General features: G+C 46.2%; 11 protein-coding genes and 1 non-coding gene across 48 annotated transcripts; 6 read left to right on the top strand and 6 right to left on the bottom strand.

The window, feature by feature from the left end:
- Positions 1 to 5154: 5154 nt before the first annotated feature.
- DDX28 (DEAD-box helicase 28) lies at positions 5155 to 11210 on the bottom strand. 3 transcript variants are annotated; one of them, XR_009006162.1, is made up of 2 exons: positions 9433 to 11210; positions 5155 to 5510 (listed from the first exon to the last, which is right to left on the bottom strand). XR_009006162.1 is itself a non-coding variant. In XM_057534786.1 (1 exon), the coding sequence occupies exon 1, from the start codon at positions 11192 to 11194 to the stop codon at positions 9584 to 9586; it is 1611 nt and encodes a 536-aa protein (XP_057390769.1). In that variant the 5' UTR covers positions 11195 to 11210; the 3' UTR covers positions 9342 to 9583. The 3 variants fall into 3 exon arrangements, 1 of the variants encoding a protein (XP_057390769.1); XR_009006163.1 differs by having other exon boundaries at positions 5155 to 5507; XM_057534786.1 differs by lacking the exon at positions 5155 to 5510 and having other exon boundaries at positions 9342 to 11210.
- DUS2 (dihydrouridine synthase 2) lies at positions 11211 to 56322 on the top strand. Of its 5 annotated transcripts, XM_057534787.1 has the most exons (18): positions 11307 to 11342; positions 11532 to 11613; positions 13205 to 13281; positions 18537 to 18664; positions 32020 to 32065; positions 36069 to 36160; positions 36975 to 37018; positions 38191 to 38251; positions 41460 to 41507; positions 45270 to 45335; positions 45513 to 45583; positions 47577 to 47663; positions 49002 to 49170; positions 51618 to 51739; positions 53015 to 53164; positions 54311 to 54398; positions 55468 to 55541; positions 55776 to 56322. In XM_057534787.1, the coding sequence occupies exons 4-18, from the start codon at positions 18539 to 18541 to the stop codon at positions 56011 to 56013; spliced, it is 1482 nt and encodes a 493-aa protein (XP_057390770.1). In that variant the 5' UTR covers positions 11307 to 11342; positions 11532 to 11613; positions 13205 to 13281; positions 18537 to 18538; the 3' UTR covers positions 56014 to 56322. The 5 variants fall into 5 exon arrangements, with proteins under 5 accessions (XP_007198219.1, XP_057390773.1, XP_007198220.1 ...); XM_007198157.2 differs by lacking the exon at positions 11532 to 11613 and having other exon boundaries at positions 11211 to 11342; XM_057534788.1 differs by lacking the exon at positions 11532 to 11613 and having other exon boundaries at positions 11303 to 11350.
- Positions 56323 to 61645: 5323 nt separating this feature from the next.
- Positions 61646 to 194741, top strand: NFATC3 (nuclear factor of activated T cells 3). Of its 4 annotated transcripts, XM_057533827.1 has the most exons (11): positions 61646 to 62066; positions 102762 to 103896; positions 105606 to 105768; positions 139357 to 139556; positions 146206 to 146378; positions 150286 to 150426; positions 155899 to 155954; positions 157279 to 157405; positions 164029 to 165030; positions 182582 to 182685; positions 192524 to 194741. In XM_057533827.1, the coding sequence occupies exons 1-10, from the start codon at positions 61964 to 61966 to the stop codon at positions 182680 to 182682; spliced, it is 3201 nt and encodes a 1066-aa protein (XP_057389810.1). In that variant the 5' UTR covers positions 61646 to 61963; the 3' UTR covers positions 182683 to 182685; positions 192524 to 194741. The 4 variants fall into 4 exon arrangements, with proteins under 4 accessions (XP_057389810.1, XP_057389809.1, XP_057389811.1 ...); XM_057533826.1 differs by lacking the exon at positions 182582 to 182685; XM_057533828.1 differs by lacking the exons at positions 150286 to 150426; positions 182582 to 182685.
- On the bottom strand, positions 179453 to 179559 carry LOC114235989 (U6 spliceosomal RNA). The gene has a single exon (XR_003622048.1). It is a non-coding gene; the product is annotated as a U6 spliceosomal RNA (small nuclear RNA).
- On the bottom strand, positions 192111 to 202023 carry ESRP2 (epithelial splicing regulatory protein 2). 4 transcript variants are annotated; one of them, XM_057533833.1, is made up of 16 exons: positions 201735 to 202023; positions 201518 to 201646; positions 199898 to 200011; positions 199668 to 199782; positions 199229 to 199327; positions 198952 to 199006; positions 198775 to 198885; positions 198567 to 198699; positions 198446 to 198488; positions 197983 to 198284; positions 197655 to 197867; positions 197350 to 197548; positions 197013 to 197199; positions 196531 to 196696; positions 196350 to 196455; positions 192111 to 192171 (listed from the first exon to the last, which is right to left on the bottom strand). In XM_057533833.1, exons 1-15 carry the CDS (start codon positions 201930 to 201932, stop codon positions 196366 to 196368), a joined length of 2154 nt encoding a protein of 717 aa, XP_057389816.1. In that variant the 5' UTR covers positions 201933 to 202023; the 3' UTR covers positions 192111 to 192171; positions 196350 to 196365. The 4 variants fall into 4 exon arrangements, with proteins under 4 accessions (XP_057389816.1, XP_007198378.2, XP_057389817.1 ...); XM_007198316.3 differs by lacking the exon at positions 192111 to 192171 and having other exon boundaries at positions 195558 to 196455; XM_057533834.1 differs by lacking the exon at positions 192111 to 192171 and having other exon boundaries at positions 195558 to 196455; positions 198775 to 198882.
- Positions 202024 to 203124: 1101 nt separating this feature from the next.
- Positions 203125 to 219674, top strand: PLA2G15 (phospholipase A2 group XV). Of its 9 annotated transcripts, none has more exons than XR_009006045.1 (8): positions 203125 to 203449; positions 204639 to 204875; positions 212098 to 212254; positions 214654 to 214772; positions 215023 to 215121; positions 215645 to 215744; positions 216520 to 216669; positions 217762 to 217886. XR_009006045.1 is itself a non-coding variant. In XM_057533845.1 (7 exons), exons 2-7 carry the CDS (start codon positions 204680 to 204682, stop codon positions 218271 to 218273), a joined length of 1179 nt encoding a protein of 392 aa, XP_057389828.1. In that variant the 5' UTR covers positions 203129 to 203449; positions 204639 to 204679; the 3' UTR covers positions 218274 to 219674. The 9 variants fall into 9 exon arrangements, 7 of the variants coding, with proteins under 7 accessions (XP_057389828.1, XP_057389829.1, XP_007198223.1 ...); XR_009006044.1 differs by having other exon boundaries at positions 203127 to 203449; positions 215520 to 215744; XM_057533845.1 differs by lacking the exon at positions 216520 to 216669 and having other exon boundaries at positions 203129 to 203449; positions 214654 to 214768; positions 217762 to 219674.
- Positions 219675 to 222093: 2419 nt separating this feature from the next.
- SLC7A6 (solute carrier family 7 member 6) lies at positions 222094 to 257664 on the top strand. 6 transcript variants are annotated; one of them, XR_009006043.1, is made up of 13 exons: positions 223245 to 223326; positions 225063 to 225182; positions 232003 to 232056; positions 232682 to 233243; positions 244950 to 245075; positions 247161 to 247305; positions 247941 to 248064; positions 248277 to 248380; positions 251561 to 251657; positions 254934 to 255083; positions 255202 to 255451; positions 255799 to 256069; positions 257112 to 257664. XR_009006043.1 is itself a non-coding variant. In XM_007198167.2 (12 exons), exons 4-12 carry the CDS (start codon positions 232718 to 232720, stop codon positions 255891 to 255893), a joined length of 1617 nt encoding a protein of 538 aa, XP_007198229.1. In that variant the 5' UTR covers positions 222094 to 222180; positions 225063 to 225182; positions 232003 to 232056; positions 232682 to 232717; the 3' UTR covers positions 255894 to 257664. The 6 variants fall into 6 exon arrangements, 5 of the variants coding, with proteins under 5 accessions (XP_007198229.1, XP_007198227.1, XP_057389824.1 ...); XM_007198167.2 differs by lacking the exon at positions 223245 to 223326 and adding an exon at positions 222094 to 222180 and having other exon boundaries at positions 255799 to 257664; XM_007198165.2 differs by lacking the exon at positions 223245 to 223326 and adding an exon at positions 222614 to 222820 and having other exon boundaries at positions 255799 to 257664.
- Positions 257665 to 259220: 1556 nt separating this feature from the next.
- On the bottom strand, positions 259221 to 266678 carry SLC7A6OS (solute carrier family 7 member 6 opposite strand). 2 transcript variants are annotated; one of them, XM_007198171.2, is made up of 5 exons: positions 266457 to 266678; positions 266043 to 266318; positions 262095 to 262298; positions 260748 to 260868; positions 259221 to 259996 (listed from the first exon to the last, which is right to left on the bottom strand). In XM_007198171.2, exons 1-5 carry the CDS (start codon positions 266649 to 266651, stop codon positions 259866 to 259868), a joined length of 927 nt encoding a protein of 308 aa, XP_007198233.1. In that variant the 5' UTR covers positions 266652 to 266678; the 3' UTR covers positions 259221 to 259865. The 2 variants fall into 2 exon arrangements, with proteins under 2 accessions (XP_007198233.1, XP_007198232.1); XM_007198170.2 differs by having other exon boundaries at positions 259221 to 259977.
- A 46-nt stretch (positions 266679 to 266724) lies between these two features.
- Positions 266725 to 317983, top strand: PRMT7 (protein arginine methyltransferase 7). Of its 4 annotated transcripts, none has more exons than XM_007198173.2 (18): positions 266725 to 266828; positions 270763 to 270938; positions 273751 to 273787; positions 283995 to 284144; positions 291431 to 291539; positions 297095 to 297207; positions 301116 to 301357; positions 301555 to 301735; positions 305055 to 305182; positions 305595 to 305730; positions 306737 to 306820; positions 307210 to 307257; positions 307931 to 308020; positions 311704 to 311865; positions 313056 to 313130; positions 316335 to 316495; positions 317422 to 317518; positions 317757 to 317983. In XM_007198173.2, the coding sequence occupies exons 1-18, from the start codon at positions 266808 to 266810 to the stop codon at positions 317934 to 317936; spliced, it is 2190 nt and encodes a 729-aa protein (XP_007198235.1). In that variant the 5' UTR covers positions 266725 to 266807; the 3' UTR covers positions 317937 to 317983. The 4 variants fall into 4 exon arrangements, with proteins under 4 accessions (XP_007198235.1, XP_007198236.1, XP_057389814.1 ...); XM_057533831.1 differs by having other exon boundaries at positions 266761 to 266829; positions 270748 to 270938; XM_057533830.1 differs by having other exon boundaries at positions 266825 to 266950.
- On the bottom strand, positions 286953 to 288401 carry LOC102997508 (ras GTPase-activating protein-binding protein 1-like). The gene has a single exon (XM_057533843.1). It carries the CDS (start codon positions 288330 to 288332, stop codon positions 286953 to 286955), a length of 1380 nt encoding a protein of 459 aa, XP_057389826.1. The 5' UTR covers positions 288333 to 288401.
- Positions 317984 to 321143: 3160 nt separating the features above from the next.
- SMPD3 (sphingomyelin phosphodiesterase 3) lies at positions 321144 to 401799 on the bottom strand. Of its 4 annotated transcripts, none has more exons than XM_057533837.1 (9): positions 401658 to 401799; positions 346944 to 347016; positions 330885 to 332415; positions 325824 to 325899; positions 325552 to 325707; positions 324672 to 324761; positions 324349 to 324412; positions 322306 to 322468; positions 321144 to 322053 (listed from the first exon to the last, which is right to left on the bottom strand). In XM_057533837.1, the coding sequence occupies exons 3-9, from the start codon at positions 332202 to 332204 to the stop codon at positions 321952 to 321954; spliced, it is 1971 nt and encodes a 656-aa protein (XP_057389820.1). In that variant the 5' UTR covers positions 332205 to 332415; positions 346944 to 347016; positions 401658 to 401799; the 3' UTR covers positions 321144 to 321951. The 4 variants fall into 4 exon arrangements, with proteins under 4 accessions (XP_057389820.1, XP_057389821.1, XP_057389819.1 ...); XM_057533838.1 differs by lacking the exon at positions 401658 to 401799 and adding an exon at positions 347864 to 347899; XM_057533836.1 differs by lacking the exon at positions 346944 to 347016.
- Positions 401800 to 473206: 71407 nt separating this feature from the next.
- Positions 473207 to 494477, top strand: ZFP90 (ZFP90 zinc finger protein). Of its 5 annotated transcripts, none has more exons than XM_028162825.2 (5): positions 473207 to 473332; positions 473647 to 473713; positions 486326 to 486452; positions 486792 to 486887; positions 490488 to 494477. In XM_028162825.2, exons 2-5 carry the CDS (start codon positions 473681 to 473683, stop codon positions 492131 to 492133), a joined length of 1902 nt encoding a protein of 633 aa, XP_028018626.2. In that variant the 5' UTR covers positions 473207 to 473332; positions 473647 to 473680; the 3' UTR covers positions 492134 to 494477. The 5 variants fall into 5 exon arrangements, with proteins under 5 accessions (XP_028018626.2, XP_028018624.2, XP_028018625.2 ...); XM_028162823.2 differs by having other exon boundaries at positions 473215 to 473361; XM_028162824.2 differs by having other exon boundaries at positions 473219 to 473371.
- The last annotated feature ends 16925 nt before the right edge of the window (positions 494478 to 511402 follow it).

Here is a 511402-nt window from a genome sequence, read left to right as displayed (position 1 = left end):
CTGCGTTTCTCCACACCCTCGCTTGAGGACACGGTAGTGACCAGGTATAGGACGAGAAACGGGAGCCACTGCTGCTGCAAAGAAAATCAGAACTGATCAGTCACTTCTGCTGTACACAGTCTCCTGCCAGAATTTCGCTCTCTCATGTCTCTCCCAGTTTCTGGCTGAAGACCTTTAATCTACGTGACATCCAAAACACAGCCTTGGCCCATCACCTCTATGAGTCCCTAGAGAAGGGACACTTGCTGCCAAAGCAATTCCTAGAGCCTACGGCTGCAGCACATGAGGAAGTCTCTTCACCGTTTCCAGGGGAAACAGTAGAGCCCGAAAGTAATTGCAGTCATGATCCTCTCCCTCTCTCCCTTCCACAACAGAGAAAACATTTCTTGCAGTCTGTCACTTCTGAGGCTTTAATGGAAATGCCTTTCAAGTTTTGGATAAAAATAATCTAATCTAAGTTGGTTAAGAACCCCTCCCACCTTGGCAACCCCTCTTGGGCCCCATTTATACTGCCTGTTTCAACCACACTGAACTCTAGCCCTCTGATACATTTATCTAGATTAGAATAAGGCCAAATACAGAGGCAGAGTGATCAGGAGACTCAGAACCGGGTTCTGGGTACCAAGCCTAGGCTCACGTCAACCCAGCCTCCTGGGACGCCATCTCCTCAGCCCTCCAGGCTCAGTAGCACTTCAACAGCCCCCTTGGTGCTTCCGGTCTTCCCGTCACTATGGCACCACCCTCTCCCCTAGTGCTCAGCAGCTCAGGACGGGATGTGTCTGAGGGCACCGATAGAGATGTCTCCATGACAGCACAGAGGTGCCTGGGTTTGAAGGTGTGTTTCAAGAGGGGCCCTCTTCCTCAAACTGCTCCATTTACCATTTGCCAACAAAAAGGCACTTGTCTTTTGCTAAGAGGCCAGTCAGGAAAGGGTCTGAATGGAAGCATCCTGTAGCCCAAAGGGGAAGGCTACATTTATAAAGATCAGAACCATCCTGCACACTTGTCCAGGGATGACCTTTCACTTGTCCTCAGCAGTGAGCACTGTGGGTCCCTGAAGGTGTCCCAGGTCACTGGTATTACTTGCAGCTGGGAAAGTGTTCAGGTGTATGTGGTGGGCAAGCCCCACAGGAACATGTGGCAGCCAGGGGAGGTTGTGTGTACACCATGCATCCTGTACAGATGCCCGGTCTCAGTGTACCTGCTGCACTGCCCTCCCAGGGAACAGAGGACAGGTTAGAGTAAATACAGAAGATCTGGTCAGGCATTCTCTCTCAGACAACCAGAAGATTGGTATCTGGTGGAGAACTGGCAGGGAAGTTTCTCTGAGGGCAGCACGTTGGCATAGTTACCCTTACCCGGTGAGGTCATATAAGGAACCTGTGACTTGAGGGGCAGGCTTCAGGAGGAGGGGCAGTTTTGTGGAGGAGAGTAGGGGGGAGGCAGAGGTACTCTGCCTGGTCCCTCACACCTGGGCCTCCCCACCCATGCCCTAGTCTAGTAAGACACCCCACGTGGGGCGTGCCGGTGGGCTGGCACAGCCCCAGGGGCCCCAGGAGGGCAAGAGAGACCCACATTCTGAGATTGGCTTGAGAGGCAAGGTTAACGTCACAGACAGCTAGGTTGTACGGCACTGACCCTAAGAGGCAGAGATTTGTGTGGACTGGGGAATCAGGGAAGGCTCCTTGGCAGTGGGCCTGAAGGACAAGTGAGATTTGGACCCATGGGGAAGAGAGGGAAGACATTCCAGATTGGAAGAATAAAGGCAAAGACACACTCTCCTCGACCTTGTCCTGCCCCAAATATAAATTCATAGAACCCTCACATTTTCACAACTGAGGACTGAAGAAAACCAAGAGGTTAAGGGGCCTACCCAGTGTTACACAGGTAGTGGAGAGGTGTTCTGCTCAATGGTTAGGTTCATGTTGGGGCTCCGGATTTACAGCTGATAGGAATGTGAGGACAAGCTCATGCCATTTCAAACATTTCCAAGTGATACTGAGAGAGATGTTAAAGGTGCAAAATGAGGGTGCTGAATGACCTCACAAAGTGGGAATGGTGGGCCCACTTTCATACGAAATTCAAAACAAGTTCATGACCAAAGGACATAATACAAAATGACAACGTAACCGTTACACTCCCCTCTCCCCTAGAGGTAAAAATCATTATAATCCTCTCTCTCTCCACCATGAAAGGATGAGATAAAGGCTCAGCAGCAGCCCCCGTGAAACACATGGTCAACACTGTGAAGAGGTGTTACTAAGACGATTTGGTCCGACTCAGAGAAGGAAAGAGACAACTCTGCCCTTAGCCTGATCAGGCCCACAGGAAGGAACCACATTGGGGGCAGCCTTTGAGAGTGTGACAATGAGAGAGAACCTTCTTTAGGAGGGGACTCCCTGTTGCCGACCTTGAAAAAGCAAAGATGGGACATTCGTGTACTGGGGCTGTTGCAGAGGGGATGTGCCCAGAGGTTGGGCCACGCTGCTTGAGAATCAAAGCATCTTCTAGTCCTAAACTGCTTGAATGCTGCAATCACCGGATTTTGGGTCTGGGGCAACCCAGGTCTTCGTCCGACTCTTCCGGAGGGCACTTTCCCTAGGGAGCACGTCTGGGGACTGGCTTCTCTGCTTCCACCTTTGCTGGCGTGGCCAAAGGAACATCCCCGTAGGCCCGGTAGCCACCAACCAGGCAGTATGTCTCCCCATGCCAGCCCAACTGCGTTTCTCCACACCCTCGCTTGAGGACACGGTAGTGACCAGGTATAGGACGAGAAACGGGAGCCACTGCTGCTGCAAAGAAAATCAGAACTGATCAGTCACTTCTGCTGTACACAGTCTCCTGCCAGAATTTCGCTCTCTCATGTCTCTCCCAGTTTCTGGCTGAAGACCTTTAATCTACGTGACATCCAAAACACAGCCTTGGCCCATCACCTCTATGAGTCCCTAGAGAAGGGACACTTGCTGCCAAAGCAATTCCTAGAGCCTACGGCTGCAGCACATGAGGAAGTCTCTTCACCGTTTCCAGGGGAAACAGTAGAGCCCGAAAGTAATTGCAGTCATGATCCTCTCCCTCTCTCCCTTGCACAACAGAGAAAACATTTCTTGCAGTCTGTCACTTCTGAGGCTTTAATGGAAATGCCTTTCAAGTTTTGGATAAAAATAATCTAATCTAAGTTGGTTAAGAACCCCTCCCACCTTGGCAACCCCTCTTGGGCCCCATTTATACTGCCTGTTTCAACCACACTGAACTCTAGCCCTCTGATACATTTATCTAGATTAGAACAAGGCCAAATACAGAGGCAGAGTGATCAGGAGACTCAGAACCGGGTTCTGGGTACCAAGCCTAGGCTCACGTCAACCCAGCCTCCTGGGACGCCATCTCCTCAGCCCTCCAGGCTCAGTAGCACTTCAACAGCCCCCTTGGTGCTTCCGGTCTTCCCGTCACTATGGCACCACCCTCTCCCCTAGTGCTCAGCAGCTCAGGACGGGATGTGTCTGAGGGCACCGATAGAGATGTCTCCATGACAGCACAGAGGTGCCTGGGTTTGAAGGTGTGTTTCAAGAGGGGCCCTCTTCCTCAAACTGCTCCATTTACCATTTGCCAACAAAAAGGCACTTGTCTTTTGCTAAGAGGCCAGTCAGGAAAGGGTCTGAATGGAAGCATCCTGTAGCCCAAAGGGGAAGGCTACATTTATAAAGATCAGAACCATCCTGCATACTTGTCCAGGGATGACCTTTCACTTGTCCTCAGCAGTGAGCACTGTGGGTCCCTGAAGGTGTCCCAGGTCACTGGTATTACTTACAGCTGGGAAAGTGTTCAGGTGTATGTGGTGGGCAAGCCCCACAGGAACATGTGGCAGCCAGGGGAGGTTGTGTGTACACCATGCATCCTGTACAGGTGCCCGGTCTCAGTGTACCTGCTGCACTGCCCTCCCAGGGAACAGAGGACAGGTTAGAGTAAATACAGAAGATCTGGTCAGGCATTCTCTCTCAGACAACCAGAAGATTGGTATCTGGTGGAGAACTGGCAGGGAAGTTTCTCTGAGGGCAGCACGTTGGCATAGTTACCCTTACCCGGTGAGGTCATATAAGGAACCTGTGACTTGAGGGGCAGGCTTCAGGAGGAGGGGCAGTTTTGTGGAGGAGAGTAGGGGGGAGGCAGAGGTACTCTGCCTGGTCCCTCACACCTGGGCCTCCCCACCCATGCCCTAGTCTAGTAAGACACCCCACGTGGGGCGTGCCGGTGGGCTGGCACAGCCCCAGGGGCCCCAGGAGGGCAAGAGAGACCCACATTCTGAGATTGGCTTGAGAGGCAAGGTTAACGTCACAGACAGCTAGGTTGTACGGCACTGACCCTAAGAGGCAGAGATTTGTGTGGACTGGGGAATCAGGGAAGGCTCCTTGGCAGTGGGCCTGAAGGACAAGTGAGATTTGGACCCATGGGGAAGAGAGGGAAGACATTCCAGATTGGAAGAATAAAGGCAAAGACACACTCTCCTCGACCTTGTCCTGCCCCAAATATAAATTCATAGAACCCTCACATTTTCACAACTGAGGACTGAAGAAAACCAAGAGGTTAAGGGGCCTACCCAGTGTTACACAGGTAGTGGAGAGGTGTTCTGCTCAATGGTTAGGTTCATGTTGGGGCTCCGGATTTACAGCTGATAGGAATGTGAGGACAAGCTCATGCCATTTCAAACATTTCCAAGTGATACTGAGAGAGATGTTAAAGGTGCAAAATGAGGGTGCTGAATGACCTCACAAAGTGGGAATGGTGGGCCCACTTTCATACGAAATTCAAAACAAGTTCATGACCAAAGGACATAATACAAAATGACAACGTAACCGTTACACTCCCCTCTCCCCTAGAGGTAAAAATCATTATAATCCTCTCTCTCTCCACCATGAAAGGATGAGATAAAGGCTCAGCAGCAGCCCCCGTGAAACACATGGTCAACACTGTGAAGAGGTGTTACTAAGACGATTTGGTCCGACTCAGAGAAGGAAAGAGACAACTCTGCCCTTAGCCTGATCAGGCCCACAGGAAGGAACCACATTGGGGGCAGCCTTTGAGAGTGTGACAATGAGAGAGAACCTTCTTTAGGAGGGGACTCCCTGTTGCCGACCTTGAAAAAGCAAAGATGGGACATTCGTGTACTGGGGCTGTTGCAGAGGGGATGTGCCCAGAGGTTGGGCCACGCTGCTTGAGAATCAAAGCATCTTCTAGTCCTAAACTGCTTGAATGCTGCAATCACCGGATTTTGGGTCTGGGGCAACCCAGGTCTTCGTCCGACTCTTCCGGAGGGCACTTTCCCTAGGGAGCACGTCTGGGGACTGGCTTCTCTGCTTCCACCTTTGCTGGCGTGGCCAAAGGAACATCCCCGTAGGCCCGGTAGCCACCAACCAGGCAGTATGTCTCCCCATGCCAGCCCAACTGCGTTTCTCCACACCCTCGCTTGAGGACACGGTAGTGACCAGGTATAGGACGAGAAACGGGAGCCACTGCTGCTGCAAAGAAAATCAGAACTGATCAGTCACTTCTGCTGTACACAGTCTCCTGCCAGAATTTCGCTCTCTCATGTCTCTCCCAGTTTCTGGCTGAAGACCTTTAATCTACGTGACATCCAAAACACAGCCTTGGCCCATCACCTCTATGAGTCCCTAGAGAAGGGACACTTGCTGCCAAAGCAATTCCTAGAGCCTACGGCTGCAGCACATGAGGAAGTCTCTTCACCGTTTCCAGGGGAAACAGTAGAGCCCGAAAGTAATTGCAGTCATGATCCTCTCCCTCTCTCCCTTGCACAACAGAGAAAACATTTCTTGCAGTCTGTCACTTCTGAGGCTTTAATGGAAATGCCTTTCAAGTTTTGGATAAAAATAATCTAATCTAAGTTGGTTAAGAACCCCTCCCACCTTGGCAACCCCTCTTGGGCCCCATTTATACTGCCTGTTTCAACCACACTGAACTCTAGCCCTCTGATACATTTATCTAGATTAGAACAAGGCCAAATACAGAGGCAGAGTGATCAGGAGACTCAGAACCGGGTTCTGGGTACCAAGCCTAGGCTCACGTCAACCCAGCCTCCTGGGACGCCATCTCCTCAGCCCTCCAGGCTCAGTAGCACTTCAACAGCCCCCTTGGTGCTTCCGGTCTTCCCGTCACTATGGCACCACCCTCTCCCCTAGTGCTCAGCAGCTCAGGACGGGATGTGTCTGAGGGCACCGATAGAGATGTCTCCATGACAGCACAGAGGTGCCTGGGTTTGAAGGTGTGTTTCAAGAGGGGCCCTCTTCCTCAAACTGCTCCATTTACCATTTGCCAACAAAAAGGCACTTGTCTTTTGCTAAGAGGCCAGTCAGGAAAGGGTCTGAATGGAAGCATCCTGTAGCCCAAAGGGGAAGGCTACATTTATAAAGATCAGAACCATCCTGCATACTTGTCCAGGGATGACCTTTCACTTGTCCTCAGCAGTGAGCACTGTGGGTCCCTGAAGGTGTCCCAGGTCACTGGTATTACTTACAGCTGGGAAAGTGTTCAGGTGTATGTGGTGGGCAAGCCCCACAGGAACATGTGGCAGCCAGGGGAGGTTGTGTGTACACCATGCATCCTGTACAGGTGCCCGGTCTCAGTGTACCTGCTGCACTGCCCTCCCAGGGAACAGAGGACAGGTTAGAGTAAATACAGAAGATCTGGTCAGGCATTCTCTCTCAGACAACCAGAAGATTGGTATCTGGTGGAGAACTGGCAGGGAAGTTTCTCTGAGGGCAGCACGTTGGCATAGTTACCCTTACCCGGTGAGGTCATATAAGGAACCTGTGACTTGAGGGGCAGGCTTCAGGAGGAGGGGCAGTTTTGTGGAGGAGAGTAGGGGGGAGGCAGAGGTACTCTGCCTGGTCCCTCACACCTGGGCCTCCCCACCCATGCCCTAGTCTAGTAAGACACCCCACGTGGGGCGTGCCGGTGGGCTGGCACAGCCCCAGGGGCCCCAGGAGGGCAAGAGAGACCCACATTCTGAGATTGGCTTGAGAGGCAAGGTTAACGTCACAGACAGCTAGGTTGTACGGCACTGACCCTAAGAGGCAGAGATTTGTGTGGACTGGGGAATCAGGGAAGGCTCCTTGGCAGTGGGCCTGAAGGACAAGTGAGATTTGGACCCATGGGGAAGAGAGGGAAGACATTCCAGATTGGAAGAATAAAGGCAAAGACACACTCTCCTCGACCTTGTCCTGCCCCAAATATAAATTCATAGAACCCTCACATTTTCACAACTGAGGACTGAAGAAAACCAAGAGGTTAAGGGGCCTACCCAGTGTTACACAGGTAGTGGAGAGGTGTTCTGCTCAATGGTTAGGTTCATGTTGGGGCTCCGGATTTACAGCTGATAGGAATGTGAGGACAAGCTCATGCCATTTCAAACATTTCCAAGTGATACTGAGAGAGATGTTAAAGGTGCAAAATGAGGGTGCTGAATGACCTCACAAAGTGGGAATGGTGGGCCCACTTTCATACGAAATTCAAAACAAGTTCATGACCAAAGGACATAATACAAAATGACAACGTAACCGTTACACTCCCCTCTCCCCTAGAGGTAAAAATCATTATAATCCTCTCTCTCTCCACCATGAAAGGATGAGATAAAGGCTCAGCAGCAGCCCCCGTGAAACACATGGTCAACACTGTGAAGAGGTGTTACTAAGACGATTTGGTCCGACTCAGAGAAGGAAAGAGACAACTCTGCCCTTAGCCTGATCAGGCCCACAGGAAGGAACCACATTGGGGGCAGCCTTTGAGAGTGTGACAATGAGAGAGAACCTTCTTTAGGAGGGGACTCCCTGTTGCCGACCTTGAAAAAGCAAAGATGGGACATTTGTGTACTGGGGCTGTTGCAGAGGGGATGTGCCCAGGAGGTAGAGACTGTTTGGACTAGTATTTTAGAGGTTGGGCCACCCTGGTTGAGAACCACAGCACCTTGTATTCCTAAACTGCTTGAATCAGTCCGTGTACGGTAGGACAGACGAAGTCAGGCCTCATTGGAGCAGACTGCCTTTGGGAGCGGTAGAAGGTAAAATGTGAAGGGGAATGCTCTGCAGGTTTGTCATGGGAGGTGGGCCAGCATGAGACCATTCAGATTCTCCAAGTCTCCAGAGATTACTTGGCTGGGAGCATCCCTCTGATGTGGTGTGGGGACTCCTACCTTAACAGGACCTGGCTGCTCATCTGGGGAAGGCAGAATAAATGGTTTATTAACTTAAGAGAGCGAGAGACTCACCTGGGGGGTTCCACAAAACCACTTAAAAAGACTTGTACCTGGATTCTTGAGCGAACCCTCAGAAAACTTATCTAGATCTGGAGTAGGGCTCAGGAAGCTGCACTTTTAATAAGCTTCCTGGGCAGTCCCACCACAGTGGTCCATGGATAGAGTGACCAAAGTATTGTGTATTCTCGGTTGCTTTTGGGAGTCAAAGTGGGCAATGTTAAAAACTGCAGCAGGCATACGTATAAACAGGGAATATTCAAGGCAAACAGAGATGTATAGTTATTCTATGCATGAATCAGATTTGAGAAAAGCTAGCCTGGTGGTTAAAGAACACAACCCTTGGGACAGACAGACCAGATTCTGTCCTACTTACTTGTGTGATTTTGACCAAGTTCTTTTATCCTTCTGACTGTTTCTTCATATGGAAAAGCGCTATGGCTGTACATTTAGCACAATATTCTCTTTTGGCAAAGGTTGCTCTGGGTCCATTTGTGTTCTCTGCAACTTAATCCTTTCCGGTGTGCAAGCATTTTTAAGTTGTTTGGTGAAGTAGTACATTTGACTTTCAACTGTTCATTACTTTGGGCAAAGCTTATATAATGCTGCAGAGACTAGAACCTATGCAGAGATAGTGAGAGGATGTTATAAGCTTATTCTGCTGGTTTATAAAAAAGTTTAACCTTTTCTCCTCTTCCTCCGCCTGCCACCAAGAGATGAGAAAGAAGGCAGAGCCTGGAAATGCACACCAAGCAATACTTCTGTGTCAGTTTGCCTTTTATTCCTCTGCCAGTACTTCCCAGAGAGATTTCACCAAAAGTGCCTAACCTTGCCATGGCCATTGTTGTGAAGAAAATTTCTCTCTATTGCTAGTCACATCCCTTTTTCCTTCTCCTGGGCGCTTAATGGATGTTTGGGGGCAGGAAATAAAATTTAAACTAAAACATCAATTGAAAGAGCCTTCGTCCTAAGTGTGGTAGTTTGGAGTGTGAATCTTCTCAGTCTAGTGAATTCTGCCCCAGTGGAAACTGTTATTAAGGGACACCCATAGAAACATCGCTTATTGTTAGAAACCATGACATAATACAGAGCCAAGATCGACTTTATTCTTCATGTGAAAGACTACAGAGAGCCATGCTCAGTAGTTCACCCTCCAGTGTTGGCCAGCAGCTTACCTTTTGAAGCCAGACAGCAGCCCGGGCCTTCAGAAGGTGACTAGGCAGCCCAGAGCACCCTACTGACAAGTGTGCTTACCCATCCAGCACAGAGGGAAAGGTCCCTGTTGTGGCATCATATATAAGCCTGCTGCAATAAGGTTTGCTGGTGCTAAGGCTCTGTCACTGAGGAGGACCCTAGTCCTGGAAGGCTTCTCCTCCGGCGAGCTGCCAGCTCAATCTTCTGAACCAGGCTCACGTCCCAGGGATGGGTCACAAAGCTGATGACGGTGCCTGGCACCTCGCTCCCCACCCGGCCCACCCTCCCTGCTCTGTGGATGTAGTCTTGCAGGGTGAGAGGGAAATCATAATTGATGACTAGCTCCACCTGGGTGCTGTCCAGGCCCCGAGAGGCGATGTCTGTGCAGAGAAGTATGTCTCGGGAGCCCTTCTGGAAGGACTGGAAGATGCCTGCTCTCATTGAGGCTGGCATCTGTCCCTGCAGTCTTAAGTGTTGGATTTTGTGGTCATCCAGAATATACCCCAGCCAGTTCACAGTGCTGGAGCAATTACAGAACACCAGAACAGTTCCTGCGGGGCCAGTCCTATATGCTCTGTCATGCTGCTTGAGGATCTGCACCAACCCAGTCACCTTCTCTGTTCCCTTCAGTCTCATGAATGTCTGTCTGACATGAGGCATGATGCAGTGGAGCTTGTCACTGGTAACGGTAGTTAGAGAGTCTAAGCTGGCAACTTTACTCAGCAGCTGGCCTACACCTTTGGGAAATGTGGCCCCCACCAGCACTAACTGAGCTTTGGGATTGAAGGGGTCTTTTAAGTCAGCTGGGCCTTCTGCTATATGGCTCCCCTCCAAGATGTAATCCACCAGTTCCAGGAAGCTTTCATCCAACAGCGTGTCTGCCTCATCCAACACCAAGAAGGACAGCTGCTCCAGGCTGACCAGTTGAGTTTTCAGGGCCTTCCACAGAGCCCCCGGAGTGGCCACTAGTATATCTGCTGGAGGTTGTCTGGACAGTTGCAGCCTGATCCTACTCATGCCATGGCCTCCCCCTAACTCCCGCACCTGGAGGCCCAAGGAGCTGCCCAAGGGCTGGGCCACGGCCCGCACCTGTTCAGCTAATTCTCGAGAAGGCACAAGAACCAGGCCTCGAGGAGCAGGGATACGACAGGGGTCCAGGCTTGGCTGGCCCAAGAGCCGTTGAAGGAGAGGTAGCACGTAGCCAAGAGTTTTGCCACTGCCGGTTTCTGCGGCGCAGAGGATGTGGCGGCCGCGAAGGAGTGGGGGAATGGTACTCGACTGCACGGTTGTGGGCCGAACAACTTCGGGAGCAGCCTCTCGTAGTGCGCTCAGAACGCGGAGCTCCAGACCCAGATCGGTGAAGCTGCCCTTGGGCGAGAGGTTCCGCAGCGCCGGAGCCTCATGTTGCGCGCGCTCGATGGAGAAATGGTCCCCGTGGGCGCGCCGATTCCTCCAGCCGCGCGAAGCGAGTGGCGCGGGCTCCCAAGGGCCCAGCGTGAGGCGTGCCGGCTGGTTCAACTCCGGTCGCCTCGCTGAGATCAGCAGCGGCCCAGGTCGCACCAGCACCGGCCGCGGGGGGCTCCGCTGCCCGCTCTGCCGCTCTTCCTGCCGCCGCTGTAGAGCCCGCGGGATGCGCACCACGGGCAGGGGCTCGTTGGGACCGCGGACCATCAGGTCCCGGCGAGGCGCCAGAAGCAACCGAGCCGCGAGCGACAACAGTCCCAGCCGCCGTGCTAGAGCCATATTCCCCTTGCTGCGGGAGAGGCGCACGACAGTGACGTCACGGGCGCGCCAAGGCCTCACGGACGGTGGCTGGCGCGGCTCAGTAAGGCCCGCGGAATTGGCGAACTGTGTGGAAGGAGTGGTATCTGTAGAGCTCAGCAGCGGCGAGGTCTGTAGGTCCGAACAGGGGATGGTGACTCCAGGCCCCGGCCAACCTTGGGGAAGGGTGCGCGGTGGAGGCAGGACCGGGGTCCGGCGATAGGCGGCGATGGGGCCCTGGCATTACGAAACAGGAGGGCGGAGGGCTTCTGGCGATCCGATGTCCGATCCCTGCAATGCTCTTTTGTCGCCCTCACAGCTCCTGTCATGGCTTGGCCAGTTCGGGTCTCCCCCTGTAACTTATGAGGGTGCGGCGATGTTTTCCCAGCTGTGGTCCCCGTGTAAGGTCTTTTAATACAAGTATTTATTGAGAGTCTGAGTGAATGGTCAGGCCTGGGGGCCGAGACCAGGAGTCCGGAGTCGTAGATCCAGGCTCACCCTTCCCTTAGAGCTCCCCAGAGAGCTGAGGGCCCCGAGGGCAAGCTGATGGCCTTCAGCGTATCTTCTCTTCAGTCAGGAGAACTCATCTCTTGGTACTTTTCCCCTTTCTTTTCAGCTGAGGTTCATTCTCCCCTCCCTTGTCACCCTTTCCAACTTCTCATCCTGAACCCACTGCTTTCTTGGCTAGTTCACCTCCACTGGCTTTCCAGTCAGATACCTCAATTCCGTAAATAGCAGCAAGGAGGGTCCTGCTACAGGTTTGTGGCTTGTCTCACAAAGCCATGGTCAGGCAGGATATTTTACTTGAATTCAGTTGTTCAGGTTGCCAAAAAGCCTTACACTACTGGTACTTCTTGAACGGATCCCGAAAATGGGTGTCAGATCATTTCTGTAATTTCCAGTGCCTGGGGTAGGAGATAAGGTAAATGTGGATTAACCACTTGGGAGGTTCTTAACATCTGGAGAAAGAGTTTTACTTTCATCAGATACCGTTATAGAGATAAATACTATTAAATTTCAAATAGCATTTTGATACACGATAGATTTTCTGGAGAGTTACCTGTTAAGCCAGCAGAGGAGAGAGTTTTGAGTACTCACGGGTGAACAGAGTCATTGGATAGAGCAGTGGCTCTTGAGTGAGGGTGATTTTGCCCTCACCCTTCCCCCAGGACGTTTGACAATGGCTGGAGACATTTTTCTTTGTCACATCCGGGGGTGTGTGTGCTGCAGGCATCTAGGGGGTAGAGGCCAGGATGCTACTACATATCGTACAAGGCACAGAACAGCCCTCCCCACCACCCCAAAAGAATTATCTGGCCCATAATGTCAATAGCGTGCTATGGAGAAACCTTGGATAGAGGCTGAGGACTGAAGAGAGGCTGAGGTTGTCACATGTACTCTCACTTCAGGTAGTCAGTCACATTTGCCAGACTCTTGTGTGGCCCTGCCCCTTTCCCAGAATCTGTAGCAGCCACACTGATGCCATTGCTTGTCATGTCCTTGGGATGAGAAAACCTTGGGGGCTCCTGAAAGTCATAAACACACGAGGGAGTGATTTAGGAGGGTGATGTGGGAGAAGAGAACTTTAGGAAGAACAAAACTGTCCTCATGTGTTTGGGAAATGTGCCAGATGGAAAAGAGATGAGGTGTGCCATGGGGTGTACCATTCCAGAAGGCAGACTGGGACTGATGCGTGACAGGGAGTCAGATTCTGAATTTGATATAGACTGCTGTAGCAACTAGAAATGCCTAGATCTGTCCAGAGAGTGCTGGGTTTTCTGTCACTGCAGAGTTCATGTATAGGCTGATGACCACCGATTGGTGATATGATAGAGGGGAGTTGATATAAAGGCTGCTCTAAGATATTGTGATTCTACACTGCTTTTACGATTCTTTCCCAGAACTCGGAGCTCCTCGTTCGTTAGCTGAAGAGCTCCTTGGATGTCTGCTCTGACATGTTTCATACATTTACATGTGCCACTCATTTTTCAGGTACAAAACAAAGAATCGCTTTGCACAAAGCCAGAAGGGATACATTGAAAGAATTATCAGAAAAGAATAATACATAGGTATGTATTTGCATTGACTTTCTCCAAATATTTGAGACAGGGTAGCTGGTTAGTGGCTGCTTTCTCATGCTCGAGCCCTTACAATGTGATCACCTCAGAATGTCATAGGGATTGGAGCCTGTCTGAGCCTGTCTGTCTCTGCCCATGGCCCCTAGTTTCTTCTTGTCATTGCTTTAGATACTGTGTAAGGCCCTTCTCTTTTCCTCCTGCTCACAGCAGACATTGAGTAACCTCTAGTTATTACTGAGATGCATATTTCACAGTATAGTACTTTAGAAATGAGAAAGGTTTACTTATTGTGGAAACAAATGTAGGCTCCTGGGAGTGTTAGTGTCACTTGGTAATGTTTTTCCCAGGGCTGCCATGGTAACTGATGTTGCCTGGTTACTCCCTATGTTTTGAAAAGAATTCTTCCTTGGATCTCAGGTGATAGTGGTACATTCCTTCATTCATTTATTCATTCAGTAAATATTTTCTGAGCACCATGTATGTGCCAGGTACTTTTCATATGGACAGTGGACAAAACAGACAAAATTCCTGCCCTAGTGAACTGTATATTCTGATTTAATTGGCTTGGGGTGAGGCCTGGCCATTGGTAGTTTTTAAAATCTCTCCAGATGATTCTAATGTACAGCTAGATTTGAGAATCACAGTTATAAATGAAGCACTTTGGGAATTGCAAAGGCATTGCAGAAGTAAAAAGTGGCTGTTGGTATTCCTTCACTATTCCTGCATTTTCCTGCCTGCATCAGGACTGTTGTACAAGTGCTGATCATTTTCTTTTCAGCCCTTTTCGCTGTTTGCCTAGACCCTTTATCCCTCTTTCTAACCTAACACCCTACCTCCTTCTTGTCTTTCAACCTCCAGTCCATCATCTGTTTGGGATTTGTCCTAAACTTGGTGGGAAGCCATTGCAGGGTATAAACAGAGAAGTGGTGTTAGCAGAGATGCCTTTTTCAGACACCATGCTGGCTATTGTAAGAGAACGGATAGGAGGGGCCAGGAGTAGATTTGGGGAGACTCATTAGGAGACTGGCTTTGTGCACAGTGGTGGCCTTGGAGATGGAGTAAAGCAGGCAGGTTAGAGTCATATTTGGAAGGTTAGTGATGGCTTGGAGGTGAATAGGAGTTAGTGATGAATTGGATGTGGGGATTGTGGGTTAAGGATGTGTAATTGGGTAAATGGAGGTGCTACTTGCTGAAATGGGAAAAATTTTCTCCCCACATATTGGCCTGATAAACACCTTCTCACCCTTTAGACCTTGAATCAGAGATTCTTTCTTTTTTTATTTTATTATATTTTATTTTATTTGGGCTGCGATGCCAGCTTGCAGGATCTTTGTTCCCCAACCAGGGATTGAACCCAGGCCCCCTGAACTGGAGGCACAGGGTCCTAACCACTGGACCACCGGGGAATTCCCAGCAGAGATTTTTTCTTTCTTTTCTTTCTTTTTTTAATATAAGTTTTAATTAATTGATCAATTAATTTATTTATTTATTTTTGGTTGCGTTGGGTCTTCGTTGCCGCGCGTGGGCTTTCTGTAGTTGCGGCGAGCAGGGACTACTCTTCGTTGCGGTGCACCGGCTTCTCACTGCAGTGGCTTCTCTTGTCGCGGAGCACGGGCTCAGTAGTGGTGGCTCGCGGGCTTAGTTGCTCCGCGGCATGTGGGATCTTCCCGGACCAGGGAGCAAACCCGTGTCCCCTGCATTGGCAGGCGGATTCTTTTTTTGTTTTTTGTTTTTAACATCTTTATTGGAGTATAATTGCTTTACAATGGTGTGTTAGTTTCTGCTGTATAACAAAGTGAATCAGCTATATGCATACGTATATCCCCATATCCCCTCCCTCTTGCGTCTCCCTCCCACCCTCCTGATCCCACCCCTCTAGGTGGTCGCAAGGCACTGAGCTGATCTCCCTGTGCTATGCAGCTGCTTCCCACTAGCTAGCTATTTTACATTTGGTATTGTATATGTGTCAGTGCTACTCTCTTACTTCGTCCCAGCTTACGCTTCCCCCTCCCCATGTCCTCAAGTCCATTCTCCACGTCTGCGTCTTTATTCCTGCCCTGCCCCTAGGTTCATCAGAACCGTTTTATTTTTTTAGATTCCATATATATGTGTTAGCATGCGGTATTTGTTTTTCTCTTTCTGACTTACTTCACTCTGTATGACAGACTCTAGGTCTATCCACCTCACTACAAATAACTCAGTTTCGTTTCTTTTTATGGCTGAGTAATATTCCATTGTATATATGTGCCACATCTTCTTTATCTATTCGTCTGTCGATGGACACTTAGGTTGCGTCCATGTCCTGGCTATTGTAAACAGTGCTGGCAGGTGGATTCTGAACCACTGCGCCACCAGGGAAGTCCCCAGAGATTATTTCTTTTTTTTCTTTTTTTTTTTTACATTAATTAATTAATTATTTATTTTATTTTTGGCTGTGTTGGGTCTTCGTTTCTGTGCTAGGGCTTTCTTTAGTTGTGGCAGGCGGGGGTCACTCTTCATCGCGGTGCGCGGGCCTCTCATCATTGCGGCCTCTCTTGTTGCGGAGCACAGGCTCCAGACGCGCAGGCTCAGTAGTTGTGGCTCATGGGCCTAGTTGCTCCGCGGCATGTGGGATCTTCCCAGACCAGGGCTCGAACCCATGTCCCCTGCATTGGCAGGCAGATTCTCAACCACTGCGCCACCAGGGAAGCCCCCCAGAGATTATTTCTTAAGGGAGGCCCTCCTCAACCGCCATCAGTCTCTTGCCTGCTGACATAGACTCCCACAGCCTTACGTAACTGCTCCTTCATAGCACCATACACAGTTTTAATTTCACACATATTTGTAAGTTCCCTTTCTATAACCCTCCATTCTATTGAACCTTTCCCTCCTGCCTCATCATTTTATCTCTAGTGCCTACCAGTGCTTGGCATATCTTAGGGGCTCCGTAAGCGTCTGTTGAATAAATAATTGGAGACAGAGGACAAGGCTTAGGAGGGAAGATCAAGGCTTTGTTTTCTACATGTTGAGTAGAAGATGCCCTTAAGACATCCGAGTGGGGCTGTGTTTTGAGCAGTTGGTGTGAGGTTGGGATACCTTTGGAGATGATCATGGCCAATATTTTAAACCATGGGAGTGAATAAATTTGTGAGGGAGGATGTGTGAAATTAGAAGGGAAGAGGGCCCACGACTAAGGAGCAGCCTCAACATGTGAGGGGAGGAGGTGAAACCAGCAAAAGAGACTGAAAAGCAGGGGTAGAGAGGAAAACTGGGAGAGTGTGCGGTCGACGAACCCAGGGAGGAGAGAGACCAAGGAAGAGGGGAGGCTCAACCATGCCATGTGCTGCTAGCAAAACAAGATTGAGGACAGGTCAGTGTCTCGTAGATTGAGCAACTTCGAGGTAATTGGTGACTTTAATCAGAGCAGTTTTGGGAGAGTGGCAGAGGGGTAGGCCAGGCCGGAGTAGGCTGAGGAGTAAAAAGTTAGTACCTCTGAGAAGAGCATCCTTGGCAAGCTTTGTAGTTTTTAGAGGGGACCATGTTTGCTTAGAATAAATAAATTAACAGTTATCTCTGGGACATGGGATTTTGATTTTCTTCGTTTTACTCCTGTTGCTCTACCTTCAAAATATTTTTAGAATGTGACCACTTCTCACCACCTCCCCTACTATCTCTCCATCCTGAGCCACCATCATCTCTGACATCGCTGACTGAAGAGCGTTCTAACTGATCTGCCTGTGTCTACCGTGGCCCCCACAGTCTGTTTTTCATACAGCAGTCACCGTGATCATGGGGAATGTGATCAGTCATGCCACTCCTCTCCTTAAAACCCTTCACTGGCTCCTATCGTGGAGAGCTAACAAAGCCCGCAGAGCGTCCTACAGGGCCATTCGGGGTCTGACCACCGTGTCTTATCTGCTTACTGCTCTCCATCCATTGTGTATCTGACTTCCATTACTCTCTTCTCCTTTCTGTGCCGCAACCACAGTGGCCTCCTTACTGTTCTTCTAACACACCAGACAAGCTCCTGCCCCAGGGTCTTTGCACTGGCCCTTTCCTCTCCTGTGCACTCTTCCACTAGATACCAACTTGGCTAACTCAAATCTCTGCTCAGATGTCATCTTCTCATTGAAGTTTATCTGGGCTTCTCTATTTAAAATTTTAACCTATGGGGATGAGGTGGGGGGGAAATGGGTGAAGGTGGTCAGAGGATACAAACTTCCAGTTACAAGACAAATACATTCTGGGATGTAATGTACAGCATGGCAACTATGGTTAACAATACTGTATTGTATCTTTTTTCTTTTTAAATTTTATTTATGTATTTATTTGTTTATTTTTGGCTGTGTTGGGTCTTCGTTGCTGCGCGTGGGCTTTCTCTAGTTGCGGTGAGCGGGGGCTCCTCTTCGTTGCGGCGCGCAGGCTTCTCATTGTGGTGGCTTCTCTTGTTGCGGAGCACCGGCTCTAGGCACGCGGGCTTCAGTAGTTGCGGCACGTGGGCTCAGTAGTTGTGGCTCGCGGGCTTTAGAGCCCGGGCTCTAGATCGCAGGCTCAGTAGTTGTGGCGCACGGGCTTAGTTGCTCCGCGGCATGTGGGATCTTTCCAGACTAGGGATTTGAACCCGTGTCACCTGCACTGGCAGGTGGATTCTTAACCACTGCGCCACCACGGAAGTCCCAGTAATACTGTGTTTTATCCTGAAAGTTGCTAAGAGAGTAGATCTTAAAGGTTCTCATGATAAGAAAAAAATTATGTGAGGTGATAGATATTCTCTAAACTTATTGTGGTAATCATTTGGTGATATATACATATGTGAAATCTTTATGTTGTACACCTTAAACTAATGCAGTATCATATGTCAATTTTATCTGAATGAAACTGGAAAAAATTTTTAACCCATCCGCAGTGTTTTCAATCTCCTTTCTCCCTGCTCTTTTTTACTCCATAGCACTATCAATTTTCCAACATACTATGTAATTTATTTACTATGCTTATTGTTTTTGCCTTTTTCCCCAATGGAATGAAAGCTCTACCAGAGCAGGAATCTTTGTCTGTTCTCTTCTCTAATGTATCCCCAAAGACTAGGACAGTGACTGGTACAGAGTAGACACTTAATAAATATTTGTTGGATGCATAAATGAGCATGCATTGTTTTATGATAAGAGAAAAGGAAAACCAAATACTCTGTGTTGGAAAGAAGAAGGAAAGCCTGCTCTGGATAACAGAAGAGATTTTCTCCATTTGAATTTCTGACTCTCTTTCTTCAGGAATGATTGTGAACAGCCTCTCTCTGTGTTACCACAACAAACTCATCTTAGCCCCTATGGTTCGGGTAGGGACTCTCCCAATGCGGCTGCTGGCCCTGGACTATGGAGCGGACATTGTGTACTGTGAGGTAAGGGACTCGTGATCTTCCCGGAGAGCTCTTCCACAGGTGCAGCCTCCCCATCTGTGGGTGGGAGTGGTCAGGAGTTAGAGGAGGCAGGATGGGCTCTCCCTTCACAGGTGCCCACTGAAGGCAGCAGAAGACAAACACGCAGGAGTCCTGTGAGCCCTGCTGAGGACCAGGAGCCTGGGCAGCACGGAGGCATTGTGGGACACCTGGGCCAGGTGGCTAGATGAGCATCGTGTCAGGTCACTGCTGTGGCCCCCATAGGAGTTAATACACATTCAGTACATGAATGAGTGAACTCAAGATCAGGAAGAGGAGGAAAAGGACCAGATTCAGGCCAGGAAAGCTGGATGGGGTTGGTTTTGGGAACCATAGGATTTTCTGGTGGCAGTAGCTAGTGGACCAGCTACTGGCCGGCTGCTGTGGAGAATATTAAGACTTCAGACCCAGGTTTAGAAAGCATCTTCTAGGAAAAATAGAGTTACAGGAGTAGCTGATACTGGATAGGGACGGTGAGCAGTGGTTCTCAGTTGGGCATGTGTGAGAATTATCTGGGCAGCTTCCCCCGCAATCCCCAATCCTGATATGTCCCTCTAGCGGGTGTGAGATGTTAAAGAAACCACCCCAGTGCTTCTGATATTTCCATCTTTAAGAGCCACCTGCGGTGGGGTGAGGACTGTGGCTATAAAAGGGAAACACAAGGAATCCTTGTGGTGGTGGAACTATTCTGTGTCAACATCCTGGTTGCGATATTGTACTACGGTTTTCCAAGATGTTACCATGAGGAGAAATTGGGCAATGGGTACATAGAATCTCACATTCTTACAATTGCATGTGAACCTCCAATTATCTCAAAATAAAAAGTTTAATTGAAAAGAAAGCCACTGGTGTAGGGTCTTCCCTGGTAGTCCAGTGGTTAAGACTCTGCGCTCCCAATGCAGGGGGCCCGGGTTCAATCCCTGGTCGGGGAACTAGATCCCACATGCATGCCGCAACTAAGAGTTCGCATGCTGAACTAAGAAGCCCGCATGCCACAACTAAGAGCCTGCATGCCGCAGCTAAACATACCGCATGCTGCAACTAAACACACTGAAACGAAGATCCTGCATGCCGCAAATGAGACCCAGCGCAGCCAAAATAAATAAATAAATATTAAAAAAAAAAAGAAAAAAGTTTAATTGAAAAGAAAGACACTGGTGTAGGGACTTCGCTGGTGGTCCAGTGGATAAGACTCTGCACTCCCAATGCAGGGGGCCTGGGTTTGATCCCTGGTCAGGGAACTAGATCCCACAGGCATGCCGCAACTAAGAGTCTACATGCTGCAACTAAGAAGCCCGCATGCTGCGACGAAGATCCTGTGTGCCGCAGCTAAGACCCAGCGCAGCCAAAATAAATAAATAAAATAATAAATAAATAAATAAATTTTAAAAAAAGAAAATTACCTGATTAGGGGACAGCTGTGGCACATAGATGTGAACACTTGAGGGGTTAATGGATTGAGGAGTAAGCAGCAAAATGAGAAAGTAGAAATAAGGCTGCTGACTACCCCCCAGAAATTCAAGAGGTGAAGGGAGGAAGTGTATAGCTGGAGGTGAAGGAAGATGAGTGAATGGAGTTGTTTGTTGGAAACTTGCTTGTTTGTAGCGTAGGAAGAAGGACTTAACGATGAGGGGAGGCCTGAAGATTTGGGGCATTAGGGGGATTTGTAGGGCCAGGTCTTGGAGGGGACAGGATTCTTGACGAGGTGGTAGGACCTGCCTTCCTCTGAGATAGAGCAAGGAGGAGAGGGCGAAGATGATGAAAGGGAGGGAAACTGAGGGGTTTTGCCTGAGAGAATTGTTTTACAAGATGTAGGAAGCCAGTCTTCTGTTGGAAATGAGGGTGGCAAGTGTGGGCTAGGGACCTGAGGAAAGGAAGTGAAGGTGTTTTGGTCCTATTCCCATGGGGGATGGGCACTGGGAGATGTGCCTGGCAGGCAGGTGTGCACAGTGATACTGGTTTGCAGCTTTGTAGGAAGGAGAGCTTAAGAAGCCTGGCAGGGGGATGCCCATGGCAGGGATTGGCATGCCAGTATCTATAGCAGGGCAGGGGCAGAGGCATCTAGGGTGCTGACAAGGTGAAATGGGAAGGAGGGAGTATGTGTTGTCCAAAGGTGGAAGTCAGAAAGGGATCTTCCAGAGTTCAGGGTCACAGAGACCCAAGACCTGACTTTTAAGTGGTTTGTCCAAGTAGAGGTGAGGAGGCCCCAAACATGTGAGCTGGGCTGTTAGTGTACATCCATAAAGCTTCCAGGCTGCCAGAACGTGCCTACGGCAGGAAGGAGCCTGTTCCCAGGGGCCAGTCCCAGGGGAATGTGGTAGTGCGCTGAGCATATTCATCCGGCCACTCAACCCTTGAGCCTACACTCTGGCCCCAGGGTGGTCAGCCATGGGTTAGGTATAGCCTTTCCTGGCCAGCACTCTCCTTGGCCTCCAGAAAAAACCTCTTGGATTTGGAGGGGGATTGGGAGGAGGAACTATGAAGAATCAGGGACTCAGATTCTGAGGTCTGGGGAACCAAAAAGATGAAATCCCAGAGAACAGCTGTTACCTTTCATTACTTGTGATTCTCCTCCACCTCAGGACAGAGGGCGCATGCTAGCTCTTCATCCACTTAGTCCGTGTTTACCAATAGGGTCCTGTGGGGTGACTCAGACTCAAGGATGAAGCCCCCTGCTTCTTCCCTGCTGCCCCAACTCCATCTCTGTCCAGCTGTAGCCCCCCCATGGTTGCTTCAAGGTCCGGGATGTATAGTGTCCCTCTCCTCTCTACCCGTGCTTCGCATACTGTCTCCATCAATTGTTTGCTTACTCTGATGACCCTTCATGTCCCTACTCTCCCTAATCTTGTGCTGTCACGAAAAGTAAGAGTGTGTCCATTGAGTGCTAACCCTTTATCTTCAGATTCATTTATGTCTCTGCGGTGGCCATCCTGCTGGTTTCTTCTGTTAGACCAAGTGGTGGTAAGGGCTTCAGGCCTTTAAAGCACCAGCTCACCTGGGCTCAAACTTATTCTGGGGCAAGATTCTGAGGGTTGCTAAAATTGAGGAAAAGGCAGTAGCGCCTACATTGACATATTCAGCCTCCTTGGCCTTCACTTTTCCTGTGCGAGCAGCATTTTTCTGGGACCCCAGAGGGTGGAGTTGTATTCACTTGGAGATAATGTGGAGTGAAACACCAGGATGGAAGTGAGTGAGTGTATGACAGCACGGTGTCTGCTCTAGACAGCCACTATGTGTTTATAGCCCTGGGGGAATCAGTCTGTGATGAGGTCACGGAAGCTGGGTAGTGAGAAAGAGAGCTGACCCGCAGATTCTGGATGCTTCATCAGCTGCTTTGTTGAGAATTCTTAGGGTTGTTTTCAAGCACTTGGGAAGTCATGGTCCCAGGATTTATGTGGTGACTTCAGAATGTGACTCTCCTAATTGGTCAAAGCTTGGTTTTCCTCATGATTGTGACTAATGCATTCTTCCAGGGCTCTGCTTGAGTTTGGAGCAGGGTAAATACTGATTAAAACCCTTTGTATGTTTGATGAGCGCTTGCTCTGGGAGAGTCAATATGGCTTATGAACAAATTAAGGGACCTCTGCCAGAGGAGACCTAGGCCCTTTACCCAGACCTAGCTGCTGTGGAGGCCGGCGGGCAGGCCAACTGGCCCCTGCCTGTGGTGAGTAGGTCTCTGGGAACTGGGCCCTGAGTACTGGGAAAGGTACAGCATGGTGCCTGGTGCCCCCTGGTGGATCCAGAGTTGCTCTTCAGGCCAGCTGTGTAGATGATCTTACTGTGTTCACCTGAGGTGACCCATCTGCGGGTTAGATCGTCAAACCACACCATCCACCTCTCAGGACCTAGTGTAGGACCTAGGGCATACCAGGCATACAGGCACCTCCTTAAAAGGCCTGCAGAACCCTCAGCAGTTGGAGGTGAAGAAAGGATGAACCAGCTCAGCAAAGGTTAAGGGAGCAGTAGTCTGATTCCCCACCAAGGTCTGCCCTATCGACGGAGTTTTCTAGGGGTTCATCAGATGTCACTTAACTATTCCTTTTTAAAAAAAAATTATTTATTTTATTTGTTTTATTTTTGGCTGCGTTGGGTCTTTGTTGCTGCGTGCGGGCTTTCTCTAGTTGTGGCGAGCGGGGGCTACTCTTAGTTGCGGTGCGCGGGCTTCTCATTGTGGTGGCTTCTCTTGTTGCGGAGCACGGGCTCTAGGCGTGCGGGCTTCAGTAGTTGTGGCTTGTGGGTTCTGGAGCGCAGGCTTAGTAGTTGTGGCGCATGGGCTTAGTTGCTCCGTGGCACGTGGGATCTTCCTGGACCAGGGCTTGAACCCGTGTCCCCTGCACTGGCAGGTGGATTCTTAACCACTGCGCCACCAGGGAAGCCCCCCTATTCCTTTTTATAAGAACAATGGATGGACGGACCATGGACTGTCATACTGAGTGAAGTAAATCAGACAGAGAAAGACAAATATCATATAATATCACTTATATGTGGAATCTAAAAAAATGGTACAAATGAACTTATTTACAAAACAGAAATAGAGTCACAGATGTAGAAAACAAATTTATGGTTACCTGGGGGAAAGAGAGGGGGATAAATTGGGAGATTGGAATTGACATATACACACTACTATATATAAAATAGATAACTAATAAGAACCTACTGTATAGCACAGGGAACTCTACTCAATACTCTGTAATGACCTATATGTGAAAAGAATCTAAAAAATAGTGGATATATGTATATGTATAACTGATTCACTTTGCTGTACAGCAGAAACTAACACAATATTGTAAATCAACTACACTCAAATAAAAATTAAATAAAAACCAAAACCCAAAAACAACAGGACTCCAGTGGCCCAGACATGAGAGGACACCTGCCTTTTAATAGGCAGGATGAAGGGAGAAGGCAACATTCTTAAGAAACTTTGATTACCAAAATGGGTACTTAAATTTTTTTGTGTGGTAAAAAACACATAACATAAATTTTACCATCTTAACTGTTTTTCAGTGTACTGTTCAGTAGTTGTGAAACAGATCTCCAGAACCTTTTCATCTTGCAAAACTGAAACTCTATGCCCATTAAACAACAACTCCTCTCCCCACAGCCCCTGATAACCACCATTCTACTTTCTGTTTCTATGAATTTGAATACTTCAGCTACCTTATGTAAGTGGAAATATGCAATATTTGTCTTTTTGTGACTGGCTTATTTCACTTAGCATAATATCCTCAAGGTTCATCCATGTTGTACTATGTAACAGGATATCTTTCCATTTTTAGTCTGAATAATATTATATTATGTAATATGTATACTATCTTTTGCTTATCCATTCATCTGTCGATGGACATTTGGTTTGCTTCTATCTCTTGGCTATTTTGAATAGTGTTGTGAATGTAGGTGTGCAGATACTCCTTTGAGATCCAGCTTTCAATTCTTTGGGACATATATATATACCCAGAAGTAGGATTTGCTGGATCATGTGGTAGTTTTATTTTTCATTTTTTGAGGAACTTCCATACTGTTTTCCCTGTCTTTTGCGCCATTTTACAATCCCACCAGCAGTCCACAGTTTCTAAAATCTTTGCCAACACTTGCTATTTTCTCTTTTTTTTTTTGATAGTAGGCATGCTAATGGGTATGAGGTGATAGCTCATTGTGGTTTTGATTTGCATTTCTCTGATGATTAGTGATGTTGAGCATGTTTTTATATGCTTCTCAGCCATCAGTATATATATATATTTTTAACATCTTTATTGGAGTATAATTGCTTTACAATGGTGTGTTAGTTTCTGCTGTATAACAGTGAATCAGCTATATGTATACATATATCCCCATATCTCCTCCCTCTTGTGTCTCCCTCCCAACCTCCCTATCCCACCCCTCTAGGTGGTCACAAAGCACCGAGCTGATCTCCCTGTGCTATGCTGCTTCCCACTAGCTATCTATTTTACATTTGGTGGTGTATATAAGTCCATGCCACTCTCTCACTTCGTCCCAGCTTACCCTTCCCCCTCCCCGTGTCCTAAAATCCATTCTCTACGTCTGCGTCTTTATTCCTGTCCTTCCCCTAGATTCTTCATAACAATGTTTTTTTTTTTTTTTAGATTCCATATATATGTGTTAGCATACAGTATATCATCTTTGAAGAAGTTTCTATTCAAGTCTTTGCCCAGAATGGGTAATTTTTTAAAACTTAGAAAAAAAATTATTTATGGAAAAAGTTGCAGGAATGGACAAAGAACATCCATATACCCTTTACCCAGACTGACCTACTGTCAACATTTTGCTTGATTTGTTTAATAATTTGAGCTCTCTCTTTAATATATGTATTTTCTCCTTAACTATTTGAGAGTAAGTTTCATACACTATGATATCTTACTTCTCAAATACTTCATTGATATTTTCTAAGAATAAAGTCATTCTTCTATACAATTGTTATACAGCCATCATCTTCAGTAAATTTAATACTGATACTTTTTTCTGATCTATCCTCCATATTCTAGTTTTGCCAATTGACCCAAAATTGTTCCTCTAAGCATTTTTTAACATCTTTTTTGAGATATGGTTCACATACCATATAAATCAACAATTTAAGGTGTACAATTCATTGGCTTTTGGTGTATTTATGAAATTGTGTATCCACCCTGCAATCAATTTTTGAACATTTTCATCACACCAAAAAGAAACCTTATATCCATTAGCAATCACTCCCCAATTTCTTCCTCCCCCAGTCCCTGGAAACCACTAGTCTACCTTCTGTCTCTATAGCTTTGCCAGTTTGGGACATTTCATATAAATGGAATCATGTGATATATGGCCTTTTGTGTCTGGTTTCTTTGCATTGCATATCATTGCATGTATCAGCACTTCATTCCTTTTAATGACTGATTAATAGTCAATTGTATGTTTATACCACAATTTGTTTATTGGTTCATCAATTGATAGACATTTGGATTATTTCTACCTTTTGGCTATTATGAACCATGCTGCTATGAACATGTGTGTACATGTTTTTGTGTGGACATGTTTTCATTTCTCTTGGGTATATACCTAAGAATGGAATTGCTGGATCATATGGTAACTCTATGTTTAAACATTTGAGGGACTGCCTGACTGTTTTCCAAAGCAGCTGTACCATTTTGCATTATCATTAGTGGTGTATGAAATTTCCAATTTCTCCATATCCTTGCCAACACTTATTGTCTCTTTTTTTTTTTAAAGAAACAGAGAACCTTTTTTTTTTTTTTTGGCTGTGCTGTGCGACATGTGGGAGCTTTAGTTCTCCAACCAGGGATCGAACCTGTGCCCCCTGCAGTGGAGGCTCGGAGTCTTAACCACTGGACCGCCAAGGAAGTCCCTTACTGTCTTTTTGATTATAGCCATCCTAGTAGCTCTGAAATGGTATCTCACTGTGTTGTTTTTTTTTTTAAAGATAGGTTTCATTTTTTTTTTTATTTTTTGGCTGCACCAGGGATTGAACCCAGGCCCTTGGCAGTGAGAACGTGGAGTCCTAACCACTGGACTGCCAGGGAATTCCCCTCATTGTGGTTTTGATTTGCATTTCCTAATGAATAATGATGTTGAGCATCTTTTCTTATGTTTATTGTCCATTTATATATCTTCTTTGGAGAAATGTCTGTTCATATCCTATGTCCATTTTAATTTATTTATTTTTAAACATCTTTATTGGAGTATAATTGCTTTACAATGGTGTGTTAGTTTCTGCCATATAACAAAGTGAATCAGCTACATGTATACATATATCCCCATATCCCCTCCCTCTTGCACCTCCCTCCCACCCTCCCTATCCCACCCCTCTAGGTGGTCACAAAGCACTGAGCTGATCTCCCTGTGCTATGCAGCTGCTTCCCACTAGCTATCTATTTTACATTTGGTAGTGTATATATATGTCAATGCTACTCTCTCACTTCTTCCCAGCTTACCCTTCCCCCTCCCTGTGTCCTCAAGTCTATTCTCTATGTCTGCGTCTTTATTCCTGTCCTGCCCCTAGGTTCATCAGACCTTTTTTTTTTTAGATTCCATATATATGTGTTAGCACACGGTATTTGTTTTTCTCTCTCTGACTTCACTCTGTATGACAGACTCTAGGTCCATACACCTCACTACAGATAACTCAACTTCGTTTCTTTTTATGCTATGCCCATTTTTAAATTGAGTTATTTGTCTTTTTATTCTAAGAGTTGTAAGAGTTCTTTATATATTTGGGATACTAGACCTTTATCAGATAAATGATTTGCAAATATTTTCTCCCATTCTGTGGATTGTCTTTTCCACTTTATTATTTTTTTAAAAGACTTTATTTTTATTTTTATTTTTTAAAATAAATTTATTTATTTATTTATTTTTGGCTGTGTTGGGTCTTCGTTTCTGTGCGAGGGCTTTCTCTAGTTGCGGCGAGCAGGGACCACTCTTCATCGCGGTGCGCGGGCCTCTCACTATCGCGGCCTCTCTTGTTGCGGAGCCCAGGCTCCAGACGCGCAGGCTCAGTAGTTGTGGCTCATGGGCCCAGTTGCTCCGCGGCATGTGGGATCTTCCCAGACCAGGGCTCGAATCCGTGTCCCCTGCATTGGCAGGCAGATTCTCAACCACTGTGCCACCAGGGAAGCCCTATTTTTATTTTTTTAAATTTTATTTAAGTATAGTTGATTCACTTCGTTTTTTTTTTTTTTTTGGCTGCATTGGTGGTTCGTTGCAGTGTGTGGGCCTCCCACTGCGGCAGCTTCTCTTGTTGTGGAGCATGGGCTCTAGGTGCATGGGCTTCAGCAGTTGTGGCGCCGCGGGCTCAGCAGTTCCGTGGCATGTGGGATCTTCCCGGACCAGGGATTGAACCCATGTCCCCTTTGTTGGCAGGTGGATTCTCAACCACTGCGCCACCAGGGAAGTCCCTGATTCAATTTATTGATAGTATCCTTTGATGCACAAAACTTTTTAATTTTAATGAAGTACAATTTACCTAATTTTTTCCTTTGTTGTTTGTGCTTTTGGTATCATCTCTACGAAATTATTGCTTAATCTAAGGCCACAAAGATTTATATTTAGGTTTTCTTCTATGAATTTTATAGTTTTGGCTCTTACACTTAGGTCTTGGATGCATTTTGAGTTAATTTTTGTGTACGTTATGAGGTAGGGATCAAAATTCATTTTCTTGCATGTGGATATCCAGTTGTCCCAGCACCTGTTAAAAAGACAGTTCTTTCCCCAATAAATTGTCTTGATACTCTTGTCAAAAATCAGTTGGTCATAGATGTTTGGTTTGTATCTGGACTCTCAAATCTATTCCATTGGTCTGTGTGTCTATCCTTATGCCAGTACCATACATCTTGATTATTATAGTTTGCTAGTGGGTTTTGAGATTAGGAAGTGTGAATCCTCCAACTTTATTCTTCTATTTCAAGATTGTTTTGTCTATCCTAGGTTCCATATGAATTTTAGGATCATCTTGTCAATTTCTGCAAAAATGGCAGCTAGGATTCTGATGGTGTTTGTGTTGAATCTACAGATCAGTTTGGGGAATATTGCTATCTTAACAATATTAAATCTTCCAGTCGTTGAACATGATATGTCTTTTTTTAAAAAATATTTATTTATTTATGTAGTTGGCTGTGCCGGCTTTTAGTTGCGGCACAGGGGATCTTCGTTGTGGCATGCGGGATCTTTAGTTGTAGCATGTGGGATCTAGTTCCCTGACTAGGGATCGAACCCAGGCCCCCTGCATTGGGAGCGTGGAGTCTTAACCACTGGACCACCAGGGAAGTCCAGATATATCTTTTCATTTATTTAAATCTCCTTTAATTTCTTTAAACAATATTTTATAGTTTTTAGTGTACAAGTCTTTCACCTCCTTGGTTTCTGGCTGTCATTGTTTCTCATGAAAAATCAGTTGTTAGTCTTATTGAGAATCCCTTGTACGTGGTAAGTCACTTCTCTCTTGCTGCTTTCAAGATTATCTCTTTGTTTTTGATTTTCAGCTGTTTGATTGTGATGTGTCTAGGTGTGGATCTCTTTTAAGTTTATTCTACTTGGAGTTTGTTGAGCTTCTTGGATGTGTAGATTAATGTTTTTCATCAAATTTGGGAATTTTTCTGCCATTATTTCTTCAAGTATTTATTCTATCCCTTCTCTCCTTCTGGAACTCCCATTATTCATTTTGGCAGTGATTTTTTTTTTTTTTTTTGAGCGGGCAATCACACAGTTTGTCAATCTGAGTTTATTTGTGTTTCTGAAAACAAGAGATATACCAAAGATTCTTTAACCAAACTGGAGGTTAAAAGACTATGAAGATAGGCCAGAGATGGGGATGGAAAGGTAGCATGGAGAGACACTGGTGATAAGCAAGATCAGCTCAGATAGAGAAAGCAAGCCAAGTGGAATGGAGGAGATGAAGGTAGCAGGATGTAATAGGAACATAACATGTGACAGACAAGGAAGAATAAGCCCATATATAATAAGGCACTTTAAAATTAAATGCTGTTCAAACATTGGGTAGCCATATGAATAAAAAGTGACTTAGAAAGGGCCTTAATTTTCAGATAAGTTAAAAAGCAAATTAGTTTTAAAAAGAAGACAAAAACCAATCAAAATTATATTCTTTTTCTTAAATAAATTTATTTATTTACTTATTTAATTTATTTTTGGCTGCATTGGGTCTTCGTTGCTGCACACAGGCTTTTCTCTAGTTGTGGCGAGCGAGGGCTACTCTTCATTGTGGTGCATGGGGTTATTGCTGTGGCTTCTCTTGTTGCGGAGCATGGGCTCTAGGCACGTGGGCTGCAGTAGTTGTGGCACATGGCTCAGTAGTTGTGGCTCATGGGCTCTAGAGTGCAGGCTCAGTAGTTGTGGCACACAGGCTTAGTTGCTCCGCAGCATGTGGGATCTTCCCGGACCAGTGCTCAAACCCACGTCTCCTGCATTGGCAGGTGGATTCGTAACCGCTGTGCCACCAGGGAAGCCCTAAAATTATATTCTTAACTGTGATGGAGATAGATTTGGGAACTAGAAGGCATTGTTTGTGGCAAAATTGGAGTTGTCTCTTCTATAGAAATAAAATGATATGTATGATAAAAATTGAGGAAGTGATATTGTTAAAGGAAAAATATTTGTGATAATTGAGACAGAAAAATAACATCCAATTTGACAAAGGATAGTTTTTTTTCTGCACAACTTGTATAGATGTAAAAGGCAGTTTGGTAGGAAGATGCACGGATGATACACTCTACCACGTGGAAAAACAATGTTTGTTTTCACCAATTAAGGAAATGCAGTGAAAGAAAACCTATGAGGTTCTACTCTATAACCAAAGAGCTAACTAAAATGAATAAAATTGGTAAACAATAGTGTTGGTGTGTGGGTGAGCAGGCACACATGTGGTTTTATTGGTGACAAGTTAAATTAATTTCTCCACTTAACAACCAGGTGAGCATCTGCTTGCATGTAAGGCATTGAAGTGGCTCCAGCAGATGTTCAGTGAGCACTAGCCACGTGCTAGGTGCTAGTGATGCAAAGATGAATGAGACTGTGTCCAGGTCCCAAAGGCTCTTTCGGTGTAGTGGGGAGACAGAAAAGAAAATAAGACCATTCAAGGGCCATTTTGCCTCAACTCCTCCTCTTGGGGCCCTGAGGAGGACCTGGTCAGCGTCCTCAAAGCCCACCTTTGTGTGAACCGAGAACCTTCCTCAGGGCGTTTGTTGTCTAATGGTAAAGGTACAACAGGTGCATCTGTAACTAGCATACAAAGAGGAAGTGGTCAGGCTGTGAAGGTAGACTGGGCAGGGGGTTTGAGGAATCCCGAGGAGGACAAGTTACTGCTGGCAGGAGTGGGGGCCCAGCAAGGTTTTGCCTCACTTTCCCCTGCTTGTTCTTAGCCGAAGCTCAGCCTGGCTGCAAACCTTCTTTTTATAAGCACAGGCCACTCAGTGCTGCCCACTTGTCCACCTGCCTTCTTGCCTGCCCCTGCAACCAGGATCATTGCCTACAGGGGCTCTGTGTTGGGGTCTGTCCGTCCCTTGGGACACCACACTGATTCTTGGGGCTTGGATGCCAACCGTGCATCCATACTGCTTGGTGGTGGTGATTAGTGTGGTCGGGCCTGGTGAGCATCAGATACTTGATGACCTGGATGCAGCATAGAGAGAATAGCCACAGAAACACCTAGAGCATGTTTTTTTTTTAATTCTTTTAAAAAATATATATTATTTATTTATTTATTTGGTCGCGCCAGGTCTTAGTTGTGGCAGGCGGGCTCCTTAGTTGTGGCTTGCCGGGCCCCCTGCATTGGGAGCTTGGAGTCTTAACCACTGCGCCACCAGGGAAGTCCCATAAAGCATGTATTAACCTGGATGGTGGATATGCTGGGGGGAGCCCCATGGATGCCATAGGACACCTTTGGCCACTTTAGCCCTAAATGCTCCCATGAGGGAGCAAAGGCCATTGTGCTCACCCGGCTGGGGTTGTGACTTGCTGAGGCTTATAGGGAGTCAGTATGGGGATGAGTTCCAGGGCTGAGAGTTTCTTTCTATCTTCTTCTGCTCTCCCAGAACCCCTGGGCAGGAGCTTCTGGGCAGTGTGACAGGTTCCTGGCTCTTCAGGTCTGTCTTCCACATCTATTGAAATGATCACTGAACAAAGCAGAGCAGCCTTGTCTCCCACCAAGAGGTAGAGAATGTCAACCCTTTAGGAGACTTGAATTTCCTTTCGTTTTTTATGATCCTGGTTTTGAAGAACTCCCTTTTTCCTTTCTTTCCTTAGTCTTTGAATATCTCCAGTGCTGAGGAGCTCACCCCTTTCATTTCCACAGAGTGTGACCCAGGTTGAATAGGGCTTTTAGACTTTTCTTTCCTGTGTCAATCTCAAATCTTCCTCCCTGTGCTTCTGTTCACTGGCCCCACTTTTGTCCTTGGACGTTTCCTGGGAGCCCTTCACCTTGCCGTTTGCATATGGATGAGGTGGGAGGTTCTTTGTGGGGATGGACTGGAGCTGAGACTAGTAGGTGAGAGAAGTCCAGGTGTCCACATCCTAGGCTATTGTCTGATCTCTGATTCCCTGAGTGGCTCAACCCTTCTAGGCCCGAGACTCTGCAAGGTCCCTGGGAAGAGCAGCTGATGGAGGGGAGCTCACTTAGGCCCCTGCTTGCCATGCTTGGTTGGGGAGGACAGCACTATGTGTCCCCAAAGCCATGATTTGATGTTGGTAGTAGGGTGACAGGCCAAGCAGCCCCCATCAGGTGTGTGATGAAGGTCTTCCCCACTATGTCCAGGACCTATGTGTCCAGGACTGACATGTGCCTTCTGATTCCTCTGCAGGAGCTGATTGACCTCAAGATGCTTCAGTGTAAGAGAGTTGTCAATGGTGAGTGCAGCTGTGGTCCCAGGATTGTGTGTATGCCCGGTCATGCCCAAACTGTGCTACCACTGCCCTTGCCTGGGTGTCAGTGTCCTCCAGGGTGCTCCTTGCCTGTGTAATTTTGTGGATCACATGCTCTCTTTTTTTTAAAGATACATTGATTATAAGCCAATTTTTAAATAATTAATTAATTAATTAATTTTTGGCTGCATTGGGTCTTCATTGCTGCGCGTGGGCTTTCTCTAGTTGCAGCAAGTGGGGGCTACTCTTTGTTGCAGTGCGCAGGCTTCTCATTGCAGTGGCTTCTCTTGTTGCAGAGCACAGGCTCTAGGCGCACCAGCTTCAGTAGTTGCAGCACGTGGGCTCAGTAGTTGTGGCGCACGGGCTTAGTTGCTCTGCGGCATGTGGGATCTTCCCGGACCAGGGCACGAACCCATGTCCCCTGCATTGGCAGGCGGATTCTTAACCACTGCGCCACCAGGGAAGTCCCCACATGCTCTCTTGAGAATAGTCACTGCTCTCCAGAGACCATGACAAATAGCCAGATGTGAAACAGGCTGAGAATGCCTTCTACCCACAGGCTTGCTGGCATATAAATCACCAGGTTTCATAGTACAGGAGGGACCTTTGGGGTCAGGATGGCTTCGGCACTGATCCTGGCTCTGCCACTCACTAACTGTGACCTTGGGCAAGTCACTTGACCTCTCTGCCTCAGTTCCTTTAGCTGTAAAAGGAAAATCATAATCCCTGCTTTACTTAAATTACAGGGTTGGAGTGAGGATCAAATAAGATAAGGGACATGTAAGACCTTTGCAAATGGAAGTGGTTGTGCTGAGTTGTGGTTTTGCTTATACTTTATTGATGAGGCTGATTCTGCTTTGATGAGAGTTGTAGTATCGTTTGAGGTTTTTGAAAAGTATACATGCTTGTGAAATCTTAATATAAGTTCGCTAGAACTTTTGTCAATTTTGTCTTTAATTGTTTTAGATTTATATTTTCTTTGTGTTATGAAAAATTCAATGTTATAGATGTATATAACCTAAAAAATGAAAATCCCCCATAATCCCATACTTGAAGAGTAATCACAAGGATAATTAACATGTACTTTTTACACATTTCATAAAGTGTGTGTATAAAAATATGACATGTTTATATATACTCTCTCCCCTATACACACACACACTTGGGATCATGATACACGTTTTGCCACTTACTTTTCTTTTCTTTTTTTTTGGCCACACTGCGTGGTACACGGGATCCTAGTTCCCCGACCAGGGATTGAACCCATGCCCCCTGCAGTGGAAGCGCAGAGTCCCAACCAGTGGACTGCCCTGGAAGTCCCTGCCACTTACTTTTCTATTAGGACATTTTCCCATGTCAATACCTATAGATGACTGTGTCAGAATTGATTTCGCCAGTGCTTTAACAGGTGTTTCAGTATCTTGATGTTAAACAGAAAAGCATAGTATAAACACACTAAGTTTTTGTTGTTCTTCTCTCAGACTGCTTACTGCCAGTCATGAGAAGTCTCTGCTGTTGGTGATCACTTCGATTACCTATCCCAACATGTCACTGCCTTTACCCCACCTTTTTAACCATCTAATCTGTTTGTTGCTGGGATGATAATAACAGCTTCCCTTTATGGAAGTGCTTTACGTGCATTAAAGATCCCATTTATTTCTCAGAATAGCCTTTGAGATAGGCATATTCTCCCATCTGCCACATTGGACCCTTCCATGTGGTAGTCATCTTTGAAAGCTAATAATGTTAGTACCTATTGTAGAACTTCATTATGAAGAGCATGAGAGATTCTTGTTGTTTGCAATAGTTATGTTCTATAAAGTTGCTAAGACCACCAAATTAGTGAATACGGAACCATTGCTCCTAGGGGAAATACAGAGTTAGGTTCCTGTAAGCCTCTGGTCACGCTCTTTCATTATGTATTTCAGATCAATATATAACCTTGTTTTATGTGTCTTTCTGTTTAAAGACACATTATTTAACATATACTGTTAATTCATTAACATCGAACTCACAGTCAACAGCACTATGATTTCATGCCTGAATAAAGCTTGTCTAACACATTTATTTTCTCCATAAGGCACACCACAGCTTTCTTATGCTTAGGAACACTAGATAGCACTTCAGCAGTATGATTGGGGCCATTTTAAACATTGAGATCACCAACAAAAAGCACAAAAATGCAAAAAAAAAAAGTGGCATTAAATATACCACCATAAAGACACTTGTTTGCAGGATGAGAGCTGAAACAAGAAGGCAGAATGTTGCCTTGTTTGACCTCAGCTGGGAATGTGTGCATTGGTGGCAGAAATTTTTTGCAGTCTGTGAATGACCACGAAAACACCACAAGTGTTGATTTGGGGGTTACAAATAAATTTAGCAAGCAGGCAAATTTGCAAATACACAACTGCAAATAATGAGGATTGACTGTAATATGGTAAATCTCCACTCACAGTACCTAGCACATGATAGATAAGTAATTAAGAACAGCAACTTTGGGCTTCCCTGGTGGCGCAGTGGTTGAGAATCTGCCTGCTAATGCAGGAGACACGGGTTCGAGCCCTGGTCTGGGAGGATCCCACATGCCGCGGAGCGGCTGGGCCCGTGAGCCACGGCTGCTGAGCCTGCGCTTCTGGAGCCTGTGCCCCGCGACGGGAGGGGCCGCGATAGTGAAAGGCCCGCGCACCGCGATGAAGAGCGGTCCCCGCACCGCGATGAAGAGTGGCCCCCACTTGCCGCAACTGGAGAAAGCCCTCGCACGAACCAAAGACCCAGCACAGCCAAAAATAAAATAAATAAATAAATAAATAAATAAATAAATAAATAAAAATTAAAAAAAAAAAAAAGAACAGCAACTTTGCTGAACTTCAGAGTGACATCTTCTGGGAAAATTTGGGCAAAATCTGAAGCAAAGATAAGGTTCCTCTTATCTTTGTACATCTTTTTTTTCAACGTTAAAAACATTGCAAAATGTCATTTGCAGCAACATGGGTGGGCCAAGAGATTATCATACTAAGTGAAGTAAGTCAGACAGAGAAAGACAAATATCATATGTTATCACTTATATGATATCATATGATATCACTTATATGTGGAATCTAAAAAAATGATGCAAATGAACTTATTTACCAAACAGAAATAGAGTCACAGATGTAGAAAACAGACTTATGGTTACCAGGGGGGAAAGGGGTGGGGGAGGGATAAATTGGGAGATTGGAATTGACGTAGACACACTACTGTATATACAATAGATAACTAATAAGGACCTACTGTATAGCACAGGAAACTCTACTCACTACTCTGTAGTGACCTATACGGGAAAAGAATCTAAAAAAAGAGTGGATATATGTATATGTATAACTGATTTACTTTGCTGTACAGCAGAAACTAACAACATTGTAAACCAACTATACTCCAATAAAAATTTTTTAAAGAAATGTAAAGTACAGATGATTCCAAAGATTCATGAGGTCACTTCTAGCTGAGCAGAAAAATTTCTTCTAAAAAAGGTCATTTCTGGGTTTATAGACTGAAGGAAATGTGGGAAAAAACCCAATTATATATGAGAAAGATATTCACAATATATTGTATCTTGTGTTATTTTGAGGGTTCCATAATAAAGTAAACATTGCAGAAAGAAGGAACCCAAAGCAATGAATAATTCATTAAAAAATCTTTTTCTCAAAAAAAAAAAGTGCAAAATATAAACACCATGCAGAGAAAGTGCATAAAACACAAGCACACGGTTTAGTAAGTAACTGTAAAGCGAGGGACCATGTAACTCACCATCCTTAGGTCAGGGAATAGACCATCATCAGCACCTCAGAAGTCTCCCACGTATACCCTGATTTCTTTCAAGTATAGTGTACTTCTAGCATCCCATTTTTCCCTTCAAGGTGATACTTTTGTTGTGTGTTCTTCCAGGGGTTAGGCGAGGTTGAACCTGCTTCTTCACTGAGTGGCCCTGTATGTTTTTCTTTTCTTGCAGAGGTGCTCAGCACAGTCGACTTTGTCGCTCCCGACGACCGAGTAGTCTTCCGCACCTGCGAAAGAGAGCAGAGCAGGGTCGTCTTCCAGATGGTACCATATCCCGGGACAGAGCAAATTTCCCGTCTCGTGCCTTGTGCCGGGCCAGTGTTACATGCCTGGGCTCCATTACACAGTGGTCTTCAGTCTTCCTGAAGACCCTGCTTTAAACGGTTTTCAGAGATCTGCTCATGAGCGATTACACTGTTGGAGATGGTTTATGGAGATCCAGCTATTAGCAGTCTGTTACGTGCCTCCAGTCTCAAATTTAATTTCCTTCATTGTAGGGATTGGCTATTTGGCATGACTTATATATTTTTATTCCCTAGCATTGGTTGTTCAGATCATGGTCTTTGTTTTGTGTAATCTGTATATATTTCCCATAAAAAGAAATTAAGTTTCTTGAAGAGTAGTTAAGATTTGTGTTAGGATTGTAGTGATTCTCTAGTTCTCTTCTCTCGCTTTGGGCATTTCTCGGTATTTTTTCAGAAATACTTCCTGAATGATGTTTAGGTTTGTAAAAAATTGATAACAATGAGTAGCCGTATGATAAAGCAAATATAGCAAAATGTTAATTGTAGAATCTAAGTGGTGGGTATATGAATGTTCACTATAAAATTTTTCCAACTTTTTTGTATGTTTGAAAGTATTCACAGCATTGATGACATTTTCTCAGCCTTCCAGGTCCACTTTTGGCCTCCAACAGTGAGCTAGTCCCGTGGGCTAGCTGTTTGAGAGAATGCCAGCTGGACTTCACTTGCTGATGTGTGTGTGTATCTGTGTGTGTGCATGGCGTGCCTGAGCGTGTTTGTCTATGCATATGGACCTGTATCAGGGCAGTGGTTGATATAGCCTCTTGTGTTCCCAGGGCACTTCAGATGCAGAGCGAGCTCTTGCTGTGGCCAGGCTTGTGTAAGTTCTTCCCTGTTTGGTACTGTCTTTGCCTCTCTTGTGGGCTGTGAGGTCTTACTGTTCCTGGGGACTTTGGAGGTGACCACCCTCCTGCTTCCTAGTCCACTACTTTCTGTTTCCAGGTTAAAAGGCTCAGGTTCCCTTCTCTATTTGTTGCGTCCAAGGGCTGCCCTGGGACTCATGTGAACGCACTGTGTCTGGACCCCAGAGAACCTCTGGGTGGGAGCCTATTTTTTAGTGTTTATTTGTGAGGTTTCCTTTGCAGATACTCTCATGACTGTGAACTCTGAGGTTTTAAATCTCATGAAGTGTAGGTAAGACTTACTGTTTCCTAAATTAATGAAGGCAGGAGAGTAATGTGGTTAAGGAGAGGGGCTTTAGACTTAGACCTGGGTTGGAATTCTGGCTTTGCTACCTGCTGACTGTGTGACCTTAGGTAAGTTACTTAACCTCACTGAGAACTTAGCTTCCTCATGTATAAAATGATACCAATAGTACCACCTCCCTCTGGCGTTATAGGGAAGGGTAAATGAAATGATACATGTAAATGTCTTTGCAGTATGTGGCACGTAGTGAGTGTTTAGTAAGTTGTTAGCTATTGTTATTAATTACAACAAGGGTGAGAAGGAACTCGGGCAGTAGTTGCTGCTGGTCACAGACTGGTAACTGTGTATGTAGCAGATGATGAGGAAAGGGTCCTTTCTACATCTGAGACTTGTTTAGAGGAAGCCAGCTGTGCAGCCTAGCACGCAAAGACAGTCCTCCACTTCCTCCAGAACCAGTGCTCTGGGAAAGGGCTCTTGTGCTTATGTCACTTTTGTGCATTATGGCTTTCACTACCCAGTTAGAACTGGAACTCTGGGATGGAGTGCAGTGGGGCTGTCATTTGATATTCGAGTTATCTGATACAGCTCAGAACTAGCAAAATCCTCTACAACTAGCCCTTCCTACATGTGTGAGCACGTTATGTTATTCCTCTAGAGCTCTGCCCAGGAGGAGAGGCGGTTGCACATTTTAGAGACAGGCTTTTTCAGCTTCTGTCTCTGAGGGTTGGTGTGTTTTAGAGGGCCAGGGAACATTAAGAATTCCATGAGCACGGACGCATACCTTTGACTTTATGTCCTACCCTCAAGTTGAATATTTATTACCTTTCCTCCTTCATGTTTTTCCAGAGAAAATGATGTGGCTGGTATCGACGTCAACATGGGCTGTCCTAAAGAGTATTCCACCAAGGTAAACTGATTTCATTGTACTCTTCACAAATACAGGGTGCAGATTAAAGGAGACTGACAAGAGGTGATGACTAAGTACAGTACCTGACTCTGGACTAGATCCTGTACTAATGGGCAAAATGCTCAAAAGGATATTATTAGATCAACTGGCAAAATTGGAATATAGACCATGGTAGATTAGCTAAAAATACTGTATCAGTGAAAATATATGAAGTTGATAACTTCTGTGGTTATGTAAGAATATCCGTATTCTTAGAAAATACACACTGAAATATTTAGGAGTCAAGGGCTATGATATATGTAATTACCCTCAAATGGTTCAGGAAAAATTTTAAATGTGCACACGAACATATACATATATACATAAATAAATACACACACACACACACACACACACACAGCACTCGTGCCCAAGTAATAAAACAAATGATGTAAATGTTAAAAGAAAGAATAAAGTGAACAGGGCTTTGTTTTTTCATGAATAAAAATAGAGGATGCAATACATGTGTCCCCACTGTCATATCAGAATAGACCAGACAGGACTGCTATGGAAGCTCAGAGAAAGCAGCAGAAGGGCAGCCCTTAAACTCAGGATCCTGTGGGGAAATGTAGTCCTTGATGAGGAGGTTTGGGACTCTGCAGGTAGAGGGAGTGGCACAAGCAGGGAGCCAGAGGCCAATGTGAAGTAGAGGCAGGGAACCTTGATTTGACCAGAGGGTTGGGAAGTGGGTAGTGAAGAGGAAGCAGAGGAACACAGGATTGAAAATCTTGGTTGGGACCAAATTAGCTGAATTTTGATTTTAGATGCCTCTGATCTTTTTCGAACAGGGAAGGCTTGTGATCAGAAACTTAGTTTCTTCCCCCAGGGGAAACCAGTGTTACTAGTTTCTTGTTTGTCTTTCCAAATATATTCTATAAATAGAAATACTAATCTGGAAGCCATGTGTCTAGTGGATTCAAGTGGAAAGAGGCCAGAGGTCAGGATACAGATATCGGAGATGAGTGTTTTGGGTCCACAGGAGAGACCAGGGATGGACACAAGAGAAGCCAAATTGGAACAGAATTTGATAGCACTTGGCTGGCAAATGATTGGACTGGGAGTGGGAGGCAGGGTGAGTGGTGGGGGTAGAGGGAGGAAAGACTGGCAGCCAGGAAGATGGTAGGTCTTCAGCGTCATCAGGACTGCTGGAGGAAGAGGATGTTTGGAGCGGATAACAAGGACAGCTTGGGGTTGGCTGAGTGTGAGGCACCAGAGGGATTCCTGCAGGGCTGCCCTGGGAACCTTATCACAGGGTGCGAGGGTCTGCAGTGTAGACATAACAGATGTCCCCATAGCCCACTGCCCAGAGTTAGCCACTCTGCTCTCAGGAGTTAACTTGGCCTGGAGACCTTTGATTTAGGCCAGGAGGCTGAAGACTTCCTGAGGGAAAGGCCCTTTGGATGCTTGAAATCCAGAGGGCCTTGTGGACAGCTGCTTCAAGGAATCGTGGAGGTTTGAAATTGTCTATGAGGAGTTGAAAACATCAGGCTCTGTTTTGCTACCTTCTAATTACTCCTTTGTGTGCCTGAGTTATGTACGGAGCAGAGTTGGAGTTGAAATTGTTGGAATACTCTCCCTGAGATTGTGGAGTGAAAAAAGCAAGGAGCAGAATTGTATAGGGTGTATCACCATTTATATATGGGGGATGGGGAATAAAAATATATATTTACTTTTCTTTTTATACAATATATTTGGAAAGACACACAAGAAACTGGTGACACTGGTTTCCCCTGGGGAAGGAAACTAAGCTTTTACTTGGTTTTGCATAGGGAATAAATTCCCCTTGCAGGGGTGCTCTTCAAAATAATTAACAGCAGTCACAGCACTGGCACTGACCAGTCAGAACAGATACCTCCCAGTGTGCTGTACCAGTACATGCCAGCTGAACATCTGCTCTCTTCTCATGGTTCAAAAACTGAAGTCATGTTAAAAAAATTAATTGAATAGTTTTCCCTCCTTCTAAGGAGGGAGAATTCTTACTCTTTATCCTTTTGAACCTTTAAGATTTTTAATATGTTGCCTATTCTAAAAAGCAAGTTAAGAAGTTAAATAGAAAGGGAGGAAGGAAGGAAATACCAATTGGAAAAGCCATTGTTGTCGAAGGGGCAGTGAGAGTGGATTTTAGATCCTGTGATTCAACAAGGAAGGGCCGGATCGTGTGTGAGGTGAAGGACAGACGGAGTCAGGGTGAGTGGCCAGGGCTTCCTGAAGGCCTGTAAGGTTTGTATCTGGAGGTAGTCCAGGGCTAGTAGTTCTGTTCTTTTAGTTCTCCTCTGAAATGCAGGCTCAGTCTGCGCTGGTTCTCTCTGGTTCTACTGTGTAGTTCTTAAACATGAAATTAAACTGTAATAACTGAATTTAAACCTTCTGAGCACATTCCTTGAGCATTCATTAGTACGTAGTTTATATACTTGACAGCATGTATTTATTGGATTTGTTTTTCTCCCCTTCACCTCACTCTTAATGGGTTCAGATTTTTAACATTCTCCCCTCCTCCACTTATTAAAGTAATTCATACCATTGCCCAGGACTTGGATAGTATAGAAAAGTACAAAAAAGAACAATAAAATCACCAGTAATCACACCGTCAAGAGACAGCCCCTGGTGTTAATGCTGAGATTTAAGTGACTCCAAGGGTTGTTGATTCCATTAGCTAGGGCTTTTGTTAGAGTTTGACATTGGTCTGGGTGCTCAGGACTGGGCTGGCCATTGTTGCTGGCAGGGGATCAGGGCCTGGACAAGGTTTGGAGGTTGTGTGCCTCTGAGTGGCTTTGCTGGCAGAGGTGGTATCCAAGCAAGTGACGGTAGGATAGGAAGAAGTTGCATTTGATCTCATTTCAAAGGAAGAATGACCCATTGTTTTTTTAAGGGCTTGGCAGATGGTGGGGTTTAGTTTATTAAGGCACTGAGACCCTGGGTAGGAAATGGGCAGTCCTGAAAAATGATTTTTTAGAACCCACTTCTAGATAGATCTGTGGGTCTTGCTAAGGGGATCAGAGTGCTGGCTTTTAGAAGTCATCAAACTGATCCCTGATGTTTTGGGCACAGGCGATTGCCAGTGGACCTTGGTTCCTTGGAGGCAAGTGCTGGGGTACTGCCAGGTTGCCATACCACAGGGAGGAGCCACCCTCCTCCAGCTGTAAGAGCCCCTCTGTGTGCTTCTCCTTAGGGAGGAATGGGAGCTGCCCTGCTATCAGATCCTGACAAGATTGAGAAGGTAAGTCCTGCATGAGTGAAAGCAGAGGTCCTTAAACATGCCTATGAACTAGAGTTGCCTGGAACACCTCCCCTACCCTTCCCCCAGATTTAGAGAATCAGTCACTCCACCTGGGGTCTGGAAAGTTTTTCAAAGGCTTTCCAGTGATTTTGACATATAGCCAGGTTCAGAAACCCCTGAGCCAGCCTGCAGTAGCCTTGGAGTTCCTTAAAAGCCCAGGGCTAGGGACATGTCAGTAGAGAGCCAGGGGTCCTGAGGACTCATTTAGAGCCGCCTCTGTATTGCCTCTCTCCCTTCTGAGAAGATCATGAGAGCATATGCCAGGCTACCTGTGGGTGGTGGGCAGGCTCAGTGGCTGTGTGTGTCAGGATGTAGGGGATTGCCCTCTCCCCGGGGGCTTGATGAGAGCATCAGTGGGTGCCCTGCACACTGATGGAGTCCACCATCAGTATGAGAGCAGGCCAGGCCAGGCCAAGGCCATACAAGGTAAGCTGAAGTTAGTCTCCTCTGATCTCCTTCCCTTGGTGATTCTGGTGGCCAGGTTTATGAGGCCTTAGGGTCAGGTTGATGTTTGCCACCAGTGTTGTGAGCTGCCAGTACATGTGGGAGTGACATTTTCTGCCATACCACATGCACCTTTTACTTTCCTCTCGCAGTTCACCAGCTTTTTCCTTGCTGCTCCCCTTAGCTCCTTTGATTTCCTTTTCATTCTCCATCCCCACTTCCACCTCTGGGCTTTAAGCCTCCTAGTGCCTCCCATAGGCTAGAGCAACTTGGGATAAGGCACCACCATTAAGAGCTGCCACTGCTGTGTCAGCAGCTCAACTCTGTTATTCTTCCAGCCCCACTGTGTCTGGGATCTAGGAAAATTTGTGTGTTTATGGGCTAGGTGCCTCCTCATTTTTCCCGTGTGTGGACAGGCACAGATAATGACCTCCAGTCAGACACCTCTATGCAGGCTGGAGTGGATGTGGACAACTGTGGATTCCACACTTAGGGAAGGGGCCTCAGTAGCGGGTGGTTTGCTTCACAGCACATACATACAGGCATTTCTGTTATCCTCTGGCCTCCTGGCTTCTCCCGCCCATGCTGTTGGCTCTGTCCTCGCCACTGCCCTTCTTTGGGCACATTTCACACATGAGGCAGCAGACTTAACACCCCCCCTCAGAAGCTCAGTTCATTTCGTTAATTCTCTGGTTGGCAGGGTGGTCGGTTGAGCCAGGTCGGGCTAGTGGACAGGTTTTGCCTCGTGAAAGAGAGGTTGCAGGCTTCTACAGTAAAGCCAAATGAGACTCAGGAAGAGTGCGATGGATTAGATTCAGGCTCAAATTGTGCTGGCAAACTGGGTGAGCTGGATGAGAGCTTTGTATGTCCTTCCAGGCTTGGTGTTTTAGGTCCATGGTTCCATCTGTGGGAGCATCTCAGGACCACCTTAGAGATTTTTTCAAAATAAGACTGCTTGTTTGGGGGTGATGAAAATTTTTGGAAATAGATAGTGGTGATGGTTGTACGACATCTTGAGCTAATGCCACTAAATTATACACTTAGAAATGGTTAAGACAGACAATTGTATGTATATATGTTTTACCACAATAATAATTTTTTAAAAAGGATGCTATCTATTGAGAATTCTGCATATTCTTGGGGTAGACAGAGGCAGGGAGGGGGTATCAGTCTTTTGAAAGGCAGGGAGGGGGTATCAGTCTTTTGAAAAAGCTTCTCAGGTGACTCTGGTGTACCCTCCCTGGATTAAGAACCTCAGTTTAAGACTCTCTATCAGTAATAGCCTCTCTCTGACCCCTGCCCCAGATTCCCTGGGCCCCCGGCTGCTCAGGGCATCCCCTTGTGTGCACTGCACTTGGGCCATGGCTAACAATCAGCAGGGCCAGGACTTGAGCTCAGTTCTCACTGATTCCCAGGCCTGTGCTTTCCCATCCTCCTCCCTGCCCCCTCCCCAACAACCAGGGGAGCCAAAGTCTGCTTTTCCTGAGTCAGCCAGTGGATCTGGGGAGACGTGCCTGCCCGTGGGTAGATGTGCCCAGATACCAGCCCGTCTCAGGTCCTTTTCCCCCACAGACTTTTCACGCCACAGAGACATGGGGTGTGGCTTGGATCTGGGAGAGTTGGGTCCAGGAGAGGTTCTGCTAGAGTCTGACCAAAAGACAGACTCTATTTGCCCTTTCCTCTCAGTGTGACTCTTGCAAAGGGCTAGGACTTTTCGTTACTAATTTCCTTCCTGGTCCTGAACGTGCACGTGAAATGAACAGAAGATGAACTGAAAAAGGTGCTTAGAGTTGCTTGGATAAAATACCCCAAGAGGAAGTTCTGCAAAACAGAGAACTGGGTCAAACCAGCTGATGTTGCTTAAATCACCAGACATCAGAATATTCTGAGTCAGCACTTGCAAAGGAACCCTCCAGAGATTGTATTGTCAGCTTGAAGGACAGGACTGGAGTGAGAATTTTTATTGTGTATCTTGATGGATCTGGCATTCCCTCTTCCTCCCTTAAAGGGTAGGTGCCCCTTTAAGCCCTGCCAGAGTCACCCTAGGACCTCAGGCCCAGTCAGCCTCCTGGGGCAGCACCTGGGGACTGTTCCTTCCTGTCAGTCTCTGGCAGTTGTGCCTGGGCCAGTAGGCCCTGTCTTGCCCATGATCTGTCCTATCAGCCCAGGCTCTTGGTCTAATGTCTCCTGGAGGGGCCTGCCTTAGCCTGGCCCTGAGAGAAAGGCCTCCTTCACTGGTTCTTGTCTCTGCTGCCCCCACCTGTCTAGAACCAGACTGGCAGCTGCTGCCTGGATGTCCCCTTCTGCTCTGCTGGACAGGGATCCAGTTTCTTGGAAGAGGGCTCTTGGCATCACCTTCCCCCTAGCTTGCCTCACCCAAAATTTTTGATGAGGGAAGAAGATAAGGAGAGCAAGGTCACAGACATGCAGTGTCATCTACACCTTTCTTGATCTCTGACTCTTTGTCTGGACTTGCTACTTCCCTGACACTTTCCCGTGTGACTTTCTTGATCTTTATTTGGAGTCCTTTGCAATTACTATGCAAAATAAACACTTTTAAATATGTGGACTATGTTGTCTTTTCCTTTGACAGTTTCATTCCTGTATATCTGACTCCCCTAAAGAGAGGGGGTACCTGAGGACAGGGCCCAGGACCTGCTCAAACTTTCCTGCTCACTCACTTGCCAGATCCTGGAACAGCACTCAGGAAACATGCCTTCAATCAGGAATGGAGCTGTGAGCCATGTGTTCTCAACCAGGGTTAGGCCTCAGAATCATTTTGAGGAGGGAATGTGTTGGGCAGAGTCTTTTGAAATCACATATTCCTAAGCCCTATCCCTAGAGACTCATTCAGGAAAGATGAGGTGGAATCTAAGATTCTGTATTTCTTAGGCGCTCCAGGTGATTCTGATGTTTGCCCTGGCAAAGGATCACTGTGTTCTGTACAAGCATGCATGCAGATCCATTCATGCATTCATTCACTCACTCATTCATTCATTTACCAAATATATGTATACTGCTATGTACCAGGCAAGGGGCTGCTGGTGCTGGGGCTCTAGCAGAGAAAAAGGTGAACTCCTTCCCTCATGGAGCTTCCATGTATATGTGTGCAACAGGCGCATTCACATGGACATGTACATGGACATAAACATGTCCATGCCACTGGGCCGCACAGGTCTGGAGCAGAATTCATTAGTACAAGCAGTTGTGGTGTTTGTTCCAGAAGAGGCAGATGCTCTTGTATTCTCCCCGCTGCAGATCCTCAGCACTCTTGTTAAAGGGACACAGAGACCTGTGACCTGCAAGATTCGCATCCTGCCATCGGTAAAGATCTTACATCTGAAGGTCCATTTTCTCTGGGGATGCTGATTTGGGGGTGTGAATGATTCTTGAGGGGCTGAATTAGGTTTGGAGGAGGGGGTAGAGCTGAGCCCACTTTAGGAGCTGGCAGCTGCTCCCTCTGTGGCTTCAGTAAACACCCTGTGTGGTCCTGTCCCTCAGCTGGAAGATACCCTGAGCCTTGTTAAGCGAATAGAGAGGACCGGCATTGCAGCCATCGCGGTTCATGGGAGGTGAGTGGTTGCCTTTCTAGTGACTGACTTGCAGGGAGGTTCCTAGCCATCTTAATGATTCTTCACCAGACCCCAGGTGACTACCAGCTTCTCTTCTACATACACAGCCTAGCTCTGCTTAGCTCATTGACATCCCCTAAGTTCAGAGGGCAGTCAAACTCTTTATGGGGGTTGCATTTTTCTTTGTTTCATTCATTGAGCATCTACTGGTGGTAGGCACTACACCAAGCTTTAGAGATACAGAGAGACCAATGGGAAGGAGAAACACCCCTACCCTCAAGACATGTAAATGGTAGAGAATGAGTGATTTGCTCAAAATTATATCACGTAGCCAGGAAGTGGTGGAATTAGAACTCTGACTCTGAATCTCATTTTCTTTACACTACATTCAGCCATAGCTCCTCCCTTGAATGACCCCAGGCGGATTGCTCTTCTTTTAAAGGCACTGCCTCTTTTGTCTGCCCCTGTTGGACTGCCAGCTGTCACAGTGACTACTTTAAACAGTCCTTGAATCTGCTGTCTACTGAGAGCTGAGGTATTGCTGAAGGCTACCCTTGGTTTCCCAGTCGAACTCGCTCCCCGTGTCCAGGATATACTTTTGTACAGAATCCCAGGTCAGCAGACTTTGGCCAGGGTGACCTCTCTTTTGAGTGGTGTTCCTTTTGAGTTCAGGCGTCTTGTAGGAACAGTGCATTTTTTGCTGGTTGTACCTGTTACAGCATTTTCAGAGAAGGGAACCCAGAACTCCAACACATAAAACCAGAAAAGCAGAGCTGTGTGTGTTGAAGCCAGCAGGGGGTGGTGAAAGGCCACACACGCGTACACACAGGCCCCCCCTGGAGGCAGCAGGCTCTGGGCTCAGACTGCCTGGTTTCAAATCCCAGGTCTGGGTTCAAATCCCAGGTCTGCTGCTTGTTGGCTGTGTATCCTTGGACAAGTCATTTAACCTCCCTGAGCACCACAGTCCTCATTTGGAAATTAAGATAATTTCTGCTTGATAGGGTTGTCACGAGGCTTTTATGAGATTATGAATATACAGCCTTGGCATAGTGCCTGGCATAGAGTGTTCTCTGAATAAATAAAGCTATTCCTTTTTCCCAGTAGTTGGAAACACTAGGAAGACAGATTTGGGCGAGTTTAAAGAGGGACTTTCAGGCCATCAAAGCTGTTAAGGATGGGCTAGAATTGGGCTGCTGGGGGTGCAGGGAGGTGGAGGTGGAGGCTGGGTTGATAGGGCTTTCTAAGGCCCTGTGGCCCCTGACACTTTTGTTGAGGAGTATAGCAGAGGGACACATGCAGATAGGACCTGGGCAAGGGCTTTCTGGTCGACCACCTCTCTGGCTTGTCCCTGTGCACAGCTCAAGTTGGGCTTACCTTAGCATCCCTAAGACTCACTCACTCATACACAAGAGCTTCTTGCAGTTGACCTTGGATGCAGGGGCCCTGGGTTGTGGTCTTGCCTCCCCTGCGGCTCTTTGTGACAGCCATGGTCTGTGGCCTGCTCTGGTTGCCGGGCCTACCCTGTGCCAGGTGCCTCTCCCCAGGATCAGCTGCCCAACTTGGCCTCAGCACACGCAGCTGTGTGGGAGTGGCCAGTCTGAGTGGCAGCAGCTGTTCCCAGTCCCTCTGGGAGGGCAAGACCGGGACAGTAAGGGTAGCATTCTTAAGGCACCGTCCCTCATCTCTGGCAGAGGCGAGGGGAAGCTGGGGAGTGGCGGTGTGACCACCCACATCGGCTTCCTGCAGCCATGCCTCACCTGCAGACCTTTGAGAGCTGGACTTGCCTTCTCGGCATGGACCTGTGCTGCCCCTGTCTGGCACAACAGAGGTCAGGGAGAGCCGTCCCCTGTAGCCCAGAGCCCTGTCCCTGCTGGCCGCATGGCCTTCCTGAGGTTCAGCAAGGAGGACAGTAGGATTTGGCTGACATAACCCGGTGCTAAGTGTGACGTGACCTTTGGCACTCAGCCCCCAGCCCCATCTCTTTATCTCCAAGGAAGCGGGAGGAGCGACCTCAGCACCCTGTCAGCTGTGAAGCCATCAAAGCCATCGCCGAAACCCTCTCCATTCCTGTCATAGCCAAGTAAGCCTCCCTCCTTCCTCGTTTATTTTTTTATGCCTCACTTCACTCAGAAGGGATTTGAACTGACAAACAGAAAATGGAATGCGATAGCATCAAAAAATGACTGTAAGAGAAAAGAAAAAAAGGGTGTGACAAAAATGAACTTGGCAATGAGGCTGAGAAGGGCCCATTGTGTCCCTTGGCCTCTGTTGAGTGGCCGACGTAGGTATGCAGTAGACAGGGGCCCAGGACATTCCTATGCACGGGTTGAGGTGGGAGTGTTCAGGGAGAGCAAGAGAGTGGCTGCTGAAACAGGCCCAGGGGAAGGTGACATCACACCCAGAGGTAGGTGTGTAGGGTGTAGGGTGAGGCATCTCAAGCCAGAGCACAGAGAGCCATGGCTCAGGAGCATGAGGCAGGTCACAGACCAAAGCCCAGATGAGCCCAGATCCTGGCCAGTGACAGGACCAGAACCTAGACTGGCAGGTGTGAGGTACCGATGACCAGCCCAAAGGCTTAGCAGTAAGACAGCAGTGTCCTGTTGCCACTGGGGAGCTGGCTTGTGTGGGCCAGTCGGGAGTCCAGCTCAACCCTGTACCTGCCTGATGGCAGGTTGGGAACAGAGACGTTCTGACGCCCTAAAACCCTGACAAAAGGCATGCCTGACTGGAGGGAGGGACGGGGGAGCTAAGGGTGGGGTGGTCCCCAGGCCAAGGAGTGTTAGGGGTGGCTTGGAGAGAGGGTAGGGCTACTCGAGACCCTGGACCCTGTTGCTGCTGTTGCCACCTGAGGGGGGTTCCCCCACCCCCATCCTCACACACAGTGCTGTCTCTGGGCTGAGGCTGCTGCCTGGCTCCTAATGGAACAGACAAAGAGCAGTTTCCAAGGGGCCGCAGGGCGGCTGAAAGGGAAATTGCAACCAAACCGGGCCTCCTTCCTTCCTCTCATGACCACCACTGCGTCTGTTCCCTCTCTAGGGTTTTGACAGAGCCGTCAGTGGGCATATAGGTGCCCCAGCCTGGGGGTTTTCCTGTGATCCCTGTATCCACGTACAGACCCCATCCTTCGGATGTGGGCTGGCTTTAGCCACTGTTCGGAATGAGGGGGAAGGAAGGTAAATGCTCCGGAGTACCTCTTAAGTGCCAGGCACAGTTTGGACTGCTTTATTTTGTTATCTCACTTGGTGCTCCTGACCCCACAGTGGGGTGTGTGTTATAATCTCCAGTGTCCCGAAGCTCTCGTAGCTGAAGGACTTGGCCAAAGCCACACACTGAATAAGTGGCAGATTTAGGAGTTGCCTTTTTCTGAAATTGCTTATACAAGGATGGGGATACCCCTCACCCCACTGTTGCTTTTCAGTGGAGGATCTCACGACCACATCCAAGGATATTTGGATATACAGGACTTTCGACAAGCCACGGCAGCCTCTTCAGTGATGGTGGCCCGAGCGGCCATGTGGAACCCATCCATCTTCCTCAAGGAGGGTCCACGACCCTTGGAGGAGGTCATGCAGAAGTACATCAGATACGTATGTCTATGCACTTTTTCAAAACAAACATTTCTCACTGTCTGCCACATTCCTGCAGAAAGTGCTTTGGGTGAGACCCCAGCCCCCAGCAGCTCTCCTTTTCTTTTCTCTTTTTAAAAATTTATTATTTATTCATTTATTTATTTTTGGCTGCATTGGGTCTTCGTTGCTGTGCACGGGCTTCCTCTAGTTGCGGCGAGCGGGGGCTACTCTTCGTTGCGGTGCGTGGGCTTCTCATTGCGGTGGCCTCTCTTGTTGCAGAGCATGGGCTCTAGGCGCGCGGGCTTCAGTAGTTGTGGCACATGGGCTCAGTAGTTGTGGCTCGCTGGCTCTAGAGTGCAGGCTCAGTAGTTGTGGCGCACGGGCTTAGCTGCTCCACGGCATGTGGGATCTTCCCGGACCAGGGCTCGAACCCGTGTCCCCTGCATTGGCAGGCGGATTCTTAACCACTGCGCCACCAGGGAAGTCCCTCTCCTTTTCTTTTTAGTGTAGCATAGCATTGGGTCTCCCTGGCTGCAATGTGAAGAGCAGGGTGCTGGGGAGGCATGGCCCTACCATCGCCCCCTTCTAAAGCTTTCAAGGCGTGAGGATCATAGCAAGGGCTTCTGGATCCAGGATGCAGTTGGGGCCCCAAACACATGATATCTGTCTCTTAGTCTCTGTCACCCCCTGCCCCCCTACACATACACACGCGTGCACAATGACAGTGGTGTCTGTGTCACTCATGCCAGTGGGTTGGCACCAGAGGAGCCACAGCCAGGAGGAGCCATTGTAGCTGTTGTGAGGACAGATTCTCTCCGTAAAGACGTGTCAACTGGTCGTCAGTCATAGTCACTTCTAAACGTCTTCTCTTGCTAATTCCCAGAATGCTTTAGCCTCTGACTTAGGAAATAGCCTAACTTTGACCCTCTCCTCAGGGAATAGCTTTTTCTTCTCACCCGGGGTTTGATGGTAGTGCCCGGGCATTTCCCTGTAAAGGAGTTTTTTGGCACCTGCACTATTTCCTTGGCACTGCCCTGGCACCCTGTGAGACTCTGACCAGCTGTGCATATCTGTTGGCAAAGACGGTGAGTGGTCCTCAAATTCCTCAGTGAGTTGGGCCTGAGCAGAGAGTGCAGCCCTCACCCTGAGCAGACTTCCACCCTCCTCTTCAGTTCTGGAGCTCCTACCCACCTGGGGTGTCAAGAGCTTCTCAGATCCTCAGGCTGCCATGGGCAGTTGTGGCTGCCATGACATGTGGGTGTCCCCAGGGCTGTGCAAACTGGGGGCGGTAGGAGGCCCTGAGGCCTGTGCCCAGAGCTGGGCAGCCTCTGTTCTAGAGCCTCTTCTGCTTGACGCTGCAGCCTTCATCCCCTTGGTTCTGGGTGTCCTGTTGGGCAGGCTGGCTCTCCAATGGCCTGGGTCAACCAGAGGCAAGGGGGACTTAGCTCAGTCTAGGTCGGCCGGCTGGCAGATCTGTGGCAGGGAAGGCACGTTCAGTAGTGCCAAGCTTGCTCACTGGCTGAAAGGTGATGTTATCCTTCCTTCTCAGCCTGTCCCTTGGCAACTCCTCAAGAGGGTGTGTTGGGCCAGAGAAAGGGAGTGGCTTTCAAGCATACGCAGGGCTGCTTCTGGTCCAGCCAGGTGCCTTCTGTCCCAAACAAGCTGAGTCAAGGCCTTGCTGCCGGCCGTGGCTTACCCACGTATCCCTGCTTTGTCCTGAGCATGTGGTGGCACCTCCAAGGCACTGAAGACATAGGCCTTGCTGGAGGTGTTAGAAGATTTGATAGGGGGCGAGAGGGGGAGAGGGTTCTGGGGGGCTGGGGCACCCTTTACCCACTGCTCTCCTGCCTGCCCCAGCCAGGCCGACTTCCACTGGGTATCCCTGGGCAGTTGTCTGGCCTCCCTGAGCCTGCATTTCCCAGTCTGGGTAGTGGTAACTACTTGTTTAGCTCAATGAAGTGACAAGTAACACGTGCGAACATGCTTGGTCAATGGTGCTGGACTTTTCCCATGCTGGGAGAAATTGGAGACAGGCTGTTTAAGATGTGGGAGGGGCAGGCTCTCACTATGGTTATAAGGAGTAGAAGAATCTCACCCCTGTCCTGGGGCTGGTCCTGCCACACCAGAACTTGGCTGTGCCCCCCTCCCTGCCTTGGAAGATGCTCAGCAACAGGTCCTCTGTGGTAGCCGATGCAGGAGGAGCTCCCTGCACATCTGGACCTTAGTCAGGCTGTCCAGTAGAGTGTGCTCCTGACTGTGGGCCTCAGCTGTGACCCTCAAGCATTGTGCCACTAACTAGAGGAGTAGATGGCCAAGATCGAGAGGGCTCTTTTATGGGGTCACACTGCCTCGGCTGCAAGCCCCTCTGATGCCCCCTTGGAGCCCCTTTTCCTGCCATCAGAGCAGAGCTCAGGCCTGAGAGCCTGCCTGGGCAGCAAGGGGGCTCATGGCAGTTCTTCTCTCAGGCTGTGCAGTATGACAACCACTACACCAACACCAAGTACTGCTTGTGCCAGATGCTACGAGAACAGCTGGAGTCGCCCCAGGGGAGGTTGCTCCATGCCGCCCAGTCTTCCCAGGAAATTTGGTGAGAGGGGCAATGGGCTGTTCATCTGTCCTTGCAGACATTACCCAGACTTGACCCTGAGCCCTAAGCTGACTCTACCAGGGGACCCAGGACACAGCTTCTGGAGGTGGATGTGCCAGAGTGGGGAGGTGTTACAGCTTTGCCTCACAGAAGGGGGCGCTTTCAGATCTTTAGAACTTTCCATCCCTGGACTGATCTCAGCAGCAGAGTTTCGGGAACTAGGGCACCAGTAGGATGGAGGAAGGTGAGGGCTGGGCTCGGGAATCCCTGGGGAGGAAGGGGCTTTCCTGGTAACAGATCTGTCACATGCCAGGCCACCAAGATCCAATGGTTAGGAGAGTTGGGGTTGTAGAATGGAGCCCCTGGCCTGAGCCGGCACCCACACCCCATCACTTTGCAGTCTGAGAGGCCACCCCTTGATCCTCTAGATCTGGTAGAGCTACAGCTCAGGTGGTTGACATTTGGGGCCCCTCACAACCTGGTCTAGTGCCTGTTCCCACAGCTCCCTGTCTGCCTGTGCTTGTACGGGGTCTCCTGCCTGAATGCTGTCTCCCCCGCACATTAGCTGTCTATACTCTCCTTCCTCCAGAGAAGCCTTTCTGGACTAGGCTTGCCCTCAGGCAGCCATCTTCATGAATGTCCTCCAGCCCTTAAGATGCTTCCTAGAGGGAAGAGCCTTGCCAGAACCTTCCTCCTCTCCCTGGTCTTGTGGTATTCATTCTGTGCCTAGCCCATGTAGCTTAACCAGCTGGACCCAGGTATCTTGTGAGCTCAAGAGGACAACTCTCAAGAGTATCACTCTGTAGCTCTGCGTGGTACCTCAGTTTAGGCTTGGCCTGTGTGTGGTCGGGGCGGGAAGTGGGGACAGTCAGTGGTCAGGCCTCCGTGTCTTCCTCCCACGGGCCTGCATGAGGACAAGGCTGTGCATATCCCCAGCGCTTGGTCAGCATAGCTCAACTCACTCACTGCTGGCTAGGGACACCTGCCTGTGTGTTCCTCCTCAGAAGAGAGGCTGCAGGTGACCTTTGGAATCTATTCCACCCAGCCCAGCCTGCCCTCCAGTGCTCACGCTCAGGGACCTGCATTCATTCTCCATCTGTCAGTTCAGGCTGATCACAGGGGTGTGTAGAAAGCACCTTCTGATGGCTAGGCCCTGGTGGTGTTTGGGTATATGTGGGGGGCATTTCTCAGTGGTGGGGTCCTGGGCTCCTGCAGTAGTTTCCTGAATGCTGGCTCCACTAAGGGGCTTCCCCTACTCTGCTTGTCCCTTCATAGTGAGGCCTTTGGCCTTGGTGCCTTCTATGAGGAGACCACACGAGAGCTGGACGCCCGGCGGGCCAAACTCTTGGCCAGGAGCCCAGAGGAGGTGGAGGAGCCAGCTGAAGACACCTCTGGTATCATTAAGATGGCTGTCAAGTTTGACCGGTAGGTCTCCAGCTTGGCCTCAGCTTGGGCCAGGGCCAATGTCCTCAGGTCTGACTGGGCCAGCAAGCTGGCTGCCATCCATGGTTAATGCCAAGCTTAGGGACCACAGATCTCCTTGGTTTGGATGATTGTTCTCAGTTTTCAGCAACCCAAAGAAGGCACTTTGGAGAAGACAGTCGCTGAAAGCCCAGGCAGTGCTGTCAGGGTTGTGCATGCTGTCCCAAGGGTGACTAAACTATACCTTTCTCCTGACCCACCCCTTCCCACAACTCAGGCTGGGGAGACTTGTCCCCTCTGTTCCTCAAAGTCTGTGTTTTCTCCTTGGCCCTCAGGAATTAGCTGCCTGCAGGGAGCTCCAGAAGAGCAGCAGGACCTAAACCCTCATCTGGCTAAACAGCCTACCCTCACTGCCCCTCGCTAGCCCTGTGGTGCCCTCTCTAGGCAGAAATAGCCTCAGGCCAATTATTGCCTCAGACTGTGACTCAGCTTTGAATGGGGCCCTCATCCTTGTCTCTGTGATCTGGAATCTGAACCTTTCTGGGATCCCCAGGCCCAGACCAGGAGTCAGTCTTGTCTGGCAAAGTCTTGGGAGGAGGGATGTAGGCACAGCTGTTGGGCAGTCATATCCAGGGAGAGCTCCTGGTGGGAAGCTGGAACATCACGCTTCCCACCCTGTTACCGCCTGACTCTGAAACTGGAGTCCACTGTGCCCAAGGCAGCAGCGGATCATCCTGACACTTGGTGGACATAATCAGGGTGGGCCCTGAGCTAGATCCTGAGACCACTGTATGGCCACCTGTGTCCCCACTCCCACCCACTCCCTCCTGATATTGTCTTGAGAGGCAAATTGTACCTTCCTTCTTGGCTGTTGAAGGCTCTTTTCCAGGCTGGAGCTCAGAGTGCTGGAGTTCACTTCCCATTCCAATTCCCCAAGCAACTGAAGCCCATCTTCCCTTTAGGTAGAACTCAGGCCCCAAGCCACTGGTGGGACAGAAATGGGAGCTCAAGGGAATAGGTTCAGGAGTCCTAAGGCAGCAGTTTGCTGTCCCAGTTCCTGCAGCTCCTACCAGGAACTGAGTAGGGCCCCTGCTGAGGAATGGAGTGCTCATGGTAGGTGGGCCCTGACACCTTTCCCTCCTTCCCCAGGAGAGCATACTCACCCCAGATCACCCCCAAGATGTGCCTGCTGGAGTGGTGCCGGAGGGAGAAGTTGGCACAGCCTGTGTATGAAACGGTGAGTTCCTGCCTGTGGCCTGCCCTGCATCCAGCCCACAGCACTCCCATGGCTAGTGCCGCCACCCCGAGTCCACCCACAGCTCGTACCTGCACTCCAGACTGTTTGGCTGGAGCCTGGCTTTGCCTTCTTTGCCTTCTAGCTCCTTCCCTTTGACAGTGGACCTGTTGTCTAGTTCTGGCCACTTTCATAAAACTGAACTAGAGACCTGAGTAAGAGGCTGCTTCCGCCAGTCCCCTCCAGTGGCATTGCTTAGGCAAGAGAGACTTCTCTGGAGAGGGCCAATTGGCTTAGGAAGGACGCTCAGACCTAAAAGTTAGACTGACATGTTTTTGGACCAGGCCTCAGCCAGTGGGGCACAGAATTGGGCCCCATGTCTGGGGCCCCTCAGGGGAAACTTTGAGACAGTCTTGCTTCACTTTCTTTGGTCCCCATGGCCTGTTCAGGTTGCTCTGTCTCTTTTGGACTGGCCTTCTGACCTCCAAGCTTGTATCTTCTGGGCCTTGTGTTCCCTTCTGCCAGAGTGACTTTTCCAAAACGAATTTGATTCTGTCCCCCTTGCTCGCGTCCTCATCAGCTCCTCAGTGCCTTTGGGATCAAGCCCTACTACCTCAGCACAGAGCACGAGACCCCCATGTGTCTTTCTGCTTCAGGTCACATCCACTCAGCTCTCTGTCCGCCACATCACCTGGTCGCTCTGCCAGGTGTACCTTCTTTGCCCCAGTCCTTGTCCCCTCTCACCGCTTTGCCATCTGTTGAACTCCTTCTCATTTTGGGGGACCTGGCCCACCCAGATGTCAGTAGGAGGAAGCTCCATAGTCACATGCAGCTAAGGGCTCTGACGGACCTTTGCTTAGGTCCATGACAGAACTCCTGACACACTGGGATGTCACTGACTGTTTGTGTATCTACCTTTCTTCCCTGGAAGATGCACTAGGCACTTCTGCCGGGGAGGAGCATGTGATACAGGTAGCCTTCATTTGATTTAGGTGGGAAGGACTTCCCTCCAGGGCTTGGCCCTCTTGCTCTCATGCAGCCATCCCTGTTTCCTTTGCTCTCTCTGTACCAGGTTCAACGGCCCCTGGATCGCCTCTTCTGTTCTGTTGTCACTGTTGCCGAACAAAAGTACCAGTCCACCTTGTGGTGAGTTTCCTTATCAGTGGGCATGAGGCTTGTCAGCAGGGCCTGATCCTCGCATTGGCCTGGGAGGGTTAGGGGGATGGTGTACCTGGGCAGTGGCATCCCTGGGCGATGACCCCTTCCCTAGGTTTGTCAGAATCTCTGCCAAGGGTGTGTAGAGTAAGGCCTCCCAGACTCTAGTCCTGTAACCAGTCTGCCTGTCTTCCTGCCTTATTGCCCCATGCCTCGTCTGCCTAGGGACAAGTCCAAGAAACTGGCGGAGCAGGCTGCAGCCATCGTCTGTCTGCGGAGCCAGGGCCTCCCTGAGGGTCGGCTGGGTGAGGAGGGCCCCTCCTTGCACAAGCGCAAGCGGGAGGCCCCTGACCAAGACACTGGGGACCCCAGAGCTCAGGAGCCAGCCATGCCTGGGGAGCTGTGCAAGAAGCCCTTTTTAGCCTTGGCAAGTGGTAAAGAGAGCCCACTGGAAGGCTGGTGACTACCATCCCTACCCTGGTCAGCCCCTCTCTGGGCCTGGCCCTAGGATGGCTATGGGTGCAGAGCATCAGCCAGATGCCACTGGACAACTTGCTGCCACTGCTGGCAGGAATTAAGAGGTTCTGGCCTGGGCCAGCAGCCTGGAGCACAGGCCAGGAGATCCTCAGAGTGCTCATCTCCTTTGGTGGGTCTGAGTAGCAGAGCCAAGTTCCCAGTGACCTCAGTATTTTCTTTGAAAACAGGAGCTTTTCAGGTGGCACCTCCCCAACCTGACATTGGTACAGTGCAATAAAGACACCCTCCACCCTTACCCACGGCTGGTTGCTTCGGCCTGGCACCTTTACACATGGACAGATGTCCTGGCATAATTATTCTGCTTCTACCCTCTGTGCAGAGCTGGGGCTTTCTAAAACATTTCTCCTACCCATCCTTATGAGTCTAGATGGAGGTGGTGGGTTGGTTATCACCTTTAATGCTCACTGGACTTGAGTTGAGCCAGGAAAGTCCAAGAAGCCCATTCTCCTGATGGTAAACTTGAGGTACTGGCCATCAGTTGGCTTTCCTGATGAGAGGTGATGTGGAATCTGGGGGAATGATTAGGGTATCTGGTGCCCTAGTAAGGGACCAGCTCAGGTGAGGGGGGGTTGCTGGGTCTGACCCCAGCTAGAGCTCAGACCTGTGAGGTGCCTGCTCTGAGCAGAGGACACTGGAGACTGCTGATGGCAGCAATTTGGGGGCCTTGTGATTGCCTGCCCATGCCACTGCCCACCCCGCCTTCCGCCCCCACCATCCTGTTCGGGCCGGAAGGAAGTGGCAGATTCTCTTTAATTTCCTTCTGGCAGTGAGAAGCAAACAAACAGCTACTGCATCTTATGGGGCCTCCCCCACCCCGCTTACTGGGAGGGGCGTTCTGACCAAAGGTCCCTGCCCAGCACCGCCTCTGCTTCCTCAGCTGTAAACATGCTGCTTTTCCTCCCCTTTTCAAAGCTCTGTGAGGAGGGGGGATTCCCCTCTGGGCCAAGGCCTTGTTTCTCCCATCTACTCAGGGTCAGGCCCCTGTGCCAGTCAGTACCCCCAGCCCTGATGACCTGAATCAGGGGTTGGGCAGGTAAGGCCCCTGTCTCAGTCCCGGAGCAGCCCCTCCCTGCACCCACACTTGCTCTTCTGTTTGCAGATAAGGATACCAATACCAGTGGCCTCCCAGAGCCCATCACTCTTTGACCTTGGGCAAGTCACTTCTAGTTCTTGCTGGGCCCAAGGGCCCTTCTCTGAGTGGGATCAGCTGTTCTCTTCCTGCTCGAGGCTGGCTGGAGGATAGTCTCGCCCTATGATAGCGGCACTGTGCAGCTAATGGGGTCACTCCATACCGAGGCTGCCCTAACTAACTTCCCAGACCAGTGCTTCCAGAGAAGGAGCCCCACCCAGGAGAGAGACTGAGGCTTGGTTCAGTCTCAGCCATCAAACTTTAGGCACAATTTATTTCTGATTTTTCTTACAAAAAACTGTTTCAGTCAAAATGCCCCCTTTGCCGTTCCTCATACCCCAACTGGAACAGGACAGACAGAGAGGCCCCAGTGGACCCCTCAGGCATCCTGAGCTAGTCAGAACTTGTGGGAGGACCCTGTGTGGGCCAGGTACCAAGTCTTAAGATCCACTTCCCTGGTGGGGTTGGGCTCTGTCCTCAGACCTCTTCTGCCATCAGTGTGGTTTCCCTGGGGAAGCCCCTTCTCTGGAGGGGTCAGGTTCATTTCTGGGCTATGGGGAAGGAAAGGCAGGGGTAGAGGTCAGTCGCTAAGATAGAATTTAGAGTGTGGGGACTTTGAAGGCCCAGGAAAAGTAGTGGGGAAAGGGTTAGTCACAGGGGAGCAGGTGGGGAGGGGCTAGTATGTGTTCCTTGACTGAGGATGTCTGGCAAAATCCTGGTTGAATATGTTGGCCCTCAAATGGTCTCGCTTTAGCACACATCAGTGATGCCTGCCCTGGTCTCAGAGAGACCTGCCTAAGAGCTGGGACCAACTGGGAGGGCCCAGTCAGGTCTGAAAGCGCCACCCACTGTTCTCATCATGCCCACCTTAAACTCAGGCCACTTAGATGCCCAAACCCCTCTCTGGTCTGGTGACCACCATACTTATCCATCCATTCCAGCCACCCTGATTGAGGACTTCCTCTTAGCTCATCATATTTTGGGGACACATGGTTTTGATATGAGCACAAGAGGGAGGGACAAGGCTGGAGAGGGTGGCAGGTCTTCCGAAGGCCACAGCAAGCGGACTGGACTTGGTGCAAAGATGGGTGGGTAATCTCTTGCCCCTGCAGTCCTGCATACTCAGTCCTTCCAGGTGTCACTCCTGCTCAAAACTCCTCCATGGCTCTCAATTGCCCCCTGGATCAAGTCCAAACTCCTCAGCCTAGCACTTGAGGACAAAGTGCTGACCCTGTCTTCTCAGCACCATGTGCTGACTTCAGCAACTAACTTTCTTCGATTGTAGTTGGCTGGTCATATCGCCTCCGCCCAGATTGGGAGCTGCTCAAGGGCACTCCTTGTGTCTCTTCTGGCCAGCCTGGGCATGGGGGTAGGGAGCAGGCACAGAGGAAAAATCAAACAAGAGCTTGTGTTGGGGGGATGTGTGCCATGGAGAGGAGGAACTTTTCTAAACTCTGACTTTCCTCCAAGGCTCCTATTTGCCCTAATCTGGAACAAGGGGGGCTGGACTGAGCTAAGCTGTACCATTCCATGGCTCAAGAGGCCACAGGAGAGCCTTCAGTGATGAGAATTCAGGGCCAGGCCTGTGGCAGCTGATGGAAGGGATGGTTTTCCTCAGTCTTGAGCCTGGCTGGCATTCACACAGGAGGGAGGGGGACCCACACAGTCCTTGTCCACCAGCCCGGCCAAGTCTGGGGTTCTGTCTGTTGCACTGGGTCCCTGGGCCTCCTGGTTTCACAGGGCTCTCAGAAGGCTGGAGGTGGGTCAGATGGCCTCCTGCCACCTAAGAGAGCTTTGGAGCTGACCTGAGGAGGAGCTTATGGGGGAGGTCCTGGACCTGGCTAAGGAAAAGGGGTGGAGAGAGTTTGTATATTGATGTCTGTGTATTGATTCGTCACAGCCTGCAGAGCTCCCAGCCATTGCTGCCTTTCTTACAAAGGCGGTAACACTCTTCCTACAGTGGTGCCCACCCCCTGCCTCAGCCCTCATCACTCCAGGTTAGGGTTCTCAGTTTCCTCCAGAGCAGAAACCTTCCCCAAGACATGAGCCCTTTTAAGTGTTCTCCAGGTGCATGGTAGCTGGGAACACAGATGCGTCGCTAAGCATTTGATGAATGGGTGAATTTTTCAAGCCACCTATAGCTTCTCTGATCCCTTCCCAGTGGTGGGGCTGACGGGCCCATGATCTCCCTCTTGCCTTCCCCCCTGGCCTGGCTGGCTGAGCCCCTGGTTCAGGTAAAGTCATGTGTGGAGGGCAGAGGGGTTATATGAAGGTCCATTTTCTCCATCCAGATGATAACCTGGGAGGTATTGTGGGGGGGTGGTAGGGGGCACACATCCTGAAACTGCATCATTTTATGACGAGGAGAGGTGAGCTGGCTAAGCTTCTGGGGCCTTTTACTATACTAAGGGTCATGTTACATGTAGTACTAATCGGCAGACCAACGATCTGCCTGGGGCCGAAAGCTGTAAAGTTAGTGTGGAGTTTGGGCTCTAAATTCCACACCTAGGCCCTCAAGGTTGGAGATCCTTTGAAGGCAGTACTGCTTATTGGAAGGCTGTTTCACCCACTTAATACCATTTGCTCCCTCTCCTTGACTACTGTTATCTCCTTCTGCCTCTAACCTTCCCCTCCCCCACTCCAATCCAGAGATTCATTCAGAATTCTGAACATGGAAGTCTTCTGCTGGAAACCCTTTTGTGGCTCCCTCCTGCACTCAGGATAAAGTCCAGATACCTTGCAGTGGCTTGCAGTACCCTGCCCCTTCATCTGGCTTAACCTTTGGCTCCTGTTCACTGCGTGAACTCTCTGGTCTCCAAGTCTTTGGAAATCTGTTCTCTGCCTGGAACCATCTTTCTCACTTCTTGCCCATCTCTCCAATTCTTACTTAGCCTTGTGGACGCCTGCAGCCTGGGAGATTATGAGCCTTCTCTGAGCTCTTGGCACAGCCCTAATCTCTTTGGACAGTGATTATAGATTTGCTTGCCTCCTCTCCCTGATGCCTGAAGGGAGATTAATTTATCTCTGCCTCCCCAGGTCCAGCACAGGCATGGGTACAGAGCACAGGGCAGGAAGTTTTCTGACCTCAGGGGTGAACCAATCCAAGATAAACGTCTCAACGGCTCTGTACGTTCCCTGTCCTCCTGACCCCAGGCCTAGTTGGGCTCTCCCTAGGGCTCCCTGGTAGCTCAGTTGTCAGTCCACATATTGAGACATCTCTGGAGGGTGCTCGACCTTGCCCTCTTCTCCAGTGGCTTTTGTGGACAGCGTGGGATGTGCCTGGGCTCTTGCACCTGCACCCAAGTTTCTGAGCCATAGCAACTTGGTTCCTCTGGCAACACACTTCTAGGGATGCTGTGCCCTTCGCAGCCTGGAGCTAGGGGAGTTGGTCACCGCCACCTCTTCCAGCTCTCTGTCCACCCTGTGCCTTGGAGGAGCCCTAAGTAAACAAGCCAGGCTCAGCGTCCCTGGGCCCGGCCTCCACCTCAGGGCCCAGGAGGAGGCATCTTGGGTAGTCTCCAGGCAAGACAGGCCCACTGGGGAGGGGCAGAGAGTGAAACTGTTCTGACGCAGTGTCATTTCCTCCCCCCTAACAGCCACTCAGTTTGGGTAACACAATCCCTCCTGCTTTAACCTATGTGCATCGCGATGCAGAGGTCGCAGAGCCCGTTGAATGGTGCGAGTTCACGACGGGGTTTTCCCGTTCAGTCGGCCTGATTTACAGCAGGGACAGACCCTGCCCCTGGGCTTTGCCAAGGCCTCGAATGCGCCGGCTGTCCTCGAAGGAGCAGCTGCCAGGCCGGCTGACGGCGAGCAGACAAAGGCTCAGCCAGCAAAGCGCAGACCCCGCCCCGCAAGGGTGCGTCTGCAGCGACTGGTAGCTCAGACTTGGGCCTCGTTGCGCAACCCAGGTTTCCTCTGGCTCCGCCCCACCTTAGCTGGAAGCCTGACCCAGTCCCAGCCTTCTCGAGACTCCGCCATTAAGGCTGGGGTAAACGGATGAGGGAGTGAGTGATGTCCACGTAACCCTCCGGGGCGCTGTTACCTTCCCCAAACCCAGCCAGGCAGGAATAACACTGCAGCCGCGTGTCACCGCACCCTTAACCCCAAGGCTCTTGGCGCCCCTTCCCCAACGTGGGGTCTGCCTAATAAGGCAAGGGATCTCTGACTGGCAGGTGGTGGGCCCCTCAATATAATTAGAGGGCTATCGACCTCACACCCTGGTACCGGGTCCTGGCTTAGAAGGAGTTGATGCAAACTACGACTCCCAAGAGGTAGTAGGGCTATCCGGCTCTCCATAATCACGTGACTTCCTTCTCCTGGAGAGGTAGTCACGCGGTAGGCCGGTGAGGGGGCGGTGCCATCGGGCTCGTCCGCGGCGCCAGTGGCCTATGGGCGGCCGGGTCAGATGGGCGCGCGGTAGGGGGCGGGACCGGGCTCACGGCACGGCGCGGGAGCGCGCCGGTGGCGGCCGCTGTAGGGGGGCGGGGAATATCGTCTAAGGCGACCGTGGCAGCTTGGGCATCGACGACTGGCAGTGGTGGCGGCTCCTGGTGCGGTTCGGCGCGCGGCCAGTTTTAGAGTTCGGAACGGAACGCTCGACGTCGCGGTCCCCGCCCGGAAAGTTTGCTGCGGAGCTGCAACCTCCTGGCCGGCGCGGCCCGGCATGAAGCGGCGCTGAGGAGCCGCCGCCGCCGCCGCCGCCGCCGCCGCCTGAGGAGGAGCCGCAGCACCCTGGGCCACGCCGATGACTACTGCAAACTGTGGCGCCCACGACGAGCTCGACTTTAAACTCGTCTTTGGCGAGGACGGGGCGCCGCCACCGCCGCCCCCGGTCTCGCGGCCTGCAGGTGGGTGCCGGGCGGGGCGGGAATGAGGAGCGTCAGCTCTTCTCGCTCGCAAGAGCTCGCCCCCTCCCTGCCTGGTCCCTTGGTTGTCCCGGGTCTGGTAACATCGTGTGTGTGTGTTGGGGGGGGGGGTAAGTGTCTGGTAACATCGTGTGTGTGTGTGTGTATGTGGTGATGTAACATTGTGTGTGTGGGGGGGTGAGTGGTAACATCGTGTGTGGTGTGTGTGTGTGGTGAGTGGCTGGTAACATCGCGCGCGCGTGTGTGTGTGTGTGTGGTGAGTGTCTGGTAACATCGTGTGTGTGTGTGGTGAGTGAAGAGCGGATTTAAACCGCTGAGGAGGCGTGTGGGTCGCAGCGACGTGGAAGTGGCCGCGGGCTAGGCTGGAAGCAAACTAGTGGGGAACTGGACTCCGGGACGCCTGTGGCCAGTGGACGCCCGGGGTTTGGAGGCCGAGGGTCGGGGCCGCTGCCCAGGTGGCGTCTGGTTGTCGCTGCTTTGCCAGCGTGGTGCGGAGGAAATGTCCCTGTGAAGTGTAAGCAGGTTCGGTTTTTCATCTATTCTAGGTTTTAAAAACAATCTGCATTTGAAAGATGCGCATTCTGGAAGTGCAGGAGCTCCCTAAAATTCGTGCGCATGTCTGTTTAAATCTACTTTGCCAGGAGAGTTACGCTGTAGTGTTAACTTCCACTTGTGCAAGTTAATGGCCCACATTTAATTCGAAGTGTAACTATAACGGGACTTTTCCGAAAACTGGGTTTCTTTTTTTTTGAGCTAAGTGTTTCGGAAGATTTTAAAAAGTGGGGTGCCGTGTTTGTAATTTTCCTAGAAAGTTCTGGAAGTCAGTTTTTATTTTAAGAAAAAGCTCACCTCGGAAGATGTTTTAAAGGAGATCATGAGTTGGGTTTTAAAGGAGAGCGTGAAAGGCTGGGCACCATAATGCTTGGAGGTCAGACCAGTCAGGAAATAGAAACAGGATGGTTGGGGACTCTCCTGTGACCTGGTTTGGAATAGTGTGGTTCATTAAGTTCAGTTTCCTTATTACTTATGCAGGCGAACTTCAAAAGGGAGATGGATAAGACTAAGCCCCTTTTATTTTTTCCGGTGTTAGGTGAATTACTTTATGTTCATATTGATGTTCAAGAGACTGTTCTGTAGGGTAGCACTGAAAAACATATCTGAACGTATGGCATAAGGATTCTCTGGGAAGTATTTGTACTGTATTATCAGTTCTATTAGTCTTTATATGTTAGATGTCTTTCTCAACATAGTAAATAATTTACAGTAGTTATTTGTTGGCTGCGTTTTTTTCAATTCCACTGACATCATTTGAGCACCTATTATGCTCAAGGTAGTGTTAGGTAGTGTTACGATGGATGCAGAAAGAACTGAGGCCCCTCAAGGAGCTTGGGAAATGGAATGGGGGACACATAACCCAAATAACTGTGCTACTAGGCTGACTGAATGGTGGTGCAGCTTATAATAGAGGTAGAAACAGGGGGAAAGTGGCATTGGTGGAGAGGGTTGCATTGAATTGTACTTAAATTATGGGGATTTAACAAAATAAAATCTTGTTTGAATGAGTATTTTCATTATAAAGAGGATAAAGTTGATGATGTCAGCAAAACCTTTATTGGGCACAAACTTGATTAGAGTACATTAAATACCAAATATATGATCAATAAAGATGTTAACCAAACATATGAGTAATGAAGGATTATCATCAAATAGGAGTTGTATGTACATCCAAAACATTAAATAACATTTAAATGCTATGAAAACAGCTATTTAAGGAATGATTTTTGCCATAAAACCCCTAAAAAAAATTTTCATATTAAATGGGTCTAGAGGAGTTAAGGTTTGAAACTTTATTTACAACTGATTTTCCCAAAGTTAAACTTGAGCAGTTTTATTTGTGACAAAAAGTCCACTTTAAAGTAGTCTATTTTTTTTTTAACATCTTTATTGGAGTATAATTGCTTTACAGTGGTGTGTTAGTTTCTGCGTTATAACAAAGTGAATCAGCTATACATATACATATATCCTCATATCTCCTCTAGTAGCTATTTTTTGTAAATTAAAAAAAATTAGGTTGAAATACACATGACATAAACCATTTTTAATTGAATGATTCAGTGGCATTTAGTGCATTCCCAGTGTTGTGCAACCACCACATCTAATTTCAAAACATTTTCATCAGCCCAAAAGGAAACCCCAAACCCACTAAGCAGTTGCTCCTCATTCTCCCTTTTCCTCTTCAGGTCCCTGGCAGCCGAATCTCTAATCTGGGATCTGTCTCTATGGATTTACCTATCCTGGATATTTCATATAAATGGAATCATACATATGTGACCTTTTGTGTCTGGCTTCTTTCACTTAGCATAGTGTTTTTGTGGTTCATCCATGCTGTAGAACATCGCAGTACGTCATTCTTTTTTAATGACTGAATCACGTTCTGTTGTATATATACTCCAATTTGTTTATTCATCCATAGATGGACAGGACATGAGCTGTTTCTACCTTTAGGCTATTGTGAATAGTGCTGCTATGAACACCTAGCAGCTAATTTTTTAATTCTATTGAAAAGGATGTGTTATTCAAAACTAAGGTTTCAAAGTTATTTGTCCACAAAATTAATTTCATTTTTTAAATAAATCCATTTCTTTTTAAAAAAATTTATTTATTTATTTTATTTTTGGCGGGCTTCTCATTGCGGTAGCTTCTGTTGTTGTGGAGCACGGGCTCTAGGCTCACGGGCTTCAGTAGTTGTGGCCACTCGGGCTCAGTAGTTGTGGCTCGTGGGCTCTAGAGTGCAGGCTCAGTAGTTGTGGCGCACTGGCTTAGTTGCTCCGCGGCATGTGGGATCTTCTGGGGCCAGGGATCAAACCCGTGTCCCCTGCCTTGGCAGGCGGATTCTCAACCACTGCGCCACCAGGGAAGTCCCTGATTTCATTTTACTATGCATAATTATGAGTGTGTAGTTTGAAGGAACTAAGTGGATTAACTGACCTACATTTAGGATGGTAATATGAAGTAAAGTGGGCCATGAGAGTAAAATTGCTTACTAGGATTCAGATCAGTATTGGGTCATATCAGTGAGTTTACTTGTTTCTGAATTCTCTTCCTCACTGAAGCAGAACATTCCATGAGGGCATTGATAATGTCTGTATCTTGTTCATAGATGCCTAGCACAGTGCGTTTAACATAGTAGGCAACCAGTATTTGTTCAGTTAATGAAAAAGTACCACTTAAGTTTTGAGTCAGTCCTTACGGGTTTTTTTTTGTTGTTGTTGTTGTTGTTGTTGTTTTTTGGTGGTAGGGGAAGTTTATGAGACTTGTTTCAGTTCTTTGACTTTTATTGGTCAATTCTGTAAGACAGCAGATCTTGGTAATTTTGAGCTGCAGGTTTTCCTTCTCTCTAAAGGCTTAAGAGTACTTGTATCACATCTAAATTTCCATACAGAAGATTTTTGAAAAATATTTGGAGGTGGGGGGGGGATAGTGGATGGAGACTGAGAACAAGCCAAGGGGCTGAATTTAGTGTATATCCTAAGCAAGCTTGTTAAAGTACAAATTAGATGATTTGATGATTTGACACTTGATAAGTTCGATATGTTGTGACCTTTTTTTTTTTAACATCTTTATTGGAGTATAATTGCTTTACAATGGTGTGTTAGTTTCTGCTGTATAACAAAGTGAATCAGCTATACATAAACATATATCGCCAGTAACTGACTTTTTAAGTTTATTGCTTACCAAGGTGTTTTGAGATTTTTCCATTAAAGAAAATATAAGATCCTAGTCTTTAGCTTTTTGTTTTTTTTAAATAGGACAGTGTTCACTTTGATTTTTTTCCAGTTAAAAATGAATCAAAATACTATGTTTACATTTCTTTTACTTAATACCTAGTTTCAAAATGAAGAGCTACCTCAATAGTAAATAGAGAATTTAAAATTGGTAAGTGTTTAATGTATTTCATTAATATTATTTGCCATTATATTTTGCCATTATAAAGGGCAGTTTCTGGTGCTCTATTTTAGTGTATTGATTGTATATCTCTAATTTAGTTTGATGTTGTAATAATCTTTATGTTTCAAATTCAAAGTTTCATTCTCAGGGTTTATTCATTACTAAACATTGATTTTTTAGCCCTGAATGAGAGTCACTGGGAGGAGGGTGTGCTATAGGTGTGTTATGTCTTACCTCCTGCTGCTTTTGAAAGGGGAGAAATATCTTAGATACAATATGTATTTTTGTAAGAAAGTTACTTTATGATAAGTGTAGTTTTATCAGATACCAGTTTAGTATATACCTTTTTCACATAAAGTTGGAAAAAATTTTAAAATAAAAATTAAAAAAATGAAGGTGAGGAACTTTTTCTATATCATTGTCCTAGTCTTTAATCTGTAGTGTTCTACTTTGTTTGGTGCTTGGACATCTGATTCTGTTCTTTATAATTTACTGTCTTTTAGATAATTTCATTTTCTCATTTTTTGGTTTTTATTGATAATTTATACTCAGTAGTTTCGTTTTATCTTGTTTTAAATGAGATAATATATTTAAAGCTCTTAGCACAGTCCTTGGCCCAGTGATACTCATTAAGTGATGGTGGTTAACATTTTTTTAAAAACACACAAAAACTGACGATAGGTTATTTTTTATTTCCTCCTATTTCCTAGACCTTTTTCCTATACTAAAATAAAACATTTAGAGAGAGTAGGGGCAGATGAGAGATCCTGTCTTTTAAACCTTTCTTAGATGAGTTGGAATATTTGTCTTAGATATTCTAATTTTTTCCTCTTAATTCTATTATTTTTTCAATGTTACCTTCTTTCTCATACCTTACTAAACGTAAGTACTGAAGGTCACTTGCTTTTAATTACGTTTTTCTACTTTCTTGAATTAAGTATGGTGTGAAGGATGGTTAATTTGCTAACCATACTAAGTATAATTGGATATTTAAATCAGTATGAAAAAAGAGAAGTTGCTTGTATGGTTTCCTGTAGAAATTAATGGTGTGTTTGCATGGCGCATTAGATACTGTAAAGGAAGATTTGATTACTGCTGAACCTTACTTTCATACCATAGGTCAGCTTTTTCTTTAGACTCGAATGCAGTGAGAATATATATTAAGTGATTGAGTCAGTGATAAACATTTCACCATTTCACTTGGAAGAATAATATAATATTCTGTTTCCTTGACACTTTTCCTGATAGGGGTAGAGGATGCTCCTGAGGGTACTAGCAGAATTTTGTGATGGAGATTAGTGTGAATAAATGTGTTTTAGTGAGTATGGGGAAAAATTGAGGAAAAAATTTCAATGTCATATTGTTTTGTTAAAACTTTATCATTGTAAGAGCATTGCTATACCTGTGCTTTCTTAGATTTTCCCATTTGCCAATACAGAAGGGATATTTTGGCATATATTCTAAAATATTAGAGGTAATACTGTAGTTTTATTAGATGATACGAAAATTAAAGCTTGGCATTATGTACATTGCTAAGAAATTGTGGGGGTCTAGTAAGGCCTGAATCTTAAGTGTTTAAGGGCATTTGAGATATTAACTTAAGGTAAATTGTAGAATCAACTTCTTAGTATGACTTGCCTTTCTGTGGCAACCAGTAAACTTCGCCTAAAATTACTGTATTTTTATTGAAGTATATCCCAAATTCTGCTTTTGAGTCTTGCTCTGTATTTATTTTTTCAGTGAAGTATGATCATGAGGACATTTTTGGTAAGAAATTGTGGAGTTTGTTGTTCTTCAGAAAAAGTAATAAATAAAATACTAATATATAAAATGGAATATATATATTTTTTTAATTTTATATATTTTATTTATTTTTATATTTATGGCTGTGTTGGGTCTTCGTTTCTGTGCGAGGGCTTTCTCCATTTGCGGCAAGTGGGGGCCACTCTTCATCGCGGTGCGCGGGCCTCTCACTGTCGCGGCCTTTCTTGTTGCGGAGCACAGGCTCCAGACGCGCAGGCTCAGCAATTGTGGCTCACGGGCCTAGTCGCTCCGCGGCATGTGGGATCTTCCCAGACCAGGGCTCGAACCCGTGTCCCCTGCATTGGCAGGCAGATTCTCAACCACTGCGCCACCTGGGAAGCCCAAAATGGAATATTTTAAGAGAAGATAATTAGTTGTGTTACTGATTGTGAAGTTTAACGCCCTTTACTTTCCTTCTTAGTATTGAGTAGTTGGTGATTCAATATGGTGATGTTTTATTTTAAGTAAGAGGTGAGGTTGAGAAAGCCAGAATACATTGAAGTCAATTGCATTACTCCTGAGAGTTAGGAAACCTGAGTAGGTTGAGCCTCATTTGATAGTAAGCAGTAGTTTGACTGCTCACAGCAGTAACATAAATAAGGGAGGTGTTGTCTAAAGCTGTCCTGGTGGGTCAGGGGAGTAGACACAGCAGACTTGGCAGTAAGCCTAGCTTCTAAAACAAAATCCAAGTCATCAAATTTGCCCAGGCATGCCATATGAGGTTCAAGTAACAGTGGAATTTAAGAGGAGTGAGTTTGTTCGGGGAGGCTTAGGAGAGTCACAAGCAGTAGCAAGCTTTTTTAACAGCCAAAATTTTAGCTCAAACATAGCATGAGTCTGCATATATTTCAGCATTTCTGGTAATGTTTATATAATTATATTGCATGACTCTCACCTGTTTGCCTGAATTTGGTAAACTTGAGAAGAGAGGAACAATTAGACCTGTAATATTTAAGCAGAATGTTGTATGAATTGTCTGTGAATTGATAGCTGACATTTAATCGTTGGGACAGTTCTAGTTAACATATTGGTATTCCTGTGTTTAAGGGAAATGCATCTTTATGAAAGCCTGAAAGTCTCAGGTACACTGGAGAAGTAGCTTGAAGGCTTCATTTTCCTACAAAATGTACAGTTTCCATATGTCTTATGTTTCAGAAGCAGGTGAGATTTTTAATATTTTAAAATACGTTTTCAGTGTCTTAAAATTTTTATATTTCTTAATTTTGTATTATATTTTCATCAGCTTTGCTGTTTAATTAGAAAATAGGTAGGATTATGTGAGCTTTGAAATTATAACTTTTTTCAATAATGTTGATTTATATCACATGTAAAAATATTTCTAGAAACATTTTTTTCCATCATTGGCCAGAACACTTTAATGGACAGTTTGTGAATTTTATTTATTTATTTATGTAATTTAAAAAAAAATTAATTTATTTATTTTTGGCTGCGTTGGGTCTTAGTTGCTGCGCGCAGGCTTTTCTCTAGTTGCAGAGAGCGGGGGCTACTCTTCGTTGCGGTGCGCGGGCTTCTCACTGTGGTGGCTTCTCTTGTTGCAGAGCGCGGGCTCTAGGCGCACGGGCTTCAGTAGTTGTGGCTCGGAGGCTCTAGAGCACAGGCTCAGTAGTTGTGGTGCACGGGCTTAGTTGCTCCGTGGCATGTGGGATCTTCCCGGACCAGGGCTCCAACCCTTGTCCCCTGCATTGGCAGGTGGATTCTTAACCACTGCGCCACCAGGGAAGCCCCTATTGCTGTCTTTTTATTGGATTAGTTGGTTGATAAATAATGCCACTTCCTGAAAATGAGTTATATCTTCCCCTTTCTCTGCTCTATGGCCAAAATCAAGTCTTAGTCACCTCCTGTTTGGATTTGTGTAGTTTTTTCTTCATACTTTATAACCTCCCAAGTAAATTTTGAAAGTCACAGCTAAGATTATCTTTGATTCCTGCTCCCTTGTGTCTGTAACCTGCCTCTTCACTCGTTTTCCTCATTGTGCTTTACCTTTTTTTTTTTTTTTGGGCTGTGTTGGGTCTTCATTGCTGCACGCAGGCTTTCTCTAGTTGCGGCGAGCGGAGGCTACTCTTTGTTGCAGTGCACAGGCTTCTCATTGCGGTGGCTTCTCTTGTTGCGGAGCACGGGCTCTAGGCGCGTGGGCTTCAGTAGTTGCAGCATGCAGGCTCAGTAGTTGTGGCTCTCGGGCTTAGTTGCTCCATGGCATGTGGGGTCTTCCCGGACCAGGGATTGAACCCTTGTCCCCTGTATTGGCAGGCGAATTCTTATCCACTGCACCACCAGGGAAGTCCCCTGTGCTTTACCTTTTTTATATCCCTTACTCTGTACATTAGTATCAAGTTCATCATCTTTAGTTTTATTTATCTCTTTTCAGTCCTAACATGAAATCTTTCCTTCTACCCATTTGTCTGAACTGCCTCTGCCATCCGCATATTATTTCATAGTCTTTTTCTTTTGTGAGGCAATTTAGAAACATTATTTTGAGGTAGTACTGAACTAGATCTGGGTTCTAAATTCATATCTATTACTAGTTGAGTGACACTGCTTAAAAAGCACAGAATAATTTCAGGCTAATTTAATTCTTTTATAAGAGAGGAAATTGAGGTTCAGGATGGTTTGCCCAGGGTCATTTAACTAGTTAGTTACAAAACAGAGACCCAGGATCTCTGGCTCCTAGTCTTTGTTCTTCTCTAGTAAATTGCTTAATTTCTGCTTGAAAATCCTAGAGTTGTTTTTGCACAGCCTCTAATTTTGATCATTTTTGTAACTGTTCCTTTTTTTGTGTGTTGTTAGGTAAATATTTAATCCAGTATTATTGACTACCTATTTATGTGCAAGTTATTTTTATATACATTATTTCTAAGTCTCATGATAACCTGAAGAGGAAGGTACTGTTTCCATTTTACCTGAGGAAGCAGAAATGAAGGTAGATTTGACCATCTAGAAAGTAGAAGGGTTGGGATTTGAACCCAGGTTTTCTGACTTGGGCTCTTTCTAGTATTCCTCTTGCCTCTCTCCTCCCAGGAAGAGTTCAAGTACAGAAATAGTTTTTCGTTTGGTAAAACCAAGACTCATGGTGAAGCACATGGACTCAAACATGTCTGAGCCAGGGTTTACAAGTTACACATGTGTTCCTGTGACTAGATATTCTGCTTTTGGCTCAGAATGGCCGCTTGAGGGATGCTTCTTACTCCCGCCTGCCCTAGACATTTTTAAATGGTAGCAGTGGGACTTGTCTGGTGGCGCAGTGGTTAAGAATCCGCCTGCCAGTGCAGGGGACACAGTTCTGTCCCTGGTCGGGAAGATCCCACATGCCACGGAGCAACTAAGCCCGTGCGCCACAACTACTGAGCCTGCGAGCCACAACTACTGAGCCCACGTGCTGCAACTACTAAAGCCTGTGCGCCTAGAGCCCGTGCTCTGCAACAAGAGTAGCCACTGCAGTGAGAAGCCTGCTCACCGCAATGAAGGGTAGCCCCCGCTCACCGCAACTAGAGAAAGCCCGCACGCAGCAACAAAGACCCAATGCAACCAAAGATAAACAAATTAATTAATTAATGAAAAGAAAAACTTACTGTGTCAGTATTATTATGTATGAATATGATTCAGTTTATTGGAGTGGATGTATTTTAAATACAGCAGTAATACAGGTACAGAGAAGGCCCTCTGAGAGCGTAAATGACAGAGTTTAACTTTGAGAGGTCACAGAAGAGGTTACAATTGAGCTGAATCCAGTAGGATGATTTGCTTTAGGTAGATAGGGTAGGAAACACATTTCAGGCCCATTGATGACCACTTCCCAAAACACAAGTTAGCATGGTCCTTTCATTTTGGAAGGTTGAAGATCAGGCTATAATATCCAGATGTGGCTGGAGAAGGAGAGCCTGTTATGCTGTATTGAGGAGTTTGGATTTTAGATTGAAGACATGTCAAAGGATTCCAAGCTGGACAGGAATGTCAGATTTGTGGCTTAGATCTCTCTGCTACACTGTGCATAATGGATTGAGTAAGGCAGGAATGGAGGCAAGAGCAGTGTTGTTCTGAGAAATGATAATGGGCAGAGGAGTGGAGATGGCAAGTTGGGAATGACGCTGAGATAGATTTGGAAAGAAATCAAAAGGACTGGTATCAATTGACTAAGGAGAGGAAGGAGACTAGGATTATTTCTGTTTTTCTAATTTTGGTCAACTGTGAGAAACAGATTTGGAGGTGGGAAGGGGGAAAGATGATTCATTTTAATAAAATATACCGAGTACTATGAAAAGTCTGGGAGGCTTATATACTGTTTTACCAAAGAGTGGTAAAGTGTGGAGAAGAGACTAGACAAAGTAAAAAGGGGGTTTGGACTTCTGGTGGGGTGTAAGTTGTGGGTAGGTGACTAGGGAATGTATGATAAATAAGGGTTGTTTTGTAAGATTTGTTATGCAGATAGGAGTAGTTCTCTTCCTGGTACGGGAGAGGGGAACACCTTTATAAAGGGAAATTTATGCCCAGCTTTTGGGCAGAAAGGGAGAGGGCAGAGAGTTCTTCCTGTTTGCTGTTTTTCAATTGACTTCAGCTCAAATAATCCTTATGCCAAAGTTGCTTATTTTGGAGTAGCATATTCTGATCCCCTTCAGTAATAAACTATTTATTTGAAGTGTACAGTTTGGCAAGTTTTGACACATGTATATCTATGGAAATTTAATCACATTAAAGGTAGTAAACATATGCATCACCCCAAAAGTTTCCATGTGTCCTTTGTCATCATTCCTACCCACACACTTTTCCCCTTTTCCCAGACAACCGCTGAAATCACTATAGAAAACATATAAATGGAATCATGAAGTATATAGTTTTTTTGGTCTGATTTCTTTCATTTGACATTGTTATTTTGAGATTCACCATGTTAATGAGCCTATCAATAGGTCATTCATTTTTTTAAAAATATTTATTTATTTATTTGTTTGCGTTGGGTCTTACTTGGGGCACACGAGATCTTCGTTGTGGCATGCGGGATCTTTAGTTGTGGCATGCGGGATCTTTTTTTTTTGGTTGTGGCCTGCAGAATCTTTAGTTGAGGCATGTGAGATCTAGTTCCCTGACCAGGGATCGAACCCCCGGCCTCCTGCATTGGGAGCGTGGAGTCTTAGCCACTGGATCACCAGGGAGGTCCCAGGTCATTCATTCTTATTGGAGAGTAGTTTCCATTGTATGCATATCCCACAATTTGTTTATCCATTCACCTCTTGATGGACTTTTGGATTGTTTTGGCTTACAAATAAAGCTGCTTGAACATCATGTATAAGTCTTTGTGTGGGCACATATTTCCTTTATCCTTGGACCTATGATTGGATCATGTGGTAGGTATGTTTAACTTTTTGAGAGACTGATAAACTGTTTTCCAAAGTGGATATATTGTTTCACATTCCTTACTAGCAGTGAAAATGTACATTTCCACATTTTCACCTGTGTTTGGTTTGGTCAGTCTTTTTAATTTTAGTCATTCTAATAGGTGTGTAGTAGTATCTCCTTGTGGTTTTATTTTATACTTCCCTAATGACTAATGCTGTTGAACATCTTTTTATGTGCTTTTTTGCCATCTGTATGTCTTTTTTGGTAAAGTGTCTGTTTAAGTCTTTTGCCTATTGAAAAAAGCTTTTCATATTGAAATAATTGTAGATTTACAGAATGTTGCAAAAAATACAGAGAGGGAGTTTCTGGGTATCCTTTACTCAGTTTCTCCCAATGATAAACTCTTGCATAACTATAGTATAATATCAAGACCAGGAAAATGACATTGCTACAATCCACCAAACTTATTCACTTGTCACCATTTTTACATGCACTCTCTGTGTGTATGTGTAGTTCTGGACAATTTAAAAAATTTTTTTAAATTAATTTTTATTGGAGTATAATTGATTCACAATGTTGTGTTAGTTTCTTCTGTACGACAAAGTGAATCAGTTATACATATACATATATCCACTCTTTTTAGATTCTTTTCCCGTATAAGTTCTGTGCAATTTTATCACATGTGTAGGTTCGTGTATCCACTGCCACAATCAAGATGCAGAACTATTCATTACCACAAAGTTCCATCTCATTAATCCCTTTATAGCCACCCTACTTCCCTCCCACCTCCCCACCCCAGTCTCTAATTCCTGGTAACCACTAATCTGTTCTCTATCTCTATAATTTTATTTTAAGAAAATGTTAAATAAATTGAGTCATATATTGTACTATTTAACCTTTTGAGATTGGCTTTTCCACTCAGTATAATTCCTTGGTGATCCTTCCAAGTTGTTACGTATATTAAATTTGCTCCTTTTAATTACTGAGTAGTATTCCGTGATACGGATGTATTACAATTTGTTTAACCTTTTACCCGTTGAAGGACATTTGGTTATTTCCAGTTATTGGCTGTTATGAATAAAGTTACTGTGAACATTTGTGTGTAGATTTTTGTGTGGATATAAGTTTTCATTTCTCTTGTATAAATGACTAAAAGTGCAGTTGCCCCCCAACCTGCAATATGTGAGTTAAGTTTTATAAGAAATTGCCAAACTTTCACATTCCCACCTGTAGTGCACAGGTTACCGAGTTTCTCCGCATCTTAGGCAGCATTTGGTATTATCAGCATTTCTTATTTTAGCCATTCTGATGTGTGTGTGTAGCGCTATCTCATTATGGTTTTAATTGATATTCCCCTAATGACTAACACTATTAAGCATCTTTTTTTAATCATCTGTATATCATTTTTGGTCAAGCATCTATTGAAGTCTTTGCATCTTTAAAAATTTTTTTTATTGTTGAGTTTTGAGCAATGTTTACTGTTTTTAGACACAAGTCCGTTATCGGATATATGCTTTGCAAAGAGTTTCTCTTAATCTATGGCTTGTCTTTTCATTAACAGTGTCTTTTGCAGAGGTTTTTAGTTTTGATGAAGTTTGATTTATCAATTTGTTCTTTTATGGATTGTGCTTTTGATGTTACAGCTGAGAAATCTTTGCCTAACCTGTATAACAAAAAAGAAGCAGACTCATAGAGAACAAACTAGTGGTTACCAGTGGGGAGAGGGAAAGGAAGAGGGGCAATAAAGAGGTAGAGGATTAAGAGGTACAAACTACTAAATGGAAAAACAGCTACAAGTATATATTGTACAACACGGGGAGTATAGCTAACATTTTATAATAACTATAAATGAAGTATATAACCTTTCAAAAAATAAAATAAATTGAAAAAAAAAAGAAAAAGAAATCTGCTTAACCTGAGCTCACAAAGATTTTCTCCAAGGTTTTCTTTTGGAGGTTTTATAGTTTTGGGTATTGTATTTAGGTCTGTGTTCTATTTTGAGTTAATTTTTTGTGTGTATGGTGTGAGGTATGGACCCAAGTTCACTGTTTTTACATATGGATATCCAATTCTTCCAGCCCCATTTGTTGAAAGAGCTATCTTTTTCCACTGCATTATCTTTGCACCTTTTTCAAAAATCAGTTGACCATATATGTGTGAGTTTTTTTTTCGACTGTGTTCTATGTTGAGTTGTGTGTCTGTTCTTTACAGATACTGCACTGTCATTTCTGTACCTTTATAGTAATTCTTGAAATCAGATAGTGTCATTTTTCCAACTTTGTTCTTTTCCAGATTGTTTTGGCTATTCTAAACCTTTTGCCTTTCCATATAAATTTTAGAATATGCCAAACTGTTTTCCAGACTAGCTGCACCATTTTATATTCCTATCAGCAGTGTACAAGAGTTCCAGTTTCTCCACATCCTTGCTAATACTTGTTATTTTTCTATTGTGGTCTCTCACTGTGGTTTTGATTTGCATTTCTCTAACGACTAACAATGTTGAACATCTTTTCATGTGCTTACTGGCTATTTTTACATCTTCTTTGCTGAAATGTGTATGCAAGTCCTAAAAATATTTCCATTTTTAAATTGGGTTGTTTGTCTTTTTGTTGTTGAGTTTTAAGAGTTCTTTATATATTCTGGTATTCTGGATACTGTTTGAGTGTCATATGCTTGTAACAGTACATTCTTTTCACATGGTGTGCATTCCATCCTAGAACCCCCCAAACCCCTCATTGATTTTTTATTTATTTTTAAAGATTTTTTTTGATGTGGACCATTTTTAAAGTCTTTTTTGAATTTTGTTACAATATTGCTTCTGTTTTATGTTTTGGTTTTTTGGCCGCAAGGCATGTGAGATCTTAGCTCCCCGACCAGGGATCGAACCCTCACCCCCTGCATTGGAAGGCGAAGTCTTAACCACTGGACCGCCAGGGAAGTCCCCCTGGTTGATTTTTTTAAAGTTGCATAGTTTAAAGTTTCATTCTTTGTGATGTATAGTTCTTTGGGCTTTGGCAAATGCACAGAGTTATTTATTCCTTACCCTAATACCATATAGAACAGTTTCATTATTTTAAAAATTCACCCACTCCCTCTTACCTTTATGTCTGGTTTCTTTCACTTTGCAAAATGCATTTAAGCTTCATCTGTGTCATTGTATGAATAAATATCTAGTTCCTTTTTATCACTATAAAGTATTCCACTGTATGGATATATCACAGTTTATCCATTTACCTGTTGAAAGATATTTTGGTTCCTCTTGATATTTGGCAATTATGAATAAATCTTCTGTGAAGAGTCACATACAGGTTTTTGTGTGAACGTAAGTTTTTAATTCACTTGGTCTTCTCATAGAATCGTTTTGGTTTCATTAATTTTTCTCTATTCTCTGTTTTCTGCTTTCATTTTCATTATCGCCTTTCAAACAGAGAATTTTAAGAAAGAGGAGTGGTTAATATCTGCTTTTTCAAGGCGATTGATACAGGTGCAGTGTATCTGAAGCCAGATAACACTGGAAAGTGAAGAAGTGGAGACAGTGACAGTACACTACTGTTTCTAAAAATTTAGTTTTTAGAGCAAGTTCTCTCAACTTTGGCATTATTGACATTATTTATTTATTTATTTATTTGGTTGTGGCAGGTGGGCTCCTCAGTTGTGGCACGTGGGCTCCCCAGTTTCGGCATGCAAACTCCTAGCTGCGGCATGCGTGTGGGATCTAGTTCCCTGACCAGGGATTGAACCCTGGCCCCCTGTATTGGGAGCACAGAGTCCTAACCACTGCGCCACCAGGGAAGTCCTATTATAGACATTTTGGACTAGGTAATTCTTTGTTTTAAAGGGAGCTGAGGGAATCCCTGGCTGTCCAGTGGTTGGGACTTGCCCTTCCACTGCAGGGGGCACGGGTTCGATCCCTGGTTGGGGAACTAAGATCCCACAAGCCGTGCAGTGTGACCAAAAAAAAGGCCACATCATGGGCCCACATCATGATGCAGCATCAGCATCCCTGGCCCCTGCTCGCCATATGTCAGTTGTATCCCTCTGGCTGTGACAATCGAAAATGCTTCTAGACATTGTCAAATGTTCCCTGTGGGGCAAAATTGTCCCCTATTGAGAAACCAGTGTTTTAGAGGAAGGAGGAGGGAGAAGACCCTAAAGAAGAATTCAAATCTCAGGGAAGCTTTTTAAAGGAAGTGAGAGATTGAAGGAAGTAGCCAGTGAGAGAAGGAGAGAAGGGGAAGGTTGAAGTTATGAAAGAGAAGATAGCTGATGGAATTCGGGGCTGGAATTAGATCATAGGTGGAGAGAATAGCTTTATATCTGAGATGAGTCACTTTTTTTTACGAGAAAGGAAGAAATGAAAAGGATGAATGTAGAATTTGTATAGATGTATTTTTGAGGGTGGCATAGGAGATATTGGCTCTTTGTCAAGTAGGGTCAGGATCCCTTGCTAAATGGGGTGTCACTATGGAGACGATGACTGAAGAGATTAGAGGTTTGGGATATGGAAAATAAGAGAGGGAGCTGAGCAGAAAAAAGCAAAAACATTACTGAGTGGCCTTCAGGGCTCAGCTCAGTAGGCAATTTGAAGATTTGTGTTTCTACCAGTCTGGATGGTTGTTATCCTCTTCTCCCTACCCCCACAGCAATAGTTGACTGTTCAGGTGTAATAACAGAAGACAGATGATTGGATTGATTCTGGGCTGAAATTTGCTGTATGGAAGGAAGGTCAAAGAGTGGATGGAAATGAGCTACCAGGAAGAAGGCAGTTGAAGTGATGGAATTTGAGATACAGACTAGATAAGGAAGGAAGTAAAGCCAGGAGATGAAAGATAGTTTGAAAGAAAAGGGAGGGGTTCAGAGACTGCATCTAGATGAGGTAACACAGTGGGTATAATGGAATAAGAGAAGAGAGTGATGAATAGTTAGGGCTAGTGTTCAGAGATGGGAATTTGAGTTTAAGATTACAGATGTTAAATGAGCTCTGGCAATGTCAAAGTCCAAGTTAGGTTCCTGGGAGTTGGATACTAAAGTAAGGTGAGGGGTGAAGGGCAAGGATGTTGAAGACACCTAGGATCAAGTAGACATGGAGTGTTGAGGAAGCCTGTGTCAGATGCCAGTGACCTAAAGGCCATTAGATACTGGTAATAACAGGTGGAAGGTGATTTAGCTGGATGGTGTGGGCCTTCCAAAAACTGGTAAGAAATGTTCCAAAAGCTGGGAGAGGCGTGTAGGAATCGTTGAAAGAGTGTTGACTCTATCTTTTGAGCCCAAAATATGAATTTGAGAGTTGATGGGTGGGCAGCCATACATTACAATGACTACTAGAGAAGCAGTGTCCTTAAGGGAACCAACTTTAAATTTGAGAGATAGGGATGGGAGGGAGTATTCTGTTAAGAGATTGAGAGCAGAGAGGAGTCGGGGGGGAAGGTGTCATCCTTGTTTGTAGCCTGAAGCCCAGGGGAAAAGTGAAGAGTAATAAGGGATTAAGAGAAGAAACAAGATGTAAAAGAGAATACTGGGTTTGGGAGAAATGGAGGGATTATATTACATGACATTTCTTTCTAGACACCGTGGTTCTTGTACACTCATTGAAGGCATAAGGATTAGTATTCATATCACTGTGGTAAAGGACTTACTGGTGTGGTTCATTAGAGGACTACTTTTAAAATTCTTATATTATGCTTTTATTATTATTTGATAATACACTGTCAGTCTTTTTGTTTGTTTGTTTTTTGACTGTGTCACGTGGCTTGTGGGATCTTAGTTCCCTGACCAGGGATCGAACCTGGGCCCTTGGCAGTGAAAGCATGGAGTCCTAACCACTGGACCATCAGAGAATTCCCTGCTGTTAGTTTTTTAAGTAGTGGAACTCCATCATTGACTTAAAAATTATAGTCAATAGTAATATGCAGATTATTGAGACCCAGATTTGTTTCTGTTCTGTTAAATGTTATATATAATAAGTCTAACATTTATTTGATGTTTATTCCAGATATGATAATAGGTGTTGATATAGATTATCTAGAATCCTCACAGCAACCTTTCAGTGTAGATATTGTCCTCAATTTACAGATGAGGTAATTGAAACTCAGATTAATTAACTTAATGAAGGTAAGGCAGCTAGTAAGTGGTATATTTGACTCCAAAGACAGGGTTCTCCATTGTATTTTTCTCCTTTGCTTATTGAGTTAGTCCATGCTACCTCCTAAATATGATACACAACCCAATTTTCGTCTAATGTGGTCTTACTGTGTTCTGTATTTGTGTTGGAATCATCATAAGAACACTTCGTTGTTTTCTCTCTTAAGGGATTTTTCCTCAGCTTCTCATGGTCATTTGAATTTTGTCTTCTGTAGTACCTGCCATTATGTATAATTAATACAGATAGTATAATATTGGGAAACATAAACATATATTTGATATCTTTATATTGTTTATTCATAAGTAACTTGAAAAGGATAAGTTCTAAATGCTGATATCCATGTCTCTGTTTTCAAAACAATTTATCTACCTAATTGCTACCATGATTTCTTGCCCTATTCATGAGAATGTCACATGGGATGGGCTCAAAGCCTTATTATTATAATCTAGGTAGATTTAATTTTCTCTTAATTGTTTTCTCCTTGTAGGACACTATAATGGCTATCTTAGGAGAAAATTGTTCTGGCTTTTTTAAAATTTTAATATATTTATTTATTTTTGGCTGCGTTGGGTCTTCGTTGCTGCGCGTCGGCTTTCTCTAGTTTCAGCGAGCAGGGGCTACTCTTCGTTGCGGCTCACAGGCTTCTCATTGCAGTGGCTTCTCTTGTTGCGGAGCTTGGGCTCTAGGCCCACGGGCTTCAGTAGTTGTGGCTCATGGGCTCTAGAGCGCAGCCTCAGTAGTTGTGACACATGGGCTTAGTTGTTCCACGGCATGTGGGATCTTCCCGGACCAGGGCTCGAACCCGTGTCCCCTGCGTTGGCAGGCGGATTCTTAACCACTGCGCCACCAGGGAAGTCCCTTGGCTTTTTTTTTTTTTTTTCAGACAAAATCAGACTAGTACATATTCTATAGATGACTAAATTTAAATAAATAAGATGATCTTATTTTTTTTCAACATGTGGATGTTAAGCTATGATTGCAGCCCCATTTCTATGCTATTGACTTTTTCCCTGTAATCAAGCATAGTAATGCTAAGTAAATGATTCTTCTGTTTTTTCTTTCCCTTGTGAGAATTCCTTTGGTCAACTGTTCCTTATTATTATTTTTCAGTAATGATAGAACCTAAAGACAGTGGAGGCCCTTGCTTTTAAAAACTCTTCTCAGGAAGTATTTTCTTTCTGCTTTGGTGGGATATAGTGGAATTGAGTACCTGTTTGAAATTCCACATTCATTCTAGCATTCAGGGTACTAGCTTCTTAATATGTTCTTGAATGAAGTGGATTTCTTCTGCTTAATGAATTTGGGGTATAAATTAGTTCACTTTCTCTTGCTGCTGCTTTTTTAAAAAAAAAAAATTATTTACTTATTTGGCTGTGCTGGATCTTATTTGCGGCATGCAGGATCTTCGTTGCGGCATGTGGGATCTTTTTAGTTGCAGCATGCGTCTCTTAGTTGCAGTATGTGGGATCTAGTTCCCTGACCAGAGATCGAACCCGGGCCCCCTGCATTGGGAGTGTGGAGTGTTAACCGCTGGACCACCAGGGAAGTCCCTTTCTTGCTTCTTTATTGCATTATTTTTTCTACTCTAGCTGTGCTAATATAATTTCATGTTACACAGAATTTTGCTTTTTTATTACTCATTTTTTGGTAATGTTTTCATTTTTCTTTCTGAGTTACTGAATCATTGTGAATTTAGCCAGTAGCTGTTAACTCTCATTTTTCTTACAAAGTACTATTTTTTTTTTTAGTTATTACAAGTATTGTCAAAGTTATACATGCCTTAGTTTAAAGAATCAAATTGTTCAGTAAAGCTTATTCTGGAAAAAGTAGTTCCTTGACCCTGCCTCTACCTCACCTTCCTTCTTCCCCTTCTTCCCCTGTCTTGCATACGTGTTACATGTCTTCCTTTTGCTTGGTTACTTCACACTCATTTTGGTGGAATATTTATTGCAGTAGCTTATGGAAAGTAATGGGAGGTAAATATTTGAGACCGTACATATTTTTAAATGTCTTTATTCTCTCCTCACACTTAATTATGGCTGGTTTTAGAAATCTAGATTAGATATAATTTTTTCTCAAATTTTTGAAGGTATTGCTCTCCATTTTCTTCAGCTTCCAGAGTTTTTGAGAAGTCTGATGACATTCTAATTATCGATTCTTCATGTGTAACCTGTTTCTCTCTTCCCAGTCTTTTAGGTTTTTCTCTTTGTCTTTTGTATTCTGAAATGTCATGATGATGTGTATGGATCTGTTTTCACCCATTGTGCTGGACTTTCAGTGATCCTTTATTCCTTTTCATTTTCTTCTCTCTTCTTTTGGAACCTAAAGTTTCAACTGTGGGACTTCCTGGACAAATTCTCATATTCTCTCCCATTTCCTTTGTCTCTTTGCTGAACTCTTTGGAGGAGTTTCTTCAACTTGATCTTTCTTTTCTTTTAAATTTATTTATTTTTTAAATTTTTGTCTACATTGGGTCTTCATTGCTGCATGCGAGCTTTCTCTAGTCACGGCGAGCGGAGGCTACTCTTCATTGCAGTGCGTGGGCTTCTCATTGTGGTGGCTTCTCTTGATTATGGGCTCTAGGCACGTGGGCTTCAGTAGTTGTGGCACACTGTTATTTTTAATTTCTACAGGCTCTTTCTTATCTTTTTAAGTCAGCACATGTTTTTGTTTCTGCGTTGCAATATCTTCTTTTTTTCTCTGAGGTTATTGAGGATAGGTTTTGGTTTTATTGTTGAGGTTTCCATCTTATTGCATAGTCTTTTTCCTCCACCTTTCTTTTCTTCTCTTTTTGCCTCTGTCTTTAATGTTGAAGCTTTTCTTGGGTCTTTAATGATCTTTGGCTATCTGTTTATTTTTTAAAACGGGGCACAAAAAATGGCAGTTCTGTGATCACAAGTGGCACTTGCTAACTGCAGGCCTCATCGTAGGAGTTGTACTAGGTTAACTGTGATGTCAGTCTATTGTCTGCAGAGTATAAGTCCATTATTAAACTGTGACAAGGGAGGGAAAAGTGCTGGGGGTTTCAATATACAAGTTTTAGAGAGACATTTAGTTCATCAGTCTGATTTCAGTATGGTTACCCTGGCTCTCAGGTAACCTGTTTTACCTATTCAGAAAATCTCTAGCCTTCTGCCTAGAGGGACAGTTATCCAGCAGTGCGGAGTTAGGAGGTGTGGGAAATTGGGGAGGTGGTTAGTGACTCACTAAATAAACAAACTTTGTGCCAGTCTTGTTTTCAGCTTTGCCTTCACCTCTACTTCCAAAAGTACCTGGTAGTGCATTTCCTGAGTGTTTGGAGTTCTTTGGAAATAAGTGTTCTTTTCACTGTTGGCTTAAGTTTTAGCTTTTTCAGGTGCTAAATCAGTTACCATGTGTCCTGCATTCCAGCTTCTAAAAGTTCTGTTGCCATGGTTTCATCTGCTGTTCTTTTTGTTCTTGTGAGTTTACACTCTTAAAAAAAAATTCTTTTACTATCCTTTAGTGGAGTTTCAGTAGGGAATGGGTAAATGTGTGTTTTCAGTTCTCTGTGTGGAAGTTCTTTCAGTTTGTTTTTGTTTTTTATTGAGGTGAAATTTACATAACACAATTAACCATTTTAAAGAATACAGTTAAAGTGGTGTTTAGTGTATTTACAGTATTGTGCAACTGTCAGCTCTCTCTGGTTTCAAAACTTTTTCATCACCTCTTCAAAATACCTGATATGAGTGATACCCATTAAGTAATCACTCCCCATTTCCTCCTCCCCCTCCATCCTCAGTAACCTCTAATCTGCGTTTGCCTATTCTAGAAATATCATATAAAAGACATCATACAGGGCTTCCCTGGTGGCGCAGTGGTTGAGAATCTGCCTGCTAATGCAGGGGACACGGGTTCGAGCCCTGGCCTAGGAAGATCCCACATGCCGCAGAGCGGCTGGGCCCGTGAGCCACAACTGCTGAGCCTGTGCGTCTGGAGCCTGTGCTCCGCAACGAGAGAGGCCCGCGCATCGCGATGAAGAGTGGCCCCCGCTTGCCACAACTGGAGAAAGCCCTCGCACAGAAACGAAGACCCAACACAGCCAAAATCAATCAATCAATCAATCAATCAAACATACGCATCTGATTCAAGATCCTCATTAAAAAAAAAAAAAAAAAAAGACATCATACAATATGTGACCTTTTTTGTCTGGCTTCTTTTCCTTAGCATAATGTTTTCCAGGTTCATCCAGGTTGCAGCATCTGTTAATACTTTGCTTCTTTTTATGGCTGAATAGTATTCCATTGTATGTATGTACCATAATTTGCTGCCCTATTCATTCATTGATGGTCATTTTTTTTTTTTTTTTTGATGGTCATTTTTATTGTTTCTACCTTATGGCTATTATGAGTAATGTTGCTGTAAATATTTGCATCAAAGCTTCTTTGAAGACATATATTTGCATTCTCTTGGGTATATACCTAGAGGTAGAATTGCTGGGTCCTGTGGTAGTTTTATGTTTAACTTTTTAAGGCAATATCAAACTGTTTTCCTTAACATCTGCACCATTTTACTTGGCCACAACCATTATAAGGTTTCCTGTTTTTCCACATCCTCACCAACACAACACTTGTTATTTTCTAGGGGTTTTTTGTTTGTTTTTTCTTTCCTTTTCTTTTTGTTTATTTTTGTTTTAAAATTGAAGCCATTCTAGTGGGTCTGAAGTGGTATCATTGTGGTTTTTTTTTTTTAATTTTATAGCTACTGTATTTATTTATTTATTTATTTTTGGCTGTGTTGGGTCTTCGGTTCGTGCGAGGGCTTTCTCTAGTTGCGGCAAGTGGGGGCCACTCTTCATCGCGGTGCGGGGACCGCTCTTCATCGCGGTGCGCGGGCCTTTCACTATCGCGGCCCCTCCCGTTGCGGGGCACAGGCTCCAGACGCGCAGGCTCAGTAGTTGTGGCTCACGGGCCCAGCTGCTCCGTGGCATGTGGGATCTTCCCAGACCAGGGCTCGAACCCGTGTCCCCTGCATTAGCAGGCAGATTCTCAACCACTGCGCCACCAGGGAAGCCCTCATTGTGGTTTTGATTTGCATTTTCTTAATGACCAATGATGTTGAACGTATTTTCATGTGCTTGTTGGCAATTTATATATCTTCTTTGGAGAAATGTCTATTCAAGTCCTTTGCCCATTTAAAAAAAATTAATTTATTTGTTTTTATTTTTGACTGTGTTGGGTCTTTGTTGCTGTGCGTGGGCTTTCTCTAGTTGTGGCGAGTAGGGGCTACTGTTCATTCTGGTGCGTGGGCTTCTCATTGCAGTGCCTTCTCTTGTTGTGGAGCATGGGCTCTAGGCGTGCGGGCTTCAGTAGTTGTGGCATGCAGGCTCAGTAGTTGTGGCTCTCGGGCTCTATAGAGCAGGCTCAGTAGTTGTGGCACACGGGCTTAGTTGCTCCGTGGTATGTGGGATCTTCCTGGACCAGGGATCGAACCTGTTGGCAGGCGGATTCTTACCCACTGCGCCAACAGGGAAGTCCATATTGATAGTATCTTTTTTTTTTTAATATTTAAATTTTATTTAATTTATTTTTTTATACAGCAGGTTCTTATTAGTCATCAATTTTATACACATCAGTGTATACATGTCAATCCCAATCACCCAATTCATCACACCAACATCTGCACCCCGCCACGGCTTTCCCCCCTTGGTGTACATATGTTTGTTCTCTACATCTGTGTCTCAACTTCTGCCCTGCAAACCGGTTCATCTGTACCATTTTTCTAGGTTCCACATACATGCGTTAATATACGATATTTGTTTTTCTCATTCTGACTTACTTCACTCTGTATGACAGTCTCTAGATCCATCCACATCTCAACAAATGACCCAATTTCATTCCTTTTTATGGCTGAGTAATATACCATCATATATATGTACCACAACTTCTTTATCCATTCGTTTGTCCATGGGCATTTACGTTGTTTCCATGAACCTGGCTATTGTAAATAGTGCTGCAATGAACATTGGGGTGCATGCATCTTTTTGAATTATGGTTTTCTATGGGTATATGCCCAGTAGTAGGATTGCTGGATCATATGGTAATTCTATTTTTAGTTTTTTAAGGAACCTCCATACTGTTCTCCATAGTGGCTGTATCAATTTACATTCCCACCAACAGTGCAAGAGGGTTCCCTTTTCTCCACACCCTGTCCAGCATTTGTTGTTTGTAGATTTTCTGATGATGCCCATTCTAACTGGTGTGAGGAGATAGCTCATTGTAGTTTTGATTTGCATTTGTCTAATAATTAGTGATGTTGAGCAGCTTTTCATGTGCCTCTTGGCCATCTGTATGTCTTCTTTGGAGAAATGTCTATTTAGGTCTTCTGCCCATTTTTGGATTGGGTTGTTTGTTTCTTTAATATTGAGCTGCATAAGCTGTTTATATATTTTGGAGATTAATCCTTTGTCCGTTGATTGGTTTGCAAATATTTTCTCCCATTCTGAAGGTTGTCTTTTTGTCTTGTTTATGGTTTCCTTTACTGTGCAAAAGCTTTGAAGTTTCATTAGGTCCCATTTGTTTATTTTTGTTTTTGTTTCCATTACTCTAGGAGGTGGATCAAAAAAGATCTTGCTGTGATTTATGTCAAAGAGTGTTCTTCCTATGTTTTCCTCTAAGAGTTTTATAGTGTCTGGTCTTACATTTAGGTCTTGAATCCATTTTGAGTTTATTTTTGTGTGTGGTGTTAGGGAGTGTTCTAATTTCATTCTTTTTTTTTTTTTAAATTTTATTTATTTATTTTATTTATGGCTGTGTTCGGTCTTCGTTTCTGTGCCAGGGCTTTCTCCAGCTGTGGCAAGCGGGGGCCACTCTTCATCGCGGTGCGCGGGCCTCTCACTATCGCGGCCTCTCTCGTTGCGGAGCACAGGCTCCAGACGCGCAGGCTCAGTAATTGTGGCTCACGGGCCCAGTTGCTCCGCGGCATGTGGGATCTTCCCAGACCAGGGCTTGAACCCGTGTCCCCTGCATTGGCAGGCAGACTCTCGACCACTGTGCCACCAGGGAAGCCCCTAATTTCATTCTTTTACATGTAGCTGTCCAGTTTCTCCAGCACCACTTATTGAAGAGACTGTCTTTTCTCCATTGTATATCCTTGCCTCCTTTGTCATAGATTAGTTGACCACAGGTGCATGGGTTTATCTCTGGGCTTTCTGTCTTGTTCCATTGATCTATGTTTCTGTTTTTGTGCCAGTACCATATTGTCTTGATTACTGTAGCTTTGTAGTATAGTCTGAAGTCAGGGAGTGTGATTCCTCCCGCTCCGTTTTTTTCCCTCAAGACTGCTTTGGCTATTCGGGGTCTTTTGTGTCTCCATACAAATTTTAAGATTTTTTGTTCTAGTTCCGTAAAAAATGCCATTGGTAATTTGATAGGGATTGCATTGAATCTGTAGATTGCTTTGGGTAGTATAGTCATTTTTACAATATTGATTCTTTCAATCCAAGAACATGGTATATCTCTCCATCCTTTGGTACCATCTTTAATTTCTTTCATCAGTGTCTTATAGTTTTCTGCATACAGGTCTTTTGTCTCCCTAGGTAGGTTTATTCCTAGGTGTTTTATTCTTTTTGTTGCAATGGTAAATGGGAGTGTTTCCTTAATTTCTCTTTCAAATTTTTCATCATTAGTGTATATGAATGCAAGAGATTTCTGTGCATTAATTTTGTATCCTGCAACTTTACCAAATTCATTGATTAGCTCTAGTAGTTTTCTGGTGGCATTTTTAGGGTTCTTTATGTATAGTATCATGTCATCTGCAAACAGTGACAGTTTTACTTCTTCTTTTCCAATTTGTATTCCTTTTATTTCTTTTTCTTCTCTGATTGCCGTGGCTAGGACTTCCAAAACTATGCTGAATAATAGTAGTGAGAGTGGCCATCCTTGTCTTGTTCCTGATCTTAGAGGAAATGCTTTCAGTTTTTCACCATTGAGAATGATGTTTGCTGTGGGTTTGTCGTATATGGCCTTTATTATGTTGAGGTAATTTCCCTCTATGCCCACTTTCTGGAGAGTTTTTAATCATAAATGGGTGTTGAATTTTGTCAAAAGCTTTTTCTGCATCTATTGAGATGATCATATGGTTTTTATTCTTCAATTTGTTAATATGGTGTATCACATTGATTGATTTACATATATTGAAGAATCCTTGCATCCCTGGGATAAATCCCACTTGATCGTGGTGTATGATCCTTTTAATGTGTTGTTGGATTCTGTTTGCTAGTATTTTGTTGAGGATTTTTGCATCTATATTCATCAGTGATATTAGTCTGTAATTTTCTTTTTTTGTAGTATCTTTGTCTGGTTTTGGTATCAGGTTGATGGTGGCCTCATAGAATGAGTTTGGGAGTGTTCCTTCCTCTGCAATTCTTTCGAAGAGTTTGAGAAGGATGGGTGTTAGCTCTTCTCTAAATGTTTGATAGAATTCACCTGTGAAGCCTGGTCCTGGACTTTTGTTTGTTGGAAGATTTTTCATCACAGTTTCAATTTCATTACTTGTGATTGGTCTGTTCATATTTTCTGTTTCTTCCTGGTTCAGTCTTGGAAGGTTATATCTTTCTAAGAATTTGTCCATTTCTTCCAGGTTGTCCATTTTATTGGCATAGAGTTGCTTGTAGTAGTCCCTTAGGATGCTTTGTATTTCTGCGGTGTCTGTTGTAACTTCTCCTTTTTCATTTCTAATTTTATTGATTTGAGTCCTCTCCCTCTTTTTCTTGATGAGTCTGGCTAATGGTTTATCGATTTTGTTTATCTTCTCAAAGAACCAGCTTTTAGTTTTATTGATCTTTGCTATTGTTTTCTTTGTTTCTATTTCATTTATTTCCACTCTGATCTTTATGATTTCTTTCCTTCTGCTAACTTTGGGTTTTGTTTGTTCTTCTTTCTCTAGTTCCTTTAGGTGTAAGGTTAGATTGTTTATTTGAGATTTTTCTTTTTTCTTGAGGTAGGCTTGTATAGCTATAAACTTCCCTCTTAGAACTGCTTTTGCTGCATCCCATAGGTTTTGGATCGTCATGTTTTCATTGTCATTTATCTCAAGGTATTTTTTGATTTCCTCTTTGATTTCTTCAGTGATCTCTTGGTTATTTAGTAACGTATTGTTTACCCTCCATGTGTTTGTGTTTTTTATGTTTTTTTCCGTGTAATTCATTTCTAATCTCATAGCATTGTGGTCAGAAAAGATGCTTGATATGATTTCAATTTTCTTAAATTTACTGAGGCTTGATTTGTGACTCAAGATGTGATATATCCTGGAGCATGTTCCATGTGCACTTGAGAAGAAAGTGTAATCTGCTGTTTCTGGATGGAATGTCCTGTAAATATTAATGAAATCTATCTGGTCTATTGTGTCATTTAAAGCTTCTGTTTCCTTATTTATTTCCATTTTGGATGATCTGTCCATTGGTGTAAGTGAGGTGTTAAAGTCCCCCACTATTTTTGTGTTACTGTAGATGCCCTCTTTTATAGCTGTTAGCAGTTGCCTTATGTATTGAGGTGCTCCTACGTTGGTTGCATATGTATTTATAATTGTTATATCTTCTTCTTGGATTGATCCTTTGATCATTATGTAGTGTTCTTCCTTGTCTCTTGTAACATTCTTTATTTTAAGGTGTATTTTATCTGATATGAGTATTGCTACTCCAGCTTTCTTTTGATTTCCATTTGCATGGAATATCTTTTTCCATCCCCTCACTTTCAGTCTGAGTGTGTCCCTAGGTCTGAAGTGGGTCTCTTGTAGACAGTATATAGATGGGTCTTGTTTTTGTATCCATTCAGCAAGCCTGTGTCTTTTGGTTGGAGCATTTAATCCATTCATGTTTAAGGTAATTATCGATATGTGTGTTCCTATGACCATTTTCTTAATTGTTTTGGGTTTGTTTTTGTAGGTCCTTTTCTTCTCTTGTGTTTCCCACTTAGAGAAGTTCCTTTAGCATTTGTTGTAGAGCTGGTTTGGTGGTGCTGAATTCTCTTAGCTTTTGCTTGTCTGTAAAGCTTTTGATTTCTCCATCGAATCTGAATGAGATCCTTGCTGGGTAGAGTAATCTTGGTTGTGGGTTCTTCCCTTTCATCACTTTAAGTATATCATGGCTCTCCTTTCTGGCTTGTAGAGTTTCTGCTGAGAAATCAGCTGTTAACCTTATGGGAGTTCCCTTGTATGTTATTTGTTGTTTTTCCCTTGCTGCTTTCAGTAATTTTTCTTTGTCTTTAATTTTTGCCAGTTTGATTACTATGTGTCTTGGTGTATTTCTCCTTGGGTTTATCCTGTATGGGACTCTCTGTGCTTCCTGGACTTGGGTGGCTATTTCCTTTCCCATGTTAGGGAAGTTTTCGACTATAATCTCTTCAAATATTTTCTCTGGTCCTTTCTCTCTCTCTTCTCCTTCTGGGACCCCTATAATGCGAACGTTGTTGCATTTAATGTTGTCCCAGAGGTCTTTTAGGCTGTCTTCATTTCTTTTCATTCTTTTTTCTTTAGTCTGTTCCGCAGCAGTGAATTCCACTGTTCTGTCTTCCAGGTCACTTATCTGTTCTTATGCCTCAGTCATTCTGCTATTGATTCCTTCTAGTGTAGTTTCCATTTCAGTTATTGTATTGTTCATTTCTGTTTGTTTGTTCTTTAATTCTTCTAGGTCTTTGTTAAACATTTCTTACATCTTCTTGATCTTTGCCTCCATTCTTTTTCCAAGGTCCTGGATCATCTTCATTGTCATTATTCTGAATTCTTTTTCTGGAAGGTTGCTTATCTCCACTTCATTTAGTTGTTTTTCTTGGGTTTTATCTTTTTCCTTCATCTGGTACATAGCCCTCTGTCTTTTCATCTTGTCTGTCTTTCTGTGAATGTGGTTTTTGTTCCACAGGCTGCAGGATTGTAGTTCTTCTTGCTTGTGCTGTCTGCCCTCTGGTGGATGAGGCTATCTAAGAGGCTTGTGTAAGTTTCCTGATGGGAGGGACTGGTGGTGGGTAGAGCTGACTGTTGCTCTGGTGGGCAGAGCTCAGCAAAACTTTAATCTGCTTGACTGCTGATGGGTGGGGCTGGGTTCCCTCCCTGTTGGTTGTTTGGCCTGAGGCAACCCAACACTGGAGCCTACCTGGGCACTTTGGTGGGGCTAATGACAGACTCTGGGAGGGCTCACACCAAGGAGTACTTCCCAGAACTTCTGCTGCCAGTGCCCTTGTCCCCACGGTGAGCCACAGCCACCCCCCGCCTCTGCAGGAGACCCTCCAACACTAGCAGGCAGGTCTGGTTCAGTCTCCCCTGGGGTCACTGCTCCTTCCCCTGAGTCCCGATGCACACACTACTTTGTGTGTGCCCTCCAAGAGTGGAGTCTCTGTTTCCCCCAGTCCTGTTGAAGTCCTGCGATCAAATCCCACTAGCCTTCAAAGTCTGATTCTCTAGGAATTCCTTCTCCCATTGCCGGACCCCCAGGTTGGGAAGCCTGACGTGGGGCTCAGAACCTTCACTCCAGTGGGTGGACTTCTGTGGTATAAGTGTTCTCCAGTCTGTGAGTCACCCACCCATCAGTTATGGGATTTGATTTTAATGTGATTGCGCCCCTCCTACCGTCTCACTGTGGCTTCTCCTTTGTCTTTGGATGTGGGGTATCTTTTTTGGTGCGTTCCAGTGTCTTCCTGTCGATGATTGTCCAGCAGCTAGTTGTGATTCTGGTGTTCTCTCAAGAGGGAGTGAGAGCATGTCCTTCTAGTCCGCCATCTTGGCTCCTCCTCAGATAGTATCTTTTGAAGCACAAAAGTTTTTAATTTTTATGAAGTCCATTTCATCTAGTTTTTCTTTTGTTCTTCATACTTTTAGTGTCAAATCTAAGAATACCAGATCTTTCATGCCAAATCTGAGGTCATGAAAGTATACACCTATATCTTCTTCTAAAAGTTTTATGGGTCTAGCTCTTATATTTAGGTCATTGATCCATTTTGAGTTAATTTTTGTGTATGATGTGAGGTGGGGTTCAACTTCATTCTTTTGTATGTGGTTATTCAGTTGTCCCAGCACCATTTGTTGAAGGGACTGTTCTTTCTTCATTGAGTTGTCTTAGCACCCTTGTCAAAAATCAGTTGGCCAGATGCTCAACACACTAATTATTAGAGAAATGCAAATCAAAACTACAGTGAGGTATCACCTCACACTGGTTAGAATGGCCATCATCAAAAATCTACAAATAATCAATGCTGGAGAGGGTGTGGAAAAAAGGGAACCCTTCTACACTGTTGGTGGGAGTGTAAATTGGTGCAGCCACTATGGAGAACAGTATGGAGGTTCCTTAAAAAATTAAAAATAGAGTTACCATATGATCTAGCAATCTCACTCCTGGGCATATATCGAGAAAAGACGAAAACTCATTCAAAAAGATACATGCACCGCAGTGTTCATAGTAACTCTGTTTACAGTAGCCAAGACATGGAAGCAACCTAAATGTCCGTCGACAGATGAGTGGATAAAGAAGATGTGGTGTGTATACATATATATATATATATATATATATATATATATATATATATATATATATATATATACACACACACATATACAATGGAATGTTACTTAGCTATAAAAAAGAATGAAATAATGCCATTTGCAGCAACATGGATGGACCTAGAGATTATCATATTAAGTGAAGTAGTAAGTAAGACAGAAAGACAAGTATCATATGATATCACTTATATGTGGAATCTAAAAAAGTGATACAAATCAACTTATTTACAAAACAGAAATAGACTCACAGACATAGAAAACAAATATATGGTTACCAAAGGGGAAAAGGGTGGGGAGGGATAAATTAGGAGTTTGGGATTAACAGATAGACACTACTATGTAAAAAAATAGATAAACAACAAGAACCTACTATATAGCACAGGGAACTATATTCAATATCTTGTAATAACCTATAATGGGAAAAAATCTGAAAAAGAATAGATATATATAAGTATAACTGAATCACTTTGCTGTACACCTGAAACTAACACAACATTTTAAATCAACTATACTTCAGTTTTAAAAAAAGGAAAGAAAATCAATTGGCCATACATTATGCTAAGTGAAATACGTCAGACAGAGAAAGACAAATGCTATATGATGTCACTTATATGTGGAATCTAAAAAATATTGGGTTGGCCATAAAGTTAGTTTGGGTTTTCCGTAAGATGTTATGGAACAACCCGAACGAATTTTTTGGGCAACCAATACAACAAACTAGTGAATATAACAAAAAAGAAGCAAACTCACAGATATAGAGAACAAGCTAGTGGTTACCAGTGGGCGGGGGGGTGGGCAGTATAAGGTTGGAGGAGTGGGAGGTACAAAGTATTGGGTGTAAGATAAGCTACAAGAATGTATTATACAATATGAGGAATACAGCCAATATTTTGTAATAACTGTAAATGGAGTGTAACCTTTAAAAATTGTATTAAAAAAAATCAATTGTCCATAGATGTTTTGGGTTTATTTCTGGACTCTTAGTTCTGTTTGTTCCATTAGTTTATATGTCTTTCCTTGTGCCAGTACCACACTGTCCTGATTACTGTCATTTCGTAGTAAGTTTTGAATTGTGAAGTGTGAGTCCTCCTGCTTCATTTTTCATTTTCAATATTATTTTGGCTGTTCTAGGCCCCTTTCAGTTACATGTAAATTTGAGGATTGGTCTTTCCATTTATGCAGAAAAAGCTATTGAAATTTTGGTAGAGATTGTATTGACTCTGTAGATTGCTTTGTGGAGTATTGCAGTGTTAACAATATTAAAGTCTTCCAATTCATGAACAAGGGAAGTCTCTTACCGTTTATTTAGGTTTTCTTTCAGCAAAATTTTGTAGTTTTTAGTGTGCAAGTATTTTTGGTTAAATTTATTCCTAAGTATTATATTCTTTTGGAGGCTATTATAAATAGAATTTTCTTAGTTTCCTTTTTGGATTGTTCATTGCAGCATATAGAAGCACAACTGAATTTTATGTGTTGATCTTCTACCCTGCAACTTTCCTGAATTTGTTTATTAGCTCTAGTTGTGTTTTGTGGATTCTGTGAGATTTTCCATATATAGAATCATGTCATCAGCAAATAGAGATAGTTTTACCTCTTCCTTTCCGAATTGGATGCTTTCTATTTCTTTTTATTGCCTAATTGCTGGCTAGGACTTTCCAGTACAATGTTGAATAGCAGTGGTGAAAGCAGGCGTCTTTGTCTTGTTCCTGATTTGGGGGGGGGAAAGCCTTCTATTTTTCATCATTAAGTATGATGTTAGCTGCGGGTTTTTCATAAACACCCTTGATCATTTTAAGGACTTCCCTTCTATTCCCAGTTTGCTGAGTTTTTTTTTTTTTTTTTTTTCATCATGATAGGGTATTGAATTCTGTCAAATACCTTTTCTGTGTTAATTCAGATGATTGTGTGGTTTTTTCTTTCATTCTGGTAATGTGGTAATTGATTTTTGTATGTTGAACCACCCTTACATTCCTGGGATAAATTCCATTTAGTCCTTTTAATGTGGTGTTAGATTTGGTTAGTATTTTGTTGAGAATTTTTGCATCTATATTTATAAGAGATATTGGCCTGTAGTTTTCTTGTGGTATTTTTGTCTTGTTTTGGTATCAGGGTAAAACTGGGCTTGTAGAATGTTAGGAAGTGTTCTCTACTCTTTTGTTTTTTTGGAAGAGTTTGAGAAGGATTGCTGTTAATTCTTATCTAAATGTTTGGTAGAAGCCATGTTGTCCTGGACTTGTTTTGTTGGGGAGATTTTTTGGCTACTCATTCAATCTCTTTACTTGATATAGGTCTCTTGAGATTTTCTGTTTCTTCTGAGTCATTATTGGTAATTTGTGTGTTTGTAAGAATTTGCCCATTTCTTGTAGATTGTCTAAGTTGGTGGTATGCAGTTGTTCATAGTATTCTCGTACATATTTCTACCAGTACCAGTTACAACACATCCTAACAGAGTACACTTAGGTTGTACTAAACTATTTTCTCAACTTTGAAAATATTCTTGCCTGAAGTTGTTCCATGCAAACTATTCATAGAAGGCTGATTTTTCAGTTTAAACTCTGCATTGAGTCTTCAAGTAAATAATAATTAAGTAAAATCAGTAACATTTGGTTACACAGCAGGAGCCAAGGAAAACCTTGAAACCTTTTGCCTTGTTTTGTAATTGCCTCTTGATGTTGCTACCAGTGTCCTCAATTTTTCAACCAACCATCCTTGCTGATAGTCTTTACTAGTTTATTTTCTCTGAAGTTTCTTCATTTGCTGCAGTCAAACACAATTTAAGTAAATCACCATTAGTAAGTGGCTTTCTTTGCTTGCCTAACAGATGAGCCATTCAGAAACTTTCTTTGGTTGCAGCCTCATTTTAATTTTTTCTTCTTCTGAAGAAATCCTGCTGTGATAAGGTATTCTGTTTTTTCTCATTTTTTCTCTTGTTTTCCTGTGAGTTGGGAGTATTGTGATGAATGCTTACTGGTAATGCTGATGTATAAGGTATTCTTATAGCACAGCCATAATGTTATTGCACAATAAACATAATTCTTTGCCATCTAATTTGATAAGAAGATAACTCACACGCTACTGTGCCTTAAAAGCATAGCATTCAATTTGAAGTCCACTTTTCTCTTAACTGTTTTTTAGTGATAGGTATGTACCAGTAAGTTTTAAAAAATGTTGCAATGCATCAATATGCTTTGCGCTCAGAATGCACATAGAACTGTGTCACTGCAGTTTGTTAGTGCACCAAGTAACAGTGGGAAGCATTATCTCTCACAGCTACTCAGCTCTACTTTTGTTCCATGAAAGTAACCATAGGTTGTATATAAATGAATGAGCATGGTTATATTCCAATAAAACTTTATTTGTGGACACCAGAATTTGAATTTCACATTATTCTGTGTCATTAAACAGCACTATTTTGATTTTTTCCAACCATTTAAAAACCATTCTTAGTTTGTAGCCTGTGCAGAAACAGGTGGTAGGCCAGGTTTGGCCTGTGGGCTATATTTTACCAACCCCTGCTTTACAGTTTAAGCAAATACATTTGTAGGCAACCTGTGTTGCCCAGATTACTGCATGCTTGCCTGGGGCCCCCTGGTGGCTCAAGGGGGCAAATACATCTCGAGATGGTCAAATTACTGAAGCACCATGAATTTGAGAATTCTAGAGTTGGAAATCTAGATGTAGGACTGTTTATCATAGTGAGATTGTAGTAGCTGCTCATATCATTTCCAGAGCTTGGACTTTGGTGACATTTAGGAAAAAGATAAAAACAGCACTCCCCCAAATTTTGTATGCAAATCTCTGCAGTGCTTTAAGACATCATTCTGATATAGAATGTTTCTTCATCTACAGTTTACTTGGGGGAAGGGTGTGGATTTCAGCATTATTCCACACAAAATGGCATTGGTACAATAATTACATTTTAATGAAACTACATCTTCCAAGGGTGACTTTCTTCCCTTCTCCCCCACCCTTTCCCCCCCCCCCAAAGGGTTGAAGTTTAATAAATTGATCATTTTTGCTACTTTATCAAGTACATTTCTTTTTTTAAAAAATGAACTAATTAATTTTGGGCTGTGTTGGGTCTTCGTTGCTGTGTGCGGGCTTTTCTCTAGTTGCAGCGAGTGGGGGCTATCCTTCGTTGTAGTGCATGGGCTTCTCATCACGGTGGCTTCTCCTGTTATGGAGCACGGGCTCTAGGCGCACGGGCTTCAGTAGTTGTGGGCTCAGTAGTTGTGGTTTGCAGGCTCTAGAGCTCAGGCTCAGTAGTTGTGGTGCACTGGCTTAGTTGCTCCGCAACATGTGGGATCTTCCCGGACCAGGGCTCAAACCCATGTCCCCTGCGTTGGCAGGCAGAGTCTTAACCACTGCACCACCAGGGAAGTCCCTATCAAGTACATTTCTAAGTAAAATTGGATTTTTTTTTTTTAACTATGAAAGTATGGTGGTGAAGAATTCAGTGACAGTTTGTATAGTTGGGTGCTGCTGTCTTGCTTTGAACCAAGGTGCCAGCAGTTTTTTAAATTTTAGTAAACTATACATAGCATAAAATCTACCATCTTAACCATTTATAAGTGTATAGTTTAGTGGAATTAAGTATAGTCCCATTTTTGTGCACCTGCAGGGGTGAGTTTTTTAATCTGCCATTTTAAACTTTTTTTAATATATATATAAATTTATTTTATTTTAATTTTTATTTATTTATTTTTGGCTGTGTTGGGTCTTCATTGCTGTGCGCGGGCTTTCTCTAGTTGTGGCGAGCAGGGGTTACTCTTCATTGCAGTGCGCGGGCTTCCCATTGCGGTGGCTTCTCTTGTTGCAGGGCACGGGCTCTACGTGCACGGGCCTCAGTAATTGTGGTTCACAGGCTCTAGAGCACAGGCTCAGTAGTTGTGGCGCACGGGCTTAGTTGCTCCATGGCATGTGGGATCTTCCCGAACCAGGGCTCGAACCCGTGTCCCCTGCATTGGCAGGTGGATTCTTAACCACTGCATCACCAGGGAAGTCCCCATTTTAAACTCTTGATCCAAAAAATGAAACCCTCCTGTTCTGATCAATCCCAGATTTACTATATATTTATGAATGAAATTATCCTCAAATATAATAGAGATCATGCATTACCTTTTTAAAACTTTGATGGTTTATATTATCCTTAGAATAAAATTTAAACTCCTTACCATGATCCTTCTAGGTTTTTGCTTCTTTCAGTTTTCCCCCTTCAGTTGTTAGCTGTTGCCATAGTTGGCCTTTTGCTTCCTCAAAGAAGCCAAGGTCTTATCTGACTCAGAGTTTGCTTATACTGTCCCCCGGTGTTGGAGCTCTTATACCCATGCCTCTCCACTCCCACCTCCCTTTTCTTTGCTTGCTGGTTCCTATGCTACCTTCTCAGAAAGGCCATCCCTGTACTCTCTTTAATATAGGTTCCTTCTTTAGTCTCTTTCCCACCACTTAGTAATACTTACAGTTTTTAATTTTTGTTTTTGTCGATCTCCTCTGAGACTGTACACTTCATGAGGGCAGGGACCATGCATGTCTTATTTATACCTAGCATCTAGAACAATTCCTAGAAAATACTAATCACATTATAAATAGTTGTTGAATGAATGAACACTTTTTTCACTTGGATTCTGGTAATCCACACTCTTTTGGTTCTTCCATTTCACTGACTGTCTCTTCTTCTTATCCATTCTTTTTTGTCTCCCTGTCGCTAAAGTTTGGAATCCTCTATGCCTCAGTTGCCTGCTTTCTTCTTCTTTTTTTTAATAGATCTTTATTGGAGTATAATTGCTTCACAATACTGTTAGTTCCTGTTGTACACCAAAGTGAATCAGCCATATGCATACATATATCCCCTCCCTCTTGAGCCTCCCTCCCATCCTCCCTATCCCATCCCTCTAGGTCATTGCAAAGCACCAAGCTGATCTCCCTGTGGCCTGCTTTCTTCTATATCTATCTCTATCTAAACTCACTCCCTAGTCATCTCTTCTGGTCTTATGGCTTCAAATATTATCTATACATTCATAAGACTCCCAAATTTATATGGCCAGGCTGAGACTTTTTTTTTTTTTTTTTTAGGCCGCGCCGTGCGGCATGCAGGATCTTAGCTCCCAGCCAGGGATCGAACCCGTGCCTCCTGCATTGGGAATGTGGAGTCTTAACCACTGGGCTGCCAAGGAAGTCCCCAGGCTGAGACTTTTTAATATAACTATCTACTTGATATCTCTACTTGGAAAGTTTATTGGAATCTCACATTTAATATGTCCAAAGTAAAGTTTTTTTATTTCATATCTCTCAACTGTGTCTCATTTTCTCCTTCATTTCAGTAATTAGAAGTACTGTTCTTGTAATATTTCAGGCCCAAAACCTTGGTGTCATCTTTGAGTCCCCTCTTTCTCCCATTTAATTCATCAGTGAGTTCTGACAGCTCTACCATAATTTAAAAAAAACTCACTTCTTAATGTTTCCTCTACTTTTACAACCCACCACCTCCTGGGTCCTTATGCTCCATTATTTTGCACCTGGCTTATAACAATAGTCTCTTAAATGTATATCAGATTATGTATATCAGATCATGACACTCCTTTGCTTACACCCCTCCAGTGGTTTCTCATCTCGTAATAAAAACCAGTCATTCTACTGGTTTGTGAGGCCTTACTTGAGTAGCCAGTGGCCCCACTCCCCACCAAGCCCTTATCATTTTATCTCCTCACTCTATTCCCACTGGCCTTCTTCCTTTTTCTCATACACTCCAAAAATACTCCATTCTCAGGCCTTTTGCACTCACTATTTCCTATACCCACAATATTCTTCCCCTAGATCTCTGTATAGCTCATTCCTCATATCCTTTTGGTATCTCCTCGAACATTGGAGAAAGAGCCCTTTTCTGACCTATCTAAATTAACTTCCCCTCTTCCCTACTCCATTCTCCTTACTCTATTTTATTTTTCCTTATAGCAAATATCACCACCTGACATTTTACTAGAATATAAGTTCTAAGAGGATGGTGACTTTACTCATATGTAAAGCTTACTCATGTTTTCAGTGTCTACAACATGCCTGCTATATAGTAGCTACTCAAAAAATATTTATTAAATGAATGATCACATTGCTTCTGATTTTAGGGCAAAATACACATATATGGTTGAAAAGTGAATAGGACAAAGTTAGCACCTGCAAAATGGCAAAATGGGAATACAGAAAGAAACTGGTCAATGACTTTGTTGAACTGAAGAAATAACACCTACACTGGAGATGTTCTACCTTTGGACCTGGTGTTATTGTTGGATGAAAAATACTGCCCCTCCCCCTCAGCTACTTTGAGTTCAGTTTTCTGTTCTTTGCAGCCTACAAACATCATATTTCATACAGAACCATTTTAGTCCTAAATTACACTAAATTTTAAAATAACATCTTGGTTGAAGAAACTGTCTTATGTCCCTCCAGTGTTGCAAATTAAAACAAGTCTTATGAAACAAATGTCTCTATGTAGTAGGAGTGCTAAAAATGTGTGTGCCCTGTCATCTAGTAACTCTGCCCTTAATTTATCCTTGAAGACTACTTCAAAAGAAGATAAAAAGCTATAGGTATAGAGATGTTCAATGCTACATTACTTATAAGAGTAAAAAGTAGGAAATAACTATGATCATTGACTTTTGACATTTTATATGGCCTTGAAAATTGTTTAGAAACTTTATAAAGCCCAATATAATATGAAAAAATTGAAAGACCAAGTTGTATGTTAAATAGGCAAAACAAATCTAGGCTGTTAGAAGTCAGTATAGTGGTTACTTTTGTGGGAGAGGTAATAACTTGGAAGGGAGCCAAAGGGGGACTTCTGAGATGTTCTTTTTTTTTTTTTTCTTTTTGAAGTATAGTTGATTTACAGTGTTGTATTAGTTTCTGGTGTACAGCAAAGGGATTCAGATATGTATGTGTGTGTATATATATATACATATATGTGTATATATATATATATATATTCTTTTTCAGATTATTTTCCATTATAGTTTATTACAGGATATTGAATATAACTTCCTGTGCCATACAGTAGGACCTTGTTGTTTATCTACTTTTTATATAGTAGTTTGTATCTGCTAATCCCAAACTCCTAATTTATCCCTCCTCCTGTGTTCTTTTTTTTAAAGGGAGCTATTACAGGGTGTGTATGTTTGTGACAGTTTACCCAAACTGTATACTTATGTGTACTTTTGTGTATGTACCTTATCCTTTAATAAAAGGTTTTAAAAAAACCCAAAACTGTTATGGTCCAACTGTATAAAATATATACCCATGTAGACCAGGACATACATGAAAATGTTAAATGTGAGGTGATAGCACTTGTTTACAATTTCTTTGATGATTTTCTTAGAGTCAGATAAGAAACAAATTTTTTAACTTTTAAAAAATACTTTTAATTGTGAAAAATATACATATTATGTTCACTATATATTTATTACAGCTTTATTGAGATATAATTTACATACCGTACAATTCACCCATTTAGAGTTTACAATTTAGTGGTTTTTAGTTTATTCACAGAATAGTGCAACGATTACCACAGTCACTGTTACAACATTTTCATCACCCCAGAAAGAAACCCAATACCCATTAGCAGTCACTGCCCATTTTCCCCCAAACCTTTTCATTTTGTTGTTTATTATTATTTTTTTAATAAATTTATTTATTTTTGGCTGCGTTGTGTCTTCTTTGCTGCCCACGGGCTTTCTACTCTTTATTGTGGTGCATGGGCTTCTCATTGCGATGGCTTCTCTTGTTGAGGAGCACGGGCTCTAGGCGTGCGGGCTTCAGTAGTTGCAGCACGCAGGCTTGGTTGCTCCGCGGCGTGTGGGATCTTCCCGGACCAGGGCTCGAACCTGTGTCCCCTGCATTGGCAGGCAGATTCTTAACCACTGTGCCACCAGTGAAGTCCTTGTTGTTTATTTTTAATAGCTTTTCCCTTCAGCTTTTTTTTTCCTTTTTTTCAATAAATTTATTTATTTGTTTTTATTTTTGGCTGTCTTGGGGTCTTCGTTGCTGTGCGTGGGCTTTCTCTAGTTGCAGTGAGCGGGAGCTACTCTTCGTTGCAGTACGCGGGCTTCTCATTGTGGTGGTTTCTCTTGTGGAGCATGGGCTCCAGGCACGCGGGCTTCAGTAGTTGTGGCATGTGGACTCAGTAGTTGTGGCTCGTGGGCTCTCTAGAGCGCAGACTCAGTAGTTGTGGCGCACAGGCTTAGTTGCTCCGCGGCATGTGGGATCTTCCCGGACCAGGGCTTGAACCCGTGTCCCCTGCATTGGCAGGCGGATTCCACTGCGCCACCAGGGAAGCCCCCTTTAGCTTTTTATCTAAGTCACAGATGGGTTTTCTTCTTTGGAGTTCTGATTTCCTTCTCCTCTTGATTCAGTAAGTGGGGTGAGAGAGTGGAGTGAGTGGTATACTTAGGTGTTTCAATTTATTAGGAAATATTTCAGAATTTAAAACAAATAAGGTATGTATTGGATTCTTGCTATGTTAGTCATTGTGTTAGGTTGCTTGCCTTAAAATGGTCCTGTGCATTTCAGGTAATGCTCTACTCACAGCCTTCCAGTTTTATAGAAAAAAGTGCCTCAGAAAACTGAGGTTCAAGCAGGTTAAATAACTTGTCCAGGTTCACACAGTGGTGGAAAGGCAGAGCCAGGGTTTAAACCTAGGGGGTTTTGTTTTGTTGTTTTAATATATGTAAGAACTCTTTACTGAGTATGTTCACTAACCACAGAACATCTTAAAAACTCCAAAATCTAGGACTTATGGAGGTAGTTAAATTATAGGATGCTGGCTAATGACACCAAGAGTCTAAAGACATGTGTTTGTTATTTTCCACTGGTACTTATGTAATTAAATAATGTGATCTACTTGAGTACTTTTGAGAAGAGGCTACAGATTTGTGCTTCTCTTTGTTGTATCTATGAACAGTTTTGTCTTTGGTTTCCCAGTGGTGATCTCTTTGGAAAAAGTGAAGGTGTTCAACCAGCACCTTGTATGAGGGGTTAGTACTACTTCTGCCTCTGTGAAAATGGAAAATAATCGCTCCTTCCTAAAAGTGAAGTTGCAAAAATACCCTTATTGCTGCAGGTGCTCTCAGTAGGTAATTTGGCAGGACTTACTTAGTATTACTCTAGCAAGGGGTACATTTTAAAAGTTCTGCCTTTATGAGATTACTTTAACAATTAATCAATAGTTAAAAGCCCTGTTATTTTCTAGTTGAGGTAAAGGATCCAGTGGGGTAATGTGGCTTTTGTAACCTGGTTTGCCATGACCAAAGATATGAATTCTTGATGTTGTGACTGAAGGGGAGAACTCTTTCTGTTCATCATAAACATTTCCTGAATTTTATTGCAAGGAAACTGAGGCCTTGGAGAGGTTAAAATATGTGACTAAGCTCACAACTAATGGCAGAGGTAGGCTAGTGTCTAGGTCTCCTGAATTTCAGTCTGTAATACTTTGCATTAATAAACTAGTGTGTATACTTATAATTAAAAACCTTTCAAAGACTCTGCTTTATCCTTTACTCCATTTTAACCTGCAGACCCCAGATGAGGCTGAATTTCTATGATCATATCATTACATAATTCTGTGAATATTTTTTAGAATTATGGATATGATTATTTCTTTTATAAAAATATTTATTGTTTTCAGATTCTTATTTTAGAAAATATGGAAATACAGAAAAAGAAAAAATTAAATATGTGATAATTATGTATATCTGCAGAAATAATCAGATACATTAAAACACACACACACACACACACCACTCTTCAGTGGAGCTAATGTACATCTTATGTCCCACTTTCTTCCTCTCAAGATTATTATTTACATTCTCATCTAGTAATTTATACATCTAAGATTTCTAATTTCTTGTTTTGTTAATTTTTTTCTTTTTTGTTCCCCCCAACCCCCATAGATCTTGAGCCAGATGATTGTGCATCCATTTACATCTTTAATGTAGATCCACCTCCATCTACTTTAAACTCACCACTTTGCTTACCACATCATGGATTACCGTCTCACTCTTCTGTTTTGTCACCATCGTTTCAGCTCCAAGGTCACAAAAACTATGAAGGAACTTGTGAAATTCCTGAATCTAAATACAGCCCATTAGGTGGTCCCAAACCCTTTGAGTGCCCAAGTATTCAAATTACATCCATCTCTCCTAACTGTCATCAAGAAATTGATGCTCATGAAGATGACCTACACATAAATGACCCAGAAAGGGAATATTTGGAAAGGCCTTCTAGAGATCATCTCTATCTTCCTCTTGAGCCATCCTACCGGGAGTCTTCCCTTAGTCCTAGTCCTGCCAGCAGCATCTCTTCTAGGAGCTGGTTCTCAGATGCGTCTTCTTGTGAATCTCTTTCACATATTTATGATGATGTGGATTCGGAGTTGAATGAAGCTGCTGCCCGATTTACTCTCGGATCCCCTCTGACTTCTCCTGGTGGCTCCCCAGGAGGCTGCCCTGGAGAAGAGTCCTGGAATCAACAGTATGGACTTGGACACTCCTTGTCACCTAGGCAATCTCCTTGCCACTCTCCTAGATCTAGTGTCACTGATGAGAATTGGCTGAGCCCCAGGCCAGCCTCAGGACCCTCATCAAGGCCTACTTCCCCTTGTGGGAAACGGCGGCACTCTAGTGCTGAGGTTTGTTATGCTGGGTCCCTTTCGCCTCATCACTCACCTGTTCCTTCTCCTGGTCACTCCCCCAGGGGAAGTGTAACAGAAGATACCTGGCTCAATGCTTCTGTCCAGGGTGGATCAGGCCTTGGCCCTGCACTTTTTCCATTTCAGTACTGTGTAGAGACTGATATTCCTCTGAAAACAAGGAAGACTTCTGAAGATCAAGCTACCGTACTACCAGGAAAATTAGAGCTCTGTTCAGATGACCAAGGGAATCTTTCACCGTCCCGGGAAACTTCAATAGATGATGGCCTTGGATCTCAGTATCCTTTAAAGAAAGATTCATCTGGTGACCAATTTCTTTCAGTTCCTTCACCCTTTACCTGGAGCAAACCAAAGCCTGGTCACACCCCTATATTTCGGTGAGTTGATGGAAATAGATGATGGTCATTTTTCATGTTTATGTGTTATTGGTGGCATGTAACTACATTATCTATATAGAATTATTTGACCGTTTTTCTTCCTCCTCCTTTTTTTTTTTCTTCAGTTTCTTCCAGACAAAGTCCACATTTATTTTCCTTTTAGTTTTAAAAGTGTCTTTAGATAGGCTAAAGTTATCATTTTAAAAGTGTATAATGAATTGTAGATAATAGCAAATTAATTACATTTAAGAATCCCTAGAAGCAATTTTCTTGTCCACAAAAGTTTCTTGTAAAAGATTGATTATAGTATGAATTAAATTACTAATAAAACCACTTGGGAATAGGCTTTTTATATTTTTAAGAACTCAATATACAAGTGAAATTTGCTTTTTATATATATGTGGCAAGTGTTTTTTTCCATAATTTTTTTTTTTTGTCTTTTGACTTTATAAGTTTGTGCTTTTTTTTGTTGTTGTAGAGGAATTTTTAAATTTTATATATTCAAGTTTGTCTTTTCCTTCACGGCTTTTGGATTTTATGTTATATTTGAAAGCCTACCCCACTCTAAAGTAACTACAAATAAACAAAAAAACTAACTTTCACAAGTTTCTAACAAAATTTTTATGTATAATTTTTATAATATGTGTACGTAACATATGTAGTATTTGTATTTATAAATTTTATATATATATATATATGTATTTTTTTTTTTTTGAATCTTGAGTCCAGCTAAGGACTGGAGTGAAGACTATTGTAATGACTTTATTTTCTAAATGGCTTATCAGTTATCACAATGCCATTTATAGAATCAATCTAGTCTATAATTGATTAGAAAAGACAACTTACCATGTATTAAATCCCCACACTGAGTTGGTCTGTTTACTTTTTTTAAAAATGGTTTTTCGTTGGTATGAATGTTTATTTCTGGATCTAGATCTTTAGAAAAATATAATGTGGAATTATGGTATTGAAGATTCCTTTGAGCCCATCACTTTGCATCTGAAAATTATCTTAATCTTTTTAAGGGTTTGCTTGAACAAGTGCAGAAACTCGCTGAGAGTTGATGAAGTTGAGTTGTTGCTTCAGACTAATAAAAATTAATACCTTTGAGCTTCAGAGTAGCTGGTAAAGCTAGGCTGAGGACATTCAAGGAAGTACTGAAATGATTTAGGAATTTACTGTAGGCATGATAGCATTTCAAAGGTAGAAGAGACCTTTAAAGTCCCATTTCACCAATCATTAAGAAGATATTACTTTCTAATACAAATCATTCTAGGTTTGGGTCCATTCATATTTGACCTGTGGACATAGAAGTTGTTTCTTTTCTAATGCCATATTTTCAATGCTAATATATCTAAATGAACCTCTCCCCTTTAAGCTGTTTAAATTATTTTGATTGTTTTTGTAATTATATACACATATTTGAGAAAGTTACAGTTTTATGAAATGTTAGAATTTGTCCTTTTAAAAAATATATATACGAAACTAAAAAGTAGATAAAATTGATTTTGTTCTTCAGGTTAAAGAATTACTTCTTAAACACCCACCATATCCAGTGTTATAACTTATTAAGTGAAGTTTTGTTTTTTTTATTTTATTTTTTGAATACTTTGCTTCAATGATCATGGGAAGAAATGTTGGTGCAAGTAATTTGAATCATTTGACAATACTAGTGTGGTGAAATGCATCTTTGTGTGTTTTGTTTATAGCACGTCTTCATTACCTCCACTAGACTGGCCTTTACCAACTCATTTTGGACAATATGAACTGAAAATAGAAGTGCAACCTAAAACTCATCATCGAGCCCATTATGAAACTGAAGGTAGCCGAGGAGCAGTAAAAGCATCTACTGGGGGACATCCTGTTGTGAAGGTATGAGATTTTGGGGGTGTTTCTGCAGATACCATACATCTGTTAATGATACGGTCTATTCAGTCAGGTACTGCTGAGCCCGAAGAGAGAAAATTTTCAAACCTAGAAAGCTTACATTGAGGTTTTGTGTCGTTGTTGATATAGCAGCACTTCCGCATTGAGGTTTTTTTTTTTTGCTAGGCTAAAAGATATTCTTCCTGGACTGACTCTCCAGCTGGTGGAACTCTGGGGAAAGATTATAATGGTCAAATAGTTGTTTTTCTGATTTAAAAAAGAAAAAATTGTGTTATGTTTATAAGTACAATACATGATTGTTTAAAGTCCAAATAATACAGAAAAATAGAAAGAATAAAGCAATAAAATACCTAAAATCTAAACCCCTCAGAAATAAGCAGTTGTTAACATTTGATTAACATTCCAGATAATTCTCTATGTGTATGTTTAGTGGAAGACTAGATGGATGACTAGAAAAATGCATGGATTTTTTTTAAGGATAGGATTATGTTGGACATCTTTGTAATTAAATTAATTTTTATTTGAATTTATTAGAAGAAAATAAAACTAAAGTGAAATTATTATAATTATATAATATTCGAGTGTATAAAATATAATATGTAAGTTTTGACTCATAAGAATTGAATATTAACTTTAATTTTACTTGAATGAAACATTTAAAAAATGAAACAGGGCTTCCCTGGTGGCGCAGTGGTTGAGAATCTGCCTGCTAATGCAGGGGACACGGGTTCGAGCCCTGGTCTGGGAAGATCCCACATGCCACGGAGCAGCTGGGCCCGTGAGCCACAACTACTGAGCCTGCGCGTCTGGAGCCTGTGCCCCGCAACGGGAGGGGCCGCGATAGTGAAAGGCCCGCGCACCGCGATGAAGAGCGGTCCCCGCACCGTGATGAAGAGTGGCCCCCACTTGCCGCAACTAGAGAAAGCCCTCGCACGAACCGAAGACCCAACACAGCCAAAAAAAAAATAAAAATAAATAAATAAATAAAGTAGCTATACAATTAAAAAAAAAAAAAAAGTATAAAAAATGAAACAGAAATAAAACTATGTGAACTACTGAATCTTAGATATCGTTCTTCACTCTAAGAGGTCCTAAAAGGTCTTTCTAAGGTCAAAGAGATTAAATAAATTATTGAGAGATTGAATTTTTGTTTTAGATTTAGATGGTATAAATTGCTCCCTTTTCTGAAAAATGAGGTAATTGTCTCTCTTAAACTTCTTCCCCCTGCACTACCTTCTACCTCCTGAATTTTGTTGCTTATGTTATTCTTCCTTTCAGATCTATAGACATCTCCCTGCCTCATGTCCCACCACTCCTGTTATTTAGCTTAGTCCTATATGTATTGATAGTTGGATTCAGTGATTACTACTAATTCTTTTTTATTTTTTCTTTTTCAAGTGTTTTTGTTTGTTTAAGGAGGGCTTTGGATTCTATATTCCTTGCATTCTTTCATGTTTGAGAATGTTTATTTGTTGCCTTTATATACTCAAACATCAGAATGGCTATGTATAATAATCTTTTTTTTTTTTAAATTAATTTTATTTTTATTTTTATTTTTTAATTTTTGGCTGCGTTGGGTCTTCGTTGCTGTGTGCGGGCTTTCTCTGGTTGCGGTGAGTGGGGGCTACTCTTTGTTGCAGTGTGCGGGCTTCTCATTACGGTGGCTTCTCTTGTTGTGGAGCACGGGCTCTAGGCGCGCGGGCTTCAGTAGTTGTGGCACGTGGGCTCAGTAGTTGTGGCTCGCGGGCTCTAGAGCGTAGGCTCAGTAGTTGTGGCGCACGGGCTTAGTTGCTCTGCAGCATGTGGGATCTTCCCAGACCAGGGCTCGAACCCTTGTCCCCTGCATTGGCAGGCGGATTCTTAACCACTGCGCCACCAGGGAAGCCCTATGTATAATAATCTTGATACTCAGTTTTTTCTCTCAGTACTTGTCTTATGGCATTGTATATTGTAGTGGAGAAATTAATTATATCTGAAGTAAATTTGAACTAATACAGTTTATGGGCTAACATTTCGTATACCAGCCATGCTTTGTGATTTATTGTCATTATCTAAACATGTTTTGTAGTTCTTGACAAACAAATCTTTACATTTTAGGTGGGTTTTAAAATGACTTGTAGCAAGAAATGTCAGTTCTAGAAAAAGAGATCAGATTTGTGGTTACCAGAGGCAGGGGGTTGGTGGGGGGGACTGGATGAGGGTAGTCAAAAGGTACAAACTTCCAGTTATAAGATAAGTAGTGGGGATGTAATGTACAACATGGTGAATGTAGTTAACACTGTTGTATGGTATATTTGAAAGTTGCTAAGAGAGTAGTTCTCATCACAAGAAAACCCCCTCCCCCATATAACTGTATGAAGTCATGGATGTTAATTAAATTTATCATGGTAATCAGTTTGCAATATGTGTAAATCAAGTAATTATGCTGTATACCTTAAATTTACAGTGCTGTATGTCAATTATAGCTCAATAAAACTGAAAGAAAAAAAAAGGTCAGGAAAACTCAACATAGGAACTTTACCCTTTGTTATCAGAGTTACAGTTTGCTCTTAATGACAGCTTAATTTAGGAGGTTTCTTTGCTTCATTTCTTGTATATTTTTTTCTTTTCTTTTTCAAAAATTTTTAAAATTTATTTTAAAATATTTATTTATTTTATTTTATTTACTTTTGGTTGCGTTGTGTCTTAGTTGCAGCACGCGGGATCTTTGTTGAGGCATGCAGGATCATTTGTTTCGGCATGCGGGCTCTTCATGGCTTCTCTCTAGCTGTGGCATGCGGGTTTTCTCTTCTCTAGTTGTGATGCTCAGGCTGTAGGGCGCTTCGGCTCTGTAGTTGTGGCGCGTGGGTTCCAGAGCTCGTGGGCTCTGTACTTTGCCGCACGCCAGCTCTAGTTGAGGTGCGCGAGCTCAGTAGTTGTGGCACGCGGGCTTAGTTGCCCCACGACATGTGGAATCTTAGTTCCCTGACCAGGGATCGAACCAGAGTCCCCTGCATAGTAAGGTGGATTCTTTACCCCTGGACCACCAGGGAAGCCCCCACCCCTCTTTGTTTATAAATGGCTGCACTGAGCAGCTTGTGAGGTCTTAGTTCCCGGACCAGGGATTGAACCCAGGCTCTGGCAGTGAAAGCACAGAGTCCTAACCACTGGACTGCCAGGGAATTCCCCATTTCTTGTATCTTTGCCTTTTGAAAGAAGTTATTTACAAGTGCTTAAATAAACAATCTTTTGGGAGTACAAGTGATTTGTTTCCACAGTATTCCTTTAATTAAAAACTGATTCCCTGCCAAAAAAAGCGGGGCTGGGGAGGGGGAATTCCCTGGCAGTCTGGTGGTTAGGTCTCGGTGCTTCCACTGCCAGGGCTCCCTGCTTAAAGGGAGACTAACACTTTGAATATTATCAATGTTTTATATTCTCCTTGTGAGTGGCTTATTTTTTTTTTCTAACTTGTTTCTTTAGAAATTATATCATTCATTATACTTGAAATTATTTACTTAACCAGAGTATGTCTGGAGATTGATGTTTCTTTTTCAGTCTTCCCCACTACCTATGATGCTCCCTTTCAAAGTGAGATTCTTCCTTCCTGCAAGAAAAATTTTCTACATTATGTATCTATATATTTCCTGTTCCATATGTTTTGTCTTTACTTCAGAGACTCCAGTTACTATTCAGATGTTGACTTCTTTGTCTCTCCTCCATATCTATGTTCTTTTCTCGGGATACTTTAATGTCTTTTTTTTTTTTTTTTAATAAATTTATTTATTTATTTATTTTTGGCTGCATTGGGTCTTCGTTGCTGCTCGTGGGCTTCCTCTAGTTGTGGCAAGTGGGGGCTGCTCTTCGTTGCGGTGCGCAGGCTTCTTATTGTGGTGGCTTCTCTTGTTGTGGAGCACGGGCTCTATGCATGCGGGCTTCCGTAGTTGTGGCTTGCGGGCTCTAGAGCACAGGCTCAGTAGTTGTGGCCCACGGGCTTAGTTGCTCCGCGGCCTGTGGGATCTTCCCAGACCAGGGCTCGAACCCATGTCCCCTGCATTGGCTGGCGGATTCTTAACCACTGTGCCACCAGGGAAGCCCCCTGCGATTGTGTATTGTGTTTTGTGTTTTGAATTTTAAATTGGTTCCTTGGCTCCACTTCCCACTCATTTGATATTTTATCATTATATTTGGTCTCATGATTTATTTAATTTATATTCTTGAATCTTTTAGTGTGGAGCATTCATCAGCAGTCAATTTCTGGGTTCTGTTTCCTGTGTGTGTGTGTTGAGGGGAGGTTTTGTTTTCACTTTTATTGTTTTTTCAACTGTCTTTTGCATAATTTCTTACTTTTTTCCTTAAATAAAAACAAAAACAAAACATGTATATTATGGTTGCATAATTGCCTTGTCTTTTCCTCCCATTTTGTTTGAGAGCTTTGGTCTATAACCTGAGGCGATTGGGGTAAAGAGGTAGAGAATTAGTTTAGGATAGACCTTGTTGGGTTTGGCTCAAGAGAGTGAACAATATCATGTACGTGGCCCACTCCCAGTATTCTAGTATGTATCATATTTTCATGAGCTTTGCTTGTTCCTCTTGTACAACGCAGAGTTCTGAAAGATGTAAGCACTCCTGACCTTTTTTGCCTCTGCCAACGGCCCTGGAGCAGAATGTAGGATCTTTTCTTCGTGAGGCAGAGTTTTTCCTTGACTTGCCTCAGAGCTGCCTACTTAGAACTTTGATCTACTTTGCTACAAATTAGTTAGCATTCTCTGCTATTTTATTTTCCCACTTTATTACTTTTATTCCATTAATTTACTCTTTAATTTTATTTGCTCACTTTTCCTATTACCGTTCCTGGTGAGTGAAGGTATGGATTGGTTAGCAGCTCTGCCACACTGCATCAGTCTTCTGTTTCACAGTCCTCACCACCCCCTTGCCCTTTTGAAGTTTATAGCTCAAAGTTGTTCTTTGTTTGGTTATTACTGGTAGATTTTTGGCTGTTTCCTACCCCCCACACATAAACATTTTGTTTATTTTGTTAGGTATTAGGGGAAGAAGATTGTGATACTACTTCATTTCTGTCTTTATCCAGAAGTTTTTTTTCTTTTTCTAATATCAAGAGGAAAATAAGCATTATATGATGAGAGCAGGTCATGCCAAATTGAAAATGAAACATTCCTGATTGTACATACTCTACCACACTTGCAGAGCTGTATGCTTTGTATGGAACACTATTTGTGCATGCCCACTTCTGAGACCACATTTTTTCCACCAGCAGAGGTGGTCCCTTTCCAGGAACTAAGAAGAATATTTGTAAGATTTCTACACTATTCTGAGAAATTTTTTTTAATTTTTAAATTTTATTTTATTTATTTTTTTATACAGTGGGTCCTTGTTAGTCATCAATTTTATACACATCAGTGTATACATGTCAATCCCAATCGCCCAATTCATCACACAACTGCCACCCCCCCCCACCGCCGCTTTCCCCCCTTGGTGTCCATACATTTGTTCTCTACATCTGTGTCTCAATTTCTGCCCTGCAAACTGGTTCATCTGTACCATTTTTCTAGGTTCCACATATATGCACTAATATACGATATTTGTTTTTCTCTTTCTGACTTACTTCACTCTGTATGACAGTCTCTGGATCCATCCATGTCTCTACAAATGACCCAATTTCGTTCCTCTTTATGGCTGAGTAATATTCCATTGTATATATGTACCACATCTGCTTTATCCATTCGTCTGTCGATGGGCATTTAGGTTGCTTCCATGTCCTGGCTATTGTAAATAGTGCTGCAATGAACATTGGGGTGCATGCGTCTTTTTGAATTATGGTTTTCTCTGGGTATATGCCCAGTAGTGGGATTCCTGGGTCATACGGTAATTTCTATTTTTAGTTTTTTAAGGAGCCTCCATACTGTTCTCCATAGTGGCTGTATCAATTTACATTCCCACCAACAGTGCAAGAGGGTTCCCTTTTCTCCACACCCTGTCCAGCATTTGTTGTTTGTAGATTTTCTGATGATGCCCATTCTAACTGGTGTGAGGTGATAGCTCATTGTAGTTTTGATTTGCATTTGTCTAATACTTAGTGATGTTGAGCAGCTTTTCATGTGCCTCTTGGCCATCTGTATGTCTTCTTTGGAGAAATGTCTGTTTAGCTCTTCTGCCCATTTTTGGATTGGGTTGTTTGTTTTTTTAATATTGAGTTTCATGAGTTGTTTATATATTTTGGAGATTAATCCTTTGTCTGTTGATTCGTTTGCAAATATTTTCTCCCATTCTGAGGGTTGTCTTTTCGTCTTGTTTATGGTTTCCTTTGCTGTGCAAAAGCTTTGAAGTTTCATTAGGTCCCATTTGTTTATTTTTGTTTTAATTTCCATTACTCTAGGAGGTGGATCAAAAAAGAACTTGCTGTGATTTATGTCAAACAGTGTTCTTCCTATGTTTTCCTCTAAGAGTTTTATAGTGTCCGGTATTACATTTAGGTCTCGAATTCATTTTGAGTTTATTTTTGTGTATGGTGTTAGGGAGTGTTCTAATTTCATTCTTTTACATGTAGCTGTCCAGTTTCCCCAGCACCACTTATTGAAGAGACTGTCGTTTCTCCATTGTATATCCTTGCCTCCTTTGTCATAGATTAGTTGACCACAGGTGCATGGGTTTATCTCTGGGCTTTCTGTCTTGTTCCATTGATCTATGTTTCTGTTTTTGTGCCAGTACCATATTGTCTTGATTACTGTAGCTTTGTAGTATAGTCTGAAGTCAGGGAGTGTGATTCCTCCCGCTCCGTTTTTTTCCCTCAAGACTGCTTTGGCTATTCAGTGTCTTTTGTGTCTCCATACAAATTCTAAGATTTTTTTGTTCTAGTTCCGTAAAAAATGCCATTGGTAATTTGATAAGGATTGCATTGAATCTGTAGATTGCTTTGGGTAGTATAGTCATTTTTACAATATTGATTCTTTCAATCCAAGAACATGGTATATCTCTCCATCCTTTGGTACCATCTTTAATTTCTTTCATCAGTGTCTTATAGTTTTCTGCATACAAGTCTTTTGTCTCCCTAGGTAGGTTTATTCCTAGGTGTTTTATTCTTTTTGTTGCAATGGTAAATGGGAGTGTTTTCTTAATTTCTCTTTCAAATTTTTCATCATTAATGTATAGGAATGCAAGAGATTTCTGTGCATTAATTTTGTATCCTGCAACTTTACCAAATTCATTGATTAGCTCTAGTAGTTTTCTGGTGGCATTTTTAGGGTTCTTTATGTATAGTATCATGTCATCTGCAAACAGTGACAGTTTTACTTTTTCTTTTCCAATTTGTATTCCTTTTATTTCTTTTTCTTCTCTGATTGCCGTGGCTAGGACTTCCAAAACTATGCTGAATAATAGTGGTGAGAGTGGCCATCCTTGTCTTGTTCTTGATCTTAGAGGAAATGCTTTCAGTTTTTCACCATTGAGAATGATGTTTGCTGTGGGTTTGTCGTATATGGCCTTTATTATGTTGAGGTAGTTTCTCTCTATGCCCACTTTCTGGAGAGTTTTTATCATAAATGGGTGTTAAATTTTGTCAAAAGCTTTTCTGCATCTATTGAGATGATCATATGGTTTTCATTCTTCAATTTGTTAATATGGTGTATCACATTGATTGATTTACGTATATTGAAGAATCCTTGCATCCCTGGGATAAATCCCACTTGATCATGGTGTATGATCCTTTTAATGTGTTGTTGGATTCTGTTTGCTAGTATTTTGTTGAGGATTTTTTTTTAATAAATTTATTTATTCATTTATTTATTTTTGGCTCTGTTGGGTCTTCGTTGCTGCGCACAGGGTTTCCTTAGTTGCAGTGAGTGGGGGCTACTCTTCGTTACGGTGCACGGGCTTCTCACTGTGGTGGCTTCTCTTATTGCAGAGCACAGGCTCTAGGCGCGCAGGCTTCAGTAGTTGTGGCGCACGGGCTCAGTAGTTGTGGCTCGCGGGCTCTAGAGTGCAGGCTCAGTAGTTGTGGCGCACAGGCTTAGTTGCTCCGCATCATGTGGGATCTTCCCAGACCAGGGATCGAACCTGTGTCCCTTGCATTGGCAGGTGGATTCTCAACCACTGCGCCACCAGGGAAGTCCCTTGTTGAGGATTTTTGCAACTATATTCATCAGTGATATTGGTCTGTAATTTTCTTTTTTTGTGGTATCTTTGTCTGGTTTTGGTATCAGGGTGATGGTGGCCTCATAGAATGAGTTTGGGAGTGTTCCTTCCTCTGCAATTCTTTCGAAGAGTTTGAGAAGGATGGGTGTTAGCTCTTCTCTAAATGTTTGATACAATTCACCTGTGAGGCCATCTGGTCCTGAACTTTTGTTTGTTGGAAGATTTTTCATCACAGTTTCAATTTCATTACTTGTGATTGGTCTGTTCATATTTTCTATTTCTTCCTGGTTCAGTCTTGGAAGGTTATACCTTTGTAAGAATTTGTCCATTTCTTCCAGGTTGTCCATTTTATTGGCATAGAGTTGCTTGTAGTAGTCCCTTAGGATGCTTTGTATTTCTGCAGTGTCCGTTGTAACTTCTCCTTTTTCATTTCTAATTTTATTGATTTGAGTCCTCTCCCTCTTTTTCTTGATGAGTCTGGCTAATGGTTTATCGATTTTGTTTATCTTCTCGAAGAACCAGCTTTTAGTCTTATTGATGTTTGCTATTGTTTTCTTTGTTTCTATTTCATTTATTTCTGCTCTGATCTTTATGATTCCTTTCCTTCTGCTAACTTTGGGTTTTGTTTGTTCTTCTTTCTCTAGTTCCTTTAGGTGTAAGGTTAGATTGTTTATTTGAGATTTTTCTTGTTTCTTGAGATAGGCTTGTATAGCTATAAACTTCCCTCTTAGAACTGCTTTTGCTGCATCCCATAGGTTTTGGATTGTCGTGTTTTCATTGTCATTTGTCTCTAGGTGTTTTTTGATTTCCTCTTTGATTTCTTCAGTGATCTCTTGGTTATTTAGTAACGTATTGTTTACCCTCCATGTGTTTGTGTTTTTTACGTTTTTTTCCGTGTAATTCATTTCTAATCTCATAGCGTTGCGGTCAGAAAAGATGCTTGATATGATTTTAATTTTCTTAAATTTACTGAGGCTTGATTTGTGACCCAAGATGTGTTCTATCCTGGAGAATGTTCTGTGCGCCCTTGAGAAGAAAGTGTAATCTGCTGTTTTTGGATGGAATGTCCTATAAATATCAATTAAATCTATCTGGTCTCTTGTGTATTTAAAGCTTCTGTTTCCTTATTTATTTTCATTTTGGATGATCTGTCCATTGGTGTAAGTGAGGTGTTAAAGTCCCCCACTATTTTTGTGTTACTGTAGATTTCCTCCTTTATAGCTGTTAGCAGTTGCCTTATGTAGTGAGGTGTTCCTATGTTGGGTGCATATATATTTATAATTGTTATATCTTCTTCTTGGATTGATCCCTTGATCATTATGTAGCGTCCTTCCTTGTCTCTTGTAACATTCTTTATTTTAAAGTGTATGTTATCTGATATGAGTATTGCTACTCCAGTTTTCTTTTGATTTCCATTTGCATGGAATATCTTTTTCCATCCCCTCACTTTCAGTCTGAATGTGTCCCTAGGTCTGAAGTGGGTCTCTTGTAGACAGTATAGATGGGTCTTGTTTTTGTATCCATTGTATCCATTTTGTATCCATTCAGCAAACCTGTGTCTTTTGGTTGGAGCATTTAATCCATTCATGTTTAAGGTAATTATCGATATGTGTGTTCCTATGACCATTTTCTTAATTGTTTTGGGTTTGTTTTTGTAGGTCCTTTTCTTCTCTTGTGTTTCCCACTTAGAGAAGTTCCTTCAGCATTTGTTGTAGAGCTGGTTTGGTGGTGCTGAATTCTCTTAGCTTTTTCTTGTCTGTAAAGCTTTTGATTTCTCCATCGAATCTGAATGAGATCCTTGCCAGGTAGAGTAATCTTGGTTGTAGGTTCTTCCCTTTCATCACTTTAAGTATATCATGGCACTCCCTTCTGGCTTGTAGAGTTTCTGCTGAGAAATCAGCTGTTAACCTTATGGGAGTTCCCTTGTATGTTATTTGTCATTTTTCCCTTGCTGCTTTTAATAATTTTTCTTTGTCTTTAATTTTTACCAATTTGATTATTGTGTGTCTCTGCATGTTTCTCCTTGGGTTTATCCTGTATGGGACTCTCTGTACTTCCTGGACTTGGGTGGCTATTTCCTTTCCCATGTTAGGGAAGTTTTCCACTATAATGTCTTCAGATATTTTCTCTGGTCCTTTCTCTTTCTCTTCTCCTTCTGGGACCCCTATAATGTGAATGTTGTTGCGTTTAATGTTGTCCCAGAGGTCTCTTAGGCTGTCTTCAATTTTTTTTTTTAATAAATTTATTTATTTTTATTTTTGGCTGTGTTGGGTCTTCGTTTCTGTGCTAGGGCTTTCTCTAGTTGTGGCGAGTGGGGGCCACTCTTCATCGCAGTGCGCGGGCCTCTCACTATCGCTGCCTCTCTTGTTGCGGAGCACAGGCTCCAGACGCGCAGGCTCAGTAGTTGTGGCTCACGGGCCCAGTTGCTCCGTGGCATGTGGGATCTTCCCAGACCAGAGCTCGAACCCGTGTCCCCCGTATTGGCAGGCAGATTCTCAACCACTGCGCCACCAGGGAAGCCCTGTCTTCATTTCTTTTCATTCTTTTTTCTTTATTCTGTTCCGCAGCAGTGAATTACACCATTCCGTCTTCCAGGTCACTTATCCGTCCTTCTGCCTCAGTTATTCTGCTATTGATTCCTTCTAGTGTAGTTTTCATTTCAGTTATTGTATTGTTCATCTCTGTTTGTTTGTTCTTTAATTCTTCTAGGTCTTTGTTAAACATTTCTTTCATCTTCTCGGTCTTTGCCTCCATTCTTTTTCCGAGGTCCTGGATCTTCTTCACTATCATTATTCTGAATTCTTTTTCTGGAAGGTTGCCTATCTCCACTTCATTTAGTTATTTTTCTGGGGTTTTTTCTTGTTCCTTCATCTGGTACATAGCCCTCTGCCTTTTCATCTTGTCTATCTTTCTGTGAATGTGGTTTTTGTTCCACAGGCTGCAGGATTGTAGTTCTTCTTGCTTGTGCTGTCTGCCCTCTGGTGGATGAGGCTATCTAAGAGGCTTGTGCAAGTTTCCTGATGGTAGGGACTGGATATTCTGAGAATTTTTTAATACTCAGAAAGAGAAAGAGGAAGGCACCAATTGCCATTCCAGACCAGTCTGACCATTACACATAAGAGTGGTGTGCTTGGTTCTCAAGCCTGGGAAAAATGCCTTGATTTTGTTCTGTATGTGCAGACTTTTAAAAAATGTTTTATTGCTGTATGGGAATGCATCATTAAAGTATACAAATCTTAACATGTATAGCTCAATGAATTTTTCATACACACACAGACACACGCGCGCACACACACACACACACACACACACACACACGTAAAACTACAAACAGGTTAAGATATAGAATGTTTTAAGCACCCCAGAAGACTCCCTTGTGCCCTTCCCAGTTTATATCTTCTAACCAAAGGTAATTGTGCTTCTGACCATTTATTATCATTGATTAGTTTTTTTATTCATGAATTGCTAATAAATGGACTTATACAAAATGTTCTGTTCTCTGTCTAGCTTCATTTATTCAACACATGAGCGTGAAATTCATCCAGTTTGGGTTTTTTTTGTGGTTTTAAAAAAATTGCTGGGCTTCCCTGGTGGCACAGTGGTTGAGAGTCTGCCTGCCAATGCAGGGGACACGGGTTCAAGCCCTGGTCTGGGAAGATCCCACATGCCACGGAGCAACTAGGCCCATGAGCCACAACTACTGAGTCTGCGCATCTGGAGCCTGTGCTCCGCAACAAGAGAGGCCGCGACAGTGAGAGGCCCGCGCACCGCGATGAAGAGTGGCCCCCGCTCGCCACAACTAGAGAAAGCCCTCACGCAGAAACGAAGACCCAACACAGCCAAAAATAAATAAATAAAATTTTTTAAAAAATTGCTGTATAATATTCCATCGTATGAATTTGCTACAATTTCTTTATCGTTCTGTTCATTGACACTTGGTTTGTGTCCAGTTTTGAAATATTATGAATAAAGCTGCTGTATGCTTTTTTTCACACATGTCTTTTGATGGACGAAGCATTCACATTTTTTTGGTATATGTTTATATGTCTCAGAGTGGAATTGCTGGTTTTTCAAAGGAGCTGTACCAGTTTTTACTCCTGACCAGCCATATATGAAAGTTCCAGTTACTCTACATCCTCACCAATAATACCAGCACTTGGTTGTTGTCTTTTAATTTTAACCATTCTGACAGGGATGTAGAGGTATCACACTGGTTTTAAATTGTTGTTTCTTGATAACCAGTGATGTTGAACATCTTTTCATATGTTTATCAGACATTTGGCTGTCCTTTTTTGTGAAGTGTCTGTTCACATCTCTTGACCAATTTTTAAATTGTCTCTTTTTCTTATTGATTTGTAGGAGTTTTTAGTATTTGGATATAAGTCCTTTGTCAGATATATGTATGGCAAATGACATTTCTTTTCCTAGCCTGTTGCTTGCTTTTTCACTTTCTTAATTGTGTCTTTTGATAAATGGAAGTTTTTAATTTTAATGAAGTCCAAATTATCAGTCTTCTTTTCCATGGAAAGTGCTTTCATGCCTTTTCAAGAATCTTTGCTTACTCCAAGGTTATGAAGATAGTTTCCTGTGTTTTATTCTGGAAGCTTTATTGCTTTACCTTTTACGTATAGGTCTGTGATCTATCTCAAATTAATTTTTGTATATGAATTAAAGGTAAAGATTAAGATACATTTTTTTTTCTTATGGATAGAAGTTGATCCAGTACCATTATTGAAAAGCCCATCATTTTTCTACTCTATGACATTGGTGCCTTTGTCATAAATCAGGTGACCAGCCATCTATCTGTGGCTCTCTTTCCTAACTCTTCATTCTGTGCCATTGGACTATTTGTTCTATCTTAGTACCATTACTACATTGCATTAATTATAATTTCTTTATAGTAAATCTTGATATTTGATAGTGTGGGTCTTCTTTTAGGATTGTACTGGTTATTCTAGGTCCTTTGCATTTCTGTATGAATTTTAGAGTCAGCTTGTCAATCTCTACCCACCACACCCCCAAAATTAAAAAAAAAAAAAAAACCTGCTGGGATTTTGATTAAGATTATCCAATGGTTAGGACTCAGTGCTTTCACTGCAGAGGGCACAGGTTCAATCCCTGGTCAAGGAACTAAGATCCCATGAGCCTCACGGCGGTGGCCCAAAAAAAAAAAAAAGATTACCTAAGAGTTTTATAGTTTAAATCATACATTTAGGTCTTTTCTCCATTTGAGTTAATTTTTGTATATGGTGTTAGGTAAGGGTCCAACTTTATTCTTTTGCATGTAGTTATCCAGTTTTCTCAGCAGCATTTGTTGAAAAGACTCTCCTTTCCTCATTGAATAGTCTTAACATTGTTGTTAAAAATCATCCCTGGCGGTCTAGTTGTTAGGACTCGGCACTTTCACTGCCAGGGCCCAGGTTCAATCCCTGATCAGGGAACTAAGATCCCTGTGTGGTACAGTCAAAAACAAAACAAAACAAAACAAAACAAAAACTTTTGACCATATGTGCAAGGGTTTATTTCTAGGCTCTCTATTTTGTCCCATTGGTCTCTGTGTCTGTCTTTGTGCTAGTTCCACAGTGTTTTGATTACGGTAGCTTTGTAGTAAGCTTTGAAATCTGAAAGTGTGAGTCTTCAGTTTTGTTCTTTGTTTTTGAAGATTGTCTTGGCTATTCAGGGTCCCTTGAGATTCCGTATGACTTTTAGGATGGATTTTTCTATTCTGCAAAAAATCTTTGAGATTTTTATGCAGACTGCATTGAATCTGTAGACTGCTTTAGGTAGTATTGACATGTTAACAATAATAAATCTTCCAATCCATGAACATGGAATGTTTTTCCATTTATTCATGTCTTCTTTAATTTTTTTCAGCAATGTTGTATAGTTTTCATTGTGTAAAGCTTGCACCTCTTTGATTGAGTTAATTCCTAGGCATTTTATTCTTCTTTTTTTTTTTTTTTTTAATTTTTATTTATTTATTTATTTATTTATTTATTTATTTATTTATTTTTGGCTGTGCTGGGTCTTTGGTTCATGCGAGGGCTTTCTCCAGTTGCGGCAAGTGGGGGCCACTCTTCATCGCGGTGCGGGGACCGCTCTTCATCGCGGTGCGTGGGCCTTTCACTATCGCGGCCCCTCCCGTCGCGGGGCACAGGCTCCAGAAGCGCAGGCTCAGCAGCCGTGGCTCACGGGCCCAGCCGCTCCGCGGCATGTGGGATCCTCCCAGACCAGGGCTCGAACCCGTGTCCCCTGCATTAGCAGGCAGATTCTCAACCACTGCGCCACCAGGGAAGCCCCTATTTTATTCTTCTTGATGCTTGTGTAAATGGAATTGTTTTCATAATTTCCTTTTCAGGTTGTTCACTGTTTGTGTATAGAAATGCAACTGATTTTCATGTGTTGACTTTGTGTCCTGCTACTTTGTTGAATTCATTTATTATCTCTAGCAGTTTTTGTTTTTGTTTTTGTTTTGGTAGAATCATTAGGGTTTTCTTTCTTTTCTTTTTTAAATTAATTAATTAATTAATTTTTAGCTGTGTTGGGTCTTCGTTGCTGTGCATGGGCTTTCTCTAGTTGTGGTGAGCGGGGGCTACTCTTCGTTGTGGTGCGTGGGCTTCTCATTGTCATGGCTTTCTCTTGTTGTGGAGCACGGGCTCTGGTGCACAGACTTCAGTAGTTGTGGCACGTGGGCTCAGTAGTTGTGGCTTGTGGGCTCTAGAGCTCAGGCTCAGTAGTTGTGGTGCACGGGCTTAGTTGCTCCATGGCATGTGGGATCTTCCCAGGCCAGGGCTTGAACCTGTGTCCCTTACATTGGTAGGCAGATTCTTAACCACTGTGCCACCAGGGAAGCCCAGGGTTTTCTATATATAAGATTATATCATCTAAGAACAGAGATAATTTTGCTTCTTCCTTTCCAATTTGGATACCTTTTATTTCTTTTTCTTGCCTAATTGCTCTGGCTAGAACTTCCAGTACTATGTTGAAAAGAAGTGGTGAAAGCAAGCATCATTACTTGTTCCTGATCTTAGAGGAAAAACTTTCAGTCTTTCACCTTTGAGTATGATGTTTGCTGTGGGGCTTCCTTCCTCCCTTCCTTCCTTCCTCCTTTCCTCCCTCCCTCCCTCCCTCACCGGGTCTTAGTTGTGGCACGCGGGATCTTCATTGCTGCATGTTTTTAGTTGTGGCATGTGGACTTCTTAGTTGCTGCATGCGAACTCTTAGTTGCGGCATGCATGTGGGATCTAGTTCCTCGACCAGAGATCGAACCTGAGCCCCCTGCACTGGGAGCATGGAGTCTTACCCACTGGACCACCAGGGAAGTCCCAAATGGGTTTTTCATATATGGCTTTTATTATGTTGAGATATTTTCCTTCTATTCCTACTTTATTGAGTGTTTTTATCATGAAAGGGTATTGAATTTTGCTGAATGCTTTTTCTGAACCAGTTGAGATAATCATGTGATTTTTTTTCCCTTCATTCTGTTAATGTGGTTTATTACATTGATTGATATTCATGTGTTGAACCATTCTTGCATTCTGGGAGTAAATCCCACTCGGTCATGGTGTATAATTCTTCTAATATGCTGCAGAATTTGGTTTGCCAGTATTTTGTTGAGGATTTTTCATCAGTGCTCATAAGGGATATTGGTCTGTAGTTTTCTTGTATTGTCTTTGTCTGGCTTTGGTATCAAGGTAATGCTGACTCCATGGAATGAGTTAGGAAGTGTTCCTCCTCTTCAATTTATTTGAAGGTTTGAAGAAGATTGGTATTAGTTCTTCTTTAAATGTTTGGTTGAATTCACTGGGTCCAGGGCTTTGCTTTGTCAGGAGATTTTGTGGTTTTTTTGGCTGTATTGGGTCTTCGTTTCTGCGCGCAGGCTTTCTTTAGTTGCAGCGAGTGGGGGCTACTCTTTGTTGTGGTGCGTGGGCTTCTCATTGTGGTGGCTTCCCTTGTTGCGGAGCACGGGCTCTAGGCACGTGGGCTCAGTAGTTGTGGCACACGGGCTTAGTTGCTCCGCGGCATGTGGGATCCTCCCAGACCAGGGCTCAAACCCATGTCCCCTGTATTGGCAGGCCTATTCTTAACCACTGTGCCACCACGGAAGCCCCTGTCAGGAGATTTCTAATTACCGGTTCAATCTTCTTACTAGTTAAAGGAATATTCAGATTGTCTGTTTCTCTGTGGTTTAGTTTTAAGGGTTTGTGTTTCTAGGAATTTGTCCACTTCATGTAGGTTATCCAGTTTGCTGGTATACAGTTGTTCATAGTACTCTCTTATAATCCTTTTTTAATATAGTTAATTAATTAATTTAATTTTTTTGGCTGCGTTGGGTCTTTGTTGTGTGCGGGCTTTCTCTAGTTGTAGCGAGCGGGGGCTGCTCTTCGTTGTGGTGCATGGGCTTCTCATTGCGGTGGCTTCTCTTGTTTCAGAGCGCGGGCTCTAGGCACGTGGGCTTCAGTAGTTGGGCTTGTGGGCTCTAGAGCGCAGGCTCAGTAGTTGTGGCGCACGGGCTTAATTGCTCCGCGGCATGTGGGATCCTCCCGGACCAGGGCTCGAACCCGTGTCCCCTGCATTGGCAGGCGGATTCTTAACCACTGCGCCACCAGGGAAGCCTTAATCCTTTTTATTTCTGTAGAATTGGTAGTGTCGTTTCTAATTTTAGTAATTCAGGTATTTTCTCCTTTTTTCTTAGTCTGTTGAGCTAAAAGTTTGTCAATTTTGATCGTTTTAAAGAACCAACTTTTGGTTTCATTGATTTTTCTCTATTTTTCTGTTTCCTGTTTCATTTACCTCTGCTCTAATCTTTATTACTTTCTTTTTCTGGCTTTAGGTTTAGTTTGTTCTTTTTCTAGTTCCTTAAGTTGTAAAGTTGTGTTCACAACTAGAAATCAGATTCTGCCCCTTCCACAGGGCTTGCTCTTTTTTTTGTCTTTTTGATTGTCGTAAGCTGTTTTTTTTTGTTTTTGTTTTTGTTTTTTGTTTTTTGCCAAGGATCAGCCTGAGGTATAAACTTAAGGTCTTCTCTGGTCTTTTTTGAGCCTTTCCCTGGGCATGGGTGATTATTTTCTAATTTTCCCCAGAGATTCAGTTGTTTTTAAAATATCCTAGTCTTTAATGTGTGGCTTTTAGAAGGGGAAAAAGAAAAATGAGGTGCGTGTGTCACTACTTTAAATCCCCTGGGGGACTTGCCTTGTGGAGCAGTGGTTAAGAATCCGCCTGCCAGTGCAGGGGACATGGGTTCGATACCTGGTCCAGGGTGATCCCACATGCTGCGGAGCAACTAAGCCCATGTGCCACAACTACTGAGCCCATGTGCCACAACTCCTGAAGCCCATGCACCTAGAGCCCACGCTCCACAACAAGAGAAGCCACTGCAATGAGAAGCCCGCGCACCATAACGAAGAGTAGCCCCTGCTCACCATAACTAGAGAAAGCCCGTGTGCAGCAACGAGGACCCAATGCAGCCAAAAATAAATAAACAAAAAAAAAATTAAAAAAAAAAGAACCGTACAGCCAGTGTCTACTTCTTCCTTGTATTTTCTGTAATCTGATGAATTTATAGATGGAGAGTACAAAGTAGAAACTGAATGTCCTTTTATTATCAAATTGGGCTGATAGATAAAAAATATATATAATCTCATTTCGTTTTACAGTTCATGGTTAGGGACTGTAGAATTATAGAGCACTGTTAAGAAATTTCTTCCAACTTCCCAGTGGGTTTTTTGGGTTTTACACACTCCACAATGTTTTTGTGTGGTGGGGGTAAAAAAGATCTGTAGTGCCTTCAGAATATACAAGCACAATAGAGAAATAGATGCAGTTTAAATTATTTTTATTTTTTATTTTTTTTAACATCTTTATTGGAGTATAATTGCTTTACAATGGTGTGTTACTTTCTGCTGTATAACAAAGTGAATCAGCTTTACATATACATATATCCCCATATCCCCTCCCTCTTGCATCTCCCTCCCACACTCCCTATCCCACCCATCTAGGTAGTCGGAAAACACTGAGCTGATCTCCCTGTGCTATGTGGCTGCTTCCCACTAGCTATCTGTTTTACATTTGGTAGTGTATATATATCCATGCCACTCTCTCACTTTGTCCCAGCTTACCCTTCCCCCTCCCCGTGTCCTCAAGTCCATTCTCTATGTCTGTGTCTTTATACCTTTCCTGCCCCTAGGTTCTTCAGAACCTTTTTTTTTTTTTTTTTTAAGATTTCATATATATGTGTTAGCATACAGTATTTGCTTTTCTCTTTCTGACTTACTTCACTCTGTATGACAGACTCTAGGTCCATCCACCTCACTACAAATAACTCAGTTTCGTTTCTTTTTTGGCTGAGTAATATTCCATTGTATATATGTGCCACATCTTCTTTATCCATTCATCTGTCGATGGACACTTAGGTTGCTTCCATGTCCTGGCTATTGTAAATAGAGCGATGCGGTTTAATTTAAAATGAAACTAACTTGTTTACTTGTTGTCAGGAAATTAATCTTTAATAAAGTTAACATAGTCTATAATGAGTACTTAATCAGATTATTTTTCTTATCCAAATTAGGAGAATTGTCTGTTTAATTAAAGTCAATAGCTTTTATTGGAGTTCTCTAATGAAAATACACATTTTCAGTCCTAGGATTCAAAGAGACTTTTGCAGGTCTTAACTTTCTGAATTTTGTTTTAGATGGTTTAACATAGTATAGAGTCTCCATATCTTTTAGAATAATGTTTAGGTTTTAGAACAAATAATTTTTTAAAAATTTGGTTTTTTTAAAAAAATTAATTAATTTATTTATTTTTGGCTGTGTTGGGTCTTCGTTTCTGTGCGAGGGCTTTCTCTAGTTGCGGCGAGCGGGGGCCACTCTTCATCGCGGTGCGCAGGCCTCTCACTGTCGCGGCCTCTCACTGTCGCGGCCTCTCTTGTTGCAGAGCACAGGCTCCAGATGTGCAGGCTCAGTAGTTGTGGCTCACGGGCCCAGTTGCTCTGTGGCATGTGGGATCTTCCCAGACCAGGGCTCGAACCCATGTCCCCTGCATTGGCAGGTGGATTCTCAACCACTGCGCCACCAGGGAAGCCCAGAATTTGGTTTAATGTTGACATTTATCCAAAAAATGCTAGATGCCAACATGCTCTTAAATTGCCTAATTTAGTGACATTTTGCATATTTGTTCTGTTGCTAATTGCAAAAATTGATTTTTTTTGTAGTTCTTTGTAGTTTACAAAATGTTTTCTCAGAGTTTATATTTAATATTTGCTAAAGTTTTTTGAAAAGGACAAGGCAAGTACATTGTACAGATGATTTAAGATTACACTTAATGTAATTGGTAGAGATCTTAAACGTAGGTCTTTTGACTCTGCTGTTCCACTTTCCATTGTACGATGTTGCCTCTTATAGTTATCTTATAATTTCATTTGCTTCTCACTTTATGAAGTACTTTCACGTTATCTCAGAATTCTCTAAGTAAGCCTTTTTAGAAATCCTGGTGTTTGATTTAAAGACAAGTGCTGTTTCTACAACGTTTGGAACCCCTGATAAAAAAATCTTGGACCTTGTTTACCATTATTTTAGTTTAAGCTCTTTTAGATTAATTGTGGTAGGCTAACTACTATGACTAATAATCTCTGGTTCTTGTTGGTTTGGGACAGAAAAGTTTATTTTCTTTTGTATTGTCACTCTTGAATACAAGGTCTGTCTATCTTCTGATACAGTCATGTTCAGCACACAGCCTCCATGGTCCCTGGGAAAAGGGAAGAAAGTATAGGAAAGGCACATAAGATACATGAACCTGGAAATTACTACCAATTATTACTAGTCACTGTCCAGGAGTAATCACTTGCAAATGAGTGGCCCTACTCATTTGCAAGAGGACTAGGAAAGGTATACTATACAGTTCTATACATAAATCTTTGGTGGTCAGCTTGTCTTCTCGTCCACATTCCCTATACAGTGTTGGTCTTTAAGTACATTCAGGAGTTAATACTAGTAGCTAAATGACTGGTATGGGCTCTGCAGTCATACTGCTTGGGTTTGAATCCTGAGCTGTACTGTATCTTTGGCCAAGCAGTTTAACTTTTCTAGACCTTTTATTGAATCATTCATTGCTTAGTTTATTTATTCACCTATCCTTTCACTCATTCCATAAATTTTTTTTTCATAAATATTTTTTGATTGCTCACTACATTATAGGCAATATTGTAGATGCTGGGGATCCAGAGATGAATAAGACAGAAAAGGTCCCTGCCCTTATGGGTCTTTCTTGCATTATACTGAGAAGAGACAATGAGCAAATAAACAAAATAATATTAGAATGTATTAAGGGCTATATTGGAAATTAGAATATGATGTGATAGAGGTTAATTATGGAGGGAACGTTACCTCCAATTCCTTTTTTGTAGAATGAGAATGATATCACCTACCTAAGAGCTGATGTGGGGATCAAATGAAACATTGCATGTAAAGAACATAGTAAATGTTCAGTAAATATTATTTGATATTATTACTTAGGCTTCTTTTAGCAGCTTGATCAATGTTCTGTGAACCCTGATGGAGAAAATGCAGCAGAATAAGATATCTACATTGGCATCTTAGAATTCAGCTGAGTTGATTGCTGTCATTTTAAAGAGCTGTGTTTGCATTCCATTGGCCAGTGTTGTATCAAAATGAAAAGAGAAAGAGCACTTAAGCACAAGTTCTAGAAATCTTTCTGATACTCCCCAAAGGAGGATTTCAGATGTTCTCAGTATAATTATATGTTGAGAGCCAAGAAGTTTCTGAAGTATGTATTTCTTGAAATTTTAAAAACTCAAACTATGAAGCTGTTGAAAAATACCACCTACTTTCTAGCCAACTAATAAACTTTTTCTTTTATTCAAAGTAAATAATCTTATTCATTAATGTGGTCTGCAAATATGTAATACACTCAGGGTAGTTTGTTACTGTAGCTGGGGATTCAAGAGGGGGAGTGGAATCAGACACGTTTCCTACTCTCATGAAATTTCTAGTTCAGTGAAGTTTGCAAACAAGATAATAACAAAAGTATGATAAAGCTTTAATGGAGGAAATTCAGATCTCTGTGAGAGCAAATAGGGACCTAAAACCCAGATGAAGGGGTTGAATCAGGCACTGCTTATTTGAGGGAAGTTCCTAGCTAATTAATAAACATTAGCCAGGGAAAAGCTAAATACTAAGAAAGTGAAAGTATTAAGCAGAGGAAAGGGTTTAGAGCTACACTGTCCAATCCAGCAGCCACTAGCCACATTTAAATTTAAATTAACTAAAATTAAAAATTCAGTTCTTCACTTGCATTAACAACACTTCAAGGCTTGGTAGCCAATGTGGGTAATGGTTACATTGCCTTTTGAACAAATGATGCTGTAGCAATTGGACATCCGTAGACAAGAAAATAAACCTTAACCTAAACTTCACACCTTACACAACAATTGATATGACATGGATCATGGGTTTTTTTTTTTACAATGCAGATATAGAATATTTTCATCATTGCAGAAAGTTCTGTTGAGCAGTGCTGATTTAGAAGGCTGTGAGACCAAAGGAAATACGGCATGTTAATGAATTATAAGAAATATACAACAGTAGAATTTGATTTCATTTGTCCAAAAAATACTAGTATTTTAGGAATTATCAGAAACATTTTATTCTCATTTTTCAAAATGTGAAAATCATTTGAAATTACATCAATTTTTAATTTAGCATAGGTAATGGCAACTGTATTTAAATAAAAAATATACTGTTTATAGACCAAGATGAATATTCTTTAAGAGCTTTTACATTGTCTTTTTTTTTTTTTTAATTTTTATTTATTTATTTATGGCTGTGTTGGGTCTTCGTTTCTGTGCGAGGGCTTTCTCTAGTTGTGGCAAGTGGGGGCCACTCTTCATTGCGGTGCACGGGCCTCTCACTATCGCAGGCTCTCCTGTTGCGGAGCACAGGCTGCAGACGCGCAGGCTCAGTAATTGTGGCTCACGGGCCCAGCCGCTCCGCGGCATGTGGGATCTTCCCAGACCAGGGCTCGAACCCGTGTCCCCTGCATTGGCAGGCAGATTCTCAACCACTGTGCCACCAGGGAAGCCCTACATTGTCTTTTTAACGAATGGTGCTGTAGCAGTTGAACATCTTTAAGCAATAAAACCACTTTAACCTAAACCTCACATCTTATACAAAAATTAATTCAAAATGGATTGTGAAATTAAGTGTGAATTGTAAAACCATAAAACTTTTAGAAGAAAGCACAGGAGAAAATCTTCAGGACCTCAAGCTATGAGAAAAGTTCTCGGACATGATACCAAAAGCATGATACTAGAAGAAAAAATTGATAAATTGGACTTCATCAAAATTAAAAACTTCAGCTCTGTGAAAGATCCTATTAAGAGGATGGAGGACTTCCCTGGTGGGCCAGTGGTTGGGACTCTGCACTCCCAATGCAGGGGGTACTGATTCAATCCCTGGTCGAGGAACTAAGATTCCACGTGCTGCACAGCATGGCAAAAAAAAAAAAAAAAAAAAAAAAAAGGATGGCAAAGACAGGCTATAGACAGGGAGAAAACATTTGCAAACCACGTATCTGACAAAGATCTTGTATCTAGAATATGTAAAGAACTTTGAAAACTCAACAGTAAAAAAGCAATTCAGTTAGAAATGGGCACAAGACATGAACAGACATTTTGCCAAGGAGGAGATAAGATGGCAAATAAGCATGTGAAAAGATTTTCCACATTATTAGCCATTAGAAAAATGCAAATTAAAACCACAATGAGATATCACTATATGCCTTATAGAACAGTTAAATAAAAAAATAGTGATAATACTAAATGCTGGCAAGGATGCCAAGAAACTTTATCCCACCTAAACTGCTGTTAGGAATGTAAAATGGTACAACCACTCCACAAGATAGTTTGTCAGGTTCTTAAAAAACTAAACTTGCATTTACCTCATGACCCAGGAATCACATTTGGCATTTATCACAGAAAAATAAAAACTTGTTCACACAATAACCTGTAAGGTTCATAGTGTGTCATTTTTCATAGTCAAAAATTAGAAACAAGCCAAACGGAAGAAGAGTTAAACAAACTGGTATATCCATACAATGCACTAGCTACCATTCAGCAATAAAAAGGAACAAACTGTTGATACACACAAGTTGGAAGGTTCTCCATGGAACTATGCTGAGTGGAAAAAGAGACAATCTCAAATGGTTACATACTGTGATTCCATTTATATATATAACATTCTCAAAATGGCAGAGCTACAGAGATGACACTAGATTAGCGGTTGCCAGGGAACAGGAACTGGTTGAAGACTGTGAACGTAAACGGGTAGCACAAGAGAGTTCCTTTGTGGTAATGGAAGAGTTCTGGATCATGACTGTTACGGTGGTTACTTGAATCTACATATGGTATAAAATTGCATAAAATTACACACATACTTTATTATACAGTGGTAAATTTTATGAAGGAATAAATATTTTGAGTCTTATCCCAAAAGTTACTGAAATTTAAAATGGAGATTGTAGTATTTTTTTCCATAACTAGACTTTGTATTTCATCATATGCCAAGATTCATTTCCAGGTGATGATTTTTTGTATGATGTTGTTATATGTACATTTTCAGTTTGAAGCAATTTATATTATGGAAATTTAATTTTGTATTTTTATTATCTCTACATTGTGTTGTCATGTTTCTAATATATTCAGATCTGTTCCCTCCAAGTAATGTAGCAGAACTGATAATAGAACTCCTCTTATTGAAGCTGCTTTAGTCTGTCCTATACCTTCAGGCTTTAACCCTCCAGCTTTAGTTAAATTAAGCAGGCACAGACCTTTGCTATGGAAACGTACAGAAACATAACAAACAACTTAGCTTAGTTTCTTCTACAAAGCAGAAGGTAACCTGAAGAGAAGTATCCTGATATTAGATGAAAGATTTTAGAGAATAGTGTTAACAGTAGCAATAATTTGTTGCCTATAACATTGGCAGCAAATGGGATGGGATGGAATGATAGTCTAATTAATTTATTTGATGTTCTTTTAAAGTCCTTGAGTTGCAAAGGAGAAGCCCTATTTTTCTTATGCTGTAGTATATATGCTTGGAGCAGATGTTGGCTGAAATATGTGTTATGAAATATATTCCCTTTGAAATCTTATATGCCTGATTACCTTCCCCCATCACTGGCTCATTTTACTATCAAAGTATAAAGGACAGGTGGCTTATGTCTTTGCCAAGCTGGTATTAATATGAGTCATCTAATATGACTGGGATACTTTGGAATATAGTACTTACTGGTATGTTACGTGATATTTGGGTAACTTAATAGATAGCAATAAAATTTTTAGTTTGTATTTTCTATTTTAGATTTTACTACTTCATTTTAAACAGCTACTTTAGTGGTTATAATTCTTATTTAAATAATTGTGTTGACTAACCTCGTGTTATTTTGTTCCACCAAATTGTACTCTTCCATTCCAAAATTCATTCATTCAGCAATGATTAAATGCCCATAACGTGATAGGTACTATACTAGGCTCTGGAGATAACAAGAATGACACTGTCCCCTTCACAGTACTTTGAGGCAAGTGGTAAAGTTGTTGGTGCTTCTTCCTCCACTACAAGAACAGTTGGTTCCATAGAATAATTTGTTCAATGTAGGATTAAACATGAAAGAGCAACAATAAGTATAGCAGAAAGGATGATTAGCCATGAGTTTGGAGTAGTTCCTTAATCTTTCTTTGCTTAAGATTCTTCATCTATAAACTGGAAAAAATGGCATGTACTCCACAGGAGTTTTAGAATTACATAAACTAATTTAGTTAAAGTATATCACCACTCTCTACCTTTACTTTTTCACCTCTGTGTCCAAATTTGGATGACTCTCATTCTACATTATCACTTACCACATCTGCCTCCTTACAAACCAAAAGGGAAAAGTGACTGAACCATATTTGTGTGCATATGCATACATACGCCCACACTGTTACTATTTCTTCTTTAGTTATTGATTTATTTAGGCTTTATTTTTTTTTTTACTGTAATCATGTTGGCATTTTATTTTTTATGGAATATTTTCCATTCAATTCAAGCTTTAACATTTATTAACTTGTTTATACCAAAATATGTAAAAAGAAATCACAACTGAAATATTGATAGATTTCTTAAATACACAAATATTTAAATATTTACAGAAAACTGCAATTTCCAGTTAAATATACTAGATTAAACACATGTGTTTACCTTCATTAGACATTAAACAGTTACAACTTAAGCTTGTTGGTTGGAGAGAAAGAACCAGTAATTAAGAAGCACAAATCATTTTACACTAAAGAACCTTGGAAAGGCTCAGGGGGTTGAGGCACTGGTGTCTCTGAAAGTGGGATGTGAGGTGAGGCCGAAAACAGAAATACTGTTGAAGGTCTACAAAAGAAGCAGTTAAACTTCCCAGATTTTTCTCCCTTATGTGGTATAACGAAGTGATAACCACTGGCTTACCTTGGGAGAATTCTGGAGATTTATTGTCTAGAGGGAGTGAAATAGAAGTTCTAGGTTCTAGAATAACTGAAGGCAGGGCTTGAGGATCTGTACAGAAAATGGGGTAGGGATGAAAGGGGAGGCATAATGAAAGTCTGTGTACTGAATAGGGAGAGCTTTGACTCCTCTTAACTCCCAAAATGCTTGCAGTAGGTTTATGTTCCCTAGACAGGAGACTGGAGGATTTGCTTTTAGGCAAACTGGTCCAAGATAAAATACCAGTGTGCCTCCTGACTTGCAAATCTTCTAAGGCTAGTGGTTCTCAACCCTATCAGATCCAACCCCACTCTTAAAATTTTAAACAAATATTTTATAATACTTTATTTACCTGAAATGGAAATTCAAGGACAACATAATCAGCCTACACGTATAATTTTAGAAATACCAATATAATGCTTTTATTATTAAGAGGAAATAAATTTAGAAAACGGTTATAAACAAATTATAACAAAAAGTTATGTTTCAAAATGAAAAGGCTTGGTAATGACTATAGAGAAAACAATGAAATAATTAGATACTTGTACCTACAGCATCACTACATCACACTTGCACATAGGCAAGTGTGTTGATCAGCAACCTAAATTCCACAAGTGAGTGGCATTACTAGCAATGACATGATTTTCTGAAATGAACAACTTTTGCTAAAGTTTACCTCGGGAATTCCCTGGTGGTCCAGTGGTTAAGACTCTGTGCTTCCAATGCAGGAGGTACGGGTTCAACCCCTGGTCGGGGAGCTAAGATTCCACATGCCGCGCAGCGCAGCCAAAATAAATAAATAAATAAAGTTTACCTCAGTTGACATGGCAGTTGCATTCATGAAAAATTCATATGTGTTAAAACTGCGATTTGGGTGGTATTTATATATACTAAGGAGTTGGGTTCCAAGTTCGTAAACGTTTCTGTATACACGAATATATATGATGGGACATTCTGAAGTTCTGTGCAACGTAGGCTAGTTCCTCTCTTTGAAGAACAATGATTATCTCGTGCATTGATAGGAGTTTGAATTTCTGGCCCCTTTCCATTAAGTACCTATATGCACCTCACTCATCATGTTGCCATACTCATTCATTTATAAATTGACTGAGCCTGTTTTGGGGCAACAATGGCAGAGTAGTTAAGATAGAGAGTATACTGGCACTCTCATCATTTTACGCTGCTGCTCAGGGAGCTACAAATCACAGTGATGCAGTTAAAACTCAGTAGTGTTTAAAGTGCTATGAGTACTGAAACTTTTACAGTGCATACTCATCATGTCATCATGATGTCATCATTCTACTCATCATGTCAAAACAAGAAACGGAAAGAGGATTTCAGTCATCCTTTTAAAGCACAGTAGACTCTATTTTGTTATTGTGCAATAACGCTATGGCTGGGCTAAAAGAATGTATGTATTATATGGCCTCACATTTCCATCTAGATGTCTCACTGTTACCTTGAATACCACATGACTAACATTGAAAACATTACCTTATCTTCCTCCAAACATGTTCTAAATCAGTGACTTCTTCATTTCTTTATTTGCTAGTGATACCATCATTCTCTTGGGTACTGAAGCTCAGAACTTCGAATTTCTTTGTTCCCTTCTCTTTATTATTCTATTCGTAGCCAGTTACAAAAAATCTCTTTAGGATCTCATAAGAAAGACTTATTGCATTAATCGTCCTTCATTTCTATTTTCTATTTATGTTCTCACTTCTACCCTTGTTTAAATTTTCAGTACACATGATTTTAGTGCTTCAGCCTCTTAGCTGGTTTCCATGATTTCGTCTTTTCTCTGCTTCACAGAGCCTTAATTGCTTTTTATCATGTGCTTCCCTATATCCTATATTATTATTATTTTTTTAATAAATTTATTTATTTTTGGCTGTGTTAGGTCTTCGTTTCTGTGGGAGGGCTTTCTCCAGCTGTGGCGAACAGGGGCCACTCTTCATCGCGGTGCGCGGGCCTCTCACTGTCGTGGCCTCTCCTGTTGCGGAGCACACACTCCAGACGCACAGGCTCAGTAGTTGTGGCTCACGGGCTTAGTTGCTCTGCGGCATGTGGGATCTTCCCAGACCAGGGCTCGAACCCGTGTCCCCTGCACTGGCAGGCAGACTCTTAACCACTGCACCACCAGGGAAGCCCCTATCCTATATTATTATTATTAATAAATTTCTGCCTTTTAAGGTCTTCACTAATTCCTTAAAATTAAATACATGCCACTTTGTTCTTTTTTTTAGTGTCACCTGTATAATACTGGCTGAAGCAGTGACATTTGATACAGATATTTCCATAATGGATCCTCAATAAAAAGAGGAAGGGGTGGAGTGGTGAACAAGACAAAGTTTCTGCCTTTTGGGAACTTATGTGGTAAAAAGGAAAACAGATATAAACGTATAAAATACTTTTTAAAAATTAATTAATTAGTTTATTTATTTATTTTTGGCTGCATTGGGTCTTCGCTGCTGCCCACAGGCTTTCTCTAGTTGTGGAGAGCGGGGGCCTACCGTTCGTTGCAGTGCGCGGGCTTCTCATTGCGGTGGCTTCTCTTGTTGTGGAGCACAGGCTCCAGGCATGCAGGCTTCAGTAGTTGTGGCACGCAGGCTCAGTAGTTGTGGATCACAGGCTCTAGAACGCAGGCTCAGTAGTTGTGGGGCACGGGCTTAGTTGCTCTGCGGCATGTGGGATCTTCCTGGACCAGGGCTCAAACCCGTGTCCCCTGCATTGGCAGGCAGATTCTTAACCACTGTGCCACCAGGGAAGTCCCTAAAATACTTTTGATAGTGATAAATACTATGAAAAATAATAAAACAGGATAAAGGGATAGAAATGTGATGTTTTAGATAGGGTGGTTTTCTCTGAGAAGTTGACCTTTGAGTGTAGAGCTGAAGGAATGAGGTAATATGAAGATCAGCAGGAAGAATATTCCAGAGGGACAAAATATTAAGTGTGAAGGTCCTGAGGTTAGGAATGAGCTTGAGTGGTTCATGCAATAAGGCCAAGATGGCCAGAGCAGACTGTGGAAGGGAGAGAGTAGGAGAAGGTAAGGCAACAAGTTATCCAGGGCCCAGATCACACAGGACTTGTAAATCATCATAGGGCATTTGAATTTAGTTCTGAGTATGGAAGGAAGCCATTAGAGAGTTCTGAGCAGGGGTGTAAAGTTATCTGGTTAATGTTACAAGTTTGTTCTGACTCCTGGACAGAGAATAGGCTATCAGGGAGCAAGAGTAAGAACAGGGAGAGCAGTTATAAGGCTATTGCAATGGTCCAGGCTTTATTTGCTTCTCTATAAAGGCACAGGGCTGAAAATCATGCTGGGTAAATTATTTTATCTGATAATAGGCAAAAGACTTCATGTCCTTTCCTGGGTGGAGGAGGATAATCAATAAATTATGTTGCTTGGTTACAAACTCCACCGTAAAGCCAGGGATGGGCAAGCAGGAGGGAGTAAAGCAGTCACCTGAAGGACAACATAATCAAACAAAACTCTTTCTACATATTTGAAACTCTGACTAGATTCCATACTTCAAATCTGGATGCACACTAATAGCTAACATTTGTTAGGTACATGCCAGACACTGAACTAGGCACTCTGTATTTGCTATCATGTGTCAGGATACTTTACAAAACCATAGTGCAGAAACAGAAGAGAATTTCTTTTAAGGTTATTAGGTAGCTCATAAAATCTCAGGTTTGGAAGCTATGTGGCCTAGAACAGTGTGCAGCCACCCTAGCCAGTTTTGCTCTAGTGAAAACATCACTGACACTGTGACTCACAACCCCAACTTGTAGGGACAGTGCTTAGGACTGGGCATCAGAAACTCCACCACTACTGTCTTGAAGAGCTGGGCACTCCGCTGTGCTTACCAAAAAATTGACTTTAGGCAGTCTATGTTATTGCACCCTTGCTGGTTCAGTGGAATAAAACAGCCATAGAGCAAATCTTCCTCCCAGAGGCATTTGGGGCCAAAAGTAGGAGTGGGGATTGCTGAGCGAGATCTCTCTGAGATTTGTAAGATCTCCACCAAGTGCACGTAAGCCACCATCTCAAAGCAGAGGAATCTGACTAAAGCTGCAGTAAAGCCGATACAGCTTAAGAACTGTGGCCTGACCAAAAAAAAAAAAAAATAGCATCTCTCTTTCTGAAAGTAAATACTTGCTACTTCAGTTCCTAGAGTTCTTTTATACAAAATGTCTAGTATATGTTAAACTATACATACACACACAAGAAAGTGTGAACCACAGCTAAGAGAAAACAATCAATAGAAGCTAGCCCAGAGATGACCTAAATCTAACTCTGTGTCTGGGTTGGAGTTATCAGAAAGAGACTTTAACATAACAATGATGAAAATGCTAAATTATCTAGTAGAAAAGGTAGGCTAAATATGTGAAGAGATGAAAAAAATTTTTTTAATCAAAAGGATAATGATAAGGACAAAGATACAAGAAGAGAAAACTACAGACTAATATCCGTAAAGAATATAAGCACAGGGCTTCCCTGGTGGCGCAGTGGTTGAGAATCTGCCTGCCAATGCAGGAGACACGGGTTCGAGCCCTGGTCTGGGAAGATCCCACATGCCGCGGAGCAACTAGGCCCGTGAGCCACAACTACTGAGCCTGCGCGTCTGGAGCCTGTGCTCCGCAACAAGAGAGGCCGCGATAGTGAGAGGCCCGCGCACTGCGATGAAGAGTGGCCCCGCTCGCCACAACTGGAGAAAGCCCTCCCACAGAAACGAAGACCCAACAGAGCCAAAAATAAATAAATAAAATTTAAAAAAAAAAAAAAAAAAAAAAAAGAATATAAGCACAAAAATCCTCAACATAAAACTAGCAAACCAAATCCAACAGCACATTAAAAGGATTATACAGCATGACCAAGTGGAATTTACCTCAGAAATGCAGATGATTCAACATATGAAAATCAGTTGTTGTAATATGCCATACTAATAGAATGAAGGCATAAAAACCACACGATCATCTCAATTGACACAGAAAAGGCATTTGACAAAATTTATCAGCGTATCATTTTAAAAAAAAAAAACCAGCAAACTAAGAAAAGGGGGAAAGTCCTTAACATGATTAAGGTCATTTATGAAAAGCCCACAGCTAATAACATCATACTTAATGGTAAAAGACTGAAAGCTTTTCCCCTAAGATCAGGAGCAAGACAAGGATTCTTGCTTTTGCCACTGCTATTCAACATTTGTGCTGGAAGTTCTAGCCAGAGCTGTTAGGCAATAAAAAGAAATAAAAGACATCCAAAATGGAAAGGAAGAGGTAAAGTTATCTCTATTAACAGATGACATGCTCACATACTTTAAAAATCCCAAATAATCCCCAAGAAAGCTGCTAGAGCTAATAAATGAGTTTACGAAGTTTCAGGGTAGGAGATCAACACATACTTACCAGTTGTGTTTCTGTGAATCACTGATCAACAACCCCAAGAGGACATTAAGAAAACAGTTTTCATTTACAATAGCATCTAAAAGTATTAAATACTTAGGAATTCATTTAACCAAGGAAGTATAAGGACTTGTATGCTGAAAACTGTAAAATATTGCTGAGAGAAATAAAAATAAATGGAAATATATAAAGTGAAAATAAAATCCAAATATACATGAAACAAAAATAAATAGAAAGACATTCTGTGTTCATGGAGAGGAGACTTAATTAACATTGTTGTTAAGATATCAGTACTGCCCGAAGCAATCCACAAATTTAATGCAATACTTACCCAAATTCCAACAACCCTTTTTGCAAAATGGAAAAGCATATCCTCAGATTCATAATGGGGACTTCCCTGGTGGCACAGTGGTTAAGAATCTGACTACCAATGCAGGGAGCAGGGTTTGAGCCCTGGTCCAGGAAGATCCCACATGCTGCAGAGCAACTAATCCCATGCGCCACAACTACTGAGCCCGTGTGCCACAACTACTGAAGCCTGCATGCCTAGAGCCCATGCTCTGCAACAAGAGAAGCCACTGCAATGAGAAGCCTGCTCATCGCAACAAAGGGTAGCCGCCGCTCACCGCAACTAGAGAAAGCCCGCACACAGCAACGAAGACCCAACGCAGCCATAAATAAATAAATAAATAAATTTATTTTAAAAAAATTCATATGGAATTGCAAGGGGCCTCAAATAGCTGAAACAATCCTGAAAAAGAAGAGTAAAGTTGGAGGACTCCCTTTCCCTGACTTGTAACATACTACAAAGCTACAGTATTTTAAACAGTATGATACTGGCATAAAGACAGACCAATGAAATAGAATAGAAAGCCCAGAAATAAGCCCTAACATATATGGTCAATTCATTTTTGATAGGGTTCCAAAACCATTCAGTAGGAGAAATGACAGTCTTTTCAACAAATGGTGTTGAGAAAATTAGATATCCCCATGCAAAATAATGTAGTTGGATCCTTACCTTACATTATATACAAAAATTAACTAAAAATGGATCAAAGACCTAAAACTATAAAATTCTTAGAAGAAAACATGAGGAAAATCTTCTCAACATTGGATTTGGTAATGGTTTCTTAAGTATGACACCTAAAGAACAGGCAACAAAAGAAACAAAATAAATTAGACTCCATCAAAATTTAAAAACTTTTGTGCATCAAAGGACGCAACCAAGAAAGTGAAAAGACAGCCTGCAGAATGGGAGATTATATTTGCAAATCACATAATTGCAAGGGATTAATATTCAGAATATATAAAGAACTTGTACAACTCAGCATCAAAACAAATATAAATGCACACCCATATGTACTCCCAAAGAATGTTGAATTTTTTTGTTTAAGCAGGCACTTAACTTGGTTGGAGTCAACCTGTAAAACCTGTCTCCCTGTGGTTGGTGGTAGCTCATAATCTCATTTCAGTTATTTTAGCCTTAGGCTGCTTGGATCTATCCTGTTCCTGAATAGTTTACAGGTCAGCCAAAGGATTGGGCAGAGTCTATATATATATAAAATTTGGAGTTCCTCCTCTCTGGCTGTCTCTTTTCTGGGATTTGCCTCTTTCTTTCCAGAGGTTGTGACAGACTCTGTCTGTCCTTGGTTCTTCAAGCCCTTCAGACTGTAGATTTCTTTGGTAGTTTTAGTCACACTGTAAGGCAGGGACTGTGGCTTTCCCTCAGGTTAAAAGCCTTAAAAACAGGAAACACACCTTTTGTTATTCTCTTCTTACATGTGTCAGTTTGTTTACAGTATCTGCTTACTTTGGTGTTCTCTCCATCCTTTCAAGGTGAGTCCAATGGGTGCTACTCAGCCATCAGACTGGACATAGGAGTCTCCCTAAGTGCTTTAGGCTCTGTTTCTTTTAACTGCCTCCTTTCTTGTGGTCGCTGTTTTTACCTCCAGCACCTGCTGGTCATCACCCTTATTAATCCTGTGTAGCCATCTTAACCTCAGCAGTAGTGAAGGGTACCAAAGAAAGTCAAGTAGCCTAGCTTGTTAAGTCAGTTGAAATTTTAACTTGGAAACATGGAATAGGATTTTTCAGATCCTTTCTACTAAAAGTGTCTCTGATTTTAACAGCCTGTTAGGGGACCTTCCCACATACCCTGATCTTTAGGTCTGGTCTGGATGGTTAATGTTGCCTGGAGCACAGAATCAACATTTCTTTTGTATTCTCCACAGCACTCTACCAAGGCTTTTCAAAATTTAGGTTGATCTAGATTTTAATGCAAAAAAACTCCCTCATCCCTTTGTAATATATTGCAGCATTTTATAACTCTTAAAATATTTCTGCAATTTAGAGGGCTGTTCACTTATTACTTGTTTTTATTATTATCTTTTTTGAAATAACATTTTATGTATCAATAGTATATGATACAAATATAATAGACTTACTGTTGTAAGCTTATTGTAAAATGCATGGATAATGAATTGTATTTTTCTGTGTTTGCTCTTCCAAATAGCTCCTGGGCTATAGTGAAAAGCCGATAAATCTACAGATGTTTATTGGAACAGCAGATGATCGATATTTACGGCCTCATGCATTTTACCAGGTGCATCGGATCACTGGGAAGACAGTTGCTACTGCAAGCCAAGAGATAATAATTGCCAGCACAAAGGTTCTGGAAATTCCACTTCTTCCTGAAAACAATATGTCAGTCAGGTATCTTGAAACATATCCCAAAAGGGACTGTTCTTTCTTTTCCTAAAATAACTTTCAGAAGAAAAGTATATTTATTTTTATAGTACAAAAATAAGTCATTGACCTAAATTAACTGAATAACATTATGTAAATAATTATAGTATATTTGATAAGGTTGGTACCACATTTCCATAAAGAAAATTCAATTCAGCAAAAGTTTATGACCATGTAGTACCAGCCAAGCATCATGCTAGGTGATAGAGACAAAAGTATATGGACTTTTTTTCAAGTAGCTCACAGTCTAATAGGGTAGACAGTAAGTAAACAATTGCAGTAAAATTATGATTGTTAAGTTTCCTTGAGGAAAACTTCAACTCTACTTCCAGGTGTCCCATTTCACCCATTTCCAAATAAAATGAGGTGGCCAACTTCTGAATGAGAATGCAGTAGAGTTTTGTTCAGGTGGATTAGTTAGGAATATATATAGTACCTGTAACAGAAACCTGAAATGCAGTGGCTTAAACAGCTAGAGGGTTAATTTTTCATTCCATGAAAGAAATATACACATAGGCATCTTAGGGCTAGCACAGTGGTTCCATAAGTCATTGGGGCCCCAAGCTCCTTCTGTTTATTCTTCTCTGCTAGTATTAGCATGTGGTTTCCATCCTCAAGATTGCCTCATGATCCACAATAGCTACTGGAGCTCTAGCCATCATAACTGTAATCCTGGAAGGAATAGGAAGAACGGGTAAGAGGAAGGGTAAGAGAGAACTTCCATCTGAGTCAGGCCTCTTTCAAGAGCTTTTCCCAGAAACTTATCCAACACCTTTACTACATCTCATTGATCATCCTTGTATATAAGGAAGACCTGGGTATGTTTTTTTTACCTGAGTGCATTGCCACCGCTAACAAGATGGGGGTCTGTTACTAAGAAAAACAGAAAAAAAGAATATTTAGTAGGCAACTATTATTCTGCCACAACCAGGTATGTGAAACTTACAGTGAAGTTTGTTGGAGAAATTGGTTCAAACTATAATATAGGTCTTTCTTAAGATGGCAATGATATCTGTCCCAGGTTATTGCAAGAATAGTCCTATTAAAATCAGATTTCAGTCTCGAGTTCTTCTCTTTTAAATTTATATTTAAATGACTTTTTAGGTAAACTGAATATACCCCTGAGGACATAGTAACTTGTGACATAAGTCTACTTATCACCAGAAAAGACAAGTTAATATTGATTTAAATAAAACCTTATCTTTGCCTGCTTTGTTCAAAGGAACAGTACTCGAGAACTCAACTCCACTAAGTCATTACACGGGCTACGATAGAGTTTTTTCATGGGAGAGGTAGACAGCTAGCTGATAATCTCTACTCTTAAATTTCTGTGTTCTGTAATAATTAAAAAAAGAACTTTGGATTCTTAGCCAATCCTTTATTCAGGTACTTGAGCAAAACACTTAAGAAAAACATTGAAAAAAAAAAAAAGAGGGGCTTCCCTGGTGGCGCAGTGGTTGAGAATCTGCCTGCCAATGCAGAGGACACGGGTTCGAGCCCTGGTCTGGGAGGATCCCACGTGCCGCGGAGCAACTGGGCCCGTGAGCCACAATTACTGAGCCTGCGCGTCTGGAGCCTGTGCTCCGCAACAAGAGAGGCCCGCGCACCGCGATGAAGAGTGGCCCCCCGCTTGCCACAACTAGAGAAAGCCCTCGCAGAGAAACGAAGACCCAACACAGCCATAAATAAAATAAATAAATAAGCCCGCCTTCCTCCTTAAAAAAAAAAAAAGTTTCCTCATTTATAAAAAAAAAAAGAAAGAAAGAAAAACATTGACTCCAGGCATCCTATTTGACCAATCTTCAAATAAGGTGAGGTAGCCAGCCTCTAAATGAGGATGCAAGAAGGCTTCCTCTCTTTTACTCTAGGATCTTACTTTTTTTTTTTTTTTTTTTTGGCCGCGCCATGTGGCTTGTGGGATCTTAGTTCCCCGACCAGGGATCAAACCTGGGCCCTCGGCAGTGAAAGCACAGAGTCCTAACCATTGGACCACCAGGGAATTCCCTAGGATCTTACTTTTTCATCTAGCATCAAAAGCAATATGAATATACTATTATTCAGCTGCAGAGGGGAATTTGAAACTCAACTTTGAACTATCTTTTTCTAAGAACTGATAAAATTGATTCTTAGGTGACAGTTTGCAGACCATGTTTCCATTGATTCCTCTGGATAGTTCAAGCAGTAGACTTGAATCAAGTTAAATAGAAATCACCAGAAGCTTATAACTTAATGGACTGTTAAAAAGATTTTATCTCTTAAGTTGGTCATTATTACACACACACACACACACACACACACACACACACACACACAGTCTTTTCAGGTTAAAGGAAAAAAGTTGGTATTTGATGACACGGTAGATTTTGCTTTACCAGACAAGGAGAGACCTACAAAAGCTTTATCATCTTTACTTTTTTAAAAAAATATTTATTTATTTATTTGGCTGAGAAGGGTCTTAGTTGTGGCACGCGGGATCTTCATTGTGGTATGTGCGGCATGCAAACTCTTCGTTGAGGCAGTGGGACTCTTGGTTGTGGCATGTGGGATCTAGTTCCCTGACCAGGGATCAAACCTGGGCCCCCTGCATTGGGAGTGTGGAGTCTTAGCCACTGGACCACGAGGGAAGTCCCTGTCATCTTTACTTTTTGCCTCAGCTTCCCAAAAGTTCATGATCAAGCTCAATTATAGTAATTATAGTAATTCGTATAACCCTAGATTTGGGATATATTTATCTTCTGTTTCTTCTATTCAAAAATATTTTCTATTTCTTTCTTCTTGACCTTATTTGTATTTATGTTATAAAATGCCTCATATCCTTTTTAAAAATAATGTATAGGGCTTCCCTGGTGGCGCAGTGATTGAGAGTCTGCCTGCTAATGCAGGGGACGCGGGTTCGAGCCCTGGTCTGGGAAGATCCCACATGCCACGGAGCAGCTGGGCCCGTGAGCCACAATTGCTGAGCCTGCGCGTCTGGAGCCTGTGCCCCGCGACGGGAGGGGCCGCGATAGAGAAAGGCCCGCGCACCGCGATGAAGAGCGGTCCCCGCACCGCGATGAAGAGTGGCCCCCGCTTGCCGCAACTGGAGAAAGCCCTCGCACGAACCGAAGACCCAACAGAGAAAAATAAATAAATAAATAAATAAATAAATAAGAAAATCCTTTAAAAAAAAAAAAATAATGTATAAATCAATAAATTAAAGAAAACAGAGTACATGAGTTTCTAAGACATCCTCTCAAGAACTTGGGAAAGCCTTACCTACAGAATAGCGTGAACAAATCAGAGCAGTAGGATCTGAATGTACCTTCCTCCTCCTTTTCACATGGAACAGAGGTGGTAGTCAAGATTCATGTTCCCTTCTCCAACCAGAGCTGGCGTATACTGCCTGCCTGGATCAGACCAGAAAGAACAAAGCTGTAGAAATACCATTATTACTAGTAGCAAGCAGCTTAGCCCCCTTACCCCACCCTGCTCTGCCATGCACACACCTGAAGCTTCTCTGGCTATCTGTCCACTCTGAACTGTTAGATTGGGGAACAGGAATTCTACAGGAACCAAGGTTTGTGACAACAACATTCTGTGTGTCCAAGAAAGGGTTGAGTAAGGAGCAACTAGGAAGTTACCCAAATCTAAGAAACCTTTTCTAAGTACCTTAGATAACAGGGCAGCTAATGCTGAATGAGCCTGTTTTATCCAGGAACTAATTACTAGGATAAACTGCAGTGACTGAATGTAATATAGTTTCAGGTAGTGGTAGATTAAAAAATTGCGAATGATAAGACTGTTGTTCAAAATAATTTATGCACAAGTGAGTTGTAGGTCTGTATTAAAAGGCTCTAGTGGGGACTTCCCTGGTGGTTCATGCTAGAAGTGTATGACTCCACGCTTCCACTGCAAGGGGCACGGGTTTGATCCCCGGTCGGGGAACTAGGATCCTGCATGCCACGTGGCATGGCCAAAAAAAAAGAAAAAGGCTCTGTTGTTTAAGGTGGGGAAAGATTGGTAGATAGTCCCCTTGTTTTGCCTACTATCACACAGGCTTGGTCATTTCAAACCTAATCTATCTTGGATGTGTAAGACCCTTTATTTAAGACCAGTATACCAACCCATAAACCATAGAGACACTCTACAAGATGCTTTAAATATAGCATGCTAGTGCATTGCCTTACTGTACTCATAACTCCTCCCTGTTTTTAAAACTCGATGAATATGGATGTGGCAGTGTTGCACTCTGATCTAAAATATAATTGTGTTTTAAACAGAATTTAATAGTTATTTTCATTCCTATAAATGTAGTTTTATTGGTGGTTTGGTAGCTTTTCTTTTCGTTTTTTTTTTTGCATTTCTTAGCCAGAGTTTTAAGATTGTCATTTCTGATACTCTTATTCCAAATCTTCTGCTAGAAACTTAACTCTCTGCTAAAATACCTTCCCTTAAAACTCAGTAAAATGCAGACTTCTCTGGTGGCACAGTGGTTAAGAATCCGCCTGCCATGTACGGGACACGTGTTCGATCCCTGATCCAGGAAGATCCCACATGCCGTGGAGCAGCTAAGCCCGTGTGCCACTACCACTGAGCCTGTGCTCTAGAGGCCGCGAGCCACAACTACTCAGCCCGCATGGCACAACTACTGAAGCCGACGTGCCTAGAGCCCATGCTCCGCAACAAGAGAAGCCACCGCAATGAGAAGCCCGTGTACCGCAACAAAGTAGCCCCAGCTTACCACAACTAGAGAAAGCCTGCGTGCAGCAGCGAAGACCCAAAGCAGCCAAACATAAAATAAATAAAATAAATAAATGTATTAAAAAAAACAAAACTCAGTAAAATGGGGACTTCCCTGGTGATCCAGTGGTTAAGACTCTGTGCTTCCAATGCAGGGGGCCTGGGTTCAATCCCTGGTTAGGGAACTAGATCCCACGTGCCGCAACTAAAGATCCCGCATGCTGCAACTAAAGATCCCGCATGCCACAACTAAAGATCCTTCACGCCACGATGAAGATCCCACATGCAGACGCAGCCAAAAAAACAAACAAACAAAAAAACTCAGTAGCATGGATAATCTCTGGTATTTCCCACTAAATACTCATGTTGGCATATTAACATGAATAATCACTACTTTGATACAATTTGATCAATACTGCTTTGAGCTAAAGTACAGTTTTTCAATGCTAGTTAAATATAATTTGTTATCCATAAATGAAAAATGTTTATTTCCAAAAATATTTACTTTTTTAGAAATTTCTTTTCCTTTGTCTTTCCTAAGATGAAAATATTTATATTTTTCAGATTCTTCCTTGAGCTTTACTGGTTCTTATCTTGATAACCTAGCTTTGTAACATATATTATCCTTCAAAGTTACTTCTCTAGCCTCTGGGCAGTGAGCATTAGAGTTGGAACATTAGAGCATTAGAGTTGGTGGATAAAGTAAGAGGATGGATAATAAGGAATGCCATAAGAGAGAGTAAACTTTAACTAGAATGTTTGATTGTTAGTTACCTCTTGCTTTATTCTTCTAATATGTGAATAACAAAGATATGTTATAGGTACTGGTGTTTCCTACCATGATTGTGTGTTAAGCAGCTATACTTAGTAATAAATTTTGAAGATAATGAAATTTTAGACCTTAAAAGCCAAAACTTTAATCTTATATGTGCATTTCTTAGAAATGTAAGCCTGGGAATTCCCTGGTGTTCCAGTGGTTAGGACTCTGCGCTTTCACTGCCGAGGACGCAGGTCCAATCCCTGGTTGGGGAACTAAGATCCTGCAAGCCTCGAAGTGTGCCCCCCCCCCAAAAAAAAAGAAAGGAAGAAATGAAAGCCTGATAGATTGTTTTTATTAATAAATGTATCATACAAAAGTTTAAATATGTTATTAATGACTTATTTGTAGTCCTGTAAGTTAATCTTTTCTGGCCTAGTTATATTTATAGAATTAGAGTCTTTTACTTTATATTTCACTCATCTAGTTCTGTAACGCAAACTGCCCCCCAAATTTAGTGGCTTAAAGTAGTAACTCTTTATTGTTTTTCATGATTATTTTGGTTGGTTGGACTCAGCTGATCCACTCATGTGGTGTTAGCTGGGATCACTCATGCCCCTGAATTCGGCTGGGAGCTCAGCTGGGGTAGCTCAAGTAGAGGATTATATGGGCTTTTCTCTCCAGCATGCTAGTTGGACATTTTCATGGTGGCTCAGGGCTCCAAGAGAACAAAAGTGGAAGTTACGAAGCTTCTTAAGTGCTAGGCTTGTAACTTACACAGCATCACTTGGCCACATTCTGTTTGTCAAGGCAAGTCATAAGGCTCACTCTCAAGGAGAGGGGACATAGTTACTTTACCTCTTAATTGGAGAAGTGACGTGTGAATACAGGAATGGGAGGAATTATTGTCAGCCCTCTTTACAGACAATATGCCACACTTAGTATTACACTTTTGTCGTACAAAAACATTTTTAATCCTCAAATTTAAATAGCAGAAAATAGCAATCATATCTTTCTTTTTTGACCTGATTTTAGATAGTGATAGTTCTTCCTGGCAAATTAACAATAACTGTTTAGCTGAGTTGTTTAGAACCACTAATTTCTAGTAAGCAAATAAAATTTGTATATTTTTTTTCCTAGTATTGACTGTGCAGGTATTTTGAAACTCCGCAATTCAGATATAGAACTTCGAAAAGGAGAAACTGATATTGGCAGAAAGAATACTAGAGTACGACTTGTGTTTCGTGTACACATCCCACAGCCCAATGGAAAAGTCCTTTCTCTGCAGACAGCTTCTATACCTGTTGAATGCTGTAAGTGAGCCTGTGATATTTTAAAATTTTGTTTATAATAGGTTATTTTCTGTTTTGTTTATAATGTAATGTTTGGATCAAAAGTAAACTGAGGGGGCTTCCCTGGTGGCACAGTGGTTAAGAATCCGCCTGCCAATGCAGGGGACACGGGTTCGAGCCCTGGTCCCACGTGCTGCGGAGCAACTAAGCCCGCCTGCCACTACTACTGAGCCTGCACTCTAGAGCCCGCGAGCCACAGCTACTGAGCCCGTGCACCTAGAGCCTGTGCTCCGCAACGAGAAGTCACCGCAATGAGAAGCCTGCGCACCCCAACGAAGAGTAGCCCCCGCTCGCCACAACTAGAGAAGGCCCGCGCGCAGCAACAAAGACCCAACACAGCCAAAACTAAATGATAATAAATAAAATAAATATTAAAAAAAAATGTTTCCAAAAAAAAAAGTAAACTGAGGGCTTCCCTGGTGGCGCAGTGGTTAAGAATCCGCCTGCCAATGCAAGGGACACAGGTTCGAGCCCTGGTCCGGGAAGATCCCACATGCCGCAGAGCAACTAAGCCCGTGCGCCACAACTACTGAAGCCGCACATCTAGAGCCCGTGCTCCTCAACAAGAAGCCACCACAGTGAGAAGCCCGTGCACTGCAACCAAGAGTAGCCCCTGCTCACTGCAACTAGAGAAAGCCTGCATGCAGCAACGAAGATACAACACAGCCAAAAATGAAAATAAATAAATAAATTTTAAAAAAAAGTAAACTGAAGCCCAGGGTCTGGATAGCTGGTGTGATTTTCTTATATGGAAATAAGCTACATGTTTAGGTAGAGGAGTACTGATCTTGCAGTTAGAAAATGGCTTCTCATTATAATTTGACCCTAGGTAGCCTGTGTGGCTATAGACATTCTCTTGACCATAGTTTTCTTACTTGTAAATGAGGAAGGTGGGCTTGATGACACCTGAGGACCAAATTATGAAGCTATGATTCTGACATTAAGTGTCATCGATACTTGGTCATCTTTGTTTCATTAAAATGTCGGAAGATGCCTGTCTCTGCAAGCTGACACTTCAGCTGAATAGGGACTTACAGGATTTTGGTTTTTGTTTTTTTTACCAAAAATTTATGTACAACACCAGGTTGAGAAAGTGAATGCTTTTTCCCTGGTTTTTCAGAGCCAAGAAATGAGAAAAGGCCTAGAACCTGATATCTACTCAAGCCCTTGAGAACTGTGGACCTCTGGCAGGTTAGCTGATAGGACTGAAATATTGAGATTGCAATTTAGATTTTTAGGACACAGACTTAGAAGTGTTCTAATTCCATGTCTTAATTTTGTGTAGGAGGAAACTGAGGCACAAGTATCTCAAGTGCTCCTCCCAGGTTATTTGCTTGTTGGTGTGACAGAGCTGTGGCTAGAACACAGGTTTTCTTAGTACTCTTTTGATTATGTTATATCATTTTATTTCTATTAACCACATGCATTCTTAATTTGGGATCATACCTACTGTATTACTTTTCTATGCCTCCTTTTGCTGTTCACTGGGGTAATACTTTATCATTTTCCAGTCGACTGTGGGAATCACTGAGCAAATCCATGGTAATAGAATCACTGTAGAAGTAATTTTTGTATTAATTTTAAATAGATAATACAGGTACATGGTACAAAATTCAAAAAGAGTAAAAGAGTATAGAGTGAAAAGTAAATTTTCAAGTCAGCTAGTTCCCTTTCTTAGAAACAGCTATCATTGCCACAATCTTTGTTACCCTGCCAGACAAATGCCCATTTAAGCATATATTTCTCTAATTTTTAGCAACATAATTTAAATAATTTAAGTTCATAGAGTAGTTTGAGATTTTGAGATGAATTTACTCTAAAATTATTCTGTTTTCTCTTTTAGTTTATTAAATTATTCTGTGATTATTGTTGAGAGTATAGAAAATGCAAAATGGTACAAAGAGTAGCATTAAAATCTTTTTTGTAAAAAAAAAAATCTTTTTTGTAATATCACTTCTCTGAGATAGTCACTATTAACCTTTTTTTGGATTTTTTTCCTTTTTTTTTTTGGTCTACATGTGTGCGCGCATGTGCACGCACACACAATATTTGGTAGTTTCACTTATAGTGGGCGTTTTCTCATATAGTTAAATATTCTTCAAAAATGATTTTAGCACATGCATAATATTTTATTATGGCTGTGCCACTTGGTGAACATATTTTTGCTGTTACTTTGAATGTACTTGTGATAGCTAGTTTCCACTATAAATATCTAAAACTTGAATTAGTCTTACTCCCTAGGCTAGTCAGTGCTTGTTTTTACGCCCCTTCTTTGTGAGCCATTTAGAACATAAGTAAGGACATAAGTGTTTTCTGAGATCTAGATTTGTGCTTGGTACTTTCTAAGTTGTAGTTCATCCTAAATCCCAGACCCATCCTCTATGAAACATTCTCTTTGAATGGGGCTGGGATCCTAATTCATACACCTTTTGTGTCTTGGTATTAAATAGTTGGAAGAGAGGGAATTCCCTGGTGGTCCAGTGGTAAAGAATCCTCCTTGCAATGCAGGGGACGGGGGTTCAATCCCTGGTCAGGGAACTAAGATTCCACATGCCGCGGGGCAACTAAACCCGCGTGACACAACTACTGAGCCTGCACACCTCAACTAGAGCCCGCGTGCCACAAACTACAGAGCCCACGCACCCTGGAGCCCACACGCCACAACTAGAGAAGAGAAAACCCACACACCACAACTAGAGAGAAGCCCGCGCACGGCAACGAAAGATCCTGCATGCCACAACTAAGACCCAACACAGCTAAAAGTAAATAAAATAAATAAATCTTCAAAAAACTAAATAGTTGGAAGAGACATAGTGAACTGGGACTGCATGCTTCATAAAGGCAGTCAAGTTGTTTAAATTTCTTTAAAATGTTGTTCTGGCCAAACAAAACACAGCTGACCCTCAAAGCCACCAATTTTCCACCCAAGTAGTAGGACTAAAAGTAGACCTGTTTCCAAAATGTGAAGAAGAAAGTATAATCCACCCTTTTTGTTTGTTTTAATCCAGAGAGAAACCTAGTTATTGAGGCATTTGGCAGGAATAAACCCTTAGAGAACCTAAACAGTCAAAAGAAGTATAATGTCTAGCTTGAAACTCAAGCATTTTTTAAAAAGGAAAGAAAAGCCAGAAGTAGGATCTCCAGAAAATACAGCAACTTGAAATCAGTAGATATTAGAAAAAGGCGGCAACAAGGAAAAGTTAATAGTTTATATAATGACTTGTAGGCTTTAAGGAAAATTATGTTCACATACCCTGGGAAGGAAGAGTATAGTGCACTAAGAAATATTTATGTTCATTTTTAAAAATTCTGTATTGAAATGTGTACTTCATGTATACTTCAGTTATTTAGAAGATGTCCAAAATGTAATCCTGATGCCTCACTGATGATCTAGTTATTTTCGTGATGAAAGGGCTACTTGGTGTTTCTCCTTTAGAAACTTGTCTTCTTTTAATTGTATGCAATATAATTATGCATCTTCGGATTTAATTTGCTTTTTGAATTATATTAAATTTATCAATTTTAACAGACAAGTTGTGGGGAAGAAATGTGTTAAAGACAAGCTAAAAAGAGAAAAGTGGATGAGGTGAATGTGTTGGAGTCAATATAATTTGTAGGCATTAATTAATTTCTCTTTATTAGTTTCTCTATAGTTGAAGTCTAAGAAAATTATTTAAAATCACATGACTCTAATAAATCTATTTTGTTTTCTAAATAGCATAGCTATTTTAGTGGATATTGTTACCATTGCCTTGCATTTTAAAAACCCAGAGTTGCTTCTTTTATAGCTAGACTTTGTCATTTACATATGAAAGAGTGTAAACTAATATTTTGTTTCTTCTCAACTCTTAAAAAAACAAAAAAACAGCCCAGCGGTCTGCTCAAGAACTTCCTCATATTGAGAAGTACAGTATCAACAGTTGTTCTGTAAATGGAGGTCATGAAATGATTGTTACTGGATCTAATTTTCTTCCAGAATCCAAAATCATCTTTCTTGAAAAAGGACAAGGTAAATAATATAAGATCTGAGTTGACTCAGACATAGAAAACAAACTTATGGTTACCAAACGGGATAGGAGGGGGGGAGGGATAAATTAGGAGTTTGGGATAAGCAGATACAAGCTACTATATATACTATATAAACAACAAGGTCCTAATGTAGAGCACAGGGAACTATATTCAATATCTTGTAATAAACTATAATGGAAAAGAATCCAAAAAAGAATAAATAAATAAATATATATATATATACACACAACTGAATCACTTTGCTGTACACCAGAAACTAACATAACATTGTAAATCAACTATACTTCAATAAATAAATAAATGGATAGATAGATAAATAAGATTTGAGTTGATTGACCTCAGACTAAGGGGCACAAGGTTAAAGTGAATTATTCAGATGTTTCACTGACATTAATCACAAAATAGTTTTCTTAAAGCTATAGGCATCATTTACACAGATTTTACTGTAAACCAAACATCTATTAAATTTTCATGTGAATATTAAGTTCTCATTAAGGATGTCTCAAAAGTAAAAGAATCCCCCAATATTTCTTCAAGAGAATTGAAAATAGAAGTCACACAGAAATTTGGACACAAATGCTTTTAGCAGCATTAATCATAATAGCCAAAAAATGTAAACAACTCAAATACTTATCAACTGATAAATGGATAATCAAAATGTGATATATTCATAAAATAGGATATTAATTAGCCATAAAAAAGAATAAAGTACTGATTAATGCTACAACATGGATGACCCTTAAAAACATTTTGCTAGGGACTTACCTGGTGGTCCAGTGGTTAAGACTCCACACTCCCAATACAGGGGGCCCAGGTTCGATCCCTGGTCAGGGAACTGGATCCCGCATGCTGCAACTAAGAGCCCGCATGCCACAACTAAAAGATCCTGCATGCCTCAACTGAAGATCCCACGCTGAGGCACGCTGCAACAGAGATCCCATGTGCTGCAACTAAGACCTGGCGCAGCCAAATAAATAAATATATTTTTTAACTTATTAAAATTAATTTAAAAAATAAAAACAAGAAAAATCTCAAACAACCTAACTTTACACCTCAAGGAACTAGAAAAAGTACAAATGAAGCCCAAAGTTAGTAGAAGGAAGGAAATAACAAAAATTACAGCAGAAATAAGTGAAATAGAGATTAAAAGGACAATAGAAAATATAAGTGAAACTAGGAGCTGGTTCTTTGAAAAGAGAAACAAAGTTAACAAACTTTTAGCTAGACTCACCAAGAAAAAAAAGAGAGGACTCATGTAAAATCAGAAATGAAAGAGGAAATATTACAGCTGATACCACAGAAATACAAAGGGTCATAAGAGACCACTGTGAACAATCATATGCCAAAAAATTGGACAGCCTAGAAAAAAATGGATAAATTCCTAAAAATATACAACCTACCAAAGACTGAATCATGATGAAATAGAATATCTGAGCAGACCAAATACTAGTAGGGCGATTGAATCAGTAATCAAAACCTCCCAACAAACAAAAGTCCAGGATGAGACAGCTTCATTGATGAATTCTACCAAACATTCAAAGAAGAACTAATACCAAGCCTTCTAAATTTTTCCAAAAAACAGGAGAGGAGGGAACTATCCAAACTCATTTTTTGAGGCCAGCATTACCTTGATATCAAAACCATTACAGGCCAATATCCCTGATGAACATAGATGCAAAAATCTTCAACAAAATATTAGCAAACCAAATTCAACAGTACTTTAACAGGATCATATACCATTATCAAGTGGGATTTATTCCAGAGATAGACGGATGGTTTAACATTCACAAATCAGTCAACGTTATACACCACATTATCGTGATTAAAAAAAGCATTTGACAAAATTCAGCATCGATTTATGATTAAAAAACTGTTGGGCTTCCTTGGTGGCGCAGTGGTTGAGAATCCGCCTGCCAATGCAGGGGAAACGGGTTCAATCCCTGGTCCGGGAAGATCCCACATGCCACGGAGCAACTAAGCCTGCATGCTGTAACTACTGAAGCCCACGCACCTAGAGCCCATGCTCCGCAACGAGAGAAGCCACCACAGTGAGAAGCCTGTGCACCGCAATGAAGAGTAGCCCCTGGTCGCCTCAACTAGAGAAAGCCCACGTGCAGCAACGAAGACCCAACACAGCCAAAAATAAATAAATAAATAAATTTATTTTAAAAAAAAAAACTTAAAAAAACTGTCAACAAAGAGGGTGTAGAAGGAATGTACCTTAACATAATAGAGGCCATATGTGACCAGCCCATAGCTAATATCTTAATGGTGAAAAGCTGAAAGCTTTTCCTCTTAAGATCAGGAAGACAAGGATGCCCACTCTTGCCACTTTTATTCAACAGAGTATAGGAAGTTCTAGCCAGAAAAGTTAGGCAAGAAAAAGAAATAAAAGGTATTCCAATTGGAAAGGAAGAAGTAAAACTGTCACTATTTACAGATGATGTGGTATTATATATAGGAAGCCATAAAGCTCTATCAAAAAAACTGTTAAGACTAATAAATTCAGTTAAGTTGCAGGATATAAAACAAATATACAATAAATATAAAACAAATATACAAAAATATGTTGTATTTCTATATAATAATGTACTATCAGGAAGAGGAATTAAGAAAATATCATTTACAATTGCATCAAAAAGAATAAAATACCTAGGAATAAATTTAACCAAGAGGGTGAAAGACCTATGTATCAGAAACTACAAGATGTTAATGAAAGAAATTGAAGAAGACACAAATAAATGGAAAGATATTCTGTGCTCATGGATTGGAAGAATTAATATTGTGAAAATGTCCATATTACCCAAAGCAATCTACAGATTCAGTGCAATCCCTATCAAAGTTCCAATGGCATTTTTCACAGAAATAGAAAAATCCTAAAATTTCTATGGAACTGTTAAAGACCCCAAATAGCCAGAGTAATCTGGAGAAAGAAGAGCAAAGCTGGAGACATCACACTCCCTGATTTCAAACTATATTACAAAGCTATCGTAATTAAATTAGTATGGTATTGGCATCAAAACAGACATATAGATCAATGGAACAGAATAGAGAGCCCAGAAATAAACCTACACGTATATGGTCAAATAATATAAAACAAAGGAGCCAAGAATACACGATGGGCAAAGAACAAGTTTCTTCAATAAGTGGTATTGGGAAAATTAGCCACATGCAAAAGAATGAAAGTGGGCCACTCTCTTAAACCCTACACAAAAATTAACTCAAAATGGATTGAAGGCTTGAATGTAAAACCTGAAACCGTAAAACTAGAAAAATACGTAGGTGGTAAGCCATGGCATAGGTCTTGACAATGATTTTTTGAGTCTGACACCAAAAGCAAAAGCATCAAAAGCAAAAATAAACAAGAGTGACTACATCAAACCAAAAAGCATCTGCACAACAAAGGAAACCATCAACAAAATGAAAAGGCAACCTACTGAATGAGAGAAAATATTTACAAATCATATATCTGATAAGGGGCTACTATCCAAAGCATATAAAGAGCTCATATAGCTCAATAGCAAAAAATCAAACAATCCCAATTAAGAAATGGGCAGAAGATCCCAATAGGCATTTTTTTCCAAAGAAGATCACAGATGGCCAACAGATATGAAAAGAAGCTCTACATTGTTAATCATCAGTGAAATGCAAGTCAAAACCATAGAGAGATACCACCTCCCACCTCTTAGAATGGCTATTATTAAATAGACTAGAAAAAAACAAGTGTCGTCAAGGATGTGGAGAAAAGGGAATCGTTGCATACTATTTGTGGGAATGTAAACTGGTGCAATCACTACAAAAAATATTTTGGAGGGTCCTCAAAAAATTAAAAGTAGAACTACCATATGATCTAGTGGTACACTTCTGGGTATTTATCTGAAAAAAACAGAAAGACTTAACTTGAAAAAACATATACACCCCTGTGTTCATTGCAGCAGTATTTACAGTGCCAAGACTAGGTTAAGGACCCTGACCTCTGTGCTCTTAGTACATCCAGAATACTCCTTTATTAGTTATTGTAACCACCACATTTCATTATAATGAACTGTTTATATTTGCCGTTCATCCACAAACTGAAGGCAGGGTATCCTATCTCCATTATCTCAGCAACCCAAAGTGCTTAGCATGTTGGGACCCAGCAGATGATTGCTGAACTGAGCTGTAGTTCTGAGTAGGCATAGCATTTGTCTGTAGTATTTCTTGTGCACAAGGGTAGCTCTTAGCTATATTGGACTGGAAAGTGATAGTCACAATCTAGACGGCATTTCATTGAGTCTTCTGATATTTTCACAGACCAGATGAAGTCATGCTAACTGTGAAGATACTTGTATGGGTTAGTCACTGGGTAAATGCCCATGACATAAAAAGAATGCTGGAGTGAGAGCTCTAGTAGCAGGTGGGGCTTTCCCCAGGTAAATAATTCACTTGGGATGAAGAGACAGAAAATGTGCTGGCCAGATCTTTAGGTGACACAAATCTGGAAAGCCTAGGAAATAGTTCATAAGACCATCAGTATCTAAGAAGATCTTGACAAGCCAAGCAATCTTAGAAAATGAAGTCTAGTAGGGGGAAATTAACATAACAAGGGTTGGCATTTAAAAAAAAAAGCCAGCTGCATAAGTACACAGTGTGGGAGCTTGAGCATGGCAGTAGGAAATGTGGCAGACAGAGGGACACTGCTGGCCACACAGTAAGTGTATGAGTCAGCATGGTGTAGCTGCCCCAGAAAACTTATTAACAGAGGCACAGCATCTCCACATAATTTGGCAAGAGCCTCAGTCACACTCTATCATTCTGGATCATTTCTCACCTGGTCTACTCAGTCCTGAGCCTGGTGCATTTGGAGGGAGATGGTCACACTGGAGGAGAATTCAAAGAAGAGTGACCAGGAAGGCTAAAATATTGTTTAAGGGATAAATGCAGAACTGGGGGTGCTAGCCAGCAGAAAAAGAGACACAGGCAAATAGAGCTTCTTTTAAACATCTGAAGTATTGTCTCACAGAGATGCTCAAGATTTTTGGGCGGTGGCTACAAGGAATAGTGCTTAGACCAGAGGTTGGATACTAGAAGGAGACAGATGTCGTCTATCATGAAGATAGATGCAATTTTCTAGCAACAGTTACTATCCAAAGATGAAATGGGTTACTTGGATAGGGATTGAGTTTCCCATTACTTAAGGCATACAAGCAGAAGTTGGCCACCACTTGGTAGAGGTGTTTTCAGAAGATTTTCAAACATCACTTAGTAGAATAAACTCTCTGGGCCCTGCAAACTTGGGCAGCCCAAGATCTTTCTCTGCATTTTTTCCCCATGGGTACACATTTTATTTTCATAATGGAAGTCAGCGAGATAAAGGTTCCTTTTGCCAATAAATTTGTGATACTAAATACATTAGATTTTGTATGCTTTTTGACTTGAATTCCTTTTAACTCTAAATTGTTTCCGTCAATAGATGGACGACCTCAGTGGGAAGTAGAAGGGAAAATAATCAAAGAAAAATGTCAAGGGGTAAGAAGTTTACTTCTTTAGAAATATGTAAGAAACTTAATGAGAAAATTGGATAATGCTGCTTTATGGTATAGATGAGGAGTCTTGTCTGTTGAGTTATGGAAAAGTAAATTAGAACTTTTAGAAGTTTGGATGTGAGATAGATACTTTCCTGGTACTAAAATTAAAGTTTAAGAAAGATAAACAGTTGGTGTCTTTCTTCCCCTTTTTTGTGTATAGGAAAGGAGAAATTAGAAATGAAAGATTATTAGAAGGTTCTTACTGAAGTTATTGATTTATTTCTCTGAATTCAGTGAAGAGATCAAACAAATTCAGTGAAGAACTTACACAGTGGGCAAAAAATAGGAGGAGGACAAGCCCTCAGGGGTTTGTGTATTTAATACACTATTTCCAACTCCTTCACATTAAGCCTTCCAGGAATCAGCACTGAAAGTTGTGGTCCCTTCATCCTGGTTGGAATGGAGACAGAATTTTTTCTGGGATAGACAGTACCACTTCCTACAGTGCTCTCCAAAGACCTAGAGAAGTTAGATTAAGGATTGCAGTTGAGGACTTCCCTGGTGGTCCAGTGGTTAAGACTCTACGCTGCCAATGCAGGGGGAGCGGGTTGAGTCCCTGGTCGGGGAACTGAGATCCCCACACGCTGTGCGGTGCAGCCGAAAGATTAAAAATTAAAAAAAAGGATTGCACTTGATTTGGAGCTAAAAGTTTTCACCCTGCATATGTAAAATTATTCTTAATATAGATGCAGATTTTGTGTATTGCCAGTTTGGAACATTTTGAATATAAAATTTAAGATAAGGGAGTTCCCTGGTGGTCTAGTGGTTAGGATTCGGTGCTTTCCCTGCCATGGACCAGGCTCAATCCCTGGTCGGGGAACTGAGATATCCTGCAAGCTGCGCAGTGAGGCCCAAAAAAAAAAAAAAAAAAAAAAAATTTAAGAAATCTAAACTGTAACACAACTTGGGAACTATTAAACTTGATTAAAAATTAGAACAGACTTCCACTTAAGGTGTATAGTAATATGTAATATTTATTAGAGCAAAATATCTGGCTATATAGTATGTAAGACTTTTGATTTCTGCTACAACTAGAAACCCAAGTGGGTGAGTGAAAAGCAGTTTCTCCTTTAATGGTTTACTTGAAAGAGCTTTTCTCTGTTAAGACTGAAGTATCCATAGAGTAAATCTCCAGATGACTTATATACCAGTTTACTCGCATAATGAGCCTGAATAGTTAAGACTCATGAGACGTGTTAAGTTTAGCAGGTGCATTTCATTTTTAGTTCTGAGTGTAACACAATCTTGCTTTCCATGCTCCTTAGGCTCACATTGTCCTTGAAGTTCCTCCATATCATAACCCAGCAGTTACAGCTGCAGTGCAGGTGCACTTTTATCTTTGCAATGGCAAGAGGAAAAAAAGCCAGTCTCAACGTTTTACTTACACACCAGGTACGAGGAGTTGTTGTGATGGTTTACTATAGAGCTTTCTTTCATAATGAATAAAAAGTTATTCAATGAATCCTGTATTAGAGTGTTTAAAGGTAGGGTCCTTATAATCAATAAAAATCCCAACTCATGCTTAATCTGTAAAGTTTGTATTGACTTTAAATATTAGATCTGATAGCAATTGTTATTTTGTAGTCACTTATTATAAGGAAATTAAAAGATTGTATCAATAGATTTGAAGTCTGTTTTTCAGGAGTTACCAAAAATCACCAGCACTGTTGGAATAGTAGGTGTTTGTGAATATGTGTGAACTTTCCTTGTGCCCTTAGCACTGCAGAAAGGCAGTGTGCCTGTTTCATAGTGTCTTCATCTCAACCATTCCAAATCAAAATGGAAAATCTCTCATTAAATTTTCATTTGGCAAGCAACAACTGTAGCATATATTGGCTTTGGGGGAATATAACATTGATGGCAGAATTCCTGATTTTATAGAGACACCATAACAAAGGATGCTTTCACACCTCTTTCTGCAGCAGTTCAAGTGCTGTAATTTTCCAGATCTGGATTGTGACACATGAATATTATATGCAGTAATTCATGCTGATGTTTACATACTTAGAGAACAGACATTTATAGAGGTCTTCTCTGTGTTAGGTACTGCATTTGTCACCAGAACATATAATGATAAAAAAATCATAGTGAACCTTATTCTTCAAAACTTGTTGTAAAAACTTTTAAATGGTTTATAGTAAATGAAAAGAACAAACACATGAATTTGAGAGGGTATTGGTTATTAGTCATTCATTTGTCATCATATTCTTTAAAGCCTGGCTGTATTTCATTTAGAGCCTCTGAAGGCCACTTATATTCCAGAATCTGAAAATTATTATTACTTGATCGTGTTAATACATTACTTGGTAATAAAATATTTCAGATAATTTTCAAATAGAATACAAACCTTTGAAAACAAAAGATTTTGATTAGCCATTTCATTTACTCATTAATTCAATAAGTATTTAAGGGTGCACAGTAGTTGGGTAAAACCTCTCTTAGCTTCTCTCATGGAGCTTATAATCTAGTGGAACAAATAGAAGCTAATAAACCTCTAAATAAATAAATTACTTACAAATTTGTAATTAGAAACAGAGATAAGGAATGTTAAGGAAAGGGAAACAGTGCTGTGGGTGAAAATAACAGAGGGACCCTTGTCTAGGCTAATTGGTTGTGAAAAGACTTCTATGAGGAGTTGAGAACTGGAAAATAATAGTAATAGTTTATAATTATGTAACATTTACTATGTTTTAGTACTGTTCTAAGACTTTTCTGTATTCATTTAATCCTCTTAATAAACCTATGGGATAGGTTATTGTCTTATTTTACAAATGAGGAGACTGAGTGTCTAAGTAATATGCCCAAGATCTCACAGCATAAGTCCTAGAGCCAAACATCATACATAGGCAGTCTGATTCCAGAGTCTGGGCTCATAACGTATCCTAGACTACATCTGTTTGTTCATTTATTTAGTAAACATATAGAGCATTTAGTGTGTGCTGGGTGCTATTCTCAGCAGTTTATACATAATAACTCATTTATCCTCCCATAACCCTATAAGGTAGGTAGTGTTGCCCTTCCCATTTGGCAAGTGAGTGAACTGAGATCACACAGCTAATAAAGGCAGAGGTGAGATTTTAATCCAGGCAGTATGACTGTACAGTCTATACTGTTAATTACTGTTAGATAAAGTGTGGGAGAACATTCCACATAAAGGCAGTAGCATATGCAAAGGCCTTATGGTTGGTTGGATCATAGAGTATTAAAAGAGTTGTAAGAAGTGAGTTTTAATAGGGAGGTGACGTGATCAGATTTGTAATTCAAAAATAATTTTTCCCATGTTTCTTCTGTCACTTTATAAGATGTCATTGACCAGTTTTAGTCTTTTCTCAACTTACTAACTGTGGAGGGTGAGATTTATATGGGAGAGGCCCAAGAAGGTTAAAAAGGTGATTCAGACAGCTAGAGTATTTTGAGTATACAGAGGAGAGAGCATCAGTGATGATAAAGAATATCAAGTTTCTGGGAAGGATGGGAGAGGATAGGATTTAAAATATGCAAGTTGGAATGGACCTTAAATGGGAGAAGGAACAGGAGGGAAGGTAAAGGAGATGAACAAGATGGATATACATTAGGAAGGTTTACAGATTTAGTAATGGAGAGTTTAGGGAGTTTCCATATGATAGCTTCAATTTTGTTTCTGTAAAGAATGACATGAAGTCTCCTATTGTGAGCAGAGAGAGGGGAATGTCAGTGATTTGGCAGTTTAACAGTGTGGAGAAGTTTGAAAAAGTTGTTGTAAAGAGGGAAAAGTAAGTTACCACAGAAATGTAATAGGATTCTAGGCATGATCAAAGGGCACCTTTGATGTTGATATTGGTTAATTTATGGATACTAATTAGCTCTGCTGTGTAACTTTCTTAAGCAGCACTCAGGTTCTTCAGGGCAGGTGGTAAAATATGGATAGTAGAGCTCTTCCAGGGTGAGAGTTACTAAAGACAACAGGGTCCAAGAATGTTAGCAAATTCTTTTGAGATGAGGAACTATAGAATCTAACCTGAATAAGAAGGGAGAGAGCTTCTAGAATTGGGGTAAAAAGACAATAGGGTCAGCATGTTAGAGGTGTTGATTACTACCATCATAGTGGTGGTAATAGGCAAACAGAAAGGAGCAAATATAATGCCTTTACATTATCAGCTCTTGAATTGAGAGGACAATATAAAGGCAGAGTCCTAGAGGGCATTACATGTAAGAATGGAAATCAGTGGGGCTCCAGAGCGCAGGGAGATATTGTATTGGCCTGGAGCTGTCATAACTGGCTTTATGGTTGACAGAATACAAATCAGGTGGCACACACTAACGAAGGAAGAGTGGACACACAGGAGTGTTTGGACAGTCCTTATTGTGGTTGATTACTGCCTTTTGTCTGTAACATTTGGCTTTTTTCACTTTTTTTCTAAAATGAAATTTTGAATAAAGTTTTTACAAAGGCAAATACATAACTGTGAATTTTTTTAAAAGACAAGTTGAAAAAAAAATTTTAAAACACCCATATTCTCTTCCACTCTGTCATTCTCTCCTTTTAGATCCTTTTGATCCATATATAGATACATCCTTTTAAAAATAGAAATGGGACCATGCTATATTATATATACTAATTTTGTAACCTGAACATTTTTATTTTTCCTTATCAGCAGATAGAGTTTAACAGAATTTTGATAGCTTTTTAGTATTCTACTGTATGACCCTTTGTTATTTTAGAATTATTGTGTTTGTCTTTTAAATTTTATGAATTCTTTATATTAGAGATTTTAGCCATTTGTTTATGTTGGGGCAATAATTCCTTTTTAAATTTTATAAAAATTTTAGGTATTCATAAGTTGCATGTTTTTTATTAAAGGATTTGTTAATTTGTTTCCTTTTTGGCAACCCCCTAGCAATAGGGATCTGACCAATATCAATATCCAATGGAGGAATAATCATTAGCTGCAAGTGGCTGATTTAAAAAAAAAAAAATTTTAAGTTAGGGATTGTGTTTAGTATTATTTGTCCCACAATCCATTTACTTTGTAGAATGAAGATAGTTAGCAGCATATGTGTATGATTCACAAACTACCCTTACCGCAGATGGTAATAGAGCACACAGTCCTTCCTTAGTGGTGCTGCCTGAACTTCTGCCCAGCTTCTGGCTTCAGAACTTCCAATGTGGGAGACTCTACCCCCACCCTAGAGGAAATGTGTCTCCCTCTGAAGCCCAGCAGAAGTTATTTGTACTTGGGGGTACCATCTGAGCTCTGGTTTTTGGAATCATGGGGATTTTTCAGAGCAGCATTAGAGCCAAACTCTCATGTATAATATTTTGCCTGTGGAAGGGTATACTCTGTGTTCCAAATAGTTGAATGGACAGACTGACTTTTGTATTGTGGTTGTTTAGATTGGGAGAAGAAGCCTGCCTTACAGTCAGGAGATCAGATCTCAGCTCTGCCACAGACTGTACCTACTGATTAACCTCTATAAAATGAGGATATAATACTAAAGCGGTGGTTTTCAAATTGCTTAGGTTGTTTATTCTTCAAATAAAATCTTACGCAAAAAGCCAGTGTATGAAAAAGGATGAAAGCTAGCTTGGCTGCTCTCTTTGCACTGGAAAAGGAAATCCAGAGCTCTTTCTCTTTACATCCTGTTCTTCTACATCCACCACTTGAAGAAGAGTGCGAGGCTTCTCATGGTTTGAAAACCATTAGTCCAGTTGATTTTTCTTTTTCTGGATGCCTCTGTTCATCAACATTCTAAGTTTGAGAATTAGCATGTATAATACAAAAGGTAGAGTTATTCTGTTTCTAAAACTCATCTCATTGTAGATATTATAAGATCTGTTTAACTGTATTTCCCTCCAAACAAGAATTAATTACCGTAGACCAGCAGTGAGGACTTCTTATGGTTTGGTCAGGTTGGAGTCTGAATCTCTTATAGACAAAAAGAGTGATACTTGATTTGGCAGAGTGGAAATGCACTTGATTTAGTAGAGCAGAATTCTCAATCTGGGTACCCAGATGTCAGTCAGGAACATAGAAATAAGGATTGGATCATGCAAAAAAGATGGATGTTATGCTGTAGTTTTCAGTCCCTCTGTCTCCTTTTTAGTGCACGATAACCAACCACTTATGTAACCAAGGGCCCCACCTGTTCCATTCAGGATTAAGGGATGAGAGTAGGCTTTCTTTGGATATTCTCCTTCCTTATGTAGAAATATGACTCTGGATATAGGATTCACTGTAGCTTTCCTGAGACCAGAGTAGGAGCTGAAACAGAAGACAAAAAAATCTAGTAGTCCAAGGACAAAGTTCTAGTTCTGCCAAAGTCAGAAGAAAAGTAAGTGCATCAAGACATTAGGGGGAAAAAAAAAGAGAAGAAAAAGAAAAAGACATTAGAGAGGTCAGGAGCCAATAGACACGGTGAACCATACTTGAAATACCTGAGCAAGAATCAGAAACTGGATGGAGGTCTGGGTCAAGAACATGAGCATTGTGGCAGAAGCAACAAGATTGGTGATATACCTTTCTCTCGGTCCTTAGGGTTGGTGTCTCATTGTTAGAGGTGGGCTCACCAGTTGCAGATTTAGAGGCTAAAGCAGGTGAATAATGAACCCATCCTGTTCTTCTAGGAAGCCAGAGCAAAGTGCAGAACTCAAATGCACCCCAAACAAGTGCTCCATTAATTACCTCTTCTACAGTAAAATATACTATCAGGGCTATCTTAATTCTTACCTTTATTTTCTCAGATTGAGACCATGCTTATGTGAAGAGACTTGTACTTCGCAAAGGTTTGATAAATGGACAGATGAGATTTGACCTTGTTTTGGGTCTCGTTATTTTCCTTTGACATAAAATGGAGTTTCTTATATTTTGTGAAGATCATGAAAATTTTAATTATGTTAATTCTTAGTACAAACTTGGAAGGAACAATGAGATGTGAATTTAGGAAAATTATTTTTAAATGTATTATAACACTTCAATAGGAGGCTAAAGTAGATAATTTTTAGAAAAATGGACTGAAGTGCTTGCCAAGAGAAACAATGACATCAGTTGTTTTGACACACAATAAATTAACTGACGGTTCTTTTCTGTTTTGATATGCATATTAAATAAAATAAGCAAAATGCATTGATTCCTACTTTAAGCAGTCCTTTCATCAGGTAGACTCATCCTAAATCATGGATCTGCTACTTTTCTAATGTCATAAAGGATGATGATTGGTATTTGTAACTCTGCTTGCTTGGTGGAATGGTGAAGTAGAATTTCCGTTGGTAATACAGTATACTGCAGTGAATAAAAGCATGGACTTTGGAGGTAGAAAAACCTGTGTTCAAGTCCTTATGATACGACTTAGCTGCTGTGAGGTCGTAGTGTCTTTAATCTCCTCTTCAGTATACTCATCTATAAGGCAGGGATAATAATAATCCCTACCTCATAATGATCTTGGGGTTTTTTAAAAATTATTTATTTTTAAATAAGTAATATATATACATGGTGGAAAACATTCAAAAGGCCCCAAAACTTAGACAGTAAAAAGTAAATCTTCCTCATGCTCCTATCCCCTATTCACCTAGTTTCCCTTCCCAGCAATAAACCCAACAGTTATCAGTTTCCTGTGCATCTTTCCAGAGATATCCACACATATATAAACAAAAACATGTGTACATGTGTATATGCGTATGTATATATACACACACAATATTTTATGTGAACTGTGACATGTACGCATGTTCTGCAATTGACTTTTTTTTTACTTAACAACGTGTCTTAGAGATCTTTCCAACATCATTTCATAGAGGTCTATGCAGTATTGGTTTTTTTCTTTTTTTTAACTTGAATACTTTTGAAGCAAGAACCGCTCCGTGTTGTCTTCTATTTACTGGTTTCACATATTTTATATTATCTGCCTTCCCTGAAGGCATTTGAGTTTTCAACCCCTGGCTTGTGTGTGCACTACAGTTGTGTAGCCTAGAATGAAGTCCTTTCATAATTATTTTATGTATTATGTAATAACATTTGCATTAATCACTTTCTTTTCAGTTTTGATGAAGCAAGAACACAGAGAAGAGATTGATTTGTCTTCAGTTCCGTCATTGCCTCATCCTGTCCAGACCCAGAGGCCTTCTTCAGATACAGGACACCTACATGACAGTGTACTGTCTGCACAGAGAAGCTTGGTTTGTCCCATCCAGCTAACATATGCATCCATGGTAACCTCAGCCCATCTGCCACAGTTGCAGTGTAGGGATGAGAGTGCTGGTAAAGAACAGCATATGATACCTTCTTCAGTTGTGCACCAGCCTTTTCAAGTCACACCAACACCTCCTGTAGGGTCTTCCTATCAGCCTATGCAAACTAATGTCGTATTCAATGGACCAACTTGTCTTCCTGTTAATGCTGCCTCTAGTCAAGAATTTGATCCAGTTTTGTTTCAGCAGGATGCAGCTCTTCCTAATTTAATAAATCTTGGCTGTCAGCCACCATCATCCATACCTTTTCATTCTTCAAATTCAGGCTCAACAGGACATCTCTTAGCCCACACACCTCATTCTGTGCAGACCTTGCCTCATCTGCCGTCAATGGGATACTGTTGTTCAAACACAGGACAAAGATCTCTTTCTTCTCCAGTGGCTGATCAGGTCACAGGTCAGCCTTCCCCTCAGTTACAACCCATTACGTATGGTCCTTCACATTCAGGGACTGCTACAACAGCTTCCCAAGCAGCCTCTCATCCCTTGGCCAGTTCACCACTTTCTGGGCCACCATCTCCTCAGCTACAGCCTATGCCTTACCAGTCTCCTAGCTCAGGAACTGCCTCATCACAGTCTCTAGCCACCAGAATGCATTCTGGACAGCACTCAACTCAAGCACAAAGTACAGGCCAGGGAGGTCTTTCTGCACCTTCATCCTTATTATGTCACAGTTTGTGCGATCCAGCTTCATTTCCACCTGATGAGGCAACTGTGAACATTAAACCTGAACCTGAAGAGCAAGAACCTAACTTTTCTACAATTGGTCTTCAGGACATCACTTTAGATGATGGTAAGTTCATCTTTATGCTTTGAAGCAGTGAAGATCCAGGAACTTCCTTCCCTTAAGAGTCATGAGAAAGTTACCATGGATTGTTTATTGGCATATGGTTGGGCTTTTTAATAAGTTGTTTTTACTAGAAATATGTTGATATATGACTCTGAAGATAGACATGAACATATATGCTTTAAAGTCTATTTTACCACTTATATCTGTTGCGAAGGGTGAGACCTTGAGTAATAACCTACCACCTATTTGTGATGGAAATGAAGATGTGAGCTTTTATTGAGCATTTTTCCTTTCAGAACATACAGTGAGGTCACAGTGTCTAGAGAATGGAATTCAGAAGTGTTAATTCACTAAACATTGCAGAATGCCATCTCTTTGCAAGGCACAGAGTTAAATGCTAGGAATACTAGGAAGGTATGAGGATAGAGTTCTTGTCCTTGAGGAGACTCATACAAGTAAAGAACCTGCTTCTCTGTGGCCCTGCCAGCTTGCTGAGTCAGATAGTGGTGATAGTACAAGACCAGACTGGTTTGCTGCTGCTGGTACAGCTGTTGGCACCATGATAAAAAGAAGCTCTTTATGTAAATGTAGCAAGTTGGTATGTAAACCTCTATTTTTATGAAATCATAAATTGGACAGCAAACTCTGGAAATTATTTTAATAATTGAAAATTCCCCCAAGGTAGGATTTTCAGGTAATAATTTTAGTTTATTCTTGGCTTTGTCATTTATATGGTAGTAAAATTTTGTCTAAATAGGAATTCAGTGAAAGCTACCTGTAAGTGTTGTACAATATGAAAAATTTGAAACATGGATATAGAATTTTAATTCTCTCTCTGATTCTGTATTAATCTGTAGAAAAGTAACTCTAGGTCAGCCATTTCCTTTATACATCTGGAGAGGCTATTTACTACTTAGTTGCAAAGCTGGTTTTAAATTCCAAATTCCAAACTTAAGGGAAAAGGAAGGTAAATAAAATGATAAAATGTGGGAGCCCCCACCCTACCCCCGACCTGGCACCAGGGCTTTACTGTCAGATCAGTATATGAGGATACAATGATGCAGTAGGTCTTAGTCACTTACAACCAAGATATAAAAGAAGCACATTGGGAGATCAGCAAAGAGATGTGAAAGATTCTATAAGAAGGGTTCAGAGAGGCTTCCTTGAGGAGATGACTTTTAAGCCAGTCTTGGAGGATGAGTATATTTTTCAGTAAATAAGGATCAATCACTTCTTATCCTTTTGGCTAAGAACAAGTATAGTATCAGTAAATGAGAATCAAAGGGAAAACCAGACAACAGAAGCAGAAACATAGAGCTATGTCTGGGAAAGCATGATTTTCTGTGGCTGGAGGGCAGATGGCATAGTAGAGGACGGCTTTGAAAGCCGCAAGGGGATATGCCAGGTCATTTGTGTATAAACAGAAGGTATAGCTGTAAACAAGCAAAACCTACAATTTGCATAGCATTGTTATCTAATTTAACTCTTACTAATCCTCTAGATAGCTATATTTAGAGAATCAGACTTTCTGAAGGTCACATAACTGGTAAGTAGCAGAGCTGAGACTGGAGGCAGGTATTTTCAGTCTAGTCTTTTTCTTGCAGTACTACAGCTGCCCCCCAGCAACAGCAGGCCGTGGTGGTTAGAACGCAGCGCTAAAGGGGATCCCCCAAGCTTTTTTTAATTCCTAGAGAATAGTGGAACATTCTCTAGGAATGCATGTGCAGAATTTCACTGCATGAATATATGTTCACAACAGCATCTGATCTGTCACACTTGTATTGCTTTCAAGGTTTGTGTTTAGAATTTTAATCCCTGAAACAAAGGGTGAGACCTGGAGTGTGATAACCTACCACTTCAGTGATGCCACTGAAAACACAAGATTTATTAAGCAGGTCTCATAGCTGCTGGGTATTCCAGTTCATTTTCTTTCCAAATGAAGACTGTTTCTCTAAAAAGAGACCAAAGCTGGAACCTGCTCTTTCTAATTTACCACAGATTGAGTGATTTTTGGGGGGACAGCAAATTGGAACTTTTAGAAAGGCTTTATGGAATTTTTATTTATTTCATCTTTTTTTTTTTTTAAAGGATTTTTCTTATTTATTTATTTATTTATTTATTTATTTTTGGCTGTGTTGGGTCTTCGGTTCGTGCGAGGGCTTTCTCCAGTTGCGGCAAGCGGGGGCCACTCTTCATCGCGGTGCGGGGACCGCTCTTCATCGCGGTGCGCGGGCCTTTCTCTATCGCGGCCCCTCCCGTCGCGGGGCACAGGCTCCAGACGCGCAGGCTCAGCAATTGTGGCTCACGGGCCCAGCTGCTCCGTGGCATGTGGGATCTTCCCAGACCAGGGCTCGAACCCGTGTCCCCTGCATTAGCAGGCAGACTCTCAACCACTGCGCCACCAGGGAAGCCCTATTTCATCTTTTGAATATGTGAAGATTCTTTTGAATATGTGAAGATGTGTTGCAGAAACAGAGAATCTGGAAAAATGAGGTCTATGAGGGCAAGTATAAAAGCAATTTCATTTTTGTTCCATTCACAATTAAGCAAAGTTCCCCACAGAGGACAAGGACTGGCTAATGAATTCCCTTATTGCTACCTATCAGGAGACTTGATAGAAGCTGAGTGGTGGGACTTCCCTGGTGGTCCAGTGGTTAAGACTCTGTGCTTCCAATGCAGGGGGCGTGGATTCAATCCCTGGTTGGGGAACTAGGATCCTGCATGCTGTGCGGTGCAGCCACAAAAATGCTTAAAAAAAAAAAAAAGCTCAGTGGTGCTAGCAGTAATTAAAGAGGGGGTGGGAGAACTAAAATACACTCCTGGGCACCTCCGATTATTTGATGTATAATTTTTGCAATTTACATTTTGATGCTATCAAATATCAAATGAATTTTTGATGTTTGCCAACTGACTCATTGATTATGTTATTTGGATTTGCCTTTTTTTTTTGGATTTGCCTTTGAAGGTAAACTAGAGGCTTAGAAAATCCTACAGTGCTGCAGAGTTTTAATATAAATTCATTAAAAGAACAATAATAACATATTTCATAGGCCTTGAACTCCCTAGTACTTGGAACTCTGAAGTACTTGAATGGCCCCTTTCTGGTAAGCTTTAAAAGTAAGCCATAAAACATGCCAAAAAGGATTAGAAGTACTTAAAGCGAACTTTGCAGTTAGCTTGAGCTCAAGTTTTATTTTAACTTTTCTATATTGTGCTAAGTATTAAGTACAAAGTAATTTCCACTCCACAACTAGAGGACACAAGTAATTTCTTTAAATTTGTGTTATACTAGTTAAATATACTTATCATCTAATCCTAATAACTTTCATTAATCCTATTTGTTTTATATTTATTTACCCCTTTCTTTTTTATCAAATTAAAGATTAAAACAAATAAAATATCCTTTTTATTTTTGAAATTTTTAATTAAGATGGAGTCTGTCAAGAATCATTCAGGTATTACTTGACTGTTACTTTTAGAAATACGGACATTGGGCTTCCCTGGTGGCGCAGTGGTTGAGAATCTGCTTGCCAATGCAGGGGACACGGGTTCGAGCCCTGGTCTGGGAAGATCCCACATGCCACGGAGCGACTAGGCCCATAAGCCACAATTGCTGAGCCTGCGCGTCTGGAGCCTGTGCTCCACAACAAGAGAGGCCGCGATAGTGAGAGGCCCGCGCACCGCGATGAAGAGTGGCCCCCACTTGCCGCAACTAGAGAAAGCCCTCGCAGAGAAACAAAGACCCAACACAGCCATAAATAACTAAATAAATAAATAAATAAATAAATAAATAAATAATTTTTTAAAAATACGGACATTAACACCTTAATTTTTTATTATAAATTCAGTGACATTTAATAGAGAAGATATTAGTGCACCTCAGCTCAGAAATTCAAGACTTGTAGAACTAAAAATACTCTAATACAGCTCCCCCATTTTATAGATAAAGAATCTGAGTTTTACAGAGCTTAAGGTATTCATCCAGGGTAACACTGATTTAATAGCAGAGTAAAGACTAAAACCCAAGTCTCCTGGTTCCTAATTCAGTACTCTAAGAGTTTTTTCAGTATCTGCAATCATGTTTTTCATCAGTCTGTGGTTTGAGACTGTGGATGTAGAGCAAGCAGAATAGATGAAAGAAAATGCTGTTTCCTCAGCAGAGCCTTGGTTTGTGAGAGGGGCCAGGGCAATCTTAAAATTCTAGACTCTCAGTATAGATGAAGTTTTAAAGGCTCTCTACTCCATCCTCGTCTTTCACACTGGAATTCATACTCTGGTATCCCTAGTGATATTATATTCCTGTTGGTCTCTTCATCTCCAGATTCTTTGGAACATCTCAGGGCCTTTTAAGTTCCAGCTGCCCTTGTTTTATGTGGGCTCTGGTGCCTCTGGAATCATGCAGAACAAATCTAATCATTGTTCTGTAATAATCCTTCACATGTGCGAAATCTTGATCTCTTTCCCAAGTCTTAAAAACACTCCAGCAATTTCATCCTTCCCTCAGCCTCACTAACATGCAAGTTCCCTTCTGCTTGAATCCTGGTGTTCGGTTCCTTTTCGTAGTGCATATCCAGAAGGGAACACTCTAGCCAGCTCAAAGTGGATTGGGACCGTCACCTTCCTTGTTCAGAAGACTTTATTTATCAGTTTGGTGTTAGGTCAGGGGATTTTCTTAGCTTCATCTTGCTGTTAATTTAGTGAGTCATAAGTACTAGTCATTAGTCATAACTAAATCACATCCATTCTGTATCCCCACCCCCCACCCCTCCACCATGGATTTTTACATATGTTTTTGGAACCCACGACTAAACTTTGCAGTTATCCTTGTTCAGGTTCACTGAGGTGATTTTGACCCCTCATGTCAATCTTCCAAACTCAGGAGAGTCCCAGAAGCGTTTCTTGTTTTCAGAGTAATGTGGCTCCCTCCTCAGGGGGATTACTCCTTGGGGTAGTAGCAGCAGCAGAATACTGACCTTTACCAATTGATGTTCTCTTTCAAGCAGTCCCCTTGGAAGGCTGTAATATATACTTACTCAACCAATTAGAGTATTGTTCAAAATTCTTTTGCTACTTTCATTTTTCTTTGCTACCTAAGTGTACCATTGCCCCTGCTTGGAAAGCATGTGCTACTCTGTAAAATTATCAGTGAGTTTTTACTCAGATGGTAAAGTTTGTGTGCCTGGAGCTGTAATTTTTCCTAAACACTTCTGTGCATTATAGTGTGTATGTCCCAGATTTGGACCAAGTGATATACATTAAAACAGTACAAAAATATAGAAATTGTCACAGCTGTGTTTTTGTTTTTGTTTTTTTTAAAGGGATTTTTTTTTTTTTTTGAAATTTGAGTCTCAGATTTTTTTTTTAATTTTATTTATTTATTTATTTATTTATTTATTTATTTATTTATTTATTTATTTATTTATTTATTTTTGGCTGTGCTGGGTCTTTGGTTCGTGCGAGGGCTTTCTCCAGTTGCGGCAAGTGGGGGCCACTCTTCATCGCGGTGCGGGGACCGCTCTTCATCGCGGTGCGCGGGCCTTTCACTATCGCGGCCCCTCCCGTCGCGGGGCACAGGCTCCAGAAGTGCAGGCTCAGCAGCCGTGGCTCACGGGCCCAGCCGCTCCACGGCATGTGGGATCCTCCCAGACCAGGGCTCGAACCCGTGTCTCCTGCATTAGCAGGCAGATTCTCAACCACTGCGCCACCAGGGAAGCCCCACAGCTGTGTTTTAAGCATTTTAATTAAGATTATGGTATTGTTAAACTAGACTGTCTTAGACTTTTAAATACAGGCCCATTTAATTTGTGATTGAGCTGAATCCAGTAAGAACTTTCCATTAGAGTCCCTCAATTCCCTCTTGTCCTTCTTTGTTCACAAACTAACAGAGCCATAGCTACAGCTCTTCAGCAGAGAAGAGGGTACATGTTAAATATAGCCTGACCTGCTGCTGTGGTGAAAACTGACACTGCCACTTGCAGGCTCTGTGCAGTAACATGCTGATCCTGAATGTAGGGCAATTGCTAATTTGACTGTAAACAGGGACTCTAGACATGACCTCTGCTGCTGCAGTTCTATATAGGTGACAAGCAGATGAACCTGCTTTCCAGTTGCAAGGAAATGATAAATACAAGATTCAGGTGATTAACTTGGATGGGGAAATCAGGAGACTGGTATGGAGGAGCAGAATGGTAAATATTATTGTCAGTGTGCTAGCCCACCTGTTGGATACTCGTTTACTGGTGTTTATTGTATTTAAATAAATAAAAGAAAGCCATGCATAGCCAATGATGAGAATGGGTCCCAAATGAGGTGTTGAATCACTTAGGGGCTCAGTAGTGGAGGGAGGTAGATAATACTGAACTTTCTCTTTTAACTAGGACTCTGGGTAACTCATGAATACTCTTCTGGGAGGCATACATGTACCATCCAGCCTCAAACATACTTATGATGGATAATTCCAGAGGCAAAAAGTCCCACAAATAATACCCATGTAGGCTTTGTATCATGGCTTATGCAGAATGGATCATGATGGGGATTCAGGACCTTAAACGCAACCACTCTTGGACATATAATAAGAAAATTTAATTTTTAGACCCAGTGAAGCAAGGGCAAGCATTTGAGAAGACCTTTTATTTCTCATATCAGGTGTGTCTGTGTTATCTCACATGGCACAAATTAGTTATATTGCATATGAACAAAATTTTTTCCTTGAATCAACTTGACACTAAAATTTATACATAAACTGGGAAAAATCCAAGAGAGGTTACCAGTAAATAGCCAGCATATCACAGCATATCAGAAGTCTTCAAAATAAATTCACTTCAAAAAGTGTATTTAAAAATAATAAATGAATTAATTTTCTGTCTCACATGTATTGCATATATATTTTGCCAGTTCGTTTGTTTACCAGTTTTTAAAATAGTGTTTTGATCTATAGAAATGTAAAATATTTAGGTGGTCCAACCTAATATATCTTTTCTTTTTGATTTCTGTTTGTTTGTTTGTTTGTTTGTTTTTATTTTTGGCTGCATTGGGTCTTCATTGCTGTGCGAGGGCTTTTCTCTAGTTGCGGTGAGCAGGGGCTACTCTTCGTTGTGGTGCGCGGGCTTCTCATTGTGGTGGCTTCTCGTTGTGGAGCACGGGCTGTAGGCAAATGGGCTTCAGTAGCTGTGGCACATGGGCTCAGTAGTTGTGGCTCACGAGCTCTAGAGCACAGGCGCAGTAGTTGTGGCGCACGGGCTTAGTTGCGCCGCAGCATTTCTTTTTGATTTGTGCTTTGGGAATCTTGTTTAGAAAGGCTTATCTTACCCCAGTGTTATACAAAGTTCCCACTTATATTTTCCTCTAGGACTTGAATGATCTTACTGTTAATATTTAAATTTTTTATTTAACCTAGACTTTATTGGAGTATAAGACACAGAGTTGTAAGATATTGAGAGTAGGATCTAAATTTAGTTTTTAAATACTTCGCTGATTGCCCCAACACTACTTACAGTATGTATTTCATTGATTCTATTGGGCACTTTTTATTTCAAACATGTTAACATCTCTGAAACCTGGATGTATCTGTGATAAATAAATGTTTTACAATCTAAAAATAATAATAATGAATTATGGTTACTCTTTCTTGATAATAAAACTTTTTTTTTTGAACACTGTGGTAGGCACTTTGCTAGTAGCTCATTAGTTCTTCCCAACAATCTGTAAAAAGTGAATTATTAACCTTATTTTCAGAGATGTGGCTCAGAGAGCTTAAGCACTTTACCAGTGTTATATGACCACAGACACTGGGACTGGCATTTGAATCCAGGTCTGTCTGAAATTTAGATCGTCTTGCATGTGTTTAGTGGCTTCTGAAATAACTATAGTTGATTACTTTATATAATCTCACTTCTATAAACACAGTAAACATAGTAACTTTCTGATGTCTGTCAAGTGTAAGATACAGAGCCAGTGTCTAAAGATGTATTCTATTTTAAAATTCATATCCTGTTTCTGAGTTCCTTTGGAAATGAATCATTCACAGGGACAAAAATATGTTATTTACTTATTTTTTATTTATTTATTTTTTTGGCTGTGTTGGGTTTTTGTTGCTGCGTGAGGGCTTTCTCTAGTTGTGGCGAGAAGGGGATACTCTTCGTTGCGGTGCGTGGACTTCTCATGGCGGTGGCTTCTCGTTGCAGAGCATGGGCTCTAGGCTTGTGAGCTTCAGTAGTTGTGGCACACGGGCTCAGTAGTTGTGGCACACGGGCTTAGTTGCTCTGCAGTGTGTGGAATCTTCCTGGAGCAGGGATTGAACCTGTGTCCCCTGCATTCGCAGGCAGATTCTTAACTGCTGTGCCACCAGGGAAGTCCATGCAATTTTAAATACAGTAAATAAACCTCATTGATGAAGTAACATTTGATCAAAAACTTGAAGATGAGACGAAAAAACCTTGAAGATGAGGAAATTACCAATGTAGATACCTGGGGGAAGAGTATTCTAGGCAAAAGGGACAAGCAGAGGAAAGACCCTAAGGTAAGAGCATGTCTGGCTTATTGAGGAATGGCAATGAGGCCAGTGTGGCTGGAATATGAGGGATCTAGGGGGAAAGTAGTAGGAGATGTGTGGTCAAGGAGGTAATGGGGAGCCAAACGTGTAGGGCAACAGTTCTCAAACTTTTTGGTCTCAGGACTCCTTTTTTTTTTCTTTTTAATTGAAGTATAGTTGATTTACAGTGTTGTGCCAATCTCTGCTGTACAGCAAAGTGACTCAGTTATACACACATATACATTCTTTTTTTATATGCTTTTCCATTATGGTTTATCACAGGATATTGAATATAGTTCCTTGTGCTATATATTAGGACCTTGCTGTTTATCCATTCTAAACGTAATAGTTTGCATCTACCAAACCCAAACTCCCAGTCCCTCCCTCTCCTTCCCCCCCCCCCCCCGCCCCCCTTGGCAACCACAGGTCTGTTTTCTATGTCTATGAGTCAGTTTCTGTTTTGTGGATAAGTTCATTTGTGCCATATTTTATATTCCACATGTAAGTGATATCATATGATATTTCTCTTCCTCTGTCTGGCTTACTTCACTTAGTATGATAATCTCTAGTTGCATCCATGTTGCTGCAAATGACATTATTTCATTCTTTTTTATGTCTGAGTAGTATTCCCTTGTATATATGTACCACATCTTCTTTATCCATTCATCTGTCGATGGACATTTAGGTTATTTCCATGTTTTGGCTATTGTGAACAGTGCTGCTATGAACATAGGGGCGCACGTATCTCTTTGAATTATAGTTTTGTCTGGGTATATTCCCAGGAGTGGGATTGCTGGATCATATGGTAATTCTATTTTTAGTTTTCTGAAGAATCTTCATACTGTTTTCCATAGTGGCTGTACCAACTTACATTCCCACCAACAGTGTAGTTCCCTTTTCTCCATACCCTCTCCAGCATTTATTTGTAGACTTTTTAATGATGGCCATTCTGGCCTGTGTGAGGTGGTACCTCATTGTAGTTTTGATTTGCATCTCTCCAATAATTAGTGATGTTGAGCATCTGTTAGCATGCCCATGTGTTTTCTGCCCATTTTTTGATTGGGTTGTTTGTTTTTTTGTTGTTGAGTTGTATGAGCTGTTTGTATATTTTGGAGATTAAGCCCTTGTCTGTCATATCATTTGCAAATGTTTTCTCCCATTCCGTAGGTTGTCTTTTCGTTGTTGTTTTTCTTTTTAATGGTTTCCTCAGCTGTGCAAAAGCTTGTAAGTTTGATTAAGTCCCATTTGTTTATTTTTGTTTTTATTTCTATTGCCTTGGGAGACTGACCTAAGAAAACATTGGTATTATGTCAGAGAATGTTTTTCCTATGCTCTCTTCTAGGAGTTTTATAGTGTCATGTCTCATGTTTAAGTCTTTAAGCCATTTTGAGTTTATTTTTGTGCATGGTGTGAGGGTGTGTAAATCAACTTCATTGATTTACATGCAGCTGTCCAACTTTCCCAGCACCACTTGCTGAAGAGACTGTCTTTTTCTCAGGACTCCTTTATAATCTTAAAAATTTTTGAGGATCCCCAAGAACTTTTATTTAGGTGGTTTGTATGTATCAGTTTTTATTTGTATTAGAAGTTAAAACTGAGGGCTTCCCTGGTGGCGCAGTGGTTGAGAATCTGCCTGCCAATGCAGGGGACACGGGTTCGAGCCCTGGTCTGGGAAGATCCCACATGCCACGGAGCAACTAAGCCCGTGAGCCACAACTACTGAGCCTGCGCGTCTGGAGCCTGTGCTCCGCAACAAGAGAGGCTGCGACAGTGAGAGGCCCGCGCACCGCGATGAAGAGTGGCCCCCACTCGCCACAACTAGAGAAAGCCCTTGCACAGAAACGAAGACCCAACACAGCCAAAAATAAATAAATAAAGTTATTTAAAAAAAAAAAAAAAAAGGAAGTTAAAACTGAGAACTTTTTTTTTAAAATAAATTTGTTTATTTATTTATTTTTTGGCTGCACGCGGGCTTTCTCGACTTGCAGTGAGCGGGGGCTACTCTTCGTTGAGGTGCGCAGGCTTCTCATTGCGGTGGCTTCTCTTGTTGTGGAGCACGGGATCTAGGCGCGCAGGCTTCAGTAGTTGTGGCACGTGGGCTCAGTAGTTGTGGCTCACGGGCTCTAGAGCGCAGGCTCAGTAGTTGTGGCGCACGGGCTTAGTTGCTCCACAGCATGTGGGATCTTCTGGGACCAGGGCTCGAACCCACGTCCCCTGCACTGGCAGGCGGATTCTTTTTTTTTTAAATTACTGTTGGTTTTTTGTTTTTTGGTTTTTTTGGGCTGCATTAAGTTTTCGTTGCTGCATGCAGGCTTTCTTTAGTTGCATCGAGCAGGGGCTACTCTTTGTTGCGGTGCACGGGCTTCTCATGGTGGCTTCTCTTGTTGCGGAGCATGGGCTCTAGGCGCATGGGCTTCAGTAGTTGTGGCACGTGGGCTCAGTAGTTGTGCAACGAGGGCTCTAGAGTGCAAGCTCAGTAGTTGTGGCGCATGGGCTCAATTGCTCCACAGCATGTGGGATCTTCCCAGACCAGGGTTCGAACCCATGTCCCCTGCATTGGCAGGCGGATTCTTAACCACTGCGAGGCAGGCTGATTCTTAACCACTGCACCACCAGGGAAGCCCCTGATATAGGTTTTAACAGGGTCACTCTGGCTGCTGGGTAGAGAGGCAAGGGCAGAAACAGGGAGACCAGTTAAGATGCTATTATAGTAATCCAGGCCAGAAATGATGGTTTGGACTAAGAGATGGACTGATTTTTGATGTATTTTAAAGTTAGAGCCAGTAGCATTTCCTGACAGATTCCATGTGAGGTGTGAGAGAAAGAAGTTAAAGATGACACCAATGGGGTTTTGCCTGAGCAACTGAAAAGATGGAGTTGCTGTCAGGTAAGATGGGGAAGGCTCTGGATGGAGCAGGTTTTGGAGAAAGATCTGGTGTTCAATTTTGGATGTGTTATGTTTATGGTATCTGTTGAACATTCAAGTAGAGATATAAAGTAGTCAGTTGGCTGAATGAGTCTAGAGTTTGGAAGTGAGTTATAGACTGAAGATATAAATTTGAGAGTTGTTGGCATGCAGGAGGTAGTTAAAGCCACAAGACTAGATGAGGTCATTAAGTGATAATTTAATTGTCCTGCCTTTATCAATTTAGGTAATAATAATTGTATTTCTATAAAATGTTGCAGAGTGCCTACACTTACATTTCAGGAGACTTTGAATAAATAAGTAAACAAATTCACAAGTAAATAAACAGATTTACAAGGGTTAAACAACTTCCCTTAGGTCACCAATCCAGTAAGTGATGACACTACAGTTCCAAAGCCTTTCTTTTCTTGTACCCACCAGATCATTGTCTTGTTTGTATAAACCAGAAAAGCCTATATATATCGATAAGGTGGCTAAAGTAAGCAACTTGGTAAAATGGGGAGGCAGCTTGGATGAGTGGGGAAATTTTGCTCATCTTCCCACAGACATATTTCATAATTTATAAATATTTAATTTTTCAAAACTTTCTTATAAAAGGAACAGATTCTGGGACTTCCCTGGTGGTCCAGTGGGTAAAAATCCACGCTCCCAATGCAGGGGGCTCGGGTTCAATCCCTGATCGGGGAACTAGATCCTGCATGCATGCTGCTACTAAGTGTCTGCATGACACAACTAAGGCCCAGCGCAGCCTAAATAAATAAATAATAAACAAAAATTTTTTTAAAAGGAACAGATTCCATATCCCAGATTTATAAATTTTAAGAGGGATTTACAGAAGTCCTCCAGGTGTTGCTTTGAGTTAATGGTTAGATCTGTGAAAACCTCATTCAGTCATTTCATACATTGTTCTGCTATGAGAAAACCCACAGTTTTTTTTCTTAATATTTATTTTATTTATTTATTTAAGCTGTGCCGGGTGTTAGTTGTGGCACACGAGATCTTTTAGTTGTGGCATGTGGACTTCTTTAGTTGCGGCATGTGGATGCTTAGTTGCAGCATGTGGGCTTCTTTAGTTGTGGCATGTGGACTCTTAGTTGCGGCATGCGGGCTCTTAGTTGCGGCATGCATGCGGGATCTAGTTCCCCAACCAGGGATTGATCCTGGGCCCACTGCGCAGGGAGCGCGGAGCCTTACCCACTGGACCACCAGGGAAGTCCCACGCAGTTTGTTTTTGAAATTTTTAAAATTCGGTAGAATATACATAACATAAAATTTACCATTTTAACCATTTTAAGTGTATGGTTCAGTGACATTAAGTACACTCAAGTAGTGTGTAGCCATCGCCACTGTGCATTTCAAGAACTTTTTCATCACCCTAAACAACAACTCTGTACACATTAAACAATAACTCCCCATTCTCTCCCCACAACCCAGCCTGTGGTAACCTTTATTCTGCTTTCCATTTCCATAACTTTCCCTACTCAAGATACCTCATATAAGTGGAATACAACATTTGTCCTTTTGTGTCTGGCTTATTTCACTTAGCGTAATGTTTCCAAGGTTCAGCCATGTTGTAAGCATAGATCAGAATTTCATTCCTTTTTATGGCTGAATAATATTCCATTGTATGTATATGCCATATTTTGTTTGTCCATTCATCTGTTGAAAGACATTTGGTTTGTTTCCACCTTTTGGCTGTTGTGAATAATGATGCTTTGAATATTGGAGTATAGGTATCTGAGTCTCTATTTTCAGTTCTATTGGGTATTCTGGGAGTGGAATTGCTGGATCAAATGGAATTCTTTTTTCAACTTTTTGAGGAACTGCCAAACTAATATTTTTCCCACAGTGGCTGCACTATTTTACATTTACAGTGCATGAGGGTTCCGGTGTCTCCACATCCTTGCCAACACTTATTTTTTATTAAAAAAAAAAAAAAACCAGCCATCCTAAATGGGTGTAAAGTGGTATCATTGTGGTTTTATTTTGCATTTCCCTAATGACTAATGATGTTGGATATCTTTTCATGAGCTTATTGGTCATTTGTTTATTTTTTCTGGAGAAATGTCTAGTCAAATATTTTGCCCATTTTTTTGGTTGAGTTTGGTTTTTTGGTTGAGATGTAGGAGTTATTTATATATTTTGAATATTAAATCCTTATCAAATAAGTTATTTGCGTATATTTTCTCCCATTCTGTGGATTGTCTTTTCACTCTCTTTTTTAATTTTTTTTTTTAAATTTTTATTTATTTATTTATTTATAGCTGTGTTGGGTCTTCGTTTCTGTGCGAGGGCTTTCTCCAGTTGCGGCGAGCGGGGGCTACTCTTCATCGCGGTGCGCGGGCCTCTCACTATTGCGGCCTCTCTTGTTGGCGGAGCACAGGCTCCAGACGCGCAGGCTCAGTAATTGTGGCTCACGGGCCCAGTTGCTCTGCGGCATGTGGGATCCTCCCAGACCAGGGCTCAAACCCGTGTCCCCTGCGTTGGCAGGCAGATTCTCAACCACTGCGCCACCAGGGAAGCCCTCACTCTCTTGATAGGATCCTTTGATGTTTTTAATTTTGATGAAGTCCAGTTTATCGATTTTTTCTTTTGTTGCCTGTGCTTTTAGTGTCATACTTAAGAAATCGTTGCCCAATTTAAGGTCATGAAGATTTGCCCTATGTTTTCTTCTTCTAAGAGTTTTATAATTTTAGCTCTTATGTTTAGGTCTTTGATCCATTTTGAGTTAACTTTGTATATGGTATGAAGGATGAGTCCAGCTTCCATTCTTTTTTTGCATGTCCAGTAGAACCCTTGCTTGGAAGTGAAAATGAATTGACTGTATATTGTCATGGTTTGTTTCTGGGCTATTTTTCTTTTAAATTTTTATTGGAGTATAGTTGATTCACAATGTTGTGTTAGTTTCTGCTGTACAGAAGAGTGAATCAGTTATACATATACGTATATCCACTCTTTTTAGATTCTTTAAAAATACGGAATGCTTCATGAATTTGCATGTCATACTTGCACAGGGGCCATGCTAATCTTCTCTGTACCATTCCAGTTTTAGTATATGTGCTGCTGAAGCGAGCACTTTCTGGGCTATTTTATTCCTTTGGTCTGTATGTCTGTCCTTATGCCTGTATCACACTGTTTTGATTACTGTAGCTTTGTAGTAAGTTTTGAAATCAGGAAGTGTGTCTTCCATCTTTGTTCTTTTTCAAGACTGTTTTGGCTTTTCAGGGTCCTTGGAGATTGTATATGAATTTCAGGATGGGTTTTTCTGTTTCTGCAAAAACACTGTTGGGATTTTGATAGGGATTGCATTGAATCTGTACATTGCTTTGGGTAGTATTATCATCTTAACAATATTGAAGTCTTGAACATGGGATGTTTTCCCATTTATTTAGATCTTCTATTTCCTTCAGCAATGTGTAGCTTTCAGTGTACGAATCTTATACTTCTTTGGTTAATTTTTTTTTTAATTTTTATTTATTTATTTATTTATTTATTTATGGCTGTGTTGGGTCTTCGTTTCTGTGCGAGGGCTTTCTCTAGTTGCGGCGAGCGGGGGCCACTCTTCATCGTGGTGTGCGGGCCTCTCACTATCACGGGCTCTCCCGTTGTGGAGCACAGGCTCCACACGCACAGGCTCAGCAATTGTGGCTCATGGGCCCAGTTGCTCCGCGGCATGTGGGATCCTCCCAGACCAGGGCTCGAACCCGTGTCCCCTGCATTGGCAGGCAGACTCTCAACCACTGCGCCACCAGGGAATCCCTCCTTGGTTAATTTTTAAGTATTTTGTTCTTTTTAATGGTATTGTAAATGGACTTGATTTATAAATTTCCTTTTTAGATTGTTCATTAAAAGTGTATAGAATACAACTAAATTTTGTGTGTTGATTTTATATCCTGTAATTTATTAGTGCTAACTTTTTTTGTATGTTGATTCTTCAGAGCTTTCTATGTATTGGATCACGTCATTTGTGAACAGAGGTCATTTTACCTCTTCCTTTTATTTCTGTAGCCTAATCTCTCTGGCTAGAACTTCCAGTACTGTGTTGAATAAAAGTGGCAAAAGTGAACATCCTTGTCATGTTCTTGCTCTTAGAGGGAAAGCTTTCAGTCTTTAACCATTGAGTATGATGTTATCTGTGGGTTTTTCATATATGGTCTTTAACATGTTAAGGAAATTTCTTTCTATTCCTAGTTTATTGGGTGTTTTTATCTTGAAAGAGTATTGAAATTTGTCAAATACTTCTGAGTTAATTGAGATGATCATATGGGTTTTTTTCCCTTCATTCTAGTAATGTATACTATATTACATTCATTGATTTTTTTGTATGTTGGACTATTCTTGCATTCTGGGAATAAATCTCACTTGGTCATGATGTGTAACCGTTTTAGTATGCTGCTGAACTCAGTTTGCTAGTACTTTTGTTAAGGATTTTTACATATATATTCACAGGGGATATTCTGTAGTTTTCTTTTCTTGTAGTGTCTTTGTCTGGCCTTGATATCAGGGTAATGCTGGCCCTAGAATGAGAGGGGAAGTGTTCCCTTCTCTGTTATGTTTTGGAAGAGTTTAAGGGTTAGTGTTAATTCTTTAAATGTCTGGTGAAAGTTTTTGTGATAGGAAGAGATAAATCAGGTATTTTTTGGAGCTGTCAACAGTGTTTCAAGGAACTAGAAAAATGTCTCGAGGACTGCAAGTCTCCACAAGCACAATCTGAAACTACCACTGTATCAGCCAACTCACAAAATCCCCCAGCGTCTGTTGGCCTGGGCTTCTTTCTTCTAATTTATGTGCTGATTTACGTGGACTCACATGTTCTACACTTTAGAATCTGTTTTGAAGGACTCAGTTGTGAAGATTCGGCAACCTCAGAAGGGAGACTTTTGACAATATATCTGGAGTCTTTAAAATACTTCATACACACTGTAATCCTTAAGTCACCCCTGAAAGCTAGGTGAGTGATCTCAAATTTAGTAATAAAGAAGCTTAAGGCAGAAAAATTTTGCCTACGCACAAAGGATTTCTGGTTTTTGTGTTTTGTTTTGACCCCTTTAGTGAGGCTGCATTTTGAACAGATTGGCTCCTCCGTTGTTTTCCCTCTTTTATCTGCCTAAGAGGAGAGTATTAATTAGTTCACAAAGACTAATTAGTTCACAAAGACTACAGTTTCTTCTCTTCCAAGATAAAATAAGCATTCTTCTAGAATCTAATAAAAGGTTAGGTCCTTTTATTGAATTCGTACAGCAAAGGCCAAAAATAATTCCTTATAGGTCAAAGGAGGAGGTTTTGCCTCATTGTATTTTGGACTCTTTAACTGGGCATCTGTGTGTGTCAGCGATTATCACAAAACTGGTAATAGTGACTCTTCTTGAGTACAGTGACTTTCAACATTTTTGACAGCTTCTAACAATAAGAAGTAAGTTTTATAGCATGATCCATTACATAACAAACAAACACAAAAAACATACACAACTAACTTGAAAGGCTCACAAGCCAATCCTTAACCTTTATTTTTAAAAATGTAGCTTATCTTCTATTTTGTTCTATTTATTTTTTTAAATACTGATTTCAGCTTGCTGAATTGATTTCATAGCCTGCTAATGGATGTGAACTTCAGTTTAAAAAATATTCCTCCACGACCCACAAATTTACCTATGCATATAGTGTTCTGGGCTCATACCCTTAGACATTTTGATTCTGTGCTCTGAAGTAGAGCCCAGGAGTTTATTTTTTTATTAAGTGCCCAGATAACTCTGATGTAACCACAGACATGTATTTGGGAACCACTGATAGATCTAATCTAATAAAAACTAGTTTATTTAAAACTAAATCTGTCCTTTAAAATCACTGAAAACCATCATTGTAACTTTTTTAAATGACTGCCCTTTTAAATTTAGAAAATAAATCAGCGTTACCTAAACTCTCTGGACTCCAGTATTTATATTATCTAATAAAATGCGGGGAGCCATTTTATGCAGTGATTGACAGATAAAGGACAGCTAAATTCCTCTTAATTATAGGAAAAAACAAGCTGGGCATGTAGTAGATTGTTACCCTCTGGTTTGTTCCATTCAGTAGTGATGTTGTCTTCTTTGACACAGACCAGTTTATGTCTGACTTGGAACACCAGCCATCAGGTTCAGCAGAGAAATGGCCTAACCACAGTGAGCTCTCATGTCCACCTCCTTTCTGGAGAATCTAGAGGGTGAGTGTTGATTGAAATGTGTCACTGTTTTTGTGCCCAAGTCTGATATTTGCATGCAGTGGCCAGATTTGCATGTGCTGCAGAGGAGGGGGTATACATGGGCATCTTCTTGGTAGGGGCCCACTCATTATCTCTGGAGCTAAACTTTGACTGTAAGAGTGCTTTTTAAATTTAACTACACTCAGGCTCTCACACTTATAATTTTAGTCTGGGGTTGAATAAAAGTCAAGTGTTGATTGGATTTATTGAACCAAAGCAGAGGGAGTCCTGTCTATATGAATTCTGTGGCTTGGGTGCGGAGTAAATTTGGTTGCTGATCAGGTGTGTAAGCCTACTCATTTCTGGTCAAGTGCTCTAAGTTTTGATGTGAGGCGCAGTATGGAATGGAAATAAAGCAGGAAATGTTAGCCATTTGCCAGAGGCAGCCTGGATCGTTTACCCTTGAGCCTGTCCTTTAGGCCCATGTTTGCACGCTGGTAGTTCATCTGGGGCTCCATTTGGAAGGAGTCAGTGCTTGTGAGGAGGGGGCTGGGCCTCAGGCCTCTCTACCTCAGCAAGCAACCATACCACTCCCTCTCCCTCACACAGCTTCTTTCTTCAAAGACTCTCAAAGCCACGTGAGAAAGTCTGTGGTAGAAATTATAAACATACAGATTGTAGTTCTCAAAATGCCATTTGAATTTCATTTTAATGAATTTGGATTTGGAAGGGGACTTAGAAATCATGTCCACTACCCAAATCTTTATATTTAGGATACTAAAGCTTCCTGATCAGACAAGGCACCAAAACCCTGGTTTCTCCCAGAAGCTGGGCCAGCCTACCCTGGTCTCACATCATTGGCAACTAAATTTCTACATATCTATAAAACTCTCAGGAGAGTTATAGAAGGATTTAAATGAATTTCCTTGTATCATAGTTGAGAAAATCAGTTGAAAAAAGATTAAGTTGCCCTAGTCACATCACGGCTGAACCAAAATTAAAGCTTATTTCTTCCAGTGTTTACCCCACTGCCCTTCCTGTGTATGAAGCAACAAGTTGGTCACTAGTGATCTTGGTAAGAAATGTTTCTGTGGAGTGAAGGGATCAATGGATGACTAAGGAATGAACAGGAGGTTAGAATAGAGAAACAGCAGGCAGTGTAGATAACTCCTTTAAGATGTTAAACAATGAAAGAAAAAAATTAGATATAGAGGGCCATTGGGGTCTAGGGTTTTTATTTGTTTGCTTGCTTGCTTGTTTGAGATAGAGACTTACCCATATTTAAGCAATGATGAAAAGAATCCAGGAGGAGAGGGTGGGTGGGTAGATTGATTAAAGAGATGGAAGAGTGCAGGAAATTGATGGGGCAAGGTCTTGAAGAGGCAAGCATGTGGGATTCATAGCATAGGTGTGGAATGAGTCATGTGGGTTTACAGCTCTGGAGCTCAAGTTTGGGCCCTGGAGACGACAGATGTGGGAGTCAACAGTACAGTATATAGAAATGGACAAGATTACTCAGAGAAAATGTACAAAATGAAAAAAAATAAGGAAAAGGACAGTCTTCTGATAGGCCTAAAATTCAGAATCCCACATCTTTTTTTTTTTTTTAATTTATTTATTTTTGGCTGTGTTGGGTCTTTGTTGCCGTGCGCAGGCTTTCTCTAGTTGTGGTGAGCAGGGGCTACTCTTCGTTGCAGTGTGCGGGCTTCTCATTGCAGTGCCTTCTGTTGCGGAGCCGGGCTCTAGGCATGCGGACTTCAGTAGTTGTGGCTCATGGGCTCTAGAGCACTGGCTCAGTAGTTGTGGCTCACGGGCTTAGTTGCTCTGCGGCATGTGGGATCTTCCTGGACCAGGGCTCGAACCCATGTCCCCTGCATTGGCAGGCGGATTCTTAACCACTGCGCCTCCAGGGAAGTCGCCAGAATCTCACATCTTAACCTAAGTTGAAAAGAAGTTTTTTCTTTTGGGGTTTTTTACCCCCAAATTTCAGTTTTTACTGATACAAAAACATACGTGCTGATACTTGAATATACTTTCAAGTAACTGTGTACTGTGTACTCAGCTGGAGACTTAATGTTTGTAGAATGTTTTGAGTTATAACTTTTTCTAGAGGAAAGATCTGTATGACACTTAGTATAGTATCACATATATAAGAGGTTTCTTAGAAAGAAAGGACCCTTAATAATAGGACTGATCTCCCCCTCAGTCAGTTGTGGAAAAAAGTGTCATAATTTCCCTTTAGTAGTATTAAATCTAATGTTAAAAGTGAAGGGTATCTTCTGATCATTGTGCATGTAATTTTCAATCTGTCCTATGGTTGGAAGCTATCTAGAGTTCAGTGTAAAACTTAAAATAACTTAGGGAATTCCCTGGCGGTCCAGTGGTTAGGACTTGGTGCTTTCACTGCCGGGGCCCGGGTTCAATCCCTGGTCAGGGAACTAAGATCCTGCAAACCACACAACGCAGCCAAAAAATAGAATAGAATAGAATGGAATGGAATAAAATAACTTAGTTAAAAACTTGGTATGATAGAGCTCAAGCTGGTTATCTTGGTTCTTGCTTAAAATGCTTAAATATTCTTTCTGTCTTACCTTTATGGTGGTGAGTTTTATTTTTGTTAATAATGTAAGCTAGGTTATTATAACATAGATCCCAAAATACAGTGTCTTAACTACACTGGAATTTTCTCTCACACCTTACGGTAATTCAGAGATCAGGATTCCTGTTTCATTTAGTTGTTCCTCTACCTCTTTAGGTATTGTCAAAGCAGAGTCACCACGTTGACTGAGTCTTAGCCCAAAGCAAGGGGTGTGAAAAGGAGGGGAAGAGGTTACTGAGCAAGTGATGAGGAAGATGCACACATCACTTTTACTCACACTTAATTAGAGAAAGCAAGTTACATGGTCATACCTTGCTACAAAAGGGAAGCCAGGAAATGTAGTCTGTAGCTGAGTGGCCCTGTGACTAGTTAAACTCAATTACTAGAGAAGAATGAATTAGGACATTTAGCAGTCTACCATAGGTACCTTCTAAGTTTTCAGGAACTTTTTTCTGTCTTCAGCTTGAAAAGGCAAATTAATCAGATTTTGATAAATGCAAATTAATTCTTCAGCTCATTCCATAAATAGTTGAATTCAGTATTTTATATATTTCATTTAGATGGTATACTTATAACTTATCTAATAACCTAAAAGTAAATCTTAGGAAAACTATGCTTATAGAGTAATAAACCATAAAGTAATACTAGTTTTTCATCCATTTAAAATAATTTCTATTCCTTTACTTCCAAATTTCTCTTATTTCTTCATTTCAAGTGAAATTCAGAAAATGATTGTACTTATATATGGCCTTCATTTTATAAAATGTAATATCTCCATAAAATTGTTCACCCAGAGAATGAATTATACCTTTAAATCTTGGGGTGTAAGGAAAGGAAGAAAAGATGAATTTGCTAAACTTTGATGAATGTTCATTGCAGCTTTAAAATGAAATAGTATACATAAATGGAGACTGATTATAACAAAAAATACTTTACAAAAGTGATCAAGGTGCTCAGATGCTAGTTATGAAGGCCCTTTGAACTTTTGTTTGTTTGACAATGTGCATCCGCCTACTCCAAAGGCAGTGCCCTGGGTTACCCTGCCCCTCCACCTGGTGGTGAGATTTCATACCCTACCATGCTTGCCAGCTCTAACTCTGAATCCGTAAGCATTGGAAGTAGCTCTAAATAAGAGGCCGGTTGTTACTCAAACACCTCATTCTTGTGTGTAGAGATAGCATTACAGTGGACTGCTAATTTGAACATTTCTTGGATTAAAAAAAAAAAAGTTGTTTTTTCTTACAGCGAATATTGCTGATGGCTCTGACTACTTCTGTTGTGGTAGCATAGGCAAGCCAGGTGTTGGGGTAATGGGAGTCAAGGACGGTAGCTGCCACAAGTAGGCCAAGTGCTGTGACCTACATAACCTGTTACCACGGGTGTTGAGGGCTGTTGACCCTTGTTCTAGGCTTTTAATTCACTTTACTCTTTATAGGGGGGAAGTGATAAAATTGTACAGTAGGGGCATAAACAACTCCTTATGTTTTTACCTTAAATTGGTGAAAAAAAAAATAAAGCCAACTCACATGCTTTGCGGAGTATGACTTAAATAAATCAATAAATTCATGCATATATACATTCAAAAGGAAGTGAAAATTGCAAGCACTAATTTTTTAAAGAAATTAGTACTGTATTTATCAAGATTGCTAATGATTTACATATAAATTACATTATAGATTTGTTTACCAGTAATAATTTTAATTTGCTCAAGTTGACAAATTTTGGCCAGTCACATTAGAAGGCTATCTCAGGAACCCAGAGGTGGGAGCCAGAGCCAGAGCCCCCAGCCTAAGTGTGAAGTGAGGGGGCAAAGGAGAGCAGTGGGCTTGGATACCACACTGTGCTCAAGTTATTGCTAAAGGATGGTGAAGGGACTGCTTTGTTACAGTTCTGACTCCCTGGCCTAAAATTCATATTCAGTAGCTATTATTTGAGCATAATTTTTGTTGTTGTTTTGCCAAGTCCCATATTACATTGAATATTCAATTGATACATAACTTTAATCAGCACTCAATATTTACCAAGCACTAAGGAGTCAATGGAGAACAAGATAGACAAGTTCCTTGCCCTTTTGGTACTTAAATCTACTGACTGATTATTATATATTAAAGTATATTTGAGTATAGTTGGCTTGAGTGCTTCTTTGTGGAAAATCTTCTTAGCTTTATCCTAGTCTTAAAATCCTGAACTGTCAGGAACCTTGCAGGTTGGTTTAACTAAATGAAGTTACACACTAGGCAAAAGAACAGCAGAACTTTGGTAAGGGGGAACAGAAATAACACACCTTCGGTCAGGCTTTTGCTATAAAGGTCACCACCTGACTTCTTCAGAAAATGATGTGTTTATCCTTATCATCAAAGTGTACTTGGTAAGTGGGTGGATAGTGCTTGTTATAGACCCTCATCCTTAAGAAAATGTAAGCACTGACTTCCTCATAAAGACACAGGAAAACAATATATCACATGGTTTTCGATGATGATAAAGCACCATTTTTAATCATCTTGTTTTTTTTTTTTTTTTAATTTAATTTAATTTTATTTATTTATGTCTGTGTTGGGTCTTCGTTTCTGCGCGAGGGCTTTCTCCAATTGCGGCAAGTGGGGGCCACTCTTCATCGCGGTGCGCGGGCCTCTCATTATCGCGGCCTCATTCGTTGCGGAGCACAGGCTCCAGACGCGCAGGCTCAGTAGTTGCGGCTCACGGGCCTAGCCGCTCCGCGGCATGTGGGATCCTCCCGGGCCGGGGCACGAACCCGTGTCCCCTGCATTGGCAGGCGGATTCCCAACCGCTGCGCCACCAGGGAAGCCCCATCTTGTTTTAAAACTTGAACAATGAGACAAGATTTGAAAAAGGTGTGTTTAATGGCAGCCTGGAACATCTCTGAAGTTACCGTCTTTGGAAGGAATAAGCGACAGGAAAGATGACTTGAATGTGAGCTGGGTACTTGATTCTATATTTGGCTTTTTGCCACTGCTGCTGTGAGACCTGTTTAAAATAGATACTGCCAAAATCAAAATCAGATGCCTTGTGTTAGTCTTAATAACATTCTCTGGTCCCTTTCCAGCCCCACCACCTAATGAACTTTCAGGGTACTATTCCAAATAGCTTCCAAGTAATTGTACTGAATTATGATCCATTTATTCAGTCATCAGAAATTGATGTTTCCTCGGTAGTAAAGTCCTTGTCCTTCAGGAGTTCACAGGCTATTCAAGAGACAGATAATACTGATGCCTACTGATAATCTAATGCGATGAGTAGTGTTAGAGGCCATGCAGAGAGATCACGGGCCATCCTTGTGCTCTTTCTTAGCACGAGACTACCCCATAGACCCACACATAGAATCTACACTGAAAACACTGCTCCCTTGTTATGACAGAGGTGCCAAAGGCTGCCTTGTCTATTTATGTCCCTTTATTTACTATATAAGAGGTTTTTAAAAAATCTCCATTATACTTATGAGGAAACTGAAGAGAAAATGTATTGTCATGCAGAGCATCCCCATAACTTTTCATTTACATAGAAACTATTTCATTGAGTTATTTCTAGCAGTCAGGAATCAGTTTAGATTAATTCCATCCTTCTTTGCAAACCATCATGAATGGTCAATAAATCCTAGCCTGGAAAATTTACTTGAAAAGCATCCTCTATCTGACAAAGACCTTCATAAGTCTGTACCAATGACCTTCAAAAATTGATCTCAGTTAGTGATTATTAGAGCTAGCCAACACTGCTTAATCTTCATCCTTTTGTAGTTAGATTCCTTTAGCTTCTAGTCCTATTTCTTTGCCTCACTTTTTTTTTTTTTTTTTTTTTTTTATTTTATTTTATGGCTGTGTTGGGTCTTCATTTCTGTGCGAGGGCTTTCTCTAGTTGCGGCAAGTGGGGGCCGCTCTTCATCGCGGTGCGCGGGCCTCTCACTGTCGCGGCCTCTCTTGTTGCAGAGCACAGGCTCCAGACGCGCAGGCTCAGTAATTGTGGCTCACGGGCCCAGTTGCTCCGTGGCACGCGGGATCCTCCCAGACCAGGGCTCGAACCCGCGCTCCCTGCATTGGCAGGCAGACTCTCAACCACTGCGCCACCAGGGAAGCCCTGCCTCACTTTTAAAAAAAAATTTTTTTTAACATCTTTATTGGAGTGTAATTGCTTTACTAGTCCCACTTCTTTACTATTCTACATTAAATACTAACCACAGTCAAGCCAAATTTTTATCCTTCACTTCTTTGCCCTTCTGAGTACTGCCACTTGAAAATTTGTCTGATGACAAATCACAGACTTCTACAGTTAAAGAGACCTTATTAGTTTAACACCATCATTGTATAGCTAAGGAAATGGGAGTCTTAGATATATGAAGTAATTTGTCCAAGGACACACATGGAATTAGTGGCAGAGCCTGTATTCAAGCCAAACCTAATTTCCAGGCCATTCCTTTGCTTATATATTTGCTTTCCCAGGTCCTATTTTCTCATCAGATCACAAGGCTACTCCCACTCTTTTTTTCTTCAGCCTTTTGCTCCTCAGTGGAACTATGAAACTGCTCCCATACTTCCAGGTCTCTAGTAAGAAGGTACATACATCTCTTCTTGCTCTGACCATTGAGCGTAGTCCCTTACCCATAAGATTTTTCCATTTGGATGTTCTAATTTCCAAATCCAATTCCAGACCTAACCTACCACCTTCCTCCTCTAAATTCCTCCTCAGCTTATTTCCAGTAGTGACAGCGCTATTCTTCCTAGACTTAAAACGTTGGTGGTAGTGGCGAATCAGTCCTTTCCTCTTTCCCTCTTCTTACCATCACCACACTCACTGTGAGCACCACGCATGTCCAGGTCCTTTGCATTATCTTTGTCTAAATGATTTCCATGCTCTTCTACTCTTTTGGCCTTCAAGAGGTTGAACAGGTGTTTTGAAACTGATTCTACCATTTACTAAGAAAATTGTGTGAACTGGCAAAGCCTCTGTTAACTGATCTGTAAAGTGGGGTAATAGTGATCTTAAAATGCTGTGAAGATTAACTGAAATAAGATATAAATTTCAACTCTAAAGTTAACGCATGGATACTCAATAAATATTTGTGGAGCGAATGTTAGTTCCATTCTCCTTATAGCCATGATGAGTATATGAGTTTGAAGAATTTTTTTCTTAACTACCTAAACAATAAAAAGATTAGATGTTAATATTTGAAGATTTTTTTAAGGGGTTTGAAGCCATTTCTTTTCTTTTTTTTAAATTAATTTATTTTTGGCTGTGCTGGGTCTTCGTTGCTGCACGGGCTTTCTCTAGTTGTGGCGAGTGGGGGATACTCTTCGTTGCGGTGGGCAGGCTTCTCACTGCAGTGGCTTGTTGTTGCGGAGCATGGGCTCTAGGCACGTGGGCTTCAGTAGTTGTGGCACACAGGCTCAGTAGTTGTGGCACGTGGGCTCTAGAGTGCAGGCTCAGTAGTTGTGGCGCACGGGCTTAGTTGCTCCGCGGCATGTGGCATCTTCCCGGACCAGGGCACGAACCTGTGTCCCCTGCATTGGCAGGCAGATTCTTAACCACTGCGCCACCAGGGAAGTCCTCTTTTCCTTTTTTTAATCTTTTTTTTTTTTTTTTTGGGGGCTGCATTGGGTCTCTGTTGCTGCACGTGGGCTTTCTCTCTAGTTACGGCAAGAGGGGGCTACTCTTTGTTGCAGTGCATGGGCTTCTCATTGTGGTGGCTTCTTTTGTTGCGGAGCATGGGCTCTAGGCACACGGGCTTCAGTAGTTGTGGCACGTGGGCTCTAGAGTGCAGGCTCAGTAGTTGTGGCGCACAGGCTTAGTTGCTCCACGGCATGTGGGATCTTCCCGGACCAGGGATTGAACCTGTGTCCCCTGCATTGGCAGGCGGATTCTTAACCACTGCACCACCAGGGAAGTCCTTGAAGATTTCTTAAACAATCATTAGTGTCTCCTTTGCTCTATGATCACTTCAAATGCTAATTATAGAGATTTTTTTTTTGTCTTGGTCTATTTTTGTTTATAACAGCTGTATTGAGATATAATTCATTACTATAAAATTCATCCTTGAAAATACACAATTCATTGGTTTTTTAGTATATTCATAGAGTTGTGCAACCATCATCAGTATCTAATTTTTAAACATTTTCATTACTCCAGAAAGAAACCCCATACCCCTGAGCAGTCACTCCCCATTCCTTCCTTCCCATTACTCCTGGCAACCACCTATTTATTTTCTGTCAGTTCTGGCCATTTTATATAAATGGAATCAAACAATATATGACCTTTTGTGTTTGGCTTCTTTCACTTAGCATAATGTTTTCAAGGTTCATCCATGTTGTAGCATGTATTAGAACTTCATTCTTTTTTTAAGACTGAATAATATTTCATTTTGTGGAATAGACCACATTTTGTTTATTCATTCATTAATGGTAGACGTTTGGGTTATTTCCACTTTGGAGCTATTATGAATAATGCTGGTATGAACATTTGAGTACAAGTTTTTATGTGGATGTATGTTTTCAGTTCTCTTGAGTATATGCCTAAGAGTGGAATTAGTATAGAATCTTTAGTTGATAAAGCAAAGAATTTTCATTTCAAAGCGAAGAGTTCTCATGGTGAGAGAACTAAAGTTTCTTATTTGGGGTGGTCCCGTCTATGTTGGTTCCTTAAGATTAAAACTCTTTGCACTGGACCTCACAGAAGACTGTGCTTCCTGAGGTGCTTGGCACATCATAGAAACCAACAAAATCAAGAGCCTTTTCTGAAAGGATCAGAAATAATACAAGTGCCCCCACATGATAAAGGATGTTTGCATTAGCATAGGGTAACAAAATAACCCCCAAATCTCAATGGTTTACTCTCATCAAAACATTTATTTTCATTTACTTTATATACAGGTGCAGTGCAGGAATCAGAAAGGGAAAACTCTCCTAAAGGGATGAAATTAAGGAAAAGTTAGATTAAGGTGAACACATTTCAAAAGTATCCTATCTTCTGCTAGAGCAAGAGCCTTTAGAGTGAGGGTAAGAACGTTTACCTTTTTCCTCAGCCATTCCCCTTCCCAAAGAAAATTGAACTGAAAGGTAGAGAAGGGGGCGGGTCTGGAACAACTTTTGGAGTGATGTTGCCATCCAGTTCAAGAGCAGACTTCAAGCACTGCCTTTATCTTTATAGAAAGCGATGAAAAGGGAAAAAATGTCTTTGAAATAGTGCTTGGCATTGAGCATCATATGGTCAGTCACACAGAGGTCACTAATCACTCTTCCCTTTCTTGTTTTTCAGTGAATGAGGTAATTGGGAGAGACATGTCCCAGATTTCTGTTTCCCAAGGAACAGGGGCGAGCAGGCAGGCTCCCCTCCCAGGTCCTGATTCCCTGGATTTAGGAAGATCCGACGGGCTCTAACAGCGCTCACTGCAGCCTTGTGTCCACCATCATGTACTTCTCAGCATGTTTCTCTCTTTGGACCTTGGGCTTCCAACTCTGCAACCTTCAGGATGGAGCCAGGAGTTGGGATCACCATATGTGGGGAAAGCAGCATTCCTCCAACTCAGGCCTTGGGTAGATTTTTTAAAAGAACAGGAGCAGCACAGGCTGTCTGATCTTTGGGGAAATGAGCTTTGCTTTTTATATTTAAATAGGATACTTTTATATGATGGGTGCTTTGAGTGTGAATGCAGCAGGCTCTCCATTTCAGAGGTGCTGCTTTTGCAGGTGATCTGGTTGCTTAGCTAGGATTGGTGATTTGTACTGCTTTATTGTCATTTGAAGGACTCTTTAGCTTTGATGATATTTTTAAAGTAGAAACTTTTGATAAAACCTTCCAGAGGCAAACATTAAAAAAAAATTATTCCCCCAAGCCCACACCTATGCCTCGGAAACTCAGCATGTGTCCTGAAGCCTTTCATAGATTCATAGGAAGTAAAGCCAAATGTAGCTCATACCTCTTTATAAAAGTAAACTGTTAGATAAAATGACACCATTCCAATCATTGAAGTGTTGGAATATAAAATGACATTCCAGAGCATAGCATTTTCGTAACTTTCTAGGTAATCTTCCTGCAATCTCTCCATGCTGTCTCCATGTTGAAATTGCTTTTTTCCCTCAGGGCCTTGGGTAAGATAACTACATGTAAGGGAACTTTGAAAGGTGGGGTTTCGTAGCTTGGTAGCTTTAATTTCCTGCCATCCTACAAACAGGTAGACTGTGGAGTACTCTTCCCTTTTGTGTCCTCTGGTCCCAGACCTTTTCCAAGTGGAAGCATCTGCATTTGGCTGCCACAATCTTGTGATGATTTGTTTAGGCAACTTCGCTGCTTCTAGCTTATCTCTAGAGGCCAGGCTGTGTCAGAAGCTAAGTACAAATGAGCTATGCTTCAAGACAGGAGCAGAGAACATTCAGGATTCCAGATGGGATGCTTTTAAGATTTACACTGGCATGGAAGGCTTTTCCCTCATTCTGTTTACAGCCTAAAATGATTCTGGCCTACCCTCCCATCTGCATGGCCTAAAAAATAGCCTTTTTCTAAAAGGCTTTGAGGCAATTCCAAAAATGAGATAGCATTCTAAACCTGACCCTCCACACCAAAGATGCCCTGGTGCTGCTGCTGGTAAGGCTGGTGCCCAAGGCGGGGCCAGCAAGAAACTCCAGCCTGCTGTCTACCAAAGGAGGTGCCCGACTTGGGTGCTTTTTTCAAACCCTGCCCTTACCCCTCCCCTTAATGGGATTAGTTTCCCATTCCAAGGCCTGGGCCTACTTCAACACCCCTGAAGTTTGCAGTATGTTTTCAAATGAAATGTACTTTTATTCAGGAAGCAAATTTTCTGAGTGCCTACATGTAAGACAGTGTGCTGGGCTGGTCAAAGGCTTGATGCTGTTATTCCAGGGGATTGTGGGTCCTACATGCCAGGACTGTCTACTGAGGCCAAGTGAGGCCTGGGTGGAGGGAGCCAGCTCATTGCCTACCACCTCTAGTCAACCAGTTAGGAGCTATTGACCCAGAATGAGGAAGTATGGTCTTTTTTTTTTTTTTCCTTTAAGCTATGATGTTTTAGATTTCTCCCTAAAATTAGTTAGAAAAAAATGCCTGTACTTCAGCAAATCACTCTAGTCCTTCTTGGAGCCTGGTGTTGTCACATTTTCTTTGAAAGTGAGTTTTGTGTCACAGTGTGGATAGTGAGATTTGCTTCAGGGCCTGTGGTTGGAAGCCCAGAGTTTCCTTTGGAGGGGTTGCGGCGGCTGGCCGCCTTGAGGTGAAGTTCCAGAGAGTTGGCCAGACTTGCCTCCACTCTCTTGCCCCTGGTGTAGCTGCCTCACATGGGGTTCTTGCAAGAGCTTCCCTTGCAAGACCCTTTGGGGGTGCTCTGCTGCCCTCAAGAATAAAAGCCTCTATGATACAGAGTTGCTATGCACCAAATTTTGATGCCTTTTAAATACCTTGATGCCTGTAGCACTAGAAATGCTCTTTCCTATTTAAAATAAAAATTAAATTTTAAAATAGAGCTTTGTATACTATGTAAGCAGTTTTGTATCAGCTTTGTAAAAGCTTTGGTGTAAAAGACAGTATTTTTTGGTTTTGTAGATAAATACCTTAATTTTTGTGCAACATAGTGGTGTTACAGCACACATCCATTGGACTATGCAAATTGATTTCTAGTAACAACACTGAGCAACTGGGCATGTGCTAGGACCCACCTCTTCCCCCTCCAACCCATGCAATATCTTGGGTTGAGGAATGGGATGAGCAGCCTTCTGCTTACTGGAGATGCACAGAGAAACATGGCTGAAAACAGCTAGGAACAGATGTCTTTGGGTTCAGGTGTGGTGCTGCTGCCCAGGGTGCAACCCACCCCTGCCCAGGGTTAGCCACTATCACCAGAGCTCTGCTGAGTCTGGCTGTAATGCCCTGTTTTTGATACTCAGAACAGATGGTCATCTGTAAGGCTCAGATTGGGTTCAAGTTGAAACCTTGTATTTTATAAAATGGATGATGTTCAATTAAGGAACTGATTCTCAGTTATGTTTACAGCACTTGAGATTGTGTTTTCTTGTACATTTTGTATTTTAAAACCTTTTATAGGAGTACAGTGCTCCTTACACAAATACAAAGGGAAGAAGAGCCAGCAATTCAGGCTCCTCAGTTACAGTGCTGAAATAATAAACGGTGACAGGTCAACAGTCTCCTTGAAATCTGCCTGAGTGTTCCTCTGCATGGGGCTGGTGTGGAGCCCCTCACTCTGTGCCAAAGTGAAGGGCACTTTGGCTTTTAAGAAGTCCACTTGGTTGGGAACCTTTGTTTATTTTACGGAGGAGAGGGTAGAGTTCCAAATTCCTTCCGAAGCTTCAGTTCAGCACCCTCTAATGGGTGCAAAGGACATTCCAAGGTGTCTGCTGAGTTCAGGACAACTGACCTGCCCAAGGTGTGCATGAAAAGTAGGCAGAAGTCCCTTTAAAAGTCAAGCCTGAGTTTTTGTGAGGGCCTCCTGCCCCCTATTGTCCTCTGGGGATATTGCAGTACAGTCCATCAAAACAGCCTGTGATTTTTGCCATCTGTTATTCTTTGTGTCACGCTAGAGGGGGGCTAGCATCCTTAGGTGGGACCACCACTGGCGCAATGTGACCACGGAGGTCAGTATCCTGGGGACTGGGGCCAGCGCTCTCTGCCACCCTGCCCCCCACCAGAAGGGACAGGGGAAGGTAGAAGATTGGGATCTTTACTCAGAAGCTCCCTGGAGTCATAACGCTGAAGGCACCAGGGTTTACATTTTTTAAAAAGCAAGCAAGCCTGCTATGGACATCAGCCCTATGGAATCTGTAGGCATGGACCATAGCCTGAACAGAACAAAGGCTCTCTGCTACTTAAGAGGCCCAGATCAGACCACTGGGAGCAGGGTAGTGCCATTCCACCCCCAGCCCTGCATTCAGGGTCCAGCCATCATCTTTGGGGTGAACAGGCAGAGTAATAAGTAGGGGGGATGGAGCTGGGGCTTGAGCTCCTCTGGGGGCCTTCTGAGAATTCTGAGAAGCCAGAAAGAAGCTACCAGGTTGAGGGCCCTGGTTCTCTAGATGCAGGAGAGTCCCGTTAGCTGAGGACATCAGCCAGCTCTTACCTCCTGGCTCCCTCACCTACAAACACACCCATTCTTTGGGGGCCTGTAGCACAGTGCGAGGTGGGTCACCAACAGGCATCAGACTGGTGTAGTCATCGGGGGCTAGCTGCAGAAGTGACAGATATTTAGGCAGGGAGCTCCAGGCTCAGCCAGGTTCCCAAGCCCTCCAGCCACACCTCACCTGGTAGGCCTGGAAGACGCTGAGCAGATCCTTCATACCAGCTGTGTATGGGACACCCTGCATACGGACCAGGGCTCCTGGCTGGGACAACACTGAGGTGGGAGCAGAGGCCAGGGCAGCAGGGGGCGTGGTGAGGTAGCCCACAGTGGTGGGGGAGACTGGGGGGCTAGGGTGGGAAAGGCAGGGATTTAGTAGTGCAGTGCCACCTGTGGCCTAGACCAAGACCTACCTGCCTCTTCCCTTGCCTCTGCCTTGTGTTTGGTTCATTTCCTCCTCCCTAATACCCCTGTCTCTACAGAGTCATCTCTGTTCTAGTTTGTAGATGGCATCAGTCAGCCCACATCTGTCACTCCCTTGTCGTCTCAGAGTAAAGTTGAAGTTCCAGCAGACCTTGAGTTATCTGGCCCAGGAAGGGGATCATGATCCTCCCCCAAACCAGGACAAGGGGGCAAGACTGTGAAGTAATCTTAGCAGCAGGGTACCTGGGGTAGTAAGCTGTGTAGTTCATGTAGAGTTGAGTGGCTGGCCCTGGGTAGTAGGCAACCGGGGTGGGGGCAGCGGGCACCCTGGCAGCTGGGAGCAGTGCTGAAGAGGGATACAGAGCTGCTGTCTCAGTGGGAATGAGTGTTGGGGTGGCCTGGAAGGTGGCGTAGGTGGGCGGTGAGAGGCCTAGAGGCAGAAGTAGAGAGCGTATCTGCAGGGAGCCCAGCGCTGCCCTGGGTGGGGCAGCCAGAAGGGAGTCCCCACCGTAGAAAGTGAGGGTTATAACAGCCTGGCCCCCACATGCCTCCTTCTTCCCCAGCCCCCTGGGACACTCACAGGGCAGCTTGCAGGGTGGAGGGGACATGCCACTGCGACCCAAGGTGCCCCCCATCAGGACATGGCTCATCTCCTCTGTGGAGCAGGGGACCACCTCCACATAGCGTTCCTTCATTGCTTTCTTATGGCAACGCTGAGCAGCAGCTAGGGCCCGCTCTGCTGATGTCATCTGGATGAAGGCATCACCCGATGGCCGACCCTGTGCACACCATCTTGTAAGCAGTCTGTCGTGTGCAAAAATGCCTTCCTCCCAGTCACACACCCCTCTGTAACTAAGTGTGCTCCCCCACTGGACACAGCTTTACCTGCTGGTTGAGTACCATGTGCACACCGTGGGGCCGAATGTCAGCCGCTGCCTCCCCCAGGAAGCTTAGGATGTCTTCGATGGTGGCTGTGTAGGGCAGGCCTCGAAGGCGTACACAGTCTCTCCCGGTCCCAGCTGCCAGTGGGAAGGGGATGGGCAGCAGTGGAGCAGTCAGTGTGGGAAGGAGTGGGCTGGAGGCATAGCGGTTCAGGACCTAGTAAGGAAGGAAGCAGCAGGCTGGTTATGCCAAGTAGGGCAGGGCCAAGGAGGGCATCGAAGGGGCACCCTGGAGAAGCACACGGGGGTAGGGGGAGCCCTGGGTGGCTCACCTGCTGCACCTCGGCTGCAGTGCTCCGGAAGAGTTCAATGTATCGCTTACCCAGCGTGCCCTTATGCCTGCGTAATGCAGCTTGTGCCAGCTCCTCACAGGCGAAGAGGGCAAAGGCATCACCAGTGGGCCGGCCGTCAGGGTGGCGCACAAAGAGCAGCCCTTCGGCACCCCCAGTCACTGGGCACTCTGGCCCCAGGAAGCCTAGCACGTCTGCTGGCCCAGCCGAGAAGGGCAGTCCCCGCAGCCGCAGGATCACTTGGTCTTCCCGTGACAGGAAACGAGCCACCTCTAGTGAAGTGCCTTGGTGGGGGGCGTGGGAGTCACCTACTGACTTCATTTGTGCCCTTCCAAATACCCACCCACACCTAGCACACAGGGGAGCAGAAAGGCAAGGGGCGTCGGGGAAGCAGGACATGGATCAAGAATCAGGGGGATCTAGATGCTGTTGGGAGCACACTCACCCCCTGCGATCTTTACAAACTCCTCTCCTGTTGCTTTATATACCTGTGGGAACAGCCCATGAGTTTCATGCTTGCCCGGTCTCAGCTCTGCCCCGCTCCGCTCCCAAGCCCAGAGCCCCACCTCGATATAGCGGACACCCATGTGGTGCTTGTGTCTCTGCAGTGCTAGATCCCGCTGCTCGCTGTCCACAAAACGGATGAGGGCCTCACCATTTCTGCGGCCCTGGGCATTGAGGCACAGCGCTACACCACCCCTGTGGAGCCAGTGCTGCGTTAGTGCCTCCTGGGTAGGCCTGCCCTCCTGTGTCCACCCATGCTGCTGTACCCACCTGGCAATATTGAGCCCTTTAAAGAATCTAGCCACGTCCTGGTCTGATGACTGCCAGGGCAGCCCGCGAGCCCGAACCACAGTCTCGCTGTCCACCACGTCGGCCTTGCTGCTGTGGGGCGGGGCTCAGTCAGAGCTGTCCAGCTGGTGTCACCCCCAACCCTGCCCCCTCACTCACCAAGGCCCTGTCTCATATTTCTGCTTTACCACTTCGGGCTTCGAAAACAGTTGACCTGAGAGGAGATGGCATGGGGGTCAGCAGGGTCTGGTGGAGGGGGGTCTCCCCACCAAGCGCTGCAAAAAGAGGACAGTTGAGGGGGATGAGGAGGTAACAAAGGGGCTTTCACCCTGTGGTCTCTCAGAGGTGATAAATGGGGAGGGGAACTTGGAGGAAGTAATAGGCAGGCAGTCACCCAGCCCTGAGAACAGGTGAAAGGTGGTGAGAGGAACCTTACCGCTGGGTCCATCAAGCAGGTGGAGGATGACAGCTACCATTGTCTTCACTTCCCACACCCCAAAATCGTCCTCTGTGGCATCTGTCTCCAGCCCCAAGTCTATGAGCAGAGAACTAACAATGAGGAAATCCCAGCATGAGAGGGCAACCAGCATGTCCCACCGAGGCTCAAGTCCCCTACATAGACACATGCAGAATCCTGGCAAACACATTTGTTTTGGCCCAGCTCATGGATCCCCTTAAAGGTCCCCAGCCCAGACATATGTAGACATATGCCCACATTCCAAATGTGCCCCAGCACAGGCACAGAGACATGCAGTCAGGGACTCAGCAGGTAATGTAAACTTGCATGTGTTCATTCAACCCACCAGCATGCACATACTCAGAGACATTCAGCCTACAGCCGCCCCTCCACCCTAATCCTGCTAGGTCACAGATACCCTGTGCCATGGTGGCCACAGTGAGGTCCCTGGCAGGGCGGCTGCTCGGGTGCTGCACGTGGAACTCTCTGCGGAGGTCGTAGAAGGAGAAGAAGGTGTCGGGGAGCACCAGGTTCTGGGGGCACATGGGAATGGGGATGAATGGGGGGAACTGAGCTGCCCTGCCCACCCCCGTGACAAGAGGGGTCCTAGGAACCCTATCCCCTGTTGTGCCCTCAGTGGTGGCATACCTTCCTGGAGGCCTCAGGGTGCAGGACCTGTCGCAGCAGCTGCTGCCCATCAGTGCAGAGCATGTAGGGGCCCCCGCCCAGCAAAGCCACATCCCCGCTCACCAGCTGTGAGAACTAGGAATAGGGAGCGGAGAGAGACAGAGGGACTCACAGCTAGGCAGGCAGGGGGAGGGAGGGCGCAGGCTTGCAAAGCTGGTTCAGCCAGATGTTCAGCCCTACCCTGCCTGGGGAGGAGGTGGCCATGCCTGTTGGGCCTGGCTCTGTGTCCTCCTTCTCCCCCAGTCCACTGTCACCTTCTCCAGGCCAAATGGGAGCAGTCACATATCACTCAAGCCCCCATCACACACACTCCAGGAGTCTGGAATGGGGCCAGAGCAAACACCTGGTGGAGTAGGACAAGCCAGGTGGGAAAGGGCGGGGCAAAGCAGGTTAAACCTGTCCCTGACCAGGCACCACCCTCAGGTGGGGGAGGCCCAGTCCTGCCTGAGGCCTGGCCTGCTCATGGTCAATGGCAGCCCCGCCCCTAGGTCTGACCAACTGAGGGGCAGAGAAACTCCAAGGACAGAACTGACAGAGCTCCACACCTGGACGCCAGGGGCAGCATGAGCTTTGACCCAGATCTTATCGACCGGCTGGCACTGAGTTGTTTGCTCATAGAGGGGGCGGAAAGCTGCCCTGCCCCTCCCCCATCCTCTATCCCTGCTGGAGAACTGGTACAAGCACAAACCACAGGCCCAAGAACCTCTCCTAACCCCAGCTTTACAATCTGAGGCTGACAGAGCAAGGCAACCCAGCACACTCCTCAAGTGGGGGCTACCTTGGGAGTCCTTCTGGAACAGACTCAGGTTCGACATCTTTGTGCCCGTTTCCTCATCAGGAACCACCAGAGTTGTTGGAAGATGAAAGAACTTGTGCTAGTAAAGCACTTTCACTCATTCCACTCAAGAGTCAGGCACAGGGTGAGCCCAGTAATGAAGATAAGAAAAACAGCAAAGGGAACCGACTCCCACTTCAGCCAGGGCCGGGAGGCACCCCAGGCCTTTGCACTCAGGAGGCAGGTAGCCTCCAGGCGGGGTCCGGACAGCGCCCACGCCTGGCCAGCCGGCCGAGACAGGCCAGGACGAGCAGCTTACACCTGGCGGCGCCTGCCTCCTGGGCAGAAACCGCCCTACGTCCCTGCTCCAGCGTCTCCCTGGCGGGTGGGTGGGCCGAGGATGCAGGCAGCAGGGACCGTGACCTATGGCCAAGTCTGGGCCCCTCGGCCCTTTCAGTTTCCGGCTGCTGTTCTGGGAGACCTGGCCGGGCAGGTCCCCAGAGGCGTCTCAGCCTAGCTCTCCCGCAGGCCGGGGACTCTGGGAGGGGTCTCGCAGCCTCCATCTCCACCCCCTCAGTAGGAGTGGACCACTGGAAAGTCTGAAAAGACGCCCCCCTAGGAATGGCCGGCACACGCGGACACACGCACACGCGGGAGTCGCTGAAAGTTTCAAACAACAGGAACCTGTCCTACCGCCCCGGCCAGTTGGTTGTGGTGCGCCAGGCCTCGCCTCCTGCCGCCTCTCCCGCCGAGAAATGTCCCTGCAGCCCGGCCGGGCCTCCATTCACCCCGGCCCCAGCGCTCACCTGCTGCAGCACCTTGTCCAGCGGCTCGGCCCGCGCCAGGCTGTCGGCGCTCAGGCCGCTCGCCTCGCGGCACTGCGGGCTCAGTGCGGCCGCCTCGGCGCGCACCAGTGACTTATGCAATGTCCCCACCTGCGAGCGGCGGGGAAAACCAATCAGCCGCTGCGCCCCTCGGATCCTGAAGCTCCCTGGAGATCCCACCGCCCTCTTTCCACCCTACCTGGCGGCTCCGCGGCTCCACCACTTGCCAGACTAGGAGGATTAAGTCGGTCTCGTCGGAGCCCAGGTCCGGCCCCAGCGCACCCGCCGTGGCCCCGAACAGTACGACCAGGGGTCCAGGCCCGGGACGGGGGTCGGCAGCGGAGTCTGCGGCGGGGTTCGTGCCTGAGGGCGGTGGCTGGGGTGGCGGCGGAGTCATGGCCGCACAGGGAGCGGGTGCTCGGCCAGACAGACACACGCGAACCGACGAAGCGCACGCACTCACCGACCGACGGCAGACGCGGATCGGCTTGGGCGGGACACCGTGTGTTATGGGCGGCACCTGCGGCCCGGCTGCCGCAGTGGGCGCTGCTGAGACCCGCCCGCGGCGCCCCGCGGGGCGGGGCGGCTACCGGCCCCCGCCCTCTCTGGGCGAGTTACCTGTCGGCCCCGCCGGCCACGTGACCGAGGGCGGCCCCCGGGAACGATGGGGGAGGGCCGTTAGACTCTAGCCCTGCACGCGCACACTCACAAGGCTGGCCTGGGCTCGCGCTCCCCCATTGGGCCCTGCCTGACTTCTGGGGCGACCCCCTTCCCTCTCCGCTCCCCCACCGGGCCTCCGCCAAGGAAAGTGCAAAACCAGGGGCCTTTTTTAGTCCGTAAGGGTCCTTTGGACTTGTGAAAATCACCAGGAGGCAGCCTGGAGGCTGTGGGGGTCACGACGGCCGGTCTGGAGGGGTAAAAGAAGTCACCCAAGGTCAAAGGGGGCGGTAAGAGTTACCAGGTATCACCCAAAGGCTTGTAGGGGGGTCGTCAGAGGTCGACTGGGGTTGGGGGAGGGTGGCAGGAAGCACAAGAGATCATTAGAGCCATTTGGGTATTCACCAGAGGTCAGTGGGCAGGGTTTGTGCACACAAGTGCGAAGGCTGGGCCTCAGCCTGGCTCCAGGAAGTGCCCGCGGTGCCAAAGAGCGGTCGGAGGTGCGCAGGCCTCGGTGCTGGGGAAAGGAAGAGAAGCGCGTCTCCTCCACCCCCGGCCCCAGCTCCCGAGAGCGGCTCCCCGGAGCTGAGCCGGATGGTCCCGGCAAGGAGCCTCACCCCTACCCCACGTGCGGCCTGCCGCCTGTTTTCGCCCTTCCCCCTTGACAACAGGCCTGTTGCCTGGAGATGTGAGCGTGCTGGCCGGTGGGGGCTAGAGGCAAAAGTGCAATGTGCGTAAGGGAGCCGCAAATCCTCCATCTCTTCTCTTCTTCGTACAGCCCTTCGTGGAGGGCTCCCAGCACACTTTCGCCCTGTCAGGCTTGGTGAGGCTCCTTTACGTCGAGTTTCCAGGCCGCCCCGGACTTCCCCGAATTCTCCCGTTTATGTGACTGAGAAACTGAAGAGGAATCCGGCGGGAAGAAGGGGCTCCAGCCCGGCAAGAGCAGACACAGAGGGTTGCCAAGCCCGAGCCGGAACTGGGGCGGGAGCCGCACCTCACGCTTTCGGACAAGCTGGGCGCTACGTTCGGACCTTCAGACAACTGAGAGCGAAAGAGCCCGGCGTAGAGGAGGCGCCTCCGAGGCCTTGCCCACTAATTCAAACTGCACCGCGTCCCCATTTGGCGGATAAACAGACTGAGGGCGCCCGGGACACGGCGGCTGGAAGGGAGAAGGAAGTAGACTGGTTTTCCAGCGGTTTCGGGCGACCAGCGCTTCCCCTTGCAGTGTAGGCGAATGTCCACGCTCCGCTGCCCTTGGTAAGACAGCCACCCTACTGCCAACCCGCTTGACCCCACCCCCGGAGGCGCTAAGCCAATCAGGCCTGGGGGGAGGAGGAAATACGCTCTTCGGGTACCACCCTCCTCTAGATAAGCCTGGAATGTCAAATATTTGTTCGGTGGGCGGGGCGCAACTGCGAGGTAAGGCCCCTCCCCCACCCAGCCAGGAGCTCGCGTGCGCCAGGCTAAGTCGGGCCTTCCTCCCGGCCACGCCCTTGCAGCTAATTGCACTTCACCCCAACAGCACCCCAGCCTCTCCTAAAACTTCCCTGGCGTGCATTGCCCCTTGTCAGGCTCCAGACTGGGCTCTGCTCCCAGACGACAGAGCCCCGGGCCATCCCGGCGCTACCTGATCTAAATCTCACCCTTCCTGGCGCCCCCATCCATTCAACCTTTAGACCTTCGCGCTGGGCCCTTCCATATTCTTCCTTCAGCGCGGGTCTCAAAGCCGGGTTCCCGGGGAAGCCTCCCCCTCGAGGTGCCGTCCTGAGCGCATTCCCATTGGAGAGGCATTCATGCGTGTACAGGTCCCTGCGGGGTAGTAACCCCAAGCGTGGGGCGGCTCCCCCAAAACTCCCGTGCACCTGTCCGACCGCCTCCACCTACATGACAATTCCCGATGTTTGGACTCTTGAAAAACTAAATTCGTTAAAACAACGTTAGGCCTCCTGCTTTGCTGAGCTCCCTTACTCATCTTCAGATGGGTCCTCCCAGATCACACCATTAATACTAAACAACCCGCACTCCTGTCCCCCAGCCGGCTCTCATGTCTCCTTTCTGCCAGCACTAAACCAGCTACTAACAAGATAAATCGTTTATTGTCTCCCTACCCCACCATCCACCCACCCGCGAGAATATCAGATCCTGGAGGAAAGGCTCAATCCCAGAGCCTATCACTGGGCCTGCTAGGCACATAGTAGTAGCTCAAGAATGAATGAATGGTTGACTAAGCTCTCTTCCTGTATCCATGAAAAGTAACCTTCCCTGGGGCCACAGGGCCTTTGCACTAGAGTTTCATCTGTGCCCTTTCCTCCCCTCCCAACACACCCTTGCCCTAGTTAACCTCTGCCCTCCCTCCAAATTTTCCCCTCTCAAGGCACGTCCCTCCTTAGCAGGGGTCCCCACTGTAGTTTGAGATTTCTGTATTTCACTGATGAATGTCCCCCAGCCCCACACCGCTACTAGCTAGTGTTCACGAATCACGAATGAATGAATCGGAGATATGGTACGCGAGAGGAATCAGCGAGGCTCCAACGGCACACCCAGAGTCCTTTCCCAAACCGTACTCCGGGTACCTGGGAAAAAGGAACTTGGTCCAGCGAGCCTGCCCGCAAGCTAGCGGACTCCCATCCTCACTTCAGCCCTTGGAAGCCTGCCACTAAGGCAGCCGGCGCTCCAGCCGCAGGTACGTGAAAGTCTGGGCAGATACAGGGAGGGGTTCCTCACCAGGGGAGTGTGGCTCTTCTCGTGGACCTCCAGGGCGTGTAGGAATGGTGTAAAACAACCTCCTCGCTCCCTCCTGGGAAATATTCCGCTGTCGAAGAGGATTCGACACTGGGTGCTTGCTTGGCGATCCACACTCGCCGGCCCGGACCCATCCCCACGCTCAGCGGCCAACGGCCCCCAGCTGGGCCAGCTGCGACCCTTCCTTACCTCCCAGGCCTCCAGAGTAGCAAGCGCACTAGGTTCCCCTGGGGTTCGCATCTCCGCGCCTTTGCCGCCGAATAGCCTCTGAGTACCCACCAGAGGGCGCCCTGACTCTGTAGACGGAACCAGGTGTTGCGGGGCAGGGAGGAGCTGGCACTGGAAGGCTCAACCGGAGGACAACCCCAGGTGAAAGGGGAAGCCCTTGACACCGCCCCCCAGGCCACTTATCTCCCGCTTGAGAGTCTTCGAGGCTCCTGGCTCTCTGGACATAGGCCAGGATTTTAAGCTTGGTGTTCAGGGCCCTCAAACTGCTCTGTTCCACTTTCACCCACCACTGTGCTCTACACTGCTGTGATTCTTCTGGTCTACAGACTGCTGCACATGCTAAGCTCCCTGCCTGGAGAACCCACCTACCTAATCATCCCTTTGTTTTCCTGGCACACTCCTACTTATCCATCAAGACCCATCTCTAATAATTCTTCCAGGCAGCCTTCCTTGATGCCTAGACCAGGTTAGAGGCCCTGTTCTGGGCCCCTTGCCCCAGGGTTCTGTCATGATTGGGTCAGTGTTGGCCTCTCATGACTCTAGGGAGGCTCTGGCAGCAGAGGAATAGGAGGCTGCTGAGCTCTGAGCTTTAGGGAGAATCATTTGCCTCCAAATAGACTTAGCTCTGGCTACCACACCAGCTTAGAAGCCCTGGTGTTGATTGGGTTGCCGCAAGCCCAGCCACCCACCTGGTTCAGGTAGGGAAGCTTGGAGCTTGGGCGAGGGAGGGGTAGTTGCAGAGGGCCCAGTTACAGAGGAGAGCAGAGGCTGTTGGCTGGATTCTCACCTGAGAAAGATACCACAACTGGCCTGGCTCCTCAGTCCCACCTCTAGCCTTTGCTCAGAATGTTCTGCTCCACAGGAACACTCTCCCTCTTTCCCAGAATTCACATCCAACCTGTGGACCTCTCAGTCCCTTATCTTCTTCTCTAGGTCTGACAGGCACCAGGACCCTATCTTGGAAAGGGGGAGGGTTATAGAGAACGGGGTTTATCACTCATTGATTCAACATATATTAAGCACCAGCTGTGTGCCAGGGATTATACAGGTGGTAACCGAGGAGGACAAATGAGGGGCTTGCTCTTCCAGCAATTATATTCTAATGGGAGCTAGGCAGGAGCTGCTTCAAAGCCAGTGATCATGTCTGGGCTGAGACCTAAATCAGTTGGGTCCCCAAAAGTGGGGTCTGCAAAGTGGTCCCAGTGCAACAAGTGCAGAAGTCCTGAGGGAGAATAAGGATGTCCTGTTCTAGGCAGCAAGGAAGCCATTGAGGCTGGAGATGAGAGAGTTGGGGAAGAGGGAGAGTAGAAGTCGGGGGAAATCAGAATACCCGCCAGGGTCCTCACTCACTGTGAGTGAGATGCATATGATGCATGCAATGAGAGGGTCATAAATGGGGTTAGGTGGACAGTGATGGGGCCTGATTTCATGTTTAATGCCACAGGAATAAGGGCATAAATTAGGACATCAGTAAGGAGGCTGGTATGGAGATGAGGGTAATGTGGCTTTGGGAGGGTAGAGCTGGCAGAACTTGGTGACCACCTAGTTGTGTGTCTGAGACTCAAGGAGGTATCTTGAGTCCAGGATGACCCGGGGTCTGCAGCCCAGGGGATCATGTGAATGATGGGGTCATGGTGAAAATGAGGGAACCTCACCCTCTGACCCCTCTCCATAGTGCCAGCACTGGTTATTACTGACCAGACCTTGGCACCCCCTGCCCCAATGGCCATGGTCCTATCATCTTCAGGGCCTATGGGAGTGGGGCAACAGGGAACTGCTCCCAAAAACAGGGCCACACTTTGAGGAGCCCATGGGCATCTGAGGCTGCAGGGCTGACAAGACATTCAGACTGTGGCCAGAGTCCAAGGCAGCCCAGGCTGTCCTGATCCATACCCTACCCCCACTTAACCCTTGGCTCTGGACTCCTGCCTGTCCCTAGCCCTGGCAGAAGGGTCTCTGTGGTCTCCCATACTGGGCCTGCACCAGATTGGTCCTCAGCAGCCCCTCTGCTGGGGCCTGGGATGGAGGTGAGGGAGGCAGGGGTTTTGAAAGGGGGTCACTGGGCCAGGGTCTGAGGTGGGAGATAGTTGGACCTTAAGAGAGGAGGGTATTCCAACCACGAATGTGTTTCACTAAAAGAATATAGGAGGGGCAGGCCAAGATGGTGAGTAGATTCATTGAGGGTCACTGCAGAGAGGCTGGAAAGGGTCAGCCATTGACCAAGAGGAAAAAAGGAAGGGAGGGAGGGAGGGAGGAAGGGGCAGGACAGAGGTCTTGGGACCAGCCAGGGATGACCAGGGTATTGACTGGCTCTCAGGAGGGGGGGTGTGAAGGATCAAGACCTCCAGTCTCCAAACATGCTGGTCACCCCATTCCAGAGTGACACATGGTACCAGAATATTAATGGTTGTCAAATCTTTGCCCACTCTATTCGCCCCCGATTCCATGCACAAAGTCTGTGTCCTCTCTGTATCCCCGGTTTGCGTGGGGTGGGAGTGGTAGGGGGACATGAGGTCCCAACACCCCTTCCGGTCTTCAGGGGAACTAACCGATGGGCTGGCGCAGGATTGAGGCTCAAGCCCTCTCTTAACCCGGCGAGCAAACAGTTTAGTCGGGTGGGGGCGGGGGGCGGGGGGTGATTCTACACTCCAGATCCTGAAACAGGCGGACTGAACTCTCACTGGGAAGCGAAACACGCCGACCTGACCCTTTCCCGGGCAGACAGCAGGTGGCCCCTGGGCCAGTGTAGCTTGAACCCAGATGCCCTCGGGGCAGGGTGCAAAGAACCGACTTGGGAGTTGCCCAAAGGTCCTGGTCAGTCTCCTTAGGCTCAAGAACAGCTTGGGACTCACTTCTCCCCTTCTTCCTCTTGCTTTGACCCGGGTAGTTCAGTAGCGGCGAGCACTGGACCCTGAATTCCCATTCGGCCCGGCGCATTCTAGATCCCTCGTCAAGGAGGCGCCAGGAATCGGGGATGAGGGCTGCGCTGCGTGGACTCAGGGTACCGAGGGCTGGGCTGCGTACCCAGCAGACGCGAGCTGGGTCTGATTAGCTGAGAGCGTGCGCGAAAGCCAGGCTGAGCCTTGATAGATCGATGCGCTCGGCGTGCAGCGCGGTTAAGGGAGTTGGCCAGGGATGAGTAGGGGCTGAGCGGCGAGCTCCGACTGGGAAGGAGAGTTCCTATTGGCAGGCCGTTTTCAGGAGGCGGAACCTGATTGGCCCGGCCGCTGTGAAGGCTGCAAGCGGCGGGGTTAAGCGCGTCGCCGCCGCCCGGGCCTAGGCACGAGACCGCAGAGCTGAATCCGCACCTCGGACTTGGAGCTGCGGTCACTGCCATGGGCCTCCGCCTCTGCCCTTACCGCGCCGCCCTGCTCCCGAGTGGCCTCCTGTTACTCCTGATGCTCACAGATGCGGCGCTCCCGGCTGGACGTCCGCCACCGGTGGTGCTGGGTGAGGCGCGCGTCCAGTCGTGGGTCCGTTCGCTCGTGCGTCCGTCTGGATGGGGTGCGGGCGGGGCTGTCTGCATCTGCTCTAAGCACGGGGTGAGGGAGCGTGTGATTGTCTTGTCACCTGGGTCGGCCCGTCCACTTCCTGCTATGCTGGGCGCGGTTGTGGTCAAACTCTTGTCACCTTACCCTATAGAATATGGGGGTAAGTGAGCGGGTTACCACGCGTTTGCTCATCGGTACGCCTGTTCATCTCATTCCCAAGCCTCGCCTCATCCCCATTTTTTAGCTGGAAAGACCGAGGCTCTTTGGCCCCACTCCTGAGGGCCGGTAGGAGGTAGGGTGGCTTCGGAGTTGACCCCCAGGGGCCTCAGCGTTGACTTGGGCTTGGCTTGGACGCTGTCTCCCTCCACCCTTCCAGCCCGACACGTTTCAGAGGGCATTACTGAAAGGGAGCTCTTTGGGGAAGGATTGCTCTCCTAACCTGCCACCAGGGCTTTCCCCTAACTTATCAAATATGTGGCATTGGGCCTGAGGGAGGAGGCCTAAGGGAATCTGAGGATGGCTATAGACAGAGGGAGGGGTTGAGACAATGGCTATGAACAGATGTCATACTGTACCCTTACTCCTGCCAGACCTACTTGGACTACGCTATGTTGGGGCTAGGCAATCTCCCCTGTCTACCTCCTCCTTGCTGCTGGCCCAGGCAACTGTACAGGAGCCAGTAGTATTTCCTTGTGGTGGGTGTGGCAGGGATGAGACCTCTGTCTTGGGGTCTTTGGGTGCCTCATTCAGGCCATCACTCCCACGAAGAGCTAGTGTGTTGGTGGCCATCCAGGGCTCCTAAAAGCAGAGGCATGCCGAGGTATACATTACATACTGAGTCCCCCATGCATGACCCCCATGCTCTTTCTGCTGGGAGTATTTTAATGGGGATGATGCAGATCACAGAAGGGTAGGGTTGGCAGGCAGTGTGATCCCAGGGGTCCTCCACCAGGAGCTCTGGGCCAGGAAATGCTCCCGGGGAATGCTGGGCCCAGGTTCACCATGGAGTTTGGGCAGATTTGGCCTTGCCTTCCCTAAGCTTGCAGGATGATTCCCAGAGGTGAGGTCTGTGCTGGGCAGGCACGGAGAATCCACTGACCGAGTCAGGGAAGGTTTCCTGTAGTACGCAGCTGGAGCTGAGTCCAGGAGAGAGTTCCAGGCAGAGGGAACTACGTATCAGAGGGAGGGAGCTAAGCAGTCCAGGCTCTCTGGAATGGAGTGGGGGAAGGACTAGATGGTGCAGGGCTCGTGACTGGTTGGGTCATCTGGACTTTGTCTTGGGGGCCTGCAGGGAGCTTTGTGTGGACCTAAGGAGTACTGAGTATAAAGGGTATGGCATTGGGAAGTGTGTGGTCTCTGACCGGACTGGTCCTAGACCTTTTCACCTGTATTGGTGCTAAATGCACTCATTAATTCATTTAGTTCTTAGTTGTCCTAGGTCACAGCAGAGGAGCCTCAGGTTGTACCTAGAGGCACTGAGCAACTGGAATCGTAACCTGCCCAGCTTCTCAGAGAGTGAGGCTATTGGCATTAATCCTGGGAAACCCCATGGTGGGCAGCAGACAAGCTGTTCCTGGGCACAGAGCAGGGACCTAACCTTGGCCATCAGAGGATCAGCATCCAAGGGTGACCAGTCTCTGTGGGTGGGACTCAAATTGGTGGTAGAGGAAGCAGAGGCCAGAGAAGGGATACTGAAGGCCCTGGGTGGGGGAAGGGACTATAGCAAGCTATTTCCACCTCTCCCAGCCTCAGTCTCCTCATCTGTAAAGTAGGCATAATAAGGATATTCTTCCCAGTGTTACTTGAGGTGAAAGGCATGTGGATGGCTCTTATCTAGTTCTAGGCACAGAGGGACCGAGGAAGTGACCATTGGTATTTTTAGAGGCCACACAGCCTGGCCAGGCAAAGCAGATCCGGTGACTTCCTCTTTCAGCTATTTCCTCTCTGGTGGAAACAGTGACCAAGGTTTCTTCACTGCCCTGTCTAGTCCACAAGCATCTCATCTAGAGGCTGTCATGCTGGGGACTCCCCACTTCTGCACCACATCATGAAGGGAGGTGAATGCAGGTGCCACACCTCCCTCCCATGGCTGCCCTGAGGACACAGTGGGATGGTGCACAAGGAGGGCGTGCCCTCTGCAGGGCTGTGTTCACAGCTGGAGGCCAGTGAATGCCCTCGAGAGCCAAACACTGGATCCTAAATGGGGTTTGGAAGGTGTCAAGAGAATGGCATGTGGGAGCAGGTGAGGCCTGAAAAGTCACTGGGAGTAAATGGACTGTGAAGGGCCTTGAATGTTAGGCAGTGAAGCAAGGGGGGAGGGGGGATGGGTTTGAGTGTCACAAGGGCCCCAGGGCTCTGTATAGACTGAATAAGTAGAGTGAAGTCATCCTTGGAGCCTGGTCACACCCAACCCCATTGGGCTGTGGCTGGAATGGTATGTTGCTTCAAGAGAGCCATTTCCAACACAGGTGTGCCAAGATGCTAGGGCCCTCCAGGTGGGGTGCACTCTGGAACCTTTAGCAGGGTTTAGCTTCTGGGCTCTGGCCTTTAGCAAGCCCTGAGGACCTCAGTAGGCTGGCAGGTGCCTGCTTCTCTCAATTGTTTCTGTTCATTGCCCCCCTCCAGAGCCTATCCTGGAGTGCCTTCTTTGCATTTATTTTTGGCTGGTTAAGTGGCCCAGTGCTCTGTCCTGTTTCCCAATCCTTCTTTCAGAGTATACAAGACCCTGCCTATGAAGCCAAAACCACCGTCTGTACCCCAACACTGAATTAAATCTCGGAGACAGAGTTTTGGGTGAAGTAGAGAGGAATAGCTTTATTGCTTTGCCAGGCAAAGGGGGCCACAGCGGGCTAATGCCCTCAAAACTCTGTGTCCCAACTTGGAGAGGGTAGTGAGAAGTTTGATAGTAATGGTTCAAGAGGGTGTGATCAGCTCATGGACATTCTTCTGATTGGTTGGTGGTGAGGTGAGTGGGAGTCAACATCATCAACCTTCTGGTTCCAGCGTTCCTGGGGTCTGCTTGCTTGTGGGCAGCATACCATCGTTAACCCGTTAACCACTGACTTCTCCCATCTGGTGGGGGTTTCAGTATCTGCAAAACAGCTCAAAGATATTGTTGTGTGTATCCCTTGATGGGGAACCAGGACCTTGCCCCAAGGCTGCACTATGGTTTCTCTCTGACTGTTTCTCCTTTGTCTTGCATCCCCTCCCTTCCCTAATTAGCAACTGCATGAATCTGCCAGTTGGAACTCAGGGAAGGTCATGGAGGCTGAATGAAGCCTGTTTCCTGTAATCAAAGAAATGGGGAACACAGAAAGGCTTTTGTGCCTAGGAGCCCCACAGGTATCACCTACTCTGCAGCCTGGAACAGCCGTGGGTAGAAGGCCTTTGGGTTTCCAGCCTGCCAGGCGCAGGGTCTCATTCATGCTCTATGTCCCCCTTCAGTGCCCGGTGATTTGGGCAACCAGCTGGAGGCAAAGCTGGACAAGCCGACAGTCGTGCACTACCTCTGCTCCAAGAGGACAGACAGCTACTTCACACTCTGGCTGAACCTGGAACTGCTGCTGCCTGTCATCATTGACTGCTGGATTGACAATATCAGGTGGGGGCTGTGGCACAGGTGGGGCGCTGCTCGCTGACCCGGTCTAGAGACGCCTCCAGAGCCCATTTCTATCTCATCTGCGCCTCAAGAGATACATCTATCTCAGGCTCAGGGTCACTGACCTCTCTCCCTTCCCATTTCCTCTGTCTGGTCCACGCCACCTTGGCACTCTCCCAGACAGAACTTTCTTCCCTTTCCTGCTGCTCCTGTCTCTACCCTCTCCAGTGCCTCAGGCCCTATTTGTGGTTTCTATGCTCCAGCCCCTATTCACAGCCTTGCCTTGGCCCCCACCCTTTCCCTTGCCTCTGACTTGGCCACACCTGCCCCCTCCAGCTGCTTGGGGATTCCTTTCCACTTGCTGTTCTTTCAGCCTGGAATCACCCTTTACACCCTTTGCCTGATAAACTCCCTCCCATTCACTTTTTAAAACCCAAGCCTGCTTCCTTTGTGAAGTCTCCCTGCCACTCCCCAGAGCTCTTTTTGTTTGTTTGTTTGTTTTTTATAAATTTATTTATTTATTTAATTTTTGGCTGCGTTGGGTCTTTGTTGCTGCGCGCCGGCTTTCTCTAGTGTGGTGAGCCAGGGCTACTCTTCGTTGCGGTGCGTGGGCTTCTCATTGCAGTGGCTTCTCTTGTTGCGGAGCACAGGCTCTGGGCACGCGGGCTTCTGTAGTTGTGGCACACGGGCTCAGTAGTTGTGGCTCGTGGGCTCTAGAGCACAGGCTCAGTAGTTGTGGCGCACGGTCTTAGTTGCTCCGCGGCATGTGGGATCTTCCCGGCCCAGGGCTTGAATCCGTGTCTCCTGCATTGGCAGGCAGATTCTTAACCACTTCTCCACCAGGGAAGTCCATCTCCAGAGCTCTTAACCTCCCCTTTCCCCGGCCACATGCCTGCTCCTCTAACCTGCATTCCCTGCCTGCCAAACATTGTTTCCTAGGATATTTCTTCCATAATAAGATAATCATGTAATCAGAATTACTGCTTATTGAATGCAAACACTATACATTTTACATACTTTCTTTCATTGAGTCTTACAGCAATCCAGTGAAACAAGTGCTGTTTTTAGACCTGTTTTACAGATGAGGAAATCTGGAAGCTCAAAGAGGTTACAAAATTGCTTAGGGTCACTCAGCTAATAAGTGACAAACTAGAATTTGAACCCAGAGTTGTGTGCCTCTGAACTACGGTTCCCGCCCACCCTGAGCTCCCTGAAGGCAGGGACTGTGTCTCTTTTATCTTTAAAGCTGTAGGACCAGAAACACAATTGGTTTTCAATAAATATTTGAGCTGAATGGAGTCTTTCAAATGAAGATTGTTTTTTCCCCTGGAGACACACTAGCTGGTTCTAGCTGGTTCTCTGGGCATCCTGCCTTTCCCTGTTGTTTATGACACCTGCTTTGTTGACTCTTTCCTCCTCCTTGTGCGATCAGGGTTATTTCTGGGATGTTGATCCGCATTTCTATTTTTGTTGCAGAAGCATGGTCTCAGGTACTGCCAGTTGGAGGTACAGGCTGATACTGAGAGGGGCTTATCTACCTTTGTTGGGCCTCTGACCTGTTTAGACTTGCATCCAGCACAGAGTGCTTTGGCTTTCTAGAACTTTGCTGAGTGGCCATTGGGATGATCTACAGATTGCCCTGGAGAGAGTGGGTCCCCAGGACTTTTATTTGGGCCAGTGTTGGGTATCTTGTCAGCTTTCTGTGGCTGATCTTTAAGGGTGGGTGGGACTCAGGACCACTGGAGACTGCAGGTCTAGCCTGTGTTTTCTCAGACACCTTTGCCTCCTTAGTATCAAGGGAGGCCAGAGCAGGGTTCCTGGCCTGGCACAAGGCTTTCCTCCTGTCTTCCACCACCCTGTCCCCATCATGTCTCCAGACCTTGCCCACCCACTCACACAGCAGCCACAGGTACTCAGGGTTTCTCTGTCTGGTTCTACTGTGTGTTGCATTCATCATCTCCTTTGCCCTGTGTTGTGTTATGGTGGGTGGCAGGAGCTGGATCCATGGAGATGGAGCAATGGGAGCCTGCGAAGTTAGGCTGCCTGCCTTTTGGGGTCAAGTGTGATGTTCGTGGCAGAGCCAGGCCTGGCAGCCAGATCCCTCTCCCAACCATATCTAAGACCTGCATTAGACAGTATGGGTGACATTGAGGAGAAGAGAATATTGCCTGACAGGGGTCCTGGAGTCAGTCTTTGGAGTGAGCCTTGGTGGGGTCCTCATTTGGATGTGGTTACTCTGATCTGTGCTTTACAAATTTGCTTTGTTACTTTTTGGTCTGCCCTATACATCTGACCAAACCTGAGGATGGGAAGGGAATATGGCTCAGGACACAAGACAGTATTGGGACACACCAACTTAGGTGTCACCTCTGGGTCACTGGCTCAATATCCCCTCCTGGCAGGCTGGTCTACAACCGAACGTCCCGCACCACCCAGTTTCCTGATGGTGTGGATGTGCGTGTCCCTGGCTTTGGGAAGACCTTCTCACTGGAGTTCCTGGACCCCAGCAAAAGCAGTGTGGGTGTGTAGCCCTTCCTCATGGCCCCCAGGGAATGGGGAGGGAGGTTCTGATGGACTCTGAGAGTGGGAGGAGCCCTGTTGGTTTGAGTGGGGGTAGCCTGTGAACCGTCTCTGATCAGTGTGGGCACAGAGCCCTATAGCACTCCTTCGGGGATCTCCCGGCTGTAGGTGTCACAGTCTCCTTGGCAGGCGTGGTGTGGGCAGCTGACAATGACTGTACTCTCTCTAATCCTATGGATTTATGTCTATAGGTTCCTATTTCCACACCATGGTGGAGAACCTTGTGGGCTGGGGCTACACACGAGGTGAGGACGTGCGGGGGGCCCCCTATGACTGGCGCCGAGCTCCAAGTAAGTGGTTGCTCTCATTTCCTCCCTGAGGTCATGGGGGAGGGGGTTGGGGAGGAGGAGATCACAGCCACCAAAGGCTCTGGGCCTTTCCCTACTCCCGGGTCTCTGGCATCCAGCCCAGCCGTCACAGCTCCCACCCCTGGTCAATCTGTCCTGTCCTTCCCCCACCCTCAGCCCAGGATTTCTGGGCCTCTGAGCCCTGGGGAGAGATAATGAGGCTGAGGAGGGGAAAAGGAGCTTCTTCTCCCTTCATGGAAATTGAGGGGAAACCAGACCCTCCCCACTTGGATTTTCACACGCTCCCCACCCACCTAGTCCTGGGTCTGGCCTGAGACACAGTCAGTGGTTCAGGCCCAAGGACCGTTCCTGCCTGACCCCCGCCTGGCTCTGGCCTGCAGATGAAAACGGGCCCTACTTCCTGGCCCTCCGCGAGATGATCGAGGAGATGCACCAGCTGTATGGGGGCCCCGTGGTGCTGGCTGCCCACAGTATGGGCAACATGTACACGCTCTACTTTCTGCAGCAGCAGCCACAGGCCTGGAAGGACAAGTATATCCATGCCTTTGTGGCACTGGGTCCGCCCTGGGGGGGCGTGGCCAAGACCCTGCGCGTCCTGGCCTCAGGTAAGACCCTGCCTGGCCCAGCGTGGGGGGTGCTGGTATCACAGGTGGCACACTCTCTTTCCCTCTACAGTGGCCTCCTGCGCCACCCTCACGTCTCTTCTCTTGGGTCAGGACCCTTCCTTCTCCAGAGTTGTATTCTTTTCCAAACATCTCTTTCTAAAAGAGAATATAACACTACTTCTAAATTCACCTCTCCAGCTGATGACTCTTGTTATCTGTGTAGGTTTCTTACAACATGTACACGGAGTGGCATAACCGTTGGTCATAGGGCACATGTGTACACACACACACACACACTCACACAGCTTGGGCCTGGCTGGCCTAACTTGGTTTGATCCAAAGTTCTCTGGAGGAGCCTTCTCCCTCTCTCTTACCCCCATCCTCACTTCTTCATCCCCACCTTCGCCCCAGAGAAGGAAGGTTGGGCTACAGTTTCCTGTTTATGAGTTACACCTCCCTCTGTGGCAGCGGGGAGCCTCTGTGGGCCACACAGAGAGGAAGCAGGTGCAGATTTGTCTGGGCCTGCTTGCTTGGCAGTTGGGAAAACCACCTCCTTCCCTGTTCCTCCCCAATCCACCTGCCTTTTCACGACTGTTAGAACATACCAGCTGTAGCCCCAGGGCTCTCTTCCCTCTGCTAGGACTGAATGTGAGCCCCATGACCGCTCACTTGAGGAGCTGTGAGCCGGGGCTGTACCAAGCATTTGATGAGCTTTCTTCCTCAAGTGACTGCCACTGCCTGACCTGCTTATTGGTCACCTGATCATTGTGATCAGTCCTCTCCCAGTAGTGACCCTGGATTAGCTGGACAGTGAATCCAGTTATAGTGAGGACTCATCACAGCTACCTACTCTGTCCAGCCTGGACCTGAAAGGAGAGATGTGGGCCCTTCTGAGTTTGAGACAAGTTACCATGGTGGAGTTCAGGTACTGACCCTTTCAGAGCTTCCCCATGAGTCCCCTTAGAGCGGTGGTCCCCAACCTTTTTGGCACCAGGGAATGGTTTTGTGGAAGACAGTTTTTCCACGGAGGGGGCGGGGGGCTTGGGAGGGGTGATAGTTCAGGCGGTAATGCGAGTGATGGGGAGCGGTAGGTAAATCGTCACTCTCTAACCCACTGCTCACCTCCTGCTGTGCAGCCCCGTTCCTAACGGGCCGCGGACTGGTAATGGTCCGCGGCCCGGGGGTTGGGGACCCCTGCCTTAGAGCTTTGCCTCGGATTCTGGGAGACTGCTGTCAGGCTCTGGCAGTCTGGGAGTGGGGGTGGGACAGGACAGGTGGTAGTCGTGGACCTTAGCTAGGGGTTCCCTTTTCTGAGGGCTCCTAGAGCCAGGCCCCAGCAGGCAGAGCTGAAGGCCTGCAGTCAGTGGTGGGGTGATGGGTGGCCGTGGGTCCTGGGCAGAGGCCCCTGTTCCCAAGTTCCAGCTCATCCTCTGGCGATCTCACTGGCTGGTGGGTGCGTTTGTGCTGCTGGCATTCCTATGTGAGAAAGACTCTCACTTTGTCTGCAGCCTCCCCTCCTGCCCTGTCTCCTGCAGGCCTGGCTGCCCAGGTCAGTGCCAGGCAGGTGGGTGGGATGAGACCAGGGCTGGCTGGATGTAGGTCTGAGCCTAGGAAGGGAAAAAATGTTTACATAGCTCAATGTAATAAAAGATTAAGAGGACTGTGTCTTTGGGCTGCCCACCTGCTGATTCACCTGTGACAAGGTCAGTACCCACAGGCCGCGTGATAAGTGCTCTGGGGAAGGTATTGTTTTTACCATAAAATCACCCTGTGGGTGTGTGCTGCCTAAATCCCTGGTGACAAAATGCAAAAGGAAAGAAACAAATCTTGGTCATGTGCTTCCTAGATAGAGCAAAAATACAGGGAAATAGGGGAGTTGTCACCGCGTTAACAGCACAGAGATGCCAGAGTGCTGGCCAGGCCCCGGCTGGGGGCTGGCAGGGGCCCTGGCGGTGAGCATGCTGCCCAGCTGGCTTGCATTCCCGAGCACAGACTGACTGGAGCCCTCTATCCGCAGGAGACAACAACCGGATCCCGGTCATTGGGCCCCTGAAGATCCGGGAGCAGCAGCGGTCTGCCGTCTCCACCAGCTGGCTGCTGCCCTACAACTACACCTGGTCACCCAAAAAGGTCTTCGTGCACACACCCACAGCCAACTACACGCTGCAGGACTATCGCCGCTTCTTCCAGGACATCGGCTTCGAAGACGGCTGGCTCATGCGGCAGGACACGGAGGGGCTGGTTGAGGCCATGGTGCCACCTGGCGTGCGACTGCACTGCCTCTACGGCACTGGTGTCCCTACACCAGACTCCTTCTACTATGAAAGCTTCCCGGACCGCGACCCGAAAATCTGCTTTGGTGATGGTGACGGCACTGTGAACTTGCAGAGCGCCCTGCAGTGCCAGGCTTGGCGCGGCCGCCAGGAGCAAAAAGTGTCATTGCAGGCACTGCCGGGCACCGAGCACATCGCGATGCTGGCCAACGCCACTACCCTGGCCTATCTGAAACGCGTGCTCCTCGGGCCCTGATTCCTATGCTGGGCAGGGCTCTGGGATGGCCTGGCCACCACTGCTTCTCCTGGCCTCTGGGGCAACCATGGCACATGAGTTGAGCAGTTTGTGACTGATCATCTAAGGCCCTGGATCTTGGGTTGTGAAGTGGGGAAATGCTGGGTTTTTTATCCTTCCTCTCTGGGAATGAGGAAGGAAGACATAGTCTGAACTTACTTGAGGGACCCTTGGAAAGAATGCTGCTGATGGTGGAATTGTGACCTCAGGACTGGCTCCGCAGGTGGATTGGCTGGCACCTGGCCCCAATCCCCAGTGCTGGGGCCTTGTGTTCCTCCTACCCCTGTGGCCTTTTCACACTCGCCCACCAGGGCCTGGCTCCTCAGCTTTCTTGTGAGGGATGTTACTGAACTGTGGTCCCTAGGTTGGGCTCCTGGTCCCTAGGGTGTACCTTCTCACACATTGGCCACAAGTTGGCCTGCTACTGGCCATGGGTGGCTGGAGCTGCTGTCTTCGCTGTGGCCTAGCTGCTCACACAGCGTGACTGTGGCTTTCTGGGGGCAGCCCGGTTCCCCCTGCAGGCAGGGGTGGGTTATGTTATGTTATCCATGGTTCCCAGGCCCTGGGGCATTCACTCCTACCTCCCTTACTTCTAAGAACAGCCTAGCTCAGGGCTGGGCAGCAGATGGCCCCCCAGTTCTCGGGGCTGTGTCCCAGGAGCCCTGATCTCCCTGGTTGGGCTGTTGCCCACAGTACTGATGCTGCCTCCCTTGGCCCTGGGGCTGTGGGTCAAGAATGAGAGCAGAGCCTGGTGCCATGCCCTTTAGGTACTCATGCAGAAAGAGAGCCCAAGGAAGCAGCCAAGGCCGATCAGAGCCACACTGAGCTGCCCTCTTGCTGACCCTCCACCACACTGCCACTGCCCAGGAGCTCTCTAGCATTCACACGGGCTGGCACAGGACTGAGAGGAGGTAGGACTCTTGCCCACTCTGCCCAGCACCCACCCCCACCAGGCAGCTCAGTGGTGTTTAGTCAGCAGGGACTCGCCCAGAAACTTGAGTGGGCCCCTGAGAGAGCCAGGGGCCTTAGGGGCCCCCTAGGGGTTTTCTTCCTTCTCCAGAGGTGCTGCATGGATCTCCCTGTGATAGCAGGGATGGAGGATGTGGATCTGCCTTGGTGGTCTCCAAGTGGGCAATGCCTAAAGGCCAAGACTTGGGTCTAGCCTCTGGGGTGGAGCCCCAAAGCCACAGTCAGGCTGGACTGTGCTTCGCTCCTACAAGGTTTCTGTGAAGCGGAATTTTCTCTGTTGCATTCATACCCAGCATCTGTCTCTCCCTTTGTTCCTGAGTGGTGGGCCCCACGTGGGGCTCTGAGCAGGCTGTACCTCGATTCTGGCAATAAAAGTATTCTGGATGCTATAAAGTACCCTGGCCTAGCCTCTGCTCTGAGCATGAGAGGAAGGAGGCAGTGGAAGGGTGAGGGGGCTAGCAAGGCAGGTAATCAGAGGCTAGACCATGACCTTTCTGGGGCCTTGATGGGTTCTCTCAGCACCAAAGCATGGCTCCTGTGCACCTCTTTGGGTTTCATCCTCCTTCCCCCTCTCCTGGGCTCTAGTTCCCCTCCTAGGACTGAGAACCAGGACCTGAAACATTCCTGTTGGAATGAAGCTCCTGCCCACCACCCCACCCCGCCACTCCTATTTGGTCAACAGGCCCCAAATGCCACCCCACAGCTGGGAGCCAAGGACAATCCTGACGGTAACCCTGTCTGGACTCTCCTTCCCAGCCTTCTGTCCTCCCTCAGCTTGCAGGTCTCAGCATCCTTTGAATTTTTTTAGGATGCTACCCTTCTACTTTGTTTCATCAGTTCATCTGCCCGCCATCTGTCCCTCTTTGGGAACGGAGTGAGACTGAGGAGGGAGGGAGAGAGACCAAGATGGGCAGAGATATAGGGACTGAGAGACTGGGGACCAAATGGAGATGGATAAGGACAGAGGAACACAGAGTCTGAGACAGGAAAACGTGTGTAAGGATGGAGACTAGGCCAGAAGTCTGTGGTGCAGAGCCCAGAGCTGGGGGCCAGTGGGGGTGGTGGGAGCCCCAGTTCCTGCCTCCTCCATAGGAACCTGGCCAGCCTGGGTTTTAGGTGTCAATACACCCTGGGCCGCTAGAGGGTGCTCTGAATCTTCTCACTACACCAGTTATTGGCCAGACCTGGAAAAATGGGTGGCCCAGAGGGTTAGGATGCCTAGGAATACATAGGTCCAGCTGCATCGCTGGCCTCGGTAAAAAGGATGACAACATGAAAGGGAGTAAACCCTTACCCCCAGGTCCTGCCCAGCCTGACTCTTAGTGCCCTGACACATACCTACTCATGGCCTTGCTGCCACCCTCTCACCCCTGATCTGTTTCAACCCCACTTCTACCCTCGGTTTCACAGCTGTAGAGACAGGGTATGGAGTCAGAGCAGGCTTCAGGACCAGCAGACTGGGGTTCAAATCTGAGCTCTACCACCTCTAGCCAAGTAGCTTGGGGAGTCTCCTGACCTCCCTAAGCTTCGGTTTGCTCATCTTAAAAATGGGGATGGGGACTTCCCTGGTAGTGCAGTGGTTGAGAAGCCACCTGCCAATGCAGGGGACACGGGTTCGATCCCTGGTCCGGGAAGATCCCACATGCCGCGGAGCAACTAAGCCCGTGTACCACAGCTTTTGAGCCTGCGCTCTAGAGCCCACGAGCCACAACTACTGAGCCTGTGTGCCACAACTACTGAAGCCTGCATGCCTAGAGCCCATGCTCTGCAACAAGAGAAGCCACTGCAATGAGAAGCCCGCACACCGCAACGAAGCATAGCCCCCGCTTGCTGCAACTAGAGAAAGCCCGCGCAAAGCAACAGAGCCCCAACGCGGCCAAAAAAAAAAAAAGAAGAGAAATGGGGATGAATAAATATACACTGTAGGGTGGTCCTGAGGAACACTGATGGTTTTGGAGAACATTTGATTCAGTGCTTGGTTCATGGCGGCTTTTAGCTGGCAGGATGCTGTAACTGGGTGTGAGACAGTGAAGAGGTTCTGAGAGCTTGTAGGTCATGTATGCTGCTGATACAAGGACAAGAGGACTGGCTGTTACTGAGTGACACAAGTGTCCAGAGCCCTTCCTCTGCCAGGCCAGGAAGGCAGGAGGAACTGATCCAGGGGGCAAAGGGTCAGATTCTAATGACTCCAAATATATGCATGCAGACATACCTCAGAGATACTGTGAGTTTGGTTCCAGACCACCACAAAAAAGTGAAGGTTGCAGTAAACTGAGTCACATGAATTTTTTTGTTGTTTTCTGGTGCATCTAAAAGTTGTTTACACTATAGTCTAGCCTATTAAGTGTGCAATAGCATTGTCTAAAAAAACAATGTACATACCTTCATTAAAAAATACTTTAGTGGACTTCCCTGGTGGCACGGTGGTTAAGATCCCACATGCCGTGGAGCAACTAAGCCCGTGCGCCACAACTACTGAGCCTGTGCTCTAGAGCCCACGAGCCACAACTGCTGAAGCCTGCGTGCCTAGAGCCCATGCTCTGCAACAAAAGAAGCCACTGCAATAAGCCCGCACAGCACAACAAAAAGCAGCCCCCGCTCGCTGCAACTAGAGAAAGCCCCGTGCACAGCAATGAAGACCCAACACAGCCAAAAATAAAAAATAAAAAAATAAAACTTTAGTGCAAAAAAATGCTAACCATCATCTGACAAAACAGCATTGCCACAAACCTTCTATTTATAAAAGATGCAACATCTGTGAATCACAATAAGGTGCAGAGCAATAAGACATGTTATGCCTGTACTCTCATTCACACTTAGGGAAAGTATTCCAAGCAGAGAGCACAAGGAGGGCAGCACCAGTGAACGCTCTTCAAGGATCATCACCTCAGGTCTACAGGTAGGAGTATGGAAGGGTTTTTAGGCAGAGGAGATATGAAGTCATTCCAATCCGTATTTTAGGAGCACCTCTTACCCTGTGGGGATGGGTTAGAGAGAGCAGGCTAGGGATTGGGAGGCTGTTACGGCTGGGGAGAAGAAAACCATGAGATAGGGCCTGGTGGGGCAGGAGGAGGAAGGGTTCAGGGTGCTGCCCATTTCCTGCTGGGTCACTACGTGGTGGGGAGCAGGGATTTGTGTGTAGGCAGTCTGGAACCAGAGGATGTGTAGTTATGAACACGTGTCGGGGGGGGAAATGACTCCGTGGCCCAGGAGAGAATCATGGCTTGAGGTGTGGACAGGAAGCTAAGGGGTAGGGCTCAGCTTTCCATGAGATCAGGAGGCCCTAAACAGAGCCCCAGAGCTACCAGAGGAAAAGGAGCCCTAGAAGGAGATGGAGGAGGAGCAACCACAGGGAGAGGAAGAGGACAGGAGGGTGCAGCTCCAAGAGGGGTCAGGCAGGATGAGGACTGGAAACTGTCCTCAAGCCTGGGCCCCAGAGGCCTGGGGTTGGCTCTGGAAGTTCAGCGGTGTCCATGTGTCTGTAGGGACCTTAAAGGATGCACGGTGGTCGGAGCTGTGACTCGGAGGACGAATCCTGGGTCTGTCTCCTTAGGGTCTCCAGGCGGAGGGTTGGCTGTGAACGGGGTATGGAGGCTGTTTAGAGCTCCTCGTGTGAGCTGTATGGGGTCCCCCGGGAGTGCGGCCCAGGCCAAGGGCCACAGAGGAACCGGGTGTGGGGGCACTTAGAGGTCCCCGCGGGAGCGTCCCCGTGTTGAGTCCCTCGGAGGCCCCGAGAGACTCCAGGGTCGGAGCAGCCAATCAGTCGGCTAGGGGGCTGGGCCCGGGTCGCGGCCCGCCGGGGGCTGGGACCTCACCTGCGGACGCCTGAGCGCGGCCTGCGGAATCCCAGAGGCCGCGGCGGCCCCCTGGGGCCCGGAAGCGCCGCCGCCCGCGAGCCCCGCGCGGAGCCAGGCGCCCTGTCCCGACGCGGCGCGCGCTGTCGCGATCCGGCGGCGGATGACGTGGCGGGGGCGGGGCCTGAGCGGTCGCGGCGGTGGCGGGGGCAGCGCGACCGAGCATCCCGGGGGCGCCGGGCCACCACGAGGTAACGGGCCGCGGGCGAGCGCGCCGAGGGAGCCGGGCCGTGGGAGCGGGGCCGGGGGAGCCGGGCCGAGGGAGCAGGGCCGCGGGAGCCGGGCCGGGGCCGTGTTCTGCTGGGGCCGAACTCTGCGCCGCCGCTGCATGCGGGATGCGGCTCCCGGAGCCCAGCACCGGGCAGGTGGGCCGCGGGCACGTGAGAGACGCTGCGAGTGAGCGCGTGCCCGAGGCGGACGCCGTGCGTGTGAGCGGGCCCTTGAGCGTGAGGGGGACTCCAGGAGTGTAACACTGAGCGTGTGAGGAGGACGCTGTGTGTTTATGTGTGTCTGTGTGTGTGAGAGAGTCAGTCTGAGGGTGACCCTGAGTGTGCGAGACGCAGAGTGTGAGGGTGACGCTGTTAGTGTGACAGAGACTCGGTGTGTGTGTGAAAGAGACCCTAGTGTGGAGGTGATTCCATGAGTGTGAGAGGGACTCAGAGGGAGATTGTGAGAGACTGAGTGTGAGAGAGACCGCGGTCAGAGTGACCCTGAGTGCGACCCTGTGAACGTGAAAGAGACCGTGTGAGATACTCCAGTGTGAGTCTGGTGCTGAGAAAGAACCTGTGCTGCGTGGGAGAGACTCTGAAAATGAGTAAAGGCCCGGGGGACGAGCCTGAGGATGTGAGCACCTGAGCAGAGCTTCCTGGGGCCGCGGGGAGACTGGCCTGTTGGAGGGAGGACGGTGTGTGCTCCTGCTACTATGGCTCTTCTTAGAGTCTTCACATCCTGTCATCTTGTTTGATCATCTCATGTCGTAAATGGAAGGCGATATTTGTGAAACATTAAGAGAATTCTTCACAAAGCACTGAGCAAACAGTCTGGGCACCACTTGTGTTATAGCCAGTGATAAGCAGGAATCAATATTTAATTTAACATTTGTTTTTGAATACCTCTTGTGTGCACTGGACTGTGTGCTTGGTAAAAAGAATTCAGTCTCTGCCCTTGATGGGGAAGAAAAAGCACTACCGGTGAATTTAGCACCGGGCTAGCAGAATGCTCAGCCATCTGGTGCTTATCTCTGAGAGCTGCTCCCTGATTTTGAAGATCTGGGAGGAGCAGACTTTTGAAAGCCTGTGAGCGCTTCCTGAGATCATTTTCAACTCTCTGTTCTTGTTGGGAGGTCCTTGAGGAAACGGCCCAGGCTGCCTACATTGCTGAGGTCCCACTGTGTGCTAATGGCTTTTGCTTCCCAACTTTGGTCTCAGATTGTCATTAAAAGTTCTTATATTTGATTTTCCTTTCCTGACAAATTTGTGGGAAACCACAAGCCTGATATTCTCCTGTCTGCCTCCTTCCCTGTCTGACTGTGGACATATTTTTATTACAAACCAAAAATAAATACCAGTTATGTGACTGATCCCTCTGGCATTTCTTGGTACAGGAAATTTCCTGACTTCTGTCCTTTGTCCTTCCTGCTGTAGTCTCCAGGATGTGTGGATACTTTACTACAAAAGTGATGCAAGTGGTGCTCAAGGGACCTGGGACAGAGGGAACAGCAGTTGTCTAGACATGCATGATTTGAAAGGACCAGGCTGGTTCTCAGACACGTGTTCAGTTACACCCCACTGTGGGTGTGTTGGAACTTCTAAGTAATTGAGTGCTACCCCTGCTGGGCATGTAAAAATTAGATTTTACAAAAGGAAATATCGTCCTGCTGCTTGCTAGGTTCATTTTTTGATAAGTTGCCTCTCACTCTTTGTTGCAGAGATTAATTGGAGACACGTGGAATTAGGCCTGGCTGTGGAGACTTCATTTTCTTCTTCGTACCTGACCATTTATGATGAGGTGGCTTATGAAAGTGTGATGTTTGCTTATTTCCTCACAGGTGAATATTATTGCTCTGTTCTTCGTTAATTTTCTTGGATCTTTGCGAGTTGTAAAGCGTTTTAGTTAGTTATTTGAGTACAATACTAGTAAAGAGAATGGCTCACACATAATTAACAGTTATGTAACACTATAATTATTATAAAAATAAATTATATATTTATTATATCTCTTTCTAAAGAGTAATTGTGGTGGTTTATATTTAAAGATACTTGCAATGAGGAAGTAAAAATAGGAAACCAAAGCCATGGAAAAGACTAGATATCAAGTACTGTTGAAAAGTGAGGGTATCTATTCACTGTGATTGGGAGCTGAATTTGATATTGAGTTTCCTGGTGTCCTAGGTGAAAAGACAAATGTAAAGAGTCACATAATTTAAGTTTAAGCATAAAAAAAGTAATGCATTTTCATTGTAGAAATTTTGTAAAACTCAAAGTATAAAAAAGAAAAAAGTCTTCTGTGTTTTCACCACATTTAAGATTTTGGTGTCTTTCTCAACAGCGTTTTTTTTTTTTTTTTTTCATAGTCATCAATTATAAAAGTTTTAGAATACAGCTTATAAAATATTCTTTGTAACTGAACTTTGAAAGAGACAATTTTTCTCCCTGAAAATTGCATATGATAGTTTCATGGTTAAATTTTCATGAGGAACTTTTAGTGGTCTGGTGAATTCCTTTATTATCTGCTGCACAGGAGCTTGGAAAATATGATGAAAACCTGTTAGAAAGCTGTGTTATGTCCTTACAAGTGGGGTTTAACACTAGTTTCTCAAGGCAGGAACTTACTTATAGGGTGTGTGGAATTGTTTAATGAACACTGTCTTCAACAATGAGTTTAGAGACTGTTTTGTTTTGTTTTGTTTTGCCGTGCCAAGGGGCTTGCGGGATCTTAGTTCCCCAACCACAGATCGAACCTGGGCCCCCTGCAGTGGAAGCACAGATCCTAACCACTGGACTGCCAGGGAATTCCCAAGAGACTGTGTTTTCGAGAGAGGGAGACTGAGACACACACATGCAGGGACACAAGGATATGTGTGGAGAAAGAAGTCAGCCAGGATGTTGAGGAAAATGGTGGGAGAAGAAGGGTGTTAGAGGCAAAGGACTCAGTATTAGCAAAGATGTGTTTTTCTGATGGGCTCTGGAAACCCTGGACTGCTCCAGGTTCTGGAAATTGTAAGTAATTCAGTGTGGCTGGACCATGGGAGGGACCATATGCAGCAGGGGGTCTAGTGATAAGGCCCTGATAAGAAGGTTGGAATTGATCCTAAAGGCCTCGGGCAGCACCCGAGGAAGGGTTTCTAACTGTGCTCTGATAGCAACCAACTCAGTAGATAGTAAGGTTGGTATTCTGTTGTGAAACTTGAGGAGCCAAAGCAGTTTTTCCCTGTTGGAAGGCTGTCTCCCACCCCTGGATCTGCCCCCATTTCCTGCATGGAGGTAATAAGCCCTATTGCAGGTGCCTTTTTTTCTGTTTTTCCCCTCAGAATTCACATAATTTTAGACAAGAACTATGTTGGGACATTCCATTTTCAGGTGTTCTAGATCCTTGCTGATTTTATGTTTACTTGTTCTATTGATGACTGAGAGAGGTGTATTGAAGTCTCCAACTATAATCGTGGATTTGTCTATTTTTCCTTTCAGATCTATCACTTTTTGCTTCATGTGTTTTGAAGCTATGCTGTTGGAGGAAATACACGTTTAGAATTTTCTTCTTGCTGAATTGACCTCTTTATCATTATATAATGTTCTCTTTTATCCCTAGCAATACTTCTTATTCTGAAGTCTCGTCGGATGTTATTATAGTTACTCCCCCTTGGTTTTGATTAGTGTTTACATGTTTTTTTCACCATCTTTTTACCTGTAACTTATGTCTTTATAGTTCAAGTGGGTTTCCTGTAGACTGCATATTGGGCTTTGCATTTTTATCTAACCCAACAATGTCTGTCTTATAATTGGTGTGTTTAGATCATTTACATTTCATGTTATTATTGATATGGTTGGATTAAAATCTGCCACCTTGCTAGTTGTTTTCTGTTTTCTACTTATTTCATATGTTCTTTGCTTCTTTTTTCTTCTTTTTTCTACCTACTTTTGAATTGAGTATTTTTTATGATCTGTTTTATCTCCACTGTTGGCTTATTATTTATACCGTCTTTAACTTTCTAGTGTTTGCCCTAGTTTCACAATGTACATCTTTAATTAATCACAGTCTACCTTTAAATAATATTACATCAATTTTCGCATATAATATTATATAAGAACCTTACAGTAGTATAACTCCCAGTTCTTCTTTCTTATCTTTGTGCTATTGTTGTCATACACTTTACTTTTACCTATGCAATAAATTAACACTGCATTGCTACTATTTTTGCTTTAGGCAGTTAGTTATATTCTAAGGCAATTAATAGAATCAAAAAAGTATATTTTTTAATATTTACCTCAGACCATTTGATAGTGTCCTACAACTCTTAGATGCTCTGTTCTGTTTTTTTTCACATTTTGACTAGTATGGTTTTCATTTCTCTGCTGAAATTCCACATATGTTCCTGCATGCTGACCAAATTTTCCATTAGAGCCTTTAATGTATTAATCATAGTTATTTTATTTATTTATTTATTTTTAAATTTATTTTATTGAAGTACAGTTGGTTTACAATGTTGTATTAATTTCTGCTGTATAGCAAAGTGATTCACATATAAATGTATATATGTATATTCTTTTTTTTTTATAAATTTATTTATATTTGGCTGCGTTGGGTCTTTGTTGCTGCGTGTGGGCTTTCTCTAGCTGTGGCGAGCATGGGCTACTCTTCATTGTGGTGCATGGGCTTCTTATTGCAGTGGCTTCTCTTGTTGCAGAGCACGGGCTCTAGGTGCACAGGCTTCAGTAGTTGTGGCACACGGGCTCAGTAGTTGTGGCTCGTGGGCTATAGAGGGTAAGTTCAGTAGTTGTGGCGCACAGGCTTAGTTGCTCCGCGGCATGTGGGATCTTCCAGGACCAGGGCTCGAACCCTTGTCCCCTGCATTGGAAGGTGGATTCTTAACCACTGTGCCACCAGGGAAGTCCCAGTCATAGTTATTTTAAATTCCCTGTTCCAATATCTGGATCATCTCTGTCTTGTCCTATTGATTAATTTGCCTCTGATAGTGGGTTTTTTTGTTGCTTTTTGTATGTTGCTTGTGATTTGTTATTGATTGTCAGATGTAATATGTGGAAAAGTAGAGATTGAGGTACATAGTCTTTATTCTGGGAAATGGGTACAACGTCTTCTTTTGCTAGCCTGTTAATGTGGGAGTTTGAGTCATTTAGGAGGTGAGTTGGGTTTGGGTTTTGTTGTTGCTATGGTTACCTTAGGTGCACCAGTGGCTCCAAATTCCTCTGGTGTTTCCTTGCCCTGAGGGTGGATTTTTCTGTGCTTTTGCTCCACCTTCAGCATTAGGCTTCTTTGTGCACCTGTGCCTCAACACACAGTGTACCACAGCCTTGTTGCTGGGTGCTTGCTAACCTGGTGGTGGGGAGTAGAGGGGTTCTCTGTTGTCTTGGTTCAGCCTGAGCCTTAAGCAGGTCCTATTTCCCTGGGTCTGGGGGATTGGATCTTTCTGGGTGAGCCTGCCATGTCTAATGGTCTGGACCAGAATTTCCTGCTCCTCCCGCAGGCAGAGAGGATTGTTTTCTTTTTCTTTCACCCTGTCCCAGCTGCCTTGGGAATGACAGAGTTTCCCCATTCCCCAGGGGTTTAAGATTTGTAGAGAAGGGAGCAGGTGGACCTTCGTATTTTTCCCAGAGCAATGACTGCTTTCCTCCTCCAGGCCAGCACTTCTGAGAGGCTTTCTCTGGCCTAGTATTTCTTGTGAACACCCACTGAGGTCTCACTGGAGAAAACCCTCGAAGTGTCTATGGCTCTTGCTAACCCAAACTTGACCTTTAGTAATTCATTAAAAATTGTTCCCGAATTCTTCTTTCCTGCCTGTATGGTGGTTCCATTGTTCTCCCTCCGCCACAGGTAAGCCAGAACTTGCATCTCTCTGGGAGGTGTCTGTTTTTCCTTAAATCTCAGTCTGGTTGGTTGGCCTGTAACCTCAGCTCTCTAATGATTTCAAGAAAAGTTACAATTCTGTAGATTATCTGCCTTTTTCTTGTCATTGGAGTGGGAGTGATGCTTTTCCCAGCTTTCTACATCTTAAGTGAAAGTTAGAAGTCAAGGCAGTTACATTTCATACTATTTTTAAATTTTCCAGTGAAATGAGTTTACCTCTCTTTTTCCCTCCCTGTGATATTGTGATTATTTATTTGGTCTTTGTCCACTGTTCCTGTCCCACAGCTCTTGTAATTTCCTAATAAGCCATAGAGGCATCTTTTGTTATAACATTTGTTTTGTTCCCAGTTCCTGAAATAGCTCCAGATCAGAAAAGGTTAAACGGATGTCTTTTCTTATTTATATAACCAGCCCCTTTCAACACACCTGAGTTTATGTTAATGAGGTGATTGTTGGAAAGCATCTAGATCCTCAAAGGATGGGGGTTGCTTGTCGAGGGAACCAACCCTGTGATTAGAAGGTTTGGAAGTTTTAGTCCAGGTCTGACCTCCTGGGAGGGGAGAGGGTCTGGAGATTGAATCAATCACCAATGGTCAGTGATTTGATCAGTTATGCCTTTGTAATGAAGCTTCCATAAAGAACCCAAAAGGACAGGTTTTGGAGAGCTTCCCGTGCCTCTTCTCCATACCTTGCCCTCTGCATCTCTTCCATCTGGCTGTTCCTGAGTTATATCCTTTATAATGAACTGGTAATCTAGTAAGTAAACTGTTTTCCTGAGTTCTGTGGGCAGCTCTAGCAAATTAATTGAACCCGAGGAGGGGATAGTGGGAACCTCCGATTCATGCCAGTTGGTCAGAAGCACAGGAACAACCTGGACTTGCAATTTGGCATCTTAAGTTGGGTGGGGAGGGCTGTTTTGTAAGATTGAGCCCTTAACCTGAGGAATCTGTTGCTATTTCCAGGTAGGTGGTGTTAGAATTGATTAAACTGTAGCAGACACCAGATCTGCTGGGTGTTGCAGAATTGTTTGATGGAAAATGCAGTCTGGTATCAGAAGTCCAAATAGAATACCTGGTAACCTCCTCCCCCTCCCCACCAGCTAGGGTCTGATGAATAGGGGGAGGCTGGAGTGACCACTGGGGCCAGGTTTCTCTGCTTGCCTCCATGTTGAGTTGAGTGGCAAAGGGCAACCTAAGTCTCTGTGCACTGACTTTTTTGTTTTTTAAAGGAATGTAAGGTGCGGGGTTGGGGGGGACCCTTTCCCTCTACCCATTTTAGGTTCCTTGGCTGGGGCGTTGTAAATTAGACTGGCAAAAGACAGATTAACAAGAGAAAAACAATCAAGTTTATTAATGTGCATAGAGCGTACACATGGAAGCACTCACTGATGAAGAGCCTGCACCTGACTCTTTTTTTTTTTTTTTTTTTAATTTATTTTTGGCTGCGTTGGGTCTTTGTTGCTGAGCGCGGGCTTTCTCTAGTTGCAGCGAGCGGGGGCTACTCTTTGTTGCGTTGCGTGGGCTTCTCATTGCGGTGGCTTCTCTTTTTGTGGAGCACGGGCTCTAGGTGCGCGGGCTTCAGTAGTTGTGGTACATGGGCTCAGTAGTTGTGACTTGTGGGCTCTAGAGCGCAGGCTCAGTAGCTGTGGCGCACGGGCTTAGTTGCTCCACGGCATGTGGGATCTTCCCAGACCAGGGCTCGAACCCGTGTCCCCTGCATTGGCAGGTGGATTCTTAACCACTGTGCCACCAGGGAAGCCCCTGCACCTGACTTTTATGTGAGACAGGCTCCTCAGGTGTTTCCTAGTTTTGTTTTCATGCATATCTGAGCTCACCTGACAGACACATGAAAACAGATATTTTCCCACATGCCAGCATAGAGTCACCTTCATGGCTTGGTGCCAGGAGTGAAAGGAAAAGTGGTGCTGCCTTAAAGCCAGGCCTCATAATAAGCAAAGTAGGCTGGCTCAACTCCTCTGGGAGTGGGGGAAGGCTTATTAATGGCCCCAGAGGAGCTTTTTCACTTGGGCTCAGGTCTAGACTCTGGAGGGGTACTGGGACAGGTAAGGCAGGAGTTTTGAGTGGGGCTTGTGGAGGCTGGAGTTTTCCCTGAGAACTACTCAGTCTTGAGTGGCTGTAGTTCACTTGCTCTGAGCTCCATGAGGCAAGATTCCAGCACATCCGTTGTTGTTGAGGAGATGAGAAGGTTCTGGGAAGATGACGTACTGATCCCATTCTTATTCCTGGAAGTTATCTCTGTGACCTTAAAGGACTGACTCCTGGGAGGGAATTAAGTGGCTTATCAGATTCCTTTCTCCAGAAGATGAACTAGGAGTTGGGGATCTGAATTCCCAATTCCTAGGGCACAGAAATTGAGGAAGAGAGAAGGTCCTGCTGAGTTCAGGGTCAGGAAGGTGCTTGTCTTCCTCTGACAGATTCTGGGTCCTTCGTAGGTAGGTTGGTGTGGGATCCATCTTCCTTGAGGTTTCTGGACTGGCCCAATGATGATCCAAAAGAAGTAGTGTGCATGTGTGTACGTGTGCACACCGTCTCCCTACAGGATGCCTTCCAATGCCAGATCTGTGGATAAGAGGAGACTTATAGCTTTGTTTTGGTGTCAAGATTACTGTGTCCTGTTTTGGGGGAATCTCTTTGCAGCCCCAGGTGGTAGTGAGAGGCAGGCTGAGGAGGAAAACAAATAAGCCAATAGCAGATGAGTCCCACATTAGGGTGCCCTCTGAATGTTCTTTCTTCATCTGGTCTTATTATGTTATCTCTCTCTTTTAGGCACTTTGGAAGAAGAAAGGTGTTGAATGAGCAAGCAGCAACGTGGGAAGTGAGGTGGGTGTTAATGGACATAGCGACACAAGGGTGTGTATTTTCATGGATGTTCTCTCCTTGGTCTAGTCTGCAGTAGCGATATGCCCTTGTCTTAGCATCTTCCTAGCCCTTCCCACCACCTGTTCATGTTCTTTGCTGGCCTGAGAGTAGCTACAGACCTCTCCACATGTGGCTGGACACTGCAGAAGTCCCTGTTTATGTTTGGGTGGAGGTGAGTGAGTATGGAAACTGAGAGGCCCATCAGGCTGGCTAGTGCTGGGACTCTGGCAAGTTTGTAGGTTTTAAGTCGGTAAGAACAGAGCAAAACCTACACCTCAGGGAGAATCCATGCTATGGATAAACCTAATGCCAGCCTACCCTGGGCATCAAGCCTCTTGTTAGAAGTCACCCTCATGTCGTGTCTGAGCCCTGTTGGTGTCTTTCTTGGGAGCAGTGGAGGTCAGCCTGCCTCCATTTCTCTGTATCCTGTGGTGGGAACTGAGACAGGCTCATTGTATTTAGGTCTGTGCATGAGTCATGCTGTCCCTACACAAGAGGTGGGCAGGGAAATCTGCCTGCCTTGCAGGTCTGAACTAGAGCCTTATCAGCCCCTACCCTAGACTGACATACTTATATTCTTTGCCAGGCCATAGTAAACACAGGTGTGAAGGAACTATTTGCCATGGAAGCCAGGGAGCTGGAGAGCCACCACACACCCACATACCATCTCATTCCTGAGGCCAGCCGGCCCAGGGAGGAAGAAGATGTCAGCATGCTACCTCAGCAGTCCACAGAAACTATGCAGCTGAAGAAGGAGATCTCTCTGCTGAATGGGGTCAGCCTGGTGGTGGGCAACATGATCGGCTCAGGAATCTTTGTCTCACCCAAGGGCGTGCTGGTCTACACTGCCTCCTATGGGTTGTCGCTGATCATATGGGCCATTGGTGGGCTTTTCTCCGTTGTGGGTGCCCTTTGCTATGCAGAACTGGGGACCACCATCACCAAGTCTGGGGCCAGCTACGCTTATATTCTAGAGGCCTTTGGGGGCTTCATTGCCTTTATCCGCCTCTGGGCCTCCCTGCTAATTGTTGAGCCCACCAGTCAGGCCATTATCGCTATCACCTTTGCCAACTACATCATCCAGCCCTCCTTTCCCACCTGCGAGCCCCCGTACCTGGCCTGCCGTCTCCTCGCTGCAGCCTGCATGTGTAAGTCTGAGGGCTTAGCGGGGGAGTGTGCGTGGGGCTGTGGGTTATTTTTATAATGCTAATGGTAATTTATATTTGAACAGCATAATTTGCTTTTCTTTTTCTGTGGGGAAGAGAGACATCTTACCTTTTTGAAGAAGCAATTTCACCAGTCATTTGTTCCTGAGATAAGTAAGGGTAAACGATGGGGATGGGGAGAGTCTGAATCTGTTTGTGGCTTTTGGTGCCTCACTTTCCTTCTTGGATGTCCCTGAGTGAGTTCTGTTCCCCAGTCTATGTGACAGGTTGGTGCATGTCTTATATTTGTCTTGTTTTGATTGGTGTCAACATTGCTAGTTGTAACTTAACCCAGGAAAAACCCTCAGTGCTGAGGCGTTTATTCTGCTGCTCCAAAAAAAAAAAAAAAAAGTTATTTTGCTTCCCAGCTTTTAATCTTAAACCAGTTTAAAGCCATCAGTGAGGAAATGGGGTTCTCTAGACTGTGGGGGTCCCAAGGCTTTATGACCTGCAGGCTCACAGTAGGACCACTCCTTCCTGCCGCTGCCACTCTTCACAGGCCGATCTAAGCAGCAGGCACCACACCAAAATGGCTGTTTCCCATTGGTGTTTCAGATTTCTTTATGCTGACTTTGTAAACAAGCTCTGCCTGCGGCCAGTGAGGAAGGTGGCTTCTACCCTGTATTTGGGTTTCTGAGGGCAGAACCTGAGAGATCCCAGTGGATCTCTCTTTATTTTCCTTTTTTTCTTATGAGATTGTAAGGAGGAATTCTGTGTGAAAACACTGGAAGGGAGAGAAGATTATTGTGAACTTAGTCTAGTAAAGCTAGTGTTTTAGCTGAGAAGTGGCCCAGAATTCCCTGTGTTCCTTAGCACTGTGCTGCCAGAGGCACTTAATTATACTCTGTTCTTTCCATATCTTTGCTTGCAAAAGCTTTGGCAGTATGTGTAGTTTATCCACAGTGTTAAAAATAGACTGACAGTACCTTGGAGTTAGCCGTAAAGGATTGTACAATATGCTGTGACTCCTGACTTTAAGGAATTTATTAAAGACAGATGTTAAAAGGGAACTCTTCCACAGATACCCCTAGAAGGAGAGAAAGTGGGAACTCAGCTGTATATCTGATAGGGTTTCACCAGGGGGACTCTAGCCTGACTGAGCTCTCTAAAAAAGGGAATAATTTTCTGATAATAAAACATGTTTGTTCAGGAGAAAATTAAATTAGCCTCAAATCACCTATAATCTACCACCAAGACATGAGTACTTTTATTTTTTTAAATATTTATTTATTTATTTCGGCCGCGTCATGCAGCGACTGAACCCGCGCCCCCCTGCATTGGGAGCCCAGAGTCTTAACCGCTGGACTGTCAGGGAAGTCCCCAGACAGGAGTACTTTTTAAAAAAAAATAAATTTGTTGGGCTTCCCTGGTGGCGCAGTGGTTAAGAATCTGCCTGCCAACACAGGGGTCATGGGTTCAAGCCCTGGTCCGGGAAGATCCCACATGCTGTGGAGCAACTAAGCCTGTGCGCCACAGCTACTGAGCCTGCGCTCTAGAGCCTGTGAGCCACAACTACTGAGCCCGTGTGCCACAACTACTGAAGCCCACGCGCCTAGAGCCTGAGCTCCGCAACAAGAGAGGCCACCGCAATGAGAAGCCAGAGCACCACAATGAAGAGTAGCCCCCGCTCGCCGCAACTAGAGAAAGCCCACACACAGCAAAAAAGACCCAATGCAGCCAAAAATAAATAAATCTTTAAAAAAATAAATAAATAAATTTATTTATTTGTTTTTGGCTGCGTTGGGTCTTTGTTGTTATGCGTGGGCTTTTCTCTAGGCTTTTATCTAGTTGTGGAGACGGGAGGCTACTCTTCGTTGTGGTGCGCAGTCTTCTTATTGCGGTGGCTTCTCTTTGTTGCGAGCCCGGGTTGTAGGCACACGGGCTTCGATAGTTGTGGCTCGCAGGATGTAGAGCGCAGGCTCAGTAGTTGTGACGCACGGGCTTAGTTGCTTGTGGCGTGTAGGATCTTCCCGGACCAGGGCTCGAACCCGTGTCCCCTGCATTGGCAGGCAGGTTCTTAACCCTTGCGCCACCAGGGAAGCCCGGCATATGGGTACTTTTAATAGTTCAGTTACGTCTTCATTTCTTTCTGTTATAGAATTGGAATCATACTTTGCATATAACTTGATATTCTGCTTTTTAAACTTAGTGTATCATGGATTTCCCCCCTTTTTGTGAAATGTTCTTCAAAAGAAACATTTTTTTTTAAATAAATTTATTTATTTTATTTATTTATTTTTGGCTGCGTTGGGTCTTTGTTGTGGCACGCGGGCTTTTCATTGTGGTGACTTCTCTTGTTGCGGAGCACGGGCTTCAGGTGCGCGGGCTTCAGTAGTTGTGGTTCGCGGGCTCTCGAGTGCAGGCTCAGTAGTTGTGGCGCACAGGCTTAGTTGCTCTGCGGCATGTGGGATCTTCCTGGACCAGGGCTCGAACCCGTGTCCCCTGCATTGGCAGGCGGATTCTTAACCACTGCTCTACCAGGGAAGTCCCAAAGGGAACATTTTTTAAAGTAATATATATATATATATATATATATATATCTTCTTTTTTATTAAAATGTGATGCACAGACCCTACAGGGAATTAGAAAAATGCAAAAAAGAAAATAGAAAGTTAAAATCACCCATGATTTTACCTCCCAGAGAACTATTGTTACTATTTGTGTGAAATACCTTCCGATATTTTTTTTTTCTGCTTATCCATCATTTAAAAAAAGTACCCTTGAGATCATACTCTTTGTGGTTTGTATACTGCATTTAAAAAATTTTAATATTTAATCTCTTTCACCAAATATTCTTAGAAAACATGGTTTGGCACACACAAGTAGTTTCCAGGCAGTGTAATGTAGTGGTTAAGATCATAGCCTCCCTTGGGAGTTCCCTGGCGGCCTAGTGGTTAGGATTCCAAAAAAAAAAGGACTTCCCTGGCGGTCCAGTGGTTAAGACTCCGAGCTTCCACTGCAGGGGGTGTGGGTTCATCCCGGTCTCTCGGCATGGCCAGTGGGTGGGGGGAGGGGGAAGATCATAGGCTCCCATGCCAGACTGGGTTTGATTCCAGCTTTACCATTGAGTAGCTACTGACCTTGGAGGAGATAGTTAACTGGTGCCTTAATTTTCTCATTTTGTAAAATGGGAATATTGATTGTACTGTGAACTGAAAAAAACACGCACAACCTAAAAGCTGAGAATTATGTTTTATTCAGCAGACAAAACTGAGGACTTAAGCCTGGGGCACAGCATCTCAGATAGCTCTGAGACACTGCTGCAAAGAGGTAAGGGAGGGGCCGGGACATATAGGAGTTTTTGCAACGAAGACCAGGTAGTCGGAACATCAAAAGATTACTGTTTTTTGTTTGTTTTTGTTTTTTCGCTGCCGAAAAAATGGGATCGAACCCGTGCCCCCTGCAGTGGAAGCTTGGAGTCTTACCCACTGGACCGCCAGGGAAGTCCCAAAAGATTACTGTCAATTAAAGAAAACCAGATATCTCGTTAAGGAATTGAGCGCTTTTCTATGTATGGAAAAATGCAAAAGTCAGGGCTCATTGAAATCATTCCTTTGATATGTAGCTCAGCTATCTGGGACCAGTATCCTATGGTTTCTCAACCTAAGTCTCTTCAGGGTGCACTGTCCGGGGTGGCTGCAGTTAGTGGGTGCTGACTGCTAGATGGCAGGCATCCTGTTTCTATCCTGAGGTCCCTCAGGGCTCTCCATGGAGCAGCTGTTTTGTGATGGCTTGATGGCTGCAACATTTTTTTTGTTTGTTTACTGATATGGCAGGCAACATTTTTTTTTTCATTTCATTGATAGTACCTATCTGAAAAGTTTGTTGTGAGGAATAAGTGAATCAATACAAATAAAGTACAGTACTTCTCTCTGCCTGGCATACAGCAAGTGCCCTATAATATCATTATTAAAAATAATGCTGCTGTGTAGAAATCATTTTCAGAGTTCCTTCATATTTTATTAGGATAAAATTATAAAAGAGAAATCCCTGTGTCTAAAGAATTAAACTGCTTTAAGTTTCTTCGTGTTTTACCCAGTTGCTTTCTAGAAGGTTTCGTGAATTTGTACTCTTTTCTGAGCACCTGTGAGTGCCTGTGCATTGGTCCCTTGATGGCCTTAGGATGAATTCCAAGAATAACCAAATCAAAGGGCACCTCTGTACATAATTTCTCACATAAAGAAGATTTTTGTTTGTTAAATCTTTTTTCTTTTATGATTTTTCCCATTGTTTTTTCTGCTTAGGAAGCCCATCCCCACACTAGGAACTGATTAAAACCTTGTCCCATCCTAACAGACTAGGTTTTAGGGCTCAGTTTACTCCTCTTCTTGGAAATTAGGGTGTAGAATCAGGCTGATGTATCATCCAGCTAAGCTGGGGTGTGCTGGAGGGAGCCTCCTTGGACAGGGGTGGCACTGAGAGCAGCCTGGTCTCAAGAGACCTAAATTGGAAGAAACCAACTATGTCATAATTAGGGGAAAAAACAAAGATCTGCACTGAATGCTGGGTGAGGCTTGGGTAGGAGAATTACGTTAGTCTTGAAACTGAGACATGAGAGGGGTCCAGGTTAGTTGGGAGACTGCTTAAAGAAGTTATATCCATGCTAGGCTAGACAATTAAAATTCCATCCTAGGAGAAAGGGCCTAGGCAGTCTCCATATAACTAACTCTAGGGCAGAGCTGCAAGCTGGTGGCCAACGGGCCACCCTTGGCCCACAGATATATTGGGCCTGCACAGTGTTCTAAATAATTTTGAATTACTTGCCAACATTTAAAAATCAGGATTTGCCCTTTCTCTTGAAAAATCAAAAGTTCTGGCAAACTTGGACCCATATTCCAGCCTCACACAATCAGCTGCATTTGAGTAGTGGTTACTCCTTTAAATGGAGCATATATTCTCCCATTCACTGCAGTCCCCCACTCCCTCTTGTTTTATATCCAGACATTCTTGCCTTTGCTCATTTATATTACCTTCTCGGGCCCTGAAGGCATTGCTATTTCAGATCCTGGCTTTCAGCAGCCCTCCACCCCAGTCCCAGGTTACACATGGCAGGGAGATACATCCAAGCAGCTTTTTTTTTTTTTTGGATTTCAGATTGTCTTAGGTGGTACTCATTATGTCAGAACAGTGGTTCTCAACTGGAGATGAGTTTCCCCCCCAGGAGACATTTGGCAAGGTTTGGAGACATTTTTGGTTGTCGCATCTGCTGGGAAGGGGTGTTGCTGGCATCTAGTGGGTACAGGTCAGGAGTGCTGCTGAACATCCTATAATGCACAGGACAGCCCCACATGACAGACTTATCTGGCCCAAAATGTCAGTTGTGCTGAGATTGAGAAACTGTCATTCTGCTGTTATGTATTCTGGGATCTTGGACTCTTCTGTGGTGGGTGGGGCCTCAGGCTGCCCGCTGAGCTCAGTATGCTTAGGGGCTCTTATTCACTTATGGGACTGTAGGGGAAAATGGCACTTATTGAGGTCCATAGGTCCTTTCTCTGACCAGGTGACCAGCAGTATTCTCAGTAGCCCAGGTGCCCAGCATTGTAGGAGTACTTGATTTGTCTGCAGAAGTGTGTGTTTCTGGCTTAGGTCTTGGTGCATTTATCATTGTGGGATCCTGTCTGTTATGTAACCTCAAATACATCATTGGAGAGTATTTGCCATGAACTGACATGGAAGTCAGTTCAGCACTGACACAGTGGCATCAGCAGAGGTCTGCTCACAGCTGAGACTCCATTGTCCCTGAGGGTTTGTTTGGTAAGGCTGACAGGGAAGGGAGGAGGAGGGGAAGGAAGAAGGAAAGGGAGACTGTCAAGGGTGAGACTGCAGTGAGGAAACACTGTGTGATGCCTGAATGGCTTCCTATTGCCTCTTGCTGTCTTGGACTCATGCCTGGGCAGGGTTCTGAGTAGCAAGGATACTCTCCCCTATTTTGGTCAGTTGTTGCTATGGATAGACAGCTTTTATGTTCTGACAGTGACAGGCCTGAGGAGGACTGGTCTTGACCACAGTTGCTCAAAAACCCTGGATTCTAACCCTATATATAGTTTGAATGTTTTGATAATAAGACTAAATATGTATACTTGTGTAATTAAAAACAAGGAGGCTTTTAAAAAAGACATGTACATTATGTATTCATACACATGCCAAGAGGTAGCTTCTGATTCCAGGATCTCCATCTGGAAGGGTTTACCTCTCCTAGACTGTTGTAGAACATTTCTCTCCTAAGAGACTTGTAGATGTTTTTTTCCCCTTCTTTTTCTTTTCCCACTTTGCCGTTGTTGTTAAGGATTGCACTCCTCTGTCCTTAAATGCCTGTTTGTGGGAGGAATTGGAAGGTTCCCTTTCCTCCCAGTGCTTGTAGGAGAAGGGAGCTGCGACAGCATAACTGGAACTGCCGCTTCAGATGCCAGGCCATCTCCTCATCAGAAGGAGAGTATGAGAGGTGCAGTTTTTGTCTGTGGGCACATGTATTATTCAGGATTAGTCTGGGTTTCAGACAACTGAAAACCAAAAGGAGCATGGCTCAAGCATGTTGAAATTTATTTCTCACATGTTAAAAATAGGCAGCATGGGGCTAGTAGGATGACTTCATAATTCTTCAGGTTCCTTCCTTCTGTTTTACTGCTCTGCCATCCTCAGCATGTGACTTCTGGCTGGTGGTCCAGGATGGCTACTCAAGCTCTAGTCATGTCTGCGTTGTAGCTGACAGGAAGGACAAAGAAAGGCACCTCTCACCCTTCAAAGATACTCCTATAAGGTCTTACTTATGTGACACTTTGCTTATATCCCTGGGTTAAGAACTTAGTTACTTGGCCATACCTGCCTGCAAAAGAGGCTGGGAAATGTCATCATTATTTTGGGCAGCCGGACTCCAGCTAAAATTTCTATTACTAAGGAAAGATGGAAGAACAGATATTAGAAGATATGTAGCCATCTTTGCCACAGAGAGACTTTGGGGATTTGTTTCTGCTTAGGGATTGGATCTGGATCTGCTATTTGAGTATTTCTCAGCAACAAGCCCCTAGAGAGCCTGGAAGACCCTCACATGGGTCCCACACTCATTGGTGCAGGCTTGCAGCAAAGAAATGAGATCGGAGGAAGAGGGAAGGCGTGGATGTTTTAACTGTGGTAGTTGAGTCTGAGCGCCTGGCCTCCAGGCTCACAGCCTGGCTCTCTTGTATTTGAGCTCTGGTATAGTCCTTGCTGCTAGATGGGAGCTCTGGGAGGCGGGCGGGGGGTGGGGTGGGGGGGTGGGGGATCAGATGGTGAAATTTTGTTTCTTAATTAGAATCAGGAAAACATTCGAGGGAGTTGGCTTCTGCTTGGTAGACTGTTCTTGGAGCTCTTTGTTCTCTGGCAGGGCTGAGAGTCCAGTGAAGCAAGCAGGGCTCCTGGGGCCAGCATTTAAGGATGCACTCACTCTCAGGTTTGCCAGGTTGTCCCCTGACACTGAGTGCCTAGTTAAATTTTGTGCTCTGGGCTCCTTACTCACCTTACTCTACTCCTGGTCCTGCTCCCTGGCTACATAGTGTTGTTGTTTTATAAATTTATTTTATTTATTTATTTATTTTTGGCTGCGTTGGGTCTTTGTTGCTACGCGCGGGCTTTTCTCTAGTTGCGGCCAGCATGGGCTACTCTTCGTTGTGGTGCGCGGGCTTCTCATTGCGGTGGCTTCTCTTGCTGCAGAGCACGGGCTCTAGGCACATGGGCTTCAGTAGTTATGGCTCGTGGGCTCTAGAGCGCAGGCTCAGTAGTTGTGGTCCACGGGCTTAGTTGCTCAGCGGCATGTGGGATCTTCCCAGACCAGGGCTTGAACGCATGTCCCCTGCACTGGCAGGAGGATTCCTAACCACTGCACCACCAGGGAAGTCCTACATAGTGGTTTGTTGTTGTTGTTTTTTTAAATTTACTTTTGGCTGTGTTGGGTCTTCGTTGCTACGCGCGGGCTTTTCTCTAGTTGCGGCGAGTGGGGGCTACTCTTCATTGTGGTGCGTGGGCTTCTCATTGCGGTGGCTTGTCTGTTGCAGAGCATGGGCTCTAGGCACGTGGGCTTTGGTAGTTGTGGCTCATGGGCTCTAGAGCGCAGGCTCAGTAGTTGTGGCACACGGGCTTAGTTGCTTGCGGCATGTGGGATCTTCCGGGACCAGGGCTCGAACCCGTGTCCCCTGCGTTGGCAGGCAGATTCTTAACCACTGCACCACCAGGGAAGTCCTACATAATGTTTTTTTTTAAATGTTTTTTATTTATTTATTTATTTATTTATTTTAATTTTTGGCTGTGTTGGGTCTTCGTTTCTGTGCGAGGGCTTTCTCTAGTTGCGGCGAGTGGGGGCCACTCTTCATTGCAGTGCGCGGGCCTCTCACTATCGCGGCCTCTCTTGTTGCGGAGCACAGGCTCCAGACGCGCAGGCTCAGTAGTTGTGGCTCACGGGCCCAGTTGCTCGGCGGCATGTGGGATCTTCCCAGACCAGGGCTTGAACCTGTGTCCCCTGCATTGGCAGGCAGATTCTTAACCACTGCGCCACCAGGGAAGCCCCCTACATAATGTTTTAAATTAAGTACTTTTATTGAGAAAGAAGTGTATGTGCATGGTAAGTAAGTCAAAGTATCTAAAATGGTGTACCGTGGAAAAGTCTCCTCCCTCTCAGAGCTTTAGTCTTCCTCCCTGAGGCAGCTGCTGTGACCAGGCTTTTGTGTATCCTTCCATCCGGTCTTTGAGAAGAGGCTCTGCAGGGGCTTCCACTGAGGTGCTGCCTTCACTCATTGAATTCCCACTGTGTGCAGAGGCCCAAGCCATGGGGGCAGTTTGTAGCAGGATGTAGGGAAGGAAAAGGAGCAGAACCCAGAGGAGGGACTGCCTGTCAGTGGGCTGAGGAGTGTGTCAGCTTCTCTCCCCATCTTGCAGCCACATTTCAGTGCTACAAACCAGAAGCACAGCAAGCACAGCCAGGACATTGTGAGACAGCCTCTTTCTCCGTGTGTATGTCCATCTTTCTGTTTCTATCGCTCTTCTTGTCTCCATCTCTTTGTCTCTGCCTCCTTGTCTTTGTCTCTTGTCTGTTTTGCCTCTGCCTCTGGCTTCTGTATATTTCTGTGTCTTTCCTCATCAACCTTTTTTTTTTTTTAAACATCTTTATTGGAGTATAATTGCTGTACAATGGTGTGTTATTTTCTGCTGTATAACAAAGTGAATCAGCTATACATATACATATATCCCCATATCTCCTCCCTCTCGCGTCTCCCTCTCACCCTCCCTATCCCACCCCTCTAGGTGGTCACAGAGCACCGAGCTGATCTCCCTGTGCTATGCAGCTGCTTCCCACTAGCTATCTATTTTACATTTGGTAGTGTATTTATGTCAATGCCACTCTCTCACTTCGTCCCAGCTTACTCTTCCCCCTCCCCGTGTCCTCAAGTCCATTCTCTACGTCTTCATTTCTGTCCTGCCCCTAGGTTCTTCAGAACCTTTTTTTTTTTTAGGTTCCATATATATGTGTTAGCATACAGTATTCGTTTTTCTCCTTCATCAATCTTTTTCTCACAAGCTGCACAGCTTCTTACAAGCTGCTCTCACTTCTGCTCGTTTTTGTAGCCCTGCTTCCTTCCTCTGCTTTCTTGTGGCTTTTCTTCCTCTGTTACAGGGGCTCTTATGTGATTTTGACTTGCTGTGGCTCCTGACTTCGCTGCTGTTAGATAGGTTCAGTCTCTTGGTATCCTGACTCCATATTCTTGGGAGAGATAATCAAATAGGCTCAGCTTGGGTCCGTTGTTGGACTCTATCAGCCGTGATAGGGAAGGGGGAGCAATTCCCAAGAAGGGGCCTGGCAGGTACTTCAAAATATGCTTACTGTATTGCACAGAGGCCTGTGGATTACTGGTGGCTATTTATTAGGTAATCCTCATGTTAGCTGATCTAGGCTTAGCTTCACGCAGTGAACTCTGATTAGCAGGGCAGGTCCCCGGGAAGACCTGCCAGCAGTGTGCATTCCTTTGGTCTTCTCCCTTCCCCCTTGCCCATTATTTACTCCCCACCGCCTCGTTTCTCCCCCACCCCCCTGCCCCCACGCACCCTATATGACTGACTAGTAAGCACCTGTGTCATTTGCCAAAGTACTGAATGAAAGCTCTTAAAGTGCCATGGAGGCTGTTCAGCCACTCATGTTTATATCCACAGGCTGGCCCTAGGCTCTCCTCTCCATTTGAGTGGAGGAATGTCCAACTTTCTGAAAATTGCCTTGCTCCAGGGGATTGGCAGTTAAGCGAAAGTCATCACCATCTTGATTCCAATCAGGGTTGATCAGTTCCCATCTTTGCTTGGCAGTAAGCTTAAGAAAACAGTATGCTTTTGTTTCCCCCTAAGAATTTGTGATCTCCTTGGGGAAGTACCACCCAGATGCCTGAGGGAGAGAGAGGAACCTTCTTGAGACATATGTCCATATGACCACAGCACAAGGTACTAAGCTGTGTGTGAAGTGAGAATGTTGTAGGGTTCAGGGAGAGAGAGCTCAGGGAGGAGCTGGCTGATATATTTTAGCAAGGTTTTACAGAGGAAGTGGGGACTGAGCTAGACCTTGAAAGTGGGAGTGCTATTGCCTATGGCAGGAGGAGGAGGGGAGGACATTTCTCTTATGTGTATATCCGGCATCAGTAAGGAGAGAGTCTGGCTGAAGGAGAGAGTGCAACATGGGTAGAAGTAGGTAGACGTGGCCTGGAGGATGAGCCCCCAAATTTTGTAATAACATTTGAGGTTCTCGTAAAAGTTCTATTTTTGGAGGCTAGGGGCAGTACTTAGAGGTGTCACTGTGGAGCCCCTTGGATACTGTTCTCGAGTCCTCTACATGGATCAGAGCGCTCCCTATTTAGCAGGGGTAAGGTGGTGGGACCTCTAACACAGGACCCAGGTATCACTGAGGTATGTGAGGAGCTGGAATGTAAAGCCAGCAGTGCTGACGCGAGCCCACTTCTCCATGGGCCTATCCGAGAACTGGGAGGTTTGGATAGGAATGGGGTGGGGGAGATCAGGGAGGTCTATGTAAGCTTGGGAATGGTAGTTAGCCTCTGTTAACCTCAGTTTCCTCATCTGCAAAATGGGAATAGGAATGTCTATTTCGTGGTTGTGAGAATTAATTGAGAGGATATATGTGAAATTGTCAGGCACATGACAGGCTTTTTAAAAAATAATTACATGCTAAACATTGTCTCCCTAACTGCTAGGTGACCTGCCACCTGCATTTAAATTGACCTTATTTGTTGTTGGGCCTCTCTTGTCCCCATTCTCTAATGTGGCCATGGAGAGGTCTTGTGCCCCAGGTGGTTTGAAACTTTGGGAATCTGAGTGGGGAAGAATGGGTGAAGTTCACCATTCCTGGGCCTGGGGGGAATTTCCAAAAATGGTTCGGGCTGTCAGAATGCATGAATATGTGGTAGTGCATGCCTTTGTATCATTACTTGTCAACAGTGATGGGATGTTTTCCTCTCAGCTGGGGCAGATGGGGGATGTCCCCCATTTGCCTGTTCTCCTGGTTCTGACCAGTCCATCGGCCACTTTGCCTTAGGCAGACAGGATAGAAATGATACGCTTTGTAAAGAGAGGTTGGGCGTCGGTGCCCTCAGCTCAAGCCTGCCACTGACTTTATGGTTTTCTTCCTAGGTCTGCTGACGTTTGTGAACTGTGCCTACGTCAAGTGGGGCACACGTGTGCAGGACACATTCACTTACGCCAAGGTCCTGGCACTCATTGCCATCATTGTCATGGGCCTTGTTAAACTGTGCCAGGGTAAGAAGGGCCCCAGGTTGGAAGGAGGGTGGGTGACTCCGGGAGTTCCCCTGGATTCCCTGAGGAGGATGTGGGGACTCTGTTAGCTTTACTGTTCAGCTCTTTCTGTATACGTGCTAGACTGTGTCAGTGACAACAGGAAATCTGTTCTCGGGCTTCTTAGGCGAGGCTGGTTTGGCCTAGTGGACATGAATTAGCCCCTCCCTCAGGGCTGCTTTCCCTTTGTGATGGTGGGGAGCATTGCAAGAAGCCAGCCAAAGGCCTAGGAGCTTTTGAAACTTGGGTTGTAATTGGGTCGTAAAAGTAATCAGTGGAGATAGAGTGAGCCCTGCTCTGGCTCCTGCTTTTGGTCTGTGACCGCCAGTCAGTGGCGAGGAGGGCTTGGCCCTCCTTGAGAGGGGCGGGAAGTGTGTGGGTGGCAGGGAGATGGGGTCTGGAAATGAGTGGTTATTCTGCAGCCTTTACTTTTCATCTGGACTTGCTCTTATTTAGCATTTCCTCCTAAAGTCAGCTCTCAGCAAAATATTAAAATATTGTGAAGTTGGCACTGACTTTCCTGCCTGTTGGCTTTAGAGAGCTTTTCATTCCCAGATCAGAGCAGGCTGACAGGGAGGGTAACAGGCCTCCCAATATTCCCTGACCCCTTAGAGAAGTCCTGAGGTGCCCTTGGCCAAGGATGTCTCAATCATTAGACAACACAGTTCTCTGGGTCATCTGTCTCTAAACTTGACTGTGTTTACAATCCCCTGAGGAGCTGAGACTCCCAATCTCAGACCTATTGGATCAAACTCTGGTTGGCTTGGAGTTCAAAAAGATGTGTTTTGGGGAATTCCCTGGTGGCCTAGTGGTTAGGATTCTGGCTTTCACTGCCGAGGGCCCAGGTTCAATCCCTGGTCAGGGAACTAAGATCCCACAAGCCGTGTGGCGTGGCCAAAAACCAAAACAAAACAAAAAAAGAAAAAGGTGTGTTTTTAAGAAGTGCCCTGGGTGAATCTTAGGCAGCTGGTCCAGTACCTTTGTGCCTGTGTGCCAAGTTAGTACAGCCAGCCATCTGGATGTTCCTAGAGTCTCTGAAACATCTTGGGGTCAAATTGGGTAGTTGAGTAATTCTCCCTCCAGGATCTGTGCCCTAGGGAACAACTACTGTGTATGATGAGTGGCACCCCTGGGGTTCGGGAGTCTCTACTTTCCCTCCTCTTTGTTGCACACCCAGCCCTTTTTGCCACATTGGGGGATGGGTCTAGGCTTTCTGCAGTGGGTGACAGCAGGCTTCCTTAGAAGTCTGGGTCTTATTAAAAACCTCCAATGTGTCTAGAAGGTCTGCCTCCTGGACAGCTGGGTGCTGTTCCCTTGGCTTGCAAGTCTGCAGTCTCTGGAGGCCTCCAAGGAGGATGACAGATGTTTAGGCTGCCTCTCCAAGGGTGGAGGTGGCCCAGGCCTACCCCAGGCCCAGTGAGAAATAAGATCCCAGTTGCTTCGAAGCCTGTGATTTCCTGCCGCACACAACCATAGCCACTGCGAGGAGAGCAACAGAGTTCTCTCCATGAGACTGAGAAACCCATGTGACCAAGTTGTGGAACCGTCTGGGCCATGAGAGACAGTTCCACAGGAAGATCTAATTGTTAATGAAAAATGACTCCTTTATGTGAAACAGGGTTCTTTCTAAAAATAGGAAGAAGAACTGTGGCCTACCGTGTGGTCTCCTGCAGGAAATGGAAATTCACTAGGGCTTTGGAAAAGGTGTTATCACGTCAGAAGGCAGCCAGGAATGTCTTTGTTTTTCTGAGATTGTCTAGTTCTACTAAAGGAAAATGAACTATTCAGAGGGAGTGGGTGGGGTGTGGGGAGCTGGTGGTGGTGGTTCTTTTGGTATTAAACTGTTTTTGTTTTTTGTTTTCTTCTCCCTGCCCTCTTGCTTTTCCCTTCTTTTCTTGACCCTCCTCCTCTCTCCTTTTCTTGCCTCTTCCCTTCCTCTTTCTTGCTGCCCCTCCCCCTCCTTCCTCTTCTCCTTACACCTGCCATCTCTCCTGTCCTTCTCCTTCCTCTTTCTCCTCTCTGCACCCCTCCCCGCCTTTGCCCCCACAGGACACTCTGAGCACTTTCAGGATGCCTTTAAGGGTTCCTCCTGGGACTTGGGAGACCTCTCTCTCGCCCTCTACTCTGCCCTCTTCTCTTACTCAGGTTGGGACACCCTTAATTTTGTAACAGAAGAAATCAAAAACCCAGAAAGGTAAAGGTGGGACCTCACTCTCCCCAACTTGGCTGGAACTCCTGCTGATAGTGGGCACGCTTGCCCTCTTCCCTCCCCTCCCCCCTCTGTCTCTCATCCCTTCTTCTTCCTTTTCCCCCTTCTCCAGCTGTGAGGGATTAGGGGCGAGGATGGGAGTGAGTGAAGGTGGGAAACCCCTGGCTCCTCGGCCTCATATTCACACTGGAGGATCCCCAGGGTCCTTCCTGGAGGAGAGGTCCTTCGGTGGGCAGCAGCTAACCCACCTGGGGCTGAGATTTTAAGACCTTGCACTCTGGTGCTGACACTGAAGCCTGGGGAGCCAGAAGCTTATTCTGGGCAGCCAGGTTCCCAGCCTGGCCTCCAGTCCCTAGAGGACAGTGCTCCTCCTTCAGTGGGACCCAGTGGTCCCACTGGGGCGAGGATCAAATATTGATCATGAGCCATCTTCACAGGGAAGGGTCTCTCTCTCTCTCTCTCAGTAGAAAGAGCCTGGGGCGTGGGGCGCATACCTCCCTTAGGCTACGTGGGGAAGAGGAGTCAGCCTCAAAGATCCAGAGGCCAGGGAATTCCTGGGTAACTTTGACCCCCCAAGGAGAGGTTGGTTCCAGGTAGTCCTATTTCTGTTGTCCTGACAGAAATTTGCCCCTGGCCATTGGGATTTCTATGCCGATTGTGACACTCATCTACATCCTGACCAACGTGGCCTATTACACAGTGCTGAGCATTTCAGATGTCCTTGGCAGTGATGCCGTGGCTGTGGTGAGTCTGTTGGGATCCCCATTTGCTCGTCATCTCATAGTACTGAATGGCTGGATCTTTGTTTCTGCTGCCACTCCAGCTCTGCAGGGCCACGTGGTGGGTCTGGGCCAGAGGGCGGGCTGCTCAGCAGTGATGGCATTTGTCCTGAGAGATGCAGGAGGCTGTGGAAACCCTGTCCTGTGCTGAGTGCCTCTTCTGTGCTCTGTCCCCAGACATTTGCTGACCAGACATTTGGCATGTTTAGCTGGACCATTCCCATTGCTGTTGCCCTGTCCTGCTTTGGGGGCCTCAACGCATCTATCTTTGCTTCATCAAGGTACTGTGTTTCTGCTTCACCGATAACAGACCAGTATTTAATTCTCTGAGGCTCTAGGTGAATCCGTCGGAGCCCTTCTTTCCCTTATCCCTCTCTCGGACATGCAGGGTGTGTATGTGTGTGTATGCATGTGTGGCCATGATCGTATAGTGGTTAGTACTCTGTGTTGTGTATGCGTGTGTGCATGCGCGTCCTTGCCTTTGTACAACATTTGTGTGCTGGTCGCTTACGTTTCCATGTGAGATGAGGACAGATTGGTAAGAGGTAGAGGGGAAGAAGGCAGTAGCTTGGAGGAGGGATCCTGTTGGGGACCAGACTCTAGGCTCCTGCAGATTATGCTGCAGGCCCAGGATTCATTCTTGTAATAAATGATTATTGAGCACTTGCTGTATACTGGGTACTGGTACAGGATGACTCTGGCCCTCACATCACAGAAAACATTGCGGCCGACAGGTAGGCTCCAGCTCGTTTCTCTGTACAGAGACTTACCTGTAAGAGCACTGTCCTTCCAGTTGTTTCATAGAGAGGACCAGTTCTGCCTTTTCAGGCTGATTCTGCTACCTGGTCTCAGGGTTCCGGCACGTCCCCTCTTCTTCAGCACTTCACTTCATCACTTGGCCCTTCTCTTTGGTGGATGTTCATTTGAAGGCAGCTGTGCACAAGCTTCTCTCATCTTCACTTGGAGAAATCACGAAACAGTTTCTCATCTCCCCTCTTCCTTATTGGACATACTTCTAAAGGAAATCGTTTGCATTTTGACTGTCATTCATCTTTCTACCCATAGGTAGGCTTCTACTACCTTAAAAATGTTCTTGTCAAGGGTGCCAGTGACTTCCTTCTTAGCCTGCTTTTAGTTCTTACCCTACTGGACCCCTGAAGCAAGTGATATTTACCACCCTTCTTCCTCTGAAACTATTCCCATGGCTTCTGTGACCCTCTGATATCTAAGAGGAAGTCTTCTTTCTTGATTTCTCTTCACTCACTGTATAAATGTTGCTGTCTCCAGGGCCAGGAGTATAATAGGCATTCAGTAAATATTTGCCACATGAACAGATAGGGAGAATGAATTAATGAAAGAGATAGTTTTGTCCTATTCATTCTTCTTACTAATTTTGACACCCCAGTCCATGTACTTGGGGCCTCTGTAGGGCAACCAGAGTAATAAAGAGATCAAGGCCTTGTAAAAGAATATGGTGTCCCTGGTGGCCTAGTGGTTAGGATTCTGGGCTTTCACTGCCGTGGCCCAGGTTAAATCCCTGATTGGGGAACTGAGATCCCGCAAGCTGTGTGGTGCAGCCAAAAAAAAAACAAAAAGAATATGGTGTCATCTTCCCTCACCTCAGCCTGGTGTGGCCAAGGTTGCACCCCATGTGGCTGTTCATAAGTTGCCCCACTCAAAGATGATGTTTCCCATAGCCTCACCCTTACTGAGGCCCAGGACATCCCAACTGACTCTGCCAATTGTCCCAAAATATTTAGGTAGTAGGTATATTCTAACCTCACTCAGCTATCTTGTGGCATTGACAGGATGAGGGTGAGGGTGAGGGTAGGGGACTCAGAGTAAGAATCTGGACCTGCGCATGAAGTGAACTGCAGTAATGTCAAGATAATGCACAACCGTTTCTGCCTGTGTTACCTTCTTCACTTTCTCTTTATTACCCATGCAGCTGTCTTTGGCTTTGTACTAGACACCTTTGCCTCACCTTCACATCCTCTCCAGCATTCCCTCTGCATATTTCTCCTCGACTTTAGTACAGATGTTAGCCTTGTGAGCCAACTTCAACATCGTGCCCTATGACATCCTTCCAGATGATACCATCAACTCCTGTGGCTCCACTGGGATGGCCCATAAGTATCTCAAACTTCACATGTGCCCCATGTGTGCTTTGTCTCCAGCTGTGAGGTTGTGCTCCGTCAGTCCTCCTTACTTGGCCTCTTGGTCTCTTTTTGTTTTTGTGGGGGTTGGTGCACCACACAGCTCGTGGGATCTTAGTTCCCCAACCAGGGATCGAACCTGGGCCCTCAGCAGTGAAAGCGCAGAGTCCTGACCACTGGACTGCCAGGGAATTCCCAGCCTCTTGGCCTCTTGATTTTTTCCCTTGGAGTCCACCCTCATCTCCCAGCTCAAATGTGTGGGCACACACAGAAGACCAGCAGATTTGTCCTCTGCCAGGGTGTCCACCCTCATTCAGACCTCTTCTATTATGGGACCTTGTCACAGATGTCTGGCTGTCCTCCTCCCCATACCTTAGCCTCTCCCTGCTTTAGTTGGCCTCAGTGATGTTACCAGAGTCTCTGTGTCAAATCCGGTCAGGCGGTTACTTCAGAGCCACAGCTGGTTCTTGGTGTTTGTTCAGACCCCACAGCGTGGCCTCATAAGCAGGTTTTTCCCAGCACTCTCCTCACACACCTTATCCTGGGACTATAGGCATTCTAGCGCCTACCTTCAAAGAGGCTATACTCTTTTATGCCTCTAAGCCTCTTTTGCCCTTGCCCATGCTGTGTCTCCACCCCACAGTCACCTTCTGGAAAACCCCAACTCTTCTTCCCAGTCCAGATGTGATCATCTCTTGTGAAGCTTTTTGTTCCCCAGCCCACCCCCAAGCCTGGTGCTGAGTGCTCCATGATGCTGCTGACCACCTGGGTGGCATTTCCTTTCTCTGCTGCTCTGTTTCCCAGTCAGTAGGGCTCATTAGATGCAGAGAGAAAGCTTGGGTTGTCTCTTTGAGCCCCAGGCTCTCCCTGACTTTTCATATACCAGGAGCTCAGGGAAGGTATATGGAGGGCAGCCCATCAGAAGTCTGGCTGCCCTTCTTTAAAAAGCCATTATGTTATGTAGGAAATGTGTGGGGAGGCAGAGTGGGGTACCCCGGTGGAGTGGATTGGGGTGCCAATGGGTGATGGCAGGGTGAGGTATCCATTGGGTGATGGTGGGTTGCATAGCTGAGGGGCTGGGGGTGTCAGTGGGTAACAGTGGGGTAGGGCATTCATGGGTAATGGTGGAGACACCTGTGGGTAAAATGGGGGTAGGTTGGGTTGGTCATGCATAGAGAACATGGGAGGTTCCTGAGAGACTGCCCCCTGCTTTCTTCTGGAGCTGAGCCTGGTTTGTCTGAGTGAGGAGTGTGGCTGCACGGCTGAGTACAAAGATGCTCCTGACACATTTTTTTGTCCTTCCAGGTTGTTTTTCGTGGGCTCCCGTGAGGGCCACCTCCCGGACCTTCTCTCCATGATCCACGTTGAGCGTTTTACACCCATCCCTGCTTTATTGTTCAATGTAAGCTGTGCTGGGGAGTGTGGGGATTGGATGTATCTGTGTGGTGCTCCTGCCAACTTTATGAGAAGACTGTTAGCGGGGAGGTGTACTAGCTTCTTGGGATACTTCCTGAGCCTCTCGGTGTTTCTTCCTTTTTCTTACAATTTTTTAAAAATATAAAAGTAAAACATAGTTATATTAGGGAAGGCAAATACTACAAAAGAATATAAAAGTGAATTAGTAAGATTTATCTACCTTTTCTGTCAGTGGCTTCCTTTTTTCCTCCTCCTTCTAGCTCCTCTTTTTTTTTTTTTTTTTTTTTTGTTAAATCATATTTAGAAAAGCCAGGCCAGTTGTACACTAGCTACCCTAGGGACCTCTGTTCATATCATAGGCATCATAGATTTATATATAGTAGATGACATTAAAGTGTTTTATTTCAACAAAATCAGTAAATTATTAAGTATTCTGACAGACGGAAGGAGTCCTGAAGAAGGACTGTCATTTTCTAATTTGCACTAAGGTATTATTAGGCGTAAAGGCTAACAGGGACCCTGAGGAAGGCCTTACTCCAAGTTTTGAAAAATAGTTCATTTTCTTGTCATTTAGTTCTTTCCTTTATGGTTTCATTACTTAAAGTTTTGGATTCATCTGGAATTTATATTTTGGTGAATGGAGTGAGGTAGGCATTCACTTAATTTTTTTCTCAAATGGCTAGCCAACTGTACAAATATCATTTATTGAATAATCCACTTTTCCACATTTTTCAAATTTTTATCATATAAAAGTAGCTAATTTTTAGAGTGCTTCTTATGTGCCAAGTACCATGATTTGCCCCTTAAATGTACAGTCATCTCAACTCATCCTTCCTCATCCTTGCATCAGCACCAAGCTTCCTTATTTAGCTTTATACGGAATATTTGAGAACTAAGGAGGGGCTGAGGGTACTTCTTCAGTTCCCCTCTCCCCACTGGAATTTTCATTGCAATTTTTACCTGTTTATTTGTCTTGATGAACTTTTGTATCATTTTATCAAAATAACAAAATATCCTCTCAATATATTGATTGGGATAGCACTGAATTTATAAATTTAGGGCAATCTGACATCATGTCTTGTAAATTAATCACCTTCCACCCCACTTTTCTCCTCTTCATATAGGGTCTCCTTTCTCTCTCTAGAATGGGCTCTTCTTGTTTTAAATCCTTTGTTGATAATTTGGGTGAAAAGACAGGTAGGGGGAACTCCATATTCTTGAAGTTAAAGCAAATCTATTATTTATTTATTTATTTTTAAATTTTATGTTATTTATTCTTTTATACAGCAGATTCTTATTAGTCATCAATTTTATCCACATCAGTGTATACATGTCAATCCCAATCTCCCAATTCATCCCCACCACCACCCCCCACCCCCTGCCACTTTCCCCCCTTGGTGTCCATACGTTTGTTCTCTACATCTGTGTCTCTGTTTCTGCCCTGCAAACCAGTTCATCTGTACCATTTTTCTAGGTTCCACATATATGCGTTAATATAGGATATTTGTTTTTCTGACTTACTTCATTCTGTATGGCAGTCTCTAGATCCATCCACGTCTCTACAAATGACCCAATCTCATTCCTTTTTATGGCTGAGTAATATTCCATTGTATATATGTACCACATCTTCTTTATCCATTCGTCTGTCGATGGACATTTAGGTTGCTTCCATAAATAGTGCTGCAGTGAACATTGGGGTGCATGTGTCTTTTTGAATTATGGTTTTCTCTGGGTATATGCCCAGTAGTGGGATTGCTGGGTCATATGGTAATTCTATTTTTAGTTTTTTAAGGAACCTCCTAACTCTTCTCCATAGCGGCTGTATCAATTGACATTCCCACCAACAGTGCGAGAGGGTTCCCTTTTCTCCACACCCTCTTCAACCTTTGTTGTTTGTAGATTTTCTGATGATGCCCATTCTAACTGGTGTGAGGTGATACCTCACTGTAGTTTTGATTTGCACTTCTCTAATAATTAGTGATGTTGAGCAGCTTTTCACGTGCTTCTTGGCCATCTGTATGTCTTCTTTGGAGAAATGTCTATTTAGGTCTTCTGCCCATTTTTTGATTGGGTTGTTTGTTTTTGTGATATTGAGCTGCATGAGCTGTTTGTATATTTTGGAGATTAATCCCTTATCAGTTGCTTCATTTGCAGATATTTCCTCCCATTCTGAGGGTTGTCTTTTTGTCTTGTTTGTAGTTTCCTTTGCTTTGCAAAAGCTTTTAAGTTTCATTAGGTCTCATTTGTTTATTTTTGTTTTTATTTCCATTACTCTAGGAAGTGGATCAAAAAACATCTTGCTGTGATTTATGTCAAAGAGTGTTTTTCCTGTGTTTTCCTCTAAGAGTTTTATAGTGTCTGGTCTTACATTTAGGTCTCTAATCCATTTTGAGTTTATTTTTGTGTATGGTGTTAGGGAGTGTTCTAATTTCATTCTTTTACATGTAGCTGTCCAGTTTTCCCAGTACCACTTATTGAAGAGACTGTCTTTTCTCCATTGTATATCCTTGCCTCCTTTGTCATAGATTAGTTGACCATATGTGCGTGGGTTTATCTCTGGGCTCTCTATCCTGTTCCATTGATCTATATTTCTGTTTTTGTGCCAGTACCATATTGTCTTGATTACTGTAGCTTTGTAGTATAGTCTGAAGTCAGGGAGTCTGATTCCTCCAGCTCCGTTTTTTTCCCTCAAGACTGCTTTGGCTGTTAAAGCAAATCTAACCTTGTCCCAGGACTCTAGTCCCTGACTCCTGTCTTCTAGAACTCTTTTGTTCCAGAGGACAAATCCTGTCATACTTCTTCCCAGGGGGATGGTTCCATTTTGCTAATCTGCATTTCTAAGGCTCCAGGACAGTGAGATAGTTCTGGAGACATTTCCTCCACTTGTATGCCAGGTAGTTGGGACCCACGTATAACAGTCTCCAGAGGGCACAGTGTGATTCATGTTGAGGTTGGTGCATTGCAGTGAGGAGGGCCTCACTGTCTGCCATCAGAAGGGGAACCGAGTCTGGCTTGTTACTGAAGTGCTTGCAAAAAGAAGGGAGGCATTGAGTGCAGGAAGGGCCCCCAAAAGAAGAAGGAGAGAAGGCCATTGCAAAGAATGGACCTATCTGATGCCAAGGGATCACTGAAAAGACCTGGAGGTAATCTGGTGAAGCTAAGTCAGCAGTCAGCAGATGTGGTGCTGACTGCAGGACGGTGGAGTCTCCTGGGTGGCTTGGTGGTGACAGTGCCCACTTCTCCCCTACCTCTCCCCCTCCAGTGCACCATGACACTCATCTACCTCACTGTGGAGGATGTCTTCCTGCTCATCAACTACTTCAGCTTCAGCTACTGGTTCTTTGTGGGCCTGTCTGTCGCTGGACAGCTCTACCTTCGCTGGAAGGAGCCCGAGCGGCCCCGGCCTCTCAAGGTCAGTGGCTCTAGGCTAGGAGGGGTGGGCCATCTCCCCAAGGTGACTTCTTCCCCATACCCCATTCTCCTGTTCCCCCATCCTATTTTATCTAATATCTCACCTCCCTTCATTTCAGCTGAGCCTGTTTTTTCCCATCGTGTTCTGCATATGCTCCTTGTTTCTGGTGGTTGTGCCCCTCTTCAGTGACACCATCAATTCCCTCATTGGCATCGGGATTGCCCTCTCTGGGGTCCCCATCTACTTCCTGGGTGTTTATCTGCCAGAGTCCCGGAGACCACTCTTTATTCGGAATGTCCTTGGTGAGCTTCTCTTTGCCTATCACACACTGGCCTTGTGTGTGTGTATATACAAAGACGCATGCACAGGTGGGTGTGGCTAACAGCTTCCGCATACTAGTGATACGCTGGAAGCCTGGCCGCCCCTTTTGGTCTTGACATGATCACTTTAATTCCAACTTTAGACTCGTAGTTTGGGGTTAAAACACTCCCTCCTGAAAGTTCAGTCCATATAGCAAGACAAGGAGTCATGCATCAGACCCTCTGGTGGGGCATGGGATGGAGGACAGTGAGGGTTGCTGGGAGTGAGCCTGGTACAGGGTACCCAGGGGACAGGTGGGGAGGGAACCACATGCTTTTAATCAGCCTTGTGGTGTTCAGACTGGGGCTGTGGCTAAATGTCAGTTTGCTAAATTCTATTCTCTATTTTCATTTAGCTGCTATCACCGAAGTCACCCAGAAGCTTTGCTTTTGCGTCCTGACTGAGCTAGATGTAGCTGAAGAGAGACAGGTTGAGAGGAAAACTGAGTAGAGGCCAGAGGTGATATCCCCTGAGGCCTGGAAGGCCGCTACCTGTGGCCACAGCCACCGAAGTCCAGATGACAAGACTGTGTGGACCCAACTCTCTTATACTCAAGGAGGGCTGTTGGCCCACATTATGTAAGGGGGCTCAGGGCTGATGGCCTGCTCAGGTGGTCACTCTCATCGGTAAGCTATGGGTCTCAGGATCTGGGGCCAGCCTGAAGGTGGGGACTTCAGAGGGTGGTGGTGGCAGAGGGCTCAGGGAATAGGGGAATGGTTGCTTAGTTTTGTTCCTGGTGAGTAGGTGCAGCCCTTGCAAACACTTACTTGGTGAGCTGCATTGGGGGAAGAGGGAGTGCTAGGTTAATAGCTGTGGCTGGTGGTTTCTGAATTTGAGGTTTGAACCGGGAGTTTCGACAAAGGGGCTGCTCTATGGGAAGTTTTCCTCTGACCAGGTCCAAGCATCTGACATTAGAGGCCTGAAATGCTACCGTTTCTTCCTCTGGCTCAAAATCCTTCCCTGGTGAAAGAGTTGTATTCTATTATTTATTGATATTATTTAATCCAGGACACCAGTTCTAGCAAAGCATTGGTGTTCATTAATCTACAGGATGCAGTAGGCTGATTGTGTTTAAAAATTCAAAGTATCCCAAAGCAAGTCCCTCTGACCTTAGAGGTGTCTATGTGGTGGTGGGTCAGACTCTGACCACAGATTGTTTTGCTCGGTTTTAGCACAGTCTTCTGTTGAGTCTTACCTGCAGAGGTGAACTTTAAAGATTTTTTACTCATGTACCAGTTACACTTTAGTATACAGATAGGTCACATGTTACAAGCACCTGGCTCAAGTTCCACAAGGACAGATGAACAAATTCATGAGTCAGAGGTCTGGTAATACTGCTACTTTGAAAGATAATCCTTTATTTTACTTGAGACCTTAGGTCTCTGTTCTAGTTGACAAAAAGCAAATCCCTGGGTTTCTGGTATGAACTCTAAGAGGGCAGAAACTGTCCTAGGATTCAGGTGAATCACTTGAATTCTTTCAGCTGTCAATGGTTTAGAGAACATCTCCTGGACCCAAACTGACAAGTAGCTTGTTCCTCTCTGTAAGGGCCGGTATGAGGGGCTGCTGTGCAGACCCACGCAAGCCCATCTTGGTGCTAGAAGTGGTCATTTTTCTGAAAACCTCACACCAGGCTGCATCCTCCTCCTCTTCTGTCCCTGACACCAGGCACCAGGCTTTTTTTACACTGAGCCACCTTGGTGTGGATCATCGGGATAATGCACTCATCTCCTGCCTGCCTCCCCTTGCCTGAGGTCTGGTGGGGCTGCAGTCTCAGGAAGAGCTTGGTACTTTGGAGACTTCTGTTTTCTCTCTGTGGAGATCAGTGAAGACTCTGGAAGTAAAGCTGCTTCAACCTCCATCAGCAGATTCATGATCGGAAGCAACTAATTCTGGCGCTCAGGCTGTGCTTTAGCACCCAGGTCTGGCCAAAGGGGTAGGTTTGCCCTAATGGATGTTCCTTCATGGGCCACATGGCTGCACTGGATTGGACAACTGTCCTGTGATGATTCCAGACACTGTCATCCTGGACCCAGAAGAACCTGCTGGCTTGGTATGCCCCATGGGCTTCTTGTCCTTAGGTTTTGAAATTGGTCAACGATAAAGATGGGAACTATGAGGCAATCTACCTTTCTGACCATTCTTCTCCACCAAACCGGCCCCAGTTGCAGACAAGGGACTAACCTTGGTCACACTCGCTCAATAAAGGCAATTTAGTGGAGCATGCTCACAGCTGCCTTTTGTTCAGGGCATGCATGCATCTGTGAGAACATGGGAGTACATTCCTACTGTCATGGGTTGGGGATTTGCCTGACAACAGGGAGTCTTGTACAAAGGCTGACTTGCCCAGACTGTGTAAACATGACTCCTGTCTGACCCAATCTGGCACCTATCCCAGGGATCCTCTGGAGCTAATCCTTCAAGCAGACTGCACTTGTCTTTGAAGGATCCCTGACCCAGGCTTTAGTTTTCTCTACTGAAGTAAATGACCAGCTGATCTCAGGAACTTGTTGCCTCCCAGTGGCTCCAGGGGGAAGCAAGGCCCTCACACTCCAGGTGCCCTAGTACTTGCTTAGTGAGCCATGTCACCCCCCTCTCATTACTGGATGGTGACCACATTCTTCCCCTCTGTGCTGGATACAGACTTCTCCCAGGAGGCCTTCTGAGGGAGGGATGCCAGAGACTCCTTACAGCACTCAGGCTTCCTAGTGGAATTAATTTCTGCGAGGCCTTTGTTGTTTATCTCCTTCAATCCTTCTCCTGGTGTGCTAATCCCTTTTGCAGTGGGTACAGTTTGTGAAGCTGTCAGCCCTTTAACGTTGGCAAACTGTAAATGAGTACAGAAACAGCAGTGAGCACATTATAATGGCAGAGTGGTTTTCAATCCTTTGTTTCTATGCTTACAGGAGACTGAGATGACTAGTATTAGACCTGTACGTTGCTGCCTGTTATTGCAGCACTGAATTGCACCTTAGTGGATAGTTAGGTTGGGAAACCAAGTCTGTTTGTTGGTTTTATAACTGTAATAGTAGGGCCCGAATATACATACACATGGAAATTAATCACTTTGGGAGGTTTAACAACTTGTAGATAAGAAGATAAAGATGTACAAAAAATATACAGTGAAATGGGTGCAGGTGGGATAGAAAAGTAGAGATGCTTATGGAATCTTAGAATTGGCAGGAAGAAGACATTTCCTTGTGTAATTTATCTTCCCATGTGATAATAAGTCTGTGCCACAGGGCAAGAGGGCACACCTTGAATCAAAGTTTCTGTATATTGTTTCCCTAGACTTGTGCAGTCCAGTATGGTAGCTACTAGCTACGTGTAGCTAGTTAAGGTAAATAAAATTTTAAAATTCAATTCCTCAGTTGCACTAATCACATTTCAAGTGCTCAACAGCCATATGTGGCTAATGGCTACTACTGCACAGTGCAGATATAGAACCTATTCGTCACTGCAGAATAAATGCCAACTCAGTCAGAGTTAAGGCATTTGTGGTTTGGAAAGGAATCAAGAGATACAAGTTTTGGTAAAAAATATTGGTCCTGTTGACTGTAGTTTGTTTTTGGTGAGTGCTGTGTCTAGTTAAACATTTCTCAATGGAAAGCCAAGTTTAGGATGTACTTTGCATTTCCTCACTTGCCTTAAGTTCTTAGTGTCTGAAACTTCTCACCACCCCCTCCCCCTTTTTGGCGGGGGGGTAAAGGGAGCAGGGAGTATGGTGGGAAAGCACATAAGATAGATTTAAAAAGGTTTTAAAGGAATTACTTGCTCCCCTGTTCAAAGTTAGTTTTTATTAAAGAGATTCATACATACCCTGTTCCTTGGCACCACTGCCAGAGGAAACTAGCAATCTTTACAACCATTATCAGAGTCAGGAAGCAGGGAGGTAGAGATAGCTGTTAACTAAAACCTCTCATGGCTCAGGCAGATTCTACTTTCTTTCCTAATGGCCATTACTATCCAGTCTGTGCCGCTACAAGGGACCCACTGCAGCCCTTCTAGAGTCCCTCTATCAAAAGAAACAGCCTTTTACTGGAGGCAGGTGGCCTGGGAAAGCCCAGTCTTAGTGCTGACAAAACGGGAGACGCTCTTCCCCTTAATTGGCTTTGGCGTAGGAGGAGAATGGGAATGCAGGTAAGATGTCTGGGCCAGGAAGCTTCACTTTCACAGCATCTCCCCCGCCCCCAGACTCTAAGGTCAGTTTTGACTGAGACAAAGGGGGGCCCTACAGATAGTAGAAAAGACGCACTCCCTTAGTGCAAGTTTTCACCATGGTGGAATGGTGCTGTTGGATATGCTTTTTCCTTCCATGTGTTAAGCTAGGAAGCCCGAGAGGATGTTAACTAGTGTGGCTGACACTGCAGTCACAGAACCCTCAGGGGCTTGTGGTAGAACCTCAGGGATGTCACAGGATCATCAGTCTGAATCCAGGTCATGGGGGCTGTCATAGCCAAACTCCTTCTGCACATCCAAAGGGTATTTGCTCCACATCTGTGGTCCTCTGTTGTCTCCTTCTTCTTCACTGAGGCTGTTGTAATCATCAGAGACTAGAATGAGATAACAGGAATGGGCTCTAATTGTATGGTTTTCTAAATGACCACAAAAGCCCCTTCCCTTCTCAAAAAAGTCTGTCTTGTTTCCTATTATAAAATACTTGCTCAATAAAGAAAATTTAGAATATAGAACAATTTTTTAAAAAGCAATAAAATTCTTACCATGTAAACCAAGTCCTTTAACATTGGAGTGCTTTGTCATTTTCCTCTCAGTATTTTTTTGTTGTTGTTATAATAGTTGTAGTCATATTGCAAATATAATTTTGTTCCTTGCCACTTCCCCAATAGAATATCCCATAGCTTGATTAACTGTTCCTCTATCATCAAACACCAAGAAAGTCGAAGAACTGTGGTGCCAGAGCATCCTTCCTTCCTCTTCCCCCACATACCATGTCTGTGTTGTTGCACAGGTAAATGCAACAATTCCTTGGCTTGTGAAAACCCTGGGCCCACTCCTACTGGCAAACCTCTCCAGCACTCTATTCAAAGTAGGAGGGAAAGGGACCATTGCTAGGCAATGAAAGAACTAAGGATTTGAACCCAGGCCTAACTGACATTATACATCCAGCAGCCCCCATGGGGACACTGGTCCTTGCATGTCCTACAGCTCCACCAGCTTGTGGTCAAGCTGGTGGAGCTCAAAGGGCAGAAAAGGAAAACCAGCTAAGATATACCTGTCAACCTTGCTCACACCTCAGTCCCAGATCCCACCAGTCCCTCCCCAACCAGGGCTGCTACCACCTACCTCTGGAATCTTCATCTCCGTCACTGTTCTCCTCCTCTGGGTACTCATTGCGCCAATTATTCTCACTGTTCTCATCATCTTCATCTTCATAAATGTCCTCTGGTTGTTGGTCATCATTCACCTGCACATCTCAACATAAACATGAGTATAAGTCAAAACCTCTAAAGTTATGCTCTGGGGGAAGCTATTAGCAGACCAACTGGGAGAGATGTCATTTAAGGGTGATGTGTGAAAAAGAGAAAACATAGGTGTTAGTTTGGTAGAGGCTGCAGTAACCTTAGGCTGTAAGAGGGAGACAGTAGCCCTACTCTACTCAGAGTCCAGCTCCAGGAACCACATTTCCTGGTTGGATGATCTGAACTCTACCAGAAGGGAACGCAGCAGGGTGCGGAGGAGGGACAGCTCTGAGCAGGTGATGGCAGTGATCTTCAAACTGCTGAAGGCCAGCCAGGTAGGAGAGGGATTATATGGATTACAGGTGATGCCAAAGGTTAGAGCCAAAACCCAAGTGTGAAATGCAGAAAGGAGGGCGGCTGTGCAGTCGTCCAAGGTGGGTACCTGACTGTGAGGCCACTTATAGTGCAGATGTGGGACAGGGTGCTTCTCTCATAATAAGAGGATGAGAGGTAGACCTTAACTTTTCTCATTAATAATTTTAGAATTTAATAACGTCAGGATGTTAGCTTTCTTAATCCAAGGTTTTTCACCCTTTAAGATACAATTAAAAAAAAAAAAAGCTTTTGTTTCCATAGGTCCCCTACACAAAATGGCTAAGTATTTCCATATAGCCTATGCACATTCTCTCATATACTTTATTCTTTTAAATTTTTACTTACTTATTTATTTTTTAAATTAATTTTTATTGGAGTATAGTTGCTTTACTCCTCTCATATACTTTAAATCATCTCTAGATTACTTGTAATACCTAATACAACGCAAATACTATGTAAATAGTTGCCAGTGTGCAGCAAATTCAAATTTTGCCTTTTGTAACTTTCTGGAATTTCCCCCACCGGAATATTTTTGATCTGTGGTTGGTTGAATTCGGGGATGCAGAGCCCACGGAACCTGCAGATTACATAGCACCAACTGCATAAACAAGACTATGTTGCAAACCTTGTAAGAGACTCATTAAGAGCAAAAAGTATCAATGTAGACTGTCTTTCCCAAAATTCCTGCACTAAACCCAGGTTTCTAAAAGGCATTTAGCATAAATTTTTCCTTTTAAGCAAGGATAAGAAGAACTATGAACAATGGCGATCAGGAGTAGAACCTAGGGAGGCAAAGCACGTGACTAGAAAATGAACTGAGGCTGCCTCATGCCCCCCGCCTCACGGGCCCCCTTACCAACTCCCACTCTTGGCTATAGGGCTGCACAGAGAGGATGTTCTCAATCCATCCTGGAGTGGCCATGTCCAAATAGTAAATGTCATACACATAGTTGTCCTTCTGTTCCTCCTGGTACCCATCTCTTGGTCCATCTTCAGATACAGTCAACCGCTCACGGATCAACTCTACAGAATTGCAGAGGATCACATCTGGGTCAGATGTCTGTAAAGAGAACAGCAGATGATACATGCATAACTTAAAACATGGATGTCCCAAGAGGAGGAACCTAAGACCTCGGTGAAGGAAGCCTCCCTGCAGTTCTCTATGTTGAATTCAAGATTCTTATCCCCATGGCCTACTAGTCTCTTCTCAGTTATCTATGAAATTTAAAAAAAATCAAGTCTCTATAAAATGAATGTGTAGTACTTTTTTTAAGATAGAAACTTACAAGATAGCTTCCTGCTCTTTTGTGCTAGGCTGACATAAGAGAGCACACGGGAAGACTGGCCTGAGGAAGGGGAGAGCCAGCAGAGCTGGCTAGTCTTGCCCCCAGGCTCTGCTTCTACAGGTCTTCTCTGAGCTCCTTTGGTATGATGTTCTCCCCTTGGAGATCCACAGGCCGACAGCAGCACCCCTATGGTTGACCCCCAAATGGGTCTGCATTTTGTGTGGCCTCCTATAGGGGCCTATGGGCGATTCCTGGACCCTGGTGACTACCACCAGCCATCACCCACCACTTGGCTTGCTCACCCTGACATCCTGCTTTTAATCACAAACGAGGAGTGGCCTCCCCTATAATCCTTTTTCTGATAGTTTGAGATGGATTGCCCCAGAATAGAACTTGCCCAGGTAAGATGTGCTCCAGTGGCAAGAGGCTGTGTTGTCTAGGGTAGCACAGGTCACTTTGGAAACCAGAGGGACATGCTGCCAGTCACTTTCGACAGGTTCATCACCGGAAGCTCTGCAGCTCAAACCAGATACCATACAGGGGGAAGAGGGGGGTGTCCCATGGCCAGGGCAGATAAAGGGAGACCAATGTTCTCATCATTTACAGGCTACAGGGAATTAATTCTTTCTTGCTCCAAAGTCAAAAGGAACTAGAGATGTCAGTTTTTGTGCAGACTCTTGACCAACCTCAAAGCTGCTTACAAGAAAACTTCTGGTTCCAACTCACAAGCCCTCAGCCTTCAGTTCAACAAATTATGCAGCCATTAAAATATTTACAAAAACTAGCAATACAGGGACTTCCCTGGTGGCGCAGTGGTTAAGAATCTGCCTGCCAACGCAGGGGACATGGGTTCGAGCCCTGGTCCGGGAAGATCCCACATGCCATGGAGCAACTAAGCCCGTGCGCCACAACTACTGAGCCTGCACTCTAAAGCCCGCGATCCACGACTACTGAAGCCTGCGCGCCTAGAGCCCGTGCTTTGCAACAAGAGAAGCCACTGCAATGGGAAGCCTGCGCAGCACAACTAGAGAAAGCCCGCGCACAGCAATGAAGACCAAACACAACCAAAAATAAATAAATAAATAAATATATTAAAAAACAAAACAACAGGGGCTTCCCTGGTAGCGCAGTGGTTAAGAATTCACCTGCCAATGCAGGGGACACGGGTTTGAGCCCCGGTCCGGGAAGATCCCACATGCTGCGGAGCAACTAAGCCCATGCGCCACAACTACTGAAGCCCGTGTGCCTAGAGCCCGTGCTCCACAACAAGAGAAGCCACCGCAATGAGAAGGCTGTGCACCACAAGGAAGAGTAGCCCCCGCTCGCCGCAACTAGAGAAAGCCCGCGTGCAGCAACGAAGACCCAACGCAGCCAACAACAACAAAAAATCTCTTTAGATTTTTGGACGGCTTTAGAATCCAAACAATAAAAATAGTTTTAAAATACTAGCCTCCAATCTATTTTTAGGATGCCTGATATTACTGTAAAGCCCTGCTGTTTTCCCAAAGGTTTGCATCAATTTTAAGCACAACAGTCGTACAATTTTAATTACAGCCTTGCCAGCAGAGCTACTGGCAAACCTTTTCCTGATAGTCTAGTAGGCATAAAACCTCAAGTTTGTTTTCAGTTTAAATTTATGTTCTTTAATAATTATTCTGTGCAAACATTTTTGATGTGTTTACAGTTTGTATCGCATTGTTGGGAAAATCTGTGTTCATATCCTTCCTAACTTATCTACTAGTTTTTCTTATATGATTTAATGAGCTATTTAATTGACTTGATTCCATTGAACATTGGTTTACTTTTAAAAATGTGTAACTCATGATGCAGTGTGGAATTAGTTTTGGTAAAAGAGGTGGCTATGGACACCATGCCCAAATTGTTATCCAGGTATACTAGGAATGTGATTAAATATCTTTTGCTTGATATATTTTGAATAAAAATTTCATTTTTTAAAAATAAAGTTATTTTTTATTTATTTATTTTTGGCTGTGTTGGGTCTTCGTTGTTGCGTGCAGGCTTTCTCTAGTTGCGGCGAGTGGGGCTACTCTTTGTTGCGGTGCGCAGGCTTCTCATTGCGGTGGCATCTCTTGTTGCAGAGCACAGGCTCTAGGTGCGCGGGCTTCAGTAGTTGCAGCACGTGGGCTCAGTAGTTGTGGCGCACAGGCTTAGTTGCTCCGCGGCATTTGGGATCTTCCTGGACCAGGGTTTGAACCCATGTCCCCAGCATTGAGCATTGGCAGGCGGATTCTTAACCACTGCGCCACCAGGGAAGCCCAAAATTTCATTTTTTTAAACTTCAAAAACTTAAAAGTAGATTTGAAAAATGTTTATCAAGAGGGGGCATACCTTAGATTGAGAATTTTCTATTTCTTTGGTCTTACTGCATGTAGTTGACTTTGCTTTTTGGAAGTGAGGTACAAAACTAACTTAGAAAATGTAATTAGTAGAAAGTAACACTGGGGGCTTCCCTGGTGGCACAGTGGTTGAGAATCCGCCTGCCAATGCAGGGGAGAGGGGTTCAATCCCTAGTCTGGGAAGATTCCATATGCCGTGGAACAACTAAGCCTGTGCGCCACAACTACTGAGCCTGAGCTCTAGAGCCCGTGAGCCACAACTACTGAAGCCTGCGCGCCTAGAGCCTGTGCTCTGCAACAAGAGAAGCCACCGCAATGAGAAGCCCGCGCACTGCAATGAAGAGTATACCCCACTCGCCTCAACTAGAGAAAGCCCACGCACAGCAATGAAGACCCAACAGAGCCAAAGATAAACATAAAAAAAAAAAAAGTAACACTGAATTAAATGTGAGAAGACTTGCATTCTAATCCAAAATCTGCCTCAAACTTGGTATGCTACCCAGGCCTGGTCCTTTAACCTCCCTTTGATGAGTCTTCCCCTCTGCTTTATCTTTACCTTGGTCAGAATCCTCCAGTGATTCCCCATCTCTGGGTGAAAGGCAATGTATCCTTGCAACTACCTAGTTGAAAGGGTTTAGCAGGTATCCTCTCCCCAGATTCCTTACTATCTTCCCCCGTCCCCCTGGGCTCCATGCACAATGACCTTGCAAACACCAGACAAATTCGGCTTCAGGGTCTTTGCACTTAGAGCTCCTCAGTGTGAAACCCCTCTGCCCAAGATATCCGCAGTGCCTTGCCATTCAAGTCTTTACTCAAAACTCATTTTCTCAGTGAAAATGACATTGAAATGGAATGATGAATGAAGCGCCCCAATAGCCCATTTAACCATCTGACATTGAATTTGTTTGATGTTTCTCTCCTCTACCTGAATGTTAGGTCCTCACTGCTGTATCCACAGAACCTAAGAACCATGCCTGGCACATAGTGGGCGCTGAGTAAATACTTGTTGAATGGATAATCTAACCTGTAAAACATGTCCATCAAGCTGGATGGATCATCCATCTCTAAAGTGAAGCCATGTGTACCCTCTTTAACTGTGTGCTAACTTTGCGTACTCTCTGTCCCGAGAAGCCCAGAGCTCGACTCCCGGCGTGTACTCACTTTGCAGGAGATCGCGGCGACCTCTGGGTCTCCTTCCTCGTGGACCAGGTCCAACAGCTGGAAGCCTGCGTCCTCGGCGGCTTCTGGGCTTCCCGGCGCGTCCTCGGACCCCAAGCCGCCCGATGGAATTCCCGAGGATCGGCGGCTAGAGACTACCCTGTAGCGGCCGTTCTGCTGGATCTCCCGAGCCGACGCACGGAGATGACGGCGGATACGCTGCTGGCTGCCCTGGGACGGGCGCAGGGCGGCTCGCACAAGCGGCTGTACCGGCTCCTCCTGCGGGGAGTGGGGAGGGGGGAAGAAGCGGGGTTGTGGGGCGGCATAATCAGGGGTTCGTGAAAGGGTGAGGGAAAATGATGCACCCCAGCTGCGCCCTAAGATCCCTTTCACACTGGCTCCCTCCCGGCCCTATACCTGGGAGCGCACGGTGGCCACCAACTGGAAGACATTATTTTCTGCTGCTCTCTCCAGATCCTCCGGAGGCGTCTTTTGGGCTCCCGACTCAACTGCGCTGGGGCAGAGGCGTTTACAAGCGAGGACAAGTGCCTCAGCGGGTTCCGCACTGCGTTTCCGCTTCACGCGGAGGACCGCTGTCATACCCCCCTCCATAGCAGCTGTCGTGGAGCACTATGGGAATGCGCGGGGTGCGACGGAAGAGCTTTCCAGTTCTGCTTCCGGGCCCCGCCCCCGGCACGCTCAGCGGGCCCAGGGAAGTCCCGCCTTTGCACGCCTGCCGCGGCAAGATGGCGGTGGCGGCGGAAGTGAATGGAACGGTTCTCCTGGCCGGTGAGGCGCTGGGCTGGTTGGGAAGGTGGGGTCGCGGTTGAAGGGTCGGGTGCAGCCAGCATCCTGTGCTCAGCCCAAGGCGTCGGCGGAGGAATGTGGCATGGTCGTACTCGGACACTGGGGTACGCATCTCTTCGGGACTCTGGAGGAACTTTCTAGAGTCCGTATGGGGCGGCTCAGAGCTCCCGGGCCGGCGGTAGTGCGGGGTTCTAGGCGGTCCCTGGCTCTGCCATCCAGTCGGGTCATTGCTTCTAGCTGGGCCTGTGACTGAGCACCTCTGCCGGGACCTGGATCATAGTACTTGGTGCCTCCCTTCAGCGATAGAGACCCGCGCCGCAAAATTAACGGAGCTCCAGCCATCGCGCCTCGACTGGGCCACGGTTCCCTGGCTCACTGGTCTTTCCCAGTCACAGTATTCTCCTCAATAGTTCAAAATCTCAGTAGTTGGAAACCAGTCTATCTACCACACACTGGCCAGGGCGGCCCTGTAAAAGCGTACATCCAACGTAGATATTCTTTTGCTTAAAACCCTTGAGTGGCTCCCAGTGCATTTAGAACAAAATCCAAACACCTTTCCGCAGCCGACGTTGCAGAAGCCCACCCCTAGTCGCCCATCATTTCTTCTGCTCAAAGTGCTTCAGTCACTCAGGCTTTTGTCACTCTGCACCTTGTTCTTTACATCTTAGGACCTTTACTTGGAAAAGTTGGGGTAAGGATTCCTGAAATATGAGCATTGCACTTTCACAGCTTTTAACCTGGGTTATTCTGTAGGCCTCAACTTAGATGCTCTTTTCCTCAGAGAGTCTTTCCATAACTTTGTTATTCTCTTTCATAGCGCCCTGTATATTTCCTTTCTTGCCCTCAGGTAGTCTTTAATTGTATATTTATATTTATTCTCTTTCTCCCATTAGGGTCTGTAAATTCTTGGAGGACAAGGACAAGGACCTCCTCTGTATTGTTTACGATAGTCCTCTAGTCCTAATACAGTGCCTGGCATACAGAAGGTGCCTAGTAAATTTTGAATAAATGAACCAGACGTCTGCTCTGAAATCTGACTAGTAAAGCAGTTAGGGCTTGCAATGGTGATTTCCATTAACCGTGTGAGTTCACAGCTCTTGGAGAATGAGGAGGAGGTTAGAGTATCCTGAATCTGGAGTATGGGCTCCTTCTTGGAGAGGACAAGTCCTAATAATACGAGGAGATTCATACATAGAAGATGTTTAGTGTTCACCCAGAGAGGTTACAGGACATGGTTCCTGTCCTCAAGCATTTATTTAGACTTATATGAAACCAGTGACTTCTCTACAGATCTGAAAAGACATTGTGGTCCTAGTTACAGCCTCTGCAACATCACAGATGAAAAGGGAATTCCATAAATTACAGTTCTTTACTATACTCTTAACCTTTAAGTGACTTTATGGTTGATTCCACATGGACCACAGGATAAGGGTTTCAGGACTCTTCACAACGTGGACCCCACCAACATGTTTGACTCCTTGTTCAGTGAAACTTCAGCTAAACGGATTAGTTCACTGTGCATGATGGTCTAAGCCTTTCTAATCTGGTGAAGTGCTCTCTCCCTCTCCTCACCCACCTAAATCCTACCCATCTTTTAAACTTTTGTCTACTACAGCATTTGTTGGACACGGTTATCTAAAGCATATTACAAATTATGGTAGTTCTAGATACTCTGTCTTTTAATAATAAGTATTAGCAGAGATGTGCAGAGCTGATTGTAGCAGCGCTTTTCAAACTGTAGGTTGCAACCCTTTGGTGAGTTATTAAATCAATTTAGTGGATCGTGACCAGCATAAAAAATAAAAATTAAATACAGTGGACTATATCAGAGGGTCTTGCCTACAGGAAGACTAAGTATTGTTTTGTGAAACTTTACATGTGCGTGTGTATGTTGTCTCTCAAGGTAAAGCATATTTCTTACTGGGGTTGTCGGAAAGCTTGAGAGCCACTAAATTAGAGAATAGATATGCTGAAGTAGAGTTAGAGGTGGAGTTTTACTGAAGGACGAATTGACTACTTTGAACCAGTCCAGTGACTGCCTGAGTCTTTTCAGAAAAGATTGTTCTCCATCCTCTAGTATAAGAATTCAGTGTTTATTTAGTTTAGATAACTTCAAAAGAAAGTAACTCTTGCCAGTATAATGCCTTAGGAATGTTTAGGGTCCTGTGGAGTAGGAATTCTTTCTAAGGTTTCCTGACGATGGATCAGTGTTTATCAAGAAATGAATGGGAGTGTGGAACACTTGCTGTTTTCTGAATGGTAAGTGGGAGGGCACTGTGAGAGGCCATATCTGCTGAGAAGTACTTTCAGACTTTGAGCTTTGGTGTTTATCTCTCAGAAATAGATCTCTTTGGAGAAACAGGCCATATAAGATATGCATCTGGTGACATTTACTTGAAGGCTTTGGGTTTTTTTCAGATGGAGAAAGGTTTTTAAAAATTGTTTTTAAAATTGAATATGGGGCTTCCCTGGTGGTGCAGTGGTTGTGAATCTGCCTGCCAATGCAGGGGACGCGGGTTCGAGCCCTGGTCTGGGAAGATCCCAAATGCGTCGGAGCAACTGGGCCCATGAGCCACAATTACTGAGCCTGCGCGTCTGGAGCCTGTGCTCCGCAACAAGAGAGGCCACGACAGTGAGAGGCCCACGCACCGCGATGAAGAGTGGCCCCCGCTTGCCACAACTAGAGCAAGCCCTCGCACAGAAACGAAGACCTAACACAGCCAAAAATAAATAAATAAATAAAAATTAAAAAAAAAATTGAATATGGAGTGGATAAGTAATCATAAAAAATAGTGAGGCATAAAGAATGACAATATCATGGACACCTGTATTCCCACCACCCGGTTTTTTTAATTTTTAAAAATTTTTTTAAAAAAATTTATTTACCTTGGCTGTGTTGGATCTTCGTTGCTGCATGCGGGCTTTCTCTAGTTGCGGCGGGCAGGGGCTACTCTTCGTTGAGGTGAGTGGGCTTCTCATTGCGGTGGCTTCTCTTGCTGCAGAGCACTGGCTCTAGGCGCATGGGCTTCAGTAGTTGCAGCTCGCAGGCTCAGTAGTTGTAGCTCGCGGGCTTCAGTAGTTGTGGCGCACAGGCTTAGTTGCTCCGTGGCATGTGAGATCTTCGCGGACCAGGGCTCGAACCCTTGTTCCCTGCATTGGCAGGCGGATTCTTAACCACTGCGCCACCAGGGAAGCCCCACCACCCAGTTTTAGAAAAATAACAATACTGTTACTTTTGAAGTCCCTTGTGTGGCCCTTGTTGATTCCATCCTTTTCCCTTCCCTCTTAGAGGTAACCGCTATCCTCATTCCCTGCCATGCTTTTTAGTGTGATCCCTGAAGAATATATTGTTCTATGTTGAATAGTTATAAATTTCATATGAATGGAATCATTTGTATTCTGTGATTTGCTTCTTTTTTGGCTCAATGTTATATTCCTGGGATTAGCCATGTTTGCATATAGCTCTGATTTTATTTGTTCAGGTGAGGTTTCTTTGTTGGTTTGAATTGCTTTTTCTTTGTATTTTTCCTTAAACTAAGTGTTTACCTTTCTGAGGCAGTATTAGTGACACTCCTTTACCACCACCCCAATCTCTTTGTGTTCTCCTTTCCTTCTAGCCCTTTCCTTTGCTTTATTTCTCTTCTTACCTGCCTTCACCTGAGGCTGTACTCAGGTGCAGCTGTACGGCTCATTTGACCCTATTGAAATCATTGAGGACTGCTGAAGTTTCCAGATAGCTTTCTGAGTTTTTGTCTTAATAGTATTTGATGTTATATGCTGAATATAAAACCAAGTAACTCTGCTGGAAGGATTAAAATGCTGATTAACAAATATTTTCAGTGACTGTGACATTTTTGTCTATTTCTTGATTTCTTTTTTTTTTTTCCTCTACATTTTTGGGCATTACAATTTGAAGAGACTTCTGAGGATCAGACCTGTCTACAGGCAGCTGGCAAGGCTGCTTTTCTACGCTAACACTGAGGAGCTAATTGGCACCATGAAAGTCTTCTGCGGGCGGGCCAACCCAACCACGGGGTCTGTGGAGTGGCTGGAGGAGGATGAGCATTATGATTACCACCAGGAGATCGCAAGGTAACAAGGGTTTTTTCACAGTTGGCTGCAGCTGGGTGGGGCCCTTGATCTCAAAGCAGATGCCTTGGAATCCAGTCTGAGTGGGGAATAGGCTGTCACCCAGTGCTTCTGATCAGGGCAGGTGTTGGTCACCAGCAGGTCTGCTCAGTTGGGCAGGTTTGTGTGGGAGTTAGGCAAAGTTATGCCTGTGTGGAGAGTCAGACATTTTGTGGCAGCTGTACCAGAGTCCCCGAGGATCTGTCTTGTGGACCAAAGAGGACCCAAGGTTCAGTAGTAGTAGTAGTAGTAGAAGAGTTTATGAAATTTAATTATTTACTTGTGTCACTGAAATGGTGGCACATTTATCATATAGTTAAATTCTCTTTAATGGAAAAAGTGGGAAAAAATGAGGTTTTTTTTTCCTTTGGAGGGATGTTTAAAAGTATGTAAGTGCGTTACTGTTGTTTAGCAATCATTAAGTGCATATGACACCGTGCTAAGGCTGTGAATACCAAAATGACAAAGATAAGGTTCTCATCCTCAAAGAACATGCAGTTTTGTGGAATAGACAGACATATAAAAAATTATGACACCATGAGATAAAAGTCAGTGGAAATGGGCACAAAAGTACATGGAAGCAGCAAGAACCAGCTGGGCTGGGAGGGCGATATTTGAATGATTTCCTGAATCTGAAGGGAGGGAGATTGCTTTCTGAGCAGCAGGGATTATGTGCAAACTTCCAGATGAGCTAGTTTGAGGAATGGCTAGCCATGTCAGTGTGGCTGGAGTGTGGTGCAAAATTAGGGCTGTGGTGAGAGAGGATGCTGAAAAGGTAGGCAGGGGTCATGTTGTAATTGGTGGTAACAAAATGCAGGAAGAGGAACCTGATTGTATAAGTTCTAGTTTAGCCACTTCTTAAGCTACTTGACTTCTTAACATCAAGTAGCTTGACGTTGGCCAAGCTACTAAACTTCTCTGAGGATCAATGTAGTAATATATGCCTCATATACAGTATAACAGTATATACCTCAGTATAACAATATGTATATCTCATCATATAATACCCTTTTCTTAGGGTTATTTGATGAGCGAATGAAGTACAATGTCTGGTACAGAGTAAGGGCTCAAACACATTACTTTCTTTCTAAATATTTTGGATGTTATTTTCTGAGTGATTGAGGTGTTAAATGGGAAAGAAAAAAGATTAGGTTGCATTTTGGAACATTAAGCTGAGAGCAGTGTGGAAAGTGGGTTGGAGGGTGTGAAAACCATATGGGCATTTGGGTGGATATTGCAACCCCAAGGCTGAGAGAGGGGAGGTGGAGAGAGGAGGAAAAAGCTTTGCGAGAGCTTGAGTTTGGTAACTCATTGGATGCAGTGATGGAAGGAGAGAGAGAAAATTCAGTAAGCACCAAGATTTCTGGTTAGAGTGACTATGTGGATGGAACTGTTGTTCCTTGAGAAGAACACAGGAGGAATGGGTGTTGTTGGGGTGATAAAGATTAGGTATCTAGCTTTGGACATCCAGATGGAAATGCCACTGGGCAGATAAATATGGGTCTGGAGACAGTTTGCAGTTGTTAGAGTTGAAACTGGAAGAGATTGCAGGCTTTCAGAGATTGTGTAGAATGTGAAAGGTAGAGGGCTGGAGAAGGAATCCTGGAATAGCTGATGAGGCAAGACAACCAGGAGGGCATGGCCAGAGAGTAGAAAGGAAGAGAACGTTTCAGGAAGAGGGAGTGTCCAGCAGGGTCGGAGAAATCCTGGATGTTAGTGATGTGAGTGAGCTGGTGATGCTTAAGGAGAGTGATGTCAGTGGAGTCAGGGGAGTGAGTGGGTGGTGAGGCAGGGAAGATGGGGGAGTGAAAATGCCCCTTAAAAGGTGGAGAAAAGTAGAAAGGACCAGATTTCAACTAAACACTCACAGGTGGGTTCAAATGTTAAAAACCTTGGTATGCCATTAAAAAAAAAAAGAAGCCTTTGCTTTTGGTGCAGTGTTCCTCAAAATGTAGAGTATGAAATACCTGTGTCACAGGTGCCTGGAGCACCAGTTCAAGTGCAGATTTCCAGACTCCAGCTCCATCTTCTAGATCAGAAGCTCTCTGTGTGTATTGTGGGAATCTGCATGTAAAATAAGCTCTTCATTAATTCTGATGTCAACCCGAAGCTGGAGGTCCTCTGTTGAATGAGAGTGCCTTGACTCTCACCTGGAATTCTCAGACAGCATCTTTGGGCTGAGCCTGTTGAGTTCTGGGGGCTTATCCTGACCCTGCCAGAGATTTTTCAAGTTTTTGAATTACTACGATAGAAAACATGGATAAGCAGCTCTCCTCCCTGTAGTTTGGTGAATGCTTCTTAGTTGTCCCTGATGACAACTAAGGGAAAGTGCCAGGCATGATACCCTTCACATATACAGCAGGCATATACTTTCCCTTTCCCCGATTCCTCTCCCCAGTGTTACATGTGTGATCATCCCAATGTACAAATGTATGCAAGATTATGTAAAGTATTGGACACATCTGAGATGTTCCTGAGGAAAAAATCGTATGATGTACAACATGATCAGTATGCTAGGACTATGGAATTACTGTGACAGGGCTAACTATCAGCATTTTTAGTCTGAGATTCTTTACTGAAAATAAACATCTTTCTCTGAGATTTTTTCCTGCAGTACAGGAGAATGACAGTTTATAGCTCGGTTAAAATAGTTTAAAACGGGCCTGGATATTTGTTCCATCTGATAAAAGAATATGTTTATATATGTGAATATTCTCGTATGTTGATGTTTATCATTATTAGCAGAAGTTTCTGACCTGTCTTTTTATTTTTTTAGGTCATCCTATGCTGATATGCTGCATGACAAAGACAGGGTAAGTATAGAAGGAAACTGTTATCTTGATGTGGTGTTTGAAACTTTCCATTACAAGAAGGTTAAAAACTTCCCCCCGAGGCATGATGTTAGAATGATGCAGAGAGGCAGTACGGTGTAGTGGTTGGGAAATCAGGAAGCTGGGTGCTACTTCCTGCTCTGTTATTGACTTGAGCGTGACCTTGGAGAAAACATGGGATCTCTGCAGACCTCATTTATTAGAATTTACAATGAGTGGGCCGTACTAGCTGATTTCCATGATCTCTAGATAAAAATACTTTAATTACACAGTTTCACCTTGTATAGTCAGTTTGTAATTTTAAAATAAAATCTCTAGAGGTCACTGCAGACTGTATTTTGTAAAGCATATTTGGCTTTCACTGCAGAATTACATTTCAGCTTTTGTCCTTTGTTTCATCTGAGTTTTCTTTGTCTGTTTGAGTAAATGTTACAGTTCTGGTCTTATGATGGCTAGCAACCCAGGATTTCCTGGTCTACTAGAGTGCTTGACTAGTCAGCCTCATCCAGATGGTTCAGAAATTGGGAGGCTTGAAGGAGAATGATGCCGGGCTACACTTAAAAACTGAGCAGTGCACTGCAGAAAGATCAGGGAACATGGCAGGGCTGGTCATGAGGCTGTGTTGGTGGTGGTGTCTCCTTCACCCAGCCCTGGTTAACTGCTCAGCTTGCCTACTTCTTGGCAACACTATGACAGAAGGACCTCCTTCAGCACCATTAGTGTGTAGGCTCCACGGGAGGGGCCAGGTGCCTCTCTAATTTTCGTCAAATATCTGAGTGCCCTTGCTGAGCTGTTGGGGAATTACAGAATGTGGAACAAATATTGTTCCCGGCTTTTGACTAATCCTTTCTAGTTTAATGGTCTTCTTCTTGGACTCGTGGGCCTATGAGCCTCTCTGATTTTAGTGTCATCGCCATTGAGGGTCCTTCTTGACCCAGCTTCCAGGGGATTTGGACAAATGGCATTGTCATCCATCTGGTCAGCCAAGCCAGATGGCGCCCTTTTCCTTATCTGAGCCTGTAGTTAGTTGGTCATCAAATTCTGTGGTTCTTTCAACCCCATTGCCTGCTCAGCCGTCATTTACTGGCGTTGGTCCCTCTTCTCCTTCCTCTATACAGCAGCCCAAGGGGTCTTTCTGAAATGCCCATCTGACCATGTTACTCCTCTGGTTGAAACCCTTCAGTGGCCTCTCCCTGCTTTTGAGGTAAAATTCAACTGCCTTGGTGGAACATTCCTGACTCTTCATTATTTACCTCTAACTTCTGTTCTCCCCTCCCCAGTTCTGCACATGAGGAAATGGAGTCATAAGTTGCTGGTTAGTGCCAGAGTCAAGAAAAACATATTTCTTTATGCTTTTGCATGGTGCCTCACATTTTGTTGTTTTATATTATTTTATTTTTTTTAGTAAGGTTTTATTTATTTATTATTTATTTATTTTTTTGGCTGCGTTGGGTCTTCGTTACTGCGCGCGAGCTTTCTCTGGTTGCAGTGAGCGGGGGCTACTCTTTATTGTGGTGCGCAGGCTTCTTATTGCGGTGGCTTCTCTTGTTGTGGAGCATGGGCTCTAGGCATGCGGGCTCAGTAGTTGTGACGTGCAGGCTCGGTAGTTGTGGCTCACAGGCTCTATAGCACAGGCTCAGTAGTTGTGGCGCATGGGTTAGTTGCTCCATGGCATGTGGGATCTTCCAGGACTAGGGCTAGAACCCGTGTCCCCTGCATTAACAGGCAGATTCCTAACCACTGCGCCACCAGGGAAGTCTTGTTGTTTTAAAACACTTCCAGGGCTTCCCTGGTGGTGCAGTGGTTGAGAATCTGCCTGCCAATGCAGGGGACACGGGTTCGAGCCCTGGTCTGGGAAGATCCCACATGCCGTGGAGCAACTGGGCCCGTGAGCCATGATTACTGAGCCTGCGCGTCTGGAGCCTGTGCTCCGCAACAAGAGAGGCCGCGATAGTGAGAGGCCCGTGCACTGCGATGAAGAGTGGCCCCCGCTTGCCACAACTAGAGAAAGCCCTCGCACAGAAATGAAGACCCAACATAGCCATAAATAAATAAATAAATTAAAAAACAAAAAAACAAAAAAACACTTCCATTATCCCATAAAATTATTTCCTGTTTGTTTGTAATCAATCCTGGTACCCAACTCCCTGGTTGCCCCCGCCTGCCAGGCAACCACTGATAGGTTTTCTGGCTCTATAGTTTTGCCTTTTCTAGAAATTTCATCTAAATGAAATCATACGATATATAGTCTTATGTGTCTTTCTCCCTTCATTCATCATTTGAGGGTCATTCATGTTGAATGTGTCAATATCTATTCCTTTTTTTTTTTTTTTTTTGGCCATGCTGTGTAGCATGCGGCATCTTAGTTCCCCGACCAAGGATTGAACCCATGCCCCCTGCATTGGGAGCACGGAGTATTAACCACTGGACCTCCAGGGAAGTCCCAATATCCATTCCTTTTTATTGCTGAGTAATATTCCATTATATGGATATACCATGTTTTATCCATTTACCAATTAACAGACATTTGGATTGTTTCCAGTTTTTGGCTATTTTGAATAGTTTTGTTGTGAACGTTCACATATAAGTCTTTGTGTGGACATGTTTTCATTTCTTTCAGAAAATGTATAAGAGGGACTTCCCTGGTGGCGCAGTGGTTAAGAGTCTGCCTGCCAATGCAGGGGACACAGGTTCGAGCCCTGGTCCGGGAAGATCCCACATGTCGCGGAGCAGCTAAGCCTGTGTGCCACAACTACTGAGCCTGCGCTGTAGAGCCCACGTGCCACAACTACTGAGCCCAAGTGCCACAACTACTGAAGCCCGTACGCCTAGAACCCGTGCTCTGCAACAAGAGAAACCACCACAGTGAGAAGCCCGTGCACCGCAACGAAGAGTAGCCCCTGCTCGCCGCAACTAGAGAAAGCCCGCGTGCAGCAACGAAGACCCAAGGCAGCCAAAAATTAATTAATTAATAAAAAAAAAAAACTACAAAGTTAAATAATGTACACTTAACATACAGACCCAGCAATTCTACTCTTATACATTTTTTTTTAATTAATTAATTTATTTTTGGCTGCCTTGGGTCTTCATTGCTGCCCGTGGGCTTTCTCTAGTTGCGGTGAGCGGGGGCTACTCTTCATTGCGGTGCACGGGCTCTAGGCGCACGGGCTTCAGTAGTTGTGGCACGTGGGCTCTAGAGCGCAAGCTCAGTAGTTGTGGTGCACGGGCTTAGCTGCTCCGCGGCATGTGGAATCTTCCCAGACCAGGGCTCGAACCCGTGTCCCCTGCATTGGCAGACAGACTCTTAACCACTGTGCCACCAGGGAAGTCCCTAACTTTGTAGTTGTAATTTCCATTTTTTCTAATGGCAAATGATGTCAAACATCGTTTCATGTGCTTATTTGCTATCCGAATATCTTTTTTGGTGTAGTCTAGGGTTTTGAACATTAGGTAGGACTCTTGATTGATACTACCAATTGCCTTTTAAGAGGGCTCCAATAGTAGCTTTAAAGTTGTATAATTAATTTTATTGATTTATTTTGTATACAGCAGGTTCTTATTAGTTATCTATTTTATACATATTAGTGTATACATGTCAATCCCAGTCTCCCAATTCATCCCCACCCCCTGTCACTTGCCCCTCTTGGTGTCCATACGTTTGTTCTCTACATCTGTGTCTCTGTTTCTGCCCTGCAAAACGGTTCATCTGCACCATTTTTCTAGATTCAAAGTTGGATAATTAACAAGTGATAGCTAATTTAATGGGTGTTATTAATTTGGAACATATGTGGGCCCTGGTTTACTGTTGAGGATGCTGCTAATTAGGGTTCTCAGGTGATCAGCTCACTGAAACTCCCAGGCCAGCTCCCAGTCCCACTCTCTTTCTTGTTACCCCACAGGCACAGCTACACAAAGAAAACTGTGCCCTCCTGCTTTTTGGAGATATAGTGTATTTGATGCTCATTTTCCTAGTTCAACAATTCTAACAATTACCATCCTGTTTTTTTTAACTTTTCTTTTTCTTTCATCGTGGTAAAAAGCACATAACATAAAATGACATACTGATTTTATCCAAAGCATAAATGCAGTTACTTTAGGAGTCAAATATTTCTGTGAGGCTTATTGTGAAAAATAGCAGTCCCAGGCTTCCCTGGTGGTGCAGTGGTTAAGAATCCGCCTGCCAATGCAGGGGACACAGGTTTGTGCCCTGGTCCGGGGAAGATCCCACATGCCGTGGAGAAACTAAGCCTATGCACCACAACTACTGAGCCTGTGCTCTAGAGCCCGCGAGCCACAACTGCTGAGCCCATGAGCCACAACTACTGGAGCCTGTGCGCCGAGAGCCCGTGCTCCGCAGCAAGAGAAGCCGCCACAATGAGAAGCCCGCGCTCTGCAACGAAGAGTAGCCCCCGCTTGCTGCAATTAGAGAAAGCCTGTGTGCAGCAACAAAGACCCAACACAGCCAAAAAATAAATAAATAAAAAATAATTTCTAATAAATAAATAAATAATAAAATTGGGTAGGCAGAATACACACACACACACACAAAAACACGTCTTTTAAAAAAAAAAGAAGGGACTTCCCTGGTTGCGCAGTGGTTAAGAACCCGCCTGCCAATGCAGGGGACACAGGTTCAAGCCCTGGTCCGGGAAGATCTCACATACCACAGAGCAGCTAAGCCCATGAGCCACAACTACTGAGCCTGCACTCTAGAGCCCACGAGCCACAACTACTGAAGCCCGTGCATCTAGAGCCCGTGCTCCACAACAAGAGAAGCCACTGCAGTGATAAGCCCGGGCACTGCAACGAAGAGTAGCCCCCACTCACTGCAACTAGAGAAAGCCTGCGCTCAGCAACGAAGACCCAATGCAGCCAAAGATAAATAAATAAATAAATAAATTTATTTAAAAAAATAAAAAAGCAGTCCCCTGGTGTATCGTCCCCCAGACAGTACCTTTTAATGGTTACCCTCAGAGGCAACCTCATTCCTTTTCTTTGAGCTGTTTCATGTTTACTTCCAGTTCTGAATAACTATTATATATTGACTTCCCACTGTGAGAGCTGAGAGTTTGGTGTTCTTTCAGCTCCTCCTTCCCACTCGTTCTCCTTTTGTCCCAATGTAGTTATAATTTTTGCTAAATTAATATTCAGTGTTTCAGTAGGCAAGTCACTTAAATTCTTTGTGCCTCTGTTTTCTCATCTGTAAAATAGGGATAACGATAATACCTCCTTTTGAAGGGTTGTGATGAGGTAAACACATAAATGTGCGTGTTAGTTAAAATCATATGTTGACTTTATTAGACATGTGTAAACACTGTTCACAGTTGAGCTATGTGATATACTTTGATTGCTTTTTCTTTCTTGAATAACTCTTTATTAGTAATTATCTTATTTTTGCTTTGTTTTCTTTCTTTTTTTTTCTTTCTTTTTTGGCCACGCCTTGCTGCTTGCAGGATCTTAAGTTCCCCGACTAGGGATTGAACCCACGCCCTCGGCAGTAAAAGCGTGGAGTCCTAACCACTGGACTGCCAGGGAATTCCCTTGCTTAGTTTTCTATGTACTCATCCTTTTATGCCCAGACTTTCTCCCAGTAGTATAAATTTCCTTTCTGAAGGAAAGGTCAAAACAATCAGCTTATTCTGTCAGTTTCATCTTCTTGGAGATTGTCTCTGGGATCATTTTGCCCTGCTCCAGTCTAGACTGGGTGGGTGCCTTCTAGACCTGCTGTGTAGCTGTCATCCTGGGATTCTTGTTTATTGTCTGTAGACTTCCTTCATTCCTCTTTTTTTATTGGGTCCTCTGTTTCCTGGATCCCATGTATTCCTCTTTGGTTTCCTCCCTCTTTGGTGAAGCTCATCCTTCCTCACTTTCCTGTGAGAGGGTTCGTGGGAAGTAAGGTTTTTGAGACTTGGCTTATCCAAAAACTTCTGTATTCTATCCTCACACTTAAGGCTGGATTCTAGTTTGGAAATCACTTCAGAATTTTGACATTATCACTCCATTTTCTTTTTAAGTCTAGTACTATTTTAAAGGCTTTGATATTTTAAAGTCTAGTACTATTCGTGTTCTTTAAAAGAACCTTTTTGTTATAACATAGACACACAAAACAGTATAAAATGTATATGTATAGTTTAAAGAAGAATAATAAAACAAATGCTCATAGACTCACTGCTCAGCTTAGGAAATGGAACATTACCATTACTCGGAATTCCTTATGTGTTCCTTGATTGCATTTGTTTTCCTCCTTCCAGAAGTTTCCACTGTCTTGAATTTTGTGTCAGTTACTCTCTTGCTTTTCTTTATAGTTTTACCACCTACTACATGTCCTTAAAATATAAATTCTTAGTTTTGCCTGGTTTTGAACTTTACACAGTGGAGTCATAATGTGTTTACTCTTTGTGACTTGTCTTTTTGCTCAGCATTGTTTTTGAGATTCATCCATTTTGCATGTAGCTGTAAGTTCATTCATTTTCACTGCTGTACAGATTCCATTGTGTAAATACATCACTACTTACCCATTCTTCTGCTGATAGGCTTTGGGGTTGTTTTCAGCTTCTTTCTATTGTAAGTAGTGCTACCTGGAACATTCCAGTAACTGTACTCTGGTGCATATGCATACTTTTCTCTAGGATGTGTATACCTGGGAATGGAATTGTTGGCCATCAGCCATCAGGTGTGTTTAGCTCTACTGGGTAATGTCAGATTCTTTTCCAAACTAATCGTGCCAGTTTACATTCTCACGTCCTATTAACCAGTTTTTACATCTTTGACAATCTGGTAGGATTGAACTAGTCTCTCACTATAGTTTTAATTTGCATTCCCCTGATCTCTGCTGAATGTGAGCTTTTTTCATTTTTCGTTGGCTATTCATGGTTCCTCTTTTATGACCTAGTAATTTGTAGGAATTCTTTATATATTCTGGGTACTAACCATTTGTCAGTTATATGTATTGCTGGTTTCTTAGTTTGTGGGGGTTTTTTTCACAATACAGGTTCTTAAATTTAATGTCAAATTTATCTTATATTTTCTTTATTGACTGGTGCTTTTTGTCTCATATCTAAGAAATCCTTCCTTTTGCCAAGGGTTTAAAAGCTATTGCTGATAATACTTAATTTCAATTGTTTTTTATTTACTGATTTGGAATCCTGTAATCTTTCTCAGTTCTCTTAATTCTAATAATTATTTGTAGTTGTTTTGGGTTTTCTTCACACTCATCTCATATGTGATTAATAATAATTTTCTTTCTATCTAGATCTTATTTCATTTTTTCTTGCTCTAATGTGTTGGATAGAATCTCCAATATAATGTTCACTTCATCTGATTTTTGGGGAATTTATTTGCTAAAGATTGTTTTTAATATCCTTTAATCTCTTTCATTTATTTATTTATTTATTCGGTTGCATTGGGTCTTTGTTGCTGCACGTGGGCTTTCTCCAGTTGCTGCAAGTCGGGGCTGCTCTTCATTGCGGTGCGTGGGCTTCTCATTGCAGTGGCTTCTCTTGTTGCGGAGCACGGGCTCTAGGCGTGCGGGCTTCAGTAGTTGTGGCACTCAGGCTCTAGGGCACTAGGGCTTCAGTAGTTGTGGCACATGGGCTTAGTTGCTCCACGGCATGTGGGATCTTCCTGAACCAGGGATCAAACCTGTGTCCCTGCATTGGCAGGCAGATTCTTAACCACTGCGCCACCAGGGAAGTACCCTGCTGGTGGACTCTTTAATCTCTGCAGCATATATACTGATATATGCTCATCACCCACCCTTCATTCCCAGTTTTTGGTTACTTGTACTTCTTTTTCTTCCTTTACCATTTTTTTTCCTTTTCTTTTTTGGACTGGTCTTACCAGAGGTTCATCAAGTTTTTAGTCTTTTGAAATAACTAAATTTTATCTTCATTGATTTCTGTTTTATATTTGTTTCCTAATTCATTAATTATTGTTCTTTATTATTTTTATTCATCTACTCATTTGGAGTTTATTTTGCAGCCCTCTTTCTAATTTTTAGGTGGATGCCTGTCATCTTTTGTCTTTTTTTAATGCATTTCTCTCCAAATATTGCTCTAGCCATCCCATGAGTTTTGATACATAGTTTAAAAAATATTACTCAATTCTAGATTTTTTTTTTAATGCAGACCAAGCCCAGACCTCAGGCCCAGCAGAAATCTGCATTTTTTTGTTTGTTTGTTTTTGTTTTTTGGCCTTGCCATGCAGTCTGTGGAATCTCAGTTCCCTGACCAGGGATTGAACCTGGGCCACGGCAGTGATAGCCCAGAATCTTTACCACTAGGACACCAGGGAACTCCCTAGATATTTTCTAATTTCCTTTTGCTTTAGTCTTTTACCTGTGAGTTTAAAATTTCTTAATGTTCAAAAGTCTTTTTTTCTTTAGTTACATTTTTGTTATTGAAATTTCTAACTTGATTGTACTGTGGTCAGAGAATATTGCCCTTTTGATACCAGTCCTGTATCAAAATATAGTCCTGTATTAGTTATTTTCTACTGCATAACAAATTATGCCCAAATTTAATGGCTTAAAGAGTTATCTCACTTTTTAAAAAATTAATTAATTAATTTTATTTTTGGCTGCTTTGGGTCTTCGTTGCTGCGCGTGGGCTTTCTCTAGTTGCGGCGAGAGGGGGCTACTCTTCACTGTGGTGCACGGGCTTCTTATTGTGGTGGCTTGTCTTGTTGAGCACGGGCTCTAGGCGTGCAGGCTTCAGTAGTTGTGGCATGAGGGGTCAGTAGTTGTGGCTCTTGGGCTCTAGAGCACAGGCTCAGTAGTTGTGGCACACGGACTTAGTTGCTCCATGGCATGTGGGATCTTCCCGGACCAGGGCTCGAACCTGTGTCCCCTGCATTGGCAGGCAGATTCTTAACCACTGTGCCACCAGGGAAGTCCATGTCTCACAGTTTTTGTGGGTCAGAAATCTGGACTCAGCTTAGGTTGAGTTCCCTGCCTCTGGGTCTCTTATAGGCTGTGATCAAGGTGTCAGCTGGTAGGGGAGTCAGCTTAAGGCTCAACTCAGGTGAATCCACTTCTAGGTGTTTGGCCTCTTTTTTTTTTTTTTTTTTAATATGTGTGTATGTATGTATGTATGGCTGCATCAGGTCTTAGTTGCGGCACGCGGGATCTTCGTTGTGGCACGTGGGCTTCTCTCTAGTTGTGGCCCGTGTGCTCAGTAGTTGCGGCGCATGGGCTTAGTTGCCCCTCAGCATGTGGGATCTTAGTTCCCTGACCAGGGATTGAACCCGTGTCCCCTGCATTGGAAGGCGGATTCTTAACCACTGAACCACCAAGGAAGTCCATGTTTGGCCGCTTAATATTACTTACTGACTTGGCAAGGTCATCAGTGCATTTAAACAGATTTACATATATTTACCCCATCATTTTTAGTTATTTTCAACAGAAGGGTCAGGGTATTTAATCAACCAAACTGTTATAGAGAAAAAAATGTGTCTGCTTAAGCTACTAAGGACCTGAACTAAAAACGAAGAAATGATTTTGTGAGAGGAAAATATTTTTTAGCCCAGGAAGCTGTATGAATTAGAGTCCAGTGAGGAGACCAAAAGCAACGTTACATATTTCAACAGAGGGAATTTAATAGAAGGAATTGGTTACACAGGTGTGGGAGGGCTGGGAGGCACCAGGGTAGCCTAGTGATAGTAATTGCAGGAAGCAGTCCCCTTTCCTAGGGCTGGGGACACAAAGGGAGAAGACTGGGGTTTCCAGAACCTGGATGTGTGGAGGAGAGGTCCTGTGAGGCTAGTGCTCAGATCTCTGAGAGGAATCTCTGCTTGAGTGCTGCTGCTAGCTCCGAAGGGCCCAAGGAGAGCCCTTATGTGGGAAGGAACAAGCTTTCTCCTTTCTCCTACCTTCCAGTCACCCTCTAGTTCCCCTGTTGTCCAGTCCTAACAGCTGGAAAGAGAAGAATGTAGTTTGCAGAACCCTAGCCCCAGCATGTCTAAGCAGAGTATAGAAGAGTGGATGTGAAGGGGAGAGACAATCGCTTAACTTAAGAGGTTGATCCAGTGCCCCTGGAGCCTCAGGAGGCCTGCCCAACTCAGCCAGTGTAAGTCACAGAGGTTACAGGGTCATGACTTACACTGCTGCTGCCAACCATGACTTCAGAACTTCACAAAGCACTTATTTATAATAACTGGTATGAAATAACAGCTTTTTCTCCCTTTTTCTTAGAATATGAAATATTACCAAGGTATCCGGGCTGCTGTGAGCAGGGTGAAGGACAAAGGACAGAAGGCCTTGGTTCTTGACATTGGCACTGGCACAGGACTCTTGTCAATGATGGCTGTCACGGCTGGTGCTGACTTCTGCTATGCCATTGAGGTGAGCCACACTCTTCACATGTTTGTCCTGTGTCCTATGTGGGAAGTTCTTTATGTCCCTTGCACTCTGCCCATCTGTTTGTTCACAGACAGACATTCATGGAGTGTTCACTCCATGCCAAGCACAGGGGCAGGTTCAGAGAACACAGAGATGAATCAGACACAGTTCCTTCCTCCAGGAGCTCATTTTCTTCCCTGCAAACAGCGGTTCTCAGCCTTGGCTGCATGTCAGAATCACTGAGGAGCTTTAAAAAAGCTAATGTCTAGTCAGTCGTTGTCATGTCCTCCCCCCACCTACCCATTTTAATTATTATTCTGGGATGTGGCCGGGGCATTGGGATTTTCGAATTGCACCAAGGTTGAGATTACTACCTTAAAGATCCCCACAGAGCCAGCCATCCTACTACATTTACCAATAGTTCCACAGTCTGCCATTTCTTTCCTTTAATGAAACATTAAACATATATTATTTTTCTGATAATGTAAATAATACATATCCTTATATGAGATTTGGTAAATATAAAATAAAAATAGTGTGTTAACTATTATCAAAGTTAACTATTGTTAAAATTTTGGTGTATTTTCTTCCAAGCTTTTGGGAAAGGGGGCATGTATTTAAGCACTTTGCCCTACAAAATTTGGTTCATATGGTGATTAAGTTGCAGATAACAAAGTCCCAAAATAACAGTGGCTTAAACAGATAGAAGAAGTTTTTTGCTTTCTCACACGAAGTGTAGAGGTCAGCATTCTGGGTGTTATACCCAGACTCCTTCCAGCTCCCCTGCCACCCCTTGCTTACAGGGTAGCCCTCATGTTTATGGTCTAGAAAGGTAGGCATTTTAGGCTGAGGGAATAACGTGGTGTGTTTGGGGAAGTGTCATCCAGAGTTGTGGCAGAGGGTTGTCATGGTAGCAAAACCTAGAAAGGTGGATTATAGCTAGACTCTGGAAGACCTGAGTGTCTCAATAAAGACTTTTAACTCTAATATCTTGAGTTAGGTGTTCTTAACCTGAGGTAAGAATAATGGGCTTCAGGTCTCCATAAAAGTTCTGAGAGGGGTGTGTGCATGGGTGCGTGCGATTCTGTACACTTGCCTCAGGATTTCATTAAATTGATTAAGAGCCATTTCTTTGCCTTTGTGGGAGTCTTTGAGCTGATAAAAAGAAATCAGTGTAGGCTCAACTAGATTTTTTTTTTTTTAATTTTCTTCCAGAAACATTTTAATAAAAATTAGCCACTTCCAAGAAATGCCCACTGCATGCCCACCAATAAAAGGGAACCATAACAAATAGAAAATTTACCATATGGCTATGATTTAAAGAAAACAAACTAGTGCACACTCAAGCACACCAGCAAAGTCAGATATTAAAGTCACATTCTTTCTTATGGGCTATGATTAGGATTCTGAAGAGACACTGAAATAAAACTTAATACAAATGCTGAACTATTCAGGTCAAAGAACCTCTACAGAAGCATCTGACTTCAAAGGCATTCCAGTTTGAGACTCAATTTCAGAATAAGGCATAACAAATGAACACAAGACATACAGCGTGAAAGGAGGGATTCTGTAATTCCCAACATACTCTGAACCTGATAGAACAAATCTAGGTTTTTTTTAAATTATTATTTTTCTTTAAACAATTGCCAAGACTGGAATCAAAGATAAATAGAAGGCACAACAGTTTTGCTCTGGTTTTGTGTTATTCAGATTTTTTTAAAAAGAAATTTTTTTTTTTTTTTTACAAATACAAATTAAACATGAAAAAACTACTTCAAAAAAAACCTAACAGTTCAAGAAAAGCTTATCAGTTGCATTCTAGACATTTAAAACCTACTGAACAATTTAAATTTCAGTGGTAAAAACAGTAGGTTTTGGAACTGTTTTGTGACCACGTATCCAAAGAGAAACTCCACTAACACCTTTTATTCAGTTTTTAACCATACCAGAGAGAATCTAAATTGTCAATTTTTCCAACAGCAATTTTTCCACACCAGAAGGTAGTCATGACTCTCAAAGAAGAGACAATTTGGGTTCTTCCTGCCTTAAAAGTGTTTATCAAATCCTGTAATTCTCACAGGCTTTTGAAACATGTAGAAAATAAGTAAGAAATATTCCAGTGAATGAAACATACCAAATGTCAGTAATAAGCAAGACACATTCCTTTGGGGAAACTGTTAAAAAGAAAACCAGTCTGTATATGCAAATAAAACAAGGAAATGCAGTCTTTTTTTTTTTCTTCTTTAAAAATCCGTTTTTCCTAAAATATCATTCCGCAAAATGATATGAAGTGAAGGACTAAAAGGTGGCGGGGTCGGGGAGAGAGGGAGAAGGAGCACACACCATTAATACAAAAAGTAAAATTGGGGGCTTCCCTGGTGGTGCAGTGGTTGAGAGTCCGCCTGTCAATGCAGGGGACACGGGTTCGAGCCCTGGTCTGGGAAGATCCCACATGCCACGGAGCAACTGGGCCCGTGAGCCACAATTGCTGAGCCTGCGCATCTGGAGCCTGTGCTCCGCAACAAGAGAGGCCACGATGGTGAGAGGCCTGCGCACCGCGATGAAGAGTGGCCCCCGCTCGCCGCGACTAGGGAGAGCCCTCGCACAGAAATGAAGACCCAACACAGCCAAAAATAAATAAATAAATAAATAAATTTATTAAAAAAAAAAAAAAAAGTAAAATTGTACAAACATAAGCAGTGTATCATAGACTAGAATCAGATTCCAAGATACCAAAAGTTGGCTGAAGAAATTCACCATTCTGTGGGAGCTAGGGTTTGTACTGCTGCCTGAAGATCGGTGACGAGCAATTCACTGCCTTGGAGCAATGCCCTTTCCCACTCCAAGTCCTGGTTTCTGCATCATGCCTCCTCGTGTGATGCCTGTCATCGCACCACCCAGCCCACCTCGAGGGCCTCCAGGTCCCCGCAGGCGGTTATCTCGGCGATCCCCTTCCTGGGCGGCTTGAGTCTTCTTTTCGTCCACATTCAGGCGGACCTCACCTCTGAACGTGATGGGCCTGTTGCTAAGCACCTTCTGAACAGGCTCAGAATCATCAAACACAATGAACCCAAAATTGGGTAATTTCCCACCGCTGTTAATACGCAGCTCCACCACATTCCCATAATTTTGAAAAAAATCTTTAAGCTCTGATTTGTCCACCTCATGAGGCAGGTTGCTGATAAAGAGCTGGTGACTGTCAGGGTGTCTCCCGAGTCTTTGCGGTTCAGCATCACCTTGCTCACCAGCCTCACGGACTAGTCTAGGCCCCCTCTGGAGAGGAACATTTATTCGCTGTTCTTGAACCCTTTGATCCCTCTGAGGCCTCTGTGGTGGAATTTGAGATTCAGGCTTAGACTCCGGACGAGGCTGTGAAGCTGGTACTTTAACAGCATGAGGTGGTATCCCAGTAACTGGAACAGCTCCACTGGGTGGAAGGTTCTTGCTGGTCACAGATGCCCAAGAAAAGGTTCTCAAGTCCTTCTGCACTGTCTGGGCTATGTCTGCAGGCACTGGAGAAGAACTCTTCTGAGCATCCTCAGGAGCAGTTTCTTCCAATACTGGCTCAGACTTTTCCTCTTGGACTTCAGACACAGGTTCTTGCTCCAGTTCTGGTTCAGCAACAGGTTCTTCTAAATGTTCTTCTAAGTCATTGCTGACAGTTTGATCATAGGAAGTTCCAGAATCATCAGGTACCACCTCAGGTGTCTGCTGTCTTTCTTCAGGTTCCTCTACTTCTTCTTCAGATTCTTCCTGAGGCTCAGTGACAAAGCCACCAAAGACCTCATCTTGGTATCTGAAGATATCATTGTGAACATAGAACTTATTTGCAACAGAGCTCTCAGGAGCAAGGACAGACGTCTGCATGAATCTCCTCAAAGCCTGGTTGTTATTAGAGAGCAAGCCCATCACCTGGACCACCACACGGTCGTTCAGAGTGGCACGAGCATCGACATGACGGATCTTAGTGTGGCAATTGGTGAAGTTTTGTGACATCACTTTCCTATGGATTTCTTTCTGTCCATAGACTGCATCTGCTGGCTTTCCATTTGCATCCAATCCCACATGGACATAAGAAGAGTTCTTTCCATAAAATCTGTGTAGCATGTCTGGGGCCTGGTTCAGCAGTGTGTAATACTGTCTCACAAATTCCCGCCCGACCAGCAGGGGACTAGGCTTCTCCATAACCATTGCTTTGGTCGATTCAGCCTGCACGGCTGAGCGGGAGAGGAACAAGCTCTGCTCCACAGCACGGCAGAAACAAAACACTCAACTAGATTTTATTATCTTTGTAAATGAAGAAACTAAGACCCATAGAGGTTAAAGATATAAGTCCCACAGTTAGTAAGTAGGAGAGCTAGACCTGGAGCTTGGTCTTTTTAGTTCCTAATATGGTGCTCACTCCACATTGGTAGCTTTGATGGGAGGGTGTGAGTGTGTGTGAGAGTTAGTTTTCTAGTGTGGGTGTCTAGGGTGGAGGCAGGGTTGCCATTGACTGGTAAGAGGAACTCAGAGGAAGATAACTTACTTGGCAGGAGAGAAAATGCATTTCATTTTGGATGTGTTGAGAATGAGAGAGACAGGTCTTGTGGCAGGAGCCAGTATATATGTGGACTGCTAATTAAAAATATAGGGTGAGAACATATTTTTCGATGGAATTGGTAGGACTGTACTCTTAGGTTTTTCCATATTTTTACATCACTTACCTGGATTTCAAATTCTCTTGCTGCTCTCGCCTGTGACTCTCAGACCTCTTCCGTTTGACTCTTGACATCTTATGGTGGCCTCCCAGTTTTTGTTTAGTGACTACCTGTTTGATCCTCTGGTCTTCCTGTCTGTGGATTGCCCTGTGGTTTCAGCTCTGCCTGAGCTGCATGGCAACAGGAAAGACAGGTCCAGAAGAAAGAGTGAGAGAGAACCTGCTGGTCCCTATAGACGGAAGTCTGAACCTTGAGAGACTCGCATATATAGTGGATTTGGGACTCACTTGCTAAAGATGTGACAGGTGAAGCTGGCAGTGTAGGAGGTTGTCCACGGAGAGAGAGTACACTGAAAAGAGCAAACCTTGGAACACGCCTATGTTCAGGGGGCTGAGGGAAGAAGAGTGGCCATAAAGTCAAGTCCAGACAGACACGAAGAGACCCTAGAGGGTAGGGGGCAGAAAGCATAGAAATTGTGAGAAAGAGGGAGTGGTCAGTAGGTGTGGATGTTATAGAGTAGCACTGTCCAATAGAACTTTCTGATGTTGAAAATCTTCTGTGGCTCTACTGGCCAGTATGCTGGTCCCTAGCCACATGTGGCAGCTGAGCACTTGAAATGTGACTAGTAGGCCCGAGGAACTGAATTTTTGAATTTTATTCAGTTTTAATTTACATTTAAATAGCTACATATGGCTACTGTATTAGCGCAGGTGTAGAAATTGAGCAGGATGAGAACTGAGAAAGCTGTGGGTTGGCAACTAGGAGGTTATTGGTGACCCGCCTTTAGGTGATATTTTCAGGAGAATAAGGTTGAGGAATGGATGGAATATAAGAAATCACAGACATTGACTGTAGGCTTCTCTTTTAGTACATTTGAAAAGGAAGGAATATTTGGGGAAGGTGCATTGGTTACAGTGATTTCTGTGGCAAATGCCTTGAAAACAAAGCATGGTCCTGGCTTCCTCTCTTTCTTCTTTTTAAGGGCAAAAAGAACTTTCTCAGGAATCTCTAGCAGACCTCTCTTTAGGTATCATTGGCCAGAATAAGGTTAAATGCCATTTAACTTACCTCATTGACCTTAGACCAGACAGGTGCACCACTTGAAAGAAGGTCAGTTCCCCAAACTGATTTGAGGGCCGGGGGAGGACACAGAATGATGTTGGGAAGTCAGCTTCAGGGTTCATTCCAGATAATGTTGGGGTGAGTTCTTGAGTTCTTGGTGGCTGAGGAGGAGGCTGTGAATGACAGAGCCTGAAGGGTCAGTGGAGGAGATGAATGATAAGTCATGAGGCAGGAGGGCTGAGAGGATGGTGTGAGCTTGTGATACTTTTGTGTTGGAGGTAAACTGATTGGTGAGAACTGAGGGTTTGAGGCCCTCAAACTATGAATACATCAAAACCATCAAGCCAGAGCCTAGAAATAATTTGAAACAGATTGTGAAGATTTTTTTTCCTAGCTGAGCACATATGCATTCTTTATAGAAGAATATAGCATTTCCCTTTTGATTATAATAAAAGAAATACGTGATCATGGCAGAAAATATGGGTGATGCAGAAAAGGTCTTAGAAAAAAATGGAAATCTTGTCATCGTGACCAGACACTTTATCATTTTCAAAAATTTCCTCTCTCTGTGTGTGGCCGCATGTGCATCTGTATGTTTTATGCAGTGACGTGGTTGGAGCTGTGCAATCTAAATTGGGAAGGCTGGAAAGTAAGAGTTGGAGAAACTTATGTTTAGGGACATGTGAAGGGTTCAGGGAAGACTTCTGTAGGGGGGGGATTTGTGCTGCCCTGGAAAGTTGGGTTTGCTTTGGCAGGTGGGGGTAGGGCAGGGAAGGCTCAGGCTTGCCTCCTGCACAATGAGGACATCCGCATGGCTGTAGCATTGGTTGTGTGTGTGTGAGTGTGTGTGTGTGTGTGTATCGGGTGGAGGGTGTGGGAGGGGAGTAAGGCTGGGTAAAGTAAGGTGGTCCACATTTTGGAGGGCCTCAAATACCGTAAGAAAATACAGGCTGTGTTCTGCTAGCAGTAGGGATTTGAGACAGTTTTGAGCAGGAGGGTAACCTGCTCACACTTAACAGCTACTACAGTTACAGTCTCACTTTCCTCTAGGGAGCACATACACTTCCTGTCCCAGGTCACAGATCATGGTTTCGTGAGGCAAGTCCCCTTCCTGGTTCCCTCTAGCATAGCACTGACACCTGCCATCCTTACTAAGTAGTGCAGCCTCCTTGGGAGCCCCCTGTGTCCCTCCTGTGCCTGGCATGTAATGGGAAGGCCCAGCTGCAAGTTAAACCCAGCGGAATCTCATCCTTTTGTATTCATTTCCAAGACACACGTTTGGAGAAGTATTTAAGTTACATAGATGAAGTCTTGTTTATTTATCAGATGAACCCAAATCAGCCCAATGAAGTATTTTGCCTGTATCAAATGGTAACAAAGGTACATTTTGTGTATTCAGGAAGAAATTCTGTAGTGGAGGCCTCTTTTACTTCAAGTCATAGGACCAGAATCAAGGCATATCTTGGGTTTTAGGATGTTATTTAATTTATTGCTCATTTTTACTTGGGTTTTGTCTCTAATTTTTAGATTTTCAAACCTATGGCTGATGCTGCTGTGAAGATTGTGGAGAAAAATGGCTTCAGTGATAAGATTAAGATTATCAACAAGCATTCCACTGAGGTGACCATAGGGCCAGGTAAGATCAACACATCCTGTGTCAAAAGCTTTACTTGCTCTTGGGCTTCCCTGGTGGCGCAGTGGTTGAGAGTCTGCCTGCTGATGCGGGGGACACGGGTTCGAGCCCTGGTCTGGGAAGATCCCACATGCCACGGAGCGGCTGGGCCCGTGAGCCACAATTGCTGAGCCTGCGCGTCTGGAGCCTGTGCCCCGCAACGGGAGGGGCCGCGATGGAGAAAGGCCCGCGCACCGCGATGAAGAGCGGCCCCCGCTTGCCGCAACTGGAGAAAGCCCTCGCACGAACCGAAGACCCAATACAGACAAAAATAATAAATAAATAAATAAATAAATAAAAAAGAAAATCCTTTTAAAAAAAAAAAAAAAAAAAAAGCTTTACTTGCTCTTGTAGGAGAGAGGAAAAGGTTTATTCCAGTTTGTGGAATAGATGTACCCAGGTAACCACAGAGACTGGGGCCTCTCCATGTGCTGATCTGAAGATAAGCACTCTGCTTTTCTGTTAGTTTATTTCTCTACTAGTTGAAACAAATCAGGAATGAGTAAACCAGAGCTAATCAAGTATAAGAGTGGTGATGCAAACAAATGAAACCTGTTGCTTAAGCAAGTTGGAATTCTTATGTGGTTCAATTTATCTGAGTTTTGAGTTTTATCAGACAGAGGTAAAACTAAGTTGATAGTAGAAAGAGGTTTGCTTAGTTCCGATATCCTGTCTCAGTATCCAGTGTGAGAGATTTGCCTGTGTAGCTTGGTCTCTCCAGGTTTTCAGAATATTTTTTATAGTTTAGGAATTTGTATCAGACTTCTAACATTTCACATGCCACTGATACCGGAAGAGCACAGTGGAAAGATTTACAAGAAGCTTCTAGGGAGACTTCCCTGGTGGCACAGTGGTTAAGAATCTGCCTGCCAATGCAGCGGACACAGGTTCAAACCCTGGTCCAGGAAGATCCCACATGCCACGGAGCAACTAAACCCGTGCGCCACAACTACTGAGCCTGTGCTCTAGACCCCACGAACCACAACTACTGAGCCCGTGAGCCACAATTACTGAGCCTGTGTGCCACAACTACTGAAGCCTGTACACCTAGAGCCCGTGCTCCACAACAAGAGAAGCCACTGCAATGAGAAGCTCGTGCACTACAACGAAGAGTAGCCCCCGCTTGCCACAACTAGAGAAAAGCCCGCAACTAGAGAAAACCTGTGTGCAGCAACGAAGACCCAATGCAGCCAAAAATAAATAAATAAATAAATAAATAAATAAATAAATAAATAAATAAATAAATTTAAAAGAAAAGAAGCATCTACCTAAAGTCAACATTTTTCTCCCATTTGAAAATCATATTTTTTATGGAGAATCGGAAACATTTACAAAAGAAGGGATTAGTATACCCTGTATTTATTTTTAAAGCATAACATACATATAGAAGAGTGCACAGATCATCCCATTTTTAATCAACATTATTGAGGTATAATTCATGTAAAGTAGATACACCCATTTGAAGTGTATAGTTTGAGTTTTAACAAATGTAAACACACTTGTAACCACTTCCACCATCAAGATACTAGAATGTCTCCATCACGCTCAAAGAGATTCCTTATGACTCTTCGCAGTCATTCCCCCCCATATCCCTGGCCCTAGGCACCCACTGATCTGCTTTCTTCAATATAGATTAGATTGGCCTTTTCTAGAATTTTGAATAAGTGAAATTGTACAGTGTGTACTCTTTTGTGCCTGCTTTCTTTTCTGTAGCACAGTGCTTTTGAGTTTTGTCCACAGTGTTTTATGTAAAAAGCATTCATTTCCTTCTGTTACTGAGCAGCACTCCATGTGTGTACATCCCATAATCCGTTCATCCCTTCACCTATTGATGGACATGAGTAGTTTCTTGGATGGGTCTTTGGGTTCACTGATCTTTTCTTTTGTGGTGTTTGATCTGCTGTCAAGCATATCTAGTGAACTTTTCATTTCTGATACTGTATTTTTCATCTCTGAAAGTTCCCTTTGATTCTTTTTTACAACTCCCGTTGTTCTATATGTTCATGTGTTCCTTTAAATAGTTAACATATTTATATTAGCTGTTTTAACATCCTTCTTTTCCACTGCCTCTCTCTGTCTTCTCTGGGTTTGTTCTATTGACTAATATTTATCCTGGTTTTGGGTCCTGTTTTCCTTCTTTGTGTGTCTAGTAATTTTTATTTGAAGGTTGTGTATATTGGGAGATTGGCATTGCTAAGTGCTGAGTTTTGTTTTCTTCCCTTAAAAGCTTTGTCTGGCATGCAGTTGGGTTTCTTGCAGATCAGTTTGATCCTTTCAAGGCTTGTTTTTAAGCTTTGTTGGAGCAGGGTTAGAATAGCTTTAAGACAGGGTTTCTCAACTGCAGCACTGTTGACATTTTGAGCCTGATAATTCTTTGCTGGGAGAGTTGTCCTGTGCATTGTGGGATGTTTACCACTGGCCTCTAACCTGTAGAAGCCCATAGCACCTCCCTCCCCCACACCATTTGTGTCAACAAAAAATGTCTCCAGACATTGCCAAATGTGCCAGGTGTGTGTAGGGGGGTGGGGGCAAAGCTCCCCCTATTGAGAACCCTTGTTCTAAGCCTGCTTTAGCCACACTAGTACAGCGTGACCTTTCTGGGGTCTCTGCTGAGTGCCTGGGCGCTGGCTAATCAGAACTAGAATGTTTCTTAGTCCTCTGAGCTCTGGCGGTTGTTCACCTTATAGCTACATGGTCATCCTTTGCCCAGCCTTCTAGAGGCTTAGCCTGTGTGTGTGTGACTATAGTCAGCAAGAGACATGAGGGGAACCCTCTGCAGATTTCTGAAGCCCTTTTTCTGTGTAACTTCCTGTCCGGCTCTCTCCCTGAAGTGTAGCCTCCTCCACTCCCTTGAACGCTTTGCTGTCTCCTTATTCAGCAAGACACTTTGCTTGGCCTCTCACTCTGTGTACCGAGTACCATGGTCTGGAAAGTGCCTGCTGGCTGGAAGCCAGGGCAGTAGTAGAGGTCACTTTGTTTCCCATTGTTCAACGTCTAAAACCACTTGTTTCATATATTTTGCCAGGTTTTCTAGTTGCTTATGGTGGTGGATAAGTCTGATCCCAGTTACTCCATTTTGGCCCGAGATCTTGAGAGCATGGAGACTCACCTGCCGAGCAGCCTTTGCCGTGTCACTCATCTGTGCTCTGCCGTGTCCCTCCTCCAGGCTGTGTGTTGTTCACGCCAGGCCCCTCATGTTTCTTAATATTTTTCTATGTAGTGCTTATGACTGCAATAATGAAGTAATTATGTAATTATGTATTTAATGTCTGTATCCCCACACAGCTGAAGCATCCTGAGCTCATGGACTGTGTAGTCTTATTAATTATTCCATTCCATAACTTGGCACAGGGCCTGGCACATGAAAGAATTCAGTCATATTTGTTTAGTGAGTAGATTGTTAGCTTTGCTTGGTCCTTAACCCCTTGTAAATGGGACTTTGTTTCTACTTCTTCAACTTGACAAGTGGCTTCCTCACTGCCCGGGCTGATGGTCTTTTCCCTGCTTTACAAACACTGCAGCTTTGGTACTTCTGCCATTCAGTCCTTCTGAAAACTTTCCCTTCCCAGGCCTCAGTGACATCTCCCAGTCTTGGTTCTCCTTTGCAGCTTCCTTTTTGCTCCCAAATGCATATTTCCAAGCTTCTGTTCTGAGCCCTTTTAAAAATTGGCGTCTGAGTTTGTTGCCTAGTCTCCAGAGATGGATTACATGCTGAGACGTGTAGCAGCCGACTTGGGGTGGCATTTATTCATTCATCCAGTCATTTGGTGAAGACTTCTGAGGCCCCTGGGGTACCTGCCCCTCCTCTGGCTCCCCCTGCACCCTCTGTACCCTTCTACATTAGTACTCACAGGCCCTCAAAAAGTATTTGTTGAAATTCATTAGATCATAAAGCTTTATTTTTGAAGCAGATTTGGGCAATAAATCATTTTAAGTTATATAATTGGCTTAAAAATTATTCAGAAGGTAGAATTGGTAGGGCTTGGTGATTGATTAGATGTAAGGTGACAAAAGGGAGGAATCAAGAATTGAGCTAACATTTGCTGACTGTTACTGGGTGCTCGGCGTTCTAGGCACTGGGGTGCAATGGTGAACAGGCCAGTTAGGGTTCTGGTTCTCCTGGAGCTGGTCAGTGATGCCCAGGTTTCAGGACTGTGTGACTGGTGGTGCCGTTCATTGAGAAGAAATGTTGGACAGAGAAGCAGGTGTGTGCAAGTGGGGTGGTTGGCTTAGTATGGGACAGTGTATTTCAGTTGGAGTTTGGCATGATATCAGAGAGGATGGGCAGTGACCCGGGAGGGTGGTCTCTGTGCCAGGAGGCAGAAGTTTCTTCTCAGCCTCCTTTCACGTTGTGCTGCCATTGAGAACACGTGTACTTCATAGGAACTGGATAGATTTTACCTTTGTTATTTGAAACACCACCAGGTGAAGCAGATCTTGTAACCTACCACTCTTTTACAGAGGAGGTGACTTATGGTCAGGACTGAGGGTTTAAGGCTAGAAAGTGGGATCCAGGCCCAGCTCTCTATGACTCAAGGTTCAAGCTCTCTCTACTGCGTCCTTCTTTGAACCTCTTAATGCTGCTCTTTTCTTGCTTCATCTGTGATACTTGTCTTCTGTGTAGGGAAGATGAGTGGGCTTTGTCAGATTGTAATTCATGAGCCATTAGGAGTGTTTACAGTTAATTCTCCATGATGAATACCCCTTCCAAAGTCAGTTTTATCTCGCCTCATTAAAACTTGTAATTGTAGAAGTAACATTACTTTATATTATAGATGTTTAAAAAATAGAGTTAACAGAAAGACCTTCCATAATCCTACTGTCCTTAAAAAACTGTTATTTGGGGGATTGTTTGGTAGCAAGAAACTAACTTGATTAAGGGGGATTTAGTGTAAGGAACTGGGGTTTCTGAATCCTGGATCTCAGTTGTATCATTGGGTATCAGTGGAATCAGCCTCTCTCTTGCTTTAGTTTTCTCCCCCTCTCTGCAGCCTAGAAATATCTGAAGTACCAGCATTCAGTTTTTGCTTTTCAAATAATTTTTGCTAATTTAATAGTTAATAGTTTAATTGTTTGTATCTCTCTAATTGCTAATAAGAATGAAAATTTCTTCATATATTTGATTGATTTGCTTTCTATTTTGAACTATTTGTATTTTTGCCTGGTTTTCTTCTTGGGTGTTTGTAGTTTTCTGATCAGTTTTACAAGTCCCTTGCAATATTAAACACACAGAAAAATTGATAGAGTAGTATGCTGAACACCCATGTTCTCTTAACCAAGACTTAGTCACTAGTTAGCATTTTGATGTGTACATGTTATGTCAATGTGGATTTTATTTTATTTTTTTTGGCTGAACCGTTGAAAAGTCAGTTGCAGACATGATGACACTTCTAAATACTTCAGCATATGTATGTGCTTTCAATTTTAGTGACCTATTAACCTTTTATCTTTTACATATTTGCTGTAAATATTTGTTCCAATCTGTTGCTTGCTTCTGACTGTTTCCTTTTGTTTCTCAGATGGTGACATGCCATGCCGTGCCAACATCCTGATCACGGAGCTGTTTGACACGGAACTGATTGGGGAGGGAGCACTGCCCTCCTATGAACACGCACACAGGCATCTCGTGCAGGTAGGGGACTGAGGGCCTCCTTCGGGCAAATTGCTGTGATCTCAGTTGACTCACACAGCTCTCATTGACACAGTATGCTCTACGTAGCCCGAGCCCTCAGTACCTCTCTGTACACCTTAGGGCACGCTTTGATTCCTACGAGATTCTGATTGTCCTCAATTATGACTTCTGTGCCTCTTGAATGCCAAGTCTTAGTAGGTTAGAGTCAGAAGACTAGAAACTGTCTTCAAATTCAATTCAGCAAACATTCTTTGAATGTCATGTGTGTGTAAGGTGTTCTAGCATCCAGGGAGAAGTATAAGCCATTCTTCTTGCTTCTACATCCACACTAGTCAGCAGTTGTAACGACTTGATGGGCCAAATGGAGAGGTAGGCAGAAGCACCACTGACATTTGGTTTAGGGCTGGTGGAAAAGGTCAAGGGTCAGGAAGGAGATGAGGACATGTGTGGAGAGGGTGGAATTTGGAAAGGCACTGAGGAAAAGGAGAGATGTCCCAGGTGGAGGACCTGTTTGGTAGGTCAGTGGGAACACCAGCCTAAGGTGCTTGTAAGCTTATGTGGAGAATGGGGTAGAGGATAGAAGACCGTGAATGCCAGGCTGTTCCAGATGAAGGAGTTTGGGTGGTGATAATCTTTGGCAGTTTTTTTTTTTTCTTTAGTAAATTTGTTTGTTTATTTTTATTTTTGGCTCTGTTGGGTCTTCGTTGCAGTGCGCAGGCTTTTCTCTAGTTGCGGTGAGCGGGGGCTACTCTTCGTTGCAGTGCACAGGCTTCACATTGCGGTGGCTTCTCTTGTTGTGGAGCATGGGCTCTAGGCACGCAGGCTTCAGTAGTTGTGGCACACAGGCTCAGTAGTTGGGGCTTGCGGGCTCTTGAGCGCAGGCTCAGTAGTTGTGGCGCACGGGCTTAGCTGCTCAGCAGCATGTGGAATCTTCCCAGGCCAGGGCTTGAACCCGTGTCCCTTGCATTGGCAGGCAGATTCTTAACCACTGTGCCACCAGGGAAGCCCCGACAGTTGTTTTGAGAAAGGAGAGATATGCTGAAAATGTTAGCTCAGAGATGTTGGTCTTGCTTTTTTATGAACATAAACTGGGAGGTGGAGACTCAGAGGCAAAGGCCGGCTGGGGAGGTGTGAGTGTTTGCTGCTTCTGCTGGCACCTGCCATGTGGGCACTGTTCACATGAGCCTGTAACTGTCTTAGCCCGGGATTCTTTGAGGGGTACTTAGTACCCCTGGAGTGAGGAAGGGGGCTCCTTCCAAGGCATTTGGGGCCAGCGTCCACATTACTCATGTGGTCAGCATGTGATGGTGATCGTCCTCCAGCTCCCCATCCTGCGTGAGATGTCTCGTCGTCTCCAAAATGCAAAATTCTTCCTAGTAACTTTGGTAGAAATTATTTCTATTTCTCCACATTAAAACCATCAATTAGATGAATCCCTGAAATAGAGAACAAGGATATTTAGAATTAATGTTGTCCAATTTGTCTTTCTCTAGTTCATCTAGTAATTAAAGGCACACTGGCAGCCGTCCTCAGCTTCCTCTCCCAGCTGGCCCGTAGCAGCCGGCTGTGCACTGTCCACTCTGATCCCTGTCCCCGTCTGCCCAGCCTGAGTCTCAGCTTGAAGGAGCCATGGCGGCACACAGTCTCCATTACCGTGTCCCTTTTCCTGCCACATTGGAGGTCATGGAACTGGGGTGCTGGAGTGTCTGACAGTCCATGTGGTATTGCAGTGACCCAGGAATTGATCTCAGAAGACACATTTATTGGTGCCTTCATTTTGCAGGGCCCTTTCCTGAGTACCAAGGATACGAGGGTGAGCTCCTGGGGAGGCAGGTAGGTGGGCAGGTGGTCACAGTACAGTTTGAGGTCCACGCTGATGGTGGTCGGTGGGGTGAGGTCCTGCCCACTCTGGTGGGAGAAGTCGGGGAGGTTGGGGAAGATGAAGCATGAGCTGAGTCAGTCTTGAGAGTGAGCAGGGTTTGGCCTGGCAGCTGGGGGGAGTCGCGGCAGAGGAGGTCAGCCTGCACAAAGATGTGAAGATGAGTCAGATTATGGGTGTGTGGGAGGCAGGGTAAGAGAGAAGGCTGAAGGGCTGGGCAGGGCCTGACCAAGAAGGGCCCCTGTGCTCCAGAAGGCAATGTGGTAGCTCAGAAGGGTGTTTTTTTTTTTTTTTTTTAAATAGGTGTACAACTTTTTTTTTTTTCCCAGATTTTTTACGTTTTTGGTTTTTTTAAACATTTTTTATTTATTATTTTTATTTTTGGCTGCGTTGGGTCTTCGTTTCTGTGCGAGGGCTTTCTCCAGTTGCGGCAAGTGGGGGCCACTCTTCATCGTGGTGCGCAGGCCTCTCACTATCGCGGCCTCTCTTGTTGCGGAGCACAGGCTCCAGACGCTCAGGCTCAGTAGTTGTGGCTCACGGGCCCAGTTGCTCCACGGCATGTGGGATCTTCCCAGACCAGGGCTTGAACCCGTGTCCTCTGCATTGGCAGGCAGATTCTCAACCACTGCGCCACCAGGGAAGCCCCACTCAGAAGGGTTTTAAGCAGAGGATCAGTGTCAGATTTACGCAGGCAGGCATGTGGAGAGCAGCTGGGGTGCAGCACTAGAGGCAGGAAGACTAGTTAGAAGGTGGCTGGAGTTGTCCAGGTGCTGGGCTGAGGTAGGCCTTAGTCAGGGCCATAGAAATGGAACCCAGAGAGGTAGACTCGGGGAGGAGGAAGGTGGTCAAGGACTCCTGTTACTTAGATGTGGAGGCATTGAGGATGATGCCAGGGTTTGAGGTGTAGGTGACTGGCTTGGATGGTGGTGCTCCCTGTTGACTGGGAGGAGGATCAGGCCTGGGAAGGTGGGGGAGAGGTGAAGGTGACTTGTTTGGTTTAGACAGACATTGAGCTGAGGGTCAGCCAAGTAGAGAGGACTAGGAGGCATTTGGTACATGTATTTGGTAAATGAAGATGGAGTGCTTGAGGTCAAACAGGAGAGTACACGGTGGGAGAAAAAGATGGTCCAGACCAGGTCTCTGGGGAATCCTCTCTGTGAGGGATGGGCAGGGGAAGCACAGCTTTGTGAAGGAGACAGAGTGGGAGAGCAGTGCTTCTCATCCAGAGCTGTGTCTGGAGACAGTTTTGATGTCACAGCTGAGAGGTGGTGCTACTGTCATCTTGTGGGTAGAGGCCAGGGATGTGACCAAACATCCCACAATGCACAGAGCAGCCCCCACAGTAAAGGATCACCTGATCCAAAAGGTCACTAGTGCTGAGGTAGAGAAACCCTGTGCTTGTGCTTTCTGTGTGGTAGCAGCTGTGAGTGTCCTCTTCATGGCTGGGCCCCTAGTGCCTGGCGGGTAGAGCGTGTTGGATGAATGAGGCAGAAGGGAAATTGGATGAGGGACTGCAGCCAAAGCCAAGTGAGGAGAGTGGTCGGCAGTGCCAGGTGAGGCCAGGAGGTCAGGTCGGTTGAGGATGGACACTTGTCCATTGGGCTGTGCAGTAAGAAGGTTCTGGTGTCTGGGTGAGAGCTACACTGAAGGGAAGCTCGGAGCTCAGTGCCAGGATTACTGCTTAGCAGGAAGACTTAGACTCTTTCTTCACAGTTGGTGTGGGAGTTAATCAGCATGATGACAGTTAAGGTTTATTTTTGAAATATTCAAGAGTGTCAGGTAGCTAGGAACTTACCTGACATAAGTCGTCCTAGGCATAATGTGTATTCTTTCTGAAATCTGGTTTCTTCTGTTCCCAAGGGCATTGGCTGAAAACAGTTCACTGTCCTAATAGTGATAAGGCATTAGATGTTACTAAACCTGCCTAATATTAGGGAATAAATCTCTTTGGCTCAATGGGAATTACTGTGGGTCAACGTAACTGGTTATTTTTTTGTTCTTTTGTTTTACTTTTTTAATATAAACTTAGGAAAATTGTGAGGCAGTGCCTCACAGAGCAACCGTCTACGCGCAGCTGGTGGAGTCCAGGAGGATGTGGTCGTGGAACAAGCTGTTTCCCATCCGTGTTCAGACCAGCCTTGGAGAGCAAGTCATCGTCCCCCCCTTGGAACTGGAGAGGTGTCCTGGCGCGCCCTCTGTCTACGACATTCAGCTGAACCAGGTGTCTCTCACTGACTTCACTGTCCTCAGCGACGTGCTGCCTATGTTCAGGTACCAAGGAGCCACCCAGGGTCATGGTGTTTGGAGACACTTGGTGAATTGCGGTCTTTGGCAGTTCTTTTTGAGTTCATTTTGACATCAGGAGTCCATTGCAAACAAGTCTCATTGCTGGTGAGGTCACCATAAATGCTTAAAGATGGAGTGTGTGAGCTTAAAATATGCTTCAGTTCCTGAATATTCTTCCACAGTGTGGACTTCAGCAAGCAAGTCAGTAGCTCAGCAGCCTCCCATAGCAGGCAGTTTGAACCTCTGGCATCTGGCCAAGCTCAGGTGGTTCTCTCCTGGTGGGATATTGAAATGGACCCTGAGGGGAAGATCAAGTGCACCATGGCCCCCTTCTGGGCACACTCGGATCCAGAGGAGCTCCAGGTAAGAGGCAGGAGCTGAGCACGTTTTCGTGGAAATCAGGAAACTTGTCCACTTTTGGTCCTGGGAAAGGAGCATGTTGAATCTTAGATTCCTAAGAATTTCGGGCTTCCCTGGTGGCGCAGTGGTTGGGAGTCCGCCTGCCAATTCAGAGGACATGGGTTCGAGACCTGGTCCGGGAAGATCCCACATGCCATGAGGCAACTAAGCCCGTGCACCACAACTACTGAGCCTGCGCTCCAGAGCCCGCGAGCCACAACTACTGAAGCCCAAGTGCCTAGAGCCCGTGCTCTGCAAGAAGAGAAGCCACTGCAATGAGAAGCCTGCGCACCACAATGAAGAGTAGCCCCAGCTTTCCTCAACTAGAGAAAAACCTGCACGCAGCAACGAAGACCCAACGCAGCCAAAAATAAATAAAATAAAATAAATACATTTATAAAAAAAAAAAATAGAATTTAGAGTTAGAAGGGACTATGTCAGAATCAATGTCAAAGAAGAGTTTAAAAGAAAAAAAAGCAAGGCTAGCTGTAGTAGGATATAAGATAGACTTCTCAGGCCAAGTTCATGGTCAGCACCAGCGGTCACAGTGAGCCATAGGGCAGCTTTGGTGTGCTGGCTCTCCCCTCGTCCTGGTACAGCCACTCTTAGACCTGCCCACCGAGTAATCCAGGGGTCCTCAGATTAGCTTGTGATAGAGAGCTACAGCCTGTCTACAGCCGCATTTTCTGTAGCCTCAAAATCTACCTTCTTCAGCTCCATGGAAAGTGGGGAGGATGTGAACTACAGAAAAGGAAATACATATTATATTCCTTTTTCTTTAAAAATATTTTTTTAAATTAATTTTATTTATTTATTTATTTTTCGGCTGTGTTGGGTCTTCGTTGCTGCGCACGGGCTTTCTCTAGTTGAGGCGAGCAGGGGCTACTCTTTATTGCAGTGCGCTGGCTTCTCACTGCAGTGGCTTCTCGTTGCAGAGCACAGGCTCTAGGCGCGCGGGCTTCAGTAGTTGTGGCTCACAGGCTCTAGAGCGCGGGCTCAGTACCTGTGGCACATGGGCTTAGTTGCTCCACGGCACGTGAGATCTTCCCAGACCAGGGCTCGAACCCGTGTCCCCTGCATTGGCAGGTGGATTCTTAACCACTGCGCCACCAGGGAAGTCCAAGAACCATGCAGATTTAAACTGCAGTGAAATACTGTTTCTCACGTATTAGTGAATAAAGTTCAGAGTTTGCACACTGTTGGTGGAGCCGTGGGGCAGCTCAGGAGGGTGCTCACCAGAGCGTTGTGGAGTGCAGCAAGGCCCACAGTCTGTCAGGATGGGAAGTGATGCCCCTTCTAGGCATTTAGGCTCTGGATGGAGCTGCATACGTGTAGAATGACGTGTGTGCCAGGATACTCACTGCAGCCCTGATTAAATAGAAAAGACTGGAACAACCTAGAGGCCACCAGCAGGGACTGGCTAAGTCCATTTTCCTGCATCCACTCAGAGGGTGAGGTGGCTCTCTCTGCACTGATGTGGAACAATCTCAAGGATAGATCAAGTGAAACAACAAGAGGCGCAGAACAGTGTGTGCTATGCCAACGTTGGTGTTATTAAAAATAAGAATATATGTGTTTATGAGCTTTTATGTGTGGTGCATGTATGTAAGGGTATCATGGGAAGAATTCACAGAAATTGGTGAAAATGGTTGCTTCTGGGAAGGGAGCTGGAGGTTAGGGGTGGAAAGGAAACTTATTTTTCACTCCATGACTCTTTTATATCTTTTGAGTTTTCTCTCATGTGCATGCATTATCTACCCCTCTGTACACAAACACAAGAAAAGTGGGAAAGGAGCTTCAGGACCAAGGAATCAAACGTTGCCTCCACCTGGGAGGCCTTGGGCACTTTCCTCTGTGTGTTCTGACTTCCTGTTACCACTTGCTGGGCACTGGCTTTGTTTTGACTGCTCAGCTGCTGGTTCTGGGTGTATACATGGTGACTTCAGGGAAGGCCTTAGCATCTCATCCTGCTCCCTGAGTTACTGCTTAGGCCAAAGGGTCATGACTGCTGTGGGATTTCAGTCAGTTCTCCTGGGCCCTTGAGCTGCCCCGGCTCCGCTCTAGGAGTGTGGTGATTGCAAAATTAGCATAAGAATTTCATTAAAATGTTAATACTTCTCATTTGTATACCTTCAAAGTGCTTCTATGTGTATTTTCTCCTTGAATCCTCATATAAGACATGCTGGGTAACCACACAAAGCCGGGCCCAGTGAGGGGAGCAGGGCCTCAGGTGTAGGCAGCCTTGGTGGGTGCTTGTCCCCAGGTGTCCTGACTGTGGGGCTTGTGTCCTTCCTCTACCAGTGGTGACTTTTGGACTGTTTCGAATTTGAAGAGCTGCTAATGAATCTCCCTCATGACTTCACTAAACTGCTTTTGATCAGCCTCAGACAGTGGACTCTGGCTATCATAGCTCTTTAGCATTAAGACCTGGGAGGCTGGTGTGTGGGAGGGACATGGTGACAGGGAGGTACTGTGGGAGCCCAGGAGGGGTCAGGGAGGCATAGTAAAGAATGAATAACAGGTTTTAGAGAATCTTTTTTTTCCTCCTTGTTAATGTTTAGTTTTTCCAGAATGTATCTGGTTAGATTTTAATTTTCTAGCTTTTACATTCAAATAGACATCTTAGATAGATGGGAATGTCATTCACCTGTCTTTAAGTTAAGTTCAAGATCAGGTAGGATAGAATGTGTTGACTGAAAAAAAAAAAAAACCCACAGTGTGAGAGTTGTGACTTAACTTTATTTGAAGCCAGATGAGGACTGTAGCCTGGGAGACAGCCTCTCAGCTCTGAGGAGCTACTCTGAAGAGGTGTGGGTGGGGGCAGGAGGTCAGTATAGATATGATTTTAGTGGAGGGGAGATACTTGCAATCAAGTATACATTTTGGCAGAAGGTTCCTGCTAGTCATGAGAAGGTTACTGCTAGTCACGAACGTCTCTGTTAATGAATTTAGTGTTTTTCTAGATATGAGAAGACACACACACACACACACGGCACACGGCACACGGCAGAGGCTGGAGTCCCCTCCCCTGAGCCCACCTTGAAGACCACTGCCCTAGGCCACGTTCTATCTTTCTGAAGCCAGCAGTGTTCCAGCAAGATTTTGAACCTTTAGCCTCTCTGACTTGAGGATTTTCTTCTTTATCTCTTTGGCCATAGTAGCTATCTATAGTCCACACAGTGGTTTCCCTGCAAATTGATTTTTGACTTGGGTTTTGGCCCCCGGATTAGATGCATTGCTCTTGTTGCCGCTTGGTGATAGCTGATTCTCTTCCTGTTTTCAGTGGCGCGACCACTGGATGCAGTGTGTGTACTTCCTGCCAGAAGAGGAGCCAGTTGTCCAGGGCTCAGCCCTCTGCCTGGTAGCCCACCACGACGACTACTGTGTGTGGTACAGCCTCCAGAGGACCAGGTGTGCCCCGAGCCTCACTGGGTGGGGCACTGGGCTTGTGACACTGTGCCTTTATATAAATTCCCTGTACGGACCCTGTAGAGGTTTGAGTGGGCACATTCGTATCTGAACAGAATAAGAGCGGAAGTTTGTGACTGGGTATTTCAGTGCCTGTTTGTGTGTACTCAGAAGAGGCTCCCCTAGTGGCAGGACCCCCATTTGGAGTAGATATATATGAAAAGCCTTGAATTGGAGGGCCCTCCGACCTCTGACGCCCACTCCACAGCCAGTGCCTAGACTCATGCCCCCTAGAGGACCATGGGTGTGTCCCCTCTCCATCTCGATTTCCCTGGGGCAGGTCCCTGTGTCGTGCCTTCATGCTCGCTGGTGCCTAGCAGGTCATCACCCTGTGTCTGTTCATTTCCTGGCCCAGCCCCGAAAAGGATGGGAGAGCCCACCCAGCACGCCCTGTGTGTGACTGCCAGGCTCACCTGCTCTGGAACCGGCCTCGGTTTGGAGAGATCAATGATCAGAACAGAACTGATCAATACGTCCAGGCCCTGAAGACGGTAAGTGTCCAGCCCCTTAGGTGGTTGTAGGCCAGGAGGGGTTTGTCCCATGGACCCGACTGAGCTCATTGCTCACTTACGATTAGCTGGTTTTGTTTTCTGTGCTCCCTTCTCTGTCCATGAGTGGCTTCAGCCGGCTCCTTCTGGGCGGGCATTCGGTCAGAGGCCAGGGAGCTTGTTTCTGGACTACCTGAGGGCTTGTTCTCTGCTCTTCTGTGGGAGCCTCTCCCTGGCCCCTGCCTTTGTCCCTCTGGACACTTTGCCTTTATGGTCACCAGCAATTCCTTTGGGTGATCCTTGTGGATTCAGCCATCCCATTATTCCTCTCATCTGCTGCTTCCTTTCTAAAATTTTCTAGAATGTAAATATTGTCATGTAACTCTCCTGAAAGACTTTGCTCCCTGCTGCCTGTGGAAGGTGCCTCTCAGCCTGGGGACCACACACAAGGTTTGGATGGCAGTCTCTGGACCCCTTGGAGTCATATGCAGAAAAATATGTGTGCATGTATGCACATGCATGCATTTTTGGGGGAGGGAGGGTCCCAACCATCCTAAGTTTCTCTCAGAGGGGTCTGTTGACCCATAAAGGCATTCCTGCTTTGGGGAGTCATTTGACATGCCCACGGCTTTCTGTGCTGTGACCAAGTAGGGAAGAGGCCTGTGGTCATGGATTGGGAGGTTGCCTCTGATAAACAGGGCAGCCCTTCAGCTGGGCCTTCTAGGACGGCTTGAGGACAGTCTTTCCTGATGGTGGGGAGAGGGGAGGGAGGTGGGTGTGTTGGAGGGGGGGCGCTGGTTACCACCTGGGCCTGGGAGGCAGGTATGACTGGTGTTAGGGCATAGGAAGATCCAGCTGGGCCGTGTAGGGGATAGAGTGAGGAGGAGATCAAGATTGAATAATCACAGAGTGAGTTAGGGGGTCAGATGGGAAATGTTCCTGTCAGTTTGTCAACAGGAATTTCTTGGCATTGTAAGAAAATCTGTGCTGAGGTTGTTCTTTTCTGCAGGTGCTTAAGCCGGACGGTGTCTGCCTGTGCGTCAGTGATGGCAGTCTGCTCTCCATGCTGGCCCATCACCTTGGGGCAGAGCAGGTACTGGACATGTGCCTTCTACCAGGTTCCTGACGGCCGCTCTTGAGTTCGGGTGTCATGTGGTCTGGGTACACGGTTTTGTGACTAAAGCTCTTTCAAGTGCAGCTGCCACATATGTGGTGGGTGTACTTGCATTGGTGGCTGAGGGGTTGTTGCCTCGTGTGTGGGCAGGAGTCAGGCTATAGCTGTTGCCCCATCGCCACAGCTCCCGGGTCTGAGTCTGCCACCTCGCTAGGCTCAGCGCAGAATGTTGTACTGTCCCAGGGGGATGATGAACACAGGTAGAGTTAGTTAGATGTTGTCCTCTGCCTTGCAGTTGCATTTTAATCTTTGTTTTCTTTCTCTGTTAAGTGCATCTCCTACAACTAATAGCATGGTATCCTCTTCAGGTATTTACGATAGAGAATTCAGCAGCTTCTCATAGACTGATGAAAAAAGTAAGTGATAATTGTTGTTACTGAAATAATGAGGCGACCTGTGGGGCCTGCCTTCCTGAGTCTGGGATTGATCGCTTTGAAGCAGTGCTGGTACCAAGGGAACTGGGAGAAGTAGCAGCTGCCAGTGAAGTTCTTGTGACTCCTGAGTCGAGAGCTGGCCTGGAAGTCTTCTAGGGCTGTCATTGAATAGCAGTGAGCGTTTAAACTCTACTTTGTTTTTTGTGGCTGACGAAGTGTAGGCTTCTCTCCTCACTTCACATAAAACTAAAAAAACTAAAATCTTTGTGGTGATAGAACTGAATTTGAGATTTGTTTCTGGGGCACCAGCGCCCACAGAGTCACTGCTCACAAACTGACCTGACTGGTTGGTTCTGTGACAGTGTTTCTCCTCCTGGCCAGTGATTCCCTCTCTGAAGGACAACCTACCTCCACCAGAACTCCAAGCCTACAGCTAAGTCTTGCCAGTGTGCCTGCAAGAGAAATTTCTTTTGCTCTTATGACATTTTGCTCCTGATCTCATCTGAGGTCTGTAGGAGGCCTTTGGATGGGAGAAGTTCTGCAAAGCAGCTGAAACTGGTGCTCCAGAACTATTTGGCCAGAGAACTGCACACAGATAAAGCAACTGAGATATTCTTTTTCTGGACAAAAACAATAGTTTTGTTTTCTCTCTAAGATCTTTAAGGCTAACCACTTGGAAGATAAAATTAATATAATAGAGAAACGGCCTGAATTATTAACACCTGCAGACTTGGAGGGTAAAAAGGTAAGTAGTGAGTGCTCTACATTTGCTCTGGACAGCACGGCTCTGAGACAGCCCGACTGCCCCCTTCTCCGGACCTTACTGTGTGTCCCCCAGTCACTCACCAGCTAAGAACTTGCCGCTGTTGAGGGTGTGGTGAGGTTTGCAGAGATGCCTGCTGAGCAAATACTTGCACAGCTCTCAAGTGGCTAATGGCTGCTCCTTCAGCAACGGCAGACGGGCTCTGCTGGGAGCGACTTCGGCACATCGTGTCCCCTCCCTTTTCCCTTCACAGCACTGCTGTGCACGCTTCCGCCTCCCATCTGTTCCTCAGTCCCCCGTGTGCCTCCGAAACTGCTCCCGGCCCTCAGTAACCTTAGCTACTAGACACGGTCTCCCTGCCACTTCATCTCCCTGGCCTCCTGCACCCTCACAACAGGGGCCTCTCCCTCCTCAACATACTTCTCTTTAGGCCCTTAAGAGGCTGCCTTTCCAGGGTTTCCTCTTCTCTTTCTGGCTGCTCCTTCTCAGTCCTTCATCGGTCTCTCTTCCTTCACTTGATCCTTCCCTGCAGGCGTCCTTGGTGCTCTCTCCTTGTCTGTCCTCTCCTCTTCCGTTGCATCTCCTCTCAGGACCATCACATCCCTTCCCATGTGGGAATCGTGGATGTCCAAGCCAGGTCTTCAAATCTCACATATCCCACAGGCCCTTCAAGCTGGAACCTGTCATCTTTCTTGCCAACTTTTTTTTTAACCCCTTTATTGAGATATAATTGACATACCATAAAATTAACCCATTTCAAGTGTACAATTTGAAGATTTTTTAGTAAATATACAGAATTATATAACTGTCACACTGTCTAGTTCTAGAACTTTCATCACCCAGCCCCTAGCCCCAGGCAGCCACTGATGTGGTTTCTGTCTCTGTAAATTTGCCTTTTCTTGGCATTTCATGTGAGTGGAATAATACAATATGTGGTCTTTTGTGTCTGGCTTATTTCACTGTTCATGGCTGAAAGGTTCATCTGTGTTGTAGAATGTGTCAGTATTTTGTTCCTTTTCAATGCTGAGTAGTATTCCAGGGTATGACTGTGTGATATTTGGTTTACCCATTCACTTGTTGGTGGACATTTGAATTGTTTCCAGTTTTTGACTATTATGAATAATGCTACTGTGAGCATGGGTATGTTAAGTCTTTGTGAGGGTTTGTGTTTTTGGTTCCCTTAGATGCCTAGGCTTGGAATTGCTGGATTGTGTGATATTTTTGTTTAACGTTTTTTTTTTTTTTGGCTGCGCCATATGGCTTGTGAGATATTAGTTCCCTGACCAGGGATTGAACCTGGGCCCTCAGCAGTGAAAGTCCCGAGTCCTAACCAGTGGACCGCCAGGGAATTCACTGTTTAACTTTTAAATAAACTACTAAACTGTTATCCAAAGCGGGTATACCATTTTACATCCCAACCAGTAATGTATGAGAGTTCCAGTTTCTCCATATCTTTACCAACACTTCGTATTGTCTCTTTTTTTTTTTAGTATAGCCATTTTAGTGGGTGTGTGGTGATGTCTCGTAGTTTTGATTTGTGTTTGCCTAATGACTAGTAATGTTGAACACCTTTTCGTGTGCTTATTAGCTATTCTATGTCTTGTTTGGTGAAATATCTATTTAAGCCTTTTGCCTGTTTTCTTCCCATGCCTTTTTTTTAAGAACAGCTTTCTTTCTGAGATATGGTTCATACAGCAAAGAAATTTAAAGTGTACAGTTCAGTGATTTAGTATATTCATAAGATTATGCAACCATCACCACAGTCAATTTTAGAACATTTTCATCACCCAGAAAGAAACTCCTTGCCCATTAGCAGTCACTCCCTATTTATCCCCAGCCTCCCAGCCCTAGGCAGCCACTAGCCTGTTTTCCTTCTGTATGGATGTGCCAGTCCTGGACATTTCATATAAATGGAATCATGCGATGTATAGTCCTTCGTAGGTGGCTTCTTTCAAAGTTCGTTCATGTTACAGCATAAATCAACACTTCATTTCTTTTTGCTGCTGAATAATACTCCACTGTATGGCTATACCACATTTTATTTGTCCGTACTGATGGACGTTTATTTATCCATATTGATGGACAGTTGATGGACATTTGGGTGGTTTCTCCTTTTTGGCTACCGTGAAGGATGCTGCTCTGATCATTCGTGTACAAGTTGCTCTTTCTTTCCCTTAAAGATGAGGATGAAAAAGATATTTAGGGAATTCCCTGGCGGTCCAATGGTTAGGACTCCACACTTCCACTGCAGGGGGCATGAGTTCAGTCCCTGGTTGGGGAACTAAGATCCCACAAGCCGCACAGCACGGCCGAAAAAAAAAAAGAGAAAGAAGGAAAATTTAAATCCTGAAAGCCATTGATATGGTGCACTGGCTAGACTCCAGGTCACTGTTGAGTAGAAGTGGTGAGAGTGGGCATTCTTGCCTCGATGCTGGGGGAGCAGGGAATACACAGGGCCAACCCCTTTCTGTGTTCGTTGTTTCCTTCTGCATCTCTGTCATCTCATCCAGGAACCCATGCGTCATCCTGGACTGGCCCTGTCCTTGATGCCTGTCTGCCTGGGCCCAGCCCTGGGTGGTCTGGCTCCTCAGCATCTGCTGTCTGGTTCTCCTGCCTTTGACACAGACTCCCCGCTCCTTGCCTGGACTGTAGCAGTGCTCGCGCAAGTCATGTCCTGTCCCCAGCTCCACCTGCAGGTCGCCTCCCTACTTCCTGCATACTTCAGGGATATTTCTTTTTTCTTTTTTCGCCACACTGCGCGGCTTGTGGGATCTCTCAGTTCCCCAGTCAGGGACTGAACGCGGGCCACAGCAGTGCAAGCCCAGAATCCTAACCACTAGGCCACCAGGGAACTCCTGAGGGATCTTTCTAAAGCACATTTCTTCTCATATTAAACCCTGATTAAAGCTTTTCGTGATCCCCTCTTGCCTCCAGGGCAGAGTCCAGTCCCCTTTACCTGTCATCAGCTGCCTTTGGTGACCTGGCTTCTCTCCACCTCTGTGGCCTCGCTCTTTACCGTCCTACCCCACCGGCTCATCTGACAAGCTCGCAAAAGGGCCTTGCTCTCTTTCACACCCCTGCTTTTGCTTCTGCCCATCCCTCTGCCTGTAATCCCTACTCCTTTGCTTTTCTGTCTCCTGTTCATGCATTTATTCATCTAATCAGCAAACCTTCACTGACCATCTGCTCTGGGCCAGGTACTGTGCTGGGAATACTGTGCTGCCACTTCTCTGTCCCTAATTCTGTGGTCTCCGAGCCTGGTGAAGGAGACTGACCAGCGCTGATAATAAATTGTCATGATAAGGCTTTGAGTAGGGTTTACAGGATGCCATCCTGGAAGCCCTTCCCTGTGCTCTTACCTCTAGAGTCTCTCCACGAGCCCCTTCCTTGCTTCTGTCAGAGCTTACTGCACTCTCTGAGGCCGGCCCCCAGCCTTGTCTGCTACCCCTTCCACTCTGCACTCCTGAGGGCAGGGCTCATGTCTGTTTCTCATCTTTGTATCCTCAAGGGCAGGTGCAGACCTTGACATGCTTGTTGACTGACTGACTGACTGCGTGGGTGAGTGAATGAATGAATGAATGTGCCTGTGAAACTTGTAACCTGTCCTTTGCTCCTCAGCCGAATCCTTCTGACGCCCTGGTCCTGCTTCTTGCTCTGATCGCCAGGTTTCTCTCCTCCTGGGTGAGCCGTTCTTCACCACCAGCCTGCTTCCGTGGCACAACCTGTACTTCTGGTATGTACGGACTGCTGTGGACAGGCACCTGGCGCCTGGCGCTGTGGTGATGCCCCAGGCTGCCTCGCTGCACATGATGGTCGTGGAGTTCAGGGTAGGCCACCCAGAAGTTTTCGGGCGGGGGATGGGGGGGACCTTGTTTTCTTGTAAAGACTTTGGATGCAGATGGAGCAACTAAGGTCTTAATAGTTTGGGCCTCTGTTTTTCTTTGTCATCACACTGCAGGGCTGAATAGAAGAGGCTTGCCTTTGTAAAAATGAAGCACATGAAATGGAAATGGCTGTGTGTTGTCATTTTACAATTATGGCTTATCAGAATAATTTTAAGATATAAATTAAGAGTTTCAGAAGATAAGCTGTGCAGCTTGCTCTGCTCTCATTAAGAGCTGAGGCTCCAGTTGTTAAAAGCATTTTGAGATGGGCGAGTCAGCTTCTTTATGCGAGAAAAATTGAAAAGCTTCATTTTAATTTTCTCATCAAAGCAGAACCACAGTCACAAAGTCATTTTGGGAAAGGCATCTTTTATAAAAAGGATTTTGAAATGCTTTTATCCTGAAATGTAGCGTGAACATCATTTGATATTTCTTTGATAAGAACAGCTTTATCCATTGGTAGCTTAGTGGTTCCATCACTTAATTTTCTGGGCATTTCTTTTGTGTTATTTATTCACTTGATCAGATTCCATGAAAATTCTGGTTTTCATGGCCAAAGAGGGAATGTGGAGAATGACACTGTTCCTAGGCATACGTCCAAGAGACAGAGGATGCGGCGTGGACTGGCCTGAGTGCACCTCTGGTCCCCTCCTGGGATCCTGTCCTCACGCTCTCTTTATAGGCGTAGAGCCTCGAGAACTGGTTGATAGACCTCTTCCCAATGAACCGGTGTTCAGGATGGACAGGGAGGGAGTTAGAGACACTATCCTGGTAGCTCTGGCCGATTGTCCCTCATAGGAGAGGGCTTGGGATCATGGGAGGCTTTACAGGTTTGAGGAACCATCCTGGGTCTTTGGTGTCTCTGGGTCCCTTCAACTGTGGGCATTTCTTCCAGGCCTGCGGGAGCAGCAAGATGTGCCTCAGGTTTGGACCTGGGGCAGCCCTGCAGCCTGACCTCACTTACCCTTCCTGCTCTTGTCACCACACTTCCGTGTGCCTGGGTGGGCGTGGACATCTCTGTGCTGTCCCACAGAACCCTTGGCGTGCCTGCCCACCCGCCCCCATTGGGTGAGTGCAGATGTTGGTGTGCCCTGGCCGGGTGGGTGTCAGTGAAGGCTGTGCCTTCCTTACAGGACCTGTGGAGGATCCGGAGCCCCTGTGGTGACTGTGAAGGCTTCGATGTGCACATCATGGATGATATGATTAAGGTAGGCAGGGCCACAGCTCCCACCCACCCACTCCACATGGCCCCAGGCTTCTGATGGGGACGTTTGGCTTCCATGGAGGGACCTGGGTTGGGCAGTGCGGGCAGCGTGCAGGGAGCTCCTCTGTTGGGGGCAACGAGGGCAGGTGTATCCGTTCTACTTGGTTCACCATGAGCATGAGAAGCCATTGGGTCTCCAAGTCTGGCTGGTATTAGGCCATTCTAGGCCCTGGGCTGTAACCCCTGAATCAGAATTTTGGGTTGGGGCCCGTCCACCACCAGGCCACTGGAACCATTCCTGCCAATGTCAGCAGCTTGTTCTCTTTTCGGACAGTCTCTGTAGAAGGCAATTTTGGCAACCTTCTGAGCCAGCCATTTTCATTTTGGGGACTCCATTCCAGGAGAAGGTGCTTGAGCATGGAGGGAGGTGGGCTGTGGAAGGAGGGTCCTGCAGGGTTATTTGTACATCAGTCGGGGATCGAGTCAGCCACCAGGGTCTGCATCTCCCAGAACCCAGAGCAGTCTTGAAAGTGCCAGTGATATTTGGCTCGGCCAGGATGGATGTGAAGAGTCATGAGCCCCGTTAGAAGGGCAGGGCAGGGAGCACCATCCCATTTTTATGTATTAAGAAAATTCACACATGTAATAACTGTAAATGGAAAGTAACCTTTAAAAATTGTGTACAATATTAATTTTTTTTTGATAATATAAACTTATTTATTTATTTATTTATGGCTGTGTTGGGTCTTTGTTGCTGCACACGGGCTTTTTCTAGTTGCGGTGAGCAGGGGCTACTCTTCGTTGCGGTGCACGGGCTTCTCGTTGCCGTGGCTTCTCTTATTGCGGAGCACAGGCTCTAGGCGCGTGGGCTTCAGTAGTTGTGGCACGTGGGCTCAGTAGTTGTGGCTTGCGGGCTCTACAGCACAGGCTCAGTAGTTGTGGTGCACGGGCTTAGTTGCTCCGCGGCCTGTGGGATCTTCCCGGACCAGGGCTCGAACCCATGTCCCCTGCGTTGGCAGGCTGATTCTTAACCAGTGTGCCACCAGGGAAGTCCCCCCAATTTTTTTTTAATTAGAAAAAAATTTACACATACAGAGAAAAAGGGGTGGAGCAGTGGACACTGAAATGTTAGTTGTGTGATTAGGAAGTGGTTAATATTTTCCTCATTTTGCTTATCTTTCTGTTTACAATTTTCTACAGTGATTGTGGATTACTTGTGTAAACATATTTTAAGTAAATAAATCCAGTGGACATTTTCAGTTTCCATCTTACCTGCCTCTCCACAGCAGACCACTGACTGTTCGATGCTTCTAGAAATCACTGCACACCCGGGCTCCCCCTGGCCACTTCTCAGGCTCCTTCCTGGATTCCTCCCCTCTTCTCATCCCCTAATGTGTCCTGTGTTCTAGGTCTCCCCCAGGCCCCTGCCCAGACCCCCATAGCTGTCCCCATCTTCTCTCTTTGCTGGCCAGTGTCTGCATCTCTCCTGAGCTCAGACCAAATAGCTAAGAGCTGTGGATTCTCCACCGAGATGACTTCAGGCACTCTGACCTGATGCTTCCAGAATCCATCTTCTCTTTCCCCTCCCTGAGCCTGGCCCCTTCCAGTGCTCCTGTCCTAGACCTGCTGCCACTTCATACCTGCCTGCTGGGCTCAGGGCCCCAGCAACCTCCCAGACAAGTCTTCGCCTTCCCTTGCAGTTGGTTGTTGGGTTCCATAACCATCAGATCCTTTGTGAGCCAGTTTTCTTCCCCTGCTGCTGCTGGTCTGGTCTGGTCTGGGGCACTTTGATCTCTCGTTGTCTGACCATGCACCCTCCTGCCTCTCCCAGTCGGCCTTCCTCCGCAGGGAGCCCAGGTGAATTTGTAGATCCAAAGTCCGGCCCTGTCTGTCCCCTGCGGGAAAACCCTGTAAGGCTCCCTGAGCCCCTACTCCCACCCCTGCAGTCACCCCACCACTGCTCGGCCCGCTCTGCGCTGCTCTTCGCCCTTTCCCTGCTGGGCTTTGTCCACTCTCCTCTTTGCTGCTAACTTCTGTGTAACGTTCAAGAGGCAGCCTCGAGATCACCCCTCCGGGCAGCTCTCCTGCCCAGCCCTGTTCTCAGCCGGTCAGTGTCCCCCAGGCACTGTGTTCGCTTGTCTTCCAGTTGTCTCCCTCTAGACTGGGAGCCTTGTATGGGGGTGATCTGGCAGCTGTAGTGCTCAGAAAGGGTCACTGAATGGGCAAGTGTCCAAATGACAGGTGTTTTCATCAGTATAGACAGTTGGTCTTCAAGGTAGCTCGTGAGATGGGCAGTGTCATCCAGTTTTATATTTTATTTTATTTTACTTTATTTTATTTTATTTATTTTTGGCTGGGTTGGGTCTTCGTTGCTGCGCGTGGGCTTTCTCTAGTTGCGGTGAGCGGAGGGCTACTCTTCGTTGTGGTGCACGGGCTTCAGTAGTTGTGGCTCGCGGTCTCAGTAGTTGTGGCTTGGCGGCTCTGGAGCACAGGCTCAGTAGTTGTGGCGCACAGCCTTAGTTACTCCGCGGCATGTGGGATCTTCCCGGAATCGAACCCTGCATTGGCAGGCAGATTCTCTCTCTTTTTTTTTTTTTAATACGTCTTTTTTTTTAAAGGAACTCCTTTATTTATTTATTTATTTATTTATTTATTTTTGGCTGTGTTGGGTCTTCGTTTCTGTGCGAGGGCTTTCTCTAGTTGCGGCAAGCGGGGGCCACTCTTCATTGCGGTACGCGGGCCTCTCACTATCGCGGCCTCTCTTGTTACGGAGCACAGGCTCCAGACGCGCAGGCTCAGTAGTTGTGGCTCACGGGCCCAGTTGCTCCGCGGCATGTGGGATCTTCCCAGACCAGGGCTCGAACCCGTGTCCCCTGCATAGGCAGGCAGATTCTCAACCACTGCGCCACCAGGGAATTCCCACTCATCCAGTTTTAAAAGGGAGATAATGAAGCTTAGAGTGACTTACCGAGGAAACGGTTTGTGAGTGGTGACAGGAACAGAAGCCAGCTGGTCAAGCTAGGCACCTGTGGTCTTTTGTGAGGACCCAGTGCCCCCATGTGACCGTGGCAATTACCCTGAGGGACCAGGGTCATGGAGGTTAGGGGCCACTGGCATAGATAAACTCTGGAGACGAGGACATGAGCCCCTTGTTCCCTGGCCGCCCGGCTCTGTCTCTGCACACCCCTGCCTCCTCTTCCCTTCTCAGCACGCCCTCGACTTCAGGGAGAGCAAGGAGGCCGAGCCCCACCCGCTGTGGGAGTACCCATGCTGCAGCCGCTCCGTGCCCCAGCAGATCCTGACCTTTGATTTTCGGCAGCCAGTCCCCCTGCAGCCCATCTGTGCTGAGGGTGCCATCGAGCTGAGGAGGTGAGTGTGGGCTCCAAGGTGGGCGGAGTGGGGGAAGTGGCAGGGTTGCTTTCTCATAGTTATTGCCCGAGTGGCTGAGCACTTACTTTGGCCACTTTCATGTGGGTGGGATGGCTGTCCTTGTCTCAGCCTTGCCCTTCCTGAAGTGGCCCTGAGTGTATAGTGGGTCCCCACAGCTTCTCGGGGGGGAGAGCGAGCCAGAGTGGGCTCTCTCAGATCCTCCCACATCTGAGGCTCCCTTTGAGCTAAGCAGCATGTTACACACAGCTGCAGAGAAATGTGAATTTGGTTGCTATGGTTACCCATTGGATCATATTCCTGAACTCTCCTGGGAATTAAAGCAGGTTAGGAATTGGCAGGGGCTGTCGTTGTTATGCGTGGTCAGGCCCATCCAGCTCCAGCTCTAGCTCCCTTCATGGGGAGGGGCTGCTTCTTCCCGGAGGAAAAACTTTCTTCTAACTGGGTGGAGGCCGTGAGCCCAGAGCCCCTTTGGGCTCCTGTGACAAGGGGGAGGCAGGGCAGTTGCCCATCTGTGCCTGCCATCCAGAGTATCTGGGAGAGATCTTCTAGACTTTGATGCCTGGACTCCTCTCTGAGCCTTCTGAGCCAAACCTTTCTGTGACCTCAGGCCGAGGAGGCTGGTACGGCAGCAAGCTGGCCCTGCCCCAGGGTTACTCTAAGTATTTGGCCAGGCTGTGGGGAGTGAGTGGGAGCTTTGGGTTGTGGCTCTTCTTGCTCAGCATTTTACTGAGTTGCCTTTAGTTAGGTGGAGTGTTAGGAGCCTCCTAACTGGGCAGGATGGAAGTGGAAGAGATGAGAGGTTCCTGAAAAGCAGAGGGGAGCCATGACCATGCTTAGCCAGTCTCTCATGCGGCTGTTTGTTTTTGGCCCAACATTCCCACCCCCCATCCCACCCTCACCCCCAGGCCCGGGAGGAGCCACGGGGCCGTCCTGTGGATGGAATACCACCTGACCCCAGACAGCACGGTCAGCACCGGCCTCCTGAAGCCTGCGGAGGACAAGGTAGTGCTGTGTGCGCGGGTCCCAGAGTGGGCCGGCCCTGAGAGCAGGTGCTGCCGTGCCACCCGCCTGCGCTCCGGGTGTTCCTGGCACGTTCAGCCAGATGATAACTCCTCAGTGGCCCCAGGTCACCTGGCCCTGAACAGCAGCTTCCCACCGTGAGCTGCCTGGGCTGGAGGCTGGCCAGGAGGGCGTTGGGGTGTCAGAAGCCCTCACTGCCTTCTTGCTGCTACCCCTGCAGGGGTACTGTTGCTGGAACCCCCACTGCAAGCAGGCCGTGTACTTCTTCAACACCACACTAGACCCCAGAGTGCCACCAGGTGGCCCCCAGACCATCACCTACACCGTGGAGTTCCACCCCCACACTGGAGATGTCACCGTGGATTTCACGCTCTCCGATGCCCTGGACCGTGGGTGCTGACCCTCACTTGTTGAGAAATAAAGTGGCGGAGGGCGCCAGGCTCTAAATGGTGTGGCTTTCTGTGAAGGAAGGTGAAGACGCCTCTCCTTTCAGGGCCCGGCTTGGCCTCTGGGCTTGGAGGAGACCTCTTCCCTTTTTGTGTTTTTGCACTGCGGCTCCTTGCTCCAGATGTGGTGGGAAGCGGGGATGGCTCTGGAGCTGAGGAGGGGCCAAGGAGCCCACCCTGCAGTGGTTATGAAGCGCTCAGAAAGCTCCAAGGCTACAGCGTCCCTCCTGCCCAACCAGGGAGTGGAGCCAGAGTTGACTGGGCTGGGCAGGTTGGGCTGCTCTTGGCTATGCAGTGCTGGGGCGGGCATGCTGCTCTCATGGGAGCTGGCCTGGCCTGGCCTGCACTGGGAACCTTTGAGTCCCACCTGCCTGCTTCAGCTAGGAGGGGCTTCTGGGGGCAGAGTCGCTGACTTATGGCTGGGCCCCAGGCCTTGAAGACCCTGGCAGGGCCAGGCTGAGGACCGAGTTCAGACCCTTTCACTTGCTAAGTAGTGGCACCAGTCCGCATTTGTAAGGGTCTGACCTCCATGTGCAGCACCAGCAGGTGACCAAGACCAGCACCTTGGACACCAGGCTGCTTTTCAGAGGATAAGGAGGAGGCTGCCCCAAAGCAGTTCCTCAGAGGCAGACCCAGGACACCAGCCATCAGAAGGGAGCCAGGAGGTACGGCCCTTTCCCGTGTGCCCCCTTCTAGCAGAAGGACCTCGTTCCCTGGAAGTCTGGGGCGGATGGGTGTGAGTGCAGTCACCCCGACATTGCCTTGCCAGGGAAGGTCAGAGAGTCCCAAGGAGGCCCCAGCCTTGTTTCTTCCCACACTCGAGGTGCCCTTCTGCTGTTTACTCCCAGTTCCAGAGGGAGTAAGAGAACCCAAGGGGCCTGGTTTCCTGGTGGTTCAGGGCAGACTCAGGCTGTGCCCATCCTGTGGGGAGAGGCAGGAAAGGCAGGCCCCCCACAGTGGTCTCCCCACAGCCCCGCCTGGCCGCCTAGCCCCTTGGAGTCAGAGCAGGGCCCAGCACAGCTTTTCACTTAAATGAGTGGAGAACACCAGCCTTGAGCCTCAGTTTTATTTTTTCCTCATTATCCATCCTTTCAGCACCAGTAAAGGAAAAAAAAAAAACACCTCTCTTTTCAAAATATTTTATCAGGTGTAAAGATTGTTTTTCTTCTAGGGAAGAATCGTCTGGATATATATTTGATAATGTTCTTACCAAAACCTCAGGTGTGCTTACCATATAAAACCCCTAATGTCCCATGAGGATACAATACAGAAAAAAATACAGAAATTAAAAAAGTCTTCTTTTTCTTTTTTAAAACAGTATTTCTAAATCTCAGCAAGTTAATACAATAGTTAAAAAGCATCAAGATTAATATCCATACTTAAAACTCAAGGTGGTCTGGACAAATGAAATGACCGTTTTCTTCCGAAGTTGACCCCTGCCTCCTGCCTCCTCTGGAGGAGGCTGGGCCCGGGCCAGGTGCGGGGCCTTGGGGATTTGGGTGACCCCTGGTCTGTCCTTCCCAGGCCTAGATGCCACAGAAACATCTGAGATGTTTCTTTTCTTTCTTTTTTAAAAATCGAAATGGAAAAGTCTGGCTTGTACATAGCCCCGGGGGTGCACAGGCTTGATGAAACTCGTGGCTGGGCGATGGCGGCCTCAGCGCTGAGGCCCTGCCAGAGGGCGGTGCGAGGGGAGCGGGGAGCCAGGCCAGTTCTGCTCTGGACACTAGGCAGGCTGGGCAGAGGTGACCTTGTTAGGACAGGAAATGACTGAGGCACAGGGAGGTATGACTTGCCTAAGGCTGCCCTGTGAGTAGGGAGAGAAGCATGGCCCCCTGTGCCTTGGCTCCCCACCAGCTGCCCTGGGAGGCAGGCGGCCCTTCTGAAGGATGGAAGCTGTGCTGGAGTCGCTCTGCTTCAGGAGCCCTGGCCCTGCTTCCGCTGTTGTCCTGGGCACACAGCTGACCCGCAGCCTAGGGGCCTCGGCTCAGGCCCAGACATCTAGGCATCACATCTGCCCCGTTGAGCTCCACCTGTGAGCAGATTCCTGGCTGCTCCTGGGATTGGAGGCCCCTGACCCAGTGAAGCCTAGCCAGGGCCCCGAGAGCCACAGCCTTGGAGGAGGGGTGCAGCAGAGAGCCCGAGGAGGACTACACCCTAGATGGTGAGCAGCCCCTCCTGTCTTGACTTGAGGGGTGGGACTGGGGGCCTGGCCAGCGAAGTGCTCCAGGCAGTGAGGCCCTCAGCTCAGCTGCTGCCCCAGCCAGGGGCATGCAGACCAACCAGTGCCACTGTGAGTGTGGCTCTCAGGAGTGTCTTACTCCAGCGCAGGCCTGGCCTCTGGCCTTGGCCCCCTCTTGGTCCCTCTTGCAGCTCAGTGGGTGACAAGGCACAGCGTCAGCTTATAGGCACCAGGAGGCTCCTGGCAGCATGGTCCCGGTGTGTCCCCAGCCTCGTTGGGCAGAACTGGCCTCGAGCCAGGCGTGCACATTGGTTGGGGCGCTGTGAGGAGGGGAGACCATTGGGAGTTGTCAGTAACAGCTCCCAGAGTCGAAGGGGCCTCGCACCTGGAAGCAGACAAAACCCTCCCTGTGTGACTCTGGGGGGCGTCCCCAGGTGAGTTTAAAAAGGCAGGTGGGCAGAGGCAGTGCTGCCGTGGGAAGAGGAGCTGTGGGCTTCACTTGCAGACTCTGCCATGCTGTGCGCATGTGCCCGGGGCTGGCCCTGGTCACATGGTGGCAGAGTGGATGCCAGCCAGTACCACTCCCTGCCTGGGGCGAGCAGTGGCCATTGGCCTTGCCACCCCCAGCCTGCACGCTGGTGAGGGGACAGGCTGCTCTGTGCCTTGGCTTCCAGCCCCTTTGTCCAGGGCCCCCGGATCGGGTTGCTGTTGAGGATGGGCCTGGGAGGACAGAGCCGCAGCCCCACCCAGAGGCAGGTGGACGGTTCCTGAGCTCAGCCAGCACGTGGATGGGGACAGTCCCCAGGAAGATTGGTCCCAAACCAGAAGGGTGTCCAGAGGGGAGACAGGATCAGGCAGAAAGAGGATGTGTTGGTTTTGACAGAAGAGAAGCTACAAATCTATCACTTTCAAAACCAGAAGTCCCCCTCCCCCCTAATGCCATGAGTTGCCCTTTTTCCTGTAAAAAAGTGATGCTCTTTCCTTGGATTCCTGTCTATGGCTTCATTGCCCAGATTGGAGTCTCCAAGGGAGGCTCCAGGCTCTGCTGTGCCTGTCTCAGGAAGAGCAGCGTTCTCCCTCGTGGCTTGCAGACCCTTTAAAGTGAAGGGTTGTTTTTGTTCTTAACTTTTTTGATTTTCTTTTTAAAATGTAATCGCCCTTGAATGCAAGACCCTGGGGAAGAGCCCGGGCTCGCTGGTAACTGGACACAGCCCTCACGGTCCCTGCTCGTGAGCTGTCCGGGCTGGAGGTGGTGAGCCGGCGGCCGTGTGTCCAGGAATGCTTCTTTGGCTGGTTCTGATTGTGTTTGGAGTTTGGCCTTGGGTGAGGCCTGAGTGAGGGGTCTGTGGCTACAGCGTGGCACGTGGCATGCGGGCAGCGTGCATGCGAGGGTGCAGGCATGCGAGACAACATGGCAGCAGACAAAAATAATGAACCCTGGACGAAGCTTGAGAAGAGATATAAAGAATACAGAAACCCGGTTCTCGTACTAACCCACGGGTTACAAACTAGGTTGTGCTGTAGATTTGTAGAAAATAACGATTTGAAAGAATGGCACTGGTTGGGCAGTCAGGACTCCCAAGGCCAGCCTGACTCCTGTCCATGGCGAGTGCCCAGAGGTGCTGGGCAGCGCTGGTTCCAGCTCACCCAGGACTGGCTGCAGCTCTCCCAGGCCCCTGCCCCCCTCCCCCAGCACGGGTGGTGCTTGATGGAGGGGACATGGCCAGGGAGGGACTGCGGCTCAGAGGGCTGGCGGAGGCCCTGCTGCTCGTGATGACTTGGCTCGTTTATGCCTCCTCCTCCCCCGCAGACACCATCAGCCGCATGGCCACCGGGAGGTGGTCTGTCAGGCCCGACAGCTGGGTGATGAAACTGAATTCTTCCACCTCCTGGGCGGGGGGAGGAAAAACATCCCAGTTAGACCCAAAGGGCATCCTGTAAAGGAGAGGCCTGGCCCGGACCTTCCTGAAGGCAGAGGGGTGGGAGGATCCATGGGCCCCAAAGGCCTCCTGGACGGACACACCCCATTTCCAGAGGAGAGCTCAGTGCTGCCAGGGGGTGCAGGGCTAGGGTCCCCTATCTACAGACACGGCCTGGCTGCCCAGCCCAGCCCAGCCCAGCCCAGCCCAGCCCAGACTCACGGCCTTCCAGTCTGGGCACAGCCCCTCCTCCCCGTGCAGCATGTAGTCAATGCGCCTGCCGTTGCCCTTCAGCAGCTCTTTGCGTCCCTTCTGGCCTCCCCCGGGGCTCTTGCTGGTGGGGAAAGCGAGGTACTCGCGACGACCTTCCTCGCTCTCCAGGACCCTGCTCACGCAGAAGGCACAGGAAGGCAAGGTGAGCCCCGCCCCCGCTGCGGTCCAGCTCCTGCATGTGGAGCCACGTTCTGCCCACGAGTCAGACCAAAGCCCTGCATTTAAGATCTGTCTTCCCTGTGAGCCCCAAAAGGGACTGGGATGGACAGAGACCGCGCCCGAGCCTGTGGGTTCCTGACCGACCTGGGCCACTCCAGAATCTGCCTGGGAGTGTCCCGTGTCCACCGTGGGCGGGCAGCACTCGCTCTCCCTTTCTGAACCAGAACGTTGGCGCCACCCAGAGCCCCAGTGACCAAGTTGGGCACAGAACTGCCCAGCCCCTCTCCAGGATGGGTTCTCCTCTGAGCTAAGAGTGTCCTGTTGTGGGGAACTTGATCTTTGCAGTGAGCCTCAGGGACCCTCCTCTTCTGGAAGTCCCCAGGCCTCCCATGACTCTTGTTTCAGGTCAGCAGGGGGCCAGGGGAGCCAGGAGAGCAACCAGACCCCATCCCAGGACTGGACTGCTGTGTCGGTCTGTCCCTGAGTGGCTGTGCCATCAAACCTCTGAGCCTCCATTGTCCCCTCTAACACAAGAATGGTGACTGTGGCCCCAGAACACTTTGGGGACAAGGTGTGTCAAGAAAGGAACAAGGTAGGATGCGGCTGTCGCCCCATTTCTCAGTGGAAGGAAACTGATAGGAATGCGTATGTGTTGGTCAAGGATCTACAGGGAGGGCAGGGCGCTCAGGTGGAATGTTACGCCCTGAGTCCGGGTCTTCTGACTCCTTGACTGCCATCTGCTTCCTGCCAGGTTTCCTCCAGAGCCTGAATATCAGTGGGAAGGAGCCTTCAAGGAACACCCCATCTCAGTGGGCAGTTGCAGGCCAATGTTGGGAGTGAGAGGTACAGCCACCGAGAGGCACTACACAGGCCTGCCTGCCCGGCTAACGCCTGGACAAATGGACAGGGCACCTGGACAGGCACAGCCAGCAAACACGGATTTCTGCAGGGTCTTTATCAGCCTTGAGATAAATAACACTGATGACATGCAGAACATCATTATATCTCAGAAATGTAATCCATTACTGTCCTTTGCCTTTGATAATTAATTCCAGCATCAATGATGTAAGAGTTACTGATAGTCATTTTTAAATCATCATCTCATAAAAAGATAATTTTCTAGGCATAGGATGATGTTTCAAATTTAGTCTATAATCTAATTAATTGGCTCAGATTAGCTGCAAGGAGCCATTGCCGTGGCTCTGTGCAGTCTCGGGCTGTGAATTATAAATTGGCTCTGCTGCTGGCCTCTCAACTGTGTCCTTTTTGGAAGTCTCAGGTTCAAGAATGCAGTTTGGCTGGGATGGAACTGTCTACTTTGAAAAGGACTGGCTTGTCTTATCTCTGTTCGTGTTTTTATTTGCCTAACGGGTGGCTACCAGCTGCCGGGCTCCTGCAGCACTGCAGCAGACGCCAGCCCCAAGGCTCTTCGGCAGGGGTCTCTGCAGCGCTCGGCCTCGCCCTGGGAGATTCTGGTCCTTTTTCCTGTGCCCAAGGCAGGCTGGGGCTCAGGGCAGGCCAAGCTCTGGTAGAGTGGACCCAGACTCTGGGTGCTGGTGTAGGAAACACCACCTTGAGGCCCCAGGCCTACTCGGAGGCTTCTTCTTGGTAAGGATACCCCTGGGGCATGAGGTCCACCACAGCGTCCGCCCACCCCCAGCTTGCATCCCTGAGGCTCTCACAGGCGTCATCCCATGGGGCTGTGCGCTCTTGTCTGCCCGCAGAGCCCATCTCTCCACACCTGTTTCTGGGTTGGTGCTCATCCCAGACCTGGGAGCTGCCTGGATCTGCCTACCCTGCCTGACCATGGCAGCATGGGTGCTGGGTGCTTACTTTTGCAGATTGTCAGGGGTGCACACTTCCTCGTCGTAGAGACCGTCCTTGTCCAGTAGGGTACCTGGGGACAAGGGGGTGACAGTGGTCACTGCGGGAAGGGCCCAGCCAGCCTCAAGGAGGGCTGCCTCCCTGGGGCAGGAGGGGTAGGCCAGGGCTTCTGTGGGCTGGGCAGCTGAGTGCCCCCCCTCCCCCCAGCAGTGGGGTCTTGGGGGCAGGTCTCTCCGGGAAGCCCGTGGGGTATCAGGCCTCGGCAGTGCCCCTCCCCTGCCCCAGTCCCCCCTCCCCTCCCGCCCCAGAGTCCGTGCCCAGCCCCGGCTCACCGATTGCCCACGGCTTCTCCTCCCCAGGCCCCAGGCGGCAGGGGTCCTTGTAACGTGTAAACAGGGGGTGCTGCTGCTCCAGCTTGTCGTCTGTGCAGGGAGGGAGGGAGTGCTGAGGGGCTCCGGGCGTCTGGCCTGTCCTGGAGGGCCACCTGCCCCTGGCTCCGGTCTGACCAGAGTCACCAGGTCCCTGTCCCTCAGGTAACTGCATCTGGGTGGGGTCTGTGTCCCCAGACAGATGGATCTGTGGTTCATCTGTCACTGGGTTTCTGTGTCCTTGAGAATGCCCCCTCTAACAGCCATCAGGATTGTGCCTGCTGGGACTTTCCTGGTGGTCCAGTGGTTAAGACTCCACGCTCCCAATGCAGGGGGCCCAGGTTCAATCCCGGATCAGGGAACTAGATCCTGCATGCCACAACTAAAAGCGCCTGCATACCACAACTAAAAAAAAGATCCTGCATGCAGCAACAAAGGTCCCGCGTGCCGCAACTAAGACCTGGCACAGCCAAATAAATAAATGTTTAAAAAAAAAAAAATTGTGCCTGGTGCAAAGTAAGAGCTGAATACAGACTTGGTGAGTATCATTAGCTAACCCCATTAGTCTGGGTTTCAGAGGCTCCCAGCCTTCCCTGCCAGAGGTTCATCTGTGGGGCATCTCTTTGTCTCCAGCAAGGTGGCCTCTGAGCTATTTAGGGAGAGCAAGGGCTCTTATTCTAGGATTTCTCGGGGGCAGAGAAATCATAGTCTTGCTAAATGTCCCACCCCCTCGCTCTGGAGGAGCAGGAAGTTATTTGAGCTGCCTAACCCCGGTCTTTCCAGCTGTGACTGGAGCCCACACCTCCCCGAGTGGCCGACCCTAATGGTGAGGAGCACGCCTCACCAGAGGAGCAGTTGTCAAAGTTAAAATCTCCGCAGACGACATCAAACGCCACCAGCTCCTCGGGGTTGGCTGCGCTGGACGAGGAGGTAGATTTTCGGAAATCAGCCAGCCAGTCCTGAAGCATGTTCAGCTGCTCACACCGGATGTCACTGTCCTCTGTGCGGCAGAACCACAGAGAGATGATGAAGCTGCTGCCAGGCCCCAGCCGGGCCAGTCCCAACCCTCTGAGGGGACATTCCCCACCCGCTGAAGCTCGGGCCCCTGGACCCTACCTGGCAGGGCGTGCAGGTGTGTGCAGGAGATGTACCCAACAATTCTTTGGTCGTGAGGTGTATTTCCTACCTGCACCTGTAGGGGAGGAAGCGAGGTGTTGGTGATGAGGCCTATGAGTTATGAGTTACTGCTCTGAGCACAAGGGGACACTGGCGACTCCTGCCCCCAGCCAGGTCAAACCCTCAGAAGCCCAGCTCTGTCGACTCCTGGCTAGACTGGGGCCCTGGGAAGAACAGCACATGTCCTGCTTCTAGGAGCTTCTGCTCCAGTGTGGGAGGCAGATGCATGAAGAAGTACCAGCCTGTGGCATGGTGAGTGCCACCGACAATTCAGGCACGGTTTTACAGGAGGAGAGATGCAGAAATTGCTCCCCACACCCCTGCTGTCTCCTGGTGACCAGAAGGTCCACATGGATGACCCTCAAGTGCCAGCCCCTTGGTTCTTTGTCCACTCCTGCCTGGTGGCTCTTTCCTCCTCCCCTTGGTCACACCCTGGACCTGATCATGGCTTGGAGCCCATTCCTGTGAAGTCTGAATCAGGCTCCCCTCTGGGATGTGGTGCAGCCACAAAGCCCACCACCCTCCTGCACTGTGAGAGGCCTTGGACCTTGCCTTCGGCTCTGTCTTCCCAGTCTCTGCCTCTCTGGCTTCATGAGCACTCATTTTAGCTGCTTTTTGATTGTGGTCCCCTGTTAGTCCCCAGATCTGGGATGACAGCTGTGGCCGGTGTCACCATGGCACCTATGTCATAGCTGACCCCAGGCACCCCATGGCCTCCATCCTGAGCCCAGTCTTCCTTCCTCCACAGGGGCTTCTTCACGCTGTACCCTCCCCAACCTCGGTCCTTGCCTCCTGCTCACCTCCTTCACTGGAGACAGCGTCCCTGGCAGGTGGAGTGGGGCCGAGGGCTCCTCCCTGACTCCCTGCCCAATTGCAGGTGACCCTGGCAGACTGTTTCCACGGGTTGGCGTAATGAAAACGAGCATCTCAGTTGTACAGCACAGACAACTCGGCCCCCAGTGGTGAGCCTGGTGCAAGCCTGAGCCCTTGTCAGGCTGTGGTCGGGGAGGGGAGGGTTGGCCACCCAGCCTGCGGGTTCTCAGGCCCTCTGCTGGAGGCTGTGACAGGAGAGTCCCTGCTGGCGTGCTTCCCAGACCGTCCTCGGGTGCCCTTCCCAGAGGCCTCTGGTTGGATCCACATCCTCTTCCTCTCTGGGCTTTCCTCCCATCTGAGCCTCAGCTGTCTTCCCCATATTTCACTAATCTATTTCAGACTGGGTTTCGTATGATGATGAGACCCTGGACCTTGGGAAGTCTCCAGGGAGGGTGACTGTAGAGGCCAGTTCTTGGCTGAGGTGCATGCAGCAGCAGCACGGGTGCCCCTGGCCTCTGCTGAGCATAGCTCTGCCTGTCCTCCAGCTAACAGTGGCCTGGACTCATCACGGGCCCTCCGCTCTGAGAGCCTCGGGAGGCTTCCATCCTTCTTTCTGCTGCTGAAGTCAGGTTGGTATTATTCTCCTCCATGAGGTCTTTCTCGTCATCAAACACCCTTAGCTTTCTACAGCTCTTCATCCCCTTTCCCAGCCTGGATAGATGCACATCTTTCCTTTTCCAGTGCCCAGGCAGATGAATGTCTGGTTACTTGATAATGGGCCTGGATTTGGGGCTGTTTATAAGCTCATATGTTCACCATTCACTTCTTGCCCATATTCCAGGCCCAGACCTTGCCCCAATGGTACCCCCAACCCTGGAATCCCTTGGAAATTACACACCATTGGTTCCCCCTGTTGCAAAAACACAACACAGCTTTAAAACCACAGTGCCCCCAGAGGCCACACGATGGTGCTGTCTGCATCTTCAGGCCAGGAGTCTGTTCCCTCCTCTATAATATTCACGCTGTGAGTACCATGCCTAGCCCTTCACAGATGCGGCCTTACTAGAGCCTCACAACAACTATGAGGATTATACTAAAATTACGCCATCGGTGGCCAGGGTCATGAGGCTCTGATGGCGGAGGCCGGTTCAAATCTGATGCTCAAATCTGACGTTCTTGGCTCATGCCCAGTTCCTCCCCCTGCTCTACACTGCTTTCTGAGCTCCTGGTGACTGAGCCACGCTTTTCAGCAGCTGCCCATTTGAGGCTTTTAGTGCATAAGCCCCTCACTCGCTCAGCACTTCATGTCACCTGCCTGTGCCGAATCCTGGGTGGGGACGGAGACAAGTGCAGGGAGGCACCCCTCGACGCTGCTGCTGAGGAGAACCCACCCGGAGGGAAGACACGCAGCACGAGGTATGTCAGCCCCCCGCCCTCTTCCTTCCATCAGTCCTGTGAGCTCACCAAGATCCACTTTATCATGTGCTGGGACTTACTGACTCCCGGCTTGAGTCCTCGGGAGCCTCAGAGGCTTGAGTTTCTCTTGCAAAAAACAAACAGTCACTCTGAGAGGTTGTGCCTTTAGTCCTGGTGGACAGACTGTCAATAGAGCAGGGCCCAGAATCAGGCTCTCTCCCTCCCGAGGCAGAAGCCAGTCCGTTCCCTCCCTCCTTTCTCCGGGCGTCTCGGTAGCAGGAAAGCACACTCTCCTCGAGGATGAGAGGCTCTGCAGAGTAAACGGGTAGGCAGGGCTGGATGGGGAGCCCCAGGGGAAGGGAGCAGCCAGGCTCGTACATTTCCAGCCCCTGGGCCCTTCCGGGGCTGGCCTGGCTCCTGAAGCCTCGCTTATTTCACTCTTCCACGTAGAGAAAGAGGCACACTCTCGCCAACAGAGACGAGCTGGGTCTGCTGTGCTGGGCACAACGGCTCTGCTCTCGAGTTCTGTCTGATGGGAGAGGCGGGCAGCCAGACACCTGGGGCCAGGGCTGAGGAACCCCCGAGGGAAAGCTGGCTTGTGCTGGACGCCGCTGAGGAGAGCTCCACTGAGGTGGGGCAGCCAAGACAAGGGGGATCGGCACATGGAGGCCCCTCAGGGTGCAGCTGGAGCAGAGCCCAGGGAGCTTGGAGGGGCCCAGGTGAAGGCTGACTTCTCCCTGAGGCAGCAGGAAGATGGTAAAAGGAATCAAGACTTGGGACATGAGGAGGACGGGTTAGAAGTGGGAGGACAGCCCAAAACATCTGGGTGGATGCAGAGGAATGGTGGCCCGGGCAGTGATCTTGCAGCTGGAGACACGGGGTGGACCCAGAGGTATCTGGAAAGTGAAAGTGGGAGCCCGGGTGGACTGACTGGGCTCAGGGCAAGAGAGTACTCAGCACGTGCGGAAATGGAGGCTGTGCAGCCACTTCCCCAGGCAGGTGCCTGGGGCCGGCTGGCCATGGTAACAGCTTGGAAATGAAGAGGGCTGGCCAAGTGGGGTCACCTGCTCTGGGGGCTGCCAACCCCCAGCTCAGGCTGAGAGCTGGACAGAATGCAGCAGGCCTGGTGCTGCCAGATCTGCTGAGGTGGGGAGAGAAGTTGCAAACTGAGTTTCATGTGAAATTGCTTGATTCTTAAATGTTGGCCAACACAAGAAATTTTTTAATGGTGTGGACCAAATTAAACATATCTGAAGACTAGTTTTAGATCCAGAAGGTAGAGGGCTCTTCAGCATTTAAAGGATGGGCAGGCGACAAGGATCCTGGAAGGAACGGCCAGAGAGGTAGGGGGTGGGAGGGAAGCCCACGTCGGAGGGGCTGTCCCAAGGAGACTTGTGACCCTGGTGGGCGTGATAGTTGGGGTGCCAGGCTGAGGAAAGAGAGGAGGAGGGGGCGTGTGGGCTGGGGGAAGGCTTGAAGGGGCCCTGGCCTTTGAGCCGTCTGTAGTAGGGCAGGCGGGAGGGAGAGGGTGCGTTCCCTCCCACCCACAAACTGACATGTCCCCTCCTTCCCCAGAAGGTCACTCTGGCTGCTGAGACAGAACACTGACAAACCATATGCCAAAATGGGGAGGTTGGTCTCCTGTAAGAGGAGTGCCTTCAATTTCAGCGTCTCAGGAGAGCCAGGGACCGCAGATCTGCGCCGGCTGAGCCACACAAGAGGCCTGAGCGATGGGAGGGGAGTTGTGGGCGTTGGGGTGTGGCCCTGGCCCCCGCAGGCTCCGTGTGGACCATCCACCTGGGCCCTCGCTCCTGGCAGGAGCTTGACTGACAGGTGGCACTTCCCTGGACAGGCCGAGCACGGTCAGAGCTGAGGCCTGGGCATGAGCGCCTCACCACACTGGGCCTCCACAGTAGCCGCACCAGCCCCCTCCGTTCACGGAACTCCTTCTAGGAGAACTGAGAAGTCTTGAGGGGAATACAGAGAAGATCCGCACCCGAAGCAGCTGCTGCCTCTGGGGGCGGAAAGCCCTGTTCTGTAGCAGCTGGCCAAATGGTGCTTCGGAAAACTCTGGAAGCACCAAGAGCACCTTTTGGATGGGGAGCAGAAAGTCAACATGCTGAGCGTGTCAGGCTCAGAAGAAGATAAATGCGTAATGACCAAATTACCATGGTCTAAAAACTCCCCCAATTGCACCCAAATTAGCAGAAATAATTATGATTCACTTTAATTAGTGACTGTGGAAGTGAAGCCTCGGGCTGGTGGGCAGAGGGCCTGGTGTGGCAGCTGCGTGACAGCCAGGAGGGAGAGGGCGTCCTGGCCAGTGAGGCTGGTGGCCTGAGGGAGCGGGTGTGGTAATGGCCAGGGCCTGAAAGGCCTGCCTGCAAGCCTACAGCCATTTGTCTGCAATGATTCAGAGAAGGGGCTCCCTGCCTCCACCGCCTACCACCTTCACCACCGGCACCGTGAGAACCTCCCAGGCCTCGCCGCTCCTGTGCCACTCCCCACCTTGTGAGTAGGCTCTACGTTGCCCCCGCTTTACAGATGGGGAAATGGTGGCTCAGAGATCTGAGGAACTTGCCTGAGATCACCCAGCCTGAAGCCTCGGCTCCTGTCCCTGCATTCTTATTTCCCTTGTCCCTGAGCTGGAGGCCCCCTGGTTCCGCTCCATGAAAGGCCTTGTCTGCCCCCTGCCCTCCAAGAGAGCGAGGATCCTGGCTGCAGCCTGCCTCCCCCCCGTGGCTCTGGGACCTGCTGGCTGAGGCCTCCTACCTTGAGATACAGAGCTCCCTTCGAGGCCAGGCTGTCGGAGGACCGCCCGTTGGGGTAACAGTGATAGGCCACGTCCATGATGGGGTAGCGGCTGGCAAAGAAGAGGCCGCTGTTGAGACACTTGAAGCTGCAGCAGCCGTGGCAGCCATAGACCCCGACGTCATAGAGGATGTACTCGAAGTAGCCGTGCAGCTGGTCTTTCAACTTGGCGGCCGCCCGCTTGTCAAACACCTCCTGCAGGCACAGGAAGTCCAGGTTGGCGGGAAAGAAGGCTGAGACCTCGTGGTCAAAAGCCTCGTCCGGGTGGCGCCTCCTGCGCATGGCTGCTTTCTTTGCCACCGAGGCCTTGTACGGGAGCTTGCTGTTGGCGCCTGGCTCCCCACCGCCGCCGTCGGCCCCGGCCCGCGCCTTCACCAGGGACTCCCTGGAGGCCGAGGGGCTGCCCAGGCTCCCCGAGTCCCCATCCCGCCGACTCTGGTTGGGCGTCTGGCCCCGTGGGCCCCCACCAGCCCCGTTCCCGGCCTGGCCCGCAGCAGGGGGGTCGACGGCTTCGGGGGGCCGGCCCCCCTCGTCACCACCGATGCGCACGATGCAGGTGTCCTCAAGGCTGCCGCCGTCGGCTGGGTCCCCGGAGGCCAGGCCGTTGGCGGTCTCGTCGCTAGGGTGATGCCCACCGTCACCCTTGTACTCCACAGAGGCCGTCCTCTTAATGCTCCCAGGGACGGCCCGGGCCACGCCATCACTGCCCTGCGGTGACACCAGGCTGCTGAAGCTGGCCGCGCTGATGGAGGTGTTGGTGGGTGAGTCGATGTAGATTTTGATCTGGGGCCTACTGGCCCCGTTGCGGATTCTCTGGCCGATTTCTTTGGCCCGGGCTTGGGTGTTGAAAACGTTGTTGAGCCTGGCCAGCGAGTCCGGGAGGAGGCAGAGGTTGGCAGTGGCGAAGCAGAAGCTTTTGCCAGGACCCGTACCCTTCCATTCACTGAGCAGGGCCGCCCCGCCGGCTGGGCCCTTGTCCTCCAGCCGGGAGTAGACGTAGGGCCGGCGGGCCGACTGCAGGGTGGACCAGAGGAGGAACCCAAGGAGCGCAAAGGGCAGCGAGGCGACCAGGAGGGCCAGGTAGACGGGCGTGAAGAGCACGGTGCAGAGCAGCTGGAGGTAGCACGGGTCATCCGCCCGCTGGCGCTTCTCGTAGGTGGTGGGTATGAAGGAGGCCAGGAGCCGGTCCGCCAGCCAGTAGCATGGGAAGATGAGGGCCCAGGACACGGCGTGCAGGGCAGACAGACAGCTGTTGGGAAAGGGGGTCGTGTACAAAACCATTGCAGCTCACTGGGCGCCGCGGCCGGCCCTACTACATGATGTCCCTGGCGGTGCAGGCACTTTCCTGGGCGGGGCAGGCGAGTTGGGGGCGGCCAGAGGAGGGTCACCTGCTGGTGAGACACGACTGTGGGTGGTCAGTGGCGCATGTCGGCCAGCCAGTCATGGTTCCCCTCAGTGGGCCATGCTGGGCCACCAAAGGCTGCTGGAGAACCTGCAAGACAGAAAGTGAGGGGGCTTTTATTCATCTTTAGGGGGGCAGGTCGGATGCTGGGGCCATTGCCCTGCTCACCCCATTCCTGCCTCCTCTGACATGAGCAGGACTGTTCTGAGGACCAGGCCGGAGCCGGCAGGCTCACGTGGGGCGTTTGGGACCAGGAGCGGGCCTGGCACGCTGCATTTGACTGTGTGTTAGGCTCTCTTCGAGGAAACTGCCTGGTGACCTGACTGCTTCTAGCTGACCTTTTTTTTTTTGGCTGCGCTGTGTGGCTTGCGGCATCTTAGTTCCCCGACCAGGGATCGAGCCTGGGCCCCTGGCGTTGGAAGCTCAGAGTCCTAACCACTGGACCGCCAGAGAATTCCCTAGCTGACCATTTTGACCTTGTAAGCTAATTGCTTGGAAACTGGCCCAGGATTTGAGGAGCACAGTTGGTGGGCATGCAGGACATGGGGTGTCCTAGAGGATGCCTGGGCCTGACACTGGCCTGGAGCAGCCTGAAGCCCGTCAGGAGCCAGCGGTGTGTTCAGAACAGGCGAGGGGTGAGCCTGAGTCAGAGGAGCCGCAGACACAGCCGCCTGTCACTGAGTGCCAAAAAGGGGCCAGAGGGTCCTGGGGCAGAGGGCAGTGTGGCTGGCGGGGCCCTGGAGGGGAGAGTCCCTCCACAACCAGGCTCTCACTGTGCCCCAGCCTGCAGCATCAGACCGTCTCTGCCGTCCCGCTCCTGCTGAGCCCCAGCAGAAATATCCGCCTGACGAGGACCCAGGCACTGTGTGGGCCTTCCCAAGTTCTAGAATGATCAGAGTTACCCAGTTACAGGGGACCCTGATGGTCCCTGTGACCTTTGAAGAAGCTCCCTGGAGCTTTGAGGGTCTGGCCCAAGCTTCTCCCCTCAGCCCTCCGCCACACAGCCCCAGGGCCCAGCTGAGGCTCACAGCTGCCAGAATGAGTCCACCCCGGGTCCCCACCCCAGCCCGTGCGGGAGCTGCTGGGGGTCTCAGAGCAGGCCCAGGGCCCCGCCCAGGAGAGGTCGCAGGTGCATTCATTGTACTGAACGTAGAATCAGTAAAGACAAGGGTCTGGACTATTTACCCAGCCTCCAGGGACCAAGGGGTGATCATTCTGTGGTGCAGCTGGTATAAACGTAACGCAGAGTTTTTACGAGTTGATGTCTCACGGGCCCAGCCCTGCTTCTGCCATGGCCCCTTGGGGGTCTGCGTCCACAGGGCCATCTGTCCTGGCCCCACACCCTCTCTTCCTCCTGCCTTCCTGGTCACCTCAGCCAGGACCTGGGTGTCATCTGGACTCTGCCTTCCCTCAGTCCCCACATCCCATCAGTCCCTCCTGCCCACCCAAGCCCCCGTGGAGCCCCTGTGCTGGTCCAGGACTGCATCACATGTCACCCACTTTCCCGGCCTCTTCCCCATCAGGCCGTCCTCCACACGATGGCTGGAGAGACTCTGTCTCATCTGATCACATCACAGACGCCTCAGCCCCACTGAGGCCTTGCTCAGCACTTATTGGGCATTGCATCTCCCCAGCCAGGCCCACCCATGTCTGCAGCCCCAGCCCGCTTTGTGTTCACCTCCCAGTCTCTGGATGTGGTTTCCTGTCCACGCCTTGCTATTTTCTCTGCCCCTCGTCCAGCTCACCCTTCTTCTTCTAAGACTCAGCTTAGAAATCACCTCCTCAGACAGGCCCTTTTGTCCCCCTTGCCAGGTGGCTTAGGTACCTTCTCTGGGGGCTCCCGTCCCCCTTGGGCATGGCCTGATCTCTGCAATTCTAGATCATAAACGCTCATGGGGTGAGGCTACCTCCCTGCAGAACTGGGGGCTTCTTGGAAGGAGGAGCTGCACTGAGGGCGCCGGGGTTCCCCGGGCTGCACCAGCAGCGGGATCTCAGGAAATGGGTGAGTAAACGTTGGTCGATCTGCCTCGCGGTGTAAGGAGGGGGAGTTTCAGTCACCCAGGCGCACTCCTGCGGCCACCATCTGATGTCGGGGTGTGGTGCTCAACCTGGAACAGAGCTTAATGTCGGAAGATGAACTTAAGCCGGTGGCTGTGTCTGGTTCTGGAGAACGTGTTTCACAAAGATTTTACTTTCTTCAGAGGAAATCACTTTGAAGCAAACACTGGAAGGTTACGTTTCGAAGCAGGTGTGTCTACTCAGACCACAGCCATCTGACCAGGAGCCCCTCACTCAGGTGTGAGCAACGAGGCTCACTGGTGGTGAGGCCGGAGAGCCGGCCCCAGTATCCTCCTCGCCACATGCTGTCCTGGAGCCTCAGACTCAGCCAGTGGCCTTCACCACCTCCCCCACACCCAGCCCGAATCCTGGCCTCTGAGGGCCAGACCCCGGGTCGGGTATGTCCTAACCCTGATGGCCTTGGTCCTGTGATTGGCTCTTTCAAGGGCCCTGTGAACTCAGGCCGGGCTGGTGGGCTGGGGCCCCAAGACCAATTTCATAATGACAGTGGCTGAAATTGGAGGACTTGCTGCAAGTGTGCGGACCCTCTGTGCCATGATCTCCTCTAATCCCACAGCAGGGTTGTGTCACCTCTGTGGCTCAGGGCTCGCAGCTCAGGCTTGGAGGGGCTGGTGGCTACCCAAGGAGGCCACACCTGCCGTCTGACATACTCACTTGTTCTTTCTTTAAATCCCAGCAGTTTCATTTGAGTTTAACCTGGAGTTGGGGTGACAGCCCCCTCGCACTCCCACGTAGCCTGATGGGTTTGCCTTCCCCTCTCCCACGGCACACCGAGCGTACACCTACAGGAGCCCGCTGGCTTCAGGCTGGCTGCAGCGAGAGCTGCAAGAGAGCACACAGCCGCCTGAACCATCTGGGCCCCCAGGAAGAGCCTGCAGTCCTGTCCCTGCAGGGTGGGGTGTCTGGAGCTTCCCCAGCTGCCAGGAGCACCCGTGGTTGGTACCAAGGTGCTCGGGGTTGGGGTCCAGGCCAGACACCTGGGGAGCCCTGGATGTCGCCCCAGTGTCACAGAACAGACCCCCTCCCACGTCTCCCTCCCCTCTTTCCTCTTCTCTGTAGCCTGAGGTCATCAGCCCAGCCCAGCCAACACCATCTTCCCCCGAGCACCTGCCCCACCCGGCACCGTTCCCCTGTGCTCAGTAGCAGGCCACAGGCCCCAGACCCACAGTCTGCACCGCGGTCCGGAGGAGCTTCCGAAACAATCTGATTAGACTCTTTCTCCCTTTGGTGGTCTCATCGTCTCGGGGGACAAAGTCCAGTCTCCCAATCTCTGTCTAGGGTCCTCTGTGCTCCTGCCCTCACTGGCCTCTTTCCCCGCCCAGCCTCCACCTGGGCTCCTCCACCACCTCTGATGCCCACTGCTGTCTAACCTCTAGGCCCCTGCCCCTGCCGGGCTCTCTGCCTGAGACTCCTTTCCTGCCTTGTCTCTTATCAGCTCCTCCTTACTCTTCAGGGCCCAGCTGATATGCCGCCTCCTGCGGGGTGGGATGGGGGGCAGGAGGGGTCTTCTTTGACCCACCCAGGGCTGCCTGTGACCCCCAAACCCTCTCCACGCTGTGCTGTCATCCTGGCAGGAACTGGAGTGGTTTAACATCTGGATCCCACAAACGGAACTCCGTCAGGACTATCTGGCTGAGCTCAGGGCGTGCCTGAGGAAGGGATGGGCCCTGCTGTGTCCAGGCTGAGAGGCTGGGAAGGTGGAGCGGGTGGGGCTGTCTGCCCCACAAGGAGCACTGTCACACTGTGTTAGGAGTCAGGCGTGGCCGGGCCCTGGCTGTGATGACAGCTCTGGAGGAAGGATTTGGGAGGAGAGGAGAGGGTCTGTTCTATTCACGCCTTGCTGCCCTCCAAGCAGAACTGGCCTGTGTTCCGTGGGGTGGCCATAGCTCCGTCATGGGTCAGAGGTAAATGCAGCCTCGCTTCATAAAAGGCTTCCTGAGATAAATTCTTAAACCTTCGGTTCTGTGTGGCTCATCCCCAGCTGGCTGATCAGGGTTGGGATCTGCTGGGACAGGGCTATTGGGTGGTGGTGAGTGTCCTTCTTCAGCTCCCCTGGGTCCTCCTCACTTCTGCTGTGGCCCCAGAAACCCTTTTCGGCAAGTTCCCTCCCCAGCCCTGCCTGCAGTGGTAGGTGTGACTTTTCTGCCTCCCCTGGGCTGGCCATAGGAATGTTTTTTGTCCCCATTCAGGCATCGATGGATTTGAGGGGGCTGGCAGCCCAGAGGGCCGATGGGCAGCGGTGGCCACCACAGCGGTTCTCCAAGATGTGGTAGATCCGAGCACCTCAGTCCTTCCTGCCTGCCATCCTGGCCCTTCACGACTCTCCAAGGTCCCCTGTCCAGAACCCCTCCACCTGCCTCTCCTTCCACGGTGCCCTGGACATAAGGAGCCTCAGGTGCTGCCCACCTGCCCTGCTGCCACGTGTAGTCCCTGCATCCACACACAGAAGCTGCTGATGCAATTGACACAAAAAGGATTGCCACCAATGGAGCTGGTTTCTAAAGCTCTGTGGTTAATTATTTTGTCTCAGTGAAATGAAAGGAGGGTAAACAAACAACAACACATTAATTAGTCTGATCTACATTTTCTCCACGAAAGAGGAGAGCAAAGTTAAACATTGGAGGCTGGCAGCTTCTCAGAGAACCCGAGAGTCCTCGGAGGGCTGGCAGGGCAGGATGTGGTGCACAGGCGCCCAGCCTGCGCCCCAAGTCGCGGCCCTTTCTCTCGCCTGGCCCGGCCCGGGTTCTGTTTCCCAGGGAGGAACACCTGCCTCTCCTCCCCGCCGCAGTTCTCTGCTTCCGTGTCCTGGGGCTGGCACCTTTGCCAAGCAAAGTCCACCATGGGCATTTCTGGTGGGGCTGACAGGTCCCTCAAAGGCCCTGTGTGCTGAGCTGTTACCAGTCAACCCTGCAGGCAGGATTGCTCTTTCAGGTTCCTATTTTAAAGCAGACCATCACCCTTGGGCTTATCCCTATTGTGAATCCTGGTGTGTGGCTTCTAGGGTTGCTTGGGATGACCTCTGCCCCAATACCATGGTTTTCAGAACTGGCCTGGAGTCCCAGACACCCTCAGGTCCTGGGCTCAGGAGTGGGGGTCTACACAGTGCCCAAGAGAGGGCTCCCAGGACTCAAACGCTCTGTTCTAGAAGCAGAGACCACAGACTCACTCCCTCACCCCCGGCTGCATTGCTCAATGCTCAGCGTGGGCTCAAAGGTCAGGCTGACCTGAATGAAATCCTGGCACTGGAGTCGGGCTCACTGAGCCTCTGTCTCATCACGGGAGTAACAGTACCTTCCTCCCAGGACTATCACGAGGATTAAAGGGGGCCAGGCCGCTAACATGGCTGGCCCTGTTTCCTTCCCTACCTACCCCGCTCCTTGCAGGACCTCCCTGACCACCCCTCCCCTGAGGCTGGCCCCTGTTCTCCCCGACCTGTAAACTCAGTGGAGTTTGCATACAGGACCAGCTGGTTCTGTGTGCTGTTCTGGGGGCAGCTCGAGCCTGCCCACTGTATTTCTAGGCCCCAGACTGACCTGCAGAGCCCTCAGATCCTCAGAGATGCCTCCACACTCTTTAGGTCGGAGCCACTGGCCTTCACTAACTTGTTCCTCCCCCTGCGGCGAGGACTGGACTGGGTCTGATTGCGACAAGGAGACCGGGCTGTGGAGCCAGGATGGACAGAGGAGCAGAGAGCTCCACAGTTTGCAGATGGGAGAGGAAGAGGCGGCTGGTCAGGTCCTGGACAGCACCTGGGAGGTCACAGGCCCAGCCACTCCCAGACAGGCAATGTCTGGGCCATTGAGAGCAAGCAGCTTACACCACACTTGCCTCTGCAGGTTACTGATGATCTGTGGTGACCCGTCAACACGGAGACCCCCGGTTGCTAACCTGTGACCTGCGGCCACCACAGCATGAGAAGTGGGGACTCGGACTGATCAAAGTCACTGTCCTCAGAGCTCCAGGGCTGGCTAATCTGCCGTCCCCTGGTGGGGGGGGGGCATCCTCAGGAATAGGGCCTGGCCAGGCCTGGTCCTGTTTGAGTGAAGATGGCGGGGTAGAGAGATGGGTCCCCAACAGCCCTCGTGGGCGAGCTGCAGTGGACAGAATCTCTGCTTACTGGATGCCAAATAACACTGGCGCTGAGACGCCATCCCACTTCCATCTCCCTGGGAAGTGGACCTGGCATGTGTGCTGGTCCCCAAGATGAGCTGCACAGAGGCCCAAAGGGTCCTAGGGGTGCTGACTTTGAATTTAAATTTCTCCTGCAGCATGAAAGTGAGTAAGCCAGACCAGTTCTACGGGCGAAGGCAAGCCCTGGCTCCTCTGAGGAAGCCCACACCATCTTTTGGGATCTCTCAGCCTTACTTTGGGAACTTCTGGGAATCTGGGTCAGGTGTTGCCCCATGTTGGGCTAGGATGGGCCCTGGCCCTCCCTCACACCACTTCCATCTGGTCCTCGTGCCTGCTGAGCACTCTCATCCCGGCAGCAGGGCTGGGAGTTCTGGAGCAGAGGGACTTCCTCTCATCGTCTTTGTTTCCAAAGGCTCACGTCTAGCAGGAGCTGGGCCAAGCCCCAGGTTTCCGCAGGAAAGGCGGAGAGGATTGTTCCAATCCAATGACCAGAATGTGCTCGCATCGCCGGCAGCACTGAGATCAGGGCCGGCCCATTTCTGCCTGGATGCCTGCTGGGGAGGGGTTGGCATGGCAACATGAGCTCTGAGCTGCTGAAACTTGGAGTCAACTCGTAGCTGGGAGGACAGAAAGAACGACGGAAGAGGGTGCTTTCCCGTGCGACGCAGGTCAGACAAATCCAGGCTAATCCCTGAAAGCCACATCCCAGAAGCCGAACCGGGGTCCAGGGTCTGGTGTGAACACATGTGCTGTAGCAACGACTCCCACCAACACAGCTGTACCAGGTAAATGTCTATTCACCCTTCCATGTCCAAAGCACCTGCCTCCCCTTCCTTGAAGCCCTCCCCAGCCTCCCTACCCCTCCCACCTCTCCCTCCCTTGCATATCCCCAGCTGTCCCTCTAATCAGGTACCTGCTGGTTTGCACATCAGGCCCCCCACCAGCCTGGGAGCTCCCAGTGGAGTCTCAAGCACCAACACAGGCCCGAATCCTAGCCTGTTCCAGTGCTATGGATGTGGCAGACCTGCTTTGCTGCCCCACACCAATGCAAGGGGAGGGCCGTGAGCCACACCAGGCCAGTCGGCACCCCAGCAGCCTCTTGACCCCACTGAATGGTCACACGACCCTAGCTCTTCCTGGACCCCTCAGGAAAGAGGCCTGCATTTTCTCTGAGATGGAAGTACTAAGAGCCTAAAGCTTCTGGAGCCTTCCTGGAGAGTGAATCCAATTCAGAGGAAAACAGACCTTAGGGCTGGAAGGAGAGAGGCCAAGTCCTGGTGACATCTTTGAGCTCCAAGTTCCCTGTGCCTGAGGCCAACGCACGCCCCAGAGTTTCTAACTAACGAGTTGGCGAAATACCTTTGTCTTTGCTCTAGACACTTTGAGCTGGGTTTCTGTCATTTGCCCCCAAAAGGATCCTGACTAATATATACCTGCTACTTGATTTTTCCGAGACTTAATTCTTATCAGTTCCCTTCCTGTGCAAACCTCCTTTGGTACCCCCTGGCTTGCCTACTGGGCAAAGGGGGTCTCCCTCCTGAGTGCTCGAAGGCCTGGTGAGACCTGGTGCCTGTGGTTTGTGCCCCATGAGCATCCCTTAGGAGACAGCAGTGCAGACATGATGAGCACAAACTCTGGTGTCAGAAGTGCAGGTTCAGGTCCTGCTTCTGATATTGGACAAGGTGCTTAACTGACTCTCTGAGCTATAGTTTCCTCATCTGTTAAGCACACGTAGTAACAATATCTCAGGGTAGTTAGAGATGATGGATGGGCAGCACTTAGCATGGTGCCTGACACATCTCTCATACAGTCAGCCCTCTGAATCCGCGGTTCCTCACTCCTCCGTATCCATGGATGCAGATCCCGCAGATACGGAGGGCTGACTCTGAGGGACTTGAGCATCTCTGGATTTTGGTATCTGTGGGAGGTCCTGGAACCAATCCCCTGTGGATACTGAAGGACAACTGTAATATTATTTTATTACTACTACTACTACTGTTAATTTCTTTGTTGCAAAGGCCCTCAAGATACAGTTGGAGCCTTTGAAGTTTCCTCCTCGTGTGCTTGGTTGCTTGACAAAAAGCGTGCCCTGCTATCCCAAATGAGGGGCAAGGATGGTGCAGGGGATGCCGGGCCTCCATCTTCGGACAGGACTGTCTATTGTGGGCTGCTTGTGCAAGCCCAAGTCACAGGCCCCTGCAGAAGCCAGATGCAGGCAGTGGGGCCATAAAATTTTCAAAACGAAATTTTCCATGGGAGCTATTAATGCGTCATGTGGTTTCTGAGAATAGGAACAGGCTGCAAGCAGCTCTGTGGCACTCCTTCAATCAGTCAGCCTCGGCATTTCCATGTCAGAACTCAGAAAGCCCAGATAAAGCCAATTCCTGCGTGACCGGAAAGCAAATCTTAAGCCAGGTTGAAGTTATATGTGCTGGGGTGCCCCAACCAACCTAGTGTTTAGAGTTGCAGGACCTTTGGGTTCAGGACCTTGTGTAGCAGGGATGTGGGCCAGTTGCCTGGGAGCGTGGGCTCCATAATGGGGTGGGGCTGCGTTCGAAGATCTGGCCACCCTACCCTCTATGGTCTGCCATTCCAGAATCATCTGTTGGTGACTGAAATGGGGACTGTTAAGGAGAAGGCTGGATGGTGGCTGATACCTAAATCCACACCTGAGCCATCCTGAGCGGCATCTTCTCTCATTCCTATGTACCCTTGTATTAGTTTCAGGAACCTGCCTGCAGCCAGATCTGTCTGCCTAGAGTCTGCTGAGGGCTGAAGCCCATAGGGCGCCTGCCAGTCCTTTGCCTTCACGGCGGCTGAACCCACGGTGGGGAGGTGCTGGGGGGGTGAGGGCTTCCTGCATGATGAATATCAGGTCTGAGATCGCCCTGTTCACAGGGTCTGCTCCACTTGGCATTGACAGGGCAGCTCCAGGGCAGGACTGGAGCAGGCAGTTGTTGACTACTGGAGAGGTCACGTGCCAACAGCTGAGCATCTAGACGGGCCTGGGCCTCCTACTTCAAGAGCTCTGGGCCTGCCCAAGTGCTGAGGTTTGTGCCTGAGCCTCGCCTTGCAAGTGGCAAGAAGCCGGGCATCCTGGAACTCCCTAGCAGGTCACGTCACCTGCCTCAGGTGAGCCCTGTGTTGTCTGCTGTGTGACCAGCTGAGTGCCAGCCCCCAACAAGTTCCCTGCTGGCCAGCGCCACTCAGGAGAGTCCTTCCTCAGGGACGGACACTAGGAAGAATCTCGCTTCTCTCAGGCTCCGCTGTTGAGGCTTTTGTCCCAGCAAAGTCCCTGCTTCCCTGACATGAGAGCTGATGTTAATGGTCCTTGAGCCGAACAAGGCTTGGAACCTACTTCACTTAAGAAGAAATGACAACATACTTTCTGTGGGAGTAGAACTTTAAATACAAGTCCACACAAATGGCAGGATTTATGCAGACTCAGTGTTCAGCTGCGTTTCAAGTACAGCCTTTCCTCCTGGAATGGATTGGCTGGCAGAGCAGTGTGTAGGCATTTCAAGGCACCAGAGAACACAGATGAAGACAACAAACCTCCCTAAAATGGAATATACTTGCTAAAATTCTTCTGAAAGGAATCATTTCACATTCAGCCTCAAGTTTTCTATGCAAAGAACATTTAACAAACTGAGTCCTAGAGGAGAATTTATGCAAAGATTAAAAAGCAAATCAGTGTGAATGAGTAAATAAAATCAGGCATCAGCATCTCACCAACCTTCCCTGTAGCTCTGGGCAGCTGGGCCCGAGGGCTGCATTTCTGAACCGAGACTGGATCTCACTCACCACTGAGGGCTGAGGTCCTTGTCCTGGGCCCTTTCAGAGACCTTGGACACCAGGCCACTGCTATCCTCAGGTCCTGCCTCTGCACACGGTACCACAGGAGCCCTTGGCTCTGAGAGAACCAGCCAGAAGACCTCCTGAGAGAGGATGGCCCAGCTCAGGCCGAACCATGGACTGCTTGCTTGGGGAGGCCTCCGACCTGCCTGCAGGGCTGTCCTGGGCCTGCTCCAGAAGGTATAACTGGGAGGGGATTGGGGGCTGCCGTCTGCTACCCTGGGGAGTGGGACTTAGAGCTACATTTGCATAAGAATGTGAATTAGTCGTTTGTCCACAGCAAAGACCAGTGGGGAAGACATCATGGGGATCTATAGCCCCCCAAGTTCCCTCTAGTTGCTGCCACCAAACCTGCTTCCAAGGGTCTTCTGAGGCTCTGGGTTCCAGTTAACCCCTGCCTCTCTGGTAGTGGTGCCTTGTCTATACCTACTCTTAGCTGTTGAATCCTACACTTCTGAAAAGGGAGACAAGAACGCTTGGATGGAGACCACATGTCCCCAGATTGCTGGTGTAGACATGCTAGTGTAGACTGTGACGCGTCTCCATTCAGGAGTGACTAACTTAAAAAGATAAGCATGCTTTGCCTTTGTGAAGATCCGGGTTAGACTTTTCTTCCCTTTTTGCCCACATCTGCCTGCAAGCCTAGGACAGGTCTCTTACCTCACTTCCTCTGGCCCCTAGAGCAGTGCGGGCCTACTTTCTAGGCATGAGGCAAGATTGCACCTCCTGGTCCCCTTGCAGTTGGGTGGTATCGTGTGACTAGCTCTGACCCACAAGCTGTGAGTGAAAGTGATGTGTGTCACTGCTGGGCCAGAGTACTTCACAGCAGGTATATGCGGTTGGTCCCAGGGGCCAAGCAGGGCCTGCAGGGGATGGGAGGAGGGAGCTTCGAGATGAAGCCAACAGCTTGGGGTGTCAGAGCCCAGAGGCCAGGCGCGGTCAGACGCTGCCAGGTCGTGCTGGCTGACTGGTGCCTGCCAGGGCTGGCGAGGGGCAGAGGCAGAGGCAGGGGCAGAGCAGCAGCTGTCAAGCTGGGAGGCTGGGGGTGCTTGGCATCCATTCCCTATGAGTCAGATGCTGCTTGGGGTATTTCACAGCAAGGGCCCAAGAATTTCTGGGGGCAGAGCCTTGCTTTCTAGGGGTGTATATTAGAGTGGGGGGGTACTCCTAGAGGGTATGGAGACAGGAAAGTGGTGGGTGGTGGGTGGTGGGTGAAGCTAGCAGTGAGCAAGGGAGGGAGGTAAGATGGGGTGGCAGAGAGAGCTGAGAGTAGGCACGAGGAAGGCAGTGTCACTCAGGAGTCCTGCCTGCCAGCCTGTGCCCTTGATGGCCACAGTGACCGCCAGATCCCAGATTACAGGCCAGGAGGAGACACCGGGGGAGGAGCAGCTGTGGAAAATGGGCTTGAGAAGAGGCTCCTATGCATGCACTTACAGTTCACCCCTAGTTGGTTCTGTTTAACTTAAGTGCTTAGAATGTCCAGTTAGCATCCCACCCATACCACGCAGACCTCAGAGCAGTGAGAGCCTGGCATGTGCTGGCTGCACTCTGGAAGGACTGAGTGACCCCCTGGCTGTGACCCTCTGGCTGGCTGCGGGTCTGGGCAGCCACCCAGCTTGATGCTACCTGCACCACCCCCCACTGCTAGACAGAAGGTGCACAGGGTATCTCACCGGGCTTTCTGGTAGAGATTTGGAAAGAACATTTTCAGAACAGAGGTCAGCACCAATGTGAAAACAGTCTATGCAGTTTCAACCAGATTTGCTTTAAGAAACAAGTCCAACAGGAGGCCTAAGCGGCTTGATCCTCATCTCTCCCTCAGCCCTCTTCCCCCTGGTCCTGGGCCACCATCCTTCTTGTTCCCTTTCCTGCCCCTGGGACTGCTCTTTCTCCGAGCCCTTTGTTGTCCCCTCCTCCCTGGCCCACCCCTTAGGAGCTGGACCTTCCCCTGCCTCCTCTCTCTTCTCTTGGTTGATCTCTCATGGGTCACGTGTTCCCAGGTGATAGCCAGCCCAGGTGTCTCTCCTGACCTCTGACCCCATGAATTTAATTGACAGCTCTCTATCTTCTCCTAAAAGTTTATCATTTGTCTTCCCCTACTTACCCAACACCAGCTCTGTCTCCTGAGTGGTCCTAGGCCCCCGGACCTCCTCCATACCCGCCGCCTCTCACCAGCCCACGGTTCTGCCTCCCTAACCCCTTGCATCCATTCCCACGGCTACGCCCAGTTCAGGCCTCACCCTCTCCCACCTAGACGCTGTGACAGCCATCACCTGGTCCCCCTGCAGCTGGCCTCCCTCCTCTGACCCACATGGCAGCTGGTGGCATCTTTCTAAACTACACATTGGACCACATTGCTCCCCTGCTAAACTCTTCAGTGGCCCTTGCTGACCCCAGGAAGATGCACCTGGCAGGGAAGGACAGGAAAGGGGGGGCGAGGCCCAGCAGCCTGATTGCTCTGCGTCCCCGCCTACTTCTGAAGTCCTGGGGACCCTGACCTGTGCAATTTCCCCTGAAGCCCTTCTAGCCCTCCATGCCTTTGCTGAGGCGGTTTCCTTGCAGCCGTCATCTGTGCGAAGGGATGAGGCCTCAGCAGAGGCGCTCAGGGTTTGCAAGTCACAGTGATGGTCTCTTCACCAAACCCCAGCCAGTCCCCTCCTCTGTGGCCCCAGGGATAACTAGAGACCTTTGGCCCGCCTCAACTGAGCCATTTCTCTCTTGACATTGGTAGTTTCCATGCATTTATTGCATGTTTGCAGTCTGCACACCAGAAAGGTAACCAGCCTCCCATACTTTCAGATCTACCACACTAGACACAGAATTGAGAGAGATAAGGCTTGAGCAATGTTGGCAAATTCCGTACCTCAAAACAAAGGGAGGGAGGGCCTTATGTGTGTGGCCCTATAGGGTGTCTGCAGGACCAGGGACCCTGCCCACATGGTGACACCAGCAGCTTTGGAGCTCATCCACCCACTTGGACCTCCACTCCTGGGGAACTCAAGTTCTTTTTTCCCCTTGCAGGCACTCAGTATTTTATCCCGTCACCTGTATGTTGGGCACAGAGTAGGCAGATAATAGGAACCCCTGATGACTGATTGACAAGCAACAGCCCTGCCCCCTGCAGACCTGGAGTCCAGCCAGGGCGGCTTCAGCAATCCAGCTCATCTGGGGCCACCTGTGGCCCGCTCAGGACCTCAAACTCATTCCCTCCCTCCCTTCCACACTCTCTCCCTGTGAGGTGGGACTATGAGCCAGTCCATGGCAGAGACATGAGGGAGACTAGAAATGAGCCTCAGAAAAGCAGAACTAACAGGTCCACTTCTTGGGACATCTGAGCAGTTGTTGCACAGAACACATCTCATAGAATGTGCTCTTGACACTGATGGTGCAGCTACACGGTACAACCACCCCAAGCAGATATTGTTGGCTCCATTTACAGATGAGAAAACTGAGACTCAGAAAAGTAAATGACAGTCCCCGAGAAGTGTAGCCTGGTCACCAGACCCCAATTTCCCTTTCCTCTCTGCATTTCTCACCAAAGTTTAATACACATGATATGCAAAATATGCAAATGAGCACTGTCCAGCACCAAGCCCCGCTACCTCCAGGACAAGTTCCCCACACTATCCCCCTTGTCTTGCTTGTTCTTCCCCCTCAGTTCCCACCAAACAAGATCCTCACCCTGTCTTTCCAGTCTCTGAAGCTTACATTTGTCACCCACCCCCACTGAGCCCTTAGTGAAGACCCTAATAATTTTCCTCCCTCCCTGTGGACTGCCGGCCTCATCCAGCTCCTCTTTTGTTTTTCCATCCAGTCACCTTCACCTTGGACCCCCAAATCTCCCTACTCCCAGCTTGGTGACCTCCCCAGAAACCGCAAAAACATCTAATTTGGGAGGAAGCAGGTTCTTACAATGGTCTTGCTGTCCTGGCTCCTGGACTGAAGTTCCCAACTGTCAGGGGGTCAGAAAATGTGTTTCTGGTTTCCACTTTTATTGTAGTAGTTTGAATTATTTCTCTGGGATGGATTCGAGACTAGAATTACGAGGTAAACTTTAAAGCTTCTGATACATATTGCCAAACTGCTTTTCGCCAAGTTTGTTTGAGAGTGCCTGTTTCACAGCATCCTTACTGTGAAATGCACTGGGTTTTAGCATTAAAAAAATTTTTTAAAATAGTTTAATGGGTAATGATATCTGATTACAATTTCCAGGATATTTAAATTGTATTCCTTCATTATTGTTAAGTGCTGCCTCAATCCTTTTCCTACTTATTGAAGGAGTTCGAATTTTCTCCATAGATTTGGGTGTGTCAGACATACCCCCTCTGCAGGCATTGAACCACATGAGGGTGGGTTCAGAATGGGACCAAACTGCTTGCTCCAGATTGCTTACCCCAGAGCTGTGTTTTCAAACTTTTTATCCAAGCAGCAGAATCTTTTCTCAAACAATCTCACACAGCACCTCTTTATATAAAACATTAATAAGTAGCCTATGAGGGGAGGCCTGGAGCGCCCCCTCCCGTCCCCCTCCCCCTTCCAGAAGCTCCTCTCACCTGAGGAGGGGCTGCGGGGACCTTCTTGTCCTTCTGGCTGAAGAGGGAGCACTCCCTGCGTGAACTCAAGGACCTGAAAGTAGATGAGCGGTTCACAGAGGTGTCCGGACCTCCACAGTCACCGAGCAGCGCAGTACAAGTGAGCCAGGTACAAAGACCGAGGGGCCGCACCCGCGCCGGAGGCACCGCCACACCCTCCACGTCGCCAAGGAGAGGGTGTGGGCCCCGCTGTCCCCATGAAGTTCAGCCAGAGGGGGTGGGAGCTGAGGTTTGTGGGACAGACCTAGACAGGCCCGGGGGATAGGAGGGTTGACAGGTGCGGAGGACTCCGTGGGTGGGAGGCACGAGGCTTCCACGTGGACGGCTGGACCCTGGCCAAGCCGGCGATGTGCAGGTGAGTGGCGGGGAGAGGCGAATTCGGAGCCCTGGCCGCGGGGTAGGGGTTTGATCTGATAGGCGAAGCTAGAACAATCGGAGTTCTCCGCAGGCTTTGTGTAATCTCAGCCTCACAAAGACACCTGAGGGTGGGGGAGAGCTGAACCCAGACCCGGAAAGAGGGACAGTGGCTACTGGGACGGGGGTGGGGCACGGGGAGGAAGCCGCTTGGCCGCAGATAAGGAGTAGACAGACCGGCAGAGGAAAGGCTCAGCGGGGACGCTTCGTGAACCCAATGGGGTCTTCGGAGCGGGGCGTTTGGGAGGGCGCTCGTGTGAGCGGAGACCTTTGGACACGAAGCCACCTGCTCCTCGCATTCCTTGTTGACCCATTCGGAGGATCGGCGGGCCCAGACACTCCCTAGTAGGGGTTCTTAGGCCCGGCTCACTCTCTGGCCCCGCCCCACCCTTCTAGCCCCGCCCCGGCCTCAGGTGTTGGATCCGCCCCGATTTCTGGTCGCGAGGCCCCTGGGCTTCAGGCACTACCTGGCCTCGACTCTCTCGGCCCCGCCTTCTGAAACCTGGCCCCAGGCAGCTCTCTGGCCGCGCCTCCTGGCCTCAGGCAAAGTCCTTGCTCTTTAGTCCCTCCTTCCAGTCCCAAGTCACGCCCCCGAATTTGCAGCCGAATCCCTGGCTTTTGGCTAGGCCTCTTGGATTTCGGCCCAGGAAGTTCAGCCCGCACCCGCGCAACCCTGTGCGGAGCTCGTTGGCTTTACACCTTTTCAAGCCAGTTCTGCTGCCTCGCCCAGAGCCCTCTTACCACCCTCACATCGCAGGCAAGGCAACTGTTACTCCCCAGGGGCCTTCGACCAGCCCCTGTCCTGTATATACACTTATTTTGCAAATCACCCAAACTGTTTCAGAAGAATCTGAAATTTGAGTCCCAAGCCCTCTGCCCTCAAGCCAAAGATGTTGCAGAGGAGCTGTAAGGAGTGTCTTCTCACTTGGGAAACAGTTGGCGCCCTCCTGATTAGAAATCCATTAGAAAACCTCCAGTGGGGCTTCCCTGGTGGCGCAGTGGTTGAGAATCTGCCTGCCAATGCAGGGGACATGGGTTCGAGCCCTGGTCTGGGAAGATCCCACATGCCGCGGAGCAACTAGACCCGTGAGCCACAATTACTGAGCCTGCGCGTCTGGAGCCTGTGCTCCACAACAAGAGAGGCCGCGATAATGAGAGGCCCGCGCACCGCGATGAAGAGTGGCCCCCACTTGCTGCAACTAGAGAAAGCCCTCACACAGAAACGAAGACCCAACACAGCCATAAATAAATAAATAAATAAATAAATAAATAAATAAACCCAAAAGTAAAAAAAAAAAAAAACCTCCAGTGAGACAAGGGTTCTAGTCAGCTGAAAGGTCTTGGGCAAGTCATTTAACTTCTGAGCCTCAGATGCCCCCTCCCCCATAACACTGGGGTTCCCTACAGGATCTTGGATGGCTACGGCCAGGACCAAGTGAGCACAGGTACTGGATGTTACCAGATCAGAGAGGGAAGAAGGAAGCCTGAGCCCCTAGGTCCTCGCTCTACATGCTCTACAGGAGGGGGGCCCTTGTTTTTATGGATACCCTGGCTTATTTCCTCTGAGTTAAGCACTTGGCAGGCATCCCTCCCCACCCATGGCCTGGGGAGTCCAACCTGCCAAGACGTTAGAGGGTGTCCTGTCCCCTGTGCCTGGGACGCCTGCCTCCTCACCCTCAGTAAGCCACCTTCACCCTGCCCCTAGACCACAGGCTGGCAAACATCTGAAAGTGGACATAAAGGAGCCATCCCGACCTTTGCGGCTCTCAGCTCCCACCGCGCTCTCCCAGAGCAGTGAGGAGCTCACACCTCATCTCTCAATGAGAGATTTGCCAAGGAGGGTGTCTTTGTCCTCAGATATTCCCCAAACTATCCCCCGTAGGCTGCATAGTCTCTCTCCCCTCCCAGACTCTTCTGAAAAATCCCCTGTGTGTTTTTCCAAAATAAAATTAAATGACAGGAACTAACTATTTAGGGAGGGGTTCCTGATAGGAAATGGAATCTCTGCAACCTTGAGATTACAGGACTTTTCCTCTTCTCAAAAGAAAAGAAAAACATGTAAGATCATTGATATTCTGAGCCAGACCTTGTTTTGAAATACGCTCTCCTCTGTCCTTCAACAAACTACAGCCTTTCTCCCTCTTTGAAAATAAGACCACATCAAGTCAGGGATTAGAAATGGGAAAAATTCAATCAGAGCCTCCCTCTGCCAGTTACATATCTCAGTACGCTCCCAGGCGAGAAGAATCAGCTCCCACTATAACCCAGCTCAGCATCATCATTCAAAACGCACCAGTAGGGCTTCCCTGGTGGCGCAGTGGTTGAGAGTCTGCCTGCTAATGCAGGGGACACGGGTTCGAGCCCTGGCCTGGGAAGATCCCACATGCCGCGGAGCAGCTGGGCCCGTGAGCCACAACTGCTGAGCCTGCGCGTCTGGAGCCTGTGCTCCGCGGCGAGAGAGGCCGCGGCGGTGAGAGGCCCGCGCATCGCGATGAAGAGTGGCCCCCGCTTGCCACAACTGGAGAAAGCCCTCGCACAGAAACGAAGACCCAACACAGCCAAAATCAATCAATCAATCAATCAATCAATCAAAAAAAAAAAAAAACATACGCATCTGATTCAAGATCCTCATTAAAAAAAAAAAAAAAAAAAAACGCACCAGTAGGAAATGGTGAAACAGAAGGACCTTTCATCCCGAGTGAGCGAGGCCTGCAGCACTGCTCTCCTAGCTCTGGAAGCTGGCGGTGTCTGGGGCCAGTGGAGCTGGGCCCTGTTGCTTAAATAGGCAGTGGGAGGGGGTGAGGGCGGGCCTGGGGGGTGGGCATGGAAAGTGGGCCGTTTACCCAGCACAGCAAGGCAGTGTCCACCGAGCCAGCAGTGGTCCTAAACATGCGCCTGCCTGCTTATCCACCATGAGCCTCAAGCCCACAGGCCCCCAGACCACAGACCGTCACCTGGGATGACCCCTGATGGACGTGCAGCTCCAAGTGAGACCACATGCCCAGACGCACGGAGCTTTGTCCAGGTTCCTGGATGCCTCTACCTGTCCTGAGACACAGCCTGGAGAGCAGAACCAGCTGTGGAGTTGGACGGACCTGCTCCCCAGACCAGTAAGTAGTGGCCTCAAGCAGGGCATCTCACCAAGCCTCAGTTTCTACTTTCTTGAAATGAGGATAATAACACTGACTTTATAGGTCCAGAAATAATGTTTGCAAAGGGCCTAGCACCTAGAAGGTTGGTTTGTTTATCCACATGATGATGCTGGAGTCAGGTTACCTTCGACAAGGTTCAAGCCCAGAGAGGTTTGGTAACATACACAAAGTCGCACAGCCCTTCAGCTGAGTGTCAGGGTCAGACTTCATGCAGACCTGAGACTAAGTTGGGTTGGCAGAAGCCCCTTGAGGTGAGGGTGGGGAGCAACTGCTGGCCTTGGGGAAAGGTCTTGACTGAACTCTGGTGAAGGAGTTATCCCTAGAACCCCAGCACCAAGGTAAGGGAAGAGGCATGGCTGGACAGGCAAGCTGAGCTGGCTAGTCTGTGCATTTGGTTGGGACCTTAGTGGGGGATGCAGAAGTATCCTAGAATAACTACTAGGAATGGCTGGTGAGAGGAGTTTGTTTCTTTCTACTTGTACAGAGCAGGTCTTGTTTAGGAGCATAACTGATGTGTGGTTAGAATACACGTGTGGTTAGAATTGCACGTTTTTTCCTGAGGTTTATCTTTACTCTCATGATGTCAGCTCTCTTGTCATTCTAATTTCAAAAGAACCTATCTCCCTTCATTTTGGCTTGCCAGATAATTTACCATACAAAAATTGAACTAACAGATGTTTATTTCTTTCCCTGAGAGTCAAACTTGAAAGGCACAGTGTGTATACTCTAGTTCTAGGCTGAGCTGTTTTTTCATCTCTGTAAACTTTTCTTGTATTGTTTCTTTCTAGATGTTTTCCTCATCATATGCCTCATCCCATCCCTCTCTCTCTCTCCTATTTTTGGGCTGTGACCCCATTTCCCATTTTCCAGATCAGTTATTTGCACCTTTGTTTGTTTTCTGTGTCTCCATTTCTGGTTGGATGTTTTATTTTATCCTCAACATCACTGATTCCTTTGTTCTGTTGTTTCAATTAGGCAAACTACTACATCCAGATGTTTCTCCATTCTTTTATAGTCATGGAATTACAGCCATTTTTTTTGTTGTTGTTGTTCTGATCTGTTCCTGTTAGTAGTATTTTGGTCATTTATTTCTTTCAACGTAGTTATTACTCAGTTCACCTTACTTGCTCCTGAGGCTTTGCAGATTCCATCATCTAAAAACAAATTAATTGACATTCCTTGAGGGCCTACTGTGTTCAGACACTACTGCTTAGTATCTAACACTGTGGTGCCTGCTTCCCTTCCAAGGTTAACTCAGGAGAATTCTGCAGTTAGAGCTGCTTTGAGGGGGATTCTGATTAAGATTTATTCCATCTTGTTCTAAAAACAATTCAAGATGACTTAAACTGTGTTGTATGTACAATATAATACTTCTTTTTTTAAGCAGTGAGAGAATTAGGGCTAAAGGAAAATAAAGGTGGAAAAAACACGAAGTAGCCAAGCAGAGATGGGAAGATGGAGTGAGTGAGGGGAGGGTCTTGTTCTGACGGTAGCCTCAAATGGGCACAAAGGAGATGTGCTTTATGACTGAAACCTGTCCTTTTGATTTTTGCTGGTGTTGACCCTTTGAGTTCTTACTTGAACGGCTGCAGCACAGAACGGGCCACATGGTGCAGCTCACTCTGCAGGCCCCCAGGGTGGGAAACGCTTTTGTGTTTTGTTCCCAATAGGGACGGAATTGAAAAGAAACAAGAGGTGAGATACACTCATGATGTGGATGTGTGGGCGGCTGCCTGTAAACACTGGAACAGTTGCCTCCTGCTCATCTTCCAAAAGTCAATATTGATTGAGCAACTAATTAGCTGTGTATTTCCTGTGCTCTGAATCAGATTGTTTCCCTGTTTTGGGGTGGCAGGTGTCATCTGGGTGTGAAGAAGGGTTCTTGGGGGGCTCTCTGTTCCCATAGAACACCAGAGTGGCCTCATTTCACACCTTTCAGGAAAGTTTTCCGAGTGACAGATTGATTGGTGTATGGGTGGTTACCAAAAAAGATTCTATTTTATTAGCTGTTTGTCTTGCAAAGTGAAATCATTAAAAAAAAAAAAAACTTTATCAAAATGTCATCGTCCGGGGGTTTAAGAACATGCCCTCTGGCTTTGAGGGAAGATTTGCAGATCCTACAGGTAAAGAGCTGTCATGTCAGGGTCTCACTCAAGCCCTTGAGTGATGAGCTCAGTCGTGCCCGCCAGCCTGAGCCTCTCTTGTGGTGGGGTGGAGGGCACCCAGGGCCAGCTGGGCACCAAATGATGTTGCCAGACCTCATCCTGGTGCCTGAAATGCCTTTTTTTTTTTTTTTAATACATCCAGGGAGAATAAAAATTGAGAGATTCATGCACATGAATGCTCATGTATAGGTAATTTTGCTTTTCTGTTTGAGGAGGAAATAGAAAACATTCCACTTACTTATTTTTTTTTAGAGTAAAAACAAGGAAATATATTAAACAATTAAAAAGTATTTGGTTTCCTGGTGGGATGAATTGGGAGATTGGGATTGACGTATATACACTAATACATATAAAATAGGTAACTAATAAGAACCTGCTGTATAAAAAAATAAATAAAATTTAAAAATTAAAAAAAAAAAGGATTTGGTTTCCTATTGGTGGCACTAAAAGAAGAGAGAAAGACAGAGAGGAGATTGAAAGCAGTGGAGGGAAGGCAGGAGTCAGAGTCCTGTCTCCAGGGACCACCCTGCCCTCTCTGCTGCAGCTCCCTGCTCCCAGCCCCGGCAGGCCCTGCCCCTTCAGTCGGGTGGGCAGGCTCTGTCCTTGGCCTCTTCCTCACCCTCAACGTGTCCTGTCCAGAGCCAGTCCCTCCCAGCTCTGCGGTCCATTTCCAGTCCCTGCTGCCCCCCTTCTCTGGCTGTCATTTCCCCTCAGGCCTCCTCATTTCTTGCCCGCATGGTGGCACAGCCAGTAAGCCTGGGTGTGGCCCCTTCCATCATGCTCCGTGTCCAAGCCCGTGATCCCCACCACAAGCAGTCTGAGTTCATCCTGCCCTTGTCCAGCATCTCAGATCTCTCTCTGTGCACAGAACAAATCCCCCTACCTTGCCTGGCGTGGGGACCCTTGGTGATGGGCGGCCCCTCCTCAGCCTCACGTCTGCCTTTTTCTTCCTCCCAGTGATTCATTCTGATGGCCTCAACCTCTAGCTTTCCTCTTTCCTGGAACATGCCATGCTCTTTCACGCCTCCGTGCCTTTGCACATGCTGTCCCCTGTGTCTGGAACACCCTCCCCAGTCCATCTACCTGGCACCCAGCCTCTAAGGCTCAGCTCGGCAGCTGTCAAGCCCCTCCCTTCAATTGCACACCCACCGGGTTCTGTGCTGGCAGCCCAGAGCCCCCCGAGTGCAGAGCATGGAGCCCAGTCCCTGAGAGGCCCTCAAGGGACCTTGGTTGAATTAATAAAATGGTTTCTAGCCAGACCAGAAAGTTAGTCACCAAAAGGTTCAGTTCCCTCTGTACATACCAGTTGGCACAGCAGGAGCTGTGAGAAAACTGCTCCTAATTGTTTGAACTAGAGCATCCATTAGGCTGCCTTATATAAAGGGAGATAGGCAAACATGTAGCCTTAAATGTTAAAAGACCTGTGTGAACTCACGTGTGTTGGTGGTAGTGCTTGCAGCTGGCTGAGATCACTACCATCATCATCATCATCAACCTTTTCGGGGGCACCCGCTGCGTGCCAGAAACTGCGCTAAGCTAAGGATGTTGCATGCAGAACCTCTTGTTTAATTCTCTGAACAGCCTGGGAAGGTTTGGCTGTTATTGTTCCCATACTCGGAGAGGGAAACTGAGGCTCGGGGAGGGTAAGTGACTTGTCTGAGTCACACGGCTAGAGAGTGGCAGAGCCCAGACTCTGTGGGGAAGGCTTATCGATGGCCCCCTCCTGGCTAGGGTTTTGACCCTCCAGGGCTCCCTAATGCTCAGGAGGCACCCACAGACCAGGGAGGAACACCCCAGGGGTCTGGGAAGGCTTGTAGCCACCACCCTCCTCCCTCTCTGCTGCCGCCCTCCTGTCCCAGAGGGACTTGAGGTGGATGCTGCCACTATTTGTCCTTAGCACCAGAGTGTGGATTGGTCCAAGGGCTGTTGCTCTGGACAGAATGCTGGTGAGGCTTGGAAGGTATGAACCCACAGGAACCGGGTAGAGCTGTTGCCGTGGGGCTGGGCAGGTGCTGTGAGGACATGCTGGCCAAGCTCATTGTCTCTCACCTGGTCCTTCAGCCTGGCCCCTACCATCTGTTCTCGCACAGAAGCCAAAGTGATCTTTCTGCGTGCAAACCTGAGTGCCTTCCAAGCTTAAAACTCTTTCGTTGCCCCCGGAATAAAATCCATGCCCTGAGCCCACCATCCTCTCACGTCTCATTCTTTGCCAGTCTTCTCCTCCTCTGCTTGTACCTCCAGAGCCCTTCTGCTTCCTCCATGGTCCTGGTCTCTCTCAGGCAGGGTCTTTCCTCACGCTGTCCCCTCATGCTGGAATCCCCCTCCCTTGCCTGGCTGGCTGCTCCTCAGCTTCAGGTCTCAGCTGAAAAGTCGTCCTCAGGGTAGCCTTCCCGATCTCCCCGGCGGTCAGTATGAGGGCCTCCTGCAGGCAGCACCCGGTGCTCCCAGCCCTGCCTCAGAGGTGAGCTCTGGGGGGGCTAGGGGCTGGGACCTGGCCACCTGCATACAGACAGAGCCATGGGGACTGACGACCAGGAGGGACAACATACCCCAAATGTGACCCTCCAGAGGGAGGTGTCAAATCTGGTTCCAGGAGGTTGGGGCCTCATACTGGGAGGGGAGCTGTCCAAGAGGCGGGCAGTGCCTGGAACGTGCAGGGCTGTGGCCACGTGGACCCCAAGCTGAAGCCACAGCTGTGGACGTCCATTCTCAAGGAAGGCAGGCGGAGGGAAAAAAGGGGTCAAGGACAGAACCTTGAGACGTATCCCATTTTTGGCTTGGTGAGGAAAGAGGAGCCAAAAAGAGCACTTGGGAAAAGGCGGAAGAATGCAGAAAAAAAAAGTAGCTAAGATATAGCACTGTCTTTATTTAGGTCTCAGATAGTCTTACTTTTTTTCTGTTTCACTTAGAATAGCTGGAACAGGAGGGCCCTACGTGGCAGTCCCTGGGATGAGAACACCGTGTGTCAAGGCGGCTGCCGAATCCCTCTCTATTTTTACGTTCCTGACACTACCTCTTTGAGCCCCGAGGAGGCATCCTGGCCTGAGGTGGACCGAGCCGGCATCTCTGAGGCAGATGTGGCCAGCCCTCACCTCCTTCTCCAGAAACCACCAAAAAGTCAGGTATTCACTTCTCTTGACCAGAAATAAATGCATTAGACAAATGTTCTCAGGCAATCTTGAGGGATGTAGACACAAAATCACCCCATAAATTGTTTTCTTTCCCTGGTTCAAAGTTGGTTTCTTTGTTCGCATTAGTTACATTAAAATTGGACAGTAATTAATGTTCTTAAAATAGAATGTCTGTAGTCCCAAGTTTAGAAAGAAAAACCACCTAGGAAAGGAAAACGTGGACGCATGTGAAATGCCATTTCATTGGCCACGGAGGCTTTCACGAGCCTCAGCAGGGAGCCCTGCCCAGTGGGGTTTATGGCAGAGCAGCCCGTGTCTGCGGTCGCTTTCCACCCTGTCTCCCCCCAACCCCTCCGCCTGGCTCCAGGTCAAGGAAGCCTTTGACATCTATGGCCTGGAGCCCTGGGGGTTTGCCAACCTCTAATTACATTTCTTTTTTTAAATATTGATAAACAGTTCCTCTGTTGATTCAAACGTTTTTAAACACGGAGCCTGTAGCTGTTGGCTCAGAAAAAAGAGAACAGATCCCCCAGGCCTCCTTGGGCCGAGGAGCTTCTCCCTGAGCTTCCTCAGGCTCTTGGCCTCTCATTCAAACACTGAAGGAAGAAAACTGTCCCTCTGTGTGTGGGTGGGGGGAGGTCACTTCAGGATTCAAAATCAGGCCTAGCTGGGCTGAAGGGTGAGGCCTGGCTTCCCTAGGTGGGGGCTTCTGGCCTCTCCTACTAGGTGGGCTCCTGCTCTGGGTTCAGGGTGGAGGTGCGGCGGGCAGTGGCAGTGGGTGAGGTGGGAGGGGCTACCATCCAGCTGCCACTTCCCCGTGGCCTGATGGCTCCACTGCACATCTGTTACCACCTCGCTTCATTTATGAGGACTGGTCCCTGGTCTTCACAGGCTTTGGATGTAAACAGGACAACAGTGGTGGCCTCCGCCTTCCTTCCCCCTAGCACGGCTGCTATGTGGGATGGAGGGGAGTGGGAGTGGAGGGGACCTCTTCTAGTCCCGTGGGGTCCAGAAGAGCTAAGTGCCATCCATTCCATCTTGGGGACACCCACGTACGAGGACCCTCCAGGCCCAGGCTCCCCCAGACGTAGCTGACTGCAATATGGGGGGAGGGTGGTGGTCCCCGTTCCTCCTGGGTGACTCAGAGCCCGGTCAGCTGCTTCTTGCCCAGACCGCCAGGTTCCCTGTCTTCACTGATTAGAGGACTTGGCCAGCTGCCAGGTATCGACATCGCTTCTGTAGTGCCCACGTCCAGAGAGGAGTGCCTGGTGACAAACACAGTCACATCAGTGACACCCATGATACCCCGAAGCCCTCGGCTCCATGGGGCTTACACTGAGTTCCTGACATCATCACACCTCCCCATTCTACACCATAGCAGGGTGGCTACTATTGTCGTTACCATTTTACAGATGAGGAGACTGAGGCCCAGCGAAGTAAAGCGCGCTGCCCAAGATCACAGTGGAGGAGCTGGGATTTGAATCCAGGTCCATGTGATTCTGAAACCAGAGCTCTTCTCAATCTATCCTGTCACAGAGCCTCCTGGTCTCATTTCTTGCCTTTGGCAAGTGGCCTCTGGAAGGGGCCACCCTCAAACAGAAGCATCAGGGGTGATGTGTCCTGGGTCAAGGGCTTTATGGAGGTACTGGCAGCCACGGTGCTTCTTGTCCAGTCTTGCCCAGCTCTGCTTGGGTGTCCCCCTTAGTTGAGGGACCCGTTGGCATGACCCATTTGGGCTGCAATTTTAAGAGGCAATTATGATGATCTTGGTGACCATCGGGCCCTTCTGCTACATCCCAGGAAATGGACCTAACCCTGTTACATGGTAAATCAGATATAATCAGCTGCTAATTCAATGTAGTGGCTCTGTCAACATTTATCAAGATATAGAAGCTGGTCCAGTGAGTTAGACAACAGTGATGGTCGGATTAGACTCAGACAAGAAGGACCAACCAGTACTTTCTGACAGCATTAAGAAAAAATTAAGTGGAAGAGACAAACTTTTTCAGTACCATACATTATAGGTACACACAGTCATGTGTCCCAGACATAGATGGGGGCAACTTTCAGACTGGCCACGTGCACACCGCCAGCCTCATCCTGCCATGGTTACATCTTTCAAGTCCTGACAAAAGTTCCTAGACACCTGGAACACTGCCCTGTTCAAAACCGAAGCTGGGAGATCAACCAGTAAGTGCGGCTGGCCCTTCCTTCCCCTTCTGTGCCTGAGGATCATAAAACTCTCAGCCACTGAGCTCATGGACATGGAAAACTTCTGACCAGCTCTGAGTGGGAGAGAATTTCTCTTCTAACTGGTGATTTGGGAGTCACATAGGCCAAATAATAATCAGATTATTGGGGATTGTGATTGGATCTGTTACTTTCAGATTGGATTGAATTTTTGATTCCTTCTCAACTGCCAGCCCAGCTGACCAACAGAGATCCCAGACCCTTCTCTGCAAACTCATGGAGGTGGTGGCCACTAAGAGCCAACAACGTTTCGCAGACTCCTACCACAGCCTCCCTTCACTGCACGGGCCTGCCTTCCAGACCTCTCTGCAAGCTCCAACACGCCCTCACCCACACCAGGGCCAGCTAGTGACCTTCCTCTGGTCCATCAAGTCCCTCTTTTGGACCATTGCTTCTCCAGCTCCTCTCACAATTGGTAAGGTCTGACTCCTATAATAATTTCCTTATGCCATCGTGCTTGCATGGTTCTGCCTCCCTGACTGAGCCCTGAGCGATACAGCACCCTCAGTTTGTCTCCCCCATAAAATGGGGGTGATGTGAGATATACCAGCCCCGGGAAGGGGACTGCATCCATGTGCTAAGGGCTGTGAGCCTGGGATTGATCCTGGCAGATACATTTGTCATCATCTGAGGATAAGCTTTAGGCCAGAATCATGACTCAGTCGGGCTTTTCGTCTTGGCACCAGCGGTGGGAGCCCCACAGAGCAGGGTCCACATGAGGTCAGCAGACATGTTTATGCTGGTGTTGGAAGGCGTGGGGTGTTCTTCTAATGGTCTGATTGGTTGTACAGCCTGGTGGGTACCGTGACTGAGAGTTTAAAGCAATGGCTGGTCAGAGCCTTTCCTGCTGGTATCTCAGTCCAGAACGCACCCCCAAGTTGGCGTGTCATTCCCCTGGGAAGCCAGTGTGTGCTGAGTTAGGAGGCTTCCAGGAAGTTGCTGAGAAGGGCAAGAATGGCTCGTTGGGACTGAGACCCACTCTGTTGACTTGCTGGTGAGGAGGCTTTGTTCCTGGATTGATAAGGAGCTAGTCTTGCCTCTTTTTTTTTTTTTTTTTTAAGACATTTACTTAGCTTTGCTCTTATTATTATTTGTAAATTTTTTGGTTGCGTTGGGTCTTTGTTGCTGCGTGTGGGCTTCCTCTAGTTGCAGCGAGCGGGGGCTACTCTTCATTGTGGTGTGCAGGCCTCTCATTGTGGTGCCCCTCTTGTTGTGCAGCACGGGCTCTAGGCATGGGGGCTTCAGTAGTTGTGGCGCATGGGCACAGTAGTTGTGGCTCAAGGTCTCTAGAGCACAGGCTCAGTAGCTGTGGCACACAGGCTTAGTTGCTCCGCGGCATGTGAGATTTTCCCGGACCAGGGCTCGAACCTGTGTCCCCTGCATTGGCAGGCGGATTCTTAACCACTGCGCCACCAGGGAAGCCCCTAATCATTACTCTTGATCGTGGGATCTGTAACCATTTTGGAAGTGGATTTGATGTGATTAAATTCTTTCCTGGCTTAATCCTTTATGGAAAACAAAAGTTTTAAATGAAGTGAATTAGGATGGATTTGCTGACGTTTGATCGCCTGCAGGATAATTTACCCTGGCTCACTTCAACCCCGAGGCTTGGCCAGAACCCTGAAGGATACACCACTGGATCCTCCTACAACGGAGGAGAGGAGATTCCCCTTTTTACAGAATGCCTGTGACTAAAGGGGCCAAGGCCTTCGAGGAGCTGTCAGAAAGCCTGTGCGCTTTATTCTGCCGGGAGCACCAGTCCTCCCGGTGAGGCTGCGGTGTGGCTGGGGTGAGGGGCAGCGTCACGCCCCTGGCCTGGTTTCTGTGTTTTCTCCCGGAATCCCCGTGACCACAGCTTAGCAAACGCAAGGGTGGGTGTGCAGTGCTGGTAGACAAGGAGGGTCTGGTGGGAAACCTTTAGTAGCAGGACTGCAGGATGAGTCAGGGTCCCTCAGGGAGCAGGAGGGGAGTCACCTGTGTCCCTGGCCCACCTGTCACTGAGGCTCCAGCCCCCAGAGACTGTTTGTGGCCCAGCCCAGGGCAGAATCAGGGGCTATCACGACAGCCTGACACACTGTTTCTAAGAATAGAACATAGAAAAGAAAGCTTTCTGCCCAAATTGGAAACGAAAAGGCACTGGTACTTGGCGGGGCCACTCCAGTGACTTGGCACACTCTGTGGGAGACCTTGTTCTTGGCGACACCAGAAGTGGGGCAGCCTCTGTAACCCTAGTCACATGTGTCCGGACTTGCCAGGCCCTGTGGGCCAGGCTGGGGTAGACCCTGGCTCTTACCCAGACATTTGGTAACTCTTGGAAAATGGGATTTTCCTCTTCTGATAATTTGATTTTTAACTTATTTATGGAATCTGTAGCTTTTGGTGGAGACCTATTTCTGAGGCACTATGAGTGGGGACAGCTGGGTTTCTTCCCCCAAGGCAGGTGTTTTGATAAAGGTTTGGGGTCACATCCTTTGGACTCATGGCTGCCCTGTAGCTTCTATCCTACTGGCCAGGACTGCATTGTTCCCAAGACTCTGCTGGCTTCCTGGCCGGCCTTCATGAAAGGAGATGCACAGAATCATTCTGTCTGGGAGGCCTGATGTTCCTCTCCCATCATGAAGAGACAAGCTACACTCAGAAGAAAATGGTGACTTGGAGTAAAACATATAGGCTGAAAGCCCTCTTCCTCTTTCAGAAATGTAAGTGAACATGGCCTGGGCCCTGGAGAGATGCCAGCTCCGCTGCAGGATGGCATACCTCAGGGGCTGCCCTTTCACAGTACAACCCTCGGTTCACACCCCCTTCTCGCTGGGTACAGTTTGGAGGCTCATGTGGGCACATGCCCCTCACCCCTGAGAGTGGAAATCCAGAGACATCCCTCTGCCCTCAACCCAGGACTTAACAACAGCTAACACAGGTGGAGCCCATTCTTTATGCTGGACACAGTGCCAAGGGGTTTACCCCACTCTGTACTCAACCCTGATCCCATCCGAGAAGCCCTCAACGGTCACAGCTTTTGCTCTTGGTCAGCAGCAGGGCTGGGTTTTCGAGCCCCATGGGTCTAATGCTGGAGCCTATGCTCTTAGCCAGCCTGCCATTTTTCCCACGGGGCCTGTCTGATGACTCATTTCTTATTCTACACCCAGAGACAATGAGGAGTAAACCAGAATAAAAGGGGGCTATTATGATACCACTATTTGCCATTTATCTAAATTAGATAATGAATCACAGAGCTACTTGAAACAATATACACGTCAACCTCCTGAACATTTAGTTATCACTTAGTGCCATTTGATGGTGCCTATGGTATAATTAACACCTTCATCTAGAAAATATGATATTTCTGTGAAATGGAAAAGTGAAAGAGAAAATAAATTTAACCTGGTCCTTCTCTTCCGTGCGGACAGGGCAACAGACCCATGGTGGTGGTCAGCTGGCATGGCTTAGGCTGGTGAATGGACAAGCAAGCATTCCCAACTCTCTCCAGGCGGGATTGTGTCCTGGGAAGGGGGCAGCCTGTCGTCGAAGTAGCAGCAGGCCCAGCTGAGTGATGCTACTGAGCCCCAGATAACTCGGTGCCCATTCATCAGCCTCAGCAGAATCGGGCATCTGCCACTGGCATCTCCAGATGTTTGCCTTTATCAGATGTCGATGCGGTTCAGTGTTTTCATTAAGGGCCTTGTTGAAAGCTCTAGCTGGTTGGGGACGCTTATTGTTCATTTTATTTGAGTTCCTTATCATGTTCAAAATGTTCCAGGCACCATTAGGAGACACAAAAGCCTCAGAAAACACAGTTGCAGGGGGCGGAAGCTCACTGTAGCGTGGAGGAGACACACCACCGACATTTACAAACATTTGCTGAACAGAATCAGCTGTTAGGAATGAAAGTCGCTCACAGCAGCACAACAGGGCATGGGGGGCAGGGAGGTGGAGACAGGATTTAATGTTTGCCTGAGGGAATCTTCTAAAATCAGATGGGTGTTCCAGCCTGTTTGTTCATTAATGTGGTCTTCTGATTGCTTCCCAGGGAGAATGGGGTGTGGGGGCCAGACATGAGGCAGAAGCTTGATCAGGAAAAGATTAAAGGAGACACACATCTTGACTTGAGGTGAACATTTGAGGTGCAGGTCCAGGCACATTATAATTATTGCTTAATCATAAATGTAGCTTGGGGGGATGCGTTGATTCACACACAGGTTGCTAAAGGCATTTAGGGAAAACAATGTAGGCAATGAGAACTGTCTCCATCAATTTGTAAAATTCACATCTGAGACAGCATCCTGGAAGGGCAGAGAACCCTGCGTATAGGCATAAATTAAAGCCATCTTCCTCAAAAAAGGATAATTTCAATGATCAATAACCTCTTGAAAGAATACCTGGAGAGTATGCCTTTTTAAAAATTGACTTCATTTATTCTCCTCCTCTTATCAAAAAAGGATTTTGGAGGCTTATAGCAAAAGATATGACAGTGAGGTTATTAAAATAGAAATGGGAAATTAAAACCCAGTCAGAAAAGAGAATACAAAATTTCTAACTACAATGACTAACCTTTCTTCTGTGATCAAGGTCTAAATTTAGCCTCGAGCTTCCTGGAATCCAAGGTGAAAAGGGAAAACAATCAGTTATGTAGGTTCAGTTACATTTAGGACAAAGCATGTCAATTCATGAGTATTTAATTACTTGAGAATTTATAAAAGCAAGAGAGGCAGAGGAAACTCCTAGGAAAATGGAGGAGAGATTTTTAAAATATTTAGAAAAGAAAAGATGGATATCGAAATTTTTTTTTGAGAGGCAAAGCTTAGGCAACAGTGGCAGACACGTTCACGGAGATCTGGGTGGGTGAACCTGGGGTGGCTTTGTTGCAATCAGTTTATTGCTGAATAAATCACAATTTGTGATTTGGTGAGCCAGCCAAGGCCATGGCCAGGACCCAGGCATTTGGCGTGTCTGGCCCATCCTTGGGAAGAGGCTGTGTCCTATTTCTCTTTACCAGTGCCTGGTACATTTTGCACATAAAGAACTCAACCATGGCTCTGTCTCCCCTGGGTTGAGAACCCCAGGAGGGCAAGGACACAGTCCCAGCACCCCGGGGTGTCTGCCAGCTCCTAGTAGCCATTCAGTTGGAGTTGTATGCTAATAGCTCACAAACTAAAGATGGGAGAAGCACCATAAAATGCCAAGCACTATTAGTGGAAGCAACTTAGTGGGAGCATTTTCATAACTCAACCGGCAACGATCAAATCTGCCGGTTTTCATTGTGGAGAACTCCTGGATGGACCTGCCCAGGGGCAGGTGGGCAGTTATGATGTGTTGGATGAGTGGGTACAGTTGTGATGTTGGACTTCTTTTAATTAATTTATTTATTTTAAATTTATTTATTTATTTATTTATGGCTGCATTGGGTCTTCATTGCTGGGCACAGGCTTTCCCTAGTTGCGGCGAGCGGGGGCTACTCTTTGTTGCGGTGCGCGGGCTTATGCGGTGGCTTCTCTTGTTGCGGAGCATGGGCTGTAGAGCGCAGGCTCAGTAGTTGTGGCGCATGGGCTTAGTTGCTCCGCATCATGTGGGATCTTCCCGGACCAGGGCTCGAACCCCTGTCCCCTGCACTGGCAGGTGGATTCTTAACCATCACGCCAACCGGGGAAGTCCTGGACTTCTTTTTAGAAGGCTCTGTCGTGGCCCTTCTGATGGCGCGCTCACCGTGGGGCTCTGCGGGCTGTGTCGGGTCTCATAGGGCCCTGCTAGTGGGTAGGTGGGGGAGGGACCCTCAGTGACAATGCTGACCTGTCTCTAGCTGTCCTCCCAGCAGGCTTTAGGGTGGGATTCGAGCAGGCACTGCATTTTACCAGTTGGTTTGCAGCTGCCTTTTATCCTCTCTTAGTGCAGATTCCTATGCTTTCTCTACAGAGCCTTTGTATTTCACGCTTTTCTTTGAAATGTCCCTAGAGGGCTCATTTCGGCCCTGCAGAGAATGCCTTTCTTGAGAGATGGAGCCCTGGGCTCAGGGGGGCAGGGTCTCGTGGAGGCTCATGAGGTCGGGGAGGCTGGGGGGCCGGGGGGGAGGGGCAGTGCAGTGAGGGCAGAGCGCCGTGGCCTGGACGTCAAGTCCCCAGGAGGGGGGATGCATTGCACACAAGACATCATGTGTGGCGGAGGCAGGCTGTGTGGGTCCCTCACGTCCTCCCACACTGGGCCTGTGTTGGGGGCAGTTGTGTCTGAAGTGAGGAGCTAGGAAGCAGCAGGAGCGCTGGTCCGGGCACGACGGCAGGGGGACTCTGCGTTAATCAGGTTTCCTCTCTGGGCCTCAGTTTTCCACATCTCTGAAGTGAGGGTTGGAATAGTAGCTCAGTAACACCAGATCAGGGTGTCCTGAGGTAAAAGGCAACTCGAAGTCCTGTCGCAGTGCCTGGCTCGGAGCACGTGCTCCTGTGGCTGTGATTCCTGGGCTGATTATCCTGCCCTGGAGGCTGAAGGAGCTCCGTCTCCCAAGCCCTCACTCCCTCGAAGCAAGTTTTACACCCTCAGGAGAGGACGCTGAGCTTATCGCCCACTCGGGCGAGCCTCACGGCCTGCCTGACCCCGTGTGAGAAGTGGGGAGCTCTGATCGTTCCGCCTGTCCTCCGAGGGCTATGAATCAAGTGCTGTCCCCGGAAGGTCCGCAGCCCAGAGCCGGACACACAAATGCCCCACGAGGGCCGGTGTTAGTATTAGCCACTGTGGTTGCTCCATGGGTGTTAGGAAGCACGGGGCTCCGGGGCGGGGGCGGTGGGGGGGGCAGATGCCCCTGGGGGAAGGAGAAGGGGAGGGCTGAGGGGCGGTCCTTGCTGTCCACACACTCGGATGGCCCCACCAACCTGAACATTGTTGGTGTTGTCACCCCAGCTGCCGCTCTGAGGTTCAGGCACAGATGACAAGTGAATTCCACTCCCCAGGGGGTCTCACCACTGCCACCCCAGCCTCAGGGGCAGGACTGTCTTATATTTTTATATGCTAAATCTGGCATCCCTAAGCGAAGGGGTTAAGAATAAACAGTGGGTGGGCTAGAGGATTTAAATTAGCCTGACACTGGACACTCGAGACTCAAAACAGCTGTGTGTGCACGAGCATTCCCAACTACGAATCCTTACTTTGCTGCAAGGTTTGACTGAGAATCATTTTATCTGTTTCTCCATCACCATGGATGGAAACACTGGAATAGATCCTAGTTTTTTTGTTTGTTAATTCCAAAGTTTCCCAGACATGGAAAAGGACTTGTAAGTCAGAGGAAGGGCCCAAAAAGTACTTTAGGTAAAATAAACAGTAATAGGGATACCAGCAGCATTGGTGGGCCCTGAGCCACCAATGGAGAGAATTTAGGCAGAGCAGACTCTTAATGGCAGGACCACGGCATCTGAAATATCAGGTCAGGAATCGCTCAGACTCTGCAGCAGATGCTGGTGAGTTCTGCCCAAGTAGGGAGCCCGCTGGCCATCGTTGGCTGCCACTGCGGGAGGGTGAGGGCTGCTGTCAGCATTAAGGTGTGAAGAGAGAGACCAGAATGAGAAGCCAGCAGGAGGAGACCATGTGGCTGAACTGGTTTAAGGTCTGAGTGCCCCCGTGGGCATGGTTGCGGGGGGCAGCGTCCAGACAGCGCCGGCCTGTGTGCCGCCCCTGGGTCAACCCAGTCCCCCTGCTCCCCCAGGCCTGTCCTCCTGCCAGGACCACCTCAATGCAGTGATCAGAACCGGCAAACTCCTTGGGTACTTGGTACTGGGGCACTGCTGTGGGGTTGGAGCGAGGAGCTCCAGTTACGGGGGTCACGCTGCCTGGCCAGATGGGGGCCGAGAGCTGGGGTCTGAGGGCAAGGGCAGTTCCCTGACACCTTCCACCATCCTCTGCCAAAATGACCACTACAGTTCAAGATGGCGGCCTGGGCTTGTGGGGCCCAGAGGAGGCCCTGTCTTGACTCCCTGCTTAGTCACTCCCGCCTCCCCTGCAGTCATGGATGGAAGGGTGGGGAGTGAGGGGTTAGAGGGGAAGGGACGGGGGATGGACTGAGGCTGAGCTGATGGCCAGCTGGGCCGCCCACAAGAATCAAGGCGGGGCAGGTGGAAGTGATGATGGATAAAGATCAAAGAAGATGAGGCCTGAGCACAGCAGTGGAGGAAGGTGCAGCCGACATGCAGAGCATCCTTATGAAACCAGTTGGGTCACTAAAGCAAGCCCCAAACTTTATCTCGGTTTTTGACTCTGTAAGATGGAGCTCCCTCCCTGCTTTGTCCTGGTGGCACCCAGGGGAAGTGGCTGTGATACCCTGGAGACCCCAGGGCAGTGGGATGGCCATCAAGAAGTGCTGAGGGTGGGAGTTGGGGGATAGAAGTGGAAATGATAGACAAGAGGAATTCAGGAGTCTGATCATCATGTTTGGAGACAGGGTGGCTGGGAGGCCAGTGTGCCTTGAGCAGAAATGAGGGCATGGGGGATGTGTGTTTTGTAATGTGTTGAGTTTGAGAAGGCAGCTAGCAGCTGCAAAGGTGGGCCTGGACCAGGGAAGCCAGAGGCAGGAGGCCGGTGAGGGTCAGTTGCATCAGGAAGTTTATGAGCAGCCAAGGGGCATTTGCTGAGCAGAGAAACAAGCCAAAGATAGTGCTGTGGGGAGAGTGGGCATCTAGAAGCAGCAAGGTGACAGGATGGAGGAGAGGAGGTGGGAGGACGCTGGCAAAGTACACTGCGTGGGGGCTAGGGCGGCAGAGGCAGTGTCGGATGAGACTGAGGCACCTTCCCGGAAAAGGAATAGGGAAGGGAGGGCATGAAGTGCAGATTACGAGGAATGAGTGGATGGTGAGGACATGGAAGAAAATTTTACTGACTGTCAAGGTCCCCCCCACCCGCAACCTGTTCAGAACCATGAGTCCCCACTGGCCCAATGCCCAGTGCCAAGATACACTGCCATTCCTGGCTGCCAGACACAGCCCTTGGGAGTGGGCAGGGAGGAAGCCCATGGCCAGGATGACAGCCCCCAAGTCCCACAAGTGACCAAACCGCCTAACACCAAACATATATAAAAGGTCAAGATCAGGACATTCAACAGATTTCCAGCCACGTCTACCTCCCAAAACATAGCTGTGAATCCAGAAGTAAACAGAAAGCAGTAGAAATGGCTGCCACCGCCCCTCCAATACTATTGGGCTTTGCTTTGTAAGGAGAGACCCTGAAGCCCTCACTCAGAGCCGACTTGCTTTTATTTAACACACAGTTCTGATCAACATTGTAACCTGGTTTCAATTTTTAAAAAAATCAAAATCGAGAAAAAAAGCACAAGGTAAATGGCTGTGCAAATCTCAAATGTGTGAGATCACTGCAGGGAGGGCTTGGCCTGGACAGGCTCTCGGTTCCCACTGAAGACTGATATTCTATGATTCCCACATTTTTGTAAAGAGGATCCCTGAGTTATGAAGACATTGTGGAATAATATTCCATCTCCATTGCTTAAGAAGGTAGGGCAGTGTATGGTACATGTTAGGAAGTAGTGTTTTTAAAAGTTTAGGCTCTCGAGCAGGGAATGGAACCCGATTTACTGAGCACTTACTATGTATTCACCAACTTAAATACGTTTACCTCCTAACAGTCCTGCAAGTAACTATTATCTTTACCATTTTATAGAAAAGAAAACAGACTTAGAAAGCTGAAGTGATTTGTCCCAGCCACACTGCGAATGCTTTTTCCACATCACCCTCTGCTTCCCTGCAGTGTCCTGGCAGTGTCCTGTGTGGAAAGCCTGCTCTCTGACAACAGGTGGACCTACTGGCCCGGAGCCCGGTGATGCCCTTGAGGGTAGGGCTGATGCTGGCACTGCCCCATCAGCTCACTCTGGAGCCCTGTGTTCCTGCCTCACCCTCCACAGCTTTGGCCACTCTGAGGTGTGGCAGCGGGGGAACCAGCCCCACTCCTGCCTCTGAATCCAGGACGAAGCTCCCCTCTCCTCCTGGGTAGACCATGAGCAGTAAAGTCCTTGCAGCTGGAAGGCAAACAAATAGCTACGAGAGCCCCATCATGAGGGGTAGTTTTGTGAACCCCGTCCTCCAGGGAAAATCACTCCTGAAGGACTTTAATGCTGACAGGCTCTGTTTTTCATTCCCTAATCATTCAGAAAAATACATCCATTTCAGTTTATTCAAAACAGTGGAAAATCATTGAGGTTTTTCCTGTTTAAAGGTCGAACTGTAAAAAGATAAGTGGACTCAGAGAAATCCAGGCTAGTCATGAAAATGTGGCAGTGTATTAAAATCCAAAAAAGATTTAATCCTCCTTTGGAAACAGCTCATAATAATCCCCTCTCTACTTTCCCCTATGAGTGTTAAATTTCTGTTTTTAAGTTCAAGGACACGAAGTAAGTGACTTTGAGTGGGTGGAGCATGGGCTGTGCAGACTGGGGTCCTGGCTCAGAATCCCTGACCAGCTGCTCCACACCAAGTGTGAAGCCTGGAGCAAGTACCCTCACCCCCTGAACCTCAGTTCCCTCGCCTGTAAAATGGGGAAGATCTCTGGTCTCGGTGCTCTCCTACTGGCCTGGGGTGCTGCCTGGCAAGGTGTAGGCCTGTGGGCCTTTGAGAACCTTCCCAACAGCCCATCCATGCCTTCCACCTGAGAGGCGGACAGGTGTGGCCTGGCTTCGTCTGCTGGCCATACGGAGGGCAGAGGGCGGAGGGCGCTGCCGGACTACGGCCCAGCCTGGAGACAGATCCCCTGCTCCAGCCTCCTTCCCCGCCTCTGGCCCCAGGACATTCCCAGACTCTGATAGGGCTCTGCCGCATGGACTTGCGTGACCTGTGAAGGCCTTGCCTCTGGAAGATAAACAAGTATCTGCGAGATTCCCGTCATGAGGACATTTTAAAGGGCACTTGGTAATTTAACTGCTTTTGTGAAGCTGAGCAAGTGATGGGGGAATGAGAGAGTATTTTGAAAACACAGCCTGGACAGGAAAATCCTGGCTTTCCTCTTTGTTAAAAACTTGGAGAAAATCTTTAAGGGCGTCTTTGGGAAGATAAGGAACAGCTGTGTCCCCCCTTTATCAAATCAAGGCTCCCTCTCTGCTCAGTTTTGTGCAGCTCTGTCTGTGGCGTAGGCTCAGCCCGGTCTCCCACACCAGCAGCCCGACTCATGGGGTCCGGGAGATGCAGTCAGGTTTCCTGGTGGCAGTCCCTCTAAGACGTGGGAGGCTCCCACAAACAGGAGCTGGCTTTTGTTTCTTGATTTGTGTCCAAGTAGGAACAGAAGAAATGGCATGGGTAAAAATCTGTAGGGGAGAGTGCCGGCTCTCGGCTCCAGCCAACAGGGGCGTGGAAGGAGATGAGGCTGGCAGCAGCCAGATCCCGCAGACATCGGGTGGAGAGAGTGACGTGTCTCATTTGTGTCCTACAAAGGTCACACGGGCTGCGGGAGGGGAAGGGCTCAGAGGCAGCAGGGCCCGGTTGCCTTGGTCACCCAGGGACATGGTGGCAGGGAAGCACAGATGATGAATCTGGAGAGCTGGTGGGCTGGTGTGCCATGGAGGGCAAGGGACAGGTGGGCCTGGGAGGAGCCCTGGGCACTTGGGTGGATGTGAGGGCTCGGTATGAGATGAGCCGGGGGAGGGATGGTATGCATGTGGGTGTCGGCGGTGAGTCAGAGTTGGGCAGGTAGAAACTGAGGTGCCCGAGGGACATCCAGGTGGACTGAGGTGCTGTAGGACATAAAAGTGTGCAGTTAGAGAGAAAGTCAAGCCAGAGGTAGAAAAGTGGATGAGGCCAGCACACGGGTGGCTGGTAACTGAAGCCAAAGAGTGGATGAGAGCCCACAGGGAGAGTGTAGGGTGAGGCCCAAAGAGGGCCAGGACAAGCTCCAGGAATGACGGGCATTCGAGCTTAAGGAAACAGATTCCATGGAGAAGCCTAAGGAGTGGACAGAGGGGTGACTGGGAGAATGTGGAGTCAGGGGGACCCGGAGACAAGAGTCTACAGGGGTCAGGGCCATGGGGAGCGTTGCCTGAGAGACTGGACTCCTGGCTGGGTTAACCTGTGGGTGACTGAAAGGCATTTAGCCCAACCAGCAATGCCGAGGTTCATGCTGTGGTTTCAGCCAGCTCTGCAGATGGTCTGTTTTCCTGGATAGAAGGTTCAAAGTGGGCTCCTTGGGAGTTTCCAGGAGATCTGTCTGTGGAAACTTTATCCCACATCTTAAATTTTCTCCCTGACAGGATCTTTTTTTTTTTTTTTTTTTTAAAGGATTGTGTTCTATTTATTTATTTATTTATTTTATTTATGGCTGTGTTGGGTCTTCGCCTCTGTGCCAGGGCTTTCTCCAGCTGTGGCAAGCGGGGGCCACTCTTCATCGCGGTGCGCGGGCCTCTCACTATCGCGGCCTCTCTCGTTGCGGAGCACAGGCTCCAGACGCGCAGGCTCAGTAATTGTGGCTCACGGGCCCAGTTGCTCCGCGGCATGTGGGATCTTCCCAGACCAGGGCTCGAACCCGTGTCCCCTGCATTGGCAGGCAGATTCCCAACCACTGCGCCACCAGGGAAGCCCGGATCTTTTTAATTTATATAAAAGTGTAACCAGGGCTACTGTGTTTATGTTATTTTAATCTTGACTTTCAAAATACTTACAGCAAACACTTATTTTAAACGTTAACATGAGGTTCTATTTTACTATCCTTTATGCTCTTCAAATGGAGTGCCTAATTTTAAAAGATCTACAAATTACATACGTAATTTGTGGGCTCTTGGAGAGAGTCTACCTCTTCAGCTTTTTTTTTCAGGTCACAAGAGACCTGTCTTAGACCATTAAGTATTTAATGTGACATGCTCTGCTTTGCAAAGTAAAAGAGAAAGGGCTCTTTTTGGCTCGGATACAGCAGCTTTGCCCCCAGATGTGTCCAACAGCCTGATTTAGTATTAAAGTTCTGAAATGATTGGTTATCCATTAGGGTGGCTATTTAAAGAGTTCATTGAATCAGCTACAAACCAACAACATCTGCGCTGAAGGGCAGCTAGATGAGGCCAGGCAGAACCAAATGGAATCTGAATGGAGCTGTGGATTCTGCCTTCCGTGAGGCTCTGAGAGCAGACCTCCAATAAGAAAAGTTACAGGTTGCTGGTGATCAGGCAGGTGCCAGATGCTGCCTGCTGGGCCCGGGTCAGGGAGGACTCCTCGCTGTGAATGAAAACTGTCACGGGGCATGGCTCAGAGCTGGACCCTTTCCTCTTGCTGTGTCTCACTCCTCCCCTCCCCCATCTCTCCCTTGTCCCCTGCCAGCCCCTTCCCATCTCCCCCTCACTGGGGCCTCAGACCCTGAGCTGTCCCAGGCCTACACTCCCGCCCCACTGTTCCCTCCCCAAGTCATTGCAGCCGCCCCAGCAGGGCTTGTTCCCAATCCCTCCTGCAGCACGTCACCAACAAACTGCAAGTCTAAGGCCATTGTCGTCTTCCCCTAACCCTGGCAGTTTCCTCTTATAGGCATCACCCAACTCGTCCCCTCTGCCTCCTCCTTGTATGCCTAGCAAACAGTTTACCTTGGCAAGTTCACCAGGAAGCAATAATACTGCTAAAGCCCGGCGCTTGGTGGATCTTTTATTTCTGAAGTTGTGTGTGTGTAGGTAGGTGTGCCTTCGGTGGGTGTTTAGCAGTTTCCAGGCTGAAGTTATTACTCCCCACGCTAACCAGAACAGCCCTTAGGGCTTCAGCAGTTGGTGTGCCAGAGCACAGGCAATGCTGTATTCCAGGGGCATGGTGGCTGGTCCGAGGGCCTGCTTTGTCCAAGTCCAGGCGGGAGGCCTGTGTCCTTGGAGGATGTGTCAGTCCCCCTAAGAGCTCCATGGCTGGAGAGCTCCCTACGGATTTCTGGGGCACTCAGTCACAAATGCTGTACCCGGACTTCCCTGGCGGTCCAGTGGTTAAGACTCCACGTTCCCACTGCAGGGGGCATGGGGTTCGATCCCTGGTCAGGGTAAGATCCCACATGCTGCACGGCGCGGCCAAAAAGAAGAAAAAAAAACCAGACAAAGAAATGCCCTACCCAAGGGCTCTTTGTAGTGGCTGCTGTGGTGCCTGCCTGGACCTTGTCTTCAGGGCTGGCACATCCATCCTCTAGATGCTGGGACTATCGCGCAGCTGCGTCCCTTCCTGGAATTGCCCTCAGCAGAGGTGAACTGCCTCACTCAAGGTTAAGCCCTTTCCCAGAGGTTGGCCTGGGGAGGAAGCACCAAGGCCAGGCCCCTTGGCCTCCGTTTGGGACAACTCTGAGGGGCCATCTCAGCTCCTGAATTCCCTGTAGAACTGCTAAGTCCTCAGGTGCAACCAGTCTGGCTCAATTTCTCCCTCTCCCCAATCCTGCCTTCGTCACTTCCTTGCACTCACCGTCAAGTCTGCACACAACTTGGGGAAACCAATCTAAGACAGCTGCCGTGGCTGAGCTCAGAGAGAGGCAGGGCTGACCCAGCACCCCCCAACCCCCTCAAACTCCCAATCCAGAGCTATCCTGCCTGGCTATGCTGTGTGGGGGCTGCTGAGATGTCTCAATTGTTCTACTGTTACACTCAAGCCTTCCTAAGGGTTACTTGGGAGATATTTGTTTTTGGACTAGAACTTAGGAAAAATTGTGCTTCTTCGGGACCTTGGTCTGTGTTTGATTTGTGTTTATGCTACCTACACCAACAATTGGGGAAGAGATCAGGCTTTCTGCTTTGGCTGGTAGGAAGCTTGGAGCTCAGTCCGTGTTGCGAGACACCCTGGTGCCTTCTGAGTTCCCTTAACACACCTTCCTCACTACTGTTATTTGTGTTGCTTTGCTGTATCACACAGCTCCCTCTGAGCTGCCTCAAAGTCTGTTTGGAACGAGATGAGGTATTAATGAGAAAACACATACATACAGTGTTAGGGCTGTGTTGTCAGACAGACCTGGCTGCTGGTTACCAGCTGGGACATTTGCCAAGTCACAACTTCTCTGAACCATAGTTTCTTCAGCCAGGGAGTGGGCCTGATGCCTGCATCGCAGGATTATTTTGAAGATACATACAGTAAACACATGGCTGATACACATCAAGTGCTCAATAAATGGAAGACGTTAATAACACTTTTCAAATGAAATTGTGTTGCTCTCATGAACCTGCCCTGTCAGGTGGTCTGAGCTCCCTCCTTCCTCCCTGTCACGTGCTGCCTATTAGCCAAGAGGCATTTCTGGGCCCTTGGGTTTCACTTTCTCGTGGGAGAAGGACGGCCACCCAGGCATCCACGGCTCCCAGCAGGCTGTGTGGACCAGCAGCAGGGGCAGTGGAGGTGTTCACGGATTGTTAATCCAGGCAGGTGGACACACAAAACAATCATGATATAAATGAGCACATACTTGGCTGGAGAAAAACTGAAAGTAAAACTCATAATGTAAACTGAGCCTTCAGAAAATGAAAAAAAGGTTGTAGATGAGAGATATATGATGAGTAATTTAACCAAGATGATGTAAATCTAGGCCTTTGAATACTTTAAATATAACCATCTGATATAAAAAGAAGTGCACTAAATTTTTTAAAGCTGAGATCTTTCCTCGGGTGAGAGACTCACTTTCCTGCAGGGACATGTTCCCCAAAAGGCAAGTGGAAAAGGCAAAGAATAAATCCATGTCGGCATCATATCCCCCTCCAGCCAGCTTAGGAGGATCCTACGCATTTTATAGTCTGTCCTAGCATCCCATATGTCACAAGTCACCTTGCAAACCAGTTTGGAACCCGTATTAGAACAGAAAAGCCCATTTCAAGAGGGTGGTGGCTTAGGAAAATCTATCTTTTATTTGTTCCTAAAGTCAACAGGTCCCTGGCTCTGTCCCCTCGTAAATGCCACATGGGCCTGAACCTTGGCCTGGAGCTCATCCAAAAATGGGTGTGAAACTGGAGTTGCTGGTTTTTCTTGGAGATGAGGGGTCTGGAGCAGGAACCATCCGTAGGCAGATCTAGAACAGGCTGGCCTGGCTGGGCATTTACTCCTGGAGGGGCAAGGGGTACTAGGCCACACCCCTGAGGCTGGCTTGGGAGGGACCAGGTGAGTCTGGGAGGAAGCTTCACAGAGCTGCTATGGCCACCAGTGAGAGAGGGAGAGGCTCGGGGTTGACAGCCCTGAGCCAGGGTCCCCCTGCTGGGCCAGCTGAAGTTCTGGGACATGGGCTGAGCACATGAACCGGCCTCAGGACTTCAAGTCAGGCCTCAGAAGCCTTCATTTCTGGGATCAACCAATGCAAGAGGGACAGTTGATGCCTGGGGGACCAGGGACCTCCTACTCTATCACCCACAGGCAGCCCCTTGTCTATCCCCTGTGGGGACAATGTCCCCCTCAGTGCATAGCCTGAGGAAGGAGGCGGGGCAGGGTTGCATTTTCAGTCTCTTTCAGCATCTATTGACTTTTCTCCTTAAAAACTGTTATCTACACATTTCCTTGCACCTCCAGAATTTTGATGAGTTGAGAAAATCCACGTACTTCACCTCCATCTCAATAACAGTAAGTTTCTTCCCTTCCTATGGAAGATAGAGGGTCAGAGACGACCAGGGACCCTTCCCTCATGCTCCACATAGCAGATGCCTCAGGGTCCAGTTTCCAAGCACTGGCTGGTGCATTTACCCCGTGGGATGATGATGATGATGACGATGATGATGACGATGATGATGAAGTACACAGCCTTATTCCTAAAATAAGTATGATGACAATAATGATAAAGGCAGCATCAGAGAGTCGGGGAGAGAACAGATTTTGGAGCCAGACTGCCTGGGCCCAAATCCCGGCTCCACCTCTCACTGACTATGGGAAACTGGAGGTCACTTGACTTCTTTGTGCCAGGCTGCCTCATCTGTAAATTGGGACTCAGAGAAGCTAATTATGGGATGTGTTTGGATGGGTGCCTGGCACGTGGTAGCGTTCTTACCAGCTATTGCTATTATTATTCTTATTTTATTGATATCATTGCTGTAGGCCAAGGCTTTTTCATGTACTGTGTCATTTGAATCTCACAATCCTATAACGGATAAGATATTATTATTATCACTCTTTACGGATGAGGAAACAGGCTCAGAGAGGTTGATGGACTTGCCCAAAGATACCCAGCCTGATATGGAGCCTGTCTAACCCTTGCAGAGCTGTACAGCCTGGTTACCCGGGATGATAAGTGGCGCTTCACCCTTATCCCTTTTATCCCTGCCCAGCCAGGTGAGAGGTTCTACCACCTCTACTTAATGCACAGAGATAACGGCTAGGTGAGTTAAGTGGCTCCCACACAGGCCTGCCTGCCCCAGCTGAGCCGCTTTTGGGCCAGCTGATCAGGACCGCTCTTCAAAATCACAATTTAACTGCTCCGCTGCGTCCATTGTTCTGTGCCTGGAGGCAACTGCCCCACAGGCCAGCCCACTTGGCGCCGCAGCAGTGATTAATAAGGATATTCTGCGTTCACGGGAGGCCTCTCAGCCAGGGCCTCAGAGTACTTTGCAAGCATTAATTAAGCTTCATGGTTGTGGCTCAGGTACGTGGGGGCCCTGGATTCAGTTTACATGCCTTTAGCTGATGCAGAAAGAGACCAAATCACTCCCTCAGTAAGCCATGGCCTTCAGCCCAGCCAGGCCCCAATGGGCATTCCTCATCCCTGGAGTTTGGCCAAAATCATTCGCAGAGAAAAGACTTCCTACTTGTTCTTCCAGACTTCAGAATAATAAGCAGCACTCAGAAGCCATTTCGCATTTGAGTTAGGTCCAGGCCTACAGCTCCATGGCTGGGCCTTACCTGGTGCCCACCCACTGGCCCACCTAGGTTAAATAGCAGCTGATGTAGCTCACGGCCTGCACCTGCCAGTGTAGCAAAGCCTACTGTACCCGTATGTGGGGCCTTTGGGGTCAGGCTGGTCCCTGCAACACCATCTGCACAGTATCCGCCATCCTCCATCCCTCATCTGCTTCGCCTCCATTCCCAGGTCTGCCCTCACACATCTGCCACTTGCTTGCTGCGGCTCTGACGTCCCAGAGCTTGCGGGGAGGTGGGAAGAGACCGTGTAACTCAGGGTAAAGAGCTTGGGTTTCCACCCAAGGATGTGGGGGGACCACAAAAGGGAGGGGCATGGTCAGATTTGTGCTTTGGGATGATGCTTCAGGGAGATGCGTATGTGGGGTGCGGGATGGGGAGGCCTGAGGCGGTGGGGCCAGGAGGAGGCAATGAGCCAGGGGAGCGCGGATGGGGCTCCTGCTGGCTGTGGCAGTGGGGTGAAGAGAAGGAGCTTGAGCGACGTTTAGAGGAGATTGACAGGACTTGGTGACTACCCGGAGGCGGCATGGGAGAGAAGGAGGAGCCCTAGACGACCCTCCCAGCTATTGGATCCACTCTGCTGGGCAGTTATGCCCTCTGGGTCCAGCACTGGGCCAGTAAACTTGTGACCAACTTGGCAATGTTAGTGCAGACGGGCTCTCCCAGCTTCCCCGGAGAAGCTCTGTCAGAGGGAACAACCAAACCCAAACCCCTCACTCTCCCCTTCCATCTCCCAGGAACCATCCTTTCTGGCTTGGCCAGGGAATAAGGCCTGACACTGAGAGCTCAGCCTCCATTCCTGGGCCACAGACATGCCAGGCCACCACTGAGTTGACCCACGGGAGTCTGGGGGTGGGCATTTGTTCCCCGCTTGGCTGATGAAACCAAGGCTCAGGGGTTAAGTGACCTGCCTGCATGGGCTGAATGGTGGCCCCTGAAAGGTGTCCATGCCCTAATCCCTGAAACCTGTGAATATGTTACTTTATGTGGCAAAAAGAACTCTGCAGATGTGATTAAGTTAAGGATTTTCAGCTGGGGAGATTATCCTGCATTATCCAGGTGGGCCCAGTGTAATAATTACAACGGTCCTTATAAGAGGAGGCAAGAACGCCAAAGGTAGAAGGGGATTTGCCCATAGAAGCAGAAGCAACGTGCTTTAAAGAGGGAGGAAGGCTCCAAAAGCCAAGGAATACAGGCAGCCTCTAGAAGTTAGACAAAACAAGCAAATGGATTCTCCCCTAGAGCTTCCAGAAGGAACGCCAGGCTGCTGACACTGATTTGAGCCCAGTGAAACTGATTTCGGGCTTCTGACTTCCAAAACTGTAAGATAATAAATTCCTCAGCATCGTCCAACTACATCAGAAATTCTCAGTAGGAGGTATAATTTATTCTGGGCGAGGGAAGAGGTTTGTCTTGATTCTGCCCAGGCCCTCACAAAATCAGAACCAACCTCTTTCCTCATCCAGAACTGGGGAAGCCACAGATGCTGGGTGCAGCCCTTGTTTAAGCTGTGACCTGAGCAAGACAGAGGGATGAGCCCCCTGGAAAGGGGCTGGAAGAGTGTGGGAGGCAGAGGATAGGAAAGTGCTTGAGGAGGAAAACAAGAATTTTGCTGTTGTCACAAAAGTAGGAGCCCCAGCGGCCTGAGGGACCCGGTGAGGGGAGAAGGGGTGGGGAGGAATTCTGCCTCCTGCTGAGGGTTTCTGTTGTAGTTGGAGGACGCTGATGATCTGGGAAGAAAGGGGAGGGAACGTCCTCCTGAGGCACAGATCTGAGATGAATGCAGATTGCTTCTCCTCAGTTTAACCTCCAGGGAACAGAGGGTGAATCTCTGCATCCTGTGGGCGAATCTGCCATAGAGAGGGAGGCGGAGCTGGGAGCACCTGGGCTGAGCCTCACTGAGGCTCCTTTTCAGCTTATTCTTCCTTTTTTTCTTTGGCCGCACTGCACGGCATCTGGGATCTTAGTTCCCTGACCAGGGATCAAACCCGTGTCCTCTGCATTTGAAGTGCAGAGTCTTAACCATTGGTCTGCCAGGGCAGTACCCCCTTTTTAGCTTAAAGTGTCAGATTTTCCTTGACAAGGAATAGTTTCTTTAACCATTGTACATATACACAGACCCGCCCTGGCTTACACGACTTTAGTTATGATCGCTCACATTCATACAGTCCTGGGGGGCTTTGTGGTCATTTTTAAGGTTATGAGCTCATTGATCCTCCCAACCTCTGAGGCTGGAACTGGTATCGTCCCATTTTGCAGTTGAGCAAACTGAGGCTCAGAGAGGTGACATGGTTAGTTCAAGTTTGTTGTCAGAGGCAGGATTTTGACTGAGCTTTTCTGGCCTCCTTTATGACACAGAAGGGAGCTCAAATATCATCATGTTCACCCCTGTTCTGTGACCGTGCTCAGCGAGGCTCGAGACTTTTCCTGACATACCACAGGGAGCTAACAGCAAACTGGGTTGGGCCTTTGTACCTAGGGGTCTTATCCCTGCATGCTGACCTCTGCTTCAGGCCTGGACAAGGGGCCTTGGCCCACCCCATTGTTTACCTACTAACAAGTATTTCCTAAGGTTGGTGCTATTCCAGGCTCTGTGGGGAGCTCTGAGCATGGAGGAACAGGCTGACACAGATGAAGCAAGTCATGGAGGCTGATGTGGGTGTCTGTGGAGCCCAGCAGTGCTTGAGTGGGGGCTGCCATTCAGCAGAGTGGCATTGGGAGGAGGGACCATCTGGAGGCCTCGGTAGGGGCTGGGCAGCCCACACTGGGGTAGACGTGGCCAAAAGCATGAGGGTAAGAGGTCGAGGTGACCAGGGACTCGGGCTGGGGAGGTCTCCTGCTCAGGCAGGCCCTCCCTGCACAAAGCCAGAGGATCTGGTTCCATCTTCTTCAGGTGTTGCCTTCCTCACTAGCCCTTCCCTTTGCTTCATCATAGGAAACACCTGCAGAGCCCCAGCTGCGCCCTTCAGGGTTTCGGGTGTGGGTTTGAGGGGGTGGGGGGATGCTGGGCCAGCACGTACAGAAGTATGGCAGGTTGGTGCCCAGAGCCAGGGGGTGATCACAGCCATCCCTATCCTGGCCATTGGGATGACTGTCTCTTCTGATTCCTCTCTTTGGCCAGGAGTACTGCCATGTCCTTACACCACTAGAGAGACCCTGTGTGTACATGACAATATAATTGTCCTACAGATGCTATCTCGGGCCTTTGAATGCTGAGCCTTCCCCCAGGGCATCAACCCTGTTCTACTGCCCTCTTCACTCACCCCTCCACATGGTGTCATGGGGGCTGCAGGGGAGTAAGCATCTCTGGAGACCCTTGTGACTCCTGGGCATTTTGTGTAGAGCATTGGTGGTATGTGACATCCTGGAAGTTAGGTTGGACCTGAGTCCACCATGACGGGTAAAGTAACTTCACTTCTGAACCCCAGTTCTCTCATCTATAAGACGGTTGAGAGGAAGAAATGAGAAAATCCTCACAGAATGTTTTAGCATGGTGCCAGGCACCAGAATGCTCAATAGATGCTGTGTGGGTCTCCTGCAAAGCTGTGGCCCTGGTGACGCTACTATAAACCAGAAGAAATCCTTAAAGAAATAGTCCCCAATAAAAGGTGCAGAAATCTCACAAGATGGTGTGGAAGAGAGGCCTGGGCCTCAACCAATGGAATGGTGTCCATTATGGCATGCCCCCCTCAATCATCCGACAATGGGCTTAGAAGGGCCAGAATCAGAACCTCTGGCTTCAGACCCTTGGTTGTCAATTCTTAGCACATGGAATATAAAGTTAACCTCATGGATGTCCCTAGAGGTGCCCCACGCAGTCAAGGCTGGAACTGATGAGGGAGAACGTCCCCTATTGGAAAGAAGTAGGTTGCTTGGGCAGGTAGCGTGGGCAGGAGCCCTGCATGGCAAGAGGGTCTCCTCCAGCCAGAAGCTTCATAAGACTCCAGGAGAAGTGTCAGTGGCTGGGCTTCCCCCAGTGGGGAGGGAAGGGACCCAGCTTCCTCATCTCTCCAAGAGAGTCTTTGGATCCTGAGGCAGGTGGCAGAAGCAGGAGGCAAACTCAGCTGGATGCCATGAGGACAAGGAGCGGCCCTTAGGGAGTCAGAGGCCTTAGGGCTCTGCTGGCCACTGGAGCAGATCTAGGCTGGGAAGAAGGAATAACAAAAACCAGGAGGCTAGGAGGACAGAGGCAGGAAGATGGAAGCCCTCTGGGAAGCAGCAAATAGCTCTTTGTATTGTTGGAGTTGTGAGAAGATGGGGTTGGGTGAAGCTCTAGGCTAGGCCCAACCGCAGCTAGTGCTGAGTGGTGGGGATTTGGAGAACAAGCAGCCCTGCTGAGAGAAGCCAGTGTATACAACCCAGAAGGAACAGCACCTGGGTCTGCCAGCCCTCCTCTCTTGTCTTATGCTGCAAAGAAGCCAATCACATGTGTTTCCGTGAGGTTGATGACATACCCTCAGCACAGAGCCTGGCATTGGGGGGTGCCCAGGGGAGCACTGAGGGAGTGGTTTGACCAAAAAAGGAGCGGGGACCGGTCCATCTGACCACGGACCGGATTTTTCTCAAGGAAAATAAACTTCAGAGAGTAGAACAAAGGTAAAAATAAAATAGAGACTCTATTTTAGACTATCTTATCTATTACACTATTAATAATCCTGCCCCATTTTTGCAAAGTGCATAGCATGGTTCCAAACAGGATCTTTCTATGATCAGCCATCCAGTCAACATGTTTGCTGAGCGTCTACTAAGGTTTCATGCAGAACCAGCTTCCAGGGGTACCTGGATACAGGTACACCCACAAGGAAATGAATGTTGATTCAATAACCTCATTTGGTCTCTGACAACCCCATTTACCATGGGGACGGGGCACTGGAAGAAGACGAAAGAGTGGTGGGCTGGCTGGCCAAGGTCACACTGATAAGCAGTTCATGACGAGACCAAGAAGTTCCTCCAGGTCCCCCACGGCCACCTTGAGCTGACCCCCAGCAGCTCACCATGACTGTTTGTTTGGCTCTTACAGAAGTAAGACTGATGGGAGTTTCCAGTGATAGCTACTGAATATCCGAGGGAGAGACAGGTTTCAGAAAACTGTGAAACAATGAAAAGCTCTTAACAGTTGATTTACAATCAATACGGTGAACAAATAGCACCTAAAATAGAAATATCCCCAAGAGACAGATCTCCACTCTTCGTGACTGTTCCTGTCACTCCGCTCACTTCCCAGTCCTGGCTGTGTGCGTGCGTTTAAATCCACCGGACAGACTCAGGCCTCAGCCCTGTGCTGTTCGACACTTTATTAATAACAACAGTAACTACATTTATGGACTGCTTCTGTCTGCCAGGTGCTTTAAATGTGCTCATTTAATCCTCCCATCAATCCGCTTAGGTTGATATGATTATTCCCATTTCATAGATACTGAGGGTAATTCAGCTCTCAAGTTTCAGAGGTTTAAACTTAGGTCTGTCTGATTCCAATACAGATGGTCTTCCTACTTCTCTGTGGTCATCAAACTTGCAGATGGCAGGGAAGAGCTGGGAAAAGTTGTGAAAGCATTCAGTGAAAGATTCAGGCCCCTAAAATATCTTGAGGCCCTGGGCAGCACTGTCCAGTAGAACTTTCTGTGATGACGGGAATGTTCTGTATCTGGGCTATCCACTACGGTAGCCACTAGCCACACGTGGCTATAGGGAACTTGAAAAGTAGCTAGTGTGGCTGAGAAAGTGAATGTTTAAGTTAATTAATTAATTTATTTCTGGCTGCATTGGGTCTTTGTTGCTGTGCGTGGGCTTTCTCTAGTTGCGGCAAGCGGGGTCTACTCTTCGTTGTGGTGCGTGGGCTTCTCATTGCCGTGGCTTCTCTTGTTGCGGAGCACAGGCTCTAGGCGTGCAGGCTTCAGTAGTTATAGCACACGGGCTCAGTAGTTGTGGCGCACGGGCTTAGTTGCTCTGCGGCATGTGGGATCTTCCCGGACCAGGGCTCGAACCTGTGTCCCCTGCACTGGCAGGCGGATTCTTAACCACTACGCCACCAGGGAAGCCCTTAAGTTAATTTAAATAGCCACATGTGGCTAGTGGCTACTGTGCTGGACTAAAGGTGTACCTAGGGCTGTGGGCAGAAACCAACAGGATGATGCTGGGTCAGAATCTGTGCAGCTGTTGCATTTGGGTCATAGGAACAGGACAGGGAATTGAAAATGACTGGGGCCCAAGCTGATGCACTGTGAGCTCGGGCTTCAGTGGGTGAGGCCTCTGCAGGCACCTCTAGGTGTGGGAGCTGAGACATTAAATCAGAGAAAGGAAGGAGGGAGGGAGGGAGTGGGCAGGCAGAAGGGAGAGGAGAGGCTTGGAAAGCAGAGGCAGGTACAAGATGGGTTCATCCGAGCACCCAGTCCCTTGTTCTCTGAGCTAAAGCCCCATAAATGTGAAGGAAAGAAGACTTCTCAATGCCAGCTAATGGCTCTGCCCCAAAGGGAAGCACCTTCCTGAAGTCCCTCTGCCGGGTGCCCTAGACTTCCCGTGAGCTTATGTCCACATCCTTTTCCTTTGTTTGCTTTGGAGCATCCAAGCAGCCTGTGTCTCATCCTGGGAGCTGGAAAATAAACATCACTGTGGAGACAAACTCACTTGGCTCCACTTACAGCGGCTAACGGCCTGTGATTTTCTAGCTCAAAGGCCCTTTGCTTCTGTGAGCATCGCCCGAGAAGATTTGGCCCTGGAAAAAGATATTAGGAAGCTGAGGGCAATAAACTGCCTGTGATCAGAAAGGCTCAGGACAGACCCCTGACAGGGGCATCAGAGGCAACACTCTGAACAGGACAGCCACATGGGCTGCCTCAGCCACTCTGCCTCTGGTTTGCAAACTGAATGTGCCCCTCAGCCCACTCTCACCACACCCTGCAGATCTGGGGGGAGCAGGTGCAACAACAGATGGGCCTGGGCAACTTGCTCCAGAGAGGCATCCTTGCCTTGGGCTTTCAAGGGCTGGGATGGATTTACCCTTTGTCCTCCTACTGCCTTGAGTCTGGACTAAAAAGGGCAGGAGGTTGATAGCAGAACTAGTCACAGGGAGAAAAGGGCCTTCCCAGGAAGTGATGCTGAGACTTGGGACCTCTAACTCCTTTTCTGTTCTGATTATGGAAGGAGAAGAAAGGGTGCACTTGGGTGGTTTGCAAGACCTCTCTGAGGTACCCACATCCTAGAGCCCTCCGTTTGCACCTGAGCCTGGAGTAGGGGCTGGAGAGGGTCAGGCAAGGATACAGGTGGCCACAGTGCTGTGTACAGATAGCGCAGAGGAGGCCGTGATCAGTCAGGTTCTTGATTCTGGGAACTACAGTTATGTCAAAAATCCCAGTGGTCAGCGATGACTGTGGCCAGAGGCCCCAGCCTGGGGAGTCTCAGTGATGTGACCAAACTGGCTGCCCCATGGGAGGTGATCCCTCTCTGATGGCTGCACATTAGATGCCACAGACAAGGCAGACATGGGTGAGGATCTAGGTACTGCAGGGTTATGGATCTGGAGTTGGTCCTGGCCCACCAGCTACCCTGAGGGTAGGTTGTAAGGAAGCCGAGGGCTGCTTTACTGGTGATCTGGGCTCCAATGTGATAAAGCAAAGGCGTGTCTGCTTTCCTGCTGGATATTGAGGCTCAGTCCAATCAATCTGCCTGCCAGACCCTGTGCTTTTGCTGTGAGGGTCAGTGTAATAGGGGCTGCCAGAGCCAGGTACCAATCAGAGCTGCACGTGGGCAGGTTAGTGCTCTGTGCTGCAGCACGGTGGTTCTGAAAAACTCAGCAATCTTCTGTTTTCAGGGGCCAGGGAACTCTGCCCTGGCAACCTTGGTGCTGGGCTGGATTTCCTGGGAAGGCTCTGAGTGGGTTGGGGGATACTGGGCCTCAAGGCTACAACATAGATTCCAGGAGAATGGTTGCTCCTGCTCTCAGCAAGAGCTTGGGTTAGGAGAAAGGAGCTTGGGGCACACGTGATGGACCCTTCCTTCCTGGCCTGCAGTGTAGCGTGATCAGTTGCAGCTCAGTTGGGGATGAGTGGGGCTGTGTAGCCCAAGGCTGACACAGTCCTGTCCTAGTTATCCTTGTGAGCAGTGAGTCTCTACCAGCCCCTTGGGCTGTGCCCTTCCCTGTTCTTTTCCAAATAAAGAACTTGAGGACCAAGGGAGGAAACTCTTCCTGGAGCATGCAGTGGGTCCCATCTTAAGGGAGTAAATTCTGGGTCTGCAGCGAGCAAAGGCACTTAAAAGTGGGGCCAGGCTTCCAGTGTGAGTGTAAGAGGGGGCAACACACAAGGTCAGCTTTGACTCGACAGCAGCATAAGTTGCCCTCCCACCCTCCCTGCCAGCTCCCCCACCAACATAACACCCGCCTCCCGCCTGTCCCTTTCGCCTCTCTCCCTTTCTTTTTCCTCCCGGGAATGCACAGGAACATTTTCCAGAGAGAACACGTAAGCCTCAGCAAAGCCCATTACGGTGCCCCTTGGCGAATATTTGGAGCAGATGCTGTCTACTGCCTCCCCAGTCCCGCCATTTACTGACTGCAGTGCCAGGGCCACGGGCTGTGATTCTGTGGCAAGATTCAATTTCATAGATGTCAATAAGCTGAGGGTTAATTCAGACTCTGAGGCTGAGCGTGACAGCTATTTTGGGTCAAGTCTACATTTCATTCCTGAATGGACTCTGGCTTACCCATCCTTTCCCCGGTCCAGCTCCTCAGCTTTCATTCTGAGTTCACACACTGAGTTTGGCCACATGCCTACGGAAGCCCTGGGCTAATTTCCAATCTTGGAGGCCTTTTCCCCTCACCCCCGCCACTGTTCATTGTGAAAACCAAACACCATAGAAGAGAATTTGGAAATACTTCATGTGGAATCGTGCCCCTCTCATAACAACAAATTCTGTTAGGTTTTCTCCTTCGATCTGGGCCCATGTGTGTGATGGCTGGACCTGGACATTCTCTGTATGGTCTGTTTATTCAATTAATGTTAGATGCGTCTCTGTGGCCTTTGAGTCTTCGAGAGCATCATTTCCCGTGGCTGCGGCGTGTCGTGTCAAGTGGATAGACATGCATTATTTAATCACTTGTCTTCTGTGCACACTATTGCTGAAAGCCAGGTCACCTGACCTGATTTTGGCTCATAACACACATTTGGCAGTCCCAGTGCAGGGATGTGCAAAAGTGGGGCCAGATTTCAGATGCATTTATTCATGAAACATGTATTAACTGTCAGTTAAAGGCAAGGAACCATGGCATAGGGGAGAGGACAAGGTTTAGGGGAGTAAGAAAATGTGGCCCTAGATAACCAGTGGCTTGAGAGTCTGGCTGGGGCAAGGAGACAGACCCCCAGGTCTCACATGATGAGGGGGGATGTTAGGGCTTCTGATCCCCAGGAAAGTTATGATATGCCTGGTTCTGAGAAACTAGGTTCTCAAGTAATAGGGACTTATCTTTGAGACATTGGTGCATCCCCAATTATTTGTTACTGATGATAAACTAATAAAGTTCGGAACTAATTTACCGAAAAAACAAACAAGCAGAGATGCTGGGGGCTTTTCCTATCATCACTTCCATTTCAGTCACGTGCCTTCTGATGTTTCTAGAGTAGGAAGAGAAAGGATGTGGAGGTAGAGTTGCACTTGTGGGAACTGTGGGAAAACTGGGACTCCCATCCATCATGTTCATGGGCTGGGGTGGGCAGGCTAAAAACCACTGATACGAGAAGAAGAATAACTACTGTTTACTGAGCTCCTGCTTCAAGACAGACACTGTACTAGGCACTTTACGTAAGGAAACGTGAGTCCCTTTATAACAGTGTTTTACCATAGAGATGATTCTTTTCATGATTAAGAAGAGTTTGTGAATTAGAAAAGTTAAATGATTCACTAGAGGTGACTTCTCAGTATCTCTTCTCCAAAACCAGGTAGCTGCGTAGTATTTCATGTAACCCTTTTTCTAAAAAGGGATCTCGTGCATCTTTGCCTTTCAAAATAAAATGGTAACTGGATAGCAATCCAGACCTAGGAATGCAAGAGAAAATTATATGGAATAATTTTAGAAAGTCTCTCTTAAGGTAATTTACTTTCCAGTGAGAGTATATACTTAGAGCTGAAATTGATAAGCATGTATGTTTAGAATTAGTACTTAAGTTATTTTGGTCATTTTCAAAAGAAACTGTACCGTTAAATTAACATACCACATCAGTGGGCTAACAACCTGATCTCATCCTCACTCCTTTTGCTGGTAGATTAAAGACTAGGGTATTTACAGACTTTCTACTCTTCCTGGAAAAGTCAGGAGTCCAGACCAGAAACCACTGACCAGCAAATCTCAGTGCTAGACCAGGATCTGTGCATTGAACTGGTGGCTAGATGTGTGTGGTGGGCAGAAGAGAATTTGAGGGACCCGGGGTGAGCACTCCAAGGGCCAGGGAAGCCTGGGCCTGGTTTTTAAAATTTGACTTTGTTGTTTTTCTTGCTACAACCATACTTCATAGTCCCATGAGTCAGAGCCATAGGTTTTGTTTTCAAATGGCCTAGAGAGGGCCTTGCTCAAGGTGATGATTTATTCTGATTCTTTCACGGGAACCTTCTTCTCCATCTGACTGTGGATGACGAAATGCTCTCCTGACCACCCCTTGGGGCATCCCTGCTTCACACTCAATCCCCGCACCCCATCATCATGTGTTCAGAGGGACTTCAGTGACAGTTTGAGACAGCACCCTCTGAAGGCATGTCCACCATGCCTGCCCCCCATGTCTGGGGTGACATCCAGTCTGCAGGCTGGTGTACATCCTTGAAACTTTGTGACGAGTTTGGAGCCAGAGAGGAATTTGGGAGTCCTTGGCATATAGAGGGGAGCTACATCCCTCTACAAGAGTAGGTGAGGTCAGCAGGGGTGCGGGCACCTGGGGAAAGACTGGGATCTGTCTTGGGGCAACCACGCTTGAGCTGCCAGTAGAGGGTGGAAGGGTTGAAAGGCACAGTAGAAGAGATGGGAGCTGAGTTGCGGAAACACAGTGCCCCAGGGCAAAGAAGCAGAGGGTTTCAAGGAGGGAGTGACCAGGAGGGCCTGTTGAAGCCAAGAGGCCCAGGCTGTGTGGAGCCTGCTGGGATTCCTCTTTGCTGCTTTTGTTTGTTAAATTTTACCCAAATCTTGGAAATTATAAATCCTATGCTGTGGGATGAGTCTTACTCCTTTTTTTTTTCCAGTTGTTTTCACATGGTCATAGATTATTATATGATCATTAAAGAACATTTGGAAGAAAAGGTGGAAAGCAAAATTTTAAATACTTAATTTCCACCCTTTCTAAACACGCCAAATGTTGACATTTTGGTATATTTTCTTTCAGTGGCTTTCAGTGGGTTTTCAGTGGTTTAGAGTTTTTAAAATTGCAATTATACTGTATTTATAAATTTGCACACAATTTAACATTTATACTACAAGCATCGATCTAGGATTGGTCTTTTAAAACATGGCAAACATCATTCAGACTGGTACAAAGTTCAGCACCCACCTTTTAATTCAATCGTCTTCATTATATTACTCCTTTCTGTTATATATATTTTGGCTACTTAACGTCAGGTACTGAGAGTAGTATGTAAATTTATGCCCACAACTGTCTTCATCTTGTATTTTTAATAGTAAGAGGTTTTGCCTCAAGTATTTTGATGCTAAAATACTGAGTGTACAAATGTTCAGAACACTTATGCTTTCACAATTGCTCCTATGAATATAAAATTACCCTTTTTATCCTGCTTGACGCTGCTTATTGCCTTAAATTGTGCTTTGTCTGACAGAGCCACTCACGCTTTTTCTTTTGTTTGCATTTACCTAGTATAGCTTTGCCTACCCTGGAATCATTTTATTTTAGGTGAGTCTCTTGTATTAATTTAATCTGGGAACCTTTGTCTTCTAACAAGGGGATGGTAAATGCTTACGTTTATTGTCCTAATCATTTCGGGTGGCCTCTTGTCATCTTGTTTTGTGTTTTCTGCATTTCCTTTCTTTTCTGACTTTTGAGCCATAGCTGGTGATTTCTTTTACCTTCTGCAGTGATTAGGAAGGGAGACATCTTGTTTCTCACTCCACTGGTCTGCATTTTATTGCCTCCAATAAAGGTCTTAATTTGTCTCTGTGTTCGGTTTGTAAGCAGCTCTGCTTATCTCAGCCTGGCCCTTCTCATCTCCAGGAGGTGACATCCTCTGCAGAAAAAGCCACTTTAAAGGCCCTCTGTTGATTTCTTTGTTTGCTCACTCAGGGAAAGGAGTCCTGCATAGCTGGAGCAGGAATGCTGAGAGCTTCTATCCAGAGGAGGTGCCCCATGCTTCCTGCGAGATGGAGGGACCGTCTAGGCTCTAGCCAGAGGGGTGTGTGTATGGCGATGGTGATGGGAGAAGGCAGGAATTGTCATTACCACTGCCCATGGAAGCCCCAGGAAGTGCCTGTTGGCCTTTGATTGAGGAAACTGGCCTGAGCAGACCCGGCCCAGCTGGCAGGGATGAGCTCTCTGCAGAGAGATCGTCCCAGGGCTGAGGGACCAGAGTAACGGTGGGTGGGGGATGGTGGGCCTGAGCTGGCAGGGTCCTGGTTCTGGCCTAGACAGGTGGTTCAGGGCCTGTCAGTCTCAGGCGTGAAAATTCCTGGGCACATAAATTTTTTTTATATATATATTTTTTTAATTGAAGTATAGTTGATTTGCAATATGGTGGGCACATAAATTATTTTTAAATATGCTTTTTTTGGAATTCCCTGGCGGCCCAGTGGTTAGGGCTCTGCACTTCCACTGCAGGGGGCACAGGTTCAATCCCTGGTTGGGGAACTAAGATCCCACATGCCGAGTAGCATGGGCAAAAAAATATGTGTGTGCACGTGTGCGTGTGTGCGTATATGCTTATTTATTTATTTATTTATTTATTTATGGCTGTGTTGGGTCTTCGTTGCTGCGTGCGGGCTTTCTCTAGTTGCGGCGAGCGGGGGCTACTCTTTGTTGCGGTGCACAGGCTTCTCATTGCGGTGGCTTCTCTTGTTGCGGAGCACAGGCTCTAGGCGCACGGGCTCAGTAGTTGTGGCATGCAGGCTCAGTAGTTGTGGCTCGTGGGCTCTAGAGTGCAGGCTTAGTAGTTGTGGCGCACAGACTTAGTTGCTCTGCGGCATGTGGGATCTTCCCGGGCCAGGGCTTGAACCCATGTCTGCTACCTTGGCAGGCGCATTCTTAACCCCTGCGCCACCCGGGAAGTCCCTGTGTATGCTTTTTAAAACTTGTAAATGGAATTTCAGTGAGGGTTTTCTCAGGGCCTCCGTTTGTCTACTGTCTTAACCAGGTACTGCTCCCATGTATTTTATATTAAAACGCTCTCTGTGGGGCAATTAACAGCTTTAAATGACTTATTTAAATTTAAGCACCTCTGGCATTTTTTTCACTTATGCAAGATAGTTGCTCCTCTGTATCCCCTAACACAGAGGTACCAGTTTTGGGGAGGGCAATGCCACAGCCACAGAGGGGGTAGGGCTGGGGCCTGGGAAGGCAGGGTGGGGCTGCTTGGGGAGGACAGCCTGCCAAGGCCTAGGAAGGTCTCCAGAGGGAGACAGGCCAGGTGGAGCTTCATTGTTGTCTTTTTTTGCTTTTTCCAGCTTTATAGAGGTAATAATCACATAGAACATGTGTAGGTTTAAGGTGAACAATGTGATGATTTGATACATGTTTATATTGCGAAATGATTATCACAAGCCTTCATCTTTTGTAGGGCCTGAGAGGCAGAGGTGGGGCTATGCTGCCGCCAGTGATCCTCTGCCTGACAGGGCCAAGGCTTTCCTAAGAGTGGCCACAGGTCAGAAGGAGCAGTGAGAAGCTGGTGAGAAGGGGCAGTGCATGCAATGGTCAGAGCTTTGACAGGGCCAGCCTGGCTTCTGGGGAGGGTGGTGGGCCAAATAGCTACTCAGGAGAGCCAGACCGTATCCACCAGACTGACCACCAAAGGCTGACACCTCACAAACACCAAGTTCCTTTGGGACCAGCACCTCAGCTGATCCTCTGGGAAGCCTTGGAACACTTAAGCCAGAATCAAGAGGTAGCATCATCAGGGTCCAGAGAAGCAGGTGTCAAGGAGGCCTTGGGGCTGGGACAAAGCCACGCCTGGCCACTAGAGTCAAGGTCATCACTCTAATCTCCCTCCTGTTCCAGGCCCACATGGTCATGATGGCTACTGTCAAGCCCTTGGAGCACCAGATGAGGAAACTGAGGTCCAGAGATGTAGATGATATATCCAAGGTCACTCAACAGGCTGATTCCAATTCCTTACAGTGTTTCAAAATATTTTGACCCATATGCTTTTCTTCTTCTATATGAGTTGGTGTAAACCCTCTGACTCAGATGTTAATGTCCAGACCTAACACATGCAAGTGTGTGTGTGTGTGTGTGTGTGTGTGTGTATGTGTGTGATTCCCCCTGTTAGAGTTAGTCGTTACTCTTCTGTGTTTCCAGTGCTCTCTGTTCATCCCTCCATCATACAATTTATCTTGCTGCACTGGAATTATCTGTCTGTGTGTGTCCTCCTGACAGGAGTGAGTACCTAAGGGCAGGGACTTTGTACTGTTCTTTGTATACAGTAGGCACACATGAATTTTGTTAGATGAATGTTGATGAATTCACAACTGTCCACTGACTATACATAGGTTACCATGGCTTGGCCCTATTAAATGTGCAATCCTTCTATGATTGATTAATTAAAAATTATGTTCTTCTGAAGGTTAATAACTGAAAAACTATACTTTGCTTAGCATACTATGCCTGTGAGGAGCATACCTGCTTGGGCCACACTGCTTCATGGTGCCCCTTGTAGCAGCGTGCTCTAATTGCAGGCAAAGGGTCTCAGGAGTGGGTCTTTCAAACGAAACATGTCAAGGAAAAACATTTTCACCAAATGTATGCAACAAGTTTCTGAAATACACCAGCCTCTGCTTCCATTGCCCTTACTCTGCTACCCCAGCATCAGTAGCTGGAATCACAGCTGCTCAGATTTGACATGAGATAAGGTTGGCAATATTTCTAAGATCTCAATTTGGCTCACCTGCTGGGGCTACAGGTGAGGCAGCACCTATAAGGAAACAACATGAAGTGGCCACGTTCATTTTCACATTTCCTACTCTGTGCTACATGTTCTGTTTTAGACTCGGCTAACCCCCTAAGGACAGGGATGTGTCTCATTCACTTCTGTCTCTCCAATGGTTGGCGCAGGGCTTCACACAGAGTAGGTGCCATGTGCTGTGCTGGGACTGTCTAAGAATTGGCGTGTCAGAGCCTTGGGGTCAGAATGATCAGGTAAAAGAGACCTGGCTGGCAAGCTGCTCTGAAGTAACCACAGCTCTACTTGCTGGTGCCCAACCATTCCAAACATCCATGCCTTTATTATTATTCTGATTTCTCAATTTGATTTTATTCTTCAGAAGTCACCATTCCACTCTGTCGCATTCAGTGTGTGTGGACACACATTAGTCATTACTGGGGTCAATGACCAGATGAGCCCTTAACATTCCATTACCAAGACAAGTGTTTGTCATTTCTCATTAGTGTTATGTTTATAATCACTAGGGACTTATCCCCGGACAACTTGTCAAAATCTGCGTGGCCTTGCCAACACGTGGCAGGTTTATCCTTCCAGAACTGTGGAGGGCATCTGGAACCCTCGCATGACTTTCCAAAGAAAACGCAGTGCACCACCATGGTCTCTTTCATCTTCTATCATCTTGCACATCAAAACTCCCCCTTCACTCATCAAGGGACTGTTGCAGAGCTGTGAATATTACCTCCCCACTGCCTCACATCCTTCACAGAACTGCAGGTGCCTCTTGGAAGAAGTGCCGCATCTGTGTCCCTTTCCCTTCCTGCCTTTACTTTCCATTGTTATTAGAAGTGTAGCCATGGAGAGAAATCTGGTGGTCAGTGGCGACTGCAGCCCTGAGAAAAGATATATTTTCCTTCTAATCAGACTACGGAGAATGGGGTTTGGTTTCTAGTCCCTGCAGTCTGCAGAGAAATAAGCAGAACAAACTCAAGACAGCAAGTCCAGAAAAATCCCCTTTTGTGAAACAAGCTCTCTGCACGGGGGCGGGGGTCACTGATTGATAGGTGCTGCAACCGGAATGGGCTGTGGAATTTGCAGTGACCCTGACTCAGGCCCTCACAGCAGCCAGTCTGGGAGGCGGCCACTCAGGGGCATTGCTGGAGAATCACAGACCAAAGGATAACACTGCCTGCCTCCTGGAGCACAGAGAAAAGGTCTCAGTCCAGGGACAAGCCTCTGCCTCCTCCCTCACAGAAAAAGCCCTCCTAAGCTTTTTGCCTGGATTTGGGCACTGCGGCTGTGCTTGGCATCTGTGCCTCTTGGCAGCTCGTGCTGCCTGCCGCTTGACACAGGCAGCCATCCTCGTAGCAGACCTCCCAGCCTTCTCCTGCCTAGAGCTTTTGTGAAGACCAAATGAGAGAAAAGCCCACGCATGTTCTCTAAAGAGCAAAGAGCACTGGTAGGAATGCTGGATGGCTGTGCTGTCTGGCCATGCCCTCCACAAGCTCTGGCTTTGGGTATGCTTGATGAGCGCGTTCCACACGGCAACAAAACGCCCCAATTCAGTGAGATACCTCAAATTGGTAGTTTCAGATTTTACATCCCTTTCTTTGCCTATGAACTTCTTTTTGGCCAACAATTGTTAGCCACAGGTTTTCTAAACCCTTCTTACCAAACATCTATTTCCTACTGAAACTCTCTTCTCCATTTCAGGGTCCCCAGAATACACCACTGGCATACCCAGCCTTGTTCATTTGGTCACAACTTTTCCCTGCCTTCCCTCCCCACCCTACTGACCCTTCAGAGCCTCTTCACATTGTACCCACCTTTTTTTTTTCTTTATAAATTTGTTTTTATTTTTGGCTGTGTTGGGTCTTCGTTGCTGTGCGCGGGCTTTCTCTAGTTGCAGCGAGCAGGGGCTACTCTACATTGCGGTGCGCAGGCTTCTCATTGTCGTGGCTTCTCTTGTTGCGGAGCACGGGCTCTAGAGCTCAGGCTCAGTAGTTGTGGCGCACGGGCTTTGTTGCTCCGCGGCATGTGGGATCTTCCTGGACCAGGGATCGAACCCGTGTCCCCTGCGTTGGCAGGCGGATTCTTAACCACTGCACCACCAGGGAAGCCCTGTACCCACCCTTGAAGACCAAGCAGAAGACCTCTCTACAAGCTGACCCACAAATCACCTCGCCCTCCTTCAAAAGAAGTTACTGGGTTCCTGCTGATCTTGAACCATGAGGCAGTAATCACAGTGGTTGAGAGCAGGCTCTGCAGTCAGCTTGCCCACCTCTTACTGCTTGTGTGACCTTGGGCAAGTTACTTGAAGCTCCTGGGCATTGCTTTCCTCAGCTATAAAATAGGGATAATAACAGTAGCTCTTTTATGCATATCAAGGGCTGAGCACAATGCCTGATGCACTGTAAGCACTCAGTAAAGGAGAGCTAGTATTATCCTAAGAATTTGCTTTGTACATATGTTGCCATGTAAGGCCATAGCAACCCAGGAAAAGTAGATTTTATTGTCCCAGATGAGGAAAATGAAACTCAGAAAGGTTAAAGCACTTGCCCAAGGCCACACATTTGGTGATGAAGCTGAGGTTCAGAGTCAGGTCTATCTGGTTGGGAGCCACAGCTTTCCCACCACCATAGCCAACCCACCTTAATAGGCCTCCTGTTGTTACATCAGCCCGTCTTCCTTGGTTTACCCTTCACGTGGGCATTGCTCCTCTCCCCAGCCAGACCCTGGGGTCCTCTGGAGCAAGGTTTCTCAAAACACCGCCACCCTAGCTATGTACCATTCAGTATCTGTTGAGTGAACAAAAGAGTGAATGGATGGGGGACTTCCCTAGTGGCTCAGTGGTTAAGAATCCGCCTGCCAATGCAGGGGACATGGGTTCGAGCCCTGGTCCAGGAATATCCCACGTGCCGCGGAGCAACTAAGCCCGTGCGCCACAACTACTGAAGCCTGCGCGCCTAGAGCCCGCTCTCTGCAACAAGAGAAGCCACTGCAATAAGAAGCCCGCGCACCGCAACGAAGAGTAGCCCCCACTCAACGCAATTAGAGAAAGCCCGCCCGCAGCAACGAAGACCCAATGCAGCCATAAGTAAATAAACTTATGTTTTAAAAAAGAAGAGCGAATGGATGGGAAAAATTCATTTCAAGACCAGAATCTATCCCCAAATAACCTAGCCCTGGTACTTAAGTCCCTGGAAGTCAGGGGCCTCTCAGCAGAACCAGGGGCCATCCCACCTCCAGGCCCTTCCCCACTTCAACCCACCCACCACACTGACCCAGGATATCTAACCATGTTTCTCTCCTTCTAAAGCACTTCCAGGGATTTCTGCACTTTCTGTGGGACTAGTCTATAGAAAGGAGTTTGGTTCCAACATGCTCTGTTAACATAAGTCTTCACTGAGCTTAACATGTATTTCTTTGATCTAGAAGGCAAACTTTTGGAAAAGAGATGGTCAAGAATAGCAATGATGTGCTCCCTCAGAGCTGTGCAGTAAAGGGACCACGGCCACGTTCTCCTGGGGCTATGGTTTCTTTATTTATGTCCCTTTATTTTTAAAGTAAAACTGCATGTAAAGTGCTCTAAACACCAAGATCAGAATGCAGAACTTCAGGATAAACATGACAGAACGATGCCTGTTTTGCTGCTTGCCTCATCGTCCCAGAGAAAGAACCTCACGTGTGTTGATGGGACATAGGAGAACATGAAAGATGCTGAGGTGTGCCCAAAGTTACTGAGACCCTATGTTTTGGTGTAGACACAATCAAATGAAACTGTCCTTTAAGCCTCCTCAGGAAACAAGCAAAGATGGGGGGTGAAGCAGTAGAATTGTAGAGAAGACCATGGAGATTCTGAACAGAAACTTTTCTATTAAAGAACACCTGAAATCCCATTTAGTCATAGCTACCATTTTTTGAGTGCTCAAGACTCCATAACTTGACCAAGGCCAATGGGTGGCAGAGTGGCTTTGACCTCGCGTATGTCCAACTCCTATCCAGCATCTTTCTCCTAAAGCACAAGGCTCTCATTTCCCCGAGGAATCGTGGAGTCCAAGAGACTTAGAGCTCTTGGGTCATCTGTTGTAAGTACCCTCTAATCATCCTCTTCCTCAACTCATTAGCAGAGGTCAAGACCTGTGCATAATTCGGTTAGCTAATTTGTTTATTCATCATATGCTTATATAAATGGCTTGAAATCTTTCCTCAGTATCCTTATTTGCAAGAAAATTTGGCCCACATCAAGGTAATTCATGAGCTTATACTTACAAGTGTTTTCAATCATGTTTTAACTAGTAGTAAATCTTTTGTTTGATATATCTGAAAATTGTTCTTCTTCCTCTTGCCCCTGTCTTGTAAGATTCTATGAGCCCCCTCTGATAACAACAGCAGCTAAGTAAAGATAAACAAGTGAAATTAATTTTAATAATATTGTTTATTTAACTGAATGTATCCAAAATGTTATTTTATTTTATCCAAAACATTATTAATGAGCTATTTTATATTTTTTATACTAATTTTTCAAAATCTGGTGTATATTTTATACTTACAGCACATCTCAATTCAGACTAGTCATATCTCAAGTGCTCAATAGCCACATATGGGTATTATATTGGAAACACAGATATAAATAGGCATTCTTCTTTTCCTATTTCATCTGTTTCTATTTCAACTTTAGGTTTTGCATTAGGATTGGATCATAAAAGGCTGTGTTAATGGAAATGTGCCCTTTGGATAATTTAATAAACGTAGCAGCGGTTTAGGACAGTGGAAAGAACATACCTTAGAAGTTATAAAACCTGGGTTCTAATCCTCAGCTAACCAGGCAACCCTCAACTTCCCTCAGCCTCTTTCCTCATGTTAAAAAAGAGATGATGGCTTATGATTATTAAGTTTCTCTTACAGCACACACCGTTTTCAGGGTTTCTGCAGCTGTTTCCTCTTTCCAGTCAAAATTTTTGTATGACAGTGCTTATCCCAAGTTGGAGTAGTGTTCCCTGTGCCCAGTTCTGTGCCTGGCACACTGCAGGAACAAGAAATGTTTGTTGAATGAACGAAAATCCAGTTCTTTGAGGAATCTTCGGGCCTCTCAGTTTTTGCAGAATAACTATAGCAGCCTTAGCAATTAATTACATTTTCATTTCCTTTCTCATATTAGCCTAAAGTGCTGACAATCTAAGCTTTCTGAAGGGTAATAGCCAGGATTAGAAACCATTTCCTGATCCTGTTAGCAAAGGAGATGGTGCTCAGCTATAGGCATGACTGCCTAGAGACCCCCGCAAAGGGCCTCCCTTTTGTTACATGCTGTTCTTATGCTGAGGAGAGTTAATTAATGACTCTAAATAAGAAAACAATCAAATCTGTCTGCAGTCATATGAGTCACAGCGGACCAGATGGGGAGCTGGTCCTTGGCCTCCAAATGCCCTCGGGAAAAGCAATAGCAGCCTTTGCTCCATACGTCAAGAGCCTTGCAAAATCCCAACCTAGAAGGGAAAGGAATTGCTCAAAATGGATTGGAGACCCAGCATGATGTGAAGCAGTTTCTTAAAAGGCCAGGCCCCCTGCCTGGGTGTTATGCACACTGAGGTCTAGGGAGAGGAGAAAAAGCACGCGTCTATTTCTCTCTACTCTCTTTAGACACCCAAACCTACGGCAACTGCATGGGGAGTTCTCAGGCACAGGCTCCCTGTGTGTGTGTGGCAAGATTGGGGCAGTTGACACTGCCACCCTGGGAGGACTGGAGAATATGTGGCTTAAAGCCCATCAAGCCCCAAACCTGCCCACCTTCAGGACTCCCGTAGCCACATATGAAGGTGGAACATTGGTTGTGACAGCATGAGGGTGGAAATGTGATGTTTCCCTGAAATTAGTTGAGGCTCACAACAGTGAAAACTTTTATTTTGGTGTTAGAAGCTTTGCTGTGAAAAATCTGAGAGAGGGAACAGGTGGAAGGAGCCTCTTAACAATATCTAAGTGTCCTCAGCATTGGAACAGGATGCTAGCAGATAAAGATAAGCCCGTTTCTTTAGCTCTATATGTACTCTGTTGAATAATAACATCCTCATTTTTTTTTTCCTCTCTCTCTATTCTTGCAAGCTTGGCTTCCTGTGAAACTGTTCCACTCTAGTAAAACCCTGGACCGCTGGCCATGAGGGCCATATACTCTCCTTTCCCCTTCTTTGGTAATCAAGTTCCGGTAACAAGCCTTTTGTCAGGATAAGATGTAAAGTATGTGGCAATACCCCTGCTCAGTTTGAAAGGACTCCTTGTGATTTATGTCTGAATCTTAGTTGGTCCCCAATCCCATTACTCTAAAATTTGGTTAGAATCTCACAGAAGACAGTACAATACTTCAATTTTCCTTCTACAATAGCAGTAGGAAAAAAAAATAGTGGTCAGGAGGAGTCTCTGGAGTCTAAGATATCCAGGTTGGAACGTAAACGTTGCTCCTTCTGATCTGTATAACCATGGGCAAAACCCTTTCCTCTCAAAGCTTCATTTCCTCATCTTGAAAGTGGGAGTAACACCACCACCCACATCATAGGACTGTGAGGATTAAATACATTCTTACATGTGAAGAGCCTGACTCAGAAATGTTTCCTCTTATTATTAGCTTGTAATTCTTTAAATAGGGATTGCTGATGGGTTCATTCAAAGTGATGCAGTAGATCGTCTACAGCTATGTTTTCTCCTGTTCCATTCTGTGACGAGCTTTGGGGAAATCCTCACAGAGGCCGTGGTCCTCAGAGCTTGCTTCTACTCCATGCCCTAAAATTCTCCCTTTCCACTAGGCGGGGCTGGGGCCAGTGCTCCAGAACCTTGGACAGCTCCACACCCTAGGGACTGCTGGGCAGCCTGAGGGAGCAGGAAGCACTTGGGGGATTTTCCCAGAAGGGCTGCATTACTGTGGGGATTTAGGAATCCCAAAAGCTGCAGTCTCATTCCCAGCATGTGTACCACTTGACTGCATGCTGAGATTCTTCAACACAGCCAGCCCTCCTGGAAAATTCTGAGGAACCTCTCCTCAGAAACTCCATCCATAGGAGTTACCGAATCTTCAGGGCCTTTCCTTCTCTCCTATGAACTCCAAGGATTTTTTCTTTTTTGAGCCCAAGAAGAACAGAAATACTACCCACAACTTCCTGTATCTGCTGATATTTAATCTGTTTGGCTTCAGTACAAGGATTAAACATTCTTGATTAACCTCAAGTGAAAGTAATAATGTATGAGTATGAAGAAAGGCTTTAGAAGACAGAGATTCAGGTATGAATTTAAAAAAACAATGTTATTGCCTGTATGTGACGTTAAGCGACATTCTCTAATTAGGATAAGCAGGTAGTTCAATTTATGAGATAATTTAGCTTTTCGCTCTCCAATGCAGAACACAACACGCATATGCAGTTACCTTCCAAACAGGCAAGGAGGAGATTAAGTCCTATTTTTACTGTATGATACTGAGTCATGTAGTTCAATGAAAATCACATGGATGCCAAAGTAAGAACAATACCAGGTATTTAAATATCTCTTTTCCTTTAAGGAGCTCTAAAGAGTTTGTGGCTGCAAGAAATCACTTTAGAGCAACACCAGGAGAGGAGACACATGTCACCAGGTGGGCATTTAAGACTGAGCACATCTCATCCATCTCCCCTGCTCCCATCAATAGGCCTGGAGGAGCCAGTGTTTCCCAGTTCTTTGCGTTTAGAAATAGACTCCTGATACCTGCATTTTCTGGGCCGTATTGTTGATGAGAAAAAGAAAGCATATGTTTGAAAAATATGTTTTTGACTAATAATGAGGAAGAGGAGAGGATAAAAGTAGAATAGGAAGAAAAAGGAGAAAGGAATTGAAGAAGCAGAGGAAAAGACAGGAAATATGCTTAAATCTCCCGAGCTTGATGAATGTTTTTCATGCATTTTTCTCTTAAACAAATTTGATGCCCACCCCCAACTGGATGAAAACTTGAACAAATGTCTTTAGGCCCTCTAAATATTTCCATATAGGCGAGGACAGTGGCAGTTCCATTACCTGAAGGAACTGCAGACAAGAACATCAACTCAGGACTCCAAAAGCAGACAAGTAGCCCCCAAATGGTTTTTACCTAACAATGCCCACACCCACCTTGAGCTTTCACACCGTGGGGGAGTGTTAGTTGCCAAATTTCAACTTGGTTTCACTTCTTCCCAGCAGAGGTCACTGTGGATACTTGTGGAGACTGGACCGGGCAGGGCTGGGCTGGATGGTGGCTCTGGTAACTGTTCTTCCTGTGGTTCCATTGGCCACTGTCTAGCCCCTCATACAGGAAAGGAGTCTCTGGTGACAGCATCTTTGCCGTCAAAGTGCTATGAAACTGAGGTCACTTGGTGGGAGTGGGCAGGTCTGGGAGTGCTGTCCTTATCCTCCAGGGATATCTACCCATAGTGATATATCTGTGTCATGTTCGTGCCCTCTCTGTGAGTGTACCTGGTATTACTGAGAGGCCACCCGTCACTGACCAGCAACTCCAGCCCCATGGTCCTTCCAGATAGAGGCCAAAGTGACAAAAGTTGTCTTGCCACACAATCTTGCACCCACCTCATAAAGGACTCTGCTGTTGAGCTCCCCAAGCCCCACTTGTCAGCCCATGATGGTGGGGGGCAGAATTCTGGTCCTTAGGGCAGCCCGTTATAGCAGGATAAGGTTTCTGAGGGATGGGAAGGGCAGAGCCCTGGTGAGGATATTAGGGTCAGACCCAAATCACCAGAAGGGCTGAAGAGAGCTCCACATACTTGTGAGATCCCACTTTCTGCGCCACACCGCATGCACATGATCTGAAGCTACCTCCACCCTGAGGGCATCCACTGGGACCCTAGGTCATTACTGCAGCTTGAGGGTTGAAGGGGTGACTACCCTGCCCCCGCCCCCATCCAAGGCCAGCAGTAATTGATTCTTTTCACACACATCCGGCCAGATGCACAAGGGACACACACATGAACACTGGAGCACACATTGGCACCTCACCCAGCCATACACATTCACACTCACACTCTGACCCGCACCCTCACCCATGTAATCACACTGTGACACATACAAACACACTCGAATCCTGGAACCAAATTTGACCTAACACGGCTGATGGAGCGGGGTTGGGGGGGGTCCAGTCAGGATGCCCCTACGGCCCCTGGCCCACTCATGCCTCCTGAACCCTGGGCCCCTCCTCGAGAGGCGGAGCCCCTTGCTTGTCCACGTTCTCGTGGTCACAGGACTTGAACGCTGCACAGAAAGGACCCTGGCTACCATCGCACACACGGCGTCTTGGGTGCTGGACCGGCGAGGGTGGTGGTGTGCAGGGAAGAAGGGTGTGGGGCATAGTGCCCTGCCCGGCGCAGCCGCCTCCTCCCTTGGGATTTTCCATCTCGGCTCGCGCGGGCCCGCGAGGAGCGAGCGCGCTTTGTCTCCCGCCTGGTTTCTGGCACGTTTCCGCAGAAGCTCTCCGCGCCGCGCCCGAAGCCTCCCCCACCCCCCACTCCCCCGGCCGCGCCCCCCGCCCAGCCAGTGGCGCAGGCCCGCCAGTGCGGCGACCGCGGCTTTGTCCTCTCGCGGATGCCGGGGCCGAGCGCGAAAGCCCTGCGCCCGGAGCGGCCGCCGCATAGCCGGGACACAGGTCTCGGCAGCGGGGTCTGAGGCGCACCCCGCGCCGAGCAGAACAGCCCGAGGGTCTATGGGCGCGGGGGGTGTCTGCCTGGAGCTGCAGGGCGCTTGAGAGGGGGACTAGCCCTGTCCCGCCCAGCATGTGCCCATCCAGGTCCGGCTCCCCTCTGCGGTTCAGCAGCCAGGGTCTCCGGGGTGGGGCGGGGCGGGGAGGGTCGTCTTGACTCAGGGTCCCTGGCCTGGATCCCGTTAGAGAGGGTCAAGTCGATAAGGCCCGGGAGGCGAGAGGTCGGGAGGGGTTCTTCAATCCCTTTTACTTTTCCCCACCGCACACCCCACACCCAGGCTACTCCGACCTTAGGCACGGGGCCCAGATCGCGAGGACCCCGAGAATCCGTCAGGGCTCTCCTGTACCGGCGACTCCTAACAGGGTGGGGAAGGGTCTCCCGGCCTTTGCCCCTCACATCCCATTCCCCCTTACCCCCCATAACCTAGGCGGGTCCAGCTGGGACGGGGAAGAGTCGTCTGGCTCCATCTTCATCCCGTCCCCCCTTTTCACAAAATCCTAGGCTTCGGGAGAGGGGTGGGTACGAGGAAGGGTCTTCCTGACATCCCCAAACAGCCCTTCCTCAGGAGGGTCTGAGCGGAGGAGGAGGAATACCGCGGTTTCATCCATCACATCCAGACCCTCTTTGTAAGCTCAAGCAGCCGAGGTGTGGGGAAGGGTCCTCCTGCCTCCGAGTCTTTCATCCCGGAACACTCCCTGCCATCCTCAATAATCCAAGCAGCCTCGACTTCAGGCACAGGCGGAGGGAGGCTCCAAGCTCTCAACGCCCTCTCAAGAGAGATGGTGGGGTAGGTCCCCAGCCCTCGCCCCTCACGCTTAAGAGCCTCCTCCACCATAAGACAAAAACTAACCAAAGCTGCTCCGACCTCAGGCGCGGGGCCACAGGGAGGCCCACGAGGGGCTCACCGGGACAGATGGTCTTGAGGGCGGTGAGGACAGGTCCCATCAACTCCCCAGGCCCTCTCACGCCTCAATTCATTCCTTCCTCAATAAAACAAAAGCGAATCCAGCAGCACTGACCTCAGAGATGCGAAAGGACGGTCGGCATCCGGCAGCGCATCCAGCTCCTCCGGGCTCCTCACGGCTTCGGCTTCCAGGCGAGGGCTCTCGATGCGGGGCGGCGGCGGCGGCGGCAGAGAAGGCTGAGACCGCTCCTCTTCGCCCCGGAGCCTCCCTCGGACTCAGCACCTGGAGCGGCGAACAGCTCCGCGCCTCATTCCTCTGACCCCGCCTCCTCCGCGCCGCCGTAGCCAATAGAAACCCGAGCCCCGCCCAGGGGGTCGCCCATTGGGGGGCGCCATCTCCCCTCCCTTCGGCCCCGCCCGCGGGTTCTTCTGTCTCTCTTGCTAGACCAAATCCCCGAGAGCCCGCCGGTGTTTTCGTACAGCCTTCTGGAACTTGTAGTCCTTTAAGGACGCGGAGTGGGCTCATGTCTCGGGCAGATAATGAGAGATGGACTGCATTTCCCAGGGTGCATTGACAAAACCGAGGCGCTGAGGAGGGCGGGAGGACTGTTTCTATAGCAAAGGCGGCTGGTTGGGGACGGCTGACGGAGTAATGGGGCAGGCCGCGGGACCGTCGAAGGATTGTGCGTGACTTCGGGCAGCCTCCTTTGGCAGGCCGTTTCCATTCTCTTTTCACCTCGGTCCCCACCCTGGGACTCTGGGCCTCAGTTTTCTTATCTGGAAAGAAGGGCGTGGAGTCGTCTCCCCGCCCACACTCCGCTATGTTAGGGCAAACCGAGGGCGAGCTGCCCAGCAAAGGTGAGAGAGGATGGAGACCTTCGGCTTGAGAGTGGAAGGGGCGCATTCTGAACTTTATCCCTTTGTTTTTGCCTCTGTCTTGTCATAGAGGAGCGCTTTGTTTTTGGTCATTTTCCTTGGGCCATCAAGGCCTTCTCATCCCGGATTCTGGCCTCCTTCACGCCACCCCCCGTACCGCAGCGTCTCCCCACAGCGTAGCCAGAGGGCGCTTCTGCTTAAAACCCTTCACCAGGCTTCCCATTGCCTCCGGAATTAAACCCACATTCCTCAGTGTCAATCTAAAGGCCCTTCAAGATCTGGACTCCACCTTCTTGCAACACTCTGAACTTCTTTGGAAGCTGAGAAGCCTTAAGCACTCGTTCTCTCCCGTGGGTCCCTCCACCCTGCACTCAGCTAATGCCTCACACTCTTCAAGCCCCAACCTAGACGCTGCCTCCTCAGTGAAGCCTTCCCAGATGCCCGGCTCCATATGAGGTACTTCACCTTGTGTTTGAGCAGCACCCTCTACTTCCCCCATTCTACTTGTGTATTTGAGTCTTCCATATTAGATGATAAGATCCACAGAGCAGGGACCGTGTCTATATTATTCACACTTACAGTCCAGTGCCTGTAGTGTCTGGTGCATAGTAGGTACTCAATAGATATTTGTTGAATTGAAAATGAACGTATTGTAATTGAATTTCGCATCATCTTGATCTCCTATGGTTAGGCATTTCCCATTGCTGAAAGTGTTCAACTAGAGGGATACCACCGCCTTGAAGAAATGTTTATATTATTCAAACAATGGATTTAAATTTTGCCTGAGTGCTTTGAGGGCCTTTCTAGTCCTGTGACGCAAGGGAGTGATAGATTCATGCCTATCATTCCTTGGAAGTCCTGTCAATTCTCCCCTAAATGTCATCAGTTCTTCATGATCCTCTATTTCTAGCTGTTGGCTCTTCTTCTTTCTGTGCCTAAACACCCTACCTCCCACTCCCTTTCTGGGAAAGATCTTTTGCTCCTATCAGTTATGGAGTAAAGGCAGTCTGAGATCCCTGCCCTTCTTTCAGCCCTCTGCTCAGCATCATAGGGCCCTGGTGGTGGTAACCCACCTTGCTAGGTAGCATCTTTTCTGATTCTTTTTCCACTCAGGGCCCTGGTGTTGGCCAGATGGTCCAATTAATCCCACACATGCTTCGTATGTCACCACATCCAGACATTTTGGATGTATCTTAGCTAAAGCATTCTTGGGAGAATGCCTTAATAAATGGGAATAGTTAATTCGTGGCCAAAGAAGTAACCAGGGAGGCTATTACCCTGAACCTGATTCAAACCAAAAAGACAGAGCCTGAGAAAGCAACCCTGCCATCCTTGCGCTGATGACATCCAGGGAGGGAAGGCTAGAATGGGGGAAGGAGTCAAATGGATTGCACTTAGGAAAGAACTAACAGGACTTCTAACTAACAGGCAGAGGGGCTTTGATCCTGGCTAAACCATGAGGAAAGGCCTTTGGAGCTGGGCGGACAGATAGTGGGGGGACTCATTACTGAAGATGAGAAAACTGTAGGAGGTAGGAGGAAATGGGGTTTGTGCTGACACAGAGTGCCTAATTTTGTGGATGCAGTGAGAGCCGAGGTTGTTGGAAAAGTGGGAAGGGGAGGACTACACCACAGGGTGGACACCAGCACAGCATTGGCAGAGTATCAGCAGAGGGCTACCAAAGAAGACCGCCTGGAGCAACAGTTGAAACTCTAGAGGTCAGTTTAGCCCTTCAGGAGTAGTGCTAGTTTTCAGGGAATTGTTACAAGTAGGGTAAAAGTCAGGGTTCCACGATTCTCCCAGAAAGCAGGGACTAAAATAGCATCGGCCCAGCCAAGCAGATTCAGGAAACCTGGATTCTAATTCTGACTTTGCCTCTGATTAGATGTATGACCCTGGGCTGGACCTGTTTCTTCAGTTGTAAAATACTATTTATTGGTGGTAGGGAGCAGGTAATAAGGTGAAGGTGGGGGAATTCAAGCCCATTTACTAGCTGTGTGACCTTGTACACACTACCTTCTCAGATCTACAGTTTGCTTATTTGACAGTGTTGTAATGGAGGAATGAGATGCCTTATGTAAAGCACTTCATAAATATTAAGCACTTAATGAACGTTTGTCTGTTTCCACATTCTTCATCTTGGATTATCAGTAGTTGGTTTGATTGTGAACAAATAGGCAGGAGATAATGTCCTGGGCAATCTGGGTTCAAATCCCCATTCTCTCTCTTATTAGTTGTATGATTTTGGTCAGGCATATGCTCAATATATTTGTTTTGTCTTTTTTTTTTAAACCCCACATTTGTTTATTTATTTATTTTTGGCTTTGTTGGGTCTTCGTTTCTGTGCGAGGGCTTTCTCTAGTTGTGGCAAGCGGGGGCCACTCTTCATTGCTGTGCGCGGGCCTCTCACTATCGCGGCCTCTCTTGTTGCGGAGCACAGGCTCCAGACGCGCAGGCTCAGTAGTTGTGGCTCACGGGCCCAGTTGCTCCGCGGCATGTGGGATCTTCCCAGACCAGGGCTCGAACCCGTGTCCCCTGCATTGGCAGGCAGATTCTCAACCACTGCGCCACCAGGGAAGCCCCTGTTTTGTCTTTTTTAAGGAGTGGTTTTAGAGCAGAGAATTGTGAGAGAAAGGAATTCTAGATGCTTATAAACTGGAGTTGCAAAGTATTCCAGGGGAACACTGAGCTAGCCTGCTACCTTGTCAGAGAGGCAAAAGGTCTCAGTGAAGTTCCATATGTCTTCTAATTCATTAACGAGGGGATTAACCAGAATGCTGAATCTCAGACATGGGGCTGGAGTGATTAATCAGGGCTGGCTCCTCGGTATATCAGGCTGAGAAATATAACTTTATTCTAATGATAATGAAGGTTTTTAAGAAGATGTGCATTTTGAAAAGGTCTAGGGCCTGTGTGGAAAATGACCAGGAGAAGATGAGGCTTAGATGTAGGTTGCAAGCTGCTGCAGTGATCAAGCACGGCATCAATGAAGATGGAAAAAAGGGGTGGATCTGAGATGTATTAAGGAGGTAAATATTCAGGGAATTCCCTGGCAGTCCAGTGGTTAGGATTCGATGCTTTTACTGCCATGGGCCTGGGTTCGATCCCTGGTCGGAGAACTAAGATCCCACAAGCCACACAGTGTGGCCAAAAAAAAAAAAGAAATATCAAGAGGACTCTGTGAGTGATGAGCTGAGGGTGTGGCAGAAAGTGGTGAGTCAAGGGTGATGCCCGGGTGTCTGCCTTGGGTAACTAGGTGAATGCATGGTGGTGCTTTCCTCTGAGGTACGGAGTAGTAAAGGAGTAGGTTTAGGCAGGAAGAGGAGGAGGTGAGTTTGAGGTGAGTGGGACATCAGGTGAGATGTCCATTAGGTGATTTGGAGCTTATCTTGGGAGAATGCCTTAATATATGGGAGTAATTAATTCATGGCCAAAGAAGAAGCAATCAGGGAGACTATTACCCTGAACCTAATTCAAATCAAAAAGACAGAGCCTGAGAGCCTGTCATCCTTGAGAGATCTGATCTGGAGAAAGAACCTTAAGCTATCAAGTTCTTAACATATACATCATAACTGAAGCCATGGAAGTGAATGAAATCCTTCAGTAGAGAGGGTGAAAGAGAAGACCAAAATCCCTTGGGAAATGCCAACAGTTAAGGGACAAGTAGAGGAAGAGGAGCCCAGAAGTAAAGGTGAGAACAGAGAGAGAGGAAGAAAACCAAAGAAAGGTGTGCCACAGAAGCCAAATGGAGGAAGTGAAGTGACGTGCTGTAGAACAGTCTAGTAAGCCAAAGTCTGAACAATTGAACCCCAGATTTAGCAACAAAGAGGTCACTGGCAATCTTGGAGAGACTAGTTTCAATGGAGCAGCAGGGGCAGAAGTCTGAGTGTGTGGGAAGTGGATGTAGATAACTCTTGTTAGTGGTTTTGAAGGGGAGGAGAGAAAACCAGAAAGGATGTAGAGTTGGGAGACAGTTTTAAGTTGGGAGAGATTAGGACATTTAAAAATGCTCATGGGGAAAAGCCAGTATATGGACGGTTGAGTATACAGGAAAGAGAAGGATTGAAGGACAAAGTGAGGTCAGCAAGAGGATGGGCGGTGGTGGGGTTCAGAGTGAGCCTCAGTCGGGAGAAGGGAAAGGATGGAGTTGGAGATGCAGGTAGGTCAGCAGTTTGGTAGGTAGGTAGTTGGGAGGTGGGCTCAGGAAATGGAGGGAATTCACACCTGATAGCCATTACTTGTGATGGGAGGCAAGGATACCTACTCAGTGTGAGGAAATGGGATGGGGTGGGAAGCTTGGAGAAAGAGGAAAATGTTCAAGATGGCTGCTATGGAAAAGAGGAGGGAAAGCTAATAGCAACCCACAGAGACTGCAGAGCAGTGGTGAGGGACTGCTGAGGCTGGAGGCCATGGGTTTGTGGGGGCACTAATCTATGAGGTATGGGCTTTCTTCAGCATCCCATCAGCCCTGAGATAGGCATGGAGAAGGCTACTGGTGAGGCTGATCCAGGGCTGGGCTTTGCTGGACAAGGGAGACTAATTCTTTAAGGAAGTTGAAGATGCTGGCAAGAGAGGTGGAAGAGGTAGTCCACCAAGAGGAAGGAGGGGAAGCCAGAATGGAGTGGAAAGATTGGAGGGGTGGGGTTCTCAGTGGAGTGAGAGAATAGATGTGATGGGTGGGAGAGAAGAGCAGGGAGGGCAGGCATGTTGGTCAGAGGTAGAGGAGCTATGGGCAGGGGCAGGGTGGCTGGATTGGACGGAGGAGATCATGGGTTTGAAAGGCAAATTTGTTGGATGGGTCATTGGCAAGTCTTCCAGGAGGATGACTGCTTTGAAGGAGAGAGGAAGTCTGGTAGTCCTTTGCCAAACTGTACATTGAGTGAGAAGTTAACAGATGATGGCCAGGAGGAGGGATAGGGTGCAGAGCACTCTGACATGAGTGTCACAGTAATCAAGATGTTGGGAGCTAAGAAGGAGCCCTCTTACCCAGGTCATGATGGGTAAGGAGGAAGAGAAGCAATAAGCTTTCTCATATATTTTCACAGAAGTATCATCTCAACATCATCTACACATGATCAGTTTTATACACACCTAAAAGGCAGAACGTCTAGGAATAAAATTAACCAAACCAAAAAACAATTCCAGATTTCATGATGAAGTTGTATCAACCAAGTTCAATGGTAGTGATTCCTGCATTTGTATTTTGGTATAGTTTGTAGTTTTAAGTACGTGCATATCAACTAGAAAACGTGTTTAACAATTTTGCAAATTTCGTTTCTTAGCAACTATTTGTTTTCTCAGTTTAGAACATAAATGAGAGAACTTGTGTTGACTTTTATTCAAATGTAGAGTTTAGAGCTTAATTCATGCCTTTGAAATGCCATGAATTCGAAATGTAGCCATTTTCCTTTCTGCATCCTTGAAAAGGATTACAAGGATTTTATTAGTCTTTCAGATAATCTTGCTGGCACATACAGACTTGCCACAAGCGTCTATCAGTAATGTTGGATTGTGAGTGATGCTGCAGAAGTGTTGTGTATGAGATATTTAAGACAAGTCAAATAAGCAGCCAACTTTAGGATTTCCCAAACAGCAGCTCAGTTTATAATTAAGGGACTTGGTATAGAATATGAAATGTGCATCTAAATGTTAGTTAAGCAAAATTACCTCTGTAATTTCTAAAGAAAAAAGGACAAAATCAGTTAATTGCTCTGAACAATCTGTCTTTTTTTTTTTTTTTTTAAAAGCAATGTTATTTAAAAATACCTTTGTATGGGGGTAATTCCCTGGCGATCCAGTGGTTAGGACTCGGTGCTTTCACTGGGTTCAATCCCTGGTCTGGGAACTAAGATCCCACGCAGCGTGGCCAAAAAAAAACCCCAAAACTTTTGTATTGTTGATATGTTGATATGTCTTTGTAATCTTGAAACAGGCCTGCTATTCCAGCCCCTTAAAGCAGGGGGTGCTCAGAAAATATTTTGTGAATCAACTCATGAATGTTATGATAATCTGTCCATTGTTTAAAATTCTTCCTTTCATCTTAAACTTTCATAAAATATTCTTATAAAAGGAGTGATTCCTTTTAAACATAAGTCAGATCATGTCACACCTCTGTAAAAATGCCTCCAGTGGCTTCTTTGTCTCTTTGAGCGCAAGCCTTTCAGTCTTTATGATGGCTTACAGGGCCATATACATTCTGACTCCTGTAGCTTCTCTGCCTCATCTCCTAGGCTCCTTCTGCTTCAGCTCATTGACCTCCATGTTATTCCTTGATTGCATCAAGTACACTTTGGCCTCAGGGCCTTTGCACTTGCTGTTCCCTCTGCTTGAAAGATCTTCCCTAGATATCCTCATGGACATCCCATATAAAATGGCAGCCTTCCCTCTCCTGGCACTCTCTATCCCCCTTTCCTGCTTTTTTTCTCTGATAGCACTTACTACCACCTGACATTTTTTTTTTTTTTTTTTTAAGGATTTTCTTATTTATTTATTTATTTATTTATTTTTGGCTGTGTTGGGTCTTCGGTTCGTGCGAGGGCTTTCTCCAGTTGCGGCAAGCGGGGGCCACTCTTCATCGCGGTGCGGGGACCGCTCTTCATCGCGGTGCGGGGACCGCTCTTCATCGCGGTGCGCGGGCCTTTCTCTATCGCGGCCCCTCCCGTCGCGGGGCACAGGCTCCAGACGCGCAGGCTCAGCAATTGTGGCTCACGGGCCCAGCTGCTCCGCGGCATGTGGGATCTTCCCAGACCAGGGCTCGAACCCGCGTCCCCTGCATTAGCAGGCAGACTCTCAACCACTGCGCCACCAGGGAAGCCCCACCTGACATATTATACATTCTTTTACTTATCCGTTTATTGTCTGTCTCTTCCCCACTCTCACTCCTCCATTAACCCACTAGAATGAACTCTCCTTTAGGGTAGAGACTGTCTCTTTTGTTTACTGCTCTACTCACAGCACATGGCGCAGCACTGGGTACATAACAGGTACCCAGAAAAACATGGTGAATGAATAAGAATAACATTATCATCCCTAGTACATGATCCTAACATCTATTTTTATTTTTCCATGCAGTCCACATGTAGGACACATGTATTTAATATTTCATATTCTGGAAATCATAGATTAGGTATAATTTTGAGTTCTGCTTGTTTTTTTCAACATGTAATAAGCATTTTCCCTTGCTAAGATTGAATTCTTTTCTCAATTGTTCATTCTCTCATTCATTCAACAAATAGCTAATGAGGCTTTTCTATGTTCCAGACAGTGCTGGGACGACAGTAGTAAATAGGATGCAGGACTTGCCCTAGAGGAACAGAGATTCTTTATAAACACCATCTGTAATGATTGCCTAATATTCCATCAAACACCATACTATACTTAACCACTCTCCTATTTGAGACTTTTTGTTTATTATTAATAATGATGTAATGAATATCTCCAAATATATACTAATTACCCTTTACAAATTATTCTTTAAGGTAGATTCCCAAGTGAACAGTTATTGGGGTAAAGGATTAAATATGCTTTTGGTTTCTTTAAGATTTTTTTTTTTTGATGTGGACCATTTTTAAAGTCTTTATTGAATTTGTTACAATATTGCTTCTGCTTTATGTTTTGGTTTTTTGGCCCTGGGGCATGTGGGGTCTTAGCTCCCCGACCAGGGATTGAACCTGCACCCCGTGCATTGGAAAGCGAAGTCTTAACCACTGGACCACCAGGGAAGTCCCGCTGTTGGTTTTTTGATACCATCTGCCACATTGATTTCAAAAAGTGGTGGTACCCATTTTACCCAATCGCCAGTATGAATGTTCCAGCTTTATCACAACCTCTCCAGTATTGGACATTACTTTTCAGTTTTGGCTCATGTAACATATAAAATGACCTTTCCTTTTATTTTTGCATATAATTGATGTCTAGTAAGAGTGCATATTTTTGGTTTTCTTCTTTTGTCATTGTTTAGTTCAGTGGGTCCCTAGGAGGCTCTTGGAGGGTGATTGTAGATTGTGCCCAATGTTTAGCACACATTGTTGGCTTATAGTATCTTAGAGTTGGAAGGGACTGCATTCATCATCCAGTTCAACTAAAATTTCTGATAGATGGCTTTCCAGCCTCTGTTTGTATACCCCTGGCAATGGGGACCTCACCACCTCACAAGGAAGCCTGTCTTGTTTTTGCCTTGTTCTACAGGTGTTGACCTGGCATGCAGTCCCTGTGGCTCCTGTGTGGCCCCATTTCTGCCCTCTGAAGCAGCAGAGTCCACGCACCAGATGTTACAGAACCTCCCTACCTTGGCTGCCCATCTCTGCAAATATGTGACCAGACTAGAGTGGTCAACCCCAGGTAAGTCTGGCAGGCCCAGAGGCCAAGACACTGTCCCACTCACAAGTCTGCAGTGGCTGTGTCAGCAACCTCTTTAGCTGGGTTCATATGAAGCTCAAGGTCAGCTGAGATTCTAAGACCTTCTTTACCTGACCTGAAGCCAAAACTAGTTCCTCTTATCCCACACTTCTGCAGTTGATCTTTTTAAACCTGAAAACAAGACTTTGCTTTTCTCCCTGTTTTATTTCAATGTGTTGGTAGAGAAGCTGCCCTGGTCGACTCCTGTCTAAAATGGGGATAATAAGAGTCATTCTGACAACTTCATGTGTTGGTGTGATGATTGAATGAGTTGCAGAGTTGGACATTTTTCACTCATTTTGGTTGCCTGGCAGCTGAGCCTCCTTCCTGTGCTTGAGGAATTCCACGTGTCTTGAGGTGGAGCCATTTTCCTTTGCAGCTAAGGCCTGGGCATCGGCCTCAGGCTCAGGCTTCTCCAGTCAGACAAGCCCCCCATCCCCATGCCACCCCTCACCAGTTTTGAATTGGAAGCCAGTGACAGCAAAGGAGCAGAGTCTGCTTTACAACCCTTTTAGTGGCTTAATGGGTGCAATCTCAGTTTCCAGTGACAGCAGTTTTACGGGCACCATCGAGCATAAGGGTGTCTGTGGTGTAGGTAGCAGGGACAGTATGCTAGACTCTGTAGTCATGATGATGTCTCCTTAGACCATTGCTGAGTTAGGGTTTGGGGCATTGTTCCTGACTGTGTGCTTCCAAGTCTGAGTCTCAACTCTCCTGGAGATTTTGTGAGCTATATACAGGATATGAAAAGTGCATTGAAAAATGCTAAGCACCACACATATACAAGATATTATTGTTTGGGATTTTGATACTTAAGTAGTGGGCATGAGGGGAATGGGGGGAGGTTCGCCGGAGCTCTTTACCTGCTGAGAATTCAGACAGGTTTAGACATGCCTGGAAAGCTGGCTGGTGGGAGGGTGTGATGGCAGGAACTTGTGGGCTAGATACTGGCTCAACAGTTAAAGGCTGACCACTGACCCCAAGGCCGTTGGAATGGAGATGGCAGTTGCCAGAGGGCCTGCTGGGCACACACAAGTGGACTGGCTACTTGCCCTCTCCTACCCTTGGGCCATTACCAAAAGCCAGGGCCAGGAGGTGGGGCTAGGCTATAAAGCAGGTCACCTGTGGCTGTGCAGTTGCTCCTGGGGTATCCTCACTGGGGTGGAAGAGGAAACCTGTCTGAATATGTCCCCAACCTGGAACCACAGGAGGGTTTATGAGTAGGTTGGGATTCCATCTTGGGCTGCCTTCAGGCTGCCCTTCGTCCCACTGAGCTGTGGCTTGGAGCTCTCCAGCCCTGCCTGGCTGTGCCTCCAGAGTCCTGCCTCACAGGCTGCCATTGAGTCCATCAGCCCTGGATGACCCAGAGTGGGACTGAGGCTGGCACTGCTGCTGTGGTCATTAATGGGCCCTTGGAAGCTTTGTGATGTTGAGTACAGCTTCTCTGGGGACTTCCTATTTTGAACCCCAGATCACTCCCAAATCAGCCTGGCTCGATGTGTATATGGGGGGGTGGTGCTTCTGCCTTAGGGCATTCCCTGAACGCTGAACACTGTTACTGGCCTGATCCCTGCCTTTGCCCAGTACCCTGGTGCACCTCCAGGGAGGACCGAGATCTCGATGTGTCCAAATCAGCCAGAGATCATGTATTGGGCCTGGACCATGGTCCTGCCTTTCAGTGTCTAAGTTACTTTGTGTCTGGTAGTACCCTGGCACTTTACATGCTTCCTCTTATTAAATCTTCACCACAATTCCATGAACTAAGTACCATTATAATTCCCATTTTACTGACAAGGAAACTGAGACCCATAGAGGTTACGGGACTAGCTCAAGGTCATACAGCCAGTAAGTGGCAGAGCTGAGCTGGTCATTCACCAGCAGAGCCTGAGAATTGCCTTTCCTTCAGCCCATTCCACTGTGGGGCAGCTCTGGCTGTTGAAGTGTTTTCTCTTACATGGAGCTAAAATTTTCTCCCTAAGTCAGTCTTATTCCTGTTTCTGCTTATCCCAGTGGCCCACTGTGGCAGCTCCTGGTCTCCCAGTGTGCCAGCTCAGTTCTCTACTCCGTTCATGGTTGGGGTACTTCATCTTCTTCCTCTGGGAATATCTGAACCATTTTGTATCAGCTAAGTCCTTAGGACAATCACTGCAGGAAGATCATGGCTGGGTAGCTCCCTAATTCTCTAGTTACCTTGACTCTAAAGGTTCTAGGATCCAGTCTGTCCCACTCCTGAATGGGTTGTGTCAAGAAATAGTCAACCTAGCCACTGGCTGTGGAAGGGACTTGGGAGAAAGTTCTCCTTCACTGAGAAAATGGCAGAAAAACAGTCAAAACAGCAGAAACAGTATTAATACTATGCTAAGGTTTTTGTTGCTTCTTTCTCCCTGACTGGAATACAGGCTTCCTGAGGGCAGGGATTTTTGCTAGTTTTGTTTACTGCTGTATCCGCAGTGCCTAGAATGGTGCCTGGAACACAGTGAATATACAAATATTTGTTGAACGAATGACTAATACAGTTCCACATCCAGTGTCACCTCCTTAGGTTACTAAGTTGTTTTGGAGAATAATGTGATCTCCCCAGCCCATGGCTTTGCATTACCTCACCAGTAGTTTTTCTGATTTTGTTGTGATTTTGATTCATAACCATATGTAAAGTACATTTGATAAATAATCCTGCCTCCAAAACAATTTCCTTTGATCTGGTAAACCTAAGTATAAACTGGAATTTGGTTCAGCTTGGTGAAGAGCAAAGAGGAGTTACTGGATTTCTAGTCTCCTATCCTATGGAAAAACGTTCTGTGACTTTCTGCTTTGAATTTTGAGCTTGAATTCAGAATGTAAATCTACCAGGAAACAACTAAGTGAGAGGAATGTTAGTCTCTACATTTTCTTCTCATTCTCTATACACAAAAAATACATCTCATTGTTGAAAATGAGAAAATACAGGTAAGCAAAGGATGAAATTAGAAACCACTTATATTCTCACCATTCAGAGATGGTTATGGCTATTATTTTTCTGTTTATATCGAATATGAAATTAGCTGACATCTGACACGGTGATTGATTCAGTGAAGGAGCTACGTTTTTATGATGAGAAGGTGAACATGGGAGATCTGGTTTCCAGCCCAGGTCGACCTGTGCTAAGAGGAGACCACAGATCTGAGTCCAGCAAGGCACAGGGAGCAAAGGTAAATGGATGGAGTCACCTCCAGTTTACATCCCAGAATCTGACCTTGGAGGGTGACCCTAGAAGTGCAGGAGGCTAGACTGGGAAGTAAGTGAGGAAAACAACTTTGACCTGGCTGAACATCCCGGATTTGACATACAGCAAATTTCATGATATTTTCCTAGAAATGGGAGTATCTTTTCCAAAGATACTGAAGAACTGAAGTTGAGATAATCTTGGAAGAGTTGGCCCAAGGATGACTCTCAGAAAGACAGGCTGTGTAAGCAAGGCTCTGGGAACTGTGAACACAGTGAGGGCTCACAGTGTAGTTGGCTGGTTTTCTCTGGACCAGTTCTTTTCCACCCTGATTTTCTAGGGAGGCACCACGTCACTTCTGGTTCATGACTCACTGCAGGAAAATGTGAAGATCTGTGTGACTTGGACCTGAGGTCAAGTCCTTAGGCAACTTAGCACCTTCAAGCTGCCTCTATATGGGATTCCTAGGAAGCCTGGGGCATGGGCCAATGACTCACATTTTTCTTTAAAGTTAATGCAAATTTTGCATTCTTCCCCATGATATTTGTCTTAATATTAAAATAATATTTTTAAAAATCTTTAAATGAAGTTGATATTCTAGGGTGCTAGGCACACAGGCACTTTGTGTAAATGTTTCTTGAATGAATGAATGTTGCTCACTCCCGTCTCTGGGATGCTCTTGCTCAGGCTGTGGCAAGTCTGGAAAAGCATGATGGGACCACTGGGCTGGGAGGTAAAGGATTTAAAACTCACTGGGCACCACCTATATGCCAGGTGAATTGCCAGGTTTTTTTCCTACACAGCCTCAGTTTAGTCCTCATAATCCTACCAGGGTCCCTATTTTATAGGCAAGTAGTTGGAGAATCAGAGAAATTAGGTAACTTTCTCAAGGTCTGGAATGGGGCAGGACCAAGATGAAAATCAAGGTCTGTCTGGGCCTCTGCTCCTTCCATATACCACATGGCCCACTGAGGCCAGTTCACCCATCAATTTCTTGGAGACTGCATGGGGAATGTGGCCCGCTGCTGTGTCCTGGGGGCATGAAAGAAACTCCACAAGTCTGTCTTCCTGTACTGAAGGCTGAAAGAACGGGGATCACAGAACTTGACTGTAGCAGGGGAAGGCAGCACCTCTGGGGGTCTGGAGCACATCCTTTCATTCCTAAGCTGGCCAAGTTGGGGCACCCTGGGTTGCTCCATGAGGAAAAGGGCACACTTGCTATGTTATTTCAGGATAACAATCACTCAGGATGGTTGTTGGCATTTGTAGTTCATTTAATCTTTTGAACTTTGTTCCTAGTCTTTTATGGCTCAAGTTCAAGTTTCACTGTCTCCACTCAGCTATGAGTTGAGTGTCCCCGGCTGAGGGAGCCACCATGGCTTTGTGGAACTCTCCAAAAGCACAAATTATAAGGTTATTGTAATTCCAGATTATTCACAGATGTCCGGGGGTGGTTGTTAACATGATTATTCAGTGAGGGCATTGCAGTCCCTGAAGCAGATGTGGCCATTTCACCTTCCAAGAAGAGCCCACGATGTCTTTCTCTTCCTCTTTAAGTTAGCGTCGTGGCACCCTCAACTCTTACTTCCAAAACTCCTTCCCTAGGACACAAGGCAGGCAGGTGGGTGGGTGTGTGTGTTGGGGGGGTGGGTGGATTGGGGACTTGAGCCTAGAGAGCTGAATTCCTTAAGGCAATTAAAAGTGGTTGCAAAAGGTAAATATGGTATAAACCCACAATATACAGGCTTAGAGAAGGAGCTGGAAGACTTGTTCCTGGGTGTTAACTAGCAGTGGTATCTTTGGGAGGGAGTCCACACATCCTTCAGTTCTTTTACCTGCCTACATTTTTACCTTTTCTGACATGAACATGCATTGCTTTTCTAATAAGAAAAAAGAGAACTATAAACAAGTCCTATTGTTGGATATTTAGGTAATTCTGATTTTTTATGAGTATAAACAGTGCAGAGCAGGAATAATTGCCTGAAAATGAGTTAAAAATTGTAATGCGGGGGGCTTCCCTGGTGGCGCAATGGTTAAGAATCCGCCTGCCAGTGCAGGGGACACAGGTTCGAGCCCTGGTCTGGGAAGATCCCATATGCTGCGGAGCAACTAAACCCGTGCTCCTCAACTACTGAGCCTGCACTCTAAAGCCTGAGAGCCACAGCTACTGAGCCCGTGTGCCATGACTACTGAAGCCCGCATGCCCAGAGCCCATGCTCCGCAGCAAGAGAAGCCACCGTAATGAGAAGACCGCGCACCGCCGCAAAGAGTTGCCCCCGTTCGCCGCAACTGGAGAAAAGCCCGCGCGCAGCAACAAAGACTCAACGCAGCCAAAAATAAATAATTTTTTTTAAAAATTGTAAAGCACAAAAAGACCGCTTCTCTAAATTCTGAAAAGCTGAATAAATTGCTTAAAGATGTTTAAGAGGGTTTTAAAACTGCTGCAGTGGTCAGCAGCAGGTCCCTATGCAAAAAGCAATAACTAGACATAGTAGTTTTCAACCCAGTCATTCTTTCAATAATGGTTCATCAAGTTGACCAAAATACCACATTTTAGAAACTTGTAAACTTCTCTTTTGAAGCACCTTCGGTACCAGTCACTGGCACACGGGTGGGAAGTGAAGGCAAGAATCTCATCTGGTTGTTAGCTCTGAGTTTGTGGAGTGGACCTGAGGCCCAGAGTCATAGGCTGGCAAGGTCGTGTGCCCATAGAAGTCACTTGACCCTGGTGACTGACCCAGAAGCAAGGTGGGGTGCAGATTGCTACTTCAGTGTTGAAAACAACTCCAGTCATTGAAGTGGCTTTTCTATTTAATGTCTTTTAAGTTACAACAACAGACTGTTGTCTCTTATGATAAAGAAAACTGGAGAAGTCTCTTTTGTCTGCCAACCCCAGCTGTTCCCAGAGCTGCTGTGACCTAACCAGCACTCTCGGTGGCCTTAAGCCCCATGTCCAGCTGCACCCTCTCTGCCTTACCCCCACCTGGAATCATCCAGCCTTCCATCTTCTCTGTGGGGCTTCAGAGCTGTCAAGCTCTACTGGGACAAAAGAAAATTAGCACCACCACAGAGATTAGCCTGTTTCCAACTCAGCCGGCTCTTTGCCAGTCCTTTTATTCATACCTGGCCAGACATTAATTTCATTCCCCATGGTGGCTGTTTCCTGCTTGTCCAACTCTCCTCAGATTGTCCACCCCACTGCTGTCTCCGTCTCCAGTGACCACAAAGTCTGCTGCCCCGGGAGAGTGGAGTATATCAGGTTCTCAGCTCCTCGCTTCCTTGCTTCTAACAGGATCCACATGACATTTCCAAGACCAACCTTCCTCCTAGGCTTTCCCTCCCACCCTCTCTTGCCTCTTCCAGGACCCAGTTCCATAAATTATCCTCTTTCTCTGATTCTCTAATCCTTCCCTCTTTCCTTCACCCTACAAGCATAATTCTTTCCCATTCTAGAAAACCTTAACTTTACTTTCTCTTCCCTGGCACCTCCCACCCTGTCCTTTGAACAAGCGTCTTGAAAGTAGCTCACATTTTGTGCCTCCATTTCCTTGGCTTCTTTTATTCCCCACCAAGTCTGGATTCCACCCCCATCATTCTACCAATACTGCCTTTGCTAAGGCCACCAGTGGCTTTAAAATTGTCAAATTATTAATGACATCTTTTCACCTGAACTGACCTACCTCTGTGATATGTGGTCAAATTCTGTAATGCCTCCTTAAGCTCGTGATTTCATTGGCTTTTCTTGTCTCCTGATGCTTCCCAGCTGTTTCCTCTGACCTCCCGTCCTCTACCAATCCTTAACTACTGGTGTGCCCCCAGTTTTGTCCTTAGCCCTGCTGCTCAGCCTTCCTGCCTCAGCGTCTTCCCACGAGCTTTTTAGTGAGAAGGGTTTTGGCTGTGGCCAGTGGCTGCCCAGCAGAGTACTTACTGTAGAACCAGAAACTATTAGATCTCTTTGATCACCAACACAGCACATCAACCTTGACCCAGAAGATTAAATTTCTAGTAGTGGAAATTCGGGCATTGGACCCTTGGTGGATTTGATGCAGCCAAGTCTTGTATGTGATTCTCACATTCACCATAGGGGGCCATCCCCTTCCTGCCCAGGACTCAGCCAACCTGGGGGGACATAGAGCACAGCTCATGAAGGCTGTGCGCCCACAGGGCTGCTCCATGTTACGTTTCAGAGTCTTCCATGTTGACACGTGTAGCTCTAATTCATTTGCCTTCATTACTCTAAAGCGTTCTGCTGCATGGATATACTACCGTACCTGTTCTGCTGATGAACATTAAGATTGTTCCTAGTTTTCTGATATTTCCCACAATGTTGTGGTAACGCTCTCATACTTGTCTCCTTTGCGCACATGCCGCGTTTCTCTAGGGTGTGTGTGCATCTTGGACTTTACTAGTGAATGCCAAGTGGCTTCCCAAAGATTGTACAGTGTACACTCCCGCCAGCATGCAGTCACGGTCCCCAACATTTTCAACCAAAGGTAAAGATGAAAGTGCCACCTGTCTCAGTCTCGGCAGTCCTCTCGCTTAAACCCTGCTCGGAGAAGTCCCCACGCTCCACAGTGAGGCTGTTTGCAACTTTTGCAGGATTGGAAGTTTCTCCTCTATGAGTGCCTGCTGCCAGGGCCAGCTACATAATATGTGGGAAGTGTTCAAAAAGCAGGAAAAAGCTTTTTTCTTTTTGCCATAGTTTCTCTCTCAACCTGTAACACTGTTTTTAATTTGTTATTTAATGTTGTGCTTCCTCAGGCACAGGGGTTACTCACAGCTCAAGTGCAGCCCCTCATAGTCCCTGGGGCCCTGCCCCATGACACGGCACACACACCCAACCGTAACCCCTCCCGTGCCTGTGCCCAGACCCCTACCAGTGCAGGCATGGCCACTGGGTGGGAGCGGTGGGCAGGTGGTGGGGACCTGTCCCAGGGAGGCGTGACCTCGAGTGAATCAAGGCGCTCAGCTCTTGGCACATGCTCTGTTGTCCCATCAGACTTCAATTACAAAACACAAACTCAAAGACAAAATTACTAAGGATTTCGAGATGATGACCTCAGAGCATTAAATCTGGAGTGTGGGACCCCGTTTCAACTGCACTGGTCACTCACCCATGAAGCCAGCCTGCCGGCCACACCCCTCAAACCCAGGTGCCCAAGATCCCGTCGCCTGCCCTGTTCTGGATTAGCGGAGGACCCAGTGTGAGTATGTTGAGTTTTATTAGCATAGGCATCATGGTTTCTGTGAAAAGGTCCCCTAGTTGTCAAGTTTGTGTCTGTTTGGAGTTTGCATTCCTCTTTTTGTTCCTCAGTGGCTTCAGCCACTTGACCTGATTCTTCTTTTGGTTCTCTGTTTCTCAGTGTGGCAGTATGTTTGTTCACTACATTTGCAGACATGTCGCTTAGGCCCAGGTACCAAAGTAATGTTTAAAACTATATGACGGGGGGCTTCCTTGGTGGGACAGTGGTTAAGAATCCGCCTGCCAATGCAGGGGACACGGGTTCGAGCCCTGGTCCAGGAAGATCCCACATGCCGCAGAGCAACTAAGCCTGTGTGCCACAACTACTGAGCCCATGTGCCACAACTCCTGGGCGCCTAGAGCCCGTGCTCTGCAACAGGAGAAGCCACCACAGTGAGAAGCCCGGGCACCACAACGAAGAGTAGCCCCCGCTCGCCACAACTATAGAAAGCCTGTGCGCAGCAACGAAGACCCAATGCAGCCAAAAATAAATAAATTAATTAATTTTTAAAAAAGAGACTTCCCTGGTGACACAGTGGTTAAGAATCTGCCTGCCAATGCAGGGGACACAGGTTTGATCCCTTGTCCAGGAAGATCCCACATGCCACGGAGCAACTAAGCCTGTGCGCCACAACTACTGAGCCTCCGCTCTAAAGCCCGAGAGCCACAACTACTGAGCCCGTGTGCCACAACTACTAAAGCCTGCACGCCTAGAGCCCGTGATCCTCAACAAGAGAAACCACTGCAATGAGAAGCCCGCGCACCGCAACGAAGAGTAGCCCCCACGCGCCACAACTAGAGAAAGCCCGTGCGTAGCAACAAAGACCCAATGCAGCCAAAAATAAATAAGTAAATTTTTTAAAAAACCCTATATGATGGAAAAGTATGGAAACTCTAGAGACAGCTACAGCTCTGTTTGGCTCATCCAATGTGTGGCTCCTCATCTAATCTAGTGAAATATAAAGTCAATGTGATAGTCATCAGTGGAAGTAAGGCAATTTTGACTTAACAGAACTACACTCCAACCCAAACAATAATAAGGCATGGTAAGAAATAGCATAAAAGCTAGTTTTAAAATATTTCTGGACAAATTTGTTTTTAAAATGGTAAGATTTCATTTTCTCAACAAATGTTATTTAGAATAGAAAAGTTAATTTCGTATTCCATTCAATATGAGTAGAAAGCACTGAAATTGGATTTGGATCAGAATGGAAAATTTGAAGAGAGTTCTGGGATTTCTCAAGGTTGGGCAGCTAAAGAATTCGTAGGAGAAATCCTTTTTGTGTGTGTTAATATTCTTGCTGTTTAAAAATAAGTATTTGCCTTCAAAAAGGCATTTCTAAAAATAAATTTAGTTTCAGTTTTGTTCATTCTTCTCCTTTTTTTTTTTTTTAAGTTATACAATTTTTATTTATTTATTTATGGCTGTGTTGGGTCTTCCTTTCTCTGCGAGGGCTTTCTCCAGTTGCGGCAAGCGGGGGCCACTCTTCATCGCGGTGCACGGGCCTCTCACTATCACGGCCTCTCTTGTTGCGGAGCACAGGCTCCGGACGCGCAAGCTCAGTAATTGTGGCTCACGGGCCCAGCTGCTCCGCGGCATGTGGGATCTTCCCAGACCAGGGCTCAAACCCGTGTCCCCTGCATTGGCAGGTAGATTCTCAACCACTGCGCCACCAGGGAAGCCCCTTCTCCTTTTTTTTAAAAAGTTGTTTGGACTAACATAGTTTTTTACTATTCCTATCCACTAAAATTTTCCAGAATACTAGATTTCCAAAATTCAGCTGGTGATAGAGTTTGCTAGGAAAAAATAATAGATTATAAGGAAGCAACAGGAAACACCCAAATTTCTGTTTATTCGTAATGTAACTACACATTTTTACAGCCATTCATTAACTGTTTGACCCAGAGCCTGGGGGTTCAGCCTCTGAATTTGTCATCTGGCAAACTGAGAGCAACAGAGCACCTGCTTCCCTGCCTGGAGATGAGGTGATAGGTGGTTAGAAGGAGAGCGAGGAGAAAAGTTACATTTGTGGGGTGTTTGTTTTATGACACTTGTCTAACACGTATCCTTACTTAATCCTCACAACTGAGCCCCTTGGCAGGTGGGGAGACTGAAGCACAGAGCAGGACAGTCACTTGGCCAAGGCCACCGAGTGGAGAAGCCACAGAAGCCGTCCAGCTCAAACACTCTGTCCCTCTCAAGATCAGTGAGCCTAGTGGTACTGAGCCACGTGGTCTGCAGAAGGAAGCCGAGCGCTCTGAGGGCACACACGCCTCTGGTCTGCTTCTTCTTTCTCTGTTCTCCTTTCAGCTGTGCTTGGGTCACATGGAGAGAAACGGCTGCTTTCAGAGGCAGGCCCCTGAAGTGCTCTGCGCTGGTGGGGCCGTCCACGAGCCATAGAGGTTTAGAGAAGTTCAGTTTCTCTGATGGGGGAAGATGAACGGCCCAGACAGCCTTTACCGGGAAATCAGGCTAGTTAGAGTGAGCGGCACTCAGCGGGCAAGGCTCCCCCATGCAGCCCAACACAGAGCAGGGAGTGTTTTGCAGATCAGGAACCTGAAGCCAGGAGAGAAGTGATATGACCAGGATCCCACGGCAAATCGTGGCAGAATCCGGCTCAGCGCTGGGCTTCTCACTGTCTTCACCCTGGTCAGTATGTGCCACGCAGCTGCAGATGGTTGGAGATGGCACTCATAGGTCGATGTTGGCATCTCAGCGTCATTCTCATTTATTAGGAGGCTTGGAGCCATATTCTTCTTGGGAGTTGATTATATGTTTCCAAAACCAAATTAATTCTTTGATCCTTGTTTGAGATCCTGGGATCTTGAATTGTAGTATGTGTTTCATGTCTCATCCCAACTCCACTGCCGATTTTGGATGATGAACAGATGGGAGCAGTTAATCTGAAATTCCTCAGGGCAAGATTTACTAACTGTATCTGTGTGGCCTGCAGGAGCTAAGAGAACTTTCTGAAGTGCCATACCCATGGAGTGCCGTGTCCTGGGGAGAATCTAGCTTGGGCTGCAAGGTGAGCAAGCTAGTACTTTCTTCAGAGCACCAAGCAGAGTACTGCAGGGCGGAGCTGTCTTGGTCGCTGTGGTTCTTCCTCCTCTGGCCTGTGCCATCTATCTGGCATGCTTTGCCCAGCAGTGTCTCCGGGATGCTGTGGGACAAGAACACAGTGAGCCCAGCTGAGAAAGATGCGCAGTTTGATAGTTGTCCCCGGCCACTTGCTGAGTCCCCTCAGTCTCTCAGATTCCTGGCTTCAAGCCCAGCTGTGCAGCTCTCAGCCCCTCAGCTCAGCTCCTTGGAGGCTTCCAACCTCAGTCATGACAGCCCCCTCAACCCTGTCTCTTGAATCTTGAACTGAACCTGCCTCCAACTCATGCCTGTCCCCATCCAGCTCCTGAGAAGCCCCTGGTTTCTTACCCCAAATCCCTGCACTTTGCCAAACCTCCATGTTCCCTCCAGACCATCCTCCATCAAGTGGGGTCAGGGAAAGCCCTGCTACGACCCGTCAACTTGATACTTTGGCAGGTGGGTGTGGGATGAGGCCAGGGTTGGATCGGGTAGGAGACAAAATAGCCAGAGGATGGAGAGGGCAGCTGGATGTGGGGCTACTCAGGAGTCAGGCTGAGGAAGTTCAACTCTGATGTGAGTCCACAGAGCGAGTGTAGACTGGACACAGGTGACACAGCCGAGAAGTCCAAAGCCTGAGAAAGGTGGCTTGGAGGGAAGTGGCAAGTGAAAAGCAGAGACTGGAGACCAGCTGCAGCAACTGAGGGTCTCTGGCTCTGGTGCATCTCAGCTGGGAACGTATGGGAGATGCAGCCATCAGTCTACGGCCCTGACTTGAGTCTGTCCCTTAGGCTGTGACACACGGCACTCTCCCAGCCTTTACTGTCACCTCTATGCTGACTTCGGCTGTTCCTCTCCTTCCACCCCTTAGGTCTACCTCCTGAACCTCTCTGCTCACTTGCACACTCCTTGCTATTTCCCCACAAGCCCAGCTTTGGCTCCCGGCCCACCTGCTGGACCTCTGACCTCAGGCTGGTGTAGGAGGTGCCCTGCTAAGACCAAGAGCAGTGCCTGAAGCCTTCAGGAGAGGCCCTGGTGTGACCTGTGACTTTCTTCAGATACTCTTCGCACTCAGCCAACCTTGGCTGCTCACTGAACTTGACCAGGATCCACACACACACACAGACACACACACACACACCTGTTTGCTTTTGACTGAGGTGTTGGCTGCTTCTGCCCTGTGTCTGGCCCTGCCCTGTCCTGTCCTGAGTTCTCTCTCCCTTCACTCAGGGCTGGAGTTCTGGGGTTCCACCTGGGCTGCGTTGGGTGCCTAACCTGGCCAGTCCTATTCTTGCTTCATGACCTCTCAGAGCTAATGTTGCAGGGCTGAGGCTGTGGAAATCGTGTGGGCAGGAGCCGCATCCATCCTGTTAGCCTGTGACTCCTCAGTGCCAACACATAGTAGGTGCCCAATAAATATTTGTACAGGGGCCTGAGTTCCAAATAGGGAGGTGGGTGGTCTCAGGGTCAGGGCCCTGATGTCCCTCCACCCTCTGCTGGTAAGATGCACATCTGTGTGTGGTGCATGTTAAACACCAGATGCGCCTAGGGCACCTGTGTCTTAGAACCCTGCATCCTTCTCCATCTGACTCTGTAGTTGACTTGAGTGCCCTGCTTGTTCACGCCCTCATGAACATATGACAGTGGGGACAAGAACTCTCCTGGGAAGACCGTGTTCTGTTGAAATACAAGTGCTTTGGGGAAACAGGTGCTGTGCCAATATGAGCCTTGTGCAGGTGCTTGGTCAGGAGAGAGGTCACTCATTTTTGCCTTGCTCACTGGGGTGGCCATTCTGGGCACGTGCTTTCAATTAAAATTCACCAGGAGGATTTGCTGGGCTACCTGACAAGGTGGTGAGTTGTTGCCTGATGTCTCCTGGGTGAGAGATCTAGAAAGCAGACTTTTCCCACCATTTGGGGAGCTGAGCTCAGTCAGTAGTGTCCGGAGGATGGGGGTTGCTCCCATGTTCTGAGTCTACAGAGACACTGGGTCGAGGGAAGAACGTAGATGCTGGCCTGAGCTGGAGAGCAGAGCGAGGTCTGTGGGGCCTAGAGAGGAGGCTCAGACTATTTGCAATGCACACACCCTCCCCCCAGTACCCCCTGTTGCAGCCTGGCTCTTCTCAAAGTCAAGGTGAACTTCCTGAGGAAATGGAACCACGGAAGAACCTAGAGGAGAGGACAGCCTACTTCTCAGGCTCGCCTGAAAATCCACCTGCTGGCAGTTTCTTTGGATGCCCGTGAAAGTGTGTGTGATTTAAAGGAACATGCAGGACACTGTCCCATCAGGTGATGAGTTCCTTTGTCATCAAATACAAGAACTATATATTTGGTCTTTGTCCCTGGTTCCAGGCACAGAGCTTCTAAAACCCTTGTAGCTTCCTGAGTGATAGGGGTGAGAGGAACATTTTTGGTTATTCATATAAGCCTCTGCAACCAAACCTGAGTTTATGCTAATGAGATGACTCTTGGAGGGTGGGCCCTGGTTGCCAGAGGAACCAACCATGGGATTAGAGGATTGGAACTTTTATTTTTTTGATTTTTTTTTTTTTTTGAGGATTGGAACTTTTAGACCCACCCCTCCCTCCAACCTCTGGGGAGGAAAGAGGGGTTGGGCATTGAGTTAACCACCAATGACCAGTGATTTAATCAGTTATGCCTGTGTAAGGAGCCTCCATAAAAACCCTAAATGAAAGGATTCAGAGAGCTTCCAGGTTGGTGAACACATTGAGGTGCTGGGAGGGTGATGTACCCAGAGAGGGCATGGAAGCTCCGTGCACCTTCCACATACTTTGTTTTTTTGGATCTCTTCTATTTGGCTGTTCCTGAGTTGTAGCCTTTATAATAAACCAGTAGTAGTAAGTGTAGTGTTTCCCTGAGTTCATGAGCCATGTAGCAAATTATGGAACCTGAAGAGGGGATCATGGGAATCCCGAATTTGTAGCCAAATCAGAAGTGTGGGTAACCTGGGGACCCACCACTTGTGATTGGTGTCTAAAGGGGGGCAATCTTGTGGGACTGAGCCCTTTACCTTTGGGATCTGTACTAATTCCAAGTAATTAGTGTCAGAATTGCTTAATGTGAGGGTAAACCCCACACATTTGGTGTCAGAAGTATTGTGAGTAGAGGACACAGTTTTTCCTTTGGCCATGTAAGAAATAACCCCAACACATGTGTCCATTTTGTGGTTGGCTTTTTGAATCAAGCTTTCCTTTAGTGAGGCTAATGCTATCAAGGAAAATCCACAAGGGGTGAGGGAGGATCATAGTTGTTGGCAGGACTGACAACAAGGTGGAAAATTGCATTCTCAGCCTAGTTCATACTTTGGTTTACACAAATGTATGGGAACCATTGCCACTGCAGACCCTTGTGGTGCTTGAATGCAATAGAAATTAACTCCTTCATGTAGAGTTGAGTGTTTGGCCCTTAGAAAGTCAAGGCCTGCTGACATGAAAAATTGCTGGCCTGGCGTCTAGAAGGGAGAGAGCTAAGAATTTGGCTTAGCAAGGTCATCAACCTCTGGGTGCCTCAGTCAGAACGACAGTCTGTCCAGCAGACCATAGAGATTTCAATCAGGTCAGTGTGGTAAAGATTAGAATCTGGGTTCAGCCAGTTGCTGGAGGAGCACTTTGCACATAGCATTGGCTTCCTGGCTCCAGAATTATTTCACAGCTCATTGTAGGTTATGTAATAACCGTTTTGTTTGATAGCCCTGACCTGAAGGTAAGCCCCCGTGGTTCAGTTCCTTCAGGAGCCGGGCGTGGCTCAGCATCTCACCTCTGCCTTATCCAGTTCTGCAGCAGTGTTAGGAGTATTCCCCGAGTGAGTGGCTACACATCCCACAAACAAGGCAGGAATGACAGCAGTCCACATGCTCTGCTTGGTTGGGTGGACTCCTCCAGGATCCTCATGTGATCACCACTGGTCCCAGTGACAGACCAGCCCTTCTGCTGCTCCCCATGGAGCCTGCTCCATCACTGTCACCTTCCTCTTCCTCAACAGGAGAGGCTGGACACAGAAGGCACTGCCCTGCCTTTGAGAAACCTGGAACAACTGGGGGAGACACAGCTGTGTAGGTAAAGAATACCTGGATGGCAGAGGAGACATGATTCTGTAGATAAACCCCACACTCACATCTGCACCCAACCAGGAGAGCAGAGGAGAGACTGGTCTCCACCATGGGGCCAAGGGCTGCCACATTCCCTCCTACTCCTTCTTTTGAACAGCTTTACTGAAGTATAATTGATGTACAATAAGCTGCACATGTTTAAAATATACAGTTTGATGAGTTTGACATATGTCTACGCCTGTGAAGCCATCACCACAGTCAAGACAATGAACATATTCATCACTCATTTCCTTGTGCCCCTTTGAAACCCCTCCTTCCTGCCCTTCCTGCTGTACTTAGCCAACCACTGATCTGCTGTCAGTCACTATTAGATCAGTTTACTTTTTCTAGAATTGGATATATGTGGAATCAAAACGTGTGTTCACTTTTTTGTCTAGCTTCTTTTACTCAACATTATTATTTTAGGGTTTATCTATGTTGCTGCATATATGAATAGTTTGTTCCTTTTTGTTGCTGAGTAGCATTCCATCATATGAATATGCCACAGTTTATTTATCCATTAATCTGTTGATGGACACTTGAGTTGTTTCTAGCTTGGGGCTACTAGAAATATAGCTTCTATGAATGTTCATAGTAGTTGTGTAAACATATGCTTTTATGATTCTTGGGCATGGAATGGCTGGCTCATATTTTAACTTAAAAAAAAAACCTGCCAAACTTTTTTCCAAAACGGTTAGATCATTCCCATCAGCAGTTTATGAGAGTTATAGTTTCTCCATATCCTTATCAACACTTAGTATGGTCGTTCTTTTAAGTTTTAGCCATTCTAGTGGATGTGTCATGGTATCTTACTGTGGTCTTAATTTGATTTCCCTAATAACTAATGATGTTGACCATGTTTTCATGTGTTTACTTGCCATCCATATATTTTCTTTGGTGAAGTGTCTCTTCAAATTCTTTGCCCATTTTTAAAGCTGGGTTGTTTATAGTAATATAATGTATAAAATAATTATGCTATAGTATAACTTATATATTAAAATAATATATATTTATTATAAAATATTTTAGATTATATATTATATATAAATATTTACAAACTATATATCTACCAAAAGGTTTATATTTCAAATATATATTCAAATATATTATATTCCTCCTGGGAATTTATTGACAGTTTCTGTGGTAAAATGGAACCAGGTAACAACTATGTTGAAACATCAAGAAGGAGACTAAAGTTTATACTTGCTTATTTAAAAAAAATTATATATATGTATATCTCCACCAAAAAATATGCCTTTTGGTGGATATATAGTTTGCAAATACTTTCTCGTAGTCTGTGGCTTATCTTTTCATGTTTGTAGCAGTGTATTTTGAAGCACAAAAGTTTTAAATCTTGATGAAGATTTTTAGATCAATATATTGATTTTTATCTTTCAGAGCTTGTGCTTTTTGTGTACTATTTAGGAAATCTTTGTCAAATCTAAGTCCACAAAGGATTTCTCCTGTATTGTTTTCTAGTCATTTTATAGTGTTAGTTCTTACATTTAAGTCAGTGATCCATTTAAATTTTTGTATATCGTGTGAGGTAAGGGTCTAGGTTCAGCCATTTTCTTCCTAGATTCCTGGTGCCCTGGGTTAGTATTCTGTCCTCTCTCCACCATACCTCCATTTCCACCTCTTCATGAAGCTACCATCCTGTCTCTGATGTTTCCTAAGCTATTCAGCCTCTGATCTCCTGCTCACATACAAGCACTTGGTGGGGACAGAGACACAATCCCCCTTCCCCCTGCTCTGGATGCCCTGGAGCACCCGCATCTGGCAGTGATCATGGAGGCGAAGACCAGAACAGCATCCCTTTGAAGCCATTCCACTCTTGATGGACAGTAAATGCTTGTGACAATTTGCCTTCCCAGATATTTATCTCTTATAGTGATAGCCAGAGGGTCTGGAACTCCCCACTGGGAGAGAAAACTGGACTCTTAGAGTTCTAAAAATCAACTGGAATCTCATCTGGCCCGACATCCTTGTTGGCACTTGCAGCAATCCATGTGCTTGGAAGGTAGGCAGCCTTCCTGAGTGGGAGCAGGTATTGTTATCTTCGTATCAGAAGTGAGCAAACTGAAGTTTCATAAGATTCAGTGACCTGCCCAAGGTTACCCAACTGGCTCATCACAATGTGCCTTAACTCCTGGGTCCAGAAAAAAACCACACTCAGACTTCCTACTCCCAGGCCAGCAGTTCCCACCCTGGAAATGCTGCAAGTTGCATGTGGAATTTTCCTGCCAGCAGGACAAACTGCGACCACACATTCTTTTATGGTTTCAAAGAAAAGCAACTGCAATGAGTGAAGGGTTTAAAAGGGTGTATTTAAGGTCTTGGGTGCAAATCAAAGAAAGGTTTGGGAGAGACTGGTTTACCCTTTTCCAAGTGGATCTAGGCTTTATTTTTTTCTTCTACTTTTTTTGGGTCTGGAAAGGGAGCTCTGCTGCAGGGTTCAGGGGACAGCTCGCAGCACTGAGTCTGTGGGAGAATGAAGGTGAGGGCTGGCTGGTGTACCTTCTTCAGTGCCGCACACATCAGGCCCTCCACGATGCCTCACAGTCCCCATCAAGACCCAAGTTTCTCAGCCTGGTCCATTTCCAACCTCAGCCTCTTTTCCCCAACCTTTTCATCAGTGCTTTGTCCACCTAGCTAGGCTGGTCACCTCAGGGACACCCACACCCTTTACCTGGTCTACACCTTTCTTCCTGTCCCTCAGCTTTGCATGCAGGAGTACCCCTGCACTTGGTCCCCTGAGAATCAGCTTGGGTCCCAGATTCTCTCAGCTGGACGGGCCTGTTGCTGCCCTGGCACCCTCAGGCCTGGCTACCCTCACATGTGCTCTGCCTGTCTCTGAGGCTCAGTCTTGTAGAACCTCTTCCCCTATGGCCTGAAACTGGTAATTAGGCCTCATCTCATTTTCCTCTGCTTAACTTTCCCATGTGTCTTACCTCCCCACATAAATTGTAAGCTCCTCCTGGGCACAGACAGGTCTTATCCTTCCTCATTCCATTGTATCTCCTCATCACCTGGCCTCATCCATGTAGCACCAAATTGATGTGGATTGCTTTGATTTGATTTGCCTGGGTCTGAGTCTTAGAAGGAAGGTGGGAGGTTTGCCAGCTGTAGTTTATAATTTTCCTATGGACTCTGGAAAGGAAACAGGCTATGGTGACACAGAGATGCAGACTGCTCTCAGGGCTGGAGGCTTGGGGTTAGTCAGAGCTGGAGTTCATCTCTGAAGGTGAGAGAAATGAGGGGCCATGGAAGAGAGGTCCTGAGCTCAGAGCCAGCCCTTACACCACCAGGAGTATCCCTGCCAACAGAAACGTCTCCATTGCTTCACACACGGGGAGGGCAGGAATGCTCTGCATGCCAAGCTCCAGGAGAACTCAAGCTCTGCTGCTTGGGAAAGATTTTGCTTGTGTGCAGCTTCTACCCGTCTGCTTGAACTGGTTTTAAAGAATTCAGAAAACATGCACACCAGGCACTGCAGAGGGTACTTTGGGGGCTAAAGGATGAATAAGACATGGTCCTGGCTCTTCGTAAACTTGCCACCCAGCAGTACTAAGTTTACACACTTGAGTATGATGCAAGTCCCTGACAGTCACTAAAGGCAGGAGCTGTTTGCTGGAGAGGAGACATTTAGGATGAGAATTCCAGAAGATTAGGGCTTGGAGAAGGAAATTGCAGGAGGAGGGATCTGCGTGAGCGAAGGCAAGGAGTTAGGATCATGCAGGGCATGCACAGAGGATAGGACTGAGTTGCCTGAGTGTAGGCTGAGACCGGAGCTTGGGACCAGTCGGTACATATCCTTTAAAGCCAAGAGACAGAAGATAGAATGGTGGTTGCCAGGGACTTGGGGGGAGGGGGAAAGGGAGTTGTTGTTTAACAGTACAGAGTTTCAGCTTTGTAAGATGAAGTGTTTTAGAGATGGATGGTGGTGATGGTTGCACAGCAATGTGACTGTACTTAATACCACGGTATTGAACACATAAAAATGGTCAGATATGTTTCTCCAAAGAAGATATACAGGTTGCCAACAAACACATAAAAGGATGCTCAACATCACTAATCATTAGAGAAATGCAAATCAAAACCACAATGAGGTATCACCTCACACTGGTCAGAATGGCCATCATCAAAAAATCTACAAACAATAAATGCTGGAGAGGGTGTGGAGAAAAGGGAACCCTCTTACACTGTTGGTGGGAATATAAATTGATACAGCCACTATGGAGAACAGTATGGAGGTTCCTTAAAAAACTAAAAATAGAACTACCATGTGACCCAGCAATCCCACTACTGGGCATATACCCTGAAAAAACCATAATTCAAGAAGAGACATGTAAAAAAAAAAAAAAAAAAAAAAAAAAAGAAGAGACATGTACCCCAGTGTTCATTGCAACACTATTTACAATAGCCAGGATATGGAAGCAACCTAAGTGTCCATCGACAGATGAATGGATAAAGAAGATGTGGCACATATATACAATGGAATATTACTCAGCCATAAAAAGAAATGAAATTGAGGTATTTGTAGTGAGGTGGATGGACCTAGAGCCTGTCCTACAGAGTGAAGTAAGTCAGAAAGAGAAAAACAAATACCGTATGCTAACACATATATATGGAATCTTAAAAAAAAAAAATCGTTCTGATGAACCTAGGGGCAGGACAGGAATAAGGCGCAGATGTAGAGAATGGACTTGAGGACACAGTGAGGGGGAAAGGTAAGCTGGGACGAAGTGAGAGAGTAGCATTAACATATATACACTACCAAATGTAAAATAGATAGCTAGTGGGAAGCAGCTGCATAGCACAGGGAGATCAGCTTGGTGCTTTGTGACCACCTAGAGGGGTGGGATAGGGAAGGTGGGAGGGAGATGCAAGAGGGAGGGGATATGGGGATATATGTATACATATAGCTGATTCACTTTGTTGTACAGCAGAAACTAACACACCATTGTAAAGCAATTATATTCCAATAAAGGTGTTAAAAATAAATAAGAAAGAAATAAAGCCACCCTAAAAAAAAAAACGGTCAGATGGTATATTTTATGTTATATGTATTTTACCACACACAAAAAAACAAATCCTTGAAAGCCAGCTTAATGTTTTGAGCACATGACCTGTGGATTAGATAAACAGACCTAGGTTGGGTAAGCTTGGCTTCATAGTTGGGTAACCTTGGGCAAGTTAGCTCATTTCTGAAAGCCTCAGTTTCCTCATCAGTAAAACTGGGATGATGTCAAAACCAGTTTGTAGAGCAGCTGTGAGGAGTAAATGAGGATATGGCTGTGGTGTGCACAGTATGTGCTTACATACAGTCATACGGTAAGCACTCAGCAGATGATCATTGTTAGTGCCATGTGCTGAGTCTCTTGCCTTAGGGAGCCCAGCACTGATGGCGGGGGGCAGTCATTTGAAGGGGCAGGATGTGAAGCCTGGTAGTGCTCAGACACATGTAGTAGACAAGTAATGCTGGGGGCTGTGTCAGGAGACAGTGGGGGTACTCTGAGTATGGAGGATGACTTTCCAAAGCTGTGTGGAGCCAGAAATGAGGCCCAGCTTCATACCACACACACACACACACACGCTCTGTGATCTTGAATCCACTATCCTATTTTGTGCTTCCTATTTTTCTCATCATTTTTGTGTTTATGTCTCTTTTGGAGTGATTATTTTTTATTATTGTCTTTTTTTTCCTCTATTAATTGAAAGTTATACACCGTGTTTCTTTTTCTTTTTCCTTTTAGATTTCTTAGAATTACCACATGCATACTTATCAATATCTAAAGTTAGTCCCTCACTTGACCTTCCTCTTTGCAAAATGTAAAATCTTAAAACATCTGAACTCTGTCTACCGCCTCCTGACTGTTACATTATTGTGATGTACTTTAATTCTATCTGGTTTTATCGTGACCTCACAGGACCTTATAATTCCTGTTATATTATACAGCCAGTGTTTGTTCAGCTTTACCCACATATTTACCACTTTTTTGGGCTCTTCATACCTTCTAGCATCTCCGATTTTCCATCTGTGATCATTTTTTTTCTGCCTAACATACATCCTTTTTTTTTTTTTTTTAAACTTTTATTGGGGTATAGTTGATTTACAATGTTGTGTTAGTTTCAGGTGTACAGCAAAGTGAATCAGTTATACATATATCCTCTCTTTTTTACATTCTTTTCCCATATAGGCCATTACAGAGTACTGAATAGAGTACCCTGTGCTATACAGTAGGTCCTTATTAGTTATCTATTTTATATATAGTAGTGTGTATATGTCAATCCCAATCTTTCAATGTATCCCTCCCCCTCTTATCCCCTAGTACCCATAAATTTATTTTCTACATCTGTAACTATTTCTGTTTTGTAGATAAGTTCATTTGTAGCCTTCTTCAGACTAACATACATCCTTTACAATATCTTTTAATGAGAGTTCCTTTGTTATACGTTCTGTCAGGTTTTGCTTGTCTGAAAATGTGTTTGTTTTGTGCTCATTCATGGGAGATATTTTCACTGGATAAAGAATTCTGGCTTGTCAGGTCCCTTCCACTCCCAGCTTCTATTGTTGCCATTGATAAATCAGCTGTAATCTAAGCACACTGAATTTTTCTTTGGTTCTCTCTCTCTTTCTTTTGTGTATGTTTTGCAATTTACTGTATGTGTTTAAGGGTGTGTTTTTTTCTTTTCCTCTTCTTTTTTCAATCCTGCTTGGAATTCCTTGGGATAATTAACATCTGTGAATGGTGTCTCTTATCAGTTGTGGTAAGTTCTCAGCCAGTATCTCTTCAAGCATTGCCTCTCTCCATTTTCTTTCTTCTCTCCTCCCAGAACTCCTACTAATGATAGGCCATTCTTTTCCATGTCTCTTAAGTTTTATTCCGTATTTTCTATCTTTTGGTCTCTCTGTGCTGTTTTCTGTTGCTTATCTCTAATCCACCTGCCAGTTCACAGGTTGTCTCTTAAGTCTAATCTTCCACTGCATTTTATTATTATTATTTTTTATTGAAGTATAGTTGATTAACAATGTTGTATTAGTTTCAGGTGTACAGCAAAGTGATTCAGTTATACATACATATATCTATTTTTTTCCACTGCATTCTAAAATTTCAGGTACGTTATTTTTCATTTCTGGAAGTTCCCTTTGCTTCTTTCTCAAATTGGTTAGGTCACTCTTTATAGTTTTCTAATTCCTGCATATATTTTCAAGCTTGTCTTTTATTTCATTAAGCATAGTAAGCATGATTGGTTTCATTAAGCATAGTAAGCATGATTGGTAAGCGTGATTGGTTTATTATACTCAATAATTCCACTATCTGAAGTTGTTGTACATCTGTGTCTGCTGTCTGTTGTCTCTGCTGGTTCTTGTTCATTGTTTCCTTGTGTGCTTGGTTATTTTTGGCTTGTGTACTGCTCAAAATTTGCTTGAAATTTTATTGGGGGTATTTGCTGAAGCCTGGGACGAAGATGCCTTCCCCCAGGGAGGATTTACCTTCTGCCAGATGCTTCAGGGAAATAGCAATCCAGGAATGCTTTGAACTAAATTCATGACTTGAGGCTTTTTGAACCACTCAGTGATATGAATTTGGCCAGGTAGTCTGTATGAAGGCTAGCTTGTGGTTATAAGTTCACAGGGACATACCCTCTCCACTTCTTTTGCATTCCCCTGGAGGTGAGACCTTCTAGGGTGCCAGCTTAATCTAAGAGGGTCTCCTGGTAGATTCCCCACTTGTGACAGGCCCTGAGTTTTGATTTTTGTTTTTGTTTTTTAATATTTATTTATTTATTTGGTTGTGCCGGGTCTTAGTTGCGGCAGGCGGGCTCCTTAGTTGTGGCATGCAAACTCTTAGTTGCGGCATGAATGTGGGATCTAGTTCCCTGACCAGGGATCGAATGCCCTGCATTAGTAGCACAGAGTCTTAACCACTGTGCCACCAGGGAAGTCCCAAGCCCTGAGTTTTGACATTTGTCCACATTGCCCCTCAAGGCCATTCAAACTGAGATTCACGTACACCTGTATCTGAAAACGCCCACAGAGCCAAAATGACTTTGGCGCTCCTTACTTTTCTCTGTTCTTGCCTCTCCTTTGATTTTGACCTTATTCCTTTCTCTCTTGCCAGTTCTTCAATACTTTTAAAAAGGATTTTTCATGTTTCATCTAGTATTTTGAGTTGTTTTCAGCAACTGTACTCCCTAAAACAGAAGTTGGAGGATCTTCTTATTCTGTGTGATTTTTAAAAATTGAAGTATAGTTGATTTACCATATTGTATTAGTTACAGGTGTACGACATAGTGATTCAGTATTTTTATAGATTATACTCCATTTAAATTATTACAAAATAATGGTTATATTTCCCTGTGCTGTACAATATATTCATGCTGTGTGATTTTGAATAAGTCACTTCCCCTCTCTGGGCGTCAATCTTACCTACTTCATAGGGTGGTTGGGAGGATTAAATGAGAAGATGAAGATAAAGGCACAGTGCTCTGCACATAGTGCTTGTTCTTGGCACAAGAAATAGCTGTTCCCTTTCCTCTTACTTCCTGGTGAGGCTGGATTTTTAGGACAAAGCAGGAGCCCAGTCATTGAGTCTGAGTCCCAAAGTCCTGCTTCAACCCCTGAGGTACAGGTACCAGCTGAAGTTTGACCCCACACATGGAGGTCTGTAGCACAACCAAGCTGGGCTGGGTGCCAGTGACAGGGGAGGCCCCTGACCACCAGCTTCAGTGCTGAGGAGCATAAAGGGCCCCTGGGGAAGTCTGGACCCATGGCCTCAGCAGCTTCCCCAGAAGTGATTACCCCTCAGGCCTGCAAGGGTGTTTGGCTGTACACAGTTTGGGGTGACTTGGCTTATGAACCAAGCCTCTGGAAAAAAAAAATTCCCCCTGGGTCTGGAAGGCCACTGATATGTGTTCATTCCCAGAGGAACCAGTTTTCTGGAGCCAGCAGGTCAGGAGTGCCCCTCTCTACCCTGGGGAGCTGGAACAAGGGAGTCCCTTGGGGGCCATACAGGCTCTCCCCAGAGTCAATTTTGACCCCTCCACCCGCCTCCATTACAGTTCTCCACCCCGCTGCCCGCCCCACTGCACCACCAGTGTCAGCCTGAGTCACTACAGCTCTCCCTGACACCAGAGGGTTTTAATGCATTTCCAAAGTCATAGATACTGCTTTCTGTGGATATTTTCTTCCCAAAGAGAATTCCCGAAACTCAGGGTCAGATGACACTGCAGTAACCTGTTCCCTCAGCCCCATTTGGTGTTTATTGGGGAACCTCCCATCCTTCCCTGAGCTTAACCTCAGTCATTTCTGTCCCCATGGCCCTTAGGCCATTTCCCGGGAGGGTGAGGTCTGGCTGGGCAGGTTGGGCAGGCTGGACACTTTCACTCTGACAGTATGCATTGCAGAGTCTCAGCCCAGAGAGACCCTTCTAGATTTGAGTCAGGTGGCGTGGGGAGCAGGTTGGAGATGGTTGCCTTGGCTGTAGAGCAGCCCAGGTCTGGAAGAATGAAAAGTCACATGATCCTAACTCATTACAGAATACTTTATAGAATGAAGTCACTTTCTTATCAAATGCAGCACTTTTTGCCATTTTATCTGTATACATGCATAAAATAGCTTTTTTTTTTTAAATTTTTTTTAATGCAACTGATTTTTTTTTTTTAATGAGGATCTTGAATCAGATGCGTATGTTTTTTTTTTTTTTTAATTAATTAATTAATTTATTTATTTTTGGCTGTGTTGGGTCCTCGTTTCTGTGCGAGGGCCCTCTCCAGTTGCGGCAAGCGGAGGCCACTCTTCATCGCGGTGCACGGGCCTCTCACTACCGCGGCCTCTCTTGTTGCGGAGCACAGGCTCCAGACGAGATGCGTATGTTTGATTGATTGATTGATTGATTGATTTTGGCTGTGTTGGGTCTTCGTTTCTGTGCGAGGGCTTTCTCCAGTTGTGGCAAGCGGGGGCCACTCTTCATCGCGATGCGCGGGCCTCTCACCGTCGCGGCCTCTCTCGTTGCGGAGCACAGGCTCCAGACGCGCAGGCTCAGCAGTTGTGGCTCACGGGCCCAGCCGCTCTGCGGCATGTGGGATCTTCCCAGGCCAGGGCTCGAACCCGTGTCCCCTGCATTAGCAGGCAGATTCTCAACCACTGCGCCACCAGGGAAGCCCATAAAATAGCTTTTTAAACAAGCTCATCCAGCTAAAAAAAAGATACAGGCCCTTACAAAATGGAAAATGAGATTCAAATGTGGATAAAATGTGTCAATTAAGGAGCCCTAGTCCCTGGGCTGCTGCAGTTTATACCCTTTAGAGAAGGCAACATTCTCGGAAGGTTGGGCTATATCCTAATTATACGATGGGGAATTGGTGTGTCTTCAGAGGAGAGAATTACTAAGGGCTTTTAGCACGAGCTGTCTCCAAGAAATTCCCTACAGAGGCAGAGGGAGGAGCATTAGGCCAGCGCCTGACTCAGTCACCCATTCTGTATCGAGGCGAACATCACTGCATCTTTTTATTTAAAATCTGGGAATTTCTCTGGAATTATTTGAACTCCCAGAGCAAAGTTTATAATTCTTTCAAGGCACTTCTTATCTCACATCATAAGATGTTTTTCGGAGATTTGCTTGTGTTGTTTCCTTGGCCTGGGCTGCCCTTTCACCCTTTACCTACTGGCAAACCTCTGTTTGTTACTCAGAGACTGTTCAAGCAGCATCTCCCCACAAAGCTGGCCATGATCCTTGACACTCCCAAAAGAAAGACCAGCTCACCCAATTCTGCTGGAGAGTGAGCTATGAATGAGAATGACATAAAACAAGCGCTATTCCCACCTTTCTTCCTGATACACTTGTTCTGGAACATTCTTTGATCAGTTCACAGAGCACTTGGAATTGCGTTGGCCTCTTGGTTCCCCCACTGGGCCGTAAGCCCCTTGTGAAAGGGCTGAGTGGCCCCCTACCCCTCACTCCTACTCTCCACGTCCCCAGGGATGCTTGCTGGACCAGGCTCTGTAGGCTGTGTGGGGTCATTGAGTGTCTCAATGCAGACTGCAACCTCCATGGCTTAAGGTATTCATCTGTCTTCCCGGAGGCATCTAGTATAGGGCCCCACGTGTGGCAGGTACCCTAAAAATACTTGTGAAATTAAAGAAAGGGAGTGAATTGCAGACCCTTTGCAATGGAAGATGCTGAGATGCCGAGCGTCTTCGCAACTTTCCTAAGCCAAAACGTGTGGACTTAAGAATGAGTTTCTAGGACCTCACTTGGTGATGCCAGCTTGAGAAGCTTTCAAGCAATGCAACATTAGAAGGCCCATCTCCGAGGGAGGTGCCACAGGATACCTTCGAGGACAGGCTGACCTTTAATGAGCCCTTTGGTGGAAAACCAGCTAAACCAGCTAGGACGGGACCCAAGAACAGCCAGCTCACAGCTGGTTCTGCTGAAGGCTAAACAATGGGAGCAGTTCCCAGCAGGGACACTAGGGTTCTGAAATAAGTGTGGCATTTATGCTCATCTGCCTGTGGTATCAGGAGTTAGATTGACCAGAGCTGGACAGCAGCATTTCTGCCTCCAGCCTAGGTTTGTTACCCTGGGCAGTGCCTCTGGCTCTTGACTGTCCTTATTCCTGAATATGCTGCTCAGGTGCAGGAATTTTGGCCCCAGGCACACGTGTCTCTAGTTACCAGCCTAGAAGCTTGTGGGACATCATTTCTGGGTATTTAGTCTCCCAGATTTGAACCCTGAAGACTGATTTCCCCCGGGCCTTCTGTACTCAGCCTCTGCACTGTTCCCTGGTGGACCAGGATGAGTGGGAGCTCTCATCTGCCTGCATGGTCCGGCTCCCAACACAAAGACTAGCTGGCTTATCTTAGGCTGGCGCGAAACGGGAAGGCCAAGGCTGCAGGGCTGTGTGGAAAAGGGGTCGCCCCTGAACAGTGTCCAGCCAGAGTCTCGCTCAGGACCCCTGCACCATGGAGGAGGTGGTCAGGACTGTCTGGGAAGTCACCCACAGCGTTGGGAACTCCTGTGGTTCCCTTTGTGGTGTTTCTCTCTCACTGTGTCCGGGAATCACTGTGGAGCCTGCCACCCATTCTGCTCCTCCAGGCCACTAACTGCAGATGGAGTTTCTTGTGTTTTCTCCCAGACCTGGGGAGTACAGAGTCACAAACAGATTTTGCAACCTCCCGATGAACCCTGGGGCCGAGACCTGTCTGGAGGGGAGGCAGAGCCAGTCCTTCTCCTCTACCAAGGCTCCTTGTGTTCCCCTGTAATGGGGGGAAGGGCACACCCCACCCAACCCCACCTGCCTGAGGCACTGGCTGAACCCTGAGCAGTGCAGTCTTCCCTCTTACCTCTCCTTGGAGGCTGTGCCCCACTCTCCCACTTCTTAGCTCCTTAATTCTGAACCTCTTACACTCCACCCCTTGCTGACCCACCTCACCTTCTTAGGCAGGTGGAATCTGCTGAGTAAAGCCTCATGGTTGTCTGTGTGCATCGCACTGGCAAGACAGGGATGGACACGACACTCTCCCTAGGCTCAAGGAGCCCACAGTCTGCCGGTACAGACAAATGCTAATGACAAATTGTGTACATGGACTGTGGGACGCAGAGGAAGGAGCTGTTCATTGTGACCCGCGTCCCCAGAGAGGGCACAGCTGAGCAGGGCTTGACAAAGGAGTAGGAGTTCTCTGTGTGGATGAGGCAGGAGATGGCCCAGCTGCTGGAGGGGACAGCGTGCACGAAGCCATGGGGGCATGGCACATTCAGGGAGCCACAACCCATTGGTTACCGTGCAAGAGAGAAACAAGGGAAGAGGCTGGAGCGGGTGGCCGGCCTTGCAGACCAAGCCGAGTGGTGACTCTGTCCTGAAGGCTGCAGTGAGGGTCCAAGGAGACTCCGCCTGTTTCTTCTTTTTTAAAAGATAGCTTTATTAAGGTATAATTGATGTATATAAACCAAACATACTTAAAGTATACAATCCGGTGAGCTTTAACGTATACATGTATATAAGGTATATATATATACACCTGTGAAACAATCACCACAATCAAGATAATGAACACATCCATCTCCTCCAAAAGTTTCCTTGTGTCCCTTTGTCATCCCTCTGTCCCATCCCCCCTGTTTCCAGGCAACCACCCTTCTGCTGCTCTCTGTCACTACAGATTAGATTGTATTTTTCTGAATTTTATATAAATGAAATCATCCAGTATGTACTATTTTAGTTTGTTTTTCTTATCAGCACATTAGTTTTGCGATTCATCCATGTTGTGTATATTAATAATTAATTCCTTTTCATTGCTAAGTAGTAGTCCACCGTACAGATTATACCACAATTTGTTTATTTCTTCACCTGCTAATGGACATTTGGGTTGTTTCTAGTTTAGAGCTGCCTTGAATATCTGCATGCCAGTGTTTGGGTAAGTAGCTAGGAATGGAATGGCTGGGTCATATGATAGGTATATGTTTAACTTTTAAAAAAATTACCAAACTATTTTCCAAGTGGTTGTTCCATTTCATATTCCCATCAACAATGTATGAAGTTTCCACATACCCTTTCTTGACTGGCTATGAACTATAGGGTGAACCTTCAGAATTGAGCCTCCATTGGATTTCCCTAGCTGGTGACTGCAGCTGAAGCCCTAAGACATGCACTTCTTGGGCCCAGGACAGGGAGGGAGGGGTCTCCTGGAAATCCTTCCAGAAGATGGAGTCAGACTTGGCATCATCTTAGGAGGCTTGTTGGTCAATGATACTGCCCCAGGGGCTGGAGGAATTGAGCAGGACCTGAGGATAATGAACTAAAGCACCTCTAGCTCAGCACTTGAAAAAATTCCTCTGGACCCAAAGAGCCAAAGACACAAAATAGTACCATGCATTGTTATGGTTATAAACTTATGTCATAAAAATACAAAAACATGAACAAGAAAGATACATACTAACTTCACAACTGGATTAGCTCTGGGGAAGACAATAACAAAAAGAGGTGAAAAGAATAAAAGAAAAATCAAGGGAATAAAAAAAAAAGAGAGACAAAAAAAGCAAATATGGCTAGAGGCTAGCTAACACATTTAACAAATCAGAGATATATGAGTTAAATAAAGGGGCTGTGTTGCATATTGTTTTCTCTACTTTTGGCTTAAATATTTCATAAATAAACAAGCCAGAATGAAACTTGAAAACATCACACTAAGTGAAATAAGCAAGATACAAAAAGACAATTATTGTATATGTTTCCACACATAGGAGGTACCTAGAGTAGAAATTCATAGAGACAGAAAGTAGAATAGTGGTTACAGTGGGGCTGGGAGGAAGGAACATGGGGAGTTATTGTCTAATGGGTATAGAGTTTCAGTTTGGAAAGATGAAAAAGTTCCGGAGATGGATAGTGGTGATGGTTGCACTACAATGTGAATGTACTTAATGCCACTGAACTGGATGCTTAAAAATGGTTAAAATGATAAATTTTATGTTATGCATATTTTACCACAATAAAAATAAATAAAAACAAGCCAGAATAGGCAAATCTATAGAGACAAAGTAGATTAGTGGTTGCCTAGGGCTGGGGAGGATGCTGGGAAAATGGGGGCCATGGCCAAGGGGTGCAGGTTTCCTTTTGTGGTAGTAAAATGTGGTCATGAAAATGTTCTAAAATTGATTGTGGTCATGGATGCACAACTCTGCGAATATACTAGGAAACACTGAATTGAACGCTTTCAATGGGTGAAGTATATGGTATATGACATATCTTAAAGCTGTTGTGTGTTTTTTTGGGTTTTTTTGGGTGCATCACCTGGCTTGTGAGATCTTAGTTCCCCAACCAGGGATCGAACCGGGGCCCCAGCAGTGAAAGTGCAGAGTCCTAACTACTGGACTGCCAGGGAATGTTGTTTTTTAAAAAGCCAAAAGGAGGGAAATCCTTTCTGTATCGGCTACTCTAGTAGAAGCTGGGGTCTGTCTGATCTAAACCTGGCTCTGACATGAGTGTCACAAAGTCATCAGGAGCCTGGAGCCTCCTCTGCCCTGACACCCTGTGACATGCGGAGGGAGCCCTGCTAGCCCAGCTTCCAAGGCTGGAGCTATTGCCACATCCATGGGGCTGTAGGATGGAAGCAGTTGTAGCCTCTGCTGAATGAGGTTAATGAGAATCTGCCCCAGGCTCCAGGGGTTTTGAGCCTTAATTAATACTTGCAAGTTCCTCAGTGATTGTGAAATCAGAGGTTCTGTAAATCTGCACAGCAGTGGCTTTATTAGTGCCAGCACATTACGCAGGAGAAAGAAGCCAGCCTTCTTATCACTGACTTAGCTCCCTGGAGAGGCTGGTCCCACGGTGTCGAGGCCAGGCTGAAGCTGTCTTTCATGGCCCCTTGTCTTGCTTTCCACGCCATGCCTAGGGTCCAAGTGGTCTGGACTAGTCCAGGGCTCCAGGGTGGCCACACTGAGCACTGTGGCCAGGCTCCTGACGGGGGTCTTCAGAGGGTAACCAAGCAGACCTGCCACAGCAGTCTTGGCGATTGTCCCTCCAGGCCTAAAGAAGGTTGAGCATTTCCTTTTCTACAAATCTCAGGACTCTGGTGAGGATGCTGGCTACCTTCCCAGGTGGCTGTCCTTTCTGTGTTCAATGTGCCTGCTAGGATGGAGCGTAGCCAGGGCTGTGGGGCCCTGAGCAGAGGACTGGCTCTGCCCTCAGCCCAGGGCAGCCTGTGGGCATGGAACCATTCCATGTTGCCTTAGCTCAGGTCTTTCCTGACGGTGACTCCTTCTTGGCCCCCTCAAACACCCTCCCCCAGTGGGCCCTGGGTTCTCCCAAGGCCACATGGCACAGCCTCTCTCCTCCTTTGTTCTGGTGCTGTCCTCCCAGGGATGGATCCTCAGACTACCTGATCCTTTGGGCCACCCACCCAAGAGCACCTCACACCAGCCTCTGTGGCCCGTTTTTTTTTTTTTTTTTAATATTTTTATTTATTTATTTGGCTGTACCAGGTCTTAGTTACGGCACGTGGGATTTTCTTTGGCGCGTGTGAGATCTTCATTGCAGCGTGCGGGATCTTTAGTTGCAGCATGCGGGATCTAGTTCCCCGACCAGGGATCGAGCCCCGGCCCACTACATTGGGAGCATTGAGTCTTAAACCACTGGACTACCAGGGAAGTCCCTTGGGGCCCCTGTTTATGCTAGGCATCTTGATGCTGAGCAGGACTGTCCCCACCTGGCAGAGCCTCACTGCCCGCAGACACTGTGACCACAATCCCATTTGTAACCACTGGGATGACTCTTTGGCCAGGGAGGTGGGAGGTAGAGGGAGGTATTGGCCAGGAGCCAGGATCTGTGGCCCTGGGTGCCTTCAAAGGCCTGGGGACCTTTGAACTTAGGTACCCTAGAGGCCCATGAACTTGAGGATATGCAGCCTAGGGTATCCGTGGCCCTGATGTCTTCGACCCAGAGGCCCCATAGCACCCAGTACCTGCTGACCCTGGGCCCCTGTGACCCTGGGCCAGCTTCTCGTATGTGAACCTCTCTAACTACCCCCTTTGATGGGTACCTGCTGCATGCACTGCTGTTAGGACATGGCACAGCCTTCCCTCCATGTGGGATCCTGTTTCTGAGGATCTGTTTCCCAGCTCCTCTAAGTGTGTTGCATTCTAACGGATGCAACTTGTAACTCCTGCCAGGTAACTCTGAGAGTTACGAACATCCTCCCTCACGTCAGCCGTCCCTCCCTTCCTCTCTCCCTCCTGCCTCCCTGTCATCCTCTACCATAGCCAGTATATTACTCATCTCTTTTCTTATCCAGGTCCTATCAAACCAGATGGGTCTGAGGCCAAAGCCAGATGGCTTCCTATCAGAGACCCCTCTCCAAACTGACGTAGGTCTCTTCCCCAGCCCTCTCGGGGAAGCAGTGTCATGTTGTGGTTAGACCCACAGGCACTGGAGACAGCTTCCTGGGTTCAAACGCTCTCTCTACCTCTTACCTGCTGTGTGACCCTGGGCAAGTTGCTTAACCTGTCTGTGCCTCATCTATAAAATAAGGCAATCGTAATACTACGGCACAGAGTTTTTGTGAGGATTAAATGAGATCGTGTGCGGGGAGTGCTGGGCCTGGTACATACCCAAGGAAGGTCAGCTGTCAAGGGTGCTAAACCAGCTGCTTCTGAATCCCCTTGAACATCCATCGTCCATGTCTAAGAATGTGTCCTGAGAGAGTGGCCAGGCATCTTGTCCAAGCCAAGGTGACCCCTGTCCACAATCTGCCCCCAGATCTACCCTCAGCCTCCCGCCCTAGCAGAGGAAATGCTGCGCACAGTAGATGGTTGCCAAAACCCCCGCCCCAAAAGTGTGTCTGTGCAACACACCCCATAGGTGCCCCCCCACCCAGCTGCCTCCCAGGGCCCGAGGTAGGATGGAGGGGCTGCTTATTGAGAGGGTGCAGGCCTCTGCCTAATCAGACCATCCCAGAGGCATCTTGGAGAGGTCAGATGTCTTCTATTTATAGTTAAACTTCTTTGCCATTGTGGACCATCCCTAATTGAGGAGCTCTTTTATTATGTTTTCTTTATGTTCTCTTCATGTGTATGAGTGGAAAAGTAAATGACAGGGAAAATCGTGGTATTGTGGTTAGGAAAAACTGCCAGGGAGAATGGCAGGCTTCGTGTTCACTGCCTTAGTGGCATGGCTGGGGTGTCCTAGGGCGTCAGAACAAGACATGGCCTTTCTCCGGCATGGTTATGGGATGTTCATGGGGCAGGGCGCCCGCACCTATAGGAACTGGCTGGAGCTTGAACTCTTGCTTTCCTATTGGCTCCCTGGCCATCCTTGGGTAGGTTCTACCTCTCCAGGCCTTACTACCTCACCTTTAAAATGGGGTAATACACTGGTTTAGCCTCCTGGTGGGCTGGGATACACAGTCTCCTAGAGATGCCAATGGACAGCTTAGTAGCAAAAGCAGGAGAGGCTGAGGCCCAGTTCTGGCCTGCCCTAGGGCCCAAGACCCCTGTCCCCATGCCTTTTGGAGCCCAGGGGACCACTGTCCCTCCCCCCTTTTTTGTAGTTACTACTCCCACTGGAGGGAGAGGAGCCCAGAGTGACCAGGCCAAGATGAGAAGAGCGATCCTATCTGGAATGGAAACTGTCCAGCAGCCCCCCATGGAGAGGCAGGAGTTAAGGTGATTATAGTGGGTCACTGAGTTGCAGCCACAGAGCTGTCTATGCACGAGTCCATTTTAGGAGGGTGGCCTGGCCTGGCATTTATCACTGTGGAGCAAGGCTTGACTTATTTTAAGCTGGGTGGAGCAAAGGGCTCGGTGTCTCTGTGGTCTGTGGTCTGTGCACATGACGAGGCTGTGGTGGGAGGGACGCCAGTGGGCCCAGGTCTCAGCCCTCATCTGACCTCCTGTGGGTCATGCCTGCAGGGATGCTCATTCTCCACCCCAGAGGTCTGGCTTGACTCCCCTCAGGCCAAGTAGACAGGGAAGGTCCATCCATAGGCCCTTGCCTGAGGCACTTGAGCAAGTCAAGGCAGTTGCTAGGGGAATAGGAGCGTCCTGTGAAGTAGGAAAGCTGGGGAGAGCATACAGGCAGCGGAGGACTCCGGAGGGGCTTTGGAGGAATGGGTGGCTGTGGGGACACTGTTGTGTACTTGAGTCAGACCACCTGCGTTCAAGCCCCAGCCTGGCCAGTTACCAGGTATTGTGTGATCTTGGGCAAGTTACAGAATCTCTCTGTTCCTCTGTTTACTCATCTGTAAAACGTAGATAATAACAGTAACTTACACCAAGGACCACTGAGAAAGTTAAATGAGTTAAGTGGGAAACATTTAGAACCCTGCCTGGCACTTTGCAGTCCCCTGTGGCTCAGACCTGCCCTGGCCCTGCTCTGTCCCTCTGTGAATAGACAACGGGACAGTTGGTCACCTGAGACTGCCCTCCCCCTGTGAGTGGCAGGAAAGGAAGGATCCCCGCCTCAGGGCTGGCAGTGAGGCCAGTCCTGGCTGCTTCACTACCCAGATGTATGGCCTCCAACAAGTCACTGGGCTTCTCTGAGCCAGTCCCCTCACTGGCCACGTGAGGATGATGATCCCCACCTCAAGGGGCATTTAAGGACTGGGTGGGAGAACAGATGGGAAGACCCAGTCTGGGGCCTGCATGCAGTAGATGCTCAGTTCCTCCCACGAGGCCTCAGTGACTCATTGGTGTAGCAAGGGACCCTAGGACCAAGATAGCATGTGCTGCCAGTTTCATTTCCTTAATTTCTCACCAGTCCACCCCCTCCTTGCCAGTCTCACCTCCTTTGACCTTGTTCAGGCTATAGACATCTGTTCTGACCCCTCCAGACCATCTCCACACTCAGAATAACCTTCAGAACATACGAATCAGAGCATGGCATTGCCTGCCTACAACCATCTATGGCTCCCTACTGTCCTCAGGGTAAGTTTCAGATTACTTGACCTGACCTGTTAGATCAGTGTGATCTGTCCCTGCCTGCTACTCATCACCATTCCCACAACTTTCCCCAGCATATGTCATATAAGAGCTGCATGGAATGAATTGTTCCCTGGACATGGCTTGTACTTTCTATCTCCAACTGTCCTGTATGCAGTTTATAAAATGAGCTGGATTTGGCCTCTGTAAACCCCTCTTCTCCCTAGTCTCACCTCCATCTGTTGGAAAAACTCTCAAGCACACTACAAATCTTTTCCAGCCACCCTCACATAATCAAATATCTATCCTGTTTAAACCCCTTCCTATCTCACCACAGAAGCCTGCAATGGGGACAGGAGGTTGTGGTGTGCCTGTCTTTTCTTTCTTGCTCCAGCTCACCCTCCACTTCCTAGCTGCTGCGTTGTGCATCTCTTTGGGGATGGACTAGGGCTGGGGAGCGAGATGGAGAGAGAAGCAAGAGACCTAAGAAGGACTTTCTTGACTCTGGAGCTGGGATCTGACATCCTGGCCTTCTCCGTGACTGATGTATAACTTCTGGATCTTTATCAGCTGGGCACTGTTATGGGTTCCTCAGAGCTCCTCTTCATGCCCTCCCCACTGGGAACCTCCAAATACAGTTCTCTGGCATGGGGTTCACCTCCTCAAGTGGCTGCTCGTGACCTACACCAGCCTCTTCCTGTCACTGTCCCTCACCTGGAAGGAAGCTCTCTTGGGCAGGATCCCTTTATGATGACCCCAGGCCAGCTCCCTTCTGTTGGGGATTTGGGGGTGAGTGTGGAGCCCACACTCTGTAGGCATCTCTAAGCCACTGTGAGAAGTTTGGATGTTAGCTTTCTAAGAATGTGGGGAATCCCCCAGGGGGTTTGAAGCAGGGCAGTGAAATGATAGATGTCTACTGCACCAGTCCAGGCAAAAGACGATGGTCTTTTTCCTGGATGGGAGCTATGGAGGACAGGGGAGCTGGCCAGCTTGAAGGTGGAGCTGAAGGACTTTCTGCTGCTTTGGATGTGAGGGGCAATGAAAGGAGAAGAGTCCAGTGTTTTGTGTGAGTAACTGGGTGAACGGAGGTGCCAATCATTGAAAAGGGGAAGTCTGGGATTGAGCAGGTTGAAGGGTGCAGAAATCACGGGATCAGTCTTGGTCCTGCAACGTTTGAGATGCCTGTCAGGTACCAAGTGGAACTGTCAGGAGGCAGATAGATAAATGCAAGGCCTCCACCAGCCCATATGTTGCCTTTGTGCAAATGAGAGAAGGGCATCCTTTCCTTCAGGCAAATGTAGCCTCCTACCAGGGCACATAGCTGGGTGAGCTGAGCACAGCTGGACCTCAGCCCCATGAGTCCCCTTGGCCATGCACCCTTGTGCAGCAAACAAACTACAGAACTCTGTGTGGAAGCCCTGGATGTGCAGGTCTGGAGCTCAGGGGAACATTTGGGACTGAGGAAGAGCCATAGCTTATGGGATGTTTATTTGGATGCTGTGTGGGAAAGCAACTCCCCAGCCACAGTGGGGAGGAAGGACCAGGGGTCGCCTAGGTGGGCTGAGAGCCATTCCTCTCCAGAGCCAGAGCTTTCCTTCTCTTCCTGCAGGTGAGGCCCCGCTGCTTCCGCGCAGGGCTGAGTAGCTGTGGGCCCCTTCGTCCTGTCTTCTCTAGGTTCATCGTCGGGAGTAGCACACAGGTGGGGGTGAGGAAGCCTCGTTCTCTCTCTCCTCTCACTTTCCATCCTTGATGCAGGTATGCTGACCTCTGTCACCGTGCTGATGTCTGTAGTATCTCCCAAGGGGCTCCACAAACAGGCTAAGTACCAGGTTGTGGGGAGGGACACTCAGAGTGCCCCTAGGCACCCAACAGGGGAGGAGCAGGAGTAGTCGACCAGGCCACAGAGACTGTAATGGCAGGAAAAGCAAAGAGCCAAGTGTTTGGTAGAGGGGTGGTTGGCGTGAGACTGCCTGGGTTCACAGCCCAGGGCCAGTTCTTACCAGCTGGGTGACCTCAGCAAGTCCATTAGCAGCTTTGAGCCTCAGTTTACCCTATAAAATGAGGATGATAATAGTATCTACCTCATAAGGCTGTGATGAGAAATGAATTCCTTTCTTTCACATAAAGTATTTAGCACAGTACTTCAAATTGTAAACACCCGCCCCATCAATATTAGCTTATATGGTGTATTCTAGACAAGCCCTTCCCAGTGGAATCCCAAAGCCCCCTGCTAGTTGCTGAGCTGACCAAAGCAAGGAGGACATGGAGAGGCAAGCGGCCTTGCTGAGCTGGTAAAGTTTGGAGCTGCTTCCGGCCTCCCCAAATTGGGCCCTCAAGGGCTCACATCCTCAGAGCCCCCCGGAGCCATGTGGAGGTCAAGTTTGAGTCATGGCAGCTGAACGGGGGACTCTCCCCTTTGCAAACAGTTCCCGAGAAGGCGATTTCACAACTCCTCCGGACCGGTCCGGAATCGCACAGCCCCCACTGTCTGTGTTTCCCTGTGGTTGCACACGAAGCCTGATCTTACAGGTGAGCCCCTTTGGATCTCCAGAGCAAAAGGGAAGTTAGCTTGGCGTGTGAGCCTTTGTTACGCCACCCCCAGACCTTCTCTTCAGCCTCTATGGGATCCTAAGCCCCTTTAAAAATCTGATGAGTGCCTTAGACTCTTTTTCCAGAAAAAAGTCTCCCAAAAACATATGCTCACAAACCAAATTTTGCAAGATTCCTCATCTTTTAGGAAAGGTCCCTGTTTTAACTTGGTGATTAAGCTGGTGGGCTCTGAAGTTGAATTTCCTGGGTCCCAATGCTGCTTCTTTCATTCACTGGCTGTGAGACCTTCAACAAGTCATGAAACATCTCTAACCCTTGGTTTTCTTATCCTTAAAACGGAAGCAGCAATAGTGGCTCCTTCATAAGGTTTTGAGAGGGTTAAATGTAGGGTGACTAAATTGTTCCATTTGGGCCTTTTCCATTTTTACACCGAAAGTCCCACTTTCAGGGAAATCCCTCAGTAGTGGACAAACCAGGAGAGTTGGTCACCCCTGTAAATGACATGATGCCCAGAAAGAAGTTATCCCTGTGCAGGCAGTTCACCTGAGTTCCATCACTCTCAGCAGATACTATTGGGCTTTTCCCCAATTAATCCATCTGATAGGAATGTTGCCCTGGGGATCAGGAGTCCAGGACTCAGTTTTCAGTTTACCACTCTGTCCCCATCCTGCTTTAATGGCTTCCTCGGCAAACCTCCAGCCTCCCTGGGCTTCAGTTTGTTCACCCATCAAACAAGGGAGATGAACTTGAGAGTCACTGGGGATTCTTCCCACTGAAGCCTATGAGATTTATTCCGGGATGCTCTCCCAGTGTCTGGTAAGGCAGCCTTGAACGTGGATGGCATCAGGTATGCACTTGCCTGCTTGACATGTCAGTGAGAAAAGCCCACGTGTGTTCTAGCAGCACAGTCTGCCCAGGGAGAAGCCTGGATTGGAAATTTCCTTGGCACTTCTTCCCAGCCACGCCTCCTCATTAGGGCTGAGAAAAGGTGGGAGAACACGGAGACCTTTTTCAGTGTGACTGTCCTGAGAATTAGGCAGCCCAGCATTTCAGACCCAGCACATAGAACAGAACTTGAAACATGGTATGTGCCCAGCACACATTTGCAAGGTGAATGAATACATTTCAGTCTGATGATTGAATCAGAATAACTTGGGAGGGAGAAGCAGTGCCCTCCAGGGGTGACTGACGTGGACTCCCACCGAACACCATGGATCCCAACCCCAAGAGTGCCCCTTTTCAGGTGACCTAGCTACTCCCAGACCCAAGGGCTCTAGGGGGTCTCACTGGATGAGTCAGCCCAGGGAAGGGCTGCCAGGTAGTTTCAACAAAAATGTTGGACACGCTCCACACTACCTGAGAAGGTTATTAATGAAGTCCCTACTGCATCTCATATTTTACAGGGTGCCATGTGGCTCTTATTTTATTCCTCTTTTTGTTTCTTGGCAAATGGGAGTTGGCTTTATGAGGCCACAGGATCCCTTCTTGCTGCCCCAACACTTGACCTGGGGTCTATACTGACCCTTGACATTGAACACACATCCATTCTGGAATTAGGCATAGAGATTAAGGCAGTTTTCAGAAATTTGGAGCAACAGATTATTTTACTGAAGAAATAAATTTATTCATCTTACTAATAAGAGTTCTCAAGGAAGCTGAACATTCTGTCCAAGGTACCAACTTCCTCATAAGGAAAGTTGGGGAGGTGCTCTTTCCTTTAAGCCTTAGCATCTAAGGTGAAAACATGCAGGTTTGGATTGATTTGTCACAGATCGTGTGTTTATAAAAGGAAAGTGTCCAGCACACCCAGCAACTATATGAGGGCACCTAGGGGCTCACCCTGGCTGCTGAGAGAGAGGCCTGAGGTGATACAGAGGATGCAGTGAGGGGGCCCCTCCCACCTCTGGTGATGGAGTTCCCACTGATGTTGTGCTGGCTTTGTCGTGACATGTATCCACCAGGCTGTACACCCACAGGGCATAGACTAGCTGTGCCTTGTCCACGTGCTCTGGGCTCTGCACTGCCCATTCCTGGACCTGGCCTAAGTAGATGTTCCACAAATGCTTCCAGAATTTCACTGAATTGTCCCTGCAGCCTGGGTAGTAGAATATTTACATGCCAGGCACACACAGTTCTGTCAGTGAAAGCTCTCCCACCTCCTGGCCATCTCGGAAGCGAGGCCTGTGGAGAAGGGTGTGTGTCGCTTTGGGCCCTGGACCCCCAGCCAGCCGGTTCCATTGATCCCAAGGCTGACTCAGTCCATCCACTCACCCAGAGCCCCAGAGCCAATGTACCAAGCAAGTGGGGAGTTGGCTTCCCTGTTTCTCCCTCCCTTTGATCCCTTCCTCCCACTAATACTGGTGGAGCACCTGGTTGGCCAGCCACTGTTCTAGACGCTGGGGACACAAGACAGGCAAGGACCCTACTTGGAAAACTCTTTATTGAGGTGCACAGAGAAAGAGGTTCATCTTTGCTTCTCAGAGAGATAAGGTGAGGGGACTCGATTACAAGTTACCCAGAGAAATGGATGTTTGCCGCTGTGGGCCTCTGGCATCCATTCTCCCTTCCCTTGGTGCCCTATTCCACATTTTATTTGGATGCCCATCCTTCCCCCAGCAGCCTGTGGACTTCCCAGCCTCCCCTAGCTGCAGGGGTGGGCCTTGATTGAGTGAAGCCAGTCAGCACACCCGTCCACCTGGCCACAGTGATTGGCTAACAGATGGACCTCAGACCCAAGCTGGGTCCACCAAACCAGGGGAACTTTTGAAGGGCCCCTGCGACATGTTTTCTTGATCATCTGGAGAAAGACCTACTGACTCTTCTGGATGGTCAGAGCACAGACATGGGGGACATGGGTTCGGAGCAGCTTTGACCCATTTGTATCCTTGAGTGTGGCCAGGCTGGGGATGAGGTCCAGAGCCAGAGGAGACAGGCCTGAGAGAATTCCAGAGTGGTGGAGCCAGTGCCCTGCTCAGCTGGAACCTCGGCCACCTCTGGACTCTGAGGTTACATGAGCCAACGCACTCTATTGTAGTTTGGGTTGGGTTTTCTGTAACCTCCAGCTGAGAGCATGCTAGCTGATCTCACTAAAGAGAAATTTCCAATCAGGTTGCAAGGTCAAGACTGAGGGTGCCTTGTTCAGGGGAAGGAGACCAGGCAGCTGGTTGGTGACCCATTCAGGGAGCAACAGCCTTGCACCCCCAGCCCAGGAGAGGTGGGAAAGGGCCCTCAGTGCAGACAGAGGAGCCAAGGGGCAGCAGGTCTGGTGAGGGGAAGGCTGGTGCCGAGGTCCCTCCCCACGAGCCTGTCTGGCGCTCCCTCAATTTAACTCCACCTGTCTGGTAAATGCAGAGCGCAGTCCACTTAAAGAAATCGGAGCAGCTGCCACTTAAAAGCAGGAAAGATGTGTGTAGGTGGGTGGGGAGGAGGTGGGTAATTATGCAGGGAAAATAGTTTTCTTGATATTCTTCTGTAAATGTGCATGGAGCAGAGAGAGCTGCAGGAGAGACGATAGGAAAGGGGACACGTATTAATAGAGGGTGTGCATTGTGCTTCTCCAAAGGGCCATAGAGATAGAGTGTGCAGAGCTTCCCGTGCTTATCTGGTCACGGCACCCTTTTTCGGGCAGCATCTGAGACTCCATGGGACACTCCTGGATGTGGGACTTCATCCATGAATCGACTAAAGGATTTCTTGGGAATGACTGAGTCCTCCTTTTGTGTGTGTTTGTACAAAACACTGGCTGTTCCTCATGACCAGTGGGTCTGGGCACCGTTTGCGTTCCACGTCTGGACATTTCATGCTCTAGGAGAGGAAAAGGGAAGTCAAGCTTAGTAGGGGAGGGGGCTGCAAGGTGCTAGGGAAAGCCGGAGCTCTACAGGCCATCTCCTTGCCCCTTAGGGATCTGCCCACTGATTCCACATACCCAGAATGCCTTGGGTGGCAGAGGGACGCCACCGAACTTTGAGAAGCAGCTCTGAGTTTGTGAATGTTGGATGCCGATGATTATCCAGCTGTGAGTAAGCTGAACATTTTTTAGGGCTATTTCTGCATAATTATAAATATTTGAGGATATTAAACTCCCAGGTTACGCATTGAGGGTATTATTTGAGCAATGGTTGGCTGCAGAGCTGGAAATGCAAACATCTTTTCATTCTTCCCTCCTGGAGCACTTAGATTATTTAATGGGATTCAAAAGAAAAAAAAGGTTCAGCTGAGGGGAAAAAAACCTGGAAGCAAAGTCAGCTGCTAATATTTCTAAATAGCTCTAAATCAAAAAAAGAGGAATGTGACCACTTTACTTAATTGTGGTGGGTTTGTGATGCATTTTCTCTATGGGTTAGAAAAGCAATTACCATCAGGCAACCTACTTGTGCCTCCATTGTGGTAAAATGTTCCCTCTAATGGGGCCAACATGCCGAGCAGTGGGCCTTTTAAACCACTAAATGCTTCCGGAGCTTTCTCACGTGTGAGGCTCCTGGGTGTGCGCTGAGAGCCCAGGGCTTCCTCCCTCTAAGAACCTGTTGTGGTGCAGGGGTTTCTTAATAGGAGATGGGTCCTACGAAGCAGCAGCTGAGGTCTGGAGCATGAGTGAGGCCTGGCTCTATCCAGAGGCCCTGTGATGCTTTGGGGCTTGCCCAGCCTCACACCCTCACACCCTTGGCTGCCCCATCTTGCCCTCCCATCCAGTGAAGTCTCATATCTCCTCACCTGCTCCCCTCTGCAATCCTCCCACCACAGGCACCATCCCTATAGAAACATGCTCGCCTCTTCTTCCATCTGCTTTGTTAACCTGCCCCCTCCCACCACAGCTTCCCCACAGCCGCTGGGGGTTGCCGCTCATTCTCCAGCCCCCCCCATACCCCTGGAGACCATGGCTCCTGTGCCCTTAAACAAAGCCCCCAGCCTTTGATGCTCTTTCATGCTGCCCCCCTATTTTCCAGCCCTTGCTCTGGGCCCTGATTCACCCTTTCCCACTTCAAAGACCTGCCTTCGTCTTGGGTAGCTTTAATGAGGTGTGAACGACCCATCCCACCGTCCAGGTCACAAGCTTCCTTGATGCCCCTCACTTTCTGCCACATCCAGGCTGCCATGTCCAGACTGGACCCTGTACAGTCTTGGCCACACCCAGCACTCTGTGTTTCTCTCATCTTCTGCCCCCCCGTCCCCCAGGAGGTCTCTGGTCAGCAGCCCCGAGGATTTTGTGTCCCCTCATTTCCAGCTGGGACACTGTGGCCATCCCACTACCTCCCTCTCCGGCCCCTGAAGCTCATCATCTCCATCTCTCACTCCCAGGTGCTGCCATCTAAGGCCCCTGCCTGGGCAGGGAGCTGCTGCCTGGTGACAATACTAGCCAGCGTGACTGGAAACCCGGCCCCGGATTCCCTCCCACTTCCCCCACCCCACCCCACCCCACCCCACCCCTGCTTCTGTCCGTAGTTCCTCGGGTCACACCGAGACACCCATGAAGACGTGTTAATTAATGTACAAATTCTTCAGAGTAAAATAACCAGGGCTTTCTTTTGCTCGAGATTCAGGCAACCCGCAGGGGGCGTCCTCCGAGACCCTCCGGCCGGCATCCCCGCTTGCTTCCACAGGGGCGCTGTGGGCGCGGTAGGCGGTGAAACCGTCCAACGTCGGTTTGGAAGCTCGAGGTATCACACACAAAGGTAGGGCGAAGCGGGACCGATCCGGGAAGCTGCGCTCCCCAGACGACGCGTAGAGCCGCCAGCGCCGGTGCCCGCTTCGGCTCACTATCCTTGGGTCGGGGAGCGGGAAGAGGATCTGGCCCGAGGGGGACGAACCCACGTGCACCCAGGTCTTAGCTCCATCTGGAGTTCTCTGCCCCTGCGCCCGCAGGTCCCGGGCGCCCCCTGGAGGCGGTGAGAGCCCCGAATGCGCAGCACACTCTCAGGGGGGCGCTGGCTTGAACAACCTACCGATCAACTAGAAAAGTACCCTTATAAAAATGGGCAAAGGACAGGAACAGAGACATTTGAGATGAAACACAAACGCCCAATAAAACATTAAGCTGATGTTTACATAGGCAGGATCTGTTGCAAGCCCTTATATGCATCAGCTCCTTTAGACCTCTCAACAGAGCTACCAGGGAGTATTCCCATTCCACGGATGAGTAAACTGAAGCACAGGAGACTAAGTGACTTGCTCAAGGTTATACAGTAAGTGGCAGGGCCAGTATCTGACCCCGCAGCCTGGCACCAGAGTCTTAGGGCCTTACTCACTGTGCCAGACTGTTTCTCAACATATGGAAAATATACACTCTGGCTAAAAACCAAAGTATAAATTAAAACAATTCATTCAGTAAATTAATTTGTTCTACAAGTATTTATTGGATGCCTGTTGTGAGCCAGGCCCTATTATGGGTGCAGGGGAATAGATACTAAAACACACAAAACATTAAGCTTACATTCCAGTGGGGAGAGACAAACAGTAAACATGAGACAATATTCTATGGCAGGTGGGCTAGTGCATGGGGAAAAATAGCAGGGAAAGGGGGAGAGGGAGGGCTATTTAAATCAGGTGTCAGGTGGACCTCTTTGAGAAGGTGACACTTGAGCTGAGACCTAAAGAAAGGGAAGCCTCGTGATTATCAGTGAGAGGAGCATTCCAGGCAGAGGGCAAGTCCCTGGGGCCAGTGCTGAAGGTGCTGTCCACGTGGACAGGAGGTGGTGGGCTCCTTCCTGGCCTCCCTGGTCCATCGCCAGTGCCCAGGGCCATACAAGGTGTTCAGGGAGGACTTGCCTGCTAACCATTAAGTGAGGATAACACCTGGTTTTTGCCCTGGGCATTTGCTCACTTCCCTGCAGCCGATCCCATGTGACAACTGTCCCCATGAGTCTCAGCAGAGGGTGGGATGATCTGGAGAAGTGGAAGGGAAGCCCCCACTAATATTTGGGTGGAGATAACTAACCCAGATTCTGGCCCTCTGAGCTGGGATGGCAGCAAAAGTCAGCCCTGTAAAATGCAATGAGAGAGGTTTGATTACCAGGAGGGACCACCTAACCCATATCCCAGACTCCGAGAGGTCAGCCCGCACAGGGGCCTGAGGGAGTCGGGGATGAGCGCGCTCTGCATCTACCGATGGGCCCCGGCGGGATCCTGGGTGCCCAGGCATCTGTGGTCTCTCTGCTTCACTAGATCTTGGCGGCACCTAGAATTCAGAAGTGAACTTCCCTTCAGTGAGCTCCCTGTCTGTTGCCCTGAGGTAGAAGGGCCAGGCCATGACTGTTGTCTGCATGGCCTACTTTCCTCCAGAGACAGAAGCCCAGAGTAAGGTCAGAGGGAGACCAGGTGGCCCCGGAGGAGGCGAACCCAGTTCTTTCCCAGTGCCTGCCACTCTCCTTGCTGTGGCCGAAAGGCCATTCCCTTCCCCACTGGTTTGACCTCATCACATCCCTTTGGTTAGATGAATCACCTCTAAAAATTGCTTATGTTTCATATGGTGAACTGCCCTTCTGTTCAGCGCTGAATACTTCTGTTGATTCTTGTGTCCACCTGGGCTCTTTTGATTCCTGCTTAGACCAGCTTATGAAGGGGTTTTCAAGATGAGCACAAACTGGGCCAGAGCCTGGCACAGAGGGCAGGTGAGAGTAAGGGCCACTCTGGGGGCCAGCTGGTTTCTTCTCCATGTCTCTCCCAGGGTCACACAGTCTCTCTCTGAGCTTGCTTTGCTCTCTTCTCTCTCCTGACCAACAGCTCCTTTGTATCTCCTTCACTCTGAGTTTCCTTTCCCTGTCTCCTAGCTTCTGTTTCCCGCTAGTTTCTGCTTTCTTGTATCTGAACACACTATTGATCTGAACATCTCCTGACCTCTCCCTTTCCTCCTTTCCGTGCCTGCACCAGCTGCTAACTGCCTCATTGCTGGACTTCTTCATTCATGTTCCCAAGCTCGCTCACCTATTTTGTGCCACAGCACGTCGTATGTCTCTGGATTGGTTGCTTTGGGTTATGGTCCCCTCCTGGTCCAATCAGTGGGGCCAAGAAGGGAGGGCACTAAGGGGGCCGGCACAAGGCTGTCTCTCCTACCAGTGCCCTGGGTGATGCAGGCACCACTATTAGACTGTCTGTTAGAGTCCCAGATTCATTAATTATTTCTATCTGTTTACTCATGCTTGAGTTTCATTTGTTGACCTTTGTTATTGTTGCCTAGAGGTCTTTTAAGGATCCTTAAAAATTCCGCAGCCACCCACCTTGGTTCACTGTGGAGGCTCTTACCCAGAGGCCTGGCAGAGGGAGGGTCATTCATAGTAAAACAAACAGTAAGTCATTTCCTCTTCCCTCTTTAGTCTCACCTTTCATCAAACAAGGGAGAAGGAACCATATTTAATAAACATCATCCATTAGATTAGATCAACAGTCTCCGAACATTGCAATTCTTCCAGAAACAGTATCTCTCTTGCCCTCACAGAAGAGCATGTGGTCAAGAGGAAATTGAATAAAGTTCTTTAATCAGCCACAGTAGTATTTGAATCATTTAATTTAGGATCTGACAACCACAATTTATTTTTTAGGCCTATTTTAGCCAACCAGGAGAGCTGGCCCAGTCTGACCCATGCTTAATAAATCACCTCCTTGCCTGATTGTAGAAAGTTTGGGGAAGAGATTTTTCTGGGGCTTTTCAAACATAATCAAAACCAATCTCCCATGCTGTGTATGCCTGGCAGGAGTCCTTGGCCATGCTCCCTTCACATGGCCCTGTGGCTGTAGAGTGAGCCCTCGGGCTGGAGGGAGCCAGGGACACAAGGCAGGGAGCTGTCACCCCCGCAGCCTGTGCTTTTTATTCCTGGCTGCGGGTTCGCATGGCCAGGAAAACAAGTCAAATCAAATTAGATGCCAGACACACGCTGCTTAGTGCATCTCACCCTCTACTGCCTCAGGCTCTTCAACACCTGCTGAAACCCCCTCATTGGAAAAAATGAAAGAGGAGCTTCTGATTCAAAGTAACACCCACTGGATCCCCGATGTGGCCTCTACCAGAGTCACGTTAAATCACCCGTGAAGTCCCAGTAAAGGGTGAAATGCAAGACCCCTCCTTCAGAACCAGTCTGACGTCAGCTGCATCTGAGCCCCTCGCAGACATCTCCTCTGACCTGCCGGGCAGATGTGGTTGGGCTGAGAAAAACCCATGGGACTTCATTCTGTTCCTACTGCAAGCGACAGCCATGTGATTGCACAAGGGGCTTGATTTCAGGCCAGTCTTCCCATTTTTCTCCATCTATTCCAAAGAAACAATATGGCAGGAAGGAGGCTAGGAGACCAAGACAGGGCTGGTGGCCTTCTTGGGAGTATGTAGCATTCTTGGAGACATAGTAGTGATAAGTAAGTGGCATTAAGAAAGGAGGAATCTGGTGTTGGTCAGTGCATGCAGGGAATTGTAAGTTTTTCGTGAAATCCAGTTTTTTAGAGTTTCTTAGTTGGGGATGTATTGATGTGAGAATAGAACCATCAACAGCCAAGGTTACAAAGGGGAGTTGTGTCCCTGCAGGGATCCAGGGAAATCCTGGGCTGGAGCCAAATGTGAGAGCCCTCCAGGCCTCCTGGTAACTGTCCAGTCACAGGCAGCATCTCCATGGTGCTGGACCTGGGGCTGCTCACCCATTTTCTAGCTCTGGGCACCCCCTTCTCTGTAGATGAACCCTTGGCTCCTGCTCCCCCCCAAACCTGAACTCACACAAGCATGACTCTGGGTTCACTAATTCTAGTCATGACACTTGATCCAGTAGCTTGAGAGCCACTATTAACCAAGGAGACCCCCTTCTGGCTCCTTCGTGGGGATCTCCAGGGGACAGAGTGGCTCGTGCACTCTTGTCAAGGTCCTGGGCAGCCAGGGCCACTGTCCTATAGGTGTTTGTCAGGAGGCCCCCCCCACCCAGAACCTCCTCGGAGGGCATCTAAACAACAGCTGCCCATACTTAATAATGGGGGTGGGGACGGAGATTTGAGGGAGGGCTGGGGAAGCCCCTCCTCCCCTATTGGCACCCCCACCAGGCCTGACTTTTCCAATTAAACTTTGACTCTGCCACTTACTCCTGTGTACCCTTGAGCCCTGTTCTGAATTTCTGATCCTCAAAAGTAGAACAGGGCTAACAGGAGCCCTTCCCTTCCAGGGTTGCTGTGAAAATTGAGATAAGAGTTCGAGAGCATAAACTATTTCAGAAATAATAAAGATAATAGATCTTTTTAACCTAGATGCAACCAGAGATCATAAAAAATGTAGATGAGTGTAGACTGGAGATATGATCTTGTTCTAGAAAGATGAATATGTTTTGAATTGACACAAGAATGAAGTACATTTCATTAAAGAAAAAAAGTAAGGTAATTTATGCACAGCCCTACAAACATGACTCATAAAATAGAACTAACTGTAAAACAATTTTTCTTTGTCTCCCTTTGTCCTTTAAATGTTCTTATGGAGCTACCTTTTCCCTAGTCCCTGGATGAAATCTAAGCTAAATCGCCTTCTGACCCCTTCTTCACCCCTTGGCTGATGTCTTTTTGTTCCTCCTGGAGGCTTTCTTGATCAGGCTATAAGACAACCCCATGCTGGCTCTCTCGTGTCAGCAGCCACCTCTCATCCTCTGGAAATGTTTGCTCCTCCTTTGCCCTCCTGATCTCTGGGCATGCAGGCAGATCCCGACGTGGCTGCTCTCCTAGCTGCACTGCTAAGCCATCTGGCCAGCCTGTCTCTTGCCATCACGATTTCTCTGCCATGAGCCGCCCCAGTTCACTGTGTCCCTGAAACTCCAAAGGACATGTCTTGAGCTTTCTGCGTGGTCTCACAGAAGCTCCTTTCCCCAAGCTTGAGGTGAGGAGCAAGCATCCTTCACTATCCCCCTGGGAAGAGGAGATTCACAGCACCAACTCTCCAGATATGCCCACAGAGCCCAGCACACTGCAAATGCCCAGTAAATGGCAGCCATCCCGAGCTCCTGATCCTGCCTCCTAGGGCTGAGGAAAGGGCTCTGTGGCCACTGGGCTTTGACTGCCCCTGTCCTAAGCAGTTCTAAGCCCTAAGTCCCAAGGGCAATCCCAGGTCCCTAAGTGACAGTTATTGAGAAGAGAAGCTGGGATTCCACTCCAAGCCAAAATTGCCTTCCTGGTCTTTGCCAACTGTCTCCAGGGAAAAGAATACTCCCCACCCCTACATTATGACGGTAGGTGAGCAGGTGAGAAGAAAGGTGTCCCGGACAGCCACAGAAACATGGTGGATGTGGCAGTGTCCCAAGCAGGCACCAAACAACCCCCGCATTGGCTGCCCTGCTGGATATGCTGTCCTGTTAAGGGCTTACTCAGGGAGCCCAATGAGAGATGAATTGTGAGGCTCCTTGCTCAGGGTGACCAGAGGGGTTTCAGGAGGTGCCAGGATTGGAGGCAGAATGAAAAACATGCCCCAGGAAACAGAAGACGAGAAAGCTGGGGAAAGGAAGGCAGTAGGTGTAGGAAGGAGGGAGGACCTGAGTCAGAGTTGTCTTGGGCACAAACCTAGAGTCTGAGGGTCAGCCCAGAAGCCCTAGGGCAGGGATCTGGGTCCTGTTTTCAGAATGGCCCCGGAGGAGACAGATGGTCTGGAAGGCAGTGCCATAAGAATGTCCACACCAGCAAGCCTATCTCAGATGATTAAGTGGCAGCAGATAAATTTAACTAAACGTGAGTAATGGGAACACAAAGGGGAAGTGAAGAGAAATAGAATATTTTAGCAACATAAGGAAATGAGAAGAAAATGACTTTGCAATGAAATGTGAAACTTCTGTGCCTGGACGAGATGTAATCTGGTCATTGCAGGCTTAGGGGAGTGGGGGAGTCTGTGGTTATTTCAAGAAAATTTTAATTCACTTTAATAACATATGGCCAGATTCTTTTGGGACAATGTCAGGAGACAGAACTGGGAGTCAGAGAGTGCCAGCTCTGTTAACTGGGGTGTTTCTGGTTGTTTTACAAGGAGAAGCTGTACTTAAATTCATTTCACCCATCCATCCATTCATTCAGGGAGTGAATCTTAAAACCTGAGGATTAAGAAGACAAAAGACACAATCTTGCCTACTCCTGCCCCCAGGAGATCCTGGTCAGTTGGGGTGACAGACAAGTGAACAGAAAGTTACAGGGTAGGGACACATTCTGGACCTAATACTTGATGCTCAATAGAAGTTTGTAGAATGAAAGCATGATTGAAAGGTTGGTTCTGAAAAGGCACCAAAAAGGAGTGAATATCAAGGTGGGTCTTGAAAGATGGGTTCCCCAGCTAGGCATGTAAGTCAAGGGAAGTCCAGGTAGAAGGGACTGCGTGTGACAAGGTAGAATGGACCACATGTAGCAAAGGGGTGCTGGTTATAATCATGGGGCTGGAGGAGATTGCCCAGGGAGAGGGGACAGGGTGAGAAGAGGAGGAGGACAAGGAAGAGACACAGGATCCATGGACCCTGATGAGAAATAGCACCCTGAGGAAGGCAGACACTGAAGACCTCCCAGTCCGCTATTACTATCACTGAAATCTCTACTGCAGCCCACAGTGCCTATTCATCCGTGGAGCTTCAACTCAGACATCACATCCCCCAAGAAGTTTTTCTTTCTGGCTCAGGCTGGGGTGAGTCTGCCTTCCCCACGCATGCTCCCAGCACACCCTGTGCCACCATCCTTGTCACGGCCCACCCCAGCCCCATGTTGGGTTCGTTTGTCTGTATGCCTGCCCATCTCCCAACTGAAGCTGCCATGCCCAGCTCTGGTGGTGCCCCTACTACACTGGTGCCTCCCTGGATCCTGGCCAGGCTGTCCTGTCTATGGGATCCCATCCTAAGGATGGACAAAGTCCATCCGGAAAAGCGGTTCCAGAAGCTGAGGTCTGAATTAAGGGCTGTTGGCAGGGTCGGGGGGTGGGGTCTGACCAAGGGAAGAGTGTTTTAGTTCATATCACATCGAACTTCTGCACTTTCTAGAGGGATTCTGGAAGTGCCCTGGGTAAGAGCCCTTCTTAAGTTCCCAGAACTCTGGCTGGGAGGGGTGGGTGGTTAGGGTTATTGGGCCTGGGCAGCAAAGCCAGAGAAACATGGCCCCAGGGCAGAGAACCCGGAATAGTTGGAGCGGCAGGACGGGGAGCGGGCCCACTGAAGCCAAGGCTCAGGGCGCGGCCTAGCAGAGAGGGGCCTGTACGAAAGCCGCCTCCTCGGACAGAGCTGACTGCGGAACACGCCGCCCAAGGGAAAAATGACAGCGCTGTACGTCCACAGAATGTCCGCTAGGGGGAAACAGAGGCTAAACCAGCTGGCGGGTTGCCATGGTAACCGCGGAGCCAGCTGCTGCGTTATCCCTAGACTCTGGCAGGGAGGTACGGAGAACGCCCAAGCAGGGTGTTGCGAATGCTCGCGGGTCTGTGGCCATCAGCTCCAGGCAAGGACGAAGGACCCAGGTGACTTTCCTGATTTCTCACCTCCACCCAGGTCACACTTTTGCCGGTTGAGCCAAGCATAGCAGTTGTGGAAGAAAAATAAAATGGGGTTTCGGATCAGCCAAACCAGATCCTTCATTTTAAAGATGAAATAGAAACCCAGAGAGGGAAAGACACTTGCTGGAGACCACACAACAGCAGTCCTGTAAGTAGAGCTGAAGAGAAACTGGAGGAAAAAAGGAAGAAAAGTATGCAAATGACCAAAGACCAATCTGGCAATGTGCTCTAATTTTTTTATTACCATTTTTTAATTTAAAATGTTTTAAACACACTTGTGTGTATGCATATATATAATGCTACAATGTAACAAGAACCTCCTTTAGCTGGTCACATGCATCTTTTCCTTCCTGTACCATTTTCTTCCTTCTCCAATTAGGGTCTTTCCTTCTCTGGGCTTCTATTGCTTCTATAAAATGAAGAAGCTGGCCTAGCTGATCTCAAAGCCCATCACTCTCTATAATAAAGCAAAACCTTCATTTCATGAACTCAGCCCAGTTAACTGGGCACACGAATAGGTAAGGACTTCTTGGAGTGAGAGCCTGCTTGGTAGCCAGATGTCTGTAACTGGGCCCCTGACAGGCTAGCCCAGGTCCCTTGGGTTCATGTATCTGGTTGCAATGTTGGAGGACATTAGCCATGAACAAAAACTACCTCCACGAGAATATTTGAGAGTTAGTTAACTTGCAAGTTTATTTTAAAAACTCAAAGACATTAAGAAATAGCCTCTAGACATTCATCATTAAAGCAATGATGGGGAAAAAACTCTCAAATCCAAACATAGTTAATTCAGTAAACATGTGAGAATAATCTTGTTTCATTTCTAGTCCCTCATTCTTTCTCTGCCCTCCTTCTCTATCCTGTTCTTGGCTCATTTTTTCTACTTTCTGATCTCTAAGCAAAGCCCCTTGTTTGGCTGCAAGAGCCCTCAGATGCCATTTGCATCTTGGAAGGCCCAATGGGATAAATCTCCCCACACAACCAACCATATCCCAAGGTCATTGAACATCCTGGTCTCAGGGGGTACAGAGGTATCTGGGGAAAGCCTTCCTTGAGTAGACATTTTTCATGATTCCAAACCCATGAGGGGAGCCTGGGATCAAACAGACTAGGCCACAGGGTCAGGGGAAAGATGGGATGCTAGGGTGCTCCTAGGGCCCATCCCATCAACTGACAAATGAGGAGACTTAATAAACCAGAAGGCAAGTGACTGGCCTGAGGAGGACCTGTCTGGGAGAGCCAGATGGCTGAACCAGGAGCCAAAGTGAGGTCTCCTGACCTCTGGGCCTTGTTACTTGCAGGGACTACATTGTCCCTGAGGTAACATCACTTGATTCTGGCCTGAGTCACCACAGCAGGGATGAACCAAGAGTCTTTGGGTCCCTTCAGCTTGGCTTGGGGTGGCAGGAGACCACCAGGGAGGTGGTGAGACAATCTGGAGCAGCAGGGGTCAGAAAATTTGGGCTGCAGTGCTCAGTGAACTTTTGTTGAATTTAAAACAGTTTTGGGGGCTTGTGGAGGCTTCAAGCTTGACTTGAGGGTGGGCTGGCAGGGTCAGTAATGGTCAAGAAACTGACCAAGATCAAACCTTATCAGATGTCACCATGGGGTGTCTGTGAGAAGGCCCCAGATGCTCACAACTCACTGTGTGTGTCTGGGGGACTGAGTGTCCAGTTTTTCCCTTTTCTACCTTCCCTACCCCATATGTCTGAGTAAAGAACTTTCATTAGATTGAACCAGAGACTAACTGGTACATCCATACAATATAATAGTACTCAGCAATAAAAAGGAATCAACTATTAATACGCACAACGACTTAGATGGACTTCAAGGGCATTATTCTGAGTGGAAAAGTAGGCCAATCTCAAAAGGTCACATACTGTATTATTCCATTTATATAACATTCTAGAAATTACACAAGTATAGAGATGGAGAACAGACCAGTGGTTGTCATGGATTAGAGAAGGGAGCGAGGCAGGTATCGCTATGACAGCACAGGGAGTTCTTTTGTGGTGATGGTAGCTTTGTGTCTTGAATGTGGTGATGGTTATATGATTCTATACATATGATAAAGTGCCATAGGATTATACACTAGGACATTAAAAAATACATGCAAAATAGGTAAAATCTAAGTAAGGTTTGTAGACTAGTTAATTGTATTGTGCCAATATCACTTCCCTGGTTTTGATAATGTGTTATAGTTACATAAAATGCCATTATGGGGGAAGCTGGATATTGGGTACATGGAACCTCTCTGTACTACTTTTTGTACATTCTTGTGAGTCTATAATTAACTCAGAATAAGAATTTTAATAAAAACTGTACTAATGAGCAGCTTTATTCTGTTTTGAATGTTTTGAGTTTGGAGGTGGTTAGCGTAATGTATCATCTAGGACTCTACTTACAAGAGTCAGAGAAGCCATTTTAAACTGGCATAGGACAAAAAGGACATTATTGGTGCATGTGATCAAACTATGGAACAGCGGGGATAGAGCTGCACACACAAGTCCAGCTAATATAGGAATCACACAGACAAAATTCTCTTTCTTGTTTTCTCTCTCATTCCCCTTTCCCATCCCCTTCTCCAATCCCCCATCTCCCATCCCTTCATAGAGGAGGGAGAAGAACTTCTCCCAAAGAAAGGGGGTGCTGTTACTGAGATATGAGGGAAGGGATGTTGGGCAGAGGGGGAAAAAAGATGTCCATTACAGCATGTTAAATGGGATAACATATTTTTAAAATTTATTCATTTATTTATTCAGGCTTCGCCGGGCCTTAGTTGTGGCATATGGGCTTCTTAGTTGCAGCATGCGGACTCTTAGTTGTGGCATGCATGCGGGATCTAGTTCCCCCACCAGGGATCGAACCCGGGCCCCCTGCATTGGGAGTGCAGAGTCTTACCCACTGGACCACCAGGGGACTCCCTAGCATGTTAATTAATGAAAACAGCCCCTGAATCTATTAGAAATAAGGAAACAACTTGGTGGTACAGTTTAAATTGCCGGTGTGGTGGCCTGCATGCACAGTGATCATCAGGTGAGTCTGAGTGCCAGCCAGGCTCTGGCCTGAAGACTAGTGGGTGGGCGGTCCACAGAGGGGCATGAGAGCTCTGGGGAAAAACTGTGCTGAGTCTACAGTGTCAGAGGCAGGCAGAAGAACCCATTGGAGGGCCCTTGGGACAGGATCACCAGGAACTCAACTGTAAAATAGGAGGATATATGCACAGGGTCAAGAGCATGCCTGAGACAAGAGGCCACTTGAATCCAGGATCTGACACTTGGTAGCTGAGTGACCTTGGCAAGTTTCTTAAATTCTCTAAACCTGTTTCCTCACATGTAAAATTGGGATGAGAATACTTCATAGGTTGTTAAATTCAGTTGATATAGTGTATGTAAAGCACCTAGCCAGGTGGAAACTGCCAGGATCTGAGTTATCGTTATGCCAATAACTTCACAGCAGTAGAGGGTCGTAGTGGCAGGCAGGTGGCGCTCGAGCCCAGCGCTCTGCCGAAGGACGCCCTGGAAGCTCCAAATTGAAGCAGGCGCTTGGTCATATTTGAAGAGGAGGACCCGAGAGTGAGACTCACTTCCCCAGAGTCCCACTCGAAGCTTAGCCAAAGATCTCTCAGTGGAGGACTGAAGCTACGCAACCCCCACTCAGCACCCCTGTCTTGTCCTCCTGGCTCGAGTATGCCCGGAACACAGGCGACCCGAGTTCCCTGTTGTTCCGGGAATCGCTGGTTCTCTGGCTTAACAGGGTCGGATTTGGGCGAGTTGCTTTCGCCGAGTCCTGTCTCCTCTCACGAGGAGTTTTCGTGGAACCCAGAGGGTGGAACATTTTAACGAACGTTTTAAAGTGACTGGAACTTGGATATTCTTGTGTTATGGGAGAGGCCCCAGCCAGAAACCTGGACCCACGGCGGGCCGAGTGAGGAGATGAAGGTCAAGTCCAAGTGGGCATTAAAAGACAGAGCAGGTAACATGGAAAGCATTTAACCTCTGCCCTGCTAAAGACAAAGTCCTGCTGAGTCTCGCATCTTCTTCTCCCCAAACAGAGGGGCAGCCTCCCGCCCACCAGCTTGCGGAGTGTGAAGAGGCTTTGGGATACCACTAGGGTACCTGGAGGCCCCCGCTGATCTCCCTGGCCCGGCCCGTGTGCCGGGAACCTGGACTGGACCTGCAAGGCTGTCTTTTCAGCAGTAGGACTGCAGGTGTGGAGCAGATGCTGAGGGGGTTGTCATGGAGACAGGAGGGCACGGAGAAGAATGTGGTTTTTGATTGGCTGGGAGGCTTGTAAGGGCCAGCGGGCGCTGTGGTCAACCCGAAAGTGCGGACCTGCTCAAGGAAACTGGCCACTCGGATGTCTGCGCTTTGCGGCCAGTCTACAACCGCCCCCTGACCTTCAGCAGCAGAGCCTGGCAGGGTAGGGCCGCGCTTCTGCTGAGAGGTGCCCCGACCCTTCCATCCAGAGGGCTGACCTCCAGAGGAAGGAAGGGGACTGCGCCTGGGACACAGGAACGGCCGTCCAGAGCTGTGTGAGGCCGCTCTTGGACTCCCCGCGAACCATTCCCCCATTCCTCAGCGGGTTCGGCTTCCTCCCCAGGGCTCAGAGCCCGGTGGGACCTCCGGAGCGGCAGTCAGCTGACAGGCACCAGTTACGTCGTCCATCTCTGGTGCACCCAGACCTTAGGTGAGCTGGTTCAGGAGGAGGGTTAGGGGTGGCTCTAGTTTGGTGTGGCATTTCAGAACTGTGAGGAGGAGCCAGTGATTCCTCCCAAGTGGGTGCATCCTTCTGTTAATCTGTCTATGCAGAAATCCAAGCCAACCACCAGAGCAGTGTGAATCAAGGGGCTTTGCCCCCAGAATCTCCAGTTGGTCCCTTCTCAGGTTTTATAAATGATCCTTGAAATGGACAGTTGAAAATTTTAAAATCTTAGGTTAAAAATGAATAAACGTATCTTTGCACCATTTTGCTATTCTACTGCTCTTGAGTGCTGAAGGTGTGTGCACACTCAGCTCCAGCCCAGCTCGGGTCTCCCTCCTATTTCTCGGAGATCCCTTCTGAGCCCTGGACCTTGTGATGAGTGACATCTCTATACACACCTCATTCTTTCAAAGGTAATCTGTCTTTTCTCTCACTACTTTTAAGATCTTCTTTGGTGTTTTTCGGTTTCACTATGATATGTCTAAGCATAAATTTCTTTTTATTTATGTGGCTTGGGATGTTGGTATTCCAGAATCTGTAAGTTTGTGTCTTTCATCAGTTCTGAAAATTCTCATCCTTTATCTTTTCAAATATTACCTCAGTCCCCTTCTTTTCTTCTTCTGGAACCCAGTTAGATATAACTCTCTGCTTTTTTCATCTTTTCCTTCTCTTTGTCCTTTTGTGGATAATTTCCTGAGGTCTAGCTTCTGTTCACTGTTCACTGGTTTTCTCTCCAGCTATGCCTAATCTGCTGTTAACTCTGTGTGTAAAGTTTTAAATTTAACTTACTGGGACTTCCCTAGTGGTGCAGTGGTTAAGAATCCGCCTGCCAATGCAAGGGACACAGGTTTGAGCCCTGGTCCAGGAGGATCCCACATGCCACATAGCAACTAAGCCCGTGTGCCACAACTACTGAGCCTGTGCTCTAGAGCCCTCAAGTCACAACTACTGAGCCCACGTGCCACAACTACTGAGGCCCGCACGCCTAGAGCCTGTGCTCCACAACAAGAGAAGCCACTGCAATGAGATGCCCACGCACCGCAACGAATAGCCCCCGCTCACCGCAACTAGAGAAAGCCCGTGCACAGCAACGAAGACCCAACGCAGCCAAAAATTAATTAATTAATTTAAAAAATAAATTTAACTTACTGTAGTTTAGTTTTTCATTTATAAAAATTCTACTTGATTCTTATTCAGTTCTGTTTCATAATATATATTTTTAAATTTATTTATTTATTTTTATTTATGGCTGTGTTGGGTCTTCATTTCTGTGCGAGGGCTTTCTCCAGTTGCGGCAAGCGGGGGCCACTCTTCATCACGGTGCGCGGGCCTCTCACTATCGTGGCCTCTCTTGTTGCGGAGCACAGGCTCCAGACGCGCAGGCTCAGTAATTGTGGCTCACGGGCCTAGTTGCTCCGCGGCATATGGGATCTTCCCAGACCAGGGCTCAAACCCGTGTCCCCTGCATTGGCAGGCAGATTCTCAACCACTGCGCCACCAGGAAAACCCTGTTTCATAATATTTTAACAATCTTGATCTCTACTCATATACTCAACCCCTACTTGAGTTTATTAAAATAATTTTTGAAATGTATTAGATGTATTATAGTAAATTCTGTGTTTGAGAACTCCCTCTATTTGATGTTGTTATAAATCTGATTATACAATTTTATCCTACTGTCTGTCATTCATGGTTCCCTGTTTTCTATATGTGTTTCGTGATTCAAGACTGTGAACACATTTCTTAGGAAGGTAGTTTCCTCCAAGCAGGATTTGTGTTTGCTTCTGCCAGATGCCTGGAAGCACCATTAACCTGGGACCAACATTAACTAAAATTTTTGCTTGCAGTTTTTTAGAGCACCCAGGGACTGTGAATTCAGGTTGCAAATCCACATAGGAACCAGCTTGTGGTTACAAATTCTCAGGGGAAACATTTTCCACCTCTTCCACTCATTGCCAAGGTTTAGAAACAGGCAATTTACCTTGCAGTCTCCACCAGGAGGGTGTTCACCCTTGGAGTCCCAATTTGAATTGGAGTATGTGTGTGTGTGTGTGTGTGTGTGTGTGTCTCCTATTAGATATCCTACTTTGGGTGGGGTTTGAGTTTCATCACCTGGCCCCTGTGCTTACAGGACCATGAAAAACAAAGCTCAAGTTTGCCTCATTTGGCAAATGATTTCCAGGTGAAAACTAGTTTTCAGTGATCTGTCTACCACTCTTAAGTTACCAGTTTTGCTTCATTTTTGGCTCTGTGTATTCCTCACCAATTTTCTAACTCACCAATCCATTTTAAAAGATTTTTTAAATGTTTCATCCAGCATTAAAGTTATTTAGTCACACTGGCAGAAATGGGGGTGGATTTGTGAGTTTAGAGGAAACCCACCAATACCAGACTTGGGAGATCTGGCTCTGCTTCAACCTCTTCTAACCTCCTCAGCTTCTTCTCATACCCAAGTAATTACACAGCCTCTAACTGTCCTGAGCTGCACCCATCCCCCATCTCCCCTGGGGGCTAAAGCCCAGTCGTTTTCCACTGCATCCACTTACTACACAAATAATGAAAATTCAGGCTACTCTCCTTACACTCAGCCTGTTCTCTAACTCCCCTTTCCCTTGCTTTGGGGAGGCCTTGGGGTAGTTTATAAACCCTCCCCTTCTGGATGCTCTCAATGTTTTCTTTCTCACACTCATCTTGGGGTGAGGGTAGAACCTCGCATTCTCCACTAGGCGGAGGGCTTGCTATTCTGAAGAATTCTTCCTTTTCTTTCCCATCCTAGTCTCCTTATACAGCCTGGGAAAGAGGGGTGGTGTTGAGGCAATGGTTAATAGAAGCAGGGCAAATTTAGAACACAGTCTGCTTCTGTAAGACCTGAGGGTGTCTAGCCCCAAATTTTTTGTCTTTTTCTTCCAGTTGTATTGAGAAATAATTGACAGACAGCACAGTATAAGTTTAAGGTATACAGCATAATATTTGGACTTACATCATGAAATGATCATCACAATAAGTTTAGTGAACATCCATCATCTCATATAGATGCAAAATGAAAGAAATAGAAAAAGATTTTATGATGAGAACTCAGGATTTACTCTCTTAACAACTTTCGTATACAACATACAGCTGTGTTCATTATACGGCTCATTGTTGTACATTACATCCCTAGTACTTACTTATAACTGCAAGTTTGTATCTTTTTGACTGTTTTCATCCAATTTCCTCTCCCCCTACCCCCTGCCTCTGGTAACTACAAATATGATCTCTTTTTCTGAGTTTGTTTGCATGTTTGTTTATTCGGTTTTGAAGTATAATTGACCTACAACATTGTGTTAGTTCCTCTTTACACAACATAGTGATTTTTTTCTATACATTTCAAATGATCACCACATAAATCTAGTTACATCACCCCAAAGATATTACTTTGTTATTGACTATATTCCCCACACTGTACATTTTATACCTGTGGCTCATTTATTTTGGGACTGGAAGTTTGTACCTCTTAATCTTCCTTACCTATTCTTCCCCCCACCCCTTCTCCTCTGGTAACCACCTGTTTGTTCTCTGTATCTATAACTCTGTTTCTGTTTTATGTTTGTTCATTTGTTTTGTTTTTCAGATTCCACATACAAGTGATATCATACAGTATTTGTCTTTCTCTGACTTATTTCACTTAGCATAGTACCCTTTAGGTCCATCGATGTTGTCAAAAATGGTAAGATTTCATTCTTTTTTTCTTATGGACTGTGTGGTTTTTTTAAATTAATTAATTAATTAATTAATTTTATTTATGGCTGTGTTGGGTCTTCGCTTCTGTGTGAGGGCTTTCTCTAGTTGTGGCAAGCGGGGGCCACTCTTCATCGCGGTGCACGGGCCTCTCACTATCACGGCCTCTCTTGTTGCGGAGCACAGGCTCCGGAGGCGCAAACTCAGTAATTGTGGCTCACGGGCCCAGCTGCTCCGCGGCATGTGGGATCTTCCCAGACCAGGGCTCGAACCCATGTCCCCTGCATTGGCAGGCAGATTCTCAACCACTGCGCCACCAGGGAAGCCCAGATTTCATTGTTTTTTATGGCTAATATTCTATTGTATATATACCACATTTTTATCCATTCATCTGTTGATGGGCACTTAGGTTGCTTCCATATCTTGGCTATTGTAGATAATGCTGCAATGAACATTGGGGTACATATATCTTTTCTAATTAGTGTTTTTTGTTTTCCTTGGATAAATACCCAGGAGTGAAATTGCTGGATCATGGTAGTTCTATTTTTAATTTTTTGAAAAATCTCCAACTGTTTTTCATAGTGGCTGCAGCACTTTACATTCCCACCAACAGTGCATGAGGGTTCCCTTTTCTCAGTGTCCTCACTAACAGTTGTCATTTGTCTTTTTTATAATAGCCATTCTCACAGCTGTGAGGTGATATCTCATTGTGGTTTTGATGTTCATTTCCTTGATGATTAGTGATGTTGAGCATCACTCATTTTCATTTCAACAGACAGCATTTTCATGTGTCTCTTGGCCATCTGTATGTCTTCTTTGGAAAAATGTCTATTCAGATCCTCTGCCCATTTTAAAAATTTGGTTGTTTGGTTTTTTGATGTTGAATTGTACGAGTTCTCTGTATATTTTGGATATTAACCTCTTATTGGATATATCATTTACAAGTATCTTCTCCCATTCAGTAGGTGGTCTTTTTATTTTATTGATATTTCCTTCGCTGGGCAAAAGCTTTTTAGTTTGATGTAGCCCCATTTATTTATTTGTGCTTTACTTTCCCTTGCCTGGGGAGACATATCCAAACAATATATGTTACTAGGACTTAGGTCAAAGAGAGTACTGCCTATGTTTTCTTCCAGAAGTTTTACGATTTCAGGTTTTACATTTAAGCCTTTAATCCATTTTGAATTTATTTTTGTGCATGGTGTGAGAGATTATCCGGTTTGACTCTTTTGCATGTAGCTGTCCAGTTTTCCCAACACTATTTATCAAACAGGCTGTCTTTTCCCCATTTTATATTCTTGTTTCCTTTGTCATAGATGAATTGCCCATATAAGTGAGGGTTCATTTCTGGGCTCTCTATTCTGTTCCATTGATGTATGTGTCTGTTTTTGTGCCAATACTGTTTTGATGACTGTAGCTTGAAATCAGGGGGAGTATGATATCTCCAGCTCTGCTCTTCTTTCTCAAGATTGTTTTGGCTATTTGGGGTCTTTTGTATTTCCATACAAATTTTAGAATTATTTTTTCTAGTTCTGTGAAAAACGCCATTTTGTCTCTCTTTCGAATGCAGAAGAATTTAATCTCAGCTCTGAGTCCTGGTTACTAGTCCTGGGACAATAGGGAAATTTTCTCTTATCCCCTCATAGTAGTAAATGACCCATTGCTCCTGCTAACCCAGTGGTTCCCATCACATTCAAAGTAAAATCCACACTCCTTATCACAGCCTCTAAAAACCTTTGCTCCATCAAACCCCAGCCTACCTGTCCTACGTCTATGTCACTTACTCTCCCTCCCCGTCACTCTGCTACAGCTACATTAGGCATCAGTTTCTAAAACACATCAAGTTTGTTTCCACCGTGGGGCTTTGGCACCCTCAGTTCCTTCAGCCTGGAATTCTTTTCTCCCTGATGTTCCAGCAGTTGCCTCATTAGGTCTCAGTCTACTGAGTTCCTGCCTCAGAGAGGCCTCCTTAGACCACTCATTCATATTTCTGAATGATGCCTTCTGTTTGTTCCACAGCATTATATTCAGGCGGCAGTGGTGGAAAGCATTATTTTTTTTTTAATGTCCATCCTCTTGATAAAGCATGTAACAAAAAGAACATTTACTTGCAATCATTTTCTACCATGTGAATATGTGATACTCTAATGTTAAAAAATCAAGTGTAAGTCTAGGAAGTTTTTAGACTATTTGTGATATATAAAACATAATTATATAAATTTAATTCTTTGTGTTGAAATTTTCCATCATTTATTTATTTCCCCAAGTACAAAATCCTGATCAATGGGATACCAAGTAATGAAATAACATGGCAGTGGCACAGTTTGCTTTTGAATACTGTTCGGGAGGCTACGGATTCATCTGAAGGTTTTTTGTTTTTTTCTTTCTGTAGTATCAACTATTTCATCAAGTATCTTAGCCGTAATATTCTATATATGTGGTCTGGGGAGTCAGTGTCCAAACCTTTGTGAAGACGGCATAGAAGAGGCAACGTTGCCCCACTCCCTTCACTGTCTTATTCCTACAGCTGAAGTCAGTACGTGAAATTATCTTGTTGATATGCTTACGGGGTTTTTTTGTCGGCCTCGTCCACAGGAGTGCATACTCGCTCCCAGAAAGCAGGATCTTTCCTGCCCGATCTACCGCAGTATCCCGCCCCTAGCAACACGCTCCTGGCACAGAGAAGACGCTCAGTGACTGTTACTGGAATAAGCGGAAGCAGGAGTACTCAAGCCCCACCCTCCGACCCATTGGGCCCCGATAGCTGTCCCCACCCGGGCGCCTCGGAAAGCGAAGCGTCCGACCAGGAAGCCTCCATGGGACCCATGCGCGGTGGCCACTGGGAAGTGTAGTCGCGCGCCCGCCGCGGCCCGGCGGTTGCGGGAGAAAGGCTCCGCATGCGCAGGCGCACTTCCGGCTCTACCCCGCCCCTGCGGCCATTGTCCGGCCCCGGTGCGGCGAAGGCCGCCCCTCGGACTTTAGAGTTGTAGAGGACTGAACCTGCCCCGGGGGCTGGAGGAGCCGGCCCGAGCCCTGGGTGGGCCTGAGGTCTCGAAATCCGGAGTCCCCGAGAGGCGGTGATTCCGAGTGCGCGGGTTGGGGCGGCACCTCCCACGGGCTTTGCGCGCGTGCGTTCGGCCGCGCCCACCATCCTGCGGATGGGACTGGGCGTGGCCGGAGGAGGGTGTCCAGGAGGCGGCGAGCGTTTGGTTTGGGGGAGGCAGGCCCAGGCAGGGCCCGCGCACCTCCCCACCTCTCTCCCCTGGAGAAGTGGCTGCGGGGCGGAGGCGGGCCGGGCCTGGCAGGGTGCGGTGCGGTTGGCAGTTACAGCTGGCTGAGTGGGCCCTCTCCTCTCTCCCCAGACCCTGTATAGGAGCCGGGCCCGGCGACGCAGGAATGGCCCCGAGGCCTCCGACGGCCAGGCCCCAGGTGAGCAGCCCGTTCCTACCCGGGGGCGTATTTGGAGTAGTCATTGTTCTCCGCTTGAGCGACTCCCCTTTCCGGCTTGTTTGCCCCCTCGGAGCCTCCTAGCCTTGCAAAACCAAGGTGTCCAGAGCTGGGGGGAAAGGGCTTCCCCAAAGGAGGGCTGCACTGTGGGGAGGAGGGGGACTAGGGCGGGGTGGTCTTGTGGGAGGAGTTAAGAGTGGATGTATTAGAAGTGTCAGTGTTGAGAATCCTGAGGGCCAAGCCAATTCCTTGAACTCTGTCCATTAGGAATCTAGAGGGTCGGGTGACAGAATAGAAAATGTAGAGGGGAAAGTGACTGTGAGTGAAGGAGAGAGGAGCCCTAGTTTCTGACCCAGGGGCCATAGAGAGATCTTAAGGGACCAAAAAAGCCTGGTCTGGACTTACCTAGGAAGAGGCTGGAGGTGGGCTCTTCCCGGGCAAGGAGGAAGGGAGGACGTGTCCCGTAGCTTTACATGTTTTTTTCTGCTTTAACAGAGGTATAATAATGCACATCCCCAGATGTCCCGCCTTCAACTTAATTAACATAACGCCGATTTGTGAACCCATTTATTCTTGTGAGACAGGAGGCATTTTCTAGAAGCATCACAACTCTGAGCTTACCTATTGATTTACAGACTCTTATCAGTGAAAATATAACAAAGTTCAGATGGTATTTTAATCCACACTCTCTTTACAATTAAGGAAAAATCACAGATTCTAGTTGCTAGGGTGTGAGACAAATCAGGTGAAAATACCAGTGTTCTTTAAAAGCAGTTCACAGTAAATTAAACACAGCATATAATGTCTTTATATTTTTTTATTTCTTGTTACATGTTTTTGTTTTACAGGGGTGAGCTTTGAGGAGTAAGACAAGTAACAGTACTAGAACAAAACAGTTATTTTGTTTGAGGAGAGCCAGAGCAAATCACTGTCATCAGCACCTTTCCGTATAAAGTGTTTCCTCAGTAGGTTGTGAGAATTCAGATGACTTAACTCACGTAACACCTCATGGGGGTGTTGATCATTTCCGCATGGTGGGGGTGGAAGTTGCCTTTTGATGGTGAAAATGAATCTGTGTTCTGAGCAGTAAACTTTAGGGACCTCTTTTTTTTTTTTATAAATTTATTTATTTGTTATTTATTTTTGGCTGTGTTGGGTCTTCGTTTCTGTGCAAGGGCTTTCTCTAGTTGTGGCAAGCGGGGGCCACTCTTCATCGCGGTGCGCGGGTCTTTCACTATCGTGGCCTCTCTTGTTGCGGAGCACAGGCTCCAGACGCGCAGGCTCAGTAGTTGTGGCTCACGGGCCTAGTTGCTTCGCGGCATGTGGGATCTTCCCAGACCAGGGCTCGAACCCGTGTCCCCTACATTAGCAGGCAGATTCTCAACCACTGCGCCACCAGGGAAGCCCTAGGGACCTCTTTAAACTTCACTTTTAAAGCTGTGTTCCCTAAAGCACTCAGTTATATTCTCATGGAATGGCCTGACAGTGTTCACTTGGGTTACCTAACTCAGGCTGCAGATGATGACTGGGGACGGAGGACAGGACAGAACAGAACACTGGCCCTACAAATGGGGCTTTTCAGGCAGAAATTTCCCTTTGTCAGTGGTTCCCCTTCTCAGAGCCTGGCCCTCAGAGGAATGCAAAAGATGAGTAGTTGAGTCATGTGACTACTTATCCAGGAAGTTAATTTAGTGGGGGAGGACAGCCCCATGCAGAAGTATAGCACCAGAAAGGTGGTGTCAGGTGTTGCTGCAGAGATCCAGGGACTGCTGTGAGTGCAGAAGGGAGAGGAAATTCTGCCTGTGGGAAGAGTCAGTGGAGATTTCACCTTTGAATAGGGGCAGGGTCTAAGCAGGTGAAAATGAAGGGGGTGGGGGTAGAGCTGATTGACTCTGGGGCAGGGGTTGGGAGGCAAGAGGATGAGGGGCCTATATCCGAAACCATTGTCCTGTGTGACAGTGGGTGTGGGCTGCAGGCACTGCATAGACGAGAATACAAGGGCGTTTGGACTTTTTTCTCTTTGGCCTTGGTAATCCATTCATTCATTCATACATTCATTCAGCAGATAGTCATTGAACCCCTATGATGTGTTAAGACACTTTTCTAGGTGGTTGGTATACATTAGTGGACAAAATTTATAATGGTCTTTGTTCTCATGGAGCTTACATCTTTTTTTTTTTTTTTAATTTATTTAATTTATTTATTTTTGGCTGTGTTGAGTCTTCATTGCTGCGCACAGGCTTTCTCTAGTTGTGGCGAGCGGGGGTTACTCTTCGTTGTGGTGTGCACGTTTCTCATTGCGGTGGCTTCTCTTGTTGCCGAGCAGGGGCTCTAGGCTCGCGGGCTCAGTAGGTGTGGCTCGTGGGCTCTAGAGCGCAGGCTCAGTAGTTGTGGCGCACGGGCTTAGGTGCTCTGCAGTATGTGGGATCTTCCCGGACCAGGGCTCGAACCCATGTCCCCTGCATTGGCAGGTGGATTCTTAACCACTGCACCACCAGGGAAGTCCGGAGCTTACATCTTAGAAGGAGGCAAAAAATTAAGTAAGGAAATTGTATGATATCCTAGAAGGCATCAGTACCCTAGAAAAAAGATAAAAGGTAGAGAAGGATGAGGGGAATTGAGTAGGGAACTGGGGGCTTGTGGTAGGAGTGCTATTTATTTATTTATTTATTCATTCATTCATTTATATTGGCTGCATTGGGTCTTCGTGGCTGCGTGTGGGCTTTCTGTAGTTGTGGTGAGCGGGGGTTACCCTTTGTTGCGGTGCACAGGCTTCTCATTGCGGTGGCTTCTCTTGTTGTGGAGCATGGGCTCTAGGCACGCGGGCTTTCGTAGTTGCGGCGCGTGGGCTCTACGGTGCGTGGGCTTCAGTAGTTGCAGCACACGGGCTCAGTGGTTGTGGCGCACGGGCTTTGTTGCTCCGCAGCATGTGGGATCTTCCTGGACCAGGGATCGAACCCATGTCCCCTGCATTGGCAGGCGGATTCTTAACCACTGGGCCACGAGGGAAGTCCAAGGAGTGCAATTTAAATAGGGTGGTCAGGGTAAGCCTTATCCTTATTGAGATGTTACCATCTGAGCAGACTTGAAGGAAGTGTGGGAGTTAACAACATTCAGGTCTGGGGGAGAGTGTTCTGGGTAGAGGGAACAGTGGGATGTGTGTCTGGTGTGTTCAAGGAGCTGCAAGGAGGCTATTGTAGCTTGAGCCAATGTTTTTGAGCAGGGAACTAACTGTTCTTAGTTTTAAAGATGTCTGTGAATGATGTGCAGGAGCAAGTGTTTGAAAGTTGGGACTCCTGTGGTTGAGACCTTCTTCCAGGGCTTAGCTAACAAATAACTAAAGTGGTCCCACAGTGGGAGGGGAATGGGAGCAGAGATGGGCCGGGCGGAATACCCCCAAAATCCTTGGGCTCTATGGATTGTTAGTAACTATAGCTGTGTAAACACTATGCATTCTTTTTTCCGTTATATGTGTACTATGTTTTTAGTTAGGATTTTGAAAAGGTGTTTACCATTCTTTTTTTTTTTTTTTTTTTTTTAACCATTCTTAAAGTTGAAGCCACCAGAAAAGTAAGAATGGGGGAAGTTTTATAAGAAAAAGCTGCTTATGGAGACCAGGTTTCTTGGTGTTCTATCTTGAAGGGGAGGAACTGCAGAGGGACCAGGCCCTGGTCTCTATTGACTTCAGATCCCAAGAGAGCTCTGTGGTTCAGTCATCAGGATTGAACAGACCCAGCAAAAGCTGGATCAGGTCACAAACTCAGACGAGATGCTCCAGGGAAACCAAGCCACTTGCTGAACCAGGTCAGTTTGTGGCCAGGGATATTCAAGCTCCCTCCATACCGAGGTTCCCCTTTCTTAACCTCTTCCTGAGCTGACTGGTGCTGGTCTTTAAGCTTCAGCTCAGACCCTCCTTCCCCTGGGTAAGGTCAAGTGCCTCTCTTGTGCATTCCTGTAACACCTATGTACACTTGTCATAGTAGTGTCTAATGTCACATGGAGTGGTGTGCTTACCCATCCATCTCGTACTGGGCTTTCTGCTTTTCTAGAGAAGGGCCACCTGACTCCTTTCATCCTTTGCTCCAAAGTACGCACACAGTAAGTGGGTGTCACATGAGCAAACATTAATAACCACTTAACCCCAGGCAGTGATTTTATACTTTCTGCATTTTCTGCTTCTCACATAGCAAAAATGTAATTTTTCCCGTTATTTTGGCTGTGTTGGGTCTTTGTTGCTGCGCGCGGGCCTTCTCTAGTTGCAGCGAGCGGGGGCCACCCTTTGTTGCTGTGGGTGGCCTTCTCCTTGCAGTGGCTTCTCCTGTTGTGGAGCATGGGCTCCAGGCACATGGGCTTCAGAAGTTGTGGCATGCGGGCTCAGCAGTTGTGGCTCGCGGGCTCTAGAGCGCGGGCTTCAGTAGTTGTGGCACGTGGGCTCAGTAGTTGTGGCATGCGGGCTTATTTGCCCCATGGCATGTGGGATCTTAGTTCCCCAAACAGGGATTGAACGCGGGTCCCCTGCATTGGAAGGCAAATTCTTAACCTCTGGACCACCAGGGAAGTCCCCTCAATTACAACATTTTAAATTTCATCTAATTTTTATGAGGATTTTTCTTTTGTTTTTTTAAATCACTTTTATGGCTGTATTATACTGCTTTGTATGATATACTAAAATTTAACCATTTCTCAGAGGACATTTAGGTTGCTTATAAAGTTTCTGCTATTACAAATAATACTGGGATAAAATCACATCGGTTACAATAGATAATTTAAAAAAATTTTTTTTTACGAGAGAGAGATCTTTGGCAGGTTTTGGTGGCTTGCTCATCCTTAATTTGTAGAAACATTCAGATTGCTTTTCATCTTTTTCTGTCTTTTGAAAGAATTTACCTATAAAACATTTAGATCCAGGATTTTTATAAAGAGAATGACTTGGGAACAGTTTTCTCTGTTTCTTCCTCAATTATTTTCTCTCCTTTTTTGTGTCAACATTGGTGATTTAGGATTTAAAAATTATCCACTTCACTAAGATCTTTCACATTTCTTAACACACTGCTGGTATTTTACTGGTTTATCCCCTTATTTTTATTTTTATTTTATTTTTTATTATTATTTTTAAAAATTAATTTATTATTTATTTTTGGCTGTGTTGGGTCTTCGTTGCTGTGCACGGGCTTTCTCTAGTTGTGGCGAGCGGGGGTAACTCTTCGTTGTGTTGCACGGGCTTCTCATTGTGGTGGCTTTTCTTGTTGTGGAGCACAGTCTCTAGGTGCACAGGCTTCAGTAGTTGTGGCGCACGAGCTTAGTTGCTCTGCGGCATGTGGGATCTTCCCAGACCAGGAATTGAACCCATGTCCCCTGCATTGGCAGGCGGATTCTTAACCACTGTGCCACCAGGGAAGTCCCTTCCCTTATTTTTTTTTTAATTAATTAATTAATTAATTTATGGCTGCGTTGGGTCTTCATTGCTGCGCACGGGCTTTCTCTAGTTGTGGAGAGCGGGGGCTACTCTTCGTTGTGGTGTGCGAGCTTCTCATTGTGGTGGCTTCTCTTGTTGCAGAGCACGGGCTCTAGGCACGCGGGCTCAGTAGTTGTGGCTCACGGGCTCTAGAGCGCAGGCTCAGTAGTTGTGGCGCACGGGCTTAGTTGCTCCGCGGCATGTGGGATCTTCCCGGACCAGGGCTTGAACCCGTGTCCCCTGCGTTGGCAGGCAGATTTTTAACCACTGCGCCACCAGGGAAGCCCCTTCTCCTTATTTTTCAATTGATTTATTTTTTTATTTTTTCTTTTAGTATATTTGTCAGAGGTTTTTTTGTTCAGCCAGTATTTAAGAGAAGCCAGCTTTTAGATTTGGCTGTTAATGCCATCGTTTTGCCATTTGCCTCTGCTATTTATAATCCAAGAATAGAATTCACTAATCTGTAATGTTTTTTTAATCCTCAAAATGACTCCTCGTTTTCCTTTGGTAAGAATTACCCAGACTCTATTCATTCACTCAGCAGACATTTTTAGAATGCCTGCTCTGTGCCGGCTGGTATTCTTAACCAGGGTCACGCTTCAGAACCAGTCAGAAGAAGGTACCTGCTTCCTGTGGAGTGGCAGTAAGGCTTCAGTGAGAAAATTTAGTGAGGGGGTGCGTGGCCTGCAGTGAATGCTCAATACATGTTAATTGTTGCTTTTTTATAATGAATCATGTAAGGAGCTTTAAAATGTTGCCTGGTAGGGCCTTTCATGCATGGTCAATTTTTCCAAATTGCCCCTGTGATTCTGGAAAGTTCCAACATGCTTAGTTTTGGAAATACTGAAATGAAAAGGAGTTTGAGAAATTGTTGAGGGAGAAAAACATGAAAATATAGCTATAGTTCTGAAATTGAGATGTGGACCAAATACTAAAGGTGGCAGGGATCTGGAAAAGCTTCAGAAGGGAAGGGACCATTGAACTGGTTCTAGAAGGATGACTTGGAATTTATCCTGTAGAGCTGAGGGAAGAAAGTACATGATGGTCAGAATAGGATGTACAAAGGCAAGGAAACATGGAAGAGAATGATGTAATCAGGGCAGAGAGTCCACTGTCGGAAGCATGGGGTGTGTGGCAGCAGGCAGAATTTAAGAAAAAGATGATTCTGTCACCTAGAGAGAATGGCCTGAGGTGGAGATCTAGAACAACCTAGAACAGTGTCGTCCAAAACAAACATAAGCTACATGGATAATTTTAAATTTTCTAGTAGCCACAATGTAGAAAGAAACAGGGGAAGTTAATTTTAGTAATGCATACTATCTAATCCCATATAGCCAAAATCTTATCATTTCTACATGAATAAATATTTTAAAATTATTAATGAGATGTTTTATATATTTTTTGGTACTTAATGAGATGTTTTATATATTTTTTGGTACTAAGTCTTTGAAATCCAGTGTTTTACACTTAACTGCATGTCCTAATTTGGACTAGCCACATTACTAGTGCTCAGTATTCACATGTGGCAAGTTGCTACCATATTAGACAGCATAGATCTAGACCATTAGGCCATTGCCCATTGTTGGCAAGGGAGGATTTGAGCTGGGTTTGAAAGATGAAGGGAAGGGACTGAATGTAGGAGACATTTTTGAGGCTGTTGGTAATTCTAGGGCATAAAGGAAAAATGAAGAGTCAAGGGTAAGGTCCAGGTTTCCAGTTGGGATACTGTAGATGATGATGCCATTAGCCTCAGTAGGGCATCTGTGTATGTGTGTGAAGGCTGACAGTAATCATGTTACTTCTCTCTGTTCGCACTTGTTAGGGACGCTGTTAACTCTCAGCTTACCAAACTGTTATTGTCCAGTATCATAGAGCACCGAGTACTTGAGTGAAAATGCCACACTGTATCCCAGTAAATTTAATGTATTCTAATTGGTTAAAGTAACTTGGTCTTAGAGGGGGGTAGTTTTTATATTACTATAATTGTATGTAATATAAAAATTAAATGTTATATTTAATAGTTATATTAAATATAATAAATAAAAATGTTATGTGTAGTATAAATACAGTATTTAAAAATATGTGATATAAATACTAGATTATTTTTACTCATTAGCTGCCAGGCTCTGGTTTTGAGCTTTGCCAAGTTGCAAAACTACAAAGTTTCCTGAGTTATAGTTTTAGGGGATTTCTCCTGCAGGGATGGTATATGCTGGAGTTGGAGGAGCGTGTCTTTTTTTTTTTTTTTTTTTTAATTATTTATTTATTTATTTATGGCTGTGTTGGGTCTTAGTTCCTGTGTGGGGGCTTTCTCCAGTTGTGGCAAGTGGGGGCCACTCTTCATCGCAGTGCGCGGGCCTCTCACTATCGCGGCCTCTCTTGTTGCGGAGCACAGGCTCCAGACGCGCAGGCTCAGTAACTGTGGCTCACGGGCCCAGTTGCTCCGCGGCATGTGGGATCCTCCGGGACCAGGGCTCGAACCCGCGTCCCCCGCACTGGCAGGCGGACTCTCAACCGCTGCGCCACCAGGAAAGCCCCAGGAGCGTGACTTTTTATTGTTGGACATGTCCTTTCTGGATGTACCCTTTCACCCTTCTGCTCTTAAAGCTCTTATTTCTTCAGTTCAGGGAATCCATGTTATAGATGAGAAAATTGGATCTCCAGGAGGTCTGTGATTTGCCCAAGGATATTACACACTTAACTTCTTAACTTAGTATGTGCTGTTTCCAGTTCTTTGCTTTGGGCTCCGTCATTTGGCCAAGGTCCTCTTTATGTCAGCATGAGGAAGGGGAACATTTAATACTTCTTGTTAATTTTTAAAAGGTGTTGATTATGAGGTCAAGTTAAACCTGGAAGAAGGGTAAACAGTGTTTACAAGACATCACTGGATCATTTTATTACATTCTGAGGTGTGACCTGCATTGGGAATGCCCTAAAGTTGCTTTGATTCAGAGTGGCTAACTCACACCAAGGATCTCAGAGTACATTTTACCTATTTAATCTTGCAGACCACTGACTGTCCGTTATATACCAAAATGGTTCTGGCCTCTGGAGATTCGAAGGCGCCTGAGACAAGGTCTTGACCCTCTAGAAGCACAGTGAACAATAGGTAACAGTCGCCATAAGGTAGTGTCTTATGAGCTGTGCTGAAGAGAGGCCTAGGGAGGGGAGCTGGGGGGCGGGGGTTAGCCTAGACCTGGAGGTAGAAATGGAGCCCCTGAGGAGAGAACTTGACTGAGTCTTGGTGGGAGAGTGAGTGTTAGCAGGCAGAGGAGGGAAGGCCAAACATTTTGAAGCAGCACTTGCAGAAGAGAGAGATCTTTTTTTTTCAAGGAGGTGTAAGTGTTCTGCACTCTGACGCATGGTGTACAAGGGGAAGAGAAGCCAGAGCTGAGGCTGCAGAAGTAAGGTGAGGACTAGGTTGGAAGAGCTCAGAAGCTCACACTAAGGAGTCTAGTTTTTGATCTCAAGGAAAATTTATTAAATATTTATGGAGCACCCACTGTGTGCCCAGCCTCTTGTAGCCAATGGAGATTCAGCCATAAAGAAAATAGGTAATATTCCTACTCTCCTGGAATTTACATTCTGCTGTGGGATGCAGACTGTAAACAAATAAAATATGACACGTCAGGTGTAAGGACTATGAAAAAGGAAAAGAACAGAGAGTGACAGTGCAAGGTTGGGGGGGGGCGCTGTTTTATATAGCGTGGTCAGGGACGTTGGCTCTGGTGAGGTGACATATGAACAAAAAGCGGAAGGAAGTGAGTGGGGAGCCACATGCATATCTGCAGGAAGAGGCTTCCAAGTCAAGGAACAGGCAGAGCGAAGACCTCAAGGCAGAAGCATGTGTGGTACGTTCCAGGAGTTGTAAGGAGGGCAGGGTGAGTAAAGGTAAGAGAGCAGTAGGTTAGGGATGAGGTTCAAGATGAAGTCAGGGAGATAGTGGGGGGCCAGATTGTGAAGGGCTGTGTAGCTACTATAGAGACCTTGGCTTTTACTTGGGATGAATTGGGATTCCATTGGAGGCTTTTAAGCAAAGGAATGACTTGCTCTGAAAGGTTTTAACAAGATGAGTCTAGTAGTTATATGGAAAACAGACTTGGGAGGGGTGGGGCATGAGTGGAAAAGGAGAGACAAGGTAGGAGATAGTAGCAGTGGTCCAGGTAAGAGGAGATGGTGGCATGGACTAGGGTGAAGGCAGTAAGAATACGGAAAAGTGGGAAGAAATTAAAGGTGTGTATGCATGATCAAATTTGTTTTAGAGAAGTGACTCTGATAGTACACAGGAAAGAGTTGGTGGGACCGTGAGTAGTAGAACAGAAGTTAGTTGTCCTGCCAGGGCAAGAAATGAGTGGCCTGGACTAGACATTTGTTTACTGGTCAGCACATTCTTTAACATTAGTTCAACCTATTTGGGGAAGCAGAATGAAGTCAGGAGGCCATGTGTTTAATACGGGGAACCAGCGAAGCAAAGGAATCCAGGTTGGCTGCCAACTGTGTGTTTCTAAACCAAAGGGGCTGTAAGTTTAGAGGACAGAGTAGGAGTGGAAAGGTGTTACTTCTCACAGCCTAACTTAAAATGTCTGCCTTGGTCTAAACCTTTTCTCTGCTAGCCATGTGCATCCCAATTCCAGCCTCCCTTCTCTAACTTCTCAGTCCCTGGACTGGATTCCCACTCTTTTTTCTCCCATCCTAATGGTACTTACCTCTTAAGGCCCAGTGCATAGCCTACCTTGAAGCTTCTCTCCTGTACCCAGTTTTCCCTGCCCAGAACGCTGGTAGCACCCACTTTACTATGTATTGTCTCATATCGTGCTCTAATAAACAACACATTTTAAAATAAACTGAAACCTATTCAAGGACTGCAGTGTTTTTCTTTTGCATTTTTATTCTGCCATGGTGCATATGGTAAAGCCAGGCACCTAGTAAATATCTAGTGTCTTTTTTTTTAGCATCTAGTATCATCTTACCTGGCACAGTCAGATCCCTGACCTCTGTCAGAAAAATCTGCCACGTTTCAACCCTTCTCTGTTCTTGTGGGGACACAGCCGCAGTGTTGAGCAGAAATGTGATACGGAGGAGCCATTGTTGTGTACAGATGTGGTCGTGCACCTCACTCAGTAGGAGATGGGGCCACCCACTCTCCTTTTCTCTAAAATTCAGATCTCAGCCATCTCAAGGCTCAACTCAGTCAGGAAACAGATATTTAGAGTTGGGTCAGGTACTTGCTAGATGTTGGTATTCTAGAGTTTAAAAAAAAGGAAAAGTAGAGTCCCTGCTCTCACGATGCTCACCATCTAACTAGGAAAACAAGCATTAAGTAGATTATTAGGTCTGTTTGAATTGTGGATGCGCAGAGTGGCTTAAAGCACATGATATGGGGATTGACCCTCCACTGGGGGATCAGAAAACCTCACTGAAGATCTGCTAACCTACACCCGAAGTATGGAATTAGCAAGGGAAAGACGGATGGGAGCGTGGGGAGAGAATTATATATTCCAGGAAACAGAAGTCCAATTCAGCTATAGCTAAGCACATGGGAGGAGGGCATGGAATAAGGCAGAAACCTTCACGTAACTTTCCCTCACTGCTCCAGCGAACTCATGGCTCTGCTTTCAGTGTCTTTTCATGCTGACTGTCTTTACATACTTTATTATGTACTTCTTGAGGTAGAAATCTAACCGGGACCAAAGGAGATATTTCAAGTTGGGCATAGTGACAGGTGTCCCATGGCTTAACAAGGCCTGGTGAGGCAAGACAGAAATCAACCTGTGAGCATCAGAACTGACTATTCAGAGGCACGAGGGTCCTCAGCCAGTTTCAGTGGGTGGTGAGGAAGAAGTGATTGGAGTGGAGTAAAGCATGAAAAAGTCTTTGACCTAGAAATTCCAATTCTAGCTAGCTAGCCTACAGGAATTCTAATATATTTGCACAAAGAGTATGTATTGCAGTAATGTTTGTAATAGCAAAATACTGGAACTAATCCAAATATCTAATAATAAGAACTGGTCCATTTATTCATTCACCAAGTTTTTCTAAGCATCCACTATGTGCTGGGCATCAGTCTAGGCACTGGGCGGGGGCATATAGCTGTGAATAAGATAGGTAAAGTCCCTGTTCTCACGGAACTTGTAATTGGGGAGACAGAAAAGCTAACAAATCTCAGATAATGATTAGAAGTACAAGCATCCTTTTTCATCTGAATCTATTTGGTTCCTGAGTTCAGGTGGCAGGAATTTGGACAGTGAGCGATACCTGTTTTAGGAGAAAAATTAAGCATGGTAATACGATGCATAGTAAATTAGAGGAAGGTGCTAAGACACCTTTTCTGAGGCGGTGATGCTGGACCTGAGACCTAAACATGGTTTAGGTTGACTGGTTGTCAACCATGTCGCGATCCCAAGGCCCAGGGTGGGAACAAACTTGATATATTCAGGGCAAGGTCAGCATGACCAGAGCCCAGTGAGTGATGGGGGAGTTTGAATCTTGTTTTTAGTACAGTGGGGTGCTATGGGTTTTAGGCAATGGGTTTGTTATGGTACAGCTGTACTCTGGGGTACTATGAAGCAATTCAAAGAAATAGGGTGAAATTGTACATAGCACTAAGGAAAGACTTCCAAGATACATAGCTGAATGTGAAAAGCAGGATGTAGAACAATTTATATGATATTTCACAAAACAAGACTGTGTGTGTGTGTAACATGGAAAGGGACTGTTAAGTGTATACACCAAACTGTTAACAATGGTTATTTGTAGGGAGTTTGTGGGATTGGTGATGGGGGTGAACGAGGGCTGTCACTTTTTATTCCCTGCTGTATTTGGGTTTTGTACCAAAGGAAGCACATGGGCAGTGAGGAATTGGTGATTGTATAGGAAAGGCTTGGCTTTGAAGGGAACAAGAAGAAAACTAAGTAGGCTTACAGGATTGTGGGGCACATTGCCCCTCATGACTTTCCTGCCTGCCATATTAGATTCTCTATAAAACTGTGTAACAACTAGTATATTTAACCCAACATTGCCCCCTCAGGATATCACACATGTGATCACCATTTGTGATAGACCCTACAGTAGGTTCCCAGTTTTGCCATGGGAACATTTGTGGGGTTGATCCCTACTTGAGCAGGAATGTGTTCCTACAGGAATCAGTGACATTTAAAGATGTGGCTGTGAACTTCACCCAGGAAGAATGGCACCACATGGATCCCGCTCAGAGGCGCTTGTACAGGGATGTGATGCTGGAGAACTATAGCCACTTGGTTTCTCTTGGTAAGGACCACATCTCATTGTCTATGTATTGGTGGGTCTTTCCTTTCTCAGTTGCTAAGGTTGTGGGACTCATAGTTTGGGTGACTGTGAGCAGAGTGTACAGGGTTAGAGTTTGTTCATCTTGTTGGGACCCAGCTTTATGGGTTTCTGAGCCTGCTCTTTAGGTAAAAGGTCTTTCTTTTGCAGGACTGGAAATAGGCCATTTGATTGCATGACTCCTCAAGTTGCACCATTTTTTCCCTTCAGAGTTCCTGAGGATCAAGGCCTAGTACTGACTTGTAGAGGGTTCTTTGTCTACTTGCACAAACAACCAAATCTTGTGTATTTACCCATGAGCAGGATATCAAGTTTCCAAGCCAGAGGTGATCTTCAAATTGGAGCAAGGAGAAGAGCCATGGATAGCAGAGGGAGAAATCCAAAGACCTTTCTGTCCAGGTAAATGAGGGAGAATCAAGCATGTAGGACAATGGCACAGCTGAGGGAGAGGGAAGCACCTTCAGATTGCTGCCTTGGGAGCGCCTAGACCTGTAGAAGAGGTTGGACCGTCTCCTGGATGACACCTCTGTATGTCTCCCTTCTCCATTAGGGTGTCTTGCTGCTGGTAGGTCTTGGAAGAAAAGGTACTTCTTTTTCCTTTCTGAAAGTAGCCCTTTGTCCTACACTCAGAATACCATCTCTCCCTATCCTGTATCCCTACTTCTGGATTATTTTCTCCTCTGGTGTCCTCAGTCCCCCTTCATTATTTAGAGATCTCTTTTCTTACTCATTCAGACATTAATTGAACTTCCATGTCTCCTCCTTGTTTTTTCTTGCTGCTTTCACTGTCGGATGCCCCAGACTTGTAGGAAATACCCATAACCTTGATTCTGCCTCCCTCCAGACTTCTTTCCCTGACTGCACTCCTGTACCGCCTGTCTGGCGAGCAACACCATCCTCCTTCCATCCTGCACTCCTGTCCATTTGATTCATTTCCTCCCTGCACAGTTCCTGGAGTATTATCCTCTCCTGGTTTCCCCACTCATTCAGTGCTTCTTGGCTTTGGGTCTTTGGCTTTTCTTGCTTTTCCCTCTTAGTGAATCTACCTTAAGGAGCCTGCCTTCCAGCTTCCTCTCCTTTCTTTCTGTATTACCTCACTATAAAAGGGTGCCTGCCTTCTGGTAGTTGCAGCTCTTTATTGTGTGCTGTAGACTCAGAATCATCCTTACTTGTACCCTAGTCACTTTTATTTTCTTCTCACAGGACCCCTCCACTTGTAAGTCCCACAACGTTCTTATTAAAGGTGTAAAATCTAAATTAATCATCTTGCATCCCCAGTCAGCACATTTTGCTACATTGCCCATTACCCATTTCTCCTCTTGCCCATTAGAAATTACCAGGATTCCAGTCCCTCAGGCCAGACACCATAGTCAGTCTAGTCTTTCTCTTTCAACCCAAGTTATTTTCCTCCTTTGAGAAGTATCTTAGGTTTTCCTCCCTTTTAACTTGGACTGGTGACATCCTAAACCAAGCCCCAGACTTAGATTACTATAATTCCCAGTTGAAATTGCTCACTCAATCTTATCTTTTTGTAATCCATACTGGATTTTTTAAATCATAGTTTTATTGAGATATAATTCACATACCATAAAATTCACCCTTTTAAAGTGTACATTTCAGTGGTTGTTTTGGATATGTACAGAGTTGTGCAGCCATCACCACTATCTAAGCAGCACATGTTCAACACTCCAAGAAGAAATCTTATACCCTTTAGCAGTCACTTTCCATTCCCCATACCCCCCAGCTCCTGGCAACCATTAATCTACTTTTTATCTCTATGGATTTGCCTATTCTGGATATTTTCTATATATGGAATCATAATATGTAGCCCTTTGTGACTGGCTTCTTTCACTTAGCATAATGTTTCAAGGTTCATTCATATTGTAGCTATTAGAACTTCATTCCTTTGTATTGCTGAGTAATATTTTATTGTATGGATATATCACATTTTGTTTATCTATTCATCACTTCATGGACCATATTGGATTTTAATGCTTTATCTTCCTAAACCAGCCACCTCTGAAAGAACTTTGCTATTACTCCCTGTACCTCATTATAGGAAGCAGAAACTCCCTTGATTTAAAGGTCCCCATCATCCCTTCCAGTATTATCTTTCTATTCCTGCTAAAAAAAGCTCCACCTAGGTTGAACTTTTTCTCGATGTTCTCTGTAAGTAGCATATAGTTTCCCTCATTAGATAATACTTTGTGCCTATCCAAAGCCATCTATTCTTTAAGTTCAAGGTCTGTCTAATCCGTAAAACTTAATATTTGCTAATATATTTATTTGTTTCTTCCTTGATCACAAATACCATTTATATCATCTCTACCACACAAATTCAGATTTAATATGTGCCATCTGATGGGGTTTTTTTTTAAGTCGTCAAAAGATTGAGTCTTGGTTTTTGTTTTGTTTTTTTTAAATTAATTAATTAATTAATTAATTAATTTATGGCTGTGTTGGGTCTTCGTTTCTATGCGAGGGCTTTCTCTAGTTGTGGCAAGTGGGGGCCAGTCTTCATCACGGTGCTGAGTCTTGTTTTTATTCTTAGGTTTTTAAGCTCCTGGAGGGTCTATTTACTATATTTCTAAATATTTTCTATTTGTATTGCAGAGAATATAGAAGGCAGTCAGAAAATTACTTGATTGATTGTTATGGAATCTTGCTGGGAGAGAACTTTCTCATTCATTCATTTCAACAAACATTTCTTGAATGTCCCACTGAGAAGGATTCTAAAAGGAATACAAAGCATTCTCTGTCCTCAGAAATTTAGAATTGAGTCTTGTTCCAGGGTAAGGAATTTGGGAGGTTAGGGCTCCTTAGTTACTGGGGGTTTTTTTCCCCTCCTAATATTTTATTATGCAAATTTTCAAACATTTGAGAAGTTGAAAAAACTATACAGTGAACACCATATACCTACCACCATGGTGCTATAGTTGTTAACATGTTATATTTGCTTTATCACATATCTCTTCGTCCATCTATCTATTAATCTGTCTTACCTTTGATGCATTTCCTAGTGAGTTGCAGACATGAGTACATTTCACCCCTACATGCTTCAAAATGTATATCATTGACTAGAGTTCAATATTTGTTCATAGTTCTTTTTTTTAGAAAATATTATATACAGTGAAATATATACCTCTTATATATGTACCATCCATTTGATTTTGACAAGTGCATTCTCCCATCCAACCCAAACTTCTGTTGATATGGAACATCTCCATCATTCCAGAAACCTCCCTCCCCTTAGTTTTTAAAAGTTACCATTCTTAGAACCTAGACATTAATTAATTTTCTGCTATTAGTATTCTGAGGTTAAACAGAGGTTTAGAGATCAGTTTTTTAGGCAGATTAAAATAAATTGTTTTGGTTAAGAGAGGTGATTAATGTAGAATCAGAACTCAAATAGACTAAAACCACAGCTCTGTGTGTAAGGGCAAGGATGATTTGCCTCCTGAAATATTACTTTTTTTTCTCCATGGGAAGTATAGCCCTTGATCTCCAGTTATGTCAAAGAATCATTTCAGTTAGATCACTGGCTGCAGATTTTCTCTGCAGGGTTTGAAGATCTGAAGCCTCAGAGGTGACTTTAAAAAAATTATGAAATGAATGTATTAGGAAGATAGATTCCATGGCAGTTTGTAAAATGGATGGGAGGCATGGATAGCAGATAGGACTCTGCAAGACGGACCATGATCCTATTCCGTTTGTATCTGTGCCTAAGTCTCTCTTGCTCACCTGTTCCCTACTCCCTAACAAGCCTTCCTACATGGACTTCCTCATTCTGGACTTATTCTTCACTCTGGATCTGCAGTCTGCATTGTCACCTCTCTCCACTCTTCCTTTCTCCATTTTGGGTCTTCTCCTGAAGCTACAGGACTAATTTCAAAACAGAGTGATGTATAACTTATATCTCTTTTACTTCCTCATTCCTATTGTAGCAGTTTGTTTTAACAGGAGGGAATAGGGGACTTTTGCACTTTGGATTTCTTTCAGACTGGAAGACCAGGCCTGAAGCCAAATCTTCACGTCTGCAGCAGAGCATATCTGAAGTGTCCCTTAGCACAGATGATCCCTCATGTGCCACGTTAGAAGACACTTGGGATGTTAATGGCCAGTTAGAGAGGCACAAGGAAAACTGGAAGAGACATTTTGGGCCAGATGCATCCACCCAGAAGAAAATAATCACACCAGAGGAAGCTTGTGAGCAAAATAAATTTGTTGAAAATTCTAGATTGAACACAGACCTGGTTACACAACTGAACATTCCTCCAAGGTCTAATGAATGTGATACACTTGGGAGCAATTTGGGACATAATTCAGACTTACTCAGTCAGAATAATATCCTTGCAAAAAAGAAACCTTATAAATGTAATAAATGTAGAAAAGCCTTTATTCATAGGTCATCACTGACTAAACATGAGAAAACTCATAAAGGAGATGGAACTTTCCCCAACGGTACAGATCAGGGAATTTATCCTGGAAAGAAACACCATGAATGTACTGACTGTGGGAAAACCTTCCTCTGGAAGACACAACTTACTGAGCATCAGAGAATTCACACTGGGGAGAAACCCTTTGAATGTAATGTGTGTGGGAAGGCCTTCAGGCATAGCTCATCCCTCGGTCAGCATGAGAATGCTCATACTGGAGAGAAACCCTATCAGTGTAGTCTCTGTGGGAAAGCCTTCCAGCGCAGCTCCTCCCTCGTTCAACACCAGAGAATTCACACTGGAGAGAAACCATATCGATGTAATTTGTGTGGTAGGTCGTTTAGGCATGGCACATCCCTCACTCAGCATGAGGTCACACATAGTGGAGAGAAACCCTTCCAATGTAAGGAATGTGGGAAAGCCTTTAGTCGATGTTCTTCCCTTGTCCAGCATGAGAGGACTCACACAGGAGAGAAACCTTTTGAATGTAGCATATGTGGGAGGGCTTTTGGTCAGAGCCCATCCCTTTATAAACATATGAGGATTCATAAGAGAGGCAAACCTTACCAAAGCAATAACTACAGCATAGATTTCAAGAGCTCATCTCTTACTCAAGGTGAAAACACTCTCACTGAAGTGAAATCCTATCATTGCAATGATTGTGGGGAAGACTTCAGCCACATTACAGACTTCTCTGACCATCAGAGGATCCACACTGGAGAAAACCCCTATGATTGTGAGCAGGCCTTCAGTCAACAACCTATTTCTCATCCTGGCGAAAAACCCTATCAGTGTAATGTATGTGGGAAAGCTTTCAAAAGGAGTACGAGTTTCATAGAGCATCACAGAATTCATACTGGAGAAAAACCCTATGAATGTAATGAATGTGGAGAAGCCTTCAGTCGACGCTCATCACTGACTCAACATGAGAGAACCCACACTGGAGAGAAACCCTATGAATGTATCGACTGTGGTAAAGCCTTCAGTCAGAGTTCATCCCTCATTCAGCATGAGAGAACTCACACTGGAGAAAAACCCTATGAATGTAATGAATGTGGGCGAGCTTTCCGAAAGAAAACTAATCTGCATGATCATCAGAGAATCCATACTGGAGAAAAACCCTATGCTTGTAAGGAATGTGGGAAAAACTTCAGTCGAAGCTCAGCTCTTACTAAACATCAGAGAATTCATACACGAAATAAACTCTAGGAACCTTGAAATTAGGGAATGCGCCAAAAGCTTTAGCTAAAATATTGTTCTTATTCAGTATCAGAGGATTCTTACTGGAGAGAAAGCTTGAGAATGTAATGAATTGTGTGTGTGTGTGTGCACATTGTGTGTGGAGAAAGCTCTGTGCTAGTAGACAGTGTTTTTTTTAATAAAAGCCACATTCTCTGGGACTTCCCTGGTGGTCCAGTGGTTAAGACTCCACACTTCCAACTTCAGGGGGCACAGGTTCGATCCCTGGTCGGCGAAGATCCCGCATGCCATGTGGCACAGCCAAAAAAGAGAAAAAAAAAAAAAAACCAGGAAAAAAATAAATAAAAGCCACATTCTCAGATCTGATTACAGACGTGTGTAAAAACAACTACAAACATCTTATATAACCTGTTAGAAATGATATGCCTATATATTGGACTTTGTAAATCTTTTGAATATATGTTTGCAGGAGATCACCAACTTTCAACAGTTTAATTTGTAACTCTCACTGTTTACAGCCTTTTTTAAAAATAAATAAAACTCCCATGGTAGTGACCAAAACTCATTTTTAAATTGCTTGACAGCTGCATTCAACTGCAGTTCTTAAGTTAAATTTACCATGGAAACCAGTTTCACCTCCAGGAATTCACCATTCAAAGAATTAGATCAACTGGTCCAACCGCTTCATTGTACAGATGAAGAAACTGAAAACCAAAGATGTGAAGTGGTTGCACAGCATGATACAGTTTATAGCGGCAAAGCTGGGTGGAAAATGCAGGTCTCCTGTATCTTTGGCCCCATGGTCTTGCCACTGAAAAGATATTTTGGAATTCAGGGCTTTAAAATAAGTTTTAAAATAAATCAGATGCACAAATATTTAATGAGCACTCAGGAGTTGAATACTTTGGGAATTCATAAAAGCGTAAGAGGCAGCAAGACATATGCAGATTTGTCACACACTTATTTAAAGCAGCTTGATGGAAGCTTACAAACCAAAATGTTAACAGAAATTGTAAATAGTTGAACTACTAATGACTTTTTTCCTTTTCCCAAGTATCATACTTCAGCTAAGGTATGTCAGTTTCATAGAATTATTAAGTCTTCCTACTGTGCTTTTCGTGATCCTCCCATGAAAAAGCACTGCCCCAAGCTTCCTGTGTTGATTTGATCAATGGGAAAACAACACAGAACTAAGAGGAAAAAATTTCCCCAAATTAATTTTACTGTAGAGAAGTATAAATCCAATTATCCATTGCCATAAAATTTGCCTTTAAATCAGTTTAGGGAATCAGCATGTAGTGGGTCATTTTGTGTGCCAAGGAAATTTTCACCATTAAAAAATTAACTTTTATGGCTCTGTGGTGCTTTTCCATCAGTAAAGTGTGAGGTAAGCTTCAATAGCCCACTCTAATCCTTAATATCCCCTAAAGCCTCCCACGGCCTATTCTAAAGGAATTTCCAGAATCTTTGTTCGTTCATTGGCACCAGTAGTGCAGATAAATTTGGAAGCAACTGTAGAAATTGACCCCTTTCATGAAAGAGCCTCTGTTTCCCCCAAGGTAAGCAAATTTTCCTGCCCTAATGATGAATCCTGGGGAGGAGTGATACGGGGTGGTGTTGATGGTGAACCTTTCCTACTGGCTTCTTTGCATGCCAGGTGGCAGGATCCATCATTTTTGTCTCATCCTGGACAACATGAGGCAGCTCCCAAACATCCTTCATAATTCTCTGCAGGAAAAATGTGCCTGGGGCCTGAAATGTGGGAAGTCCAGCCCAGTGAGTTTGTCATATGTGGAACAAGATGGGATACTCTATAGCAGATCTGCCCTTCCAAGACTTTAACCATTCAAAAATACCTTGTTTATGATGCTCCACGCTTAGCATACACCACAATGCCAAGACCGTGCCTGTGTTGTCTGATACATGGTTTGACAATGGGCAGTTCTACTCGGAACCTCCTCTACTGATTGGCTAGGATGCCTATCAGGAACTCATTTTTCTGTTGATTGTTTGGGGATCCCCATAGTGGACTGTTTGCAAGAATGGCATGAATTGTAACCAGTTGAGTGCTACGCAGCTGTTGTGGAAGTCTATAAAGACTTAGTTCCAGAAGACCTAAAGGAGACCACTGGTTTGTGTGTGCAGCCTGGCCTAGATCCAACCAGTCTCTGAATCTCAGCATATCATCATTGGCAGGGAGGGTGCCCAGGATGTATGTATGGCTGATTGAGCAGAGGATTCTCTAGTCCCAGCAACCATGCACCGTGCACTTAATGAACACCCAGCTTCTAGGCCATATGAAATACATCCTTGTAACGTTGTATTATTTCAATAAATAGCCTTCTTAGTTGAATGGGAGTCAGTTTGTCTTTTTCCATTTTCAGAACTTGGCTAAGATTAAAGAGTGGTGCATCAAGGAAGAGGGATTAACTGCTAAACTCATCACAGCCAGGTGAGTTAATAGCATTTATTGATTGCTTACTACTTGAAAGACATTGTGCTAAGTACTTTATAGCCATCATTTCATTTAATCCTTACAGGTCCCCTAATAGGTCTTGTGGTGTCTTATCTTTGCCCAGCTTTTCTCCCCCTCTTCCTCTTGTAACAATCCCTGCTGTACTGACCACAGGAACACAAGCCAGGACATCCTGGGGCTCAATGATAGTTCCAGGAACAATTGAGCCAATCAGAGTCCTTTGACAGAATTTTTTCAAAATAGACTTAGCAAGGATACTTTAATTTGAGGTTGCTAGGCTGGTAAGGTGAAGGCCTAAAGTTACGTGGAGCCTGATTCCTTACCAGAGCAGAGAGGACTGTTGTAGCAGGAGAGGATGCAGCCGCCAGGAGGGTGTTCTCATTTCTCATTCCTGAGGTCCTTGGACTGGGCTCAATTTCTGAAGCCCTTCTGGGATTCAGTGGGCTCCCCACTATCAGTCGAATGAGTCCCCCTTTGTTATATTTCTGTTGCTTGCATTAAAGAAACTTAATGCATGTATTATATCTTTGTTTTATAATGAGGAGAAAAACCCAGAGAGGTAAAGTACTGCCCATGGCAGATTCAGACTTGGAACCCAGCACTGCCTGGCTGCAAAGGCAGAGCTCTTAACCTCTAAATTTCATGTCTCCAGAGCCATGTTATGTTCAAAGAGGTGCATGTAACACAGTGTCATTTGGGGGTGAATGGATGAAGGGATATGGTGATAGGTTAGACGGGAGACCAAGTGGAAGCAAAATGATGAAGGGCCTTGGAATGTTTTTCTTGACTGTTTCAGTAAATTAAATCCCCCAGATTCACCCACACCCTCATACTTTAATATATCAGTTATTTGCATTTGCCTAGACTGTAGATAAAATCTTGTCTTATACTTAAATAAAAAACTTTCTTATAAATATTTTTCATGTTGCTACACAGTCTCATGATCCCATTAACAAACTCCTTACTGTTGCAATAATATTTGGATAGTTTGGGGCATTGGTTTTATAATAATGACATTGAATACTTTCACCTTTTTAAGCACCCCCACTTTTTTTTTCTATAGAATTTTTTCTTAAAATATCCAGAGTGAGATAAATATCCAAAAATGGGATTACTGGGTCAGCATGTATAGGTAAGTATAACCAGGTGTGAGATTCATGCAAGAATAAACTAGTTATAATAGTGTAGGAGTAATAGCTTCAAAATTGCAAAAGGGAAACAAGAGAAAACCAGTCTCCTATTCCTGGTGCCTGGGTGTGTGTGGGGAAGGGCCCCAGGGCAGGCATTATGTCTGCCAGAGCATCTAGCACTTCTCTGTGCCAGCATGGATGATAAAACAATTCTGCAGTTATTAGGCATATTGATGCTGGTGGTGCTCGGTTCTTTATAGCTACAGTGGGCTTTTATAAATACTGAACTAGGTAATTCCTATCTGTTAAAAATGCAAATGTCACATCAGGGAAGGTTTTAATGACTGCTTGGCTAAATTGGTCTCCTTTTAAATTTTCATGGATTATTGTTAATGTCCTTCACCTTACCACAATTTGTATTTTTGATTATTTGGTTTTCTCCCCACGCCACAGTAGATTGTGAGTACCAGGAAGGCAGAGTCCACATCTGTTTTGCTAACTTTTTTTTTGTTCCCTTGATTATCACAATGCCAGGCACACAATAGGTACTTAATATAGTCTTGTTAGCAGTATAGTGGAGATGTGTTGATAGAGAAAGAAGACTGGCTTTTCAAAATGAAAAGATGCTCAACCTTGAAATCAGAATACTGCAAAAGAAAACAGTGAGATACTATTTCATATCCATTAGGCTGGCAAAAAATTTAGAAGTCTGGTAGGGGGAAAATGAGAACTTTTATACACTGCTAGTGAGAGGGTTAATTAGTATAATCATTTGGGGAGTAATTTGGTAATATCCAGTAAAATTGAAGTTAAGCATACTTGATGACCCATTGATTCCACTTCTAGATCTATGTGGTAGAGTAGAAGTACTCCCATGTGAGCACAAAGACATGTACAAGGATGATTATTGCAGCAGTGTTTGAAATAGTAAATATATGGACACAACACAAATGTCTGACAGTAAGTGAATGGGTTAATAAACCGTGGCATATTCTTAATGTAATACAGTACTTCAGTAAAGGAACCAGAGCATCTGGAAACAAAACAAAACCCCCAAAAAACATTCTAACTCTCCTATTCTGCTCCTGTACGCATGCAGCTAAATGTGGCTGCAGGAAACAGAGCCACAGTGACGAGTCGCACTTTAAATCCCTGACTGCTACCCTCAGGCATTTGTTTCCCTAGTCCAGCCATTGTCCCAGTCTCCTAAGGTACTGTTTTATAGCTTCTGGCTTCTCAACCTCCAGCACTTCGCCCCAGTCCTCACTCAGCTGGTGACCTTGTTTCCCAGTTAACAGAAAAATAAAAGCAGTCAGAAGGTAACAACTCACCTACGTGCATCTTGTCCCTGTGCTCTTCCTTTCTTTCCTGCTACTGTGGTTGACACTTTGTTCTCTTATCTAAGACCAGCTTCTCTCTGGTGTATTAGATCCTGTTCATAAACTAGAACATCATTCCTACAGTTGTCCTCTTTCCTGCATCTTCTTTTTCTTGTCTACTGAATTTTTCCTATCAGCATAATAACGTGATTTTTCTCATCTTAAATCTATATTTGTAAATATATGTAAATATTATACACACACACACACACACACACACACACACAGAGCATCCCCCTCCACCTGCCACTTCATTTCCTACTTAATAGGAATATTCCTCAATAGAGGTGTCTAATACTCATTGTCTGCAATTCCTCTCCTTCCAGTCTCTCTTGCACCCCTTCCAATTAGGTCTTTGTTTCTGCTTTTGTCAGAGATCACTGATGGACTCCATGTGGCTAAATCCAGTCGTATTTTTTCAGTCCTTTTACTTGACCTGTCAGCATTATTTGGTACAGTTGATCACTTCCTCACCCTTGGCTTTCAGGTTATCACACCTAGATTTCCTTATACTTTATTGACAGCTACTTCTCCCAAGTTCTATATCTTCCCTTGCTCTAGACATAGGAATTCTTCTAGCGCTCCATCTTTGGGCCTCTTTTCTTTTTCTACAGTCACCCTCATTGGGGCTCTCATCTACTCGCAAGTCTTTAAATACCTGCTTGAAAATTTTATCTCCAGCCCAAGATTCCATACTCATAACCAACTGCCTACTTGACACCTCCACTTGGATTTCTAACAGACATCTCAAATTTAATATGTCCAAAGATGAACTAACTCATGATCTCCCCTTCCCATCCTCATCATGAGCATGTTCCTACCTCAGCCCTCCCATCTGGGAAAAGGCAACCCCATCCTTCCAGTTGCTCAAGCCCCAAACTGGGGAACCATTCTTGATTCCTTTCTTTCACACCCCACGTCCAAGGTTCAGTAAGTTCTGTCTGCCAACTTGCAGGATATATGTGGATGGCCATTTCTTGTTGCCTCTACCATCCTAGCCCAAGTCACCATCATCATCTACGGTCCAGATATTTGCAATAAATAGCCTCCTAGTTGGTTTCCCTGCTTCCACCCGTGCCTCTCTATGTTCGAAGTTCAGCAGCCAGAGTGACACTGTAAAAGTCTAAGATTGTGTCACTCATCTTCTCAAAGCCCTCAAATAGCTCTCCACTTCATGAATAAAGACTAAAGTAAAAGCACTACGCAGTATTGCCACCACCTGCCACCCTCCTGTATTATCTGACTCACCACTCGTCTTCTTTCTTGATCACTGTACTCCGGCTCCACCAAACTCTGCAGTAACTTAAACACCCACGGCAAGCTTCCACTTCAGAGGCTTTGCATTTGCTATTGACTCTTCCTGGAATCCTCTTCCTCTAGATACCACCTGGTTTGGTTCCTCACCTCCTGCAGATCTTTGTTCAGTGAACCCTTCTTTGACTATCCTGTTGAAATAGCAATCCCCGGGAATTCCCTGGTGGTTCAGTGGTTAGGACTCAGAGTTTTCACTGCCAAGGGCGCGGGTTCAATCCCTGGTCAGGGAACTAAGATCCCAGAAGCCGCGTGGCGTGGCCAAAAAAAAGCAGTCCCCCCGCATGGCATGCTCCACCTCCCTTCCCAGCTTCATTTTCTCCATAATACCTACCACCGCCTGACATTTACTTGTTTATTATATGTCCTTCTCAAGAAGGTAAGCTCTGTGAGAGTAGAGATTTTGGGGGGTGTAAATTTTATTGAAGCATAACATATTTACAGAAAAGTATAAAAATAGCAAGTGAGCAGCTTGATGATTGAGAACAACAACTTAACGTATCTTGTTCAGTGCCCTGTACCCAGTACAGGAGATACTCAAATGTTTAATGAATGGTTGAACTGAGTGTGCATGTACTAACAAGGCTAACATTGAAAACAATTGAAAATAAAGTTGCAGAGGGATTACATACAGTGTGATAAAACTTTAAAAAATCCATATCACCTATTTTTTTAATCAACTCATATGAAGTAAAAGTAGGAAAGTATTAAAATACCAGCTTCAGAGTGGTGGTTTCCTCAGTAGCTAGAGGGGAAAGGGTTGGGAAGGGATAAAAGAAGAAATTTTTTTAATAAAACAAATCTGTCAAAATATTAATATTTGTTAAAAGAGGCTGATGAATATTTGTTGTATGTGTCTCTGTGAATGTTAAACTCTTACAGTTAGTCTGCCTCCCTGCTCTTACCTGGTCCCTTCTCACACAAAGCCACCTCCTTGGTCCCCCTCGGTACCATGAGCCTGTCTGACCTGTACATCCAGCGTGTCTGAAGGATTTAGGAGAAGGAATGATGGGCATTCATGCTCCCAAGGGTGAGAAGTCTGATCCAAGCCCAAGAAAGGGTCAGTCTCGGTACTGTCAGAATCAAAGTAGTTCCCACTCTCTAGAAATGCCATTTGAGGGAATAATTAAAAAGAAGGGGAGGGCAGGGGCACAGAGGGCTTCCTGTAGATAAGCAACATAGGTGATTATCGGCAGGAGTTGGTGGAAGGAAAGAACCAATTTTTGCTAGCGAATTGTAGTGAAAGCCCTGTAATTTTGGAAAAACACTTTTTTTTTTTTTTGAAAAACATTTTAATGGATAAAGGAGCCAAGAAATTTGGACCTGATATAAAGATGGTATTTTATTCTGCTATGACCAGATAAGTATTAGTTGTAGTAACTAATGGGGTTTTTGTTTTACCATGTGCATTAAGAAACTAGCAATTACCAATTGTTCTTGAATTTTAATACTCATTTTCAGAAGTTAAGAGTTGTCACAGAGTTTTGGCATGGACTTTTCTGTTGGCTTAGAATTGCTGATAAAGCCTGAAAAGATGAAAAAAGTCTTGTTCCCCTACATTCTAAAGGGTACCACAAGAACTGGGCACATGCTCCCACAGGATTCACTAGGAAGTGAGAGATTCACAACCTCTCATTCCTAGGCCCCCACTGACATATAACCACGCAACAGGGTCAGATCCAGAGGAGAGGATCCTTGTGTTAGGGTGAGGCCCCTGGCCCTCCCCACAGGGCTGGGGGAATCAGGCACCGAGAGAATGACTGGAGATATTGGGGGCATCTGACATCACTGGAGCTTTCTGTCTTTATCTCCAGTAAAACCACAAGCCCACTTCAGGGCTACTACCCCGAGTTCTTAGGAGAGCTTGCACGTGCGCCTGAAGAGTGTGTATTCGGTGGTAAGGAGGTGGGGAGGAATGTAACAGACAGGTGCCTGCAACTGTCTGGAGATTTCTGAGTGGAGGGGTGTTCTGCTGGAGTAACCCCACCAGCAGAATGTGAAGGCCTCTGAGCATCCGCCTTTGTGCTGTGCCTTGGAAAAAAAGGACAGACCCACTCTCTCCGATTTCTTTGCCATCAGAGATCACAAGACAGGATTTCAGTGGATCCTGGGTGGGGTGACCATATGTATTACTGATCAGCTAAACCAGGACCATTGAGCTCATTCTCAAGGGGGAACCAACCAGACGGGAAGCTGGGACTGTGCTCGCAAACTGGGAGATATGTTTATCCTATGCCTGAGCTCCCCGGAGGAAAGAAGTCAGAGGGTGGGCAGGAGCAATGGCTCTGTGTCCCAGGGGCTGCCCCACCAAACTAGCGGGTGACCCACCTGGAGAGGGGTTGGAGGTGAGGACAGAGCTAGGCTACCCCTCTCTGAATGAATACAGTGGGCTGGGGTGAAGCTGCACGCAGCCCACGGACCGGTGCGCATCTCCCTGTGAGGAGGCCACCTGTTGGGGCAGGCCATCGGCCCTGGGCCCAACAGGACTAACACAGTGGACCGGCACCTTCCTTCTTAGCCCTCGCCCGACCCGTGCGGGCTGGGCATGCGGGCATCTAAGAATCAGGTATGAATTTGGAGTTTTGAACTGGTCTAGACTAAGTTTTAATAGCCGTAAGTAAGCACAAAATTGCTTTTTCTCAGGTTATGAGCTCCTAAGGGGGATTTGATAGCCTGGCGAGGGCGAGAAAGCCATTTAAAATGGTGACACCAGACAGATTAGGTTTATACCACCAAATTTAGACTTAATAGGAAGATCTGGGTGTGCCTTTTAAAGAGGTGTCAAAGGAAGCCCACTTGGACTTCCCTGTGGGTCCAGTGGTTAAGACTCCACGCTTCCACTGCAGGGGACAGGGGTTCCATCCCTGGTGGGAGAACTAAGATCCCGCATGCCTCTGGGCCAAAAAAAAAAAGGAAGCCCACTTAAGTCCCCCAACACTGTAGGAGCGCTGGGTAGGGAGTATAGTCCACCTAGTGCGGGCCACCCGCTTGCAAAGGGAGCAGCCTCCCAGGTCTCCAGGCGCTGCGCGGCTAGAGACTACATTTCCCGAAAGCCTTGGCGGTGGTGCGCCTCGGCTCCTGGTTTGACGTATTCCGCCACCGACCGGGGCGCTCGTGGGAGAGGAATGTGGCCCTGGCGCGTGGCGTGGTCATTTTAGATCTGCGCAGAGGTGAATGCGTCCTGCTTGGTGTTCGCTCCCTCTTGAGAAAGTGCAGAGAAGGCAAGAGCTTGAGCGCGCGCCAGGTATTTGCCCTGCGCCCTGCTCCCGGGGCCAGGCTGCGCTCCTCTCGTGGCCGCCACCAACCACCCACGCCCCATGGCTAGAACACGCAAGGCCGGCACCTTGCGCTCTATCCCCCACCCCGGCTCTGCCTAGTGGCCGGAAACCGCTATCTCCTATCACGTGATCTGCTGGACAATCTGGGGAGACGTTGAATCATATGAGGTAGTCTAGGTAAGTGGAGGAACTTAAGGTAACAATAGCTCCCCTCTCTGAAAAAAAGTGTGGCTTTTCCTGAGGGGCTGTAAGTTTCTACTCCCCCGAAACACGGTCATAAAACCAAAAACACCATCTCCTCTTCCTCTCTCCTCCCGTCTGCTCTCTTCCCTGGGACAGGAAGCGTCCTGTGCAGCTAGGCTGGAGGGAGAATAATGAAGCCTTGAGTGAAGGGTTACACTCATAGTAATGGTAGTCTAGGTAATTAGGACCAACTCTTCCATGGAAAATAACTTAAACTGGATGAAACGTTGAAAAAAGAAAAGCATTGCAAAGAGCTAACAGGAAAGTGAAGAATTAGGGATCAGACTCTAGGAGAAGCAAGAGACTAAGTCATAATCCCAAGACTCAAAGCTGCTTTTGCCTGAAGGCATTTGCTGGTAGAAAGAGACACCTGTGAAAGCCAGCAGTAAAGTTGGTGGACTTGCAGTATAAGGGGTACAAATGTAAAAGTGTTGAAAGCTGGGAGTCTGAATAATCACCCCACATTTGAACTGGGACCCCAAATGAAGACACCCTCAAGAAAATGTTAAACTGGAGATAAGCCCTGGCATAGACATGTCTCCCAAATTCAGGTTGTCTTGGAGGTGTAGAGATCCTCAGCCTTCAAACTCTATAACATTGACCTAGTGGTGTGCCCGGGTGTCTGACAAAAGCAAATGAAAATGATCCTTAGAGAAAGGTATTATCATCTTAGACATCAAAGTATTCACACACACGCTTCTTTTTTAGTAACTTCCAGCACATTCTCAAAGATAACCAGATACGCAAGGACATAAGAAATCGTGAAAGAACATGCAGAATTAATAGACAACAAACACAGACACAAACACTTCAGATATTGGAATTATCAGAGAAAGAGTATAAAATAGCAATTGTTAGTATTTTTAAAGAGATAAAACACAAGGTTGAAAATATCTACAAAAACAAGCTTTAAAAATTGACCTAGCAGTTTAGAAAAAAATAACCAAATAGAATGTTTTTTTAAAAAAAGCTAATTAAAAAAAACAACAGCTATGTGACAGCAAATTAAACATAAAAGAAGAGAGAATGAACTGGAATATCGGTGAGAAGAAATTGTCCAGAAACTATTATTGCACAGAGACAATGAGATGGAAAGTACAGAAAACAAAGTAAAACACCTTAAGCCATTGGGTAGAAAGCCCAACATAAATTTAATCAGATTCCCAGAAGGAAAATACAGAACAAGCTATATGAAAGACATACCAAGCTACAGATTCAAGAAGCCCAATGAAACTCGAGGAGTTTCATAAATAAAAAGTCCACAACAGATACATCATGGTGAAACAATAGAATATAAAAGGTAAATAAAATCTTAAAAGCAATTAGAGAAAAAGATCAATTAACTTCAAGAAGTAACATCTAACTTCCCAATAGAATCTGTGGAAGCCATAGGAATGGGGAATGGAATCTTCATTGTGCTTAAAATATCTGTCAACCTAGAAGTCTGTATATAGCAAAATCTTTCAGGAATGGAGACAGAAATATCTTTTATACGGCTAAAAACGGTCAATACTTCTTGCTCTCTGAGTGACCTGGCACAAACTTCTTTTAAATGGGGCTACCATTGTCCCACCTGTTGGGACTTATGCTAGGATTGAGTTAATGTCTGTAAAGGACTTTGCTCCATGCCCGCTCGTAGTTGGTATTCTTTAAAATGTTTGGTCCCAAGGTGAACAAGCTGGGATTGTGGGGGTGCTGCCCTTGCGGGGAACTCTCCCCGAGCGCGTCCTGGTGGGAGCGAGTGCTGCAGGGTCCTGCCCGTCTCCCGGCCCGGACAACGCGTGCATGCCGGTGGCCACGAGGGGGCGGTGCCACACCGCAAGGGGTGCCCGGGAGGCCACACAACTTGCACCAGGTGATCCTGTTGCCTGCTTCCTCTCCTTCTCTTTCTTCTTTCCCTTCCTGCCTTTAAAGGATGCTGGAATTTTCGCAGCATCTAAATAACAATATACTCCATCCACAAGGGATGCACCTGAGGGGAAGAGATCTGGAACACCTGGCAATAGGGTCGATCAGCGTGAGCATCGGCTGTGGTGAGACCTGCAAATCCCAGGCAACCCTGTCATAAATAATGCAGGAGGGGCTCAGTACCTCCGTGGGCAAAATGGGTTTTTTCCCCACAACTTTTTCTTTAAAAAAATTTCAAACCAACAGAAACGTTTTCAAAACTGTAGAATCAACAAACATTCATATATCTTTCATCTGGATTCACTGTCAATCCAATTTGCCAGGTTATTTACACACACATATTATTTTGTTTTGTTTTGGCTGAACCGTTTTAGACCTACCTGCAGACATCCTGACACTTTACACCTAAAATACTTCACCCTGCATCTCCTAAAATCAAGGACATTCTCACACGCAGCCACAATACCATTATCACACCTAAGACGCTCGGCATGGATATAACTAAACACAATTAAATGATATACAGTTCCATATTTAAATTTCCCCAATTATTCCAGTTTTGTCCTGTATAGCTGTAAATTTGTTTTGTTTGTGATCCAGGACCTGATCAATGGTCACCTCATTTTTTCTTTCATGACATTTTTTGAAGAGTCCAGGGAAGTTGTCTTGTAGAAGATTCTACAATCTGAATCTGTTGGCTATTCTTTGTGATTAGATGCAAGAAAGTCACTTTTGTGTAAATACTGCATAGGCCATGTTATCTTTTTCCCATTACATCGTATCAGGAGGCCCATCACGAAGGCCTGGACTATATTAGTGACACTAAGTTTGATCACTGGGCTACATGTGACAGTTTCCTGTCATAAACAATACTCTTTAAACATTAATTCCCCATTTCCCCCTCTGTCCAGCCCTTGTCAATTATACCACCATTATACTTTCTGTCTTTATGATGTTGACTACTCTAAATCCCTCATATAAGTGGAATCATACAGTATTTTTCTTTTTGTGAGTTGCTTATTTCACTTAGCATAATGTTTTCAAGTTTTATCCATGTTATAGCATATTACAGAATTTCCTTTTTTTTTTTTAAAGGGAAAGGTTTAAGCATTTACCCTGTCTTTTTTTTTTTAATTAATTAATTAATTGAATTTTAAATTTATGGCTGTGTTGGGTCTTCGTTTCTGTGCGAGGGCTTTCTCTAGTTGAGGCAAGTGGGGGCCACTCTTCATCGCGGTGCGCGGGCCTCTCACTATCACGGCCTCTCTTGTTGCAGAGCACAAGCTCCAGACGCTCAGGCTCAGCAGTTGTGGCTCACGGGCCCAGTTGCTCCGCGGCATGTGGGATCTTCCCAGACCAGGGCTCGAACCCGTGTTCCCTGCATTAGCAGGCAGATTCTCAACCACTGCGCCACCAGGGAAGCCCCTTCCTTACTTTTTAAGGCCAAATAATATTCCGTGGAGTGTATTGGGTTAGTCAAAAAGTTTCTTTCGGGTTTTTCTGTAACACCATACAGAAAAACCCAAAGGAACTTTTTGGCCAACCCAATATACACCACTTTTCGGTAATCTATTCATCAGTCAGACACTTGGGTTGCTCCCATGTTTTAGCTATTGTGAATAATGCTACTATGAACATGGGTGTACAAATGTCTCTTCAAGACCCTGCTTTTAATTCTTTTGGATATAGAATTGCTGGCTCATATGGTAATTCTATTTTTAATTTTTTGAGGAACTTCCATACTGCTTTCTACAGCGACTGAACCATTTTACATTCCTACCAACAGTGCACAAGGGTTCCAGTTTCTCCACATCCTTGTCAACACTTGTTGTTTTCTGGTTTTCTTTTGTTTTTTTTTTAAATAAATTTATTTAATTTTTTTTTTGGCTGCATTGGTTCTTGGATGCTCTGTTGCGGTGCGCGGGCTTCTCATTGCGGTGCGCAGGCTTCTCATTGCGGTGGCTTCTCGTTGCGGAGCACAGGCTCTAGGTGCGCCGGCTCTAGAGCTCAGGCTCAGTAGTTGTGGCGCACGGGCTTAGTTGCTCTGCGGCTTGTGGGATTTTCCCAACCAGGGATCGAACCTGTGTCCCCTGCATTGGCAGGCGAATTCTTAACCACTGCGCCACCAGGGAAGTACCTGTTTTCTGGCTTTTGGATAGTAGCCATCCTAATGGCTGTGAGGTTGTATCTTGTAGTTTTGGTTTACATTTCCCTATTGATCAGTAATGTTGAGTATCTTTTCATGTGCTTATTGGCCGTTCATATGACTTCTTTGGGAAAATGTCTATTCAAATCTTTTGCCCATTTTTGAATCAGGTTGTTTGTTGTTTTGTTACTGAGTTTTAGGAGTTCTCTATACTGGATATTAATCCTTTACCAGATATATGCATATATATGTGTATATATACATGCATATATATGTGTATATATACATATATATATTTAAAACCTGAAAAACAGCACTAGAGATTGTTTATGGATACATGCATATAGAGTAAATATATAAAGCTGTGTGCAGGAATGATCAGCACTATATTCAGTGAGTGATGTTTGGGGCAGAGGGTGGGGATAGGGTCAGGTGCATAGGAAGCTTCAACCATAGCTGATGAGTTTTATTTATTAGAGTAGGTCATGGTTAAACGGATGTTCATTATGTTGTTTTCCCTTTTTGTGTGTACACCTGAGATTATTTCACAAATTTTTAAAAAACAAAATGTAGGTTTTTAAAAATGTTTATTTATTTATTTATTTATTGGCTGTGTTGGGTCTTTGTTGCTGCCTGAGGGCTTTCTCTATTTGCAGCGAGTGGGGGCTACTCTTCATTGCGGTGCGTGGGCTCCTTATTGCGGTGGCTTCTCTTGTTGCGGAGCACAGGCTCTAGGTGCATGGGCTTCAGTAGTTGTGGCTCACGGGCTCTAGAGCGCAGGCTCAGTAGCTGTGGCGCATGGGCTTAGTTGCTCCGCGCATGTGGGATCTTCCCGGACCAGGGATGGAACCTGTGTCCCCTGCATTGGCAGGCAATTCTTATCCACTGCGCCACCAGGGAAGCCCCAAATGTAGTTTCTTAAAGAAAAAAAAAAAAAAAGCTTTAATTTTTTGAGCAACTACTAGGTTCAAAAAGCTTAACATTCATTATCTACTTTAATCCTCACTTCACTCCTTTAATCACTTGCCACCACTCTGCCCTTTGTCTACTCCACTCGGGTCACACTGGCCTCCCTACTGCCTTCTTTTTTTGGCAGGGGGTGGGGGGGGCTGTGTTGGGTCTTTGTTGCTGTATGTGGGCTTTCTCTAGTTGCGGTGAGCAGGGGCTACTCTTACTTGTGGTGCGTGGGCTTCTCATTGCGGTCGCCCCTTACTCGGCTCCCTTCAAGGTGAGGAATCTGCCCGCAGAGCGGGCGCGTTTGGTGGGGCCGGGCTAAGAGTGCGTCCCAGTCGTGCACGAGGGCTCCATCGCCCCTTCCCTCTCCGGGGATCTCCGGAGTAGCCCCCACCGGCCTCAGCACATGGGAATCGGCGGTCGCCGACCTAGAGCAGGCCGCCACTCGAACTCCCCTACCCCCCAATCCATCCCCGCTCCCCACGCCCCTTCTCCGGCTCGCCACTCTCGGCGCTCGCCTCTCTCCGCCCCGGCCCCACGTGCGCCCGTGCTCGGGTGCTCTGCCCGGGAAGTGCTGGCGGGAGCGGCGACGGCGGCGGGAGGTTCGGTTGTCGCCCGTTGCTGCGCGGCGCCGTGCTTGTTGGCCGCCATTGCAGGTCAGGCCGCGGGGAGCGAGGGCCGAGCCGGGAATGGGGACGAGGGTGCGAGGGAGCGGGAAACTAGGGAGCTGGGGCCGGGCGGGGCACATGGCTCGAGGAGAAGAATGGCGAGCCGAGGGGCGGGGAGCCGGGGAGCGGCGGGCGAGGGAGGGGAGGCCGGGAAGGGGGAGGGGAATGGGGAGGGCCGTGCAGAGGTGAGGGCGACCCAGAGGAGCCCCTGGTAGGAGGGCCGGGAATTTGGAGAAGGGAGCAACGTGGAGTCAGAAGGTGGAGGGAAGGAAGGGAGCGAGCAGGCCAGAGCGGGAGAAAGGCGGAAGGAGTGGCCGAGCGTGGGCGGAGGACGAAGAAGGGGGCGGCGCGGGCCGGAACCTCGAGGTATGTGCGGAAAGGGGCTCTTCCCTGGGTGGGGAGGGAACCCAGCACAGGATGCTTTCGAGAGTGGGGTATAACTGGAACCCAGGAAGTAGTGGGAACATCAGAAAGGGGACTTAGATGGGGGATAGGACCGTGAGGTTCCTTCGAGGGGACATTTTAAGTTGTGGGGGAGAGGCTGCTGGGAGCGGTAATTGGGAGGGTGGTTGGAAGGAAGAGACAGTCTGGAGAGTGATCCAGCTTCATTTGTGGGCGGAGTGAGAGATGAGAGAAGAGTGGAGTGGAGTTGGGTCCTGGAGGAGAGAAGTACTTAAGAATTGAGGGGGGGAAATAGGGAACAATTTGGAAAATGAGGGTGGTAGAGGAATAACGTTTAAAGACTAATCTTTGGGAGGAGGATGAACAGTTTGGAAAGAGTATTCTGGGGGTTGGGAGGTGGAGGAAGGCAGTTTAAAGAGTAGTTTCCTTGGGAGGTAAGAGAAAGGGTAAAACAGCTTGGTGAGCGGTCCTAGAGATAGTCTGGGGGTAGTTTGTTGGGGAGGGAGAGGGGAAGTGGATGGAGAAGTCCCAGAAAGTGGGCGGGGCTAGAAATAGGAAGTGTTTGTAGCTGAAATTGAAGGGAGGGGATGGGGTCGGGGAGAGGGTGGAGAAGATGGGGGCTGGTGGGAGGGGAATCCAGTACAGAGGGAGACCTCAAGTAGAGCTATAAAGGAAGGGGCTTTGGGGAAGATAGGGTGCCACAGCAGTAGGAGGAGGAAGGGTAGAAGGGGCCGCAGAGTAGCAGAAGATGGAGAAAACTGGAGTAACTCAGATCGACTGAAGCCATCTTTTCTGCCCATTGTCTCTACAAATACCAGTAATTGATTCCCTCCTCATGGGAATCTTAAAATGTGATGGGAAAGTAAAAAAAAGTTTGGCCAAAAAGTTCGTTTGGTTTTTTCAGTAAGATGACTCTAGTAGGGCTTAGTTGTCTTTAACTTCATTCAAAACAATTTTGTTAGATTATACTGTGGCAGCATTTTAAAAAAACTTATCAAAATTGGTGAATTTTTGTGTAGCCATTTTAATATTGAAGATGGAAGGAAAAAGCAACATTTTCGACATATTATGCTTTATTATTTCAAGAAAGGTAGAAACGCAACTGAAACACAAAAAAAGATTTGTGCAGTGTATGGAGAAGGTGCTGTGACTGATCGAACGTGTCAGAAGTGGTTTTTGAAGTTTCGTGCTGGAGATTTCTTGCTGGACCATGCTCCACAGTTGGGTAGACCAGTTGAAGTTGATAGCGATCAAATCGAGACATTAATTGAGAACAATCAACATTATACCATGCGGGAGATATCCGACATACTCAAAGTATCCAAATCAAGCGTTGAAAATCATTTGCACCAGCTTGGTTACGTTAATCGTTTTGGTGTTTGGGTTCCACGTAAGTTAAGTGAAGAAAACCTTCTTGACCGTATTTCCACATGGGATTCTCTACTTAAACGTAACAAAAATGTTCCGTTTTTAAAACTAATTGTGATGGGCAATGAAAAGTGGATACTGTACGGTAATGTGGAATGGAAGATATCGCCGGGCAAGCAAAATGATCCACCACCAACCACACCAAAGGCTGATCTTCATCCAAAAAAGGTGATGTTGTGTATATGGTGGGATTGGAAAGGAGTCCTCTATTATGAGCTCCTTCCAGAAAACCAAACGATTAATTCCAACAAGTACTGCTCCCAGTTAGACCAACTGAAAACAGCACTTGACGAAAAGCGTCCGGAATTAGTCAACAGAGAACGCATAATCTTCCATCAGGATACTGTAGGACAGCATGTTTCTTTGATGACCAGGCCAAAACTGTTACAGCTTGGCTGGGAAGTTCTGATTCATCCGCCATATTCACCAGACATTGCACCTTCAGATTTCCATTTATTTCAGTCTTTACAAAATTCTCTTAATGGAAAAATTTTCAATTCCCTGGAAGACTGTAAAAGACACCTGGAACGGTTCTCTGCTCAAAAAGATAAAACGTTTTGGGAAGATGGAGTTATGAAGTTGCCTGAAAAATGGCAGAAGGTAGTGGAACAAAATGGTGAATATGTTATTCAATAAAGTTCTTGGTGAAAATGAAAAATGTGTCTTTTATTTTTACTTAAAAACCGAAGGAACTTTTCGGCCAACCCAATATTATCCACTTTATAGATAGGTAAACTAAGCTCACAGGAGTGAAATAATTTGCCCAAGGTCATGTAGCTAATAATGGTGGAGTCAGTTCCATCTCACACTCAGAATAAAGCCCAAGTTCTTTTGACAAAGAGCTACAAGGACCTCTCTGATCTGAGCCCTGCCTGCCCCTCTAATCAACTCAAACACAAGTTTATTCCTACCTCAGGGCCTTTACACCTGCTGTTTTTTCTCCAAAACTGCTCTTCACTGGGCTGGCTCCTTACCCTTCAGGTCTTGATTCAAATACAAGGCCTCCCTGATAACACAATGACTTTTTGTCTCTTTAACCCATTTTAGTTTACATGTTGTATTTTTTGTTTGCTTACTGTCTAACATCTGTTCCCACTACTCCCACCCCTCATGAGGACAAGGGCTTTGCCTGCTTTGTTCACTGCTATATCCTTAATACTGGCACATAGCAGGTGCTCAATAAGTATTTGCTGAATGAATGAATGACCTTACAGGGAGGTAAAACAGTTAAAAACAATCTAACTCAGGTCTCTGGGCATCTTGAAATAACAATTCTTGCATGGTGAGCTTACGAAGATTAAAAGAAATAAAAGAAATCACAAGGCCCAGAGCCACAGGATATATTTTTAAAGAAATGAGAGTTTCGATTCTCCCACCACTCACAGGCTGGACCTGGGGGTGTTCACAGGGCTCCGTGCTCTGAGAGCCCTTTGTCTCCAGAGAAGGAGGAACCCTGGCAGGAGGGGTGAGCAATCCACCAGCACCACTATTTGGGTAATAACTAGGCCTTTTCTTCCCAGGCTTGTTCTGCTGCTCCCCCCACCCCTTCCCGCAGGCAAAAATCTTCTCTATTTCACCAGGAACTGGAGCTCTCTGAAGACCCTGCAGGTCAACCATGAATTGAGTAAGGTGTGTCAGGCAGAGAGAGCAGTACTTGATGAGGGAGGCTGAGTTCTTGTGATCTTGGACAAGGAAACTTTTCTTACTCTCTCTCCCTTTTTTTGGGGGGGGGGGGTTGGCTACCATGGGGGCTTAAGTAAAAAGAATTGAATTAATCATCTCAGTTCCCAGCCCACTGTCTTAGTTGGTTTGTACAAGGCTTCTCTCTGGTTTTATTAGTTCACACATTCATTCATTTCTTTTTATCCCTATCCTCCACTCCCATTACCCTCCTCTCCCATTCCGTTTAATAAAATACCTCTGAATTTGTGTGTAGCTTTGTCAAATGTATAGTG

This window comes from Balaenoptera acutorostrata, chromosome 19, assembly GCF_949987535.1.
Source record: "Balaenoptera acutorostrata chromosome 19, mBalAcu1.1, whole genome shotgun sequence".
Lineage (NCBI taxonomy): Eukaryota > Metazoa > Chordata > Mammalia > Artiodactyla > Balaenopteridae > Balaenoptera > Balaenoptera acutorostrata.
The sequence above is the reverse complement of the archived record's forward strand: the minus strand, read 5'-3'. Positions and strand labels throughout refer to the sequence as shown.

Bases quoted from the DNA above. Each gene is read 5' to 3' on its own strand.
- LOC102997508 (XM_057533843.1), bottom strand. From the start codon at position 288,332: ATGGTTATGGAGAAGCCTAGTCCCCTGCTGGTCGGGCGGGAATTTGTG.
- ESRP2 (XM_057533833.1), bottom strand. From the start codon at position 201,932: ATGACTCCGCCGCCACCCCAGCCACCGCCCTCAGGCACGAACCCCGCC. The intron at 199,328-199,667 runs GTATCTGTGACC...CTCTGCTCATAG, and splicing joins TGTGGCCACCATGGCACAGG to ACTTGGGGCTGGAGACAGAT. The intron at 199,007-199,228 runs GTAAGGTTCCTC...ATCTCCTCTCAG, and splicing joins CCTGCTTGATGGACCCAGCG to GTCAACTGTTTTCGAAGCCC.
- DUS2 (XM_007198157.2), top strand. From the start codon at position 18,539: ATGATTGTGAACAGCCTCTCTCTGTGTTACCACAACAAACTCATCTTA. The intron at 45,336-45,512 runs GTAAAGATCTTA...CCTGTCCCTCAG, and splicing joins AGATTCGCATCCTGCCATCG to CTGGAAGATACCCTGAGCCT. The intron at 54,399-55,467 runs GTGAGTTCCTGC...TCTCTGTACCAG, and splicing joins CACAGCCTGTGTATGAAACG to GTTCAACGGCCCCTGGATCG.
- DDX28 (XM_057534786.1), bottom strand. From the start codon at position 11,194: ATGGCTCTAGCACGGCGGCTGGGACTGTTGTCGCTCGCGGCTCGGTTG.
- ZFP90 (XM_028162825.2), top strand. From the start codon at position 473,681: ATGGCCCCGAGGCCTCCGACGGCCAGGCCCCAG. The intron at 486,453-486,791 runs GTAAGGACCACA...ACCCATGAGCAG, and splicing joins TAGCCACTTGGTTTCTCTTG to GATATCAAGTTTCCAAGCCA. The intron at 486,888-490,487 runs GTAAATGAGGGA...GATTTCTTTCAG, and splicing joins CCAAAGACCTTTCTGTCCAG to ACTGGAAGACCAGGCCTGAA.
- SMPD3 (XM_057533837.1), bottom strand. From the start codon at position 332,204: ATGGTTTTGTACACGACCCCCTTTCCCAACAGCTGTCTGTCTGCCCTG. The intron at 325,708-325,823 runs GTAGGGTCCAGG...TCTGCCGCACAG, and splicing joins ACACCTGCACGCCCTGCCAG to AGGACAGTGACATCCGGTGT. The intron at 322,054-322,305 runs GTGAGTCTGGGC...CCCCCCGCCCAG, and splicing joins TGTGCCCAGACTGGAAGGCC to GAGGTGGAAGAATTCAGTTT.
- PRMT7 (XM_007198173.2), top strand. From the start codon at position 266,808: ATGGAACGGTTCTCCTGGCCG. The intron at 284,145-291,430 runs GTGAGCCACACT...TCTAATTTTTAG, and splicing joins ACTTCTGCTATGCCATTGAG to ATTTTCAAACCTATGGCTGA. The intron at 313,131-316,334 runs GTAGGCAGGGCC...TTCCCTTCTCAG, and splicing joins TCATGGATGATATGATTAAG to CACGCCCTCGACTTCAGGGA.
- SLC7A6OS (XM_007198170.2), bottom strand. From the start codon at position 266,651: ATGGAGGGGGGTATGACAGCGGTCCTCCGCGTGAAGCGGAAACGCAGT. The intron at 266,319-266,456 runs GTATAGGGCCGG...CACTCCCCGCAG, and splicing joins TGGCCACCGTGCGCTCCCAG to GAGGAGCCGGTACAGCCGCT. The intron at 259,978-260,747 runs GTAGGTGGTAGC...TGATTACAACAG, and splicing joins CGGAGATGAAGATTCCAGAG to CCTCAGTGAAGAAGAAGGAG.
- SLC7A6 (XM_007198167.2), top strand. From the start codon at position 232,718: ATGGAAGCCAGGGAGCTGGAGAGCCACCACACACCCACATACCATCTC. The intron at 248,065-248,276 runs GTGAGTCTGTTG...CTCTGTCCCCAG, and splicing joins GCAGTGATGCCGTGGCTGTG to ACATTTGCTGACCAGACATT. The intron at 255,452-255,798 runs GTGGGTGTGGCT...ATTTTCATTTAG, and splicing joins ATACAAAGACGCATGCACAG to CTGCTATCACCGAAGTCACC.
- PLA2G15 (XM_007198161.2), top strand. From the start codon at position 204,680: ATGAATCGGAGATATGGTACGCGAGAGGAATCAGCGAGGCTCCAACGG. The intron at 212,255-214,653 runs GTGGGGGCTGTG...CCCTCCTGGCAG, and splicing joins TGCTGGATTGACAATATCAG to GCTGGTCTACAACCGAACGT. The intron at 214,773-215,022 runs GTGTGTAGCCCT...TTATGTCTATAG, and splicing joins CCCCAGCAAAAGCAGTGTGG to GTTCCTATTTCCACACCATG.
- NFATC3 (XM_057533826.1), top strand. From the start codon at position 61,964: ATGACTACTGCAAACTGTGGCGCCCACGACGAGCTCGACTTTAAACTC. The intron at 105,769-139,356 runs GTATGAGATTTT...TCTTCCAAATAG, and splicing joins GGGGACATCCTGTTGTGAAG to CTCCTGGGCTATAGTGAAAA. The intron at 155,955-157,278 runs GTAAGAAGTTTA...CATGCTCCTTAG, and splicing joins TCAAAGAAAAATGTCAAGGG to GCTCACATTGTCCTTGAAGT.